The sequence below is a fragment of the Thermobia domestica genome, chromosome 6 (genome assembly GCF_964235325.1).
Source record: "Thermobia domestica chromosome 6, izTheDome1.hap1.1, whole genome shotgun sequence".
NCBI classification, from domain to species: Eukaryota; Metazoa; Arthropoda; class Insecta; order Zygentoma; family Lepismatidae; genus Thermobia; species Thermobia domestica.
In genome coordinates, this window is record NC_137459.1 from 102,192,116 (window position 1) to 102,768,831 (window position 576,716).

General features: G+C 36.0%; 3 protein-coding genes across 3 annotated transcripts; 2 read left to right on the forward strand and 1 right to left on the reverse strand.

The window, feature by feature from the left end:
* The first annotated feature begins 26,180 nt into the window (after positions 1-26,180).
* Positions 26,181-459,019, forward strand: LOC145687257 (neuropeptide FF receptor 1-like). Its single transcript, XM_081760733.1, has 2 exons — positions 26,181-26,272; positions 458,830-459,019. Exon 2 carries the CDS (start codon positions 458,831-458,833, stop codon positions 459,017-459,019), a length of 189 nt encoding a protein of 62 aa, XP_081616859.1. The 5' UTR covers positions 26,181-26,272; position 458,830.
* On the reverse strand, positions 374,535-450,164 carry LOC145687712 (apolipoprotein D-like). Its single transcript, XM_081761165.1, has 3 exons — positions 450,032-450,164; positions 438,106-438,337; positions 374,535-374,893 (listed from the first exon to the last, which is right to left on the reverse strand). The coding sequence occupies exons 1-3, from the start codon at positions 450,134-450,136 to the stop codon at positions 374,646-374,648; spliced, it is 585 nt and encodes a 194-aa protein (XP_081617291.1). The 5' UTR covers positions 450,137-450,164; the 3' UTR covers positions 374,535-374,645.
* Positions 459,020-568,849: 109,830 nt separating the features above from the next.
* Positions 568,850-569,245, forward strand: LOC145687258 (uncharacterized). Its single transcript, XM_081760734.1, has one exon. It carries the CDS (start codon positions 568,850-568,852, stop codon positions 569,243-569,245), a length of 396 nt encoding a protein of 131 aa, XP_081616860.1.
* Positions 569,246-576,716: the final 7,471 nt, after the last annotated feature.

The following is a 576,716-nucleotide window of genomic DNA, read 5'->3' on the forward strand; positions in this document are numbered from 1 at the left end:
AGGAGCAGTAAATAAAAACAATAAAACGAAAAGAAAATTTTCTTGTCCATTTAGCAACATTTTATTTTACTCATTATAATTTTCGTATTTATAGTTCTTTACCTATGAAATTTACCACATATATGCATTTCCCGATTATACACATAGGATCAGTATTAAAAATACCCTACAAAATCATTAGCAAATTATATTCCTACAAGAAAACAATTATAGATATGCGACAATAATTTTGGGCATGCAAGTACATAAATCAATTCAAAGGATCCGTTGTTATGGTTTCAGGCAAGGAGGTCAAACTTCAGCTGTTACATCTTCAACAAAATTACTCGCTAATTGGAGGATTCCAAAAATACCCTCCTGCACCGGAGCCCCGAATTATTTGTTACGGAACTGTTTTAATCAGTTCAGTTATGCAGTTTATCAGTTTATTTGCTATTTCATCTATATTGCAACCCTATTCCGAAACTGATATTAACTTTAATTTTATTTTGAGCTTTTGCTAATGTATTTGATTCATTTTGTAATTTATATTTTTTCCTATTATTTCCTTATTTTCTCTAGTGTTTCTAAGTTAAATGTTATTAGAATTATGATCCATTGTTGTTTTTAATCCCCTTACATGCCTGTTTGTTATATGATTTGCTTATGTATTGTGCATTTCAAATATATAGCTATTTCCAGGTTATTCCTACTCTATTTGGATTTCTAATTTCATGGTGTACTCTCAGGTTTAATTCTTGTATTATGTTCTTTTACTCTCTTCCTCTGTTTAGCCTAACCGGCATAAACGTGGGACGTTAAACTTTTAAAAAATCATTTTTTTTTCTCTTCCTCTGCTATCTTGACCAAAGACTAGTTTTTGAATTGGGAATGGCTGTTATTACTATTGTATTATATTTTCGTGTATTGCAGATTGTCGTTAGATTTTTTTTTCAGATATTGCTGGAGTGGATGACTGTAGGCCACTATTTTGTTCCATTAATCACACGCTGTATCTTTCTTTTAGTATTCTTATTGGAACTGTTTTTCATTATGGTTTTGTATCAATAGTTACAATTTATGTGTGGACTGACGTAAAATAACCTTTTTTGTTCTTTATAGATGGTTCTTTTAAACACGTTATTTCTAGGTTTTGCTCCTTAGCTATTTTCCTAATTTAGTGTAAGGCTGTGTTAAATACCAGTGCGTTTAATTGTACACATTTCAATATCTTACCCACTGTGTATGGCACATATATAGGGCCGCGGTGGCTCAGTGGTAGAGCGTTCACCTCTGGTGCTTGGGGTTCCGAGTTCGATCCCAGGCCCCGCCAAGTGAACTTTGTGGTGGACAAACACCGTGTGCGTGGGATTTTTCGGGGTTCTCCCGTTTCCTCCCACTTTCTTCATTCCACCATTTTCATTCATTTCTCATAATCACCGTCTCCTTTAGCCTAACCGGCATAACCGTGGGATGTAAAACTCAAAGATTTCATTTTTTATGGCACATATATAAATAACGCATTAGTAACAGTTGTTTGGGAGCAAGCACATTGTTTTAATTAGTTAGCAATATATTTCTTATAGGCGATATTAAATTTTTCATTAATTCTTTTGAAATTTTATTTTCTTAGTTTGAGAAGTTCATTGCGATTTGATGGTAGACCGAATGTCTTTAAAACGATAGTCATAAGAGTGAACTATCTACCACTTCCATTTGTGGAAATGCAGTTGTTGTGCCTTTCTCGTGTACAGACATTAACTTCTCTCTTAAGGCTATTGTAATTACTGGTGACTTTTCTAAGAATCAATCCCTTGGGATCTTCTAAATTTCTATACAGATTCCCTGGGTCGAATACTTTGGGGTTGATTATAATATGACAGAACCTATGCAGAAGAATGAATTGCGGATTATAATATTTCCGTGGATTCCTGTTTTTTTATCATTATTGATATAAAGTTTGTTTTATTTGACTTTGCGGAAATTACGGGATCTACTGATGAACGAGCGGACTCATATGGATGTCCAAAATTTTATTGGGTTACTTTCAAACAATCTAGGCCAGGGATAGAGTTACCCTGTAATAGGTAAGTTCTACAGGGGTAGGCTAATTTTTCTCCAGTGTGCTTAAAAGTACACATTGCAAAGTTGCTGTAAAGACCATTATGTTCTTTATGATTTTTCTTATATGATTGATAAACAATGTTTTCGTCACGAGTTAATAAGAGCATCCTCTCTTTTTCGTATAATAGATCAATTATATATATATATATGGTGGTTTAGAATATTTGATAAAAAAGATAAATTCAATTGAAAAATGGAGTGATATTGTTCGTCTATTAGTAACTATTCTTTTCATAGCTGTAGTGTTACAGAGGAAGTGGAACTTGTCTCGCGAGGACAATTGCACAACACGTGACAAGAACGATATAACATTCGCTTGCAAAAGAGGAATATATTAATAATTCTATTTACTAAGACACATTAAGGTGGCACGATGGTCCAGTGGTTGAGCCCTGACCTCTGATAATATGAATCTCTGGATGTATCACATGCTGTGTAAGTTTGTGGTGGGAACGTCATGTACACTCATGTCCAAAATGATTGTCGCATATCTATAGTTGTCTTCTTGTAAGAATATAATTTGATAACTATTTTGCAGGGTACTTCTAATACTGATACTCTTTGTATAATCAAGAAATGTATGTTTGTGGTAAATTTCATAGGAAAATAATTGTAAATAAAAAAAACTAGAATAAGTAAAACGAAATGATGCTAAATGGACAAGAAAGTTTTATTTTCGTTTTATTGTACTTATTTACTGCTCTTTCGACATGAAATTTTGCCACATACATGTATTTGCCAATTATACACATATTAACATTATAAGAAATACCGGGCGAATTCGTTATCAAATTATATTGCTACAATAACATATTTATAGACATTCGACAATAATTTTGGACATGAGTGTACTTAATTTTTTTTTTGTGTGTTTTACAGTTTTCCTCTCCCATTCTCACTCCAGAATATTCCCTTCCTATTCATATACTTATATTAGCCATTCCTCTTCTTTAACCTATAGAATTAACAATTGGGCGTCAAATCAAACACAGAGAGACTATTTCATAATTATTTTGAAATCTGTATTAAAGTTGCTGTCACAGTGAAATATTATTTTCAAGAACAAAATTTGGAATATTTATCTGCCAACTGTTAGGTTGTTAGTCCTGGACCCAGAGTCATGCTCAATATATATTTAAAAATGTACTTAAAATTGGCTAAGCTTCGATGAATTTAAATGTTTTTTTAACATAATGGTATAAGCATATGACAATTACATATACACCGTGTATTGTTTTAACTGGACATAATACGAATGAATGCAGTGCAGGTGTATTATACTTCATTTCATTGTCATTTCAAAATTTGAAAAGCAAACTTCAGAGAATTCATTGAATGTTGCATAGTGAACTTATAACTAACATCATTAATATAACTTCTCTACCAGCTTCACTGAATTTCGTAATGCAATGACATTTCTACAAAGTTACTTCGTTATCTACGAACATAGAATATGGCGTCTGCGAATTTCATCTCGAATAATGAGAGCTAATTAAATTGAGCGTTACATTCCTTTTTTGTAGTTAGCTTTCTCATAAAATATTAAGTCTATACAATAAATGATTGTTTAATCCGCAAATTAGCAGGAATGTTTCGTAATACTCAGTCAGACTACTGTATCACATATCACAATCCTTTATGTAAAAGTTTTAATTGACGCAGTTTTAGTTGCATAATATATTGGAAGGAAAACAAGCAACAACGCAAAGCATAAATAGCAGGAACGCATTATGAACATTCGCCAAGTGCTAAGCGTCTGATGAGCTGCTGCATGACTTTACAGAGTTGCCAGAATATAAGAGTAGAAATATCACTCATTGTTCCGTTAAGAAGTTTGCTTTACCAAAACCCCCTTATATTACTTACCTTGTCTTTCCGTATGGGAGATCTAAGCAATTACTCGACCAATCATCACCAAATTTGATTACAGTGTAAATGGCCAACACTTAGAAAATCGAGTTTGTTTCTGGAGCCTATATTCACACAGGGAGTGACAGAAATTAATCATTTCCGGTTTTAACGTTGATCGCTATAGTGCGAGAACTATAACAGATAGGGAAAAGTAGTTCTCTTCAATTGAGTAAGTGTCCCAATACGAGGCATCAGATTTCCATTATTAACTATCTACCAAAAACGAAAGTGGAAGAAATGAACTACAACTTCCGGTTTCAATATTGATCCACATAGAGCTTAAACGATAACAGATAGCGAGGCATGGTTTCTTTGTAATCAATTTAATGTTCCAAGAATATGGGTCTTAAACCTTTATTCAAACCGGAAATGATAGAAATCAACCAATTCCTGTCTTAACATTGATCGTTATATAGTAAAAGCTAGTGATGAGTCTTAGTCTTGCAGTTTTTTTCAAGAGTCTTGCATGCAAGATCAAGACCAAGACCAAGACCATACCTGCAAGACCAAGACCAAGACCAAGACTCTTGCGCAAGAGTCTTGCACAAGTACCGGTACTACTTGATTTTTTTTTAATAGAATGTAAAAAGGAAGGGGAAAAATCATTACATCTTTCACTTGAATTTCTTGGCTTCAGTAAAAATGCCGCTGGATTGAATGTTCCCAGTAACTATGCTATCCATGTGAATCGATCTGTTTTTGTAGTATGTGGATACAGTATGTCGTTTTCTGAATCGGTTGTTCCCTTTTTCTGTAGTTATTACTCGTTTTCAAGCTACAGAGGTGTCATTCTAATCAAAGCTTGTTGCACACAAAGAAATATATCATTAATGCTGAATTACGATGCATTCCTGCGTTTACAAGACGACCGAGAGTATAATATGAATTGGTACAAGGTATAAGAACTTCAGTGTCTGATTTACTTTGGTCATCACTTGATTCATTTATGGCAGCCAATGATAGGATTCTGGGAAATCATACTAAGAATAGTTGTGTCCATAAGAAGCGGATAAGCGAAAAGTAAACTATAACATGCTATGGCCGCGACGGGTCAGTGGTACAGCGTTTACCTATGGTGCATGGGATCCTTGATTCGATCCCAGATTGTGCCATGTTATTTTTTTTGGTGGACAGACACCGTGCACGTGGGTTTTCTCTGTTTTTTCCCGGTTCATCTTACTTTCTTCATTCCACCATTTTATTAATTTCTCATCATCACACTTTCCCTTAGCCTCGGTGCATAATCGTGGGTCTTTAAACCAGATATTTTATTTAATTTCAAAACACGTTACTGGCACCGGCGCAAATCCCGGGAAGGATGAGGGGGACATGTCCCCTCCAATCTTGGAACTGGAGGGGACTGTCTCCCCAACAATCCGATTTGAAATGTGATTTTTGGAAAAAAATGTGATGATTTGTGTCCGATTGCCACAAAGGAAAGTGAGATGAAATTGATGTCCCCCGAGATTAAACCTCAAATCTGCCCGACTCCCAATGTTGAAGACAACTCTGCTCCCTGATCCTCACAAGATTGTCTCCCACCTAACGCCAAACTATATATATATATATATATATATATATATATATATATATATATATAGATAGATAGATAGATAGATAGTTGTGTGTGTGTGTGATAGATTTTATGCAATATGATGTATGTTTTCTTCCAAACTACTCTATTATTACTACTGCTTAGGATTTAAACCTGTCAGTTAGAAGTATAACGTTAACTATGCGAGTCCGCTTGGAACAAATAAATTTCGAACACTTAAAATATCTCAGCGAACAAAAATACAAGTTAATATACTATTTATCTTTATCTGTGGGAATTATTTAGTTTTTCATCAGATCAATTATTAACCCTTTCCGGATCCTGGCTTTTTGGGCTATTTTTTAGACTTTCAGTCAAGCAGCTACTGCATCGTCACTATTTATCCTAGGATCTTGGTTCATACCTCATTCTCTTCAGAATAGAGCTGACTTTCGAATGGTATCACTTGTATGCTCATACCATATACCAGAAGCGGGAAAAAATGTCAAAGTGGAAATTTCGGAGGGAATTTTTTTTTCTCGAAATTTGCCCCCCCTGCTCCCCCTGTGTGATCGTAGCCATCAAAAAATCTGATAAATAGTACTTGGTATACTAAACGTGTGTGCCAAATTTCAAGTTTCTATCTTGAATAGTAAGGGCGGGAGAATTTTTATCAAAAATTTCCACAATGCCCCAAAGTACCATAAAACATTATGATCTCAGGGAAAAAAATCCTGAGACATCCCTAATTACCCTAGGACTATAATCCGCCAATCATTCTCTTCAGAATAGAACTGTCTTTCAGGCGGTACCATTCACATGCCTCCATCATGTATCTAAGGCGGGAAATTCCTGAAAAAAAGGGATTTTTTGGGCAAATTTTCCCTTTTTTGAACTTTTGCCCCTCTGGACCCCCTGTTTTTACGCAGAAATCGGAAAAACTTCTGGTAAATACTACTCGGTGGACTGAATGTTTGTGCAAAATTTCAATCTTCTACGTGAGAAAATAGGCCCGCCAGAAAAAAATTTCCCTACTATGCCCCACTTTTACCCTATACAGAAGTATATTTGGATAAAAATTCACTGAGACGGCCCTAATTACCCTAGAATAATAATTCGACCGTCGTTCTCTTCAGAATGGAACTGCCTTTCAGATGGTATGACTCATGTGGTCCTATCATATATGTAAGGCGGGAAAATGACGAAAAACGGGATTTTTGGGGTAAAAAATCCATATTTTTACCCCTTTGCCCATCTGGTTTCCCCCTGTTTTAGCACTGACATCGGAACAAAAAATCTGGTAAATAGTACTCGGTGGACTGAATGTTTGTGCAAAATTTCAATCTTTTACGTGAAAAAATAGGCCCGCCAGAAAAAAATTCCCTACCATGCCCCACTTTTACCCTATACAGAAGTATATTTGGATAAAAATTCCCTGAGACATCCCTAATTACCCTAGGATAATAATTCGACAGTCGTTCTCTTCAGAATGGAACTGCCTTTCAGACGGTATGACTCACGTGGTCCTATCATGTATGTAAGGCGGGAAAATGACGAAAAACGGGATTTTTGGGGTAAAAAATCCCTATTTTTACCGCTTTGCCCCTCTGGTTCCCCCCTGTTTTAGCACTGACATCGGAACAAAAAATCTTGTACATACTACTCCGTGGACTGAATGTTTGTGCAAAATTTCAATCTTCTACGTAGAAAAATAAGCCCGCCAAAAAAAATTGAACATACGCTTAGAAAATGAGAAAAGAAATTTTTGATTTATGACGTCATCACCTCCTATGTCTGAACGCAGGACGGTCTGAAACCATACGTAATGTCTTCTGCAAGGCCTCTGGACTTGGAAAACAAAACAAAAAAAAAACGGACGAAAAAGCTCAAATAGAAGAGAAATAACGCAATGTACCATGAAAAGTGCATATGGTACAAATTGTACCATAGGATCCCGAAGGGGTTAATATTTTTAAATTAATATCGAGAACATTAATATTATTTGCTGTCATCAGTATTTGATTCACTACATGTATTTTAAATATTTTTAAAACTGTACTCACATCTAAGAAACTGCACCATGTGGCTTGTTTTCAGGAATAAAGGAAAACACGTTCGTCGATTCGAAGTGTTAGATATTTCTGCTATTCTATCAATCTTTGTTTGACGTCTTTTGCATGTTACTCATTCCATGGCTACATCATAACGACTTTTTTAAATCAGAAAATTTGATGAAAACAAAATAGAAGATCAAAAAAAAATGTGTAGACTTCTGTACACGATAAAATCGTCATTAAAACCACAGACAAGTTCTTGACTGTCAAAATTATTTCCTAAAATAAATTGAAAGTTATTCGTACGACAGTGAGAAATATTGACGACAGATTAATCCTAAATTTTAAACTGGGTGGGATGAAGGAAGAAGGAGTATCATAAATGTTAGTCTTACGTCGTTAACTGTACTTATACTTTAGTTTCCATTCAGACTTATTTCCTGCTTTTTTTTATGCCAGAACCTCCTGTTTCAGTGGATGGTACGTATCATAACAGTGAGATAAAGTAAAACTGCACATGCGCAATAGAGCCAATATATTATCAGCTATATCAGCCGTTTTTTAAAACAGTGAGAACTTTTAACGACTGCACCGAACTCAACAAAAAATAAATAAATAAATAAATAAATAAAATATGGAATCATTTGATAGTTTGATAATTAATCTGTTCCACAATAGGACTACCCTATGAAACAGCTGTAATACATAATCATATATTTCCCGTTCAGAAAAGGGGAGTTTTTGCGGACCCCTAGGCCACAGTCGATGCAGTTACATTGCAGACCTTGCAAATCCTAATTTTACGCCACTGAGAAAGAAAGAATAAAATCACCAACTTTAAGTGTTACATGATAAATTTTGTAGACAGTACTAACATATTCGATTTTGATGGAGTATAGCGCACATTTTTCTGAGTCTTAAAGTCAGTCACGAATGAAAAATCGAATTTAACCCTTTCTTTTGAATCTTTTTTTTAAATATCTTTCACATTAATTTTCGATTTGATTCGCGATTTAAATCCATCGCCATTAAATTTGAGTTTAATACAATAGTGTAAATCAGAAAATTTCTTATGAAGTAAAAATAGTAACGCACTTGATTAATATAGCGTTGAACCACCGTTTGCCCTTAGAACACATCTGATGTGACGTGGAATGAAGTCAAATAAGTCGTAAATGGTAGCAAGTGAAATATTATACCATTTCGTGAGCAGTACTTTAGTCGGTTCCGTGACAGAGGGCGGAGGTGAAAAACTGCAACGAATTCACGTGTCGGAATGGTTTACAGATGTAAGATTGTGTCAGTTTGGGAATTTGGGAAGGCCATCGTAAGTATTCAATTTTATCCCGAAATCTCTCAAACTACATCGCAACAGATGGGCACATTATCATTCTGCAATATGTCTTTATTGCTCGTAAACAACGTCTAGACCATAGGGTCCACATAGTTCTCTAAAATGGCGACATTATCATGAACATTGTCGTGATAGGTTAGTGTCAATACAGGGTGCACTGAAAATCAAGATATTACGGCCCAAAGCAACACATAGTAGTCACTACGCTTTACGGTTGGACGATGACATAGCACATTATACGCTTTTTTAAGCGTCTGCCATATATAGACACGACCCGTGGATTGAAATAATGTGAATAATGACCCATCGAACCATATTGTACGACTGAAGTGATGATTGGTCCATGTTGCATGTTCGCGGCACCATCGGTATCGTGATAAAGCGTTAGATCAGTGATTTTGACCCTGGAAATCGTCACCGTGTGTCCATGTCGTATAACTTGCGATGTTTTACGATATCCGATAAAGGCAACGTTAGGTGCTGCTTGCGTCGTTCCTCCGTCATTTGACTAGAGTCACATGGCAGTTCTGAGTGGCAATCCACTTTAAAGTTTAGGGGAGATCTGTCACTGATGATTTTCTTCTGTTCTTCTTCCTGGTGTAGTCCTCCCATGAAGTTTTGTAAGTCATCATCATCTTGGACGCTGTCCCTTTCGACAGACTTAATACAATTGTCACTCACGCCACATGGATAAGTGTCAAAAGTGTTATCTCTTTAAAAATCAGAATGGCCGCCCATTTTACACTATCAGCGTCTACTCAGTTCACTATATACTGCCATTCTACTGATGCTCACGTACTATGGAGTTTGTCATAACAACCATCACCAACAGCCCGGCACTACAGTCGACGTCCGACATATATAGATCACCCTGATATCTGACAATTTTCTAATTCAAGTTGTTTTGATTAAATTGATAAGAATCTGTAAACCTAACTCGATACTTTCTCGCAACCAGAGCTGTCTGAAATCATTCAAGAATTAGGGTTAATTTTCTACCATCCTGATTTAAAATATCAAAAATCTACGTAAATCGCACACACATTATATTTACATATATATTGGCGTAATTTTTGAAGGCAGTGTCCACAATCATATCCGCAATTTGAACTGAAATTGCCTGATAGTAAGAAAATTTATTCATCTTCTTTAAATTAGGAAAAGGTAGATATAAAACTTCGAAAACAGTATTTCAATTGTTAAAGGTTGAAATAAATCAAAGGTAATGTTAATTTACTCCATCATGTAGAGTCATGCTAATCATAACTTTCGTAGAAACTTGTTCTATTTTCTAGATATTTATATATATTCTTAACGAAATGTTTGTGAAATATAGCTCATTGTTTGTGTGACTTAAAATTTAACCCTATTGTTTAGGGTTAAGTTAGTAAGAAGAAAAGATGCTAATTCAATGCATGTTAATTGTGTTTTCCCTAGAAATCATCATATTCTCATTTCACGATAAATTTCGTTTAAAAGAAACGAATTTGGTGCAACATGCCGTGCATTTCCTTTGAGGTTTTGCAATAACTTCCACTCTTTGGGGTTAAAATTGACAAACACCGATGGCATAAATTTATCCCAGTTTTGGTAAAATATATTTAACATTGAATTTTCTGAAGTTTCGGGATGTTGAACACAATGCAGACTAACAATGAATCAATGGCTCAAGAATAGCAATACACAACGATGATTAATCAATGAGGTGATTGGACGTTTTTGGTTGTTTTTCTGTAGTTCCTGTATGGATACATGATAACACGCAACTACATACACCGTTCTATATTTCCAGGATGAACACAACATTTCACTGCTTTCATGGTCTGCACATTCACCTGACTTCTCGATGTTAAAAACCCTAAACCATGATTGTAAAGCTATTCGCATATTAAAGATCTCCCGCAGATACACTTGATGATTATTGACAACGTATCACAGGCAAATAACTTGCCATATTTTAGGATAACATCGAATTATTTATTTTTTTCTGTGCCTCATCGTGTAGCAGCCGCTCTGGACATTCATGAGGACTCGTGCGTTTCTAACCTCTTCTTCCTTGCTGAACTGTCACATGTCGCTCAGAGAAGTAAGTGAAATCATTTCACCTTTGTTCGTACTTAATACCTTTATTATATTCGGGACTGCTATTGTTTGTTACATCCTCTTGGTCAAATTCATGCTGTAAATTGCAACCGATACACCCATGATTATTAAGTGCAGATTTCTCAAAGTGATACTTATAATTATTGATCGTATGAATCCATTATAATACTTTTTGTCTAAGGACAAGATGCTTTCTTTAGTCAGCAATATAATATTTATGTAATGAGATAGCTCTGACTCGATGCCGAAATGAAATCTTCAGATTAGCATCTGATGAATATGCCCTTTAATTTAGAGGACATAATTATTTCTGGCAGTAAATGATGTAGAAAAATTGGTTTAAGAATAGTGTGGGACAACATGGAGTAGTCTCTAGAAACGAACACGATGTTGTACGTCACTAATTTATATTACCGAGGATTGTACTAAGAACTCTTCGTACGAGAGGTAAACCCTCTGCCATTTAGACGCCGTACTTTCTAGTTCCGTCCTGGTCGCAAAATGGACTAGTAGTTCAGTAATTTAATGAGATGAATGTTGTCAACATTCAGATTTTTTCCTATTTTACAATAACATTTCTTCAATGAATAAATTATCATGCATCTTTCATCTCATCTTTAATTCACAAGAAAGCTATTGTGTATCAATAAACTGGAGCATATATCCATAAATTGTGAAAAAGATGAGATAGCACATTACTGCAATATTTAATTATATTAATTATGTAAACATTTGAATGAATCAAAAGTCGATCAAATGTTAATACCAAACACAGGATGAGTTTTTTTTTTTTTTTTAACTTGAGACTGCAAAATATCTGATCAGATAAGTATCAGGCAGAAAATGTGTCCGAAATAAAGAGATGCAATCGATATAATGCTTTGTAGTCAACTGTTTTGACACTACCTAATTGCACTGTCACATTTGAATTATCTGAATTTTCGCAGAATGGAGAGCAATATTCAACACCGATTATCACGAGTCGATAAAATGTTCTAGGCATAAGGTTGACACTATTTATGGTAGATTTATTCCAGGATGGAATGTGGGAGCTCCCAATTGGATAAATCTTACATGTTAGACAAACTGATTTTCACATGATTTGAGCGCCATCTATCAAGAATCAGAAAAAGTGAACTTAGTTTACTTTTTCTACGTAGAATCCGAATCTACGATAAAAATTATATCTCAATTTTAGTCTCTCAAAATTTCTCCCACTCCACCCCATGAGGCACAAAGGAGGGACTAATTCTATCACAGATGATTGTTTTTCCTCCAAAATGTTAATTTTTAATATCAAACAATGTTTTGTTCAATGTATATTTCTCTAGATATTGTACAGTCTTAAGTTCAAAATCTCACCTTGTATACATACATTAATTCAGTGAAAGGATTAAACAGCCTGTAAAAATATCAACATAAAAATTAACAGAAGCATGAATTTAATAATACAAATTTCAGCATTATTAAACTGTACATTTTAACAATTTGAACTGCTTAAAAGGTGAAGCAACAACAACAAAAATGCCTTGAGAAAAAATGTGGAATATATGACTTTTTAAACAAATCTCCTGAACTGGTTATTATTGTAAAATATGTTAAATCTCGTTTGAAAGAGTAAATAATAATAATTTAAAAATAAACATTATAAAATACAAGATAACAGTAATAAACCTGTGAGATTAATATATAAGCATATAAATAATATTTTGTTATAAATGACGAATTTAATGGAAGATCTTAACAGTTGTATAAATTAAAATACAACTATCTTTTTCTCAGTATATTTCATTAAAGATCAAATGTCTCAGAATGCAACGAAATTTAATTGGATTCTCAATACAGGCAATAAAATATTATTTTCTTAGAAGTGTGAGAAATTGATTCATTTATCACTTAGTGCGAGAAATAATAATTGAATTTTTAGTTTATCTTTTTTTTTAATAAAGGTTCTGACTTTTTAAAGATTCTTTTTTTTTCCTTCTCGCAAGGCGAGTCCACTTCAGAATTCTGGGAATAGATCTGACTGGTGTTTCTCCCTTCATTGAAATCCTATTCTCGGAATTTTTAATAATAAGACTGTGATTGGGAGTTTCAAAAGAAGAAGTTTTATTGAACTTTTTGCCCAGAATTGTGTTCATTCGGAATTTTTGCTGTCACTCTTCATGTCCAATTTGTTTCATACTTTTCTTTGACACAAGCACAGCCACTTTACTTTGTTCATTTCAAGAATTTAATTAGATTCCTTAACTGTTGCAATAACTAGGGCTACGTTTTCACCTTTTGATTGCTATCTTTTTACTCTTGGAAAATGTTTGTCATCTAATATTCACAAATGCAATTACAGTTCTAAATTTATTCTCTCATATATTACGGAATTTGACGAATTATGTTAGCTCAAATAATTCCATAGTTATAAAGTGTGCATCTGAAGTAATAAATTAAGCTCTGTTACCTGTCATTAAATGATTAAAACTTTTCATTGTGATATCCATCGAATTATTACGGTAACACAAAATCTTCAATGTTCTAAAAGGAAATGGTTTCTCCGAATACTTTTAACAGTGGTGGTACTAAGCTTCGCAACAAAAATTGGAATCATAAATCGTACCTCATTTTAAACTGCAGGTTTGCTCTTACATATCAAGTGCTCTCGTTGACCTCAAGATTCAAGCTATTCCTACATTTCCTTTCTATTAGGATTCCAACTTGAAGTATTATATACAAGTACTCTGTCCGTGCGTACATCTATGTTTCGACAGGTATAAGGTAAAATAAAGCAAGAAATTTTGTGTTTGTCTCAATTTTAACTCAGCGTCCCAAGGACAGATTCAACATAGTTCCTTATTTCTCTGTCACAGTGGTTAATGGTAGAGGAGTTACCTCTGGTGCGTGGGGTCCCTGATTCGATCGTTATTCAAGTATGCTTGCGGTGGACAACATCGTGTCCGTGGAATTTCTCGGGGTACAATCGTTTCCTTCCACAATCTCATTCCACCGATCCTTTCATTATCATTCACTTGTACTGATGATGCGTCTCCCTTCGCCTAAAGGACATACTTGCAGAATGTTAAACTGGAAAATTTTATTTTATTTTATTTTTTTTATTTTATTTTTTATTTTTTGTTAAAACTATAATTGGTGGGCATATCACGTCCGGTTTCAATCTCAGATCATTATACACTTACTGAGGGGAAACGCTTATGTAGCATACGTAAAAACGTAGGTTACATACGTAAATCATGTAGTTTTTGGACTTAACGTAGGACTATACGTAACATCCTGCAACAAACGTATAAGTGAAAACTTATATTTTATATGTATTTCCCGTATAAGTGTTTCGAATAAACGCACTTTCCATACGAAAGAAATAACTGTTTATAGGCCGTCAGGATCTCACATACAGATGGACGTATACAACATATAGCTGAAGTATGATACTACATATGCATGTGCAATGTACGGAAGACTGTTAGGTGTCAGCCATTCTGCAGTGGTATGATGTAAGGTCTAAGCGGGAGAAGGGCAGTACGTATGTAACATATGGATAACGTATGCTCCGTGAATATTTCCGTAGTAAACATATGAGTACTGTATATTTGTACAATATACCTCTGTCTGGAGTGTGAAACGACCCTCACTTTTGTTCTATAGTTCTAATTTATATTTACGAACAAATATACTAAACGTCTCCCCATCTTGTGCGTGACTGCATTTACTTACTACTACTGTCTATTCTTACTCTCACATAGCCAACTTGCAGATGAACACGCCAATTTAGGGACATTTCTACAATAGAAAAATTGTTATTTACGTTTCTTTTAGGCGAGAAGAATTGATTAGATTTACTTCCATAGACGACAAAAAGTCAATAATTCAAAGTTGCAAATGGTTACAAAAATAATTGTTAAACACTTAGAAACAAAAGCGAAATGATTGATATGTCATAGGATCATTTTTTGCCATCAGAACAACTCTGATGCGAGTCGTGTAGAATAGAGTCATAGGAGTCGTGAAATGTATCATCTGAAATATCACACCATCCTGCGAGCACTGCATTACTCAGTTTCGTGAGAAAGGACGAAGGGTAGAATCTGCGACGGAATCGTATCACCAAAAATGAATCTCAGATGTTCAATTATGTTCAGGTCTGGACATTGAGCTGACCAGGGGAAGTGTTCAACTTCATTCCGATGTTCACCAAACCACATCGGAAAAGCTCCAGCTTTGCGAATGGACACACTCACACTCTGTAATACGAAGCGATTGTCAGGACGCAGCATCTATACCATGGAATGCACAAAAGGCCCCCTGAAATGACGACGTAATCACAGGCAGTGAAGTGATCAGTAAGGATAAGCATACCATACTGAAAACTAGAATATCGTGGCCTACAGCATAAGAGAGCAACCACCATATTTCAAGGTTCGGAGGAGACACTGCGGATCATATTGTTATTTGAGCGTCAGCCACACATAAACACAGCCCAAGATTTGAAATAATTTAAACGATAATTCGTCGGAGCATATCTCACATTTCAATCATCAGTGGTTCATGTTGCGTGTTCGTGAAAACATTGACATCGTGCTAGACTCAGTGGTTTTATTTGTGCAACCCAACCCATCTGTTCAGGTCAAGTGACTATGATTGTTGATACAGGCTGTGGGTAGAGCCGTAAATAGAAAAAAAAAACACGGTATCTTCTTTATTTAAAAAAAAAAAAACTTCGCGAGTCCATTTTTTTAGACAAATGTGAACAAATGTCAGTAAAAGCAAGTAGAATACAAAATAGTGTTTAGAATATTCTAATGTATCTTATTGTACATATGAAGTCCTGAATTGCAGAACATCCCAAGTCCACCGGAATACTTTTGTGATTTTAGAAGACAGACAAGAAGCTTATACTTTACATGCAATTCTGTTTAGCTGATTTTTTATTTTTTTAAATGTTTTGATTTTGATTTACGTATTATGCAAGTGAATAGTCCTTAAAACGTAGATGTTAACACAAAAAATCGCAAATATGAAGAAATAGAGTGGACTGGGGATGTTACACAATTCAGGTCTTCATATTTGCCCTGTAAGAAAAAAAAAAAAAACAGGAAGAAACAATTTGGTGCTGAGATGGGTAAAACAGGATGGATATATCTCAAACCTTAAGGTTAAAATATTAAAAATGGTATTTAGGCTTTAATTTAAAACAAATGAGTTAGTTTCAAGATGTGTAACAACATGTGTACACATCCAAACTATGCGAATTCAATGCTCAAAATAGTACATTCATAACTATTAGCCCAAACAGAATAATAAGATTAAAGATAAAATCTCTTTCTCGTACGCTGAATAAATGTCGAAAGTCATTACTCGCTATCCCTTGGTGTTTTCCTTCCGTACCGATAAAGATAGAAACTAAAAATCGTTAATTTGAACCACTTTCTGTTTGAATAGAGGGATAAAACAAGATACAGAACCTATTCTTGGGAGCTGAATTAATTAAAAGAACGCGTCTCGATAGGTCTTGCCGTCTGCTCTATGAAAATCAATATTGAATCCAGAAGTACCAAATTGAACCACTTCCGGTTACGATAAAATGCAGCGGGTTGTGATCATATATATATATATACAGGGTGGGCCATTTTAATTAATCCACGGAAATATCTGAAAAATGATAAAACATAGAAGAAATGTTTGAAGTACACGTTATATATTGCTAAGGGGGAAAACCAATTCCGCCAAAAGTACCCCTCCTCGCCCCCCGTAAATGGGGGTAACGGGGGGTAACTTTGAAATGTCAAATGGGAACATGGGTCGAGTAATACCTCGTTCGAAAGGTCTTGGAAAACTAAGTAACGCTGTACCAAAAGATGTTTCATATTGTGCACCAGTTTCAAAATGGCCGCCATGATATGGTTCGGAAACTCCAGCATCCGTAGTATGAAAACCATGGAAGGTAAATGAATGGAACAAAATTGAAATACGTAAATATCATAGGATGATCCCTCTGATCCCAGTGGCCTCCCTGAAGGGGTCTTGGGGGCTAACTTCAAAATTTCAATGTTCGACCGGACAACGGTTCGGGCGTACGCTTGACCTACCCAATGCTGTTTGGAAGGCAGACTTCATGGATAGAGGATTGGTGCACTGAGTTAATGCGGATGGCCACAGTTACATTTTGAGTAACTATTAGCGACCTTTTGAGAACACTGCCATTTCACCTCAATCGTTTTCTCCTGCAAGATGTTTGATTTTGCAATATTTATCGAACGAGGTACCACTCGACTCATGTTACTATTTGAAATTTTGAAGTTAGCTCCCAAGACCCCTTCAGGGAGGCCACTGGGATCACAGGGATCATCCTATGATATTTACGTATTTCAATTTTGTTCCATTCATTTACCTTCCATGGTTTCCATACTACGGGTACTGGAGTTTCCGAACCATATCATGGCGGCCATTTTGAAACTGGTGCACAATATGAAACATCTTTTGGTACAGCGTTACTTAGTTTTCCAAGACCTTTCGAACGAGGTATTACTCGACCCATGTTCCCATTTGACATTTCAAAGTTACCCCCCGTTACCCCCATTTACGGGGGGCGAGGAGGGGTACTTTTGGCGGAATTGGTCTTCCCCCTTAGCAATATATAACGTGTACTACAAACATTTTTTGTATGTTTTATCATTTTTCAGATATTTCCGTGGATTAATTAAAATGGCCCACCCTGTATATATATTCCTAAGACATGGTATCGTTTGCTAAAATTGTTTATCGCTATCTATTGTTGTTTCTGTTCTACGAATGTTGAAACCGGAACTTGTTAATTTAAAACCATTCTGGTTTGAAAATAGAGTCAACAGAAACAATGGCACCTATTCTTGGGAATCTAAAAATCGATTGAAAAAAAATCCGATTTTTTTTTCAACCACATTTCGATATTACTTACCGTTTTCGCTCTATAGAAATCAGGTTTGAAAGTGGACGTAGTAGAAAATTTCAACCACATCCGGTTTTGGCAGAGTGTTGCGGCTTGTGATAATATCATATCTTGACATATTTAATTGATCGCAGAATACCATATTTGTTTTATGGTGATAAATATTGAAACTGGAAATAGTAAATTTGATTTACTTTCATTTTAAATAAATAGTAAACAGAGGAGACGGAACCTGTTCTTGGGATGCTAAATAGATTGCGAAATATGATTCTCGATATCTCTAGCCCTTTTGCTCTATGAATATCAGTATTGAAACCGGAAATAATAAATTTGAACCATTTCTGTTCTAGTAGTGTGTTGCGTATAGTAACGGTATGCTGTATTAAAACAATGAATCATGTGAAAATACGCTTCTCGCTATGTATTACCGTTTTTATTGTATGGTGATAAACGTTAAAATCGGATATATTTAATTTGAAGCACTTCTTGGAAAGTAGGTTGGGATACTAAATCGATTGTGGAAAGCGCTTCTCGATATCTCTTGCCGTGTTCTGATAACTTTCGACGTATGTACTTAGCTGATTTATAAGATTTTCGATATTTATGCACAGCCTAAGTCTAACATGTAAAAACATATTTCAGTGTTTACTTGATGTTTCCTTGAGAAGAGATAAGAAAAAGGGAAGGGGTTGCAGTTGTCATAATAAGATGGCAATATTTGAAATCCCATAAAAATTAGAGACATTTTAGGAATATAAAAAGTGCGAAGTGCCCAACTAGTCAAAGTGTAGGTATTATATTACTGGAATGCTAGTCGTAGAAGTGATGTCAAAACGACCATAGGTTATAGCATATTCAAACGAAGAATGTTAACGAGTTTTCGAAACGAAAAATTTTAGTTTACATTTCGGAAATTAGGCAACTAGCGAAAATACGGGACTTTAACAATACTCCCTTTTTCTGTCTTCTGTTGTTTCGAGCTTTGGGGTAATGATTTCATAAATAGCATATCTATAGTGCTGCCAAAATGTCTTGAGCCGTTGCAAAGATGCGAACTAAAGCTCACACCCTCGACACACCCACGCGTTGAGCCAATAAGGATTCAGTTGTTGCTAAGCAAGAGATATTTTTTCACTCTTATCGCAGAAGGAAGATGATAATAATAATAATAATAATAATAATAATAATAATAATAATAATAATAATAATAATAATAATAATAATAATAAAAGCATACAAACTTGATCCGGGCATTATTTTGCTACAATATGAGTTAGGAAATTAGAACTTATATGAAATTAAGTTATTGTGTTTTTCTTATACTTCCAAACTATACTATGCATAACGCATTGTGTTATGAAAGTCTTATGCAACGCATTGCCCGTCCCTCTGTCGACAGCTATCAGAGTAAAAGCGTAAGTGGCTTCGAGATGCGGTTATATGAAATGACTCACGAGGAAGGTCCATAAACCGTGAGAGTTGATTTTTGATGAAAATTAGTGACAAGATTCAGTTCGAGTTGCTAAGTAACGTAGTAATAGTCACTCGATGCGCAAATGCTTCGTTGAGCAGCTACACCGACGCTATCTTGAAATCCTGTAGGCAATGTCCAAGAATACCCTTTTAGCACAAAAATGGAAAAGCTTTTGATTTATCTGACTTCAGTATTGTAAACCAGGGTAAAGCATCTATATGCGAGAGTACTTCCAGTGCATGACCACCATCTTAAAAGGCGCCATTGAATCGTCATCAAATATGATAAATGGCAAGGGGGTCATGTGGGGTATCAAATAGAACTGGAATTTACTCCTGAATTCATTTCCGTAACCAAAGTTTAGATATCTGTTTTCACTTCAGAGTTAAGAGCTTTCTCGCCCACAGAAACATACAAAAACTGAGCAAGTAAAATTTGTGATATGAAATGCGGTCGTGCAAACACTTGCATGATTTTAACTAATGCAATAGTAGTTATTTGATCTACAATAGCCACTATACCAATCAGATCTTGAGACTAGTGAGAGATATCATTAATTAAATTGAAATGCCTGTAGTGAAAAATGGAATAGCAGCACTGTAACAAATTATACCTATTTGAAAATCGCTATATATATGAGTCTGTGTGTGTTGCGATTATGCATAGCATTTAAATGCTATAATATAAGTTAGGTGCAACGGCACATATGACTTTACAAAAATATGTCTTGAAATTATTAGAAAATTGACAGAAAAATAACTGAAAAATTATTAGAAAAATAATATAAACTGGTGTACATAAGCAAATATTAACCTACTAAGCTTTTGACCTTCAGTTGTGATAACGGAGATTCAAAACGAAGTGATTAGCACACAGCATCATGGAGCAGTGCAAACACTTAACAAATGCAGTTTCGTCACAATCTTCGTGACCACAGATACGATTTTCTACTAGTTTTCAGAACATTTGTAAATGAACCAACTATTGCTCCTGTGACGTACTCACATTTCTGCCATGCATATGCAAGCATGTCCTTTAGGACTGGCGCACAAAATTGATGATACACAAGAGAATGCATTTTCTTTATGAAAATTCTGTCATATAACTTGTACATCGAACAAGTGAACACCTGCTACAATCAGTTATTTATCACAGTTTTGATATGAAAACTAGTCTTGCCCTTATTATAAGCAAGTGTTTTATCGTTAAAGGTGGAAAGATGCAGATATTTAATTATTTTATATTGAAGAGAAAAGGAAGAAAGAGGCTTGTTTTATGGATTGCAAGTTGGAATTGAATCTTGTAATAATCTTTACTGCCACATATTCTTAGCAGTTGTGCATGCATTCTCTTATCACTAATAGCAGAACAGACACAAGAAAAGTGAATTCTAAGTTTCCAGGTGTACCTTCTAAGAATTGGCTGTGAACTGATAATTTAAATCTCCTTCATTGTTCAATGGGGCAGCAATAAATCGATTGTATTTAGAGAAACTGTCAATAAATACATTAAAGTATTTTAATTTCGTAATATGCACGGTAAATTATAGGTCGTCAAATATGAGTATTGGAAAGGAACGCAATATTCTGCAACAATGATGGTCTTTGGGTAAGGTTTCTAGATTGGAGAATAAAACTTAACACACTATAATGGACCACGTAAAATTGCCTAAAATAGATTTTTGGTTTGATACAATTCAACGTCCCACACGCCTGCTACGCTAAAAGAGACGTGGACCTATTGGTTATAGTGGAATCCGAACCATTTTGGTCGTTCAACTAATATGTACCAGTTTATATAATTTTTCTAATATATATCCGAACAATCCTTTTGGTATTCTCTGCTTGTCAGTACTATTAGGCATGTGTTTCATCGACCAACATTCTATTCCATCGCACTTTGAAATAGGTATAACTTGTAGCATGCTGATATTCCATTTTTCACTACAGAAATTTCAATTTAATTAACGATTTCTCTTACTAGTCTCAAGAACTGATTGGTATAGTTGCTATTGTACTGCATTAACTACTGCATTGGTTAAAATCATGCAAGTGCTCGCACGCCCGTGTTTCATGACACAATTTTAACTCGAACAGTTTTTATATGTTCCTGTGGGTAAGAGGGCTCTTAACTCCGAACTGAAAACAGATATCTAAATTTTGGTTACGGAAATGAATTCAGGAGTAACTTCCAGTTCTATTTGATACCCCGCATGACTCCCTTGCCATTTATCATATTTGACGGCGATTCAATATGGCGCTTTTCAAGATGGCTGTCATGCACTGGAAGTACTCTCGCATATAGATGATCTACCTTGGTTTACAATACTGAAATCAGATATATCAAATGCTTTTCACTTTTGTGCTAAAAGGGTATTCTTGGACATTGCCTACAGGATTTCAAGATGGCGTCGGTGTAGCAGCTCAACGAAGCATTTGCGCATCGAGTGACTATTACTACGTTACTTAGTAACTCGAATTGAATCTTGTCACAAATTTTCATCAAAATTCAACTCTCACGGTTTATGGACCTTCCTCGTCAGTGTCGCAAGAATAGGTTCAATCTACTATAGTAACCCTCTATTCAAACCGAATGTGGTTCAAGTTAACAATTTCCGGTTTGCACTTTTATTGGCATAGAACAGAAACGGTAATGTATAACAAGAAGCTGTGTTCACAGACAATTCAGTGCCTCAAGGCAACATAACATTATTATCGGTAGCCTTCTACCAAAATCAAAAGTAGTTCAAATTTATTATTACTTTCCGGTTTCAATACTGGTTACTATATAGTATAAACGGTAAGACATATTGAGCTCAGGTTTCTTGCAATCTTTTCAACTTTCGAAGAATAGATTCCATTTTCACCGTTTGCTCTCTAAGCAAACCGAAAGTTTTTCAAATTAACCATTTCCGATTCTAGCATTTATCGCCATACGTGCATAAATAGTAACAGACAGCGTCAAACGGTTTTCTGTAACCGATGCAGTGTCTCAAAATTTTATATCATCACAACCCGGAACACTCTATCGAAAACAAAAGAGGTTGGAATTTGCAACCAATTCCGGTTTCAATACTGATTTCGATAATAAAAAAACGGTATGAAATATATATATTCGTTTATTTTTGCAATCGATTCAGGGTTTCAAGAGTAGATTATATCCTCTAGCTTAACCCTTTAACTGGCACTGTTTTCTGGAAATGTGTATTCTCAGCTGGCAGACGTACTACTACGTCCTAGCCACAAGAACCGTAGAACTTAGAAACAATTATGTATATTTCACACAAACAACAATAGCACAACAATAAACAAAAAAAAAACCTTACAAAGACATCTCCGCCTCACCAAGACATTTACTACTGTTTAAATGCAGTTTCTATTTCTTTTATTGCAGCAGCTACAATGTTCTTAAGATCAACACTATGCCATTTGGTATTCCAAAACCCAATGCTGTTTGCACATTACGTGTATTCAGAGCTATCAATTGATTTATTTTCGATTGAAATGTAAGAAGAAAAGTTTTCAAGAGAGACCTTCGTCATTGCCACTGAACATTAGTGACTTTTTGGTCAAGACGTAGTGCTACGTCGTAGTCATTTCCACTGCACATGTGTCTTGGAAAGAGGAAAAATGAATATGTGTATCTTTGATGTTATTAACTCTATTGTAACTACTAATTATGGATATACTACTTCAAATTTGAGAATTGAATTTGGATAATTTGAAAGTCTACCACAGAGTCAGGCTGTGAAACGAAACTTAATTCTTTATAAAAGTAAAGATTCACTTCGTGGGCAGCGTAATGCCAGTTCGCCGTCTCTTGAAGCCAGTGTCGATTTAACACACTAAGAAAAAACTGTAGGTGGGGTACTTAAAAAGATAGGTAACATGCATAATTCCTGTAGTTTTCTGGACTTAACGTACAGCAGACATATAACTGAAAACGCATGTTTTATAATACTTTCTGTATAAGTGTTCCATGTATACGTACTTTCCGTATGAAACAATGTAGGCGGTCAGGATCTCACATGCAAATGGACGTACATAACATATAGCTGACGAAGCTATCATAAGTATATGCATGTGATATACGGAAAACTGTTAGATGCCAGACATCCTGCAACGGCATAATGTAACATCTAAGGGCAGTGCCTATGTAGCATACTGATAACGTATGTTCCGTACTGATTTCTATAGTAAGAAATATTAGAGGAACTAGTACACTGTATATCTAAATAACCATTTTTCAGTGTTGTGACATGCAGGTGCAACCGATTTTATAGAGGGAGCTGCGGTATAGGTTCCGCTCTTCCACCTCTCTCTAAAATCATGTGCACCGGTACAACTCAACTCTGAAACATAGGTATTTAGATAGAGAGTGTACTAGTTACTCTAATAGTTCTTTCAGCGCATTTTATATATCTCATACCTAGTTTCCGAGCTAGGCAACCTCAAAGTTATAATTTTCTCGATTTCGGCACCTCATAACTTTGAAACAACGCGTTTTTCGCCTTATGTTCATGTAGACTTTTTTATTGTTTAGGTGTGAGGATTTCCCCAGTGGATTGTGGCTACATAATAAATGAACACCCTATATATATATATATATATATATATATATATATATATATAGCTATTTATCTATATCTATCTATCTATAGGCCTACTTCTTGTTTTTTTCTTTTCATTATCGTACGCGTTTGTTATACAGAAAATGTTTATTTTTATTACTTGATGTTCATGTAAAATAATATAATAAATAAATAATTTCCATTTCTATTGCTGTTGGAAATGCTATATAAGATTTATAAACGTTGCTTCCAACGTTGTTGGCTATCTACCTACGTCGACCCTTTAAAATAGAACTGATGCATAGGACAAAATACTTTCTACTCGTCCAAAGAACCTTCAAATAGTGTTAAGGCTAAAAAAGCAAAGCAATTGTTGTACTGAAAAGTATTGTTTTTTTATAGAAAAAATCTTCAACAAAAACATTGTTTTTTTTTTTTTCACTAATGCTGTGGGAGATTTCGCTTTGGTTCTTCTGTGACTTGCAACACATTTGCATATCGTTTCTGCGTGAACATCTAGTTTAATGTTCGGTGTGACTTGTCAGTGAAAATTTTCTTTCAACCATTTTTCCTCTTCGAAGTTGTTTTCGTTTTCATGGGTTTTGAAGGCCCTCAGTACCTAGGACACACTACGCACTTTCTACTTTCGTCACACTCGCACCATATAACAGAGCACAAACAATTTGCCATCTTGGAAATCATATATGTCTCCCATTGTACACCATCACTGTCTGCTCAGTTCACTTCACGATGCCGTTCTACTGCTCCTCACGTACTACAAATTTGCCCTAACACACTACCAACAATTTCCTGGTGTTTGTCATATGATCGTTGCAACCCAGACATCTGACGTATTTCCAACTCCAGACATTTCTATTACTTTGATAACCATTTTTATATTTATGTCAGGTGAAGCAACTCCTAAAATGTCGAAGATTATTTTTTCTGCAAAATTGTCACCTCAGCAGCCATATATAATCCCCATTCTCTAAGAATGAAACTTCTGTATTCAACACTGTACATAGCCTTGGTGTTGATATTGATGAACAAACAGTAATTATTTAAAGTAGTAAAATAAAATAAAATAAAATACTTTTGCATTTTAAAATATTGTTGTATGAATACTCTACATAGGCACTTCATACTTATGAATATGCAGGTATTTGTAAACTACATAAAACAACTTTAGGAAACTGGGGAAAAAGTATAAGTCAGAACAGTACAAATTTAGGAGGGATTTTTCGCTTCCAGATTTCTGGCTACCTTTTTTTTATTAAGAAGAGTTAAACAAGACTACACACAACCAGTCTTCTATATTTTTGCAGGGTTGTCAGAATATTAAATCATGTGATTATCCAATGTCTTTATTGTTTGATTTATTGAGGCCCAAATATTATGTTGTATAGACTAAGAACTTGAGATTCGCAAATGCGACGACAATTGAAACAATTGTAACAACAGGGGCATGATTAATTGATTAATTTGAATTGGATGTTCGTTTTCAGTATCTAGATTACAGGAAACAAAACTGCTACTTAAAGTTTTGTCTGAGAACTACTGGAAATTGTATCCAAGGCAAAACCACATTGGGGTTTGGCCGAGTGATTACATGTATAGAAAATGAACACTTTAGCTACTTGGCCACAAGAGGGGAATGGGATGAGAGTTAATCCACGGTCTAACAGTTTCCGCTTGTCAGTCTAAAGCTTTCATACTTGTAACATAAACACAGGGAATGAACTCGGTTGAGATGTGAGTATTCTTTGTTATGCGAAGTCAAGTTTGATGAATTACTTCAGCTCTGAAACTCCGTCGTGCATGTTAACAAACGAGCAATCAGAATGAGAGATCTATTCGTGACGCGAGCACATACGTTTTCGGACTCACGTTGAAATGTATCCTCCGTCTTGTATAGTTACGGAATTTAAAATGGACATTAAACTAGAAATCAATCAACTTACTACGGTTCTGTACAGTTTCATTCTTGTAATTTTCTCCGTATATAATAATAATAATAATAATAATAATAATAATAATAATAATAATAATAATAATAATAATAATAATAATAATAATAATAATAATAAGTTACAAGTCTTGTTATTGGATTTGGATTTTTGAGTTTAGTATTCCTTTCAGGAGGGGGCTATATGAGACTTGGACCGACAAGTTATCATTGGGTCAGAACCATTCTAACTCGCACCGGGAATCGAACCTGGGTCTCCTGCGACAAAGGTGAGTACGCTAATCATGGTCTTGTTATTGTCGTAAATTTAAATATGTAGTACAATTACAAACTAAACCAACTTTTCTATCAAGAGGTCATTATAACCAATCGATGTCTAGAAGTAAGTGAAACTTGTAGACCGATACAAATGATTAGCCACTTGTCATCGTCATTAAGAGCAACATGACAATTGGCCTGACTTTCTCTTCAATAATGCCTCACGTAAGTTTTGACCTTTAAAGGAAGAGGTTGGTTTTGTTTGTGTGTAAATTATATATATATATATATATATATATATATATATATATATATATATATATATATATATATATAGGGTGTTATGTTAATAACTAAATCGACAAACTTTAAGAGGTGATTCCCCACATCAAAATGAGAGAAAAAAGATCATATGAAACTGTGGGGAAAAGCGCATAGTTTTAGAGCTAGGGCTATCCAAAATCGCAAGAAATAGACATTTCAAAAGGCCCTATTTCGAATTCGAAAATCTGTGGATGGTGGTCCTTCTCAGTGTACACTAAGTAATGGGTATACAATCTAATAATGCATATTTGATTAATGTTTCGTCATCGCCAAAAGTGCCTTTCCATCGCCGTGACTGGTATGTGACCACGCAGTACACCAAGGAAAGTATGGTAGCATGAGAAATTGTGGTTAGTTTTGAAGAGTTTTTTTTTTTTAATTTGCCTAGGGAAATTACGTAGTTATGGGAGTAAAGGCACAGATTTGAAGCATCAATGCACTGTCATCTCTGAAAATATTCGTATTCTCAGTTTTTCAATTTATTGTCTTATACGTTAAGTTATACACCATAACATGTATTACTGATAGCGTAGATCGTTTTACTTTTTAAAATTGACTCTGTAGCCTGTTTGCCAAAACATTAATCTTCAGACATGATGTAGAGAGACGAGAAAGAAAGTTGAGTTGAGTTGGTTTTAGTTTAGCGTCCCTTTTAGCAGCGAGGCTATATGAGACGTGGACCTACTGATTAACGTGGAATCCGAACCCCATGAGCTCCCGAAGGGAATCAAACCCGGGTCTCCCGTGCCAAAGGCGCGTACGCTAACCGCTTTGCCACGGGGGAGCTCCGTGAAAGAAAGAAATACAATACCTGTAAGATTTATGTGATTCACTAAGAGACCGACTGAGCTAATAACTGCTACTAGAGCTTTTCACTCTTCAGGAATTTACTACGACATGTTCGCAGGACACTTGTCTATGTCCTAAATGTGTGCGTAAATTATTTCATTCGCCTCACTGTCCTTATTTGAGAATGGGAACTGATTACGCTGAAAGTGAATATGTTTCGCTGTCGTAAAGCAAGGGCGCAATAAATGTAAATAGGGTTATTTTTATTATATTAAACACAGAAGTATTTATTCCGTGTATAGCACAATATAATACAGTAACTAAGCAACATGATAATCACTAACGAACGGAGGATTTTCTCCAACTGGGAGAAGGGGGCAAAATACCAATATAGAGTATTTCGATATGCCAGAGTCAAAACGGCCCCGCATTAAAAGGGAAAGAGTCAAAAGAGCCTCGCGTCAAAAAGTTCCCGAATCAAAACGGCCCGGTAAATACGGTTCCACGGGTAAAAAGCCTGAGATCAAAGCAAGAGTGAAAATCAGGCGTACTCAAGGGGATAATGTTCCCTTTGTGTAAATGAAGGATAAATATTTGTGGTTATTAGTAACAAGTAAGAAATTTGAATGGTGGTACTAGTTCGTTTGGTTGTTGTTTGTTCTGCAACAATCGTTATCGCTTAAGTCGTTCTCCATGAAAGCTTGCTTGCACTCCCGTCTTTCTGAGACTGTATTCTCGTGACATAGCCCAATCAAACTGTATCTATTACTAGTATATATTACCCGCTTCACTGGTTTGAAATAATTTAAATGCACATCTTTGTATATCATGTATTTTATTGCCATTACTTTTTTATTGTTTATTGGAGCAAGAGCATTTACGCAGTTGTTAATGTTTGGTAACCTTCAAGCGTCGGGGCTGAAAATTGATTTAAATAGCACCAGAAATGTCATTGTTCATCTCGACAACCGCAAAAATTATAGATTCAACACTTATATCGGTCATTCTGGACCCTATATATATATTTCCCCTCCCCCATGTTGCGTGTCACGGCATCGGAAGAGACCCCCAAAATCGTAGATTCAGTACTAATATCGGTCACTTTCAACGATTTTTAAATATCTCTTCCTCCCCCTCCCCAAAGATGCGAGTTTGAATTTGGATTTACACACTATCGAAAGTATCACTGTAAATCTAAGCACCCAGAAAACTACAAATTCGACACATTTTCGATCATTTTTATATATCCTTTTCTCCCCATCCCCTGGCGGGGCTGATTTTGGATTTAAAGCGGACCGTAAATTTCACTGTTCATCTGAACAATCCCAAAAACTATGGATTAGACACTGATATTGGTCATTTTCGATCATTTTATTATCTCCCACTTTCCCAAGTTGCGGGGCTGTATTTGGTACTAAACGGAATCGGAAGTGTCACTCTTCATCTCAGCGACCCTAAGCACTACAGATCTGTCACTGATATCGGCCATTTTTATCATATTTATATTTCTACACCTCCTCCTCCTGCATGTTGCGGGGCACGGCATCGGAAATGTCACGGCTCATCTCAGCGACACCGGAAACCATGGATTCGACACTAATATGGGTTATTTGTGATCAGTTTTATATATTGTTCGTCTAAGCGACACATAAAACTATAAATTCGACACTGATACTGTCCATTCGAATTTCCCCGTTTGACCAGGGCTCCCATTTGACCAGGGCTCGTTTGACGCAGGACCCTTTTGATTCGACCATTTTGTCGCAGGTCCCTTTCGACACAGGCCCATTTGACACGGGGGCTTTTGAAACAGGGCACCTTTTGATCCGGGCCCGTTTGATGCAGTGCCTTTCAACACGGTCACTTTCCACCCGAGCCCTATTGAGGCGGGCCACATTTGACTTGGGCCCTTTTGTAGTGTGGTTCTTTTTGACCCGGGCCCGTTTGAGTCAGGGCCATTTTACTCGGGCACTTTTGTTGTGGGCCATTTTGACGCTTGGCCCTTTGACGCTTGGCCGTTTTGACTCATGCCCTTTTGAGACTGGGTCCTTTAGGTCCGGCGTCTTTTTACGCTGAGTCCTTTGGACTCGGGCACTTTTGTCGCGGAAACCTTTCAACCCCGACTCTTTTGACGCGCTGCACTTTAGACTCGGCCCTTTTGTACTGGTGCCTCTTGTCCCGGACCCATTTGGCACAGGGTCCTTTTGACTCGGTCCTTTTGTCGCGGGGCCATTTCGACCCAGGCCCTTTTGACGCGTAACCCCTCAGTTCTGTGCCCGTTTGACACAGGGCTATTTTGACTCGGGTTCTTTTGTCACGGATCCCTTTTGACCCAGGCCTTTTTGTCGCGGGGCCCTTCTGAACCGTTCCCTTATGACTCGGGCCCTTTTGACGCAGGACCCTTTTGATTCGGGACCTTTTGTCGCGGAGATTTTTGGCCCTGGCTCTCTTGATGCAGAGCACATTTTACTCGGGTCCTTTGTAGCGGGGCCCTTTTGACCCATTTGACGCTTGTCGTTTTGACCCATGCTCTTTTGAGGCTGGATCCTTTTGACCCTGGCTCTTTTGACACTGGTCCTTTTGTAGCGGGACCCTTTCAATCCGGGCCTTTTTGACGTGGGAATATTTTGACCCGTGCCATTTTTTAACTATATTTTCACCTCTCTAGGACATTTCTAAAAGTTCAGATTTCTAGATGTCACTGTCGCTCCCTTACGTGTATTTAACTCGGATGTTCTAATTCCTATTGTCCCTTAGTGAATCACATAAATCTTACAGATGTTGTATCTCATTCTTTCTCATCTCTCTACATCATGTCTGGAGATTAATGTTTTGTCAAATAGGCTACAGAGGTAATTTTAAAAAGTAAAACAATCTACACTATCAGTAATATTGAAAAAAACTGAAAATATGAATCTTTTCAGAGATGACAGTGCATTGATGCTTCAAATATGTGCCTTTACTTCCTAAACATTATTTTCCTAGTCAAAATAAAAACTCTTCAAAATTAATCGTAAATTCTTATGGAACCATCCCTTCCCTGGAGTACTGCGCAGTCACATACCCGTCACGGCGATGCAAAGGAAATTTTGGCGATGAGGTTTCAATGAGTGTACAGAGTATTCCGTGCAGGGTGAAATTCCCAGACATACCATCCACCGAGTTTTTGAGATATGATCTGATTTTATGATTGGTCCATAGTAGGCAAACGATAAGTCTTGAAAGGAGTGAACTTGTAATCCTTTGGAGTGATGTCGGAAGTGTTAAGGATCGTCAGGAGCATGATCTCTCGTACTCGGCAAAACACATGCTGCGATGCTTTCTTTCACTCTTATAAGTGAAGAAAACGTGAAATATGCTGTGATGAAATTCATAGCATCTCATGTTATTCTGAGCACAGAAAACATAGAGCTGCCAGTTTATAACACTTCCGACTTCTCTCCGAAGCATTGGTTGTCCACTATTGTCAAGATGTACCTCCTGACTACTTTGGACCCTTCTTGAAATCAGGGTATATCTGAAAACTCTATTGAGAGCATATCTGAGAATTACACCCTGTAGGGAATATCCTGTAAACTTATTGAAAATTGACGAAATATACACTTTTGGATTGTGTACGCGCGGCTTCCTTTACGCTGATAAGGACCACCATCCACAGTGAATAGAATTCAAAGTAGAGCCTGTTGAAATTTGGCTTTCTCGCGATTTTGGACTATCCTAGCTCTGAAACAATGCACTTTTCGCCATAGGTCCATATGAACTTTTTCTATTATTTTGATCTGAGGAATCACCTCTTAAAGTTTTTCGGTATAGTTCATTAACACCCTGTAATAACATTGCAATGATGTTGAACTAAGAAATGATACACTTAAACAGATTGTGTGTCTAGAGAATGTTCCATTATTTGTATTTTACTTGTATTTTTTTTTGTTTATTTTTGTTAAAAATTTTGTATTATATATATTTTTCTTTTTTTGCATATCCTAAAATTCAAGATTTGGTAAAGAGTGCTGTACATTTCCATGCGCCATTTTGTTCATTGTAAAAGTCCATCGAGCCTCAAAAGAATTGAAATTATCTACATGGATATAAAATATTGCATCCACATTTTCATCACGTACGTTTCCGATGCCATGTCTTCTTGGTATACATAATGAGACAACAGATATATACAGCTTATTTATTATATAACGACTTTGATTTCAAAGATGGTTTCTAATATAGTAATTGTAAATATATACTTTGTAGTATCGTGAATCTAAAAGAATCAAACAAATAACAGCTAAACACTAAATTGATACTTTCCTGAGTGCAAGTCAACTATGCCCCCCCCCAAAAGTCCATACAGATAAATTAAGAAATTAATGTCAAAAATATTAGACTTATTTCTAAAGTTCTCTCAAATGCCACAGTTCTGATAAGAAACTTGTGAATTTGGTAGTGTCATGTTAAGTAATTACAGAACACTATTTATTTTATATCACCTATTCTCTCTCTCTCTCTCTCTATCTCTCTCTCTCTCTCTCTCTCTCTCTATATATATATATATATATATATATATATATATTAGGGTGGTCCAAAAAATTTTTTGCGAATTTAATTGCACATAGTTGCTAATATTGTTCCTTTCCTACAAGTATATTTCACTGCAAAAAGTCAACTCAATTGGATAATATTTAGGAGTCGCTCAAGCGACACGAACTTGTGCCATAGGATGCATATAATTATGTCGTATACGAGACATATTGGAGGTTTAAAAATTCAATCCTTATAAACTAAATTGCACTTTTTGTCCTACAAAATGAATTATTTTTTATTCTTACTAAACTTGAAAATATATTTTACCAAAATTACCATTTATTGATTTCAAGATAAGTGAGATACCTCTAAATATGCAGTTGCTGTTCATTTTCAACAGGAAAAATAAGGTTATTAACGAAGTTGGTAAAGTGCTCTTTCGAGCGTCTGAAACACACTTTATGTGGTCCTCAACAACCTGAATTAGGCTCTGCATTTCACTTTTTTTCTTTGTTATTGACTCATTGAAATTGGACCTAAGGGCCACTGAACGATCAGCAGCATCGCTGACAACCTAAAGTGACTCGACGATTCGTTTCTTCTTTTGGAATTTGTCCGAGTTACTCCATTGCTCAGGATCACATTGGAACATGAAATTGCTTTCAACTCGAAGAGAACGTAAGGCGCAAAAAGAAGCTGAATTAATCAAATCATGAAGATTCTTTGCTTTTAAACGTGTCAGTCTGTGAGTTTTATGCCTCTTGAACTCCAACTTTCTTCACAAGCCTTAAGACGATTTATAATATCCCGCTTGTCTCACTTCTCATAGAACAGTGAGAGTGGAACTAACTCTGCTTCAAGATATCACAAGTGAGTTTGAAACTGGTTCATTGCAGATTCAGACACAGATTTATTGATTATGGCATATTGTTTGATCTGCTTGAACAGAAGTAAGTAGTTGACGGGGGCATCACATGTCTTGGGACACGAAATCCATGCTTTCACGTATATGAGACTTGCAAACAAACACACTTCCCGCAGATTTTTTCCCTCTTTGACTGTAAGCTTAAACATTTCGCGGAAAATTTATATTTTGAAGCAGCATATTACCTTTCCCATGCAACGAGCCATATGGTATGCACCTGGTGACTTGAAACGGTACTGCTTTGGAAATACACCAAGTATCAACAGGCAAAACTCTATCATTTCTTGATAGTCATCACGGGGAACATAGTTATTATCTTCCTTATGTATATACAATACAATTTTGTAGAAATATAACAACTTCATTTTTTAGTGTTCGTACATATGGCATGGAAAGGCGTTCGTCTTCCAGCGCCTTAAAATTATAATGCTTAAGGTTTGGTCAAAACTCTTGCAAACGTTGAAACAATGGAATATTTGGACATCTAGTATGTTCTCCAAAATTGTGGGAGGTGCATAATTAATTAGGTGAAATTTATCCGTATTTTAGACGATATCAATCATAAATATAAATCCGTTTCTCTTCCAGTCGTGAATTTATATGTCATATTTATACCTACACTAGAAACATTTCAGGCACGTAGCCAGGGGGGGGGGGTATGGACCCCTTCTAAACCAAAAAAGTGGAAAAAAATAACTAAGGATTAAACAAAGAGAAACGAGAAAAAGAAGAATCAGCGTTAAAAATAAAAACAGCTACAGCAAGGTTTGGTTACTCTTTTTTATGAGCAGCTTTGTGTGGAAGAAACGAGGGGTATAAGTTAAAAATGGATATTGTTGTAACGGGGTTATTCATGTCACGGACCCTTTCTCCCCCTATTACGAAATCCTGGCCACTTTAAATGTTGTTTTTGGATGAAATTCACAAACATTGCACAAAACAACGAAAAGGTCCATCACCGCTTAAATGCAAATACGTTCAATACTTCAAATAACAGGTGTGAAGCACAATTGAAGCTTTGAGCGACCTCTAAATATTTTCTTACTGCGATGATTCTTTTCATTCAGTATATTTAGACCCAGTGATTTATTTGTGAATTTTGTAGAAGGGGGGAATATTTATGCAAGATTGTGTTCCGTATAGCAGAACAACTTTAAAGTGGGGTTGGGACAACGTTATTTTTAAACCTACTTACTTTGAAATTATGGTACTGGTTTAATAGGAGAACCCCAAGTTCATCATTTTTTACACTTTTTTAAAAATAATTTTATGATAAATACGGATAAGTACGTTAGAGGAGTTTGGTTAGGTAGGTTAGATTGCATGCGTTAGTTACCTTACTACTTTTTGTCCTATTGCTGAGGACAAGTGTAAAGCATTCAGCAAAAGCCCTACAGTTGCATTGCAATCTGCACACCTTGTCATAACAAGTGTCACACTCCTACGTAAAAGGGTTTTGCTATGACAAGTAATTCTTTAGTCTGTTTTAATTTGGTCCTTAAAGACCAAATTTCCCGCCCGAACAATAAATACAACAAAAGGTAAGAGTTTACTTTGGGCAAAACAGTAATAGGTGCACATATACTTGAGCCTAATTTTATTAAATAGAAGGGGAAAGACGCTACTAAATGTCATTCCTCATTATCATAAATAACTTTTAGTACCATTTTGCTCCTTGTACTTAATAAAATTAGATTCAGGGGTTAGTGCACTTATCAATGTTCTGCTGAAAGTAAACTTTTGGCCAACAAAACATACTGGCATTAAAATGAATCCAGAATTGAACAAAGACAGGGTTAAGCTGAAGCATAATTTACGACATGTTATCTAACACTGTCTTTAGAAATTAACAATATTCTCACGCCGTACCTCACTTTAGCAATACGTAGAACAGTATAGCAATACGAGGTTGTTTTACATCGGATACCTTCTTTTTCCCACTTGGTTTGTTGGTCATGATGTCCATTTTTTATCCAGCTGATGGCATACTTTTCTGCATTGAACGAGGCAACATCTGGTCCATTAACGTTTATGAAAATAATAAATTCGAGGGTTTTTACAGATAAATGGTTTCTAATATCAGTATGTTGGAAGTTTAAGCTGGAAAAGCCTCTCTCACACTCTCCAGAAGAAACTGGAAGAACACTGATCTCCATGTTAAGATTTTGTAGATTTGGGCCAATATTAGGTTTAATCTTATGCTCTCGAAATTCCTGCATAATTTTAGCTGAATCATCAGAGGAAAATTTTAATTCTTTTATTTTTTATTTTATTTTATTTTATTTTTGAAATTTGCATTACTTCTTTATCGCCGTTTAACTTTCTTGCAGACAATTCTTCTCGCCAATTGGATTGTAGCAAAATCTCTGCCTCACTGAACGTTTCGAGCGTATGTTATCTGCTAGACCCTTGCAATCTTATTTTCTGGTACTTCTCAAGAAAATTGTTTAAGGGTTTTGCCAGTGAGACTCCACAAAACTGACCAGTTTCTTCAAACTGACGTAATTGTTCCATGGAGATGCCCCTTTTTCTTTCAACGCTTCCAGAACGTTTACAGTTTTTCAATTTTGCTTATTATCTGCACAAAAGATGCAGACCTTTCTTGTAGAAACAGGCTAAGGATATGTAGAGGTTCCAGCGCATCTCGGATCATGGACATTTCATAAACAAAGTTCCACTTAGTGACTTTTACGTACAGATCTGAAAATATAGCACGCTGCTGAAAGCTTCTCTGCAAATTTGTAGAAGCTTCTCGAAAGTGTTCCACTAGCGCAGGGTAGGACTTCCGCAATGCTTCTACTGAACGGTATGAAGAGCCCAACCTAACCACCGTACATCAAAAACTTTAGTAATATTATACAAGCGAATACTTAGTTCTCGTGATATTAATTCGATTTCTCTCCTGTTTTCGGGGACATTGAGTAAACACCGTGCAATTGCTCTACAAGGCTTTGAAAATGAACCATATCTGAAATCGTATTTACAACGTTGTGAACAGCCAGTTACAGCTTATGACATGCAGTGAAACACAATAAATTGGTGTCTAATTGTCGCTGGAGTAAAGAAACGGCACCATTTATTTCGCCTTGCATGTCATTTGCGCCATCAATACAAACTGCTATAAATAATCCCCGTAATATCATTTTGGAAAGATTCACACTTTCACATATTTTAACTATGGAATCACAAACCTCTCTGCCTATTGTTACCTATAACTCAAATAAACCTAAACATATATTGCTACATACCTGATTAACTACAATACGGATGTACACAATGAGAACAGATTTATGAGACACAGTGGAGGATTCGTCCATCATTAGCGCGAAGGGTTCATCTTAATTCGCAAGATACTGGGTCATTTTTCGTTCATTTCTGTAGCTACAAAGTCAGTATTTGAACACGTAACATTGGAATAGAAAACTTGTTCGAGGTTCATTCCATTTATTTCTTACTATTTAATACGATGCATGGTAAACGACAAATGATTTTGCGCAATAACATAGGTAGTTCTAAATATCACAGTTGTTTTTTTAACACGAATTTCATTTACAATTAACACGAAAGCCTCTTACTTTCTTACTTTGTGTACCGAAATTACTTGCCTTTTAATCGTCAGGAGCTTTTCCTTTATTAAAATATAGTCTAATATCCATTTCCTTATGTTCTTTTTAAAGTGCTTGTCAACGAAGAAACTACCAACTCATAACTGCAGTGACTGCTCACTAATAACTGAAAATGTTTTTATTATTATTATTATTATTATTATTATTATTATTATTATTATTATTATTATTATTATTATTATTATTATCATTATTATTATTATTATTATTATTATTATTATTATTATTATTATTATTATTATTATTATTATTATTGTGCTACTCAGATGAAGTATGATAATAATCAGTGGTTTCAGCTGCAAGACGTTTCTTCGGGAAACAATTCTATAAGCAAGACCAGCATAGCTCGCGACAATAAACACACTAAAAAAGTAAAGAATTGTTACTAAAATATGGTGTTGAATTATTGTACTTTAAAACAGATTGTATAACCTTAGAAAGGTGGAAAATATCTTCCCAGGCTGGGAAGATAGAATTAAACCTAGAGACAGGGAAACCAAAACTTAGAAGGGGGGAAATTCCCAGGCTTCCCTGGCTACAAATAAATCCCTGTTTAGACCACATGGATCAAAATTGGCAACTATGCGTTTAGATCAGAGATATCTTTTTCTTTACCATTCTATGCTTGACCACCATTATATATATATATATATATATATATATATATATATATATATATATATATATATATATATATATATATATACAATGTTATTACAAATGATTTATCGGGTCTTGTATGAATGTATTTCACAAAGTATTAGCTGCAAAATAATGATTGATACATCGTTTGAAAAAGCACATTTTCAAGTTTCTTACACATCATTACAAATGTTCTATGTGTGATCCTCGTGTTACGTGACACATATCTATACGGTAGTCAAGCTCAGCCCGTACACGTTCGAGCTCTCCACTGTTTTCTCTGAGACAGGCGGTGCCCAGAGCTTTTTTCTTTACAGAAGCACTCTCTGACCTTAAACTGTCGATATCATCGCAAAATGCTTTGGTGTGTTGGTGGTTGTATGTTGTACTCTCATCGGATCGCACGCTGCACGGTGGTGACAGATTATGTCTCTGCATATTTCATCACACAAAATGCTTTCTGCTGATTATTCTCCATTTTACACACTGTTATCACGCTGCCACCTGGTGAGTCAGAACGGAGCCTGTAATTACATAAACAAAACTTTAAAGTATGCTCTTTCGATTGGTTATTAGTGCAAATAGGTGGGCAATAAATATTTGAAGTTATAAGACTTTGAATCATTTGTAATAACCCAGTATATATATATATATATATATATATATATATATATATATATAGTGTTAATGTGTTCCTTTTTAATTCTGGAACGCAAGAAGAAATTTTATCCATACTTGGTACGCATATAAACTATGATCCGGGGAACATACTGTGGGGATCAGCACCCCTATGGGTTGGGTGGGAAGGGAGTGGCATGTAGAAATAATTGAAAGGACCAATAGCAGTATCTAATAACTAATTTTCGGGTCGCAAAGATTTATAATGACAATTTCGATGCAGTTTAGGTACAAATTTAGCCTCCATCGGCATAGGGATTAAAATACCCCTAGGAGAGGAATGGGACGAAAGTGACATAAAAATAAATTAGTGCTAAAAACACAGTTTTCGAGGTCATTGAGATGAATAATGACACGATTTCCTTTAATTACAAGTTCAGCTGCTTGATGACCGAGCTGATTGGTCACAGTTCCGGAGACACTTAAGTCCAAGTTCAGTCGAATAGAACATTAAGCGGATAGATGTTCTGCAGTTTTTGAAAACTTCTGTGTTAAGGGAGTAGGAAAGTAGAAATTATGTGATTATCTTCGCCACACTAAAAATGATGCTATGTGTTGTTTGTGAACGTATCGCAGGATAATGTCTGAGCTGTTTGAAATGAATTTTTGAACATAGTGTTACGATACTATTCGTCGGAGGTCCCTGGTTCGATTCCATCGACGAACTTTTGGATTCACGACATCTACTTCTCTGGATTATTTTATCTTTTTCTTCGGAAAGTTCAATTATGTTGTCTCAAGCTTCTTAGAAGTGTTTTTGTATACCTTTGTGTTTTATTAAAAATAAGTGCAATATCGAATTCCTTTAGCCTCATATCAAGTCAATATCCTTGTTTGCTTCCTTACCTTTGTGCAGTATATCAACTTTCTACTTGTATCTGGCTACGTTTTCATTTCTTGGCAGTGTCACTAAACTGCGTTTAAAGACATTGCTCACATTCTACTAATTTATAAATATTTCAGGCGCCCAGTTAGTTCTTCTCTAACTAATTCAATAAGTTGCCTCAGCCAAAAGTTATTGTCTAGTAACTTCATCAACAATTATTGTTAGGCGTGCATTTTGTGTTTTCTCCTTTTTTCTAAGGTTTAGCTTCGCACTTAAAATTCCTCAAAAAATACAACCCAGGACTAGGATGTGAATTTCCCAGCTTGTAAGGTCTTCAACTCTCAAACGTTTTAACTTATATAAGGTCACAAACACGGTGTTATGAGAAGGTAAGTTATAAATTAACCATATTTAGTATTAAAGAAAATCAGGAAGTATGGTTTTAAGCCTCAATTCAAAAAACAAAACTAATGGTAAGTGTTTCTCGGGGTACTTCGTTTGGAGTTGGGAAAAAAGCAACCAACTAGAGAGAGAGGCGAAAATGGAGTATCAACCATTAATTAAAGTACAGTAGAAACGTCAAAACATCAAGTAAATACGCCAGACTTATCGTTAAATAATCTAACTTTACCTTTCCTTATCTGCTGCACTTTTAAAAATGCAAATTTATATACAAGTTATAATTTCTAAATACCTATAAGCTACATTTCCCTTAGTCTTTATTTGTTGTTATCTTTCAAATAAAATTCACTTTCATATTCCAGCGTAAGTTGCTGGTGTTAAAAAAAGAAAGAAAACAACCCCAAACTCTAGTCATCTACCAGTCTCATAATGATCAAAGAAATAAATAAAATTAAACTAAACAACTGCTATTTAAACATGTTTCAATAGTATCTACTTAAAGCTGGGTTTTACGAAATATTTTCCCTTAATTTAAACTTCACGTAGGAGTATAATCAGTTTATTGCTTAGTAAGCCCTGCAAGTTGATGTATGTCAATATCTGAAGTACGAAACTAAATTTTCGATATCTTTTATTTGTTATGAAATTAGTGGATATATTTTTGGCTTAAATTAATCTTTCAGTAGATCTTTTATCTGAGTATTCATAATTGATTTAATGCAACCAACTGTTAAAAGGTGACTATTAAAATTCTCTGGTAATCTGCTAATGGGGAAAGCGTATATTTTAACACGCTTCTCACTATCATATTACAATTTTTGTCAAGATAAATTCAAAGGAATTATATAAAACATACAAGGAAAACAATATTTTTTTTTATTTTTCATACTATAACTAACTAATTCTTAGTATTCACGATCCCAGCAAAGTATTTAACACAACATCTAATCTTTGTTTATGCGACACCAAAACTTATTTTCCTAGCTCTTACCATTTCTACATAGCAGAAGTGAAATTTCACACAAATTTGGGACAGGATTTCATTTGCACTACACATGAAATAAGTGGGTATCTTACAGTAAATCCGAAATCCACGTTTCATATAGCTTAATACTAAAAATATATATGAATCACCAACCATCCAAAATTAACTCATTACTGTGGTTTGACTGATTTTGGAAATTATATGTCTCAATGATTTTTTTTTTTGCTAGTCCGTATTAGCTCTCGGGATGACACCATTGCTGTTAGGTTGAACTTTTAATTACAATTAGCGCTACATAAGAGGAACCATAAAAATAGTTCATATTACATCTGATGAGACAATTATTCTTCTCTAAACAGTTTCTGGCAAGAGCAACTCTTCTTTCTCATCGTTTAATGCACCTACAAATATACGAGTAGTGAAACTCAACAGGCTGGGACTGCACCCATGAAATCAACGTATCATTTGGAATTCCACGGCATAAAAGTGGTGGGAAGTCACTTAACAATAGTTTCGTTAACTGTGGAGAAGTGGTGAAAATGACTGCTTACAACGGGAAACATTCTGTAAAATAAACCTCGTGAAACGCGTCGCTGCAGCAACATCGTGAAAAATTATGGAAGCGTTAACCAATATCGAAGAGAAATGAACTCCAAGGTGCACCTGAATTTGGAATCAGTTAATGCAGTAGGTCTTGTGATTTGAGAGGTGAAAGTTTATTTTCCATAATACCTTATTCTTTTCCACAATTTGAATCCGAGTGAATCTCTCGGACTGTTTAAACTATGAGAATATGTTTTAAAGAAGTGTAAAAACGACGAACTTTTTTTTTTTTTTTTTTTTTTTTGCATCCAGCACTATTCGGATGAAACTGAGATCCATATGAACAAAAATGTTAGTTGACAACTGTCAGTGTTTAGTCACAGATAATTCTCGACTATTGAAGTCACACATCGGTCACAGTTCCGACAATGATTATATGCGAAGGATTTTAGGAATGCAAATTTTGGAGAACACTTTTAATACTGTTTGATGTTGTGTAATCTTGTCTACTATTGAGCAAAATGAATTCGAATAATACTTATCCGAACTATGCCATTACGGGGAGGGAAATCTTGGATCAATAATTGCTAAACAGGTGATTGGGAAGAAGATATCCGAGAAAACGGCCAGACTAGCTTCGCAATCTCTGAAGCTATACCTATTGACGGTGTGGTTACTTGATGGACAAGGTCCGGGTTTTCTAATATTTTCCTCCAATTTCACACAAAATTCTATAGAAAAGTTATTCTAATAATTTTGAAAGGCGTTATAGCTATTTCAAGTCTCATATTATCAAAAGTGGCTTAAACATTTGCACTCACATTTTCTCAAATATGATGATACATATAGGAAACTATAGTTTATAAAATATTGTAAACTAAATGAAGTTCCCTTTTCCAAATATCTCGTGAATTCCCTTTAATATATATTAGTTAATTAATAGTTCTTTATATTATGTTAGAAGCATTGGAAACGCTTAAATTTCCAACAACATGAGACTTTTCTTCATTATATATACTTCTGTGTTAGATGGAGTATACATTATAACATTTGATGATCTTGAATTGAACTTCCTGGAATACATTAAAGAGAAAGCTCATTTATGAGTTATTCGTGATGATCATTAATTGTATAAAATATTGATTGTATAAATTATTATGCCTCACGTCCTCCAAACAATCTTCCACTTCATACTAAATTACTAATTGACTCTTACCTTTGAAGGTGTTTTGTATTACACAAACTTCCGATAATTGCATCATGTAAGCTACAGACAATTCGCTATTCTTCTAAGAAGACAGAGAGGATAATTTTACCAAGAAAACACAAGGTTTGAAGAATAGTGAAAATCATGCTGGGTGAGGTCAATAAATTAGTGTCAAATATCAATAACGTTGTATCCTTGGATTTCTGCCGTGCCGTTCTCTTCTTCATGTATCTGAACTGCATACCTACTTTTACTTTATTTTTATGTGCCTCAAATAGTATTTCTTCCTTTTATTACTTTTACTTCTTTAATACATTCAAAACATTATATGGTTTCCAAGGATTATTTGTTCAAACACTACATTGTTTTACTAGCCACATCAGAAGCTTTGGAACTGTCTTTAATATCCAAAAAATGATATGCTGGATTTCCACATGGAGCATTGCATACACACCTTACACCTTATGTTTCGAATTGAAAAAACAAAAAAGATTAAACGTTATAGTACGGAAGGTATAACGTCGTTCGCTTCCCGTTGTAGTGATGTTTATGGGGAGTGGCCAGCTTTGTTACTCGTGGCTCGCTGAGTGCAGTAGACGATGGGGGGTGATTGACTACTCTCTTACTACATCCCCAGTGACGATCAGGTAAAAGCGTGGAAAGTCAACGACGTTATACCTTCTGGACTATAGTCAGTGTTTTATTTTGCAGCCTGTTGATTCTAGTCATATGCATTTAGGCTGACTGAATGTTGATCGGAGGAAGGCTAACCATGCCGAGACACAGACAAGTAGGACAAGATTATGATAGAGAGGCCTGAGCACATTGACTGTCTATCTCAGTCACAACGTTGGAGAGGCTTGTCTAGTATGTGCTCAAGATAATATGAAACACGAAACTTTCTTGCATTGGTCACAGTTCTGAGCTTCGGCTCAGTTGTCCTCTTCTTTGGTCATAATATCCAGCCAGGAAGTCCTGATTAACCGCAGGAAACTTAAACAACATTATACAGGCCTCTAGGCTTTATGAGGTTAGACTTGGAACAAACGATAATGAAATGAAACAAATATGCTAAGCATTTGGTAGGAATGTGGTAAATGATATGCAGACATCACATCATTCCCAGAATGAACCTCACTCACACTAAACGTACATAAGATATAGACAACGAGGTACCAAAGGATGCTATTGAGGTCCATATGAGACAGATTGTAACCAGATAAGTGAAGCATATGAAAAATAAATTGAATGTGCCTTAGAAAGAGACACGAACATATACTTGTCTTCCCAGAAGAAAGAACAGTTTCTGTATAGGGTGTTGTCGTGTAATAAGAAGTGGATAATTATTATAAATCACGGTAATTTAATCATTGGTTGATATCACATGAACCCACTTCCAAACAAAAATTACGGTTGTATTGATGGAAAGTTATGCTCTGTGTTGGTCAGCTAGTTGGGACATCGCGATCGCCCTCGCAGCAGTTGGGATGTGTGCATGGTAAATTGAAAAGGTGAAAGCAGTGTTAATAAATAGTAGAGATCCTATTCTCCTTTCGGACAACGCGAAGCCACATGTTATTAACATCACTCGTGATAGAATTATCCGAGTTGAAAACGTTTATACACTCACCATACTTTCCCGGACATTACCATTTGATACATGTTATATCTTTGTAAATGATGTTTTCGACGAGATAACCAACACACTGGATGACACTGTTAGTGGTCGTTTATTTGAGTTCTAGGAATGTGGAATCGATAGTCTGCCAAGGCATAGGGCACACAGAATTACTGTTAATAGGAACTATTTCTGATTTTCTAAATGTGTATTAAATCATGATTTTCCCTTTATCTTTACAGGTTAAAACCCGAAACATGTTTTATATATAATGAATTAATAATCGTGAATTCATCTCAATAGAATAGCAGTAAATCAAAATGAAACGAAAATTGTCCGTAAAATCGATCTTAATGAATATACATATATTAGAAAGACATAATCTTCAACATAGTAATGATGATAACTTCAGCAGTAAAACATCGCTAATTTGAACTAATTGAGGAATAAGTTGACCAGATTAACGAAAGTCTGGATTAACTGCAATAACCTAAAATAATAGTACAAAGTTGTTCAAAACTCTATTTATAGCAACAAACATGCTTATTAATGTGTATTTAAAGGACATAGACCTAAATACATGTACAAATTAATTTCCTAATTATTCATTGCATTTCACTCCCCGTGGAATATATATTCAGCCACCAGTAATGACCAATAACAAGTTATTGGTTTATGAACAGCTTAATGTAATAATACAAACATGTGCCAGGTTTTGAGATGTTACAACCAGAGTGAAATGAAAGAAATACCGCTTGGATTGAACTATATTCACTTCCGTTAATCTGTTGGGAGTTTCAATAATATCCACACTAGTAGGCAAACACGGTACTGTATTCTTGACCGTCATGGAGTAACGTGAAGAATGCGACTTCCAACCACAAAACCTTTTAGACCTTGCTTTATGCCTTTATAACTACCCTGTCCAGATTAATCAAAGTTCAGCTAATCGATGTCCACGGTTACTAGGTTTTACTGTATTTAATAGATAAATTGTTATATTTGAGCCCAGATAGGGATATTACATGTGCACTTGCAAGAACAACTACTAACGTTTCTAAACTTCGTAGAATTTCCTATAAAGGTAGTAAAATGCTTAGATTAGTAGTAAATAAAGTCACTGGAGAAATGAACATGTTAAATATTATTTGGATTTAGTAGCGGAAATCGCATTTTTTAAAATACTATTTTGAATTTCATATTTTGATAGACATACTTTTATTTCAGAATACTTAATGCCAAGTTGTTCTTCCTTTTTCTATGTAAGGCTTACAGATACACACAATCGTATATATATATAATATGGATATAGATATATATAACTGTAATAACAATCAAAAAGTTTCTTAGAAACCGAAAAATACCATGACGGTCTCCTGCAAACCAATGTGGTAGAAATGAGGTCACGATATGAAAAAATATTGAGAAAACCTGCTGTGGACGATAAGAAAAACAGCAACACTAATTACTTTGCCCAGTTTGTTCTACGCATCTGCGTTGTAACCTTTATTCTCACATTTCTCAGAATTACCAACTATTAATATGATTTCCTGTTTGAAGCTCCTCAGTTGTTATTAAAATCGGCTATCGATATATTTATTTTGTCTTACTGAATGCTAAAAATATACAGTATTGAAGTTTATTTATTTTATACATATAACGTAGCAATCCTATTTTATAGGTCATTAATTAAATATTCAAGTTTCACTTCTGCTAGAACAAAATGCTTAAAGTAATGAGTTTTTTAATCGCTTTTATTACAAAATGCAAAAAAATGCTAATAATGCATTGGTAGAATACAATGAAAAATCAACTTCTAAAATACGATGTTCCACGTCCATGAAATCGTATAGTACAACTCGTTGGTTATATACTATATATATAATCAGGCGCGCAATCCAGTACACTGCAGACATAATGTACTGATTGTGTCCAAAATAAATAAATAATTAATAACTATTTCCGTATGATGTGGAACTTTTCTCAAGTGTTACGCAGCTAACACTCTCCAATGGAGAAGAACGTGGAGGAATCAGACGTCACTCGTGACATAAGTAATCAAAGTTTCTCGGGTTCAGACCGGGTTGCGTCAAATTGAGCTCAAAAAATATTAATGGGGGATAGACCTAGTGATCGTGAGGCCCCAGGTGATTGACGAATGCCTTACAGAATGCCTAGCTTCTTCTGTTACACAAAATCGCAATTTTAATCAGAATATGCATACAGTCTGTTCATTGTTTCTCCAATTCTAACCTTGCGTATGGAATGTATTCTTCTCTATCCATATATTCAAACATATCTCCCTCTTTTCTCTCAGTGCCGTCCGTCACGAACTCACATGGCATGAGAAAAAAGATCGATGTCTTGGAACAAGATGTAAGCGCTCTACTAATAAGCTATCGTTACTACCTATAGGTTTGCTGTTAGTAGTCTATTTAAGCACTTAAAAGAGGAAATTAGTCATTGGATTAGTAAAAGAAGAACTAAAATTGACATAAAACTTAGCTAATACTTTAAAACCATATGAACAATTGCATGTAATTACTGAGAAAGAAAGGAAATTGATCGTTGAAGAATACACACTTTTTTCAGTAGCTTTTAAGAAAACGTGTTCAACGTCAAACCAGATGTATAGTTAGGCCTCACATGCTCTCTAGAGAGAAGGCTCTGATTTTTGCCGAGGCTTTGCACTTTTAGTGGGAAGAATGATCATACGAGGGCTATATCGCAAGTGTTTTTGCTCCACTCTACCATTACAGTCTTTGTCCACCACAAAATCTACATATTGACAATTTCCGCCACATTTCAGACGGTGATGTGTAGTCTTCCTTACTTGATATGATGTGCAGTTTTTAATGGAGAGAAATGATGCAAATAAAGGAGTTATTGAAGCTATGTGAACATTTTGTAACAAAAGTTTTATTTGGGCTTCAAAAGAGCGTTTAAGAAGAGATAAATGAAACAGACACTTTACACGCTATAAAACTGGTAAGCATTGTTCGTTTTTTTTTTAAAAAAGTTTATCCGTCCCTTTTCAGCAGCGAGGCTATATGAGACAAGACTTTCTAGATTAACATGGAATATTAATCAAATGTACTCCTGCTAGGATTCCTATACTGGAGTCCAGTATACTAGCCATTTCGCTTCAAAGGAATCAAACATTGTTCTTTAATGACCCAGAACGGATTTACAGTCTACCAGTCTCAGTCTACAGTAGACCCAAACAGTCTAAATTTAACACCCTTGGAACAAAAGAGAAATTTTCGGCAATATCCACAGCCTGAATATTACTCACAGTTCACGTTGTCTTTATTCGCTTTCGGGAGAAGGGTATGAATATTTTATTCATCCTTTATTCATACTTTTGATTTTTCACTCATATCTTTGTTTAGAAACATACATTTAGTTTATGTAGACAGTAACTTACGTTTCTTCTTGAGTTGATACTCCAGGTAATACTGTTATTTTGTGAGCATGCCTACCTTGTTTGGAAACAGCTTCTCAACGTGACAAAATCATTTTATATTTAGTAAGCATGTAAATCTGATTAGCACATTGTAACGCTCAATTCGAAAGCTTCTCTATGCGTTTCTCTAGGAACGGAAGGAGTATATTTCGTCACAACAGGAATGAGTTGATGAAGGGTGCTTTAGATGAAGCAAGCGGAACGGGATGAATTAAAAAAAAATAAAAAAATAAAAATAAAAACAGACATAACTAATCACTCGAGGACGTAAGTTGGATTGCCTATGCATTTGCAAAATAATGTGTTGCAGCAATTTCAGTGGTATATTCTTCTGTCACGTTCAGAGGTACTTTCTGTATATTACGTTACCAATCCTATGTGCTATCCAAATTTGAAGTTTCTATCTTGTGTGGTTTGCCTGTGTGTCGATCAGGCAATTAGACAAGACTTTTCTCTTTTATATAGAGATATCAGAAACATGAAGGCGGCATCGAATTCGAAACTTATGTAAACATGCAGAAATAAGTGAGCGTCACAAGCACACACACATATATATATTGGATATATATATACAGGGTGGTTCAAATAAGTGTTACAAGCCAATATCTCGAGAACTATACATCAAATAAGAAAAATGTTAAGAGTCAATGTACAATACAGAGAGGCCTAAAAGATGGGTCAAATACGAGGTTCCTCCCGCCGCCCAATTTGGGGTTAGGGGGTGTACGTGAAATTTTCAAATGGGAACATAGGTCGTGTGATACCTCGTTCGAAAGAGCTTGGAAAATTGAACAATTTTTGTAGGAAACAATTTTTGATGTGTGGCACCGTTTTCAAGATGGCCTCCCAAAATGGTCCTGTATCAGATAAAATTTCCAGTACTTATAAATCAGAAACGGTTGAGTAGAAAAAAAAACTAAAAATGAAAAAGGAAAAGGCCATAGGCAACATGGAATTGTGTTGTCGCAGTGTCCCCAGGGCCCCCATCATGGAGCCCCGGGACCAACTTGAAATTTCAAATGGGAATATAGGTCCAGTGATACCTTGTTTGATAGATCGTGGAAAACCAAAGAGCTTAGTACAAAGATTGTTTTGATTTCGAACAAGCCTGTTTCAAAATGGCCACCGAAACTTTTGTACTAAGCTGTTTGCTATTTCACGGTCTATCAAAAAAGGTATCACTCGACCTATATTCCCATTTGAAATTTTCAAGTTGATCCTGGGGACCCATGATGGGGACCCTGGGAACACCGTGACAACACCATTCCACGTTGCCTATGGCGTTTTCCTTTTTCATTTCTTGTTTAATCGTTTTCTACTCAACCGTTTCTGATTTATGATTACTGGAAATTTTATTTGATGCAGCACCATTTTTGGGACCCATCTTGAAAACGGTGCCCCATTTCAAAAATCGTTTCCTACAAAAAATGTTCAATATTGCAAGCACTTTCGAACGAGGTATCACTCCACCTATGTTCTCCTTTGAAAATTTCACGTATACCCCCTCCCCAAAATGAGGGGCGGTGGGAACCTCGTGTTTGACCTAATTTTAGGCTCCTGTGTATTATACATTGACTCTTAACATTTTTCTTATTTGATGTATAGTTCGCGAGATATTGGCTTCTAATACTTATTTTGACTCACCCTGTATATATATATATATATATATATATATATATATATATATATATATATATATATATATATATATATATGTGTGTGTGTGTGTGTGTGTGTGTTCATAGGAAAAAGGCAAACGACAGAAAAAAAGAAACATTTCAAAATTGTTTGGAACTTTTATTTACCCCCCCCCCCTTTCAACCTAAAACAAAAACAGTGCCGTAAAAAATCTCTTCCAGGTCCTTGCGCAGGAGGGTATTTGAGAGGCCCCGAATCCGTGAGTTAGCCTTGCTGCAGAATAATGTTTTTCGGACTCCTCAATCAGCGAGTTATTTTGAAGGTGGTACTGTTGAAGCTTATATTTCTCATCAGAATCCAAAACAACGGACCATCTGGAATTGATTTTTATATTTACGGTTTTCCAGTTGGACTCTGGGTACTTATCTTTTTTGTGCCTCTTTGCAGCAATGGTTGGTCCTCTGTTTCTCTGAAGACAAAATAAGCCAGTATATTAGCTCTTTCGATTTCAAGAAATTTATATTACATATGAAGTTTAGATATGTTGATGAGTAGTTTCAGTGATGCTTTATCTATTCTGCATTTAAGGACCCAGCGTAACCTTACGTGAGCCTAAGCTATCCTCAGGACATTGCCATTGTACAATGCGAACAGTTTCAATTATTGTAATATTTAAATGATCTTTAAGTTTTCAATTTTATTGCATTATAACATTGTGGAGTCAACACAAGTTTGCTACTACTCTGAAATTATATGATACACAAATATAATATGGACAAAATGAATAATAAAGTAATTTAAATATTCAGTAGTAAGTAAACTGAGCTTCAAACAAGGGATACAAGTCCCTTCTTCCAGTGGCTCAGTGCCTTGCACCTTTTGCACTACCGATTGTCGCAGCTATAATCAAAAACAAACACCATTCAAAATCTTGTTTCAAACGGCTCAGCTGTTATCTCTTAAAAAGGTGGCCTATGCACCTACATTTCATTTTTATATAAGAAAAGTAGCCGCTGTCGCTACCAGAAGCGGAATTTTAAACATTTGGGAATACTATTTTCAATGATGAGTCTATAACCCGAGCTTTATCTTCTTAAGTTGAGAACTCGTGCGATATTATATTCTTGCATACGGTTCGAATACCTGCGCCCCTTTAGGATACATGGTTTAACGAAAGTTTATAATAATAGTCCGATTCGAGCCTATAGCTAACTATGTTCAAGAATCGATATCAAACAAATCAGTTATTTTACAGTGATCATGAGAGAGTTAACATCGATATCATTCTGATATAAAAAGAAAAAAAAATAAATTTGAAATTGAAACGCAGACAATATTTGCCCTACTGATGAGAATGTGATCGCCTTTAAGTTGCACGTGGAATAATCTACATCAGTAAAGTATTGCGTACTTACGAATGTACCTTTGAAAAAAAGAAAGAAAAAAAAAACTTTTCCCTTATACAGCATAAGAATGAATTGAATTTGCGACTCTCCTCTCTAGATGTTAGAATTCTGCTGTTAAAGTAATGCGAACGAGGAAAGTGTTCTGTTTTCCACTAAACACACCAACTCAAATAGAATGAAATATATATTTTTCAGTGCCTTTGGAGTATCGTATTTTCCAGAAGGAAACAACGGACCAAAATTCTGTAAGCTTGGAAGAGATTTTTCATTACCCGTACGTGATCTGCGACATCAATGAAGAAATGAGATGGTAAAAGAAACTAGAAGAACGATTTGGCTACAGATGTGAATTAAAGTGTCGCTCGTACTGGACGATTAGGAAATTTATGCTCCATTTCGTTGAAGAATTGGATTTCCATATATCACACAATGAAACAAAAGTTTTTCAAGGGAAGTTCGAAATTGGAATTTTGCCAGGCAACGTGTTTCAAAGAAAATCAAAGCACTAGAAGTTTATGTTATGTTCATAAAGCATTATACTTCCCGTCGAAGCTTTCGTTTGAACAAAAATGTTTCGTGTTGTACGCTACCACGAATCTTTGAATCCTGTTTAGCTTCAATGAAAGATTAAGTTCGTTATGGAAAACGTACGGGAGAGTTTACTTGTGTTGAAATAACGCAAACATTTTATGTATGGACTAGCTGAAACGTCCTTTCTCGTATTGGAAGAACAGGTTTAATTAAAATATTTGAACCCCTTTTGATACGCATTTTTAATGCTAGAATAATTTTAAAATCCATATTTTTGGTGTAAACTTCGAACTCTCCTGCCTTCTTAGGATATGCCCGCTAGTCAACGTGCCATAAAAAAAAAAAAAAAAAAAAAAAAAAAAAAACTAGAAGTAGGAAATAGTAACTACGTTCCAAGATTCATTTCAAACGGGTAACTTCTTTCCGTGATGCGATCACAAAAGGATCATGTGTTCGCTTTTATGTAGTGAGGAGGTTTTATATAGATTTTCATCTTTCTATCTTCAGGAACTCTTTATGTTTTTTACTTTTCTCATACTTAATTTTGAAGCCGATACTTAATTTTAAACCAATACTTCTTTAAAATACACCCTTTAATGGAGGCGGTGATTGAAACCTATATAGGTACTAACAAGGAGACTTACGGAAGTGTCACACCGATTTGAATGAAACTTTGCACACTTGTAGAACATCGAAAAATAATCGAAAGCATTTTTTTTTCGGCAATGGTGAAGATTTAAGGATGAAAACCACCCTTTGAACGTTACAGCTGGTCTCTAACAATAGACCGAAAACAACAATATAATTTAGAAGAAAGCATACTGCCAGGGAGGGGTAGAGCAGCTGATTCAGAATCTGACGTCAAAATTACAAAATTTAGAATTACAAAATGTCTTCTGGTTTGAAATTCTGCAGTTAGTCAAGAACAATTATAGTTGGCAGAGACTACTGCGAGCAGGTTGCAGACAAATTTGAAACCCCTTTCTGTACTCATTTTAATGGGATGCTTGATTTAAGTGGGTCTCTGCATCTCTCACTATAGCGTTTACAGAGACACAAAGAGTAGAAAGTGCGTTACAGCCAATAAAACTATGACTGAGAGCTACTCCACACAGCCTTTAATTTCCGAAAAAGATGTTCTGTTATCACCGTTGTTAATTACTTTGCAGGAAAGGAATGAAACATTTGGCCCTACAGTCCAAAACAACTTCTTTTAATCTGAAAATGTCCTTGTGAAAGCATCAAATTCGGGGAAATTAACATCAGGTCTTTCTGAGATCATGATTTCGAGAGGTTTTTCTCCCAATGTCTAATGCAAAGTCAGTTTTGTTATTAGTTTCGTTGAGTGGTCACAATTAATCAAATTTTCAACCTATTTTACAAAGTAAAGAGTACTTTAAAATAGAAACAATTCGGCACTAACAACTGGTAGGAATCAGCCTCTTGATGTGTTCGTCTTTAAGCCGTGGAAAAACTTCTTGAGATTTTCTACTGATATTGTTCTCTACAACTATATCATAAATTTACATCTCCGTAACAATATAATTTTGATCCAAATCACTGATTCATAATCAGTTTCTTCCCTCAGATTTGCAAATCTTATTAGATATGAGTGATGCAAAACTAGTTATTTGGAAGAAGATTGTGTTCCTTTATGCGATATCAGTTATTGCTGTAATAAGGTGAGCTTGGTGTAAACAATGTTTATGCATCGTTATGCCAATTTTTTTTTTTTTTTTTTTTTTTTTACGAAATATCATTACTGTGAAACTTTTTCCAATGTTTATACGAACATTTTTTTTTTAAAATCACAAAATCATTACTGAGAGTGGTAGAGCGTTCCCCTCTGTTGCTTGGGGTCCCTGGTTCGATCCCAGCCCCAACCAAGTGAACTTTGTTGCAGACAAACGCCGTGTGCGTGGGTTTTCTCGGGGTTCTCCCGTTTCCTCCCACACTCCTCATTCCACCATTTCATTCATTACTCATCATCATCGTCTTCTTTAGCCTAACCGGCATAACCGTGGGACTTAAAACTCAAAGATTTCATTACTGAGAAGCGTTTTCTCAATAAATTCATAATTATAACAATTGATGATATGTGAAGTTCTGACACAGTGAGACGCGAGGGGACTCATTATACATAAACAATCTGAATAGGGAGAGGTGCAGAGGCTCCCTTAATCAAGCATTCCGTTAAAATAATGGGGTTCATATTAATAGAAAGGGCTTTTAAATCGGTCTGCAACCTTCTCGTAGTAACTCCTGCCAACTAAAATTATTCTTGGTTAAGTGAAGAGAATTTCAAACCAGAATAGACTGTAATCACTATATTGGATCCGCCATTTTGAATTTTGTAATTTTGACATCAGATTCTGAATCATCTGTCCTAAAACACCCCTGACAGTATGGTTTCTTGTATATTAAATGGTTGTTTTCTGTCTATGCTTGGAGAACACCCCTAACGTTCAAAGTGTGGTTTCTACCCTTAAATCTTCACCATTGCCAAAAAAAAAAAAAAAAAATTGCGTGTCGATTATTTTTCGATGTTCTATAAGTATGCAAAGTTCCATTCAAATCGATGAGTGGCACTTCCGTAAGTCTCCTTGTAAGTAGTGGCAAAATTCGCTGCAAAGTTTCCAGTCATTTTCCGTGATGTGGTTACAAACAACAGATAGCATCAATTTCAATGCGGGGAGGGAAAATAGATAGTGTGTATTTCTCCTTAAAACGGGAATACATAAATACGCTGGTATTATCTGTCACAAAAGAAACTGCATTTGTTTAGCTGGAAAAAGATGTTGCCACTAAAGAAGTAGAAGATATGAGAAAATCAGTTCCCTTAATAATGTAATTAACTTTATTAAAACTTTAAGAAAAAATAAAAGTGAAATGAAATCTTTAAATTTTACGTCCAACGGCTAGGCTAAAGAAGACGGTGTTGATGAGAAATTAATGAAATGAAGAAAGTGGGAGGAAACGGGAGAACTCCAAGAAAACCTACTTCATAGTTTGTCCACCACAAAGTTTACTTGGCGCGTTGCTAGAATCGAACCAGAAACCCCACGCACCAGAGGTGAACGTTCTACCACATTTTTTAAAAGTTAACTGATTCACCGAACTTGCCTCATTAACTTGCTTTACTTGTTTACTACGTTTCTACTTAATTTTACTTGCTTTTTACTAATTCAACTTGGTTTACCAGCAATCTAGAACGACAGGGACACGAACCTGAAACATCGAGAACAGTTAACAATCAAAAGGCTCTCTCACCGGGAATCGAACCTGAGGCCCCGTACACAAAAGACGCACGTGCTAGCCACTAGACCAGCAGGAAGTGCATCACTGAGCCAACGAACTCCTTAAAACTTTTAAAGTTGGGATTCTGGTAAAATAAAATATATTAAGTTTGTAAATGCAGTTTACACGATACATAACAAATAGTGTAACAAACAAGAAAATAAAAACATCTTATATGGTAAATTCTACAGAACAGAAATATAAAACTTACTTGCATGTTTAAATTTTATAGCAGGAATACACACGATAATATATGATGTAGTGGTATTACATAAGTTTAATATAGGGGTTCCACAAGAAATGGTTCTAACATGCAAAATAAACTTTTTTTTGGCATTATTAAATTTGATCAGTTGCTACACTTGTTAATGAAACGTGTTCTTCCTGAAATTTATGCAGAGGTAAAAATATCCTTTGACATAAAATTCGGCATGTATTAATAATATAATTAGTTATGTTGATTTAAAAAAGCTCGTTCAGAGTGCCACTCCATTGACTTATCGCTAGTTTAGTCAGTTTGTAATGGTGATATTATAGCCATGAGAGGTGAAACTTGTGTTGAGTTCTTCAAGGTTTCAGATTCTGTCGAGAACCGAATTTAAGATGTATGTTTCAAGGTGAAGTGTTCCAACCTATTTAAGAAGTTTGTTTCTAAGCATGTAAGGAAGAATATTTTTACTAACTTAACCCTTATCCGGGCAACTGGGGCCTCCCAGGCCCAGTAGCTTCATTTTTCTAAAATTTCTCAATAACCATACATATTTCGAAGACATAAAATACTGAATTATTCTATCTTTCGTCGAAGTTAAAATCATGAACATATCGAGTTGGTAAAGCTAATGTTTTTTTTTTTTTTAAATTTGAAAATCCTTTCCTGGCGTAACCGGGCAACCGGGGCCTAGGAGGCCCCGTATAACTTTAGTGAAATTCCTGTCAAATATTAGATCAAATTGTCACATACTTATATATTGAACACGTGACTATTGTAACCTTTAGTCGGAACAGTATGCGGCAACAGACGTTGAATTTTGAGTGCTCTGCACTTAAAATATATACTGGACCTGACAGGCCCCGGTTGCCCGTTTACGTTACAAAAATGTCTGGACCGGATTTGCTATTCTGCTTGGCTTACAAAAGCGTGACACGAAGTTTCGCTACTTGACAAAAATATATACCGGTATGATCTGTCAGGAAAGTAAATGTACACCTATTTTTCGAGTCTGGCATTCCTGCGCTCCATCCGTGGAGAGTATGAGAATTAAATCAATCAAATGTTTACTGAGGGGCAAAAAGAAAACCTTAATCTGAATAAGACATTGCAGAGGGGCACAAACTGTGAATACGAATAGTGCATTGTGTAAATAAAGGACGACACCGAAAGAGAAAGCCAGAAACAGCTGTTAAACTTACAAAAAAAGAGTAAAAATTGTCGAAGTGGGAACATAAAACACAAATACAACAAATACGCCGACTACTAAACGATCACCATGCCATGATCTTGGTGTAGAGGTTAAGGTGCTGGCTTACAACTGCAAAGGTCGCCAGTTCGAATCTTAAGCGAGGACATTTTAAATTTTTTTGTTAATAATACATACAACTCATGAGAGATGGTAAAAGAGGTCATATTTAGTTTTTCGTAGCAATTATTATTGGTAATGTTTAGTACTGATAATACTTTTTGTCTTTGCGTATTGCTTTTGTTCTTGTCTTCATTTCGAAAGAGAAGAATATCCGAACAAATGCCACCAAAATTCCTCATATTTTGAATGTAAACGCCATTTGCAATTAGTAAAGAATAAAAATTGAACGTTCCGAAGTAGCTGCAAAAAGTAAAAGGAAAAACATGGAAGTGGACCATACTCATGGTTACTAAAAATACAATTTCTACATGCCTTACACCTCCCGACCACGTTTCTACGTTAGCAAGTAAGAGGCTTGTGTTTAGGTTAGGCTCGTCAATACGTTTTGCAAAGGGGCCCGGTTTAGCTCTGACGCCCCACAGGTGCGAGAAGGGAGAAAAACACTTTTTCTCTCTCCCTCTGTGTGTATATTTATCTATCTATTTGTATATATATATAACGCTATTTGTGAATGCCATAACCACCCTAATTTTCAGCGGATTGAGACGAAACTTGGCACAAACATTAATTGTTGAAATATCTTGATGAGTTCGTTAACCAGAATAATCAGATGAAAATGTTCAAAATGGTGGCCCTTCAAACTCTTAAAAAGTTCCAAGGGAACCAAATTTCGCCCATAAATAGGTATTCAGAAAGTTTGAATAAATTTTCCTCTTTTACTGAAATATTTGTGTGCAGAAACTTATTGAAATATTGGACCCGATTAATCGCCTAAAGAAGGTTCACGCCCTTTCGCTACGGTCAGTTTTTTTTTTCGCAGGAGGGGGTTATTTTCCTATCGGAACAAGATGATTGTTAGTGATGATATGAAATTACACATTGAAAGTGAAGTAACTTGTGTAACGTGTTATTTGAAAGAATAATATAATAAATGTGCATTCCTCTAACACAGAGAACTGTAAATCATGTATTTCGAGTTCGGGAGCCTGAATGGCAAGGAGTGTTATTTGATTTGCTTTTTAGTAACACATTGCATTGCAAATAAATGTAGGCAACATTAGTGGTACTAAAATAATAATAATAATAATAATAATAATAATAATAATAATAATAATAATAATAATAATAATAATAATAATAATACGTGTTGTTTGTGGCAAGGCAATATCTTCCTCAGTTCTTCTTCAAACGTAATGATTGTAACGCCATATCTCCCTTACAAACAAAATATTAGCAATTTATACCGAGAGAACGGGAAACTGTAGAGCGATGGGACCAACGTTGGACAGTATGCACTCATAGTACTCAGAAAAGTAAGCGATTTCAATGCAAAATGAACGAAGAGTCATTGTCATGGGTACTCATGGGGCAACGGCAGAGCCCTCTTTAGGCAAAATGTCGATAGCTTATATCGAGAAAACAGGAGGTGATACTGGGATGGGACCAACGTTGGACACCGTGGACCCATAAGGCGTATCGAAAAAATTAGGGAGGCGGGCGCCAGCCAGCCTTACTTATTTCCACATAATAATATAAAATTATATTGTCAAAATACACACACGAGTTAGCTACTAATATTTCATATTATTATTATTATTATTATTATTATTATTATTATTATTATTATTATTATTATTATTATTATTATTATTATTATTATTATTATTATTAATATTAATATTATTATTATTATTATTATTATGTTATTATTATTATTATTATTATTATTATTATTATTATTATTATTATTATTATTATTATTATTATTATTATCTACAGCGTCTTTTCATTACGTGAGCATGTTTGACATGAAACCAAAGAGAAAATCCATCATGTAGCGAAAAGAAACAATACTTTCTCTCAAATGGATAAAATATCAAGCCGAGATTGATTCGAACTCGTATGGACGGCGCGAAAAGCCAGTGCTTTGTCCACTATTTTTTTAACTGACTCACCGAACGCGTTTCAGTAACTTACTTATTGCTAATTTTACTTGCTTCACTCGTTTAACTTGCTTTTTCTAATAACTTATAACGACAGGGACACGAACACAGAAACATCATGAACAGTTAAAAATGATAGATGCTCTCCCGCCGAGAATCGAACCCGAGACTCCATACACCCAAGGCTCACGTGCTAGCCTCTAGACCAGCGGCGATGGCAACGCTCACTTCCTGTGTCGTTAGGGATTACGACCACTGTATTGCCAGCTATCACTTCTGTGGGTTGTATACTATGATCACATGTTTCTTCTTTGCTGGAAGAGTAAAACCTACATTATATGTAATACATGAGGTATTTAGACCTACATGCTCTTCATATAATGTAATAAAAGGGTCATGGTGTCGGATTTTAATACATGACGTATTACAGTATACAACATGCTTTGCATTTCTTGTTTGTTTGTAGACAGCTACTAGCTTAGTGTTCTGAAAGGTTGTGTATAAACTAGGGATAGCCCGTTCCGGAATTATTAGTTTTCGGACTCCCGAAAGTAAAGCCGGACAAATTCCGGAATTCGGAATATTCCAATTTTGTAATAATTTCGGAATTCGGAAAAAATCCGGAATTTAGAAATTTCTGATTTCGTTAACATTCCGGAATTCGGAAAATCCGGATTTTTCCGAAAGTCGGGGTTTTTCTCAATTCCGGAATTTTCTAAATTCCGGATTCTTTCCGAGTTCAGAAATTCTTCTGAATTCCGGAGTATAACTGAATTCCATAATTTTGCGAAATCCGGAAAGTGAAAGTTCCGCTTCCGAAAAATGAATTTATTTTGGTTAATATGAATCGTGGCGGAAATAAGTCTTTGACCAGGTAATGGCGACTGCTTTGAAAGAAATGGGGAGTATGAGAATTCAATCTGTCATATTTGTAGTTTCGTTGGAGAAAGAATGAACTTGTGAACCAGTGGTTTAAGGAAAAATCAAGTTATTAATATAAACTTTGCCGACTTCATAAAAGAAATACGAAAGACATTTTGAATCGAAAAATATAACATACAAGTTTGCAAGCGGAGACAAAGAAACCTAACGTAACCAGACTAAAGACGGATCGTTTACCGCGTAGCGGTCGCGGTTCAGTGGTAAAGGTGCTTCTGCGAATGCACGTTGCAATTTTTTTTCTTACTTTAGAATTTTTGATGGCGATTGATCAGCGATAACATACGTTTTATTATATTCAAATATTTGAATACTCGGAGGTTTCAATACTTGAAATATCAGATCTTCAGGAATAATAATAGTAATAATAATAATTATTATTATCTCATAGAAGATTAAAAGCTAGACTCTAAATTATCGCTCAGGTCATACCATTACAAGGAGAAACGTGACATTTGGAAAGAATATTTCGGTTTGGTTTAATTTTGCTCACGAGAAGAGGAGTTTCTCATCTCGTTTCTAAAACAAATAAAATAACATGAGAATTAACATTTTACATTCGAGATGGGTCAGGGCTAAATCAAAATTTTCGTCTCTCTTTGGAGATGAGAATCGAGACGAGACGAAAAGTATCGTAAACATTTCCCGTCTTGTCTCGATTCTCGAAATAGTGTATGTCCATTCTTTAAGTAACAATTGTTCTGTAGACTGAATCTCATAGGCTATTTCGTTACATTGTATTTCAGAGCTCATTGAATTATGCTCTGTGTAGGTATTTTTGTAGCAAAGCTTTTATATTTACCTCTGCATATTCTAAAAATTAGTTTATTATATGCCTTACTGTCGCGTGATATTCAGTTATATTTATTACAGTTATTTTCCTCAAAACATACTTTCTACATGGAACTTCAATAAAAGGTTCTAGTTTAAAATGTTAGTAGTTGCAGAGGTGTGTCTTGAAGGTACGGAACCCTTTCCCCGAAATCTCTACTTTTAAGTAAGTTTTGCCAAATTTCAGGGCAAGTTTAAAACTATTATTATTATTATTATTATTATTATTATTATTATTATTATTATTATTATTATTATTATTATTATTATATCAACTCCATGTATAATCTTTAAAAGATATACGGTTTGTATCTGAATAGTAAAAGCTAATTGACTGTCGATCTCGGTCGTCTGGAAGTCTTCAGGAGGCAAGGACATCGGTCACGTTCTGGGTTTGAGTTCCGAAGGGGCAAGTATTCGGGCTCGAGCCAAAAATTGTTAAAAGTTATAGGCTTCATCCAAACATATTCAAAACAGCTGGGACCGGGTTTGGGCTTCTCAACGGCTCGAGCGGCTCGGCTTACAGCTCATTCAATATCGAACCGAATCGAGAAGTGAGCCGAGCCAACAGCTCACCACACCGAGCCGATTTGAGCCATCGGCTTAGTTGAGCTGAGTCGAAACGTGCTGATGAAATAGTTTCAACTTAGCTGGCTCGAACCGGTTCACATGAGCCGAGTAGGTGACCCATCCCAACCGAGAAAGCTCGAGCGATCGGCTCAATTGAGCTGAGTCGATAGCTTGTTCCAACTAAGCCGGCTCGGGTCATCGGCTCATCCCAACCGAGCCGACTCGAGCTGTTTGCTCAGTTGATACGAGCCGAGCCGGTTGATATCACTACCCGAGTTGGTCTTTTGCTTGGGCTCAAGAATTTGACCGTGCAGATCTCAGCCTTGATTTTAAGAACTACAGTATATACTTATATTGGTGATTACGACATTTAAGGCTGTCTCGTAATAATAATAATAATAATAAACTCTTGTCTTCTCGTTATCTAGACGAGACGAGATACACTAAAATTGCCCCACGAGATGCACTAAAATTACGAGATGAGACGCACCTCTGTCGTGAGCAACACTAAAAGTATTCCACATTACTGCTTACATTTCTCATGGCTTTTGCTTTCCACTCTGATCAGGCCAATATTTCAAAACGAGTTAAAACGAGCTGAACGAGCGAGAGAGCCATTATCAAACTCGACTCAACTCGAAACTCGACCTCGAAAACAGCGACTTCGCTCGGAACTCAATTCAAGAAAATTACCTTTGACTCGACTCAAATTGTACTCGAGTCGAATTGAATTTTGGCTCGACTTGTGCTCATCCCTATTCGTGTTTGTATTTTGTTTCCACTTAAACAATGTCTACTCTTTTTTCTCCTTTTACCTGCTGTTTCTGGATTTCTCTTTCGGTGTCGTCCTTTATTTACACCGTGCACTATTCTTATTCCCAGCTTGTGACCCACTTCAATGTCTTATTCAGTTTAGGCTTTTCTTCTTGCATTGACTTGACATGTGATTGATTTAATTCTCACTTTCCGCGCACGACCGATGAAAATGTTTTATTATTATTATTATTATTATTATTATTATTATTATTATTATTATTATTATTATTATTATTATACTATTGAACTTGCACGTCGAAATTACTGTATAATACGATATCATTTCTGTAATTTTACTCCATTGTATGTTATTTAGTTTATTAATGGGCACTAAATTGTCTCCAGATCAACGAATAAATTAACTACGGCATGCACTTTGGTGGAAATATCATTGCAATAAGATTATTGGTTCGTTCCAAACATGTTCATGTAATGATATTTCCACCAAAGTGCATGCCGTAGTTAATTTATTCGTTGATCTGGAGACAATTTAGTGCCCATTAATGAATTAAATAACATACAATGGAATAAAATTACTGAAATGATATCGTATTATACAGTAATTTCGCCGTGCAAGTTCAATAGTATAATAATAATAATAATAATAATAATAATAATAATAATAATAATAATAATAATAATAATAATAATAATAATAATAATAATAATAATAATAATAATAAAACATTTTCATCGGTCGTGCGCGGAAAGTGAGAATTAAATCAATCACATGTCAAGTCAATGTAAGGAGAAAAGCCTAAACTGAATAAGACATTGAAGCGGGTCACAAGCTGGGAATAAGAATAGTGCATGGTGTTAATAAAGGACGAAAAGGACGACACAGACAGAGAAATCCAGAAACAATAGGTAAACGAAGAAAAAAAAGAGTAGAAATTGTTGAAGTGGAAACAAAATACAAATACGAATAGGGATGAGCAGGAGTCGAGCCAAAATTCGACTCGACTCGAGTTCAATCCGAGTCGAGTCAAAGATATTTTTCTTGAGTTGAGTTCCAAGCCAAGGCGCTGTTTTCGAGGTCGAGTTTCGAGTTGAGTCGAGTTTTATAATGGCTCTCTCGCTCGTTCAGCTCGTTTTAACTCGTTTTGAAATAATGGCTTGATTAGACTGGAAACCGAAACCATGAGAAATGTAGGCAGTAATGTTGGATACTTTGAGTGTTGCTCACGGCAAGGGTGCGTCTCCTCTCGTAATTTTGGTGCATCTCGTGGGGCAATTTTAGTGTATCTCGTCTCGTCTAGATAACGAGAAGACAAGAGTTTTTTTATTATTATTACAAGACAGCCTCAAATGTCGTAATCACCAATATAAGTATATACTGTAGTTCTTAAAATTAAGGCTGAGACCTGCACGGTCAAATTCTTGAGCCCAAGCAGAAGACCAACTCGGGTAGTGATATCAACCGGCTCGGCTCGTATCAACTGAGCGAAGTTGTTGTATTACTCTACATCTGCTTCCGTCCCTGTCAAATCTGGTCGATCTCGCTGACGCGACATATTTGCTTTTTTATACCCCTTTCTTCGTTTACTGAACAAAACAGTAACTATTCTGAAATATACTACTGCGCATGCCTCGTAGATAAATATTTCTGATGCCAATAGTTTCCGTTTTGTCCAAGGAATGTTCTTTTTCTTATTCCCAGCATGACCCTTTTATTACATTATATGAAGAGCATGTAGGTCTAAATACCTCATGTCTTACATAGATGTAGGTTTTACTCTTCCAGCAAAGAAGAAACATGTGATCATAGTATACAACCCACAGAAGTGATAGCTGGCAAGACAGTGGTCGTAATCCCTAACGACACAGAGAGAGAGTGGTGCCCTTCCCGCTAGTCTAGTCGCTAGCACGTGCGCCTTTGGTGTATGGAGTTCCGGGTTCGATTCCCGGCGGGAGAGCATCTATGATTTTTAACTGTTCTCGATGTTTCTGTGTTCGTGTCCCTGTCGTTGTAAGTTATTAGAAAAAGCAAGTTAAACGAGTGAAGCAAGTAAAATTAGCAATAAGTAAGTTACTGAAACACGTTCAGTGAGTCAGTTAAAAAAAAAGTGGACAAAGCACTGGCTTTTCACGCCGTCCATGCGAGTTCGAATCAATCTCGGCTTGATTTTTTATCCATTTGAGAGAAAATATTGCTTCTTTACGCTACAGGTAGTCCACTCTTTTCGTATTTTTTGCTGTCGTTCACAGTTAAAGTAACTGACTATTATTCTTTCTACGAATGATGGACCTTCTCTTTGGCTTCATGTCAAACACGCACACGTAATGAAAAGACGCTGTCGATAATAATAATAATAATAATAATAATATGAAATATTAGTAGCTAACTCGTGTGTGTATTTCGACAACATAATGTTATATTATTATGTGGAAATAAGTAAGGCTGGCTGGCGCCCCCCCTCTATTTTTTCGATGCGCTTTATGGGTCCACGGTGTCCAAAGTTGGTCCCATCCCAGTATCACCTCTCGATATAAGTTATTGACACTTTGCCTAAAGAGGGCTCTGCCGTGGCCCCATGAGTACCCATGACAATGACTCTTCGTTTCTTTTGCATGGAAATCGCTTACTTTTCTGAGTACTATGAGTGCATACTGTCCAACGTTGGTCCCATCGCTCTACAGTTTCTCGTTCTCTCGATATAAATTGCTAATATTTTGTTTGTAAGGGAGATATGGCGTTACAATCATTACGTTTGAAGAAGAATTGATTAAGATATTACCTTGCCACAAACAACACCTATTATTATTATTATTATTATTATTATTATTATTATTATTATTATTATTATTATTATTATTATTATTATTATTATTATTATTACTTACCTCTAATGTTGCCTACATTTATTTGCAATGCAATGTGTTACTAAAAAGCAAATCAAATAACACTCTTCGCCATTCAGGCTCCCGAACTCGAAATACATGATTTACAGTTCTCTGTGTTAGAGGAATGCACATTTATTATATTACTCTTTCAAATAACACGTGTCACAAGTTACTTCACTTTCAATGTGTAATTTCATATCATCACTAACAATCATCTTGTTCCGATAGGAAAATAACCCCCTCCTGCGAAAAAAAAAACTGACCGTAGCGAAAGGGCGTGAACCTTCTTTAGGCGATTAATCGGGTCCAATATTTCAATAAGTTTCTGCACACAAATATTTCAGTAAAAGAGGAAAATTTATTCAAACTTTCTGAATACCTATTTATGGGCGAAATTTGGTTCCCTTGGAACTTTTTAAGAGTTTGAAGGGCCACCATTTTGAACATTTTCATCTGATTATTCTGGTTAACGAACTCATCAAGATATTTCAACAATTAATGTTTGTGCCAAGTTTCGTCTCAATCCGCTGAAAATTAGGGTGGTTATGGCATTCACAAATAGCGTTATATATATACAAATAGATAGATAAGTAGACACACAGAGGGAGAGAGAAAAAGTGTTTTTCTCCCTTCTCGCACCTGTGGGGCGTCAGAGCTAAACCGGGCCCCTTTGCAAAACGTATTAACCAACCTAACCTAAACACAAACCTCTTACTTGCTAACGTAGAAACGTGGTCGGGAGGTGTAAGGCATGTAGAAATTGTATTTTTAATAACCATGAGTATGGTCCACTTCCATGTTTTTCCTTTTACTTTTTGCAGCTACTTCGGAACGTTCAATTTTTATTCTTTACTAATTGCAAATGGCGTTTACATTCAAAATATGAGGAATTTTGGTGGCATTTGTTCGGATATTCTTCTCTTTGGAAATGAAGAAAAGAATAAAAGCAATACGCAAAGACAAAAAGTATTATCAGTACTAAACATTACCAATAATAATTACTACGAAAAACTAAATACGACCTCTTTTACCATCTCTCATGAGTTGTATGTATTATTAACAAAAAAATTTAAAATGTCCTCGCTTAAGATTCGAACTGGCGACCTTTGCATTTGTAAGCCAGCACCTTAACCACTACACCAAGATCATGGCATGGTGATCGTTTAGTAGTCGGCGTATTTGTTGTATTTGTGTTTTATGTTCCCACTTCGACAATTTTTACTCTTTTTTTGTAAGTTTAACAGCTGTTTCTGGCTTTCTCTTTCGGTGTCGTCCTTTATTTACACAATGCACTATTTGTATTCACAGCTTGTGCCCCTCTGCAATGTCTTATTCAGATTAAGGTTTTCTTTTTGCCCCTCAGTAAACATTTGATTGATTTAATTCTCATACTCTCCACGGATGGAGCGCAGGAATGCCAGACTCGAAAAATAGGTGTACATTTACTTTCCTGACAGATCATACATTCTAGACTAGTCTAAACACTAAGTGACAATAGGCATTGATTTTGTGCATTCTGCACTTAAAATACATACTGGGCCTCACAGGCCCCGGTTGCCCGTTTACGTTACAAAAATGTCTTGCCCGGATAAGGGTTAAAATACCTTGCGCTTCATTGCAGTTTATTTTAGTCTAAACCATTACTTAATTTATTACAGAATTGATCATAACGTTTGTCACATTATTTTCGCTATTTTCAAGTATAGATGCATTTTTTAAATTTTTTTCGTGTAACGAAATGTAATGGCACAACGACATTTTAAAGAATGCTCTCTGTTACAACTAAATATTAATTTATAAAGATAAACTCATTTCAGTTATACTCGGTTCCAAAAATAAAGACGATGGAAGTTAATATGTTAACCACGAACAAAATAACTGAAATCCATCTCATTGACCATAGCTGTTTATGGACTATAATTGAAGGGAATTGAATTTAGTTTTCAGCTGTAAATCTATCCATAGTTTTAATTAACATAAAATTCTTGAACTGTCTTCACACTTGTAAAATCCTGCTTCATTCTCTCAACTTAACAAAAGAGGGAGTGCAGAATATTGAGTCACAATTAAGATTGTAATGATATTGCTATTGCCCTATCTAAACAACAGTAGTGCCCACCCCCCTCATGTCCATGACGCATCCCCCTTAATTGTCTATCCGTAGGTGTTCTTCCATGAAAAAAAAAAAAAACTTTTCGATTAATTTTTACATCCCCTCAAACATATTTATATAGATTTTTAGCTCCCCAAATATTTCAATGACGCAGTTTGCGTCATAGCCCCTCCCCCTTGTGGGCACCCCTGTAAACAATGAAGAAACGAAAACAAAGCGCGACAAGGATTAGAGCACCAGTTGTGGAGTAAACGTTCTGTACGAATCCAATGATCTACGGAAAACCATAACAGAACTCATATGCTCTACAAGTACGTGGCTAATAGCCGTAAGTTTCAAGCTTGAAAGAACGTATTTTTTATGTTGTTGTTTTTATTAGGGTTATATGATACTTCTATAGTGGCTAATGCGAACTGCGAAAAGAGAGATAATGCGAATTGCAAAAAGAGAGAATCCCGATTTGGTTAGGGATTGAACCATTAAAACCTTTGAAACAGTTTTACTTCAATCGCGAAGTGGTAGAAATGTATGTGTACCCATTTCATTCTTACAGTAAGTGGCAACATATACTATACGCGAAAAAAGAAACACATTTTATCTTATTTTGTGACAGGTAATACAGGTGTCCGAGCCAATGAAATTGTGTTAGTGATTTTCGCTAATGATAAACACTAGTACTAATTTGTTCATGTATTACTATTCGAAAGCCTAGTGTCATAATCGTTCCAAATGTCAACTGAGAGAATTGTTTAGTGTAATAACTTGTAATTGGGTTACTTGCTACAAAGTACATCGTTGCATAATTAAAAATATACCAAAGTTCGAATGGGAGAGTCGAGCACCGAGGATAAAGTTTATAAAGATAAGCGTCGTTTCATATGATTGGAATTGCAAGTGAAAAAGTATTATTCCAGTTATATAAAATATATCGAGTTTGAAGTGTCTATGAATAATACGAAATTTGATTTTGGTGCTTTAGGTCTGATTGAAAGTTTTAATGTAGTTCGTGTTTAATATTTCCATTTAATAAATACTGTATGTGCTTTGGATACATCGAGTTTGTAATTGAGGTTATTGTCACTCATGCTACTAGTTGTGAGTTAGAAATTTACATGAAGTTGTTTGTAACTCGGAATTATCGGAAACGCTGAAATACGTGTTTCTTTATTTTAACCCTTTCACTGTGGAAGGCGACGGAAAAAAAATTCCCTAACCTGCGAATGTCGATTATAGTCGACGTGTTAAAATTTGTCTGTATCTTGGGTTTGTCGATTGTAGTCGCCAAAGGTTTTCTGTGTGATTTCTATTATTTATCGAAAACAATAGAACACAAACAAAAATGAACGGTACAACTTTGGCGACTACTCTCGACAAAGCCAAGATACGGACAAACAAAGTTTAACATGTCGACTATCGTCGACATTCGCATGTTAAGGAAATTTGGTTCTGTCGACAAAAGTCGACTTCCTCTGTGAAAGGGTTAAATTAAAAGTTTATATGCCAAATTTCAGATCTCTAATTTAAGCGAATTGCCACATTCGGCACAATAAGATTTAAAAAAGGGAAATTTGGATAGTTTATATATGTCTTCCTTTCTACCCTTTGGAATGGAATTTTTGATATGGCTGAGACACTAGCACCTTTATTTTTTAATGAACAGTTCATATACCGAGTTTCGTTTTTCTAACGTGAGATACACTATTCCGGGGGAAATTTTAAACCACCGAAATCCCCATTAGAATGGATATTTAGAAAAATACTTCATTACCCCTTACTTATGTAACAAACGGAGTACTTTCGTGATTAATGAAAGCGCACCATTAATATCACACAATTATGAGTAATTTTTATTTACGATTCAAATTGAGACATTCTGAACAGCAAGCCGAATAAAGGAACATTAACAATGCATTTACACCAGGAGTAGCAAATGAGGACACCATTTGCCGTTGATTTCTCAAATGTTGTTCCCGTGACATAGTAGGACTGCAAAATGAGCCTTTTGGGTACTAACCAACATCAACCTCAAGTAAGCTCCTTAGGAACATCATGGAAACATACCCTTCAAAATGTGTTCGTTCCATTGCAGACCAATTAGAAATACTCGATACTACTGTCCGCGTTTGAAGAGTCCGCATAATCGGAAAGGTTAGAATATTGAACCCAGGGTACCACATGCGGTGACACCGACCAACGAAAAAATGAAATGAAATCTTTTAGTTTTACGTCCCACGGTTATGCCGGTTAGGCTAAAGGAGACGATGATAATGAGAAATGAATGAAATGGTGGAATGAAGAAAGTGGGAGGAAACGGGAGAACCCCGAGAAAACCCACGAGCACGGTGTTACCGACCAACGAGAATCACTGTCTGGTGGTGTGCAGTTCTATGTGTGTAAGGAATAACTGGGAAAGCTCTTGCATCGGATTGTCATTCCAGATGAAAAGTGAATGTGCTATGACAATCGTAAATAGCCAAGACACTGATTAGATCTTGATGAGAGTCCAGGACGTTTCCAAAACTCCTAGAAGACGTTGTGGCTTGTATGAGATGTATGATTGGCTTGATCCATCACGTTCTTCTCCTCGAGATACAATCATCGCTGCGGCTCGTTAAAGTTATGAATTTCATTAAGTGTTCCGGAGTTTTGCTTACAAGCATCCACAAATGTTCAGAATACATGATGTCCTAACGTTACTTGATAATACACGCACAAGCGTCGCTCAAAAGACGATTAAATGTCTCCATGAATTGCAAAATAAAACTCTTCCTTATTCATCATATTGTCCTGACGTCTCTCTCTCCGCGACTACCATCTTTCCAGGCATCTCTACCACTTCTCGAAAAACAAAAGTCCTTCACTAATGACCAGGCAATGCAACAAACGATTGAGAACGCCTTTGCATTGCAAACTGCAGCATGAAATCCAATTACTGGGTGAACAATGGATTGACCATGTACTGTACTTTTAATTTATTTTTTTTCTCATTGGAAGTGACGAACCTGGGGGAGAGGCATTTCAATTGCATCAGTCCGATTGTAACAGATACATAATATTATTCGAGTTTTTGAAACATTTCTTGCAAACTTATGTACTCTTGTATATTGTGCCGTGGTGGGAACATCAGGTAAGAGCTCAGATTACAATCACTAAACATTAAATTTAGGGATGTAAAATATGGGGATGAAAACTGATGTCCTGCCCGGAATTTAGCTGTAAAGGGTTGTGTTTGGAAGTAAATAAAACTCAAATTATTCAGTTTTGTAAAACAATAGTGACTAGTTTGAAAAATCGACGGGAAAGGAATAAGTTTATGGGAATAAAGGATGAGCACTAGCCTGAATGATTCCTGGGTTATTGGCGGTGTCCTGGTCGTCTGAAATGACGAACATATCTTTCCGGGGTCTTCTACTCTCTAGGTGAAAACTGGAGAAATTAAAACTAGTTGACAGCTGGAACGAAATCCTGTCAAACTGCTAGGGGCGTTGAATAAAACCTGCAATGAACGTTGCTCTTCATCTCTGCTTAACAAATCTGGTATTCTATCAAACTGTTTCTGTGGTGATAAACTCGCAGAATGGTATTTCAAAAGATATGTAGCTGGACGTCCCCAATGGTATGATGTCTTCTTTACTCGATGTAACCTCTATCAAATATTCATGTTGAGTACCCTTTGTAAACCTGTCCTCTGTGGTTTTGTTTAATCAGGAGAAGATGACTCTTGAGATTAATGAACGAGGAAATACTAGGCTAGGCGGACAGGAATGCATTTCAGAAAGCAAGGGAAACTAGTCTGACATTTATTGGTAGAATTTGTAATGACAATAAGGAAATACATGTTTACTTATGCTGTCTGAAAATGTACGATATGAATAAGAGTTTTGTTTCTATTAAACTGAACATTTGAATAATTCTAATAAAATTTACTTGTAGAACGAAAATAAACTGATTAAGAGACTATTATTGAATTTATCAATTTGTAACAGAAGTACACATATCTATGGGTAACTTTACAATATTAAGACGTAAATTATAGACGCGTCAAACTATCAAGCAATACTTTCGACAAAGAGATTACTTTCAAATATCTAGGCTCAATATTAACAGACGACAGGTCCAGGAATATCAAATGTCGACTAAAAGCAGGAAATTCGTGTTATTATTAAGTTCAAAATATTTTGTCGTCGCAAATTCTGTCGAGGAATTTGAAAATTAAAATATACAAACGATAGTAATACCTGCTGTTCTGTACAGTTGTGAAACGTGATCGGGGAGAACGAAGACTGAAAGTATTTGAGAATAAAATCCTGAGACGAATATTTGGACACAGGAGGAACGGAAATGGGGAATGCTGGAAGCTTCATAACGAGGAACTGCATAATTTATACTATTTGCCCAAAATTTTTAGGGTCGTTAAGTCCATTAGGCTCAATTGACCAAGTCATATAGCCAGAATGGAAGAAAGTAGGAACGCTCTGGAAGTTTTGGCGGGAATAAAATAGGAAAACGACCATTAGGAAGACTTAGGTGCAGATTGGACTGCAATATTATGACAGATCTTGCAGAAATAGGAATACAATTTAGAAACTGGATCCAAAGGGCAGAGGACAAATACCAGTGGAAAGCTTTTGTGAACGTAGTATAGAATCTTCGGATTCCATATGCCATAGAGCAAGTTGGTTACATATTAAAGTATACTACCCACAGAGGAAAGAGGATTATGATGGTTTACTTTTCAAAAATCATTATGAAACTCACTTAATCATGACCAAAATTGGCTTGGTGGTAGATCCTGAAAAACATAGTAAGCATTAAAAATATTATGGTATGAAGATTTTTCAGGCAATCAAATATGTATTTGAACTTACTGAAATAATATTTTAAATAACAAGATATAAGTTATCCAATCCTTACCAAATTTAGCACGGAAGGAGATCTTCACAATCATAGTATGTATACATATGGCATACTGTGATGTGCAAATATTTAATTCCGGAGATATTGGCCATTAACATTTGGAGTTTGTATTTTACAAGTATGTTAAAGTACCACGTTGGACTGTATAAATGTAATATGCACTTGTAATAAATATTTGCATAAAATTAATGAACATCGTTTTTTTTTTTCTGCTATAAACTTACTAGTTAATTTTATTTATTTTACTTGCGTCAGCTGAATTTCTTTTACCTGAAGCGTTTCGATTTTGCGCACAATTGTAAGTCAATTAATCTCGGAAGGAAAAAATAAATAAACAAAGATAAATATATCCTTGAGGAAACAAGGAGCTACAAATGTGCAATAATCTTCTGAGGTAAGAACTCTAACTAAGGAACGACTGGAAGTGAGTGAATATTTAAAAGACACTAAAAATCATTTTCCTTCGAATTAAAATAAAAGAAAAAAAAAAGAAAGAAAAACTTCCTCTGACGATTTCTGTCCCAGGTGGAAATAGTATAAGTTTCCGTTCTTCTCTCAGAATTCATTTCGGGCTCAATGTGGATGAAGTTTCATTTCCGATCTTCTAAATGAATAGGAAAATCAAAATGAAAAGAAATTCTTCAGCAAATACCTGTAACTTCGTCTTCTGCATTAGATTGATTCATTTCATGTTCAAACTGCTATGAAAGCAAATTTATATTTCCATGTTTCCATGTTGGAAACAACTAACTAAATAAATAAAACAGAAATGGAATGGGGAATAGCATTTTATTTCTCTATTTGCACTGAAAATAGTTATTTTTTTAGTACTTTTGAACTGAGGAAGAAAGAAATGAAAATAGCTGAACTTTGTACTTTCCTAATCTGATAGAAAAAGCAAATTCAGTGAAATCGTGGCCTGCACAATTTGAGTTGTTTAGAGTTATCGTCTGTACTACTTACATGATGAGTTATTTCATTGGTTTTCTACAGTCAATACTATTGCGTTTGTGTGGTGCTATTGGTAATGGGAGGTACACATGAGTGGTTTTCTGCGTTTATTTACAAGGTTACCAGAATATAAGAATCGTAAAAGCTATTAGGGACAGTCCATTACTCATTCATATATATATATATATATACAGATTTGTGATTTCAAGAAGAAAATGGAACCGCCAGGGAGAATGGTGCACAAAGTAATTCGGCCCCAATATTGAAAAATATTATATATAACCTATATTATTTTTTGTAGAAAAGAAAAACAAACATAACACTATATACATATTAACGTTAATGCTTTTCAAATACTTAATAAAATTATTATTTCATTTAAAATATCTTAAGAAAAGAAAGTATGAGGAGTACATTGAACACATCACAATTGATACAAGTAAAAGCCGTAAGCGCTCCTGGATCCTAATAAACAATCGAAGAAATAGTTCTCGCATACCGACAGAACTGACCTACAAAAATGCTTGTGTCAATGAAGAAGACAGGGCAAAGGTATTTAATGAATATTTTGCTAGCAGCTTTGCTTCATCCCCTCCCACCTCTCCTTCTTTCCCCTACCCTCTGAACCTGTTTGTTCTGAGTCTTTGTCTTCTCTCAGTACCACACCGACTGAAGTACTCTCTCTTCTATTTTTAATTGCCCCAACAGCGCGCCTTAGGGCCAGATAATATCTATACTTGCTTCCTACGCAGTGTTGCCAGTTCTCTTTCTCAACCCCTTTCGGTCTTACTAAATCGCTTTTTCGCAGAAGGTGTTTTTCCCACCAGTTGGAAGAGAGCTAATATCACTGCTGTTCAGAAGTCTGGTAAAAATAAAAACGATGTGTCCTCCTATCGTCCTACTTATTATCTTCACTCTCACTTGTTTGTGAAAAGATAATCAAAAACAGTCTTTTTCAATTTGTTGTTCCATTTATAAACTCCTCACAACACGGCTTTTTGTCAGGAAGATCATGTCTTACTAATTTATCAGTTCTTCTGTCCGATGCTGTGGACAGCATCTCAGAAAATTCGCAACTTGACATTTTGTATTTGGACTTGTCTAAGGCTTTCTATTTTCTTCCACACCAGCTTCTATACAAACTCAGTTCTAGATTCAATATACATGGTAAATTTCTTAGTCTTCTAGAAACATATCTCAGTAATAGGACACAACGAGTTTCAGTTTCAGGTTACTTTTCTGACTTTACTTCCGTAACTTCCGGAGTTCCTCAAGGCAGTGTTCTGAGTTCACTTCTATTTTTATTATACATTGACGATTTGCCTTCTTTGTTCACAAACAGCTCTACCAAAATTCTTATATTTGCTGATGATTGCAAACTGTACAGACAAGTTAAATCAGAGTACGATGCTCTTGCTCTTCAGCATGATGCTTCTATTCTTCTCAACTGGTTTAACTCTTGGAAACTTAATTTAAACATCGAAAAATGTGCTTCTCTTACGATTTCTCTTAAACAAGGACCCTATAAACCACATCTACAAAATTGGTCATCAGAACATAAATCCTGTCACCTTTTTCAGAGATCTTGGTGTTAACATTGACAGTAAGCTTACTTTTGCAGATCATATAAGCACAATATCCTCTACTGCTATGAGAAAACTAGGACTCCTTTATCGCTTCATTGACATAAAATATCCTAGTTCATTAAGCTTATTCTGTAAGTCATATGTTGCTCCCACTGTTCAGTACTGTTCTCCTATCTGGTCTATGGAATGCCCTATTCATCTGAAAAAAAAATGTAACTAATTTCTTTTCAGCCATTGTATCCTACTGAGTACCTCACCTTCGAACACTTCCAAAAAATGACGTTTTAACATTTCTCAATATCAAACCTCCCCTAGTGAGAAACAAAATTTCTGACCTAATATTTTTGCATAAAATTGTAAATGGCCACATATCATGTGAACAGTTAAGTCAGATCAATTTTCGCGTACCCGCTATAACAACACGATCTAGTGATCTCTTTTACACTCGAGCTGCGAGAGTTAATATTGTCCAAAGGTCCCTTCTAAACCGAATTGTCAGCACGTATAATAAGTTACCAGAAACTGTTGACGTTTTTTCAAATGAGCATACCTTCAGATCATCTATAAATAAAATATATTTGTAATGTTGCCATTGTACTGTACTATCTTGATTTCAAATTGTTATTCTATTGTTATGTTACATAATTGTTAAAATCTTTCAGTGTAAAATGACCTAGTGCTATATCTGAAACCTATTATAAATAAATAAATAAATAAATAAATAAAATAAGTAAGTGAGGATTCTATCAGATTGGATCAATGTTTGATCCTATGTTAAACATGTTCTACCCCTCAAAAAAAAAATATATATATATATATTAAAATATGAGCAAGAATGCTTTTACACAAGATTGATTGATCCAGTTTACCAATTTTTGCTTCTTGGGAAATCTTGTACATATGCAATAAAATTCGCGCAAAAGAAGTACTTCTGACAATACTGTCATATGTTTGGCATAGTTCATAATTTATCATATGCACAAGCACATCACACATGCAATTTATACCATTATGAAAAATTAGTAAAAGTGACTGATCCATCAACAAGGAACGTACTTCTGTAACTAGAAAAGTGTAAGTTGGACAAATTATAAGTGCATTCTCTCGTTCGTCGAGTTGTAAATGGGTTCATTCGCCTAGAGATTGTGCTGTTTAACACATATGCACTAAATTTCAACTTAAGTTTTTTTTAGTTGTCTAGAGGTCTTTTTTTTATTTTCGGGTAAAAGATGTCTGAACTGCTCTTAACACCCCGAAAGGTAGGGACACTTTACTAAAGGCTGAATTTTAAAAACGAATCTAAAAAAAAAAAAAAAAAAAAAAAAAAACTGCTTTAGCGATTTTGTTTAACCTTCATATATCAATAGTTTATTAAAAATCCTATACTGTGTTATATATAGTTATTCTGGGAAAAAGGGAGAGTTTACTATTGGGGTGAGTTTTGTTCTAGCATTTTCCTCAAAGAAGACTCTGGCTGTATGCTCATATTTCATAAGTAAAAATTTTATTAATAACCTGATAACGTGGCGTATCTGGTATATCTTGAAAAATCAATAAGAGGTAGTTTACTCTTGGGAGTTAATTTTTGAAAGAAATGGCTGAGGTGTTGTTGTATTCTACATAGTTCGTAAATAAAAAAACGTTTAGTTAATAACCTGACAATACTTCATAACTCATTTGGCCTGAAAAAAGTAGTAGTTTACTCTTGGAGTGAGTTTTTCCAGGCAATTTTCTCAAAAAAAAAAAAGTCTCAGCCGATTTGGTTCATATTTCTTAAATAAACGTTTTAGTAATAACATGGTTTAGTTTAAGCAATTGAAACAAAAAATAGAAATAGTACTGCAGCTCGTATCTTTTTACTAAAAAAAAAACTGCCAAATATAGTAATTCGTTAAAATTTGAGGTGTAAAATTTCGTATGTAGACTTTCCATTAAACCTAAGGGAAAACACATTTAAGCGTTCCTGCTTATTCCAATTCCAAAGGGGAAAAAGGGAGATAATTTATTTAATATTTAAGTTTTCATTTCATTATTCTAAACGCTCCCAATGTGAGGACTTGCTTAAGTTGGAGGTGTGTAATTCGGTTTATAAATTGTTAATTAATAAAAGATACGGACCCTCACTATAAACGTTCTTGCTCACACTTCTTAAGTTGAACCATAATATGCTGTAGTTATTAAAGAAACATTTATTTGATTAAATTGATTAAATATGAACAAAATTATAATAGACTCTTTCGGAAAACTATATAAAAGAAGACACCTCCAAGAACAACCAAACCCTTTTCATGAGAAATTATTCATGTCATATTGTAGGGATGTTAGAGATATGAAATATGAACAAACTTTTCTATGCTTTATCGAGAAAATCGTCCATAAAGAACATTCCGAAGAATGAACTACAACTTGTGGATTTTTATCGCAAAACGATTTGTAGCATGGTATAGAAGTCTTTATTAACTGAACAGTTTTTGAGCAAATTTTGCAAATAGGAACTCGGCCTTGAGAGTAAACTACCCCTTGTGAAAATTGGAATGAAAAAAGATGTATACCTTAACGTAGGTATATAAATGGAACATTTATTTGTGAAATATTAACAAAATTGCCTGAGTCATTCCTGAGAAAATCGTCTGGGAAAGCCTACTTTCAGTAGGCCCTTATGAAATCGTTAGAGTAATATTTTATTTATTTACTTTGTAGAGAATCGATAATATAGATTTTCACCCTTCAGTAAACTAACATTTTTTTTTCTGAAGGGGTAGGAAGATAAATCATAAAAAAAATCCCTAGGATATCTTATAGAACACTTATGCTTAAAATTTGGTGTCGATATATTGAACGATATGTTCTCTAGATGAATGTACTTCACAACAAACGGAGAGACGAATGGTTGAACAGACGGACAGACACTAAAAACTTGTTTTTTCGGTATGTGGAGGCCATGAAACATGACAGTTCGTTGAAATCTCGAATTCTATTCTTTTCTGATTCACCATACTTTTTTCTCTCTCATCGTCACTTGAAGGTAAACATAAGGAATACGTGTTTTTTTATTCTCTTAAATTTTTATAATTATATGATGCATTATGCACGGTTATTCTAATAATATTTAGTATTACTTAAGTGCGGATTTTTCAAACTTTTTTATATTTAAAATGTCTAGAATGAACTGAACAACGTGTTTGCTAATACAGCTTAATTTCTACATGCGTTTAAAGACTTACGGTAATTTGTCCCAATAGCGAGTGCGCTTTTACGTACTTGGCTATTAATGGAAAAAATCGGCTTCAGTATGACAGTCGAAATGTTAAACAATAGCTGCTGCGCTTGGATGATAAAATATTTAAGTGTCACAGCTTAGAAATTGTTAATATCAATCATTATTATACATAGGTATACATATTTAGTCTTTTAACTGGAACTTTAATATAATTATTCTGCATGTCGTTCATAAATAATGATAAACATCTTGTTTGAAAGAAATGAATAAAGTGTTTTAACATAGTGTGAAATATTATATGATTTTTTTAAAATGTTTGAAAGGTTGTTAGAATAAAAGAACATTAAAACATATTTAAATAATTCAAATATCCTCTCAGCCTGCTAGCATGGTCGATAGTTGAAATCAGAAGAACTTTCTGTAGAAAGTTCGAATTCCATTCATGCGTACGTATTACGTGTCCTTTTACTATGCATTTAATCATCATCATACTTTTCTCATTCTAACCATTAGGCCAGTATGTTGTGCAGTTCCCATAGAATGTTTCATGAAATTTTAGAATTTAAAGATATAGACTCATTCAGTAATTAGTTAAAATCAATTTTGAAACATCAGTCAACACTTTGCAGCAACAGCGACAATTCTTCGTACTACATAGTCAGTACTTTATTAAAACTTATTTTACACTATTATACCTTATGTTATTATTAATAAAAATGAAACAAGTTTGTCATACCAACGTGGGTACTCAAAAAATGTGTTATCAATCAGAAACAGGTTGAGAACCACTGTTTTAGCTAGAAAGGGCACAGCCGTGGGAGGCAAAACCAATCAAAATATTATATCATATAAACCTGATTGTTTGTTCTTTATACAAACGCGTACCTTTGGCTTAGCATACTTCTAACTTGGCATATTTCTAGTGTACTGCACTATATTTAGCATTACTGTAAGAGATTCTAGCCTATTTAGAATTTTTAAAATGTGTATCCTAAGTAGAGGAGAGCTTAACATTTATGGAATATAACGTTTGGCATACACTAGAATACAACCAGATTAACAGTGTTGCCAGCTCAACAGAAGTTGTATTTTTAATGGCTGTACGTCAGGTTATCACACCGTATTTCAAATATACATATTGAACAAAAATTTGCAATAGCACAATTGTTATCCGATGTTTCAAACTAAGGACATCATTGAAAAACAACTAACTTGTGGAGATTTATGCAACAATAAGTACCTTAGTGTCGAACGCTACGGTCATCATATAACGTATTTCGAACAACTAAATTCAAAGTTACAAATAAATGAGAACTTGACTTTTTTCAACGGACTTTACTTCGAGAAAGTATTTAGATTAGTATCACACTCAATTACATAGTGTTATGTTTTTAATTGGCGTGAAGATTATAATGCCGTTTACATTAATTTAATATTTTAAGCCGTTCTGGAAATAATAAAAAAATCGTAAAAATCGCTATGTTATTTGAAACGGCGTATTTGTTGGAACTTTTCAAAACGGTTGTTGCTTTACTCCTCTTCCATAATATTCCAACAATAGTTTCTGGCAGGCGTAATTACATGTTCGCGAAATTATTTACTGTTGCGTAGTGTTGCAAGCTTTAACATTTTTTTATCATATCTCCATAACGGTTTGAAATATAAAACTGCTGCAAACGGCATTATATTCTTTTTAAATCTATTGGAAGCAATCTCTGTGATTGAATGAGGTACTTATCTTGGCAATTTTTTTTTTTTTTTTTTTTTTTTAGATAAAGGCTTTGGAAAATGTCAAATATTTAATTGATTGTAACTTTCTTCCTGTTCATTAGGAATCCATCATATTGTGATCATAGAATTAGACACTAAAGCAATTGAGATATGCATTAACACATCCGTCTCACTTGCATTCTTACTGCTGTAGACGTCACTAAAATTTGAAAATTTCCGATAGTGTAGCGTCCTTACCCTAACAGCACAATCACATACAAGGCATATGCCTATCATGTTGCCTCAGGTACATCATGTTGCCTCAGGTGTCCAGTATGTGCCTTACATACTTCTGAGAAAGAAATCACATGGATGGCAAGTGATAGTTACAGTCTATGTCCGCCCCTAGCCACACGCCTGATATGTACCTGGGGAACGTGCCTAGCATATGCTAGGTATGTTCCCCATGCCGTAAGCGTCAACGAACCACAAAATTACTCACCCTAAAATTTGTTAAATCGCCTATATGCTTAACGTATTTACATTAAGGTGAGTCTAAACAACACTTTAAACAAGTAAAAAAATGTAGGACTAGCCCAGGGTGGGCGCGAACTACCAACCTTTGGATTACTAATCGCGTGCTCTTCTGATTTTTTTTATTGCAACTTAATATTAGTACAAGTCAATGAACAAAATAAGGAAGGTGATACAAATGTGTAGGTACAGAGAAAGGTACATTATGCAAATATTAATAGAACTCTAAAAAAATTACAAATAACCTTTTGCGCATGGCAAAAGGAATTTGGTTTAGCTGGGCATATACAAATATTATATAGGAAGTATGAACAAGTTTCAGAGATTCTGCTAATAAATACAAATCAGTGTAGCCAATCACCCAATTAACAGCTTGATATTTTGTTCTCGAAAAAAAAAATAAAGTCGGGAAAAAGTATTAAGTCTATTGAAATAGCTGTGTGAGTATGCGGCACATGCGGGCCATATAGCGACGGAACTGAGGCCACTCCACTGTTGCTTCACCACATTCTGTAAGACGATGTTGAATAGTGTCCTGTACATTACAAGAAGCACAAAGATCATAGTCACTAAATCCAAGTGATTGTCGTCGGGCTACAGTATCAACAATTTGATGCACCACAATAAACCATATGGATCTTGCACCGTAAGTTAAATAAGGAGCTTGTAAAACACGCCAAATACGTTGCCAATTATGATGGGATGCTTAGTAACAATATTAGGAGCAAGAGTACAAGATCGGCGAAGTGCCGATTACAGTTTTTTTGACAGAGGGCACTCCGTCTAAATCATGATTTAACAATCGATAACAAACCTCATACAAAACCGGTTTCAGATAAGTATATTGAGGTGGGAGATGTCCAAGATAGAAGGGGGCTTTTAATGGAACACGGTGTAATAAGTTCATGAGTAGCTGAGTGGTAGGATGATCAGGATGCTCATGGAGTAAACGTAAACATCGTTGGAGTAATAGGGCTTTAGTCTGCAATTCGACATCTTTCAAATTTAGTCCACCGTTTTGGAAATCGTTGCACAAGATTTGGTAGGAAACACGAAAAAACATAGGTTTCCACAGAAAATTACCCACAATTGTCTTAACTTTTGCAAGATGACAGGTAGAAAAAGGCAAGACTTGGACAATGTAATATAATTGAGATAACCCATACAAACGCACAAATTCTAAGCGAGGTAAGAAGCTAAGGTTTCGAAATCGATGTTGGTCAAGAACATAAGTTAGCCGATTGACTGCAAGGCCAACATTATTAGTAATAATGTCCACCACACTAGAACTGAAAGTCACTCCCAAGATTTTAACTGACTGCTATAGCTGTCCAATGGAAGTAGTACTAATATTGGTTGACTTACCCAGAGGCAGTACGTACGTTTTATTAAGGTTAAGCTTGGCTCCGGATACTGATTAGTAGAGCCGTACGTGCTGTAGTAAAACGTTGAAGTCGGCATGACCAGTCGTGAAACATGTAACATCGTCCATAAATGAGTAAACTCGCACAGAAGTATTACATATAGTGACACCGTGAAGGGCATGTCGGACATTATATAAAAATGGCCCTAAACTTGACTGCTCATGGGAGCGCCCTGTTGGATGTCATTACTAATGCGAAAGGCAGAACTGAGGTATCCGTTAATTTTGAGTTTAATTGTCCAATTACAATAAAACAGCTTAATCCAATTACAGAAGTCTGCGCCAAATCCATAGGCTTGAAGGCAACAAAATAAATATGTATGGTTCATTCGATCAAAAGCATTAGAATAGTCCAAGGCAACTAAGGCCGCATCACAGTGGTCAATATCTTGATGGTAGACGATGACGTCGCGTATAGCAGAAAGAATATCTTGGGCACGTTTATGTGGTAGGCCGCCATGTTGGAGAGGCCCAACAAACTGGGCAATAACAGGTTGTAATCTGACACTAATTCATCGACTAATAATTTTATAATCGCAGGCGAGTAAAGATATAGGTCTATAGTCCGCCACTGTACGAGGATGAGTCTTCTTCTGAATTAACACAATGACAGCAGTCCGAGAGGATTCTCCCAAAATGCCTACTTGCAGTACATAATTCACCCATTCAGTAAGCATGGGTCCCATTAAATGAAAAAAAAAATGGTATTATATAACTCTGCCCCTAGGCCATCTGTGCCACGCGTTTTAGAATTCTAAGCTGTGAGAACGGCTTGTTTTACTTCATCCTGAAAAATGGTTCAGTGAGCGCTTATCGTTCTTCCGCCGTTAATCTATGCGGCAGATGGACAAAGTAGTCAATGGGGTGTGCTGCAACAACATCCTGCAAATTGAATAAGTTGCGGTAGTAACGAAGGATGATAGCTTGTATATAAGAAAAGTTAGTGACGAATTCACCATGTTCATCAGTGACATTTTCAATAAGTTGAGATCTAGAGCGCTGACGCTCACGCAAAACTTGATATACAGACACACACTCATCGGAATCCATGGATAGAGTTTTGCTACGAATGTGAATTCCCGCTCGCTGACGACTATGGATTTGTAATAGTTTTGCCTTCTCATCTTTAATGGATGCTACTCGTTTGTCCCCTTGAAGAGCCAGAGTATATAAATTATGCAGCACACCATAATAAAAATTATACATTTGATTAAAACCCCGCACCTTAACATTGCAATAGGAAATAGACATATAACGAAGCGTGCGTTTAATATTGTATTCCCAATAGTCAGCAATAGTTTTACGAGGAGAACGCCGCTGAACGAAGCGATGCCAGGTATCGGTAAACTCTTGTACATATAATTGCTCCACTAGAATAGATGTATTGAGATACCAGAGACATCTGCCTCTTGGTATTTTGTTAACATTGAACAGAATATTTAAATGTCGGATAAAGTGATCAGAAGCGCATGTGGGGAAATTTTACATATGAAGTAGCCCGCGAAGCAGAGGTTGAGAAACACACACAAAAAAAGCAATATATCCTGGATGAGCTTGTATTCGTGAAAAACGTAAAACCTGGGAAAGCTGGATGTAACGTAAACAAACAGTCTTTTAATCCAAGGCCTGTTACCAACCTGTGCAGAGTAGAACAAGCCCGGAATTTGCTGTGATTGATGTATGACACAATTAAAATCACCCGCGATAATAAGACCAGCATAATTTCCGGCACATTCCTGAGCAACCACTGTTTCGAAAAATTCGTTGCGGGCAGCCCTTTGATAATTCCCCAACGGTGAGGACAAGTTCAAAATTTTCACACCTCCTATCATACCACTAATTAAGCGACTAGATGGATGATTAAAAAAAAAAAACATTGTCAAACTGTATACCTTGACGAACAAGAATGGCTGTACCTATAGCGTTGTGAGTGAAATAATTATAAACGTTGTAGTCGTGAATATTCACAAAGGATTCAGTACAAACTTCCTGTAAGAAACAATCAATGAAATGACGACGTAAAAAGTCCTGTAAAGCAGTAAATTTAAGAACGCTGATAGATTTGTTAAAGATAAGTGTTGCAAAATGAATGGGAAATATAAGATACTGAGTAAAAAAAAAACTAGGGGAATGCACATGCACCAATATGTAAACAACATTTGGGGAACGAGGAACAGAAAAGTCACTCGTATCAATACGAAAACAAAATACCAAAAACGTAAACACTATGTTTGAGTAGGAACTGCTGAAGTAACCTTGGGAGGCAATTGCCTTCACTTGGTGCTTCTGAAGAAGACTTGATACCATCTTAAGTAAGTACACGAGGATCACGTGACGGTTGCTTGGCTGTCGATATTTTAAGTTTCTTGTTTCGACTACCTGTGTCTTCGACGGTAGGCAGCAATAGCGTATCAGCAAAATGGTCACGTATAGAGTTGTCAAGGAAAGCACTTGAGTTAGCAGACACATCACCACTATTGAGGGGTAGACTTGAAGTAACAGGGGAGGAACTCAGATGAGCAGGCAGGGAACTCTCCGAAACTTCTGTAGGAGTGTCACTGGTATGAATATCTGAACGTGGAATGATAGCACTAGTAATAACAAGGGAATAACGCTTGTGAATCTGGTGGTTGTAAGGAGGGGAAAAGTTGCACATCTTATATGTTAGGAACACCTGGTTCAAGTTCTGTCATATCCACAGCTTCTGACGAGGCAGTGGTGGGACGAGACGAAGTAGAACTTGAGTATTGAGGAGTTTGGCATAAAGGTCCGACAAACAACTCAGCCATCTGTAAAGTGCCAGATGAATATCGGGCAGGTATATTAAAAGGCTACCGTTTATTACAATGACTATAAACATGCGAACTACTGCCACAATGGAAGCAACTAGTGGGCTGACCAGGATACATAACTGTAGCACGATGACCTTGAAATGTCACTTTAGATGGAATGTGCTTTTTGAGAGTCATATACACAACACGAACTCCATTAGACACTGGAAAATGTAATTTATCAGCCCATTGTTCATTGATTACTTTAGAAATAGTTCCATAAGGACTTAATGTTGCGTGAACCACTTCGGGACTGAGTTCAATGGGCAACTCTAAAACACGCACCCCTGTGACATCTTCACTTCTGCTGGAAATGTGGACCAACTTTCTGTCCCATCGGAATGAGTAAATATCAGCTTTTCAGGTGTTGTACGCAAAACAATATCATAAGTTCTAGGGGCACTAAACTTAACATAAACACAATAATGTTCGTTGTGCAATTGAATGGCTTCAACTTGGTCCAAGGTGAGTTTTACTTTCTCGGCAAGCCAGGTATGAACCTCAAGAGGCGTCGGTCGTAAATGGCATAAACTCTTATCAAACTCAAATTTGACGGTATTTTTACGTATGGTATTCATAATTCACTGATAAAACAAAGCACCAACAGAGAACGATTCGTTCTTGAGCAAATAGCTCGCTAAACAACACTCTATAGAAACACACTCGCAGAGCACTTCCACACATCCGCACAGTAAGACGGCTAGCACTCGACCTACTTGGCTACAGAGGCGATGAAGAGAACGTCGCTTGTAGAGGGATAAATTATTGAGGTCTTTTGCATTCGGCTAATCAGAATGCTCCATTAACCACATATATAGGGAGTCCATAAAGTCTTGCAGGAAAGTAAAACTCTAAAACTTGGAAACTGCATAATGTATTAACAAATATTTTTAGTGTACTTACAGAAAGGTCCAAAGTTTTGTTTCAGCTAGTTAAGGTTCATCGCCAAACCTAAAATTGTGCACCATTCACGTCCAAACATTCTTGCAGTCTTTTTGGGAAACCGAGAATTGCGTGTTGGCGGTTTTCGTCTGGAATGTTCAAAATCACATAAGATATTTTGTTCTTGAGATCGTGCAGATTAGCTGGCTTCTGCGAATACACCTTGGAATTCACGTGTCCCCACAGTCAGTAATCACAAAGCGACAAATCTGGTGATCTTGCAGGCCAAGGTGTGGGTCCTCTTCGACCAATCCATCTCTTCTTAAATTCTTCGTTAAGAAACTGTCGAACTTCAAGGGCATAGTGCGGCGATGCCCGATCCTGTTGCATGTGGACCTTATTAAGGATGCCTAACCTAGTAGGTTCTGGCAAAAGGAATGTCTGTAGTATGCTCAGATAATTGTTACCATTTACCGTCTCTTCCTCGAAGAAAAAAAGGGCCGATAATGTGGTCCATTGAAAGAGCACACCATACATTGACTTTGGGACTACCCCGCTTGTGCTCCGTGATTTCATATGGATTTTCCACCCCCCAAAGTCGGCAGTTGTGCCTGTTCATTTTTCCCGACTCATGAAATGTGGCTTCATCTGAAAACATAAATCGATACAGAATGTCGCCATCTTCTTGTATGCGGGTAAGCATTTACTCACAGAATTCCATTCTCATGCCACTGTCTTCCTCTATCAGCTCGTCCTCAAATTTTAACTGATAGGGCCGGACCTTCAAATTCTTCGGTTCGATCTTGTGTAACGTTGACTTCGGTGTTCCCAGTTCCAATGACCTACGTTTAAGCGACTTCGTTGGACTCCTGGCTACGCTGTCCTGCAACGTGTTAATCATATCGTCACTCGTTCCTGGCGTTCCACTGTCTGGTAAATCTGACACACTTCCCGTTTCTTTGAACTTCTCGTACCACCTCTTGATATTTGTTTCTACTGGGGGTGTTTTCCCATACGTTTTTTGGAACTTTCTCCGCACTGAAACGCAAGATTCTAATTCCGCAAACCACAAAACAAATTGTGCCTTTTCTTTAATATGCGCCATCTTAAGTCACGTGATTACCATTGCAAACGTCATCAAGCATTGTGGCCAGCATAGAGCATTGTGGCCAGAATAGAACTATAAATTTTCCTTCTTCCAACCCCCCAAATTTATACACTTAAACGTAACAGTTTCCAAGTTCTAGAGTTTTACTTTCTTGCAGCACTTTATGGACTCCCTGTACAGTATTCGACTATAACCGTTTGAGATCAGATAAAATCTGCTCGCCATGTAATTTTATAACAAATTGACGAGTGTAAATTTATTTTATTTCATGTTTCCTCCATATTCACTTTCAAATGATCAGCGACAGTTGCCATCTAATAAAGTTGAAGCCTTTATTGCTTCTAGTACACAATAGCTTGGAAAAAGAAGCAACGAATGCATCAAATCTGGGAGATGAATTTAGAACTCCTAAATGGCGAATGCCTAGCACTTCTTGTGCTTTTAGGGTAGTTTGCAACAGTGAAGATTGTAAGTTTTGGTTTGACATGTAAATTTGAAATCTGTAATAACCTGACGTAGTGATATTTAAAAAAAAATAATGTTGGGTTGGCAACACTATTAGTCTAGTGGTACACATATTATATCCAGAAGTATTCCTTGCAGGTATTTATGTGTTAAAAAAAAAATCATTCTTTTAAGCCTATTAGCTTAAATGTTCCAAATGCGAATAAATCCATAAGCTCAAGTTAGACAACCCAAAAGACTGCAATGTGTTCTAGGTTGCATACCGTTTAGCTATTCGAGAAACGAGAAATTCTGCTAGTTGGTAAATAAACTCAAATATCCAGTTAATCAGTATGTTCCAGAGTTTTTGTAAGTCCAGATTGATAAACGTTAAAATATCTTGTTTAACAAGGGTGCCGATTCTAGGGGACGGATAAAGCCCAGGCCCCACAATAGGAGGCAAAGGCTGTTAGGTGGATATCTTTTCAATCGTTTCATCTATACAGTAAACGGTCATTCGTATTAGTATAATAAACAAATATATATATATATATATATATATATATATATATATATATATATATATATATATATATATATATATATATATATATATATAACTTTTTAAAGTTGAATTGATAAAACTCCTTACACCGTTAGAGGACAAATATTTCATGAAGCATATGTTCGTAAAATAATCTAAATCCAACAAAATTATATGAACAAAAAGCGACTTGGATTCGAGAATTTCTTTCACAAAATAAAAATAAAATGTGAATTATATGCTTTCATTGGTTCTTGCTAGTCAAGCACGACAGGCAACAAAGCAATGATAGAAAGAAAAATTGCTTTTTCTTGCTGCAGTTTTAACTTTATAACATCATATATTAGTCTGTAAAACAGAGAATAAAAGCAAGAAGAAATACGCTTTATATTATTACAATAAGGTAATAACTGATACGAACGGACTGACTAAGGTAATTAGAGTCATTGGATCATTGTTGTGGTGTTTCAAACAAGTGTATAGTCCCCTTGTGAATAATTGTCTTCTTTGTTTTAGTTTTACCTACACAACGTCATGCAGAACAGAGGGTGTGAGAGTGTGAAACGCGCGTATTGAATTGCCACTTTAAAAGCTCATCTCGCTAGTGGCATACGTTGTGAATTAATTTTTCTAAAATTACTTTCATTCTTTCACAGTGGAATATAAATGGACAAAAGGAAGAAAAGTACGTTTCATCACGAATTCATGAGACACTATATTCAAGCATATTTTGTATTTGTCACAGAATGTCATGGTGTATATTTAAAAAGATGTAATTCTATAATACAGACATGGATTTCGCTATTGGAAGCATTTATTTGGGTGAAGAAATGCATATTCATGGAATAATTTTTGCCCTCTACAAAACCGAGTTTTGATAATGTTTCTAACATTAAAATATGACGTAAGAGATGTTGCAATGAACCGAGATTATCTGGAGAACTTTTCTAAATGGACTCCAAGGCTGATTGATTGGAATTTATTTTTTTGGCCTTTAACGATCTATGTCATAGGTTGCTATTATAATCGAAAATAATTGGGAAAGGACTCGGTGAATGCCTATTTTGGGTGCACCACTCCAGGTTTCGATGCATGTGATGAAAATCGAAAAAAAGGACTCATACGGTGAGAGTGGTCGTCCAAAAGTTTCGGTCCCAAGACTTCCAAATCATTATGATAATAAGTAATGTGATTATGGGAACAGAATACTCTAACTTCGAACATACATTTTGCATTATATTGTAAGGATCCCCACGTTGCCGTACCAGGCAATAACCACGTGTGAACTACATGTGTTAGTAATAAATAAAAACAAGCAGACGACGGTCCCGAAGAGGAGTCGATCACCATCGCCAACAGTCGGAAGGAGGAGAATCAACGATGGAAGCCGACAAGACTGAATAAAAAGGATCTGCACACCTCAACCAACATCAATCTTCCCGGATTGATCGCAACACCTAAAACCCCTCTCACGACGCTTGGTCACCGAAAAGTACCCATCCTTATACCCACGACGCTTGGTCACCGGGTTCCTTTCCTCTTTCTCACGACGCACGGTCACCGAGAGAGAGATACCTAATCTACACCCCTCTCACGACGCTTGGTCACCGAGAGTACCTCACCTCAAAGCCCACGACGCTTGGTCACCGGGCTCCTATCTAATCTTACCTAAATATTAGTGGAATTTCTTATTATAATTTGTGTACATAAACTTTTTATAATAAAAAGGTGAAGGGAAAAGTCCAAACCCCGAGTACATTTCATTTGCTCTACCCAAGAAATTTTACATGGTAGATGCGTCGGCGTCTATTTATAGACACTAAAAGGACCTTCCTACGGGGCGCTCTTTTTATTAACGGAAACATGGACTTAGAAACTTTTTAAACAATACAGTGGTCTGCAAGGTCGACAGGAGAATCATGAAATCAGCATTTATTTCCTTGCTGGCTTACAGAGTACTTTCAACCGCACGAGCTAATGAACTTATATTTAAACAGCATGGACTGTCAATAGCAAAATTTAAGCCTATTATTAATTACGAAGCAACGGAGTTCTTACCATATCGTCTGCACCTTGATTTTTCAGCAGTGAAATTAAAAAACGAATCTTGTATCGGCTATGAATACCTTATTAAAATACTTCATGAAAAAGAAAAACATTACATTAACAAGATTAAAGATATTATCCCATGTGACTTTCAAACAGGATGTTCCACAAGACCTAAACGCTTTATATTTAACTTATTACTTGGACTAGCAAATTTCGGCCTTAGTGGTTTTAGCCTATACGAAGTTCATAAATTAAAAACAGCAATTCATCAAATTCAGTCGCAGAACCAATATTTAAATGATCAAATTCAGGAAATTAAACGAAGTAACGACGAACTTACGCATTTAGTCACCAATTTGTCAGTAGCTTTTGAGAAAATGGTATCTCAAGTACACCATGAAATGCTCCAACTTGTTTGTACTACCACTACAAATGAACGATTTCTAATTACTTTACTACATTTTCAAATTATAGATCAACATTTTGATTCCCTTATACAGGGCTTACTGCAAAATACCGTCAATGACGCTCTAATAAAGCCAGATCTCGCCCGCAAAATGATTGCTAATAATCAAAATCTACGGGGCTCACTAGTAGAACGCGACCTAGGTCTGTTCTATCAATGTTCAAAGGCTCACCTTATCGCATTTGACTCCTCATTGGCAAACTTGGATATCATTATCCAGACTCATATTATACATAATAAGGATCATTATATGCTCTATAAAATTTACAACAATAGATTTTTAACGGATACTGCCCATATCCACCTTAAATTGCCAAGTTACGCTATATGGACTACCGAAGGAATCTATGAATTAGATCTCTCTATATGTCAACCTCACTCACTCTATCTGCAAGACAAAGTCTCAAACCCGTTCCCAGGGAACAGATTACCTCTACAACTTAGTATTCCGAAATTCGACGGCTAATTGCCAATTGATTCCTACTCTTTCCAAAAATTAGGAATTCTACTTATACTCGCTTATATTCACACTTATATTCCCCGTGTAGTATTTATGATGAAATACCCTATTCCAAGAGAACAATTGTACAAACTACTTCGTACACGCAATCCAAATCACCCACAAAAAAAGGCCATTGGAATCGACCGACATTAATAGATACTTTTGATTCACTGGGTTGGTAACACTGCATTCGGCATTGTGTTATGCGTCATATTGCACGTTGTTCACCCATGCATCTCTGTTCTCGAATATATCAGTCCCACTCGTATCGCAAGGCTATATTCTCTCAAACTACTTCTAAACAGTGATAATGAAAATATAATCCCACTTATATGAGGGGAAAAAAGCGTATTGACTTACAAGCTTTTCCTACATTTCTATTCCGTCTATCAGAACAAAACTTGGTACACTCATTTCCTAACTCCTATTATTTTTTGGAGATACATTTGTATTGTGTGTTTTAACTCGGGGCCACACCAGAGGGATCCAAAGTTGATGGGAGGGATTTCTGAAGGGAATTTTCTTGACATTCTCCCAACTTTTCCTGTTCAAGTAAGCTATGGGCCCCAATACTTCCCCCATGAGTTGTAAGGTGAAACCATGACCAGAAAGGATATATCTTAAGGCAATAAATCAATTTCGCCATCCATAGTGCAAGATGATACGCTATAGGAACGTAGAATGTAATACCTCCTGGAAGAACTTCGCCAAAAAATATGAGAGCAAGCCGCAAAAGTTCTCTGTAATCATCTCTGGGTTGATAGTGCGTCAGTTGCTGCTTGAAGAAATATATCAGTTCGTATTTTACTGGGGTCAAAACCTTAGCGACAACTTCGTTTTGGATTCCGGTGCCGAACTTCAGCTTGTCGATTGAGTTCCATGCCTCAGAGAAACGTTGAAAGAGTTTTATGTGTGGAGCCATTGAAACATCGAAAACCATGTCGAACACTCTCGTCACAATTAGTTCCATTATGTGATGCCTGCAAGGGACTCTGATCAGATCCTTCTGCATTTTCTGTTCCACCAGGATATAATCTCCACTTTGATACCCCATGTTATATTCTGTTGTGGCAAAGCACATGAAATACACATGTGTGATTAAGATCCAATCCTCCAGCAATTTAGAAGCAGCTTCCGACTGGAAGGTAGAACTTTCATTTGGAATAGCAAGCACTCTTAATAGTTTTATGTTACCAATCCCAGATACGAGAACCGCTATGAAACTAACTGATTCCTTAGAAGTGAGAGCAGATAGCAACTTTTCATCCCAATGCACTGTAGGTAAACCACAAATGGAAAAGACGAACAAATTTCACTAGCGATTTCATTGCGATTCATTCTGCGTTATTTTCTAATAGATTCCTTATTAATACAGATTTCTCGTGAGCTGTGCCTTAAAGCTTCCGCTGCAGCAGCTAGAACATGTTTGGCATTTCTGTCGCTGATTTTTGCACGATCCAGTGCTGAAGACAGCTCTGGTGTAATGATGTTGGCTGGTCGACATAACTTACGCTTCTTTATAGCGGACAGCCTTCGGGAAGTAGGACCTGTTTCGTACGCAATTTCCGTCTATTCTCTCCAAAATTTATTTCTATCTAAAATAATATCATCTAAGAGATAGAGTTCCTCAGCGAGTTCTCCTTGGAAAGAAGAAAAATGTACCGACAAGGGTCTTAATAGAATTACTTTATCAAAGTGAATTCAAGATGAACCGAGCACTAGCATTTTAAATACTGCCGGTGCATCAATATATCATAATTCAGTGTGTTCCCATTGCAACGAACAGTTACTTAATGCAAGAGGTTTAGCAATCTATAACAGTAAGTGCCATCGTACTAGTACTAAAGCCAAACCTACATCGTCCACTCTCACTTCCATTTCCTCACCTTCTTCACCTCTCTTGCGCAACTGCATTGATAGTTCCAACGAGATGTCGACCGAAGCATGCAACACGCTCCTCGGAAAACTCAAATCCATTATTCCTATTCTACGTTGAGTACCTCGAGGAGTTAGACCGGCGTTTTCTGACTCCCTCTCAAGTTCTACAGAATATTATATCTACTAATAGCCTGCAATCGTGGAAGGAGCTCTTCTTCTTCCCTTATGTAACTCTTTGTTCACCAACAAGAAGTAACAAGGTATCTAATATCACTACATGGGTGAAACAAAGAATCACTTGTTTGGCTAATTCTCGCTTCGATGTCCTTTATCGGCACCAACGACCCTCCAAACCTCTCCAATAAACAGATCCAATCACCTTCAACATCAAGAGTATAGAGAACAAACATTCGTACGGCGATGTCTATGGAGCAGTCAGACGCCTCATATCTGATGACACTTTGGCACTTCCAAATGCTACAGTGCTAGATGCTTTACGCAACAAACACCCTACACACAGTCACACCTTCACACCTCCTGCACTCATCGAAAACTCTCCAGCCGTCCCAACTGTTTCCGTCAAGGAAATCTAGAGAGCTCTTCGATCCTTTCCTTCCCGCTCCGCAGGAGGTATGGACAATGTACGCGCTTTTATCCTCAAGGATCTTCTACTATACCACAACATTGACTCCAGAGACCGTCTGTTGAACACTATCAGTGATTTTCTTCAAATAATCCTCACTGGAAACGTACCTAAAGAAATCAGGCCAAAATGTTTCGGAGCGTCGCTTATAGCATTGAGGAGGAAATGTCGTGATATACGCCCCATCGCTGTCGGTAACGTTTGGAAACGGTTATCAGCTAAAATAATATGTCAAAGGGAACCGTTGTCTACCTTTTAGTCACCACATCAGTCGAGAGTGTGCATTCCACATGGCTCAGAGGTTGCAGCCAATGTAGCCCGACTATATTATCCTCATCCCCACAACCAAGAAAAAATATCCCTGACACTTGATTTTCGAAATGCATTCAACGAAATCAACAGTCTCTATGCTTACAGCTATGAAAACGCACTTCCCTCCTATATACACTTTCATCCATCAGTGCCATTCACAACCTAGTCACCTATTCTTTGGTGAAGACATTATCCTCTCCCAGCGAGGTGTTCAACAAGGCGGGCCCTAGAACCTGTTTTATTTGCGTTGACACTTCAATCTATTGTCAACAATATCAATACTAAGTAAAACGTTTGGTATCTCGAGGATTGAACTATAGCTGGAGACAAAGAATATGTTCTGGACAAAGATTCATAATCAATCTTGCGAGATTGGATTAATTCTCAATTTTAGCAAGTGTGAAGTCGGTTTCCTGGGAGTCTCAAACGAACAGGCTAACACCTTGCACACCCTTTTCAACGAATTCGCACCTGAAATTTAACTTATATCGCCATACAGAGCCTCCCTTTTAGGTGCGGCACTAAACACTGACACCCGACGCATCATGTTACTGGACAAGATATCCAAATTAGATTTATTTTTCACTCGCCTTTTTAAGATTTCTGCACACTCAGCTGTCTATCACTTACGGGCCTCATTACCAATATCTAGACTGTTATATTTCCTTTCGTAGTTCTCCATCCTGGCGCGAGACAGATCTCTTGGAACAATACGATATTTCCACCCAACTTGGCCTAGAATATTTTCTCAACTGCTCTCCTACGGACAGCTCATGGCTGCAGGCATCTCTCCCAGTGGATCACGGAGGTCTAGGTATTCGTCGAGCCATTGATTTGGCCATTCCATCTTTCTTTTCTTCCATTTATAGCTCTATGCCACTGATCACTTCTCTTCTTCGCCAGGATATTCATCAAGATTCTGAAGCTGAGGCTAATGATTGTACCTCCCAGTGGACATCGTAAGGCGGACTTGCTCTACCTGATCTTGATAAGAGAAGTTTACAATCTTTATGGGACACTCCTCTTATAAACTCCATATTTTCTTCTCGTCTTCAGTCCTCCACCAGTTCTGAGGTAAGGCACGTCTTCTTGCTACTTCATCCCCTGAAGCAGGTGCCTGGGTACAGGCTATTCCATCTCCATTCCTAGGGCTGCATCTTCCCAACGAAAGTTTTCGAATCGCTTGTGCGTCACATTTGGGAGCAGATGTCTGTGAACAACACCGGTGCCTTGCTTGCGGAAGTTTAATGGATAAGAAATGTATACATGGTTTATCATGTCTTCACAGTGCTGGCAAATACTCTCGCCACTCCGATGTTAATGACCTCATCATGAGAGCCCTCATGTCTTCTGGAACGCCTTCCGTGAGAGTGCCAATGGGATTTAGTCTTTCTGACGGCAAGAGACCTGGCGGAATGTCTTTGGTGCTATGGAAACGAGGGAAGGTGTAATATGGGATTTCACTTGTGCCGACTTGCGTCCTCTAATCTTTCTACTTCTTCCACAAAAGCTGGGATTTCCGCAACTAGCAGAAAAACTGAAAAGGGACAAAAATATAACAACCTCTTGGATATATACCACTTCGTCACCATCGCTATCGAAACTTGTAGCTCCTGGGGTCATGAAGGACTAAACTTTATTAAAGAAGGTGGACACCGAAAAACTCTCAATATAGGCGACACTCGAGCTTCAGCCTTTCTTATACAAAGATTAAGTATGGATGTGCAAAGAGGGAACGTAGGAGCGATGCTAGGAACGCTTCCCGATGGAAAAGCATTGGAAGAAATCTTCCTTCTGTAACCATCCTCTTCTCGCCAAACTCACGCAATTCCTGCTACTTAATAATATATAAAATGTATTTGTGAAAACCATGTTGCAATTTTTATAATAATTAAGTAATTTTCATTTAACATTGTATGTACAATGATATACCCATATGTATACTTATTTTCATGTAACTAATAACTTCTTGTGTTTATTCTTAATATGTGTAATAAATGGTACCCACAAGAAAAAAACATATAAACAATCCTAAAGTGTATTTCGCATTGTATCTTGTTTTCAAATGTCAAATAGTTGTAATGAATTCTAAGTTTGAGAAGAAAATCACAGGTAAAATGAGAACGTCAAATGACGTCACAAGCGTCCTATGCAATATACTCTTAACGCACACTATAAATGAGACCTCTAAGCATATCATTACCAAACTTTACAATACGTTGTGAATACATCCGGAGGTCCATATACTGTAAGTGGGAAAACTGTAACTCAAAGAGAAAGAGTTGGGCAGATCCCGGTTACGACACGCTGAGTTTCGCATCTAATGCTTAATGTAAACGTAGCTATATACGTTTGATCGTGTTGAGCGACCTTTAAATATCAAAATACTTTTTATGGAATTTTGCACACATGCTTAAGTAACCAAAAGGAATAAATGTAGGTGGTGAGACTCTGTTAAAATAAATCTCGAAATGTTCTCATATAACTGGTTCCCATCCTAATAAATAGTACCACCTAAACAGATCGTCTTTTAACGCAAACAACACAACTGAAAGAAAAGTGTGCATGAAAGGGGGCTTAAGCTGTAGCTCCGGGTTTAATATAGCCTCGGCGCTAAAATAAAGGATATTAAACTTCAAGAAAGAATCGAAGCAAGAAACGAACAAGCAATGATGGTTCCAAGCATATTTCCAGAGTGGAGTTATTGTTCCTTGGACTTAACTAATCACTGTGCAAGCACGCCATTTAACCCTTAAGTACTATGGACGAAAAGAATCACGTAACTACTATGGAACGGTCTGTCAGACCGCATTGTTGTTTCACATTTTCTGAATAGTAGTTTAATTGCATATTTTAAAAATGATATCCGACATATCTTAGTTGCTCATAGAAAAATAAAACATAGTAATTTCACGATGTAAAAAAAGCTTTACATTTTTAGAACAATGAGAAAGAGAACACAGTCAAAAATTGCAACAGTGTTTTAATTGTTATTCTGAAATTGTAATTGTTGAAATATTCAATTTTTTCTCCGTTTCTATGTAGTCAAAATAACACTAATTTAAAATGCACTGTTTTTATAGATGCACTAAGAACAAAAATTACAGTAAAAACGGAGAAAAACATGGAATTTTAGCTTTTTTTAAACTTACAGGAAAGTATTGTTTTAGTTGTACTCTTACTTATTTTGTAGTGAAAAGGTAATGAATAAAACTTATTTTTAGTTCTTATATGATGGTGAAAGTAAAGAAAATACGTTTCGCCAATACAGAAAGTACTGCACTAACGTTTCTGACAGCATGCACTTTCTTCAGGTAGGCACTTATATCTTTTTTAATCTGCCCTGCAAGGAAATCGGTACCCCACACGAATGAATATCTTTGCTTTCCGCTTACAACTCAGTTGACAGAAGACTATGTTTTCCTTTTCAACTCCTTGTGCGCGATGGTGGGAAACTCACTTTCAAGCTGTAGTATCCTCTTGATTGAAAAACTCAGCTCAGGTGGCAGATGTCCGATGAACAATCTACGTTCTATGTGAGGCCTAACAAGTCCTTTTGCCAACGTTTTCATGAAATCAAGTCCTGTCGGACTTAGCGTAGACTTGATGCAAGACATACTCATTGACATCACACGCAACATCCACCAGCATAAAGAAAATTGTCAATGGCTATCGTCTTGTTCGACGACTTGATGTGTAATCTGTACATTTTTGTCTAGAGTATCCACTCCGCCTTTACTCATGTTATAAAATGTGATTACTTCAAGTTTTTCAGTCTCTGGATCATTATTAGATGTGTGGTACAAGACGTGACACACGGTAAGACACAAAACTGCTAATAATCAGTAGATAACGAAAGGCAACTGATCAGCAAAATACTCACCTAACTACTATAGTACGTCTGTGAGACCGCTCGACCCCTCCAGCGCCGCGCATATAGGATCAATTACAACACGAACTTCAGAATACGTAAGCATTTGCTAGACAGGAAGGTAGACGAAAAGATCCACTTGTAGTAGTGAGACTGAGGAAAATATAATGATATGAAAATTCGCAGCGGTCTGAGAGACGGTCCATAGTACTTACGGGTTAAGAATGGTATCCCAGTTTAACCTATTAACATTTTGATTTTGCACCCTTCTATCAGTGAAAAAAAGTCTGGACATGTTAATTGTATAAGGGGGAATTGGACTGTTTTCGAATATTTTTTTCTCACATGATAGCACTAATTAAAATATTTTCCAAATTTTGTCTTAGTTATCATTATACAGAACATCAGTTTGATTAAAATCAATTAGACCTTCCACGAAATGTATACTACCAACCAAAGACATACATATGTAAAGTAAAAATCTTTAGGGAAAACCATATCACTGAAATAATTAATATAAACCAGGACAAAGCGACTTGCCTAGGTAGGTATCAAAGAGTTAAAAGCATCTATATATCTAAATAAATTCGTCATTTCTTACTGAGAAAAAGCTATTATCAAACAGAGACAAAAGACTTTGGAAGGAAAGCTAGTTCCTGTTTAAAGAACGACTGAAATAAATTAAAAAGAACAGAAGTATTGAGGCGTGAGAGGGAAGGAAGGAAGAGAGTTCCTCTAATGAATCAAAGAAGAGACATAAGAGGTGATTCGTTATTGTGTTTCATTAAATTAACCAGAACGAGACAGCAAGCGGAAGGACAGAGATTATTCATGTAGAGTTGCCTTTATCAGGAAAAAATAATTTTTATCCTCTTTGTACGATTGTTTTCCGTAATAAAACGGATCACTAACCATTCGTTTTGAAAGGCTCAAAATGTAACCTGTGTTCACTTCGAATAATGAAAAATTAAATTTATTTAAAATTTTATTATTATTACCAGACAAAAAGATCGTTCTTTGCACGGGAAGAACAAGTTTATGGAAAATATTTAAACCTTATTTCCCCATTACGATACGAATGTCAATGAAATTGCAAACAGACAACGTTTATTTCATTTTTTTAAATGTATAAATTGCATCTCTCTTTCTTAAAACTGGAATTTGGAAAATGCTGGATCACGCGTCTCCTTATTTGTAATAAAGAGTCTATATTGATATTTTCATCTTTCGCAAACGATATGCATTATTCTTTTTAACAACTTTCTACTTCAGGATATACGCCATTTAATCAAATTGGTGATCGAAACCTAGCTCGAAGTGGATAGTAAGTGTGTTTTAAAATTCATTTCAAAGTTTTCAGATATTTTCTCGTGATGTTATCACAAATGACAGACAACTAAGCTTTCAATACGGAGGAAAAATAATAGTAAATGCCCCTTTTAAAATGGGATGTTGAAAAAATGCTGGGAAACGTGTCCGCTTATGATGAACCTATATGCCGAGTTTCATCTCCGTAATTTCAGAGATTTGTTTGGTATTCTCTTCTGGACAAAACATTTACATCTCCTTTACCACCCTTTGTTTATGTGTTTTAAAACATCATTTCTTATTCATTGATCTCGTAACAAAAGTAATTTCTCTGTCCAAATCTTACGTTTGCAGATATACTAATTTAGACTTGTTTTCAGTGGATCTCTTTCACTCTTGCATATTACAGGGTTCTACCCGTGCTTCCAACACCACATTCATATTGTAAACAACTTCAGGCAACAACCACGAAGATATCAGCAATCGTCATATAAGGAATATTAACATTTTAGATTAAAAACTATAACATTGCAGAAGGCACAAATACTCACTGATGGATCATCACCTCAACTCTCTTAGAAGTCCTGAGAGCTACTTTATTTGGATACCTGATCCTCACAACACTTGACCACTCTCTAGAATGCATAGTCTTTGAACTTTATCCTCTCTACGACACTCGATCTCTGAGGGGTAACTACATACACTCCTTGGCTACGAAAGACTTGGACCCTGTCACCAAAGGACTCTCGGTCTCTGGGTTCCTACAAAGTCACAAACGATCCACCAAATATATACGAGGAAATTATTTGAATCTAATTATTTTTTACTGTACATACTAGAAATTTTATAATAAAAGGTTATTAGAAAAGTTCAAACATTCCCTTGTAAGATTTTTTAGCTCTACTCTAAATGAAGAATTTTACAATATAATCGTGCATACTGCACCTTTCCCATTTTCACAGAAGAAATTTACGAAAACGCTAAAATATGTGGTTTCCTAGTTATTAATTAAAAAAAAAATATGTGGCGAATTTTACGTCTCTACCTTCAGCAAACCCTTACATATTGCACTTCGTTAATAAATAAAGGGAAATTTCTATAGTACAAAATGTCCTCTCCTTCTCCCTTAAGAGCGGAATTTTCAAAACTGCTGAAACATGTATTGTCTGATTTTCAGTTAAGAGTTTATAAACCGAATTGCACCCCTCCAACCTAATCTTAACATTTTGCACTTTTTCAATGAAGAAAGGGCAATTTGGATGTTATAGAATTTACTCCAATTTTTCCTCTTATAGATGAAATTTTGTGAAAACGCTTAAGTGTGTTTTTCTTTATTTTATATAATAGTTTGTATAACAAAATCCTCACCTCCAATTCAAATTCGCATATTCAGCACTTTGTGAATAAAGAAAGGGAAATTTCATTATTTAAGAATTTGCTCCTTTCTTCCCCCGTAACAGCAGATATTTTTGGAAACGCTTAAAACTCATATTTTCTTATTTTTATTTGAGAGTTTATAAACCGAATTTCTTATTTATAACTTAATTGAATCGCTTTGTGAATAAAAGGAAAGTGAAATTTCAATATGATTGAAATCTTCCTTCCGTTTGGAGAGAACTTATCAGAAACGCTGAAATACGTATTTCCTTATTTTTAATTAATGCTTATATGCCGAATTTCAGATCTCCATTTTTAAAACCGCAAAGGGCATTTCCTAATTAATAGGTAATGCTTTATCTCTTTTAGACAATATTAATATAATTTTATATAAATCAATAATATTTTACAGGCAATATAAGTGTTGTTTTACATATTGAATCAATACCTAGGTAAAATAAATACTCCTGGCTTTCTTTCTGTGTTAATTTAAATTAATCTAGCACCGAAATTCTAAGAGTATTACAATTCCAGCATCAACCTAGCCAACTATATTTAATACACACATTTATAAAAATCATATTCATGTCAGATACAAAAGTAAATCTCAAGTATAATGAATAAATATAGTTAGAATCTCAACAGTAGATCATAGTACAATCACCACCAGTGGCGGCGATTGTACGTTAAAAGTGGGGGAGCAAGACATGATTTGAATATTTGTATATCAATATTAATATACAAATTTCCCTGGTTGAAACTATATACATTAACGGGACATTTCAGAAAAGTGGGGGGGCAACTGCCCCCTTTGCCCCCCTAATCGCCGCCCATGATCACCACCATCTGTTTCTGGAGGAACTTACGTAGCGATACAGCAATTTTCTTTAATATCTTACTTGTAGATTTAGTAATCGCTCCTCTAGAGCCCATAAATACTCTTCAGACGTTTTATTATCATTAAATATTATACACAATTTAGTATTTCTATTAATATTCTCATCCATTGCAATTTTTCCATATGCTCATCTCCATGCGTATCGTAACATCAATAATATATCTGTTTGCCCCATCCTCCACAACCAAATCAGGTTTTAACTTCTCTCCCTCCACACAAAGCTCTAACTCATCTCCCGTCATAAACCCCTTAAATTGTAAATGTATATTAAATTTATTAAATATCAAATCATGTCGGTAAATCCTACGATTTTCATGGTCGGAACATTTTCCTATTACATGTGCCATTGTTTCCACCATTCCCCACACGCCCTACAATTAACCTCAATTCCTTTCTAAGGTCGAAGCAATGCTGTTTGTACTCCGTAGGTGTTGGTGCGGACTCTTACTGCATCAATGAATCTATTTTCTACCAATAATTTATCTTTCAACAGAAAACAGTTACTAATAGGTTCGTTTTTAAAATATTCGATCCCTTTCTTTTGGCTCGTTTCTTCTCACTATTTCTCAAAGTGTTTATTTTTACAAATTATTTTGGTTTTATTTAAAACAATAAGATTGTGTGGTCTTTCAATATTTAACTTATCTAGTAATTTATTTTCAATTATATTCAAATTTGATTCTCCTACTATCGTTAACAAAAACTCATTGTTTTATATCGATCGAAGTGTATAAATACATTTTTATTGAAGTAGCATTACTATTATAGTAGCGTGTGGAAAACATAATTATACACCATGTTTTCTAGTGTAAAAGAGTTTATCAGTAATTGGCCCATGTAGATATAACCACTGTTTTAAATATTTTCTTACTACCTGATCCACAGAATCAATAAAACTCGGTGTAGCGAATTTTATTATCCATATATAAAAAATAGAAATAAAATAAGATTGTTATAACATAATACTATGTCTAGACAACCCTATTTTTCAAACTCCTTCTATGATTTTTACTAATTCCTCCGCTTGATACTTACTCGGTGTACCTTTCTGCAATGTGTATTTGTAACCAAGGCAATCAAACTTCTCATCTACCTCCACATCTACAATACTATGTCCATTTATATTAACTGCCCAATTATCTACTACCCATAACCTCCTATAGGGCCTCATTCCAGAAGGTATTGCATTTTATAGTAGATAATTGCATATTCAAGTTCTCGATCATTTCATTAACACATTAACAAGCTCACTTAACTCTTTCTTTGAGATTGAAATTAGGATGTCATCAGCATAAAGCATCACCGGTATTAGACTCTCCTTATACTTCAACACTTTCCCCTTATCAAGCAATTTACTAATATCGCTATCCATCACTAATAGTAAGCTAAATAAAGTTGAACTAATGAGTTTCCTGTCTAATTTCTTTTTCAACAGCAATGCTTATACATTTTCCATTAAATTCAATTGCATTATTTTTTTGTATAAGTTGTTAACAATGATATAATAATTCTCAGGTATAGATTTGTTCAACAGCGCTTATAGAATAGCCTCATGCGATACACTATCAAAGGCTTTCATGATATCAATAAGGCAACCATATAAGGGTGTTCCCTTTCTCGCTAATCTAATTATCATATCCAGTACAAAGCAGTTCATTAGAGTTGGATTCCCAAATTCAAGTCATTTTAGCACTATTTATATGTATTAATTTAACTGCAGCTATAATGCCAGTAAATCATATCAACAAAGATATAATCAACGGTCTTCAGCTTGTAATATCTCTAAGATCTTTCCCAGGTTTTGATATTAACACCACCTTCTTTATCTTCCACTGTCGTGGTACACATCCTGAACACAACATACATTCTTCAGTAACTTCAATATCCAACAAAAATAAATCACTATTGACATATTTACCCCCCCCCCCCATTATCAATTCCAGGTGTTGCGTCATTCGATATTTTTTTAATTATTTTCTTAACTTCAATAATTGTAATTCATCAGTCGCCTTTTGAAATATATTTTTTCTTTGTTTCTTTATTACCACACAACTTATTATAAAACGTGCACTTTGGACAGATCTAATTGATTCTTCTCATCCTTTGACACAATTTCTTTATCACTAAGCATACATTTTGCTAAATAAATTCCCACGTTAGGCACTTTCTGATTGAGCAAAGGCAAATCTAAGAAAAAAAGAGGAATTTCCCTTTAGAGCAGAGTTTTCGAAAACAATGATCCATACTTTCTCTTATTTTTTAATGAAGAGTTCGTATTCCATGTTTCGTCTCTCTAATTCGAAATTCGTGAGATGCACTATTCTTGGGAAACATTTTGAATTCCCCTTTAACCTGCTTGGGATAGGTATTTCCAAAATATCTTCCTTATTTCCTACCTTTATGTCAAAAGAAGTATTATTTGCAAATTTTACTTTAATACTTATAGTAGTATGACCTGGACGATTACGAGTCACACGTTCTACTATCTATCTATCTATCTATCTATCTATCTATCTATCTATCTATCTATATATATATCTATCTATCTATCTATCTATCTAGTGTACAAATACTAGAAAAGTGCCGTTTTCGCTAGTCGATTCCAAATTTTGCGTAGATTGTCCAGTTTTAATGGAATATTTTAAAAAGAAACGTAGCTGTTATTTCTTTGTTGCATTTTTAGAGGAACATTGGAAGTGTTGAAATTTAAAAAGAAAATCATATCCTATGAGTTATACATTCCAAAAGATCATAGTCGTATACAGGGGTTGTATGTCTCTCAAGTGTGGGTCAATACATCTGAAGTGGTCCAAAAATTGTGAAAATGGTTGCTCGACCATCTCTGAAAATCCTAAAAATTTGAGTGTGATGAGCCATGTGCATGAGAAGGTCAATAACATCATTCGCGTTGTCATCTGTACGAGCGTTCCTGAATGGCGGCAATCTTTGTTGTCGGTGGAGTGTCAATTTTTGCATTTGAAAGCGTTTGCGAAAACTACAGTTGCTCAGGACGTACGTATCAGACGAATTTGAAACAAAAACTAATGTTTAGAGAAAAACCTGAGGTAGACGGTGAATATAAACTTTTATGTCTAAATAAATGCGCATGGTTGCAAACCAATACATGAAATCACTAGAAAAACTAGAGAAAATTACACTTTTAAATGGGTTGTATTTTGGAATGGCATAAAGTGGGGGGTTCATAGGTTTTGTGCTGAATACTATTGCATGTAAAGATTATGTAGAAATATCCACAGCTACGATACTACTGGCACCGTAGATTTATGGGGGTCCGAAATTTGAGGTTTATGATCTTGATACCATTTTTGGGAAGTAATATCTCAGGAGGGCAATGTGCTAAAACAATTGCTGCTTATGCCACAAAGTAATTCTGTATATGAATAAACTATTGCAAAAAAATCATGACTGATGTTACATGGAGAAGAAAGTGAGGATATTGCAAAAAGACGAAAACAAGCACCTGGGCGACGATGGTCGTATCCCGGAAAAATTTAAATGTTTGAATATGTTTCATGCTAAATCTCAGAAACTACGCATGGTGCAGCAATTAGGCTCGCTTTTTTTGTGTTCAGTTGTGCAAAAGCTTGCGAGTGGTGATGGTTCCGTCTTTCTAGCTCCATGATCATTGCCACATCTATATGGTAAGGGGGTTAGCTCCCCCTTGCACCCACGACACCCATCGTTGAACTGGACCGCGGTGTTAAAGCGCTCAATGTATCAACAAAGTTATATCGAAATCCAATCCAAGTTACGGAAGTTAATATGTACACAAAGTTGCGTTACATCTATCCTAACTAAATATAAAACTACATGAACTGACATAAAATAAAAGGGTACTTCCGGTTGACTTGGATAGGTGAAATTTAGCATACTTGTAGCTATCATTACTAACTCACAGGAAAATTGCCAAAAATATTATTTTAAATTTTTAGGGGGTCTAAAGGGAGGATGAAGGAATAGTCAATGCTATTTAAATGGGCTCATTTTTGGACTGATACTCTCATATTTTAGGCACTTCGAATTGGAATATAAACTTTAAATTCGTTATGCTTGTATGTTTCCGTTAGCGTTACTTAAGTAAATGACCAAAAATAAAGATTTTTAATCGTACAGAAATTTTATGGGAACTGAAAGGTGTTTCCAATGTTATTTATATGGAACGTCTTCTACACCCCAAAATGTTTAGGCACTTCCGGCAGGATTAGAATGATGAAATTTGGCATGATTGTATACTTATGGGACCAACCCATAGGAAAATTGCCAAAAGTGAACACTTTCAATATTTAAGGAATCTATTGTGGGGATGAAATAATTCCCGTGTTATTTAAATGGTTGTTTTCTTGTGCAATGGCTTTTTTCGTGTTTTTACCAAATCCTCACGTTATTCTAAATGTAATACCAGTCGTGAATTTTTGCAATAGTTTATTCACATACAGAATTGCATTGTGGCATAAGCAGCAATTTTTAGAACTTTGTTCTCCTGAGATATTACGCCTCAAATATGGCATCAAAATCACAAACTTCAAATTTCGGACCCCCATAAATCTACGGTGCCAGTAGTATCATACTGTGGATATTTCTACACAATCTTTATATGCAATAGTATTCAGCACAAAACTTATCAACGCCCCACTTTATGCCATTCCAAAATACAGCCCGTTTAAAAGTGTAATTTTCTCTAGTTTTTCTGGTGATTTATTGTATTGGTTTGCAACCCTGCATATTTATCTAGCCGCAAAAGTTTATATTCTTTGTCTACCTCAGTCTTTCCTTTAAACATTTGTTTTTGTTTGGTGTTCGTCTGATTCTTATATCCTGAGTAACTGTAGTTTTCGCAAACGCTTTCAAATGTAAAAATTGGCACTCCACTGATAACAAAGATTGCCGCCATTCAGGAACACTCGTACATACGACAACGCGAATTATGCTATTGACCTTCCCATATACAAGGTTCATCACACTCAAATTTTTGGAATTTTCGGAGATGGTCGAGCAACCACCTCTGGACCACTTCTTATGGATTGAACCGTGTTAGTTTCATAGCCAAATGTTAATGAAAAACGAAGGATAACTATTTCTCCATGGTAAGAATAACCTTTATTGTTTTGAGTGTTTTGCCCAATGAATATCATATATCACTGACATTATAATTAGTTGTGTGTGTAATGCATTTGTTAATTACATACTGTATACAAGAAGAAAGCAAACATTGATCATATATGAATTAGAAATTCCAACGGGAAGTAAGCTCACATGTTGCAAACGATGGGAGATATTGAAAAAAAAGTAATCGTAAAAATATCTCATTTATGGTATCTTTTGCCGATTTTTATCAAGACGTCTTTTACTTGTGTCTGTAAAGAGACATCACAGATGGTATGAGGAATGTCAAATAGATTCATGCTTATATGAGAATGATGCGCTGTGTAGAGGGCGAAGATTCAGCTAGTCTTATATAATAGTATCGCTTATATTTATTGTTGAAAATGAATATTCAAGTATTCAATATCAAGGTGAAGAGCATAATAAGTCTCCGTCTGGCGTTATCAATAGTCAAAATAAGAAAAAAAGGTATGATAATGACACACTGATTGCAGTGCTAGTTTTAAACTGAACATTTTTTATGGATCATCTTTCTTTGACAACTTCACATTGTTATCTGAATCCTTAAACAACAGCCAAAGTTATAGGTAGACCTAATTCTTGACCTGCAATTGTGGATCTGGTTGTACTGGTGATCTAACCAGCAATAATTTTAAAATAAGAAACACAGTTTTAAAGTTGACCTTCTTTTCTGAAAATTATTTTACAGAGCTTATATTTGGCAATTCTCGACTTGTATGCTGTACTACAGAGAAGTTTGTGGAGAATATTTAGAGAAAAAGGTTAAAACGACAAAATAATATATAATGATATGAAAGATACTGCAAGGTAGAGTGACTTGCGCTACATTACTTCTCTTTCTCTTTTCTTTTTCCTGAAGCAGAAATTAATTTTCTGAACGGAGCATTTCTAAATTCATAATGTAAATACGTCAATGTCTTGCATTTCAAAAGACCATATCGCTATAGTGTGCGATCCCAAATCACACACATGGCGGCCAAAGCCTTCCCGCAAGGTGAGCTGACTTCGAATACCTAATTGAAAAGGATAAAGGGAAGTAGAGATCTATGTAGTGGCTTCAGCAGCAATTTTTATTGTTATCTATATATATTTTGTTGAATAATCTTATATATATATATATATATATATATATATATATATATATATATATATATATATATATATATATATATATATATATAAAGATTTGCGATCGCACTCCTTTGTTTTCGGGATGCATGAGCTAATTGGTGATAGTTACAATGCCCTTAGAGTCCAATTTCAGCACCCAGTGGTGTAAAACTATTCTAGAATACCTAGATGGAAGTAGGAGCATTGGCATGTAAAATGATTGTAAGAGGACGATGTTAGTGTCGAATCTGTAATTTGATTGGTCGCTAAGATAGAAGAAGTTCCACTCCTGGTGCCGCTTACATCCAAATTCAGCCCCATTAGTACTCCTGAAGGTAGATATAGTTACAAGTAAAAATTATTGAATATGACCAATGCAAGTATAGAATTTCTAGCTTTGGGGATCTCTAAGTTGATTGGTGGCAGTTACCATATACTTTAAGTTCAAGTTTAGTCCCTTGTGGGGATAAAACACCCTAGCACACCTAGAGGAATTAGGAGGGGTGGCATGTAAACTGATCGTAAACAGACTATATTCGTGTCATATCCATAGTATTCGGCGTCGTTACGATTAGTAATGGCACTTCCGATACCGTTTAACCCTAGGACTCCCAGTGGGATCCAATGGACCCCAAGACTATGTTTGACAGTTCATCAGCATTATTTTCCGGGATTCTAAGTGTTAAATACAAGTTGAACCACCATTAGTATCAATGTGGAGAATTAGTGACATGGAAAAATAATAAAAAACGACCGATGATAGTGACGAACCAATATTTTTCTGTGTTCCTAATTTGATTGTTAGCACTCCTCGTTTAAGTCTATGTTTAACCCTCACTCCTAGTGACACTCCTAGGGTAAAGAGAGGGGTTGGCATGTAAAAATAATCGAAAATGACCGATATTAGTGACAAATTCACTGTTCTCAGTGTTACTAAAATTAATAGTTACACTCCGGATAGTGACTCCCTCGGCATGGGGATAAGAAGGGTGAAAACAAAATGTCTCGAATCACCGAGATTCATATTGAATAGTTTTCTGGTTCACTCAGCTATTAGGTTGCAATTACAATGTCATTTAATCCCAAGTTTAGACGCAAGTGGACATGCCAGATGAATCGGAAATTTACAGGGGCAAGGCAATTGGCTTTACTAGTACACCTATATATATATTTGGATGCATGTGTATGAATGTCTCTTTCAGAGTAACTCGAAAACGACTGGAGCAATTTCATCCAAACTTTGTAGATATGCTTTTCAATCCAATATATATATATCTACTGTGGTAGTAGGACAACCCAAGGGGTGGGAGTCGGAAGGAATGGCATGTAAATATAATGCAAAACGACTCATATTAGTGTGCAATTGATAGTTTTTGGGGTCGCTGAAATGAACAGTGGCGCTTTCAACTACGTTTAAGCCCGAGTTCGGCCTTCTCTGCAGAGTGGGGATAGGTGAAACATAAAATGTCAAAATTATTGAGTTTTGTGTCGAGTACATACTCTTTCGGTGTCGGGAAACGTCTGCCCCGTTTGAAATGATTTTGGGACAATAGTTAGTACCCACATGATAGCTTTTTTAAATAGATAATAAAATTTGATTAGAAACTTATTCTGTCTTAAAATGTTTTAATATTTATGCCAAAAGTAAGGTTTCTTCTGTATTTTTATCATTACACTTCCATTGAAATAAGCACCCTAAGAGTGAAGGGGACTCGAGTGTTTCCCAAAAACCTATTTTCCCCGTGCGAAGTACGTTTTTTTTCATCTAGTTGCAATTATAAAATTATTCAAGTTAGATTCTTCCTACGTAAAGATCAATAATTGTTATTTTCAAAATAGCTTTATTTTGACGGGAGAACAAATTGCTGCATTTTTGTATCACATATCTCGTGAGAAAGTGACTCCTTTGTCGATCTCTTTGAGCATTTCAATTCTCTCAACCTGTGACTGAATCTCCTCGGATTCACAATCACTCAAAGGAATTATTAAATATGTATCTTTGGAAGTAATCCATTCACCTATGAAAATGAGTTGACTTGGACGTAGGTGTGAATTCCTCAGTGACCTTTCCAACGGAGAGAGCGTTGCTTATGGTTACCATATATTATGCATCCTAATAACCTTTCGCATACTTAACTTTCTTTTTGAGACCTCTCCAATGATAAAAATAGCTTATTCATTATACTATGGTTAAAACTACTCAATCTAGTAGTGAATTTCCTATTAACCGCGTAATATTTGTGATCTAACCGTAGTAGAGTACTCAAACATTTTTACGCATCAGGCAAACCATGCGGCCTGTAATTGGCACCAGTTTGGAGTTGCTCTGGATAAAGATAAAAAGTTTACACCCGTTTACATCTTGAGGTCACGTTTCACATGATTTCTAACAATAACACAAAGAAACAGCGAGAGGAACAGGAATTATTTATGCCAATATTCAAGTTTATAATAATTGCGTTGCTACTTATTTTGTTCTTTGAATAAATATGCATTAATATGTATAGTTCCTGCTTTATGTATTTGCCATCAAAATAAAATATTACACAAATCATCTCACTATTCTAAAATCATTCCATTTTACGGTACTCTATGGCAGTGGTTCCCAAACTTTTTGACTGACGACATATTTAAATGAACGCTCAGGGTACATTTGTTTGATTTTTAGCAATAATAATATAAATTATAACAGTGTAAGATTATAAGTTTCTAGAAATTAGTGACTGATATTGTTTCTGTGTTGTTACTGATACAGTCTCAAAATTGATTTTCATTAATTATTAAATATTTCATGAATTTAAATTCTAAAATCTCGCACACCTTATTGAACTGCGGCACACACTAGTGTGTAGGGACACCAATTTGGAACCACTATTCCATGGGACTTCATTTTTCCTTCATTTTTAACTATTCCTAAGTAGAAATCTAGGTTTAAAGAGGTCGTTGAATTTTGGATAATGACCCGGAAAAGACTCGATCAGAGTTTGTCATTGTGCATTATATTATTGAATAGTATACGGAAAAGTGGTATTTCAATGTCAGTTAAAGGTTAATGATGTACGAGTATTTTGCATTTTGACGAAGAATTGTACGCGAAGAAACTGCTGCAGTATGGGTTCGTGACTGCTGATATTAGACCAAAAATGAATCAGAATGGAAAATCTATGACACCGTAGTCCCTGTTATAAAATATCCAACTGTCTTGATACATCGATGAAACATGGAAAATAAATAGCCAAACGTTAGAAACATCCTGATTCATCAGAAGGTCATGCGTGTGAAGTCTGCGGGAAATAACATCGCTTCAGTTTATTAAATTGCAAAATGTATTCTCTTCATTGGTTATCTTTAACTTTTTACTCCATCTACATGACCAAATATAGGAGAAAATACCTGGTTTACCATAGACGAAACCCACTTTACATTCTGAGAATGCTCTGCTCAATACACTTGAAATTGTAATGATAAAAAATAAGTAATTTAGGGTTTGGTGTGATGCCAAAATTCACTTTATTTACCAGAATTTCCTCCTTCAAACTTCCTTCTATTGTCGAAATTGAAAAGAAGTAAATTCGTGGACTTTGACTTTATTGAGATGAGCTTGAAGTATCAACGGAGTATTTTCTTCGTTGGGCGTCTCTGATAGGAGGTGGCAGGGGAGAGGTGCTCCTTCAAATACCTTGGGTAGGAAACTAAATATCAAGCTGAAAGTGCTTACATAAAAATTAAAAAAGAAACAATAAACGCATATTTGTTTTTAAGGAGATGTGTATGCAGCATGGTAAAGTTATATGTTTTAAATGCAAGCAAAAAAGAAAATCTTCTCCCAATTTCTTTCTTCTTTAGGAAATTATATTATTATTTTATCCTAATCACCATTATCTTTCTAACGAATTAACATGCATGTGACTATCAATGCAATATATATTGTATTGTATGTATCAATACAATGTGCACTATGTAATCAAAAGTATCCGGACAACCCCGAAAACATACGTTTTTCATATTAGGTGCATTGTGCTGCCACCTACTGCTAGGTACTCACTATCAGCAACCTCAGTAGTCATTAGACATCGCCAGAAAGCAGAATGGGGCGCTCCGCGAAACTCACGGACTTTGAACGTGGTGAGGTGATTGGGTGTTACTTGTGTCAGAAGTCTGTATACGAGATTTCCACACTCCTAAACATCCCTAGGTCCACTATGTCTGATGTGATAGTGAAGTGGAAACGTGAAGGGACACGTACAGCACAAAAGCGTACAAGCTGACTTCTTCTGTTGACTGACAGGAACCGCCGACAGTTGAAGAGGGTCATAAAGTGTAATAGGCAGACACCTATCCAGACCATCACACAGGAATTCCAAACTGCATCAGGATCCACTACAAGTACTATGACAGTTATGCGTGAGGTGAGAAAACTTGGATTTCATGGTCGAGCGGCTGCTCATAAGCCACACATCACGCAGATAAACGCCAAACGACGCCTCGCTTGGTGTAAGGAGCGTAAACATTGGACGATTCAACAGTGGAAAAACGTTGTGTGAAGTGACGAATCACGATACACAATGTGGCAATCCGATGGCAGGGTGTGGGTATGGCGAATGCCTGGTGAACGTCATCTGTCAGCCTGTGTAGTGCCAACAGTAAAATTCGGAGATGGTGGTGTTATGGTGCGGTCGCGTTTTTCTTGGAGGAGGCTTGCACCCCTTGTTGTTTTGCGTGGCACTTTCAAAGCGCAGGCCTACATTGATGTTTTAAGCACTTTCTTGCTTCCCACTGTTGAAGAGCAATTCGGGATGGCGATTGAATATTTCAACACGATTGAGCAACTGTTCATACTGCACGGCCTGTGGCGGAGTGGTTACACGATCATAACATCCCTGTAATGGACTGGCCTGCACAGAGTCCTGACTTGGATTCTATAGAACACCTTTCGGGTGTTTTGGAACGCCGACTTCGTGCCAAGCCTCACCGACCTACATCGATACCTCTCCTGAGTTCAGCACTCCGTGAAGAATGGGCTGCCATTCCCCAAGAATCCTTCCAGCACCTAATTGAAAGTATGCCTGTCCTCAAGGCTAAGGATGGGCCAACTTCATATTGAATTCCGGCAGTACCAATGGATGGCGCCACGAACTTGTAAGTCATTTTCAGCCAGTTGTCCAGATAGTTTTGATCGCATAGTGTATACATTACTACAAAAGGCCAAATCTAACAATGGTATGTTCTTATCTACCGTATTTACTGATTCTATCTAAGCACTTTCAACTTTTATCTATTTAATTTCCCACATTTTGTAACCAATATCTTTATTGCATTGAGCGAAAATCGCGAAAAAAATAAGTAAATCATACACACAGAGACGCAAGAATTCAATATTTCATTTATATGTGTTATAGTTTTAGTGTATGATACGAAAACTTAATCTTTGTAATTGTCAAATTGAGATCAATATGAGTTGTATTAGAACTCGAGTGTTCAGTTGCCTCTTGTGTTGAAAATAAAATAAGTAAGTTTAATGTTGTGACTTTAACGTCAAGTGCAAATTGATAGTTGTTCAAATTTGCCTGAGTATTACGACATATTTTCTTATAGAATATTTGATATGGTGCACGTTTAGAGCTCTGCAATTCCAATTTGGTTGGAACATGGTCACTTCCTATTAAATCAATAACAGGAATGGTGAAAAGCTGGGACTTGATTTTTTTAAGGTAGATAAAAATACTACATCCAAATACTATTATTTTCATACAAAGGGAAAATGTGAACTTGTGTTCTTACATTGTTCTCGGTATATATAAGCCAACAAATACTATTCAAAATGTCACTAAGTCAAGAACATTTGACACCGCTCTTTGCTCCTTATTCCCTACAGAGTAATCCTTTTCTTTCATTCAGGATAGAACCTATATCCTGAGGAACGTGAGAGAAGGTATTGAAGAAAATAGGGAGAGAAAGATGATACAATTGATTGTCTGTATTGAACTGAAAAAATTGCAACATCAAGTTGAAAAAGTTAACTGAGTATCATATTGCATGGAACTTTCTCAATTTGTGATAAGTGAATTGTCAATGATGACAGAATGCCATTGATGGTGATGATTGTTAGGACCAGTACGTCTTATAAAGTTGCTACAAGCATTGTAACTGCAGAAATTGAGCGATTCAACATGCATCTATTTTTTTTATTTGCGTTCGTATGAAAATTTAGTATCTAGTTCAGTAGCAGTGCTGGCACAAGGAAAATAAACAGTATTCTTTATGTAAAAGTGTTGCCGTCATAATAACGAAATGTTTATTACAATTTTTTTAATGAAATATAAGATGATAAAATATGGCTTGTAATATATATATAATATATACAAACGAAAATCAGTTTTGTCTGGTAGCATCACGAATAACTACTTTAGCAATTTAAATGATACTTGTAATGAATCAAGCCCTTCAAGCATCACAAGATATTGAATTCATGAAAATGGGAGAGAGTTTTAATTCTTTATGCAAAATATAAGTATGTCACGAGCACGTTAAGTTATGGAAATGGAATTTGGTGTATAAACTTCTGATTTGAAATAAATGTACTCATGTATATGCTAGTCGGCGTGGGAACGACAGGAGCGGAAATGCCAAAGGCGTTGCTCTTCGATATTTATCTCACTCAATCTTTTACTTTCAAGGAAAGGGTTACTCTCCGTTATACATCTCAGTCATTTCTTTATTTTCAAAAAAAATGTATAAACCTTTTCCTTTTCTTGCATGTCAGTTTTCCTGGGAATCGACATGATCGCAAAGCTAGATTGGGTTGGGAGTGGGAAAGGAGCGAAAATACGGATCTTTATTATTGGACTTTCATTCAAATTCGTATTTCAATAGGAAACGGATTCACATACTTCCCATAGACTTATTCTCCCCCTGCAAAGACGGAGAATTACAGCTAGTACTATTATATGTATAAAATAACAGAAGTGACTGTCTCATCATCGCCTAGGTCATAAAACTATACGTAGAAACGGGAAATTTGAACAGAATACTTATTTCACTACAAGATAAGATAAGAAATATTCTAGGGAGTTAAATAAATCTACAGGGGTTTCAGGAGCATTCTTTTTGCCAAGAATACTGTGTTTCAGCAATCTAAAATTAGACAGATAAAATTTGGCATATAAACTTTTCCTTAAACATAACGGAAAACTTCTTTCAAGGGTTTCGAAAACTTCGCTCGTAAGAAGGCAGCGGGACAATTCTAAAATATTCATTAAAAAAAAAAAAAAAAAAAAAAAAAAAAAACTAAACCACGAAGCGCCGAATGTAAGGATTGTTTTTTAAGTTCGAGATCTGCAATTCGTCAAATAAACTCTCCATTTAAATAATGGGAAACGTGTTTCTTCGTTTTCGAAAAGTTCGAAAGGAGGGATCATTTCGATATACCCAATTTTCCCTGTCTTATTGAGAAAGTTCTTAATGTGAGGCTATGTTTAACTTGGAGATGTAAAAATCGGTGTATAAACTCTTAAATAATAAAAACAAATAATAATAATGGAGCATGTGTTTCAGGCGTTTCAAAAATTCCACTTCAAAGCGGTAATTAAGGCAATCTGTATTATTATATCTTCGCATGAGAACCAGAGGAACTTAACTCCATTTTCGTAGGTTTACAGGCGAAAGGACAAAAATATTATTTTCTTAAGAAGATATGTCTTTAATAAGATGGTAAATAAGCTACAATACAACAGATGATCGACGAGGAGAACAGATGGCGTTACGTTCCATTTATACCAAGTCGGGCTTTCAAAATTATGTCCAAACATGAAGAAAACGAAAATCGTACTTTTGCAGTTACGTTCCTCTGGTTCTTATGCGACGATATGAAAGAGTGAAAATGACTACCTCTTAGACACCCGGAGACCTCTTAAATATATCTAGAAACATGATTTTTTGGACATGAAACATTATTTTGTGAGAGAAATTGAATAAAAGATAGTATTTAAAAAAATACGTATGTTTAGTGAGTTATAGGGGATCCAAACTTTCGCTCAGAATAGAGTACCAGAAACCTGAAGTTTAGCTTTGTATATACTTAAACACAAACAAAACTATTTGCTGAGCAAAACAATATATTCACATAAAAAAAAAAAACTACATACTGTGAGATAGTGTCTGATGAAGCCAAAGTGTTAGTTGGCGAAACTGTAACACGTATGTAGTTTTTTATGTGAATATATTGTTTTGCTCAGCAAATAGTTTTGTTTGTGCTGAAGTTTAGAAAACGATCTTAGTATATAAAATCTTTATTAAAAATAAACGTGCACATGTCACATTGTTTATATATTAAAAATAGGTATTTCGAGGGAAAAGTGCATTTTCTTCTCCCCTTCGTGCTGAAAAACACTTTTTTTTTTTTTTTTTTTGGTCATCGCGTCATGGAAAATGGGCTGAAAACTTTGAAATGGATTTTGGAACATACTTGTACCTACCTCGAGCTAGGTTTCAATCATCATTTTGTTTACAGAGTGTGTCCTAAGGGGGTAGAAAATTCAGAATTAATGTGAGAAATAGAGTATGTCCCTTGTCCCTCAAGTTACGAAGATGAAAATCTATATATAAACTCCTCACTTCAAATAAGAGGAAACGCCCAGCAATTCTTAAGACAGCAATCCTGTCTTAAGAAAAATAAGGGGAAATATCTATATATGTTTTGCCACATTGGAATCGACGTTGTGTGTTATTTTTGATAGCATCACGCAAAACAGTTTACCTGCTTGAAGAGAATTGTGCAACATAGTCCCTACCTCAAGAGCTTTTACATTGATTAATCAGCTTGTTAAAAGTTCGAAGTTTATGCTAAAACGGATGTCTTATGTTCTTTTTAATTACACTATATATGTATATAAGCCATTATGAATTGTTAAATATATGCATTATTATTATTACTATTATTATTATTATTATTATTATTATTATTATTATTATTATTATTATTATTATTATTATTATTATTATTATTATTATTATTATTATTTGCTTCATTGGCTCTAAAGCAAAGCTGGAGGTTAATTAAGTAATTATGAATTAGAACCTTGTTGGGATTAGTCGTATAATACGATTGACATAAGTAGCAATTTATTTAGCATTTTTGCTCAACTCTTCTCTGCTAAATTTTTTCCCTTATTTTTCTCAGAGTTTTTTTGTAAGATGAATACCACTATGATTTAATTAATAAGTACGCTTGATTAACTTACTTCTGAAAACTTCCTTCTCAATTGTTATTATTATTACTTCCGATGTGAAATATTCTTCGTATTGTTTCTGAATAAATAAGTAAGTTAATAAATTATAAGTAAACTTGAAAACATTAAAATTAGTGTTTTTGTAAATTGTATTCTAGTATTGCATAACATATGTGACTGAAGAAATAAAGTTCGTGCCAGTTCCAACAACTCAAAGTCATTTATAGCGGACTCTTTTTTAATTCGCACTTGGATAATTCGAATTATTGGATAATTTGAACAAATGTTTATTCCAATTAAAAACTGTATTAAAAACAATGGTAAAATGTCGTGGGTAAATCAAACTCTTGAACCTCCTGTTTGGATAATTCGAAGTATTTACAGTGGAAAAATTTGCATGTTCGACAGATTGCAAAAGGAACAGTACAATTTCAACTTGTCTCTGTTTATCTGTTATCTTATCCAGAGGCGACCATGGCAAAGAGAAATCTTCGTTTGTTGAAACTTCTTCCCGCTATAGAAAATCCGGCAGAAGGTGTCGGTTTGCATCTCTTCTCCTCCTCAAAAACCTGAAAATGTATATCCCTTCTGTAGAAGTGTAAACGGCATTGAACCCTGTCCTTCATTAGCAAATGGCATATGACTTTCAAGAGACATTTGTGCAATTCTTTTAATTGAAATAAAAGCAGTGACAAAAAGGTAAACAGATTAGTTTGTGATCTATTGGCTTACATTATGCACAATGTCGAATCGCGGCGCGCATTCTAATACCTTACGAAAATGTGGTGCTTTGAAGGTAAGGGGCATTGCATATTACATAGATTTTCATATACATTAGTTATTTTGTTTCCTTGATTTTACCTAAAAACGAGAGTTCCTGTTTAATTCGAATTTTGAATAATCCGAAATATTTTCGTGTCGCCCTTGGACTTCGAATTAAAGAGACTCCACAGTATACGCAATACTATCGTTCTTGAATGGTTTTACTTTCGAGCAACAATATGAGAGAACATGCACAGTGATCGTTATAAAATCTATTTCGAGATGTTAACGGATTTATACATTTAGTTGCCTCTACATACCAAGCAAGTGATTTTTGGAGGTTTTCCTTCTGTTTGCCGTTCGTTGTTCCAAGTAAACATGTTCACTTACCTAGAAGTCATACCGTTCAACGTATTCTTACCAAATTTTACTTTATATGAGTTTCAAGGTATTTCGTTTTCGAATTTTCTTCCTACCTTTCAAAATAAGAATTGTTTGCTGATGGGTGGAAATAAACAATCCTCAATGAACCGAACCCTGAAGTTTACGACAGACCAAGCTGAGGAACATAACTTCAATTGCCAAACTGATCTTGTCCCTAACTGAGGTTGGCCACCAAATACGGCAATCTTTATCTCTCGGACAATGGGCTACTTGCCCCGAAATTTAGTTTAGATCCGTCCAGTATCTATTGAGAAATTAAGTACCACACACAAGCCGAGCCAAGTCTGTATGTGATCGAACTTGGCCACAAGCTCAAACAGCTTTATTTCCTAGATGATTGGCCACTTTCCCACAATATTTCCTTCAGGTCCACAATAGTTACTGATAAATAAAGTACCACATACAAGCCTAGTCGCGTCAAGGCCTAATCGAACTAGGCCAGCAAATTTAACAAGCTTTATTTCTAAGACGATGGGCTACTTATCCACTAAATTTAATTCAGATTTGGCTTGTAGTTCCCGAGAAATAATATACCGCACACAAAGCGAGCGGAGCAGAACTGAGCCTGTTCGTGGCCAAACCTGGTAACCAAATATAACGATCTATGTATCTTAGACCATTGGCTACTTTCCCGCGTTTGGTTCAGATCCAACCAGTAGTTACCGGGAAATAAAGTACCACGTACACACATGCATGCAAACACAAATACACCTAGAGGGAAACAATAAGCTCCTGTGTGTTTATGCCAGGAGCTAACAAATGCGATTTTCTTGAAACCAGCTCTAAAGATTTAGTTTATACGATTGCATATATCAATATTTAATTGATAAGTCTATATTGTGGTAGAAGACATATTTCTGGGGAAAAAATAAAAGCTCTAGTATATTCTATTAAGAAACTATTATATTAGTATATTCTAAGAAAAAAAAACTATAAAACTCTTTTCGGATGATTTTCTCAAAAAGGCTAAGGCATTTGTTCAAATTTCAGAATCAAATATTTCATTAACAACATTTCAATATGATATAACTAATTAATAGTGGGAAAGCTGTAAAGTGTACTTTATTGTAGGGGATATATCACACAAATCTCAAAATAATAATAATAATAATAATAATAATAATAATAATAATAATAATAATAATAATAATAATAATAATATAATAATAATAATAATAATAAATATAATAGTCATAATAATAATAATAAAACTCAACCGATTTTGTTCATATTTCACAAATTAGTATTTCATTAATAAATATTTAACGTTGCATAGATCACTTCCAAGAAGATATCCACAAGGTGAAGGTGTAGATTAATCATATACAGTATGATTTCTTTCTCCTGAAATGCGAGTTTATTGACATTTTATAAACAACCATTTATTTAATAACCCTCAGAAATGTCTTAAGGCATATCTTAACAAATCTCCAAGAAGAGGTTTGCTTTCGTCGGTGAGTTTTATTCAGTTCAAGTTTTCCGGAAACCCCTTATAAGTGTGTTCGTATTTCACACACACACACAAACACACACACACACACACACACATTTATATATATATATATATATATATATATATATATATATATATATATATATATATATATATTCACAAAAGTTTCATAAGTAGCTCCATGATTTAGTTTAAAGAATTTGAGGGAGACCAGTTAGTGAGGTGGCGGTATCTTTTATTTTTCTTCATTTTTTCCTATCCTTTTTCGTCCTTCGTTTTCTTCCCTCTCAAAAATCAGATATTTTTATATATCTTACATGTTCAGCCGAACTTACCCGATCTCGATTAAACTTAGCATTATGTTAGATCTTGACCTAGTACTATATAACATTTGATATATTTTGGTCTGCTGGTTTTTGATTCCTCAGCTATAAGACAGAACCGAATTAATTCGAGCTGGATTATACTTAGCATGGTGGTAGACGTTGATCTGCTATACAAGCTTGTAAACTATTATGTCGTGCAGGCTTTTGGTTCCCGAGTAGTGTATCATCAAATAAATTGCTTTCTTTTAAAAGGGGGTATGATTTTTCTTTTTTTACGATTATCACTTTTTTAAAGAAATTAGTATTTCAGAGGCAGATGTAACGATTCGTGTTAAAAGGACGTTTGTTGGTTGAATCGTGTTGAAAATATAATACAAGAAATCTGCGTTTTCTGTTAAAATGGAATAATCCACATTTACGCCATTTTAACTAAAAATCAAGGAAGTAGGAGCGGAATAATGAAGAACATTACACAGAAATATCAATGCTGATGCACTATTTGGATTCATTGCCGCTAAATATTCTGATAGTTGTTCTGTTCAAAATAAATATCATTGTGTAAATAAGGTTTTGCTGGTCCTAACAAACACAAAGAGATTCAAATGTGTCCAACATATTTTTCCTTTTTTGCTGTCACAGCTACCTTGCATGTGACCGGGATTTTCCATCGTAAAACGAGCACTGCGGAAATTTGATCGCCCGTACACTGCACATTAATTGACGGAGTTGATTATTCACAATAGCAGGTCAGATAAATTCACTGTTGTCGAATTCAGTGATGAAGATGTTATCGATTTCAGGTCACGGTGGCCACAATATTACAAGAAAAATCCAGTGTCTCTGGAGACAATTAACAAACAGAAATAGGATAAAATAAAGTTTGGGATCAGCAACTCCTACCACTTTATCTATTTTAAGGACAAACCAGGAGTATGTTCAGGTCTTCCAAGTGTTCATGGACTACTGAAACACACATTTATTATGTCATTCAACATTACGAGAAATGTATTACTTCCTAAATATAAACTGAACCAAACAGGAGTTTTTCCGTGGAAGATGAACAAGATCAAAGACTTGGAAAAGTGCATGAATTATGTGCTGGATAAACATAAACATTTTTATGAGTCAATTATCTCATTCTGCCGTTCAATCAGTGATATTTAGGATAGTGACTTATAATTCATTGCTTGTTTTCCCTCTACTGTATAATGCTGATTTGTATTAATTTGTAGCTTGAAAATGAAAAATCCTTCCATTAAAAATGTTTTATTCTATGCGTATTCCTTGCATTCTCAATTCTCTCTTAAGATAGATTCCCCGCTCCAAACATGAAAAACACTTACGCGTACAATTGCCGGCCTTAGTGTTAGACCACCTTAAGATCACACTGTCTTCTTTGTCTTCACACTTTTTAGATTTATTTCAGAAAATGAAATGTTTTAACATTCCTGTCACCGTGTTTTCTGTTAAAAGGGCGTATGTTTTCAGTTTATTTTATTTTATTTCTTTCTTTATTTATTTATCTATTTGAACATTCAGTAACCATGTACATTTACACATTTCGTTTTCCTTTTTCATAAACCAAAACGAATCGTGAGAAATCAGTTTTTCTTTTTTTGTCATTTCCGAAAATGTTGTTTCTTGCACATACGCCCTTTTAACACAAAGCGATTCAAATGTGGACTGAGGACATAGTGAAACTTTCGCTGAACAATTTTAATTTTAAAAATATTTTCTTAGATGTCAATGAAGAGTTACTTTTCCTGCAATTAGAAAACTTGTACTAGTTATCAAATGCATTATTACATTGAAAAACTCATATACAATTTTAATTTCCTGCACAAATGACAATGTCTTACAAGACAGCATTATACAATTAGTTTGATGAACGCCATATATTTTGCTAGTACTTAATAAGTTCCAATTTAATTACTGTATCTAATTAACGTTGTTTCACAAACATTGGTTTGTTTATAGGTCCGTTACTAAACAATGTATACAATGACATTTAAAGGACGAGAAATGTTTAGATATAATTACTCAATATTTACCTGAACATACTTAATATCACGTAACAATTCTTTAACACTTAGATCAATATCATTATGACTGCAGTGTTTAGGAGTAAATATCACCATCAGGCAGAGGAAGAGTTACATCAATGCAGTGTACAGCCATCACCAAAAGTATCTCCTTCCTAAGTTGTCTAATTCCATTATCTGGATTCTGATAACTTGCAGTTGCGAGAACGCCTGGACAGATGCAACCCAAATTACAAGTAGCTTTTCTCAGCACTGTCAGTAGTTGGTAGCACTGAGATGGGTCTTTATATAAGGAAAGTTGTGAGTAGATGACGCACGAAACAGTTCTCCATTCTCAGATGAACCTCTAAGGTTCAGAGCGTGTTTTCCAATGAACATCATATATTATTCTCAATTTCCCTGTATATGTAAGGTATTATTTCGTTATATACTGTATATTCAGAGAAATAAAAATACTGACCACGAATGAATCAGAAAATGCTTGAAAGTAGATGAAAATATCAAATCTAACAACTGCTGGAAATAAGTTTGTAAATGATTGCCTCCATTGAGAGACCTTCTCCAATTCTCCTCATTCCAACATCATTTTCTTTCTGGAGGAGATAAGATCTTTCTTGTCATACTGAGTATGCACTGCAATTGGTATTGAAACATTTGAAAAAGTTAACGACAAAGAAAAAGTTAACGATTTTCGTAGGTTTACAGGCGAGAGGACAAAAATATTATTTTCTTAAGAAGATATGTCTTTAATAAGATGGTAAATGAGCTACAATACAACAGATGATCGACGAGGAGAACAGATGGCGTTATGTTCCATTTATACCAAGTCGGGCTTTCCAAAGTATGTCCAAACATGAAGAAAACGAAAATCGTACTTTTGCAGTTACGTTCCTCTTGTTCTTATGCGACGATATGAAAGAGTGAAAATGACTACCTCTTAGACACCCGGACCTACAAATATATCTAGAAACATGATTTTTGGACATGAAACTTTATTTTGTGAGAGAAATTGAATAAAAGTTTGTATTTAAAAAATACGTATGTTTAGTGAGTTATAGGGGATCCAAACTTTCGCTCAGAATAGAGTACCAGAAACCTGAAGTTTAGCTTTGTATATACTTAAACACAAACAAAACTATTTGCTGAGCAAAACAATATATTCACATAAAAAACTACATACTGTGAGATAGTGTCTGATGAAGCCAAAGTGTTAGTTGGCGAAACTGTAACACGTATGTAGTTTTTTTGTGAATATATTGTTTTGCTCAGCAAATAGTTTTGTTTGTGCTGAAGTTTAGAAAACGATCTTAGTATATAAAATCTTTATTAAAAATGAACGTGCACATGTCACATTGTTTATATATTAAAAATAGGTATTTTGAAGGAAAAGTGTATTTTCTTCTCCCCTTCGTGCTGAAAAACACTTTTTTTTGGTCATCGCGTCATGGAAAATGGGCTGAAAACTTTGAAATGGATTTTGGAACATACTTGTACCTACCTCGAGCTAGGTTTCATTTTGGAACATACTTGTACCTACCTCGAGCTTGGTTTCAATCATCATTTTGTTTACAGAGTGTGTCCTAAGGGGGTAGAAAATTCAGAATTAATGTGAGAAATAGAGTATGTCCCTTGTCCCTCAAGTTAGGAAGATGAAAATCTATATATAAACTCCTCACTTCAAATAAGAGGAAACGCCCAGCAATTCTCTAAATTCCTGTCTTAAGAAAAATAAGGGGGAATATCTATATATGTTTTGCCACATTGGAATCGACGTTGTGTGTTATTTTTGATAGTATCACGCAAAACAGTTTACCTGCTTGAAGAGAATTGTGCAACATAGTCCCTACCTCAAGAGCTTTTACATTGATTAATCAGCTTGTTAAAAGTTCGAAGTTTATGCTAAAACGGATGTCTTATGTTCTTTTTAATTACACTATATATGTATATAAGCCATTATGAATTGTTAAATATATGCATTATTATTATTGCTATTATTATTGCTATTATTATTATTATTATTATTATTATTATTATTATTATTATTATTATTATTATTATTATTATTATTATTTGCTTCATTGGCTCTAAAGCAAAGCTGGAGGTTAATTAAGTAATATTATGAATTAGAACCTTGTTGGGATAATACGATTGACATAAGTAGCAATTTATTTAGCATTTTTGCTCAACTCTTCTCTGCTAATTTTTTCCCCTTATTTTCCTCAGAGGTTTTTTGTAAGATGAATACCACTATGATTTAATTAATAAGTACGCCTGATTAACTTACTTCTGAAAACTTCCTTCTTAATTGTTATTGTTATTATTTCCGATGTGAAATATTCTTCGTATTGTTTCTGAATAAATAAGTTAATAAATTGTAAGTAAACTTGAAAACATTAAAATTAGTGTTTTTGTAAATTGTATTCTAGTATTGCATAACATATGTGACTGAAGAAAAAAAGTTCGTGCCAGTTCCAACAACTCAAAGTCATTTACAGCGGACTCTTTTTAATTCGCACTTGGATAATTCGAATTATTGGATAATTCGAACAAAAGTTTATTCCAATTTAAGACTGTATTAAAAACAATGGTAAAAAGTCGTGGGTAAATCAAACTCTTGAACCTCCTGTTTGGATAATTCGAAGTATTTACAGTGGAAAAATTTGCATTGTTCGACAGATTGCAAAAAGAACAATACAATTTCAACTGGTTTCTGTTTATCTGTTGTCTTATCCAGAGGCGACCATGGGAAAAAGAAAACTTCGTTTGTTGAAACTTCTTCCCGCTATAGAAAATCCGGCAGAAGGTGTCGGTATGCATCTCTTCTCCTCCTCAAAAACCTGAAAATGTATATCCCTTCTGTAGAAGTGTAAACGGCATTGAACCCTGTCCTTCATTAGCAAATGGCATATGACTATCAAGAGACATTTGTGCAATTCTTTTAATTGAAATAAAAGCAGTGACAGAAAGGTAAGCAGATTAGTTTGTGATCTATTGGCGTACATTATGCACAATGTCGAATCGCGGCGCGTATTCTAATACCTTACGAAAATGTGGTGCTTTAAAGGTAAGAGGCATTGCATATTACATAAATTTTCATATACATTAGTTATTTTGTTTCCTTGATTTTACTTAAAAACGAGAGTTCCTGTTTAATTCGAATTTTGAATAATCCGAAATATTTTCGTGTCGCCCTTGGACTTCGAATTAAAGAGACTCCACTGTATACGCAGTACTATCGTTCTTGAATGGTTTTACTTTCGAGCAACAATATGAGAGAACATGCACAGTGATCGTTATAAAATCTATTTCGAGATGTTAACGGATTTATACATTTAGTTGCCCCTACATACGAAGCAAGTGATTTTTGGAGGTTTTCCTTCTGTTTGCCGTTCGTTGTTCCAAGTAAACATGTTCACTTACCTAGAAGTCATATCGTTCAACGTATTCTTACCAAATTTTACTTTATATGAGTTTCAAGGTATTTCGCTTTCGAATTTTCTTCCTACCTTTCAAAATAAGAATTGTTTACTGATGGGTGGAAATAAACAATTCTCAATGAACCGAACTCTGAAGTTCACGAGAGACCAAGCTGAGGAACATAACTTCAACTGCCAAACTGATCTTGTCCCTAACTGAGGTTGGCCACCAAATACGGCAATCTTTATCTCTCGGACAATGGGCTACTTGCCCCGAAATTTAGTTTAGATCCGTCCAGTATCTATTGAGAAATTAAGTACCACACACAAGCCGAGCCAAGTTTGTATGTGGTCGAACTTGGCCACAAGCTGAAACAGCTTTATTTCCTAGATGATTGGCCACTTTCCCACAATATTTCCTTCAGGTCCACAATAGTTACCGATAAATAAAGTACCACATACAAGCCTAGTCGCGTCAAGGCCTAACCGAACTAGGCCAGCAAATTTAACAAGCTTTATTTCTTAAGACGATGGGCTACTTATCCACTAAATTTAATTCAGATTTGGCTTGTAGTTACCGAGAAATAAAATACCGCACACAAAGCGAGCGGAGCAGAACTGAGCCTGTTCGTGGCCAAACCTGGTAACCAAATATAACGATCTATGTATCTTAGACCATTGGATACTTTCCCGCGTTTGGTTCAGATCCAGCCAGTAGTTACCGGGAAATAAAGTACCACGTACACACATGCATGCAGACACAAATACACCTAGAGGGAAACAATAAGCTCCTGTGTGTTTATGCCAGGAGCTATCAAATGCGATTTTCTTGAAACCAGCTCTAAAGATTTAGTTTATACGATTTCATATATCAATATTTAATTGATAAGTCTATATTGTGGTAGAAGACATATTTCTGGGGAAAAAATAAAAGCTCTAGTATATTCTATTAAGAAACTATTATATTAGTATATTCTAAGAAAAGGAAACTATAAAACTCTTTTCGGATGATTTTCTCAAAAAAGGCTAAGGCATTTGTTCAAATTTCAGAATCAAATATTTCATTAACAACATTTCAATATGATATAACTAATTAATAATAGGAAAGCTGTAAAGTGTACTTTATTGTAGGGGATATATCACACAAATCTCAAAATAATAATAATAATAATATAATAATAATAATAATAATAATAATAATAAATATAATAGTCATAATGATAATAATAATAAAACTCAGCCGATTTTGTTCATATTTCACAAATTAGTATTGCATCAATACATCTTTAACGTTGCATAGATCACTTCCAAGAAGATATCCACAAGGTGAAGGTGTAGATTAATCATATGCGGTATGATTTCTTTCTCCTGAAATACGACTCATGCGAGTTTATTGACATTTTATAAACAACCATTTATTTAATAACCCTCAGAAATGTCTTAAGGCATATCTTAACAAATCTCCAAGAAGAGGTTTGCTTTTGTCGGTGAGTTTTATTCAGTTCAAGTTTTCCGGAAACCCCTTATAAGTGTGTTCGTATTTCACACACACACACACACACACACACACACACACACATATATATATATATATATATATATATATATATATATATATATATATATATATATATATATATATATTTGGTCTAGGAATTAATTCGTGCGGTTTTTAATAAAAATTGAAGCTTTATTTCAAAAACAAAGTAAATGAATACGTTAACAAAAATATTGTCCATCGCTAACCACTACTTTCTCCCATCTTTCAGGCAATTTACGGATTCCGTGTCGAAAGAATTCCTCATCTTTTGACGCAATCTGATCAAAGATCCATTTTTCGATATTTTCTGAAGAAGTGAACCGCTGTCCAATCAAATCGTTATTCATGCAATCGATCAAGTAGTAGTCAGACGGAGCAGTGTCTGGTGAATATCGCGGGTGGAGTAACACTTTCCATCCGACATTTTCCAAATAGGTTTTGACCGGTTTTGCGACATGTGGTCGAGCGTTATCATCTTGATAAATAAGTTTATTATGCCTGTTATTCCATTCTGGTCGTTTTCAGGCCAGAGCTTGCTTCAAACGCATTAATTGTTGTCGATAGCGGTGTCCATTAATAGTTTCACCAAGTTTCAGAAGTTCATAGTACACCACACGTTTCAAATCCCACCATATATACAGCATAACCTTTGCACAATGAATATCTCGTTTCGGTTGTGAAGGACCTGGTTCACCTTGCTTCACCCAGGCCTTTTTTCGTTTAGGATTCTCGTAATGAATCCACTTCTCATCACCAGTTACAATTCGATGCAAAAATCCCTTCCTTTTCTGTCTTTGAAGCAGCAATTCGTAAACGGTTTTTCTTCTTTCAACGTCTTTCTTTTCAATTCATGTGAAACCCAATAAGACATCTTTTGAATCATTCCTATGGCTTTGAGACGTTTGGAAACTGTTGTTTGCTCAACTCCAAATGCTTCTGCAAGTTCGTCCTGCGTTTGACACGAATCCTGATCAAGCAATGCTCTCAATTCTTCATCTTCAAATTCTTTTGGCTGTCCAAATTGCTTTTGGTCTTCCAAGCTGAAATCACCACCTTTAAACCGTGCAAACCACTTCTGACACGTTCGCTCAGCTAGAGCATGGTCACCAAACACTTCCAATAAAATATGATGACTTGCGGTAGCACTTTTCTTCATGTTAAAGCAATGAAGAATAACTCCCCGCAAAAACACTTTATCAGGCACAAAATGCGCCATTTTCAGTTGAAGAAAAAATGTTGTTGTTTCCGCTTCAAGCAACTGACATATACTAAACAAGATGCTCAATGACAGTAGTTTTCAACGCATGTTTGGATCAACGAAACTATGGGACAATAAGCTAGTTACGCCATCTTTTGTAAAACCGCACGAATTAATTCCTAGACCAAATATATATATATATATATATATATATATATATATATATATATATATATATATATATATATATGTTCACAAAAGTTTCATAAGTAGCTCCATCATAACATGATTTAGTTTAAAGAATTTGAGGGAGACCAGTTAGTGAGGTGACTGTATCTTTTATTTTTCTTCATTTTTTCCTATCCTTTTTCGTCCTTCGTTTTCTTCCCTCTCAAAAATCAGATATTTTTATATATCGTACATGTTCAGCCGAACTTACCCGATCTCGATTAAACTTAGCATTATGTTAGATCTTGACCTAGTACTATATAACATTTGATATATTTTGGTCTGCTGGTTTTTGATTACTCAGCTATAAGACAGAACCAAATTAATTCGAGCTGGATTATACTTAGCATGGTGATAGACGTTGATCTGCTATACAAGCTTGTAAACTATTATGTCGTGCAGGCTTTTGGTTCCCGAGTAGTGTATCATCAAATAAATTGCTTTCTTTTAAAAGGGGGTATGATTTTTTCTTTTTTTACGATTATCACTTTTTTAAAGAAATTAGTATTTCAGAGGCAGATGTAACAATTCGTGTTAAAGGACGTTTGTTGGTTGAATCGTGTTGAAAATATAATACAAGAAATCTGCGTTTTCTGTTAAAATGGAATAATCCACATTTACGCCATTTTAACTGAAAATCAAGGAAGCAGGAGCGGAATAATGAAGAACATTACACAGAAATATCAATGTTGATGCACTATTTGGATTCATTGCCGCTAAATATTCTGATAGTTGTTCTGTTCAAAATAAATATCATTGTGTAAATAATGTTTTGCTGGTCCTAACAAACACAAAGAAATTCAAATGTGTCCAACATATTTTTCCTTTTTCGCTGTCACAGCTACCTTGCATGTGACCGGGATTTTCCATCGTAAAACGAGCACTGCGGAAATTTGATCGCCCGTACACTGCACATTAATTGACGGAGTTGATTATTCACAATAGCAGGTCAGATAAATTCACTGTTGTCGAATTCAGTGATGAAGATGTTATCGATTTCAGGTCACGGTGGCCACAATATTACAAGAAAAATCCAGTGTCTCTGAAGACAATTAACAAACAGAAATAGGATAAAATAAAGTTTGGGATCAGCAACTCCTACCACTTTATCTATTTTAAGGACAAACCAGGAGTATGTTCAGGTCTTCCAAGTGTTCATGGACTACTGAAACACACATTTATTATGTCATTCAACATTACGAGAAATGTATTACTTCCTAAATATAAACTGAACCAAACAGGAGTTTTTCCGTGGAAGATGAACAAGATCAAAGACTTGGAAAAGTGCATGAATTATGTGCTGGATAAACATAAACATTTTTATGAGTCAATTATCTCATTCTGCCGTTCAATCAGTGATATTTAGGATAGTGACTTATAATTCATTGCTTGTTTTCCCTCTACTGTATAATGCTGATTTGTATTAATTTGTAGCTTGAAAATGAAAAATCCTTCCATTAAAAATGTTTTATTCTATGCGTATTCCTTGCATTCTCAATTCTCTCTTAAGATAGATTCCCCGCTCCAAACATGAAAAACACTTACGCGTACAATTGCCGGCCTTAGTGTTAGACCACCTTAAGATCACACTGTCTTCTTTGTCTTCACACTTTTTAGATTTATTTCAGAAAATGAAATGTTTTAACATTCCTGTCACCGTGTTTTCTGTTAAAAGGGCGTATGTTTTCAGTTTATTTTATTTTATTTCTTTCTTTATTTATTTATCTATTTGAACATTCAGTAACCATGTACATTTACACATTTCGTTTTCCTTTTTCATAAACCAAAACGAATCGTGAGAAATCAGTTTTTCTTTTTTTGTCATTTCCGAAAATGTTGTTTCTTGCACATACGCCCTTTTAACACAAAGCGATTCAAATGTGGACTGAGGACATAGTGAAACTTTCGCTGAACAATTTTAATTTTAAAAATATTTTCTTAGATGTCAATGAAGAGTTACTTTTCCTGCAATTAGAAAACTTGTACTAGTTATCAAATGCATTATTACATTGAAAAATTCATATACAATTTTAATTTCCTGCACAAATGACAATGTTCTTACAAGACAGCATTATACAATTAGTTTGATGAACGCCATATATTTAGCTAGTACTTAATAAGTTCCAATTTAATTACTGTATCTAATTAACGTTGTTTCACAAACATTGGTTTGTTTATAGGTCCGTTACTAAACAATGTATACAATGACATTTAAAGGACGAGAAATGTTTAGATATAATTACTCAATATTTACCTGAACATACTTAATATCACATAACAATTCTTTAACACCTAGATCAATATAATTATGACTGCAGTGTTTAGGAGTAAATATCACCATCAGGCAGAGGAAGATTTACATCAATGCAGTGTACAGCCATCAGCAAAAGTATCTCCCCCCCTAAGTTGTCTAATTCCATTACCTGGGATTCTGATAACTTGCAGTTGCGAGAACGCCTGGACAGATGCAACCCAACTTACATGTAGCTGTTCTCAGCACTGTCAGTAGTTGGTAGCACTGAGACGGGTCTTTATGTGAGGAAAATTGTGAGTAGATGACGCACGAAACAGTTCTCCATTCTCAGATGAACCTCTATGGTTCAGAGCGTGTTTTCCAATGAACATCATATATTATTCTCAATTTCCCATTATATGTAAGGTATTATTTCGTTATATACTGTATATTCAGAGAAATAAAAATACTGACCACGAATGAATCAGAAAATGCTTGAAAGTAGATGAAAATATCAAATCTAACAACTGCTGGAAATAAGTTTGTAAACGATTGCCTCCATTGAGAGACCTTCTCCAATTCTCCTCATTCCAACATCATTTTCTTTCTGGAGGAGATAAAATCTTTCTTGTCATACTGAGTATGCACTGCAATTGGTATTGAAACATTTGAAAAAGTTAAAGACAACGAATATTTCTTGAGTGTAGTCAGGAAATTATTTCCAAATTTATTTGGTGTTAGTGAGAGGAAACATCAATCAGAATTGTAATCTAATCTAACCGAAGATAATATAATATAAATTAAATTAAGAGTTTGTTTATCTGTCTGTGTGCGGCCTGGGGATTAGACTAGTGCATTGAGAGTTACCAAATTTGGGTCATGAGTACCTTGGTCCAGGCCCCAGACCAAGACGAAACGCTTTTTTTTATTTCACAGCAGGGGGTCTCAGAGGGGCGCCTAGCGGGACATCTAAAAGTAGCAGAAAGTGATCGATATTAGTGCCGAATTCATAGTTTTTGCGGTCACTGAGATCAATAGTGAAACTCTGATTGCATTAACTTCCAAATTCACCCATTCCGTTTGCGGGCCGGGGAGCACCGGGGAAGGGAAGAAATACCGAGACATGTAAAAATAATGCAAAATGACCGATATTAGTGTCAAATTCATAGTTTTTGCGGTCGCTAAGGTCAACGGTGACACTTCTATTAGTGACGACTTTCAAATTCAGCTACCATTGCATGTAAGCCCGGGTTCACTTGCGGAGTTCCAACGGAATTGAATCTGGATCTCTGAAGCAGGAAGTCCACATTCTAATCACATAGCTACAAAGGAATCTGCTTCATAAAGTAACGAACGTAACCTGTACCAATAACTAACCACCAAATTAAACTAACGTAAAGAAATAACTAATGAATAAATGTTTCATTATAAAAATGGTCATTCCTCACTGATAACGAATGTTGAGGTGTTGCTATCTTAACAGTGTACTCTAACATTCATGATTTATGAAACATGTTTAGAAACATCTAACGCAAATATTTTAAGATTTTGAATTGCAGACGCTATACATTTCTCGTTTAAAGGTGGACCTTAATCTTCGATTTTTTCTTTCCAATAAAATTGGAAATTGTCTATTCTGACACTCATCTGTCTAAAGTGCAATTTACAAAATAATAATAATAATAATAATAATAATAATAATAATAATAATAATAATAATAATAATAATAATTCGAATGTTTTTGTTCAGGATAATTAGTTATTATCTACTGTTTTAATAAATATGTTGTGTTCTGAAATATATATATACATATTTTCATTCCCACTTCAGCTTTAACATTTCCTTGCTTTCTTTCTACGTTTAAAACATCAGTAGTCATGAAATAGTTTTAGTTTCATCCAAATGAATAAAACAGTTTGTAGAGTCACCGGAAAAAAATAATTCACCCTGACTGCTATAAATGCTATAGGTCAGATCCAGTGCTTTTGCTGGAATCACAAACGCCTGGACAGATGCAACCCAACGTACACGTAACTCCTAAACAGTTGGTAAAACAGTGGAGCACTGAAGTAGGCTTATAATATGCAGTTTATTCTCGGAAAGACATCTCAATTTTAATATTAATCTCTATTATTTGAAGTGTGTTATTCAATGTGTGCTACATATAAAAGACATTATAATTTGGTGCGTGTATAATCTATTATTTCACTATAAATCATACAACATATTAAAAGTTGAGTTGAGTTGATTTTAGTTTAGCGTCCCTTGCAGCAGCGAGGCTATATGAGACGTGGACCTACTGATTAACGTGGAATCCGAACCACATGAGCTCCCGCCGGGAATCGAACCCGGGTCTCCCACGCCAAAGGCGTGTACGCTAACCGCTTAGCCACGGAGGAGCTCAACATATTAAAAGAAACACTGATCATACATGAGTTAAGAAATGGTTGAAATAAACTGAAAATACCATATCCGGAAGAATGTAAGACAAAAGTTTGTAAATATTTGTCTCTTTCCAGCATTGCACTACAATCCCAATCATTTCAACATCTATTACCTTCTCCACAGGAGAAAATCTTCCTTATCGCACTGAGTGTGGATTGAAATTGAAATTAAAGCTTGTTATAAGATTATGTGGGTCCCGTTCACAAAGCTGGAAATGTTTGGCCGTGGTTCGAGGGAGATCGGGATTATATTAAGAACTCCCCTGACTCATCCAATCCCGGATCAGAACATATTTGAAACGTGTGTTGTCTCTTTCGGAGACGAATCTGGTGCAGATTTTCCTTTCTTCTTCTCTCACTGAATGAACTGAATGATGCACTGCATGCGAAATTCTGTAATATTTATTTTGTTACCATTCTTCAATTTCATGCAAAATTTCATGAAAGTATTTTGATATTTAAAGGTCGCACAACGCACTCAAACTTATAGCTACGCTTACGTTACTTGAGCATTACATGCGTGTCTTAACGTGGATCAGTTCAACCTTCTCTCTTTGATGTAAAGTTTTTACAGTTACAGTCCGGGTTTAATCACGACATATTGTAAAGTTTGGTGATGATATGTTTAGAGATTTCTTATATAGGGTGCGTGACGAACATATTACATAGGGTGCTGGTGACCTCATTTGACTTTCTTATTTTATTTGAGATTTTCTTCTCAAATCTAGCATTTATTACAATTATTTAGCATTCGAAAAGAAGATACAATGTGAAATACACTTTAAGAATCATGAATACACTCTGGGCCAGTAATTCTATAAAGACTCTGGTAGCTATATTTCTGCTCTTTTCAAGGAGAACTCGCTGAGGGACGCTATTTCTTAGATGAGATTATTTTCTAGAAATACATTTTGGAGAAGACCGACGGAAAATGCACACGAAACCTGTTATTCAGTAAATATTACCAACTGTCCAACATGTATTATAAAATAAAAATCATGCTCCTGCGTTATTTGCATTATATTTGCAACTAGCATATATTACCCGCTTTGCTGCGTTGAAATGAAAATGTAAATGCACAACTCCGTATCTAGTGTGTTTAGTACCAAAGAAATAAGCTGCTTTTGTTTCTAATGTCATCGATTTAAACGGCATCGTAAAGAACATTGATAATCTTGAAGACCCTCAAAAAGCATGCATTCGACATTAGTATTGGTCATTTTCAATCATTTTATTATCTCCCCCTCTCCCAAGTAGCGGGATTGGATTTGGTTTTAAACGGGATCTGAAGTGTCACCGGTCATCTCAGCGACCCCAAGAACTATAGATTCAACACTAATATCGGTCATTTTTGACCACACACACACACACACACACACATATATATATATATATATATATATATATATATATATATATATATATATATATATTCCCTCACCCCATATTGCGGGCCATGGCATCGGAAGTGTCACCGTATTCATCTAAGCGACCCCAAAAATGTGAACTTAGCACTAACGATCATTTCTTAAATATCTCTTTCTCCCCATCCCCCAAGTTGCGGGGTTGAATTTGAATTTAAACGGGTACGAAAGTATCACTGTTCATCTAAGCGACCCAGAAGACTATAAATTCTACACTGATAATGGCCATTTTTGATTATTTATATATATTTCTTTCTCCCCTCACCCAAGTTGTGAGGCTGATTTTTTTATTTAAACCGGATTGGAAATGTCACAGTCAATCTGAATGATCTCAAAAACTATAGATTAGACACAAATATAGGTCATTTTCGGTCATTATTATATATAACTCCCCATCCTCCGTGTTGCGGCACAAGGCATCAGAATTGTCACTGCCAATATCAACTACTCCTAAAACTATGGATTTGACACTAACATTTGTCATTTTCGATCATTTTTAAATGTTTATCCCCTCCCCTACGTTGTGCCATCTCCCTCACTAACAATCAGAGCTGAACCTGGATTTAAACAACATCAGAAGTGTCATTGTTTCCCTCATCGACCCCAAAATTTATGGATTCAACACTAATATCGGTCATTCTTGATCATCTTGAAATGTCTCTCCCTCCCCTACTTTGCATTGTCAAAGTGAATAGCCTAAAGTAATCCCTGCCCCTAAGCTAATGCATGTAGAAAATTTGATTGAGATCGGTCAGGCGGTACAACAGTGATGAAGTCACAAAGGCTGTCATTTTTAATTTTTTGACATATATCTCTCCCCTCGCACTCCCCTAGTTGGCTAGTCAAAGTAAAACGATAAAAAACACCTGAAGTCCGACGCTCATATATGTTGAAAATTTGATTGAAATTTGTTGGGTGGTTCAAAAGTTATAAGGATTTAGTATAGGTTTTAGTATTTTTTTTATTTATACGTCCCCCTCCCCTCTCCCTTCCCTGTGATCTACCGTTAAATTGAAATTACAACAATCTTTCTATATCCGAGCCTCATGTATCTTGAAAATTTTATCAAGATCGGTCAGGCAATTCAGGAGATTTTGAGTCACAAACATAGTAATTTTCAAATATATATATATATAAAGTATGGCGCTAAATTCGTTGTACAAAAGCAGAGGAGTGATTCCTGAGAATAAAACAAACAAAAAGGTTCCAATAAACATAGGGCGAAACCCCCATCGTTTACTTCTTATAGGATGCCGAAAACATGAAAAAATGAATTCTACAGGTCCATAGCTCCAAAACTATGGGACCTACTGTAATAGGGGCAACACTTCACTTAGGAGCTAGTATGTGCTCTATCCAAAAATACATGTTTTAGAATCCTAAGGTACTTACGCAACAATTTTTATGGAGGTAGTTGGAGAGTACTTTATAGCATAGGCCCGTAGTCAAACTCCCTCTATAAAAATTGTTGTGCAAGCACTTCAGGATTCTGAAACACGCATTTTTGGATAGGGCATATGCTAGTTCCTAAGTGAAGTCCTGACCCGACTGCAATAGGTCTCATAGTTTTGGAGCTATGAACCTTTAAGGTTTTTTTTTATGTTTTAGGCAGCCTATAACACGTAAATATAAATTAAGTTCTATTTTTTTGGGATGGTGACACCAAACGATTAAGAATCCGTGCTATTCCAAATGAAAGTGATGCTTACCACTCGGAAGCTGCTTTTAAATTGCTGGAGGATTTGGACTTAACCCTGCCGTGTCGTGACAAAACGCTGTAACTTTGGCGGTGCAGTTTTGCGAAAAAGAGCCGTAAAGTTTTCATCAGAAAATGTTATCTGTATCGTGTAGAACCAGTGTATCTTGACTTTGTAAACACGTGGTTACATGTAATGTTACGTAAATGCATGTTGTGTGATTAAATTTGGTGAAAATTGATTGGTTGACCATTATTGCCTAGTTACATTGGTTCTACACGATACAGATCACATTTTCGGTTGAAAACTTTACGGCTCATTTTCGCAAAACTGCTCCGCCAAAGTTACAGCGTTTTGTCACGACACGGCAGAACCACACTTCTGCATTTCATGTGCTTTGACACAACAGCATCTAACACGGGGTCTCAAAATTGTTCTTGTACCCTGCTAGAACAGAAAATGCAGGATTGATCAGAGTCCCTTGCAGGCATCGCATAATGAACCTAATTGTGGAGAGAGTGTTCGACATGGTTTTCGGTGTCTCAATGGCTCCCCACATAAAACTCTTTCAACGTTTTTCTGAGGCATGGAACTCAATTGACAAGCTGAAGTTCGACACCGAAACCCAAGAAGAAGTTGTCGCAAAGGTTTTGACCCCAGTAAAGTATGAACTGATATATTTCTTCAAGCAGCAAGTGACGCACTATCAACACAGAGATGATTACAAAGAACTTTTACAACTTGCTCTCATAATTTTTGGCCAAGTTCTTCCAGGAGGTATATCACATTCTACGTACACAGAGCCTACCATCGTGTACGATGGATGACGAAATTGATTTATTGCCTGAAGATATGCCTTTTCTGGATACAATTTCACCGTATATCAAGTATGCTGAACGGGCTTCGCGACTTCAACATATTTGTTGTCCCAGTGTATTTGAAGGCATGATATTCCTCTCCTCATGCGCTTTAACCCTTAAAGAATGACCTGAATCTCCTAAGACGCATTCATTCCTATAAGCACGTTAATGCATAAATTGCAGAAGCAGCAATGCACAGTTTCTCACGGCGTCAGTGGTATTTGAGCGAACCACTTATTGATTCTTTGATCCTGACGTACCCACAGCAGTGAAGAAAACATGGTTAAAGCGTTATTTAGGGATGGTAGTAAAGGAGAAGGACTCGTGCGCTTAAGATATGAGTAGACCACGAATTATAAAGCCCCTATTGACTTCGTTTCCAGGAACACCAGAAAGTTGTTTGAAGAACTGGAGATCTCTAAGGATTCTTTTTTTATTAGAAAACCCTGAAACGTGGGAAACGAACGATACTTTCCTTCAGGTTCAGGAGCGTTTGAAAGCTCTGCATGTTGTAAATGATCTGGCAGAACGGGTAATTGCATTAATTCAAAACTTCAATGGAAAACTGCCAGATCAGAAATATCAGGCCTAATTTCTTTTTCAAGTTGTAGAGAATAACACATGAAGAAATGTCCTTGCCCCAAGTAAATTCATTCTGTTGTAGCATTCTTTGTTTATTGTGTTGAATATTCTTTCGTAAACTTAACTACTGGAAAAATATATATTGGTAAAACATAAATATTACAAAATGATGTTTCTAAACATATTTTTGAATTTCATAGTATTTATATGTAAATTTTCACATTTTAGTGGTTTTAAGTGAATTTATGGATGTGTTGAGCGACCACTAAATATTGTGTAATTGTTTCAAAATTTTTGTAGCAAGCATTTGAGATAAAAAGAAATAAAATTTGACCCTGAAAACATTAAAAATACAAACGTGAATTTTCATTGCCACTTTAATACATATATATATATAACAACTCCATTTTTCTCTCTTTTTTATTCATTTTAAGTGTTTTGTTCATACCATTAGTTTGGAAATATGAAGCGTTTACCCTCCCCCCCAAAAATAAACATTTGCAACTGCCAAGAGGAATTGAAATTATTTCTTCTCTTTGCGTATTAAGTACTACATAATTTATTTTATTATTGTGTGGATAGCAATACATGGATGTTCCAAAACGCTGCTCGGGTTTTCTAATAGCGAACACCAAGATACATATATCTATTTCAAATGTATTACATAGCAAGAAGACCCCAGAGAGATATTCTCCATACGTCATTTAAGGACCCACTGCATATCTGTTCGGCAAGGATAATGAAACAGTGCAGTAAAAATGAAAATCATACAGAAAAAAGTTGTTATTTATGGCACGATTGCATGTACATGTGCAATGGTAGTTAAAGCAAATGCAACTGAGCATGGTTACATAATCGCAGGGGGCAATGGAAAGTGGTATACCAGATAAAAACTTGCAGAGAGAGGGTAGAAATAAGAACAAATATAACTACCTAGGTAGTCGTGTAATGTAATGAAATAACAGGCAGAATACAAGACGACACACTGTATTTGTAACGTAGTATCTTACAGAGAGTAGCGCTACAAACTACTAGGTCTACGTGCTAACAATAAACGTACCTACGGCAGATGTTCAAAGTGCTGTCCTCTGACATTTACTGTATGCAACGTGCTAATCGTGAGTTTCGAATCTGTGGTATCATTTTTATCCACTACTTTTAGGACACCATGTATATCAATTATATCGGTGAGAAAATGCAATTATATCAATTTACTAAATTACTGTGATATTAATGATGTTTTGTGTTTGTAGCACCCCGAACTGCCCAAAGTTTCTAAGACACTAACACCCTTCAATGTGGAAACACTGAAATTAAGTAGGGTCGCCATCCTGCTATTTTTAAGAGCCCGCAGGAAGAATCGGATAAGAAATTAAACTATAAGAAACAAAAATTCTCAAATGTGACCTTATAAGAAAACGAACGGATAACATAAGACTATTGTATTGTATTGTATTGTATTTATTTACTCCATTTGAAACCAAGATACATTTGATATTTGGAGGGTTCAGATAGCCCTCTTTCTTACAGTAAATACACTTAGAAAAAGAAATATGTTACTCCTATTTAATATACATTATTGTAAAGATAATCTGCTACGCTGTAATATACTTTATCCACCAGGACTTAAGGGATGTTGCCTCTTACTTAATCATACGAATAAGTAAGAAGGAACCCTTTTCTCACACTTACTCTAAGAAACGCGCAGACTTATCTATCGGTTTAACTTAAGGAAGCCTGAGGCAGAATTGTATCAATAATACCTAAACATAATATCTTTGTTTGTCTTTTATTATCTAATGAGAAAATGTTGTATTCTTAACCTCTACGGTCCCCCAGTACTCATTTGAGTACATTCATTTTAATATTACGTAAATATATGTCGTTTCATTTCAATCGCACCCTTACACGTTTTGCTTCTCAAGTACTCATTCGAGAACAAATTTAGTGCGCTCTGGGTTCATGAGATAGCAGCATTGAGCATACAGTGTTAGATTCAAAAGTATGGCTGCAACAGGAGAGGAAGGGATTGAAAGTCCTGACAAAAGAACGTGAGTATATTATTTGATTTAACTTCGGTATGGTATAAAAAATTATTTTCTTGTAGTTTAATAGAAACTTCTTGATATAAAAACATTACTCGTGATTTGGACGTTCTGTACATTTCAGAACTTAGTAAAAATTATCATGTACTCAGATGAGTACTTTGGGACTTATGTATATATATTATTCCCATGTACTCATTTGAGTACTTTTCAAATTGCATGATATTTTTTATCTTTCAAAAGCTATTTTAAGTTTTGTTTCCTTTTAATTGCATTTAGAAATAAATATGCTCCATTTTGTAGATAACTTATCTCATGATTCCGAATCACCAGACAAAATTTGGAAAGTAAAGCCAATAGTTGATGAGATACAACACGGTTGTAACCTGCTGCCACAAACAAAAGTCCGTTGCTATCGACGAACAAATTATACTTTTTTCAGGACAGAAAATAACTCAAGGTTTGAAGTAGTGTGTTCGTTCTAAGCCCAATCCTTGGAGATTAAATAGTTGCTCTAGCAGCGTGTGATGGTTTGGTTTTAAATTTTTTGAAATATCAAGTTAAAAATACATTTCCTGAAGAGTTAGTGAAAGTGTATGGAGTAGAAGGAGCTGTTGTAAAAAATAAGTTGAACCAATGGATTCTGTAAAATTTGTTTATACTGACAAGTTCTCTACTAGTGTGTCCACTGCTGAAAAAGTGTTGGAGGCAAATGCATATTGTACTGGTACAGTAATGCGAAATAGGACAGGAAGAGCATTCAAAAATCTGAAGAGTGATAAGGAAATGGTAAGAGGCGAAGTAATGTCGTATGTAGAAGTGATGGTAAAATAGTTATAGTTAAATGGAAAAACAATAAGAGTCTTCTCTTGTTATCTACGGCTTTTGGTAGTTTACCACAAGATCAAGTCCTAAGATACAGCAAAGAAGATAAGTATCATGTTTGTGTTCCTAGGCCTTCTGTAGTAAAACATTATAATGAGAAAATGGGGGTGTAGATTTGCAAGATAGATTGATTTCGTACTGCAGAATCTCCACTAAGACTAAGAAATGGACTGTAAGAGTGTACACTCATTTCTTGGATTTTGCTGTTGTATTTTGAATAAAATAGATTGTAAGCTTGCAGGTACACCAAAAAAGACGATTTTGATCTGTTAAGAATTTAGATCAGACATTGCTAATTTTCTATTAGCGTCTGACCTCGAAAACGTGACAGTCCCAAAGTTGACAGGCCAAGTAACAATAACATGCCTCAATATCATGTAAAGTATGATTCAGTAAATCACTGGCCAGATCATGACCCTGGTAAATCACAACATCGATGTATGTTTGCAAAATGCAGAGAAAGAACAAGGATTAAATGCATAAACTGCGAAGCTTTCCTTTGCTTGCAAAATAGAAATTGTTTTCTTGCGTTCCACACCAAGTAAATCCATTCACCGGGTTTGCAAGGTTATATGTTATGAAAACAACAGTGCATGCTAGATAGTATTACACATGGCAAATGTAAAGTTATTCTTGAGATGTAAAATGCATGATTGATCTAATGAAACTTTGAATGTACACGATTATGTTAGCAGCTTATCTTATAAGGTACTGAAGGTAAAAATATACAACTAGTACATTTTCCTTATTTCTCATTTTGTTAAGATACATCACAAAATTATAGCATAATTTGTTGTAAACACTGCAACAATATTTTTGCCATTAACTTTTGATTTTTCACTTAACAATTGCAAAATGTCGTGTATGGTATGCAGTGAATTCAACTAAATTCTCATAAGTAATTATACCCACACTGAATGTATCACGAATGATGTTAAATAATTTTGCTTCAAAACAAAACAACTAAATCTTTATTGATACCTGGCTTCTAATACTTGCTTCGTTTCTAGCAAAGACATCCTTTATTTATTTTTATATTAACAATAGATATATGTAGTACGCCCCTAAAGTACTCAAATGAGCACATGCCCTCCCTCTGCCCCTATGGCATATTTTAATATGAAATTGCTTTTATTACACTGAAATACTATAACTAACTAGAAAATATTCAGAAATAATTTTTTGGTGCAGTAAAAAAAAATTCGGGTCCGTAGAGGTTAAATCCAGATAACTCAACTACTTAACACAGACAAAAATATAGTTGATTACAGTACGATAAAACGCATAAAAGTAAACAAAGATATAAAAATATAAATTAATACAGATAAACACTGTCAGCAAGAACACTTAAAAATATTTACACCACTAAGAAAAATGATAAGATAATATATTAATGGGATAAGAGCGCTCCTTCCTGTGCACAAGGTTTTTCTAAGGCATAATCAATTGATACCTAATTTTCTCTCAACAACACTACTACAACATTCACAGGTGGAGTTGACTTAATGGCCGGAGAAATGTTCCGTCTCCAAGTAATAATAAAATATACTCCCACTACCGTTCCGGAGGAAGTGATACTTACTTTGAAGCCGTATATAATCCTCAATATTGCAAACAAGGACAAGATACAGATAACGTAGAATCACTTAAGATGCAGGCGCGGGCCTGTGGACATAAAAGACTTGATATGAAAAACAAACACACTGGAGGTGAATCGCGGACTCTTCAAAACATTCTTCTGTGGTAAAAGGAGACAGGAAAACATAATGCTCGGCTTGGCAATGCATGGCATAACACAAACGCAGCCGAACTGATTGGGATAAAGGCCTCAGCATGTAGACACATAAAAGCTTAGTAGCAATTTCAGGCTCTATTAACGTAAATAGTGGACACTTCGGGGTAATCGTCCACGACAAAGGAGGACAGAGACAATAAATCCATGACGTGGTGTTCAGTGACGTAACACAAAGGAAGATGAATTACTTGAGACAAAGGCAACAGCCTATAGACATGTAAAGGCTTGATATAAAAGACAAGCATTCTCGACATAAGTTGTAGACACTTCAGACGAACGATTATCGCCAGAAAGAGATGCATGGCGAGAAAGATAATAAAGTTAACCACTGAAATACACTTTCTTCCATGATTAAATAGCTTCAATTGAGGTAAGAACCTCAGGAACTGGCTTATACAAAGGTTAAGCCAACCGGTAAGATAGTTCCTTGAATAAACAGCTTAGTGCAAAGTCTAAGCAACACATGATGAAAGTTCCATAAATAGCAAATGACTTAATACAAAAGTTGATCTGGCAGGAAGGATACTCCATAAACAATAAATATCTTAGTATAAAAGCTAAGCGACCATGGGTTCCATAACTAATAAAAATAGCTCAGTACGAGTGCTGAGCGACCAAGAGTATAGTTCATTACTCTGTAGCCAGTAATTATTAACTGCTTCCAAAAGAAAAACGAAACTTCATATCCAATAATGGGCTTAGTACAAAGGTAAGCCGAAAGTTCATATACTATAATAGGCTCAGTGCAAAGTTGAGCCGGTACTCTTAACATCCAAGGAAGGAAATGCAGACACGCCTGGGAAATAAACATATCACACTCAGGCGCAAGTCTATATTGATGGAGAAAAACACTTAGCATCCAAGGAGGCAAAATGCAGACACGCCTGGTAAATAACCATGTCGCACTCCGGTTCAAGTCCATGTTGATGGAGAAAGCGAGGCAGCTTCTTATGGTCCATCTAGCATAAGTAGACGACGAACAAACAAATACTTCTTGTAACATTTGGAAACTAACATTATTATTGTTGGAATATTTGCAGTGAAGTTTAAAGTGAGGTTGAGCTTAATACACATTGCGCGGATGGTAAGCATATAGATGTGAAGGCGCGAATTAGGTCGAAAGGGCATTGGGCTTCACTAAACTTTTATGCAAGCATGATTTCACTAGATGAAATGCTTAAGAAAAATGTCAGAGAATAGTTTATGAAATTGATAGCACTGACAAAGTCACTTAGATCAAATTTCTAGCAAAAACAAACACTTCTCATTACAGGATTGTCGATAGATGAAAATTATTAGCATGTGCTCAACCTGTTGATTATGATGGACTACTTTGATACCAAAAATATTATAAGTTTCACCCTTTTAACAACCGATTACCATGCCCTTCGACTTTTTAAGTGTTAATTTCACCTATCAATATTAACGTTGCATATTATTCATATCCGAAATCGGGAAGGAAACACAAGATTCCTTCAATATTCGCGCACTACAATTTTCGTCAGTGAGTTGCCATGACTAACACACTACTAGGCACACTGACTAACACACTAACATCATACCATTGCCTAACACACTACTACGCCACTTCCTTTTTCCGCGCAGGAAGATGGTGCATTTTTTTACAGCGTGGCCAGATAAATAATAGAAAAAATATTAAAGTTAAAAATATTACAAACCAAAAATTATCGGGAATGTAGTGGGCACTACATGTTTTTTTATTTGGAGCTTAATGTTCTCTTTTAGAAGCGTATCTCATGATACCTCTCTCGTCCCTATGGAGAGAACACTTACCACTTGATGTAAGGGATCACAGAGGTGCCTGGCTGCCCTTACTTTTTTATCCAGGTGTGTGTGAATCTTCACGATAATGAGATTTGATAAGTTCGGAATGCAAAGATTGTGGCAAAATCGTGGGAAACAACACCAAAATCGAGTCGTGGCAAACAACACCCCATCGTGCATAACAGGAGTAACACTTTCCTCGGAGCATGTTAGAGAGTTTGTGAAGGAATCCTGTTTGGTCCTGCTGCTCTGTTTGGGTCCACTTTGCAGATGACTTTCTGGATGTCCCTAGGAGTTATGAGTTCTTCGGCAGGGAAGTAGTGGTGTTGGGTGAATATACTACAGGCTCCGCTGTGTCGCCGCCTTGGTTTTCTGTGGCACTGGGGTGTCGTTTTCTGTGAGCACTTCCTCTCGATGTCCTGAAAGAAGGTCAACTTTCTGTTATGGAGTCTATGTTTATCCTTGGGGTCCTCTGAGGGGTTAGGTTCTGGAGGGTCCTGATGTTTTCGTTAGTGATCGGAGAAGGTGCCAGAAATCTTTGAATGGGGCTTATAGTTCCATCCCACCGCTGGCCGTGGCGTTGCAAACATTTCTTCATCCTGGTGGTTAATGCATTTCAAAAGGTGGTTAATGTATTTTTATTCAGAGTGGTGTATGGTTAGCCTTTTCTTACGCGCCCAGAGCTTTAGGTGAATTACTGCAGTGATCCTCATATACTCCGGTTTCCGATGTACAGGGGGGATGAAGTGCTTGAAAATGGCCAGTCTGTATGCATATTGAGAGATGTGAGTGTTTTATCGATCTTCTCTGGTGTACCCACTGATAGTCATAAGGTCTACTATTTCTGTCAGATTTCTGAGAAAGCCATATCATTTAGTTTGGCACAATTGTGGCATCTGGTTGGCTGGTATGTGTGTACGCTTCTATACTTTCAAGAAAACTGGGATATGGTCTGATTGAAGTGCTGTCACCCCATACTTAATTGTTAGGTTGACAAAGAAAGCCATATTAAGCACACCTGATTGTCCCCCATTCTTTGGAAAATGAGTTGGATCTGGAGGAGCTGAGGCCAGGAAGTACTTTTTCCGTAGTGTCTGATATATTTCGTCCACGTTGTTCGGAGACCCTAGAATTTCAAGCAAGGTTCTTGCAGGTCAGGTCTCCTCGCACTAGAGCTCTATGTCCTAGTCTTCGGAGTGCGTGGAGATCCGGAGAGTGGAGAGGTGTCACAGGTTTCTTTTATGCTGAGATCAAGTACAGAGGACTATCCGGGGAGTAAATGGTAACACCAATGGTTTCTATTGTTTGCAGAGATTGTAGCTGTAAGGTGTTGTGAGCTATTTATCTTTTCAACAAGAAAACCAAATTTTAAATGTAAGATTTTTATGTGATCCTCCAGTTTTTATTTCGAATTTTCTTCGTATATCTAAATATAAGGTTAGTTTACTTAAGGGTAAAAATAAAAAAAAAATGCAACTTTCTCAAACGATTTGTTTTGTTTTACATAAATAAATTTTGCAAAAAAGCAACCCCATTATGCTGTACAAGTCATTTCTCTGGAAAAAGTCGATAAGAGGTAGTTTATTCTTGGGATGAGTTCTCTTTCGGACTGTTTTCTCTAAAAGGACTCAGGTGATTTTGTTCATATTTCATAAATAAATATATCATTAATAATATGGCATAACTCGCTTGTCATGAAGAAATCTACGAGTGGTACTGTATTCTTGGGGTGAGCTCTTTTCGGACGATTATCTCGAAGACGGCTGGCGATTTTGTTCATATTGCTCAAATAAATATTTACTTGTAATTAATAACCTGACAATACGGGATAACTTATTTGACCTGAAGATGTCTACGAGAGATAGTTTATTTTAAGGTGTAAGCTTTTCCGGACTACTTTTTGGAAAAACGGCTGATTTGATTTTTTTTTTCAAATTTCATAAATAAATATTCCATGTATATCCTGACAATTTTGCATAATTCATTTGCTCTTTAAGGTCTACAAGGTGTGTTTTATTCCTAGGAATGGATTTTCTTCGGACGATTATCTCGAAACCGACTTAAGAAATTTTTCATAAATAAATATTGCATTAATAACCGCATATTATTGTTAAATTATTACTTTCGAGAAAATCGCAAGAGCCAGTTCACTCTTGGTGCTGCGTTTCTTTTCAGACTACTCTCTAAAAACAACTCAGGCGATTTTCGTAGTATTTCATAAATAAATATTTCATTATTGTTTTTATAATGCTGCATAAATAACTTCCATGAAGATATCCGGAAGGAGTGGTTTTCTCTTAGGGTGAGTGCTTTCTGAGATTTTGTAAAACTGAACTCGTAAGATTTTGTTTTTACTTTATAAACAAATATTAACAACCCTAACATGTGACATAAATTATTTCTTATGGTAAATCTGGATGCGGAAATTTGCTTTGAAGATTTTGTTATGAAGTTTTGTCAAAATGTCATAATTTCGTTCGTATTTAATAAGAAAAGAGTTTCATTAATAGCTTCAGCACTATATGATATAGTTTAAGAATGTTAACGAGAAGGTTTAGTGAGGTGTCCCGTACCTCTTATTTTGATTTATTTTCAATTAAATGAGAACCAATTTAGTACGAACGATAAAAATATGCATGGTTTGTGCAGTGCAATAATTTCACCGTGATGCAATCCATAGAGTTGCAACATTTGCAAATTATATTAAGCCGCTGTAAAACAAGTCAACTTCATCGTTTGATTACAAAACGTGCTAAATATAAATTTAATTCAAATTTGTTGAGCTAGCTCTACTTTAGCTATTATCTTGATTTAGGTTCACACTAAAATTCTTATCTAATACTAATCGTGCTAAACGTATTACTGTATTTTACGGACTACAAGATGCACTTTTTTCTTCGAAAATTTGCCTCCAGAATTATACTAGAAATCAATATAAAAATATCCAGTGTTTGATTTAAAATTCCCGCCAGTCTTAAAAATGGTCATATATCCGATGCCGCGGGAAACCTATCTCTATCTGGCAACGTCGGACTCAACTTGCAACAGCAGTGCACCGATGCAACGAACATGAGTTGCGGGGGTTCACAAGCTTCCTAACACTGTCTCCCTCCTGTTCCGACATCACAAACCCAGAACCACAGACTAGAATATACAGAGAGTAAACTCTGCGAAGAACTGGAGAAAAATTACGGTACTTAAAAAAAGCTTAATAATTAAGGTGCGTCGTAAAGTCCGTAAAATATGATAATGACCTAATATCGATTTGCGTAATAATATAGCTCTAGATATTATTGGTTATAAGTCCAGATCATCAATCTAAGATTTGAGCTTTTGAAGAATTGGGATTTGACAATCTATAGTATTACTTGATTGTGTATGAATGTGAATTATATCTTTCAGTAGATTCAAAATGAAACACCGACTTTCACTTACGTAACTCTAAAACTTCCACTTGATACGAAACTCTGAATCCGATTTCTTCAAAATTCATAGTTTACATTTTCGTGACTCGTCTAATGTTGGCGATTATAAGTTAGTGTGCTCTTCTCTTTCTCATAGCTACATTACTTTTTTGGAAAAAAAAATGAAGAAAGAAAGAAAGGAAAAAGTACTGTAGTAAATCTCCTATACGGAAAGTCTAATATATTGTTTTTACACTCCTTGGAGGGAACGAAGTTGAGAAATGTAATTCAATAATGGATCAAAGAAAATTCCTAGAAGCAACGAAGGAATTCGTACATAGATATTGATATGCCTATGTTATATGTACTACAGCTCAATATTAAGAACAGACATCAAAGTGATGACTCCAGGCGATAAAAATACCTTATGTAAGATGGAAAATGATTTCCTAAGTGTCTCGTATGACAAAATTTGATTTAACATCAAGAGTACATTAACCTACTAAATATTTTACTAGTTTGCTGTTGAAAAAATGTTAAATTCCAGTATATGGATACCTATCAATAGGAGAAAAAAAATGTTTGCTGTCATGCAAAGCAATATATTTTTATTTTTTTAATGAAACTATGCAACTAGAAAACTAATACTATTTTTTAAGTTATTTCTCATAGACTTTCCATTAAAGGTGATATGTTAGTATATATCCGATATATCAATGTTACCCAATGAAGGGAAAACTAAAGCAACATGTAAACAAACTTGTTGCTGATTTAATTTTCTAGTAATGGTTTCAGTAACTGAATAAGTGCACCTTTTCCTTAAGAGGTGACTAGATCAAATTCGTTAATCAATTATTCATTTAATATTTACTTTATTAATTTACTTGACAAACACACCACACATACACAAATATATTAACATTTCTCAGGTTATATCCATTATCTCTTCGTCTAGATTGTATTCGTCTATGGTCTTCGCGTTTTGTATACATCATGTATTTTGTAATATGAATCCCACGTCCACTATCAAAATACCTATGAAATATTACGATTGATTATATTTTTGTGGATGTTTAGTTAGAATGTCCTTCACCAGAAATATCCATTCTTAAATGTTTAAGTCCAACTAATCTCAAAATACGTCCTGGATGCTATTGTTGATTAGAAATTAGATTTCTGTGCCTTCAGCATCTATAGCCACCTTAATTCGTCACGTATGCGGGATGAGGTTCCTCGGCAACTCTCGAGGAGGCGGTACCCTGTCCACTATGTGCCTTATATACTTCTGAGAAAGAAATCACATGGATGGCAAGTGATAGTCACAGTCTATGTCCGCCCCTACGCACATGCCTGGCATGTACTGGGGAACGTGCCTACTATGTTCTAGGTATGTTCCCCATGCCGTAAGCGTCGATGAACCACAAAATTACTCCCCCAAAATATGTTAAATCGCCTTTGTGCGTAATGTGTTTACATTGATGTGAGTCTAAACATTTTAAACAAGTTAAAAAATTAGGGCTAGCCTAGGGTGGGCGTGAACCATCAACCTCTGGATTACTAGCCGCTTGCTCTTCCGACTTGGCCACAGATGAGATAAAGAGAACGTGGTTTGTAAAGGGATAAATTATTGATGTATTTTGCATTCGACTAATCAGAGTGCTCCTTTAACCGAATATATTCGACTATAACCGTTTGGGATCAGATAAAATCTGCTCCCCATGTAATTTTATAGCGAATTGACGAGTGCCTATTTACTTTATTTCATGGTTCTTCCATATTCACTTTCAAATGATCGGCGACATTTAACATCTAATAAAGTTGGTGCGTTTATTCCTTCTAGTACATACTCGCTTAGAGAAAGAAGCAACAAATGCATCAAATGTAGGAGATGAATTTAGAGCACCTAAATGGCGAATGCCTAGCACATCTTCTGATTTTAGGTATACAGTATGCACCGTTAGGACGTACCTAGAACATGACATATATATGTCCCAAGTGACGATATAAAAACAAATGACTGTTAGAGTGCGAAACTGTGCCAGGCATATAAATGCTATATTTGTGGTACATAGTTGCAAATATCAATTAGGTGTAACAAGTACCTAAAACTATATGTAGCTGAAGTACATGCTTAGCACATTAATATAAAATGTGCCAAGTGACGGGTACCTAAAAACTAGCTGGGACACCTAAATGGCATATGCCTAGCACACAGGGCCTAAAATTCAACGAAATCACAGCTCCACACTGGTAAAAAATTTATATAGTATAGAAAAACTAGTTTAGTCAGCATTTGTTTAGACATATAATCAGTGTTCTGTCCAGTTCATCATGTTTACCTGCGACCAAAAAAATATAATAATAATAATAATAATAATAATAATAATAATAATAATAATAATAATAATAATAATAATAATAATAATAATAATAATAATAATAATAATTATTATTATTATTATTATTATTAAGGAAAATTTTGGCATCCAGAGCAAACAAAATTAAAGGCACATTAGGATACATATTTAATTGTATTGTATTAAACCATAAAATACAGGAAACAAACCGGTAAGAAAAATAGTCACACTGGAAGAAAAAAGTCACATAAGAATTTTACTGTCATTTTTCCGTGATCATCACGCTGTCTCAGTCTGTTTTCTGCCGCGGCAAATACACCGTTATACCAGGGCTGTTCCTTTGACTTCCTACCAACTTCAAAACGCCTTTCCTTTCTGGTCAGCCTTTTCATAACAGCAGGGGTTGGGCTAAAATCTTGCAACGGACCCATATTTATATTAACGTGAAGGTAATTTTTCACAGTAGTGGGAGCTAAAGACAGTCTGTTATCTGTTTTCAATATGTTGTAGTCACTTATAAGTATTTCAACATCGGAAAAAGATGGCTTCGAAGCAACAACTCGGGCTAGACTTGTTGACAGAGCATGAAATGACTGATTTCCAAAGATTTTCATGAGAAATGTTTTAGCGTCCAGACCTTTCAACATACTGCATGATGATGCCTCTCTATATTGCATTGCGAACTGCAAAAGATCTGTATCAAGACAAATACCTTTGTGGCATTCTCTTAGGGCATCATCAGTTACATCCTCTTGCAAAACACGCAAAGGCTCCAAAGCAACAATACTGTCTTCATACAGAAAACGCTGACTAACAAAGTTAATTATGGAATCCAGGACTTCGTAGCGTACTACAGTAAAAAATCTCTTTTCTCACTGACATATTTGTTATGGGATTTATTGCGACGTGCGTTACGATGGAGTTGAATACCATGTAATGAGTACTATATTTCTCCGTTGACGTTCTCTTGCACACGTTCGTTTAAAAACGTTTTTTCCCACTCGCCTAACAGAGGTTTCTCTTTCATACTCTCCAATTGTGCTACAGTTCTATTTCTCTTTGTTTTCTGTTCAAAAGAAACATTTCATCACTCTCGAACTTCTGCTGGCAGTTCTTGAAAACATATAGAGCGTCTGTCACAAGACACAGAAGATGAAGGCGATCTACTTCTATCCATTTACGCAGATGACCATTGGCTTCATTACATACATGGCTTTCCGTTTTCAAGTAAAGGCAGCTTGGATACCAATTTTTTTAGGAGAGTAGTGAGCATACTGAATGAAAATTTTGTCCACCTGACGTCAAAATATTCTGGGTAGTGCATAACTTCTAAGTTATTTTCTGAAGCTGCCATCGTTAAACTTTTAAACTGCTCTGAAGAGTGATAGAAAGCACACAGTCCAGATGCTGCTTATATGAGAGATGAAACTTCTTGGACATTCGTGGTGACATCTTTCCATGCTAAATTAATGCGATGGGCAGCACACCAAATTTTCAACAGAGGTAACGTTTCACCTGAAACAACTCTTTCATAAGTTAACAATTTCCACATTCCTTTGTGTTCTCCTGTATTCATGTTTTCACTATCAGTAACTATCGAAGTCACTCTGGGAAACATTACTCTTTCTACTGATTTTCGTAACGCTGTGCTTCGGCTAAATTTTTGGCGGTTATTGATGTATGTTATCTCTGGTAGTACATATTTCTATAACGGGTTCAAAGAATCGTGTAATTTTTATCTACAAAACAACACATTTCATTATATCGGAAAAGTGTAATGTCCTATTGAAACAACAGATAAACGTAGAGTTAGTTGCATATTTTAAAACTATATGAATGCAACCGAAAACGTTTGGAAACTAAATATAGTTAAAAAGTTCCTTCACCTCAAAATTGGCAACGATTTTCTCTGCCATCTAGGAGACGCCTATACGTATTAACTCTGGCTTAATGTCATATACTGGCAATTATATGGAATTGAGTAACCCATTGCATAATGAATGTATTGAATCAGTAAGACATAGTTTGACACACTAAACGCGTTTAAATGCATAATCCGAGAAAAGTAAGGTACTCACATTAACACCAGTCCACACTTTGAGAATTACAGTTCCACATTCCCTTCCTACAGTTCCACAAAGTGTGGAGTACTCCACTCAATTTTAGGCCCTGCTAGCACATCTTGTGCTGTTAGGGTTTCAAATGCGTGTCACCATCAGGAATCGAACCCGGGACCGCTCACTCGACCACACGCTATTAATGTATATACAGTTACAATCAAGGTTGTAGCACCTTCCTGTTTATATAGTTTCAACAGCTTAAAATTAGAATTCCAACACTTCGACTTCCTCTGTAATAAATATATACAACTCGATGATGAGCCACATTTTGGTCTTTGGGATTTCTAGAATGAAGTAGTTACTTAACCAGAAATGCTCTTTAATTTTAATTATTTTACGCACGAATTTCCAATCTCTTACAAAGATGTCCATAATATTTGAATAACCAATCGTCACAATTTATAATATCGTATTTCGTTATTAGCGGACAAAAGTTTCATTGAACTATAGAATATTTCATTCAACTCTAGAAAATACTATAGTTCTTGTTACAATAATCTATCTCAATGTGAAATAACAAATCTCCAACGCATAGCATATCAAGTTGTCTAAAATGTATTGATCCTTTGAATGTCTACATTGAGAATGCATTTATTGTGGTTTCAAAATAACATTATGAAACCACACATGCATCATTTTCTTCAATGGTTTTCTGTCGTTTTTTGCTGCAGCTTCATAATACAATCTGTGTAAAACTTCTGTGGTTTCTTATTAAAAAAATGACACATGGTTCTCATAGGGTTCTTAACATGAAAGTAACTTAACACTATTCATAGAGCTCTGCAGAGACAAGAACAGGAGATAGTCTCACAATGCCAACTCCGAGCTATAAAGTGGACAAAGTGAAACCTCCCAGCCAAGTTTTAACTGTTTCTTGCGGGTAGTTAAAGACGTGTGCGGTCTGTTGTTGCCAGCGTCGTATAAACCACTCTTTTTTGACCAGTTCCGACTGTCAATTTTGAATTGCTAGGTGTACTCAGGCTACTTGTCAAAAGTACAGGTTCTAGTCTATCATTCTGTCCGACGGCAGCAGCTCACGAGAGGAGGCCCTTCCATTCCCACCAAGCGCACAGCACAACCTTCCTGGGTATCAGTGTGGAGTATATCCTCGTTTCTGCCACTATGTTTCTCGTGCATGGTTATCGTAGGCTATTTACTTTCAATTATTTTTGATCACCAGCTTCAGAAATGGCTCACTTTCGGTACGTTTAAGTAAAAAACCGCAGCTAGAAATTCGATTGAGTAGAAGTTTTTGAGTTAGATCATATGGCACCCAAATGTCAACCTTCTTTCTGTAGGCAGCAGTCTCCAAATTATTTAACATTATTTGACGATTGATGTTAGGTCATTAGTGATGGCATAATTGTTTACATGCAGGCCTTGCTCGACTTTTACCAGAATACATCCCACCCCTGCTGTAATTTGTCTCCCATTGCTAGGAGTATCTTACAAGGCAAGGTACCCTGGTGTAACACACCGATTGTGATAAGATTGCACAAACATAAAGAACATCAGAAAAACAAGCGACACTTCTTTTTGTATCGGTCAACAAGCGCATTGATAGGGTGAAATGGGGACGTAAAAATGGGAAAAATGAAATGAAATATTTGTGTTTTACGTCCCACGGTTATGCCGGTTGGGCTAAAGGAGACGGTGATTATGAGAAATGAATGAAATGGTGGAATGAAGAAAGTGGGAGAAAACGGGAGAACCCCGAGAAAACCCACGCACATGGGGCATAAAAATGGGGTCAAAATGAGATTATGTGGAATGTAGCGAGAACGAGAAGAGACATCAGGAAAGGTTAAACATACGAAATACTACTCATAGTCAATGCAAGGCAATGAGGTAGACCGCAACTATGCGAAGAAAGCAGAACATCCAGAAATGGAGCAATCACGTGTACAACATTGTCATAATGTGCTACGGAAATGAGCAAAGAGGGTGGTAAAGAGCAGAAAGAAAGAATAAACGAAATCAGAAAATGTGTTTTTGCTTTGGATGCATACGTCGCCCGTATGCGAAAGAGACGTAGATTCATCTCAATGCACGAAGATAAGGGAACACGCAGGAAGGATATTCGTATAGACAGCCAGCGGGACAGTACTGCGCAGTGGGTTGCATACATCGCGTAATGGGGAACAAAAGGCATAGCATAGTAGAGTTGAGTTGATTTCGAGTTTAACGTCCCTTTGCAGCAGTGAGGCTATATGAGACGTGGGCCTACTGATTAAAGTGGAATCCGAACCACATGAGCCCCCGCCGGGAATCAAACCCAGGCCTCCTACGCCATAGGCGCGTACGCTACCGCTTAGCCACGGAGGAACTCCACAGCATAGTAGAATATAACAAGTGGTCCGCATACGTAAGATAAACAGTAAGAGTAATATAAGAACCACGCATAAGTATCAACATTACATCTCTACAAAATTACGCGCACAACATAACAGTAATATTAACATCTTTGTTTTTGTATTGCTACTGCCTACACACATTTTTGTTTCCAACATCCAGCTCAACGATGTTCTCATTACGCGATATATGCAACCCATTGCGCAGTATTGTCTCGCTGGTTGTCTATATGAACGATTTTTGCGTGTTCTCTCATCTTCGTGCATTGAGATGAATCTGCGTCTCTTTTCGATACGGGCGACGTATGCATCCAAAGCAAAAGCATGTATTTTCTCTTTTCGTTTCTTCTTTCTCCTTACCACCCTCTTCGCTCATTTCCATAGTACGTTATGGCAATGTTGTACACGTGATTGGTCCATTCCTGGATGTTCTACTTTCTTCACATAGGTGCGTTCTACCTCATAGCCTTGCTTCGACTGTGGGTACTATTTCGTACATTTAACCTTTCCGATATCTCTTCTCGTTCTCGCTGTATTCCACATAGTTTCATTTTGCCCCATATTTTTATGCCCCTGTTTGACCTTTTTAATGAGCTTGTTGGCCGGTATACAGAAAAAAATACGTATCGCTTTTTTATATTATTTATGTCAGTGCAATCTTATCGCAACCGGCGTGTTACATCGGGGTACCCTATCTTGTTAGTCACCAAAATTTCCAGAACAAATGCAACTGAACCATATATGGTCGTTGCTTTTGATAACATATCGTGTACTATTCAGCACATTTTTTATATGCCTGCTCAGCATTTTCACCTTTAGCGAAATAAAATGTAGCGCAGTTTTGCGGAAAGTTGGCTCAACTTCACCGTGCAATACCTTCCATCTCATGGTAAAAATTCAACATTTCTTGCAAGTCTACAACCTTAACCATCACCTATCAAGTAATGTTAGATCTGACCGCTCTGACTCATATACCCTGAGATTTGTGCCTAGCATACACTAACACCATCTCTTGAGCAAAATACGCAACAGTTTTTAAAGTCCATGCTACAAATGAGGTTCCATTAAGAGCAAGAATTTTAGTTTCAAAATTATCCACACTTTTCCCATAACTCTCTTTATATTGTACGCACTGTCTTCTTCTTGTGTATGTTGTAAGGCAATACTAAGTAGCTTTTTCCATGAGAGCTTTAATTGTTACATTTTTTCTTTCTTACGGTGCAGAGGGAACATGGCCATTCTGCTGGCAGTATACGCCGATGAACAACAGTAGACAGTGATCACGATCAATGAAAGCAGTTAGTGAGAAACTATTTGAGATCTTGTTTCAGTGACTCCATTTATTGAATATTTTCAGTTCTTGTGACTGTAACACTGACATAAATAAAGAAATAATGTTGAAACAGCGGATATGGGCTCTAGGTTACCCAAATTAAATAGCCCTTGCTCTTTTACACTGAGTGTGGGCCCGCGTTCAAGCCTCGTATGGATTTTAAGCTTAACACAGTGGTTCGGAGCTAAGTTTACGACAATCTGTAGGGGTCGTCCTCAGTATCTCACATATTTGTTAAAGAGTCAATAATGTAGTTAATTAATTAGGATGAGAAGATATTGGTGTAATACCAGATGACTATATACGACAGTCATGCCGTAAGTTTTTATATACTCTTTGAAAATTCAATTTATTTACATAATACCTTCTACATTTTCTCAAAATAGATCTCACAAGCATCAATACACTTTGTGTTCTTAACAATCACGAGTTAATTATTTTTTAAAAAAAAGTGTCATTATTATATGCTGGATAGCCTTTTCACTTGTTTGAAAGCGGCGTCCTCGAAGGTTCTTCTTCTTCTTCTTCTTCTTCTTCTTTTGAATTATAAGAAGAAAGAGCTAAATCTGGAGAACGAACCGGGTAAGGTAGAATACGGGCTATACTTACCTGTAGAAATCCCGAAGTTTCCGCTACTGTGTATGGCCGTGCATTGTCGTAATCATGAAGAAAGTGAGACAGTGGAGACTTTTGGTGGGCAGATCTCCAAGCTTCAAAGACACTCGAAAAGTAATACGTTATGCACAACTATGATGCCATTATACGTCGATCATCTAATTGTATACTTACTATATGGCTGGTCAAAGAGAAAAACAATACCACTGTAACTTTACCCACGTTCCGTGGTAGTTTCACTTTCGAAGATAGTTTCAGTTTGGAAACACCATATTGTCGATTGCTGTTTTGTTTCGGGGTCATAGTTGTAAATTCATGTATCGCCATTTATAACGATATCATGAACATCTTTAGTGTTCCTCTCCGAAAATCTTTTAAGCATATAGCGGCACTACTCCACCGTGCTCTATTGCTGCCACAGTCGCTCGAGCTCTATTGTTGCCAACTGACAGATTCAAACTAACCCACACTCTCAGCAATCTAATTTTCAAAGCAAACCTACAGCTTTGCAGTTAAAACTTTCATCACTAGAGGGCATACGATTTTAAACGTTTTACATTTCAGCACGCAACGTTCTTTGAATTTTATTATCTAAAAACTTTCTGATTCTCCTCGTACAATTCACATGTAAACTGTATGTAATAAGGAATTATCATTGACTGCATCAAATAGCTTAAATGTGGGAGACGGTAGGATACATATATGTTTAAAGAAATCTATCACCTGAGCTGATTGGGAATTTCCTTTTATAATAAAAAAAAGATCGGCAATTTGACTTTACCTTGCTTCTACATTATGAATCATGATTTGTCAACTCGAAAGTTAAATTTTATGCATGTCGATTCTTCTAAGTTATATTTCAATTGTTCAGATAATTTTCTTTCATGTTCAGTCAGAAGGAAAGAATATATAGTTTTATATATTCAACAGATTTTACTAACATACGTACATACACACTAATATATATGTAGTAAGATATTCTAAGGGATGGGATTTGGGGGGAGTGAAAAGTAAAAATAATGCAAAACGATTGATATTATTGTGCAATCCGTACTTTTGCAAATCGTTAAAGAGAATAGTGACGATCTCAATGTCGTTTAAGTCCAACTTCATTCCCATCGGCAGAGGATGAGGGTGGAGGTGAAAATAAAATGTCAAAAATTGCAGATATATTCTTCGAACTTTAGGTTTACGTGGTCGGGAAAATGTCTGACTCGTTTACAATGACTTTTACAATGTAATTATTGCCCATTTAAAGTTGGGCTTATTAATCATATCAATTTGATTAGAGGTATAGAATGTTTCAATATTCGTCAAAAGTAGAGCATCTTCTGTATATATATTTTTTATTAAACTTACATTATAATACATATTCTAAGGGGAAAGGGTTCATATATTTCCCAAAAACCTTTTCTCTCCATGCAAAGAACGGACATTTCAACTAATACTCATCCTCTGCTGATGGGGATGAACTTGGACATAAACGACAATAGGAGCGTGAGTATGCATTTTAACAACGCGGAAAATTATGTATTACACACTAGTTTGTCATTTTGCACTGCTTTTGCATGTCACCACTACCAGCTCTGGTCCCTTGGAATGATTCACTACAACAATATTTCTTCCAGATTGAATGTCGTATGTGTACTAAGTTCGGTTAAAGTTGCTCGAGCCACTCCGCAGTTATACTACAGGGTGCGGCACGTAAAACCGGCCCGTCGTAATATTCTGGTATATTGTGTTTTTTGCAACACTTACATAATCTACCTTCCTACCAAGAGATGGCGTGTCGAGGTCGGGTCGACTTACGTGACCTGCAGCAGTCACGTGCAGCCGCAGCCAGTGAAACTTATCGAAACCAGTTGAGAAAAAGGCCTCGTTGTGTTAAGCCGGGTGAGTGTCAGTGTGTGATAATGCCGTATTCGATACCCGAGCGTGTTGCCATTGTTGAAGGGTTCATTCTCACTGGATCTTTTGTGAAAACAAAGAATTTGTTTCGGGAGAAATTTCCAGGACGTTCTGTGCCAGCAAAAAGCACCATTCAGGAATTGATTGAAAAATGGCGGCGTACAGGATCGGTTCAAAATGCTCCCAGGAACAGACGACCATCCGTTTGCACACCTGAATTAAAGATGCAGGTGGAGGAGATAATGACAAGAAGTCCTCGAAAGTCAACCAGGAGATTGAGTCAACAGGTTCATGCGAGTGAGATAAGTTGCAGACGTGTTTTAAGAGGACTGAAGTTAAAACCGTACCGTATATATGAATCTCCTCAATCGTGCTCACATGTGTGTTGAAGTGGGCGGAGGACACTTTCAGCACCTGCTGTGAAGGCTGCTGTGAAGGTGAGTAATCATATTCAATACATTACATTTCATTTATGTGTTGTAGTTAATCATATTCAATACATTACATTTCATTTTATGTGTTCACTTTACGGGCCGATTTTACGTGCCGCACCCTGTAGAATATGCATTCATACATATGAACGTACATTTTTAGAGCTGTGCGAGCAACGCTTTCAGGCCTTCTACCGTAAATTCCGAATCCAGTTGACTTGCTCATTGATTCCTAAATTTTGAATTAAACACTGCAGTAATTCTAATCTAATAGCTTGACGAAGCCAAACTAAGGATTCTGCAATAATCTCAGTCATTTGATATACATTTTCTTTTTCACCCCTTCTCGCCCCCCATGCCTATTGGAGCAGAACTTGGACTTTAACACTAGCAGGTTTTAATTACTAATTTCAGCGTCATCGAGAACTATGGATTGGACACCAATGTTGGTCTTTTTGATTATTTTTTTTTACACATCCACCCTTTCTCACCACTCCAGGAAAACTAATGGGAGTTAACGTAGACTTAAAATATATACGGAATTTCGCCAACCAACCTAGGGATACAGATATATTGTATATCTATTTTGTGAATTTCTTCTATGTTTATATCTTGGATTTTGTAATATTTGTATATAATGAGTTGAAATTAATCCATATCAACAGGAATCAAGAGTAATAGCGTCAATCCGAATCTTGTTACTTTTTAAATTGCAACAAATGTTGATTTCTGTACAATGCATTATTTTCAATCACCTTAATATGAAAGTCCAAATTTTGAAAGTCAATCTATGTTGCAAGCGAATAGTAATCATAATCAAGCCAATACTAATCCTAATCAAGTTAATTATGTACCTCTTCGCAACATTAATGTCAGGGAAGAAGGTGACCTTAATGCTAAAAATAATAATATATTCCATTGTAACGAGAATAGAACTGAATCTAATTTTACCGGTAATAGAACTGAACCTAATTTTAGGAGAAACAGGAACAATAATCGTAATACATTTAGGAATCAAACGAACAATAAGTTTAAATTTCCACAAAATGGAATTCATAACAGATTCATAGGTGGCAGAAGTTATCAAAATAGAAATTGGAATACCGTTGAAGTACACAATAGGCAGGACAAGATTGTAGCGTACAATGCAACTTTACCGAACCCTTTGGCAGTGTAGCTTAAGCTAACCTTGTGGCGTCCGACAAAACATATTCAATTCATTTTTGTTTTATTTCACTTTGGATACAGTTATGATTTCATTTGTTATTCGTACTTTGTTTGAATTATATACAGATAATAAAAATAATGGTTACTAAGTTACAGCAAGTTGTGGTATTAACACGAATATTGCTTACTGAAAGTTATTATGCCCGAATAAATAAAACATATTATATCATTTTCTAACCCACATATACTTTGCTGATTCTTAATATGATAATTTCTTTACTGTACTTCCTCGTTATGATATTGATTATTTTGTTTCATTTCGTGTATAGTTATAATTTCTTTGTAATTCGTACTTCTGAATTCTATGTAATTTACATTTATGCATCAATGCAAATATTGTTTATCAGTATTATACTTTTGCCCAAATGGAAGAAATAAGTTATATAGTATGCCAACATATACTAAGTTGATTCGTCAATGAGCTCCCATAATGTTGAACTAAAGAATATGCCTTAGGACCTGAATAATTAAATATATTAATCGCATTTTCAATAAGTCCTCTTTGTTGATAAGTTTATAAAAGTAAAATGGAATTAATTGTTAAATGAATACAAGAATGAGATTAAATGAAATTTATATGTATATATATATATATATATATATATATATATATATATATATATATATATATATATATATATATGTGTGTGTGTGTGTGTGTGTGTGTGTATGTATGTATGTATGTATGTATGTATTGTAATATATATGAGCTCTATTCAGAAAGTAATATAACCGCATATGTAAAAATAGGTAACGGTCCAGGATTCTTTCTTAAATTGTAACCAATTCAAGAAGTCATCGTCGGGAGCCGTATATACAACGATATTGTATAACTATTTTCTGAATTTCTTCTATTTTTAAATGTTGGTTTTGAGCAACGATGCATAAAAGTACACAATTTGTTGTGTAGAAGAAGAAGAACAAAAGAAAATAAGATTTGATTCTAAATAGAAAGAAATAAGATTTAATCTTAGTAGCTGAATATATATGTTGATTTTATATATATAATCGGTATTCTTCGTTACTGTAACAGCAGTAAACTGTTTACTGTTACTGTTACTGTTTATTTAAAAGTTGCTATGACAACTAACAAGGAAAATTATTATTATTAATGAAGTTAAGTGAAACGGAATAAAAGGTAATAATCACACAAGGTGACGAGTATTATTAATTGCAATTTAATCGTGTTGATATAGCTAAAAAATGCCTCTAACTGTGGGCTGGAATGTAACATAAATATTACGTTACAGGAACTCTGAAACCCATGGATTCAACACTAATATCAGTCTTTTTTATTATTTTTTTTTCTTGTAACCGCTCTCTCACCTCACCAGAACTACTATTGGGTGTGAACTTGGATTTAAACGCACAGAAAATGTTGCTATTCATCTCTGCGACCCCAGAACGTAGGTCGTTTTTTTAATCATTTTATATGCTACTCCCTTCCACTCTCCTTAGATGAGTTAGCTGGCGTTACCCCTACCGCAGGCTGAAATTAAATTTCATCGGAACTTCTGCCAATCAACTTAAGGACCCCAAAATCTATGGATTTTACACTAATATCGCTCATTTTTGTGTATGGCACAATTTCATACACACATACATACCTTCAGGGTGCTAATACGGGCTTTACTGGAAATTAAATGGCATCTGGATTGCCACTTTCTGTCTAAGCAACCCCGAAAATTATAGATTTGACACTGATATCTTTGGTTTCATTATCATTTTTATATCTGCCTCTCATTCTCCAAACAGGGTTAAGGGGCCTTGAGGGTTGAACTTAGACTTAAAAGGCATCAGAATTGCCACCAACTAACTTAGCAACGCTAAAAACTAACGATTTGACACTAATATCCGTCGAGTTTGTTATTTTGCATTATCACGTAATCCCCAAGTGCATGTGAGAGCTTAAATTAGAGTTGAACGACATTGGGAGTGTCACTATTTAGCTAAGCGACCCCGAAAACTGTAAATTAGAAACTAACATCGATCGTTTCCAATCATTTTTACACGTATTAACCCTCCTACTCCCCATAGCCATCCTAGGGAGTCTTACCCCGACAGTATTCTTTCTCAGATTGTAAGTAATATATGTAGGAAGTTTGATTAAAATTTTTCCAGGCATTCCAGAGCTATGTTGAAAAAGATACACATACACATGCATACATACATTTATGTACGTATATATAATAAGTACAAATAAGAGACAGAGAAAGAGAGGGAGAGACCAGAGCCTCAGTACTTCTATATACAAAAGCATTGCAGAGTATTGAACTGAAGACCTATGGAAGAAAAAAATATATTCTGCCTTTCTTACTAAAGCATAATTTAGTCTCTTAAAGTGACTTGTGAGAATCGTGAACTTTCTGCGAACATGGTTTTGGACATAGTGAGTTTCCTGTATGGAACCACGATCTGATTTTTTGGATATTCTTTGTTTATAACCGCATATTCTATTTAGTTGCAGGTAAATTCAGTACACACTTTTATTAATTACTATTAGACGATTTTCTTCATTTATATTTATCATTCAGTTATAATATACTGTAGTTGCTTCAACACCCACCATATCTCAGATATTATATTTTAAACCTAATAATTACTTGTATCATGAAATGATTTTATGAATACATTTACAACTGATTTATCTTAATGTAATTATTTTTTGTAAATATTCATGCATTGTGCATTAAAAAATATAGCGTTAAATACCAACAATCTTGACCCAAACGGGAATTGAAGAGTCGCTGTAAAAAACAACGTAAGTGCCAAACACAAAAGTTACTGTAACACTAGAGACAAAAGATATTAAATTGTGCTAAAGCGTCACAAAATAGAAGATGTTATTGCTTAGAAATATAACCAAGCATATAACAAAGTATGAAAATGTACGTTATAAACTTAGTTTAAAAAAATAAAATAAGTGAAACAATTGCAATATGGCACTTGCATTGTTTTCTACAGCGAGTCTTCAATCGAATTCACGACTTTACGAGTAGTATTGCAGTTTATCACTGAGCTAACACGAAGATTCCCGCGGAGCTCATTCTGACAAAATATAACTGATTTCCTAAGAAAATGACATTCATATCCATAGCAAAAGCTGCTGTTTTATTCTCCTTTGTATTTTTTATTCTACTATGGATGCGAGAACTGCATTTGCTGTTTTCCTTTTAATTAGATATACTCTTATACGTATAGAAACGCAAATGGCCCAACCACCATAGTTTCGAAATACTGTATAATCAAGCATTTTAATGAATGTTTCTTTTTTCTACATATCTTATTACAATTAAAAAGAAACATCTATACAGCATTTCCCGATTGTAAAGATTGGCTTCGGGACTCGAACCTGGTATCTTTGGTTTAGTGTTTCCGGAGATACCCGAAGTTGGACTTAGCATTTTTTTTCCTTTTGGAATAGAGTGTATCATTAATTGCACAGGTTGTGACTGAAGTTTTCTCCAAGTTTTCTCCTTTCTTTCATTGTTACTATTTCTAATAAAAATAAAGTTTGTACGTCTGAAATATGCTATTAATTAAAAATAAACGTGTTAGTCTGGAGGTTTGTGCGCTACGCTAATTCCTAATGGTAAAAATTAAGAATGGATAAAGTTTTATGGAATCCGGATTCCCGAAAATTTATTTTCCGGAATTAGAAATTTCATTTTCCGGATTTCGGGGAAAAGAATCCACAATTCGGATTATTTAAGATTTTACTTTCCGGATTCCGCAAATTAAAAATTCCGAAATTGGCCATCGCTAGTAAAGAGTCATGCAATAAGTGCCTGCGAAATCGCTTGGCACCCTAGTGTTAATAGATGTCACTATCTGCGTTATCGGTTGCAACTTAATGATTTAAATTAACATAATATTGTGCACAACGAAATTGTTGAATAATTAGATACGAGTAAATATAATATGGAGTTTGAGATGGTTGGTGGAAAAGTTTTTTAAAAAAATGCTAAGAATAAATAATTAAATCCTTCAAGCATGATCTTAACCTCTAGTGCACAGCACCCGGAACGCTTGAGGAAACAACTAGTTCTTAATGAGCAAAACAATTTTAGAGCGATGAAAGTCAATTAAGGTGAGTAGAAAACTTTCCTAAGATATGAACCTCTATTTCTCGGAACTCATATAGACCTTGTGATTTGTACAGGTCTATTGTAAAATGTCTTACCTTCCTTGGAACTCACATATTTTTTTTCTAATTATTAAGATCATATTGTAAAATGCCCGAAAGTTTACCAGCTAATAAAAAAAAGAAACAACAACCTAATGCACAAAGTAGTAAGTATGAAGTTGTGTCATAATTTATTGCAAGTTTGTACACTTTTATATCTTTTGCCTCTTTTCGTCAAGGGTATTTTTCACAACCTCACGAATAACAACTTAACCTATATCTTCTCTACGTGGGTCGTGTTCATTCCACACAGGAAGGAAAAGCATTTGCTCCCTATCACTTGGAGGAAGTTGTTTCTTCCTTTAGCGACCATCTTAGGATGCTTTTCATTTGAAGCCTCGACAGCGACAAAGGAGAAAAGAAAAACAAAATCGTGGTCGCATTAGTGTCTCCTTTCAGACTGGTTTCTTCATAGTAAATTCGTCCTTCGCTGTGATTGTACTTATTTGTTACGTGCTTGACACCTAAAATGAACAACTGATTTTGCTTCCCTTAAGAAACTCCAAATGAAATAATGGTTTATCTGTTTCATTTTCTTGAAACAGAAGCTACAAGGAAAAATTTACAAGTATATGCAGATGTTTATCTTTTTCTCCAAGATTGAATGTTCTTTCTACGTCAATGTAATATAACTGAGTTATTTAATACTAGCAGCGTTCACCCCGCTTCGCTGCGGTCACCCCGGAACGCAATAAACTTTGTTACTTAGATAATTTTTACTTTTTCGCTTTCAAGTGATATGATAAAAGCCATAGAAGATTGCAGTAAATGTTAACATTATATCGCCTGTCATTTATGTTAACCCGCCGAGTGACACGGTCATGCGGGTTGCATATAAATACGTTTATTTTTACCTATGATGAACTAACAAAGGATTTGGACGTTATGGACACTTGAATGGTCAGTTATCTCAAGACACTGGTAATTAAAAATTAAAGTGATATGATAAAAACCATCTAGGGTCCAAATCCTAATAACCCCCCAAAAATGAAAGAAATTGGTTCAGCCGTATTAGCGTGATGAGGGAACAAAGGATTTGTGCGTTCTGTTTTATATATAAGATGTAATATGTATGATAATATGGACAAAATTTAATGGGAAATAAGGAGCATGTTTGGAAAGATAATGGCAATACTGTTCGATTTTTGGTAATACTGGAGCATCATTATGTGTTAAAATCAGCAAGTCCGTTTTGTAATATGTAAGTAAGGTTTTAAAAATAAATTAAGAATTTTATAACTTATTTATATACGCTTTATTATTTATGTCAGTACACATTCAAGTTATAAGTATTACATACATTTAACACAATAATCGTCAAAAAGAAACACATTGTACATACAGAGTTTTATCAATTTAATGGAAACTGTGAAATATCTGAGTTGACAACGATCAGGCAGCGACCGCTGCGTGAAGCCAACGATAATGATTTGTAAGGGCAAACTTCTTACTATGTCAGATGTACAACGGTAGTGTGTAATAAACTGAACAGACTGTGATAGTGTAAAATGGGCAACTTCTCTGATTGCCGAAGAGGGCAAATCCTTGAAACTCGGTTAATTGTTGGAAATGTGACGATGGTTGCAAAAATGTCAACACGGACTGCGTCGAAGGTGATGAAGGTCTACAACATTCAAAACAAAACCCCATCAGAGAAGAGGAACAGTGGTTGGTAGAAAACCCTCAGTAACAGGTCTGGCCGAGCATTATAGCAGAAAGTCATCGTCGTGCGATTGTGATGCAAGTGACGTAAGAACTCAATCAGCATCCTCTACAGGCTATGTAAACAATCTCAACCACCGCAAGTTACATGACACGGACATATGGAGTTATAAGCAAAGTAGCTGATAATATACCGTAACGCTTTAGCACGAAGCAAATTCTGCTGCTAACCTGCAACATGGAATACTGATGACCGTCCAGTGAGACATCGTTCGCCTTATTTAAAACCACGGGTCGTGTTTTATTGAGGCGGACGCCTAAACAAGTGTATGATCCACAGTGTCTTTGTCCAACCGTGAAACATATTGGCAGCTGTGATGCTATGAGCCACAACATCCTGGTTTCCAGTTTTTTTTTTTTTTTTTTTTTTTTTTTTTTTTTTTTTTATGTGTGTGACGCTTATTGAAATCAGAAGTAGTAGTAAATTTATATCATTTACCTTCTTAGTTCTAAGAAGCTTGTGGAGATGATATTTTTAAAAGATGCTCAATAGATTAAAAAAAAACTTTTGTTGCAATATGTTTTATTTACTTATATTATAGCGATAAAAAAGGTTAGATCAGAAATGGTTGATTTATACTATTTCCTATTTGAATATGAACTTAACAAAGGAGACGGAACCTGCTTTTGGGGTTCCTGAATCGAATCCAGAAAGAACAGTTATCGCTATTTTATTCCATCTTTCCTCTATGGAGGTCAATGTTGAAAATACTAGTAAATTTCTAAAACTTCCGGTTTTAGCAATGCAATAACGGTGGAGATGATATATTTTCTTAAGACGTTGAATCGATTCAAAAAAAAAAAAAAGCTTTAATTTATCTATTACCGTTTGTTCTTTTGCTATGGCGATTAGCGTTGAAACCGGAAATGTTTGATTTCTACCACTTCCAAGTTGAATAAAAGATTAACGGAGGAGATAAAACATGTTTCTAAGACGCTTAACCGATAACAGAAAACAACTGTTCGTTTGTTCATCGTATTTTCTCCATAGCGGCCGACGCTTTAACGGAAATGGTTAATTTCTAACACCTCCGATTCAAATTGATGACCAATGGAGATACGTGGAACATTGAATCAAATTCAAAAAATCTGCTTCTCGATATAACTTACCGTTTTTGCTCTGATATATGTCAACAGACAGTAAGACGGACGGACATAGTTGTTCCATTGTAATTCCAATACTTATGAGTAGCATAGTTTGGAAGTCAATTGTATTGTTGAACCTTAACCCTTTTAGGATTTCCCATTTTTAAGGTAAATTTTAGACCTTTACTCAAACAGCTACTGCTTCCACACTATTTGTCGTAGGATCACGGTTCATACCTCGTTTCTTTTTAGGATAGATCATGCTTCTCAATAGTACCACTCTCTTGTCTGTATTATACACTAAAAACAAGAAAATAAAAATATTTTTCGAAATTATTTTTCCAAATTTTTGTGCCCATCTGGCCCAAGCCTGGGTTTCCTTAGGGATCTGATTTTTTTTTAGAAAGTACCCTACTGTGTACATAATATGTGTGCAAAATTTCATCCTTGTATTTTGAAAACTGAGGTCGAGAGAAAGTTTTGAAAGTCTGAAGGTGACTCATTTTTCCATATATGTATATAAACATATAAACAATCCTACAAAAATGTACTGCGTTATTCCTGTTTGGCCTAGAGGCATGGTTCAAACGCAGTTTTTTTTTCAGTATAGCAATCCCTTTCCAACGGTATTACTCACATGTCCGTATCATACACCTGAACTGGAAAGTTGGGGAAAAATGCGGAAGTATTTTTGAAAATCCAACCAAAATATTATGCCCCTATGGACTAGACCTGGGTTCACAAAGGGATCCGCATCTTTCTTTTCTAAAAATACGTTGTTACGCACATAATACGTGTGCAAAATTTCTATCTTGTATCTTGAAAACAAAGGGCGGAAAAAATGTTGAAAGTCTGAATTCAGGCTCTCTCTCTATATATATATATACACATATACATATACATATAATAAAAATTACTGCGTCATTACTATTTAGTCTAGAGTCATAGCTCAAACGTTATTTTCTTTAGTATAACAAACCCTTTCTAACAGTACCACTCACATGTACGTATCGTATACATGGACCGGAAAAATCGAAAATTAAACGGATTTCTTTTCTGAGAAACCACCCCCTCGGAACACTTGCGCCCCTCGTTCCCGGGCCAGGTTTCACATAGGGATCTCTGAAAAATTTGAGAAATACCCGAAAGTACATACAATCCGCGTGAACAGTTCCAATCTGATATCGGGAAAACTAGAGGTGTATTTCTTTCTTTCTTTCTTTCTTTCTTTCTTTCCTTTTTTCTTTTCGTTTTCTTTTTTTTCAAATTTGCCAGAAGAAAAAAATTAAAAAGTCACGCCCCTCCGCCTCTTTTGGCGCCGCCAACTTGACCATCCGGTCCCAAACGCATATGGGGTGTTCTTTGCTCCATCCTTGACTCGACTAAAAAATAAGAATCCGACTTAAATACCTGTTGGAGAACTTAAATAAGCAGCGAAGACGATACTACGCCATGGTAACAAAAGTTACCAAAAATCCTGAAAGGATTAAATACTTGCTCATTTGTTAATTTCAATTTTGAAAATCATAGTTCTTTTTAAGTTTCTGGTATTCATTTATCTTTTTTTTTCTTTTTTTCTAGCTTTTAGTTTTACTTAACTATAATTAAAACTTGCCCGAGTATGGATTTATGTTTCACTGGAGTAGTTTAAATTTATTTCAGCTTAGAAAAAGTATGAGTTGATTGTTATTTCTCATCCATTTTAAACATTAGCTGAGTTATGGATTTATAGTTTAATGTGAGATCTCAACCACGTGCGTTCCAATCAAAATGAAACTTTAAACTTGCTACACCACAGATGAGAGCGCTGTTTCACAAATAGGTCATACATAAAAGTTGTAGCACTTGAAAAAGCAACGGGAAGAAGCCAGGCTTCGTAAACATGAATTATATAAGTGAAACAAAATATGTAGGTTTCCTTTATCGTGTATCAGCGTTTGTTTCATCGAAAAACGCTGAAGATTCGATTTATTTGAGTGCTTTTTTTCTCTAGGGAGACAACAGGATAGATATCAACAACACAACACTTACGCTTCCTCCTCGAACAAAGCTCGTGGTCTCACTTCAGTCTCATTTTTCTCCGGCGCCGAAGTTTGTTTCTACTTTCTCATTTTTTTTTTTTGTTCAAGTAATTCCTGTTTTTCCTGCTTTTCGAGATTCTTTTGGGTCACAGTGGCCCAGTAATAAAGCGCTTATCTCAGGTGCTTGGGGTCCATGGCTTGATCCCAGCTCTCCCCAAGTGCACCTTTTAGTGGATGAATATCTTGTACGTAGGTTTTCTCGGGGTTCCGTTCCTCCCACTTTCTGCGTCTCACATTTTTTTTTCATTATCATCATTATCTTAACCTCGTAACGTAATCGTGAGACGTTAAAACTGCAGACAAATGGTGCTTTGCATGCCTTCTTTCAAGTTACAATGGTTCAACCGTGTACAATCGGAAAGGGATGGTAGAAAAGAATGTTTTGAGTGGGGCATAGTTTGGTCAACAAAGATTATAAGTAACAGTGGATTTTTTTCTGTTTGAATGAAATTGGTTCGATCAAAGGGACACGTGCACACTTACACGGTCCGTCCTAGATGAATGCAGCAAAAGTTAAGGTTTCTTTAAAGTGCTTCTTCTGCACAACCTGCTCGTTATTAGCGGAATTTCTCAATTACTGATTGATTGGAAATGTCAAATAAACGCCTTTTAGAAATGAATAACTGTAAAATGTACATAGCTATTTTAGACCATAATGTCGCATGTTATTTTTAAGTCAAACTAACAACTGTCAAATCTTAACAGTAAGAATCGTCTATGATAGAAACCTACTAATCTCTGTAAATATTACCCTTATGTTGCAATCATTTTTAAGCGTTAGCATTTCAAGGAACAATTGGATAGTGAAAAGACAAATCACTATGTTCAAAAGAGTTTATTTTGGTAAAAGAAGATTATTTATATTTATTAAATGTGCGATTTTTGAACTTAAAGAGAATGCTAAATAAAGCGAAGTCTTTCATGGTGTTTACTTGATCTTGCCAAGTATTTTTTTTCTTTACCTAAAATGTCATCCTTGGAAATTTGCACACGCTGGCGTCATTTCGCGTTTGCAGTTAGGAGTTTATAAACAAAGAGGTTCAGTACAAAATGTTCTACAAAATATTCATTAAAATCAAGACGAGAATGGGTGGGCAAATATTGTTGAGTTTATAACATCGACATATTGTAGACGTGATATTCAGTCTCACAAAGAAAAGCATTAAAGTGACAGCTTCTGTCCGTTTTATTTATTTATAGTTAATTTAATTTGCCTCTTAAAGAGATAACTTTCCCTAGTCGGAAGTGCAAATACGAAGCAAACATGTTGCTCATCTGAGATTATGTTAATTTCTAATTTTTACTGGTGAATCCTTCAGAATAGAGTAAACATTTCTGTCAGTTTCTTCGAGTTTAAGTAAAATACTACTGGTGGCCACTGTAATGCTTTTTTCACTATCAGCGTAAGGACAACTATGCAGCTCAACATTTGCTTTTCCGGACTGTTAAACACACACAAACATATATATATATATATATATATATATATATATATATATATATATATATATATATATATATAGAGAGAGAGAGAGAGAGAGAGAGAGAGAGAGAGAGAGAGAGAGAGAGGAAAGGATACAGGTATGGGATACCATTTACTAATTCGTCACCAAAACTGAAAATAACAGCAAAAAATACTTCAGAAGATAAAGCAACATGTTTACTACAGCACTAAGGAGTTACAATCGTCACATGAATAAGACTAAAATAGATATTAATGATTTACTGATAACATGCGATTTTTTCTACGTAAGTAAATGGGTCTAAATATGGAATACTTGTAATAATCTATTTACAAAAGTCACAAATATCACAACATCCTCGTTCATAACCAAAACGTTCTACGTGGCACCATAATTCACACATAAGACACATCACTCATTGCTCTCCATGATTATCTTGTGAGAATTTTCCACCTCAAAAGAGACATACGGCATCAGGCCTATTGGGACAAGAATGCAACAACTGAGGCCAAGTTGAAATTGTGCAAGGGGACTCACAAAGAAACTGGATAAACTAAAGGAATGCTACTAGTGGGATCGCATAATCGATATTGAAATGTGGCCAATGTGTGTGTTATCGACATGTAGCTAATGGACAAATGTCAACATGTCCCACTACTGCTGGGACACTGTCCTATGTGCGAAAGCTAGGAAAATAACGTCGTACATTATGCTATTACATCTGGTGCACCTTTTGGTAGAACGTAACTAGAAGACGATTGTATCAATGTCCCTCTTTGTTTGGGACATTATCCACAGTCGACACATATACTTCTTTGAAAAGAAATCTCTTAATTCATGGTTCAAATTCTGATCGAGCGTGAAAATAACAAACTTGTATCATGTCCCACGTCTTCTGGGACATAAGATACACTCGAAATATAGCGAAATACATCCAGAAATTCGTATCTTACACACAGTGCACATGAGAAGACAATTCGAAATTGAACCAATTTGGCACATGTAACATTACTGCTGAAATACCATGCATATGGAAAATAAAACGACATGAGAAATAGGAAGAAACGTCTTAAAGGTCTGATTGTTTACAAATGTGCAGTAGGAATAACAAAATCAAACACAGGAGCATGTCGGGAGGCTGTACAAAAGCGCTTGCCAAACAAAGTGGGTACTCCTCAAAGAAATGAATACAGAGAAAGTGAGGCTCCCACGAAGCTTCACGGCTAGAGCGCTCGCTTTAGCTCGCGTGGTCGCAGTTTCCAATCCTACTGGGAGCCCACGGCCTCAGCTTCAAGACCCGAGTAGTTATTTTCCTATTTTTCGCACGTGGAACGGTGTCCCAGCAGTAGTGGGACATGTTGGCATTTGTCCATGAGCTACATGTTGATATCAACACACACATTGGCCACATTTCAATATCGATCATGCGATCCCACTAGTGACATTCATTTAGTTTACCTAGTTTCTTTGTGAGTCCCCTTGTACAATTTCAACTTGGCCTCAGTTGCTGCATCCTTATCGGTATGCAACCGTGCACATCATTTTACATCGGATTGATGGAATATTATTGGTGAATTGTCATTGGATTTCATGTTCTTGATGCTATTCCGTACATTTTCGATGCTTTGAACTCACGTTTACTGAGTATGAGTGCATTTATCTGCATTTTTCGTTAAGTGTTGCCACACATGTGAATCACCCTGCTTCATCTGTTGTGCTCTACCGATACTCCAGATGTCTTTCTAGAGCATTTGAGAACAAATTCGCTACACTTAATACTCAGAACGTCACTGTTGGGCAGCATCCGTACCTGGCGATTATGCAACCACACACAACGGGCATGAAGGTGTCCGCCATTTTGTATTTGTACCAGATATCAACTTAATACACGCGAATTATTGTTAATGATAGAAACCCTATCAATTCATATCCATTTAGACCAATTTTCATTTGACAGGTTATCCGGGACACCCTACGTTCCTTTGGGGAATCCCTTGCGCGTGCATGGTATGATTGTGAAACATGCAAAATTCAATACAGCAGGTATGACTTCTTCAGGGAATGTTTTACCCACCCTCTTTACGTTGGATAGTTTCCAAACTATTGGCGTCCGAAAGTCATTTTCCCACGCTTTCGGCACCTTATAGATCCGAAACTGTGTCCGATAGGCGAAAGTTCAAGAGAATTCACCTCCCAAGAGTTGTAACACTTATTTTGCAACACCCGATATATATATATATATATATATATATATATATATATATATATATATATATATATATATATATATATATATATATATATATATGTATGTATATGTATATATATATATATATATATTTGATACCTGACACCAAGATAAGACGAAAAGTATAGACCAACCTGGGTGCACTAATGCTTCCTTTCGGATTTATAGACTGCCGAAAACCTGAAAAAATGAAATTTAAAGGTCCATAGCTCCAAAACTGTGCGATTTATCGTAGTCGTGTCAAGATTTCACTTAGGAACTAATATGTGCACTATCCAAATATACATGTTTCAGAATCCTAAGGTACTCACGCGTCAATTTTTGGAGAGGCAATTTGACTACGGGCATATACTTTAAAGTACTCACAAAGTACCTCTATACAAATCGTTGCGGAAGTACATGGATCTTGAACATGGATATTTGGATAGGGCACATACAAGTTCCTAAGTGAAGTCTTGACCCGACTATGGTAGGTCCCATAGTTTTTCAGCGACGGGCCTTTAAAGTTCATTTGTTCATTCTTTCGGCAGCCTATAACTCCAGCATAACTTTGGAACGCCTCTAGCAATTCAACCAAGTTTGGCACACTTAAGATTTGCAATTTGAAAAAAAAAAGTACTCTTAGAATAAGTCACCGCAAGGGGTGGGTTTTGAAAGAGAGTGATATAAAGTAAAATGATGCATATTAGTGTATAATCCATAGTTTTTGGTTTCGCTTCCAATGCCGTTCAAAATCAAATTCAGTCCCCTCAGCATAAGGGTGAAAAGAACTAAAAAATAAAATGTGTAAAATGACAAAGGTTAGTATCGAATTCATATCTTTTGGGATGGATAAAACATCTAACCCTTTTGAAATTACTTTTGGAATATAGCCTGGTACCCATTTCAAGTTCGTTTTCCTTATTATATCAGTTTAATGAAAGGTCGTATTGTAAGGGTGTAGGATGCTACAAAATTTATACCAAAAGTACCGGTAGTGTTTTATGGATTTTTATCATTACACTGTCATTAAAATACATATTCTAATGGGAACGTGGATTCAAATGCTGTTCACAAACCTATACTTCTCGCGCGAAGAACGGTAATTACAGCTAGTAGAAGACTAAAACACAGTTACTGTGCTTACAAACTGAAAATTAGTTGTACGAATTTCATTTATATCTTCCAAACTAAGCTGTGATGTTATTTAGAAGTTATGAATAAAAAGTACGTTCTGCTTTCTACTAATACATAAATAGCCCCTGTGGTAGATACAGTAATTTGGTTAAATGGCACATGCTCGACCAAATTTAAAATTGTAAGTGTCAAATGTGGTAATATTTCAAATTTGGTCGTCAATCCCCATCCATGAAATTTTGCAAGTGTCGTCTCTCACACTTTACGGAGAGCATCTCCATATTTTCACTGGTATTATTATTACCGCTTAACTTGAATAGTTGGTACCATTCGTATTATAGTTCTCTACGTACTTTTTCTTTGCAGATTGTTCACCATGTTTTCAACATTTAGCTACTTTTTTTTGGTGCACTTCCGATGTTTCAGGTTTGTTTTTTTTATTTTTTTTTTCAAATGTGTGTTTGAAAGGAAGCTCAGGAAATCGTACGGAATTATTCCAATGTATCGCATGTGAAACAAACTATTTATATGAATGGTTTAGAGCCCAGGATTTAGTCGTTGCAATCGCTATAATTAAAATTTAAAAAAAAAAAAAAATTCATGCGCCTGCCTACGTCTGTGGATGATTATCAGAGTGTATAAATATATAATACATGACAGTATTGTCTTTCTTTTTTTTTAAGTGCATTGTTTAAGAATAATGTCTCACGAATCAATATGGGTCCGGAAACTGTAAGTTTGTGTTGTGTTAGGGATAACAAATAATATATATTCAACTTCATCTGTTTAACACGACCCAGTACAGTCACAATCAAAACCGAGTAGACACACTCTTTTCGTTGGTTTGCCAGTATCTTAGGAAATATTCAACTACGTTTGTATCAATTATTTTTGTGTTAGGATTATCATAACTCTCCGTAGAGTACTAAAAGAATGCATTGCAATAGATTAAAAATCTAAGCATTCCAAAGTTTTATACGAAGATAAGAGATGTACAACTTGGAAGGTTATGATCCGTGGATTCAAAATATAATTAGATATGATCACGTGCCGATAAAAGAGAAAAATGACAAGCAGTTAAATTCAATGTAAAAACTTGTTAAATACTTGCTTCTCATAACATTGCCGCTATTGTGCACATTGTTTATCAATTTATTTTTTACCATATTTTCATATACATTTGTTAATTCATTGTTATTGTGAGTCATTAACGATCAAACATAGAAAAAACTTGGCCAGATGGTGGTTTCCTATCTATATAAACTTTCCGGTTTTGACTGGTGAAACTGAGTAAAACCACTAAAAACTCAGAATTATTGATTACTTGAGTCGAACTCTAAATTTTCTAATGCAAAGCAAGAACACTAACAGTCATCTACATTTGAGCTTATATAACATTAATGATATATATATAAAGTGCAAACGGTAAAATTTATTGATATGTAATGTTAAAGTATAAAGCGTTTGAGGAGAGTTTTAACAAAAAAATGTTTTGTTTTGTCCCTAAAATTTCGTCCACATTTTCTTCAGAAAGCAGTACACAAGATACATACTCAATCAGGCCGTAACTAATATGGCGCGAAAACCCGCAACGCAGGGGACTTGTGAAACTTCCAAGGGGGCCCTTCACCCTAGCCTCCTAATAGGTCGAATCAACATGCTTTTCAGATTTCTATTAGTCAGCAATAATTTTCCACTCTCCCCTTTTTCGGCTATCTTTGGGAGGCTTGACTTGTAGGTCAAGCGCCGCGAATGAAACAGAGGGAAAGTCAATCCGGTCGGATTTATAGGCTATATATTTTCCTTCGGCGGGAAATATTGAACCAGATCGGGGAATTTCGGATCCTCAGTTAGATGCATATGATTCAAAAAAGGTTATTTTGATGAGTCGTGTGAACATAGTCCTCTCAGTGACAGTGAATCAAACTTTAGGATTGACATCTATATTAAACTATTTGACATACTAAATTCACAGATACATTGTTGTTTACATCTTTGCATGATACATTATCCAAAGTTTACTTTTTGTTTCCTGGCAATATTATTCATCTCACCGATGATGAAATTCTAAGAAGGACACAGATACTTCAAACAATTTACAGTTGTGATATTGGTTGTTCGTTTGCGATGGAAGTAATTTGCTTTGTAAAACAGCCGAAATCTGAAATAAGTATTCAGAATTTTATGTTTGACCTAACAAGGCTTTTAATTGTGAAACGAAAGTCACTGGCATCTAGCTTTCTAGAATTTATTATCCCGTGTTTGTTGGTTTTGACGCTCCCTGTCTCTGTCAATTTTGCGAAGAGTTTTGAGTTCTCAAAATTGAAATTAATAAAAAGCTTTGTGAGAAGCACAATGGACCAAAATAGATAAATAAAAAATCTAGCACTGCTCTCAATAAATGTGGACGAAGCTGAAAAATATGGATGTACGGGGGTTAGTAAAGGATTTTGCTGACAGGAAAGCAAACGGAAACCTTCAATTACTTCCTGTTACTTTTCATGAGGACTGACGTCACTGACTGCAAAGAGGTAAATCAATCTTTCATTCTGAAGCTTATTGAATAAATTATATATATAACAAAGTGGTTTCCACTTATAAAATTTAGGCCTAGTAGTTCCATGTCGAATCGAATCGAGATTTAAGCCTGTCTCAACTCGTCTCGAGAAGATGATGTCCCGACACGAAAATATGTTTCGAAATATGAGACGTCTCGAAATTCGAGTCGCGACAAAATATACAAGTTAAAATATACACACACATCAGCCAGAACATTGACTACTTACCTACTTGTCAGTATGTCCACCTTTGGCACGGATAACAACCGCGATACGTCTTGGCATGGACGTTATGATCCTTGGTAGGTCACTGGAGAGAGTTGGCTCCACCTGTGCACACACAGATTACTTAATTCCCGTAAATTACGGGGAAGGGAGCGATGCGCTCTGACGTCACGTTCAATCACATCCCAGATGTGTTCGATTGGGTTCAGATCCGGCGAATTTGGGGGACAGCACATCACTTGGAGCTCGCCCCTGTATACTAGCTAAGTTTTTTTCAAACCACCCCATCACACTCCTGGCCTTGTGATATGGTGCATTATCTTGTCAAAAAATACCACTACCGTTGGGAAACATAAGCAGTGTGCGATACGGCTCGGCCGTCATGGTGCCTTGCTCGAGCTCCTCTAGACACATGGTTGCTCACGTGAATACTCCCCAGCTTGTCTCCATCCCGCAGTACATGTGGTCAAAGAGCTGTTCCCTTGGAACACGACGAATTCGCATCCTCCGATCGTCATGATGAAGAAGGTATCGGGTTTCATCAGAAAATGCAACGTTCGGCCACTGCGCCAAAGTCCAGTAATTTCTATATACAAGTAATCTCTATAACACATTAAAGCCTCAAAATGGTTGGGGAAGCGAGAAATCATGTAGCTCTATTGCCTTCATGGGAACGAAAACACAATAATTATAAATATGCTAAATTACTATATACTGCCAATTGCTCATTCAGACAATTTATGAAGTTCATTTCATCGCAATAGTTTTATACAAACTCGATAATCTATTATTATTATTATTATTATTATTATTATTCTTATTATTATTATTATTATTATTATTATTATTATTATTATTATTATTATTATATTTGAAGTACAATCAAATATCACGACATTAATTATTAGTTTTAATTAACTGAATTGAGCTGAAAATTAAATCTTGATCTTGAAAGATTAACTATTAATTTTCTGAGTTCTTTACCTTTCTAAAGTAATAAATGCTGGAATTGTTTTCAAGACTGTCTCTGAGTGAATACTTTCTTCAAAATAATATTACAAGTTATAGAAAAATTTTCGAGACATTAGAGTCGAGTCGAGAGTTTTTACTAGCAGTCTCGACTCGGCTCGTGTCTCGATTCAAAAATTTGAGTCGAGAAATACGTTTGTCTCGACTCGTCTCGAATTTTAGAAAGTGTGTCTCGACTCGTGCGCATTCCCTAGTTTCATGCATTTAACACATTATTCACAGATACACTGAAGTGTGGTTATTTATTATGTTATCTATCATTCCACAAAAAAAAATGTTGTTAAATGGGGGGGCTGGGTATTCTCTCGCGGGAAGGTCCATGAAACATAGTTACGCCACTGAATTCAATGTAAAACATATTCTGAATCGAGCTGAAACTAATTTTTCATATGATAACAACGGAGGAACTGAACCTTCTTTAAAATGGCATTAAAATGCTATATAGCTACTTCCAATGTACGGATGTAGCTATTTCTAAGTGACTTTAAAAAAATAAAACATCAGTCATACTTCGTATCGTGATTAACTAGTATAGTGCCCAATGCTAGTATACTGACGTAAGCCCAAATATTGCGTATGCTCCTAAATAACATAGTTTTATGGATTATATAATATATAGCAGATTTGCTGATAATGTCATACGTATGTCGAGTATTGTTCAGTATTGTTACTGAAGAGTTGTAAATTTGGAGATTGCTTTGTGTAAGACTGGTGACTGAAATATCAGTCATCATCTTCTTCTAAGCCTTTTTTATCCCAGTTATCTGGGAACGGCTTTACGGATCGGTGTCCTCCATCTGTCCCTATCTTATGTCATATCTTCTGTGACACTACACTGTACCATATCTTTCCTCACACAATCTGCCCACTTATCCCTCAGGCTCGTTTCCCATTCAGATCTATAGCATCCACTCAGTGAACTACGTATTCCAAAAGTCTTTTTACGTGCCCAAACTATGTGATTACTTCTAGCCCCAATGAAAAAAATAACATAAAATTTTATTTGAGTCAATGTGGGACTGACAAAAAATAGGAATATTATAACATGTTTCATATCGCTTGTAAAATATCGTAGAGTATCGCAAACTACGTTCATAGTGTTGGGTGAACTTGAATTTCCCAAAGAATAAATAGTGGCAGTTCCAGGAACAAATGTTTGAGAATTTTACAATAATAAAAGTCCTACTCCATTAGATTAAAGAATTTCGAAAATACAATTAAAAAAAACAAAAAAACGAAACCTCATTCACCCGTCTGGCAATCTAATCTAATCTCTAGTTAGTGCAATCTACAGGGTGGCAAAGAGGTCGTCAATTCACCCTAAGAGCAACTGCATATGTAATTTTAAGGATTAACATTAAATTGTTGTTAAGAGTTTCCCTGAGGGAACTGTCCATGGGAAACATCTGTGTAGACTGCTGAATTTCGAAATCGGTGTCCTCTACAGGGAATTGTGTAATTTGTTCTCTCCCAGGGGAAACTGGCTGTTAGGTCATCCTATATTAACATGTGCTGTCACCAAATTATTAGTAAGTTTCAAATCTCTGATCTCCAACTTTTCGCCTCTTCAAATAACTGAAAAAAAAAAAACTTTCCACTTAACTCCTCCTTATTGATTTAGTGACTCTACCTAGCCATATTCGATAAGCGAGAAGGAATTGATGTTTGGGCAGCACAGAACACAGGCAGGCAGCATGTTTTCTGTTTATTCTTTCCTGCTGATAAACACATGCGACGTTGTCATTACATTGTTGAGAGTATCTCTCGTGAGTCCGATCTTGTAAGAGTTCTGTGTTCTCGGAGTTTAGTGTCTTGACTTCCCATGATGTTTATTTCTTATATTTATAGAGGACGAATGTTGCACCATTTTTAGTCGTCGTGACTTGGTTTTGAAAGTATGTTATCAACGTTACCTAACGCAGTTTTCGTGCTTTGTATGTTGGATTTCTTCTTATTATTCACGGTACGTTTTAATACAAAGTTTCCCTCCTCTCTGTTTCACTTTTAGTTCCTCTTGCGGTGTTGTAGTTTCTGTTTTGCTCCCGTGCGTTTTGCTATTTTTTTTTCTTTCTGGGTTTTGTTTTCACTTCATATTTCAATTAATTTTGCTTATCATTGTTAAAAATCGCACTTGAAATTAGCTTTAACTAATGTTATGTCTTACATTAGTACTACACAATAGTACTCACCAATATTTTTTTCTTTTACATTTTATTTAATTTCTATTCATGGTTTCAAAACTTTCTTTTATATTAACCTCTTTCGGTCAGGGATGAATTTTTGAGAGAATGTTGCATTTATGGAGAAACTTATTTGTCAAATATGTCTGTGTTGAGTGTGAAACCAACATTTTTTTGTAATGATGTAATGTAAAGTAATAATAATAATAATAATAATAATAATAATAATAATAATAATAATAATAATAATAATAATAATAATAATAATAATAATAATAATAATAATAAGAAGAAGAAGAAGAAGAAGAAGAAGAAGAAGAAGAAAAAAAAAGAAGAAGAAGAAGAAGAAGAAGTTGCTTCACTTTACTTGGTCAGCTTTTCACTTTCCCAAAGCACCAAACAGAAGTCTCTTTAAAAAAAATACTATAGACTTTGCCATAAACACCAAAATAAAATCCAACCCTTTGATTTGCCTTATTTCAAAGTATCTTTAAAATACCGGGTTATATAGGACGTGGATATTTAGTGTAACAGTGGATACAAACTACGAGTACTTGCCCCATGGATTGGATACATCGCTATGATATTTAGCATCTAACATACTTAAATTTTATTTCTTACTTATACTATCAAAAGGGAATACATATATTTATGTAAATTGCCTGCTAAATTAATGTCTACAATTGAGGGTCGTTTTTTAAAAAAAAAAAAAAAAATTCGTCTCTGAAATAAAATCAAGACGGATAAAAATCAAGAGGACATTAGAATGTAGAGCTCCAATTATAAAATATTGTAAATGATCCTTAAGCCTCTCATCAAAAATATTTACATAACCATCTAGACAATGCCAATATGTAAAGAATTTTTTTTTAAATCACTTTTTTTAGAAAGCAAGTTTTGTAACTTGTTTTGCCCATAACTTTGAAATAGAGGCATCTATTGTATAAATGCATTTATAATTACTTGTATTTATACTATCTAAAATGCTCTGTCCAGGGTTGTAGTGGATTAGTGGGTCATGGGTCAACAGAACGTGATCCACTGTGGCCCACCACCCACCGTGACCCACTCTTACACATCGACCAACGGTTTCCCACCGACCAACTACAACCCACTCTGCTCAGTACATTATAGACATCTTTTGAACATTGGCGAATTTGCCTACGTTTTATTTTCAAGGCCTCTATTTTTTCTTCCTTTTTCATCTGTTTCTCTTTACTTACCTAAGAACAGTTTATCTAGGCGAAAAAAAGAACTTCAGACACTTGTGGATATTGATATTTGCAATTAATATAGTAATAGGACTTACTACTTGGCTTTCGAGACACAGTTGAATTTTACATTTTATTCTTTTCTTTTTTTTTTTTTCGTTCGTTTACTTTACTTTAATTTGAGTCTCTCAAACATCATCCTATTTTCCACTGAAAAGTATCTATAATTCAACAAGAAAACAAATATATATGATAATTAAATTGAAATTCATCGCAAGATGACCTATGGCAAACACATGAATTTTACATCGTAAAGACCAGGTTCACCGGTATTGTAACAGAGCGAAACTTGAGTGATTAACTGCAGAAATTCAAACTTCAATCAGTGATAATATTACAGTCTTGTTTTATTAGAAGTGTAAACTCTTTAGTTAGTGGAGAAGAGAGAGTGGGTCATGGGTCAGAGTTGGTGACGGTGAGCTTTAGTGGTTCAGAGTGGGTCATGGTGGTTGGTGGGCCAGAGTGGGTCACGGTGGGTCAAAGTGTTCAAAGTGGTTCATGGGTCATGATAGGTTGTGTATCAGAGTGGGACATGGTGGATGGTGGGTCAGTGGGTCATTGGTCAAGTTTCATTGACCCACGTCATCTCTTGCTCCGTCTTTGCAGGGAGAAAATGCATTAATGAAATGAATGTGAACCCATAGCATACACACTTCAATGTGAGTATAATGATAAAAATTTCTAATGTCACTCCTTCCTATAACCTTCCTAACCTTTCATGTTTTCAGCGCCAGCGTACCTATGTCTTCAGCGAAACCAAAGAAATGAGCTTGAAGCTTATACGCATACACTGAAAAAAAATGTAATTAAATTGCCAAGCATCAATGCAAAATCATTTACCCTTCATTTTGTAAGTTGATATAAATTTCGTTAGATTAAATTTAAAAATTTGATGTTTTTTTTTTTTTACAAATTTACAGTAAATTTATAAGAAAATATAATATTTCTGTTGATAAAAATGTAATTTTACACCATTCCATATTAGTAAATTGACTTTATAGGTGTAAGTTAATTTACATAGATGAGTCGCAAGCAGATTGGCACCATTTTTTTGTAAATTTTCCTATGAAATGTTTTACAGTGTAGGAATGACTAACATTACATTTTAAAAAATCATGCAATTTGGGTGGGCTTCAGCCTGAAAGTCCCAAACCCAATAAATATTTCCCTGGTATACGTTTGGGATGACATTCTCTGACATAAAGAGCAACCAAGGCAAATCAGTTCCCGAGGATATTTTTTTTTCTGTTCCTCAGTTGGCATTTTTGTGGGGCATATGCTAAACTATCAGAATGTGGTTCCTGTGCCGGTACCAGAAAATACATAATTGTCATAAATATCGATAATACATATTAAGTACTGATACCAGTACCATCATTCTAATATCAATATTTGTAGACTGCATGCAGTTTTGTGTAGGAAATAAAATGTACAAATACTGGAGGAAAAACATTGCCCAGAAATATTATGTTCGTATACTGAACATACTTTTTTGTATGTTGTGCAAAGTATGCCCACCTATGGAGTTACTTTGCACCAAAGTTCATATTTCAATAACTATGGTCATACAATATCTTTTCTAATGCACTTGCACAAATGCATCTAGCTTTATATGTTTAAAATCCTGTGTTCTAAATTATTTCATTTGTAAGTTACATGCGACCTTCTTTAAAATTCCTTAATTCTGGCGCAAAGGAATCCCGTCTTATAGTATCTGAAACACATATTTTTCGAACGAGGAGTACAATGTTTGTAATATATATCATATTTGAAAGTAAAAAAAAAATGAATGAAATAGTTAATAAATAAGTGAGGAAGAGCAATCTCTTTGTCATTGTCCCTTTCAATTTGAGGGCTAACTGGCATGTTCCTTTTTGCCTAAACTACTTGGACTTCATTGTCATCAAGTTATCATCAGTCAGCTTGGTGATTCCCAAAACTATCAATTCGACACTAATATTGGTAATTTTGGACATTTTAATTTTCAGACCCCCTCCCAATGACCATAGGATTTGACTTGAATTGGGTTGGGAATATAAAAATTCACCTGAGCGACCCCGAAAACTATGAATTTGATGCTACTATATATCGGGAGCTCCCTCGTTTATATATAAGAACCGGGTTTGAATCCATACAACAGTTCGTGTTGTTAGGATACCCATTAAGCTGTAGGTCCACCTTTCTGCTTAAAATGTCGCTAAACTCCAATCCAATACCATTAGTTTTCGTCCTCCCGAGTGTTTATCCTCTCCTTTTAAGCATACATTTTGAACCTTTTCATCCCACCCCCCCCGAAAAGAAAATAGAAAAGGCGGTTTCTTACGCAATTAGATCTGATAAATATCTATTTGTGTGTTAAATTTAGTGGCTTCAAGTCATCCCTTGCTATGCGAAAATTTGATGACAGGCATACACACACACATTATTAATTCTATTTTTATAACGTTAGTTTTCGTCACCACGGATGGCACATCCTTAGATTGCGGATCGAGGAGAATGCCTCTAAATATACAGGTTAGCTGCGAATATATATGAATAAACAGCAACGGGAACATGTCAAAGGTGGGGAGTCCTCCAGTTAGAGGGTTTAGTGTAGTTCTAATAACCGAATCCTGTAAGGGAGGAATTTGTTCAGAAATATTAACAGAATTCTCCGACCAAGACTGATAACTTGCCATTACCTCAGGAATGTAAATTGGACACGAAATATAGGAAATAATTCTAGCACAGACACATTAAAATCTGTAGGGAGCGAGTTATATAAATATAGGATTTGTCCTGGTAGGAGCGCTGAAAGTCATTTAGGGAGGAAAGGAAGATGTACAGATTGGAAACTTTACCTTTTCTTTTTATGGGGAAGGAAATAAAAATTACAACTAGGAACAGGACTTTTCCGTTCACAAACCAATACTATCAGCAATTAAATGGATTGAATTTGCTAATAATAGAACTTCTTTTATATTATTGTTCTAAATTTACATGTCCCAACAGAAAAAATGAAATGAAATTTTTGAGTTTTACGTCCCACGGTTATGCCAGCTAGGCTAAAGGAGACGGCGAAGATGAGAAATGAATGAAATGGTGGAATGAAGAATTTGGGAGGAAACGGGAGAACCAAGAGGAAACCCACACAAAGTTCACTTGGCGGGAGCAGGTTTGAACCCGGGACACCTTACACCAGAGGTGAACGCTCTACCACTGAGCCACCTCGGCCCCCATGTCCCAACAGAAGATGAGGGTAAATATATAAGAGGCAGCTCTCACGAAAAAGTAGAACGGGTATTTGACTAACTTTCGCGATATTGTATGAAAATTATATTAGGGAATATCAATGTGAAGGCAGAAAGAGATATTTTCAAACCCACTATAGGGAATAAAAGTCTGCTTAAGTAAAGTAATGACAACTGTGATAGATTCAAGAACTTTGTAACATAATAAAAAATATGCCAGTGAGAGATGAATTTGGACTTAAACGGCATTGGGAAGCAACTATTAATTTCAGTACTATTGACCACGAAAACGGTGGATATAACCCTAATATCGGTTGTTTTCGATTACTTTTACACGTCATGACTCATTTTTGGTATAAATTATGACTCTTCGCTCCAACTCTTGAAACGGTAATTTGAAAAATAAAACCAGTTTCATGGATCCACTTGTTTTTATTGAAGAATGTATATACCGAGTTTGTTGTGCCTAACTTAACAGGCTCATACGAGACTCAATTTTTAATTAAATTATTACTCCCTCTGCCCATTATATGTATTTCTATAAATTTAATGTCATGTAATGCTTGGGAGTCCTAAAATTGATATTCATGCCAAACATAATTTTAATTGGTTCGGTGATTATTGCGTGATGCTATCAGACATAAACTCATATTCATTGTTATTACATGTGAAGGTATAGTTGTTTGTTGAATTGCAGTTTAGCGTCCCTTTTAACAGCGAGGATATGCGAGACGTAAACTTACTGTTTTACGTGAGACTCGAACCACACAAGATTCCACATTCAATCGAGCCAGGGTCTCCCGCATTAAAAGTTGGTAACTATATAACTATGAAAGAACTCAAATTATTAACTATAATCAATTCCAAAATAAGCATAAATAGTTCATTTAGTACACAGAGGAAAAGATGTTGGTGGCATACTTAAAAAAGTAGGTTACATTCGTAATTCCTGTAGTTTTTTGGACTTAACGTACAGCAGACGTATAACTGAAAACGCATGTTTTATAATATTGTCCGTATAATTGTTCCACCTATACGTACTTTCTGTGTGAAACAATATAGGCGGTCAGGATCTCAAATACAAATGAATATATATATATAACATATAGCTGAGGAATGTAACATAAGTATATCCTGTGATATACGGAAAACTGTTAGATGTCAGACATCCTGCAACGGCATAACGTAACATCTAAGGGCAGTGCCTATGTAGCATACGGATAACGTATGCTCCATACTGATTTCTGTAGTAAGCAAGAATATTCCGTATATTTGTACAATATACTGATGTCCGGAGAACGGATTTTTCTCAGTGTAAGAATACTAAGAATACACACACACACAGGATAAATAATTTATCTTGGAACGCTCTTCTAAACGTTAATCTAATATAATAGGGAAAAACTCACTGAAATTTTAGAAGATGCAAATATCTATAGTTGGAAATTGTTTTACGAACTCAGCGACAGAAACAGATTAAAATAGGGATTTAGGATTTAGATTTCTGCGCTTTCCGCATCTAAGGCCATTTAGCCCTTCATGATTTCACGGATGGCGTCCCTCGCCGAGAACCAAATCCGGGGAAAGGGAAGGAAGAAAGGATTGGGGAAGGAAGGAAGCGGCCTGGGACCTATAAGTTAGGTACCACCCCGGCATTTGCCTGGTGTGAATGAGGAAAACCCATGTAAACCTCATTCAGGGTGGCTGGCCTGAAAAAGCATGTTACACTTTTTCGACCGAGTGACCCCACCGGGAATTGAACCCGGCACCGAAGCCGAGAGCGCTAGCGACTACGCTAAGCGGAGCCACCAGATTAGTAATGGTACCAAATTTCACAAAATTAAATCCCCACGTTAAGCGGGTTTGCATATCCAGGCTCCTAACTATGAAAACATTTACGCTCACTCCAACCTCAATCATTTCACGAATTCAACCTGTTTTACGTATGTTATTAGGACATAATATCGATTGTGATTTCTTCTAAAAACACTTTTATACATTGCAAGAGCTGTAACGTCCAAATATTTACTGAAAACTCATAGTCGTATCGGAATAAACAAAAGCGAGTATGGAACAGTAAGCTGCTTTCACAAAAGGCAAAAGAACATCTGCAAAGGCACACAAAACGGTCGAGTGGTTTGGGTCGATACACTATCAATCATATGTTTGTGTGTTCAAACCCAATAGCAAGTTGTTTCTTTTTTAAGTGTCTTCCTATTTTCATCCGGAGGCTGAAAATATTTCTTTGAGTAACTCATTGAAAACTTTTTTTGTTTCAAATTCGATTAGAACGGAACATTATATGAATTGCAAATGGGAACCGGTCAAAACCCCCACAGCCAAAACACCCACACTCAAGAAATGTCAAAACACCCACACAAACGGTCATAACCCCCACACAAATGGACAAATCTCCCAAACACACGAACGGTCATAACCCCCACAGCCAAAACCCCCACACTCAAGAAATGTCAAAACGCCCACACGATCGGTCATAACACCCACACAAATGGACAAATCCCCCAAACGCACGAACGGTCAAAACCCCCACAGCCAAAACCCCCACACTCAAGAAATGTCAAAACGCCCACACGATCGGTCATAACCCCCACACAAATGGACAAAACAGCCACACATAGCAACGGTCACAATCACCACATAAATGGACAAAACCCCCACACAAATGGACAAAACTCCCACACAATCGGTCAAACCTCCCACACACTGAAATGATCCTGGTTGTATGTCTTGCCCTTGTACTTTTTAATAACATTTTTTATTACACTTAAACCGATGTTGCAACTATTCTTCTTGCACTGTTTTGTAATGACAGAAACACTAAAGTGGGCGTCGTAAAGAGCCGCAACAAAGACGTGCAATGACGGTATTTTCAGAGTGTGGGGGATTTGTCCGATTGTGTGGGGGTTTTGTCCATTTGTGTGGGGGTTTTGTCCATTTATATGGAGATTCTGACCGTTGCTATGTGTGGGAGTTTTGTCCATTTGTGTGGGAGTTTTGACCGATCGTGTGGGCGTTTTGACATTTCTTGAGTGTGGGGGTTTTGACTGTGGGGGTTTTGACCGTTCGTGCGTTTGGGGGATTTGTCCATTTGTGTGGGGGTTATGACCGATCGTGTGGGCGTTTTGACATTTCTTGAGTGTGGGGGTTTTGGCTGTGGGGGTTTTGACCGTTCGTGCGTTTGGGGGATTTGTCCATTTGTGTGGGAGTTATGACCGATCGTGTAGGTGTTTTGACATTTCTTGAGTGTGGGGGTTTTGGCTGTGGGGGTTTTGACCTAGACCCTTGCAAATCATAAATCCATAGCTTAAAAAAAAACATGAAGTATACTCACTACTCCATTATCCTCTGATTTGTAACGAAAAACTATTTATAAACAATGGTGACTTCAGAAAATTATCCTCGGGGGGAATTTCAATATGCGGGTGGAGGGCAAACATTGGTAGTCCACATTGAGCACGATCGAATATATGGTCCTGAAGGCGGAAATTTCTTAGCTCGAAAGGGGTCTCAAATTATCCGTCAAATCACGTCCTGAAAGTATCATTGCTTAAAAGCTTTTCGTAGCAAATATAATATTACACTTGTTTCTCGTTCTACATTTAGAATTGGTAAAATCATAACTTACAGAGGATTATAATAAAAGCATAAAAATTACAATACCAATCATGTATAAATTATCCTGTAAGTTACCAACTTTGGGTCAGATTAAAACTCAAATATTTGTTTTCGGATTGCACTTAGAAGTAAGTCCTCTCTATATAATCCTGATTGGAAAACCATGTATAACTCTAATTAATTAATCAATATTTATACAAATATTTTTTTTTTATTTTACTATTTTTACTATTCAATCTTATATACACTTCATTTCCAAAATCAAAATCTCGAAAATGTATATTGTACGAGTGCAGATTCGGAAATAAATGATTATTTATCATACATATTGGTCTCTATTCGAAATTCTATTTAATCGAATCCGACAAGAACACAGACAGAAACATTGAGAATAGGTGAAAAAAAAGAGAGAAAAAGGTGCTGTACCCGGCGGGGACTCGAACTTAGTTCGAATGGTACTTTATAAGCCGAACGCCTTAGACCACTTTTTTTTTTTTTTTTAAATACTTTATTGTACTCTTATTTAGCCAATTACATCAGAAAGGATTAACAAAGAAAATTGTACTGTGAGCATCCAATTATACCAACAAAAAAAAAGTACAATAGACACATCAATAAATTGCTGCTAGAAAATTAGCAAACTTTTGTTTACGAATTGAAAGTGCTAGAGTTTGCATACGGAACAATAATTGATTGACATACAAAGTCACATTATTATTAAAATCATTACATAAAAGAATATCGATAGTTTGGGACGTGATCCATAAAATTGCGTTATGTTTAGTGCTGGGATAAAATTGATAATCCGGAAGCAGCATGAATGACGTACAGTGAATATTAGAAGGAGTTGTTCTGCAGATACGGGCAATGATTTTTTGATAATGAAACCATATAGCTGTGTTTCGTGGGCAACTTTCGAGCCGGTGTTGGAGAGTATCGAGAACATAACAAGTACCACAGAAAGAAATATTACAGATACCCAATTCATAAAGTCTCCCGTTAGTAGGATATATATTGTGAACAACACTGTACCAAAGAGATTGCATGGCAGGAGACAATACCGGAGTATGAATGTTTTCCCAGATTTTCTTCCAGTGTGTCATTGGGTAATGTTCTACAATACGGGGAACCGAAGTTGTGGTGCCATGATAATGATTATATAATTGTCTAACAGAAAGATCTTCAAGGTGACTCCGTGCGATAAGCGAGTAACTAATATCAAGAAATACGTCCTTGAGGTATGGCACAAGGGAAATCCAAGGTTGTATATGCAGGGGAGCTTGTAACTCAATATGACGTAGTGGTACACATAACGCCTTGCTGGAAAAGGATTCGGAGTAGGAGCATAATGTTTGGCAGACGCGATGAATCAGCAGCGAGTAGCTCTGAAATTTAATGTCTTTAAGGCCAAGGCCACCATCACGTTTTGATAAACACGCAGTCTCGTGACTTACCCTTAGGCAGTGATTATGCCACAACAGTTGCCCTGTGTGTTTTCGTATGATACTTAGGTATTTCTTCGGCAAGGAAAAAAATTGAGTCAGAAACCAAAGACGACTAAAAATAAAAACATTTAAAAGGTATACTCTGCCTGCAAGACTGACCTGCCGGACTTTACTTTGGTGTATGAGTGCAACCAAAGTACAGGTTGTGGTATGAAAATTATAGTCTATAGTATCTGCTATGCGACGTTGCCAAGTTACGCCTAAGATTTTGATGCGATCAGTAAAGGGGAACGTAGACAAATACACGTGTTGGTCAGCCGGATTTATACACATCAGGCGTGACTTTTGTTTATTGAGAATAGCACCTGAAACGCACTCATAGTTCGATATGAGAAGTTCAACACGTGACAGTTCCTGTGGACTGGTAATGAAACAATGTATATCGTCTATAAATGCTTGTAATTTTAAGGATGTTGCACCAATCTGTATACCTTGAAGTTGTTGTTCCAGTGTTAAAAGAAAGGGAACAAGAACCAAGCTATACAGAATGGAAGACAGTGGGCAACCTTGTGCAATACCTCGACGTACATTGATAGGATATGTAAGTGCACCATTAACCTTTAATCTTACATATCGTTGAGTATAAAGAAATTTAATCAAATTAAGAAAACTGTCTCCGAAACCATAGTTTTCAAGTACCTTAAACATGTAATCATGTGACAATCTGTCAAATGCCTTATGAAAATCAAGCGCCAATAAAGCGACCTGCAGAGAACTTGGTTTCTGACACCAATGAATACCTTCTCGTATATTACTTAGTGCTAAAAACATAGGTTTTGTATGTTTTAAACCATACTGATCATTGTGTAAGACTTGATTCAGAAACGGTTCTAAACGAGAGGCAAGGCAACGAGATAAAATTTTTTGGTCAACATTAAGGAGGGTAATCGGTCTAAAATTATCAAAGTCATGCGCACCTGCATGTTTAGGTACAAGTACCATTATGCCAGCGGTAAAGGAAGAGATGCACGTGGGCGTGAGTCGGAGTTCGTTATACATTTCTGTGAGAAAAGGCGTAAGAATGCTGTGAAATTGGCGGTAAAATTCTAATGTAAGACCATCGGGTCCCGGAGATTTGTTTAACTTCCCCGCAAAAATAGCTTGCTTGACTTCTCTTTCTGTAAAGGGGGCATTGAATATGTTACGAGCCTCCGGGGTGAAAGTACCGGTCGGACGCTCGAAGCAAGGGTCAGAAGATTGGGTTGGAGCGGGGGAATATAGGTTTTGGTATGCATCGTACAAAGCTGGGATTACCTGATCATGCTCGTGAACTACACCGTTAGGAAAGGAGACCTTGGAAATAAGGTTTTGTTTACCTCTGCGCCTTTCACAGATAACTGTATGTAAAGAGGGAACTTCATGCTGAAGCATCGTTGTTTTGCCTCTCGTGAAAAAACCTTGATTTTTTTTTCGATGTAAAGTGAGTAGGAGTGCCTTAATTTCCTTAATACGAGGGAGTACGTCTACTCCTTGAGCAAGTTCTTTATAGTAGTCACATAATAAGTGATGGTAATAATTATATTGCTCTTTAAGAAGAGAGGATTTGTCTTTGCAGTGCTGTTTACAGATAGACCGAAAGGACGGTTTAATGTGATGTAACCACCATGAAAACAAACTTTTCTTTTGAGATTTAAAGTGCATTAAATAGTTCCACCTATTGGTAATTAGCAACTGTAGATCCTCGTCAGGTAAAATGCTGTTATTGAGTGACCAAACAAAGGATGATTTTAAGTACTTACGGATGGGTAGATCAATGGTACAAACCACAGCACAGTGATCAGAAAAGCATACCGGTTGAACGTTTATGGAGCGCACAAAATTAATTAAAGTGGTACTGACATAGATCCTATCCAAACGTGAGGATCCATTTCGTCGAAAAAAAGTGTGCCCTGGGGTGTTACCTTTATAATGACGCCATACGTCAACTAACTTAAAGTCTTGAATCAATTTACGTAATGTAGGAGAAGTATTGTAACCAAAACTTGAATCTATAGGATCCAACACTGCATTGTAGTCTCCTACACAAATCAAATCTCTGGTACCAGAATGTAACTCCATTGGAACGTCGGTGAGATAGAAGGAGTTTCGCTCAGCACGTTTGGTATTCCCGGACGGCGAATATAAATTACAAAAGTGTATGCTTTCATAATTGGCTGCGATAATACGTCCTGACGGAAATTTTGAGAAAGCGGTTAATGAGATATCTTTGCGATATATAATAGCTGTTCCAGAACCAGTTTCGGAAGGATTGACTTCCCACAAATGATTAAAAAGAAAGGAGAAATTGTCAATATTGCATTCTTGCAGGAAAATTATATCCAGAGACGATTGGTTGATGTAATCGGCTAGCGCTTTTTGTTTGGTGAGACTAGAAATGCCATTGACATTAAGAGTGGCTATACGCGTGGCATACATATTTAATGGCCACAGAAAAATAAAAAGACACCAAAAAAGCACGACACAAAGAAATGACACAATACACTTGAAAAAACAAAGACGGGGGGCAACACTCGCACACATTCCCATTCTATACTGGAAGGTGATATGATCACTTGTCCGAAGAGGTAGCACTATCATTCGTCTTAGCACTTGCTTCACTATGATGGGGATCTACTCGTGACCTCGTGAAACCAGACACACAATTGTTGTTTACGGGGGGAACGCTCTTAGTTTTCTGAAGTTTATTGGCTCTACTGGATGTATCACGAGGGGAAGACTGAGATCGACCTTTGCGACGTCTCTTCTCGGGTAGAGAGGGAAGCTGGGATGCTTCTGTAGATGGTGAATCTCTATCGAAAGAATCCGTCACTTCCTGGTGAGAGTCATCAATGCCCACTAACGGTGGGGTACTTACCGTGATTTCAGGTAGCGTATCCATCTCCGATGCGGAAGATGCTGAAACAGTAATGCTCTGTTGTGGAATATCCGAACTATTAGGCGCTATGGTAGTGGAACTGGAAGAGTCACTCTGCGTTGCATCAGAAGCAAGGGTCTGCTGGGAGGCAATAGCAGGAGAACTGGTGTGAGATGCAGCTGTAGAACTAGGGGGGACACCAAGCGGACAAGTGGATTCAGTTTCATTGAGTGTCTTAGCAAAAGGACTTGCAGCAGTTGCAGTTGAAGGTGGAAGGTTCTCCTGTAAAGTTGGAGGACGTTTCTCACTTAACACAGGAAAACTAGTAAACGAATGAACATTCGGTTGAGTATCCACTTTATTCAAATTGCCGGGCATGTGCGGGGCTCTGGATGGTGAGACACTGGATACTGAAGCTGATACGGTTGGAGGAAGACGACGCTTTGTACATTCCATCAGAAAATGATTTGGTGAGTCACAAATGGCGCAGGTTTTAACTTGACCTCCATACGTTAACCACAAACGTAAACCACAGATAGTCACATAAGAAGGTATGGGGCGCTTAATGCTCATACGTATTATCTTTCTCCCAGTCCTTACTTCATAGATGTGGCCAGTAGAATACATTTCGTCTGCAATTGACTTAATTTCGCCGTACTGAGAAAGCACACGAGAAATATGATGATCTTCCAACTCGGTGGGTACCAAATGTAAACGGACAGTCATAATATTGGAACTGGCAGAATCGATTAAAATGTTATAAGTACCAAGATCATCTGAATAACTAACCTTTCCATTCACTCGAAACAGAATTTGTTCACAAAGCACTTGTGAGATTAACTTAACATATAACTGTTTGCGACTATAATCAAACTCAATACTGACAACTTGATCAGGAAGCAGATGAAAAGTATTGCGGATCCATTCATGCAAGACCAATGTGTTAGGCTTGTTCACAACATCTTGAAATGACAAACGTAAAGTATTCACTCGGATAACAGACATAATGCACTTAGTAGGTAAACCTGTACTTCACACTAGACAATATGATGAAAAGAGTAAATATAACTCGAACTACTTGGTAGTAGAAAATACTCCACTTGACAATGCAGGTTGAGTTGAAGCAAGTTAACACACTCACTATTTCCACTCGAACACCTACCGGAACAACGAGGTGAACGGCACGGCGTCTGCCGAGCAACTGCCCTATGTTGAGGAGTCCAGACCACTCGGCTATGGTAACAACTAGTGATTGTAGCAAAGGCTTCGAGTAGTAGTTGCTATTACAGAATAACGTTTTCTATTGCCTAAAATTTAAACCTAATTTACTTTGATATAATATATCTATTAATTTGTTTCATGAACACGTTTTCGTTACTCTGATGAATGATGTATGTTGTTGATATAGATTATATTACACGTTCTCTCGTAAATATTATAGAAAGTATCAGGGTTATTTATGATATTTCATGGAAATTGACTGGCGCATGCGCAGTACACAGACATTTCAATTGGAAGGCGAGGAAGGAAACGCTAACACACTGTTAGAATGTTTCATCGCTGTGAAGTATAAAGAACAGCTAAAATGAATTTTGCGCTTGTCATTGCGTAAAGAATCACCAGGTTAATGTTTGTCCAAGTTCTCATTGATCAACTGGATTCATGAAAAATAATTAATATTGTCATTACTGCACAATATGAAGAATAAAGAACGTAAATTACACCACATTGTTCTCGAATTCGAACCTAGCTAAGGAAGGGACAATAAACAAAATTTGATTTATTCATTCGAATTGAGATAATTCAATGAAACTAGAAATTATACAATCAAAAGGAAAAACATCGTTAAAAAGACAATAATACTTTTATCCGAGGTGTGAAATAAAGTTATTAATTAACTGAAATGAAAGTAATATTGGGCATGATATAGAGTAAGAAAAATAAGTAAATGTATTCTTAGAAACGTTCAAAGTAAATTCACAAATACTTTTTGAAGATATACTACTCTTCCTTTACCTTTTAACGAACTAATAAGTAAACAAGCAAAGGAAAAGAATGAAGAACGAAAGTATTGCTCTTGAAAAAATATAATAAATAAATGAAACTTAAATAAATGTTTACACAAAAAATAACACACTAGTACTTCGTGTAATCACCTCCAGAGTCAATAACTTCTTGAAGTCTGCAGGGGATACTAGATACAAGTCTCGAGCAATACGACGGTGTGTCACGAAAATGTTGCCACAGTTCCATAACATGATTTTGAAGAAACGTTTGGTCTCTGTCTTCACGTCTCTCTTCCCATTCTTGCACCATGTAGGCCCAGAGATGTTCAATTGGGTTCAAATCTGGGGATAGAGGGGCCCACTCAATACAAATTAGCTCTGGATGTTCACTTAGCCACTCTCTTGTTTGCCGGGAAGTGTGAACAGCACTGTTATCATGCATAAATATATATTCTTCCTGTTCGGGGAAGTTTCTTTCTAAGGACGGTAACAAAGTATTTTCGAGGATATTAATGTAAACACTGCTGTTCATTCTCTCAGGCGCCGCAACCAAATCTCCAGGACCAGCAGCCGTCATGTATCCCCAAAAGTGTGCTGATATTCGTCCTGAACAAGAAGTTCTGATAATATTTTGTTCAGCATACCTGGTTCCGCGCGGTCTATACAATATAACTCTGCCTTGTTGGTTAGACTTGAAAACCTTCTCGTCGGTCCAGATGACTAAGTCCCAATATGACTGAGGTTGGGTTATGTTATTCTGTGCCCATTCCATTCGTCTGGCCTTGTGAGTTTCAGTCAGGAGAGTCTTCCTAGCGGGTCTTGAACAGTGTAGACCAGCCCCCAATAATCTTCTTATTGTTTCGTGAGAACAATTATATTCTCTGGCTTTGTCCAAGAGGATTGACGTGTGGCGTAGAGGTCTGTTGATTACTTCTGTAACTAAAGCTTGATCTTGAGCTGCAGTTGTCACTTTTGGCCTTCCACTTCTTGACCGAGACCTGAACCATTCACCACCTTCTTCATGTCGCTGAACCCATTTCTTGACCGTTTTCTTGTCACATCCCAGATCTCTAGCAATCTGAGGCACAGTTTGTCCCATTTTTGCTCGGCCTATGATTTCTCCTCTCAGAGCAACAGGCAGTTCTCCACAACCTTTAGAGCGAGGCATTTTCAGAACCTGTTAGAAATTTGCGTTCTGGCGTGTATGACAAATGTCGGTAAAGTGTATCTTTCTGTTTCTACTGCGCATGCACCAGTCAGTTTTCATGAAAGATCATAAATAATCCTGACAATTGTTGTAATATTTATGAACGAATACGTAATAGAACCTATATTAACAACATCATTCGTCAAAGTAAAGAATACCGTAAACATAAAACAATTTCAAAAGACTATTACATCAGGCCAAAATAGGCTTAAACTTCAGAGAACACAAAATAAATTTCATACTGTAACAAAAGATTGAACACGAAACACGTTAACATATTTTCAACTTGTGACATTAGCCGAGTATACGAGTGCGAAACGTCGACGAGAGCGGACGTGGGGAAGAGTTCTCGGAAGACTGTTCTTACTGTGTTGCATACGAGTGTTAGTTAGACGTATTGTTATTAATAATTTTCCGAGCTTATTGCTCCTGTGTACTGCAGGTACGTGGTTTATTCTTTTGACCTGTAAAAGTGGAGTAAAATGAATCGTGTAAATACGATTCAATTTCTATTTGAAAATGGCGCACAGAAACCTAGTGCTTTTGAGTTGCATGATTGGATTTTTGAAACTTTTCATTTGCAAGGAGACGAAATAGCTGCTATTCAAATTCCGACAACCCAGCGTTGTGTTTATTTAAAATTAGTGCGGAAAACTCGAATGGGACAGATTCTTCGCGACGCTAATGGTGAACTCACTTTCAAATATAATAATGGAGCCGTAGCTAAAGTATTGGTAAATGATGCTACTTTAGAAGTGAAAGTGTTGCGCATATTTAATTTGCCCCCGGAGACTTCGATTCATTGTATTCAGACGACTTTAAGTGCCTATGGTAATGTGTTAAGTGTTACACCTGATGCATGGTCTCGACAATATCGATATACTGTAAATAATGGCATTTATCTTGCCCGTGTTCAGCTTAAACGAAACATTCCATCATTTGTGATGTTTTCAAAATATCAAGGACATATTATTTATGAAGGACAGCCGAAAACTTGCCAACGATGTCATTCAGAATTACATGAACGCTCTAATTGTCCTTTAAATACTCGCCCTACTGTGTTGCCTATACCCCCTACTGTTCCCCGTCAAGTGCCTGTACCTCCCCCCTCTCCCATACAATCTAGTACTACGGACAGTGAATTACATGTAACGAAGGAAGAAATTCAATTCAGTTCTAATGATGTTCGACCTGTAGCTCCGAGCGAAGGTGTTGAGAACCAAACACAGGCAGAAACAGCTGACGTAACACCAGAGGCAGTAGCTGGTGTTTCTTCCGTGGAACTCGCTCAGACCGAGGTAACTGAAGGTCAATTCATTTCAACAACAACAACAACAACGGGGAGTGTCGAAAGAAAGCAAACAGAGGCTTCTTATGTGCTTCAAACTGATACAAACGATAATAACTCTGACCTTCTCAAGGACGCTGACATCGATAGTAATGATGATTTTCCGTTACTACGATCTAGCCAACGCAAAATTAAACGTTCGAAATTAGAAAATAAAAGACATGATAATACATCGCCAAAAAGACGGACACGTCAACAAATTGCGCTTCATCTGCAAAATCATAGTACTGCCTCACAAAACAAATTAAATACGGGTGATAATCAGGCAAGCAATATGAACTGTTCTGAAACGGCGTCTGTAAATACTTGAATACTTCGTTTTTTCCTTTAGTTGTTTACATTTAACAGGGAATGAGTGTTAAGGTTGCCTTGTGTTTACTGTGTTTACTAAGTTTACTGTGTTTATTTATGTCCTTATTGAGTTGTGTTACTGTTAATGTTAATGGCATGAGTTCGGAAACGAAACGTCAACTGTTTAAACAGTTTATATTTGACCACGATCCCGGAATTATTTTTTTGCAAGAGGTAGTTGAAGATAATTTTGCTTATCTCACTGGTTATAAATCTTATGTAAATTTGGGAGTGAACCGAAGAGGTACTGCAATTTTGATCAAGCACGAATTTGAGATTTCTCAGTTGCGTATGACACCAGATGGCCGTGCTATTTGTTTTCTTTGGAACAAAATATTATTTCTTAATATATATTCTCCTAGTGGGCATAATAAAATAAATGAACGTAAGATATTTTTAATGAAACGTTAGTATATATGTTCAATCTGACATATGATCATGTAATATTTGGGGGAGACTATAATTGTATTATTCGACCTGGAAAAGATGCCACAGGAGACACTAGTTATAGTCCTGAATTACGATATTTAGTAGATGGACTTAGGTTACAGGATGTTGCTATTTTTAAAAAGAAAGACCATTTGTGCACGTATGTCCGTAGTAATAGTACTAAGAGTAGAATAGACAGATTTTATTTTAGTGATAGGTTGTGTACACCACAAGTGATGTATGATGTGCGTGGTAATTCTTTTTCCGATCATTTTGCAGTACAAATATGGATCCCTTATGATGTACCACGAAAGTTAATGGGTAAATCTTATTGGAAATTAAACTCTTCTTTGTTAGATTTACCTGAAGTTAAAGAAAACTTTCGAAACTGTTGGATTAAATGGTGTGAACGTAAGCCCCACTTCAACTCTATTCTCAATTGGTGGGAGAAAATGGTTAAACCCAATATCAAAACCTTCTTTATGCGCATCGCACAAGATCAGGCTATACAGACTACACATACTTTGCAATTTTATCACAAATGTCTCCAAGAATTGAGTCACAGGAATGATCTTCCAGATCAATATCAAAGATTGCAATTTTTTAAAGCAAAAGTTTTAAATTTGCAACGAAAAAACTTAGAAGGGTTTAGGGCAAGAAGACGTGATCCTCTGACGATTCCACACGAAAGGTTATCCATGTACCAACATATAAAAGAAACTCGCCGACGAGAACGTCTCAGTATTCCTTCTCTACATACAGGGGATGCGAATGTCCTTCAGAAGCAACCTGATATAGCAGCTTATATACTCTCCGAATATCAAAATAAATTTAATGACATACCTGATCTTACTCAGTCTGATCCGCCATTTCCTCTGCCGCAAGTGAATTTTCCTACCTCTGAAACACACCTCTTGACCCAACCATATACAATGAACGAAATCCACCAAGTAGTTAAATCTTGTAGTACATTGAGTAGTCCAGGAGTTGACGGAATTCCGTATGCTTTGTATCAATGTTATTGGGATATTATTGCCTCGGACTTTCTTGAAGTCGCTCATTATATTCTAGAGACGGGTCAGGTGTCTACCACATTTGCTACGGGGGTCATCGTTTTAATACCGAAGAAAGATAAATCCCAGGTCTTGAGTGATTACCGCCCTATTACATTACTCAACTGTGATTACAAAATTATTGCGAAATGTCTTGCTCGTAGATTGCACCCTTTTATGCCTGATCTATTGCATGACGCCCAAAGTGGCTTTCGTATTGGTAACAAAATGTTAGATGTTCTAATGGACTTCCGCGACACAGTTGCTTGGTTTGATACCACAGGTACTATGGGTGGTTTACTGAGTTTAGACCTCTGTCAAGCTTTTGATAATGTAAGACATTCCTATTTATTTCATGTTATGCAACATATAGGGTTACCTCATAAATTCATTCAACAAGTCCAAACCCTGTTTTTACATGCAGCTTCTAGACTCCAAGTCAATGGTTTCTTGACACCAGCATTCCCAATTCGTAAGTCCATACGCCAAGGAGACCCCTTGTCGTCGGTTTTGTTTGGTATATATCTCCTGCCTCTTATTACGGAACTCGATCGCCACCTTACTGGAATTCCAATAAACGGCACTAAACTTGCATTGCGATCTTATGCAGATGACATTAGTGTCATTATCCGTTCAAAAGAGGATTATCAACAAGTTATGCAGGTTATGGCTCATTTTAGAACATCTGCTGGAGCTAGTCTAAATATGCATAAATGTAAATTATTACAGTTTTGTGTTACAACTCCGACTTATCTGCCGACTACTATATCTGTTGTGTCGCAAGTCTCTATATTAGGTATAGTCTACCAGCCAAATGTTTCCTCGATGATTATTTCTAATTGGAAGAGAGTGGTCACTAATATAAAGTTACTTTGTCAGGATATTCGTTTTCGACCATTTAATTTGGAACAACGAATCTGGATTTGTCATAGCTATATTTATGCAAAATTATGGCATGTTGCCCAAATTTTGCCTGCTCCGAAGGATAGTCTCCGCCAAATTCAATCTTTGAGTCTTTGGTATATTTGGCAAGGGCAAATCTTTCGTGTGCCTTATTCAATATTATGTAAAAGGAAGGAGAGTGGAGGTCTTAATTTGATCAATATCCGTTTAAAGTGTTATGTTCTGTATTTCACAAAATGGTATTGTAAACTGTATCAGGAATCTCCTTCCTTCACTAAAGAGTGGGCCTTATTCTGGTATGAAAGAGTCGGTATACTTGCACCGTTAAATATAGGTAACTTACTCCCATCGGTCTCTTATTTAAAAGAACTCTTATTGGAGGGCAGTTATTTAGAACGAGATCCGGCTCTTTCTTCTCGAGAGCTTGCAAAAAAAATTGTACAATACCAGGTTACTTTCTGACCATACCACAGTCTCTCGTGTCGAAAGAATAAGTCCCACCTCTTGCTGGACGCAAATTTGGAAAAATATAAATAGACCTGTCATACCACAATATATACGCATTGAGTGGTATAAAGTCGTACATGATCTTCTTGTTACACCTGCTCGGTTAGTACGCATTAACTTACTTGCAAACAACGTATGTCACTCTTATGGACAGGAAGATGATTCTCAACATCGTCTCACGACGTGTTCTAAGGTTTTACCAATATGGTATTTATTACGGGCCATGTTAGGATATATATGCCACTGCGGAATTCAAGCATTCCCAGATACTTTATTACGCCTTCCTGATTTTTGCTATATGCCGCAGCCTAAACAAAATTCGATGCTCTGGTTGTGTGCTTATACGGTGTACTATCTGGTTACTCATGTAGACTATTCAGAATACCAATACAAATTGTTTATGTACGGTGCGCATGTCAAATGTCAAAATGATCCTTCTTATTATGGATTTTTTGCTAATTATTTGAAGTTTTTGTTTCCCCCTCATAACTTGGGGCGGTTTTTTGATCAGTAGTTATGTTGTATAATTTGTAGTTTTTGTTAAATTGCACAAATGTATTTTTAAGCTGTCAATAAATCAGATTAAAAAAAGTTAGATAAAGCAAAAAAAAAAAAAGTGGACTAAGGCATTCGGCTAGAGATTCTGAGGCACCATTCAAGAGTAGTTCGAATCCCACCACAGTAAAATTTGGTTTTACCTCTTCTTGACGTTTCTGTTTGTGATCCTGCAGGATTCTATTAATTATAATTTCGTAATACGCTAAAATATACGTAATATTTGAAATTCCTAACCTCCCATTTTACATTTTTCAAGCTCAATTGAGAAGAAAGAGGGAAAATGAAAGTACAAACATTTACAATAATTACATAGCATTTACTGTCATTGTAATTGTGGATATTTTATTTATGAAAATGTATAATGAACTAAAAATATATTTAGTAGGTCACATGCCTCCATTTTTCGATTCTAACTTGAAAGTTACAGTTTAGGCGGTGACATATCAAAGACCCCGAGGGGTTGTAACCCCTCCCATGGAAACTTTTATATTCTATTGAAATAAAAAGTGTTCCAGTTTATAATCTTGGAAAAGCAACAATCACTGTGTGTGGAGGACGATTTATTTATACTACGATTTATTACTTCCAAATGTGTAGAAGATGTGACTGTATATTGTGCATAATCATTCAAGAAATATAACACAACGAAGGGACTTCGTAAACCCTTCACGCCACCCCAGGAGGATGAAGCGCGTCCCGTCGTCCCTCGGTTGGGAACTACTGCTTGTGAGGGAAACATTCTAACAGTGTGTTAGCGTTTCCTTCCTCGCCTTCCAATTGAATTCTCTGTGTACTGCGCATGTGCCAGTCAATTTCCATTCATCAAAGTAACGAAAACGTGTTCATGAAACAAATTAATAGATATATTATATCAAAGTGAATTAGGTTTAAATTTTAGGCAATAGAAAACGTTATTCTGTAATAGCAACTACTACTCGAAGCCTTTGCTACAATCACTAGTTGTTACCATAGCCGAGTGGTCTAAGGCGTTCGGCTTATAAAGCACTCTTCGAACTAAGTTCGAGTCTCCGCCGGGTACAGCACCTTTTTCTCTCTTTTTTTCACCTGTTCTCAATGTTTCTGTCTGCGTTCTGGTCGGATTCGATTAAATAGAATTTCGAATAGAGACCAATATATATATGATAAATAATCATTTATTTCCGAATCTGCACTCGTACAATATACATTTTCGAGATTTTGATTTTGGAAATGAAGTGTATATAATATTGAATAGTAAAAATAGTAAAATAAAAAATATGTGTATAAATATTGATTAATTAATTAGAGTTATACATGGCTTTCCAATCAGGATTATATAGAGAGGACTTACTTCTAAGTGCAATCCGAAAACAAATACTTGAGTTTTAATCTGACCCAAAGTTGGTAACTTACAGGATAATTTATACATGATTGGTATTGTAATTTTTATGCTTTTATTATAATCCTCTGTAAGTTATGATTTTACCAATTCTAAATGTAGAACGAGAAACAAGTGTAATATTATATTTGCTACGAAAAGCTTTTAAGCAATGATACTTTCAGGACGTGATTTGACGGATAATTTGAGACCCCTTTCGAGCTAAGAAATTTCCGCCTTCAGGACCATATATTCGATCGTGCTCAATGTGGACTACCAATGTTTGCCCTCCACCCGCATATTGAAATTCCCCCCGAGGATAATTTTCTGAAGTCACCATTGTTTATAAATAGTTTTTCGTTACAAATCAGAGGATAATGGAGTAGTGAGTATACTTCATGTTTTTTTTTTTTTTTAAAGCTATGGATTTATGATTTGCAATTCATATAATGTTCCGTTCTAATCGAATTTGAAACAAAAGAAGTTTTCAATGAGTTACTCAAAGAAATATTTTCAGCCTCCGGATGAAAATAGGAAGACACTTAAAAAAGAAACAACTTGTTACCGGGTTTGAACACACAAACATGTGATTGATAGTGTATCGACCCAAACCACTCGACCGTTTTGTATGCTTTTTGCACATAATTTTTCTTTTGTGAAAGCAGTTTACTGTTCCATACTCGCTTTTGTTTATTCCGATACGACTATGAGTTTTCAGTAAATATTTGGACGTTACAGCTCTTGCAATGTATAAAAGTGTTTTTAGAAGAAATCACAATCGATATTATGTCCAAATAACATACGTAAAACAGGTTGAATTCGTGAAATGATTGAGGTTGGAGTGAGCGTAAATGTTTTCATAGTTAGGAGCCTGGATATGCAAACCCGCTTAACGTGGGGATTTAATTTTGTGAAATTTGGTACCAACCAAACATATAGATTTTTTAACGACACTACGTTAGATTATTACAAATTTCAAATCCATATCTTTAAGAAAGCTTATATCTCATTTGTCACTCAATGTTTCAAACTAAGGACGCTACAGTAACATAAATGTCTAAATATTGGAGGTTTTACAACAGGAATAAACCATCTCAAACCATTCGGAAGATATGGTAGACATTGGTAAAGTTAGCAACAATTCTTAAAACAAGATGACTATAGGCATCCAATGAGCCAGGATGTTCCGATAATATGCTATCGTTTCTCTATCAGCAAAATTGCATGCTAAAAGATGGGGTTACTTTGCCCGGGTAATTTTGCAAAAAAAAAAAAAAAAAAAAAAAAAAAAAAAAGGAACAAGAAGAAGAAATAAAAGGAAAACAATGTGAAAAGAGTTGCATAGTCCTCTGTCAGTAAAGCCATGAACTGTAAAGTGAAAGTTTCAACTGCTACCGTAAGATAGAACATCTAACTATATTTTGGTTATAATATTGGCCATTAACATCAGTTTTAATTACCTGGAGCGGTTGTTGTTCTAGAGGTATGGAAAGCAGTCACCGTAAAGGCTGAAAAAAATTGAAACATATCACCTGCAAGAATTTCCGTCAAAGTTAGGTCGGTTTCGTAATACTATTGTGCATAATGAGACTTCGAAGCAATAGTTGAAATTGAAGTGTGAAGCGTTTTAAAATCAAAAAAGGAAAATAAAACTGGAAGAAGGCTGTTTCAGCCTATAATAGGGTTACTTTGCACCGGTCCAAAATAACCCCTTAGATAGAAAACTAATACTTCTGGTATCTCCTGTCTTATAATTTTAGGTAAATTTCCTACTTAGGTAGATGCTGGAATATATTTCTTATTGGAGAATAAATTACGAATAGTTGCGGGTCCAGAAAAATACTTTGAGAGGGGCTTCACTCGGAAAAGCTTAGTTTTTTTTTTTCCTTTAAGAAATCACTAGACTTTTGGGGTATTGAAGCTTATATGCATAGGAATGACTAACAATTGATTAAGAAAAAAAATAAATCATGCAATTTGGGTGGACTTCAGCCTGAAAGCCCCAAGCCCCGTAAATATTCCCCTGATTACGGTTGGAATGTTATTATTGGACATAAAGAGCAACCAAGGCAAATCAGTTCATGGGATTTTTTTTTTTTTTTTTTTTTTTGTTCCTGACTTGGAAATTAGCGAGACATATGCTAAACTATCAGAATTTGATTCCTGTGCCAGTACCAGAAAATACATAATTTTCTTTGCAAATATCGATCATTCATACTAAGTACTGAAACCGGTACCATCATTCTAATATCAATATTTGTAGACTGCATGCAGTTTTGTGTAGGAAGTGAAACGTATAAATACTGAAGGGGAAAAATTGCACAGAAGCATTATGTTCGTGTGTTGAACGTACTTTTTTGTATGTTGTACAAAGTATCCCCTCCTATGGGGTAACTTTGCACCAAAGTTTATATTTCGATAACTATGGTCATACTGAATGTTTAGTAATGCACTTTCACGAATGGTTTCCTTATATATATCTGGCTATTACATGTTTAAAATATAGTGTTCCAAATCATTGCATTTGTAAGTTACATGTGATTTTCTTTAAAATTCCTTAAGTGTGGTGCAAAGTAAGAAGTAAAATTCCTTAATTGCGGTTTCACGGTATATCTTAAGTTAATCTATTTGTGTTGTAGCTATAATTACCTTTTGAACAAAACAACAATAGTTCTGGCTATTTTAAATCAATATTTTTAAATTTTACCTACACTTAAGGGCACGTCACTGACATGGTCAATGTAAACCAAGCACAAAAAGCCAAGAAGTAGTTTAGCGTGGTCTTAGTGTCATTTTACATTTACTCGTACCACAAACAACCTTGAAGATGCCAGCATGATAATAAGCATGCGGCACGAGCCAGCCAAGAAAAGTTCTCGTCACCAGATTGGTAGATTGGTAGAGAATATCATACGATTACGCCCGACCCCAACTGAACGAAAACAACATATCTTGAGGGAACATGTTCTCTCGTTCGTCATCGTCACTAATATATGCACTCTTGTCTCGTTGAAGGGGTGCAAAACAATGAAGCCATATCTAGTATCTTGGTGCTAGATGTGGCTAAATTCATACGTATTTAGCATCTTGTATCTTGGCCAAATCTAGCATAATTTAATTCTTCCCTCTGGAGAGCAGAAAAGGAACGAAAGCTAAGGTGGTGTGGAATTACCGCTTGCAGACGATAGTGATGGTTGCAGTAATAAAACCAGCTAGTATTTCCTTCAAAAATAAGCAAAACGTGACTCTACAAAAGATTGTTTACTTATCCATAGTTTTATTTTTGTCAACTGAAGTCTAAGTGTGTGGTTATCTTGGATGTTTATGTCCCTTCTCCCTTTACAACTTGAGAGAGGAGGGGATAGAGCATTATGGTAGAGCTAGTAATATCCTATGCTGATGAAAGAAATGTTTCAGCCTTGTGTCGGAAGAGGCATGTTTTCTAAATGTTTCTTAAAATGTTATCTATTCATAAAATATAAATTCACCCTTCCTTCCCTACCCTCTTTCCAATATGAGTCAATCCATCTGAAGTGGTCCAAAGATGGCGAAAATGCTTGCTCGACCATCTACGAAAATTATACAAATTGGAGTGTGATGAATCTAGTATATGAGAAGGTCAATAACATCATTCACGTAGTCGTGTGTACAAGCGTTCTTGAATGGCGGCCATCTTCGTTGTCTGTGGAGTGTCAATTTTTGCATTTGCAAGTGTTTACTAAAACTGTAGTTGTTGAGGACATAAGAATCAAATGAACACCAAATAAAAACGAATGTTTAGAGGAGAAACTGAGGTACTCGGAGAATATATACTCTTGCTTCTTGATGAATACGCAGAGTTGCAAATCGATACATGAAATCACTAGAAAAAGTACAGAAAATTACACTTTTAAAGGGGCTTCAATTTGGAATGGCATAAAAGGGGGGGTTCAAGAGTTTTGTGCTGAATACTATTGCATGTAAAGAGTCTGCAGAAATATCTACTCCTATGATATTAGTAGCACCACAGATTTATGGCGGGGATCTGAAAGTTGAAGTTTGTGATTTTGATGACATGTTGGGAGCGTAATATCACAGGAGGACAAAGTGCTAAAAATTGCTGCTTAGGCCACAAAGTAATTTTGTATGCGAATAAACTATTGTAAAATAATCATGACTGAAATTACACGGAGAAAAAAGTGAGGACATGGTAGAAACGCGAAGAAAGCAGGTGCATGACAATGGTCATAGCCCGGAAAAAAATAAATGTTTTGATATGTTTCATGTATCTCAAAAACTACGCATGGTTCAGCAATTAGGTCCGCTTTTGTTTGTACTTAGTTGTGCAAATGCTTGCGAGTTCCCTTTGCTCTGTATTTCTAGCTTCATGATCATTACCACGTCTATATAGTAAGGTAGTTTGCTCCTCCTTGCACCCACGATGCCCATCGTTGAACTTGACCGCGGTATTTAGGCACTCAACTTATCAGCAAAGTATCATTGCAATTCAATCCTAGTTACGGAAGTTAATGTGTCTGAAAGGTTGCGTTACACCTATCTATCTTATCCTGCCGAAAATGGCGTATTTGTGGAAAATATTTAAAATTATATTTGCTTCCTTTCTCTTCTATAGCATTACAGAAATAGCTTTCAGTAGCTGCAATTACTAGTTCTCGCAATTACACGATTTAAGCAGTGTTGCAAATTTCAGCAATGCTTATCATATATACAGAACGGTTTGAGATAACGAAGTGCTGTAAACAGCAAAATAATTTGCACATCCATTACAAATTATACAAGTAACTAGATATGATACTTTTCTCAGCATTTTTTTAAAGGATTTCAAAAAAAAAAAAAATTCAAGCCCTTGTAACTTCGTTTTTATTCATTCGAAACAAGTCATACCATGACAATGATATCCAACGATAAGGCATTTTGGATGTGCATTAACCTATCCATTTCCGTTATGCTGTATTTACTTTAGAGGCTTCCGAACTTTTGATGTTTGTGATACTATGATATCCTTAGTTTGCAACACTGAATAATAAAAGTTATATTTTAAGTTTAGGTTTGACACATTGATTTGAAACATGTAATAATCTCTCTTAGTACCTTTGAAAAAATATAACATTATATTGGGTTGGCAACACTGTTTGTTGGGTCTTTCTGTTTAATACATACATATATGCCCCCTTCTTATACTTGCTTCGTGCAACGTTTCGCTTTACTCTCTCTTTTGGTTTGTCCATTATAGCGGATGGTCAAGATAAATTGTGGCAATGATCATGGAGCTAGAGAGATGGAACAAACCAGTCGCTCTCTTTTGCACAACTGAACACAAACAAAAGAGGGCCTAATTGCTGAACCATGTGCAGTTTTTGAGATATAGCATGAAACATATCAAAACATTCTTTTTTTCCGGGCTATGATCATCGTCATGCACCTGCTTTCTTCTCGTTTTTACCATGTCATCACTTTTTTCTCCATGTACTATCAGTCATGAATTTTTTTTTTTTTTTTTTTTGCAATAGTTTATTCACATACAGAATTAGTTTGTGGCCTGAGCAGCAATTTTTACCATTTTGCCCTCCTGAGATATTAGACCCCAAACATGTAATCAAAATCACAAACTTCAAGTTTTGGACACCAATAAATCTATGGTGCTTGTAGTGTCATAGGTGTGGATATTTCTGTAGACTTTATATGCAGTAGTATTCAGCACAAAAGTTATGAACCCTTCCACTTTATGCCATTCAAAATCCAACCCCTTTAAAAAGGTACTTTTCTGTACTTTTATAGTGATTTCATGTATTGGTTTACCACCCTGCATATTTGTTTAGAAACAAGCGTGTATGTTCTGCATGTGTCTGTCTCTCCTCTAAACATTCGTTTTCGTTTGGTGTTCATTTGGTGTTCGTCTGATTCGTATGCTCTCATCAACTGTAGTTTTTGTAAACGCTGGCAAATGCCAAAAAATGGCACTCTACCGATAACAAAGATGGGCGCGATTCAGAAACACTTGTACATTAGAGTGGAGCGAAAGAGTCATATTTTCGAATATCGAATTCTAATAGGGCTCAAAAGTTGCGTATTTGTATGCTAATCAATGAAATATAACGGAAAAATTCACACTTTATATCTTCAGTTCGCGCAAACGGCCTATTTAAACAAAAAAAAAATAAATAAATAAATAAAAAATAAAGGAAATAAAAGAAAATAACACAAAACAACAAAAATTACCTTTACGCTGGAAATATACAGATTACTTTTTTCTTCATTTCTATGGCGTTCAAGTACTTTATTTCAGCTGTGTGAGGTCATGTTTGTTAACAATTCGTTAATGTGAGTGATTTTATAAATTTTATTTTCATCATGATGAGCTCTTCGCCCATTTCTCAACGCTTTTGTTCTTCAAATGACCCAGAACTCACTGCGAGGAGGTGGCTGCAATCCGAGTGCCACTCACATCCTACCCAACCATCCTACCAATTAGGGTGTGCTAAATTATATTGATTTACTCACGGACGTTGTCTTAAATTCAGATTTTGTTTTAAAATCAAATTTAGGAATTGTGAGCCTTAAGAGTAAAGTTGCTCTAATGAAGTTATCTCTGTTTCCTTGTCCGCACAATTTTTCTGCACACTCTGTAACAAGTTTGACACATCTTTCACCTTCCTAAGTATGACATGGTAAATATAAGAAGCGAAGGTTGTGAGCACATTTGTCATGCATAAGTGATAAGAGTTTCTGTTGTCAAGCTTTCGACAGCTTACATTTTATCCAAACTATCAGCTCACTGTAGTGTTGTTCATGTCATCAAAATTTATTGAAGGTGCCATAAAAGTTCTAACAGAGCAATTCAGACAGGGCAGTATGCTCCAGATGTGGCTATAAGGGATCCTGTACCTCCCAGTTACTTCCGATGGTTGACATGTGGAAACCGTATCTTACGGTTGTACGTTTCTCAAACAAATCCTATAAAGGAATTCAAGATGCTTTTAAACTACATTATAAAGACATATGCTCCTGTCTTGTTCGACATAGAGAAAGATGTCAGTGAAATATGGAGGTAATTTAAACAATTGCCAAAGAATATTAAAAAAAATCATCGATCCTGTGATTGAGAGAATCGCATTCTTCTGTCATCCAGAGAACATATTGTTGGTTATGACAGTGCATTAGAGACAATACATACGAGAGTAGGGTACAGGAGAGTGCTAAAGGCAAGAAATCAAAATCCAAAGTGGAAATTTGTTAGAACTTTTATGGCACTTTCAATAAATTTTGATGCCACGAACTACAGTGAGCTGATAGATTGAAAAACATGTACGCAGTCGCTCCCTCCAGTGCTCGAAAGCTTGACAACAGAAACTATCTTATCACTTATGCAGACAAATCTGGTCATGAGTTTGACTTCTTAAATTTTCCATGCCATTCTCAGGAAGTTGAAAGTTGTGTCAAACTTGTTACAGAGTCTGCAGGAAAAGTGCGCGGACAAGAAAACAGATTGCTTCATTAGAGCAACTTTGCTCTTAAGGCTCACAATGGCTAAATTTGATTTAAAAAAAAAAATCTCAATTTAAGACAACGTGTTTGAGTAAATCAATATAATTTAGCACACTCTAATTGGTAGGATGGTTGGGTTGGTGGAACTCGAATTGCAGCCACCTCCTCGTGGTGAGTTCTGGGTCATTTTAAGAAAAAAAAACATTGAGAAATCGGCGAAGAGCTGCAAAATTATTATGAAAAACAAACGTATAAAACAACTTGCATTAACGTATTATTAACAAATATGACCTCACAAAACTAAAATAAAGTACTTGGACGCAATAGTAATGGAAAAAAATCTGTATATTTCTAGCGTAAAAATATATTTTGTTGTCATTTTTTTTTTTTTTTTAATTTTAGACTGAAGATCCAAGACGTGATAATTTTCGTTATTTTTACCCTTGATTAGCACACAAATACGCAACGTTTGAGCCCTATTAGAATCCGGTACTCAAAAATCTGATCTTTTCGCATAAAGGCAAATTTTGGCGTTTTTTGTCATTATTTTAAAAATTTAGGCCGTTTGCGTGAACTGAAGATTCAAAGTGTGTTTTTTTCTTAGTTCTCCATTGATTAGCGTTGAAATACGCAACTTTTGAGTCCTATTAGAATTAGTTACTCGAAAATGATTTTTTGCTCCAGTCTATTGTACATACGACAACGTGAATAATGTTATTGACCTTCTCATACATAAAGTTCGTCACACTCATTTTTTTAAATATAATTTCGCGGATGGTCGAGCAACCACTTCTGGACCACTTCGTATGGATTGACCCATACAGAGAAACAACTATTTTGGTGAAGAAGATTTTCCAAGAATATTGAAAAACTTGTGTCTTCAACTTTATTTGAAGGGAAGTGTTCTGGATTCGTGGTGATTCGCGAGTGAGTTGTTTCATATTAATATAAAGAGACCGCAAACTGGAACTTTTGACAAGATACAATAAAGAAACGTGGGAAAATGACCCAAAATTCAAGGGGTAAATGCGAGCTATTAAATGTTGTCTAGTAAACGCAAACCGTTTTGTACGCAAAGAATGTGTGCTAAAAGTAGTGTTCGAGAAACTCGGTGAAACTGAAAGACATAAAAATAATATTATCGGTGTTCAAAAGCTCAACTTACGTTGTTTAATTTCGCATCGAAGGTTAAAGATGATGCTGACATTGTAAAGAGGGCAGGATTTTTTTGTACTTCGTGTTTACCAGAATATAACATCCCAGTGAGTATAGGCAAAAATCTTGCAGGAGTAACTGTGCGTTCTTATGACGACTTAAAAATTGCCCAGTCCGTGACACTTTGGGAAAACAAAGGTGACTCGAGCGATAAAAATTGCAATAGGGAAGTGTCACTTCGAAGACACAGCTGAAAATCTGTCAACAAAATAGTTCAGTGTTATTATTAATGAATCGATAGATATCGGTTCCGTCAAAACATTAACAATTTGTGTTCGATATTTTGATGAGGGTTCAATGTTAATAGTACCTAAATTTTGGATACTTGTATAGATCTTCAGCAGCAAAAAGACTGAAACCTCAATTCGAAAGGCTTCATCAGAGCGTCTTTGCCATGCTATGATCTGGACATTTAACGACGCAAAACTGTCCTTGAAAAACGCCATAGAGTTTACAAGTGATAGACGTAATAACATTTCATGGACTCGCTAGAAACATTTTTTTTTTAGATGTGTCTCCAGCTTATCTTCCTCTCATACTCATGCTCAACTCAAATGTATTTCAGTTTATGGTGTGTGCCATAGACAGCCATGTTAACTTTGACAAGCCACATCTTGGTATCTGACTCTGTCTATTGCTAGTGACCCTTCCAGATGTTAGTAATGTCAAGCTCTTCCCAACAACATATCGATTTCCCAGATACCCAGTTTTCAATTTCGTACATTTGACTCGTTGATCCCGGTCTCTGTATCATTCCTAAGTATAGTCTTATTATTCTTTTATTGTTTCTTATTCTTCCTATTGGCTTTTTGATACTATCTGGCATATGTTACGCTGCTTCTTCTATAGTTAACGAACCGTGCAAAGTAAGTGGATTCGTAAAATGTGCCTATAATACAAGATGAAGAATTTTATATATATATTTTTTTCATCTTGTGAGTAATTCTGTATTAGTTGACAACACTTACGAGCAATCTTCGTTTCCTCCAGCAATCTGATTGTTTCTGTGGAATTTTCGAAGTAATTCGAGTGATTTTGCATATAGAGACGACAGAAAGAACTTGAACACTCATTTACTGAAGAGAGTCCAGTAACAGTATGTGCTGTGAATGAACCACAGCGAATGAATTGTTAAGCCACTAAATATTTCTTGTTGTTCTGTTCCAAGATGCGTAATATTAATACGAGAAATACACAGCGCAGTCAACGCTTTCATTCTGATGAGAAATCCCTCGAGTAGTTAAAACGGAACCACCTGAACATGTGGTAGGAGCTGGTACCACACGTTCTCGGCGTGGGATCTGGCAACACTCCTAGCCACGTGCTGTCCACTACCTATAAAGTGCAGTCCAAGCATGACTCGCCCTTCTTCTTCGTCTTGGTTCAAGTCCGGCAGGCAGCAGCGGAGGAGGCGGCCCATAGAAGATCCTAGTTTGGAATGTGCTATTGCAAAGTAAGAGTGCTGAACTTGTGTGTGAAAATGTTATAACCAACAAAATGAAAATGGACTATTAACCCAGCAGTTTCCGACAGTTACGTAGCTGGACAGTGCTGAACTTGTGTGTGAAAATGTTATAACCAACAAAGTGAAAGTGGACTATTAACCCAGCAGTTTCCGAAAGTTAAGTAGCTGACTATTATTTTTTTTCTTTTACTTTTCAGAATATCACTACTTAACTTTTGTAAATGTATAATTCGCAAATATATTCTCGAAAGTCGAACGAAGTGTTTCGTTTCCAATTGCATCCCTACATTTCATTATCTACTTTCATCAAAATATTTTGCAGGTAAAAGACGCGGGTGCTCCTCTCGTTACCAGGCAATGTGCTCGTTGAACGTCCCTGTACGTTGAACGACCACAAACATTTTGAGCGATAAAAATAATCGAACAATTCGAGTAATTACGCACCACTATGCTCATCTATATTGTAGACAAAAATGAGACTTTCCGATTTAAAACATCTATCAGAAAAATTAGAAAAGGAGTGTAGCGTTGATCATATTAACACTGCGTTTAAGTTTAAATGCCCACAAAACGTACTCATTGGTCCTTATATTGACGAGGAATATAAGGTATCCGTAAAAAAAAATGTTGATAAGAATAGGCTCATATTAAAATTATAATATACATTTTGAACTTTGTAGCGATCGATTAAGGGTTTAAGCAGACGCACATCCTGCTCCTTCTTCGTACTTCGCATGTGTTTGACCACTTTCAAGCTGTTTTTCTATCCTCTCGTACGCAGTAAAGCATTGCTCACGTATTATGTTGAATGTCTCAAATAATTTTCAATCTCTGTCACATCTATGGACAAGATAAATCGGATCATTGTCTTCTGTTTTTCTTTGGTACATAATGCCAGACGAGCAACCATGTACTTTCTGCAAAAAATAAAGAAATATGAAGCAATTAAAATTATACACACATAGCATTATCATAAACGTGGAACATGTCAAGACAGAACACAGTGTATGTAATGTAAATCGAGATGTGGAAAATTGCTGATAGCTTTTAACTTTCCCTCTATATCTATTGATCTAATTATATTTATAAATTCAAGTATGCTAATGCTTGAATAACCATGAGAAAGGCTTTGCAGTATTAAATTAAAAGGTGCATATTACAAGTATCTCTAAATAAGACAAAAAAAAAAAAAAAACATAATCCTCAGAAAATAGCGTGCAATACGAGTATATAACAATCTCGTCACTAAAATGTAAGAAAATGTTCACTAAAATGTATAATTTAATTGGGAGAACTAGCATGAAAATTATAAAGTTACTAAACACCGAGTTAATTCCTGTTTATTTAAAGCAAAGCGTAAAGTGTGTGTATGTTTGCAGCACAATGCATTCATTTTGCAAAATTATTCTTTCAACACCGTCTTAGCTTTTGAGTGAAGACTGGAAAATATTAGAGTTTGTTTTTGCGCGTTTTAAGACACAACTTACGAGCAACGAGCAAGAGTTAGAGTAGAAAGCTGTCCAACTGAGTTATATTTCGTTTAACCATACGACAAAAGCTAGAGAAGCGCTGAAAACAGAAATGACACAGGACAAAAGGAAACCCAAGAAACAGAAGAAAAATTTTGACATATGACATCCTACATGATGGATGTTTTGCTGTTTCATGTAAAAGCACAGTGCACAAAAAATGTGATTGGTATACATCAGAGGAAAGATACATTATATGACACAAAGGACGTTGCTGGATTGTTATGAATTTTGCTTACGTTATTGTTACTTCCATTTATGTTCCACTGTATCATTGGAGGGAAAGGTGATAATGAAAATCGTTATGGCATTTACATACTCACATTGCATTTAGAGTGGTCCAGTGACTTGCCACTCAATACGGAAAGTTAAAAGAACCACAAAATAATACCAGACAGTTGTACCGGATCTAGTTGATCAGTGCCACTGTCACAGTCTTTTACTGATACTATCACACGCCGAGAAAGTCTGTATAAGCACTATCATTTGAATCGCACAGAAAGGCGTGATATATCCTATGTAATATTCGAAGAATAATTGCCTTGTTGGTTGTTGCAACGACTGTTCTAACAGCGTCCTTCAACTGTTGGTTGCTTGAAGAAATTCGTTCCTTGAGAAACATGTTTCTTCATAATACCCCACAGAAAATGGCTATAAGACGTGAAATTTGACTTCTTGGAGCCAATAGAGGGGAATTGAAAGTTATTGCAATAGTCGTCCAATCCCTATCACAAAATACATAAATAGAATAAAAAAAAAAAAAAAAACTACATTCATGCAGTTTCTGACAATGATGGCATAGAGGGGTAGTTTACTATCTTTGAGAAACTAACAATCATTCAGATAAACATTTTGCCTCTGGAATTGTAAAAAAGAAAAAAAAATCCCGTAACACCGTGAGGTGCAAATGTTTGTTAACAAAGTTCTCTAGAAACAGGGTACCATCAAATACTTACTCGCTATCACGTCCCAGATGATCGCATAAGGAAGGTTGCGCTCCAGTTCTTTGTAACAGTGTGGACATACTTTTCTTCATGCTTATTCACACACATTTCAACACAATTCCAGAGGTTGACAATACATTTGGACCACCCTGTACGCTAAAAAGCATTAAAATAGGAAAAAAATGTTACATGACCTCAGTACTGAAAACGGACGATCCAAGTCAACCAAACAACGTGTAAGCTGTAAGAACGCCTATACAGGGTGCGGAAAAAGTCCCGGAACGGCCAATATCACGCGAAGTATAAAGATCAGCAAAACAAAACTAACATGTGTTAAATTGATTTTAAAAATCTATCCAATAAGTAAGGAAACAACATAAGTCATGGACAGAAGATGTCTTTACAATGCTGTGGCTACGTCTAGGAGAGGCATGTCAATTCGGGAAGCAGCTGAAAGTTTAATGTTCCCAAATCTACTTTGCGTGACTAACAGAAGAAATCAAACAAGAGTTTCCAATTAGAAAGGCTGGACGTCAAAGTGTTATTAGTGCTGCAGTAGAAAAAATACTTGCAGAAAGAATTTCTACTTTACAAAAGAGAGGATTAGGCCTTACCCACTACGATATGCAAAAATTGACCTTTGATTTTGTTTCCATACAAAACATTCCACGTCCCTTTAACACAAACAAACGATTAACTGGTTCTGCATGGTTCTCATTTTTCGTCAAGAGGCACAATTTGTCTCTGAGAAAACCAGTAGACCTATCCAATGCAAGAGTGCAAGGGTTTGATAAAGAAACTATGATCCGCTTCTATGAGTATTAAGAGAAACTTTGACAGAAACATCGTTATGGAATCACCACGAGCGGATGTACAATGTGGATGAATCGGGCTTGCAGCTCACAACAGGTCGACAAAACTGCTAGAAAAAGCTGGAGGAAAATCTGTTGTCCAACTAACACATGGAGAAAGGGAACGTATCACCAGAGAATCACCACGGGAACGATTTACCTGTAGAAAGAAATTGCATTTTTTGTGCTAGTGCATCGACCAACACAAGTGATTGTCGTGATAGTAGCTTCTGTGGTAAAAATTATTATGCATGTGACTCATAAATATGGCCCTTGGATAGCATGCACAAAATGTAAAATATGGTATCATGTAAGATGTGTTGGCGGTGGTGTTAATCGTTCATTCGTATATGGGAAGTGCATTTAACATGAACATTTCAACGTTTAACTAAACAATTGTCATTAGACTATTAGAAATCTAGTGTTTCAGGTGTTTACTCAGAAAAGTTCTAATATTGACTTTTTCATTCAGAATCAGGTAAGATAAACATCCTGTTGAGCTTTTGTATATGATTAGACTTGGAAATGAACTTATATACTATTATATTTCTAATCTTTACTTATAAGTCATTTGTATTAAGAAAATACACATAAGTAAGTTTTGATATCGTATTTAATGTGTCTGATGATTTTGTAACCATATTTTGATTTTAAGAATATTTTCTACTTCGTCTGGATTCGCCTCCCCTGGTGTCCGGATTCACCCACCTCGTTCGTAATTTCTAGCAAAATGGCGTCTTCTCTTTTGCTGAATGCCATTATTAAGAGCAACAGGCTAGCACCTTATTATCATGTGTTATATGTAGACTAAACTACAAAGAATACTTGACCAGAACATAGTGGCTCTCTCCGCTGAATTAAGGTTGCTACAATACAAAATACCTGAACTGTCCGGATTCGCACCCCATTACTAAATTAAAAAAAAGAACTGAAACACATGCTTTCACATGTAAAGTACATGTTTAATGTCTCTAAACTTGAGACATTTTGAGATATGAATATATATATATATATATATATATATATATATATATATATATATATATATATATATATATATTTTGAAATTAGAATTGGAAATTAGTGGTACGGGATTTATAATTATTATATTCGGGTGTTCATATCACAAAATTTCTTAACTTTACACCTAAAATTTGGTGTTTAAACTTTTCGCTTAAAATAATTGAATACATTCATTAGATATATATATTTTTTTTACATACTTGACCTAAATGGAAAGAATAAGGATTGTATGGATCACGAAGATGATCAATCAAGAATTTCATTAGGCGTAATGAAATGACTTTTAAAATTAGACTTTATATTTAAAATAATTAAAAGTTTGTTTCTCCGTTATATATATATATATATATATATATATATATATATATATATATATATATATATATATATATATCAGAGTGACTATGTTTGGAACTTAATAACTCTTGAACTACCTGACCGATCTCGATTAAATTTTCAGCAGAGCTGACGTTCGGGGCTGGAGTGTTTTTAATTAGGGATGGCCACTTCTGGAATCCGGAAAGTAAAATCGAAAAAAAAATGGATTTCGGGAAAATCCCCGCTTTCGGAAAAATCCGGTTCCGGATTCCGGATTTTTCTGAAGTACTGATTTTTTACCGAAATCCGGAAAGTGAAATTTTCGATACCGGAAAATTTTGGCCATCCCTAGTTTTTATCATTTCACTTTGACGGTGCAAGTTATGGAAGGGGGAAGTAGGTCTACAGTCCCGTATTAATCAACTCACTGTATTTTATATAATTTCTTATTGTTATCCATCACGTACACATAGTTTCTTTATTATTTTTTCTGTGATTTTTACTTATATCTTAAGATCTGAACATCCGAATCAAATAAACCCATAAACTAAAATGTAATATTTGACTAATGCAGGGGTGTATACCTACTTTTGGGCCACCCTGTATATATATGATCGAAGATGGCCGATATTAGTGTCAAATTCATACTTTTTGGGGTCCCTAAGTTAGTTGGTGGCAGCTTTGATGCCCTTTATATAAAAATGAAACGTATTCTCCTCGTGCAACGAAGGGACATTCTGCTAGTATTTGATATAGAAAGAGAGATAAAGGGATGAAAGGCGAGTCGATCTCTCGTCACGTAGCCATCTTCAGTCGCTCCACCCGGCACGAGTTTGACGATAATTCGCCTTCGTCACCGAAAGCCAGACACACGAGTGGGGGTACAACTGTAACATCATTCATAAAACATAATTTTCCCAGGGTGAATGACGAAGACTTCTGCTAATAATATATACAATTCTAAAGTGGCCAGCTTTGGAGACCCAGATTCGATTCCCGGTGGAAGATCATGAAGTTCCGTATCCGTCTTGTGCTCTATATCACCGCACATAATACAGTCTTCGTACTGAAACTGACGCTGAACTTCCAACCGAGGAATCTAAGGTCGATAGAAAGGTCAGACAATGCCATGAGCATCATACTACTTTATTGAGGAAAAGGAAGTTGGCTGGTAACTTTTGTAGGTAACATTTTTGTCTAATAAAATCAGTGATTTTTTTTATTTATTTATTCTACTTGTTACAGTTACAAAATAATCTGATAATTTTTGATATATTCGAAATGAATAATTTATTTTAATTTACTATGCTACCGCATCTTTATGAAACATTTTTGTGGTTATTGCAAGATAATATTTTATTTCATCTGTTGTCTTGTCACTTGTTGATATTTTCAGTAAAATATTGTTGAAAGAATATTCAAAATCATTTCTAAACGATATTCCATTTTAAAGATGCTCATCGAATAGTTTCAACGCAAATAAAAATAATAATAAAAAAGAACTTTTTAAGTTATCATTTCCCCACAGGATATTTCCTGTTTTATTTTTTCTGTGTTGTAAACACCAAACTTTCCTAGTTTCCGTTACTATTTTTGTGAAACAAACAAACACACACACACACACACACACACACACACACACACACACATATATATATATATATATATATATATATATATATATATATATATATATATATATATATATATATATATATATATATATATATATATATATATATATATATATATATTAGTGGGGCCGCGGTGGCTCAGTGGTAGAGCGTTCACCTCTGGTGCTAGGGGTCTCGGGTTCAAACCCTGCTCTCGCCAAGTGAACTTTGTGGTGGACAAACACCGTGTGCGTGGGCTTTCTCGGGGTTCTCCCGTTTCCTCCCACTTTCTTCATTCTACCATTTCATTCATTACTCATTATCACCGTCTCCTTTAGCCTAACCGGCATAACCGTGGGACGTAAAACTCAAAATTTCATTTCATTTCATATATATATTAGTGTGGTCCAAAACCAAATGTTAAAAAAAAAAAACAATTTGTTCAAAATAATCCTAAAGAAGGTTTGTTTTTTCCTCGAGTCATATGCTACTTAATTGCAAAATTTCAGCCCTATTGATCAATATTTATAGCTGGCTCCACTTTACTCCTTTTCACGATTAAAAGCATAAGTTCGTGAAGTGAACGGTTTAGATATTATTTTCATAGTCACCAAATGTATTAAATTCGGAAACTTTTTGAAGTGAATCTACTAGTGCAATGCCGTCATACACATGAACTATACTGTATTAGTAGGAGCTTTATGTCTGCTTCATCTGTTGTTCTGCATATAGTTCTGTTGCTATTGCATTCATCAACGATGCCTTGTTTACTTTTCCGATTACGCCAAACCCATTCAATAAAGCTGGAAGTTAAGGACTGTATCGAAAAGTATATATGATGAACAGGAATAAAAACGGAAGAAGATGTACGGGAAAAAGGTACACTACAATACTTGCTGAATACACAGAGAAGAAAAGTATACATTTACAGTTCGTGTCTGATGAATAAACGAAGCTTTCGTCGAACACCACCCATAAGCTTTTGCACAGTATCGGCAGTGCATTTTCTCGATGCGGCAGACCAATACTTTTCGAATTCAGCCATGTTCCTTGCAGCTTTACCACCCTGTTTGACATTTTTCTTCACAAGTGCCCAATACTGTTCATAGGTCTGAGCTGAGGGCAAATGGGTAAGTTCAAATGTTTTGCAACAAAATCCACTTTGTGTTTAATGTTCCAGTTTACCGTAGATTTAGCGTAGTGGGCCGTCGACAAATCCGGCCAAAAACAATGTAGGAACACTGTGCTTTTTAATACATAGGGAACAATCTTTTCTGCAGACATTCCTTTTCATGTATTTCGGCATTAATAGTTGCCTGCGTAGAAAATACAAGATCGTAAGCCGCACAAACAAATTGCTTGTCACACTTTGGTCCAAATTTGTCCACTGAAATACATTTGACCGAGCCATCTACATCTTCATCCTTGACCTTTGTATAGTATTGAGGACCAAGAAGTGTTGTAAAGTCCTCCTTCACGTAAGTTTCATCGTCCATCAACACATAGTGTTCTTTAGAGGTCTGTACTGGCCGGATTTTTTGCCCAGGCCCGGCCCGGCCCGGCCCGGCCCGGCCCGTGAATTTATAATATGAGGCTCGACCTGAGTCCGAAATGTACTTTATTCTTTAGACCCTAGCCTGGCCCGAACTTGTGTGCAGTGTTTCTTTCAGAAACCATGTTCTGGGAGGCACACTTAATATTCGGGGAGACACTCCTGGTTCTATTCAATTTATTATTATATTATAGACGTATAGACGTACCCGTGTAACGTGGGTTCCTGTCACCACGGCATGGGGCGTCCTCAAGTTGCGGATCGAGGAGAAGACATCTAGATATAGAGGTTAGCTGCGAATATACTGAATAAGCAGTCGCGGACAGCCGATTAGGAGTGGTCCTCCAGCTTGGGGGTTTGGGTAGGGCTAACAACCTCATCCTGTAAAAATAAAGCACTTGTTCAGAAATATTCACAAAAGCCTCGGATAAGGACTGATAACTTGGCACGACCTCAGCAAAAGAAAATGGACATGAGATTTGGAACATGGAATATTAGGAGTCTTTATAGGGCAGGCGCGTTAAAATCCGTAACGAGGGAGTTAGAGAAATACAGGATGGACGTAGTAGGAGTTCAGGAAGTTAGGTGGAAAGGAAATGGATCTGAGAATTCCGGAAATTTTACGTTCTTTTACGGGGAAGGAAATAAAAATTACCAGTTAGGAACAGTGTTTTTCGTTCATAAACGTATATTACCAGCAATTAAACGGGTTGAATTTGTTACTGACAGACTTTCTTTTATTATTCTTAAGGGACGGTGGTGTGATATTATTGTTTTAAATGTACATGCCCCAACGGAAGATAAGGATGACGATATAAAAGACAGTTTTTACGAAGAAGTGGAACAGATATTTGACAAACTCCCGCGATACCATATGAAAATTCTATTAGGGGATTTCAATGCGAAGGTAGGACGAGAGGATATTTTCAAACCGATTATAGGGAACGAAAGTCTGCATAAGGAAAGTCATGACAACGGTGTTAGACTCGTGAACTTTGCAACATCCAAAACCTTATCGTGAAGAGTACAAAATTCCCACATCGCGACGTTCATAAATACACTTGGACATCACTTGACGGGAAAACACATAATCAAATTGATTACGTTTTAGTAGATAGAAGAAGGCAATCCGGCATAATTGATGTCCGGTCGTTTAGAGGGGCTGATTGTGACACTGACCACTACCTGGTAGCAGCGATAATACGAGAGAGGTTATCGTTGAATAAAGGTAATATTCATTGTCCGAAAACGGAGACATTCAATTTAAAGAAATTAGAAGAGAGCCAGGTAGGAGAGGAATACCAGATTGAAGCTTTGAATAGATTTTCGGCTTTAGAAGATTCGGAGTGCACTAGTGTTGAGGATACCTGGATTGAAATTAGAGATAACATTAAAATTTCAGCAAACGAAAAATTGGCACACGCGGAAATACGTAGGAATAAACCATGGTACGACCAGGAATGCATAAAACTAGCAGAGAAGATAAAACAGGCAAAATTACGCTGGCTACAAAATCCGAATGAAATGACTACACAAAATTTCGCAGATATCAGGCGGGAAACTTCCAAAACTTTTAGAACAAAGAAACGCGATTTTCTGAAAGATAAAATTAAGGAACTTGAAGATAATAGTAAAAATAAAAATATCCGGGACATGTATAAGGGAATCAACGAATTTAAGAAAGGCTATAAACCTCGTGCTTATATATTAAAGAAATCTGACGGTACAGTTCTCACTGACACGGATAGCATCTTAAATAGATGGAAAGATTTCTTTGACGATTTGCTTAACACGCAACCAAAAACTAGTGTTCGTGGAGAAAAGGAGATACACACCGCAGAACCGTATATTCCAGAACCCAACCGAATAGAAGTAGAAACCGCTATAAAGAAATTAAAGAAACACAAATCTCCGGGTGTAGATGAAATTCCGGCTGAGTTAATTTTAGCTGGAGGCGAAAAATTGTGGAACAAGATAAACAAACTCATTCTCCTTATCTGGAACAATGAAGAATTGCCACAGGAGTGGAAAGAATCAATCATTGTTCCAATCCACAAAAAAAGGCGACAAAGCTGACTGTAATAATTATCGAAGCATTTCTCTTTTGTCAACATCCTATAAAATCCTTTCAAATATTCTGTTAGCAAGACTGACCCCATACGCAGATGAAATTATTGGAGATTATCAGTGCCGATTTAGACGAAATCGATCAACTATAGACCAAATATTTACCATTCGCCAAATACTCAAAAAAAAAGTGGGAATACAATACCCCGGTACATCAACTATTTATTGATTTTAGAAAGGCGTACGACTCGGTTAGGAGAGAAACATTATACAACGTTCTTGCAGAACTTGGAATACCGAGAAAGCTAATTAGATTAATTAAGATATGTTTAAATGAATCCCAAAGTAAAGTCCGGGTAGGAAAATTTTTGTCCACGAGCTTTCACGTCGAAAATGGCCTGAAACAAGGAGATGCGTTGTCGCCATTATTATTTAACTTCGTTTTGGAATACGCTATAAGAAAAATCAAAGATAGCAACCAGGGCTTACAGTTGAACGGTATTCACCAGGTTATGGCATATGCTGATGATGTAAATTTAATAGGAGATGATAGGAGAACAATAGAAAGAAATGCAAAGATCTTATTAAACGCTGCAGGGACATGGGTTTAGAAGTAAATGCAGAGAAAACTAAATACATGGAAGTGCGTCGGGACCGGAATACAGCAAATTATGGATGCGTTAAAATACTAAATAACACTTTTGATAAAGTGGATACTTTCAAATATCTAGGATCAATATTAACAGAGGAAAATCATATTCACGAATTTAAATGTCGACTAAAAGCAGGGAATTCGTGTTACTATTGGCTTCAAAATCTCTTGTCGTCGCGAATTCTGTCGAGGAATTTGAAACTTAAAATATACAAAACGATAATCATGCCTGTAGTTCTGTATGGCTGCGAAACATGGTCACTTACTCTGAGGGAAGAACATAGACTGAAAGTATTTGAGAACAAGATCCTGAGACGAATATTCGGACCCAAGAGGAACGGGAATGGGGAATGGTGGAAACTTCATAACGAGGAACTACATAATTTATATGGTTTACCCAACATTGTTAGGGTCGTCAAGTCTAGGAGGCTTAGATGGGCGGGTCATGTAGCTAGAATGGAAGAAAGTAGAGACGCTTTCAAAGTCTTGACTGGAAGACCAATCGGAAAACGACCATTAGAAAGACCTAGACGCAGATGGGAGGACAATATTAAAATGGATCTCGCAGAGATTGGAATACAGAGTAGAAACTGGATGCAGTTAGCTAAGGATAAAAATCAGTGGAGAGCTTTTGTGAACGCGGCATTGAACCTCCGGGTTCCATAGGTCATAGAGTTAGTTAGTTAGTTATTATAGACGTACTATTTTAGTCTTCTCCTGGGGCACTCTCACAGCTCCGGGGGGCCGTGCCCCAAAAACATGTATGGAAGAAACACTGCTTGTGTGATAATCAAATGGCCCCGAAATAAGTCCGAATTACATAACCTTAATAATTATCTCAAAATTGCATTTTTATTTATAACAATTAGAGGTTTAATTTTGCAGTTTAAAAGCTTATATTATTCAGAGAAAATAACTAAATTAAGGTTATCGTTTACACTTATTAATGAGCCTATATGAATTATCTAAAGAAAATGGACATTTATGTAAATTCCGTCACCCTTTGCATCGGTGCATAAACGTGGGGCGTTAAACTAAATATTTCATTTCATTTCATTTATATAAATTCTCATGAAATGACCAACTTGAAACGAATACTCCAAATAAAACAAAATGTTAGTGTGTGCAAATTCTTATGCAAATGGATGTGCACTGAACTCACTCAGATAGTCCTCAAAGCAGTCATTGTCGATTGCTGTGAAGAAGAAGAATGGGATACACATTCTGGCAGCTCGAACTTTCACACACAGATAAGCTAAGCATGCTTATTTCTGTTACTTCTAGTCTTTTCTCTCCACTCCACGGTTAGCTTTACTTTCAATTGCACAATGATAATCAGATTTATAGTGTGAACGTCTCAAGTTACAAATTTAGATGTGCTTTAAACGTTCTCTAGAAAGAATGGTCCAATAACTATATTTACAAAGTTAGGCCCGAAAAGGCCCGAAAAATATGGTTGTATATTTAAAAATTTACGGCCCGAGCTGGTTCCGAACCCGAAGTGATTTATGCTTTGTAACCCCAAGCTCGGTCCATGGGCCCGGTCGACCCTAAGCCCGCGGGCTCAGTCGGAGCCCGGGAAGATCTTTATTGTCCTTCCCTGCTCACAATTCGTTCATACAATTTGCGAGTTCCTGATTGTGCTCTCGATTTCTGATTAGACGACTGTTTGGCTATATATATACGTATATTGGCGTTTTGTAGGTTTTCAAATTATTTCTCTTTGAACCATTGCGATCGTAGTACCATCCTTTTGAGCCAAATTGCGAACAGAGTATGATAGATTTTGTTTGATTAACCTCACCACCTTCTGGTCCAGTTTAGGGTTACGTGCACCCTAGTAGAAGTCACAAATTATGCCAAATGGAAAATGAACCTCAGTAGCATTTTGTATACGCATTATAGGGAATGATCTAGCTTGCACTGAGTACTCAATGCAAATTCAATTTAATTGAGTTTATAGTTTCTGTCCTCCGAGACAAAAAAAAAAAAAAAAAAAAAAACTAAACACTTTTAAAGCTAACTTGTTTTACCAAGTTGTTGTAGTAATATTACATTTTGAACGCCATATTGGATTTGCACTATTTTCGAATACGATGTCATCGGATTCTGATATCACCATATCATAGTAAACACAACCGAAGAAATATTGGCTCTGGTAAAGTAATGCACCCTTCGGTAATTTTGTAAAAAAAAAATAATAAATTAATTTAAAAATATGTTTCCCTACAGTGAAGTGACAAAATTACAAATAGGAAGAACTTGAAATAATATTTTTCTCTTCCCACACATTGCTCCCAATGAAATGAAAGTTTGTGAGATTGTCATCCATTAAGTAGTACATTTTTCAAAATGTTTGGATTTATGATGACTACAAGGAAAGCCGAGCTATAGATCGCAAAATTCCCAAAATAGAAAATTTCAGAAGGAATTTTTGTTGAAATTCCCTCACAGCACCTCTCTCTTACGCCACAGTGTAACACAAGTGATACCACTTGAAAGTCTGTTTAAAACTAAATAAAACCCTGTGCGAAAGATAATTGTTAGATAATTAATACAGCAGCAGTGTCTATTTAAATGAAAGTCTACAATTCTATATAACGGCATGGTAGCCATATTAGATTTTGGCCGCCATCTTGGTTTTGCACCACCTACGAACATGACATCATCATTTTCTGATATCACCATAATATGGGGAACAGGATGGAAGAAACGTTAGCTCCTGTAAAATTTTGCATGATCAATGCAAGCTAACGCCTTGACTACGGATAACGCCAAGTGAAATGAATTATGAAGAACTGCGCCTTTGGAATCGCCTCTTTGAAAGTAAAGAAATGAGTAAAATAAATAGCGATGAGCCACGCCTCTTTTCCTAATCAATTTTGTGATTGCCAGCTTTTATACTCTGATAAACCTCCTAATCTGAGCAAAATAAGAAACAAACAGACAGTTGAAAACCAAGTAAAATTTATGCTGAGAAGGAAAACACTGACATTCCTTCTGATATTTTGACATTCTCCTCCCGGTAAGATCGTCCAAGCAATACAGGACTTCCTCTAATTACGGTAGAGGTACACCGAACGTTACCAGAGCCAATGACTGATGTAAATTGTGTGTTAAAACATACGTTTTAATTTGGGAGCAGAGGGAGCATACTTCCCCGGTAGGCTCACCCAAACAATACGGGACTACTTATATTCTACACGTTTTTTATGTACCGCGTACACGTCGTATCTTACACGCATTCCGAACCCAATGGTACGTGTACACCACCATTAGTAGAGACTATCACACCCTTGTTCGGTAGGGTCGTCCACGCAATACAGGACTTCTTCTAGTTACGGTAGATGTACTCCGTACTTTACCAGACACAACGGCTGATGTTGATTGCCTCCATTTAAATAAAATGGCAATTTTTGAGCGGCGGCTCCTCTGCTAGGGTCGTGAACCTTCCACCCTGGTAATTTCACTAACCGTGGAACGAAGCTTTTCATTACCTCATTTACTCTTGAGGTACAGTCACGAACATTAATAAATGGAGGTTGGAACCATAAGAAATAATGGCTTCAGCCTCCATTTATTAATGTTCGTGGCTGTACAAGTGTCCGTTGGTATACTAGGTACACTATCCGTAACCCAAGACCACGCACGAAACGCTATTCGAGGGCAGTACTTATATTTTCCTCCCAGTAGGTCGTGGGAGATCCCGTACATTCTCCTGCTCGAAATCCACTACCCCTAATCTTCATCATGTTGGGGTGCCATATGGTCTTATCACCCAGAGCCAAGGTCACGACCCAGTTGTCCATTACGAAGGATTGCCGAAGCCTCCCCCCGGTAGGGGCGACAGTTTTCACTACATGCCTCGATGAGGCCGTGATGAGGTCGCACGTCCTCTCTAGGATCCAATGGCATGAATTCGTTCCCCATTTAGGAGTACAGTTGAAGCCCCACCTCCGCCTGTAGGTTGTGGAGCTGATGTGCTGATTACTGTCATTTGGCAGTTTCGATACCGACACAAGTCTCTACTACAGGCTATACAGGAATAGAAGTTATCACATTTCCTGTTAGTCCTATCTCCTTCTCTCTATCGTATGACCTGACATGCTATGCGGTCTTGGTTGTAGCAGGAGGGGGTTCCTTCCCCTCCCATAACACGGGCTTGGGACCGGCTATGGCATTTTCTCTCTCTCTCTCTCTCTCTCACACACCTATACACACACACACATAATATATATATATATATATATATATATATATATATATATATATATATATATATATATATATATATATATATATATAATTTTGTGCGTGATCTCCCATCTGATGAGTTTCTGGCTACGCCACTGAGTTAGATACTGTACTCATTGATTCATCACCAATGTACAATGCTATTTTGTCTTTAGAATGAAGACAGATTTATACGGTGAGCTATCTTGGCATGTGGAGTGGAAATCGAATATGAACCGTTACTTCAAAAATATGATTTTATTAACAGTTTATTAAAGTAGCATTTCATTACAATTTGACGTTTATATCGCCTTAGAGTTTTCAAGTTGTCATTCTATATCACACTATAAATTCTTTAAATTCAACACAACACACGCTGAGCTTTATGAAAAGAGGTGCAGTAGCGTAGTCAGATATAAACTACTGCCTACCAACTAAGAGATCCGAGTTCCAACACTGATATGGATCGGAGCTTTTCGTGATTCTATTGCCATTCCAATGCAGCTCCTAGCCTTACCCAGTTGTTTTAAAATTAATACTTTGGACAGTCTAGGAAAGTAAAGGTGATGACCACATGAGTTTCGAAGTCTTGAACAGAGATGGTCATCCTCCCTCATTTTCCCTCATGAGGGCCGCCCTCACCCTCATCTCACCCTCATTTTAGTAGTTGAGAGTGAGGGCGATAAAGTAATTGAAGGTGAGTGTGAGGGAGGGTGAGTGTGAGGGCGTCAACGGAGGGTGAGTGTGAGGGAAGGTGATTGTGAGGGCGTCAATGGAGGGTGAGTGTGAGGGAGGGTGAGTGTGAAAGCGTTAATGGAGGGTAAGTGTGAGGGAGGGTGAGTGTGAGAGTGTCAATGGAGGGTGAGTGTGAGGGAGGGTGAGGGTGTCAATTGAGGGTGAGTGTGAGGGAGGTGATGGTGAGGGCGTCAATTGAGGGTGAGGGTAAGGGTTCATAAAATTAATTATCTTGCAATTCTTCATTTCTGGAAAATATGTTAGAAAATGTAATGTAGTTTTTTTCTTAGAATTAATCGTCGTTCACAGAAAATCGTCATATCAATATACGCTTTTCATGCGCGAAGACAAGATGTTTCTCATAGCTTTATTTTTTTCTATATTTATATATTTTCACTATATGTTTTTTTTTCATATATTCATTCAGAAGAGAAACTAATAAATATTCATATATTCATTCATTCTGAAATTGTAACTAAGAAAAAGCTTTATTTCTTCTTCTAAGTAAGAGAAAAATATATATAAGAAAAGTACAAAGCTGCAAGCCGCAATAAATAACTTTATATTTAATTATCAAATAAAAATATATTTCCTACTTTTGGCTATGTACGTACTTTTAGACTTCCAAACTACGCTATGCATATGAAAGGTAAGTCTTATAGAACGGCTGTGTCCGTCTGTGTGTCTGTCTGTCAACAGGTATCACATCAAAATCGGTAAGAGCTATTGACACGCGGTTCTCGGGAATCGATCCAGCATCCCAATAATAGGTTGCATCTCCTTCAACAACCTCCTACTTAACAGGTACCCTCAAATCACCTTGGCAGTCAATCTGTTAAACCGGAAGTGGTAGAAATCGGAAATTTCCGGTTTCAAATTAAAGACCACGAATAAAAAACGGCAATAGCGATCGGCAAACGGCTTTCGGAAATAGATGGATTTGAAAGGAACCTCCTTAACTCCTGCATTTCTACTAAAACTGGAAGTGGTAGGATCCACTACTACTTCAGGTTCCAATATTTATTTTCATAAACTTGAAAAGGTAAGAGCTATCGACAAACGGTTTTCGGGAATCAATTCTGCATTGCCAGAATAGGTTCCATCTCTTTCAACAATCTTACTTAAACGGGAAGTGGTAGAACTCGACCATATCTGATTTCAACAAACATATTCATAACTCATAAACGAATATAAAACATAGCTAGCGATAAAGAGTTTTCAGAAATCGATTTAAGGTCTTAAGGGGGCAAACCACCTGTACTCCTGTATTTCCACTAAAATCGGAAGTGGTATAAATTCACTACTACTTCTGGTTTCAATATTGATTTTCCTAGACCTAAAACGGCAAGTGCTATTGACAAGCGGTTTTCGGGAATAGATTCAGTATCCCAAGAATAGGTTCCATCTCTTTCACCAATCTTCGAGTTAAACCAGAAGCTATGTTGAACCACTTCTGGTTTCAACAATATTGGTCATAACGCAAAAACAGTAAGAGCTATTGAGAAACGGTTTTCGGGAAACGATTCGTCGTTCCAATAATAGGTCCCATCTCCTTCGACAACCTACTATTTAAACCGTAAGTGGTAGAAATCAACTACTTCCGGTTTTTACTCTTTCCAGTTTTACTATTGAATTTGTATAGTTTGGAAGTTTACCGTAGTTTCATACTGTAGAACGATACTCGCTTGTTCTATCATATAATTCTTGTGTTACCAAATACTAGGTTTATTACCAGGTACTCAATAATATTTATATATTTTCCCATTATAGGACCTAGAAAGTTGGAAGATTATAATTTGCTGTAATGTCATATTTCTATTCATGGATTCAATCAATATCATGGCTTGATGTGGAGTTAATCCTTGATAGTGAATATTTGTTTAGAATGGAAAATTTTCAGAAATGGGAAGTTTTAAGCGGAAAATTTTCCACTTCACATCACTAGTTGCAGGGATGGTTTCAGTAGAGCAATTGTTAATATGTACATTTAATGGACGGAACAATGTAAAGGCGGTTCTTTCTTCTAGGGTAGAAAATGTTTTATTTGTAGCTGTACTTTATTTGAAGGAGCCTCAAGTGAACTTTGTGGTGGACAAACACCGTATGCGGTGGTTTTCTCGGGGTTTTTCCGTTCCCTACCACTTTCTTCATTCCACCATTTGATTCATTTCTCATCATCATCGTCTCTCTTAGCCTCGGAGCACAATCGTGGGACTTTAAACTGAATATTTCATTTCATTTTATTTGAAGGAGAACATTTCTAACCAGCGATTATCTGAAGCAGAGATCCTTGGGTTATCCGAGTTCGATTCCGTGCCGGACATAAGTTCCGCGATAGGGAGAAAAGCTCAATTAAGTATAAAACATAACTGTATTTATAATGATTTTCATATACAATTATAGTCCTAAATTTACACAGTTCAACTTTTTTTATTATTATTAAATTAAACATTTCCCCTTGTCTTTCCTGACTGGTGGCTTGTTGGCAGTGGCGTCACTAGGTCTAATTTGGAGTGTTCAAACCTCCCCAATTTCTTACAAGCCCACCTAAATTTCAGTATGTTACATACTTTTAGAGAAGAGGATACTAAGAAAATCTACCGAAATTACAGTATTGACGAATTTGCAGCCAAATGCAACAGAAGGTGCACACACACCTTAAAATTCAGCATCTTCACAGAGTAATTGATCGTTGATTATTAACATTATGTTACTATATGAATAGCCCCCTTAAAATATGAACTATAAAATATGAAGGCGTTGATTAAGGGTGAGGGCGTTAATGGAGGGTGAGTGTGAGAGAGGGTGAGGGCGTCAATGGAGGGTGATGATGAGGGTGTTAATGGAGGGTGAGTGTGAGGGAGGGTGAATTTGAGGGCGTCAATGGAGGGTGTGTGTGAGAGAAGGCGAGTGTGAGGGTGTCAATGGAGGGTGAGTATGAGGGAGTGTGAGTGTGAGGACGTCAATGAAGGGTGAGTGTGAGGGAGGGTGAGGGGAGGGCGTCAATGGAGGGTGAGTGTGAGGGAGGGTGAGGGGAGGCCATCAATGAAGGGTGAGTGTAAGGGAGGGTGAGTGTGAGGGCGTCAATGGAGGGTGAGTGAGGTAGGGTGAGAGAGGGCGTCAATGAAGGGTGAGTGTGATGGAGGGTGAGGGGCGTGAATTGAGGGTGAGGTGAGGGAGGATTAGGAAAAATGACCATCTCTGGTCTTGAATAGTTATGTCCACCTGGCTAATGTATTACACAGTAGTCGGCTTTTGTTACCAGGAAAGAGTAAACGAGTTGCAGAAATTAGCGGAAAGAACGGGATAGGTAGTATTGAATAAAATCGGTGTTACAGTACTACGGTTGCTCATGAATGCTTGATAAGTAAACACAAATATTCCCCCCATCAAAACTAATATTGGACAGGTAGTTTAATGCATTGCTTGACGCTGAAAACTATCATTAAGGACTTAATAAAAAAAAATTGGATTTTTTGTCTGTTTTATCCTTGTTTGAACTTTCAAGCCCTTATTTTGTTGATCTGCAGACGAAGTTTTATTGCTATTTGCAGGATGATTTGCTTTGAATTTCGAAATGTTTCAACACTGAAAACTCAGCAGAATCATATTTTATCGTACTAGAAGAGTAACGTGCCTATTTTACAGAAAATTGACCAGTATAAAGCCACTGATGTCAAAACCTTCTAAGGTGTCTTTCTAAAACAACATTCATTTTAAATTTGTGTGTATTAAATTACGAAATATTCTGGTAGGAGTGACCCACTAATGTAGACTTATTAATAATTTATGTACAAAAATGAGTTCGTCCATTTGCGAAATTTTCATTTTGGAATACAAGTGTCTACAACATTGATTAGTAAAAATATTTGGTAGTGTAAAACGTATTGATCCTTTTAGCACGAGATGACGTTAGTGAATGCAAGTCTCAGGTTGTGAGACCTAGTGGGTTAAGCCAGCGCAATTTTACAATTGAAACTAGTAAATGTGCCAAATTTGCTGGAATTCTTGCAATCAGATATAAGCTATTGTGCAGTGAGGATCTGTGAATTTCCCCCCAAAACTGTGCTACAATTCACAATTTTATTCCGATAAAGACGTAAATACTAGGAAAGGACTTGAAGCAATTTGTGCTATTTATGGGTAAGATACGTTATCAGAAAGCGACGATATACCTGGTCTGGGGAATCTAATTAACTGGGAACTTTGGCGTCGTGTTTTTCGTGCTCTGGGAATAGCATCCCCAGTCCTGGTCATCTCTGACAGCAATACTGTTTAAATGCAAGGAAATAAGTAAAATCTCTTTTTTATCCTCTGGGTTATCGAGTCTCGGTCGAATTACCGGGTCACTACGGATTTGAGTCCTCGACCCAGTGGTGGTCTATAACCTAACCAACATCATCCGACTGACACGATTATCCGGTTAAGCTCTTAATGTGTTCATTCTATCTGTGCAAATTACGTTATATCCAAAAGAGATTAAATCAATACTGTGTGTCCGGAACAGATAAATCTTCAGAAAAGACTAGAAAATGGTATCCTCTTTGGTTATTTGAAAACAAAATTTTATTTATACTAGTTCGACACAAAATTTATTTCCATCCTATAATTCAACGTGTTTCATTCACGTTGAAATTTGAAACATGGTACATCTATGAGGAACATAAACTTTTCCTTTCGAACATTTGTAACGTTTCATTACGATACAGTTTGGACTTTTAATTTAGGGTATTTCTGATAAAAATTTAGCAGTAAAATAGCACTCTTCAATTTTCTCTTTTTTCTGTCTTTTTTTATCGTTTTTTTTTCTTCAGTTTGCATTAGTAGTCTGAAATGGAGGATATGACCAACGTTACCTACTGGGTATATTAGAATGTGTTTTGGATCAGCATGTCCATTGAACACTACCGAATTTCCAATCGAACCACGCGGAAACAAAGCATATGTGTTAAACTTTTGACATTATCCTAGATATGTGTCGGAGATCTACAGTTCTACTTCAAATTGAGTATGCTATCCATTATGAAAGTGACATAATGAATTTTTAAAGCATCCTCTATATATTCGAATAGTTCCGAAAAAATATGTAAAACCAAACGTTATTTCTATATTACTGTTGGATTTCTGGAAACGGGTTCTTTATAATGTTAGGTTATTTTCTTATTACGTTTGAATTCCACAGTTTTTCTGTTCTCCCTTTTATTTTTTTCTTATCTCATCTTCTCCCTATACCTCTCTCCCCTCTTCTCTCTCTCTCTCTCTGCCTCATTTCTGAATCTCTGTGTAATAGACATTCATTGGTTTCAATTTTTCATTATGTGTGTTTCAGTTTCTCCCTAAATCAACTTTGAATATTGTTTCTTCTCGGTTTTGTTATTTCATTTTATCGAAACTAATTCATGTGTAGTTTGAAATTAGAATTGCGCTGATGTTGTTAGTAAATTTTAGTATGGAATAGAATAAAGAAGGAGAGAGAGGGGGTTTCTTTACCTGACACGATTATGAGATAAGGTGTATGTTGGGTGGCCTAACTGTACGGCGTTAGCTGTCGCAATTTTTTTAATGTTGAGTTTACAAGTAGGAAGCGCGACGTTTAATTGCCACATGATCTGTCTCAGAAACATTTACTCGATCGAATTCCTATCTACAAATCTCTACGGAAATGTAACGGACTCGAGCCATTCCTGAAGCATTTCATCGTCAGTGTCGGAAAGTGTGTAACTTATGACAATGTACGAGAAAGATTGTTTTCGGAGTAATGAGAAGTGTTGCAGTCCATGGTAAAGCTCGTACTAACGTTCAGGAAGGTTGTGCTCTGCATTTGGTGGGATTGGAAGATTATAGTGCTTCTGGAGCTGCTGCCACCAAACACAACGATGAACTTTGACCTGTACTATTAAAACTAGATTGAGTGCACATAGCAATTCAAAAGAAACAACCAGATCTGGTTAAGATAAAGAGTGTCGTTTACCACGCTGACAACACCAGGTCACATACATTTTTAATGAACCGCTATAAGTTCTGAGAACTAGGCTGGAAGATTTGAAAGCATCCACATGGCATCGTCAGACTATAACTTCTTTCGACATTCATATGTGGAATTCTCTAATGGTGTTTAGTTAGTTTGAAACGAAACTGCTAGAAACCACGGGACACAATTTTTAATCAAAACAATAACAGTTCTATAGTAACGTGATCATAGTGTTCCCGGAAGAATAGCAGAAGATTATCGAATGAAATGTTGCACATGTGGTGTCATAAAGTTATTTTTAAATGACAATAAATGTCCTCTTAATTACGATCTCTAAATTCTCAATACTTTGTAAACAACCTGATATAACTAAATACTGACTTAGCTATACTAGATACTGCTATTATCTTTCTACGGCGCTCTGTGCAACATTTGCTACTGTTAAGTCTATTGATTAATTAATAATTTGGGATTTAATGTCCACTTTCAGCATTGCTTAATATAAAAGGCTACTATAAAGTGCAGTACAGAATAATACTTGAGTTTTAAACTGTATGATCCAGGAAGACCAATCGGAAAACAACCATTAGGAAGACCTAGGCGCAGATGGAGGACAATATTAAGATGGATCTCGCAGAGATTGGATTGCGAAGTAGAAACTGGATGCAGTTAGCTAAGGATAGAAGTCAGTGGAGAGCTTTCGTGAACGCGGCATTGAACCTTCGGGTTCCATAGGCCATAGAGTTATATATATATATATATATATATATATATATATATATATATATATATATATATATATATATATATATATATATATATAATTTCAAGCTTCCTTGTGTCTAGCTGTTACCATATACGGCTTTGGTGAGTGAGACCGGCGTTCCATTCCCTGCGGGAGCTCATGCAGTTCGTATCCCACGTTAATCTGTAGGACCCGTCTCAGATATCCTCGCAATTGAAATAATCGCTAAACTGAAAAAAAAAATATCAAATTGAAATTCTTGAGTTGAGTTGGTTTTGAGTTTAACGTTGCGTTCAGCAGCGAGGCTATATGAGACGTAGACCTACTGATTAACGTCGAATCCGAACCACATAAGCTCCCGTCGGGAATCAAATCCGGATCTCCTGCGCCGAAGGCGCGTACGCTAGCCGCTTAGCAACGGAGGAGCTCTTGAAATTCTTCATCCATTTCTAGAAAAGTTAACATTTTACCATTTCAAAATGTATAACAGAAAACAAATGAACTATTCTGTCTTTTAAGAAAATTTTACGGAATGTTTTTATGTTATAACTAAGAGGATAATCATAGGTTAATTTGAATTTAGCGTCCCTTTCAGTAACGGACCTATTTGAAATGTAGAAATACAAATCAGCATGGAATACTAACCACATGAACTACTACCGAGAACTTAAGCCTGCTGCCTTGAGCTCCAGATGATAATAATAGAATAGTGCCGATACTTAATATCCTGTTTTCAGCTATTGCTTCATTCATTTACAATTCATGTGATATCGTTTCCTATTCGAAATAAGAAAAAATGATAAAGGGATATTTATGGAAATGTTCTGAGTCTCCAGATTTGAAAACATGAATACGTGATGAACAAATTCTTTACCTAAACCACTCAACTGTTCCGAAAGCTACTTCAAATTTATTTAGTGTAAAGTGGTTTTCTAGTCCGTACTAGGGTATGTTTACAATCAGATTCGACTGAGTTTGTGGCGAATAATTCAAAGTTATTACCAACCTGAGAAGTTCGTGCGTTTGTTTTGTAAAATTGCTGTTGTGTATCTACATGCTGTTATTGGATGGAAGAGTTGCCCGGAGGGGAGGTACGAGTGATTTTCTGTATTACTTTACATGGTGGCCAGAACAGACGAACACTAAAACTCAATACTCACAGTCATTTTTCTTGGTTTGTTGTATTATAATTCTTAGTATTTGTTGTGATTTGAAATGGAAAATGGAAGTGAAACAGAAACAAGAACAACAACAACAAAAATATCATCACACAAAATAGTGTATTCTGATATTAAAAGAACTACATATAAATTTCTAAATCTTTGTAGAAAAAAAACGTGGACTCATATTTCAAGTAATAAATGAGCATACACAGCTGCATGTGTGGTAAACAGAAGTGTAAGAACTGCTATTGAAACTGGTATATTTTATTTAACTATACTATTGATACATATGCATAATTCCATACTATAGACCAGTGGCAAGGGAAGGGGCTGACGCGCTTAAGTCTAACCCGCTTAATATAGTAGTATATATTATTAAAAATGATATATATATATATATATATATATATATATATATATATATATATATATATATATATATATAGTATAATATAGTATAAAAAATGATTCTGCCAATAGGTACTATATTCTATTACTAATTCCCATTTTTGTTTTTTTTTTAATTATCACAAGTCTTGTAAAGTCATGTTAAAATATAACTTACTTCCCAGGAGCTCTCTTTAACTCTACATAAAATTTTAACAAATTTGTTATGTATTGAACTCTCTTGTTTTGGGGAAGGATCTCTTTATCTTCAGTATAAGCATCAAAATGTGTTGTCTGCAGCTGGGCATAAAGACATTAAAAATAAACAGTTTGCTCAAGTTTTTTTTTTTCATTCATTGACCAGTTTAGTTGAATTGTTAGCGCACGCAACTTCCTAGTGCGTGGTCCCTGGCTCTACTCCCAACTGGATCACTAACATCTTCTGGTGCTGACCCATCAACAAGAAGAGCCGCGGTTGCTTAGTGGTAGAGCACTTTCCTCTGATGCGTGAGGTCCAGGTTCAATCCCAGCTCTCGTGCAATATGAACCTCGTGGTGGACAAACATCATTGTATTGGTTTCCTCCTGCTTTACCGATTCATCCTACTTTCTTAATTCTATCATTTCGTTCACTATTATCACATCTCTTGGCCTCCAAGGCATAATCGTGGGTCGTAAATCTGAAAAATGTAATTTCACTTTTTTTCATCATCATGAGACAATTGGAGAATTACATGAATTAAGAAGTAGCGAGCTGAGGTCCAGAATGCCAGAAACAATGACATCTAAGAGCTTTTGCACTGACCACGCATCGCTACGTTGAAAGTGTTAGATCTGACTTGCCATAGCTCTTCATGAATTGTAGCAGCAATGAGTTGAGTACTCCTGTCTATATTAACTAATTGCATCAGTATTTCAAACCCGTACGAACATAACGAATGATACTTGTTTGTTATCTGTTTCTTCTGCAGTTTGTCTCATTTTTATGCACTGAAATAAAATATTTAACTTGATATCGTAAGAGCACATGGATGTGTGTCCGGCCACGAGACGAATGTTTCAGCGGGTGACGCTTTTTGATATGGCAGTTTGTTGGTCCCATGATTTTTTGTGGCTCCGCCACTGCTGTTGATGTTTCAAATCAATGTTTTTAATCGTATTTGATATTGTTATTATGCACTATTATTTAAGTTCTACTGTATTTTCATATCAGAAATTTAAGTCTGCAGCTATCTACATCTTTTAGTGTTTGATTCGTGTTAAATAAATGATGTACACGACTGATTCAATTAAATTTGATCCGATTCCGCAAATCCTTTTTGATTTTCTTGAAAATCTGCGTATGCAAGAAATCTCAAGTAAATCATGTGCCTGTAGTAACCCTGCCGTGTGGGTTACGCCATTTGCAAAGAAGGAAATTAGTTCTCAAATTTGGCACACACGCAGATAAACAAACGAGATAAAATTTTCAATGTATAAATGTATTTTTCGCGTAAGTCATATGCTCTTTCATGTCACAATAACTGGTGTAAAGCAGATTGAATATGTGAAATTATGGAGCTAAAATGGTTGTTAATAATAACAAAGCAATAATGGAATTGCAATAACTATCACCTAAGTAATAAAATTAGGTGAAGGAAATTAATTAAGTCAACTAATGACCGTATCTCCATACAGGCCATAGCATTTGGACTAGTATTACATGAATGGTTTTCAAGTAGCTAACAGTTTTGCGTAACAAGTAAGTAGTCATCGTAGGTACCGGTTATCACATTTTCTACCAATGTGGCCCACATTTGGGTCCCCAGAGATCCTTAATTTATGTGTTTCAATTTCAGCCCATACTCTGTATGACATTCAAAATTTTCTCCTTTTGAAAAGGAAATATATGTTCGAATGACAAGAACGACAGACAACTGAGGTAGTTCTATGAAGAGAAACAAAGATTTACAAACTTGTTTCCTCCAATTCTTCCAGATTTGATATTTTCAGTTTATTTCAACCATTTTCTAACTTGCGCATGATCAATATCTTCTTTCTATCTTCTTATGGGCAGTATGTACGGAAATAATATATTATGCACATAACTAGCTATAATGTCGTTGTTAAGTGGCACTCGTAGGACAACACATTCCAACCTGTAGAGACTAATCTTAAAGTAGAGAATGTTTTCCTTTGCGTCAACTCGACAAGAAAATCCTGCTTCAGTGCTGCACAGGCTCACCAACTGTTGTTTCTTGGTTAAAATGTTAGGTGTAAATTGTGTTGCATATGTCTAGGCGTTAGTGATAGCAGCTTAAATAGTGGACCTAATGGAATTACAGCAATCAGGGAGATATACTTTTGTTGTTGACTGCACATATTACTATCAGTTATAAACTTTGATCAACACATGATTATGCCGTTTAAATATTTATTTCATGTATGAGTTAGGTCTTCTACATTGTCTCATTCTTATTAAATATGCAGGGACGGAAGTGGAGATTGCAACTTACAGTGAAATCAATTCTGAAATACGTATGTAATGTCTAAAATTCAGTGCTAACGAGAAATCTGTTGATGGATGGATATTTATTGCTCCTAAACGACGCACTGAGTAAACGTAGTAAATTAAATTCAAAGAGCAACCGAGTCTTTACAGAGTGTGTTGCATAGCTGAGATCTTTTTTCTTCATTTACCCCTTACTTCCATTGGCTCGTAAAATCTGAAGTGACTGCTAACAACCTGAACGGGCAGTTGCTACACAAAACAGAGTGTAACTTATGTATATCTCTCTCCTTCCATCACTTACACCCTCATATGTTTTTCACATAGAATCAGTGCATGCTTCGTGAAGCGTAAATTAACGGAAGACTGCAGTTTCTAGGAAGCTATAAAGATTCTCTTGCCCGTACATACGTGATTCCCTAATTTACACGCACGAACTGCAACATACATTGAGGAATATTAGATCTAATTTAAAATTTCATTAACGATTAACAAGAAAACGTTGTTTGTTGTTAGCAATTAACATTGAGATATCATTTATAAACACCAGACCTAAGTTTTAACTATCATATATGCGTATTCAATTATTAATTCAAGTTGCAAGTGCAAAGGTTTTGTGTATAAAGGTTGCAGACAAAAGGAAAGGGTTATTTCTAGTTTCACACACACACACACACACACACACATATATATATATATATATATAAATTGAATATTACAATAGGTTACCAGAACTTATCCGACGCTTTATAAAGTATACAATATGCACGGTTACTGAAAAAGATAATTAATTGCCTTCACGTTGCATTAGGACAAAGTTCAAACTTTCGAACATAAGTCCCTTAAAAACTGATAATTTGAGTCATTTTTATGAAAGGCTAGATGACCCATACCAATTCTAAATTTAGCAGATAAACTGACGTAGCTTGAATGGCCAAGTCTAAGGACCATGATAATAGTGATAAAATTACTGTATGAACTTGCGTAAGTACATAAACACACAGTAAATTGTAACTGATTTTTTACTTAAACCTAACTGAATCTGTCTAGGATAACGAATGTTCCTTTGTTTAGCCTTTAATGCGATCGCAAACTCCATTTATGTTGTGTATTAATGTTAAATAATAAAGTAAACTATATAGTGTCATAGTTACTGACTGCAAATTACTATATAGAAAGATGAAACTATTAAATTATAGAAAAAAGTACTGGTTTTCTAACATATGTATTCTTTAGATTTAATAGAAAATTTTCAAAAGCTTACTGGTATCATGTGTTAGGGTCACGGTGGCTCAGTGGTAGAGCGGTTTCCTCTGGTGTGTAGGATCCCTGGTTCGATCTCCAGCAGGGGGCACGGTGGCTCAGTGGTAGAGCGTTCACCTCCAGTGCTTGGGGTCCCTGGTTCGATCCCAGCTCACGCCGCGTGGACTTTGTGGTGGACAAACACCGTGCTCGTGCGTTTTCTCGGGGTTCTCCCGTTTCCTCCCACTTTCTTCATTCCACCATTTCACTCATTTCTCATTATCACCGTCACCTTTCGCCTAACCGGCATAACTGTGGGACGTTAAACTTAAAGATTTCATTTCATTTCATTTCGATCTCCAGCCAACTAATTGTCTGGTGGACAACATCATATTCGTGGGTTTTCTCGGGGTATTTCCGTTTCCTCTCACATTCTCATTCCACTATTTTTCCATCATCATTCACTTGTCTTAATCATTCGTGTCCCTTAGCCTAACGGACATAATTGTGGGAAGTTAAATTGAAAGGTTTGAAACTCTTTGGAATCATGTAAAGACTCAGCGTTACTAATCTATGTTGTATAATGAACATTAGACAATTCTTAACTTGACGTGATATTTCTTGATATATTGAAAAAAACGTTTTGACTTTCTTCTTATAAACTCTCTCATAGGTTCAGTATTTACAAATTTTCTTTCTCTGTTTTGATTAAATTTTTTTAACAATGAATCAACCTTCCAAAACTCAACTCTACTGTTATGTCCGTGGTAAGACTGACCCCTCAAAATGTTCTAGGTCCCCTCTTCTTCTACTGTATGCAAAGGAATTGTTTTCTTCATACCGCCATAGAAGAAAAGATGAAAGGAAAACAAGGATTATTAAGAAGAAAACCACAAGTGATCGATGATTTGAAAAATAGGAGGAAATATTCAGAGTTAAAACATGAAGCTGAAAATTGAGAAACATGGAAAAAACATTTCCAGGTCCAAACTGAAAATTAAGAGGAAAGGAAATAAGAGAAAAGAAGAAAAAAGAGCTCACTTTTCCCAGGACCTGCCAAAGTGCAGAATAGTTAATAATAATAATAATAATAATAATAATAATAATAGTATAGATTACCTTGCTTTTCGTCTTTTCCTAATATCCTGCTCTTCGCTGATGACTACAATATTAGTACAAGTGGTTCTGGATTCAATTCCCGGTGGGAGAACATGAAACCATAATTTCACAATTATTCCATAGTTGTCTGTCCTCTTTAGCTTAAACGTCATCACTGCGAACCGTAAACTTTTAAAGCAAATCATTTCTTTAGAGCTATATATTATTCTGGTGTTATCTCTCTTCTCAAACATTAAATTTGTGTTTCCCATGATCGGTGTTCAACTAGGAACGTGCGCTAAAATCTAAACAAATGCTATTATTATTAAGTATTCTACCTTTTGGCAAGTCCTGGGGCTAATGAGTTTTCTTCTTTTCTTCTTAATTTTCAGTTTGGGCCTGGATAGGTTTGTTCCATGTTTCTCGATTTTCAGCTTCCTGTTCTAACTCCCAATATTTTCATGTATTTTTGAAATCATTGATCACTTGTGTTCTTCTTCTTCCTATTCCTCGCTTTCCTTCCATCTTTCCTTCTATGGCTGTATGAAGAAGACAATTTCTTCGTAAGATGTGTCCTGTGTAATTGGCCCTTCTACGAATGATTGTTTCTAGAAGCGTCCTCTTCTCTCCTATCTGTTTTAAAACGTCTTCGTTTGTTACTTTTCTGTCCATTTTATCTTCTTCATCTTCCTCCAACATCACATTTCGAAGCTCTCTAAATATGTTTTCTTTAACTTCCGTAATTCCCGAGACTCTGAACCATAAATTCCAATGCTCTCTATATAGCACTTGACCAATTTCTTCCTTAGTCCAATATTAAGGTTGTTAGTTAAGTAACTGTCTACGTTTTCTTTTCTTTAAATGTGATATTCCATCTTTATTTTACTTAAGTGCTGCTATTGTGGCCATCCAACATGTTTCTTCGCAAAAATACTGTGTATCTGTTGAATTCTGCGTTTGTTCTGTTTAGTTCCTACTAGTGTGTTTACATGATGTTATTGAGTGATGGGAGTATTGAGACGGGGAGACATTAGTGGTTTCCTGTATTACTTTACTGATTTTCAATTACATAAGAACAATAAATGTCAGCAGGCATAGTCCATTTCTCATTTAGAACATTTTGATGTACACGACTTTTGGCCTTATGTAATTGGATACAAAAACCGTTGTATTTTTAATGTACCATTTATGGACGTAAATTTATCATTGAGCAGGAGAAACAAAAGTATTGTTTCTACCCTTGTTTACAAGAACTAAAAAATCCTAGAATGTTATCTTGTAAGAATAATAACTTAAAACTATCAACAATATGTTTTTTATTTCTATTTTTCGAAGACGATAACACAATCATAAAACAGAGGTTGCTTCATGACTACTGGTGATTTCAGAATCATTTATTGGGTATTTCAATGCGCATACAGTGAAATAAGTATTGCTAAAACACTAGTAATCCACTAATCCACAGGTAAGCCACAATATATACATCAGGTGGAATTCCATAGCTCCAGGGACTTTTGCCTGTGCGGAGTTCTGGAGTGAAGCGTTTAGTTGTTTCATCATGCTGAAGCCACATTTTCCGACCTACTACCAATCAAATGTTTTCCAGAAGTTCAAGGAACATTTCAATCAGATATGTCAGGTAATATTGTCCGTTAACACATGAAGGTAAACATATATGGACCTATCAGCTGGTCTTCTACGATTCCACCCCAAACGTTGACCGAGTAATGATATTGGTAGAGTCTGGAATGTACAGCGTGGGGAATTTTGGCTGCCCATACGTGTCAGTTTCTTATGTTGAAGTTTTCCATTTGTGTGAAGAGAGCTCTATCACTAAATAAGATGAAGTGTGTGAACTTCGGATCTTCAATGAAATAAAATGAAATGAAATCTTTAAGTTTTACGTCCCACGGTTATGCCGGTTAGGCTAAAGGAGACGGTGAAGATGAGAAATGAATGAAATGGTGGAATGAAGAAAGTGGGAGGAAACGGGAGAACCCCGAGAAAGCCCACGATCACGGTGTTTGTCCACTACGAAGTCCACACGGCGCGAGCTGGAATCGAACCAGGGACCCCAAGCACCGGAGGTGAACGCTCTACCACTGAGCCACAGCGCCCCCTCGGATCTTCAACTGCTCTGTCAAAAAACGATCGACAGAATTGTTCACATGCAACGAAATCTTGTGGTTCCAACTTCTGATCACTCTGGAGACGATAAGAAAGAGTGTAATCATCGAGAAGAATGTGCCACACCATTATACGGCCAACATTGAGGGCATGTTCAATAATCCGGGGGCTTGTTGAAGAATTGTTCTTCCAGTCTGACAGTGCGAACTCTTCTAAGAACCCCGTGTTCTTGGTTAGTTGCACACAAATATCATGTTTGAAGAAAACGACGTCCGAGCTTTGCGAGTATGGTGTGTACAGATTGTCGCATATTCGGAAAACTGTCATCATACAGTGTACTTGCCTCTATTCCATTATGCCTGGTTTCTTTGCATATGAGAAACACATCACTGTACTCATTATCTGTGTATGGACGCATCATTCGAAACTTGCATTGATTGTTCCTGCAAAAGGCTTGTCTATATAACATCCACTGATATACAGTATCTGATTCTGAGGGACTGTTAAAAGTAAAGGGTTGTCAGAAACATACATTCGTTTCCACTATTAAGAACTTGGGAGTCAACTCAAACTGATTGGTGGCATATAATGTAATTAAGCTCGAAATAGTGGATTAGAGGAGAGGCACTGGCCTTGACAACGTCCGTTATGTTGACGAAAAAATGCTGCTTGTGCAGGTTTCATTCGGGTCTCCGCCATTCCTCGTTCATATAGGTGGGTGCAAAGTAGAATCGAAGGTCTGAAGGGCTTCCAGATCTCGTCGATTATCGTTATAGACACCGTAAACTAGACATATTATTTTTCCTTCACCTATTCTTTGTCTTATTATTCTGCTCATTATATTATTATTATTATTATTATTATTATTATTAATAATAATAATAATAATAATAATAATAATAATAATAATAATAATAATAATAATAATAATAATAATATATTTTCTCCCCTCCTTATCTGAATAGGCTATAGAGTAATATACGGATCACTTAAGTCTATTACTTTACTCCACTGTTTTTCCTTGTACTCTGGAATTTGCGGGAAGCTTCTTAGAATTCTGCATTTGTCCTTATTACATTCTTCTGTATTTTCTTTATTTACTTCATTTCCAATTTTTTCGAGTGATTTTTTCAACATCTTTTGAGCGACTCCGGTGTCCGATATTACTACTGCTATTACCTCCACACTGTTGGTCTTCCATTGTTATTTTATGTTTCGAACTAGCTGTTTTTATTTTTTTTCTAGTTTTTCTCTGTATGTTTTCTGCAGGTTTGCTATGTTTGGTATTTGTGATGTCTATTAGATGCCTCTGCTTTCTTTTATTTTTTGTTTATTACTGTGAAATCCGGCCTGTTATGATGTAATTCTTTATCTTTTTAGTATTGCTCTGTTCCAGTAAAGATTGTTCGTCTGTTTCTAGTATGGCTTCTGGTTGGCATTTGTAATACGGTACTTCTGTGGTGCACCTCTTTGGTCTCCATTACTGTATAAGATTACATTTCTTTTTATGTGGCCTTATTGTTTGTCTTTACCAATACCAAAGTTTATTAGTTGTTGTTAGTATTCCATTTCTACCATAATTTCCGTTATTTTGTTGCATATGATATAATCAAGTTATAATGAGTCTGCGTCACCAGTGCTAGTGGCCGTGAAATTATAGCCAATTACCTTATTTTTATTATGCTAGATAGATATTTTCTGCCTTTTTACTATAATTGATTGAAGTAGTTTCAACATCGTCCGAACAATTGTTCGAATTCAATTCTAATTATTTTTTTTATAACTTCTTACGACATTCATAATATGAAATGAAATGAAATCTTTGAGTTTTACGTCCCACGCTTATGCCGGTTAGGTGATGATGAGTAATGAATGAAATGGTGGAATGAAGAAAGTGGGAGGAAACGGGAGAACCCCGAGAAAACCCACGCACACGGTGTTTGTACACCACAAAGTTCACTTGGCGGGGGCTGGGATCGAACCCGGGACCCCTAGCACCAGAGGTGAACTCTCAACCACTGAGCCACCGCGGCCCCCAACATTCATAATATGTTCTGCGTAGATAGTTATGCGTATATTCGCACGCCCAGTGGAAGAGTGTTACAACTCAAAAAATGGAAATTTCGAGTTATCATCCCTCAAAAGAGAGTAGAGAGAAAATAGCAAGCTCTACCTGGTGGTATTTTCGAATAAACGTAACTAAACACATTAACTCCTAGATGGCAGAAACACCAGTATTCCAGGGAGCGACTTTGATAGAATAACAAACTTTAAAAATCATGTTCCCACAGCGTCCACCGGATATAGGATATAGTAGTGAATGTGCGAGAACAGAAAACATAAATATGTTATACAGTTCGCGGCATAGAAATCGTTACACAAATTCTAAGTCCAAATTAATAACACACTCTTGCCCCGTTTTCTTAAGCATCCATAAATACATGTCTCAATCGATTTGTAGCTTCTATTATTCAATCCAACTCCTCAACTACCTCCAACTCTCCTTGTCTAAAGCAGTGTGTGTGACGTAGTACACTCTTTCCATTCAGCTGAAAAAGAAACAGGAATCAAACTTATAACATTATAGCTTTAAAACTGTTTTTCCATTCATTTGTTCTGAAATATTTTTAAGAACCATAATTAAAACACACACACACACACACACACACACACACACACACACACACAATGTTCTCAGAGCTTCACAAATACCATTAGTTTCATTCTCTTCCTTCTTTAAAGACTGCAAGCTGGTAAGATGCTCCCTAAGAAATCTATGGAAATTGCCAATAACGGCAGTAGGATTTGTGCTTTCAAAAGTCTGTAATGCACGCACAGAGCTCTAAAATATCTACTGACAGAAATGAGATTATTCAATTATCTATTTCATTTCCTTTCAGTAATTGCAAGCAAATGTTCCAGGGGCATCATTTGGGCAGGACAGGAAGGTGTAATTCCCCCTCCCTTGATCTTCATAAATGCGTATTGTTTGATCAAATGTATAGTAATACACTAATAAAAAGTGAAAATCTTACCCCCCCCCCCCTCGAATAAAATCTGAAAGGCACTGCTTTTACCAATTGCTAGCGAGCTTACATTTTCTTTCAAGAGTCGGATATTTGATCTCAAGCCATATGAGTTCTTGAGCGATATTGAGAGAGAGAGAGAGAGAGAGAGAGAGAGAGAGAGAGAGAGAGAGAGAGATTCAAGTATGGAGACAGAGAGGGATGATTTATATACACATATTTAGAATTAGGGAAAAAAGATCGGACAGTATTCGTATAATGAGGAAAATTGTGATTTTGAGACACAGAAGAAGGGAAGGTTTCGAACTGCGAGAATCACATTAGGCACTTGACGAATTAAGGTGAAGAACTCTTTTTAGAGCATCAGATGATTACGAAGGGAGAGAAAGATCCTGAGAACTGAAGAATTAAGAAATCTGCAGCTTCCGAGACGGGATTCGAACCACGGACCTTGTAGTTATCAAACCGTGACTTTATCCATTCTGCTACGGAGAACTCTATGTACTCGTTTACATACGCTTCCTTTACCGACGTTGAAGGCTAAATTAATGGGATATTCCAAACGTTGACTCTGTGGATGCGCCGTTCAGATAGGACTTAAACCTCTTGTAACTTAGTTACAATGTGCATAAAGAACTTCAACTTGTTCAGGATATTTTTTAAAGCAGTGAAATTTGTTACTATTGTGTTAATTAAGCTACATCTCATAGAACCATCTGATAAAGTATTGCCAAACCCTGTGCATCATTGTCTTTCAGGTGGATGGTTAAAGTAAGTTACTCCTACGTGGATGGTCCGAGCTTCGAATCAAGACCATTATTTGATTATTTTCTTTGTGCTACACTCATACTGTGCATTCCACAAGTTCAGTTTTGAAGTAATGTAGTCACAGGTAGTTTAATTCGAAATTATTTTCAAATATAATATTTGTTATTACATGGCACTCCTCACTTGTTTGTAGCCCTGCGTAGATGAAAAATTGTTTTAAAAGTATATTTTAATTTCAAGTATGATTGATTAAAAGGAACTTGTTCTTCAACTTTATTTTATAATCATTTTCTATTTCTTAGTTATTATAATATATTTTCTATTTATATTCTATTCTATGTTATAGGTTTATTATTTACATTTTATGTCTTTCATCTGAAGAGGAGCTTATGACAATTCAGAGCAGCAGGGATATGCACAAGATCGACTCCTTGGCAACCCAGAGCTCCTGCCCCCACAAAATCACTACTTTTCTGTAAATTATATCTAATTTTAGAGATGATGATAGAAATTTTAATAAAATATGCCCTCAATCGCTGAAATAAATTCCTGTCAAGCTTTCGATCGCTGAAATAAATTCATGTCTACGTCCCTGCAAAGCAGTGGCAATTTTCGGGAGTGATCATTTAGTAATGCCTCCCTGGAGCAACGACACTTCTCCAGATGTCATATCTCCGATAATTCCGAATGTGATGTCAGTATTTGTGCATTATCACTTTTCACTCTCAGTGTCTTGAAACGCACTAAAAAGGAACTATTCTGAAGTCTTCATTGGTTCTCATTATGGCCTCATCCCAGTAGGGACAACCTTGGATATATCCACATCTGAAATATCACCTTTTATGTCAGTGATCCCGAAAACTATCCATTCGATACAAATATAGGATATTTTCGATTCTTTTTTCCCTGTCACCCTCCCATTGTCAACTCCATGTCAATCAAGGTTTAGTTTGGACTTAAGCAGCATCCACAGTGTCACTATTCATCTTTGCACATGAATTCGACACAAATTTCGTTCGTACTTGGCTACTGTTATATGTCATCTTCATCTCTTGGTAGGGATGGTTTCAGTGTCTCGTCCCAACAACTATGGAGGACTTTTAATTTGGATCTGAAGTTTTTTGTCCAGAGTCAGCGCTATTAATATATAGATTATTATTATTATTATTATTATTATTATTATTATTATTATTATTATTATTATTATTATTATTATTATTATTATTATTATTATTATTATTGAAGATTTGATCATTCAAATATTTAAAGATCCAAATATTCAAATACCTTATGAAAATCAAACGTGTGTCATCGCTGAGAAATCGGCACCAAAAATTCTATATATATAAAAAAAAATGTTCACAAGATGATTCCGACCTGAGAACCACTAGATTACTGACGAGTGACTTGATCACAGATCCACGATCTCTATGCGCTAAATAGTTCGTCTTTAGTGTGTTTAAATTTGATTTCCTTACTTCCACTTACAAATTTCTAAGTTAGTATTTTTCTTTGTTTCAAAATTTCTTTCGTATTTCTTTTATGATGATGTAAGTCAATAATCTTTGGCATAGTTTATATTGATAACATGGGTTGTTCTTAAACCTTTCGTTCGCAATTTTGTTTCTTCTCCACACCAAACTACAGATATTATAAATTTAATTCTCATACTTTGTTTGGTTTCGAAGTAGTCACCACTAACTGGTAAAGCAATTTTATTCGCCACGATTAATGAGTTTTGTAACAAAATAAGTCAAGAAATGAATTAAATGAAGGCTGCAAGAGTTTATATCAAACTTGAGTATTGCGAGCTAATGTCAATCATGTAATAACGTCTCGTATTTGAAAATAATGTTGGCTACTTTTAACTCACTAACTGGTATTATATTTGATTCAAGCTTGAAGATCTGGAATGCACAAACTCAGTGTAGCTAAAAGAAAAAAGCAACAAGAATGAACGAGATTCAAACTTATGACCACCAGCAAAAGAACCCCGTTCACTAAAGCCTCATCTAACAAGCCATTACCTTTTACAAGTTATAAATTTGCATGAAAAGATACCATTATAGGTTTGTGCAATCAATGTTTTGCTCTTTTTCTATTCAAAAATGTAAAATGTTTACTTCGATTCGTTTCGTTTTCCATTAGAGCTTCGAAAGAGATGATTTGTGTTTGTGTTTGAGTATAGGATCTTTTCTCTCCTTGAACCAACAGTTCTAGAAAATACAACTCAAGTCACACAGCACAAAAAAAAAAAAAAAAAAAAACTCGTACTGTCTGAGAAAATATTTCTCAAAGGAGGAACTGCATCATGCACCCTGAACGGTGGCATAACTAACGGGATTGCGGTGAGGGAGGCCCACAGCAAAAAGGGGCTCATTGAAGTTTCGTAATTGCACTTTGGAGGTTTTTATATAATTTCACACTTTTTCATCAATCTCTAAAATGCAACTACTTTAGCCTTAGATGAAAGAGAAGTTGTGAAGGAGCTATAGACTGTGAAGTCTACTGAAAAGATTTATCACGTCCTTTCATCAACAACTTTAAGTTTTCGAACAGTAACGAAGAACGAGATTGATTGAAATTTTAACTTAGAATGAAATAACTAAAAATCCAATCTTATAAAATTCCCATTGATAGTAGTGTTCGGTATTTGTTTAGACACCTATTCTTTTATAATTTTACCTATGGTGCATGGGTCATTGGTTCGATCCTAGCTCGCGCCGAATGAACTGTATTATGGGCAAACACCGTGTTCATGAGTTTTATCGGGTTTCCCCCGTTTCCTCCCACTTTTTCCATTCTACGGTTTCATTCATTTCTCACCATCACTGTCTCCATTAGCATAGTCCTCATAAACGTGGGACGTAAAACTTAAATATTTCATTTCTTTTTTTTTTTCTTTTATAACTCTATCTCACTTTTCCTGTGACGAGAGCAGCATCTAAACGAGTATTCAGTGAATTAAACCACTAAAACCTATATTCATAGCACAATAGTGCAGATCAAGTTTAACCCTTTTTCAATCTTCAGCATGAAAATAAAAAAAAAAGCAATACCTTGATAATGAAAAAGTAGTTAGCGAATTCCTATCATAAAAAGATCACCCGTACAGATGTTTTTAGATGGTAATTTATAATTATACTTACGTTGGTTGAAATTCCTCCATAGTTTTTGGGACGAGACACTGAAACCATCCCTACCAAGAAATGAAGGTGACATGTAAAAGTAGTCAAATACGAACGAATTTAGTGTCGAATTCATGTGCAAAGATGAATAATGACATTGTGGATGCTGCGTAAGTCCAAACTAACCCTTGGTTGGCATGGAGTTGACAATGGGAGGGTTACAAGAAAAAAAGAATCGAAAATATCCTATATTTGTATCGAATGGATAGTTTTCGGGATCACTGACATAAAAGATAATATTTCAGATGTAGATATGTTCAAGATTGGCCCTATTGGCATGAGGCCCTAGGGTGAACCAGTGAAGACATCAGAACAGTTCCTTTTTGATGCGTTTCAATACACTGACAAGCTAACATTTTATATTGATAGTATTATTAGCCAATCAAACAATGCGCAATCAATAGAGGAGTGAAGAAAAGTGAGAAATCCAAATTTTTTTTCGGGTCGACACCTAAAAATACAGAAGATACAGAGGAAAGAAGGATCTAGAATAATGGGAAGATAGCAATGCAAAATATAGACTAACACAGAAATAACTCCAAAATGGTTAAAATAATCAAAATTACGTTTACGCACCAGTATAAAAAGCAAATATTGTACCCACAGACACATTCACATAACATCATATGTAATGCAGTGTTGATAACTGAGCACAAAATGAAGTTTTGTTAAATGACACGGAACACAAATTATAACATTAGGAAGTCTAATTATGAGTAGAACCATATCTGTGAAGTCTTGATGTACAGTGTTGCCGACATTTGGGAATAGTTCTCTATGAATCTTGGATGTAGAAGAGTACATACAGTAGAATATTCGAACTGGTTAAATCCAACATATGAGACCACAAACATGAATATAGTCCGTGAAGTACGAAAATAAAGGACGAAGCACAGTTTCGAAGAATTTTTCCAAAGGAAAATGTCAGAATAGTACCAAAACACAACACATAAGCTGAAATGATAAATGGCCTTCGATGACCAAGTGGTTCACAGGCTCACTGCTGGTGCACATGTTCGATTTCCGATTGCAGCGTTCTCCTACATAGTAATAGTTGGAATCCTATACTAAGCTAGATGCAGCGCCGGATCTAGGGTGCTGAATTCGGGGCATTTGACCAGGGCTTAGCTTGTTGAAAGTATGTGTGGAGCGCCATTTCGATGCAAAATTGTGAGGAAAAGGGGAGATATACGTTTTTGCAACACTGCAAAACTGACTACCAATAATGTCTGAGGGAATATAATATTACGTGCATCAGAAAAGTGAGCCTGCTAATCAATTGTCAATCCAAGCGCATGCATCATTTCAGTTTTATGTTTGATACTATTCTGATTTTCCACTTCGGCAAAACTACTTTGACACTGTGCTTAGTTCATTATTTTCGTATTTCAGTGGTTATATTCTTGTTTGTGTATTTATATGTTAGTTTTAACCAGTTCGAATCGTGTGCTGTATGCACTCTTCTACATTCAAGATTCCTATAGGCATTTCATACAGGCCTATCCTCAAACGTTGGCACACTGTACATCAGACTTCACAGATATGGTAATAATCATAATTAGATTTTCCAGATGTTGTAATTTGTGTTCCGTGCCATTTAACAAAATTTCATTTTGTGATCAATGACAATACTGCATTATATATGATGTTATTGAGCATGTCTGTGGGTACAATATTTGCTTATTATACTGTTATGTAAACGTTATTTTCATTACTTTAATCATTTTGTTTCTGTCTCAGTGTATCTTTTGTATTGCTATCTTCCCATTATTCTAGACCATTCTTTCCTCTGTATCTTCTGTGCTTTCAGGTGTCGGCCCGTAAAACTTCGGATTTCTCCCTTTTCTTCACTCCTCTACCGATTGTACATTGTTTGATTGGGCAATGCTTCTATCAATATAAGGTATTCTTTTGTGAGAGTGAAAAGTGATAATGCACAAATACTGATATAACATTCGGAATTATCAGAGATATGACTTCTGTGGAAGTGTTGCTCCAGGGAGGCATTGCTAAATGATCACTCCCGAAAATCGACACTGTTTTGCAGGGGCGTAGACGTGAATTTATTTCAGCGATCGAAAGCTTGACAGGAATTTATTTCAGCGATTGAGGGCATATTTTACTAAAATTTATATCATCATCTCTAAAATTAGATATAATTTACAGAAAAGAAGTGATTTCGTGGTGGCAGGACCTCTGGTTTGCCAAGGCCTCGATCTTGTGTATATCCCTGCTGCTCTGAATTGTCATAAGCTCCTCTTCAGATGTAAGACACAAAATGTAAATAATACACCTATAACATAGAATACAATATAAATAGATAATATGTTATTAAGAAATAGAAAATAATTATAAAATAAAGTTGGAGGACAAGTTTTTTTTTTTTTTTTTGGAATCATACTGGAAAGTAAAATATACTTTTAAAACAATTTTTCATCTACGCAGGGCTACAAACAAGTGAGGAGTGCCATGTAATAACAAATATCATATTTGAAAATAATTTCGAATTAAATTAGCTGTGACTACATTACTTCAAAATTGACCTTTTGGAATGCACAGTATGAGCGTAGCTCAAAGAAAATAATCAATAAGAATGGTCTTGATTCGAAGCTCGGACCATCCACGTAGGAGTAACTTATATTAACTATCCACCCAAAAGACAATGACGCACAGGTCTTGGCACTACTTTATCAGATGGTTCTATCAAATGTAGCTTAATTAACACAATAGTTGCAAATTTCACTGCTTTCAGAAGTATCTTGAACAAGGGGGAGTTCATTATGCACATTGTAACTAACTTACAAGAGATTTACTTGCTATTTGAACGGCGCATTCACCGAGTCAACTTTTGGAATATCCCATTAAGTTAGCCTCAACGTAGTTAAAGGAAACGTATGTAAACAAGTACATAGAGGTCTCCGTAGCAGAATGAATAAAGTCATGGTTCGATTACTACAAGTTTCGTGGTTCGAAACGCGTCTCGGAAGCTGCAGATTTTTTTTAAATTCTTAATTCCTCAGTTCTCAAGATCTTTCTCTCCCTTCTTAATCATCTGATGCTCTAAAAGGAGTTCTTCACCTTAATTTGACAAGTGCCTAATGTGATCCTCGCAGTTCGAAACCTTTCCTTCTTTTGTTTAACTTTCCTCACAATACGAATGCTGTCCGATCTTTTTTTCCCTAATTTTAAATCTGTGTATATAAATCATCCCTCTCTCTATCTATACTTGAATCTCTCTATCTCCCTCCCCCCCCCTCTCTCTCTCTCTCAATATTGCGCAGGAATTTATATGGCTGGAGATCAAACCTTCGACTCTTGAAACAAAATGTAAACTCTCTAGTAATGTGCTATCGTAACTCTATAGGTTTGTTGGTAAAAGCAGTGTCTTTTAGATTTTATTCGAGGGGGGTGATTCTCCGCCGACATAAGATCTTCACTTGTTATTAGTGTATTACTATACATTGGTCAAACAATACGTATTTATGAAGCACATGGGAGGGAGAATTACACCCTCCTGTCCTGCCCAAATGACGCCCCTGGAACATTTGCTTGCAATTACTGAAAATAAATGAAATGAATCATTGAATAACACTCATTTCTGTCAGTAGATATTTTAGAGCTCTTTGCGTGCATTACAGACTTTTGAAAGCACAAAACCTACTGCCGTTACTGGTAATTTCCATAGATTTCTTAAGGAGCACCTTACTAGCTTGCAGTCTTTAGAGAAGGAAAAGAATGAAACTAAAGTTATTTAGGAAGATCTGGGAACATTGTGTGGCTTTTTTTGTAATTTAGGCTCTCAAAACTATCTCAATACAAACTAATGGAAAATACTGTTTTAAAGCTATACCATTGTAAACTTCATTCGTGTTTCCTTTTCAGCTGAATGGAAAGAGTGTACTACGTCACACACACTGCTTTAGAAAAGGAGAGGTGGAGGTGGGGATTAGTTGAATTGAATACTAGAAGCAACTAATCGTTTGAGACTTGTATTTCTGGATGCATAAGAAAACGGGACAAGAGTTTGGACTTAGAATTTGTGTAACGATTTCTATGCCACGAATTGTACTAGTTTCAATAGTCTGGAATTAGTGAGGATTCCTTAACCGGATTATCTTCTTTCTTCTGTTTACAAATAACACCTTTCATATCAGGAATATATGCTGATGATGAAACATGGAGATTTCAATAGTTAGTTGATGATGTACACTGAATAAATATTAATTATGTGCATTCGTGGATGAGTCATATCTAGATCAGGAATGCTATTGAGTATATTAGATGTTAGTGTGGAGAAATGTGAAGATACGTATGAATGTTTACACTATTACAGCCGTCTAGACTGTATCTCACGTTTTGAACCGACAACGATTCCTGCGCTATATCCAGCAAGAATAATAAACTTGTCAAAACTCTAAAGCTGCATTTGGTTTAATTTTCATCTCACTTAACACATTTCATACCCATTTTGATGTATTTTATACGATTTCTGTGTCCTGTTCTTCTTCCATGTTAGACTGCCTTGCGTTGGGAACGTACCAGTAGAAGAGAGTCCGATACAATAACTGTTGACCAAGCAGATATCGAGTTTTTTTTTTTTTTTTTTTACTGATCTTCCACGTAACATCTACAGTATTTGCTGATATAGGTGGAAAGTAGAGAGGTTAACACAGGGCCTGTTTCACCACATTTCCATTTGATCATTAATATTGTTATTAAATGTTGAGGAAGTTTGACTTTTCATACTAGAGATTAGATAATCCGCCTTTGGGTGTGTTGTACTTACAAGGTCGGCTCAACGTGATATGAGAAACAACACTTATTGTGAGCCGTACCAGAACAGCGAAAGACAGGGAACCCCTCTTCTACCGGTATCATTTTCTGTTTCATTGCTCTTTCTTGTTGAATATTTTTTGAAACTTTTTCGTGTCTTTCTTTGTATTTGGTTTGTGTTATTATTGAGCATCCACGTGTGATATATTGATATATTTGTCATCCGCATTTGTCATCTTGTATTCTGATATTTCACAGGCTGTAATTTTTGTAGTGTTTTGTATTTATTACCTGATCTTGTATTTCTTGCATGAAGCCTTCTGCTTCTGGGTATAAATCTATTTTCACCTACTGAAATGATGTTTCTTATTTACATATTCCTGGTTGTCTTGTTCTGGGAATCACACATGTAGTGATTTTTTTTCTTTCTCCATTGCTTCCTTTTGTCCTCTGTTGTTTGTAATGTTGGTATTACTATCGGATTGCTCCGTCTGCCTTAGCTCAAGTGGTGTATATTTGTGATCGGCTGCTACTATTGCTTTATGTATTTTGAACTTTCTTGTTTTCCATATAGATAATTTATTAATATTTGAATTTGTCTGAAATGTAGATTTCGGGTGTTGATTGGTCCTCATTCTTCTTCCTTTCTTGGTAAAGACACTCTGCCGTTAGCAGTTCTTGGGTGTAGTGTTCTGCTCTCTGTGCATATTGTCCTGTTTTTCCTTTCATAATATGTTAGTTTGCTTCCTGTTCATTTTATTCCTCCAAATGAGTATGTTAAAACCGTATTCCAAATGTAAGTATAACTATACTATTGAGATTTGTTTTTTATTCATCTTTCATTCTTCGTTTGCAGTTTTGTGTTATTTTTCTTTTATCTTTTAGTAATCTATTATTCTGGATTGGTTGAATCCTAAATCTATCCTTGTATGCTTCTTTCGACTTCATGGCTTTAATTGTCTATCCTTTGGCTAACTAGTATTTCTTTGTTTATTTTCTTTCATCTGTTAATTCATTCTTTTGCATTTTACTATTCCGAACTTCTGTTGTTCTATTCCGATTCTTACGTCTGTTGATAACATTTCGGTGATCTTCAGTAGATTTCCCAATTGTTTTTTCGTACTTGCGTATAGTTTGATATCACCGATATACATTAGTTACATTATTTTAAGTTATGTTTCTTTGTTCAGTTTTATGTTGAATCCACATTATGTGTTGTCCGGTGATCCTGACAGTGGATTGAGTCTGAAAAAGAATACCAGCGGGCTTAAGGAATCTCCTAATTCTCATATTTTCTATCTCTAGTTCTGTCTGGTTAAGTTACAGATATAGTGTATTCCTCATTGTCACGTTTCTTGTGCGAAGTGTATAAATTCCTCGTTTACTCCACACATTTTCAAACAGTGTAAGATCCAAGAGTGCAGTATGGAGTCATATGCTTTATACACAAGTATATTCCTGTTTTTAGCACAACCTTGGTTAGCTATTACTGAATAATTATGAATTGGTCTTTGCATGTTTATATTTTCTGCAAACGCACATCTGAATGTTATCATTTCTATTCAATTGTTAGTTTTTTTTAATCTTTTGGTGGTGCTTTCATGAGGCTCAGCATTTAATGTTGAAACCGATCTGTACAATATATTTAGAAACTCAAGATAAAATGCAAAGCCGTGATATATAGGATATATATATATATATATATATATATACGAGGGCAATCCGGAAAGTGGTACCCGTTTGCGCCACATGAAGCGCTGACGACTCAGGGAGCCGCAGGGCAAGGTCAGACCGCGTCAGTGGCTTTTCTGCCTGCTCTGTGCGAGGTTGCGTGACGCTAGCAGTGCCTGTGTTGTGTCTGTGCTCGTTTATAATGATTAAATTTCTTAATGCACGAAACGTTCGACCTTGTGAAATTCATCGCCAATTAAAGGAGGTGTATGGAGACAATGTGATGGACGAGTCGTCTGTTCGGCGCTGGTGTCGCAACTTCAACCTGAGGAGGGGGAGTACACACGATGAGGAGCGTTCAGGGAGACCAGACGAACTTCTGAGGTCAGTAGACGAATGCGTGAGGAACGATCGGCGCGTCACAATTGATGAACTCTGTGAACATTTTCCTAATGTGTCTCGAACAATTGTTCATGAAATTGTCAAAGACCGTCTGCATTATTCAAAAATCTGTGCAAGTTGGGTCCCTCGCATGCTCACAGATGAGCACAAAACCAAGTGTATGGCTGCAGCACTGACGTTTCTGGGACGTTATTCCGATCAAAAAGACTCTTTCCTGAATCGCATCATTACAGGGGACGAAACATGGGTTTGTTATGCATCAACTGAGAGTAAACGACAGTCCATGGAGTGGCATCACGCTCATTCACCAACCAAACCAAAAAAATCAAGACAGTTCCGTCCACCACGAAACTCATGGCAACCATATTCTGGGATCGACGAGGTGTACTGCTCATTGATTTTATGGCCCATGGAGACACAATTAATGCTAATGCGTATTGTGAAACATTAAAGAAAATACGGCGGGCAATACAAAATCGACGGCGAGGTCTATTGTCTACAGGCGTCATTCTCCTTCATGACAATGCCAGGCCCCTGCAGCTGCGAAGAAACACAACAACTTCTGCAGCAATTCAAGTGGGAAAACTTCGACCCTCCACCGTATATCCCGGACTTGTCCCCTTCGGATTTTCATCTCTTTACGAAGCTTAAAGACTTTCTGGCGGGAAAAATATTTGACAGCGATGAAGAACTTAAACGAGGCGTGGCTACGTATTTCAATACGCTGGCGGCGGAGGACTATGACGCTGGAATACAAAAACTCGTCACACGGTATGACAAATGCCTCAATTTGCTAAGTGATTATGTGGAGAAGTAGTGTGAAGTAAGCTCTTTCCAATAAAAAATGTGTATATTTGTTAATAGGTATAACTGTGTCCTTATTGCACAAACGGGTACCACTTTCCGGATGGCCCTCATATATACATATGGGCGGATCCAAGGGGGCTATAGGGGCTATAGTCCCCCCTTGACGCTCAGGTATACACTGAATAAAATGAGCTTCAATCCTGCTTTACACTGGATAAAACGGCAAACTATGGTTTTGCCCCTCCCTTGATCATATCCTGGATCCGCCAGTGTATATATATAAATGTGTGTGTGTGTGTCGTTTCTACTTTTCTAGTTATTTATCACGATTGATCTTTGATTAGCATTATTGGAATTGGAAGCTGCTGTAGATTTCAACCATCTCCAGTGTTAGTAGACTGGTAACGACAGAGAAGGTGTTCTTGTGATGATGAGTCTATATATATATATATATATATATATATATATATATATATATATATATATATATATATATATATATAAACGTTTCTCACTATTGCTTTCTGTTTTTTGCTCTGACACATGTCGGGATAGACAGATATGCGGACGGACATATCCGTTTAATAGGACTTCCCACTCTTACGAATGGTATACTTTGTAAGTCTACAGTGTGTTATAAGAATAATCATATTTATTAAAGTAATGGTACGGTGCTCAATATGGGAAGTTTGTCATAATCACTTCATACGTATGTATTTGCTAATGAGATTGTGTCTTGGTGTTTTATTTCATTAAGTGCACCACGTTGTGCTTTACTGGCATAGCGATTCCTTATTTATATTCATTAACTACACAAACAATTCCTTTGGTTTTGTGTTGCACAGTCCGTGTTCATGTCTATATTATTATAATGTAATTTACAGTTTAATGAAAGGGAAGCAGTAAACCATGTTCTATGAATATATTATTGTTTTGCTTTTCATTGAAATTCTTTGAATTCATTTGTAGTAATTAGCATAAGCACCCGTCGTCATGTGCAATCACGAATTATAACACATTTTCTGCTTTATGAGTTGAATTTTCAATTAACATTACATAACTGATCCGGCGTTATTGGAATTTATGATATAGATGAAAGGAACAACAACAAGAAAAAATGCTGACATAAACAAATATTCCGAAGCACATCGACACATTCACAGCCATATTGACACGTTAATCTATTAAACGAAATAATTTGTGTTTAGTCTTAAGTATCTGTATTCTGAAGGCAACAAAAAATATCAGTTTTTTACGCGTTGTTAAAACAGAGTTAAATTATACCTTACGCGATATAATTAAAGAAACATTGTTTAACACAATCTACGTCAAACTAAACTTTAACGAGTATAATTCTAATATTTAGGGAATTAGGAAGAGATGTATTATATAACTTTTAGAAAACTCATTCTAGTGATGTTATGTTGTACCAGAACTAAAATAGAGGTATTTATTTCTTTTAATATGTTACATATGCTATTTAATATAATGCTGCGAAATTTAAAAGTTTTAAGTTTATTGCAGCGGCGTCGACTTCTCAATAATGTTGGAGGAGTAGGAGCGTTCAAATATATGTGTATCATTGGTAGATATCTAAGCATAGATCCAAGCAAATAATAATAATAATAATAATAATAATAATAATAATAGTAATAATAATAATAATAATAAGTTCCTAACAGGGTCGAAGCATATTTGAAGGGAGTAAGGACTCAATCCTTGCAATCGGTGTCCATGTAACCATACATAATTAACATGAATTTATGTGTTTTATGTTACTACACAACGAGAGTGTGTTTATGGATTATTAAACATAACTTACTTTGTTATGGAATGAAACAGATATATTAAATAAATATAACGTTGTTTTTTTCCTTGGCATTAGATTATACCACTGTACGCTAGATTTTTATATACACAATACAGTACATACCAAAACATAAAAATAAGCACTTCAATTCTATTCCTGTCTTTTTTTAAGTATCCACCAATTGACACAGACAGTGGAAAAGCGCAGTGAACCAGAAAGTGGACAGTCTCTGCTTCATTGTAACAAAGTAGCTCTTTTGCTATTGTAATGAGATTCATCTTTTTGTGCTTACCAAAGGACATCATGGATACTGTTATTCACTTTTTCGCCTTTTCTTCGGTTTTCATTAGGTAGTGTAAAATAGGACAAGTTGCATATATCAGGAATATCGACTTTCAATGATAGCGGATAAGCTAGTAAAATGTATCCCTCTATTTCTTACTTTCCAGCCAGTGTAACAGTCAAACAACTGCTTTTGTTTACCTTGGAGCAAAACTCAGGTTGTATTAATATCACAACTGGGTTACGTAATAAATTCTAGTAGTGAAAAGTTGTATACATCCACTGCTTCTACTTTGAATAAAAGGATGAACGTGAGAATCAAACCTAGGTTTGAAACACTGAATCCGTCTGAAGATCAACATTGAAACCGAATGTAGTAATAGATTTTTACCACTTCCGTTTACAATATAGAAATAAAAGCTAGAGATGAAATCATTTCTTGAAGTACTAAATGCATAAAAAATGCTTATCGTTATTAGTATCGTTTTTGCTCTATGGAGACTAGTGTTACAATCGGAAGTCGTATATTTCCACCACTTCTAGTTTGAATGGATAGTCAATGAAGGCGAGAGAAGCTATCCTTTGTATGATAAACATATATTTAAAAATAAAAAAAGTTCTAGCCATCTCTTACCGTATTTGCTCTAATATCTATGAAGGACAGACTGAAAAATATTCGGATTGTCATAGCAGTTCTGCATTTATGCATAGCACAGTTTGGAAGCCTAATAAATAATATGTTTACTCACTCAATGCTAGGGAAACTTGAAATTGGGATATGGTGTCTAATATTATTTATGGAAACGTAAGTTATTCATGGGTACAACATTTATGAAAATACCATATAGCTGAAATATACTAACTTTAATACTTGTGATAATAGCTGAAGTTTTTAGAATTAAATACCTATATCTGTACATACACATACGGCCAGTTCAGGTAAGGATAAGTTTTCCAATGTTATTTTTCGTCTTTCCGAAAGAACATATATGATTTGCGAATCAGGTAATTTTAAGCTAGTACTGATCATAATTCATAATCATGTAATAATGTCTAACTAATTTCCTAAAAATATTGTGTAAATTATAGACATAAACACATTGAAATATATTTGAAAGAATTTCAACGACTAGGATTACCATCTGTCTGCAGCCATTTCTGCAACATTTGCACATTGAATTGTGTGTCGAACATTTCAACTGAAGAGATACTATCCCTGCAATGTGTATTTAACGTTTTTTATTCTTGTAGTTTGTGGATTGATTTCCTCTCATAACTTGGCGTAAATCCTGGTTACTCAACAATGGTACTGTGCATAAACACTCTATATATCGAGGAGTACATGTAGGTAGCAAGTAAAGTTTACCAGAATATGGCTCCATCAGTGTAGTAGCTGATCACTTAACATCATCCATTTACGCATTATTCCTTGAAGCGATCGGAATATTGAACAGCATAAAATAACAAGTGACGCGTAAATCTCTAAAAGAAGTGCTTATCACCACTTAAATATGTATTTGCAAAACCTCTTCTGTATGCTGCATCTTAAGTACCTTGAATGTGGTTTGTGTTAAGGAGAGAACTCTGCTGAGTTTATAAGTATCAAGGAGTTAAATATTATAAAATATTCTAGAACTATATGTGTCAGTAGTTTCTAGTACGATAGAATTATTATACCTTAAAAGTCAATAGCTTGAAGTTGGGAACATTTTATGACTGATATATTGATACAAATTGACAAAAAATCGTTCCAGTCCGGGTTCACAAGATAAGAAAAGATATTGACACTTCTTTCACATATTACGGAAAAATACTAATGGAAAATTTAATTATTTTTAGTACATTTGATCACAAAGTTACTAAAGGTAACGACAAATAATTTGAGCCTTTCTGAGGTTAAAATAAAGCAACTATATTTAAATCTACTTTCTAGGCCTTTGACAGCCAATGTTCAAATCTCATACTCAGAAAAACAAATCTGGCAGGATAGGAAAATTTGTCTGTTATGACGTGAAAACGACATAAACATATATTAATTTTTGTATCAGTGAAATCTTGGGGATTTTTGTTGGCATATACCAAAACTGGGTACAGCTTTGAGAATGTTAAGATGTAGTTTAGTAAGAAACACAAACATGTATTTGTTTCCCATATTTGCTTTATATCAAGTAATTTAGTATCCTTTTCTTGTTAGTTTAATGTCCAATCATTATGCTAAAGGAGGTGGTAATGATGATAATAAATAAATTGATGGGAAGACAAAACCAACAAATTTGCAAAGTCAAACTTCTCTCAGTAAAATATGGCAATGTATAAATCGATTATACAAAGTATTACTAATACATATATTAATGCTAGCTGAAATGCCCGGTCTTCGCTTGGGAAAAATAAAGGCTAGGAAAAATATTTGAAATTAAAGGAACGAGTAAACCAAATAACACTTGAGTGAAGCAAATAATTTTTGGAGTTGTTGTCCGTGTCGATTCCCAGAGCAGCTGACATGGAAAGACTAAAGTTAATTCAATATGAAAATAAAGAAATGAACTAAGACAATAAATAACAAGGAGTAACATTTTCGGACTTAGCACTATCATTTCCCAGGCCAGCTGATTTGCCTGTTCTTGTCTAAACTTGGGCTTAAATCACATTGGAACATTACCAAATATCCTTAACGACCACGAAAACTATGGATTGGACACTAATCTCAGTCATTTTGTACATTCTATTTTCTTCACCCATTCTCAATTTCCTATTGTAATAAGATCTGAACATTGAAAGTAAAAGAATTAATGACACAACCGTAGTAGAAGAGACAGCTTGCAAACCACTTGCTGCAAGCTAGAGTTACAAGTCGACGAAGCTTGCATCCAGTTTAATTGGAAAACGTGCAAGCATGCCGCAAGCTGGATTCCAGTAATGAAGTTACAAGGGGGCAACATTGCATTCAGTGTTCCATTCAAGCTTGACGCGACCGTTTTATAAGTCGTCATGCCAATAGTCAATGAATGGCCAGTGATGCCATGACGCTCTGCCAAAGGTCTAAAGTATCGCTTGCAAGTACAACGAAAGGCAGGTTGTATGAAAGCGTGAGTTTCAAGTGCAAGCGTAGAAAGCCAAAACCAAGCACGCGCCAACTGGCCGAAATCTTTCTTGCTACTAGGGAAATAAAGAAAACGCTATTCGTGTTGATTCTGAAGATAGCTGAAAGGCACGGAAAGAATAATATTTATATAATTTGAAAGTAAATAAATAAGTGAAATAAATCACTGAAAGCAGTGCCATTGGCTTTGTTAATATTAGCTGAAAATAAATAAACGACTGAAATAAATAATGAAGAGCAATGCTTTGCCACTATCAATTTCCGGTCAAGCTGGCTTTGCCCCTTGTTGCCTAAACTTGGGTTTAAATGTCATCGAGGATATCACTAATCAGCTTTGTAACCCCGAGAACTAAAATCAGTTTTTTTTTTAATTTTATATGTTAGTCTCTTCCCGCCCCAATCTATCACTTCTTAAAAATTCTCCCTTAGGATGCCATACAATGAAACTCTCATGAAAACATTCCTAACTTTATCTCCTTCCAAACCCCACCTGTCACTTCCCATGCCGATTAGGGGTGAATTTGGCCCTAAATGATATCGGGAGTGTTAGTATTCATCTCAGAGATCTCAAAAGCTATGGATTGGACACCGCTATTAGTCATTTTCGTTTACTCTTACCTGTTACTTTTCAAATTTTGCATAAATTGAATTAATTTGCACTCCCGCTATCCCTTAGGATATATATTTTCAATTTAATAGCATGTGATCCTTGAGTGGCCTATGGTGGATAGTCATGTAAAGTATCATTTTAATTCAATCTATGATTTCAGAACGACCTGAATTAGTTTAATAATTACTGCGTGATGCGATCATACATAAATTTACATTCGATTTTATATAATAGAATAATAATCGTAATCATTTTCTCTTTTTCTGTTCATTCGACTTTCTTTCATTCTAGGTCAAATAGCGAAAAACGCTGAGACGCGTTCCTAATTAACATAAACGAGAATCCAAAAACCCAATTACATGTCTATAACTTGAAAAAATTCCGGCATACGCACATCATATTATAATAATGTAATATCCTCTCCTTTTCTTTCTCTCCCCTTTTCTTTTCTTTTAGGTCAAATATAATAAAACGCTTAAAGATGTGTCTATAGCCCCTATATTTTAAATGAAAAGTCTAAATATCTTATTTCTTATATTTATCCTCAAGAGGTTTCGAGATATAGAGATCTTATTATAATAATTGTAATCCGCATCCATTTTTCTTCGCACCTATCTCCTTTACTTCTCGGTACAATACCAAGAAACACTAAAATATGTGTTTAACTATTTTAAATGATAAGCCTGTATACCACATTTCAAGTCTCCGAACATCAGAGATTTTCAAATATGGACTTTTTTTAAATATATATATATAACAATGCTCACCCCTGTTTAACTCGTTTATCTTTGAACTTCCATGAATCCTACCTCAATAGTACCCAACGTTAATAGTCCAATACCTGTCCAGATTTCTAGTTTTTACCTAAACGATTTATCCTAGGCGTTGCTATATAATAGTTTGTCAATCAGCACTTATATGTTTACATATAGAGATCGACTAAGCTAAATTCAACAAACAACGCAATGTATGAATTTCCACTACTGTTATTGTTTAAATTATTGCTATACATTTGTAGCATTAGGGTGCTCCTAATTGTTTCACTTCCGTGATTTTTTGAGTCTCACCTTCAAAATCGTTTCGTATCAGGCCAAAGAAACCCACAAGAAATATTAACACGATTGGATAATACTAAATTTTGTCCCAAGCAACCTCAAGCATTCAATGGATTTGGAGTACACAATATGAGACAAAGGTATCGTGTAGGTAAATTTGGGGAGAAGATTGTAAGTTAAACGTATATTTGAAGATAATAACAATTAAGTGACCACAAATATCCTTGAAATAAATCAGATGCGCATTTGTGGTGAACAGCTACCCCAAAATGATGTCACATGATTCCTCAACTATTAAGAACTTATTATATCAATCCAACGTGATGGACTTCAAGATGGCCCCCATTTAGTACTATTCAGTAATAGATACAATTCTACCTATACTACTTCTATCAAGGTATAGTGTCACTCTCTTTAGCTGTTTCTTAATACTTGAGATCACTTCGGGCACATTTATCATTTAATATTGTTCAATTGAGTTAGTTTATTTTCTTATGGTTTACTTCAGTCTGATATTATACCACTTTATGGGCTGAGACTTATAAAAAAAAACTGAAAGTCTTGAAACAAGGATCACGCTACTTTAGCGTGTATGCAGTGGAAGTTTCAAAAGTTAGCTGGTTCGTCGATAAAAAAATAAAAATAAATAAATAAATAAATAAATAAAAGCATATATTATATCTGCAAAATACTAACAAAGTTGTTTGTCCCTATGGTACGCTATTTCCGGTTGCTAAGCAAACGATTTAGAGATTATTTTACTGCAACTCCATGATGAAAAAGTTGTTTGACGCTTATTGAACGTATGTAATTCTCATAAATATTAACATATTACCAATGTTCTCGTTGTTAAATAGTTATGATATTTTATTTAGGAGATAGGACTGCATTTTCTAAACAAACAGAAGTAAAATATAAAATTATATATTTGCTGTAATACAACCTAATGGCCATAACTCTTAACGATAATAGGCAAATCTGAGTACTTACCAACACAAACAAATTTGGTCATTTTGCTTTTGTAAGAAAGCAGTAAATACTACTACTACTACTACTACTACTACTACTACTACTACTACTACCACCACTACTACTACTACTACTACCACTACTACTACTACTACTACTACTACTACTACTACTACTACTAATAATAATAATAATAATAATAATAATAATAATAATAATAATAATAATAATATAAACAAATAAACTTGACCTTACTATGCTGTTTAGTTTATTTCATGGTTTATTTGGATTAGCAAATTCCTACTTTCTAACAAGTATCATAATTTGTTTAAATGTACAAACAATAAATGCACCACATATTTTTATAACAATAAATTATATTTCTAAACAATATGAAAATAAATAACAAATTCTAGTTCTGACTGAAGTTAAGTCAAGAACAAACAGACAAACGTCCGACAACCTTAAATTTAATATATTACAAGTTTGCATAATGCACTTAGATATACAAATTGGCTTCTAATGTAATAAATAAATGCTAAATCAATGCCTGTGCTTTATCAGGGATGTTGAAATGACATGTTAGAGGAAAATGCTTACAAATTGGCACATATCGGCAAGATTAAGTTGTTAGACGAGATTATGTGTAAACATAACATAACAATATATCAAGATGACAAATTGATAAACTTATTGTTGCTTTGACAAGATGGCAAATTTAGATCATAACAAGGTCAAAAAGTTATTGACACTTTGCAAATTAGAGTTTGGCAAGAGTAAAGAGATTGCACAAGAAATATTAATTGTGGTTTACCGAAATAATACTTATCAATTCATCTCATGTATGAGTTCACAAACATATAACTGAACCATCAAACAAATCAATCAACCAACAAAGTTCAGAGTCTTCTTTTTTTTTAAAAAAAATAAACATTATTTATATCTTGATATTCTATATAATACATCTAAAATCGTAGTTTATATTATTGGATGGTCTTACATCAATCATAAAAATCATAATTCTGGTTGGCTATTCACAACTGCCCCACATACTATTTCCTAGCAACTATATCTTGCATCGGCATGTGCATATTTGAGTAAAATTTCCTGCCAACAAGGGAATGGGTTCTTCTTTCCCAACTTTTATCAGGCAAAGCAAAGAACACAACTTATGAAGTTAAAGACACATTAAAACTCACGAATCCACACATAAATGTTCCAAAATCACCATAACTTCTTTTTAGTAAGAAAATAAAAATATTACTTGAAAATGCCTTGCATATTACCGTAGACCACAATCTTTGTTAGGTATAATTTTCCAACAAAAAGCTCTTTACGTTAAAAAGATCGAAGCAAAGTACATGACCATATTTTCTGGAGAACAAAGTTTTCGCATAGCAAATTTCTTGTATCTGCATTTAGCAATTAACAATATATGATAACTGTAAAATTTCCTCTATACCTCCTTTGATGTGAAATTTCTCAAGATGTTTATTCATGTATGTGGTTTTATCAAAGTCAGGATACAGTTAAATCGCTCTATCGGACTTCTGAAGTATGTTACTCATTTAAAAAAAAAAAATCAAATTTAAGCTACTCGCAGAGCAAAACAGTAGTTTTATTACGAAAAAGAAATAATAATAACGTGTGACAGTTTCACCAACTATCTACTTTGGCTTCATCAAGCACTAACCCAATACAGTATCATTGCCAGTATAGTATATTATGAAGCCAAAGTAAATAGTTGTCGAAACTGTTACATACTAATCGTTACACAATCTACAGATTTAAATAAATTTTAAGTGTCAATTTTGATTCCTTCAGAAATTAAAATTAGGCATTGTACTTTTTATGGCTGTGCACCCACATAGATAAAATGCCATATATATATATATATATATATATATATATATATATATATATATATATATATATATATATGTGTGTGTGTGTGTGTGTGTGTGTGTGTGTGTGTGTGTACGGATGAAAATGTAATGTCCGTCAATAATGTAAGGTAACGCAATAGCTTAAAAGTAACTAAATATAAGCAATCTTTTCTCTTCTACTACTATTATTTGAAGATGAATTCAATGCAATTTGCCAGAATTAAAATACATGTTACTATGAGTATAGAGATCTCATTCTAGAAAAAACAAAATGGTATTTCTGCAATTTAATTACCATATGTATCAGCAGCAACCCCAATACATTAGCATATTTACAATAACTTAGATAAATCATCACAGATACTGTCAGAAAATTCACAGTGTCTAAATCGGCTTTCAGCAAGCAACAACATACCCGAAGATTTCTTTTTCTACTTCCTTTTTTTAGTAATCGATATAGTTTATTTTGCACACAATAATATTTTAACGTAAGAGCGTGTGTCCGGTGCTTTCATTTGTTTTATTTTAGTTGAGGTTTTGAACAACTCAGTTTCGTAGTAACAAAAAATACTATAGTATTAGAACTGGTATAACTCGTATAACTTGGTTACGCTATTTGTTTTGTGTGTATATATAGAGTGTCCTTCCTAGCCGAGAAGCTATCGTGCATGCCTTCTGTACAGGTGATCATGTATAAGATTCATGGTGGGTGTATTTGTCCCGGGTACAAACCCTGTAAGTGATTCTGATCCCACTTTAAACAGTTCATCCCATATCACACAGCCTTTGTATTGAAAGAGAACGTTAACATCAATGGTCAGTCAATCAATTATTCTGGGTGTAGTTTTGCAAAGAGATTATTGTAATTATCTGGAATTAATCATGGAGTTCAAGCAACTAGATTCATCACTGAAGAAACAAAAAAAATGACATAATTAAATGAATTCAATTTTCAAAGGAAATAAAATGTAAATTTAATTTAACCTTTTAAGTTTGTACTTTTATTTTAGGTCAAAAGAGACGAATTATTAATGAGAATGAATAATTGCAAAAGTATTTGTGAATATATAATGCAGGACGAAAAGCGAAAACGAGAAAACACATAAACAAGATATTATATAGCGCAAATTCAGAAAACTTTTATATCGAACCAGTGGCCACTTGCACCATAGAGGAGCAAAATTTACCCATTTAATATTAGAAAATTCAATTTCCCCACTATTTGTCTTTCAAAATGATTTCTGCTTATTTCTTCACAAGATAAAGACACTCTTTTCAAAGACTTCTATATGTTGTTTATGTTTTGCACACCAATACAAATGTGTGAAGCTTATTGTAGAACTATCGATTGCACATTCAATAACATGAGATATAGTTTGAAAATTGACTTAAAAAAAAATATTATTGGTGCTAAGGGAAAGTCATCATCCTCTAATCATTAAATTTCTGGCGTCTGAGGTCCAATTAAACCTCCATTTCAAAGCTATAAAGAACTTCATTATCTTCCTACTGACTACAAGCTAGTTAATTAGCGTTTATGTTAATTACTACTTACCAAACTCTATGGCTTGCGTAACCCCAAAACACAAAACAGGAGCTTATAGCGAATCATCAGAGACAAAAACTCGGCATTAACTTCTATGTTATGCCAAGCCAGACAAGTGTCCATTGTTAAGACTCAATTTCCGATAAATTAGTCTGGTATTATCTCCAACTTTATTCTTGGTCTATCCACAGGTGTGAAATTATAAGTTGTGGAATGAGTTGTATAATTATTATATTGGTGAGTTTTTTTTTTAAATTTTCTTTCGTAACTTTAAAAGGGCCTATATATGTTCTAATGGAATATTTAACTACGTATGTGAATGCGACATTTGGATTAGTTACACTAGTAACTATTTGCATTTGTACATACGTAAAAGAACGCGATAGTTAACATTCCAATTGTTCCAAATCATTGTGTTCCATGGTTAGATCATTATTACTGATATAAAATTAAATTAATATATAGTTTTCATTCAAATGAGAACGATTGGTAGCAGTGAACTTAACGTATTTGTTGGTAAATCTTTGTAAATTCAGATTGAATTTGTGTTACAAAGATTAATTTCTTTGATCAAATAACTTATTATTGAACTACGGTAGAATAGCAACCTTCGAAATGTTTTTAGTGCTACTTATAAATGTTGTTTGCTATCAATTCTAGGAATTCTACATGGTGTTTATATTCAATCTAAGTATAATTGTGCTCATTAGAAATATTATTACCAACCACACACTATTTAACTTTTATAAATTGGTTCTTAAAGGTGGCGGGTCTACACTAGGTTGAGGGCAGTGTCATGTGACGACCTCCTTTCTACGAAGGAACGTTACACAACGGATTCATCGTTTCTATATACAGAAAAAGTTATTTTCAAAATATGTCCGTCCGTCCGTTCGTCCCATGTAAACATATTCACTAGCCGAGAGGTAAACATGATTTTCTCGAAGACGCCTCTAACTATTTTATTTATATTTTAAATATCAATATTTCATTAACAATCATATACTACCCTATAAGTTTTTTTGGCGAGAGGGGAGGAATCTAAGAGTTGTAGTTTATGTTTAGAAGTAAGTTCTTTTCGGACGATTTACTCAAAAAAAAAAAAAAAAGACTCAGACGATTTTATTCATGTCTCTTATTAATAACCTAACATTATGGCATAATATATTTATTCTGAACCGCCTACAAAGGTTTGTTTTCTTCTTATGGTGAGTTCTTTTGGACGATTTCTCAAAAAATGTCTCAGAAGGAAACATTCTGATTTTGTGAATTCAATTGCTGAAAATCGTTGCTAGTACTAGATTCAACACCAAAAGAATCAAAGAAAAAAGCGAGTGTTTAGTGGCAGACTGTACATAAAATGAGAAATAAGTAAGTTTAAAGTACGAAGATAGAACGTAGAAAATGTCTAGAAATGCCATGTTAATGTTGAAACGAGTAGATGGATTAAGGTCAAATGTTGGATATGAGGAATGCATGCAGAGGTCCACTGAACAGGCGTAATGTGAATCATGGGGGACATCTGAAAAGCCGCCATGTTGAAATTAGTTCACGAAGAATATACAGGAAGAGGGTTTGTGATAAACTTATATGGCTCTTGAAGCACACTGTCTATTGAAATTTTTAGTGCTCAATATAGTTTGAGACCTCTGTAACAGTACACGCTATGACAATGCATCAATACGGCCATAAAGGTGACGTGAATCAGGAACAACCACAAGCGTGAATGAGGCCACTTTCCAGCCAACAAACGTCCCGATCCACCCAAAATTCGTCCATATGCGGTAAAAGTGCAAATGTGACCAAGGACAACTTGAAAGAATTTATGACTGATGTTTTGTGGCCTTCTGTAGAGCAGATAAAACTGCTGCTTCTCGTTGATTCATGGAGAACCAATAAAGATGAACAGTTGGAGCAGGGTTGATATGTTTAAAACAAAATGTTTAAAACAAGTGTTTAAAACATGTTTAAAACGAGGGCTGTTGTTTTATTCAGTTTATTTTAAACGTTTTAAACAAAATGTTTTAAACGTGTTTTTTTTTTCGATGGTGGTTGAACATGTTTAAAACAACTAAAATATCAGATTGAGTAAGTTAATTTAATTTTCTAACAAACAACCCATCCTCTGCAGGATTTGTGCATGGAGTAAATTACAAGCAGAGTTATATTCTTATAATAACAGCAATTATTGAACGAAATTCTGCACATCAATGTGCGTATAACTAAATCAACAGAAATTAAAATGAAGTATTTCAAAATTTCTTAATTTCCAAGAATAATGGACGTTAAACATACTATACACTATTCTAAGATCCAAATTCACAAATTCAAAACTTGGGTATTTTTTGATCACTATCATTTCCATAATAATGAAGAGTTCTCACATCATAAGCTAGAAGAAATGCTCTGACATATACAATACAACTCATAGAAAAGAGCAGTGACTATCCTACAAGGAGCAAATGACATATTTTAACTAAACAGTTTTCAAGATACATCTCTATCCGCAACATGGGTAGCTAATAATGATTAATGTCTACGGCATAACGACACAATTAACTCTAGACGCCCGCCAGTGATTTTAACAAAATGGTAGATTCTCACGTTCGAGGCTCTGGTGACCTCTCTAATTATCACAGAGTCATGAGTTATACACCATTGGAAAGCATATAGACCACAAATTCCAATGAGGTAACATTCGTGAAATTCCCGCCGTATTCGTAGAAAAAGAACAGACATAAAAAAAACATTAAAAATATGAAAATATTGACTTTGCCGGGCCCTGGCAACCTTTGCAGCTACCCTACGCTGACAAAATTATGAATGTGTAGGCCACATACTTGTGACAATAATGTAAGAAATGGTAACCATTGAACCATTTCTGCCATTGCGTAATGAATTCGTTTTATGTAGGAGTTATTTTCAATATATATATATATATATATATATATATATATATATATATATATATATATATATATATATATATATATATATATATATGCGCAGGAAACATTCATTGAATTAGACATTCTCTCCTCTACCCCATTAGTACCACGTCCATATGCAAATCATTTTTGCTGCACACATCATGTATACGAACAAGAATTATGCTTCTAGACCATTTCAGTGAAATATATCTTGTGTTATATGGGACCGTCCCGAAAATAAATGTAAATTAAAAAAAATTTGACCCCCTCTTCCTCTATAAACAACAAGTACACATACAGGTTACTATCATGTAGGGGACTATCTCATTGCTTCACATACCAATTTTTATGGATGTACCACGAAGGGGGGGGGGGAATACCCGCCAAAACCTGATGAAGAAAGATGATGAAAAATTAAAAAAACGAACTTCATCCTCCCTTTCTCGGTCGTACATACGTACCCCCTATATACATAAAATGCAACTGGCGGAAAGCTTCATCCCTCAAAAATACTTTGGTACCAAATCATCTCTCTAGCTTAATTGAGGACTGTGCTATTGATGTTTGTTGAAAAAATAAATGTAATTTACGTCAAAAAACTTAAACTCCAAAAATTGGTTAACTTTGCCCCCTCCCTTCTCCCCCATATAAGCAAGAAGTACAGTTACACGATATTACCATGTAGTGGCCTACTTCATTGCTTCACGTAACAATTTTTTATGAATCTATCCAAAAGAGGGGGAGTGGCCCCCAAAAAAACTGTTAAAAAAACACGATGTTTACCCTCTTTCCATATACATAAAATGCACACCAGCAAAGCTGCATCTTTCAGAAATAAAATGGTACCAAAACCATCTTCCAGCCTTAATTTGAGGCTTAAGACTGAGCCATTGAGGTTTAAAGCCCTGACACAGCAGTTGCGTCAATGGGCGTTTAAAGACTAAGAATGAAGACGACCAGTAGAACGTAACACAAAGAAACTAAACTAAATATTCCGTGAACGGAGATCGGGAAAATCCCGATTTCTTTCTCCGGAACTGAACATTTGAGCGGATCGAGATTAGGGAAGTTTCCAAAATTTGATCTAGCGGTTGAATATACACTGCTCCACAAAACTTAAGCAACTCGAAGAAAGTGGCAGAAAATAAAACGACACCATCACTGCACCAAGTATAATGAAGAAACCGACGGTCTAGATGCACAATGCAACACAAGTGAAGACGAACAATACAGTTAGGATGTACAGAGTAACCAAAAAGTTCAGCACAACAATACCTCAACATGTGAAGCTGGATTGTGCGAGGGCATATTCAGTCAATATGGCCCACATGCTCGTATGTGACCACCACGAACAGCTATAGGCACGACATCTGGCCTCCATGCTGCAAATCAGAGTGTTGATCAAGTCTTGTGGCAGATGTTGCCACTCCTCCAGGAGAGCTGCTCCCAGGTCAGGGAGAGTGCCTGGTGGTGGACTGTACTGCACTATTCGCCGTCCAAGAGCATCCAACACATGCTTGATGGGATTCAAGTCCAGCGAATATGCAGGCTATGCAATACGCGTAATGTCTTCGCTCTCCAAATAGTCGGAAACAAGATGTGCACGGTGTGGGCGGGCATTGTCATCCATGAACAGGAAGTCTGGGCCAAATGCTCCGCGGAAATTGCGCACATGTGCATTCAGAATTTCATCCCGGTACCGTTGTGCTGTTAAAGTGCCATGTTGCACAATATGGAGGTCCATTTTCCCATTCAGTATAATTCCACCCCAAACCATAATGGAACCACCGCCATAGGAAGGCCGTTCAGCAATGAAGTTTGAATGATAGCGTGTTCCTGGCTCTCTCCACACTAAAGTCCGACCAGAATCATACGACAAACTGAATCTCGACTCATCGGAGAACATGACACGCGCCCACTGGTGTTCCCCCATGCAACATGTTCCTGACACCATGTGTAACGCGCACGTTTGTGCTCCACTTTCAATGGCGCACACAGCACAGGCCTTCCTGCATAGAGTCCTGCTCTGTTGAGCCGACGACGAACAGTTTCACGACTCACGCGTTGTTATGTAGCCTGAAACAACTCATTGGCCAGTTGAGAGCGTGACTCTTGCCGGTTACGTTTGGCAGAAATTGTGAGAAATGCGTCATCGACGGCCGACGTCTTCTTCGGACGGCCTCCTCCACGACGTCTACTGACTTCATCTCCATTTTGGAAGCGACTCCACAGCCTTGACACAACGCTTTTGTTCACGTTGAATTCCTGCGCCACTTCCACTTGCGATCGACCCAATTCCAACCGCCCAATTATTCGCCCGCGGTCAAAGTCACTCAAATGTCGTCTATCAGTCATTGCAAGGTGTGCACCCCACACAAGAACCACTAACACAATGCTTGGAGCCTCGGACACTACTAGGCTGTGGTGTACCCCTCATGGCATAATTTGTTCACCGCGCTTGAAACGGTGTTGCTTATGCAATAGAACGTGTGTTCGCCTTGCCTGTGTGTCTCTGACGCGTCTCTGTGTATGTGCATGCCACTAACCAGTGTTGAGTGGGCCCCACACGTCGCTTATACTACGTTCTCTCGGGTTGCTTAAGTTTTGTGGAGCAGTGTAGATGGCAAGCAATACCTAAGAGTGTAAAAATGTAATATATATGCGTATTTAGATTATTGTTTTAAACAAAATAAACATTGTAATTTTTTTTTGTTTAAAACAAAGTACTTTGTTTTAAACGTTTAACACGTTTTAAACAAAAAAAAAAACATATTTTAAACATAAAAAAAACATTCTTTTTTAAACATGTTTTTTCAACCCTGAGTTGGAGCAGAAACCGGACAATGTTGAACTTACCCAACTCCTTATCCCTGATGATTGCACGTTACTTATACAACCATTGGATGTGCTCTTCTCGTCCGTATAATAATTTCGTAAAATATTTAACAGACACAGTTTTTCTGTCATCTGACTTCAAAATATGAAACGAAACAACTTCGTTAACTTTCAATCACTCACCCACTTCCAGTTTACAACACCAAGGTTCCAAGCTATGATTAGATATGCTTTCTAAAAATAATAATAATAATAAAAACTCGATATTTGCAAACAACACCTGGCACATTCATGATACCTGTCAACTACTCCTTCAATTTCAACACCGGAGACAACTGTGACGAGCCCGATTGTCATCTTTATCGTATTTCAAATGTGTCTACTGTTGCCTCCATTTTTCTTTTTTTTCTTTCTTTCTTTTTTGTTTGCAATTAAACAGATATCTCAAACTGTATTGGCCACTAAAAATTTCAATAGACTGTGTGCGTCAAAAGCCATATGCCACATTACTCCTTTCATGTATATTCTTCTTGCACTAATTTTAACATGGCGGCTTCTCAGATGTACTCCATGATTCACATTACGCCTATTCAATTGACCTCTACACACATTCCTCATATCCAACATTTGACCTCAATCCCTCTGCTCGTTTCAAAATTAACATGGCATTTCTAGACATTTTCTACGTTTCATCTTCGTACTTTGCCCTCACTTCTCTCCCACCTTGTATACAGTCTGCCACTAAACACCTTCTTTTTCTCTGTTTGCTTTGGTGCTGAATCTAGTGCTAGCATTCATTTTCAGCAATTGCATTCACCAAATCGGAATGTTCCCGTGTCACACACTGTTATTCATATTTCATAAATAAATAATTCGGTTTCGTGGTTTTAGTACATCATACTGATTACCTGTTCGTAAATTTAGTAGATTCTCTCCGAAAAAAAAAGAAAAATAATATTGTCGCGTTTTTCTCTAAAACTAGTATTTTTGCTCAAGGGTGCAAAATCAGTCACGGGACAATAAGTACTTACACTTTATGTTGCATAATATTAACCTTTACTGCATTTAAATCTTGTACTGTTAACAAGGACCCATACTTACAGTGTAAGTTAAACTACTGAGGTGAAACAACAATTCATTATATTCCGTACCTTTAGAAATATCAGAATTCCGCAATATAATTCCATCAACATTTATCATAGGTTTCAAGAACAGTAACTATGGTGCGTACGAAAATATCGGGATAATTTATATACTACTGAAAACAATTATTTGGATACATGGTAAAGGATACATCTGATGTAATCAAATGCTTGGTTCTGATTCACGAATATTGGAAAATACGAACAAACCCTTATATCTATTTGGTTAAATGCCTGTCATTGGTATTGAAGCGAAACCTCTAGAAACGTTATTATTTAAATTTGGTTTCCTTAACAGTTGTTCAGAAACTAATTGCTAACAGTTATACATAGTTGAAATATATTCCCCCTTCTTTGCTAGTATGAAATTGAGATACTTGCAATTAACGATCACGGAATTAACTGTTGAGCAACTCGCTAGCGACAGAATTTGACAAAAAATATCACTCATTATCGATCGCATGATTGTGCATTATTATGAGTAGTTTAAAAAATGTCAGATCTGTCTCGGAATATCATAAATTTTACATGAATTAAAATTATACAACATAACAATAACAACATTTATCATCCAGAAACACTACAACATAAACATTGCGACTGGAATGAAACTGTGAACCATTCGTCTATGCGTGAGACGTTAAAATAAAAGAAAGTCTCTGAAATATTTAAAAACAATACAATAAAATAACTTCCGCAACCCAGGAAGAACGAAACACAAACATAAACACAAAAATCAAATCATATTTGTATGTTCATTCATGCTTCACACAAATTATATTTTCTTTAAAATGGTAACTGTTCCTTTAACATCAGATATTTGGAAAACCATTGCAAATTAAAAGTTACTTTTGATAAATTTACCTTTCAAGGAAATGAACGAAACAGGTAATAAGGACATGAAGACCATAGAATTCAACAGGAAATAAACCAACCAACAGGAAATAAACTATGTATAAGCAGTAGCAACCACAACGTTTTTTTTATTTCCTCTCATCTCAAATATAATATATCTTGATATATATATATATATATACTATAACTTTCGATTATGGCATGTCGTTTCGTTTCAGTTGAACATGAACGAAAAGCAATTTCAAAAACTTTTGGAGTTTTCTCATCTTTTATTTTGTTTTTGTTCCCAATAGAACCTTATTCTTGAACCTTAAACTCGACCTCATGACTTTTAGGGAGTAAACACGAGTAGAAAATCATTACGGACAAAAACCACAACGGGTGAAAACCACGCAATGAATATTTCATTATAATATGAAAAAAGGGCATAACTCGGTTTTCCTAAAAAAAAGAAAGAAAAAAAAATCTTTGAGAGAGAGTTTGTTCTTGAGGGCGAGATTGTTTTTTTTTTTCGGATAATTTTATTAAGAACGGCTGTGGCAAATTTCCTCATATTTCGTAATTACATATTTTGTTAATAACCTTACAATATGACATAATTAATTTGTCCTGAAAAAAAAACACCACTAGGTTTAGTTTATTCTTGGGGATGAGTTTTGTTTTCGGACAATTTTCTCAAAAATATAAATAAATAAATAAAAATAAAAGTAGAACAAAGTGACTAATGTGAGTTTGTTCATATCTCACAAATTTTGCATTTGTAATCTAACAATACGACGTAACTCATTTTTCCTGAAAACTCACAAGGAGTATTTTATTCTTGGTGATGAACATTTTTGAAAGATATTTTCGAAAGTGTCTCTGGAAGGTTTCTTCATATTTCATTTAAAAAATCTATTTCTGAAAAAAAATCTTCAATACAGTGTAAGTTATTACTTGTGAACAAATCCTGCAGGTGTGATTCTTTTCAGACTATTTTCTCAAAAACGGCTCAGGCGATTTTATAAGAAATTTCATAAATTGGTATATCTTTAATAATTCTATAATATTGTGTGAATCACTTCAATGAAAATATTCAAAGGAAGATTTTTGTTTTTGTTCTTTTTTTCGACAGTTTTCTCTACAACAACTCATATGGTGTTGTTGATTATTCATCAACAAATTATTTATTCAATAACCGTAATATATGTCATTATTTATTTAAAAATCTACAAGAAGTTTTCTTCGGGCGAAAAGTTTCGAAAACTCCTTAAAATTTTGTTCGTATTTTACAATAAAATGATTGATTACTAACTGCAGTATAACACGATTTAGTTTAAGGAATTCTAGCAAAAAAGAAAAGAAGCAGTACGGTGGCCAATACTTACCTTTTTTCTTTTGTTCTATCTCATTGTTTTATTTATTTATTTACTCTGCTGCCTCTACTTCAATTTTCTTTCTTTCTTTTGAAATAGACATTTTGTTCGGCTTACCTCCCTATTTGGATTCTGTATTCCTCATAATCTTTATTTTTCGTTTCGTCTTCCTTCCTTTCTTGAAGCCTAATTCCCTCGTATCCGTCATACTTATAGTCAACATTTTCTACTTTTTAGATCCTCTGTTCGGCTTTCCCCTTCTTTGAAGCCTGATCCCGTCAGTATCCGGTTCAGATTTTCTCTACTTCTTGTCTCATTGGTAAATAGCAGCAGGTTTTCTTCCTGCTTGGGAACTTGAACTCTGCTCTGCTTCACTAAAATGTTAAATAACTCAAAATAGTTTAGTTGTCGACCTTCAAACATTGTGGATTCTAAAATTATCATCTCCAACTGTAATATCGTAAATTATTCACTTTTATATTTCCAAATGGCAGGTACGTTCAAATTTCACCTACACCATGTCTTAATTTGTTTAACATAGCAGTACAGTTGCGTACTAACTAACTTCCAGTGTTCAACCATTGAATGTTTCCGATGTGGTAAAGGTAAATGGCTATTGTTAAATGATCACTTTATTCTACGAACGCCCATGATCTACATTAATGCAAACATCGTAATATACTTCTATAATCAATTTCCAGTTTTCCACCATAACTAAATGAATAAAAGTAGAATTTAATAAACAAGAATAGTAACTAGGAACTGTTTTCATTTTCTAAACATAATTATAATCAATTTTTTTTAATAAATTACTTCTTTCTCTTTCTCTATCCTGTTGCCACACAATTTCCATAACATTTATTGTCATGAAGCGCATCTCTATAGTTACAACATGTATTCTACAAGACATGGTCATAGATATCGAACCAATGTTTAGATAAAATGCAGATTACATAAAGTTATTGCCAAATGTTCGTAACTCAGCCTTGGACCTAGATACACGTAACAAGAACTGGCAGACAAGGAATGGAACGAACGTTCAGAAAATATGAGTTATGCGCGTTCAGTGAACCTTCGCTTAAAGAAATGAAATGAAAGCTTTCAGTTTAACGTCCCACGGTCAGTTTAGGCTAAAGAGGACGGATGTTTAAGGCAAGTGAATGATGATGAAAAAATGATGGAATGAGAATGTGGGAAGAAACGGCAATTCCCCGGGAAAACCCACGGATACGATGTTGTCCACCACATACTTAGCTGGCCGGAGTGGTTACAGTTACAGGGACCCAGAGGTAAGCTCTACCATTGAGCTACAGTGCCCCATTCGCCTGAAGAATGAATGCAAGGAAACTGGTTAATTACGCTTAAGTCTCGCAGTACATTATAAATTGGCTAGCAACGGTAAAGGACATTATTAATTATCCAAATCATTTTTTGAACAAATGCCGAAAGAAGAAGACATTTCTACAATTATACATGGTGAATGTTTTTTTTAATATAATTTATTCGTTTCCTATTATTCATTATAATTACGAAGTTGTTCCGCCCAAGCCTTTACACTATAAGATAAATTGTGCTTAATAAAAAAGTTTTGAATGTTTACGCTAACATTTTTTGATTATTTTCAAAGCTTAGAGCTTTACGTCCCACGGTAGACTAAACGAGACGGTGATGTGTGAAACGAATGAAATTATAGAATGGAGAAAGTGGGAGGAAACGTAAGAACCCCGAGAAAATCCACACATACGGTGTTTGTCTACCACAAGATTCACTTGGTGCGAGCTGGCATCAAACCAGGGACCCCGTGTCCCAGAGTTGAACGCTCTACCACTGAGCCACCGCTGCCCCTCTTTGATTGTTTTCTATTTGTTCACTAACTATCTCAAATGCAATTATTCTAGGACTCCGTTATATAGACAAGCTATAGTGCCAGTAGCCAAATCTATTAGGGTTATTGTATATTAGGAAGTAGCGTGATACATAAACTGAAACGTTTACTATTTATCATTAGGACTTCTAAAAATGTTTGTTATGCAAAATAACTGCTGACGACAAAGTGGTGAGTTATAAACTTGACTTCTTTATATTTATCTAACATAAGAGAAACATGTTTAAGATATAAATAATAGATATGGAGGTAGTGGAGCAAAATGAGATCATGGAACAAAATGCTGATACCTACACTATATTTGCCAAGTCTACAGCAAAGGAGTAAATGTAACATTAAATTATGTAAAAAATCTTACATATAGTAATACAATTCTGTTGCGTCAATACTTTATGTTTTAGGGAAAGACATTTTCTCCCTCTTTCCAGTTGGTGCCTAAAAACAACAGAAAGGAACAGAATTGAAATCTTCAAAAATAAGTGAACTGAAATATAAGTCAGTACTTCGTGTAGAATACATACTCATAAGGTCCCCAAAATTTAATTTCTTGTATATTATATACGTACATCTCTTCAATGTTTCACATATCATCTACAATAGTTTCCCTCTCGTAGCCATACCGAAAGTGTTACCAGAATCGATCATTCAGAAGACAACTTGATTTCGTTTTTTTTTTTTTTCAACTTTCTTCATTGATACATCAGCAACATCTGCACTACCTATTGTGAATCCGTGATCTTTCGTTGGTTCTTATCAAATTACGTGGACTCCTTCTTTCGTTCACCGCTGCTCGATAATGATGACAAGAAATACCAGTTGGAGCAGACCAATCTACAGGTTCCCATTGACGAATTGATCGTTCTGAAACAAACTCCTATCAGACACGATTGAACACACACACAACCTGGTGTTTTTCTCTTCAACACATTTTCGTTCAATCATAATTATTTGTTGGCCAAAACCATTGGTTTCCTATGTCAGGAGAATGAAAGAGAATTCATTTCTTATAATTAGTTTGATCTCTCGCCGAAACTAGTACCACACGAATTTTACGCAATTATCGGAATGGAATAACTGACGAGCTCTCCCCGGTGGTCTAGTGATTACTGCAAGTACCTTTGCTGCATAGGGTTCCGGATTCGATTCTCGATGATATACCCATGGAATTTGAAGGTACTATGATAGTTTGAATTTCTCTTATTGTAGGTTTATATCTCATTTAAACCTGATGCTAAAAAGGAACGCTAAATTGCAATCAAGCAAGAGAAAATATCACGCTGATGAGCTTGCTGTGCGACTAACTACTGAGTAATCATTCAAAGATATATTGCAATATTAATCATAGTAAAGGTGATGCATAATAATGGTTTCAGATGCATGTGTACTTCTGCAGATTTTCAAGTATTGGTTTCAGGATTTTCTTCAAGAGTCGGAGACTTGTTTCAAAGTCAGTGACGGAGGCAGATTTAATTTCTTGGGAGAAGAGACAAGCAGAAGCAGATATATTTTGAGGGCAGCTGTTTTCTTTGATTATAAAAATAATAATAGTTTTATAACAATTGGCCTATATTGCAATACATATCTGGTGGCAGTTGGAGGCAGAGGAAGCCACGGGGAGAGCATCCGCTCCCTTTCGTCTTCACAGTTTATAAGTATTTTATACAAATTATAAAATATTTTGACGAAGAAATATTTCAATATTGTTTCAAAATCTAATGTTATACTTTTGATTATCAAGCTATAAATATGTTGATGTCCTTTTGGAATGGTTGAAATATAAATTAGGTCGAAAAGATTAGGTAATATCTACAATGGAGAAGAATGATCACTATTGATACTACTGTTTACCCTTTTATCAATCGTTAATAATATCTGAACCCAAAGCCTCCCATTCAGAAGCGGAGTTTGGTGGTTGCCAATGGAGCGACATCACAGGCCCCGCGTTCTGAGCAAGTTTTACCCAAGAAGTTCACAGTGCAATTGTAACTAGCAATGTTATTTTGAAAATATATTGTACTTTCTTCAAATAAATGACGTCGGATATTTTTATAATAAGAAATCGTTCATAAAAAAGGGGCAATATTTAATAACAAACATAGGTATAGGAATAAAAGACAAGCATATGAGGAAGTTGTTTACTGCTTTATCGACTTTAGAAGTAGCACGTTGGCGCTCGGTGATTTTTACCAGTACTTTGGCCCCGCGAGACATTATTGGTATTAGGCCCCGCGCACACCTAACGCCACCTCAGCTGCCATAACTTCCCGTATTCATCAGTGTATCAATTCCAAAAAAACACTGGAGGCTCGATGGCTCAGTAGTAGAGCGCTTTCCTCTGGTGCGTGCGGCCCCTGATACGATCCCCGGCCAAGAAAGTTTGTGGTGGACAACATATTCCTGAGTTTTCTCTGGGTACTTCGGTTTGCTCCCACATTTAATAATCCCACCAATTATTCCATCATCATTCACTTGCATTTTTCATCCGTCTCCCTTAATCTTAAAGACATAATCGCGTCAGACGTTAAACTAAAAGATTTCATTTCATTGCATTTCCAAAAGTCCACCGAAGGATACTGAAAATTATAATCTTGCTACTTAACACAAATTGTCCAACTTATTATTTCTCAAAATCTAATTTGTCTGTTCTACCAAACTCGTAGCCCAACTTCTGAATCATACAGCAATGTGCTCAAGAAATACAACATTTTCTGACCCAAAATCTATTGTAAACAATAATGGAATAACACTTCAACAGTTTCGATTCTAATCCCGAGCAGGATTCTGGTAGCTTATTAACGCAAATGGACGGAATTCGAGTCTAACTAAGTAATGTTTTACCGATTACATCCAACAATACCAATAAATATTGTATTCGTCGCAAAATATAATTTAAAGATTTATTTGTCATGCATGCTTTTATCTACCTCCTGATTTACAGCTTTTAGAAATGTTCTAAGTTGGGATTTGTTATATATGATATATAAGCCCAGCAGTAAAAGTGCAAAACCATTTCTTTGAAAAGACTAGATATCGATGCAATAACATTTTGTATGTTGAATATTCAACATAAGAAGATGGAAAAGAAGAAAACAAATAAATGAAAGAAACACTAAATATCGTACTGTTACAACTAAATAATCATACATCAGATGAATATTTGCATCATCATTCACCTACAAAGGAGTTTCAATTTAAAATGTCAAAATATAAAACGATTTCATTAAACTTATGCAGTAATCTATACACGATTAATCTTTTAACTGAGCTAAGCCTTGGTGTTTAATGGAAAATAAAAATACTTATTTTGTGTTGTGCGAGCAGGTAATTGGAAGTGGAAATAACTCAAAAGTTCACTACAGTGTCAGTGGCTATTAGTTACCTTTTGGAAATAGACTTTCTAGAAAGACAAATCAAGATTTTGAGGAATCAATATTAAGAGGTTTCATTCATTGAAAAGCTTTAAGAGTTCAAGCCTCAGGCATTAGGTAGCGGAAGGTCAACAATAATCAAGAAAAGCCTCATACATTACGTTTTACAAGGTCTCGCACCTTTCGTTTATCGAAAATCTTACAATAGCGTGTTACTAGTTGCAATTCGTATATTTTCGTGTATGTTTCAACGATAATTTACAATTTGCTACATTATACGAGAAGCATAAGTATTAATTAAACAGTTTATTTTTTGATGATTTCGTAACTATTCAGATAAGTTATTTTATCAACTCTACAATACTTTTCTCAAATATTATTAAAAAGGAATTGCATGTATTACTTTATTAAACATTTCAAAGTATGCTTTTGTTTAAAGCTTAACACATTCCAATTACTTAGAATGTGCTTATAACTTAAGAGAACAAAACACTATGCAATAATTTATTTTAAAAATAATAAACCAGTGATTTAAGTAGTCGAGTAATTGGTCAATGGGCTTGAGTCTAGAAATTCACTCTGATTTATTCGATTGGTCGATTTATTTTACTAAGCGATAGAAGAATTTGTGCCCACTTAAGTAGTCATTTGAAGCATTTTTACTCAAAAACTGAGTTACGTTGTACGATGACAGTGATATTAATATATAGGGTGGTGCAAAAGTGTGGAAACACTCAAGTAAAAGTAAAAAATACATATATAAAAATGAAAAGTAACACTGTAGGTTGTAACACAACTAGCTGGTGGCAAAACGTTCAGGATATTTGATGTCGATGGCCGTCATCTTGGAGTTTGACATTTTGAATTCACTTTTATTTTCTTAAATAAAAGAAAAACATATATTGTATTTACTTTGTTTTCATCTTAAATTTTATAAGGTATTTATCATATATATATATATATATATATATATATATATATATATATATATATATATATATACTCTTGAACCACCAGACCGATCTCGATCAAATTTTCAACACAGATGAGGTTCATGTCTGGGATGTTCTGAGTCATTTCGCTTTGACTGTGGAACTTAAAGATGGGGAGGAGAGGATATATTTAAAATGATCGAAAATGACAGGTATTAGTGTCGAATCCATATTTTTCGGTCTATCTGAGATTAACAGACACTTCCGATGCTGTTTAAATCCAAATTCAGCCCCGCAACTTGGGGGAGGGAAAAATATACAAAAATAAACGAAAATGATCTACAATTACACCATACCAACCTTTGTCTTCCACTGGAATGTGACGTTCTGGTTGCCCTCCTTCCTGTTACTAGATAGCACATCCGCTACTTTTGCTGCTTTCTGGCGCTGTCGTTTATTTATTATTTGATGCTCTACATATTCTACAAATTTGGACTTCTTATGGTGTCTTCTTCTTGGTGTTGCATTTTAGTGTCGAGGAGTGTATTTTTTATTAATAATCTAACAGTAACACAAAATCAAAATTCACGTGTATAAAATAATATAACTTACTGGCTCCAACACTGATTCAACATTAATTATTTAAACCATTGTGCCTAGAAAGTTAAACTTCTTCCTCGAATCTTTTTTCATAAAATATACTTCTGATTAAGTAAGATTTTCGGAAATTAAACCCATAAAAGCGGTTAGTGTTTTTTTTCTTCATTATATCTAGGAGATTAAAATTTGGCATAGAAATTGACCTTAAAATATACTGTAATGAGAACACTGTTTTCCTGAATTCCATCTCCTTAGGGAATAAAAGAAGCTCAAAATGTGTACCATTATTATCTCACGTGCTGTCATAGGGGTGGAACTACAGACAATACATTTTGATACATAGGTTATTTTTTGTTTCCAATATTATCAATATTCAATACACCATTCACTTCCACCACTTCTTTTTTTTGCAAGGCTGGAAAACGGTATGCTATTAGGAAATGATTTTTTTTAAATCAGTTATCTGCAGAGGCACAAAGTTTCATAGGTAGTTCTTTTTTAAAAAAAAATATTAGGGAACACTAATAAATTGGATATTGCTGACAAAAGGAAAAAGGGACTATTAGTAAAGTATTAGCAACTGCACTAACACGAGATCCGTTTGCTACTTGTCAAAATATATACATTCATATAGAATATTACAAGTATCATTACTATAAGATATTTATAGCCGTATGTTTCCGTTTCAGAATTTAGTTAAGATTTTTAATATTGTTTCAAGTATATATATATAATCCTTTATTAGTTATTTGGTTATTAAATCTCCTAAACACTTTTCAAAGATTGCCTAATTCGAGCGGAAATGAAAAACAAGTAAAGGAAGTTTTGCAATATTTCGCAATAGGGTTTGGTAACACTACTATTATCCAGCGTTGAATTAGTGTCGTCTGCGACACTTCTATGCAACGTGTCACTCTTATTATCGCGTTAATAGTTGGAGTTTAGCAGACTACTAAACATTGCAGTTCCAAGGTCGATCTGCACCAAGGAAGAAATTAGGACAGTGATTCGCTTTTTGTTTGCGGAAGGTGTTAAACCTGTGGAAATTATTCCTCGAATGAGAGCTGTTTATCGCGAAGCAAGACCTACAAATGGATAGAGGTGTTTCAAACAGGGAATAACTTCTTAATGTGACGAGGAAACATAAGGCAAGGCATCGACGTCAATGACTGAGGACAATTTGAAAGTTGTTGAGGGTATGGTGACAGGAAACAGACGAATCACAAAGGACCAAATCGCCAATGCTATACATATCAGTCATGGTTCAACTTATTTCATCTTATACTACAGGCTACATTTTCGGAAAGTGTGTGCAAGGTGGGTCCCGAAAGAAATATCAGCCAGAATAAGGCACGAAGGTTGAACATCTCTCATAAACATTTCACCCGTTTTCCTCGCGAGAAAGATAGATATTTACAACAAATCGTTACTATAGATGAAACTTGGGTACATCATCACGAACAGAAAAGTAAGGCTGCGAACATGGTTTGGAAACAACCATCATCACCAGAAGTTAAGAAATTTAAACGTCAACCATCAGCTGGTAAAATAACGCTAACACTATTTTGGGACATGGAAGGTGTGATAGCCGTTCTTTTCACCCCGAGAGGTGAAACTGTCAACAGTGAGAACTATTGTGATGTGTTTCGAACTAAACTGAAACCTGCAATCAGGCCCAAACTTCATGGAAAACTGCGAAAAAATGTCATCATCTACAGCAAGATAATGTTCGGACACATTCTGCAAAATGGAAGATCGAAACAATAAAGTAGTTGGGATTCGAACTGCTGGAACACCCGACATACAGATCAGACTTGGCTGCAAGCGATTTTCATATGTTTGGACCTTTGAAGGAAGAAAATTTGCAACCAATGCAGAAGCCATTGACGCGGTGCAAAATTGGTTACAGTTGCAACGGAAAAACTTTTTTTCCGACGGAAAAAAAAGCTTGTAAAACGTTGGGTAAAGTGGGTTGAAGTGCAGGGAGATTATGGAGAAAAATAATGCATGTTTCAGTTTTCTATCATTAGAATAAATGTACCTTTTCTCGAAAGCCCCTTCACTTTTCGATTTATCCTCGTATTATAGAAGACTTCTGTTTCAAATAGATTTCTGTGGACACGATATAGTTTTCTACCGCTCTGGGAATGTAGCCCCTACTAACAGGAGCATCATTTCCGGTTATGCGTGGGGAAGAGGGAACAAGATTGTCTACCGATATAATAGTTTCACGTTGTTTCTTTTTTAATTAGTGTTCTAGTACACAAATTATTGAAAAGTATGAATTCTCAAGTTCAGGTGAGACCTATTTGTCCCCTTGCCCTCTCCAATTGACGCCAAAACCTACTGAATAGGAATTATTCGTGACACTAAAAATTAAACATCGAAACAAATTACCAATTTGCTGAAGTTTGTCTCTATTCGAATGTTTTAGATACGAAAGTATTTACAGCAATATAAACTAGAAATATGTAAATCTAATATGAAAATGCACCCAAAGAGTTTTATTTACTGATCATTATTTGTATGTATTTGAAAGTTTGAAGAAAAAATATAAGTTGTGGTTGAATTTCCCAAGTGCACACAATTGGAATCCTACTGTACTATTTCCTTTAAAGGAAAAAAAATAGACTATTTAATTTTATCTTAACGTTTGTCTACTCAGATTTTTAACATTGTTGACACTAACTACAATAACTTCGACTTACATGTAAACATAATTACCAGTTTTAACAAGGGTAAATATGCAAACACGTAATTAAAAGCTACTTAGGCAAATGAAGGTACCGTTCATTTTCACTTTTCAAGTACAAATTTCACGACTTTTAGGGAAGTGCGCATACTGTCTGAAAATTCAAGTTATCTGGTCGGACTTAGGGGAAAATTAGGTGTCTAAACTACAGGTTTCATTGATTTCCCACAGGTTTCACGACATAGTATTCTATTTTTTTAAACGATTCTTATCAAAGAAAATTAATCGAAGAAGGGAATATGCATATAAAGTTTAGCTGAATTAGTAATTATCACGGGAGCAGGGATGACCCAGTGGTAGACTGTTCACTTTTGGTGTGTAGACTTCGGTGTGAGTGAGCTTTGTTGTGGAAAAACACCGTGGGTAGGAGAGTTTCTAGAGGTTCTTCCGTTTCCTCCACTTTATTTATTCCACCATTTTATTCATTTCTCATCAACACCGTATTCCTTAGCTTTCATGGCATAACCATGGAATGTAAAACTGAAACATTTCAATTTTTAAATGCAGACATCATTATTATATATTCTTTCTTAGAGTACGACTATACCAAAATTTTCCTACTTCATCTTTCCCTTTTCAATTTTCCTATCTTGAATCACCCTTCATCCTTCACAGAACAGTGTGTTTATATCGAGCTTAACGACCCACTTTTTTCATTCAGTGGCAAATCAAAGTTGGCATCAAGAATGCCCAAAGAGTACTTTGCTGCTTAGGATGAAACACCACATCTGCAGTAAAGAAAGCTCCTGCAACCCTGTTTTAATCATCACTGAACAAGCATTACTGATGTGTCTTGTGTGTGTGAGTGTGTGTGTTGTGTGTGCATATGTGTGTGAGTTGTCAATCAGTGAGATATCTAATTGATCATTCACTGCAAAAATCAAACATTTTTAAAAATATGAAATAATATATGAAACTTGATTTAGCATGCAGTTTCACAAGGTTTAATTTAAAACAATGTGTTTAATTTCCTGTTTTGTTTTCTTTTTTGTTCAGTTGAAGGAGGAAAAGAGAAGGATGAAAGTAGTAGAAAATGGATCGATCTGGGCCAGACCTGGCTCAACCTAGGACAACTCACAAGCCACTGAGAAAATGACCACCTTGCACCGTGAGACCACGGCCTTTTACGACCTCCATTTTAGGGGTGAATTCGTTCCCTTTTATGAGCACTTTTAAGGGGGTGACCTCGTTCTCTTTTACGAGCTCCATTTTAGGGGGTGAACTCATTCCCTTTTATGAGCCCTTATTTTAATATAGCAGAAATTACGAACACATAGAAGAGAACACATAACACTACGTAACACACAGCAGAACAGATAATACATAGCACAGCTAATAAAAGAACATGGCTTATTTTCCAACCCCTATTTTACCATAGCAGAAATTACACACGGTCTTTTACGACCTCCATTTTAGGGGGTGTATTCATTCCCTTTTATGAGCATATTTTTCAACCCCTATTATAACATAGCACATCAGACAGAGCCAGGGGTGAACTCGTTCTCTTTTATGAGCACATTTTTTCAACCCCTTAGCATCAGACTACATAGCACATCAGACAGAGACTACGAAACATAGCAGGGGTGAACATAACGAACATAGCAGAGAATAGGGGTGGACTCGATTACGAACACACAGCAGTTGAACATAGCACAGCTAATAAAAGAACATGGCTTATTTTCCAACCCCTATTTTAACATGACATGAAGATTAGATAACACATAAGAGTACATAACACAACAAGGGTGTATTCGTTCATTCTCTTTGATGACCATTTTTTCCACCCCTAATGAAATTACATAGGAGAGCAGATAATACATAAGATTCGTTCTCTTTTACGACCTCCATTTTAGAGGGTGAACTCGTTCCCTTTTATGATTACTTTTTCAACCCTTATTTGACCATTTTAACATAGCAGAAATGACATAAGCATGTCCTCAAACTACTGACCATCGTGAACAAAGGTCAAACTCGAAAACGAAACAACATATCGAGGTGCTGTTTCCACATTTAGCAATTGGTCATCAAAAAAGTACTGACCATCAAGGTCAAATGTCAAAACTCGAAAACGGAGCCACATACTCAGGTGCTGTTTCCACATTGAGTAATAGGTCATCAGGTACCACAAGTTCCAAAATAGTGGCCATCGAGGTCAAAGGTCAACATACTTAAAACCTAATTACTCGAAAATGGATCCACATATTGAGGTGGTGTTTCCACATTGAGTAATAGGTCATCAGGTACCACAAGTTCCAAAATAGTGGTCATCGAGGTCAAAGGTCAAAATACTTAAAACCCAATAACTCGAAAACGAAGCAACGTATTGAGGTGCTGTTTCCAAATCTAGTAATAGGTCATCAACTAGTGCAAGTTCCAAAATAGTGACCATCGAGGTCAAAGGTCAAAATACTTAAAACCTAATAACTCAGAAACGGATCCACATATTGAGGTGCTGTTTCCAAATCTAGTAACTGGTCATCAACTACTACAAGTTTCAAAATAATGATCATCGAGGTCAAAGGTCAACATACTTAAAACCTAATAACACGAAAACTGAGCCACATATTGAGATGCTGTGTTCAAATCTAGTAACTGGTCATCATCTACTACAAGTTCCAAAAATAATGATCATCAAGGTCAAAGGTCAACATACTTAAAACCTAATAACACGAAAACTGAGCCACATATTGAGATGCTGTTTTCAAATCTAGTAACTGGTCATCATCTACTACAAGTTCCAAAAATAATGACCATCGAGGTCAAAGGTCAAACTCGAAAACGGATCCACGTATTGAGGTGCTGTTTCCAAATCTGGTAATTGGTCATCAGGTACTGCAAGTTTCAAAATAATGATCATCGAGGTCAAAGGTCAAAATACTTAAAACCCAATAACTCGAAAACGAAGCAACGTATTGAGGTGCTGTTTCCAAATCTGGTAATTGGTCATCAGGTACTGCAAGTTTCAAAATAATGATCATCGAGGTCAAAGGTTAACATACTTAAAACCTAATAACACGAAAACTGAGCCACATATTGAGATGCTGTTTCCACATTTAGTAATCGACCACCAACTACTACAAGTTCCAAAAATAATGAATGCCCAATGAACCAACGAACGCGAATAACTCTTAAACAGAGCAACGTTTTGAGGTGCTGTTTCCAAATCTAGGAATACGTCATCAACTACTACATGTTCTGAAAACACTGACCATGGAGGTTAAAGGTCAAATATTTAAGCTTTAATAACTTTAAACAAAGCCTGTGTGACCTATTCAGTTTTGTACCAAGCAGAGAGAAGTGAAGAATGAAAAAATATGACTGGCTTACTTCGAGAAAGAAAGCAACGATATACATTTTAACTAGCTGCGTATTTTAAATCATTTTGTACTATTTAAATAAACAATCGGATAAATTTAACCGGCTCAGAAGTTCAATACTATTTTGTACTCTTGAGTGAGCTTTCCAAGGACCATTTTTTAAACTAACTCAGAATTTCATTTCATTTTGTAATACTCAAATTTGGATGAAGTGTTTAGTTTTGTACAAACCAGAAAAATTTGATTGGATTATTTCCTTAGGTACCAACTGGAAAAAGTGAAGGGCCATTATTCAAATAAACGAAGGAATAGAGTATTTAGTTTTTGTACGAACTAGAAAAAAAGAAGTGAAGTATGAATAAAATTTAGGTGGACTATTTTCTTTTGTACCAACTGGAAAAGAGAAGAAGAGCTACTTTAACTAGCTCATTATGTACTGTTTAAGGAAACGAAAATTGACTATTTAACTAGCTCAGAATTTATGTAAGAATAATTTCGATGTTCTACTTTTTATACCAACGAGAAAAAATGAACTAGCTGAATATACGAAATAATAAATTTAAGTGACCTATTCAATTTTGTACTACTCAAATAAACAATGGAGTATTTAGTTTTGCACCATTTTGGAGTATTCAAATAAACAAAGGAATTATAACTTGTGTCAACTCTAAAATTAATTAAACGAAGTAATGCATTTGAAAAACCGAAGTTGAGTATTTTATACCATTTTGTATTATTTCAACAAACAAAGGAATAAGCAAAACGAAGGCATAAATATGAGTGAGCTATTTAATTTTGTAGCTGAGTATTTTAACGAAAGAACAAAATTGTACTAACCAGAAAAAACCGAAGAAGGCCCATTTTAACTAACTGAGAATTTCTGTACCTTTTTGTACTATTTAAACAAACGATGGAGCAAATTTGAGTGGCCTGTTTTTTGTACTAACCAGAAAAATCGAAGAGAACAAATTTCGATGTTCTACTTTTTATACCAACGAGAAAAAAATGAACTAGCTGAATATACGAAAGAATAAATTTAAGTGACCTATTCAATTTTGTACCAATGAGAAATTTCATTTTTAACTGGTTCAGAATTTTACTACTCAAATAAACAATGGAATATTGTACCATTTTGGAGTTTTCAAATAAACAAAGGACTTTTATTTTGTGTCAACTTCAACAAACAAAAGGAAAAGCAAAAAAGGATCATTATAACTAGTCTAATAAACGAAGGCATAAATATGAGTGAGCTATTTAATTTTGTAGCAACCAGAGGATCATTTTATACCATTTTGTACTACTCAAATAAACGAAAGAATAAAATTGTAGTAACCAGAAAAAGCGAAGAAGGCCCATTTTAACTAACTGAGAATTTCTGTACCTTTTTGTACTATTTAAACAAACGATGGAATAAATTTGAGTGGCCTGTTTTCTGTACTAACCAGAAAAAGCGAAGAAGGTTCAATTTAGCTAACAGTGTACTATTTAAACAAACGAAGGTCTCTTGAGTGAGATTTCCAATTTTGTAGCAAGAAGGACTATTTTCTAACTAACTCAGAATTTCATTTCATTTTGTAATACTCAAATTTGGATGGAGTATTTAGTTTTGTTCGAACCAGAAAAATTTGATTGGATTATTTCCTTATGTACCAACTGGAAAAAGTGAAGGGTCATTAATCAAATAAACGAAGGAATAAATTTGGGTAGAATATTTAGTTTTGTACCTAGCAAAATAAGAAAAAGAATTGAAGAAAGAATAAAATTTGGATGGACTATTTTCTTATGTACCAACAAAAAAATGGAGCACCAGCGACAAAAAAGAAACCGAAGGAGGAATAAATTTGGGTGACCTAATCAGTTTTGTACTAAGCAGAAAAAAGCGAAGAATGTAAAATTTAAATAGCTCAGTATTTGTGTACTACTAAAATAAACGAAGGAATAAATTTAGGTGTTCTACAGAAGAAAACGGGGAAGGGCCATTTTATTTAATTTTGTAGTACTCAAAATATACAAAGATATAAATTTGTGTGACCCATTCAGTTTTGTACTAAGCAGAAAATTTGTTGGCTTTTTTAGAAAGACCATTTTATCTTTTTGTGCTCTACAAATAAACAGAGGAAAAGCAAAGAGAGACCATTTTATGTGCCTTTTGTAACGAAGAAACAAATTTGAAGGAGGTTCATTTTAACTAATCCTGTTGCGAGTAGATCAATATGGCATTATTGCGACTTTCATTTTCGAATACATACGGATTAAGCCACTACGGCAAAAAATACTACTCTCTCCTTATGCTTATTTGGAGCAGACTTAAGAGGACCAAGCATTAGAAACCCGCTAGTAGGGCGTCGATTCAGTAATCCATATTGGAGTATACCTTTTATACAACAAAACAAGCTTCTTAGCCCCACTCCAGAAATTAGAAAACAAATTCTTTCTTCTACGGTCTTCGGCATGCATTTTAGACCAAGGGCAGCAAGATTAATATTAAATAACACTTCTGCTGGATAGAAATTCGATTCTCTCGATCTTCTGCTTTATCCGGCAGCTTTACTTGGAAATTATCCACATCTAGTAAAAGAAAACGAATAGATAATTTTGAGACAGTTCCATATAGGTAAATACTGTAGTAGTAGAAACGATAGTTTTTTTTAATTAAGTAGAGATAAAGAGAGAGTGTGAAAAAATGGACAATTAAATTTTAAATCATTATTATTATCATTTTAGAGGTCAAAGGGAAGAATAAATGAATTTGAGTGACATATGTACGAACAAGATATGCCATTTTATTATATTATCGTGTGCTGTTTAAACAAATGTATGGAAATGCACTACTCAAATAAACGAAGGAATTTAGTTTTGTACCGGGGAAAAAAGAAGTGAAGAATAAATAAAATTTGAATGGAATATTTTCTTTTGTACCAGCTGCGAAAAGCGAAGGAATTTAGTTTTGTACCATTGTATCAATTTAAGTATTTTGTACTATTTAGTACCACCGAGAAGGTGTAGAATATTTAGTTTTGCACTAAGGCTTCTTTACTTTTGTATTAACAACTAAAAACTTTAACACATACTTGGTTGTGTGAGTTACTGTTTTTTCATTTTCCTGTGGTACAACGTAATGGTCTACTATTAGATATTTTCGGTTACATAATGGTATACAGCCATGTTTTGTTGAGCATAATGCACACTATAACGATGTGGTAGAGAATTATTTGATGGATAGATATTATCGCTTCTTTCGCTATGGGGCAACGCAGGACACTTTGGATGAGTTATTAAAGTTTTGGAATCATGTGTGCGAGTTCAGGCGAAGTATCCAGATTGCAGATTTACTTGGTTGCTTTACACGATGTGGTAAAACTGGCCTTTTTGCGGTATCTCCTGATACCTATCTGTTGGACCTCGCGGTATTTGGAAACTTGGTGAAAAAGAATAACAAATGGTATTTCTCACAATAAAGCTATACATACAGAATAATCCATTATGGCAAAAAAAATACTACTTTCTCCTTATGCTTAGTTGGAGTAGCCTTCGATAACAAGAATTTCCAATTAATAGTGGTATTGTACTGCACTTATAATAGTCTGTAATAGTGCAGTTTATTTTTCGAATGAGAGTAGGTTTTAAAGGTGTATTGTAGTCTACCAGCAATAATGATCTCTAAGAGAGTTATTAGGTAAAGATAACAATTACACCGCCATTCTGCGAACACATTTATACGATCCAATTTCTCAGATTTAAGGCTAAATTAAATGGGCAAGAGATGTACAGTATTTGGGAGATATAATTAAGCAGTACTAGGATGTGCCAATAGAAAAATTTCAGAACTTGTAATAACGATGATTCCGTGGGTGTAGATTGTCTTAGATAGAATACAGGTAATTCTTCCATTAAAATTTACAACTATCTAATTGATTTTCTTCATTGTTCGGACAAGCGTTTACAGGGTATTGCGAGATGGGAAGCAATTATCTTTAACCACTATACTGATGAGTGGATCCAATTTTACACATCAAAGAATATTTACAGATGCTTATTGGAGTTGCCGGATAAAGCAGAAGATCGAGAGAATCGAATTTCTATCCAGCAGAAGTGTTATTTAATATTAATCTTGCTGCCCTTGGTCTAAAATGCATGCCGAAGACCGTAGAAGAAAGAATTTGTTTTCTAATTTCTGGAGTGGGGCTAAGAAGCTTGTTTTGTTGTATAAAAGGTATACTCCAATATGGATTACTGAATCGACGCCCTACTAGCGGGTTTCTAATGCTTGGTCCTCTTAAGTCTGCTCCAAATAAGCATAAGGAGAGAGTAGTATTTTTTGCCGTAGTGGCTTAATCCGTATGTATTCGAAAATGAAAGTCGCAATAATGCCATATTGATCTACTCGCAACAGGATTAGTTAAAATGAACCTCCTTCAAATTTGTTTCTTCGTTACAAAAGGCACATAAAATGGTCTCTCTTTGCTTTTCCTCTGTTTATTTGTAGAGCACAAAAAGATAAAATGGTCTTTCTAAAAAAGCCAACAAATTTTCTGCTTAGTACAAAACTGAATGGGTCACACAAATTTATATCTTTGTATATTTTGAGTACTACAAAATTAAATAAAATGGCCCTTCCCCGTTTTCTTCTGTAGAACACCTAAATTTATTCCTTCGTTTATTTTAGTAGTACACAAATACTGAGCTATTTAAATTTTACATTCTTCGCTTTTTTCTGCTTAGTACAAAACTGATTAGGTCACCCAAATTTATTCCTCCTTCGGTTTCTTTTTTGTCGCTGGTGCTCCATTTTTTTGTTGGTACATAAGAAAATAGTCCATCCAAATTTTATTCGTTCTTCAATTCTTTTTCTTATTTTGCTAGGTACAAAACTAAATATTCTACCCAAATTTATTCCTTCGTTTATTTGATTAATGACCCTTCACTTTTTCCAGTTGGTACATAAGGAAATAATCCAATCAAATTTTTCTGGTTCGAACAAAACTAAATACTCCATCCAAATTTGAGTATTACAAAATGAAATGAAATTCTGAGTTAGTTAGAAAATAGTCCTTCTTGCTACAAAATTGGAAATCTCACTCAAGAGACCTTCGTTTGTTTAAATAGTACACTGTTAGCTAAATTGGACCTTCTTCGCTTTTTCTGGTTAGTACAGAAAACAGGCCACTCAAATTTATTCCATCGTTTGTTTAAATAGTACAAAAAGGTACAGAAATTCTCAGTTAGTTAAAATGGGCCTTCTTCGCTTTTTCTGGTTACTACAATTTTATTCTTTCGTTTATTTGAGTAGTACAAAATGGTATAAAATGATCCTCTGGTTGCTACAAAATTAAATAGCTCACTCATATTTATGCCTTCGTTTATTAGACTAGTTATAATGATCCTTTTTTGCTTTTCCTTTTGTTTGTTGAAGTTGACACAAAATAAAAGTCCTTTGTTTATTTGAAAACTCCAAAATGGTACAATATTCCATTGTTTATTTGAGTAGTAAAATTCTGAACCAGTTAAAAATGAAATTTCTCATTGGTACAAAATTGAATAGGTCACTTAAATTTATTCTTTCGTATATTCAGCTAGTTCATTTTTTTCTCGTTGGTATAAAAAGTAGAACATCGAAATTTGTTCTCTTCGATTTTTCTGGTTAGTACAAAAAACAGGCCACTCAAATTTGCTCCATCGTTTGTTTAAATAGTACAAAAAGGTACAGAAATTCTCAGTTAGTTAAAATGGGCCTTCTTCGGTTTTTTCTGGTTAGTACAATTTTGTTCTTTCGTTAAAATACTCAGCTACAAAATTAAATAGCTCACTCATATTTATGCCTTCGTTTTGCTTATTCCTTTGTTTGTTGAAATAATACAAAATGGTATAAAATACTCAACTTCGGTTTTTCAAATGCATTACTTCGTTTAATTAATTTTAGAGTTGACACAAGTTATAATTCCTTTGTTTATTTGAATACTCCAAAATGGTGCAAAACTAAATACTCCATTGTTTATTTGAGTAGTACAAAATTGAATAGGTCACTTAAATTTATTATTTCGTATATTCAGCTAGTTCATTTTTTCTCGTTGGTATAAAAAGTAGAACATCGAAATTATTCTTACATAAATTCTGAGCTAGTTAAATAGTCAATTTTCGTTTCCTTAAACAGTACATAATGAGCTAGTTAAAGTAGCTCTTCTTCTCTTTTCCAGTTGGTACAAAAGAAAATAGTCCACCTAAATTTTATTCATACTTCACTTCTTTTTTTCTAGTTCGTACAAAAACTAAATACTCTATTCCTTCGTTTATTTGAATAATGGCCCTTCACTTTTTCCAGTTGGTACCTAAGGAAATAATCCAATCAAATTTTTCTGGTTTGTACAAAACTAAACACTTCATCCAAATTTGAGTATTACAAAATGAAATGAAATTCTGAGTTAGTTTAAAAAATGGTCCTTGGAAAGCTCACTCAAGAGTACAAAATAGTATTGAACTTCTGAGCCGGTTAAATTTATCCGATTGTTTATTTAAATAGTACAAAATGATTTAAAATACGCAGCTAGTTAAAATGTATATCGTTGCTTTCTTTCTCGAAGTAAGCCAGTCATATTTTTTCATTCTTCACTTCTCTCTGCTTGGTACAAAACTGAATAGGTCACACAGGCTTTGTTTAAAGTTATTAAAGCTTAAATATTTGACCTTTAACCTCCATGGTCAGTGTTTTCAGAACATGTAGTAGTTGATGACGTATTCCTAGATTTGGAAACAGCACCTCAAAACGTTGCTCTGTTTAAGAGTTATTCGCGTTCGTTGGTTCATTGGGCATTCATTATTTTTGGAACTTGTAGTAGTTGGTGGTCGATTACTAAATGTGGAAACAGCATCTCAATATGTGGCTCAGTTTTCGTGTTATTAGGTTTTAAGTATGTTAACCTTTGACCTCGATGATCATTATTTTGAAACTTGCAGTACCTGATGACCAATTACCAGATTTGGAAACAGCACCTCAATACGTTGCTTCGTTTTCGAGTTATTGGGTTTTAAGTATTTTGACCTTTGACCTCGATGATCATTATTTTGAAACTTGCAGTACCTGATGACCAATTACCAGATTTGGAAACAGCACCTCAATACGTGGATCCGTTTTCGAGTTTGACCTTTGACCTCGATGGTCATTATTTTTGGAACTTGTAGTAGATGATGACCAGTTACTAGATTTGAAAACAGCATCTCAATATGTGGCTCAGTTTTCGTGTTATTAGGTTTTAAGTATGTTGACCTTTGACCTTGATGATCATTATTTTTGGAACTTGTAGTAGATGATGACCAGTTACTAGATTTGAACACAGCATCTCAATATGTGGCTCAGTTTTCGTGTTATTAGGTTTTAAGTATGTTGACCTTTGACCTCGATGATCATTATTTTGAAACTTGTAGTAGTTGATGACCAGTTACTAGATTTGGAAACAGCACCTCAATATGTGGATCCGTTTCTGAGTTATTAGGTTTTAAGTATTTTGACCTTTGACCTCGATGGTCACTATTTTGGAACTTGCACTAGTTGATGACCTATTACTAGATTTGGAAACAGCACCTCAATACGTTGCTTCGTTTTCGAGTTATTGGGTTTTAAGTATTTTGACCTTTGACCTCGATGACCACTATTTTGGAACTTGTGGTACCTGATGACCTATTACTCAATGTGGAAACACCACCTCAATATGTGGATCCATTTTCGAGTAATTAGGTTTTAAGTATGTTGACCTTTGACCTCGATGGCCACTATTTTGGAACTTGTGGTACCTGATGACCTATTACTCAATGTGGAAACAGCACCTGAGTATGTGGCTCCGTTTTCGAGTTTTGACATTTGACCTTGATGGTCAGTACTTTTTTGATGACCAATTGCTAAATGTGGAAACAGCACCTCGATATGTTGTTTCGTTTTCGAGTTTGACCTTTGTTCACGATGGTCAGTAGTTTGAGGACATGCTTATGTCATTTCTGCTATGTTAAAATGGTCAAATAAGGGTTGAAAAAGTAATCATAAAAGGGAACGAGTTCACCCTCTAAAATGGAGGTCGTAAAAGAGAACGAATCTTATGTATTATCTGCTCTCCTATGTAATTTCATTAGGGGTGGAAAAAATGGTCATCAAAGAGAATGAACGAATACACCCTTGTTGTGTTATGTACTCTTATGTGTTATCTAATCTTCATGTCATGTTAAAATAGGGGTTGGAAAATAAGCCATGTTCTTTTATTAGCTGTGCTATGTTCAACTGCTGTGTGTTCGTAATCGAGTCCACCCCTATTCTCTGCTATGTTCGTTATGTTCACCCCTGCTATGTTTCGTAGTCTCTGTCTGATGTGCTATGTAGTCTGATGCTAAGGGGTTGAAAAAATGTGCTCATAAAAGAGAACGAGTTCACCCCTGGCTCTGTCTGATGTGCTATGTTATAATAGGGGTTGAAAAATATGCTCATAAAAGGGAATGAATACACCCCCTAAAATGGAGGTCGTAAAAGACCGTGTGTAATTTCTGCTATGGTAAAATAGGGGTTGGAAAATAAGCCATGTTCTTTTATTAGCTGTGCTATGTATTATCTGTTCTGCTGTGTGTTCATAATCTCAGTGTAATTTCTGCTATGGTAAAATAGGGGTTGGAAAATAAGCCATGTTCTTTTATTAGCTGTGCTATGTATTATCTGTTCTGCTGTGTGTTACGTAGTGTTATGTGTTATCTTCTCTTCTATGTGTTCGTAATTTCTGCTATATTAAAATAAGGGCTCATAAAAGGGAATGAGTTCACCCCCTAAAATGGAGGTCGTAAAAGAGAACGAGGTCACCCCCTTAAAAGTGCTCATAAAAGGGAACGAATTCACCCCTAAAATGGAGGTCGTAAAAGGCCGTGGTCTCACGGTGCAAGGTGGTCATTTTCTCAGTGGCTTGTGAGTTGTCCTAGGTTGGCTCAGGTCTGGCCCAGATCGATCCATTTTCTACTACTGATGAAATAGGAAAATTTCTGTTCAACCGTACCCTTACACTCTGAGAAAAAAATGTCCACATGCGACTTTAATTGAATTTTTATTCTAAAATGCACAACATACTATATTTTAAGCTAAAATAAATTAATAGTACAATGGAATGTGGTCATAGTTTTTCATCAATAAGCATCAACGTTGATCGTCATAAAGAATAAAGCAAGTTGGGTCTACATTACAAGTTTAGTTATCTTTCATGTTTTGTAACCCTTAGTGTAATAGGTATGACATGGGGTCGCTCTTACATTGATTTAAAATAAAACCAAAGAACGCAAGATGATTTAGATATTAAATACTAACAAAATACACTATAATAAACTCTTCTAGACCAGGTAAATTATACTTTAACCCGGATATTTTGATAAACAAGCTGAAATTTGGTGGAGATATTCAGAATGTTATGCTAATCAACTCACTCAAAGTCACAGAAAATCCAACTTGGGGAAACCTAGATATGATGTCACCAAGATGGCCGCCAACCGAATTCACCCCTTAAAATTTAAAACGTCATATCTACTCTGCATTTCTAGATAGAAACTTCGTTTTCGCTTCATTTTTCAGGAAGTACAATGAAAATTGCTATTTATAACAGATACGTGTCTTATATTGGCCTATTTTTTAAATAGAGGACATCAAAATGAAAATAATATGCATTATTGATCTCCTTCTTGAGATTTAACTGTAAATAAGTTGGAAAGAGCTGCATACACGAGAAAATACTTCAAATTAATCGTTATTTATCGTTTTAAGAGCTTCCCAAAGAGCTCAGTTACGTTACTGTCTCTCTAAAATTAACGAAAATATCAATTTTATGCGCAGCGAGTAGTAATATCTTATTATATTTATTGTGGCGCTGTAGGGCTTAAAGACCAGTTTGTAGGAGTAAAAGTTTAGTGAAACCTACACAAAACTAGTAAATTTTAGTAAGTTGGCGCGAAAGACCCTAACCAACATCCCCCAAATATTCTCGACGCTCGAGCGTTTGCGTCATCCAATATGGCGACCATTTCTAATATGGCCGCCGCATCTAAGGGTTTATAAATTAGGCTTTGATCCGGACATTTTGAACGCGCTGAAAATTGGCGGAAATATCCTGGGAAGTGCTCTAATTAACATACTGAAAGTTTTAGATGACCTATTTTGGGGCAAAGCCGCCATTTTGAAAAACTGATGCCATCTTGGGTGTGAGCGTTTTAGAGTGTAGCTTTGAAAGAAGCAGTCCGATAGATATATTTCTTGGGCCGAATTCATATTTGTATGCCAAATTACATAATTGAAAGATTAACGTCAAACAAAACCCATAATTTAGTGCTCCTTGACCACTTTAATTGAATTATGTGCTAAGATAGTGAGGTAAGAAACAAAATTAAAAGTTGTAGTAAATATATTTTCAGTAGAATAATTAGAAGAAAATATGTAGTTTGCAAATACTGAGTGACATGCTGTTTACTAATACTATACAATACTAATGCCTGAATTGAGTCACACGATGAGAGACAAAGAAAATCACTGTACACTCATGTCCAAAACGATTGATGCATATCTATAACTGTATTTTTGTAAGAATATAATTTGATAATGATTTTGCAGGGTACTTTTAATACTGATACTATGTGTATAATTGAGAAATGTATATTTGTGGTAAATTTCATAAGAAAAGAATTATAAATACGAAAATTAGAATGAGTAAAACAAAATGTTGCTAAATGGACAATAAAGATTTATTTTCGTTTTATTGCTCTTATTTACTGCTCTTGGCCAAATTATTGGGCCAAATTAATCTGTATGCCAGATTACATAACTGAAAGGTTAACGTCAAACAAAACCCATAATTTAGTGCTCCTTGACCATCACATGAAATTTGCCACATATATGTCTTTGTCAATTGTACACATTCTAACATTGTAAGAAATGCCGGACGAATTCGTTATCAAATTATATTCCTACAACAACATATTTATAGACATGCGACAATAATTTTGGACATGAGTGTACATAGTTTTTCTTTCAGTTATAGAAATCAGAGCATTCACAATTACTGTAATTCTATAAGATTGTTGAAAATATTTTGCATGTTATACTCCAGCGTTTACTGTTTCATTGTCCTCAGCATCATCAGAATATGCTTGGTTCTGGCATCCGTGGCTGCCACAGTATCCACACATACTAGTACATCGTAGACTACTTCTTAGGCACTTGTAATTTGCTTCGCATCCACATTTGCAATTGCAGGACATTGTGTGGTGCTGCATCTAGCTCGCTGAGGACGGGTTTGTAACAGCCGTTCTTCAGCATCCAACCCTATTCTGTTTGAGATAAATGCACACCCTTCCACTCTTGAACCTAGAAAGGGCCTAGTTGGCTCAGTGGTAGAGCGTTCTCCTCCAGTGCATGGGGTCCTTCTGTTCGATCCCAACTAGCGTCAAGTGATCTTTATGGTGGACAAATACCGCGTGCATGGGTTTTCTCGGAATTCTCTCGTTTCCTCCCACTTTCTTCATTCCACCATTTCATTCATTTCTCAACATCACCGTCTCCTTTAGCCTAGTCGGAATAACTGTGGGACATAAAACTTAAATATTTCATTTTATTTCATTGCACATAGCAGACGAATGAACAACCAGAAAACCAACTACAAATATTTGCGTATGGTACAAAAACGAAAAACTATAAAGGAGCTAATTGCAGAATATAGCGTGAGTATGAATTTGGGTTTAAAAAGGGAGGACAGAAAGAGCAATATAAACTCCATGAATGCATTTTTAGAGTGCTATTCTTGCTTATGATTTTTCGTGCTTATGATTATGATTCTTGCTTATGAGAACTACCCATCGGACCTTGCAGAGTCACGACTACTCACCCCGCCCCGACTTCAAGTAAAGAATGCACAAAAAGTGGGATAAAACAATTTTTGTTTGATATCAACTGGAAACATGCTATTCCAAAAAAAAGAAAGAAAAAAGAAAAGAAAGAAATGAGTGAAAAGTTTTGTTAATTTCCAGAAAAAGAGAGAAGAAAAATAAACTAATTTGAATTTGAGCCTCACCTGCTGATAAACTCGATAGAAATGCAGCTTTGCTAGGGAGGTAGTAGGTGCAAGAATTACCAAATCAAATGCTGATTTAAGAGATAGCATTGCCACTTCGCGCATACACAGTTTATGCCTTGTTTGGTCCAATGTTCCATTAATGTCACATCCATACAAAGTAAACAGAAAACCCTCTCCTGCAGCAGTGATTTCTTGATGAGTAACGTTTGGTTTGTCAAGTGTTAACACCTATTGTCTCAAAACTTCGTTCTTTTAAGCTCTATGAAAGATCTGACTTTTCCTTTCCTGAAGGGCGCGAGAGTTGTGTCAACTTGTTGCAAGACTACCTGCTGTAGGGGAAGGATATTTTCAAGGCCAGTCCTTAGTTTGCCACTGCTGGAGATTTTTTGTCTGCGTTTTTCTTCCCAGGTATTAATATTCGGAGAGTTTGGTCACTAGAAAGAGAAACCATAAGAACGGTGGTCGGCATCTTCTCCTACAATGACGGAATTCAATCATCTTTTTCTGACACTTTCACAGAATTTAGCATTACCATCGTCTCTGCATCACCTGGAGCTTGAAGTACTTTGATGCCATTTTTTTTACGTAATGCCATGACAAAAATGCAGTGAAGCCTGTCTTATTTTTTGCCCTTGTCAGAAATAATTCCTTTGGTACAGTTTGGTAGTGTGGCGTCTGTGATAAATGTCTCTGTCGTTGCTTGTTTTTCTACATCTGATGGCATTTACTTCGTCCTTTGTGCTTCGAGAGCCGTAGCAGTCGAACAGCACCGTCACGTTTCGACCGTAGTGATTAGTGATGTATTTCACATAATGTAGGCATATCTGTTCAAAATTTCCTCTCGAAGGAGATAACCACACATATAGAAGGTACCCATAATATAATGTTCTATCGCTTCATAATCGCCAACAAGTTACTCCTGCACCGTTTTGTTTCAAAAACTCACTAAATTATCCTGAGAGACAGCCACACAACAGTAGTAGAAACCAAGGCAGCAGAGGGAAATACCCATTTACTAATCTTGAGTAGAAGCCGCTGTTCGCAGCGTTGGAATCGATTTTTTATTTTTTATTTTTTCATTTTCTATGGTGATAAATATTTAAAAGGACAATATTAAAATTAGAAATGGTGTTGTATTAAATAATATTAATAGAATTGAATTAGAATATTAAAATAGTGTTTTCCACTATTGTTGCGATCCTACTTTCACATTGAAAATATATACGTATACATTTAAAAATGCAACTTGAAAAGAAAAATCAGGATAGAAATAACCTTTTTATAAGAGTTATAGCTATCAAAAATCTCAAAACATATTTGGATAAAGTTTCACAACATGGTGGATTTTCCTTAAAATGGGTGCTTTGGAACTTTCAGCATGTTAAACAGAACAATTTCCCGGACATTTTCACCAATTTTCAGCGTGTTTTCGAAATATCTAATTTATAAACCCTTAGTTGCGGCATCCATATTAGAAATTGGTCACCATATTGGACGACACAAATGTTGGAGGATGTTGCGAGGACTTTTGGAGGATGTTGGATAGAATCTTGCCCACCAACTTAATAAAATACACTAGTTTTGTATAGGTTTCACTAAACTTTTACCCCTACGAACTCGTCTTTAGCCCCTACAAACACGTCTTTAACCTCTACAGAGTCACAATAAATATAATAAGAGATTGCGGTTTGCTACACATAAAAATGAATATCTTCGTTAGTTTTAGAGCTACAGCAATGTAGCGGGGATAGTGGGAAAGCACTTGAAAAGATAATTAAGATAATTAACGATTATTTCAAAGTATTTTCTTGTATATGTAGCCCTTTCCAAGTTATTTACAGTTAAATCTTTAAAAAAAAATCAAGAATGCATATTATTTTTACTTTGAGCTTCTCTATTTGAGAACAGCGCCGATTTAAGACAAGCATCCGTTATATATATATATATATATATATATATATATATATATATATATATATATATATAAAGCAATTTCCAATGTGTTTTCTGATAAATGATGCAAAAACATAGTTCCTATCTTGAAATGCAGAGTAGATATAACGTTTTAAAATTTAAGGGACGAATTCGGTTGGCGGCCATCTTGGACTTTTTGTGACTTTGAATGAGTTGGTTAGCGGACTTTGAATAACATTCTGAATATCTCCACTAATTTTCAGCTTGTTTATCAAAATTTCCGGGTTGGGTCATTTTTTATCTAATTTTCCTGGACTATTCTTCAAATTGTATAATGATCTCATGGATTGTATCATTGACGCAACGTCTATAAACGTGCTTCTTTCTTACAGTTGATTTAACTTTCTAATAATAATTAGGTAAAAGAGAGACAAACTGTACTTACAAAGCAGGGTACCCCGGTGTAACACAAATTGTAATAAGAGTGCACAGACATAGAGAAAATCGAAGAAGAAGCGACATGTAGTTTTTTTTTCTTTTTTAATATCGGACAACCAGCGCAATGAAAGGGTCAAATAGTGCATAAAAAATGGGGTCAAAATGAGATTATGTGGAATATAGCGAGAACGACAAGAGATACCGGAAAATGTTAAATGTACGAAATACTACCCATAGTTGACGCAAGGCAAAGAAGTAGAACGCACCCATGCGAAGGTAGCAGAACATCCGGCAATGGACCATAACATTGTCGCAATGTGTTACAGAAATGAGTGAAGAAGGTCGAAAGAAGCAGGAAGGAAAAAAAATAAAAAAAACGAAAAATATGTGTTTTTGCTTTGAGTGACTACGTCGCCCATATGTGAAAGAGACGGAGATTCATCTCAATGCACGAATATTCAACTCTGCACACAGGAAGGATTCAAACGCCGTTCGTATAGACTGCGCAGTGGGTTGCACATATCGCTTAATGGGAACAAAAGTACGTCTGGCAAGATAGCCCCCTACTATAGAAAATTGAAACAATGACTAGGTCATTCGTTTGTAATACGTTTGTAACGTTTGTACCGAAAATATTTTCGTTTGTATATACCATTTTCCTTATAGGGTAATTTGGGAGATCCACTGGGGGGCTATCTTGGCACCAAGATAGTCCCCCCGTATCACAACACAAAAAATTGAAATACAACATTCGAAAGCAATTCGTTTGTATCGTTTGTACCGAAAAAAAAGTTTTCTTTGTACGCTGATAGTTTTCGAGAAAGAGGGGATTACATTTGGGGGGCTATCTTAACGCCAAGGTAGCACCCCCAGTTGACCTCTCAAGGAACCCTATATGGAAAATTGTAGAAACGAAAATATTTTCGGTAGAAACGGTACAAACGTAGAACAAACGAATGACCTAGTCATTGTTTCAATTTTCTAAAGTAGGGGGAGGGGGCTATATTGCCATACGTACAAAAATGTAGAACACAGTAGAATGTTATAGCAGGTGGCCCATATACGTGAGATAAACAGTAACAGTAATAGCAGTACCACGCATGAGTATCACGATTATATCACTAGGCAAATACGCGTACATCACAATAGTAATGGTAATATTTTTGTGTTACTACTGCCTACAAGGATTTTCGTTTCAAACATCCATCTCATCGTTGATACCATTACACGGTATATGCAACCCACTGCGCAGTACTGTTTCGCTGGCTGTCTATACGAACGGCGTTTAAATCCTTCCCACTTGGAGAGATGAATTTTCGTGCATTGAGATGAATCTGCGTCTCTTTCACGTATGGGTGGCATATTCACCCAAAGCAAAAACACGTATTTTCCGTTTTCGTTTTTTTTTCTTTCTTTCTTCCTGCTCCTTTTGGCCCTCTTCGCTCATTTCAGTAACACATTGCGGCAACGTTGTATACGTGATTGGTCCATTTCAGGATGTTCTGCTACCTTCGCATGAATGCGTTCTACCTCTTTGCCTTACATCAACTATGAGTAGTATTTCGTACATTTAACCTTTTTTTGATCTCTTCTCGTTCTCGCTATATTCCACATAATCTCATTTTGACCCCATTTTATGCCTCTGTTTGACCCTTTCAGTACGCTTGTTGGCCGATATAAAAAATACATGTCGCTTCTTTTTCGATGTTCTCTATGTCTGTGCAGTCTTATCACAATCGGTGTGTTACATCGAGGTACTCTGCCTTTTTAAACACCACCTCCAGCGGTAGCAATAATGCTCAGTGATATATAGAGTCATTATAAAAATGAATTCGTTTCACTATTATAATATGTTTCATTATTATTATTATTATTATTATTATTATTATTATTATTATTATTATTATTATTATTATTATTATTATTATTATTATTATTATTATTTATAATAAAAATATCAAACAAGTTTGTTGCGATACCCTTGAGGTTCAGTAAAATAAGTCGTCAGTTAAAAAAGGTTGAGAACCACTGCACTAGTCATGTAGCCACGAGAAGATGCTTTACAAGGGTGAGACAAAGTATTTATATTTACACTTTATATCATATACAAACTAAAATAAATTGATGGATCATTTTATGTAAAAAAAAAAGTGATTAAAATTAAAAGTTCTCCTAAAGAGCTATGATTTTTAAAACATATTAATATGTGTGGATTTTCGTTTTTTTTTTAAAAAAATCTTATTTTCATGGTTGATATTTATATCTTTTATATATATAACTAATTTATTATAGGCTAACGGGGACAGCACCATGTGCAAAAGAAAGATTGCCAATGGTTTGAATTAGTAAACTTATTGCCGAAAAAAAATGAAATGAAATGCCGGCTAGACTAAAGTAGATGGCGATGATGAGAAATGAATGGAATGGTAGAATGGATAAAGTGGAAGGAAACTAGAGAAAGAATGCCACGCACACGGTAAACGAAATATCGATAAATAAAATTTGCCACTAGCCTTTAAGTTTTATTTGCACCATATTATTCATGTAGTCAACCCTATTAATGTAAGGGGAAAGGAATAACATTTTACTGTGCACTGCTAGTGTTCCCATGATAAAACAAGTGGTTCTATAAAACATACGGCTTTCACTGGGAAATTTTGTTTGAGAAGCTAAGCGCAATTCACGACGATCTCATTTACGAGCTGTGTTCCAGACAACCATTAGCAGTGGACACGAGATACAAATAATCAAATATTACCTTGCAGGTCTGTCTTTTTTGTTTGTTTGTTTGTTTTTCTTATTTTCAGTTTCATGTTGTTGTGCGTTAGAAATGGGATGCAACGACGGCTTTTGTAACCCACTTTCTCGTTTCATAATTAACCACTCCATATATAATATGAGGTAATAGTAGCAGAATTATATGCATTTTAAATACGCAAAATTTAACAATGCGTTTTTATTTTATGCTTACTTTAGAATATAATAATAGTCGTACTTTTTTATTTTTTTTTTCGTGGCATGCATCACGTAATGGTTAATGATGAAAAATCCATAGAATGATCATTATTTATTAGTGCATTGCACTGAAAGCATAATGAATATTATCAAGTATTTATTTATATTTATATCATAAATGGATTTCTGCTTTACATCATAATGAAACTCCCCCTTCCAAAGGGGATTCTTTGAACAAATGGGCGGATAGTTCCCTAATACTATGTTCTACAATACTTAAAAGGATACACACAAGAAGTAACACATCACAAAATTTCTTCGCTTCACCTAGGATAAAAGACACCATTCTGCTACTAGTTGATATTATTCAACTATGATGTAACCTCCTTTGTTTCTTCGTAAGTGAATATTTGTAATCATTCGTTCCAATCGCGACGCCTTCAAATTGACTACTTGCAAGGGAAGGTCACGAAATTGATCCGCTGAGATCCGAACGAGACAATTGTGTTTGCATTTGGAACGTTATAATAGACGAATCCCAAAGTTATAAGTGCCACCGGTCGGGATATCGTGAGTAAGAACATATTTTGTAAGTGAAAGCTCCAAGTTTGCTAGCAGAATAGTTTGAATTGAACCGGGGCATTTGTTCGGAAACGATTGTGTAGATGGAAAATTCTGCTCGTATACCCTCATTTTCAAGGGTACACTTTTTGGGGTAAAAATGCCCCAGGGTCCCCGCAGAGTCCCAGACATGGTTCAGCCCCGAAGTTTCAAATAGCTAGAAAGGTTAAGTAGTATATTATTTGAAAATTGTTGTGAAATGAAAGAAGCTGGAGTAAGTGTCGGCTCCTTACGACAACCCTGTTCAAAATAGGGGCGGGTCAAAATGCAAACAAAAACTTAATCGAAAAGTTCATGGCCATTACTATAAATCGAAAACAGTGAGACAGGAAAGCAGACATGCGAAAGCAGAAAAGCATATATGGCATTATTTTCAAAGTACAACGATTTAAAGTAAAATGTTCTTGACCCAGATCCCCCGCAGGATCCCAGGTGTCGTCATACTCAAATGTTTCAAATATCAAGGGGGCTAAGTAGCGCATCCTTTGAAAGCTGTTGCTAAATAAAAGAAGATGGAATAAGTCTTAACTCTCTACGATAACCTTGTGCAAAATAACAGATGATCAAGTGTAGACACAAACTTAATTGAAAAGTCTATGACCACATTAAATTCAAGATGGCTGCTTGAAACCTATGCAGAAAGGGTAGGCACTTCAAACTGCTGAAGCTAGGAAAACCAAGTTTCGCATGAATGTTGATTTATAAGTTAAGTTGCTAAGTAGAATATCCTATGATATTTGCTTCATTTGTACAAAGTAACGTACTCTATGTTAAATTAGAAGATCTTGCCAGTTGCACTGTATTTTGTATCTGTTCAATATAATTTTTTATTGTACCCAATCATAACAGAAATATCTAAATACATATGTTTCTCTATTATATTGTAATGACTTTGGTAGAGTCAATAATGGAACAAGATTTATCCCGTTCACCAAATTATTATAAATTTTGTAAAATACAAAACGTCTTTGCTTACAAAGAGTAAAATAATGTCTCTTTTGTTATTACCCAGATGAGAGGAAATAGGTGTTTGCACGGTGGCCCTCCTCTCAAAGCAGTCTCCAAGGCACCTGCCGGTTCTGATAAGTCTTGAAGGATAGGCCCCTCAGCTCAAGGCAGCTTCGCGAGGCTTGGTTGTAGAAAGGACCCCTAGTCCAGTGCGACCTCGGGAAGGATAGGTGTACCCCTAGTCCAGTGCGACCTCAGGGCGGTTTAGGTGATTTGATCAGTTTGATGACTGATGCTGGGTCACGGTCACGGTCACGGTAATGTTGTAGTTTTGTATAGAGGATCGGGCCGGAGCCTCTGACTCCATGAGTTAGATGGTATAAAAAATACATAAAGATGTGTTGATAGTTAGTTGGAAATTACTATTGTTTTGTGATGGATGGAAGTCTACATCTGTAACTGTCGCAGAGTAGCTGATTATGGTTTCATTACGAGCTCTGGAAAAGTATTAAAGACGTGGCATGCGATGGACGTTCCGGAGAGTGCATTCAGTGCCAATGTTAGCTATGGCTGGATTAATATGTCTGGGTAAAGTACGCCAGAACTTACTGTGCAAATGCCGTAGAACTTCTCTAACAGTGGGTAGCTCTAAATCTTCCAGAATCTGACTGTTTCCTGTGTATCTGTCGTGACCAGTGATTATACGACCAGCTCGAGTTTGTACACTTTCGAGTGTTTGTATATGACTAGGTGAAGCATGTTGCCAGGCAGGGCATGCATAAGAGATTGTAGACGGGACTATCATCTTGAAGATGTGAACTCGAACCTCATGGGAAAGTGAACTGCAGCGAAAGATGGGGTATAACGCTGAAATTTTTCGTAAGGCCCTTTGTTTTACGTCCCTGATGTGAGCGGCAAACGTTAAACCACGGTCTAAGGTTACACCCAAATATTTGGCGTGCATAGCGTGAGGAATACGAGCGTTCTCATAGGTTAAATTTCGTGGAGCACAGATGCGTCTCTTACTGTGAATGACAGCACAGCTTTTGTCTGCATTTATTTTAATCCTCCAACTTCTTGCCCATTCCTGAAAACTGTTTAGTTGTCGTTGCATGTAGATGTAACACTGCGCAAGTGAGCTACTGATCGTGAAAAAGGCAGTATTATCAGCATATGTTTCGAAAAAGCAATGCGGTAAGGTCGGGAGATCTGCCGTGTATAGATTATATAAGAGCGGTGAAAGTACAGCGCCCTGGGGAACACCTGCTTTGATAGATCTAGACGTGGATTTGACACCGTCAACAGACACATGAAATTTTCTGCTAAGGAGATATGAATGAAGTAAGAGTAGAAGACGATCCGGAAAACCTTGAGTGTATATCTTATATAATAGTCATGATAACCAGACTTTATCAAAGGCTTTTGAGACATCTAGGTAGACTCCAAGAGTGTGTTGTTTCCTGTTAAAAGCCGCTGTTAAGTGGTCCACCACTCGTATGAGTTGTGTAGTAGTGCTATGTTGGGCACGAAACCCAAACTGATGGAAAGGTAGGAGGTCTCTATTAACTACATGTTCTTTCAGCCTCGAGAGTAACACACGTTCAAAGAGTTTACTCAAGTGCGACAGAAGACTTATCGATCTATAATTTTCCGGGAGCAGTGAATTCTTTCCAGGTTTGGGGATGGTGATGACACGAGCTTCCTTCCAGGTCTTGGGGAAGTAACATAATTGAAATATGGCGTTAAATAAATAGGTTAAAAAGACCAGTAGTTTTCTAGTTGGATGTTTTCGGATCTCAGATCGAATCCCATCGGGCCCAGATGCTGTCTTTCCTGGCAGACATTTTAGGTGTCTTTCTATTTCCCGAGGTGTTGCTATGGTGATGTCATGTGTTGGGTTTTGTGTCCTTATGCTATATAGTGTGGTTCGGATGTGCTGTTTGAGGTAGGGATCGAGGCGTGTTCTGTTAGGCTAGAACTGTTCTTCCAGAGAGTCAGCGAAAATGTTCGCTTGCGACTGAGGATCTTGTGTCAGTCCTTGAGGTCCTTGTATGACTCTAGCTTTGGAAGCATTTGTAGCACGTTGGAATGATTTGGAGTATGTCCAAATTTTACGGTCATTTACTTTGACATTTTGAAAAGTATTTTCCCAGTATTGTTGATTTTGTCGCATTGTCAGCAACTTGAGCTTTGCACGCAGTTTGTTCCACAGCGTTTTATATGCTGGATGTAGTGTATGCTGCCATCGACGTTAGCCCAACGTTTTAGATGAATATAGAGTTATAGTTGGAAACTGTCACATTGACTGGTTTGCGTTGGAGAGATTATGGAGGTGGAGCTCGCTGCCCCTGCTGTGCGAAGTGCTAACGTGACGTGAGGGACCGCTTGGTCGATGTCCTCAATGGTGGCGGGACGATCTCGCAGATCGATCATAGGGTTTAGTTCGTGTTTGAAAAGAAGCCAGTCAGTTTCTATTTGCTTGAAGATAGGGGCAGAATGAGCGATGCTGCGGTGCGAGACGTGAAAAATGACTGGATCGTGGTCAGAATCTTAATCCGAAATGACATAATGATGAACATTAAATGATACATCTTTGCAAAGAGCGACATCAAGAACATCGGGTTGTCCGCCGAATTTTGGATAGTGAGTTGGGTCAGGTGGAGCACTGATGATGAAGTTGGAGGTAAGTAGATATTAATGTAAATCATCTCAAGCAGTGTTTGGAGTAATCGAGTTCCATTGTCCATGTTTAGCATTGAGATCTCCAGCTAAGATGACTTTGGGCCCTAAGTTAGCAATGACATCGAAGTATGTGGGCTCTAGTTGTGTGGCCGGGGACCTGTACCCAGTAACCAATATTCATGGAACGCCTGGAGTTATTAATTGAACAGGAAGTGCCTCCAAAGTAAGTAGGGGTGGTATTGTAATCAACTTGACTGGGAATGCCTTTTTGATGATAAGTAGTAATCCTCCTTTCTGTCTGCCCACTCTATCCTGTCGGTACACAATGTAATTGGGTAGTCGCCAAGTAGTGATCCGAGCAGTAAAGTGTGTTTCTTGTATAAACATGACATCAGCTCTGTGGTGTGTGAGAAATATGATCAGCATTTGTTTCTGCCCCTCGAGACCATCTGCATTCCATGTAGCGAGGACAAGTGTGTGATGTAGGACGCTGGAGATAGAAACAGCCATCGTCAACCATTTCCGCTATTGTTTCGATGACTGCTGCAGCCTTGGAAGCTGAGTCAGCAGCTTGTCGGAAACGTGTAATACAACGTTTGATGTGTGTTATTATTTTGCGGAAATGTAAGCCCTTGAGGAATGAAAAAACGGACTTCATGTCCAGGTCTTCGTTAGGGCTCTCCTGTTGTTGAGTAGAAGCTGAATCGGTGTGGCATGAAGTGGAAGCTTTAGCGTCGTCACCATCCGTAGCCACAGGTTGGACATTGACAATAGTGGGAATGGAAATTTCCTCATCTCATGGGTCTTGGGAACTTTTCTTGGTTTTGTTTGGATGTTTCTTCGGCTGCTGTGCCGGCAATTTTAGAGCCTCAGAGTAAGATTTAAATACCGGGCAACCGTGGTAATTTGCCGGGTGGTCTCCCTGACAGTTTGCACAAGTGGCGGGTGTGGATGTATCTGGTTTACTGCAAGACTGTGTGAAATGCAGTTGCCCACATTTGAGACAACGCGGGTGGGCTTGGCATGTATCTTGCGAATGCCCCATTAGTTGGCACCTATAACATTGTAGCACTGAGGGAGGCTTATAGGGTTGAATTTGGACCTTGTAATGTAGTAAGTTATTAATTGCATAGATCTCTTTAACAGCTGCAGTTCTCTCCAAAGCAACCAAGAATAATGACATTAGTATTTTCTTGCCATCCGTCTTACTTTTGTGGGACATTTGATGGATGCTTGTCGGTTTGTAGCCCAACCTGATAAGATCTTCTTTCAGGTCATCTAATAATGTATCAATAGGCAGTTTTCGGACAACTACCTTAATGGACCTTTCAGTTTTTGCTACTCCTGTGGCATATTCAGTCTTTGTTTGTTCACAATAAGTCTTAATAGAGTTATAATCATCTTTGTTAACTGCTTGAAGGCGAATGCGCTTTTTGTTGGGCTGTACTAAGGGAGGCTCCTTCAATGCCCGTGACAGGGTCTTTATAAATGTATATGTGTTGGTAATTCCGTATATAAAAATTTTAGGCGGCTTGAAAATGGAGGGCTTGTTGGTGAGTGTATTGTTATTGATGGCTTTAGCATTATCTATTTGTTCGGGTGACAAAGCATCGAACTTATTACTGGTGGGAAGTGGAGGATATTCTTGAGTGATGTTGATTTGTTTTTCTGCTTTGTTGAGATTGTCCAAAGACGACCTACGTCGCTTTAGTGTCCCTACTACTCTGAAATCCATATCTTCGGTGATATTTGACGTTGATGGTTGCGAAGCACTTGTCTGTTTATGTGTAGGAGTTTTCAATTTTGACGTCGGTGGAACGTTTGTTTGCTTGGGTTTCCTAATGGCAGAAGGAAGTCTTCAGGTTTATAAGTTGCTCGTATTATTTTGCCCCTGATACTAGGATTCTTGTTTGATTGTGCCTTTTTCTCAGATTTGACTGGTGTCTTCTGAGAGGCCATCTTGATAGTTAAAGTAGGAGATGGCGCCAGCCTACCACAAAGGAAGGTAGTGACGGCCCTAGTATATATTGTGGTCTTAGAGCGGTGCTCTAAGTTCTGAGTTTATTAGCGTGCCTAGTCCTCCTAAGAGGAGGCACTACTAATCGTTAGATGGTAGAGGTGCCAAAGTCGTCAACTAGTTTTACTTATCTCTGCCTCCGAAGAGGAGAGTTTCAAAATAAATCGTTAAGCCAAGGGGAATAGCAACGTCGTCAACAGATAATATCAATTTGGTGCGTTAACCTTCGTGGAGGTATTAAAATAATTCGACGGTTGTTTCCTCAGCCACAAAGAGGCAAGTAATCCAACCGTATATACGAAGATCGCGAATCAATTCAACAGATGGGGATGGAATACCTAAATGACTCGCTTATTTTTCTCCGCCAGCTACGGATACCCTATTTTTTAACCTGGTTAGAGCTCCAGGTGGCCAGTTCCTCTGGGTCCCTCGGTGGTCCGCTTTTTATCTGTTCTCTTCGGGTCCTTCCGTGAGGTCCGTCTTCTTTCGGCAATCCTCGGTGGCTTTCGTGTCGGCTTTTCTTCTGCTCTTCTGTTTATAATCAATAGCACGTGTTGTGTTGGAATTCTGCTCTTGCCCTGATGTGGGGATCCTTACAATATATTTAGAAACAATAGGAAGACTAAATAACAATTGAAATTCTTTTCACTTTAACTATTATTTCATTTCGTAACAACATAAATATTGTAATATCCTATGTAATGTTGTAAACAAACAGTTCCACGCATCAGTGTTTACAAACACCACCACGTGGTTTGGCAAGAGGATCTTCCACCAGATGGATCTACAGTCACATGCAGACGACGGCTTCTGGCCCCTCCCACGGAGCAGAAGACGACATCGGAACAGCAGCGCCACCGCCACCCAAAGGACCCTTAAATTGGATGGACAAAGTACCATTCAATTCAGTACCAGTTTTCTGGTGACTCTCCTCTAGTCTACTACGGGACTTTTGGAGTAACCTAACCCCAGGCCTCTAGTCTGCCACGGGACTACGCCTATCCTATCTCCTGGCTTAGCCTGCTACGGGGCTCTGTCTGGGTATCCTAATCTCAGCCGCTTAGCCTGCTACGGGGCTCTGATGGCCACTTAACCCACCTCTTCTTGCTACGGAGCATTGGTTTCTTAATTTCACACCTCTTAGCCTACTACGGGGCTCTGTTGGAGATCCTGTCTGTGACCTTACGGTCAAAGACCACCTATAACTAACCTTTGATTCTAGAGAGATTAATTTGTATGGTATTTTATGAAAATACTTTTATAGTGGAAGTTTTATAATAAAACTGGAAGTGGGAGTCGATTATGGACGCTCTTTTTAAATGCTCTACCCACAAAAAACTATATGAGACAAAGTTTTACAATATGTTTGTTCCTAATGCATGTTAGGCAAGATCCTCTCGATATCACTTTTGTGAATATAACGAATACGAAACGCTGACTTCCTATTCATACTGTTAAACAAAAGTTGAATACCTTCTCGTACTTTTCTAATTTTATCATACGAAGTTCATGGACAATGATTTGATGCATCAATCAGGGTTTGTGCTATATTGTAATGTATTCGTGATGGCCGCATTTGCATTCCATTTGTTAGTTTGGTCACAATATTTCAAGCAATACCAAATATACAACAACAACAACAACAACAACAACAACAACAACAACAATAATAATAATAATAATAATAATAATAATAATAATAATAATAATAATAATAATAATAATAATAATAATAATAATAATAATAATAATAATTTCAAGATTGACAAGCAGATCCAAAACCACATGTAAATAATTTCAGTACATCGAGCTACACCAACTTTTGTTGGTTTGGTCACAATATCTAAGAAATAGCACATTTATATGCTAACTCATTTTTACACTGGCAGCCATATTGGATTACAGATGACACATCTTTGACTTTTGGGGATTTCTACTATTGACAATACACCTAAATACTACATTTCGCTTCTCCAGCTCCAGTGGTTTGAGCTAAACATGCTTTCGATACATAATGCGGCATCTTGAAATCAATATGTTGCGTTATTGAACATTTCGTATATTTTTGTCACCTGCGCTTACTATCAACAATCATGTCAAACTTGGTTTTCCTAGCCTCAGCAGTTTGGAGTGTTTATCCTTTCGACATAGGTTTTAAGCGGCAATCTTGTATTAAAGGTGGTCATGGACTTTTCTATTAAGTTTTTTGTTTACATTTTGATCCGCCACACTTTGCACAGGGTTGTCGTAGAGAGTAGAAACTAGTTTCATCTTCTTTCACTTAACAACAGTTTTCAAACAATGTGCTACTTAACGTCTCATGCCACTTGAAACTTTTGAGTTTGACCCAGACTGTACCCAGCGGGGGACCCTGGGGCAAACTCTTTTACCCCCAAAAATGTGTCGTTGAAAACAATGGGATGTGTGTTCGCCGAATTTTCCATTTAAGACCAAACGACCCGGTTCAAACTATTCTGCCAGCTACCTTAGAACTTTCGCATTACAAAATATGTTCTAACTCACGATATACCAACCAGTAGCATGTATGCATAACTTTGGGATTCGTCTAATTATAACATATCAAATGCAAACACAATTGTCTCGTTCGGATCTCAGCGGAACCACTTCGTGACCTTCCCTTGTTAGATGTAGACACCGAACGCCCATTCATATGCAGCCAATTCGTCAAATATGATATGCACGGTTGCATAAATAAAACCTTGGTGAAGAAATACTCGTTTATAATATAAACATTTTGAGACGAATTGCGACAGAGACCGAGATCGTAGTTTTAGATGGGACCACGAGAAGACTTACTTCAGTGTTGAAAATGTTCTTCTGGACTTAAAAATGTTAATGGAATTTATTGAAACACTTATTTAGCTCTTATGTGAAATACATTGCAACGATTGCCCGAGGATAAAGATAGTTGTAGTTGTGCTTAGCCAGACTTTGCGTGAGGAGCAGAGGAGAACAAATATCACCCCTTATCACTCATAATACTAAAACTCACTTCAGACAGTACTCATATTTATAGTGTGATTCAGTATACTTTATTCTTATTGAAGACACTAGTTGTCGAATATTCCAAAACCAAACTTTGCAAACTAAAACACGAACTATGTAAACTTTCAAACGGATTGCACTATCAACTTAGTTGAGGAAGATATTTTCTTTTATGTTCTGATGTATAAAGTTATTTCACCAGAGAAATGTACATAATGTAGAAAATTGTTTATACTTTACTGTTACAATCCTATAAAAAATGGCTACATGTTGAGTTTAACCAAGTAAGAGCAGAGATTGGAAAACTAATTGAAAATGCATCAGATTCAAATAAATTGTAGGTTAAAACTTCACATGTATCAAGATGTCAGTGCTCTATATTAGAGATGTGTATCAGACGTTAAATTAAAATTCAAAGTGGAAACTTTTTTCACTAACTAGTATACTTAATAAACTACCTATTCCGCAGTTTGCATTATATTTCATACATCATACATTATCACTATATTTAAGCAGAAATAATAATTATATGTCAGAAATCCTATAATCATAATATTGTAGCTATAGAGATCCTGTAGTAGAGATTCAACATAACATATCTGGACATCAGTGTTTCCTTTGACGAAGAATTTCTTCTCCTTCCTTCAACCATGACTTTTTTGCACGTTTTTTTTTTTCGTAGATTATCTACTAATCGTCACCTGTGATCAAGCAGTTCGGAAATGGCTCGAATTTCTTACTTTTTAGTAGAAATTCGCAGATTTAAATTCGGTCAAGTAAATGTTTTTCAAACAGATCACGGGGTAACAAACTTTAAGCTTCTTTTCGTAGCCAACTTTCTCCAAATGATTCAACAGCGTTTGGTGATGGATGTTTTGGTTATTGGTTGTGACTGCTTACAAGCTTGACTTTTGCCTCTTGACTTTTGCATGACTTTTGCCAGAAGATCATCTACTGTGATTGATAATCCACTGCGAGAAGCACCTTGGATATCGAAATTTCCAGAACAAAAGCGAATGAACCACCTTTTGACTGTTACTTTTTATCATGTATATTTCCCATAAACAGTACAATTTTCTTCAAGGGCTTGCGCAACATTTGCGTCTGTAACAAAACAAATTTGTAAAATGTATCGCAGTTTTGCGAAAAGTTCATTCGTATTTGCAGAACAATGCCTTATGTCTTATTACAAGAAAGCCCCCTTTTTTTACAATTTTACTAGATTTAACTGTGAGCTGTTAATTGGTGTTAGACTTGACCTGCTCCGACTCATGTACATTGAGATTTGGCCCACTAACGCAATCTCGTGCGCAAAATACGCAATAGCTCTACTCTTTTAGACTATCTCATATATTTCATTCAGTGTAATCAGCTTATCACACCTAAAGTAGACAATTTTTATATACATTTTATTTAGTGAAATTTGTTAGAGATGAATATTCTGATTTTGTTGAAGTTTAGTATTGAATTAATGACAAACGATCTTCCCTCAATGTAGATACTATCGTCAACCACATGGGGACATAAGTGTAAGTGTAAACTGATAGTTGCTTCAAATCTCCTAATACATTCTTATTGATACACTTATCATCTAAGAACAATGCATAAACCAGAAAGCAGAAAATGTGCATTAACATTGATTATACATCATTTTTGTTTTGAAGATTAATAATTCCGGATTTTAATATTATATTTCATATCGTTAGATAAGAATACTATAAAGAAATAGTATTACGATCTAAACAGGTCACTGAGCTGTTAGTCGTGGAACTTGACGTTAATAATGAAGTGGATATAACGTGAATAAGAGCAGAATGTTGATCTCTGATTCATTACCACTTAAATAAACACTAAGTAAGTTAACGTAAACAAAATGAGAAACAGCTCGGGTTTAATCAAGATCCGGATTATTACACGCAAAAGTAGATACGTTCTTGGAAATGAAGATACTTTCTCATTTCTGATCTATTTGGCTGCTTATTGCCCGTAGCACAATAGTTGCTAATATTTTCATTAGAACTCAAGCTACTAAGAACAACCTCAACTCCATTATTCTCACATGTAAATGTCCCAGAATGTGAGTATCATACTTTCCCTTTTACTTTCAGCGAGGCAAAATTCATGGAGTTCGAGGATAACTTTCAAAGCAAATAATTACACTGTAAGCACAGATCTTCTAAATGCATAGTATCGTCATGGATTAATCATCTTTTTAGATCAAAATATACTTAAATATATGTTTCTTAGCAACATTTTAAAGAATCGTGGTTCGTAAATAATATATTGCATCGACTTACACAAAATGATGGAAGTTAATTATAAAAACAAAACAGATATTAGGGAAGTTATACTCGTAGTAAGCATAAACCTCTAATATTGTTTCATGAATATTTATCTATTTCTTTCCTTCTCTTTTTTTACTTGCGAGAGGTGAAAGGAGAGAAGAAAGCATGGTAATCGTGAAAACAATCGAATTCGAGGTTTCAATGGATTTACACGTTTCACGGCCCTTAAATACCGAAAAAAGTGTTTTGTTTTCTAATGTTCACCCATTTATCCAGATGTAAATGTGTTCACTCGCCTAGAGGCGGTACCGTTTAATGTATCCTCACTAAACTTTAGAATAAAGGTTTATGGTTTATTTTAAATAAGATTTTCTAGGGCATTTTTGAATTTTCTTCCTATCCCCAAATTAAGAACACTTTACTGAAGGGCTAGGATTGAAAATTGTCATTTTCTCGAAAACGATTTTATTTAAATTTCATACATGAATGTTTCATTAACAATCCTATAACGTAGGATAAGTCAATTCTATGGGAAAAAAAGTCAAAAGGAGTAGCTAGCTTTTAGAGTTGAGTTTTTTTTTTTTAACGATTTTCTCAAATAAAGGACTCAAGCAATTTTGTTCATATTTCATAAATAAATACTTTGTTAGTGATATGACAATATGACATAACTTATTTTTTCTTAAAGCTAATTTATATTGGATACTTTATTCTTGGGAGTGTTTTTTATTCTGGGGCAATTTTCTTAAAAGCCACTCAGGCTATTTTATTCCTATTTAGTAACTAAATATTTTATTAATAATCTGATAATATGGCATTGCTCATTTCTCCTGACAAAATCCACAAGGGATAATTTACTCTTGAGGGTGAGCTTTTTCGAACTGATTTCCCAAAAAGGTCTTAGACAATTATTTACACATTTCTCAAATATTTTTTTCATTTATAACCTCACTATATGTCATTTCTCATGAGGCAATGAACGAGGGGTAGTTTACTCTTAAGGGTGAGTTCCTTTTCGAACGTTTATTTCAAAAACGACTCGGACGACTTTCTTCATATTTCATAAATAAATATTATATTAATAACCTATCATGCTATGTAAATTATTATTTTTTCAAAATATTTTCATGGGTTAGTTTACTTTTGCAGATGAGTTTACTTTGGTCGAAGTTTCCATTGAAAATGGCTATAATTTTGTTCTTATCTCACTAATAAGTGTTTCAGTTATAACTGCATCATAACGTGATTTGCTTTAGTAAGTTGGGATGAGAGAATATATTGCGGTGGCTGATAACCAATACTTTTATTTAGTTTTTTTTTTGCATCATAATAACTTAAGATAGCTCTCAGAACTTCAACATGTACGAATACATACTTTTTGCTTTTCTTTTCTCTTTTTTAAAATTATTTTTTCTTCAATTTTTCATTTCTGGAAACATATAAATGTGTGTGTGTCTTAAAAAGAAACGTGTTCTATATTGAACGATATATTAGCCTACTTTAACAAACTATAAATATTATTATTACTATCAAACTTTAACACAGTATAACTACGCCCTATACTCCATTTAATATATATATATATATATACAATCATTTTGCAAGTTCACAAGATTTTTCTATTATTTTCAACAGAGGGATCATTTCACCCAGCATAAAGGCAAAATTATCCTTTCGCAATATGTTCAAATTTGTGTCAAAATAATATAGAAGATGTTGATTTACAATGTTCAAAATTGCACGTTAGAATCCTGAGTTAACACCTTATCCTCCCGACACAATTATCACAATATAGATCATTAGAGCTAAGATCTGGAGACCAATTTATCTTAAGGGGACATATATATATATATATATATATATATATATATATATATATATATATATATATATATATAAAGATTCTTAACTTCACAAACACCAGTATTTTATTTTTGTCTTTAAAGGACTTTATTTTGGTTCAAGCCTTGTTTAGAACGTGTGTTAACTTATTATTTAATATTGTCATCTACATTAGTATTTAAGTAGATCAAAATATTCACTTAATTTAATTCCATATTCTCATCTTTTGTCCTCTAGTTTCTTGTAAAGTTCTTCAACCTAACTATTGCATTTTCCGTATTTAATGTCAACCTATTTTTTTTCCTCTACCATGTTGCAGCTATAAAGAGAACGATGTAGCAAAATAAAAAGGTAGATGAGTCAGAAGTTGTCGTTTATCCCGAACATTGCTTTGCTCTCTCACTTCAGAAAGAAAAACACATAGCTAGTACATTCGTGCTATTAATAATATGATGTAGGTTAACTCATCACCGGCATATTTAAAAGCACTGATAACAAAATAATATCCGAGTTGATCAATAACCACAGCGCACAAAAGTAATGTCTTTCCTTTATATATATATATATATATATATATATATATATATATATATATATATATATATATATATCACTACCTGAATAAATCACTTGTTTTATATAGAGCCCCTCTTGAATTTAACCTGTTTTATTTTTTGGCTGAGTCCGTTTCATAATCGATATATTAGAAGACATATTTTTGGAAGCGTTTAGTAATTGTAGAGAGAAGCCTGATACTCAGAGTGTGTAAATATTTTTGTTTCTGTTACTCAGAAAATTACTACTGTTTCGTTAAAACTTATCAGGAAACACAATCCTGTACTAATTAAAATGCCCATTTTAGTGATTCGAGGATGCTATGCAAAAAGTCCCTTTGATATATAAGACATGGGTTAAATTTCCTGTTGGGAGCTCATTTTCTTGTGTGTTCCACGATAAACCAAAAGACATCTGCTCGTATAACATTGGTACTGAAATGGACGACAAACTTCAAATCAACCAATGCTCCAAAATGCCCTACTTTATGATTCACATAACTTTATAAAGCAGAAAGTATGCATACTTCATATCCTTCAAAACTATATGCAAGTCTTGTTTATTGCAGTTTTGTCCTAGAAAGAGATAGTTCGTTTATTACTAGAAAAATAATACCATATTATTTTAATTTCTAATATGAACTAATTGTTTCAACAACGAGCTTTCGGACAGATATGTGCTGTATGTTCAAATCGTGTTTAATTAAGAGCTCTATGATTTGTTTACATATAACTTCTTTTGGTTTATGTTTTTTAACCACCCAGACTAGCATGAGGTTTCAAACATATTAATGTTCAAATCCAAATAAGAAAACAATAAAATAAATATTTCAGTTTTACGTCGAATGGTTACACCGACCAGACTAAAGGAAATAGTGATGATGAGAAATGAATGGTATATTGGAATGAAGAAAGTAGTAGGAAACGCGGGAGGCTCGAAAAAACCCGCACACACGGTGTTTGTCTACCACAAAGTGCACTTGGCGCGAGCTTGGATCGAACCAGGGACCCACAAGCACCAGAGATGAACGCTCTACCACTGAGCAACTGTGACTCATCAAATCCGATTATGGTTAATGCTTTTGCCTTAATAACATACTTCAATGTACGTTCATGTTCAGTGTTACCGCTGCCCAATTTTGAATTACATGAGTGAATAAGTAAATAAGTCGAAACAATACAGCTTAAGTCAAATTAAATCTTTTTCACAATTTCATTGTAGAAATCCACAAATATTAATTATCAAATTTAAATATGGTTATGGCTCTTGACCTATTCTGAAATAATTAAATCCAAACAATAAACTCTGTTTTTAAAGTTGCAATTAAAAATCACACTATTTTTAAATCTGCAAATTCACCGCGTGCTAGCAACATCTATTATAGTGAGACAGGAAAGTGATAGCACAAGTAGAGACATCTATTAACGTGACTAATCACTATTAGAAATCAGTGTGACACACTTATACGTTTGACGTTTCATGATACATATAATATACAGACGTATAGAAAATTAAATGTTACTAATTAAATTTACTTTACTTAAACTACTGAAACTGTAAATGAGCAGAAATGCGTTTCTCGCTTCCCTAATATATACAGTAAAAGACACATTCTGACCAAAGGATATATACCGTAATAAATAATTGCGTTACAGTTTCGGCAAATTAACTTTGTCTTCGTCACAAACATTATGAAATGCGATTTCTAAGACTACAGCTTATATACTTCTTAAAATGAGAGGAGGTCACATCTATGAACCAATCAGATTCGTCCTTTCATTTTAACATTTTTTAAAAATTAATTACATATGTAGTTTTATATTAAGGTAGTCCTTATTTTTCAATTCCGAGTTTTTTAACTCTCGCCCTATAAAATAGTCCTATACCAGATCAAAATAGCCCATGAGAAAAGCACAACTCAACTGGATAAAAATAAATGGTGTCCCAAGTATCCGAAGTTTTTAATGTATTTCTCCTATATAAAATGAGACAACGGTGTTTTGTAATTTTGGAACTGCTAGAGGGTGTGAAACCATATCTTGGTTAAGAGTAATGGAGATAGTACATCATCTATCACTGTACAGTACCATAATTGTGGTCATCTTGGATTGAAATTGAGCATTTTTAATAGGAAACGGCTTATGTGACATATCGCTTTGGAATAGATTTTCATCACGAATGCACATCTAACGTTATTTTTGAGCTATCTACAATCATTTAATAGCCATTTCCTGCATAATATACGTTTAAAAGCTTACAATTGTCTTTCCAAACGTACGAGGTAACTTTGTCTCATAATCTATATTATAATTTCTTTCAAAACGTGAGTTCACTTGTAACACCATTTAAAATTATGCAATTTAGCTAATTTTATCTCATGAGTTACTTTGATTTGATAAGAAAACCATTTTCGAGGGTGTGACTGAAAAGAAAAAAACACCTCCCATTTCAAAAAATAAGGACCATCCTAATACACACACACACACACACACACACACACACACACATATGCAAAAATCTGATTACAGTAGGAATTTTCAACGAGTTCATCGCCAGGAAATAAACCCTCTAGATAATTTCTTCTACTAAAAGGTGGTGATTAATGGAATATTGTTGTTATTTTTAACAAATTGTTAACCAACAAAATAACTAGCGATAAGTGTCAAACTTATAAGAGCATTCACAAAACATATTTTCATTCACAATTTTCTCTTTGGGTGTTGTTAGATTTCTGGGGAGGGATGGCCCTAACTTGAAGGTTTTGATTTTTTTAAAGATGTTATTATGTATTGTTGATTTACTTTTTTTAATTAACTGCTTCAAATATGGCATGTTTTTTTTTAACTTGGCAATATTTACTACGTAATGAAAAATTTAGGGGTGTATCTTAGCGTCATTCAATCGAGTGAACGATTTCTTTGGTGTTTTTTCGTTGATCAGTTAACATGGAAAGTTTCTGCTCAGAGGAAATGAATGTTTACTCTGGAGAATGACCTAAAAATTGAATATCAATAACTGAAACTTAGTCCACAGTCATTTTATTATTTTTCCTGTTGTCTCAATAGATAGATATTTCTAAAGAGATTTTAAAAAATGTTTTCATCTTTTTTTTTTTTTCAATACTATGTACGTAAGTCTCTGCATTGATTATAACCAAGCACGAGAATTTTCCGTGACTATTTAATGTTTGAAACGATAATGGAGGGTATATGTCAACTTTTGTTTTCAAATGAAATCAATATTGAAAGCCGATCAAGTATATGATTTCCATTATATCTAAATCTATATCTATATCTATATCTATATCTATATCTATATCTATATCTATATCTCTATTTATCTATCTATCTACCTAGATAGATACATAGATAGATAGTCATTGTCAAAATTCAGACACTCTGTTCATACAAAACCTTGTTTATTGGAGTGCTTTTGAAAATAAACAACGTTGTTCATATAAGGATACAAAAATTCATTGCCTTGGTGACATCGAAACAAATTTATGAAGTAAAGCTCCTTGGCAATAAAAAAGGGATGGTATTGAGAAGAGAAGAGACGAGACTTTGTACAGTCTTGGTTTATAAATATTAGTCTGGGTCTCGATCTCGTCTCGAGTCAAAAATCACCGTCTCGGCCTCGGTCTCGTCACAGTCAACACATGCTTCTCTCGATATCGGTCTCGAGGGTCAAATCCCGATCTCGTCTCCGAAAGTCTCGAAATAAATTGCGTGAAATTAGAATTGTAAAAATATTATTATCGTACAGTCTGTCGTTTCCGCTTCTTATTTTTTCCCCTCATTCTTGACTTAGAATTGTGATGTGGTGTACTTCTTCATAGCTAATTTGCTAGCGCTAATGTTTTTCATGCGTGTACTCCTGTTCAATCATCAGTGGGTATATCATACCTAGAATAAAACCCTAATAGTAAAGCATATTTCACTTTCAGCAATAGACTTTGTCTCATATAGTCTCAGTACTGCCTATACCGGTATAACTAAACTCTCTTAAATTAACTCCAGTACTATACAGTATTTTATTTCCTTCCTCTGAATCAGAATTGTTCAATACCTCCTAACGAATAACGCAACTCAGCAGCACTAATGTATTTAATAATGCCGGAATTTAATTTTTACAAGGTCTCATTTATTATCGAATACATTCTGCTTTGACTGTCATTTTGAAAACATAATATAACGTTCATTATCTTAACAAATAGGGCAAATTATTATTAGGGATGCGCACGAGTTGAGTCGAGTTGAGATTTAAGCATGTCTGAACTCGTGTGGAGAAAATGTCTCGACTCGAAAATATGTTTCATTCTCGACGTGTGTCTCGACTCGACTCGAATTCAAGACGAGACGTTTCGAAATTCGAGTCGAGACGAAATATACCAGTTACAATATACGCACACGTCAGCCAGGACATTATGACTACCTACCTAATTGTCAGTATGTCCACCTTTGGCATGGATAACAACGGCGACACGCCTTGGCATGGATGCAATGATCTTTGGTCGGTCACTGGAGAGAGTTGTCACCATAGGTGTATACACAGGTCACCTCATTCCCGTAAATTCCAAGGACGTGGTCGATGAACTCTGATTGGGTTCAGATGTTGCGAGTTGGGGCTAGCACATCACTTGAAACTCACCCCTGTGTTCCTCGAACCACTCCATCAAACTCCTTGCCTTGTGACATGGTGAATTATCTTTTCGAAAAAAAAAATGCCACTACCGTTGGGAAACATGGTTGTCATGAAAGACGTAATGCAGGCAGTGTGCGGTACGCTTCGGCCGTCATGCTGCCTTACTCGAGCTCCTCTAGACACATGGATGCTCACGTGAATGTTCCCAAGCGATGTTTGAACGTCGTTTCCCCTTGGTTTCGCCACTTGTTGAAGACACTCATCACTGCACTCCTCCAACACCTGACAAATTCTCGTACCAAGTCTCCGAGCCATTACAACCTGATCTCGGTCAAGCTAATATAGATCGCGCGCCTTCTCCATTCTACACACGGCCAGCACTCTCACTGATACTACATGTACCGTATGTGTGTCTGACTAGCAGGCATTCCTCGGCAGGTGACGCTGCTATCCCCTGGACGGGTTTATATCAATAGTAGGTAGGTCTGCAAGCGAATAATTCAGAAGTTATGTAGTCCTATTCCGTTCGTGGGAACGAAAACACAATAATTATAACTATGCTAAATTACTATACACTGCCAATTGCTCATTCAGAGAATTTACAAAGTTCACTTTATTGCAGTAGTTTTATACAAAGTAGATAATCAATTATTATTATTATTATTATTATTATTATTATTATTATTATTATTATTATATTTGAAGTAAATCAAATATCACGACATTAATTACTACAACGAGATACTTTGTATAAGTTGATAATTACTTGTATTTTTGGGCAGAAAGTGCTTCTACATAAGCACTATACCAGATATAATGTTAATTTAAAAATAACAAAAGAAGAATGTTTTTAATATATGTAAGAAACATACATTATAGTATAATTAGTTGCTATGTTGTTGTTGATAGATACCTAACAAACATGTACGATTGCAATACAGTCTATGTACATATTCGTTCAAAGAGAATCAACGAATAAAATTGTTTAAAACGTATCATCGTTTTGTAATGTCAATATAAAAGGTGAGAATACTAGTAAATGTAATCACCGAAGATATTTTAATGTGTAAACAAATACTACCACTCAAGATCTACTTATATTATTAGCCGAACCAGGTTGATGACTACCCTTGGTGAGTCGTTGTAAAAATTTTGGTTTACCTCGCCCGGGACTCTTGTAAATTCATATCCCGAAGTAAAGTAAGGGTGAATTTACTTCTGTAATAAGGTTAATGACTACGAACTTGACAAGACTTAGAAGTGGTAGAATAATCACAAGAAAAATGAACGGTGAGACAATGCAGAAAGAAACCAGTGATAGTGATAACGGTGAACAAAATGCAGCACCAGGAATGACATTAGAAGACCGAATTTTATTAGTCTTACAGCGGCAAGAACAAAGCTGAAAAGACGATATGGAAGCCATGAAGCAAGAATCCAACAGACAATATGAAGGATTAAAACAGATGATAGAGCAGAAGTCCGAGGAATCCAACAGACGATATGAAGAATTAAAGCAGACGATGGAGCAGAAGTCCGAGGAATCCAACAGACGATATGAAGAATTAAAGCAGACGATGGAGCAGAAGTCCGAGGAATCCAACAGACGATTGGAGCAGAAGTCAGATGAGACGAAACAATTTATTATCCAGGCAATGAATGACATCACTTCGCAGTTTGATGAAAAGTTAAAAAGAATATCTGAGGATTGCCAGGATAATCAAAACCATCTAATCCAAGAAGTCAGTGGTGTAAAAAGGGATTTGGAAGTAATAGAATCTTCTGTACATCAACAAAAGATTCAGGTCACGGATAACTCCAACCAGATACGTGTGAATACACAGTTGATAGCTACCTTACAAGAGAAAATCAGGACACTACAGATCAAGGACAACACATACCACAACAACATGGATAATGATCGTGTAGAATTCCCTTGTTCACAAGAGATGACTTCGCCTTCACCCGTATCTGATGAGGACATTATTTTGGAAGAAATTCATCCGAGAAGTACAGATGGGCGGAAAAGAGATGGTGCAACTACACATCACGCCATAGGTAGGAATTGTCACTCAACAAGAACACGGAATGATAAAAGGAAGGTAAAGTTAAGCGTAAAGATGAGTGAAATACGTGCTATGAGTAAGTTCAGTGGTAAATGTAATGAGAATGCTACTTCTTTCCTAGAAAAATTTCAGGACGAGTGCAATATAATGTGTATAGATAGATCACAATATATGAAACTAATCCCTCATTTATTACTCCCACCATGTTCTTTATGGTTTAAAGCAGTACGAGATCACGTTAGTACGTATGAGGAGTTTAAAGCAGCGTTAATCGCAAATTACGAAAATGACTTTTTGCTTGCAAATAGAGATGCCACGATTAGAAACCAACATTTCAATCCTCGTTTGCACAAATCTATTGTCGAGTTTGTTGTAAATACATACAACGAATTAAAAGTCGTAAATCCATTGCAATCGGAATCTAGAATCATAGCATCAATTCGAAATTTGTTACCGTTTAAGTTACAACAGATCCTGTTTTCTACACAGTGTATGAGTTTTAACCATTTATTAATGCTTGTTCAATGTTATGAAACTCAATACCATGCTCTGAATCAACAAGCAGGAATAGGCAAAAGTAAAAATAATTCAGATCATTTTGTACCTGTTCGGAATCTAAATATCCGTAGTGTGAACGATACGGAACACAACCTAAACCGAGTAAATTCAAGCAATCAGAACGAGCAAAATAGGCAGAGCTATGTAGGGAATCAACCTAACCTAACCAATCATGACAATAATTATGTCAGATCACTCAACCGAAGTAGACATAAAAACAATCGAAATACATGGCGAAATTCTAGAAATGCTACAAATTCTATGTATAGACATAATCGTTGTTCAAGAGATGGCACTTCGTATCAAAATCAGAATCACGACGCAATACATGTACAAAATAGTACGGAACCTAATCATGATTGTGCAGTACAATGTACTTTATTAGAATCATATGCTAGTACAAATTTAAACTGACTCTAGTTAATGAAGTAAGGGTTAAACCCATACCAGCTATAGATTCTTGTGAACATTTATTTTTATGTGTTAATATCAATAATGAAAACAATTCTTATGACTTCGATATACAAGCACTATACTTGATAGGATTAGTTAATGGACTCATAAATATTTTATCACATTTTGTTTCAACAAATGATAATTTTCAAATGATTTTAATTCTTTCTCGTTAATATGAAGAATTATAGTTCGATTCATTAAAAGCAAAGGTTATTTATAGTATATTTGATTTGTGTTGAAACTTAATTGTCAAAGATTATGTTAAGTATATGATTCATTCTATTAAGCTAATTATTCGACGACTGTCTTCATGCACCATCTTATATGTTACTTGAATAAGATTCTTCTATATTCTGACGCTTAATTGATACAATGCATACTGTAGAATATCATCTAAAGTAGTTACTATATAATGCGCCCTTGATCATGGTGACTCATGTTTTAAAATGTAATTGCTTCTTACTATTTTGAATTCGTACTCTTCGTTAATTATATAAATAAGCGACGACGTTTTAATAATAAAATATATATATTAATGTAATAAAGGATAAATGATAATGAAATGAAAGATTTATTATAAATATATTTATATGAATGAAAATAAATAATGTTATATATATGCGAGGGTCGATCAAAATGTATAGGACATAATTAATGGAATATTGTTATTATAAACGGACCAGTGGTTCTTAAATATAAAAACCAAGCTCCCTTGTAACTTTTATATTCAGTCCCATCGTCGGGCGACATTTTATACAACGAGATACTTTGTATAAGTTGATAATTACTTGTATTTTTGGGCAGAAAGTGCTTCTACATAAGCACTATACCAGATATAATGTTAATTTAAAAATAACAAAAGAAGAATGTTTTTAATATATGTAAGAAACATACATTATAGTATAATTAGTTGCTATGTTGTTGTTGATAGATACCTAACAAACATGTACGATTGCAATACAGTCTATGTACATATTCGTTCAAAGAGAATCAACGAATGAAATTGTTTAAAACGTATCATCGTTTTGTAATGTCAATATAAAAGGTGAGAATACTAGTAAATGTAATCACCGAAGATATTTTAATGTGTAAACAAATACTACCACTCAAGATCTACTTATATTATTAGCCGAACCAGGATGATGACTACCCTTGGTGAGTCGTTGTATTACTAGTTGTAATTAACTGAATTAGCTGAAAATTAAATGTTGATCTGAAAAGATTAACTATTAAGTTTATGTGTTCTGTACCTTTCTAAAGTAATAAATGCTGGAATTGGTTTCAAGGCTCTTTCTGAGGGAATACTTTCTTCAGAATAATATTAAAAATTATAAAAATATTTTCGAGACATTCGAGTCGAGTCGAGATTTTTTACTAGCAGTCTCCACTCGGCTCGTATCTAGACTAGAAAATTCGCATCTTCGTGTTTAATTGACACTTTATAATAAGACCTTCCTAAACCTTGTGCTGGGAGCTAAGACATTCATGTTTGCTACGTGTGATATCGGATTGTATCACCAAAAATGTTATAATCTGTTTCACGTAACCTGATAGGAAAAAGAAGTTTTCCCCTGGCGTTCCGTCTTCCACCACCAGCCCCCGCACACGGAAGTATGGATCAAATCTAGATATGTCTAAATAATAAATTACAACTTTCATAATAACAACAAGTATATTAAAACAGTTAATTACATTTGACTGTGTTAGTGAGGTAAGTAACACGTGTTATCGTAATGGAAAATTTATTGAACAATTGCATTGTTTATTTTCTTCATTTTTCAGTGGGGGTTGTCACATAATATTGGAATGGCAGGTGATAGCATGGTTGGTAATTAAATGGGTATTTGCTTATTAATACTATAATTTCATAATATAAAATCGAAAACCGAAAATGAAACCTTTATAAGTTTTAAGTACCACGATTATGTCGCCTAGACTAAAGGACACGGTGATGATTAGAAATGAAAGAAATGGTGGAATGAAGAAAGTTGGAGGAAACGGAAGATCCCGAGAAAACCCATGCATGCGGTGTTTATACGCTATAAAGTTCACTTGGCGCGAGTTAAGATCGAACCAGGCACCCCATGCACCACAGGTGAAAACTCTACCAGTGAGCCATCGCGGCCAAGGCGTGCAGGGATGTCTAATGTTGTAACAAGAGTTGAATATTGCATAAGAAAGAAAGAGTAACGATAAATACGAGTTCGTTCAACTACATAAAAATAACAAACGCTTTGGCTTAAAGAGCTCAAGGGCTCATCGTACCAGAAACAAGCATTTCCATTAGGTTTTGACCTGCGAAAAATCAATGTATCATGTTTGTTATCTTCAATCCTTCAAAGATCCTGCTTTACATTGTCCGGAAGCCTTATCTTTCGCTCAGGTAATAGTCTCGTTCTCCTAGGCTTTTTGAACCGGACTTTTGTCCCATACAAGACGCGCCATATGCAAGTATTTCCTAACGTTTCATGCTTATCTTGTACGTATTAACTTCACTATTTCTATAATATTCGGTGACCTGTAATTGTTGTGAAATAAAAGCTTGTATAGCGTTTTAAATCATCTGCTCTCTGCTCTTAATTCGATGTATGCCTCTTTTGCTCCAAGTATTTTTTATCTACATTTTATTTTCGAAATCCTGCAGTTTCAGTTCTTGGTTTCGTGATAGGGATCAACTTCCACATTCATACAAAATTGGGTAGATTGAGCTCTTATTGATTTTAATGTTTTCGATATTTGTTAAGACAATAAAATGTTTACAGTAGGGTAAACTTTAGAACATAAATAATATGCAATACTTTTCAACAAGACAAAACTTAAAAACAGTATTTGTTGGTTACTCGCGGTTGATAGCTAAAAGAAACAGCAGTGCTTTCTCAACATTAGGTGCGAGCGAATTTAGGTACGAATTTAGAGTTTACACGATTCTGTTTATTAGAAAAGCTTCCCTCCCTGTAAAGATCAACGACTTGCCTTCCCCTTCTGCAGTGGTAAGTGATGGGAGGTAGGGGAGTTTCCTATCAGGTTGCCGGGAACAGACTTTAGATTCTAAGTCCGATGTTTCACATAGTTCGCGTCCCACTTTAAGTATATTATGTTTTTTATACAAGTTCATAAGGTCATAATGCATTATATAAGCATATATCCAGTGCCGTAACTAAGCAGGAGCAACCGGGGCAGTGCCCCGGGGCCTTCACCCATAAGGGCCTCGAAAAGACCAGTCAGACTTACAAAGTTTCTACTCAGAGAACTGAATAAAGGATAATAGCTAAGAAATTGGAGACTTTAGCGCTATAATTTGGATAAATTTCCATGGATACTGTAGAACTATCTGTTTGTACGCCAGGAAAAATGTCGCTTCTTGGTAACGACGAAATCAGCTTTGTTGGTCCATAGAGTTATTGTTACTCAACTAAGTAGGGCAAAACACTAATTTGTTCCCTTTCGAAAATATCTTGTTTCACTCTTCCTACTACTCTTCGCAGTAGTTTATGCAACGTATAAAAGTTTTAATATATATATATATATATATATATATATATATATATATATATATATATATATATATATATATCGGGTGTCAAAAAATTCCACCGACAAACGTCGGGAAGTAAATCCTCTCATACGAAGAAACATAAAAGCTCAGTCAACATGGGTCCGGAAACGCGTTGTGTTGGAGATATAAGGCGCCGAAACCGTGGGAAATGAATCTTCAAAGGCGTATATTTCAGAAACTATTCAACGTAGAGGGTGCGGTTTGAAAACTCACCAGCGAAGTCATACCTGCTCTTGTTAAACATGCATGTTTCATAATCTTGCAATGCCTGCGGAAGGGATTCCCCAAAGGAGCATATGGATTCCCGGATAATCTGCCGAGTGAAGATGGCTCGAAAGGCGTATGAATGGACAACTTCCTCACCTGTTAACAGTACTTCCTTGTACCAAGACGATAACTCAAACGGATACAAAATGGTGGACACTTGTACACCTGCTGTGTGTGGTTGCATAACCGCCACAAACGAATGGTGCCCAATAATGAAGTTCGGAATATGAAGTACTGTGAATATGCAGTCGAAGGTTCGTAGTGAGGCGCGTGCGGTGTTGCTATAGCATAACACACGAAGCAGAGTGATTGAAATTGTGAAAACACTTAATGCAAAGTAAAACCCCAAATAGCACGATAGCGAATACAGTCAGCACATTTCCAGATATGAGTAATGTTTAACAATGTCTAGAAATATCGTTATGCCTAGTAAGTTGAGTGAATGTCACTAATGAACGAGACCCAATATTAAGTACATTACATGAATGATCTGATTAAATGTATAAGAGATTTGTGATTTGAAATCATATGCATTATCTTAATAAGTCTGCAACCATCTACCTTATTTCAATGATATTTGTTCCTTTCAGTTGTTGCACCGTTACGTGGATAAGCAAGGAAGCAACAGAAAGCAAGATTGCACGTTGACGCGCCGTATAGCGGGGTCAATCCCCACTAAGAGTCCAAGCTTTGAATTCAACAACCAAGAGATGGATCGGATCTCATTTGAAACTTTAGGTCCCGTCTCCATATAGCGCCGCTGCTGAAAAGGGACGTTGAACATCTTAACAAATAAACAATCAAACAATAAACAATTGTTATAAACGTACAATTGAATGATATAGTAGTGCGCGAATGTGATATCTAAATGAATTGGTTTAGCTTGTTAAATTAAATGTAAGTCCTGCTACGGTTTCGTTTTCTCTTCGGGTACCCAAGCCGCTTATGTTAACGGATTCCAAAATATGTAAACAGAACAATAAACCACCTTCATATTTTATACCTTGTCTTTATTCCTCCATTTAAAGTTACATCAAGATTGTCTTCGTGTCCATTTTGTTAGGTCTGTAAAGCGGGACGTTATTACAAAATAATAATCATAACGCCATACTCTTCTCATGTTTATTTTTGCTTACAATGCAACTGCTGGAGCCTCAAATCTATACGCCTATTCCAATTTAGCACACCAGAGTAGATTAAGTGTAGAGAGAACCGGGTACGATCCTTGTGTTCAGTAGCCGATCTTGAAAATATAAACTGGAGGGGGAGGGGGTGTCAGTATTTTGCTATGTAAAATACGTAACTTGGACTGCGTTTTGGTATTTATGACATTAGTGATTTCCTAGTAACGCAGCAAAATTGGGGGACCAAGGCCCACCCCGACCCCGGCCTAGATTCGCCACTCTTTGTTCAACCATTCTGAGTGGCTTTCTTCAGTTTCACAAGTCGGATGCCAAGATGGTATCTCTATAAACGGTCTGGCCGCAAGATCGCCTGCATTTGTGTCTGAACTTTAGTCGTCGGATGTAATTAACTCTCATAATGTAAACAGATTTTGGCTGCATTCAAATGCACACGCAGTCGAACTCTGGAGGGTATTGTCGATCTTTAAAAAACAAAGAAAACATTGATTATCATTTTACTGTGTGTAAGAAAATTGGTTTCTGGTCTTCTTCAAATATTAAAACATGTAAGAGTTATTTCAGTTACACACGATCATTTTAACTGAGTCCAGAATATTGAACAAAAAAAAAAAAAAAAAAAAAACATTGTCCTTGAAATGACAGTACATAGCGTTTTTCTTACATCCAAAACTGTTTATAGGAACAAAAATACGATAGAAAAGATAAAATAATCATTGACTAACAGAGTCATGCTGTTAGTGGGATTCGACTCTAAGCCATATGACAGACGAGCACCTAAAGAAGCTAGTCTACCGAAGACTGACGTGTATTCTGGAAGCGACTGTCCTTGTGTGCAGTGCTTACTGTCTGTGCTTTATAAAATACCATAGTGGGAAATGGAGTTTACTTGGGCAGAATTAAGTGATATGCATCTGACATATGGTGCAGCTTTGCGAAATGCAAGGGAGGCACAAAGACTGTATAGAGAACGTTTTCCAGAACGACGGTGCCCCATCACACTACATTTACGTCAATTGATCGGCAGCTGCGGGAATCAGGTTCCTTACATATTCAACAACCTGATGCAGGAAGACCACGAACAATTAAACACCAGGATTCGAAGAGAATGTATTGGACCAATTTGAACAAGCACGCGGGCAGTTGGACATGTGTTGCATGTTCAGCACCAGCAAGTGTGAAACGTTCTACATGAAGAACATCTCTATCCATATCATCCTCAAAGAGTACAAGTTTTGCGTCCTACAGACTATCCCAAACGTGTGCGATTTGCCCGATGGTACCTGCGGCAGAGTGTGGAGAATCCGCAGTTCGCGTGGCATGTTTTGTTCACGGATAAGAGTAGTTTTACTCGTGACGGATAATACAATGCTCATAATAGGCATGTGTGGGCAGCAAACAATCCGCATGCAATGTTTCGCCGAGGTCATCAAGAACGATTCACAGTTAACGTGTGGGCCGGTATAGTGGATAATGTCTTAGTAGGACCTTATGTATTACCTTCACGACTGAACATGCATATTTACAGTGTGTTTCTTTTGGAGGTACTCCCGGAACTGCTAGAAAATGTTCCCCTTGCAGTCCGGCGACAAATGTGGTTCCAGCATGACGGAGTTCCACCCCATCGGCCGCGGCGTGTTCAAAACGTACTTTCTGATATGTTTGGGAATTGTTGGACCGGGCATGGTGGTCCTGTAGCATGGCCTCCTAGATCACCGGATATGACACCTATGGATTTTTACCTATGGGGACACATGAAGGAGTTGGTCTACCAGACACCAGTGAACAATGAATTGAACCTTGTCGGCCGCATTGTCGAGGCTTCCGCAACAATTCGTGTTAACCACGATGTGATTCCTCGTGTGCGAGACAAAGTGCTTCGACGCTATCTCTTGTGCATTGAAGTCAATGGTTCACATTTTTAGTAGATTTCGTAGCGTTGTTTGGTACAAGTGAATTACAAACAACCTTTCTTGTATTGACTCGTCTTCCTCTGTCTTTGTGCTTTGTGTATTTTATTTGTGTGCCTGGAGGTTATGCTTTACAGCATTGCACGCCACCAACTATGCCACTAATATGCGAATTACATAATCGCTGTTCTCAGGAGGTCATTTGTCAGCTGCTTCTTAGGTATGTTAATACTATACTCGAAAATGCTGTATATATTAACATACATTTGTCCACGATAATTTAGGTACATTTTGTTAGAGGGTTTGCATCTAGTTTTAACTGCTCTCAATCACTCTGCTTCGTGTGTTATGGTATAGCAACACATCACGTGCCTCACTACGAACCTTCGACTGCATATTCACAGTACTTCATATTCCGAACTTCATTATTGGGCACCATCCGTATGTGGCGGTTATGCAACCACACACAGCATTTATACTACTGTCCACCATTTTGTATCCGTTTGAGTTATCGTCTTGGTACAAGGAAGTACTGTTAACAGGTGAGGAAGTCGTCCATTCATACCCCTTTCGAGCCATCTTCACGCGGCAGATTATCCGGGAATCCCTATGCTCCTTTGGGAAATCCCTTCCGCAGGCATTGCAAGATTATGAAACATGCATGTTTAACAAGAGCAGGTGAGTTTTCAAACCGCACCCTCTACTTTGAATAGCTTCTGAAATATACGCCTTCGAAGATTCATTTCCCACGGTTTCGGCGCCTTATATCTCCGACACAACGCGTTTCCGGACCCATGTTTACTGAGCTTTTTTGTTTCTTCGTTTCAGAGGATTTACCTCCCGACGTTGGTCGGTGGAATTTTTTGACATCCGATATATATATATATATATATATATATATATATATATATATATATATATATATATACAGGGTGTTCGTGCATGAATGTCGGAAAATTCGGGAGATGAATCTACAGGTAAAAACAAGCAAAAAATTTCATATGAACATTAAGTGAATGCGGCTTCGTTTGGACGCTAGAGGTGTCTGAAATGTCACCTTCCAAGGCGGCAATTTCCAATATCTCAAGAACAGAGAGAAATACGAATGTCGGGTCAAAACATATCAAAGGAAACCCCATCCGAAGAATCCAATTATGCATAAGTAATGGCAAAACAGTGGCGGCGCTAGAGGGGGGCACAAAGAAAATGAATGAAACCTGGAGAAAAGTGAACAATTTCCACTGAAAAATTGTAGGAGGGGATGTTACTTGGAACATGCAACAACAAATGTTAATGAACAAAGGCAACAACGGCTAGTCTGTAGGGACATTATGGGAGACGGATTGTAGGAATACAGTATCTTTGTAATGGTGAGAAATAAGAATGTCGGGTCAAAAGATATTAAAGGAAATCCCATCCGAAGAATCCAATTATGCACACGTACTGCGGAACAGTGGCGGCGCCAAGGGGAACACAAAGAAAGTTTATGAAACGAAGTTAAAATTGGTGAAAACAACTATTTGAAAGCAATCAGGAAACAAGGAATATAACTCTAGGGTGCTGTATGATACATGTCCGATGACAGAGGGCGCATAGCTACAGTAGGTGGAACAAGGGGCGTGCAGAGCGTCGCGTAGTAGAGTTAGTTATAGGAGTAGTGAAAGCGTGGGTAACGAGAGCGTTCGCATCGAAGGTGCAGAGGACAGCGCACAGTTCATTCTTACTGAATGGGGCAATGACAGTAACAGCACAAGCGTTTTAGTGCTAAACTCTACAGGCAGGGCAGTGATCCATGTGTATGTGAATGTGGTTTACTTTGTGTCGTATAAAACAGTGTTGATGTTGACAAGCACGGGACGGACAAGTGATATGTGTAATGCACCACAATTAATAGGGTAGTATACACTAACGCCGAAATGGCAGATATGCATTTGATGTACGGCTTAGCGGAAGGTAATGCAGAAGAAGCATGTAGGTTATATGCGGAACGCTACCCAGATCGACAAATTCCAGCACCGGGGATGTTTATTCGTATTCATCAGCGATTGCGGGACACAGGGTCATTCCTTCCCAACACAGACATTCCGAGACGACGACGCGTTCGAACACCCCTACTGGAAGAGAGGGTACTCCGACAAGTGAATCGGAACCCGAGTATTAGTACCCGACGAATAGCAAGGCAGGAACACGTTTCGCATCAAGTCGTGCTAAGCATCTTGCATAGTAATAATCTTAGACCATACCACGTACGACGAACGCATGTGTTATACAATGGTGACTATGAAACCCGACGACGTTTCTGTCGTTGGTTATACCGCCGCTGCCGTGTATCACCAGCCTTTCTAACACAGGTATTGTTCTTGGATGAGGCATTATTCACACGGGATGGCATCACAAATTTTCACAATGACCATCGATGGGCACTCAATAACCCGCATGCAATTGTAGAGACGAAGCATCAACAGCGTTTCCAATTGCATGTGTGGGCTGGTATTATTGGCGACAACGTTGTGGGACCACACTTCTTACCACAGCGATTGAACGCAATATCGTATCTCCAGTTTCTGACTCAGAACCTACCTATTTTGCTTGAAGATGTGCCACTCAGGACACGACAGTGTATGTGGTTTATGCATGATGGCGCCCCTGCCCACTCAAGTCACACCATTCCTGCGTATCTGAACAAAACATTTCCACGCAGGTGGATAGGTCGTGGTGGAAGACAAGCATGGTCCCCACGTTCGCCCGACCTGAATCCCCTAGATTTCTTCCTGGTGGGTTACGTGAATAGTCTCGTGTATACACGGCCCCTGCATGATCTTGGAGATCTTCGCCAAGATGTATGTGCTGCATTTGCCACATTACGGCAAACGCCAGCGATATTGGCATCAGTCAGAGAATTCTTACGCCATCGTGTAACTGTCTGTCTCGAAGAACAAGGGGAACATATTGAACAGCTGCTATAGAATGGCATTATGTTGACCATGGTAAGTACAATACCTCTTGTTTATACAGTACACTGGGTCTCATCTTCCATAAGTGTTTTTTACGATCTGCACGTTTCATCACTAAGAGTGTTTAACAGTTTTTTTGCAGCTCCCACGCGCCGCCACTGAAACGCAGTACGTGTACATAATTGGATTCTTTGGATGGGATTTCCTTTGATATCTTTTGACCCGACATTCTTATTTCTCACCATTACAAAGATACTGTATTCCTACAATCCGTCTCCCATAATGTCCCTACAGACTAGCCGTTGTTGCCTTTGTTCATTAACATTTGTTGTTGCATGTTCCAAGTAACATCCCCTCCTACAATTTTTCAGTGTAAATTGTTCACTTTTCTTCAGGTTTCATTCACTTTCTTTGTGCCCCCTCTAGCGCCGCCACTGTTTCGTCATTACTTGTGCATAATTGGATTCTTCGGATGGGGTTTCCTTTGATATGTTTTGACCCGACATTCGTATTTCTCTCCGTTCTTGAGATATTGGAAATTGCCACCTCGGAAGGTGACATTTCAGACACCTCTAGCGTCCAAACGAAGCCGCATTCACCCAACGTTCATATGACATTTTTTGCTTGTTTTTACCTGTAGATTCATCTCCCGAATTTTCCGACATTCATGTACGACCACCCTGTATATATATATATATATATATATATATATATATATATATATATATATATATATATATATATCGGGTGTTGCAAAATGAGTATTGCAACTCTTGGGAGGTGACTCCTGCCACTGAGACAAGAAAAAAAGTTCTCTTCAACTTTCTGCTATCGGACGTAGTTTCAGATCTACAAGGTGCCGAAAGCGTGAGAAAATGACTTTCGGACGCCAATAGTTCGGAAACTATCCAACATAAAGAGGGCGGGTAAAAAATTCACTGAAGAAGTCATACCGGCTCCATTGAATTTTGCATGTTTCACAATCCTACAATGCACGCGCAAGGGATTCCCCAAAGGAACGTAGGGAGTCTCGGATAATCTGCCAAATGAAACTTGGTCTAAATGGATATGAATAGATAGGCTTTTTACCAAGTAACAACAATTCGTTTGTCTTAAGTCGATATCTGGAACAAATACAAAATGGCGGATACCTCCATGCCCGTTGTGTGTGGTTGCATAATTGCCAGGTACGGATGCTGGCCAACAGTGACATTCTGAGTATTAATTGTAGCGAGTTTGTACTCAAATGCTCTAGAAAGACATCTGGAGTGTCGTTTGAACATAACAGATGAAGCAGGGTGATTCACATGTGTGGAAACACTTAACGAAAGATGCCCAGAAATGCACTCGTACTCAGTAAACGTCAGTTCAAAGCGTCGGAAATGTAAGGATTAGCGTCAAGAACATGAAAGCCATTGTCAATCCACCAATAATATTCCCTCAAACCGATGCAATATGATGTGCACGGTTGCATACCAATACGATGAGACCAAGTTGAAATTGTGCAATTGGACTCACAAAGAAACTGGGTAACCAAATTGAATGTCACTAGTGGGATCGCATGATCGATATTGGAATGTGGCCAATGTGTGTGTTGATATCAACATGTAGCTAATGAACAAATGTCAACATGTCCCACTACTGCTGGGACATCGTCCTACGTGCGAAAAATAGGAAAATAACTACTCGAGTCTTGAATCTGAGGCCATGGGCTCCCAGTAGGATTGGAAACTGCGACCACGTGAGCAAAAGCGAGCGCTCTAGCCCTGAGTTTCGAAGGAGCCTCACTTTCTCTGTATTCATTTCTTTGAAGAGTACCCACTTTTTTTTTGGCAAGCCCTCTTGTACAGCCTCCCGACATACTTGTGTGTTTCATTTCTACATACCGAAAATAAATCTACAGTTTGTTTTGTTTCTTTCGGAAAATAGGTTTAAGGGGGGGGGGGCAAGGGGTCCCATTTTCAAAAAAAATCCCCTTGATTAAAAGGTCTGCATTAAAGAAAACGAAATTGTCCCGATGTAAATATGATTTCAAAGTAGGAAATATGGGTTTTGTCGTTTTTGCAAGACAAGAGTTTCAGGGAGCAATGACTCCCTTCGAAATGACAAAGGACCCCGCACAATCCTTACGGAAATTAGATTTCGGTGGAATTCCTTGAAACCGTGATATGTTGTAGATATTGTGTACACTGAGAAAAATCCATTATCCGGACAGCGGTATATTGTACAAATACAAGGATTCGTTATGTTTACTAAGGAAATCTGTACGGAGCGTACTTTATCCATATACTACAGAGGTACTGCCTTTTACCCGCTTAGATGTTACATCATGTCGCTGCAGGATGTCTGACATCTAACAATTTTCCGTATTTTACATACGTATACGTATGTTAAATACTTCAGCTATACGTTATATACGTCCATCTGTGTGTAAGATCCAGACCGCCTATAGACACTCTTTCTTTCGCCATGGCTGACGTCATTGAACTACCGTCTTTTGCTTGCGAAACGAGGTTGTTTACAAACGGAACAGAAGGGAGGAAGGAAACAAAAGCCTGGGTAAGTACAATAGTTAACTATTACTTTAGTTAAATATTCCATTAATTATATATTCTTTTAGTGTAACTTGCTTTAATATAGTACTAAGTAAGTAATGTAGTTTATGACTACAATTCTTACTATTGTAACTCGTAAATGATTGAGGAGAATGGAATGGGTGAATCTGAATTTTGAAAAAACTTTGAATATTAATGTTTTGAAACATATTATGTTTCAAGGTAGCAAAATGAATGTTATGTGTTTATTCATTCCATTTTATATGTGACGATTTATTACTTGGTGCAGATTTACTACAGGACTGCTTAACATAATTGCTAATAAACCGTTTTCAGCGCGGAAATTTCCTTGTGTAGTGAAGATTTAGGATTTAGATTTCTGGGCTTTCGGCATCAATGGCCTTGTTACCCCATATGAGGGATGACTTTCCTCGGCGAGTACACTATCCGGGGAAAGGAAGGGAAGAAAGGATTGGGGAAGGAAGAAAACGGCCTGGGACCTATATGTTAGGTACCACTCCGGCATTTGCCTGCTGTGAATGAGGAAAACCCAAGGAAACCTCATTCAGGATGGCTGGACTTAAAATCTTTTGATACTTTTTCGACCGAGTTCTCCCCCGGGATCGAACCCGGAACCGTTCGCACCGAAGGCGAGAGCGCTAGCGACTACCCTACGCGGGGCCACTTGTGTAGTCTAGAAAACTCATTTTTACTAGGATATTTGCATTTTTTTTTTTTTTTTTTTTGCTTTTAGTTTAACGCCCCATGATTGTACATCAATGTAAGAGAGAAGGTGACAATGAGATACATGATAATGGTGGAATCAAGAAAATGTAAGGAAACTGGAAAGTCTTAAGAATAACCACACCTACAGTGTTCACCAAAAGGCTATTTGTCGGGAGCAGGAATCGAACCAGGGACCTAACGCGTCAGAGGTAAGCGCTCTACTACAAAGCTTTCTTTTGTTTAAAGAACTTGTTTACATTGAAATATATATATTTTACGAAGATACTGACATATTTTACAGCCTCACTGAAATTAAAAAAAAAAGTAGCCAGGGAGAGTTTACTTGTCAGATTTTTATTTTTTAATTTAATTTATTTTTATTTTTATTTATTTTTGCTTTGTTATGTTCCCTAGTTAATAATGTTTGGGTTACAGAAAATTAAAACCTTTTTAGTATTATTGTTATGTCATCACTTTGGAACCAAAAAAGTTAGATTTTTTTCTTGTGTTTTCATATAGGAAGTTGGTAAGTTTGTGCCTTAGCATTGGTTTGGTTTCTAGAACGTAATTGAAGGTCATGTTGAGTTGAGTCTTGGCGGGTTTAGAGTTCGTGAAGTGTCAAGCACTGCTTGTGCCCCTGTTTTCTGTCTGTGATGTTTCCTGGCTTTGGGCTGTGAGGTATTTATGTTGAGGAGTACCATCGCAGGCCGCGTGATATACAGGTAGCTACAACACAGATTCAACAGCTACGAGTGCCAGGTGTTTGAATTTCATCTTTCGTTACGGCGTGACTAATGCAGTATAGTACTAGGTTCAAATTCTATGGGTGGTAAAAATGGTCGTGGTGTGGTAAGAAATACAACGTAATTGTTATTAGTTTATTAGTGTTTCTTCATAGTATAGTTTCACTATTTCTAGAAGGAATTAAGTATTAACGAAGTAATAAATAAGCAAAAGCACACTTTGATTGGCGTTAACTATTTCTCATACTCCATTGAGAATGTTTTGATCCTCAGTTGCGCAAACATCCAGTGTGCGTTTTTTTGTTTGCTTACACTGCCTTATAGATGAGCTCCCTCGTGGCTAAGTGGTTAGTGAACACGCCTTTGGCGTGGGACACCCGGGTTCGATTCCCGGCCGGGGGCCGCGGTGGCTCAGTGGTAGAAGGTTCACCTCTGGTGCTTGGGGTCCCGGGTTCGATCCCAGCCCCGCCAAGTGAACCTTGTGGTGGACAAACACCGTGTGCGTGGGTTTTCTCGGGGTTCTCCCGTTTCCTCCCACTTTCTTCATTCCACTATTTAATTCATTACTCATCACCGTCTCCATTAGCCTAACCGGCATAACCGTAGGACATAAAACTCAAAGATTTCATTTCATTTTTTCGATTCCCGGCCGGAGCTTATGTGGTTCGGATTCCACGTTAATCTGTAGGTCCACGTCTCATACAGCCTTGCTGCTGAAAGGAACGTTAAAATCAAATCAGCACTGTTTTACAGATGCAATTGTTCGATTCCGAGTTCGAATGAAGCTTTTTACGGGCAGCGGGCGACTTTTATATATACAATCCAAGGATTTTAGTTATTAGTCAGTGATGCAATATATAGACCTATATATATTACAAAATTGAAAGTGACTATGTTTGTGACTCTTAATCTCTTAAGAGCTGCGGTGGCTCAGTGGTAGAGCGTTCACCTCCGGTACTTGGGGTCCCGGGTTCCATCCCAGCTTCCGTCAAATGAACTTTGTGATGGACAAACACCTTGTGCGTGGGTTTCCTCGGGGTTCTCCCGTTTCCTTCCACTTTCTTCATTCCACCATTTCATTCATTGCTTATCATCAGCGTCTCCTTTAGCCTAACCGGCATAACTGTGGGACGTAAAACTCAAAGGTTTCATTTCATTTTTTCTTAATCTCTTTGGAATCTTGTACTTAGGTTCACAGCGGAAGCGACGAAATAACTCGACTCATCCATTGTAGCTCTCTTCGCAACCAGTTTCCAAAATGTTGGCAATAAGTTTGCGAAACGGGATATGACGACTCCAATTTTGGGTGAAAAGTCGCTATAAAAAATAATAGAGAAATTCATTGTCTATAAGCATTGTTTTAAAGTTGTAGATGTAAACTAAACAATATGTTCTACTCACTGGCGCAAATCCGTGGGGGGGGAATGACGGATACATGTCCCCTCCAATCTTGGAACTGAGGGGGACTTCTCCTCAATAATCCGATTTGAAATGTGTTTTTTGGGAGAAATTTGATTATTTTTGTCCGATTGCTACAAAGGAACGTGAGATAAAATAGATGTCCCCCAGAATAAGCCTCAAATCTGCAGCCTCCCAACGCTGAAGACAACTCTGATCCTCCACAACATTGTTTTACAACTTCATAAGTATTTTGGACATCGCCAAAAAAAGTATGGTAATGGTCTTACCCCCCCCCATGTTGAAGACATATTTGCGCCGCTGGTTCTACTCACATCTTTGTAAATAGGGCGCAACCAATCCTTTAATTCAGGGATCATTTCAGGTTGTTTCGGGTACTTTTGTTCATATTGTGGTCAAAATAGTTCCGAAATAATTAACACTACAGTACTTACGTTAAGCAATTTTTTTGTAAAAGAAAAAGTGCAGAATAATTAAAAGACCCCAAAGGACAAATATAACAAACATCTTCTTCGCCTTTATTCACACAATCTATAGCTAATCTTGTTGCTATCGGTAATGATGTATTACGTGTGTTTCTCAACGGAAACTCTGCGAACTAAAGGACATCAAGTTTGTAGTTGTTCTTCGTTAGAGGGCAAGGGTAACATAACAATGCAGGATTGTGGGGCAGTGAGTATGCTGTATTTCCAAACTCTTCATCAGTTGCGCTGATTAAAACAAACAAACAGAAAAAAAGAACGTAAAAACTGTTTTGAACTAATAATGCTTCTCCACAGATGAACATTTTGTTTGGAGCAAAAAGTCGCTAAATGTGTAAGTAGGTAAATCGTCATTTAAAAATCACCCAAAAAAGTCTCCAATCGGAAAAAAATATTTTTTGTCGCTATCGTAGGGCGACCATACGTCCCGTTTTGACCGTACAGTCCCGTTTTAGTGGCGTGTCCCGGCCGTCCCGTCAGTAGATGGAAAAAGTAGTATTCGTCCCGTTCTATGTAAATGAAAGAAGTAAATAACAAACCCAGTATCTTTACTCTATTTAAAAGTATTAATAATTAATAATAACAAAGAGGCAAAAATTGAACTGAAATTCCCTATATTAAACATACTCTATAGTTCGCAGTACTGCTCGAAAGGCAGCAGAGGTTTTAGCAGTTGGTTGTGTGTTGAACAAATTTCAACGTGTCTTTCCTTTTTCATAAGTACCCGCTCTGTAACAAAGAGAGAGAGGAGGAAATCTGATATCAAGGCACTGATAAGAACAAAGGTAGATCTAAAAGTCTAGGGTTGCAAGAACCTGTCCCGTTTTTAACTGAAAATTTTATGGTCAACCTACGCTATCGTTGAGGTCGAATTCCCCTTATTTAGCGACTTTACCCAAAATTGGCAACATTGACCCCCACCGAACAACACCCCGTTATCTTTAGCCTAGCCAGCATAATAGTGGGACGTAAAACTTAAAGATTTCATTTCGAACAACACTCCCAGAAACCTATTGTTATACCATTCCCAAAACACCCTTTTGTACAGTTCTCCCTATTCGAAAAAAAAATTGTAAATAGCAGTGTTCATACATAAATATGGAACTCAATTTCCCTGAATTTTCCAGGTTTTCCAGGTATTAATTTTTCAATTTCCAGGTCTAGTGGAAGAAACTAATAGTACGAGAACACATAAATTTTAAGAATACTATATTTATATATTTGAGAATGGCCACCCTTCTCCCCAATGAACGATTGCAATTAAATATTGAGTCACAAGAAAATAAATAATTAAAATAAATAAAATTTAAGTTGAAAAATATGAAGTTGAGAAACCTACTAAGGGAATTATATAATACTTTTGTTCCATACTTGAATACATTCAAAATATACAAAAATATTGGCTTGGGGAAGAAAAAAGGGCCCGCGAGATTTTAACTGATTCTTATAGTACTCGACAACAGAAATAAATTACTGAAAGAATTTTCAAAATCGGCGCAGGTAAACATGCAGAAAATCGCATTTTCATGTACCGGTTCAAAATGGGGAAGAAAAGACGACCGCGAGATTTTAATTGATTCTTGTACACGACGAGAGAAATCGATTAGTGAAGGAATTTTCATAATCGGCGCAGGCAAACATAGAGAAAATCTCGTTTTTATGTTCCGGTTCAAAATGGGGAATGAAAAAGAACCGCGAGATTTTAACTGATTCTTGTAGTACTCGACGAGAAAAATTGACTAGTGAAGAATTGTCAAAATGGGCGCAGGCAAGCATGAAGAAAATCGCATTTTCATGTATCAGTTCAAAATGGGGAAGGAAAAAGGTTCCGCGAGATTTTAACTGATTCTTGTAGTACTCGTCGAGAGAAATCGATTAGTGAAGGAATTTTCAAAATCGGCGCAGGCAAACATGGAGAAAATGGCATTTTCATGTACCGGTTCAAAATGGGGAAGGAAAAAGGTTCCGCGAGATTTTAACTGATTCTTGTAGTACTCGTCGAGAGAAATCGATTAGTGAAGGAATTTTCAAAATCGGCGCAGGCAAACATGGAGAAAATGGCATTTTCATGTACCGGTTCAAAATGGAGAAGGAAAAAGGTTCCGCGAGATTTTAACTGATTCTTGTAGTACTCGTCGAGAGAAATCGATTAGTGAAGGAATTTTCAAAATCGGCGCAGGCAAACATAGAGAAAATCTCGTTTTTATGTTCCGGTTCAAAATGGGGAATGAAAAAGAACCGCGAGATTTTAACTGATTCTTGTAGTACTCGACGAGAAAAATTGACTAGTGAAGAATTGTCAAAATCGGCGCAGGCAAGCATGAAGAAAATCGCATTTTCATGTATCAGTTCAAAATGGGGAAGAAAAAAGGGCCCGCGAGATTTTAACTGATTCTTGTAGTACTCGTCGAGAGAAATCGATTAGTGAAGGAATTTTCAAAATCGGCGCAGGCAAACATGGAGAAAATGGCATTTTCATGTACCGGTTCAAAATGGGGAAGGAAAAAGGTTCCGCGAGATTTTAACTGATTCTTGTAGTACTCGTCGAGAGAAATCGATTAGGGAAGGAATTTTCAAAATCGGCGCAGGCAAACATAGAGAAAATCTCGTTTTTATGTTCCGGTTCAAAATGAGGAATGAAAAAGAACCGCGAGATTTTAACTGATTCTTGTAATACTCGACGAGAGAAATCGACTAGTGAAGAATTGTCAAAATCGGCGCAGGCAAGCATGAAGAAAATCGCATTTTCATGTATCAGTTCAAAATGAGGAAGAAAAAAGGGCCCGCGAGATTTTAACTGTTTCTTGTAGTACTCGACGAGAGAAATCGATTAGTGAAGGAATTTTCAAAATCGGCGCAGGCAAACATGGAGAAAATGGCATTTTCATGTACCGGTTCAAAATGGGGAAGGAAAAAGGTTCCGCGAGATTTTAACTGATTCTTGTAGTACTCGTCGAGAGAAATCGATTAGTGAAGGAATTTTCAAAATCGGCGCAGGCAAACATAGAGAAAATCTCGTTTTTATGTTCCGGTTCAAAATGAGGAATGAAAAAGAACCGCGAGATTTTAACTGATTCTTGTAATACTCGACGAGAGAAATCGACTAGTGAAGAATTGTCAAAATCGGCGCAGGCAAGCATGAAGAAAATCGCATTTTCATGTATCAGTTCAAAATGGGGAAGAAAAAAGGTTCCGCGAGTTTGAACCGCTACGATGTATGTTCACGAATGTCCCCGTCTTCTCAAATTTAGTTAATTACTGTGACACTGAAACATGTGACACAGAGTCACATTGTGGATGACTGCAATCGGCAACCACTGCACATATACTCCTCCCGCCCCACAGTTTGATTATTTCGATCCATTCCTCACGTGCTAACGGCATGGTTCAACATCTGCAAGAAAGAGGTAAATGTAACGTTCAATTGGCAATAGCTTTTCACCAAATTAAGCTGCATGAAATCTGATTGCATATTTGACATACTGAGAAAATTCTAGTCCGTGGCCATATGTATCACATATCCCATCAATTCATAAAAATTTTGAACCCAAAATTACGGTCGTCCGTGTGACGTACTCCCAAAAGGCCTAATGTGTATCACCCACCTCACATTCAATGAAACCACATCCGTGTAGAATTTAGAAAGGAACTTCTTATGATGTATACAAGATGTCTCAAACGTTCCCTGACATAGGATAACTCTGTTATTATCAGAGTTACAACAAAATGTAAGAGGAAAAACATCTCGAAATATGACGTTTTCAATCTAAAGTAAACACTTTTTAAAAAAAATCGGACGAGATGTTTGTGCTGTATACTCTTTATGCACCCAATTTTAAATGAAAATGCAACGTTGTCATTTACCTGGACCCACAACATAAGTGAATGAAGTTACTGTTTGAAACGGGGGCTGGCCATCGACATGTTAGCGTAAAAGACAGTAACTTCACTCACTTACGTTGTGGGTCCAGGTAAATGGCAATGTTGCATTTTCATTTCACATTGGACGCATAGCGAGTGTACAGCGCAAACGGGTCATCCGATTTTAAAAATTCCTTCACTTTAGAATGAAAACATTATATTTGGAGAAGCTTTCCAAAGTAGTATAATTTAGTTTGTTTAAATTTACAATTTAATACAAGTAGATTCGGATTTATATGCGTAGGATTTTGTATGCATCTAACTAATGAATTCTTTATTTTCATGCTTAACTTAGTGACTTGGCTTTGGACTGCAACTGATTATTGTAACCCATTATTGCTTGAGAAGAAACAAGATATCCGAATCTTCATTTGGAGAAATCAAACGTCTATTGGAAAGCTGGGGATTACAATCATTAATTTCTACATTTCAAGGTGCGTAAATTATATATTCTGTGTTTGTTGTTAAATTACTATTACTATTATTGGGTTTAGAATCAATCAAGCACTTCATGATATTTTATGGGGATCAAGATGGGTGCCGGATAGATAAGTATTTGAGCGTCAGGCTCTTATTTCTTTTCAATTTAATATTTAATCAATGATTATTTTTCTCCCTCATTATTCCACCAAATCGTATTCCAAGATCATATATCCATTTTTGATCGATATATCCATATTTTTGATCTCTTTCATATTTCTATATTTTCGATTTTTGATATTGTTTATATTTCGATATTGCTGTATTTTTCGATATTTCGAACAAGTTTCGATAGTTTGTCAATATCGATTATCTATATCTAAATTCGGTTATCCCAAAGCCCTATCGAACCCCCTCCGAAATGAAGTTTTTGGCTATGGACCTGATTAGGGATGCGCACGAGACAAGACGAGACAGAATTTTTGTTACGAAATTCGAGACGAGATAGAGCTCTTCCAATAGAAACGGATCCAGTTTTCGAGACGAGACATAACTTTCGCGGCACCTTTTCGAGAGGAGACAATCTCAAATCTTTTCTCTTGCGCATCCCTACACTTGATCATGAGGTATCAAAAAAAAAAAAGTTAATGAGAAATACCGGTAACATGTAAATACAATATAGGTAGCTAAAACATTTTTGTTTTCATTCTTCAGTAATGCATTATTATTAATCTCAGGGGGCGCGGTGGCTCAGTGGTAGAGTGTTAACCTCCGGTGTTTGGGGTCCCTGGTTCGATCCCAACTCGCGCCGTGTGGACTTTGTAGTGGACAAACACCGTGCTCGTGGGTTTTCTCGGGGTTCTCCCGTTTCCTCCCACTTTCTTCATTCCACCATTTCACTCATTTCTCATTATCTCCGTCTCCTGTAGCCTAACCGGCATAATCGTGGGACGTTAAACTTAAAGATTTCATTTTTTATTAATCTCTGTATTTTATAGTGTATTCTCAAGCTTAAGGTGATGTATAATTAAATTTTGAATTCAGTTAACTTATTTTGTTTCTCAGATTGTTTTTAAAATGTATGTACAAACGTTTATTTTCATTCTTGAGAGTTTAAAGTGACGTATAGTTATTAAACATAGTATTTAATATTGTACTCTTAACGTGGAAGTGATATACAGTTAACTTTTGAATTCAGTTAACATTTTTCTCTCTGAAATTGCTTTAAAAAGTATGTAAAAACGTTTTTATTTTATTTCTTGAGTGCTAAAAGTGATGCAAAGTTATTAAGCTTACTACTTTATATTGTATTCTTAACCCTAAACTGATACACAGTGCGTTTTTGAATAAATTATGTCAAGTTATTTGAGTGACGAACACTGGTAGAAAATCCTGACTACTACTGGAACATTTTGATTTTAAGGTGACGACTACTGGTGCAAGGATTTTAAAATATTGTTTTTCCTCCAACGGCTACTCCTTTTTTAATTCTAACTACATGGTCATTATAGGAAGGATCAGTGAGTCTTTCCAACTATGGTACAGCTCCGACAGATTCACGATGCTCAGAGAAGAGACAAAATAGTATTTTTTCAACCTTAAAGTGAGAACCACTGGCGTTTTTACCCTGCTATGCAAAAGTAAGTGAGTACTCCAATGGAGTTCCAATGCGGTACTTAATTTCTGCGTTTTAGATATATGGAAATACATGTCTCTAAAATGTAAAGAACTGATTTTTTTTTTTACTGAAAACTGCAACTCGGTAAGCCTTATGGATACCGAGGTATGGGAAAATAAACTATAGGTATGTGGGGCTTGCATACTTGACGCTACAATTCGGAAATTGAATTAAAATATGACTAACGGCTATCAAGATGTTGTCAAATAAAGGGAGGACCAACACAGTTAAGGGGTTTTCGTGTTAGATGCTAAAATTTCCGAAATCGGTCATGGAAAGTTAATAAACACCAGTAGCAATTTCATCTTAAAGTAATTAGATATCTTCATGGAGTGTTAGAACATCATGGAGTCTACCAAAATTAAATTTTAAAAGCTTTTGAAAATATAATCTGACATTTGTAAACAGTATTTGAAATATATGTTTACCCAAAACTTCCAGCTAGTACATCTAACATCTGGAGAAACACTGTGAAATAAAAGCGTACGAGATCTTGAAATTTCGGAAACAATTATTGGTGGCAACAAAATTAAATAAGATGGTACTTCTATGGGTTAAATGAGTACCTCAGTACAATTTCGATCGAAAGATTAGTTCAGTCCTAGGTTTTCTTCAGGCAATTCCAAGGGTTCATCGAGCTGTGCAAAAGAATGAAAATTCGCTGTCAATATCTAAGATAGTAACCAAGATATAAGGAATTATATATTTTATGACGTAAAAATAGAGATCTTTACGGATTTGTACTTTTGGCTCTTTCCTATAAGAAAAAAATTCAGAAAACTACTGTATATACCTTAATAGACAATTCAGTGGGCGGGGACACAGTAGCTTAGTGGTAGGGTATTTAACTAATCTTTTTTTGCAGAAACTATTGGAGTATTCACTTAACCTGTAGAGATACGATCATACTTAACTCCCTATTTAATTTTAAAATTAAATAAAAGGAAATATTTCAGTGTAGCGACCCACGATTATGCATTTTAGTCTCAGGGAGATTATGATTAAAGCAAGTGAATGTTGTTGACAGAATTGATGGAATGCAAAGGTGGGAGAAAAGAGAGTACCCCGAGAAAACCCACGAATACGATGTGCACTACAAACTGACTTGACCGTGGATCGAACCAAGAACCCAATACACTAGAGGTAAGCACTCTACCCCTAAGCCATCGTGCCCTCGCCCATTTAATTGTCTATTAAGGTATATACGGTTGTTTTCTGAAATTTCTTCTTCTTACAGCAAATACTCAAAAGTACAAATCCATGTGGGTCTCTATTTTTACGACGTCATAAAATGCATAATTCCTTATATCTCGCTTGCTATATTAGATATTGACAAAAAATGTTCACTTTATTGCAGAGCCCGATGAACGCTTGGAATTGTCCAAAGAAAATTTAGAGCTGAATTAATCTTTCGATCGAAATTGTACTGACGAGTCTGAGGTACTCACTTAACCCATAAATGTACCATCTTATTTAACTTTTGTTAGGATCAATAATTGTTTTCTGAAATTTCAAGATCTAATACGCTTTTATTGTATGGTGTCTCTCTAGCTGCTAGATGTACTAGCTGGAACTTTTAGGTAAATACATATTTCTAATACTCTTTACAAATGTCAAAATATATTTTACAAAACTTTTAAAATTTAATCTTGGTAGACCCCATGATGTTCTTAAACTCCATGGAAATACCTAATTATTTTAAGATGAAATTGCTACTGATGCTTATTAACTTTACATGACCGGTTTCGGAAATTTTACCACCTAACACGAAAACCCCATAACTATATGGATCCTCCCTTTATTTGACAATATCTTGATAGTCATATTTTAATTAATTTTCTAAATTGTACTGTCTAATATGCAAGCTCCACGTACCTATGGTGTCGCTTTTTATTTCACCATATTTCGGTAACTGTTAGGCATACCGACTTGCGGTTTCGGTAAACACACACCTCTAACGTTCTTTAAAACGTTATTAAGACATATTTTAGAATATTTAGAAATGAGAGTTCTGGGAATATCATGGTACCCGAAAACCCCCATCAGGGCGTGTGTGTAGTGTATTTAATTGAAACTACTTTTGAGGTTGTTGTAAGCCCTCGTAATTACGTTTCCGAAACTGCACCATCTAGTACGCAAACTCCACAGTTCTGTAGTGTCGCTCTTTATTTTCCCATATCTCGATATCCATAAGGCTTACCGAGTTGAGGTTTTCGGTAAACAGATGTCAGTTCCTTACATTTTAGAGACATATATTTCCATATATCTAAAAAATACAGACATTAGGTACCCCATGGTAGCCCGAACACCATTGAGGTACCCACTTACTTTTGAATGGTAATACATTTTGAGTTGTTGTTCAGCATCAATAAACACTTCATAGTTTTTCTACGTGCAACCCAAAAGTCCATACCTGACCGAACAGATTTTGTCCATTTAATCTCAAAAATGTTAAGATACTTTGTATTGTTAAGTACAACCAAATTAAGCACACTGAATATAACATTTTAAATATTTTCTGATTTTTGTTGCAGGTATTTCGTGCATCAAACCAGGATTCTGCTTGAAAGACAGTCAAGAGAAGCAGTGTAGGTTGTGGCTAAAAGTACGCCCTTTCTGAAGACAGACTCAGTTGTACTTACATTATTTTGTACGAATATATAACCCTAATAAAGATACTGTACTACAAATTATTTCTTTCTTCCATAAATTATAATAAAATATTATCTCTGTTTAAAGAAAATGATTGTTAATGTTAAGTCATTTTAATTCTTTTTCTCTGTAATAAGAACATTATCCCTCGCAATATTTTTTATCTTTGTGCTATTGCGATTGGATGAAGTAAAATTCTATACGAAGCACTATTATTTCAGACATGCATTAATAACTAATGTATTGTTCTGTATGTAAGACAATGTGTATACTGAACATGTCTAGCGAAGGTGTTGTTTTAATACAGAATCTATAACTCAGCTTTTCAGTAGTCAACTTTATTGGTAATCCGAAGAAAGAAGTAAAAAAAAAAAAATGTTGGACTTACCAGCATGTGTGTGTTCGAATTCTGGACTAATCCAAATTATCCAGAGAAATCATTATATATTTCTTTGTTGCTATTTCAGATGTATCCTTTATCCAAGTCGTATGAAACGGAGACTTCATACATCGCTATACTTTGTATGAACTATGTTCCGTATTTACTTAATCACTTTGTCTCTTTCTCTAGTGTTCACAAGGCCGCAGGTGTCAATCGAATAGTTTAGTGTTTCACTCATGTCACCTTGTGACTAAGGTACGTCCTGTCGGTATATATATGGTACTGGGTTCAATTAGCGATAAAATACATTTTTAGCGTTAAACAAATGCAAAAATCTACACGAAATGAGATACCGTGATCTCTGACTTACGGATAACACCAAGCAACTAATGGTACTGAGTGTGATTGAGTTTACTAATTACTATTTGGCTAAAATCAGTGTTCCTTTATCTATAGTTCTTTTCGTGCTTTGAATTGCAAAGTTTGAAATAACCGTTTTAAATTATTGTGTATATATATCTTCCGAGTAATTCTGAGAATCATTGCTCTTTCTTTAAGCAATGTATGAGACTGTTAAATTGCTCTTTCCTTAAAATGTTGCACTAAGAAGGATGCATCCAGGAAAGTCCAAATTTGCAGAATGTCTATAGCAGGGAAGAATAAATATGTTTAGTCGATGGCTGCACAACGCCTCCACTGTCACACAGCGAATACAGCGGACGTTTAAGAGTATTCTGCACTTACTATTAGGTATCGGCCTGGGAACTTTGGCGCATCTACCCAGTCTCCTTCTTGGTGTTGCATTTTTAATGGCGAGTACTGAGTAGGAATACGTTTCCGGCTGACACCACACTTTTAATTATTGCGACATTTAAAAACAAAAAAAAAAGACATACCTGTTAATTAAAATGTACAGAGAAGTTATTTCTGGAAAATTCTATTCAGGCCTCTTGTGGTAACAACTGCACTTTAGTAGAAGATACTATTAAGGAAAAGAATGAGGTAAAATAATCTTTATATCGTACAAGCAATGGATGATAACAGCTTAATAAATGATTGTACGTAAATCTTGTTTGAGTTTGAATATAGGATTGTATAAGGCTGTGCATTTTGCATTATTATTGAAGTGCTGCAACTAACTAACTGCAAACCATATGATAAATTCTTACAGTAATATATCACATATTGATTTACTCTGCATGGAAACGAAAATAGTTTAATATATGGTTAACCTCCTTTGTGCCAGGGGCGGATCCAGAGGGGGGCGATCGGGGCGATCGCCCCCCCCCCACAAGAGGAAACTTTCTTATTTTATATATAAATAAACCCATCCATAACAAGTTTGGAGCTCTTAAAAGTAGCAGTATTACCGCCGACCGCCCCCCCCCCAGAAGTCCGTCCTGGATCCGCCCCTGCTTTGTGCCCATAATTTTAAAATTAACTCTTGTGTCACTTTTCAACACTTGACTTTGCAGTAGCTTTCCAACGAATTAGCAGGAAGCCCAAACTTATAGGACACCCTGCAGGTAAATACATTTGCTTTGGACAGTTTCACTGCTCCAAACTAAGATTTGAAAAGTGTAGTATTGTTAATTTTATTATTATTGGCACAAAGGAGATCAACCATATTTTAAGCTATTTTTGTTTTCATACAGAGTAAAACAATATTTGACAACATTACAGTAAGAATGTATCATGCACTTTGCAGTATGTTGCAGCACTTTAATAATGGTGCACTATACGTACACTCTAGATCCTGCATATGTCCGATCCATACATTACAAGAAGGCAATACGTATTCGATACAGGTAAAATCTGTATATTTCATATGGACAACCTATTAGCTATATACATCCAATCTATACATTACATATGGCCAACCTGTACGCGACATACGTATAATCTATATGCTGCATGCAGACAGTCTGTAAGCTACATATATGCACTCTGTATGGCGCATACGAATATTCTGTATGCTGTATCTGGACAAGCTGTGTGCGACATAAGGAAAATCTGTATAATACATACGTACAATACGTATACTGTATCTAGTCGTACGTATGGGGCACAAGTACAATATAGATGCTGTCTCGGGGTTGAACGCAAGAAACATACGTACAGAACGTATATTGCATACTTCTTGAAATCATGCTCCGTCCTGATAGTCAGTGTATGTCGTCATTATTAACCCACATGCTACATACGACCCTGACGTCACAAAGCTAGATATTACCTCCGTATATACTTGTTACTGCAGATAACGTCACACGAATGACGTCATTGCACTTGTGCAGACAGTACGTATAATACATACTTTTTCAGCTATACGTTTGCTGCAGGATGTTATATACGGTTGTACGTTAAGTCCAGAAACTACAGGAATTACGAATGTAACCTACGTTTTTAAGTATGCCACCTACATTTTTTTTTCTCAGTGTACATGAGAAAAAGTCTCAATGGGCACAACCAAAAATCACTGACCGTTTGGCACTACAGGGCCACTTTTTTGGAAACAGTCGAAGATAACGATATTCTGGATTTCAGTAAAAATGACTGGAACCGCGATATGTTGTTGATATTTTGATCCTGAGAAAAAAGTCTTAACGAACATAATCACCCATCACTGACCGTTTGGGCATTACATGGCCACGTTTTTAAAAGTATCAGAAGATAGTGATATTCTGGATTTCGATGAAAGTGACTGAAACTGTGATATGTTGTAGATATTATGATCCTGAGAAATTGTCTCAATAGGCACAGCCACCAATCACTGACCATTTGGCTACTACACTTCCACTTTTTTGAAGGAAGCGGAATGTAACTGTATTCTGGATTTCGGTAAAAATGAATGAAACCGTGATGTGTTGTAGATATTGTAATCCTTGAGAAAAAGTCTCAATTTGTACAACCATCCACCACTGACCGTTTGGCCACTATAGGGCCAATTACTTTTTTTACAGGACGGATAGGGATTTCAAGAAAATCGTAGACCTTTATATTGGCGGCCCAAGTACCCCTTCTAATTATCACAGGAACATGAATTATACCTCATTGTAAAGATTATGGAACGCAGATTCCATCGAGCTAACTTTTGTGCCTCTCGTGCCAAACTTAAAGAAAAAAAACAAGGCGAAATCTTTGAAGAAAATGATTTTTTTTTTGTTTTCGTAAATTTAGAAGATCAGAAGCTGGCAACACTGTTACTTGTTGCATGCAGGAAAAAAATGCACGTGTACGCCAGACACTGTGTACAATTATGTAAAAGGGTGAAGGACATAAGTTCAATAACAAGTGAGAAAAATTTCGAATGTTTCCTACAAGAATCACCTAGTACATGTTTTTCAAAATATTTTGGTCTACCCTGATGTTCCTTATGAGCACAGAGATATAAGCTATACCTCATTTAAAAGCTTATAGAACGCAGATTCCAACGAGGTAACTTTTGTTCTCCCTTTGTCTAACCCGTAAAAGAAGAAGAAGAAGATATTCAAAAAATGAAAAGGAAAAACATTTTTTTCGAAGCTTTGTAACTATGGCAACACTATTATTTATCATACGCTCCAAACTCATTTTCTCGTGTACGCCAGACATTGAGTACAATCTTGTAAAAAAATGAAGGGCGAAAGTTTAATATCAAGTGAGAAAAAGATTCAAAACGTGTGTCCTATGAGTATCGCCCTCTATATATTTTTCGAAATAATTTCGTCTACTCTGACGCCCCTAATCGTCACAGAGACACAAGCCATACCTCGTTGTCAAGCTTATGGGACATGGATTGCAACGAGATGACTTTTGTGCCCCTCGTGACTAACCCGTAAAAGAAGAAGAAGAAGAAATTCAAAAATGAAGTAAAAATATATTTTTCGACGTTGGCAACACTGTTGTTTTTCGTGCGCAAGAATGGCCATACACTGGGTATCATTAGTTAGAATGTTTACTTATCTTTATTGATACCACTTTTTATGCTTGTAGCTCCTTTGGAGGGAGAGTTTCCCTCCGCCAAATACTGACTGGACTCCCGATGTGGACGAAATGCACACCGCTGGAAAGTTTGATTCTCCCTAAATAGAAATACAATAAAATCATCTATTTATGTTAGTTCTATCCAACAACCTGGAAAAGGGATGAAGAGAATAGCGTCTAATATCATTTAAGCAAAAACAACATTCCGATGTTCATCTTGAGGGACAAAGGAAAAATCTGGAAAGCACTAGAGATTTTTTTTCTCAGGATCATGACATCTACAACGTATCACAGTTGCATTCATTTACAGCGTAATCAAAAATATCGTTATACCCGGCTGTTTTCAAAAATCTGATCCTGTAGTGGCCATACGGTCAACAATTGATGGTTGTGTTGATTAAGACGTTCTATCACGATGAGAAGATCTATAACGTATCACCAATTTACTCCTTGTTACAGAAATCCAGAACATCGTTATACTGTATTTGGCTGTTTTCAATAAAGTAACCTTGTGATGACCAAACGATTAGTGACTTGTGGTAATGCCCAATAAGACTCCTTCTCAGGATGACAATATCTACAACATTTCACGGTTTCTGTCATTTTGTTCGAAATCCAGCATATTCGGTTCGGCTGCCTTCAAAAAAGTGGCTTCGTACTGGCCATGTTCAAGCAATTCCACCGAAATTCAGAATACCGTTGCCTTCTGCTCTTATTAAAAAAAAAAAAAAAAAAAAGTGGCTATGCAGTGGCCAAATAGTCAGTAAATGGTAGTTGTGTCCATTAAGAATTTTCACAATAGCCACAACATATCACAGTTTTAAGCAATTACACCGAAATCCAGAATATCGTTACCTTCTGCTCTTTTTTTTTAAAAAAAAAAAAAAACTCTGCAGTGACCAAACTGTCAGTGATTGGTGGCTGTGCCTATTGAGACTTTTACTCAGGATCATAATATCTACAACATATCACAGTTTCAGTCATTTTCATCGAAACCCAGAATATCACTATCTTCGACTGCTTTAAAAAAAATGGCCTTGTAGTCGCCAAACGGTCAAGGATTGGTGGTTATGTTCGTTAACGCTTTCTCTCAGGATCAAAATATCTACAACATATCGCGGTTCCAGTCATTTTTACTGAAATCCAAAATATCGTTATCTTCGACTGTTTCCAAAAGATTGGCCCTGTATTGCCAAACGGTCAGTGATTTTTGATTGTGCCCATTGAGACTTTTCTCATGTATGCAATATCTACAACATATCACGATTTCAAGCAATTCCACCGAAATCTAATTTCCGTAAGGATTGTGCGGGGTCCTTTTTCATTTCGAATGGAGTCATTGTCCCCTGAAACTCTTGTCTTGCAAAAACGACAAAACTCGTATTTACTACTTTGAAATCAAATTTGCATTGGAAGAGTTACCTTTCTTTAATGTGACCCTTTTAGTCAAGGCGATCCTTTTTTTGAAAAGGGACCCTTGCCCCCCTTAACCTATTTTCCGAAATAAACAAAAAAATACGTGTCGATTTATTTTCGATCTAGTACATATGTGCTAAGTTTGGAGAAAATAGGATTACGAGAAGCCCTTGTGAAGCTATCTCCTTTACAATTTCACTTTTTGGACCTGATGGGTTTTTAACAGAATTTAACGGAATTTAACGCAATTTAACGGAAACTGAATTTCAATAAGCTCTGTGTGGGGTACTTTGAGCACCTAAGTTTGTTATCAGTTACCTTCATGACAAACATGGTCCAAATCGATCAAGCCGTTTCTGAGAAAACTTTACGGATGGGCAACAACATGATGCTATGCTATTTTGCTTCTCAGCAAAAGAATCATAAATATTTTAACTGTATTCCTATACAATTAAGATAAAAAATATGTAACAAGGGATCAGTTTTTTTTTCTTCTACGAATTATCATGTCGTGCAGTATTATTACTCATACAATAATTACCTATGTATTGTAGAACTAGCCCTTGATATTTTAAACCTTTAATGTTCTAAGAGGTGAAAATAGTTGAAAAATGCTGGATTTCTCTATCAATTTACGAAGAAAAATGCACGGTGTTCAATGCTTTAATAGGAATGATATAAAGAAAACTGAAAAGGAATGTTTAATTAAGCCTGAAAGAGACGGATGCTAATCGAAGTAAATGATAATAAAATAATGGGTGAAAAATTATGTAGGAGGAAACGGTGATACATTGAATAAAACTCGCGGACACGATGTTGTTCACAACGGTATCATGTAGCATCACGACTAGTGATGGGTAAATTCCCGGGAAGATATTTTTCGGAAATATTCCCTGGGAAAATTCCCGGGAATATTCCCCAAAATGGGAATATTCCGGGAATTTATGTACAAACACAAAGAAAATTGAATTATATTACTATATTGTGATTTCAAAGGTAAATTCTTTTCTTATCACCGTATATTGTTGCTGTTATGTCCAGAGGATTCTTTAAAATGTATATTCTGAACGGTATTATGTTATTTTATTAATATTGTATTATATTTAAAGAGTACACATAAATGTATATTTACGTACAATATGTTCTATACAAGTAAATATGTGGAAAAATGTATAGTAAGTTCAAATACTTTTGCGGCGCTAAACTGTTTAAATTTGTATGTAAGTGGATTTTCTAAACTTGACTCCACTACTGATATTATAAACATATTAAATTTATAATTATTATAAACTAATTTGGTTGGGTAACTGCCAGAAAACACACGTTTCACCATTTTATCAACATTTACGCATACATATTTATGTTCGCCATATTTGCAAGATACTGACCTGTCTTTATAATTTTACACGTAACATTGCCACACACGACCTTTCTTCCTACCTACAGTATTTTCTCGAAATGTCATGCGTTAATTCACATGTAAGAGAAGTCCGAGTTCGTCTTCAGAAATTCAAGTCAGAGACAAGAGACAGATCGACATTTATTACTAACGGTTGTTCGGGGTGTATTAATAGTACTTCATTTCTATATCTACATAATTTCTACATTACTTTACAAACGGATTAATTTTCATTATTTGTAAATTAGTACTTTGCTATTTTTTAGTGCAAATGAAAATGGCAGTTTTAAAAAATCATAATATATAGATTTTATATAAAGTACAGTTATATAAAGTACAGTTATATATGTATTTTATATAGTCAATGAATTTTAATTTTCTTAACCTCCAACTTATTTAAAGCCTAGAAGTAAATTATAGTAAATCAAAATAAAGTAATTAATCATATTTTTCTTATGATTTGGAAGATAAAGCAAATAAATGGAAATAAATTCCTTCTCGGGAATTTATATGCTAGGGAAAAAACCGAGAATATTCCCATTTTTATTTTCCTTCCCACCGGGAATATTTCCACTGCCCATCACTAATAACGACCAGGAAATCCCTTGGAACAGAGATGATGAGATAATTTAATACATTGATAAGTAGTTGGTGTCATTAGTTTGCAACAGGGATACCTCAAGTTCGAATTCCGAGACCTTCTCCAGATCTTTCTTCAGTTTCAACAGTCAAATTGCATATAATTTTACGATCCCTTTAACGCATACATCATAATCCTTTTAGTTCACCCAAAGTTCCCATCATCTCGCAAATGTTGATCATATTTTAGTCTAAGAACAACTACAGAAATGGTTAAAATTTTAGAATCGTACAACATCTTCAAGCTTTACAAGTCAGTAAGATGTTAAGCCTTTACATGCATTTTCCAATCAGATCCTACGTACGTGATTAGATCAAATCAAATAAAAGTTTTATTTGTTCCTGAGGAATCGCTTACCACAATGCATGTAAGCGAATTCACAAGACACGAGCACTGTCTGATGAAGGAATATGGCAAAAAAGGTTCCAAACAACCATACCTAACAAGTGTTCGATGAGTGAGACGTCAATCGACCGTGCAGGCTACAGAAATAACTGTTCCTGATAGACTAGCTGTAATTGTAAGAGACAATGCTTAAATAGTTCGTGATATATTTGGTTGGATATAGTACTGCTGAAATATGGCGTCAAAGGTTGTCTGGAGGAAGGGGATGACCCTAACCTCTCATACTTTCCTGGTATAACGATCATTTGTGATGTTGCTATTGATGCATAGCAGCCAAAATCGCGTCTACTACTCAATGGAATTCTCAGAATTACGCATGTTGTATGGCTGTTATGACACTCTACAATTCATACTGGCAATCAGAGATCAACATTATAGCATTTAACGCATGTGTGGCCAGGAGAGTTGAAAGGAAATACCCTTGAAATCGGTATTATCTGTCATTTAAAAGGTCAGTTACGATGCTAACGCGACCATTGTAACGTTAGATGTTTGTGGTACGTGGTTAATGGAATCTGATGCAAAATTATGCGTGCCATTATTCTAGCGTTTGACAGACGATATTGAACCGCCACGCACGTTACTATGCTTTACATCGAGTTAACGCTAAGGATAAAGTTGTAGGTATACCATAGCCATACGGACAAAATATTTGTCATCTCATGGTGTAGCAACATAGGGCAGTCTACTGCTCTATCGTCGCTGCATACTTCGCTGCCAATTGTTTCCATAGGACTTCGCCGTTGTGATAATATAGCCTTTGAGTAAACCAATTTTGTGGTACGAGAATAATTCTTCCTTACATTAACTATGTCACACTGTTCGATTACAATTGTGTGGTTATGTTGAATCGTTTGACTTCGCTGGTATATAATGATGCTTTCACAATCTTTCCTGGCCAGGTGTGTACACTGTTAAAAATAATTTATTAAATTTGAGAAAATGTTTCTGTGCGCCAAGACAATATTTCCTTAGAAATGAGGATTGTCAATTCTCATTCATAAGGAAAATAACAGTATATTTTCTCGTTCCGCTTTCTACAACCTCATCTACTTCTCTTCATTTCTCGTTAATGAAAGTTTCAAACTCTTGTTTCTAAGAAAAGATATTCTCGGTGCACAGATAAGAAACGTTTTCTCAGATTTAAGAAAGTATTTTTAACAGTGTACGTTCCATTATTTGAATGCTGCGTAAACCGACCTTCGAAAGCAGTACTCCAACAATCACCTGATAGCAATGCTAATTTCATGCACATGATAATTCATTAAAATTGAAATAATCCCTATATCATATCCTGTCATACACACTCTGTAAGTTTGAATTCATCCTCCTTATCCCTTCTAGTTTGTCTCAAAAACAGACATCGGTTTAATTTAAATTTTTTACGAAGCTAAAGGTAATAGTTTTTCTCTGTTCATTGTCTTAAAAGTTTGAATCCATTCAAAGAAATTTTCGAAGGTAAGAGTATGAAATAGGAGAAAGACAGAAATCAAGTTGAGCGATCTGATAACTAAAAACGAGAGGATCAAATATTGAGAAACTAGATCGCCTCTCTGCAGTCGTACAAGTCTCCTTTCCTCATTTTTGCTTCATGTGATTTTCTTTCTTTCTTTCTTTCTTTCTTTTTTTCTTTCTTTTTTGTTCTTGATGTGTTATTGCTTGTGTAGAGGCCTCTTACATTTGAGGTGAAAAGTGACCTATAAAGTCGTACAAATCAACACGCTGAACTGGTGTGAAACGACGAAACTTTGTAATGTTCTACACTACCAAACTACAGAAAGAGCTTATACATAAACGTCGTAGATTGCTTTGATTTGCCAATGGGAAAAGAATATATTGCTTTTTCTTTCGCGACAAATAAAAAGTATTTGTCCAAGAGTTGCATCTATATTTTAGGTAGTTTTCGTAGATTTTGTAGAATGTTTTCCAATTCGATTGAAAAACTTAGTTAAGTTATATCAAGTTAAGTGAAATGAGATGTTTTAGCTATTTTGTTTCTTCCAGATAACTTTGTTCTATTAGCAGCAAATGACGAGAACGGTAATGAGGAGAGAATAGGCGGCAAATAATAGCATGCACACCATTACAATATTGCTGCTTTTAAAAAGATATGCGAAGTCAATAATTCCGAGTGCCGAGTCCCGAGTCAGTACACTCTGATTAGGCTAGCTCATAATGTTAACCGTATCAGGTTAACAAAGTATGGTACTTTCAATAAATGCTTTCAAGATTATACAGAGTACGTTCCTGGCTGAATTTCTTCCAAATTGTCAGCTTACTTGTTATTCTTTCAGAGTAATAAGACTGTTCAACTGTATCTGAAACTGAAAGTAAATATGTCTGATTGAATGATTAAGACCTTGCACTTAAATATTATTCCTAGGATTATAATCAGTGGCGTAACAATGGCCTTTGGTGCCCCTAGGCAAGATTCCTAGTGGTGCCTCCCTCTTCCATCGGATAGGCCCCATGGATGATCATCTAAAATAACTTATGCGTACGAGCAGAAACGGCCATAAACCGAAAATTATCAGTCTTAGGATATTGACTGTTTTTCTTTTTATAGCGTTGTAAAACGAAATATATTATAAAAACACTTCGCTTTAGCCCTGATTCGTTTATGTACCTTTAAATCACTACGTTATTATAATAAATATATCAACTACTAATTACTAACCATAAACATGAATTGTGTCCAGATATCGTCGATTTATTCTTCTGTTTTATACGTACATGAAATATCAACAGCAACCATAGCTTTTGTACATATCTTCCAATTTCGTGTGTATAACTTAGTAATGATCTTTCCCATAACAACTAATAATCTTGTCAATAACAAACCAATAGTTTTCATCATAGTCTTTTCCATGACAACATGTCCTGTCAATAACAACGTTCTTTCTTTTAATTATATCTAAGCTATATGCTTAATTATTGCGCCTCTGATCAGTGTTGGTAAAATGGGTACAGATTAATTATAATAGGAATGTATCGCTGTATGAATGTCGCCCAGAACGGGAATTCCGTAACAGTATTATAGTGAAGGAAAGAACCCTGTATATTTTCAAAACATTCACCTTTTGAATAGCCCTCGTACTAATTATTACTAAATCAACTCTCCTATTAATTATTATTATTACATCAATATAAGTAGTTTTCTCTTCTCTTCTTTCTCCATATATATATCAATTCATTTATAACAACATTTTTCTTTTATTACTAATCACATATCATAAAGCGTCGATTCATTAAAAAATATTATTTGTGGGTCTATTCAAAATTATAAGTAACTGATGACTTACACAGAGTTACTAGTTAATTGTTCCTCTTTTACATTGAGCGATAACATTCATATACAAACAACATTATTTACAATTAAGATTGCCATCATATCACACGTCAACAACAAGATCAGAAGGTAATAATTACATTTAAAAGCTTCAATTTAAGTTCACTGTCATGGATTTCAAATTAACACAATCAAATCTCTTTTGAACATGTAAAGTAAAATAAAGGTAAACATAACATTCAAAGTTAATACAAAGATAAGATAAATTAATCACATCATAACATGTTGCTCAAATATAAAGTCCAAATGAAGTATTCATAACACAACTCATAACATCTGAGAGAATAAATTAGGAATTGTTATCCATCCGTAACTCAAATCTAAGTTACATGGCCAAAAGATTCAATCAAGCTAAACGATAAGTCACAAACGGGAATACAGCCATCTTCAACTACATCTATGCTAAGAATTTGAGCACAACTCTTAGCAAAAATAAATCCAATTCCTCCAATGGCACAACACGCATCTATCAAGGAAGTTTCTTCAACTTCAACCATTTCCGCGATCGAAGTATAAAGCTGATCGGCTCCCGAAGTATTCATTTGAAAATAAGAATCTAGAGATACTCGGAAACTCATGTCACAAATAGTTTCTTTCACATATTCTTTTCCGAATAACAGCTGCAGTGGTGGAGATTTCTCATCTTCTTCCTTTTCAGTGGAGATCTGGAAATAGAGCGATGTCACATTCAAACAGTTACCTTCTCTGTTTTGGAAATAATCTTTCAAATCATGCGTAATTTTTCTTATAGGCGAATGCTTCAGAAAGTCTGCAAGTCCTTCATTCTTCTCTTTTCTTTCTTCTGTCCAATCTGCTAAATCCAAATTCCTTCTCGGCAACAAATCCATCAGTCGCGTGAATGAAGATTTTATTTCTTCAGTATTCTTCTTCAACTGTTCTCTATAATTAACATCCCACAAAGGTATTGTAGCCTGTTTTATTCTATCTTCTACAGGTAGCTCAACTTTCGCCTTTTTAGAATCCTTATCAACAGAGTTTTCCAATTTTCGCTTACGTTGATCAGTTTCGGCAACTTCAGCTGACAGAACTCGCTTCTTCCAATGGTATCCATTCAAGGTCTTCACTGCCATCTGTTGGTCTTCTTCAGTTTTGAAGATCAAATAAGTCCAAGAACTCGCTCTTTTCGGCGACTTAATAGTATGGCTTCCCAACTTCAAATCGTCTGTCAACAATTTCTTCAATTTCCCTAACCGGTATAATCTCGGCAGACCTTTCACTTCAATTTTGAATACGCCTGTAGTAGTAGTGGAGGTTTTCTTGACCGGAGATGACGGTTCTTCTTCAATTGTAGCATCTTCCGTATCATCATTCGTCACAGGTTCTATGGTTTCATTACCATCTTGTTCTTCACTATTTTCGTTTCGTCCATCTTCATCTAGCTTTTCATCTAGCTTTTCATCGTACAATTTTTGTTGTCGATCAAATTTCTGTTTTAGCTTTTCATTGTGTTGTTCGAATTTAGCATCTAGTATCTGTTCTAGCTTTTTATCTAGTAGTTGACTAAACATATCAATAAGATTAGAATAGGAATGTTCAGACACAGTTACGGCATTTCCAGATATGGTTTCATTTGAAATACTGGGTACTTCTTCAATCTCGGAATCCTGCATATTGCTAATTCTTTGGATTCTCTTCCCACTTCTCAAAGTAGTGAAACTCATAAAATACGTATACACATAAACTCAGTTCTTACTATTCTTCGGAACTAAATAGTATATTATAGTCCCGGGTTCCGGCACCAGATAAAACGAAATATATTATAAAAACACTTCGCTTTAGCCCTGATTCGTTTATGTACCTTTAAATCACTACGTTATTATAATAAATATATCAACTACTAATTACTAACCATAAACATGAATTGTGTCCAGATATCGTCGATTTATTCTTCTGTTTTATACGTACATGAAATATCAACAGCAACCATAGCTTTTGTACATATCTTCCAATTTCGTGTGTATAACTTAGTAATGATCTTTCCCATAACAACTAATAATCTTGTCAATAACAAACCAATAGTTTTCATCATAGTCTTTTCCATGACAACATGTCCTGTCAATAACAACGTTCTTTCTTTTAATTATATCTAAGCTATATGCTTAATTATTGCGCCTCTGATCAGTGTTGGTAAAATGGGTACAGATTAATTATAATAGGAATGTATCGCTGTAGTTGTACTATGTCTTTTCAAAGTAAACTGGGCAGAGTGCCCTGTTCATTAAAAATATAGTCATGTAAAATTCGGACTTTTTATTTTTGCAGTGGCGGTGTAAATAAACAATAATGTATGAACCAGTATTACCAACGGGATTTCAAATGAATAAATATAGTATGTTAAGATTTTGCACAATTATAAAATAAATAAATAATGACCTTATAAGCATTTATTTCTATTTTTAGTTTTTTTTTAATAGACGAATTATATACTAAAGAAGACTTTCTTTCTTATTTTTTGATTTTGCAAATTCTTTTATCGTATCAGAGATATTCAATTTATGAGCTCTTTTTAGCTTAATACTCAGCATGGCCACACCCCAAAAGCGTTCTTGGGTCACACGGTTTCTGAGATATGTCTTGATTAATTTTAACTTAGATAATGATCGTTTAGCAGTTGCAACTGTAACACGAAGAGTTAGACATAAACAGAGCGCAGTCATCAGATTTGAAAATGCTGAGCTTAGATCAGATTTGGCAATAAAATGAAGAACATCTTCGTGGGTTGAAGAATTTGAAAGACTGTCTTGAAAAGTGTCTCTAGAAGTCAACACTTCTCGTGGAAACTCACTGGATAAATCGTATGGATACAAGAGCGCAAAGTCATAAGACTGTTTGGTGACGTCTTTTTCAGAAGTGGTTCGTAACATTGACGAGCATATGAACGATAATCTTTCACAAAGTTGAGTTGAGTTGAGTTGATTTTAGTTTAGCGTCCCTTTCAGCAGCGAGGCTATATGAGACCTGGACCTACTGATTAACGTGGAATCCGAACCACATGAGCTCCCGCCGGGAATCGAACTCGGGACTCCCGTGCCACAGGCGCGTACGCTAACCGCTTAGCTACGGAGGAGCTCCTTTCACAAAGTTATCTCAGTCTTCGAAGCGTACACTTATGTTTACCATTACGGAGTCGAGGATAGGCAATAGCACTTTGATCTCGAATTCTTTGACAGGGTCAGTAAATCGCGTATCTTGTGCCAATTAACCCTCCATAGCACACATGGTCAATTGTAACATCAAAGCACGCGCGCGCTGAGTCTCAGTCCGCAATATTTATTTATAGGCATATATATTAATTTTAATGTGTATTTTCTTTCGAAGCGATATTAAACTGTTTCATATTTCTTTGCAACGATTTTGACAATTGTGCATGTATATTTTACAGCACAAACTCTTTAAACAGTTCTAAGAAAACTAAAATTTCTCTTTCCGCGGTGTGTGACTTCGCGACGCGTGCGACGGCCGATTAATCAAATAATATTTTCGGCACTGGCTTCCTTCTTTATTTTTGTATTTTACCCACAAGCACTGACTTTCTCGAACACTTGAGCACATTCTTTCTAAGATCTTGCAGTATTGTACAGCATTTTTTTAGTTTTCGTTGACACTGACAACCACATATTAGGACTGAGCTTATTTTTTTGACCTAACATTAATGCTTCTTAGAACGTTTTCCCACAACACAAGCATTACCACGAAATCGAACCTTTCCATTTTTTGTTTATAACGAACTGGTTTTGTTCGTTCTTTTTTTTTGTTCCACACGCAAAAAAAAGAAAGGTTACTACTAAACAAGAAAAAGGTGAGTAGTAACCAAGTTAGTTTGTCAATATAGGGACAACAAAGTCGTGTGTCCCAGCAGGCAAGCCAAAAAGGTTAACGAGGGAATGTGATCGCAACCTTGCGTTACAGTTTAATATTGCTAGGTTACAGTGTAATAACTCACAGGGGTACGCTAACCGATCACTACCAATTATAGCCTATAAAATATAACCTAGTTGGCATGTTAGAACAACCGACTACTCGGTTAACGAAACAGGGTGAGTCAACTTTCTAACCGCGTAAATTGATTAGTATAACATATTCAGTTGATTAAAATAATTGGTATTATTCCTTCAATCACTCCTTTGATTATATGAGAACACCCAAAAATTGTTTACTACCTACGTTTATTGTTCATTCGTACTTACTGACGGTAGGGTTACGGTCACGGTAATTTTGTGGTTATGTATAAAGTATTGGGCCGGAGCTCCTGACTCCATGAGTAATATGGTGTAAAGAATACATCAAGATGTGCTGGAGGTTTGTCGGATGTTACTATTGTTTTGTTATGTATGGAAAACTACATCTGCAATTGTCGCAGAGTAGCTGATTATGACTTCTTTACCAGTTCTGGAAAGATCTTAAAGGCGTTGTGTTCGATGGACGTTCCGCAGAGCGCATTCGGTGCCGGTGTTAGCTATAGCTGGATTTATATGTCTGGGTAAAGTACGCCAGAACTTATTGTGGAGATGCCGTAGAACGTCTCTAACAGTGGGTAGCTCTAAATCTTCCAGGATCTGGCTGTTTCGTGTATATGACCAGTGATTATACAATCGATTTTGCACATTTTCAAGAGTTTGTATGTGACTATGTGAAGCACGTTGCCAGGCAGGGCATGCATAATAGATTGTAGCCAGGACTATCATCTTGAAGATATGAACTTGGACCTCGTGAGAAAGGCAGCTACACCGCAAAATGAGGTACAGCGCTGAGAGTTTTCGTAATGCTCTCTGTTTTATAACTCCGATGTGTGCGGTGAACGTTAGACCACGATCTAAAGTTACACCCAAGTATTTGGCATGCGTAACATGAGGAATGCGTGCGTTCTCATAGTTTAGATTTCGAGGGGCGCGGATGCGTTTCCGACTGTGGATGACACCACAGATTTTGTTTGCATTGATTTTGATTTTCCAACGTCTTTTCCATTCCTGAAAACCTATGAGTTGACGTTGAATGTAAATGTAACACTGTGCAAGTGAGCTACTGGTCGTGATAAAGGCAGTATCGTCGGCGTACGTTGCAACAAAGGAATATGGTAAGGTCGGGATATCTGCTGTGTACAGATTATTAAACAGTGGTGAAAGTACGGCGCCTTGTAAAACACCTGCTTTAATAGATCTAGAAGTGGATTTAACACCATCAACAGACACATGAAATGTTCTGCCAATGAGGTAGGAACGCAATAAATGCTGAAGACGATCTGAAAAACCTTGCGTGTATAGTTTATATAATAGTCCAGCTAACCAGACTTTATCAAAGGTTTTTTAGACATCCATGTAGACTCCATTGGTTTGCTGTTTTCTGTTGAAAGGCACTGTTAAATGATCCACTATTCGCACGAATTGTGTAGTAGTGCTATGTTGGGGTCGAAACCCAAACTGATGGAGTGGTGGAAGGTCTCTAGTAACTACATGCTGTTTCAGCCTCCAGAGAAACACACATTCAAAGAGTTTACGCAGGTGTGACAGAAGATGGATAGTAGTATAATTTTCTGGGAGTAGTGGATTCTTCCCAGGCTTGGGAATGAGGATAATACGAGCTTCCTTCCAGATCTTCGGGAAATAGCATAATTGAAAGATGGCATTAAATAAATAGGTTAGGAAGACTAGTAGTTTTCTAGTTGGGTGTTTTAGGATCTCAGATCGAATTCTGTCGGGCCCAGATGCTGTCTTCGCTCGCAAACATTAGATATGTCTTTCTATTTCTCGAGGTGTAACTAAGGTGATGTCATGTGTAGGGTTTTGTGTATTTATGCTATATAGTGTGACTCGGATGTGCTGTTTGAGATAGGGATCAAGACGTGCTCTGTTAGGCTGGGACTGTTCTTCCAGAAACTGTTCAGCGAAAATATCCTCTTGCGACTGGAGGTCTTGAGCAAGTAATTGTGGTCCTTGAAAAACTCTAGCTCTGGAAGCATTTGTAGCACGCTGAAAGGATTTAGAGCATGTCCAAATTTTGCGATCAGTTGCTGTGACATTTCGTAAAGAATCTTCCCAGTACTGTTGATTTTATCGCTGTGTGAGCATCTTGAGCTTCGCACGCAGTATATTCCACAATGTTTTGTATATGCTGGATGTAGTTTGTGCTGAAATCGGCGTCTAGCTCACACAACACGGAGTCTAGCCCAACATTTTAAATGAAGATGGATCTCCAGATGTAGACTGCCGCACTGACCTGTGTGCGTTGGAGAGATTTTGATAGTGGAGCTCGCTGCCTCTGCTGTTCGAAGTGCAAATGTGATGTGAGAAACCGCTTGGTCGATGTCCTCAATGGTGGCTGACCGATCTCGTAGATCGATCATAGTGTTTAGTTTTTGTTTAAATATATCCAAATCGGTTTCTATTTGCTTAAAGATGGAGCAGAATGGGCGATGCTGCGGTGTGAGACTTGAAAAATGACTGGATCGTGGTCAGAGTCTAAATCTGAGATGACATGATGATGGACAGTAAAGGATATATCTTTGCAAAGAGCGACGTCAAGCACATCGGGTCGTCCGCCGAACTTTGGATGATGAAGTTGGACGTGAGAAGATATTGGTGTAAAGCGTCTCCAGCAGTGTCAGCAGTTCCATTCTCCATGCTTAGCATTAAGATCTCCAGCTAAGATGACTTTTCGCTGTAAGCTACAAAAAACATTGAAGTTACTGGGCTCTAGTTGTATGGCTGGGAACCTGTACTCGGTGACCAATATTAACGTAACGCCTAGAGTCATTAGCTCAACAGCAAGTGCCTCCAAAGTAAGTAGGGATGGTATTGTAATCAACCTGACTGGGAATGCCTTTTTGATGGTAAGTAGTAATCCTCCTTTCTGTCTACCAACTCTATCCTGACAATAGACATTGTAATTCGGTAGTCGTCAAGTAGTGATCCAATCAGTAAAGTGTGTTTCTTGTATAAACATGACATCAGCTCTATGGTGTGTGAGAAATCCAATTAGCATTTGTTTCTGCCCCTCGAGACCATCTGCATTCAATGTAGCAAGGATAAGTGTATGATATAGGACGTTGGAGTTAGAAACAGCCATCGTTAACCATTTCCACTATTGTTTCTATTACTGCTGCAGCCTTGGAAGCTGAATCTGCTGCTTGTCGGAAACGGGTAATACCACTTTTAAAATGCTTTATTCTTTTGCGGAAATGTAAACCCTTACGGAATGAAAGAGTGGACTTTAAGTCCAAGCCTTCTTTAGGGCTCTCCTGGTTTCCGGCAGAAGCTGGTTGGGTGTAGGAAGCAGTGGGAGCTTCAGCGTCTTCATTGTCCGTAGCCATAGATTGGATATTAACAATTGTGGGATTGGAAATTGACTCTGCTGATGTTTTGTTGAAACTTTTCTCGGCTTTATCTTGAAATTTCCTCGGCTGCTGTACCGGAAATTTAAGAGCCTCAGAATAGAATTTGAATACCGGACAGCCACGGTAATTTGCCGGGTGATCTCCCTGATAGTTTGCGCAAGTGGCGGGTGTGTAGAAGTCTGATTTGCTGCAGGACTGGGTAAAATGAAATTGCCCACATTTGAGACAGCGCGTATGTGTGTGGCAGGTGTCCTGTGAATGCACCAAGCGTTGGCATCAGTAACATTGTAGCACATACGGATACCCTATTTTTAAACCTTATTAGAGCTCCAGGTGGTCAGTTCACTTACTGAATACTTTTTTTTACGGTCTACCCGTCTAAAGGGTTGCACCCTTTCTTCGGGGAAGTGTTGCATTTGTATTGTTGAGGCTATAACAATTTTAGTTGGTCTACTTGATTTTTCTTTATTAATTATTTGAAAGATATTAACATATATACATTAGAAATAAACTTGAACTGATGACATACATAAATAATAAAATAATAATAATAGAAAGATGTGCATGGAGGGGATTAGTAATATGAAACCATAAAATAACAATATTAGTGCAATGCATAAAGGCCCAGTGCGTGAATATAACAACATATATATTAAAAACAATAAAATGGAATAACAATTCATAGCATAAACATAATAACAGGAATAATAGAACTCACAGGAGTAATTATGTTGAAATGATGATGAAAAGAGGATGACTTGTTCTGGACGCCACAACACGAGGTTCTGTTAGTGAACAGATACGGTTTTCTTCTGCTCCTGGGGTTACTGAATACCCTTGTACGCTATCCATATCAGAAGTAGCTAACAACTAAGAGTGATAATTTCTTTTGGTGTTACTCTTTCCTACAAGCAAAGCTGTAGAATGTTTTTGGTACTTTTACCGTAAAGCAACGTAGAACATATTCTATTTCCTGTAAACATCACGAAATTATTGCTATGAGTGTATGAATTTTTTGATGACAGCTACATGATTAGTAGTGCGCAACTAGTGTGTTTATTTGTACTAGAAGAATGTCTCATAAGTTTATATTAATTTAAATGTCAGAAAATGCGAATACGGCACTATAACTTGAATTCCAGCGTGTTTGAGAGAGTTTCTTCAGTGTCGTTTCATTGTCCGGAGATATATTCTTGGGAGTACAGGCTTGTAAAATCTTCCAGTATTTCCCACTGCTGCCACAGAAGTTACATATAACATGTAGAGTGGCAAAGGAATTAACAGCTTCTGTGTTAAATTTTGCAGCATACGATAACACGAGGTTCAGATCCTGTGCTGTGCAGTGAACACACATGGCATTTTCGGCATGTTTTTGAATCTGCGTTTGCAAGCCAGAAATACGACCTTTCCATACTGATGCTCTATCGTAGCCTTTCCCCCTGCACTTATTAATGTCAATCTTACTTTCTAATGGACTTTTATTATTAAATCTTCATAATTTTCTGCACAGTGTACGTCCATACCATAAAATCCATGGAAGCTTTCTACAATTTCGAATTGTGGGATATGAAGAAAAAGTCTTTTTGGCACTCCCCACCTAGTTATGACTTATATTTTTACATTTTATCTCAGTGATGTTAGAAAATACGTTCGAAACTTTGTTTTGGGGTGCTCGTTTGCGCGTCCCCTGACGGTGTCGCCACGGGCAGTTGCCATGCTTGCCCAACACTTGGTGTTTGCGCTTGGTTCTGTGTAGCCGCGGTGTCTGGCAATTGTGCTATGACTCATAATCATGGCAACACTTTTAATTCGTTTTATCCAGAAATTACAGGTTGTAGAATTTGTCACTATTGTTGAAAGCCTGTTGCGCAGAGGAATTTTATTTAAACTTAGTAAGCTCAGTATATGTAATATAGGACCAGTATCGTATTAATACAGGATGATCAATTTCTTAATCACACAGTACTGCGACCTCGACGAGTTTACAGTAATGCCAATAATGTGTTACGCAAATGTAATAAACTGCGTGTGAACTGAGCAGGAATTTTTACTCTTGCCATGTTCGGAAATGAAGACCGCGAAAAACTTGGGGCTTCATTTATATAATTTGCTTCATTTTTATTAAAAAACGAGGGGCGTACCATACTATACTGAAACGCCCTGCGACCGTAGGCAATGTCTACCCTGCCTACAACATTGCTACGCCACTGATTACAATAGTTTCTCTCTTCAATAACTTGAAGTATATTTGAAGCTGTAACTTTGGGGAACGTACAGTTGTCACTTATCCTAAATCGAACTCCATAATCCGTGTAATTATTTATTTAATATTGGTTTCATTCTTTGAAATAGTGACAAATTCTAATGAGATAAATAATTTCCCTTTAACAGCCACTCAACCTAGCAACGATGTCATTCTAAAATTTTCAAAGTAAGTAAGAATTGCGCGAAAAACATTTAAAATGTATAAAGCATAGCGATATAGAACATGGAAACCACTAACAAACCGATTAAGAGTTCTAGGTACGTTACTTTCAGGTAAGAAACACGACATGATAAACTTATGGAGTCATTGTGCTATTCACACGTATTTCTCAAATAAAAGTACTATGTTAAAATTAATCTCACTAGTTCCGGGTTTACAATTTCTGTGCATATGAACCCAATCAAAATATTACATATCCTTTCGAAATTCAGTAAAGCATCATGTATTATATTTGTTTTATACTCTATTTAATACCAGAATGAAAAAAAAATCATCTCATAGTTGGGGTTGTGGTGGCTCAGTGGTAGAGCGAGCGTCTGGTGCATGGGGTCTCTGGTTCAAACCCAGCTCGAGCCAAGTGAACTTTCTGGTGAACTAAACCGTATGTGTGGGTTTCCTCGGTGTTCTCCCGTTTCCCCCCACTTTCTTCATTCCACCATTTCATTCATTTTTCATCATCCCAGTCTCCTTTAGCCTAGCGGGACGTAAAATTTAAAATTTTCATTTCATTTCAAATCTTCAAGGTGTGATCAATATTTTTCTAGAGTGGAATTTGATAAACCATCTCATAAACTAAATTGTATCCAATTATACACTCGAATGAAAACAACAATCGAAAAATGGAAACGACATGGATCTTCTGTCCCAGAGAAAGCCAAACCAATTTCGTCGGCAAAGAAGGTAATGGGATCAATTTTGGGGGATGTTAGGGACATTATCCTGATTTGTTTCTTGGAAAAGGGAAAGACTGGTAGTTCTGAATACTATTGCACCCTTGTGTGACGTTTGCGTGATGGAATCAGAATTAAAAGGCCAGGAATGCTGCGAAGAAAAGTGTTATTTCATCGGAACAATGCACGCATTCACACGCCGTTTGCACCCATGGCAGAAATTTATTGCTGTAGGTTCGAGCTGTTGGCGCACCCGCTCTATTACAATGCAGACGTTCACACACTCTTTTCATCCATGGCAGAAATACATTGCTGTAGGTTTGAACTGTTGGCGCACCCGCTCTATTCACTTGATCTGCCTCTCCCAAACATTCGCTTCTTTAGAAACACGAAGAAAACGTTTTTGAAGGCGTCAGCGATTTTCTTCGGATGCATAGGTGAAAAGTACTGCACCGGGATATTTTGCAGGGCTCGAGCAATCATTCTTTAAAAGTAGTATAGAAGCGTTACCGGAGAGTTGGCGTAAATATGTTTTACTTAGGAACTAATATACTCAAGATTTTACTTAGGAACTAACATGTGTGCTATCCGAAAATACATGTTTCAGAATCCTAAGGCATTCACGGAGCAATTATTATAGAGGTAGTTTTGCTACTAACATATAATTTGAAGTACTCACCAACTACCTCTATAAAAATTGTTGCGGAAATACCGCAGGATTCTGAAACATATATATTTGGATAGGGCACATACTATTTCCTAAGTCAAGTCTTGACCCGACTACGGTAGGTCTAATAGTTTTGGTGCTATAGACCCTTAAAAGTATTTTTTTTCATGTTTTCGGTATCTTATAACATGAAAAGGAAGCATTTGTGCACCAAGGTTGGCCTATACTTTTCGTCTTATTTTGGTATCAAAATAAAAAGACTTGAATGTTTAACATTTCTAAACTTTATTGACAAAATTCTACTAGTTGCGTAAACTATACGTAATATGAGCTTAAGGTGTACTCTCGTCCTTTTGTATTTTTCTACTGATTTGAATTATTGAATTACAGAACAACATTATTCAGCATATGTGCAATCGGTATGATTTTGAAGTTTAAGTGCATCATCCCCCAGGTTGAAGCCAGCAAGGACATTGTTGAGTGTAGCAAGTATATTTTCGTTCAAGTCCGGTTTTCTAGACAGGACTTCAGCATACACATCCTTTCGAAACCTTCCATCTATTGGAACATATTCTTCTCTGCAGTCGTATACTACAGCAAAATTGTCGTAATCCGTTGCTAAGATGCTCTGCATATATGTGAATGCTGCAAATGGAAGATAATACTTAATCAATTATAAGATAATTAAAAATTAAGATTCATACTGTAGTTTACTTGAGTAATTACACCTTTATTTTAACTTTCATTCAGTGACTTGTATTGTGGAAAGTAATACCAGTATGAAAATATACTTGTATACCAAGGAAAGATATCTTACATGATGTCTAATTCTTGTATGCAATAATTGGTATAACTATTATTTATATTTCCTTTCCTTATTTAGAAATGATAAAGTATACTTTTTACCCTATGATTTCCCTTAAAACAAGTCACTGTTTTATTTAATATTCATAACTGAAAAATGATATTATTCAAATTGCAAATGTATATTTGTCATTACTAACATTGTTCATGATTACAGATCTCATATCAATCATGCTGTTGAGTAATAGAAAGACAAAAGTTTTATTATTACTATTATTATTTTACTTCGTATTGAAATTTTCGTTGTTGCAGTTTCATGTAAACGCAGAAAACCTATAATAAGTTTTTGCAATGTTGGTTTGCCCAAAAACAAAACATTAAGGAAGTTAACTTAAACTCTAGGGAACAGATTTGTCTGTTTTCCCTTCATTGCTCCATATCTAAGAATATATTTAGTAGAAATAACACAGTCTAAATATTTTCACTTAGCTTAATTTTCAGAAGTTTGATTTGTTAGCAGAAATTTCTTTGTATGTTTGCTCTCTCTGCCCGTATGTCCGTCTGTTCAGGAGACAAAAAAGTCAAGGACTGTTGATGGATGCTAAATTATTTCTAGTATTAAGATAAAAAAAAAACTTAGGATTTGGGCTCCTTGATGGAGGTAATCAATCCCGTTGATCTCAAGATATGACCTCCCACCTATTCCCATAAAGTTCAGGTTGATTGTAAATAATTCAGCTATGTTCAATATTCGAACGAAACTTCTTTATGTGGTGAACACATGACACTGATACATATTTCATTTATTCACACACTTCAGAGCTTAGAGGAATGCAAGTATAATTGATAAGCCTGTTCCATAATTAAGTGACTAGAAAAATGAAAATCTAACAATTCAATCCGCTTATTTCCAATGTAAAGACATCTATAAACATTAGAGGTTCTACGGTTAAATTTACAAGCCATACAATAAATTAATTGTCCATCCAACTGGTCTAATAGTTAGCATAGTTGCCTTTGGTGTACGGGGATCCCGAGATTGATTCTTGGGATAGTATTCATCGTATTATGCCAGTTTTGGATTTACCATAAATTGTAAATCAACGTCTCATACAGTCCCTTTATGCTAAAAAGGAAGCTAAACTTCAACAAGCAACATTAGAGTAATTGATCACATATTCGTAAATTACCAAAGACATCCCAACGCCTTAGATGGTTCTGTACTATAGATGGAAAGATTTTATCTCTGACTACAAGGATATAATACTGACTTTCGTTAATAAAGAGGAATAACGAAGATAAAGGGACAAAAATTTGATGTTATACTAAAACAATATTTTAAAAATGTCCACAATGAATATTAGATTAATATCTGTAATTAATATGCTATTTTTGCAGCTCACATCTCGTGACAGAAATGAAGGCAAATAATGAAACTAACAGTAAGAGCAATGAGAACGAAGTATTAAAAAAAAACATTCTTCAAACTGTTAAAAGAGAAACAAAGGAAGGAGTATGGTGTATCAGGGTCTGGAAGGAAAAACTGTGGGCTGTTTAGGTTCGTTAACACGCGAAAAAAAAAAACGTGTAGTAGATTACAAGCGGTTCACAATTCGAACACTTGAAACATAGCAAAGTAGGAAATAATAAACGCGAAGTATTCATGTTTCTAGGGACAAAAAGTAAGAACACGTGAACGATAAATTTCAAAATAAAATGAAAATAAAAAAAGAAAGAAAGAAGAAAAAAGGAAATAGCAACGAAACCACATCAGAGATTCGTACAAAGACATAATTGAGTGTGGTTCCCGATGGAAATGTAACCATTCTCTTTCATTCTGAAAGTTTTAGGTAGATGGAATCGATATTTCAATGAATGCTAATGTATACATCAAAAGCGAAAAAAAATATAACATTTTACATGTTGAAAGTTAGAAAACATATGGTGAACCATTCTACAGGCTTAAAACGAGAAAATAGCACAATGTTCTACATGTGGAAAGCAAGATTACAGCTACTGAATCATTCTATCCGCAAAAACCGAGAAAACATAGTGAAGCATTCAACACGTGGAAACCGAGTCAACATAGAGAGAAACATTCTACGTAAGAAATAAGTTAATGCAATTCTCACCCTATTCTTCCTCCTCATTGAAAACTTTATAATTCGTATTCACGTTATATAATGCCTTCGTGGGTTCAAAAAAAAAAAAAAAAAAAAGTTTTGTAGCCAGTTGTTTATATTAACAAAAATCACTTAGTGATATCTTGCTTTTCTGTTCTATTGTCTATTATTCTTACTAAAGCTCTTTACTCTTCACATGGTTACAACCACCACCAACTATCAAATGATTGCATTGCTGATTATGTTTATTCACAATTAATTATTACATCAAACAATGTTGGGATTTCACTAAACGGAATCTATCATTAAATAGATTAAACAGACATTTATCTCTCTCTATAACGTAAATACCGGGCACACATAGCACATAATTATTTGCCAATTCCATCATACGCTGCAACATATCTGAGTATGCTTTCTGCTGCAAGGAGATACGGTTTTTATTCATGCTAGAGTGTAGATTCGTATCTTATGTGTGTACTGACAGGAGATGCTAAAATCCAAGCATACAAACACATATAAATTAAATCTTCCTTTTTTCCTATCTGATCTTACGCTCTTTTCAAAAGAGAATTGATATTCAGATCGTAAAAGTTCTGTAATGTTAAAGAAATATTATTTACAATTATTGAACAACTACGTGAGGAAAGAATTACGTTCCCTTCTACGTTATCTCAGAATTGTTTGGCGTAGAACAATCACAGTGGTACGTCTTGCTACCCAGAAATTTAATCCGATTTCTTTAAATACATTTCCTCTCCCTATGCTAGAAATTTTTGTTCCTAGCTAGGACATTTTGATATGTAGATAAAAAAAAATAAATCTTATATATAAAAGAGAACGCACAAATCCTTTGTTCCCTCATCACGCTAATACAGCTGAACCAATTTCTTTCATTTTTGGGGGGTTATTAGGATTTGGACCCTAGATGGTTTTTATCATATCACTTTAATTTTCAATTACCAGTGTCTTGAGATAATTGACCATTCAAGTGTCCATAACGTACAAATCCTTTGTTAGTTCATCATAGGTAAAAATAAACGTATTTATATGCAACCCGCATGACCGTGTCACTCGGCGGGTTAACATAAATGACAGGCGATATAATGTTAACATTTACTGCAATCTACTATGGTTTTTATCATATCACTTGAAAGCGAAAAAGTAAAAATTATCTAATTTACAAGGTTTATTGCGTTCCGGGGTGACCCCAGCGAAGCGGGGTGAACGCTGCTAGTAACAACATAAAATTTAAAGTAATAAATGAAATTAAACGTTACAATCTTATTTCCTATTAATCTTAAATTAAAAATTAGATTATTCACTGACTTTGGAGAAAAAAAAACAACAACAAATCATTGGGTATTCAAATAAGTAAACGCATGGATTATTTATTTTATCTCTTAAACCTTTAACATGTTGGAGTGAGAGATTACATAAGGAAAAGCATTAGATAACCAAATAAAGAAAAATGAATAGTTAGTGTTTAATGCTTGTAACAAATGAACACATAAGGAATATATTATGAATTTTACAATGCGCATTCTGAAATTATTGGGAGGTATTGCAAATATTTTCAGGAAGAAAACTTTATTGAATCAATTTTTATAGTTTTCTTTCGAAGGATTACAGTTTGTATTTACGACTGTGCTTAAAGTGCCAGATTTGACCAAGCGTTTATTGCCCATAAACTCACAAATTTCGTTTTATAATCCAACCGATGTTCTGGTAAAAGTTACTACTGTCAGTGAACAGAAGTGTGTTGTGCAGAGAACATTCAATTCTTCTATTGCTTTATTGTTCCGTTTCAATAGAGCGGTTGCCACTTCGTGTTATGCTTCTTGTTGGCTGAACTTGTAACAGCATATTACCCTGCAATTGAGTAAATCCATGTTTGATTTTCAGATATGTGTAAACTGTATTTTTTTAAAAAAATATATTGACATACACAGGTCATTTTTTCTCGGATAGCTTCCGTTAAAACTATGTACTTTTTTAAAGAAAGAATTGCATAGACTGGCAGTGGAAGTTGATATATATTTTATGATATCTTGTTTCAAATACTTCGGGATTAATGATTGTCTATAATATATTAGTATTCTTCATAACTTACAGAAAAAAATGTCATATTTAAGCTATATATATTCAAAACACCCTATCGATCAGCAAAGCTAATGCCAAATTTTATAGTGTTATCGACTTCCGCTAGACACTCTACAGTACTTTAAGGAGGCAGACTACTAAAACTGATACAAAAGCTAACATTTTTTTTTCTTTTACCCGTTTTTCGTAAGTGAAAAAGAGACAATGATATGTAGCTTAAAACAATAATAGATAATGCCCGAAAATATGAATCGTAAGAATTTTCAGTGTTGCGATCCATACAAATTACAATGTGGCCATAATATGAATTACCCAAAAATCTAGGTTAAGGCATCGACTAGAAAAATGAACTCAACGGCAATTGATGACTTATCTTGTTGTATTAGTTCATTGTTGACTACTTTTTTAAAAAAAATATTTGTGTTTATTTTGTAATGTTTATTCAGAATTTACACTTAATATAAACATACTAAATTTATAACTTTCCATAGAATGTCGATGTATCTATGAGGGAGAAACACACTAGCAAAAACATTTAGAGAAGTAAGTCAGAGGCAAAACTGACGTATAGTAACGAGAACTACAACGCCTCGAGAAGACTTCAGCAATGTAGGTCTGGGTTAGTGCAGTGGTGTGTTGAATAGGAATAATTCCACCAAAACGAGATTTAGAGGGTTATATTGTTTGGAGACCCACTAGTAGAACAGAATCGGGGTAGACGTAAAAGGCAGATACTACAAGCCCTGAACATATATCCTAGTATAATTTCAGGCGTGTAGATTCGTTTTCAATAGGTATTAACTGTTTGATGTGGGCCATCATAAGGCCATCAACGTGCAACGTGTTCTCTTTTAAGATGATTCGGGCTTTATTCTGTAGACCGATAAACTACATATACTGATTTGGAAAGAACTTGGAAGTCGTAAATATTCCGTTTTGTGACGATTTCAGTATATCTCCTCGGAGGAGCAATTTCAATCTACGGGGACAGAAAGTATTGATTATAATTCATATTGAGCACGACTGAAGATATGGTCCCAAAGGGATTTTTTTTTCGTTCGAGGATATATTCCCCCGGATAATCTCCTGAAATAGTGTGCATGAATAATTTCAATATGGTGGCGATGGAAGAATTGTATGTAATGAAATTTCTAGTGACCATTGTACAGATCTGTATGTCACGTGGATTGGTAGCTTGACAGCCCACCAATACAGAAATAAGATCCTTAGGTCCAGTGGATTCCAGGGGATGGTGCAGGAATAATTTCTCCCGGAGCTACGAAATTCTCCTCTGGGGGATATTCCCAATCGTGCTCGACGTGACTTACAAAGCATTTTCGTAGCTTCACTCTAGCCTCCTGTGTATTAAAATTACCACTGGAGAAGTGGCTACGCCTACGGTTACAGAGGTCCAGGGTTCGATTCCCGGTGGAGTCACTCGGTCTATAAAGTGTAAAATGCTTTTTGAGGCCAGCCACCCTGAATGAGGTTTTCCTCATTTACACCAGGTGGTACCTAACTTATAGGTACCTAACTTCCTTCCTTCCCCAATTCTCTTTTCGTTTCCTTTCCTCGGATAGTGTGCTCACCGAGGGACGTCAACCCTCCACCGTGACGGGCTAAAATGGCCATCGATGGCGAAAGTCCAGAAATCTAAAACCTAAACCCTACCACCGGGGGAGGTATTCTGAAATAGTCACTACTCAGGTCTCATGTTGTGCAGTTGGCTTTAGAAATAGATTTATTGTTCGTTTTCGTAGATGATAATACCCGAACAGATCGTAAACAACATTCTACGGGAGGAGGGCATGGAAAGGATAGTATAACCGACTCTTTGTTCATCGATTCTCAATCCAATAGAACACTGTGGGAAGACCTGGGAAGATACATCATGGCTCATTCGAAGACTTCACCGGATTCATTCCATAGATGAGTTCAATGCCGAATACATTGCTAAGACAATTCTAAAGGTTTTAGAGAAGACTGGTTTATCTGAATGCGAATTTGTTGGACAAGGCTTTGATGGCTGTTCTACCATGGCAGGGTGTAGTAATGGAGTGCAGAGTATTATTAGGAAAAATGTCCAAAAGCATTGTTTTTTACCACTGCGCTTCACATTTGCTAAATCTTGTTGTTAACAAATTGTGTTCCGTTTCCGACATACGCACAGGGCCGGCGCTAGCAGTTTTGCCACCCTGGGCGGTACTATCACATGCCGCCCCTTTAATCCGCAAACCTTATTTTGACAGAAAACGTTCAAGTGTCATGAAAAAGATGTCCCGTTTAAAAGCATGTATGAAATGGAAAAGTAAACAAAAAATTGAACTACTTCTTTCGAATGCGTACGCAATATTTGAGGGGCCATGGTGGCTCAGTGGTAGAGTGTTCAGCTGTGGTGCATGTGATCCGCGGTTCGATCTCAGCTCGCGCCAAGTGAATTTTGTGATGGACAAACACCGTGTGCGTATGTCGGACAAACACAGTACCACTTTCTTCATTCCACCATTTTCATAATTTCTCATCACTGTCTGCTTTAACCTAGTCGGCATAATTGTGGAACGTAAAACTCTAAGATTTTTTTTTTTAAATTTTGCTTACATACTCCATACATGACACAATATTTAGTATGCTCGATTTCGCTGTGTACCTGTGATGTACAGCAGCGCATACAGAAAATAAAATAAAAATGCTTTAGTCACGGCTAAGAATTGTAATTTTTAAACTTATTTTATATCAAAAGATGTTTCCAATAGAGTATAGAGCATAAAGATAATAGAGTGAATCAGATATTACGGCAAAACTAAGTGATTATACTTTAATTGAAAGAAACTTCTTGCTTTGATACGAGCAAATTCCATTATCACATTCGCGTAGTCCAAGGTTTCAGCCAATTCGTGTTCTATTGATATCGCTAGACCACACAGTCGTGTTTTAGACGTGTAAGAACGTAGATAGTTTTTAATAAACTTAAGTTTCGAGAAACTTCTTTCTCCACTTGCCACTGTTACCGGTAAGGTTAACATAATCCTAAGTCATGGGATCAAAGTCATGTTCCTTAATTAATTTTAGTCTCTTTTGGTGACCTTTCAGGCTTAATTATAGCGGATAACACTTTCAGTTCGTCTTTCAAATCATTGAGGTTAATATCTTTCGATTAGATGGTGTTAAAATGCTGGCAAGTTTAGTCACTTTTCAGACAAAAGTTCAGGTGGATATCTTTAAGATTACTTATATCGTAAAGAAAATCGAAATACTCGCTGTGATGTTTAAGTTGCTCAAACCTTTCTCTTAAAGCTAACACAAAGCTAGAACTTTGTAATAAAAATCGATCTTACATCTTATTTGTGAATCTTCAATAACTTCATTCTCTGCCTCGTACTGAAACTGTCTCTTCTTTCGACTTCGAGCTTGCACTGTATTACCTATCCGTGGATCATCCATATCTAATACTGATGCTAACTCTATCGCATCAACTATGTAAGATTGAAACTTTGCATCATTTCTTCTCCTCTCAAAGTACTCAAATACATTTTCAAGAAACCCGAATGCATCCAGCACATGACAATCAATGCTTTGGAGACTTTTGCTTACTATGTTTATGTGGAGTAAAAAGTCATACCAGATAACGAGTGAGCAAAGGAAAGTAGCCACGCAGCTGGTTTGCTATACACAGAGCATCGTGGGTGATCATTCTATCTGAACTATTGTCGTTACTTACTTGAAGTAAGGCATTATAAACCTGCCCTATTCGGCTCTGCCTCCTTGTCGTGCTTAATGGTTTTAAAATGAGACTGCTAATATGTTCCTTTAGTATGGCCCAACGTTGAACTATGCATAAACTGAAACGACGTACTGAGGTGCTGTGGATGCATCGTTAACGACAAGGTTTAATGAATGACTACTGCAAGGAACATAAAATGCTCGGGAATACATTTCTAAAATTCTCTTCTGAATACCTGAATGTTTGCCTTTCATATTGGAACCATTGTCATATCCTTGGCCCGTCATGTCTTCGATAGGAATGTCCATTTCCTTTAGATGTTTATTATTAGGACTTCTGTCAGTCCTAGGCCAGCGGTGTCTGTTACCGGTACGAAACCAACGAGTTTTCAACCAATTTGTAAATTAGTTAAAAACTCGCTGCTAGAACCTAAATGTCTCTAGATGCTGTAGGCTAAACACCCTGTCTCAAGTGGAAGTGCACCTTTTGCATATTTGGAGTGGAGCGTTAGAACATTGCTGAATAGAAAAAAAATATAAAAGACACCTTGAAAATCTTACCCACCCTAGCTGAAAATCTTAGCCGCTGCAAGGAAAGTATTGAACGAGATACGTGGCTAGTAGTTCGATAATTGAAAATGAGGGGAATGCTGTGAATTTCCTGAGTAAGTAATTTCCTGAATGTGAGTGAAGTAAGTTCAATTACATTCTCAGGCGAATATAGTTTTATGTTTCCATTTGTGGGCCTATTACGAATAATTATATTTTGATAGTATTCTTTTCTTTTTCAAATTTTGCCGCCCATTAGGCTTGCCGCCCTGAGTGGTGGCACGGCTCGACCCCCCTCGCGCCGGCCCTGCATACGCAACACAATTGACACTGTTAAAGAAGACTTTCTTTCGTTAAAGCCCATTGAGAAGTAAACTATTCCATGCATCCCACTCCTTTTAGTTACTAGATGGACTTCTAAATACAATAGCATAAGAATATTTTCTGAACACTTCGTTCAAATAATGCGTGCATTAGAAGACTTATCTATAAATTCTCAGCTTAATAGCTTCTCTGGTAATTATCAATAAATATTCTTCCTATCTTGAGTCAGTGGCGCAAATTTTACAAGGAATCCAATTGAACTTATGGCAGCAAAGTCTCATATCAATGAGTTTAGAAATCACAGAGTAAACGCAGAAGAAACTTTTCAAGCGATTTTCCAAAAGTGCAATAGTGTAGCGAAATAACTTGATATTTACTGAACAGTTCCAAGAACTTCATCTCGACAAGTTCAACGTGCTAATCCCCCTTCTACTTGCACATATTAATATTATCGCAGAACATTTTTTGTTCCATGCATCGATTCTCTTTTACAGTCACTAAATAACAGATTTTCTGAGGATAATAGTCCAGGTTTCTCTCTGTTTGCATTACACCCATCCGAGATGAGAAATCTTTCTAAGTCTCAGTTTTTGCAGAAGATGGAAGGAGTAAGTCGAAAGTACAAGATATAAAATTTCATTTCTCAGACAGAATGCTGGTTTGATTTGCGGAGACATAGAAATCTGGACTCTGCCAATTTAGAATAAACTCACTATTTTCAACTTGATGGGCCAATCTACATTTTACCCAGCAATAAAAGACGTAATCCAAATCTCTATTACACTTCCTGTAACAACTTGTACCGTTGATAGAAGCTTTAGTACATTAAGGCGTGTTAAAACTTGGTTAAGATCTACCATGTCTGAAGAACGATTAACAGGATTATGCATGCTGAGTCTCCATAGAGAAACTGTATAAAAGAACAAAACATAATTTATATCTGCTGTGTTGCCTTCGGAAAAGAGCCAAGACGTGTACAATTTTTGGTCAAAAATTAACGCATATAAAGTACTGATTGGTTATTATTCGTGTGCTATGTGAATATTATTTAATATTTATTAGAGTAATTTAGATGAAGCAAGTTCAGTGTTTTTTTTTTTAATTAACCACATGACTTTGAAAAGAGCCATTATCAAACAAACTTCCCAAATATGCAAAATTTCTGCATTAGTAGTACTTCATTAACTGTGATTCGTATAATGAATAATAAAGGATAGAAATTCGTACTTCAAATCAAACTTAGTAAACAATTTAGTTGTGTGAGTGAAATCTGAAATGGTTTTAGTTACCAGAAATATGAGGACGTTGTCAGACTGATGGTGATATTTATTGTGATAATCCTGAATGTGGTCTCTTCTGCTATTGGAAGTAATATATACATTTTTCTTTTAAATTTTCTATTCAGCGTTGATAAAAGTTCATGTTGTTCTTGCATGAATAAAACGTATTTCCATTTGACTCGAAATGCATATGTCATATTGACTTGTTAAATAACAAGACAAATAAAGAAATATTTTAAAAGAGGACTCTGGGAAAGGTTATGCTACAACAATTTTGAAGTACTCTTTACAATCTTGGTGTAAGTGTATAGAGATTAATTTTATGTAATCAATTTTGTCATCTAATTTCATTACGTATTTGTTGCCTTTCGTAGAGTTACAATAATAATAGTATCATCAAAATAAATAACATTTTCATGTTTTGTAGTAACAGGAAAGGGAATAAGCTACTAAAAGGAAGCAGGGGTGTCATTTTACATCATTTCAAATTTGGCTTGGAGGGAGGTGAAGGCCCCCACCGACATAAGATTTTCACGGGTTTCACTAGTATATTAGTAGACAGTTGAGTAAAGTATGTTGTTTCTCAAACTCAGGGTGGGAAATTGCCCTCTGTCCCCTAAACGGCGCCCCTGAAAGGAGGTCGTGACTTCTTTTTCGAAACTACGGAAGCACATTAAATGGTTAAATATCTTTCTCAATCCTCCAGACCACAATTACTTCGAATTTTATCTTTCTCATAATAATAATAATAATAATAATAATAATAATAATAATAATAATAATAATAATAATAATAATAATAATAATAATAATAATAATAATAATAATAATAATCTTCTCTTTATAGGGCTTGGAGTTTCTGTAATCTGAATTCCAACAGGACAAAAATCATATAAAAGCTAGCTAATCTTTTTGACCCCCCTGCGAAATTTTCTACGGACGCCTCTGCCTTTGTGGTCTGAGGAATGTTTTTGGTCTAAAGAAAATCCTCATTATGGGCAAGAGCTGGAACGAAATCCGTCTCATGGTATATGAGCCGGGATGACATCACAATTCATGTTACGACCATATATATATATATATATATATATATATATATATATATATATATATATATATATATATATACATATATATACATATATGGACAAATATGTGAATGAGTATTCTTATTTACATGTGTTCGAAACGTGGTTAATACCTCAGTTGCAAGAGAAGGAAATCCTTGATCATATGTGGGTATACCAGGACGGGGATCCAATCGATATTGCTCTTAAGGTGTGGGAATTAGTTAATTAATAATTTTCAGGATACTGAGCTGTACGTGGTTCTTCAACATCTCTATCGCAATTGAAATGATAACAAGTAGCTCAAATCTTACAACACCAAACAACTCATTGTGCGGAATGAACAAGTTTCATGTCTCTCAGCGTAGGTATAGAACAGATAAAGATTAGGCAAAAAATGTGGAAAACATATCTTGAGTGGAAACTCCTCACCTGTGCTGCAACATGTCAAGAATTACATGGAGACGCATTTAACTGTGTGTACAGTATGATGGAGAAGATACAGATCCACTGGATACATACTTGCTTTCCATGCATACTTGCTTTCTGTGATATTCAAAGCTAAAGGTATGGAGAATACTCGGACATCCTGTATAAAATTAATACACAATATTACCGAATATTGAAGTTAGTAGTGGAAGTTTAAATCCGAGTATGTTAGGAAAAAGTTGTATTTTCAATTCAGCGTACGAATTGTCTACTAATAATGGAATACTATTTATAATTTTGCAGAGAGTAGGGTATGAGTAAACAAAAACTAATTTTGCAGTTCTTAAAAAAATTCACAAATCATGCTTACATTTATATTTATTTAACTGCTTAAATCATGATGTTCAAATTCTAAAGTATCTCCAGTCTAGAAGATCGTATCTTCCTTTTCTTCAACATACTATAAAGTGTGCTGTTCAAAAGTAATACACAATACAGAAATTCAGTTATTAATACTATTAACATTCTCGAAATAGAATGAGAGCTAGAATTTTTACAACTGTATGTTCCCACCAAAAGAACCGATTTCTATGAAGTTCTAATTAATTTAAAGAGGAAATCGTATGATTCATACCAATTAACTCAGCATCATTTTTTAAGGTCGTCAATTACATAATGCGAAATATGAATTGTAATAATTAATAATTGATGAATTAGAACATTCTTTTCTAAAAGTATATACAACATCGTTTATTTTTCATTTATTCATTCCTCATGTATAACGTGTTATTTTATTTATTTTGGTGTACTTTAATGTAAAAGAGGGACACACGTGTTCGGAACAAATGTACTTCTGAGAACTCTAGAGTGCTTCACAAGCGTTTCATTTTGAAGAGAGATATGGGGTTTCTGAATCATAAACGGTTTTATCACGTCTGTTTTATACTTCCCGCGCGTTCCGCGAAATGTAAGATTGTAGAAATTAATGTCAAAAGCCCAGCAATTTTTAGTGTTACAGTGTGCAATATATTAACTACATATTATAAGCGCGAACAAAAGGAAGAAGAAAAAGAAGAATGTTGTTCTGAAATCAAATGTGTTTCATAACTTGTATGTTAGTACATGCAAGTGAAATACCACTGAATGAATAACTATCTTTGGAATTCTTCACTGATCGAGATGAAATATAGCAATGTTGTTCTTTTTTAAGCTGCACCTAAGGGAGACTTTTTAAAAAGAATCAAATCTAGAACAAGTATAAAGGTAACCAAGAAAGTTCTGTCGCTTTTTCACCTCCCACCTTCGAACATCGATATGTTACTCAAAATATACCTGGAAGATCAAAAATAGTCCCCTTCAGCATCGACGACCTTTTACCAAAATTCTGGAAGGCCATGACATTTATCACGGTAGAATGTGGTGGGCCGTGAAGTGAAGAATGTATTAAGTGCATTTTGTACCTCTACTAGAGATTTGAACTGGTGTCCTCGAAAGTGATTGTTCAAAGAATGGAACAGGTGATAATTGGACGGAGCAATGCCCGGGAAGTATGGCGTATTCAATAGTGTTGCCGATCCAAGTCGTAGAATGGTGTCCCGGGTCACCCTAGCCACGTGGGGCTTAGTGTCGTCCTGTAGCAGGAGGATCCTTTTGTGAGTCAGAAGTGTTCGAGTTTTTCTTGAACACAGATCAACTGTTGACAGTACACAGTTGCATTGATCCTCAGATCAGCTGGTAGAAGTTCCCGATTCACGATGCCACGAAAAGTCCACCAAACACACAGGAGGGACTTCTTCTAGTGCAGTGCTGGTTTCGGCTGTCTTGGAACCGGTTCATGGGATGCTAACCAATGATGACGGAGCTGTAGAGCTTTATACAGGAACCACTTCTCATCACATGTCAACACCCTGTCCATAAATGACTCTTTCCTCAGACGAGACAGCAAAGATGCACAGCTGTCTGTTCGCATTGCATCCTGGCCAAATTATGTGGGACCCATCGACCAAACTTTTAGTACTTCCCAAGTTGATGGATGTGCTGGCGAATGGTTTCTCCACTTACACTAAATTGTAGTCCCAGTACCTCACATGTATGACCACTGTTCGCCTCAGTTGCTGCCTAAAGATTTTCATTTTGTACATGCAGTGGCGTATTTACGATTTTGTTTCCGAGGGGCTTTGCTAACTTTCGGGGGATGCCTGAAAATGAGAAAATTCTGCAAGGTATTTCATATTCTTTACCATAGTAAGATTTCGGGGGGAGGCTTAAGCCCGGAAGCCCCCCTAAATACGCCACTATGTACATGCGTTGATCTTCCAGTACGTGGTGCGTCTTCGAGTGTTTCGTCACCGGCCTTAACTTGTTAAATCACCCCTGCACTGTCCACTTAGTCACGGCGCCCTCGCCAAAAGCCTGGCATATATTCTGCCCCGCTGCAGCGGCGTTTGACCCCAGTTTGAACTCCTACAGCATATATGCCCTTATGACGCTCTGTGGAGGTCTCATGTTCACTCTGTCTTTACGCAAGTTCACGGTGTAACTGAACTGCCACAGCCAGGTAGTATGTTGGATATATTTACACCAACAAGTCCTTCGCCTTATCTCCATTCTCATTCAACTCACGGTGTGAGAGTAAAAGCAACACAGACCTCTACAAAAAGCTACAAAACTTTCTTGGTTACCTTTATATAGGTATATTCATATTCTGACGCTATTGTATATTTTGCTCTATAGGGATACAATGCTCTAACTACAAGAGTTAGATTTATCAGTTCCGCTTTCAGGGTGCGGACAAGGAGAAATAATGTACCAACTCATTTAACTTGTTGTTGAGACACTACATTCAAGTTAATAAACAGTTTTTTTTACTACCATTTTTGCTTTGTGAAGAGTAACATTTAAACCGGATTTCAACTAGTAGAGTGATCAGAACAGAAGAAAACTCTATGCTTGAGATGCGGAATCAATATACATGCACATTTTTTTTTAAAAAAAAGTTTATCTCCAGTTTTTCCTCTATTGCCATTAACATTAAAACCTTGAATTGTAGTTATCTACCACTTCCAGTTGAAACAAAGAGATATGGACGGAGATAATACCTGTCTTTGGACACATAATCCGGATCAGAAAAGTGTTCCTTATTGTTTCTTGCCGTTTCAGCTTTGGTATCTACCAATGACATACAAACGGACAGATTAGCAAACATAGCCGTTCTGTATATCTTCCATTACTTAATCCATACCATAGTTCGACCGCCAGAATCAACTTTTGAAGGCTGGATATAAAGGTATAACGTATGCTATATTAAACTTTTCTTTTTTAACAAATGAAATACAGGGGATCCAAACATTTTATTCACTTACTCGAATTGAATACAGGAACGCATGGAAAGAAGGATAAAAATTTTGTTGTTGTTGTTGTTTTACGCCACAATTGTCACCTTGAGAATTAAGGAGATAGATGGATAATGTAAGGGAATGACAATCAAGTAACTAATAAATGATGATGTGGTAGGAGATGGGATAACCCTCTTACGCGATGTAGTCAACCACTATCTTACTAGGTCTGGAATCTAACCAGGGACCACCTGCCTCAGAGGTGTGCTATACCAGAGACCCACCGTGTCCCACCGCATAAAGTGAAAATATTACTAGTACTTTTATATGCCTTATGTTCACGTAGAAAACTACTAGGCAAATGAAGATTTCTTATACATATATTTCTAGGGTGTTAATGAACTACACCGATAAACTGTCAGAGATGATTCCTTACATCAAAATAAGAAAAAAAAGTTCATATGAAGCTGTGGAGAAAAGTGCATAATTTCAGAGCTAAAGCTGTTCAAAATCGCAAAAATAAAATCAACAGGCTTTATTTCGAGTTCCAGAAACTGTGAATAGTGGTCATTATCAGCATAAAGGAAGTCACTCATATCCAATTCAAAAATGCATATCTCATTAATTTTCAGTGGGTGTACAGAGTATTTCATACAGGGTGAAATTCCCAGACATGCCATCAAGTGAATTTTAAGATATGGTCTGATTTTATGATTAGTTCAAAGTAGGTAAACGATAAGCCTTGATAGCAATGAACACAGAATCCGTTGGAGCAATGTTGGAAGTGTTAAAGATCGTCATCAGCACGGTTTCTCGAACTCGGGAAAACGCATGCTGGAATGTTTTCTTTCACGCTTATAAGTGAAGAAAACGTGAAACATACCGTGACGAAATGCATTGCATCACACATTATTCCGAACACAATAAAACATGGAGATGCCAGTTCCTAACACTTCCGTATTCCCTCCGAAGCATTGGTTGTCAATTGTTGTCAAGGTTTATTTTCTGCCTACTTTGGATCCTTCTTGAAACCAGGGTATATCTGAACTTTCTATTGAGAGCATATGTGACAATTACACCCTGTAGGGAATATCCTGTATACCTATTGAAAATTGAAGAAATATGTAATTTTGGGCTGTGTATGCGTGGCTTCCTTTACTCTGCTAATGACCTCCATCCAAACTTTATGTAATTCGAAATAGGGTCAAAGGTTCAATCCCTGGATTTCAAGGTGTCAAAATACCAGCAAAGAGTGTAATTCAACGATTTGGCGCAAAATAACGTCAGATAGAATTTGTTTTCAACAAGGCAAAATACATTCCGAAACGTGTCCGAACACCTGCAATTGTGGTCAAATTCAAGAATGATTGAAACTTCAAACCCAAGTTAAGGCCGGGGCTTCAACTTTCACTTTTTCAAGATTTGCCTAATCTTTCTAGGTATGCAAACGTCAATCAAATCGATGACACAGAATTAATTTTCTTAGGCGAAAGTTGAACTTTTCAAAAAACTTTGTTTAGCGAGCATACGTTGCTAGTCCTGTACCTCATTATTAGTTAATGTTTCCTGTTGAAACTATTTTAGCTCCCTTATTAAATAGTCCAGTATGTAGGGGAAATTTTGACAAACAAAGCAAAAATTAGTAGCTTAATGTAACTTTCAGGATAGTTTCCTTTCATCAAGTTCATTAATAACTTAAAAGGAAGTCCCCGTACATCCCTCTTGAAGTTAATTCAATATGGATGGCATATCCAATTTGAGCGCCACAGTCTATAGAAAAATCATGTTGTCCTTGATGTATTACCTTAGGTTCAATCTTACGGTTTTGGAACTTATATCAAAATATTTTGTAAACAAAATTTTCTTTGTACAGGTTCATATAAAGTTAAAAATGGCAGGGTAAGCTTGCATAGCTTAATATTGTACCTGTGTTTCTTTCAATCGTATTTTCTAATGTCTTTGTTTTTTTATATACACATAATATTTGTATAAGTAAACAAAAGTAAAGAAAATATGTCAACATGCCATGATTATAATTGATATACACAAAATATAGTACATTTGAGAATAATAGGGCATTAAACGAAGGTTCTGTAAACTTATTTAGCAACATAGTCCGTATAGGAAACGATATTTAAGGCAAATTTAGTTTTTTTTCTTATAAACGATAGAAATAATTTATAGTACATAAAATGCATCAAAATTAACTCAGCCCTGGCACGGTGCGCTGTTGGGACATACACGACATGGTTGGGCTTGATAAGATCCACTGCTGTTTCAGGTGAAAAGTCGTTGAAAAACGTGTTTCAAGAAGAGCGTTTATATTTTAGTAATTTAGGTTTTATATAATAAACTCTGCTTCTTTCAGAACCGAAAAGGTACCGGTACCTATTACACTGAAAAACTAAAAAGAAAAAGAAAGAAGGAACTTCGAAAGATTCATGAAAGTTATGTATATATCGAGGATAGTTCAACACTAAGATAATGCCAACATGTCGCTTTCATGCTGTTGTTTTTCGATTCCCAAAATGTTATTTCTCTACAATTAATGCACATGTCTGAGTAAAAGAATTTTGAACATGAGCAGTTGGACTATGTACATGAGGGTTTTACATTTGGAAATACACCAGCTTCAGAAAAGAGTTTGGTGCTGGTATATCCAAACAAGTAACTGGGTGAAATTTTTCATTTTCTCCTACGGTCCTCAATCAATTGCTGGCATATTTTGTTCCGGCCAAGTTTGCTCCTGATGGTACACCTTCACTACGTATCGTTTGCTCACACTTGCTCTTGTTTGTAAAACTGAGGGATGAGTGATGTAAAACTGGTGTGAAATAAGTCTTCTGTACGTGAAATATCGATAGAAAGCCAGTGCGTCATCATTATGCGATACACAACAGTGTGATTGGAAGTGTTATCCCATGTTTACTAGTTCTTCAGAATTCTTAGTGGATTTGCTGAATGTATTCATAACCTGTTGCAATTAACTTTCTATCTCTCGAGTAGTTTCCAATAAGTTTTCTTCCTTTTCTGGAACAAAGATAAAGTCGAGACACTTTCTGAAAATTTATATAAAAAACAATATCGTATCATCCATGCTTCCTTCTGTATTTTCATGTATTTAAACTTTTTAGCTGGGTGATGAAATCTGCCTTCTTTATGAAACAATTAAAGAAAATCATAAAAATACGCTTGAAAGAAACGGATACAAGATTAGGTGACACAAGCCTACACTATCAATGGACACAAGCTTACTATAACGATGGAGACAGGACGACTAATCGAGCGGGATCATGGCACTACAAAAGAAAGAAGAACGCAAAGAATCCACACTTAAATATATACAGATTTATAGATCTTTTGAAACAGAAGCAAGCGGAAAATGAAATGACATTGTATCAACTCCAGATGGGACACGTCGCTAAAGGAAGGAAAGCAAAATAGTGTTGCTTTAATCGACATATTGTGAAAGTTAAAAGAAGACTTAAGTCACAAGAAATAGACATAATCCAAGACGTTGATACAGTGTCAAACTATATTTCATTTACGTGTGTCTAGTGATTCTTGGTGCTTTCTTTATTTTATGACTTACGCAAACTCTCGTAGAATTTATATTACTCCATTTAAGTTTTCCGTAATACCCTTTGTAACTTCATGCAACATTTCCATATCTGGATGTCAAACATATAATACCTAGTCATATGCTGTAACTGTGCTCATACTGTCTTAATATGTACTTTTTAAATATACAAGGTGTTTCAAAACAACACCGACAACGTTTGGGAGGTGATTCCTGACACCGAGATAAGACAAAAAGTATGGATCAGCCTGGGTGCACAAATACTTCATTTCGAAATTATAGGCTGCCGAAAACACGGAAAAAAGAATTTTAAAGGCCCATAGTTCCAAAACTATGGGACCTAGCGTAGTCGGGTCAAGACTTGACTTAGAAACTACTATGTGCCCTATCAAAAAATACATGTTTTGGAATCCTAAGGTCCTCACGCAACAACTTTTGTAGAGGGTGTTTGGCTAAAAGCATATAATTTGAAGTACTCACCAACTACATCTACAAAAAAATTGTTGCGTGAGTACCTTAGGATTCTGAGACATGTATTTTTGTATAGGGCGCATAGTAGTTCCTAAGTGAAGTCTTGACGTGACTACAATAGGTCCCATATGTTTGGAGCTATGGACCTTTAAAATTCATTTTTCATGTTTTCGGCAGCCTATAATTCCGAAATGAAGCATTTGTGCACCCAGGTTGGTCTATGCTTTCTGTCTTATCTTGGTATCAGGAATCACCTCCCAAACGTTGTCGGTGTTGTTTTGAAACACCTTGTATATTTTTAACTTAGAAATTACAAATGTTTGTGTCATTTCTTGTCAGTACTACCAGCATAATTTCGCATTAGGCAAATCTTGAAAGGCGAATCTTGAATTCGAGATTCGCCTTCACTTTCTCTTGAGTTAATATCTGGAAATTCCATTGCCTGAGGTTATTAGGCGAATCTTGAATAGGCGAAAGTCGAAGTCAGCATGAAGGAACATTTTGTTACATAAAAATGATTATACCATTAAGGTACATATTTTTTGGATAGCTTGTGGTTTTCGTATGATGACAAGCCAACAGGTTTATACGATCTTATTTTTAAACTAGTGAATTTCTTTCGCAGTGTGAAACTACGGTTGTTTTTCAAACTATGGGAATCCTACAATGTACTAAAACACTTGAAGTAGTACTTACATAACTACTGGTTGATATAGATTAATAAGATTCAACTTATTCCTTGAAAGGTGAATCCACACCAAAAAGCCATTACTTTCGTGCTACATTATACCTTACTCTTTTTGTTCTATGACGGTAATAGTTGAAACAGCAAATCGTTAATTTGAACCACTTCTGGATTGAATAAAAAATTAAGGGAGGAGACAGAATATACTAAAGGAACCTAAATCCATTGTAAGAAACTTCATTTCGGTATGTCTTACGTTTCTTATTCTACGGAAATCAGTATTGAAACCGGAAGTAGTAAAGTGTAGTAGTTATGGTAATGTGTACTTTTGACATCCTGAATCGATTGCAAGAAACAGCTTGTTGCTATCAATTATCGTTTTTGTTCTATGACAATAACTATTGAAAAGCGGAAGTGGTTTATTTTAACCACTTCCGGATTCAATAGAGTGTTAACGAAGGTGATAGAACCTACTATTGGGAAATTAAATCGATTGTAGAAAACTGCATCTCTATATCTCTCCCCGTTTCTCCTCTACGAAAATTAGCATTGTAACCAGAAGTAATATTAAATTTGAATCACTTCCGGATTTGGCAGAGTGCTGGGGATAGTCATGGTATGTTGCCTGAGATACTAAATCGTTTTCAAGAAAAACGCTTCTCGCTCTCTATTACTGTGTGTGTTCTATGGCGATAAAAGTTGAGACTGGAAATGATTAACTTTCACCACTTCCGGTTCGAAAAGTTTATTAACGGATGTGACGAAACCTATCCTTGGAAAGCTTAATCGATTACAGAAAAAACGCATCTCCATATATCTTACCATTTTTGCTCTGATACCTGGCGAGAGATGGACGCACGGACAAAACCGTTCTTTAAAACTTCCGACACTTATGTATAGCACAGTTTGGAAGTTTAAAACTCGACACAGAAGCTCAGAGATAATTTACTATTATTATGTGTCGTTTTCAACACACGTATGAATACACACGATTTTTTTCACACGGAAAATTCTAGCTATAAGTAATTGAAGTATTTTATTCATTGGACGAATTTGTAAACTCCTACCGGTAATAGGTAGAGAAGGAATTTTAATCATTTCATTCGTTCCTTTCTTAGCAATGGATTTAAATACACGACATTTGGTATATGTGTACATTTTGCTTCAGAGAATGTGAATAAGTGATTTGTTTTTACAAATTTAATATGGTGAAAATAGACAGGGAGGGTGCAAAATATTGTCAACAGCAACATGGGACCGTTGTTATAATCTAGCAATTCCAAACTAATTTTAATTATATCTTAATAAGTTAAGATAAAACTTTTTTTTTTAATGCTCCCAAGAGTAAACTCCCCCTTGTGGAATTCTCAGGAGCAGCCGTTCATCCCACATTACAGCGTTGTTAATGAAACAGTTATTTATGAAACAGTTATTTATGAAATATGAACAAAAATCGACTGAGCAATATTGAAAAGATCATAAAAAATGACAATAAACACAAGTAATCTAGCCCTTGTAGATTTCTCACAGAGAAGGTACTTATTACATATTATAGGATTGGTAATAAAATATTTGTGAAATATGAGCAAAATCATTTGAGTTGTTTTCTTGAGAAAATCATCCGAAAATAACTCACTGCAAATAGCAAACTACTCCTTCTTGAGTATTCCCAGAGAAACTACTTATATTATAAAGTTGTTTATGGAATATTGATTGGCGAAATTAAATAAAATCGTTAGAGTCATTTTTGAAATAATCGCAAATTTTATTTTTACCCTGCAGTAAACTACTCTTATTTTGAGAGATAGATAGAAAATCCGAAACTAAAAATTGCTTGAAAACTATACATTATTTTACCAATAGTTCTCACCACATTTTGTCAAAGTTTAATTGTCTTATCTAGTCCAAAATTTCAACATTCTAAATGCACAACACAGAATACGTAATTTATTTTACTCCCAGAAGGCTATTGTATAACAAGAATTTCAAGAAATCATGTTGTATTTAACTATCTAGTTCGTGTTAGCTTTGATTTAGTAATTCATAATGTAAATAGCATACAAGCAAAGGACGATTATAAAAATAAATAAATTATATATCCATGTATAACAATTCCAACCACTAACTAAATCTTCGTTTAATGAGACGCATTACAACCCTATTATAACAGTAGATGATAACAAGAGATATGATATGATATAATTGACACAATACTTACATTGTTCGAGAGTTTCAGCATGGCTAAATTGTTTGCATTTTTATTTTTAAACATGGGAGACGTTGTTGGATTGCCAGTAAGAATACACATGATTTAGGCCAATGGTCCCCAACCTTGTTTACCTGGCGTCACCTTTGTAAACCTTGCATACTTCACGTTTTCTTCCTTCCAGCTCATTGATAATACGAACTTTTTGATGGTCTCCTTCTCCGATTTCAGATTCAGAATTGAATCGTTAATCCTTCATTAATGTCAATTATAATATATTGACTGACAGAAAAGTTAAGCACTTGGGAATATTGATTTTATGTCTATGTAAATTCGTACACATCCATACCACTGGCGAGTACGTAAATGACTAAATTTGCAATGATCTGTGATGGTTACATAGGCCACCAGTACGCATTCATGTTGTTACCATGAGACAGTTTCATCAGGCTTGATAGGATACTTTTAGGGGGCATGTGTATTTTCAGATGGATAGTGAACAATGCGAAGGACTATGGAGAATGACACATTCTCATTAGAGTCAAGATTACCACCACTTGATACATTTTGAAGGGCGCCTCACTGTGAGTTGGTATGTGATCGACTGGTCGAGTCATGCAATGTTCAGGTATGTGCGGCATTCTGATGTAACACATTCCAATATTGGACGGTATGAGAACGTGACGGAAACCATACTTGGCGTCAAGGTGTTGGTCGGTCAAGAATGACCACACCAAGAGAGGATCGATGGATTGTGCATTTAGCTCATTGTAACTCCTTTATATTTGCGCTGCCATCCGGGCACAGGTAATGGATTCCATACGTTATATCGTGTCATCCCGCAAGATTGGTTGGTGACTAACACCCGCAGGGCTATTGAATCACGTCTTATGCGTAGACTGCCATTAACATATTGCGAATGCTGCTGCGTTTGGAGCAGAGCCGTACCCAGGAAGCATGAACTGCTGAAGTAGCATTGGATTATCTTGAGCGATGAATATCGGTTGGACAGCATCTCTAATGATTATCGTATACGAGTATGGCGGCGCCAAAAGGAGATGATACATTTTGCCAATGTTTTGGAGAAACACATTGGTGTTACTCCTTGGACCAAAGTGTAGGGAGGCATCGAGTAGAATTTCAGGTCACCTCTGGTAGTGGTTCGGGGAAATTTAACGGCAGAACGGTACGTCACGGACATACTGATTCATGGTGTGTAGCTATTTTTGATACAATATGCTGGTACCATGTTTCAACACAAGAACGCTCGTCCCAGAGGCGGCCTTTGGGGGTGGCGACTGGGGCATCCGCCCCAGGTCCCGCGATAGGATATTCTCTTGTCACAGCCAGCTCAAATATGCGGGGCCTCTGCAACATTCTAATGTACGGTAGCTTAGAGTTAACCCTTTTAAATGCTTGCTTTTTCGGCGTTTTTCTTGAGTCTCGGATAAGCAGGGACAGTGTCATCCCTATTTATCCTAGGATCATAGTTTATACCTCGTTTTTCTCAGAATGGAACAGCCTTTCAAACGCTAGCACTCATATATGTCCCTATAATATGCCAGAAGGGAAATATTTGAGGAAACATTGGGATTTTTTTTTACCAAAAAAAAAAACTTCTTCAAAGTTTGGGGCCCCCTGAGGCTGTACCGGGTCTGTACACAAACCTCCAAAAAATGGGAAAATACTACGTAGCGTACTAATTACTTGTGACAAATTCGAATTTCCTGTCTTCAATAGTAAGGGGGGATTTTTACCCATGTTGAGAGACCATCAAAAAACGCCCAAAATTTCCTTAACATGCACCCTACAAATTTAAACAAAAAATCTGACCCGCCCCTAATGATCGTAAAATTATGGCTCATATGTCGTTTTGTTCAGAATTGAGTAGTATTTCAGATTGTATCACCCGCATGTCCCTCGGACATCCCTAAGGAGGGAAAAATTGAGGAAAATAGGTTGCGTTGATTTTGAGTTTAACGTCCCGTTCAGCAGCGAGGCTATATGAGACGTGGACCTACTGATTAACGTGGAATCCGAACCACATGAATCGAACCCGGGTCTCCTACGCCAAAGGCGCGTACGCTGACCGCTTAGCCACGCAGGAGCTCTTGAAGAAAATAGGGATTTTTGCTGAAAAATCTTTTTTTCCGGTTTGGAGCCCTCTGGCGCGGCCCTGGGTAAACATAGAGATCCGGAAATCACTTTCAAAAATACTACATAGTGTACTAATTGCTTATGCCAAATACCAATCTCCTATTTTCAACACTAAGGACGAGAAAAATATTTTCTTCTTCTGCGAATATTCGCAGAATGTCCCAGAATACCCTATATAAATTTCAAAAATTTCTTGACAAGTCTCTAATTATCGTAGGATCACGATTCATACACCTTTCTCTTCAGAATAGAGCAGCCTTTAAGATTGTATTACCCTCATGTCCCTCGGACATCCATAAGAAGGGAAAAATTGAGTAAATAGGGAGTTTTGCTGAAAAATCCATTTTTTCCCGTTTTGGGTCCCTCTGTTGCGGCCCTGGTTAAACATAGATATCTGCAAATCACTTTCAAAAATACTACGTAGTGTCCTAATTACTTGTGACAAACATCAATTTCCTATCTTTAATACTAAGGACGGAGCGGGAAAAATATTTCCATCTTCTGCGAATGTTTCAGAAATTTCCCAAGGATACTATACAAACTTCAAAAATTTCCTGACACATCCCTAATTATCGTAGGATGATGATACATACGTGGTTATCTTTAGAAATGTGCAAGCTTATAGATGGTATCACCCGCATGTCTCTAGGTCGTTCCTAAGGAGGTTACAAGTGAGGAAAATAGGGTTTTTTGCAGAAAAAATCCATTTTCCCTGTTTCGGGGCCCTCTGGCGCGGCCCAGGGTTAACATAGAGATCTGGAAATCACTTTAAAAAATATTCCTTATTGTACTAATTACTTGTGCCAAATACCAATCTCCTATCTTCAATACTAAAGGCGAGAAAATATTTTCCTCTTCTGCGAATATTTCCGAAATTTCCCAAGGATACTATACAAACTTCAAAAATTTCCTGACACGCCCCTAATTATCGTAGGATGATGATTCATACGTCGTTTGCTTCAAAATCGAGTAGGCTTTTAGAAAGTATCACTCATATGTCCCTATCGTGAACCCGAGCGGAGCAAGAATTGCGAAAGTGTGATATTTGGTTTAAAAATATCCCTTTTTTTACCCTTTTGTCCCTTTGGACCCCCCTTCTATGTTGACGAACAGATACGAAAAAATTCTCATAAAAACTAATTGGTCGACTTTTTGTTTAGGGAAAATGTTAGGATTCTAGGATTAAAGAGAAGCTCACCAAAAAATGTTGAAGTTAGACATCAGTAAAAAAGAGAATTTGTAAATTGATGACGTCATACTCCCTATGTTCTGACGCTCGAAAGCATATAGACCCTTCCAAGGCTTTCTTGAATGCCTCCCCTCTTGGAAAATAGAAAAAAAACGGAACTAAATTCTTAGTTCTCTTTTAATCGAATCTTTAAGACACTACAATATCGGTCGAAAACGAACGAAAAACTTAAAAGGGTTAAGTGAATACTTTGGCCAATAATACGGTGTGGTGGATTTCTTCGGAAACCAGTTTTTATAAACCAGAACTTTTTACTCAATATTTTACTTTTAGAAGCCTTAAATTCCCGAAATCTACACCATTACTAAGAAAGCGTTTAGCATGATATTTTTGGTTTTAAAGTACAGTAATTATTACGCCCTTGAGTTTCGGATTAGCAATGGGTCAGCAAACAAGGCGACGCTAATACCATGCACGTGACTCTAAATGGCATTATCTCAACCTTTTCTTTGTTGTCGAAATAGAGTGAGAAGTCATGTTTGTTGCTTTTGGATCAGAAGAGTGGTCCTGTTGCTACGGACACCTCTGAGTCATCGCTTCCAAGAAATAGCTCCTATTGCACGCCTTGTGTAGCACCTCAGTTTGGCTTCGGAATTCGGACCGCGCAGTCGTAGTGAGATGTGGATACGTAATATTATGATTAGTGCGTGAGCATCTTCCGATTGTTCGTTTATTGGGCAAAGAATAAGTGACCATCATGAGTGGCAGAGACAGAGACAAATTCCGTAAATACGAAAGTGGGGCTGCGAAAGCCAAGAAACGGAAATATAAAGATTTCATTCAGAAGCAAAAGGGATGTTTGGACAAGTTTGTTGTAGCGGTAAAATCAGAGGATCAACACCAAAAACTTGAGAACACGGATGATGATTTGTCTGTGACTGTGAGCGACCGGTGTGATGCGACAGACCAGGTTGTGATACCAAATTTTGCGTCCGACGAAGAAACCAAACTAGCCGGCAACAAAACTGTTTCTACGCCCTGTTGTCCCACAAGCAACAATGAAAACTTGGTGCAATTCTCTGGGGACAACGTTGTTGCAACAGACCCAGAATGTGACCTCTCCTGTGATAGCGCGACCATTCCTCTGCATACTTCTGACACTCTTCAAACGACGAGCACACTGTTCGAGGACATATACGATCCAGGTAATTGGAAACATATTAACAGTGAAGTGCGTGACCTGTTAGTGGAGAAGGATCCAATCAGGCTAAGTGACTGTGAATACCCGAAGGACGAAGGTAACAGACATTTTTCAAACATTTTCTTTGCACGGAGGATGCCAAACGGAGAAACAGTGGATAGGCGATGGCTAAGTTATTCGAAGATCAGAGACAGAGTATTTTCCTTTCCTTGTAAGTTGTTTGGCACGACAGCTACTAGAGGCCAGTTCGCAAACGAAGGTTGCTGCGACTGGAAGCATCTTGGCGATAAACTTCAGCACCACGAAGTTTCTGTAAATCACGTTAAGTGCATGACAGTGTGGTTGGAATCAGCTCGGAGAATGTCCAATGGTAGCGCAATAGATAACATGATGCTAGAACGAATTAGAAAAGAAAAGCTACATTGGCGTACAGTGTGAACAAGAATTCTCGCGATTGTAGAGTACCTTGCCGAAAACAACAGCGCATTTCGTGGGAGAACGGAGAAACTTTATGCGCCGAACAATGGTCAGTTTTTAGGCTTAGTTGAGATGCTGGCCAAATTCGATCCAACCATGCAAGAACATCTCCGCCGAATTAAGAACGACGAGGCTCACGACCATTACCTCGGGCATAGGATCCAAAACGAGCTTATCGACCTGATGGCGTCAGAAGTAAAGGGGAAAATTATTGATAAAGTGAAACTTGCTAAATATTTTGCCGTCATCCTTGACTGCACGCCTGATGTTGGCCACAAAGAGCAGATGGCCTTAATATTACGTTTTGTGGACGTATCAGATCCGGAAGTGAAGGTGGTGGAGCACTTCATCGAATTTCTGGATGCGGACAACGCAACAGGAAAGAGGTTGTCTGAAGCTCTTCTTGCGGCACTGGCGAACCTCGGTCTGGACATCGCCGATTGTCGTGGTCAGGGGTACGACAATGGTGCGAACATGAAGGGAAAACACCAAGGAGTTCAAGCGAACATTCTTCGCATGAACAGTCGAGCATTTTACACTCCGTGTGGCTGCCATAATTTGAACCTTGCTTTAGGAGACATGGCTAAATGCAACTCCCAAGCAGTGACTTTTTTTTTTTTTTTTTGTGTCATACAGAGAATATATAAATGCTTTGCTGCCTCGGCTGAAAGGCGGAAAATTTTGGAAGAAACTGTGCCTTTCATGAATACAAAATCGACAGTCAACAGTGCCGCCTGGAAAGTGTGAAAGCGCTGCGTTATCAGACGAAAGAAGTCATGAAGGCACTGTTGACTGCCGCAGATACCGCTAATGATCCGCTAGTAAAACGTGAAGCCGAATGTCTTGCAAATTATGAGCTCGAAAGCTTTGAGTTTATTCTGAGCTTAATCATATGGTATGACATTTTATTTGCTGTGAATGCTGTCTGCAAAACTTTGCAATCAGCTGACATGCAGCTCGATGTGGCAATACAGCAAATCAAAGGCCTTGTTACTTTCTTGAGAAAGTACCGGGAAACCGGATTCTCCGATGCTATGATCGCAGCAAAGGAAATTGCGTCCGAAATGAACGTAGCTCAGAAATTCAAAGAACGAAGAGTCAGATGCAAGAAAAAATAATTCGATTATGAGGGTAACGAAGGCTGGAAACATCTTCGCCGGAGGAATCCTTCAGAACAGTATATTTCTTATGGATAGTAGATCAAGCACTTACCTCAATGGAAAAAAAGATTCGAACAACTAGAAGAGTATGCTTCAATCTTTGGATTTCTATACAACTTGAAGGGTTTGCGGTCATTGAACGACGATAATTTGTTAAAATGCTGCATGGATTTGGACAACATGTTACGGGCAGAAGATTCACGCGATTTGGACAGAATTGACTTGTGCGCAGAATTGAAGATTTTTCGAGAAATGCTTCCTGATAACATCAATGACGACCAAGAGTGTCTTCAGTACGTTTGGCCCATTCGAGATTAATTTCCCAACATCGTTATTGCATACAGAATTATGTTGACAATTCCTGTGACAGTTTTCAGCGCGGAAAGAAGCTTTTCGAAGTTGAAACTTATCAAAAACTATCTACGATCAACTATGTCGCAAAGCAGATTGTGCGGTTTAGCTATTTTGTCCATCGAAAAGGAAGTTGCCTGAACGATGGACTACGAGGACCTTATCAACGATTTTGCACAGCGTAAAGCCAGAAAAGTGGACTTCCGTCTGTGACCATCAAAGCAGCTGCTTCGTAAGTTAGTGATAGTTTTATTATGTGTTCTAGTTTGTTGATCTTGCATGCATGTAAAATGTTTCCGAATCATTAATGCCGTAAGTTATATCGACCCCCATGCCATAAGAACCCCTTACCCCCTCAAAAATTTCACCTATGTTTCCTGGCTTTGGGGGGGGCTTCACCTACCGAACCCCCCGCCCGGGGCCTCGCATACTACTAAGGCCGCCTCTGCTCGTCCAAATACCGCACGTGTCTCTATGAGGTAGCCACAGGTAATATTTTGGGAAGCATGATCCTCTGATTCCTAGCTCGCACGCTAACTTCATCCAAATGCCAATATCCAGGATATCGAGTGCCAGTTGCAACATCCGTTGACCAATTTGATTCAGAGTAGGACACCACAACTGTGTGACACTTTCACAACTGAATCATTGCATGTATCCAAGCTCGAGGGAGTACAATCACTTGGTAACAGCACGAATGCACATTGATCGCCGATGTAGCCGTCGCAGATTTTTGCAATTCTAATCATTTTCGTACTCGCCGATTATATACACGTGCATGAGATTGCGCAGATATCGGATCATGCCCTCTAGGTACTTACTTTCTGTCACAATAATAATAATAATAATAATAATAATAATTAATTACAATTATATTCATTTGCAGCGAGACTTCTGTATATCATTTGCACTAAAATAATACTTCTTATCAGCGTTATTCTTAAAGAATCTACAATCCCTGGTCACCATTTATTTATTTATTTATTGTGGCAGTGTGGTATTTAACGTGATGTCTCCTTTCATTAGTATTCGTACTACAGCATTTGTAAGTTAAATAACCATATAAAAAATTGTAATTAAGCATACTGTCTTGGATTCTTGTAAGTCAGTTATCAGGTTATCTAAAGCCAATATTGAGTCGTCTGAGATCAAAATAAAGAATACATTTATTGTTATTTGAAAATTACAGTATGAAATCGCATATGTATTAATATGTTTGATGACCTTCTATCATTGTTCCAGCAGCATCCGTAACTATAGAACTTCTATGGTTTCCGGTCAAAAAAAAATGTATCTGATTTTTCTTCTTTCTTTTTCTCACATCCCTGTTTCGACAATAACTTAACAACACTCAGTAAGTTTTGCAAACATCAAACAAATGACAGTTTGACGGTGTTACACAGTAAACACATCGAATTACAGTAAATACATCGAATTCCCCCAGCCAAGTTCTCTCAATTTCTGGCAAGGCATTAAAGATATATGCGGTCTTTCATTTTCAGCCTGATTTATGACATTTTTTCTGTTGACTATTTCCGGTCGTCTTTTTTCTTCTAATTGCAAGGTATGTTCGCGGCAATTGTTAGTAGAACGTTCGAATTTATCTTTTTATCCGGTGAGAGCAGCTCGTTAAGCACAATGGCTTTTCAAACCCTCCAAACGTACAGCACAATCTTTCTGGGTGTCAGTGCGGGTTTTTACCACAAACTGTGGAACTTCTGCTTGTTTCAAACATGGTTGATTTTGGATGTTGTTATCGCAAATTGCGCACTTTTCGTCGCTCGTAATAGCTAGGTAAATTGCTTCAGAAAAGGTTCGAGTTAGTTGCGTTTCAGTAGGGATTCTCAGAGAGAAATTCGATCGGGTAAATATTTTCGAGTCTCATCATGCCCCACACGAACGTCGAGCATTTTTTGATGCCATATTTCGTCAAATGTTTTAACACTGTCTGGTGACAAATCTCTAGGTCATCAGCAATGTCGTGACTGCTTACGAGTACATACTGATCTTGCTCAACTTTTGCCAGAATATTATCCACTTTTGCTGTGATTAGTGGCCCACTACGAGAAGCATCTTCAAAATCGAAATGTCCAGAACAAAAGCAACTGAACCATCTTTTTTAAACCAAATATTTCACTTTTACGTCCCACGTTATGCTGTGTAGACTGAATGAGATGATGATAATGAAAATGATTGAAATTGCGGAGTGAAGCAAGTGCGTGAAAGCAGGAGAACACTGAGGAATTCACGCACACGGATTTGTCCCCACAAAGCCTACATTGCGTGAGGTGGGATCGAATCAGACATTCCATGTACCAGAGTTGAACGCTCTACCGGGCCGCGGTGGCTCAGTTGTAGAGCGTTCACCTCTGGTGCATGGGGTCCCTGGTTCGATCCCAGCTCGCGCCAAGTGAACCTTGTGGTGGACAAACACAGTGTGCGTGGGTTTCCTCGTGCTTCGCCCGTTTCCTTCCACTTTCTTCGTTCCACCATCTCATTCATTTCTCATCATCAACGGTTCCTTTTGCCTAGCCGTCCTAACTGTGGGGTGTAAAACTCAAAGATTTCATTTCATTGAACGCTCTAACGCAATCACTGCGTCCCCCACAATGAAAATTTAATATATAGAAAGTGAGTTTTAAGAAAAATTATTATTTTATCAAAATCATAAAAAAAATAATAATAAAATCTTTGACATGAAAACCAGGTCATGTGGTTATTAATGCGTTGTTTTATTTTTAAATTAACTTGATTTTTGTAGTGTTACCTGATAGTATAAGAGAGAATTTTATCAATTTTCAGTGAGACATATTATTTTAGAATTAGACTATCACAGTTAAACCATGGAAAGATATATAACGAATCAATATCTTGGCTGCCAACAAATTGCAGTCATGGCCGATCAATCAAAGAATCAAACACTCAATATATAGTAGTCGAAACCAGTGATTGGGGGATTGAGTTCTGCCCTAGAAAGCAGCAGATTTTAAAAGCAAGTGAAGTATGATGATGGATGTGACGGATGAATTTCAGGCGTAGCGTACACATATAAACAAAAACACAAAGGGAAGGGGGCAAACGAGGAAGAGAGATGAGAATATTACATAACGTAATTTGAGACAGATGAGGATAGCATGATCAGAACGTGTGGTTCTGTCGGAACATCTATTTTACACAGCCTGTCGAAATCCACGATTGGTTACTTTCTATGCCGTTTTAGAAGGGGAAGGGTAACCATGACGTGACGTCCACAACTCATGACAAGTGAGCGTTCACGATAATCTGATTCAAAAGGAGCAAATTGTAAATAACTTTTCTAATCTACTTTAATGATTAAATTAATTGCCGATATAGACATAGTAATTGAAAATTAATTTACAAATCACAAAAATGTATAATTTTCATTGAATTATTGTTACTATTAGAAATGCATAACTTTCCTACAAAACATTTTACATAATTGTTTTCTATGAAAATATTTTATGGACGATACGATTATCTTATAAAACATTAACGACTAACACCACTCTTATGAATGTGTGAATGATCAGAATAAAATTTAGATTCATAACAATACAAGCACAAAACATATGAATATACAGGGTGGTCGTTCATCAATGACGGGAAATTTGGGATATGAATCTACAGGTAAAAACAACCAAAAAAAAAGTCACGTGAACATTGAACGATTGCCGCTTCGTTTGGACGCTAGAAGCACCTGAAATGTCACCTTCCGAGGCGGCAGTTTGCAATATCACGAGAACGGAGGGAAATAAGAAGGTCGGATCAAAAGATATCAAAGGAAACCCCATCCGAAGAATCCAGTTATGCAGAAGTGATGGCGAAAAAGTGGCTGCGCAAGGGGGCACAAAGAAAGTGAATGAAACACGGAGGAATGTTGAAGTTTGTGAAAACATAACTAGTTGAAAGCAATCGGGAGACAAGAAATACAACTTTATGTTTACTGTATAGTGCATGTCCGATGACAGAGGGTGCGTAGCTACAGTAGGTGGAACAAGAGGGCTTGCGGAGCGTCGGGTTGTGGAGCTAGCCATCGGCAGTAGTGAAAGCGTGGTTAACGAGAGCGTTCGCATTGAAGGTGCAGAGGATAACGCACAGTTCATTCGTAGTGAATGTGACAATCACAATAACAACACAAGCGTGTTAGTGCTAAACTCTACAGGCACGGTAGTGACCGTGTGTATGTGAACGTGGTTTACTTTCTGTCGTGTGAAACAGTGTTGATGTTGACAAGCGCGGGATCGATAAATGCTGTGTGTAATGCACCACGATGAATAGGGTAGTACACACTAATGCCGAAATGGCGAATATGCATTTGATGTACGGCTTAGCGGAAGGTAATGCGAAAGAAGCACGCAGGTTATACGCGGAACGCTACCCAGATCGAAAAATTCCATGACCGATGATGTTTATTCGCATTCATCAGCGATTGCGGGATACTGGGTCATTCCTCCCCAACAGACACATTCTGAGGCCACCACGCGTTCGAACACCCGGACTGGAACGGAGAGTACTCTGACTATGCTAAACTCATGCTAAACATCTTGCATACCACGTATAACAAAAGCATGCATTATATGATAATGACTATGAAGCCCGACGAGGTTCTGTCGTTGGTTAAACTGCCATGCATCAACAACCTTTCAAGCACAGGTGTTGTTCTCAGATGAGGAATTGTTCACATGGGATGGAATCACAAATGTTCACAATGACCATAGATGGGCATCCAACAACCCGCATGCAATCAGGGAGACGAAGCATCAACAGCGTTTCCAATTGCATGTGTGGGCTGATATTATTGGCAACAACATTGTGGGGCCACACTTCTTACCACAATTGAACGCAATATCGTATCTCCAGTTTCTGACCCAGGACCTACCTATCCTGCCTGAAGACCTCCCACTGAGGACACGACGGTGTATGTGTTTTATACATGAAGGCGCCCCTGCCCATTTATGTCACAACATTTGTGCATATCTAAACGAAACATTTCCACGCAAGTGAATAGGTCGTGCTGACAGGCAAGCATGGCCCTCACGTTCACCCGACTTGACTTTCTTGATTTTTTTCCTGTGGGGTTACGTGAAGAATCTCGTGTATACCCGGCCGTGCAAGACGTTGGAGATCTTCTCTAGTCTGTATGCGCTGCATTTTCCACATTACGGCCAGCGCCAGCGATATTGCCACCAGCCAAAAAATCTTTACCCTATCGTATAACTGTATGTCTCGAAGAATAATGAGGACATATTGACAACTGCTGTAGAATGACGTTATGCTAACCACGGTAAGTACAGTACCTATTGCTTTTATAGACACTGGCTCTCATCTTCCATGCGTGTTTTGTACGATCAGCACGTTTCATAACTAAGAGTGTTTAACAGTTTATTTGTAGCTTCCATGAGAAGCCACTGTTCGTGTGCATAATTCGATTATTCAGATAGGGTTTCCTTTCATATCTTTTGGCCCGACATTTCTATTTCTCTCCGTTCTCGTGATATTCCAAACTGCTGCCTCAGAAGTAACATTTCAGATGCATCTAGCGTCCAAACGAAGCCGCATTCATCCAATGTTGGTATGACATTTTTTGCTTGTTTTTACTTGTAGATTGATCTCCCAAATTTTCCGTCATTGATGCACGACCACCCTCTATTTTACATTAAATTCAAATATACACAGTAATTGGTTTATTAGTTGCTACATCTAGTTTGTAGATAAGCCAATACTTGACCAAAATATAATCATTCTTCTGACAAGTAAACCTTACGTTTGGGTGAATCGAGTTGCTGACTGAGACACATATGAGAAAGTAGTACTAAATGTGGTCAGTATTTCAGTGAAGTTGTAGGTGCGAAGCTCCAGGGGTTTAGGAGATACAGCTACCAGAACATCGCATGGAAGTACAGGATAGTCTTCATACAGTTGGAGGTAAAAGCCCTGTAAGACCTCTTGTAACGACAAAAGGTGAATAACAAATATATGGGTACATATTAGGACTAGGGGGAAGTCATATAGTAAGGGTATACCTGACGGCGGCCATCTTGAAATCCGCCATTTTGAATTAAGGTTAAGTTTTTAAAATAGGAATAGGGTCATGTGATGCATGATTTAAGACGCAAATTCAATCAGAAGAACAATGGTGACGTTAATTTTGATTTACGCGCAATTGGTAAAAAGTTACAGGGAAATTAAATATTGTTGCAGCATATGTATTAGTCCTTTACCCCACCTTGTAAATTTTGTGTTAATGATAATAATTAAATAAAAATTAGGTGGATAAATATTAGGTCTATGGTAAGAGTTGCCTTGATAACGGCCATGTTCAAATCCGCCATTTTGAATCAGACAAAAGTTTTAAACAAAACGCATAACAGTGACACCTTATTAATAGCAAATTTTACCATAAATCCAACGGTATAACCATTTTTGCTTTATCATTAACCAGCACAAAATTAAATGGGAATAGAGTAATGCAATAGATGACTTCGGGCTAGAAGTTAATCAAAAATACAATGGTGGCGTTACAATGTTAGTTGTTTGATGCTGTACTTGCATGCCACTTCGTTGGATCGCTCCAGAACCTGGACGTTGGATCGCTCCTTACGACTACTGCTTTGACGGAATTGTCAACGACAAATGTGTCAAGTGTAACTCGATTGCCTTTGTCAGGTGTGCTCACTGTGAGCAGAGCATTTGTGCAAGTCATGCACTATTTTCTGAACTACATATTGATTGTACTAATTGAGGACTTTTCTGGAAGAAAGACCCAAGTTCAATTATCACTCAATTCCACTTTGGTCATTTTTGCTTAAATTAGCAACTTGTTTATGCGATAACAAATGCTGGTTCATGATAAAGCAAAAATGGTTATACCGTTGGATTTATGGTAAAATTTGCTATTGAAAAGGTGTCAATATTATGCGTTTTGTTTAAAACTTTTGTCTGATTCAAAATGGCGGATTTTAACATGGCCGCCATCAAGGCAACTCTTACCATAGCCCTAATATTTATCCACCTGTTTTTTATTTAATTATTATCATTAACAAAAATTTTACAAGGTGGGGTAAAGACTAATACATATGCTGCAACAATATTTAATTTCCCTGTAACTTTTTACCAATTGCGCATAAATCAAAATTAACGTCACCATTGTTCTTCTGATTAAATTTGCGCCTTAAATCATGTATCACATGACCCTATTCCTATTTTAAAAACTTAACCTTAATTCAAAATGGCGGATTTCAAGATGGCCGCCGTCAGGTATACCCTTACTATATGACTTCCCCCTAGTCCTAATATGTACCCATATATTTGTTATTCACCTTTTGTCGTTACAAGAGGTCTTACAGAGCTTTTACCTCCAACTGTATGAAGACTATTCGGTACATCCATGTGATGTTCTGGTAGCTGTATCTCCTAAACCCCTGGAGCTTCGCACCTACAACTTCACTGAAATACTGACCACATTTAGTACTACTTTCTTATATGTGTCTCAATCAGCAACTCGATTCACCCAAACGTAAGGTTTACTTGTGAGATATTAGTCGTTCAGTTGTCAATTCATCTTTCTTTATTACATCGAAAATTTCATAGTCATACACTTACTTTACTTTACTATCTGTGAGTTTGTTGTCAAATTTTTACATAGAAAGGAGTTGAGTTGATTTTGAGTTTAATGCCTCTTTCACCAGCGAGACTATATGAGACGGGATCTACTGATTAACGTTGAATCCGAACCACATGAGCTCCAGCCAGGAATTAAACCCGGATCTCTCACGTCAAAAGCGCGTACGCTATCCGCTTAGCCACGAAGAAGCTCTCACATAGAAAGGAGTCAGATTAGGATTGGGTTAGGAAGTAGATTTGTTTGCTTTTGGCAGTTATGGTCATGTTAGCCCGTCACGTATGAGTAATGACGCCCCTCTGGGATCACACTGCTCGAACATTGGGCTGGGAAAAGAAATGGGGAGGAAAGAGGCGACCTGGGACCATTATGTTAGGTACTATCTCGGCATTTGCCTAGTGTAAATGTGGAAAACTGAGGAAAATCTCACTGAGGATGGCTAGCCTGAAAAAGCTGTTACCCTTTTTCTGCTGATGTTCCTATCGAAACCAGATCTAGTAGTCTACGAGTTTTTTTTTTTTTTCGATTCTTGACTACTCGATGGAAGATTTGGAGGATCACAATTTCTAGAAGATCAAGAAGTGTATAGTACATCCGATACCCTTTAAGTTAGACAATGCATATTATTCTACTGTGTTGCAGATTACATATTGTACAGTCCGTGGGAAGAATGGGCGCTTCTGCTAGTTATAGAACATTACTATAAGACGCTAACACGCACACCTTTGAAACATGGGGTCCTGTGTTCGATTCCATTTGCAAGAGCGTTGAAATTTAAAAACTTAATGAAGGTTCGGATTACACTTTAAACTATAGGTTTACATCTCATATAGCCCGCATTACATTGCATAAACGCTGAACTCCAACCAACCAATCATTTTAATGCAATATAACAAAAAAGCATAAAATCATATACCATCTATAACAATTAAGAAACCAAGTAGAAGGTTTAATAAGGCTCATTCGTAGTCTATGGTGCAGCCAATGTGTTTATCACTGTCGCTGAGATGAATGCAGTCGCACTTCTGATGCCGTTTAAGCCAAAGTTCAGCGCCCATCGTCTCTAGGGGTGGGAAAAGATGAAAAACAAGATGTCTAAAATGACCAAGATTAGTGTCTAATCCACATATTTCGGAGTCGGAAAGATGGCTGGCACATTTGGAATTACCTTCGGAGCACAGTACCTGCATTAAGCTGAGATCCTGTTGTATCACTTTGATTATGGTACAAAATAAAAAACGGTTGTGTTAATTCAACTCAATTTTAACACAGGCCAGTAGTTCCAACGTGACTACCACTATGCGGTGTTAATTCAACACATACCCCGCGGTGTTGGCGATTAACACAGTGGGTGTGCTACGTTTTTAACACACAACCAATGTTGAGCGGTGTTAAATTTGGATCTGTGTTAGTATTTTCGGTGTTGATTCGACACCATGTCAGGTGTGGGGAAAAGTGTTGAGTGTTTCTCGTGCCGGTGTTGCCCTAACACGAAAAAAATAACACAGTGAGTTGTGTGTTAATTAGTTTGTTTTAATATTACATCATGTCAAGTATCGTACAACACAGTCTCTGTGTTAGTTCAACATCATTTTCTTATTTCAACACACAATCTGTGTCATAATTCAAGGTTAAAGCCATATAGGTAACACTGTTTTGTTTTAATTCAACACTCCCTGTGTTAAAATTCATAGTCAGACTGTTAGATGAACGCCGCCTTTGGTGTTAGTTCGATTTCACTTGTGTACTACTACGACACCTATTTCGATGTTGAAATAACTCCGTGTATTGATGTAACCATGTGTTGAAAAAGCTTGTGGTGTGCATGCTTACACTTACCGAAGATTCTAATTTTAAAATAAGAATAGCAAACTGCAAAACACTTCATTTAGAAAATCTTCATAAATTTTTTTTGTCGTCCTCCTCAACATTTATTGTGAAGTATTTCTTGATGGTGCGAAATACAACCCTCACCAACATCTTGTTCAAGAATGATAGGAAACTCACCTATATCCTTATAATATGTTTGCCTCTTAATCGTGTTTCTACTTGTTTTCCGCCATGTTTGAAATACAGTCCCCTGTGTTGACTGGTGACCGATAGTGCATTGTAGAAGTGACACAGTAATATGGTGTTATTTCTCGCTGTTGAGGTATTTCTTCAGAAATATTACGTAAACCAATTGAGAACGTTCCGCGCGGTTTGCATGTTAAAATTTTGCAACTAATGTGTTTGTTTATAGCTTAAGTACATAAGCCTTTGTAATTAGATGCCCAACATATTTGGCAATCACGCAGAAAACAACACCAAAAATTCTACACTTGAGTTAATTTACACACAGGTTGTGTGTCATTTCAACTACTGGCGTTTGAAACACAACTCCAAATGGAAAGTGAGTTGTTCTAACCATTTGTTTGTGTTATATTTTAACACAATCGTGTTAACACACAGGCATGTCGTTGAAGTAACAAACGATTTTTTACAGTGTACGTATCCAAATGGGAGTACGTGGTTGAAAATTTATGTATAAAATATCCCATGGGTCCTTTTATTCATTACACTTTCATTCAAGTGTTTGCCGTAAAGAGTAGGGATGCGGGAAAAGACGACTCAAATATTGTCAATAAGACCCCGTGCGAAAAACGGGAATTTCAACTAATCATTCTATATTGAAACCCTTATTGCTCTATAGATATATTACATTAGTGGATAGAGAGACTAATTGCGATTCACTTGAGTGGTAAAAGCTTTCTTATGTTTGCTTCAATAACATCTAGAAGGATAGACTATATAAGATTTTGATACAATAAGTTGTTGCATATATGTATTACTTGACCCATTTAGCACACAAATAGTTTGACATGTGCCTACTCACGAATCATCATTTATCTTACTTTGTATGACATTCTGATTCAGTTTTACGTTTTTAGTCTACGTAGCTTCAGTGTCTATTGGTGGTTTTATATAAAATTGTTTCAAACTTTCTCAATAAAAAGGAAGTGTACAGATGTCCCTGTACCAGTTCGATTGGATTTAAAATCATCACGAGAAACAATGCAGAGAATGAGTAAATACAAGATATCTCTTTTTTAATTTAAAAGTTTAATTAAAATGTTTGCGCTCATAGATTTCTCACGGCAATATTATACCTGCTCGTTAATATTTATTTTTCTCAAAGACTGGTTTATTGAGCTAAAAATAATTATGCTACAAATCATCAGGATAAAATATTGTATCACTATCAACCCTTCTCTTGCCTTTCCTCACATTTCAAATATTTACATTTCTGTTCAAGTGTTCTTAATTGTAGTTTCAAGCTGGTGCTCACGAGTAAAATCTAAGTAATTTAAACATGCAATTGAAGTTTCAGTTTCAGTATAAAGTTTTGATCTTGACAGTTTGTAAATTTTGTTCTATATTGTCTATAAGATTACTTATTTATGCCTTAACATTCGTATTATTATCTCTTCGTTGTCAATATGGCGGGAACTAACGGCGGGGGCGGGAACTAACTCTGTATTGAAAATTGGTTAGAACTCCTTATAAATTTCATGAAGGCATGAATTTAAAAGCGTTTTATGAAATTTTCTAACCAATTTTTCTTAACCGAAAAGCGTCCTGTTCCTTACAATAGTAAAATTTATTAAAGATATTTAATCAATGTTACTGTCAGTAGTGGAACCTGACGCAAAATCTAACCGTGGGTGAGCGGATCTGCCGGGATTCCGGTACGTAATGTGGCAGTCTGTGGTACAAGTGAAAAGATGGAGGCTATGGGAGCGCACGAGTCGAGACAGGTCTCGAATCTTGACTCGAATTGAAGTCGAAATTCAAGTCGAGACACGCTTTGTAAAATTTGAGACGAGTCAAGACAAACGTATTTCTCGACTCGAATTTTCGAGTCGAGACACGAGTAGAATCGAGACAGCTCGTAAAAATCTCGACTCGAGTCGAATGTATCGAAAATCTTTCTATATATTTTTTAATACTATTTTGAAGAAAGTACTCACTCAGAAACACTCGGCACGAGAATTTCGGAAACTGCAGGATTTGTCAGGTGTTCGAGGACTGCCGTGGTGAGTGTCATCAACAGGTGTCGAAACCAAGGGGAAACGACGTCCAAACGTCGAGAGGTTGGGCGCATCCCAGCTCATTAGACATGTCGGACGTTGTAGGCTGGGCAAACTGGTAAAACAGGACAGGTGGCGAACTGGCGTCGGAACTAACATCAGAGTTTAATGATGGGCAAAGTACAAGTGTGTCTGAACTACTGTTGTAAAATTTCCGGAAATTTTGAACCTGTTGGTAAAAAAAAAAAAAAGTTTTTTTTCGATTTCTTTCCGGAAAAATTGGAAACATTAAAAAAAATGTTTGTATTAGGTTAATTTTACTAGTAATGATATTATTTTTTTCAAACGCGTGAAAATATAAGTTCAAAAATTTCAATATTGCGAATATTAAAAAAATATACCACTCGCAAATAAAACTATTCCAATTATTATAGTATTAAAATAATAGATTTAAGCATATATGTTTGTTTTCCCCATAGAAAAGTTTATATGTTTGTCTCCCGTCCTTTCGACAATGAGATCTTGAACCCACAAGTGCTAGAAACGTGCCGTTTCCATTGGCCTATTCCAAATTTTGTATAAATTGTCCAGTTCTAATGAATATATATAAACATGGCCATTAATTCTTTATTAATTTTTTAGGGGTACACTGGAAGTATTGAAATTTTTGAAAAAGTAAAGCACCATACCCTACGAGTTATATGTTACAACATCACTTAGTTGTATATAGGGGTTGTATATCTCTCAGGTTTTTGCTTCATGGCAAAATGATAAGAAAACGAAGGATAACCATTTCTCCAGGCTAAGATGAATCTTCATTGTTTGGAAAGCTTTTTCCCAATGAACTCCGTATATCACTGACATAATTAATTGTGTGTGACATTTATTTACTTATTACATACTGCATACAAAAAGAAAGAAAACCCAGGTCATATAAGTATTAGAAATTCCAACCACAAATCGGCTCAAATCTTGCAAACGGTGCGAGATATTGAAAAAAAAATAATCGAAAAAAAAATTCCCTTTATGATACCCCTTGTCGATTTTTATGAAGGCGTCCATCACCTGTATCTCTAAAGGAACATGTCAAATACGAGGAATGAAAAGGAGATTCATGCTTAATGCGAATGATGCGCTGTGTAGAGAGCGCAGGTTCAGCTACTTGAAAATTAGTCTGCACTTAGTTCTGTTACGTCGTTTATTCGTGGATGTGCATTAATTACAGAACTTACAGTTACATGCATTAATTACAGTTGCATACACGCCTACCAACGTGAAGTGTTCTGTTGCAACAAATAATTCTCTTGAATGAAACTGAGTTCTCAATATGTTCTTTGGTCTGGTGAAGTTTTGTTAATATTAACCAAATTACTTCTTAAGAGAAATAGAAGTAGGCAAATTTCACTAATACTCATGCACTAAAACATATAATTACTATTATTTAATATTTTAATATAGACACTTGTAGAGTGGCGGCACCTGACCCCCGGTAGCTGAAAAATCGCTTTTTTTTTCACGGTCTCCTGAGATCAAGGACTTAATTTTCCAGTGTCTCACGATACGCTATGACCCACGCACCGTCCACCCATGGTCTTTTACAAATTCCATTTTAGGGGTGTATTCATTCTCTTTTATGAGCACTTTTTAGGGGGTGTACTCGTTCTCTTTTATGAGTAAATTTTAGGGCTGAACTCGTTCTCTTTTATGATCACTTTCTCAACCCCTTAACAGAGATTACGAACACACAGCAGAGCAGAGAATACATAAGACTACGAAACATAGCAGGGGGTGCATTCATTCCCTTTCATCAGCGTTGTTTCAACCCCCATTTTAAGACAGTGAATACATAAGACTACGAACACACATAATAGGGCTGTATTCATTCCACCCCTATTGAAACATAGCAGAACTAGTAAAAGAGTATGGCTTATTTTCCCACCCCTATTTTAACATAGCAGAAATTACATAAGACTACGAACACATAGAAGAGCAGAGAATACATAACATAGCAGGGGTGTATTCATTCAATTTTATGAGCATTTTCTCAACCCCTATTTTAACGATAAACATAGCGGACAATGAATACCTATGTATCATAGCAAAGGGGTGTACATAAGATTACGAACACACAACTATTTAAAATAGGAGGGCTGTATTCGTTCAACCCCTATTTTAACATTGCAGAATTTACATAACATTATGAACACATTCTCCATCCCTGTTTTAACGTAGCACAGATCTCGTTCCCAACCCCTAATTTAGCATAGCATGAAAGACAGAAGCATGTACCCAAACTACTGACCATCGAGGTCAAAGGTCAAACTCGTAAACGGAGCCACGAATTGAGGTGCTGTTTCCACAATCGGAGCATACTACGTGCAACGAGTAGGTCGTAAAAGACTATGACCTATTTTTCATCCCCTAAAAAACATAGTATACACACTTGTTACCCCCAAGTCCGGTTCTGATTAAACACAAACACACACACACTTGGTTGCGTATGCCGAATCCAATTTAGTAGAAATAACACGCATAACACGCAATTTAGTACAAACATTTACATTTCCGATTCGATACGCCCTTTGAACCGATTTGGATAAAACTAGGTACATGGGAGTTTTCGGACAAGCTGATCACGAATACCATTTCTATTTTTACCTGGGTCATATAGTTTATGTGGAATACGCCCTTTCTATGACAATTTTAACCGAATTGGATGAAACTCGGTATATGGGGGTTTTCGGACATGCTGATTACGAATATTATATTTATTTTTACCTGGGTATTATAGTTTATGTAGGATACGCTCTCTCTATGACAATTTTAACCCATTTGGATGAAACTGTGCATATGGGGGTTTTCGGACATGCTGATCACGACTATCATTTCTATTTTTACTTGGGTCTTATAGTTTAAGTGGGATACGCCCTTTCTATGACAATTTTAACCCATTTGGATGAAACTCGGTATATGAGGGTTTTCCAACATGCTGATCACGACTACCATTTCTATTTTTACCTGAGTCTTACAGTTTGTGTGGGATACGCCCTCTCCATGACAATTTTAACCCATTTGCATGAAACTCGGCATATGGGGGTTTTCGGACATGCTGATTACGAATATTATATTTATTTCTACCCGGGTCTTACAGTTTATGTGGAATACGACCCTTCTATGACAATTTTAACCGAATTGGATGAAACTCGGTATATGGGGGTTTTCGAACATGCTGATTACGAATATTATATTTATTTTTACCTGGGTATTATAGTTTATGTAAGATACGCTCTCTCTATGACAATTTTAACAGATTTGGATGAAACTCTGCATATGGGGGTTTTCGGACATGCTGATCACGAATACCATTAGTATTTTTACCTGGGTCTTATAGTTTATGTGGGATACGCCCTTTCTCTGACACTTAAAACCAAATCAGTCGTAAACGAAACAACATATTGAGGTGGTGTTTCCACATTTAGTAATTGGTCATCAACTACTACAAGTTCCAAAAATACTGGCCATCGAGGTCAAAGGTCAAACTCGGAAACGGAGCCACATATTGAGATGGTGTTTCCACATTTAGTAATTGGTCTTCAACTACTACAAGTTACAAAAATAATGACCATCGAGGTCAAAGGTCAAACTCGTAAACGAAGTCACATATTGAGATGACGTTTCCTCATTTAGTAACAGATCATCAACTACTACAAGTTCCAAAAATAATGACCATCGAGATCAAAAGGCAAATTACTCCTAACAGAGCAACGGATAAATTTGTGTGACCTATTCAATTTTGTACCAAGCAGAAAAATGTGAAGAATGAATAAATTTGAGTGGCTTATTTACTTTTGTATTAATGAAAAATAAATCAAAGAAACACAATTTTAACTAGAGCAGAATTTTTGCACATTTTTGGGCTGTTCAAATAAACGCAAAAAATAATTTGGATTGTGTATTTATTTTTCTACTAACAAGAAAGAATGCAAAGATATGCCATATTAACTACCTGAGAATTTTATATCATCTTGTACTATTTATACAAACGAAGGGATAAATTTAAGTGACCTATTCTATTTTAAACCAAGTAGAAATGCCCTTTTAACTAGCTCAGGATTTATGTACATTTATGTACTAACCTAAAAAAAGCGGAGAAAGACCATTTTAACTAACTGAAAATTTTATATATTGTACTATTTAAATAAAGGAAGGAATATATTTGAGTGGTCTATTCAAATTTATACCAATGAGAAATGCCATTTTTATCTAGCTCAGTATTTCTAGTGCATGTGGTATTATTTAAACAAAGGAAGGGATAAATTTTTACTAACTGGGAAAAGCGAAAACGGTCTCAGACTTTATGTATAACCTTTGTACTGCTTAAATAAACGAACGAATAAAAACGAAAAGTGCCAGTTTAACTAACTCAGCACTTTATACCATTTTGAAATTTTTAATAAACAAAGAAGGCCCATTTTAACAAGCTCAATAGTTTATACCTTTTGTGGCATTTAAAAATGAATAAATATATTGGAGTGTCCTATTTTTTTGGTATCAAGGAGAAAAAAGCGAAGAAGAACTATTTTAACTGGCTTAGAATCTTATACCTTTGTAAAATTTGTACCAAACCGAAAAAAGCAAAGAAATACCATTTAACTAACTAATAAGTTTTGTGCTACACAAATAAACAAAGAAATAAATTTGTACCAACCAGAAAACGCGAAGAAAGACCATTTTAAATATCTCAGCATGTTATACATTTTCGTACTACTCAAACAAACAAAGCAATAAATTTAAGTAGCTTATTTACTTTGTACTAACGAGAAATGACATTTTAACTAACTGAGAATTTTATAACTCTTGCATTACGCAATTAAAGGAAGGAATAAATTTATGCCAACCAGAATAGTGAAGAAGGACCATTTTAACTAGCTGAGCATTTTATACCATTTTGTACTCCTCAAATAAACGAAGGAGCTAATTTGAGTGATCTATTCAATTTTGTACCAATCAGAAGAAAAGCAAAGAATGGACATTTAACTAGCTGAGTATTTTTGTGCTACTCAAATAAACGAAAGAATAAATTTGAGTGACCTATTCAATTTGGTACCAACGAGAAATGCCATTTTAACTAACTCAGCATTTTATATTTTGTGTGTTATTTAAATAAACGAAGAAAGCGAATAAGGATCATTTTTAACTGGCTTAGAATTTTATACCTTTTAGTAATATTTAATCAAACTAAGGGTTAAATTTCTGTGACTTATTTCGTTTTGTACCAAACAGCAAAGAAAGCTACATAAGTAAACAAAGGAATCAATTTGTAGTAACCAGAAGAAGCGAAGAAATGCCATTTTTAAATAGCTCAGAATTTCTAGACCATGTTGTACTATTTAAACAAACTAAGGAATACATTTTAGTGGTTATTCAATTTTGTAGCAAGAAGAAAAAAGAGAAGAAGGACCCTTTTAACTAACTCAGAATTTTATTAAATTTTGTACTACTCAAATAAACGAAGAAATAAATTTGGATGGAGTATTTGGTTTTGTGCGAAGCAGAAAAGGAAAGAATTAATCAAGTAAACAAAGGAATAAATTTCTACTGACCAGAAAAGGCGAAGAAGTATCATTTTAACTAAATCAGCATTTTATACATTTTTGTGCTATTCAAATAATCGAAGGAATATATTTGAGTGATCTATTCAATTTTGTACCAATCAGAAGAAAAGGAAAGAAGGACCATTTTAACTAGCTCAATATTTTGTACCATTTTGTACTACTCAAATAAACGAAAGAATAAATTTGTGTTACCTATTCAATTTGGTACCAGAGAGAAATGCCATTTTAATTAACGCAGCATTTTATATCTTTTTGTGCTATTTAAATAAACGAAGAAAGCGAAGGGGGACCATTTTAACTAACTCAGAATTTTATATCTTTCGTAGTACTCAAATAAACGAATGAATAAATTTGTGTGATCTATTCAGTTTTGTAGCAGGCAGAAAAAGGAAGGAAGTACCGTTTTGTACTAATCAATTAAACGAAGGAATAAATTTGGGTGTCTCATTTAGTTTTGTATCAACGAAGAAAGAAAGCGTAGAAGGTCCATTTTAACTAGCTCAATATTTCTATACCATTTTGTGCTACTCAAATAAACGAAGGAATAAATTTGGTTGGCTCATTTATTTTTGTACCAATCAGAAGAAAAGCAAAGAAGTTACATTTTAACTAGCTCAGCGAGTTTCTTCTTTTTTCTGGCTTGAGAGGAAAGCGAAAACATTTATTCTGGCATATGAATACGAGTTTCTTCTTTTTCTGTCTTGAGAGCAAAGCGAAAAGACTTATTCTGGCATGAGTCTTATATACTCATCTACTTGAGACATTTTACAACTAGGCAACGTTGAATAGCTAATGATTGTAAAAATGTGGAATATGAAGAAAGGGGTAGGAAATGGAGAACCCTGGGAAAATTCACAGGGTGTTGTTCATCACAAATTGTCAAGGTCTGGGATTGAACTAAGGGATCCTCGTGCCAAATGTGTGCACTCTAGTAATGGATCAAGCTGTTTCCCTTCAAAAAATTATTCCGTACAGTGATAATTAAGAATGTTGTCTAATATTTTTCTCGTAGGTTTTCGTGCTCATGTTGTTAAATAAAACATTTTTTCTACTAACATTACAATGGACAAATGATGAAAGTGAATATGTATAAGAAATAATAAATATTGAATGGTTATATAAAATAATCTCTAATATTAAAAGTTAAAAAAATGAATTACTTGCACAAAACTCGTGTTCAAAAAATCAACACATAAACGTTTCATCCATATATGTATTGTCCATCTATAATGCAACTAGATAGATCGTTTGTTTATTATAGTAACAATAAGACAAATAAATATTTTTCCATTTATGTATTTTATTATAATGGAATATAAGTTTATGGTGTATATTTGGAAAATAATAGAACATACATCATGATGTTAGATTAACAAATTGTTTCTTGGAAAAGATTTATTTTGTATTGCCTTGAAACATATTATTAAAGAGAGAATTCGAATAAAATATTATTTGATTGTAATATAGAAGGGAGAATGCATAGAACAGTTTATTAAATGTAGGGGAAAAATGTGTTTTACACAGGCGCAGAAGCTTTTATTTTAGGTAGACAAATAGATATATCACACTTGAAAAATATTTATTTGATTTGTTTTTGCTGAGGAGCAGAAAAAATACTAGCATGGAGATTGTTTATGTTTCACCTAGAGAAAAGCAAATTCAGCGTGAAAATGAAAAACCTATACTGTTAATTCACCCGTCTGACCCCGATTTGCCAGGTGAATTACGTGATAAAGTGAGAATCATATATCCATCGCAAGAAATAGAAGAAGTGTATTATTTTAGATGCTATAATAGATATAATGATGAAATACTCTAGGAAAGTGATGACGACAGTGGAAGCAGTATTAACTGTTTTGAAGTGGAAGCTAATGAGTGCGAGTGTACTAGTGAAAGTATTAGTGATACATGTGTTATAAAATTATTTAATGAGTACACACCAAATTCAGTATTATTATGTGAAGCATGTTCTTAACATAATGAAAATGAAATAGATCACAACTGTTTGCTGCAGTATGATTACGAATTATTACAAAAGGTGTGGACGATCTCAATTATACGTGAAATGGGAAAGAAAATTTATAAACTCAATTTAAAGAAGCATTTTAAAGGTTGTAATATTAAGAACACTTATACTTTGGAGAAAAAAATAATCTGATATATGAATACAGTACAGAGTGTGATTGTTATATCAAATAAATGGCAGAAATGTTTTTAGAGAAAGAGAAAGATAAAACAATTATTTAATTATGTAAATGAGCACTGAGACACTGTAGCATATGCATTTGATTGTGTAGGAATAGAAGAACATATTTATCCTTATATATCTGTTAGGGCTAAATACTTTGATGTAAGTTGAGGAATTACAAATAGTTACAGAGAATTGAACTGTTAACAATATTATTTTATAAATGCATTTATTTTTGTACCAATCAGAAAAAGAAGAAACTCGTATCCATATGCCAGAATAAATGTTTTCGCTTTCTTCTCAAGCCAGAAAAAAAGAAACTCGCTGAATAGTTAAAATGTAACTTCTTTGTTTTTCTTCTGATTGGTACAAAAATAAATGAGCCACCCAAATTTATTCCTTCGTTTATTTGAGTAGCACAAAATGGTAAAGAAATATTGAGCTAGTTAAAATGGACCTTCTACGCTTTTTTCTTGGTTGGTACAAAACTAAATGAGACACCCAAATTTATTCCTTCGTTTAATTGATTAGCACAAAATGGTACTTCCTTCCTATTTCTGCTTGCTACAAAGCTGAATAGATCAAAAAATTTATTCCTTCATTTGAGTACTACAAAAGATATAAAATTCTGAGTTAGTTAAAATGGTCCTCCTTCGCTTTCTTCGTTTATTTAAATAGCACAAAAAGGTATAAAATGCTGAGTTAGTTAAAATGGCATTTGTCGTTGGTACCAAATTGAATAGGTCATTCAAAATTATTTTTTCCTTTACTTGAGAAGCACAAAATGGTACAAAAATATTGAGCTAGTTAAAATGGATCTTCTTCGCTTTTTTCTTGGTTGGTACAAAACTAAATTCGCTTCTTTTGCTTAGTACAAATTTATTCGTATGTTGATTTGTGTAGCACAAAAATACTCAGTTAGTTAAAATGGCATTTCTTTCCTTTTCTTCTGATTGGTACAAAATTGAATAGATCACTCAAATGTATTCGTTCCATTATTTGAATAGCACAAAAAGATATAAAATGCTGATTTAGTTAAAATGATACTTCTTCGCCTTTTCTGGTCAGTAGAAATTTATTCCTTTGTTTACTTGATTAATTCTTTCGTTTTTTGCTTGGCACAAAACTTAATACTCCATCCAAATTTATTTCTTCGTTTATTTGAGTAGTACAAAATTTATATAAAATTCTGAGATAGTTGAAATGGTCCTTCTTCTCTTTTTCTTCTTGCTACAAAATTGTATAACCACTAAAATATATCCCTTCGTTTTTTTAAATAGTAGAACATGGTCTAGAAATTCTGAGCTATTTATAAATGGCATTTCTTTGCTTTTTCTGGTTAGTACAAATTGATCCCTTTGTTTACTTATGTAGCTTTCTTTTCTGTTTGGTACAAAACGAAATAGGTCGCAGAAATTTAACCCTTAGTTTGATTAAATATTACTAAAAGGTATAAAATTCTAAACCAGTTGGAAATGATGTTTCTTCGCTTTCTTCGTTTATTTAAATAGCACAAAAAGATATAAAATGCTGAGTTAGTTAAAATGACATTTTTCGTTGGTACCAAATTGAATAGGTCACTCAAATCTATTCTTTCGTTTATTTCAGTAGCACAAAAATACTCAGCTAGTTAAAATGGCACTTCTTTGCTTTTCTTCTGATTGGTACAAAATTGAATAGATCACTCAAATTAGCTCCTTCGTTTATTTGAGGAGTACAAAATGGTATAAAATGCTCAGCTAGTTAAAATGGTCCTTCTTCACTTTTTCTGGTTGGTATAAATTTATTCCTTCTTTTAATTGCGTAATACAAGAGTTATAAAATTCTCAGTCAGTTAAAATGTCATTTCTGGTTGGTACAAAAGTAAATAAGCCACTCAAATTTAATGCTTCGTTTCTTTGAGTAGTACAAAAATGTATAACACGCTGAGCTATTTAAAATGGCCTTTCTTCGCTTTTTCTGGTTAGTACAAATTTATTCCTTTGTTTATTTGTGTAGCACAAAACTTATTAGTTAGTTAAATGGTATGTCTTTGCTTTCTTCGGTTTGGTACAAATTTTACAAAGGTATAAGATTCTAAGCCAGTTAAAAATGGTTCTTGTTCGCTTTTTTTCTCGTTGGTACCAAAGAAAGAGGACACACCAATATATTTATTCATTTTTAAATGCCACAAAAGGTATAAATATTGAGCTTGTTAAAATGGGCCTTCTTTGTTTATTAAAAATTTCAAAATGGTATAAAGTGCTGAGCTAGTTAAACTGGCACTTTTCGTTTTTATTTGTTCGTTTATATAAACAGTACAAAGGCTATACATAAAGTCTGAGATCGTTTTCGCTTTTTCTAGTTAGTACAAATTTATCCCTTCCTTTGTTTAAATAATACAACATGCACTAAAAATACTGAGCTAGATAAAATGGCATTTCTCATTGGTATAAATTCGAATAGACCACTCAAACATATTCCTTCCTTTAATTGAATAGTACAAGATATAAAATTTTCAGTTAGTTAAAATGGACTTTCTCCGCTTTTTTTAGGTTAGCACATAAAGGTACATAAATTCTGAGCTAGTTAAAAGGGCATTTCTACTTGGTTTAAAATAGAATAGGTCACTTAAATTTATCCCTTCGTTTGTATAAATAGTACAAGATGATATAAAATTCTCAGGTAGTTAATATGGCATATCTTTGCTTTCTTTCTTGTTAGTAGAAAAATAAATACTCCATCCAAATTATTTTTGCGTTTATTTGAACAGCCCAAAAATGTGCAGAAATTCTGCTCTAGTTAAAATTGTGTTTCTTTGATTTATTTTTCATTAATACAAAAGTAAATAAGCCACTCAAATTTATTCATTCTTCACATTTTTCTGCTTGGTACAAAATTGAATAGGTCACACAAATTTACGCGTTGCTCTGTTAGGAGTAATTTGCCTTTTGACCTCGATGGTCATTACTTTTGGAACTTGTAGTAGTTGATGATCTGTCACTAAATGAGGAAACGTCATCTCAATATGTGGCTACGTTTACGAGTTTGACCTTTGACCTTGATGGTCATTATTTTTGTAACTTGTAGTAGTTGAAGACCAATTACTAAATGTGGAAAAACCATCTCAATATGTGGCTACGTTTACGAGTTTGACCTTTGACCTTGATGGTCATTATTTTTGTAACTTGTAGTAGTTGAAGACCAATTACTAAATGTGGAAAAACCATCTCAATATGTGGCTCCGTTTTCGAGTTTGACCTCGATGGTCATTATTTTTGAAACTTGTAGTAGTCGATGACCAATTACTAAATGTGGAAACAACATCTCAATATGTAACTCCGTTTTCGAGTTATTAGGTTTTAAGTATTTTGACCTGTGACCTCGATGGTCATTATTTTTGGAACTTGTAGTAGTTGATGACCAATTACTAAATGTGGAAACACCATCTTAATATGTGGCTGCGTTTCCGAGTTTGACCTTTGACCTCGATTGTCAGTGTTTTCGGAACGTGTAGTAGTTGATAACCAATTACTAAATGTGGAAATACCACTCCAATATGTGGCTCCGTTTCCGAGTTATTAGGTTTTAAGTATTTTGACCTTTGACCTCGATGGTCATTATATTTGAACCTCGTAGTGGTTGATGACTAATTACTAAATGTGGAAACACCACCTCAATATGTTGCTTCGTTTACGAGTGATGGGGTTTTAAGTGTTATAGAAAGGGCGTATCCCGCATAAACTATAAGACCCTGGTAAAAATTGAAATGATAGTCGTGATCAGTATGTCCGAAATCCTCCACATGCCTAGCTTCATCCAAATCGGTTAAAATTGTCATAGAGAGGTCGTACACACATAAACTATAAGACCCAGGTAAAAATAGAAATGGTATTCGTAATCAGCATGTCGGAAAACCCTCATATACCGAGTTTAATTTAATTCGGTTAAAGTTATCATAGAAAGGTGTATTCCGCATAAACTATAAGACCCGGGTAGAAGTAAATATAATATTGGTAATCAGCATGTCCGAAAACCCCCATATGCCGAGTTTCATCCAGATTGGTTAAAATTGTCATAGAAAGGGCGTATCCCACATAAACTATAAGACCCAGGTAAAAATAGAAATGGTATTCGTGATCAGCTTGTCCGAAAACTCCCATGTACCTAGTTTTATCCAAATCGGTTCAAAGGGGGTATCGAATCGGAAATGTAAATGTTTCTGCGCATGCGTGTTATTTCTATTAAATTGGATTCGGCATACGCAACCAAGTGTGTGTGTTTAATCATAACCGGAAGTGGGGGTAACAAGTGTGTATACTATGTTTTTTAGGGGATGAAAAATAGGTCATAGTCTTTTACGACCTACTGGTTGCACGTAGTCTGCTCCGATTGTGGAAACAGCACCTCAATACGTGGCTCCATTTACGAGTTTGACCTTTGACCTTGATGGTCAGTAGTTTGGGGACATGCTTGTGTCATTTCTGCTATGTTAAATTAGGGATTGGGAACGAAATCTTTGCTACGTTAAAACAGGGGTGGATAATATGTTCATAATGTTTTGTAATTTCTGCTATGTTAAAATAGGGGTTGAACGAATATAGCCCTCCTATGTTAAATGGTTGTGTGTTCGTAATCTTATGTACACCCCTTTGCTATGTTGCATAGATATCCATTGTCCGCTATGTTTATAGTTAAAATAGGGGTATGTAAAAATGCTTGTAAAAGGGAATGAATACACCCCTGCTATGTTATGTATTCTCTGCTCTTCTATGTGTTCGTAGTCTTATGTAATTTCTGCTGTGTTAAAATAGGGTTTGGAAAATAAGCCATACTCTTTTACTAGTTCTGCTATGTTTAAATAGGGGTGGAATGAATACAGCCCTACTATGTGTTTTCGTAGTCTTATGTATTCATTGTCTTAAAATAGGGGTTGAAAAAATGCTGATAAAAGGGAATGAATGCACCCCCTGCTATGTTTCGTAGTCTTGTGTATTCTCTGCTCTGCTATGTGTTGGTAGTCTTATGTAATTTCTGCTGTGTTAAAATAGGGGTTGGAAAATATGCTCATAAAAGGGAACCAGTACACCCCCTTAAAAAGTGCTCATAAAAGGGAATGAATACACCCCTGCTATGTTTCGTAGTCTTATGTATTTTCTGCGCTGCTGTGTGTTCATAATCTCTGTTGAGGGGTTGAGAAAGGGATCATAAAAGAGAACGAGTCCACTCCTAAAATGTTCTCATAATAAAGAACGAGTACACCCCCTAAAAAGTGCTCATAAAAGAGAATGAATACACCCTTAAAATATAGGTTGTAAAAGACCATGGGTGGACGGTGCGTGGGTCATAGCGTATCGTGAGACACTGGAAAATTGAGTCCTTGATCTCAGGAGACCCTGAAAAAAAAGCGATTTTTCAGCTACCAGGAGTCAGTTGCCGCCACTCTACTGACACTTATATAAACTTTATGTACAAAAGCATGTATGTAAACAAATACCTGTTTTCTAGTGCGAGAGATTATCTATTACATATCAAAATGAATGTGACTATGTTTCTAAATTAATAACCCTTGAATCATCAGACAGACCTCGATAAAATTTTCAACATAGATGAGGTCGAGATGGTTTTTATGATTTCACTTTGAAGGTGCAACTTAAGGGAAGGCGAAAGGAGAAAATGAGAGATATTAGTGTCGAATCCATAATTTTCGGAATCGCTAAGATGAACAATGACACTTCCGACTGTGTAAATCCAAATTTAGCCCCACAACTTGGCGAAAGGGAGAATATATATATATATATATATATATATATATATATATATATATATATATATATATATATATATATATATATGCCGATTGTATCTGGCGATACGCAACGGTACAGCATACCGACACCTTTTAATGGGAGCGGAATATTTCTTCTTTTGTCTTAAAAATGGGTTGACAAGAAACTTCAAAATTTCCAAATAGTAAATGTATAGATTTATTGAAAATCAGATTTTGTTTGTTTGTTTGTTTTCGTTTTTCTTTTTCTTTATTTCTGTAGAAAGAGCTGGGAATCTTTGCTCCAGGGATCTCTTCCTCGCTGGTTCGTCCTCGCGCTTCCCTTTCATTCCTTTTTCGTACGGTAATATAAAGCATAAAGGCCCTGAATCGACCAGTTTTTTTTTTTTTTTTTTTTTTTTTTCTGAAAAGACAGACACAACAAAATAATCCCAACAAGTTTGTCTGTCGCTAATTCAATGCCTATTAGAGATATAAAGTATAGGTTTGAATTCCTGAGATAAATAAAGCAATAAGGTAAAAGAGGACGGTGGGCAAAAATCAGACTCTCTCTCTCTTTCACACACACACACACACACACACAGACATACATGTGTATAAATATATATATATATATATATATATATATATATATATATATATATATATATATATACAACATGGGCATTCAGCAAATTGAAATGTGCATTCAAGATGCAGAAATACTAGAAAATTTCCATTCAATTATCTATACAAGCCTGCTCACTTTTGTTGCTTGCGGACACGTTGAGAAAAGTAATTTAGTAAACCACGTTTTCCGTCTAAAATCTTCGTTATTTTTTTTTTTTTTTTTTTCATTGAGAAACAACTTAACTCGCTGCGCTTTCGAGTTTGTGCTTAAGTGGAAAAGATTGAAGTTCCGACCACAGCGGCTCAAGAGATTCTGTGAATCTTAACATTTTGCAAGCGGCTTCGGTTTCGGTGACACGAAAACGTCTTGAGATGGATTTTCAGCAATGAAGTATCTTTCATTTAGTTAGTCGTGTGATTTGTTGTGTGGTGTGTCAGACAAGAAAGGTGTAAATATTTTCGAATTATGAAAATTTTAATTGTATCTTAAACGTTACTTATAAGTGTGGAGTGTGTAGAGGAACGTCGAGTAGTTATCTCCAGATATGACAAAAAATGTAGTGGCTTTTTTTAAATTGCCAAGGACCAAGTGAGTACATTTCTTAGCCTATGAACCATGTTTTAAAGTATTATGCTGTCTTTTTGTAATTTACGTTGCTGTCTGGAGTAGCCTATAAAACATGGATATTTCAACAATGACGTAAGCAGAGGGTAGAATCTGGGGGTCCGGACCTCCGGAAGTCATAATTTTTGTGCAAATTTAGTCTAATTCTAGGGGCAAGTTTACACATTTTAATATAATTTATCCTCAAATTGAATTTGAACGCTCCCGAATACCTTTTACCCTTCCGAAATAAATAGTTGGCGCGGTGGCTCAGTGGTAGAGCGTTCACTTCCGGTGCTTGGGATCTCTGCTTCGATCCCAGCTCGCGCCGTGTGGATTTGTGGTGGACAAACACCGCGCTCGTGGGTTTTCTCGGGGTTCTCCAATTTCCTTCCACTTTCCTCATTCCACCATTTCATTCATCTCTCATTATCACCGTCTCCTTTACCCTAACCGACATATTCGTGGGACGTAAAACTTAAAGATTTCATTTCATTTTTCCGAAATAAATTCTTGCGTACGTGCTTATATTTCAAATACCTTTTATGAAAATGCTGTTCTACTCAAAAGTGTAGGGTTTGTAGTCTGAACATTGGGTGCTAATTGTGTTAAATATTGTGCTCGCTATTATTATTATTATTATTATTATTATTATTATTATTATTATTATTATTATTATTATTATTACCCTGAAAGGTATGCAACCAACTTTCCTTTTTTAAGCATTGTAAACGTGAGGTCCAGCGTACAGGCACCATTATTATATAAAAGAAAAAAACACTATATATATATATATAAAGTGAGAGAGAGAGTGAAAGAGATAAACATGATCGAAAATGGCGATCGAATCCATACTTTATCGGGGTTCCTGAGATTAACAGAAGATGCCGTTTAAATCTACAAATTCAGGCCCATTAGTACTCACATTTACTCACTTGTGCTGTATATGTGTGTATGTGTAAATAAGATCATATATTTTTGAGTTATTCGAAAAACATACAAATAATAAAGAGGGAGTATTTTACCAGGTAATCCGAAAACTAAAAAAGTCAAATTTAAACCTGTTGGTTTAAGTATTTTTTTCCTTCCTTTTAGCAAAATGCATTATTTATATAATGCTGCAAACATGTCACAACAAGTAAGATTACTAGCATCAGACGAATAAATAGTTTTTAAATTGTATTTTCCGGTTTTTGCTAATATTTCCGAACGATTTTTTTTATTAATTACTTCAAAATTTTTGGAAATTTTACCGATCTCGATAAAATTTTCAACATAGTTGAGGGTCGGAATGTTGTTTTATTATTTCACTTTCAAGGTGGAACTTGAGGGAAGAGGAGAGGGGAAAATGACAGATATTAGTGTCGAATCCATAGTTTTCGGGTTCGCAGAAATGAATAGTGATACTTTCGATGCCGTTTAAATCCAATTTCGGCCCCACAACTTGGAGGAGGGAGAAGATAAAAATTGTCAATAATGACCGTTATTAGTGTCTAATCGATAGCTGAGAAGAACAGTGACACTTCCGGCCGTTTAAATCCAAATTGGGTCCCATTAGTACCCTAGGACGTAAGCAGAGTGGGGGATGGTGACATGTAAAGATAATTGAAAATTACCAATATTAATGTCGAAATCATAGTTTTGGGGCTCCATAAGTTGATTGGTGATAGTTTTGGTGCCCTTTGTGTCCAAAATGAAACGTATTCTCCCCATGCGAAGAACGGGTATTTTGCTAGTCTGTAATAATAACGAACGGAAGTTTCACATACTCAAACCGTTAACATAATTATCGCTGCTCAAATTTACTCACTTGTGCAATATATGTGTGTATATGTAAATAAGATTCTCTCTCTTTTTCAGTTATTCGAAAAATATACGAAGAGTAAAGAGGGATTTTACCATAAATCAGAAAACTAAAAAGTAGAATTAAAACCTGTTGCTTTAAGTATTTATTTTATTAACAAAATACATTGTATATACAGTAGGACGTCGATAATACGAACGTCGAAAATCCGAACGCGGTCCCTAGAAGCTTTTTACATTTTGTATTAATATAACGGTAGCGATAAACAAACAATAGTGTGTCCGTCGAAATTGTGTGAAGTCAGTGTTCTTTCAGAAGTTCATTCATACGTAATATTTTGTCATACATATTATTATTTTTTACTTTCTCTTAGGCATATAAATTTTAAGTGTGACGTACAAGATCAATGTAATTTAGAGTACGAGCAGGTTCTTCAGAAACATTAAATGTAAGTAGTCTTACGTACGGTATTGTAATTACTGTATGTACTGAATAACACTGTATCGATAGAAGAACATACCGTACAGTATATGTAAGCCTAAATGACATTTTCTTGGTCATTTTCGAAAATCCGAACAATTTGAAAATCCGAAATACTTGTGGTCCCAATTAGTCCGGATTTTTGACTTCCTACTGTATATGCTGCAGACATATTACAGCAAGTAAGATGACTAGCATCAGACCAAGAAATAGTTTTTAAACCATATTTTCCTGTTTTTGCCAATATTTCCGAACAAATGATTTTTTCTAATGGATTCAAAATTTCCGGAAATTTTACATAGGACAAGGAAGACATCTCTATAAAATATATGTTTGATTATAAGGGTGTTCATTTATTATGTGGCCAAAATCCACTGATGAAATAATCACATCTAAACAATAAGAAGAGTCCATATGAACATAAGGCGAGAAACGCGTTGTTTCAAGGCTACGAGATACCGAACTCCAGAACATTGGAATTCTGAGCGTGCCTAGCTCGAAAACCATAAGAGATATCAAAAGCGGTTAAAGACATATTTAAGGAACAAATACACTCTTTATTTAAATATCTATGATTCAGAGTTGGGATGTATCGGCGCATATGATTTTAGACAGAGAGGTGGAAGAGCGGAACCTATACCGCAGCTCGCTCTATAAAAATCCCTTGCGCTGATACGTCCCAACTCTGAAAAATGTATATTTAAATAGACAATGTACTAGTTCCTCTAATATTTATTTAACCGCCTTTGATATCTCTCATAGTTTTCGAGCTGAACGGCCTCACAATTACGATATTCTCGAATCCGATATCTCGTAACTTTAAAACAACGCGTTTCTGGCCTTGTGTTCATATTGGGTTATTTTTATTGTTTTGGTGTGAGGATTTCACCAGTGAATTTTGGCTACATAATAAATGAACACCCTATATATATTCGAAATTCGATAATTAGTACGCGAAATCCGCTTAAATGAGAGAGCATAAGTTCATGATTTTCGTATCATCAAGAAGATAATATCTCGACCAAACTGTTTTCTCTAAAGCACGCAACAAAGATTGCAATGGAATCCCAACTGTGTGGCATCAAAGATCTTAAGCCATGCAGTTTAAAATAGTGATATCAAATAAAGATTGATGAACAACATTTATCATAATATGACTTATTATTTTTATTTTATGAACGAAAAATGATGTTTATATATATTTGCATTATCTTCATTTACTGATAATGGTTTTGGCTAAAACCGTCAACATAAAAATATCTTCAATGAAAACGGTTGACATTTCGAAAATATCAAATACAATACAATTACAAAACCTTCAGATATTTCTGGCGCACCCTATGTATATTATCCAAATTGTCTTAGATTTCTTTTAGAAGTACTTTTTATTAATTTCTTAATGACAATATATTTTCAAATGAATTGCTTGAACATAATTGTAAATATAAAAAAATATAGGTTGGAAACAAACACTATAAAAAAAATCATTTGGTTGCTAATTTGAACTTCTTTTCTTTATAAATCAACTAAGCTGTTAGATATTTTTTTTACCCATCGAATAAATATCAATTTGTTCTTTGGTGCAATCTGGCGGAGAGTTCTATTAACAATTGTCTTTAAAAAAATTACATTGTAAATTTCATTCCTTATTCTCTTTCTGCAGATGAAGATTGCGAACCTTCTTACGAAGTATAATAAAATAAAATTCTTAAAAGCATTGCAGACGTTATATTTAGGTCTTTCTTCGGTATACGTAAAAGTTCTCCCAGAAACAGCTTTTTTATACGGCTCATTTTCTGCTTCAAGCAAAAGGGTATTAACAAAAGGACTCACGGGCTTCCCTCTTTCAACATTCAGTAATGTCGCATAATGAACGCAAATTGAAACAAGTAATAAAAGGTCAAACTTTACAAGGTCAGTAAAAAAAGGTAAAGATTTTTTCTGACAGTAAACACAGCAATGTCTTATTTTTGATTCTATCTTAAGCCTCATTTTGATGTTTAGTTCCGATTAAGAATAGTAGTGAAAACTTGCAAGATACCTAAAGTGAAAGCTTCAGAAATTACTTTGTTTCGGCAATGGACTGCTAACGATTCCAATTTTCCAACAGACGGTAAGATCTGTCACATCTGTCAAAAATAATTGAGTTGCGACAAAATAATAATAATAATAATAATAATAATAATAATAATAATAATAATAATAATAATAATAATAATAATAATAATAATAATAATAATAATAATAATAACATTTTGAGCAACATAAAGAATATATCACTAATACAAATATGGTTATAATAAATAAGAAATCGTTAATCCGGCCGTTTATTTCCTTTACACTTTGAACATTACGTTAAGCGAAGCATTTGTGTCAGCAAAAACACCTTCAAATACACTAAAGAATGAGAATTTCAAAAAAAAAAAAAAAAAAAATGTTGAATATTCTGATTACATAGTTCTAGATGAGTATACTTTGCGCTGGAATCATTTGAAGAATCTCCATGAAAAGACGCTTGAGACGACACGTACTGACATAGTTGACAATTACATCTGTCTATGTGTACAAGAAACCATAGATGGTTGCATCCATTTTATTGCCAATGTTGTCGGGAAACTGAATCCAGGAGAACAGGGGAAACAGCTTCTAGTTATCTTTAAAGAACTAGAGAAAACAAATCACAGTACAATTTCTTTCGTCGTTAGGGAAGCCTTATACATCTTGTAGCCTTCAGAGTACATAGATGAAAAGTTTATTAGCTGCCTACTGATAGTGCTGCTTACATATTAAAAGCAGGAAAGCTCTAACAAGTTTCTGCATAAACATGAACCACGTAACATTCCTGGGATCCGAATTGGGACATTCAGAGAGAGGATACAAGGCATACTTTTAAATCCACAACCAGTAGTCACTCTCTATGGAACTTGCTTGCTAGATGCAGTGTACTATGTTGAGACGTATTATGGATATTAAAAGCCTCAGCATCTATGAAGTATGTGCCGCTAACTTTATATAATGTAGAGCGAACATTTTCTCACTACAAAAGTTTGAAAGAACAATGGGAAGTGTTTAACTGAAGATAATTTGAACATGCACATGACTGTGAATTATAACAGTTCAACTTAAAAATGAATATTTTGTTCTACGTTTTACATAATTACTTCTCAACTGAACACTTTGAAAATACAAACTTTAGTTCAAATTATGTTGTCTTCATGTATGATATGTCACCTTAAAAATGAAATAATTTTAGTGAACATTAACAATATCAATCTCACTGGTCTCTGTGTGGTTGATTACAAGTTTATAATGTTAGATTATCATAAAAATGGCTTAAAATAACAAGAATTAGTACACAGAGGAAAGAAGCGAATTATTGAATGTAGCTAGCACGGACAGCAGAGAGGGTGAGTAGATTTGCAGCCTTTTTTGTTGCTATTATAATATGGAACAATAGGAAACTAGGGCAATTCTTTCCTGAAGTAATTGTGTTGTACCCAATACTTCCACAGCAGCATGAGGTGATTATTAGGTACACATGTATATAGATATGCCTCAATACATTGCGAATATAAAGATACAAAACATGTTTTGAAAAGAAACAACAAGGTGGGTGAAGTGACTAACATATTTTGGGGTGATGTGAATAGTCCTCTTAATCATTCCATGTATACAATATGAACCTAAGAACATACAGGGTGTCCAATATACAATGCAACCTGGAGTTTAGGATAGTAGAACTTTTGAACCTGAAGCGATACACACATAACGGTTATACCAAAATTAAGCCTTTTTCATTCATATATTTTTAAACTAAGAAGCAACGATTGAAGTACAATAGGAACCACACAGTGTTGCCAGATGTGACCGAAGGTGTAAATCATTTTTTTTTTAACGAAACATGTAAATTGACTCATAACTCATAAGTATGGATGTTCTGTCGTAATTTTCAGTTTGTTTAGTTGGAGTAGCTTTTAAACTATGGAATAGAAAAAAAATAATATTTCATTTCCACCGATAACTAATCGGATGAGGCCCCTAAAAACGGAAACTAGGGAAATCGTAGTTTTCATAAATTAACACTCTGAATTTGTAACTTTGCTGATGTTTCAGTGCATGAAAAGGTGTGTTAAGGATCTGTCAACATTATGCAATTCCGGAAAACAACACATTGGTATTTGGAACTTAATACACTGTCCTCTGAACGTCCCAATTCTAGTAAACCAGACAATAGCAGACACAAGATGAGAAATATCAAGATCTCATGGACAACACTAGCTCAACCAAGTCTGTTATCAAACACTGTTTTAATGTTACATAATGCGTATTATAAAATTATAAATTTATAAAGACATTATAAGAATAAATGAAAAGCCTCTGTAAAAGTTTAAAGATACCCAAGTCATTACACTATATACTCCAATAAAAACAAATATGGTTTTAATGTTGTTATATGATTTTAATGGAAGTTCGTCGGGATAGTAATACGGCAAATTATGGATGCGTTAAAATATCGAATAATATTTGGATGGAGTGGATATTTTCAAATATTTAGGATCAATATTAACAAACGAAAACCATATTCACGAATAAATTAAATATCGACTAAAAGCATTATTCAGTTCAAAATCTCTTGTTGTCCCGAATTCTGTCGAGAAATTTGAAGATTATAATATATGAAACGATAATGATAGCTGTTGTTCTGTACGGTTGCGAAACATGGTCACTAACTTTGAGGGAAGAACATAGACTGAAAGTATTTGAGAACAAGATTCTGAGACGAATATTCGTACTAAAGAGGAACGGGAATGGGGATTGGCGGAAACTTTATAACGAGGAACTACATAATTTATAGGGTTTACCAAACATTGTTAGGGTCGTCAAGTCTAGGAGGCTTATGTGGGCGGGTCATGTAGCTAGAATGGAAGAAAGTAGAAACGCTTTCAAAGTCTTGACTGGAAGACTAATCGGAAAACGACCATTAGGAAGACCTAGGCGCAGATGGGAGGACAACATTAAGATGGACCTCGCAGAGATTGGAATACAAAGTAGAAACTGGATCCAGTTAGCTAAAGATAGAAGTGTGGAGAGCATCTGTGAACGCAGCATTGAACCTAAAGGTTCCATAGGCCATAGAGTTAGTTAGTTAGTTAGTTAGTTAGTTTGTTCTATGGTTTTAATGTTGTTGTTGTACCTTTGAGAATCTCTCGTAACCCGGTAGTATCTTGATAACCTCTAGACAAAGTAAAGAGGAAACGAGGCCATAAATATTTGTATATAAATTTACAAAATGTGACAAGAAAAACTCCCTCCAGACTCAAGACTAGACCAGATTTGCACACTTCGAGACGAGAAAGTATTATATTTTCGTCTCGTACGCATCAATATTTTTCTTAAGATTACTGTTCACAGTGCAAAAATTTGAATTAGAAATCAGTTGAGACAACACTACTATGCAATTTTACATAAGAAACACATATCCCGACCAAGGAAGTTTGTGGTGGATAGCATTGTGTCTGTGGGTTTTCTCAGGGTACTTCCGTTTTCGACTACATTTTCATTTCAAAAATTCTTCAATAATCGTTCACATGCCTTAATCATCGTCTCCCGTAGCCTGAAGGACATACTCGTGAGACGTCAAACTGAAAATTTAAATTTAATTTCATTTTAAATACGTATTTTAATACCGCTCACAACATAAAATTCAAATATCTTCTTTCTAATTTAAGTAAGCACTCAGACTATATATACATTTTAAAAAAACGCACATTAAAGTACTTTAGAACCCTAGTTACGATAAAGTCAAGTTCCTACATAATATTGTTTCTTTCCTTTAAATATTTGTTGAAAGATGTGCAGTTACTTACGTTCCCACATAGTATCTCCTCTTTTTTTCCACACAGTGACCATAGAAGAATCGTATCCTGGAAAATAGCTTTTTCCAATCCCATCGTAAGAGCCATCAACTCCAGAATCTTTAGTAGCCAAATATGTGATCTTGAAATGGGGTCCATCGTCCGTTTGATCCATCTCGTAGTTCAATTTAGCACAACGATCATCTCCCGGGACAGAGGATAGAACGAACCATTCTCCAACAAACTGGTTACAGAAACAAAGAAGTCAAACTACTATTTTTTTTTCATATCAATGTGCTTAATTTTATTTTTATTTACTATTTTTGTAAAAAAAGAAAGTATAAAAATTCATTTTCTACCATTGTAATTGTTCAGAATCAAACATTAAAATTCTTAGTCACCATTTGTTAGAAAGTAGAAACTGTGTCCATACTGAGTTGTAAAACATGTATTGGGAGTAAGATTAGAGACAAAAATGTGGAATCTTTATTCCAGTAAAATTAATCACAGGGGGCGTGGTGGCTCAGTGGTAGAGTGTTCACCTCCGGAGCTTGGGGTCCCTGGTTCGATCCCAGCTCGCGCCGTGTGGACTTTGTGGTGAACAAACACCGTGCTCTAGGGTTTTCTCGGGGTTCTCCCGTTTCCTCCCACTTTCTTCATTCCACCATTTCTCTCATTTCCCATTATCACCGTCTCCTTTAGCCTAACCGGCATAACCGTGGGACGTAAAACTCAAAGATTTCATTTCATTTTCAAATTAATCACAGAAATGACTAAAATGTTCAAAAGAAGCACACAGCAATATTATACGTAATATAATTTGAGCTTCCCGTCTTATCTCTAAACAATTTTCGTAACCTAGCAGTGCAATAAGTCAATGGATAAGTTGAGTCTATAGTCAATTTATATCTATTATATCTATGCTAATATCTGGAAACTATAATCTATTTTTCAGAGTGTACCTTTAACCCTATTAAAATCAACTTTTTCAAAAAAGAAAAGTAGTAAATTGTTGTATTTCACAGACTTTTATTTAAGAAACAACTTCTTATACATTAATGACCTTAGATTCATGATTCATATATTAAAAAAGTCTTTCGAATGAAACAAACTCTTGATTTATACCACACACATCCGTCATGGTTGCAAAATTTAGGAAATTATATATCGAAACATGTTTATTGATTTGAATGTTCCTAACGGGGCTTTGAGGTCAGATATATGCACAAGAGGTACCCTGAAAATCTCAACATATCCTAGAACGTGCATTTGCAAAGTATCATTGATGTACAGCTACAGGTGTGGTGACAGAAAAGTTCACCGGCATTAAAAAAAATGAATAATGCAAAGTAAAGATATAGAAAGGTCTTGCAAATATTCTACTTAGCTTAGTTTCATATTCGTATTTCAAATTGTATCCTAGACATATGCCACTATCCACAAATGTTGTGGGAAGATCGGTAAATTTTCAAAAAAAAAGTTTCGTTAAAAGAGTACTCTTTTTTTTCATATTTGAACATCTCTAACAGAAATATATAGTTAGATCCCCGTACAGTAGGAACCCTGAAATTTATAGTGACTTCGGTTTTATATTTATCAAATTACATTGAGATGTGATTAGTATTCATGAAAATAAAGATGGTTTTCTAAACAAGTATATATGTGTAAACATATAGAGAGAGTAAACATATAGAGTAAACATATATATATATATATATATATAGAGAGAGAGAGAGAGAGAGGAAGAGAGAGAGTAAGCGGGAGTGAAATGCCCAGTGGGGGAAAATGCCCACCCCGCTAAAAACAAAGAAGGGGTATGAAGTGGCAACAGTGATATGATTGTGTGAAAGCACAATTCTATGGAAGACGAAGGTGACACCAAACGACATTGTGTGAAGAAATTGAATTTTTACAGGCTGTTACTTGGAATGTTTTTTGAACGTTTTAAATTTATGGAGAAAGAATGATTACATTACTGCATTGGGAACTTCAATGCGTGTATGTTGCACAAAGTAGGATTCTGCTGTTCTGATGCAATAGCGGCCTGCCGCCATTCCATGCAGTGTTGCAAATTTAATGAACTGAAAATATAATGTTTGACATCGGGGTGATCTGCCCATTTGGTGTCGGAGTGAATACCCTCTGGGCGTTTTACCCCGCATACAGGGTGCGTTCACAAAGTTTCAAGATTGGTCTCAGAATAACAAATGTATTGCACATTTTTGTACAGCGAACTAAAAGTATTCGAAGTATGACCCTTGGGCATCAACACACCACTGCCAGCGTGTTTTCCACTTTCCATATGCTCCCTGAAAGTCTTCGCGCGCAAGGCTGCAAAGGGATCTCGTCGAAGCCGATTTGACCGCTGGAATCCTTTCGAATAGCTTCCCTTTCAGGTCTTTCTTGATTCAGGGGAACAGAAAAGGTTCCGAGGTCGGGGCAATAGGGTTGATGCAGCAGTGTTGCCACGTTGAATCGATCCAAAACTTGTGCTGCGGCGAGCGACGTGTGAGAGGTCACATTATCGTGGTGAAGAACCCAATCGGCTTTGATACATTTTCGGACTTGCTGGAGTCGATCCTTCAAGTGGCGGATCACCCCAGCATAAAATGGACCTGTGACTCTGTCCGCCACGGACAAACTTTTTGTGGATGAGCCCTTTGGCAGAAAAACAAATAATGGTCATGCTTTTCACGCGTGACTTATTCATGAGAGCTTTCTTGGGCTTTGGAGTTGTGTAATTGCACTGAAAATTCAGTAAATATAACATAGTTTATTATTTGCGTTAACATCATAAGGTAGTTCCAGTTCAGTCTGAACAAAATATTCTTCTTTTGTACGTTAAACTTACAGATAGGAATATAAGTAAAGAACAAAGAACATGATTAACGTTTATTTATTTATTTTTGCATAGAATACGTAAAAGAATATATTTGTGTACGGTGTTGCCTGCAATCCAGAGGAAATGAAAAAATGAAATGAAATCTTTGAGTTTTAAGTCCCACGAATATGCCGGTTAGGATAAAGAAGACGGTGATGATGAGTAATGAATGACATGGTGGAACGTAGAAAGTGGGAGGAAACGGGAGAACCCCGACAAAACCCACGCGCACGGTGTTTGTCCACCACAAAGTTCACTTGGGGGAGGCTGGGATCGAACCCGGGATCCAAGCACCAGAGGTGAACGCTCTACTATTGAGCCACCGCGGCCCTGCAATCCAGAGGAGTAAGGAAAAGTAGTAGCTCCTGTTTTCTTCGTTTTCTGATATATATTTCCATATACAGGGTGATTCCAAAATACCTATGCATACTATTAAATTATCCGGATAAAATTTAAATGCTTCAGGCGAAAATCAGTGCAACCGTACAGACTCATCTGATACAGATGAAGATAACAATTGCAGAATCTGTAGTGGGCATTATTATAAACATATTGGATGTATGTCTACATGTGAGTGGACCAAGTGTATTTGTTGTGAAATGTGGCTCCCTGAAGTATGAACACAGTTTCCAAAATGTGTCCTAAATGTTACTCACTGTCTCAGAAAAGTGGAAGCATGTGAAATCAGTTCATTTCCTTCATACATTCTCATATTTTTTTTTAATATTCTTTATAATATTTTCATTTGGAGTTAGCACAATATTCCCGTAAGACTATTATTAATATTGTGATGTGAAAAACTTATATTTTACTTATATCAAGACACTTATATTTCACATTTAGAATGAAGCGAAACAAGCTTTTCCATATAGAATTTTCAATTAATATGTGTTTTTCTTTGGAACGAAGGGGTATGTGTCAAATATAAAAGTAGGAGGGGAGAAAATATAACAAGTGAATAGTTTTCGATATCTGGGTAGTATTCTTAGTAATAACTTGAAGTGCGAACGTGAAATAAAAGCAAGGATAGGAATGGCGAAAGAAGCCTTTAGGAGGAAGAAAAGTTTGTTTTGTGGGACCTTGAATAAAGAGTTGAGATAAAGACTCATAAAATGCTTCGTGTGGAGTGTTGTACTGTATGGGGCGGAAACGTGGACATTACGTAAAGGTGATGAAAATCGACTGGAAGCCTTCGAAATGTGGGTGTGGAGAAGAATGGAAAGAATTAGTTGGGTTGAGCTCAAAACGAATGAGAGAGTGTTAGACATGGTGGGTGAGAAAAGAACACTTTTAGATATTATTAGGAAGAGGAAGATTAACTGGTTGGGGCATTGTCTAAGAAGAGATTATATGATGAGGGACGTCCTAGAGGGTATGGTGGCGGGAAAGAGAGGGAGGGGGCGAAGGAGGTTACAATTAATGGATGATATAAAAACAGAAAGATCATACGCGAAGACGAAGAAGTTAGCGGAGGACCGTGGAGCATGGAAGCTTCTCAGCTGCGGCAAGTGACCTGCCAATAAAGGCAGAATAACTATGATGATGATGATGATGATGATGATGATGATGTGTTTTTCTATTCTGCATTTTCAAAGCTTAGGAAGTATATCTGTAACTTAATGCTTTATAAGATAGATTTTTGTAAATTGTGCCGTAATATACCGTGATACAAATTCTTGCAGTGTGAGAACATCTGTGCTAACGTGATTTTCGTATGCTATAAATTTTCGTCTTATATAGTTATAGTTTGGTAATCGGGGATGATAGAAGAACAATAGAAAGAAATGCAGAGGTCTTATTAAACGCTTGTAGAGGCATGGGCTTAGAAGTAAATGCAGAGAAAACTAAATACATGGAGGTTCTTCGGGATCGTAACACGGCAAATTATGGATGCGTTAAAATACAAAATACAACTTTTGATAAAGTGGATACTTGGGATCAATATTAACAGACGAAAACCATATTCACGAAAAAATTAAAGTCGACTAAAAGAAGGAAATTCGTGTTATTATTCAGTTCTAAATTTTTGTCGTCGCGAATTATGTCGAGAAATTTGAAGCTTAAAATATATAAAACGATAATCATGCATGTTGTTCTGTATGGTTGTGAAACATGGTTCTTACCCTTAAGGAAGAACATAGATTGAAAGTATTTGAGAACAAGATCCTGACACGAATATTCGGATCCAAGAGAAACACGAATGTGGAATGGCGGAAACTTCATAACGAGGAACTACATAATTTATACGGTTTACCCAAAATTGTTAGGGTCATCAAGTCTAGGAGGCTCAGGTGGGCAGATCATGTAGCCAGGATGGAAGAAAGTAGGAACGTTTCCAAAATCTTAAGTAGAAGACCAACAGAAAACGACCATTAGGAAGACCTAGGCGTAGATGGGAGGACAACATTAAGATGGATCTCGCAGAAATAAGAGTACAAAGTAGAAACTGGATCCAATTGGCTAAGGATAGAAGTGAGTGGAGAGCTTTTGTGAACGCGGCATTGAACCTCCGGGTTCCTTATGCCATAGAGTTAGTTAGTTAGTTTTTGTTTTATATAGTTTGGTGTTTGGTGGGTGGGCATATTACCTCACGTATGTGTGTGGTTTACCCGGACGATGGGGTACTACGCCCATTTTGCTCTTACTTTGCAAACATCAGTGTATCTCCTAAAGCACCAACATTACATAATGTAGCCTCAAGGTAGAAATACCGAAGGATGTACCTTCCATTTTGTATGATCTATTTACCTGTGCATTTCCATTCATAGTCGCAAATAAATAAAATGTAAAAAATCAGGCGTTTCACCCGCGCTTACTATATATATATATATATATATATATATATATATATATATATATATATATATATATATATATATATATATATATATATATAGATAGATAGATAGATAGATAGATAGATAGATAGATAGATAGAGAGAGAGAGAGAGAGAGAGAGCAACAGCAAAATATTATGTGTTTTCGTTTGTAAGGGGTAGTCTTTAACCTTTCGCGTAGGAGGGATAGCATAAAGAACAAAACGTAATTCAGGGCATGAAAACAGCAGTAGAATGACGGCATTTTTTCCCGACCACAAGCTGTTCAGATAACTATAAAACAATTAAATCCATATATTTAAATAAACATATTCCGAGAAAGTACTGGTTATACTGTAGATGTCAATAAAAATGACTAAAGAAAAAATCAAATCAATGTTTTAGGACCGCACACGCTACAAACTGTGCAGCCGAACTGACTTACTGGTTTTCAATTAAAATCAGTGGTAAATAAATAGAACTTACGTACGCTAATGATCAGCTCACCACTAAACTGTTTACACCACTATATATTCAGCTACTTTTATTGGAGAAACTATTTCCATATTAAAAAGATAGGTGCCCTACTTTCTACATAAATTACTTTTTAACGGAACATTTTTATGTGATATTGAATTAATTGTATAGTGTTATTTCTATTACATTTTATGTACATTCTATTACATTTTATATACAGAGGGACCATTTTCCTTATATGGTCTTGCAATTGTCAAACTAATGGATAAAAAAGCTGAAATTTTGTACAAGGAAATATCGGAAAGAGAACATTGTCTGGCGTACTCTGTGGCGTACTCTGTGAATGTTAACAATGTTGCTAATCCAACACACAGATGATTTTTTTTTTTCAAATAGCACTACGCCAGGTCATTACATATTTCAAATTTGCATGTTAAACTAAAACTTACAATGTTGGATTTATTATTTTGTGCTGCAAACCAAGGACGCTACAATATCATAAACATCTAAATTTTAGTGACCTGTATAGCAGTAATAACGCAAATTAGACAGACGAGACAATGCACGTCCAAAGTACTTTAGTATCTAATATTATGATTGTGGTATGATGGATTTCGAATGAATGTAAGTGAAGCTACATGAAAATAAAAAAAAAATGGCCTTTTTACAAAATAAATTACTTCGAAAAACTACTTACATAAATACCTCATTGAATTACATAGATTGTTGTCAATAGATATGAAGATCACAGTGCCGTTTATAGCAATTTTGTATCTCAAACCGTCCTTGAGATATAGTGAAATTATTAAAGTTTGGAACACTACTTAGCATTGTGTAATTCTAAAAATTTATTGTAATTACCTCTATCAAAATTATTGGTGTAATGTTATAGAAGCAAAGTAAATAAAAAAAATGTTTTAAAAATGTTCCCACAAATATTCCATTTCAAGCAGTATATCAAATTTTACCATTTGTTTCATATCTTCTGAATGTTTTGAGATAACAAATTGCTGTAAAGGGTGATATTTGCTTATTGAACACCATGTATGTAATACGATATGGTACTTACGTAAACATTTTATTTTTCGAAATAAAGTTCTTTTTTAAAAAAGCGAATTTTCACTTTCTTGTAGTTGTGTTTTTAATAGTTCAAACTATATCATATTATGACCGTGATATTCGACATTATAATACGTTGGCTATATACCTAGGTATTATCCAGTCAGTCACACTTGCGTTATAACTGTTGACCTTCAATAGCTTGTTATTTTTTATGTACATTATTCTGTATCGTTCTTAGTTTGCAACACTGCATGATAAGTGTGGCATTGTATGTTTTTCATGTTATATGTGGTTTTGAAATATTTAATAATTGACATAGTGCCCCTTGAAAAAGTAGAAGTTTATGTTGGATTGGCAACACTGTTAACCTTTTGATATTACAGAAGATGCCATATAATGCTCCGTTCCGATAATTACATCATACACATTTTGACATTTTTTGTCAATTAGTTTAAAAGTTACAAGAATGCATCAAATGAGCGGCACACCCTGTATATTTTTTTCTTTCTTTTTTCTTTTTTTTTTAACATCATTGCCAAACTCTGCTACTGCGTAGTTAGTACTTCTATACTGCAAACGACTGTTATGTTCTTTTGGGTATGGATATTGATTAAGGAATCTGGATGATATGTATCTTTCAATTAATACTAATCATTGAAGAGTTATCTCTGTATAATATATACAATTAATGAACTCTCAAGCAACACACCTTAACGAATAATGCTTAACCTAAAGCAAAGCCCTTAAGATTTTTTTCTCAGTAATTCCGTGTCAGTAAAAGAGATACCTCTGATTTTATTTCATAATGATCCTTCTACCATAACATGTCCAAAAACTGTTCAATATTCAATGACTTTCTGATTTGTTTTCTTGGGAGGGATACGTACGTGTGTGTGTCATGCGATGACAAAGAAACAGTCAAATTTGACACATATGGGACGAGAAGTAAAACCTTAAATTCGAGACGAGACAACGTATTTCACGAGCCTCGTGCACTACACTTGTTAACCGATATCTTATGTTAGATTCCAAACACTGATTTACTGTTGCATGATTCATAGTTTGAAAACTACAAAACTATATATTGGCTAATTGAGACAGATGTTTAAGAAAAGTGAATGATGATCTAATAATTAGTGGAATGACAATGTGAAAGGAAACTGAAGTACCCCAGGAAAACCCACATCAAAGGTAAGCGCTCTACCACTGAGCTACCGTACCCCCTTGAAAACTGTATATTTAGAAAAGGATTGTAAATACAATGAGAACGCATTTATCGATGTTTAAAAATACTCAATCCATTACACGATGAACACAAATTACCTATATGATTTAATTGTTAATCTTTTGATTTAATACATAGGAATCATACTGTATTTTTTTAAAAATATAATTTATCATCTTTTTAATACACAGGATATTATGAATACTTAATTTCTTCTCGTAAATAGATTAGATGAGAAATAATGAAAGCTAAACCCTTGTTGCATATCATTACACGATTCAATGGTCTAAGCTTAAATAATTTATTCAATACTCTTTAACTGTTAAACTGCTTAAACTATGTATGCGATATTCAGTTATTTTCTTTTATTGAGGAAGTTAGTTCCCTGTTAAAAAGCAAAGAAGTTAATTTCTACATAAATTAATTTCTAACGGAATACCCTTGTGTGATATTTGCTTAACTGTGTGCTGCTATCCATGTTATACTTCAAATCTTTACCAGATTTCAAATAAAATCTTTCTAGAAATTTGTCTTATTCTAATCAATTGCTTTGCAGTTAGTAGCTATGTATTCTTGGATGATATGTATCATTTCAATCAATGCTGGTGATTCAATAGTTATTCCCACATACACGTAACATTTAACGATCCTACTAAGCCAAGCTTCTACCAAGACTACTTCAAAACATCAAGTACATAAATTTACAAAATGATACGAGACATTTTCTAGACGAGAATAAACAAGTCTCAGAGAATCAGGATGAAACGAAAAAGAAGCCTTCAATAATCGAGACGAGACGATACTTCTACAAAATGAACGAGACAAGACGAGAAAATCTTATTTCTCGTCTTCCTTTCGTCTCATGATCAGCACTAGATGCACAGAAACTTCACTACCCTAACCTCAGATAACTTATTAAATAATTATTAACGCAGAAAACATGAGTTACAATTACTAGCTAAAATGTATGTTGCTATAAGACTTAGGATGTAGAATTTTAGGTTCCTTAATTCATTGTTGTTAAACGTGTATAAAATATATTCATCGTGTTCACTTTTTAGAAAACTAAAATATGAATACACATTTTCTTTACCTTCAATTTCCTGATACTGCCGTGTCTGGCAACTATTTAAGTAAATACTAAAATATATTAAATAAAAAATCGATTATATGTTGTTTTTATCTATTATTGAATTATACATTCTCGAGTTTCTACAGGATATTTCAAAAGAACGCCGACAACATTGGGGAGGTAATTCCTGACACCAAGATAAGACAAAAAGAATATACCAACCTGGGTGCACAAGTGCTTCCTTTCGGAGCTATAGGTTGCCGAAAACATGAAAAAATGAACTTTAAAGGTCCATAGTTCCAAAGCTATGGTGCCTACCATACTTGGGTCAAGATTTCACATACGAACTAGTATGTGCCCTATTCAAAACTCCAAGTTCCACAATTATGCGGTACTTCCACAACAATTTTTATAGAGGTAGTTGGTGAATACTTCAAATTATATGTCCGAAGTCAAGCTCCCTCTATAAAAAACAAAATTGGGTGAGTACTGCATGATTCTGAAACATGTATTTGTGGATAGTGCATATATTAGTTCCTAAGTGATGTCTTGACCCGACTATAGTAAGTCCCATATCATCGAGGATATGGATCTTCTAATTTCATTTTTTTCAGGTTTTCGGCAGCTTGTAACTCCGAAAGGAAGCATTTGTGCACCAAGGTTAGTCTATACATTCATCTTATCTTGACGTCAGGAATCACCTTCCAAACGTTGTCGGTCTTGTTCTGAAACACCCTGTAAAAATGTTTCTATAATTCATAGCAACATCAATGTTATTCTTCGTCTCGACATTAGTTAATATCGATTTTAACAAAAGGACTTCTGTTTTCTCAACTTTTCCTCCTATAAATCTTAAATATTACTCGAGAGGCATTTGTCTTACAAAGCAAATAATTTAATAACATTTCACCTGGACTTCACATTTTCTTCATTTGAAATTAAATGTTGATATTGTTTTCTTTTCACAGACGTGAGAACTTTAATTTGATACATGTGTCATTCAGTTATCGATGTTCTGTGTTTTTCTTTTTTCGGAACGATATTCGCTTGTTTTGACTATTTTGAACATTGACCTGACCTTTGCTATTTGGGATAATCTGAAAGTAAAAAATAGATTCTATTGGTCTTACTTTGAGAGTTAGTAATCTGATTAAAATTGATGCAGCATTATCCTCTCTAAGATCAGTTAAGAGGGAAAAAATCGTTATACACATCTGGGTCTATTCTTCAAGACTAAAATAATATTTTAAAAAAAAGTATTTACCATTGATCCCATGTGGTGAATTCTTAAGCAGTGGAACAAAATCGCTGAAATCGAAATTTCTTTCTCGTACCAGAACAGTTTTTGTGTCTTGTGAATGAAAGAAATATAACGTTATATATTTTCTAAACTATTAAATTACAACTTGAATCTACTTTTATAACTGTTTGTATTCTTGAATCATCGAGAACAAATATTGTATTGTGCCATTTATATGTAAATGATACAAGATTTCTGGATGATGAAATTCGCGCAAAACAAACTATAACACATAAACAATCTTCCAGTCTTCTGTAGTACTGCATTATGAATTTAAAAACAAAATTATCCGAACCAAAGTTTTAGTTCAAAATTATGTTCTACTTACGAGAAAGTTATACGCATGCTGAAAGCAATATCAGAATTTTAAGGTAATTTCCAAATAGCTTAATATATTAAAACACACTCTACTTGTTTAAAACTTTCTTATATATGGCAATTGTCTAAAATAAGCGATTCCACATAATATTTTATGCCAGCTAAGCGCAAGGAGTTGAAAAGTTTAAAGGCATGCCAAGTTATATTTTGTACATCCCTACAATGTTAAACGCCTTTGTAGAACTAGTTTCAAGACCAGTATCTTAGCTTCTCCATTTAATTTTAGTCCTATCATATGGTATTGTGAAGAGTTGAAAGTGTGCTAACCGAACAAGCGAAATTTTGTTCCAAACTCCATTACGTACTAAAGTGGCGTGGTGTGGTGACTAGTTATCTGGGAATTGCAAAGTATGAATGTCTTCCTTATCAATTGAAAATATTTCTAAGTTATTATGGCGACTTAAGATAAACTGCTAATTCTAGTAATATCTATAGAACAGTAATTCTAGTTTCGTCAAGTATGTTCTTAAATAAATTGCACACATACTCAATTACATTAGCTCAAATCATCTTCGAAATATGAAAAGAAATGTTTAACTTGAACAAATGAATTTTCTTGAGTTCGTTCATCATGGTCAGTCAGGCTTATAAATCTTAATCTGACTCAACCTTGTCGCACTTCAAGCTCTTTCTACACTTAAGCAATGATCTTCACTATTTAAATTTTAACAAAGCTAATTCAATATGCACAATTCTTTAAATTCAATCATGCACCTAATAAACTTACTTTCTCAGGATTGAAGCCAATCTTTCCAGGTACCCAAGCACACTTGAAATCTTCAAGACAGTAAACACTTTCTATGAGTGCGAGAATTGCAAGAAGACGTAGCATGATATTTGTGGTTGTTTCTGTAATAACTTTAAAGACGACTCTTTTCGCTTGTTTAAGAGCGACTCTTTTAATTCCAACTCCCTCTTAACAACTCTCGCTTGCTGAACACTAATTATTATGGAAACTGCGTCCTTCATCTCGCTCCTGGAGCATAAAGTTATAATCGACGCAAGAATAATATTACTACGGGGTAGTGGGGTTTAAAACAACTTGCGGGAAAAAAAAAGTTATTGCATAAAGTTGCCTGACAGTTTTTTCCACGTTCACCTTGAACCTTTAAGCAAAATTATTATTAAACACAGCTTTTTATTTGCTTTACATCGACATAACCATATATAAATCTGTTGTTTGACAGTCTATTCCGTGATTTGAGAAATGAGAATAAACATCTAACATGTCATAACCAAATACTTCCGTTTGCTCAATTTAGCAAATGATCTATTCAAATGATATGATGGCTTTGTCAAGTGCAATGTGAGTGTGCCCAGTTCCTACAAATGTAACTTTCTGAAAGTCATGTCATTCGATTGCTGAATGTAAACATTCATGCCCAAATGCATTATCTATATGAAATGTCAGTACACTATAAGTGAACTGGTGCTATGAATGATAATTGAACTAGTATCTTACAGGGCAAGTTACATTTGCAGTAGTTTATTCCATGTGTGTAATATAACAGACAATTCCCAGTAGAATGATAGAGCCAGAAAACCTAAAATTCTAGCTTTCTGTCTGAAATACATGTATAAAATTGAAAAGGTTCCATGAACTATTCATACACATTAAACACAAGCACCTAATGGAGAATAAAAATAACAAAGATCCTTCTGGATCAGTAATGACTTTTCGTATGTATGGTATGCAATTCTTATTTGACTATTTATTATTATTATTATTATTATTATTATTATTATTATTATTATTATTATTATTATTATTATTATTATTATTATTATTATTATTATTAGTTGTTGTTGTTGTTTTCATTTAACTTAGATTTTAGCACTGAAATTATACAAGAACTACTTTTATTAGTAGTTTGTCCACCTATGTTCTCCATTATTTTATTTGTAAAGAAGTGTAAATGGCAGATGATGGTCCATAAAATTTTCTCAGGTTAGATGTTTTAATTATTGACTGTTTCAGTAATTGTAAATCATAAATCTGTGTTTGCATGCTAACATGCGTTAGAAGTTATTTAATCTTCATCTGGAAATAAATACTGGAAAGAGGTTAATACTAATTTCCTTTTATATATTTTTTTTAATGAAATTTGAAGTGCAAAGCAATATTCAATGAATGGTGATCAATGAACAAACTAACTATTGATGTTGTAATTTATTTCATAAGTACTGTAGACCTAATAGAGATTTATTATTGTTTCAATGGTGTGAAAATTAACAGTTTGTATCCTTTCTGATTTAATAATTAACCTCTACTATGGCACGCAATCCGATAACGATGCTACTCAGACTATAACACATAAATGTGTGTTAATAGAATGAATAAGCGACCGATCAAACTTTCCATGCTTGCTGCTATGGGATAATGTTGATCTTTAACATGTTGGGTACCATGGGACTCATAATCAGTCCCATGTCAATAGTCAATCTATGCTATATGAGTGAGTAATGAAACCTTAGTAAAACTATCTACTCTGATGGTATGTCTTATATTTATAAATATTGATCAGAAAACAAAAGAACGTAGTTTATTGGAAAAAATGCATACACAATATTCACTAGAAGAACTCGGAAAAGGAATTTGATAGCCAATGCATTAAAATACGTGGTTTGATGTGAACGTTTAATAAGTCGAGCGGTCTGTAGGATAAAATAACGATAAGATTATCGCGGCTAAAATAAAATATCATGAACTTATGATGTAAAATATACCGCAAGACAGTTGTTGGTTAATTCTAGAAATAACCAAACTTTATACCGGTCGATAACATCTGATCCAATGAATAAAATTTCAAATGAATGTGTATCGTAAGAAGAAAGCACAGGACAAATATTACGACAAGGCTGGAAATTTTGAATACTGTAGAACATACGCCTAAACGTGTTTTGCAAAAAGTGAGAGTCTAAAGAGAAGTTCTCGGTATGTGGCATATTAGTTGCTAGAACTGGGCAATACAATTTATGTTATTAAGTTCAGAACGTTAATGAGGAATCCAAAATAAATATTGGTCATGTTGTTCACTTTATCAGTATCGTCAAATTGTATAAATAAATGTTCCACCAAACTTACTGAAATTACTAACAGAACGTTTATTTCTAAACTGACACGTTTATGACTAATTGTGTGTAAAAATGAATATATAAGAAGAATAGTGTTATTTTTGGAGCATTATGATGCTCATTTTCCATTTGACTTACAAGTAACATCATTTCTTGGAAGAAACGTATAACCATGTATTGACAACGAAACTTTCCAGTTTCTGAGCAATAGCTTATTCAGAGGTTTAAATTAAATGACTTTCAAGCCAATCAATCTACAACTAAAAATCATGGATTGCTTCAAGTTGATACCGATTGACGTGATCTGTTTTCCCGGTTTCGGTCACTAGTGTGGGCTCTTCTTATTATAATTCTATATTAAATTGCACGCTTATTTTCCATGTAAGCTAGGTAAATGGGAGGTAAACATACAAACAAATATAATACTGCTAACATTTCATCTTCTCGATCTATAATTTTACTTCTGGATTTTGAAAATGCAACAGCAAGAAAGAGACATGGGATCTATCCCACACTTGCAGAATGTATAGAGAATGGAAGGATATTATAATGATTTGCAGTAAAGCTGCACGGTACATCCTATACGCACGAGTCACATGGTCGGAGGATCCCAAAGGATGAGTCATCTCATGAACTTAAAGGAGGAACTCTTTGCGCACATAGCTATAGTTTTTCAAGAAACCATATTCTGGACATTTTTGAAGGAGTTAGACGTCATCTGGAAGGCGCGGATATTCGCATATACCCAGGAACTTTCCCTGACTGTACATCATGCACAGATGCGGCTTCAATAGAGCTGAAATTTGAAGTGCATAATAATATTCACTGAATGATGATCAATGAATCAACTAACTATTGATGTTGCAATTTATTATATAAGTAATCGAGATTTATTATTGTTTTAATGATGTAAAAATTTACAGGTTGTATCCTTTCTGATTTAGTATCGTAAACCGCATATTCAGCCGAATGACAAGACGCCCTCTTCGCACACGAATTCCGCTACCGTCTTCAGAATACATGTTTGGCAGTGTCATAACAGCATGCTGAGGAACACCTGCATTTTGGATCACTATACCGTTTCGGCATCACTCGTTATGATATAAAGCAGCGTTTCCCAACCGGTGTGCCGCGGCACACTGGTGTGCCGCGAAATGGCCGCTGGTGTGCCGCGAGGAAATCGAAACAAATTATTAATTCTATAGGAACCAAATTGCAAGACATAGGGGAAAATATACATTTGTATTTCACATTGCTATGAACCTCTACTATAAATCTACAATTTTAAGTTTCATACTGTGTTACTTTTCTGTACATTTTTAATGTTGAAAAACGTATTTATCATTGTCATGACCATTATTCCTTCTTTATTGTTGCAAACTATTTCGTAACTTGAAATTTTAACATATCATTCAATAAATTCAACAAAGCAAACATGCATACAAATTACCTACATTTGTGGTTTTAAAGTATAGGAGATTTGTTTATTTGTTCGTTATTTAGTGACCTTCCCTTTTAGTTAAAGGTTAGATACAGTTTTCGAAAGAGAAAGTGGATTTTTAAAAACCCGAGTCCGATATTTCATTGCAATTGTTTTCTCTTTTAAAATTAGAATGAAAAATAAGCATAATGATTTACCACGGGGGAAAATCAGTGCTCGAGCTTTCTTCTCTGTAAGAAGGAGATCAGTAATCACATTAAAATACCACGGTATTTTATATTTACAAATAATAATAGTAATTATATATATATATATATATATATATATATATATATATATATACATGGGTGTGCCGCGAGAATTCAAGTTGCACCTGTAGTGTGCCGCAAGTTGAAAAAGGTTGGGAAAGGCTGATATAAAGTGTCATTAGATTTCATGCCTGCCTAAATCTAATAGGCATTAATAAGTCTTTTAGTTGCCAAAGAAACACTGATGGCTTGCTTGATCAATTTTCACCTCAGTAAAGGTCCTGGAAGATGACTTTTCTAAAGGATAACGCGAGGCCGAATGTGGTACATGACATTCTACATGTTCTGAATGGATTCGAAATACAACTACTTGCTTAGCCGACGCTTTAATCTACATCACACCGATGACCACATCGGACCTATGATTGCACAAAGTCTTTTTTTACGAAAGGTCTGCTCAAAATACAGTTGATGAGCTTAGGGAAGTGCAGTTGAATCATGACTTGTCATATTTCAGATATATTCCAAAAATCATCATCCCCTTTATCTCTCTACGTATCACAGGCGTTCTGGACGCCCATAGTAGACCCATGTACTGTTGATCTATGAACTTTCTGTTAGGGTCACGTGCTGAAGCACTTTGCTCAGAACCGTAACTTAAATATTTTTTACATTTATTACCTAAGCGATATATGTGTCACATTTGAGTCTGCTGGTTCTTCTCTTTCTCCTCCTCCTCCTCCTTTCTTGCATTTCAATTTCCGTATATGGATGGCCTCTTGTTATAGAAGTTATCTCCAGAAATATTGAATAGGTAATCGCAAATAGACGACAAGAAGTTATCTTATATCCTGGAGGTTTGTCGAGATCCTAACTTTATCCTGTGAAAAGAACGACACTTCTTCAAAAACGTTGACATAAGCTTGGCATCAAGACTGATGACTTGACCTCAGCCAAGCAAAATGGACATGAGATTCAGAAAATGAAATATAAGAAATATTTATAAGAGAGGCAAATGAAAATCCGTAATCAGCGAGTTAGGAAAACCTAGGATGTATTTGGTAGGAGTTCAGTAAGTTAGGTGGGAAAGAAAGGAGGCAGGGTAGACCTGAAAATTTATGACTTTTATAGACAAGTAAGTAAAAGCAAAACTAGGAGCAGGGTTTTTGTTCACAGACGAATAACATCAGCAATTAAATGTGTTGAATGTTTAATGATATATTTGAAACTGATCTACGACTCGGTTAGAAGGAAAACAATGTGCAACATTCTTATCGAATTTGGTGTATCAAAGAAAGTTAGTTAGGCTAGTTAAAGTGTATTTAAATGAAATTCAAAGTGAAGTCTTAGTACGGAAATACTTTTCCAGGAGCCTTCACGTCGAGAACTGCCTGAAACAAGGAGAAACAGTATACCCATTATTATTATTTTGTCCTGGAATAAAATGTAAGGAAAACAAAAGATACCAACCAAGTCCTAGACCTGAATGACAATAACAATGTTATAGGTTATGTTGATGATGTAAATTTTATAGTCTAGTATAACGAAATGCATACAGGAGAACAGTATAAAGAAATGCATAAGTTTTTATTACACTCCTATAAGGACTTGTGTTTAGAAATAAATGCCTACAAAACCAAGTATATGAAAATTAGTCTGAAAATTAGCCACTGCAGACTATCAATATATTAACATATCAAGTAATACTTTGAAGAGGACACTTTGAAATATCTAGGATTAACATTAACAGACCGAAAAAAATATCCACGATGAAGTTAAATGTCCACAAAAAGCAGAGAATTGGTGTTATTATTCAGTCCCAACTTACTCGATTTCGCGAATTTTCTCAAAAAAATATAAGCTGAAAACATTTGAAGAGATAATTATGTATGTTGTATTGTATAGTTGCAAAACATAGTCTATTATTTTCAGAGAAGAGCGCAGACTGAAAATACTTGAAAATAAAATCCTAAGATGAATATTCGAACCGAAGAGGAACATGAACGGGGAATGATGGAAACTTCATAACGAGAAATCACACAATTTATACCAGTTACCTAGAATTGTTAGGGTCATTATATATAGGAGGCTCAGGCGTGTAGGTCATGTAGACACAATGAAAGAAATTAGGAATGCTTTCAAAATTTGAACAGGCTACCCAATCGGAAATAAAGTCATTAGGGAGATCTAGGTGCAGATTAAAGGGCAATATTAAGGTGATCTCTCAGAAATAGGAATCCAATGTAGAAACTAGATTCAGTAAGATAAGGACAGAAGTCAATGGATAAGTTTTGTGAATGCGCCCTTTAACTTTTGGGTTCCATAGGCCGCAGCGTTAGTTAGATAGATATCATTGAACTTTCGTTCTTTTAGCTTTTTAAATACAATCCTACCGAGTAATGCAATTAAAGCTCAAAAAGAAAGAATCCTGTATTGTAACTGGTATTTGAAAAATCATATTCCAACAGGGACGAAATAAAGAAAATCATTTTATACTTTAGTTGTACTTTCTAAATGGATTACTACCGCTTTTTCCTGTGCATCTTAATTATTAAAGATAAATTCCATTCACTTATTACCCGCGGGGATTCATTACCTTCCATTACGTTGTCTGGAATTACTTTGTGAAAATTAATTTGTCTGCATTCTGAGTAAGGAAGGGGAATACATATGCTCTGCAATTCCCTCGTAATTTCTACTTTGCTAGAGATCTTATGATGCTATTTTTGAAAAGGTTAAAGTATTGCTACAAACATGAACTTGATCATATATCTGTTGGGTATTTCAGTGATCCTAAGTAGAAACCTAACCATCCTTCATAAAAAAAAAACATTACACAGATACAGTATTGTTATGCAATGTGGAAATTAGAAAGAATAACTATTAGTTTATTATATCTACAACCACTTTTCTCTAGGTTCATTTCTTGTCGAGCTAGGTTCGTAAGTGGAAAACCCTTCCACGCTCTTCGTAAATTGTAGCTTTGAATAATGGAAGTGCGTTCCATATTTATTGGCATAGAATTCATAACTAAATAAGGAAACGTTTTTATAATCGACATGTCCGTCTGTCTGCTATTAACCTTGTAAACTCAAAGAAAAAGGTTTGGAAATAAACTAATTTACACTAACCAGCCCAATCATTATAATCAATCGATACTTTTTGAAGAAAATCGTTAGAATGACGTAGGACTCACGGAGCACATGAAAATCACTCACAAAATGGTGACAGTTATCTCACTCGATCAGTTAATGAAGTGTTTGTGCGTATAACGAAGATGGTGGTGATATATTAATGTTTGATAGGGGACAGTTTGTAATGATCAGACGGCTAGAAACGAACATCTTGGAAACACCGCGACTTGCCGGATGTTCGCGAGTTGCCATGGTTAGTGTCTTCCAAAGGTTGGAAGAGGAAAAAAACAGCACCAAACGGGGGCAGCCACACATCATTAAAGACGTTGGATATCGTGGACTGTCGAGCTAAGCACAACATGATATGGCGCAAACTTGACATAATTAACAACATAATTTAACAATTTTTTTGACAGTCGACAGAGCAGGAGTGTGGTATGAGTACTCACTTCGTAGTATATGTTAGATATAGGCCTCTGCAACCGATTTCCAACATGCACAACAATGTTATTGTCGATTGGAACTAGAATGAGCACGTGCCCATCGTCATTGCACCACCGATCAATGGTACAACGTTGCATCGTCCGATAAATCACGATAATGTTTTAATTACTTGATGGCCGTGTCAGAGGCCGTAGTTTTCCGGGGGATAACTTCTCGAGATGTTCACGGTAGAACGACGTCAGACAGGTGGTGGCTCTATTCTGATCTGAAGAATATTCATGTAAGATCCATGGGCTCAGTAGTGCGTGTGGAGAGCACCATAATGGCCTCTAGCTATCAGCAGATCATTACTGATCATGTATACCCTTTCATGTAGGCCATGTTTCCAGCTGGCAATGGCGTCTTTCAGCAGGGCAAAGCTTTTCGTAAAGCCAACGTTGTGCGGCAGTGGTTTGACGAGCACAGTGTTGATTTTTAACTGTTGCAATGAACGTCAAACCTATCCTATCTCAACCTAATTGAACTATTTCTTGGATGACTTTGAACACAATATCCCAGCTCATCGCCCCCTCCGAGGAGTTTATAGGAATTTCCTTATTTGAGTGGACAGATGTGATTTGTCATGTTTCCAGGCACCAACCGGAGCTTTACTGCTTTCATGTCGAACCGTATTGCTGCTGCCCTGCGCCCCAAAAATAGACATACCATATATTAGGGGACCATAATGTTTTAGCTGGTGAGTGCATATTTCAAAGTCAAATAAAACATTGTTGCTGCGGGTCTTTATTTTACAGTGTTGACTTCTATAGTCAGCATAATTTCCTTAAAAATTGTAATTTATATATAAAAAAGTTTAAACCGTGAAGACAACTGACTTCTTTTCTTCATAATGTATTAACTCATAATCCTCAAAGGTTAAGAGAAATTTTCGTTGTGACTCAACTTGTTATATATGTTATTAAATGGAAGAATATAATTTGAAAATATTCACGCATTAGAACCTTCGCCCTAATGCAACGCAAGACCACTTTGTTAACATCAGCAAAAATATTGCCAGTTCGATCATTTCTTCAAATGATTAATAAATAAACAAAATTTCTATCTAGCTATAATTCTGTATATTTTTCTCAGTGCTTACTATTTATTTAAAGTAATAAGAAACTTTTTATTGTTTGTTTTGCAGTATGTTTCTAGTGAGTTTGGCTGTAGCAGATTTGCTGTTACTGTTGTTCTGCGTACCTCTGGAAACAATAGAGTACTTCGCAAACGCCTGGAGCCAAGACGGCACCCTGTGTAAACTAGCGTGCTACGTTGAGATGCTGTCAGCTGCTGCATCCGTCCTGAATCTCACAGCAGTTAGTCTCGAAAGGTAAGTACGCTATTTGGCTTGAGTAACATATTCTGTGGATTATGATGTCATTGTTCCACTTCGCATTCTTATGTATTTCAATGAAAGTCTACTTTTCCATATAATAGAATAACATTGTGATCAACAAGACTAAAATGGAAAATAAAACAAAATAGACAAATCATGTAGCATTAATTGATACTACCTGCTAATATAAGGATATGATTCTTTAAATAATAGAATGGCCAATTTTCTAACTTAAGTGCTCACCATACACATGAACTATACATATTTTTGGAACTAAGCTTCTCTTTACTCGACTTAGGCTTCGGATAAACCGGATATCCGGATACTCCTCCGAGATGCCTGAACCGTTCCTAACCAAATTTGACAGGGGGATTCCGGAGCATGGGCTGCGTCCTAAAGGTCACACGCCCCGGTCACACATACCATGGGGTGTAATCACCGAAAGAACTGTATCTCAGAGATACTTGAACTTTTCTTAACCAAATTTGATATGGAGGTCCGGAAGCGCATGCTGAGTGTCACGAGGAGTGGCATGATCCGATCGGACTTACCATTGAGGAATAATCACTGAACAATGAAATGCCTATATACTTAACCTTGGTAAAGCATTTGGCGCATGAATTCTCATTGTAAACAATGGAAAATAGATTTTTTAGCATAAACAATAGGGCGAAGCTCCTTTCGTTTTGTTCTCCAATCACAATTTTTCATATCCCTTATATTTGTCGCTGATATGCTGAATTCAACTATTTGTATGTCGTGTTCGTTCACGAAAACAACTTATGCACTAAAACATTGTATGAATTGTCAATAAAGTTCGATTGATTCGCTCCAAGTTTGTAATTAATGCATACCTAGTATAAAATATGTCCTTCTTATAAAAGCAAGACACCTTAGTCTGTCAGTCACACTCCTAGTAGTTTAAGGTCAACTATAGTTCTTGCTAGCTACTCTGCCTTTTGCATGACACCAAAATATGTCGTTAGCATGCAGGCGAGCCTTAGGGATGGCGGAATATCAATTAATATACAAAACATGTATTTATAAAGAACTATTCTTATAAAATCAGCTAGGAAAAGTGAGCTGTAATATAAAATATTACCTATAGACAGTAATGTAATAGTGTTATTGGATTTGGAGCAGGAGCGGAAAGTGTGTGTTGCTTCCATCAATTCACGCTTCTATACACTATTGCATATTTTCCACAATTTGCCGCAGTGTTTCTCAAGTGATATTCCTGATTTCAGGTGAAATATTTTCCTTCAACTGTTTTAACATGCGTAGTTCGTTAACATATACCCTGTACTTCAACTAAAGAAATCCAAGTTGAATAGGTTGGAGGATTTCGGGGCCCACAGCCCTGTCTGTGGAATTATTACAAGATGCTTCGAAGTGCTTCTATATTGTAATGTCTTGTAGGTAGAGTCAATATCGTTCCGGATGTTTTCCTCTTCACCAATTTTATTACGAAACCCAAATACAAATAACTCTGAATTTACAAAGAATAATCTAATAGTGTCTTTCCTTATGATCGACAAAGATGAATGATAAATGTCTTTTGCACGCTGCCCCTTCAGCTCATTGCAGCCTGCAGGGCATCTGCAGAGATTTTAGATGAATACTTGTAGGAAACCTCTTCAAACCAATGCAGCTTCGCGAGGTTTAGGTGTAGTTAGAATCCCCTAGTCCAAGGCGACTTCGGGTTTAGGTATAGGTGAACTCCTTAGTCCAAGGTGACCTCGGGAGCTGGTGTGTTTTATTTGAACAGCGGTCAGCTGATAATTCCTCTTCGAGCTCCGCTTTTATAGATGGTCTTCTGGTGCCTCGTTCCTAGTCGGGCTCCATCATTTTGGTTTCGTATCTTTCTGGCTGTAGTTTCTTGTCTGCTTGTGGTGTTTGTGAATAGCAGCACGTGTTGTGGTGACATGTGCTTGCGCTGAAGGTGGAGATTCTTATAATATAAATCATCCTATATAAACATAGGTCTGAATTCGCCACTAGGGGTCTGCATACATGAGTATTTGACGTTATATCTTCATTCATTTATAAATTATAATTAAACTCTCGTCGTGATTCTTTTCCGCTATTGCATGTGATTTAGATTGACGCACGTTACGTACGATAGTTGCGTCTAATGATGCTTTTGATGTCATATGATGTTAATCTTCATAAATATATGAACACACGCGCATCATTTGCAAATGTTACAATCAATTCAGTTTGATCTGATTTATTATGAATCCGTCTGTGTTGGTCACACATGCAAGGCCTGTCTGAAATCTATCCGACCTTCCATGTTTTTTTTTATAGCAAACTACATGGAGTAGGTTGACAACACTTTGCGTCGTGGAAGAGGGTTCCATAAGAGTTAGACTCCAGGTGGCGTTCTGTCACTTGAGTCTACTGTTGTAGAGGAGTGGTTATATTTGGTTCTCTTGTGTGGTTTCGGCGAGGGTCTAAAATTATAAAGATTTGGGTGTAAAGATAGGATCCGAAAACGAAATCAGAATCGACTCAGTTGTTACTTGTATATCCGATCTCGTCGAGGCCCAGCAAATACCCAGAAATGTTCGCCAGGTGCGTAGCAAAATCAAAACAATATTGATTGCGTTCTGCGATTGTCGTGACAATCCACATAATGAGCACGAAGAGGAAGGACGCACAAGAGTATAGCACTGTTCTTTAGACATCTACCGTCGTTCATGTAACGCACTTAGTTTGAAATGACCAGATATCTGGAACTCAAAGTCCAGAAGACTGCACCTGGATAATGATTCCATTCATGCAGTTCATGTAATTGTCTTTTTCGGCATAGCACAGTATTCCAATGGCTCGCCAAAGTCCATGAGACTTTTGGCTGTTCTCAAAAATGAAAAGGTACCATAGAAGAACTCTCTTTCGCCCCCGAGAGGACATATAGAGCAAAGTGATGGCTGCTTTCGCAGCACTTCCCCATGAGGGGTTCCAGGTCTGTTCCGAGCAGTGGAAAGTCTCGTTGTGTGGCAGCAGAAGGGAACAAGTTTGAAGAGGATTAGGACAACGAAAACACCAGGTGAGTATATTGTTTCTTCGAAACTATGGTCGGATATTTTTCCAGCAGACCTTGTGCATATGGGGAGAGTGAGGAAAAACTTTTTATTCGAAAAATGAAATGAAATATTTTTATGTCCCACGATTAAAGGAGACAGTAATGATGATAAATAAGTGAAATGGTGGAATAAATAAGGTGTGGGAAAAGGAAGAACCCCAAGAAAACTCACGTACACGTACCTGTCCACCACAGAGTTCACTTGGAGTGAGCTGGATCAAGCCAAGGACCCCATGCACCACAGGTGAACGCTCTACCAGTGCGCCACCGCGGCCCCCATTTCATTTGAGATCGATATATTAATATTTCTAAAAAAAAGTTACTTTATTCACACGCTTAATAAGGGGAAACACTCATTTCTTGAAAAGAAGGAAAGTAGTCCTTCATGCCACTACCTTTGGTTGTTGCTTTGTTATTATTAAAATTTCAGTTGTCTAAGTTAATTTTCTTGAAGTTAACTAATTTTCGGATTAAGTATTTAAAATTACTTTCCTGGATATCTACCATTTGAAACTTTCTAGGGCTAGGACTTTTAGGAAGAAGAGGTTTTTTTTTTATTTCTTACAAAGGAAGCTTTGATATTCTTTGATATTAGCCTTTGAATGTGGTGAACATACGATAATCTAACATATCATCCATATACCTAGGTATATTTACTTCCAACTTAACGTTGTAATGAAATTGCTATTTGAATGAATTCATTTGATTTATTCTCATAATATTATGTTAATATTGAGTGCTTAACCTTTTCCAATATTTGATTGTCAACAGTATGGTTGAACTAGACTATGATCCTCGTTGAGGCTGCCCTCTGTAGTCCCTTCTACAGAGGGTTTTCTAGATAGTACACGGGATAAACAACCTTACTAATTTACTTTGGTTTGATTGTGTTGGATTCGCTTGAGCTTTTGTGGGTGGGGGCGTTACCGTCCCCACAAATAAAAATTTAATAGATTCAGGTCCAAAGACGGGGCAATCCAATGCACTGGGTCGTCAAGCCAGATCCAACGTCTTGGGACGTTGTTGTTCTAACACTAGCGGACATTTGCATTGAAGTGCGCGGGTGCACTATGCATGTGCCGCATGCTGCAGCTAATTGTTAGGGGAACATTTTTCAGTAAATCGGGCAGTGTATCCTGCAGGAAGGTAAAATACTGTGTTCCATTTAGTACTTTGGGTACATGTATATGGGATACATCAATTGATCATGGACAACACCGCGCCGGGCCGTACATTGAGTCCAAATCGGTATTGATGAGTGAAAACCGTACATAGTAAAAATGGTTGTGTTAATTCAACTCAATTTTAACACAAGGCAGTGGTTCCAGCGTGACTACCACTATGCGGTGTTATTTCAACACAGACCCCGTGGTGTTGGCGTTTAACGCAGGGGGTGTGTTACATCTTTAACACAACCGGTGTTGAGCCGTGCCGTAAGCGTTAATGAACCACAAAATTACTCCCTCAAACTATGTTAAATCGCCTATATGTTTACATTATGTTATACGTATTTACATTATGTGTTTACATTATGTTGAGTCTACAAAAAAATACAAGTAAGAAAAAAATACTCCAGTGGCGGGGGGAGGTCACGAACCACCCATCTTTCGATTTCTAGCCGCATGCTCTTCCGACTTAGGCACGTGGTCCACGTAGGCGATGAAGAAAGCATCGCTTGTAGAGGGATAAATTATTGAGGTCTTTTAAATTTGGCTAATCAGAGTGCTCCTTTAAACCGCGCATATTCGACGATAACCGTTCGGGATAAAATAAAATCTGCTCGCCATGTAATTTTATAACAAAATGACGACTGTCTATTTACTTTATTTTATTGTTCTTCCATATTCATTTTCAAATGATATGCGAAAGTTGCCATCTAATAAAGTTGATGCGTTTGTTGATTCTAGTACACAATCGCTTAGAAAAAGAAGCAATAAATGCATCAAATGTGGGAGATGAAATTTTGCGTTTACCTGGATTTGTTTAAGTATTTCTTTCTACTGTGTTTGTCTGTAGCTTCAATTCATAAGCCTTTATAATTAGATGCCCAACATATTTGGCAATCACGCAGAAAACAACACCGAATATTCTACATTTGTGTTAATTTAACACACAGGCTGTGTGTCATTTCAACTACCAGCATTTGACACACAGCTCTAAATGGAGAGTGAGTTGTTCTAGCCAATTGTTTGTGTTATATTTTAACACAATCGTGTTAACATATAGGCATGTCGTTGAAATAACACAACGAATTTTTACAGTGTACCATGGGAATATGCATCCGCCAACGTGTGTGTGGTACGCATGTTGACAATACCGTCCCTTGCAAACGTGGTCCCTTAAATCATTTTGATCTGGAAACATTTAATAAGATAATATAAAAAAATACTGACACATCAACGAAATCATTCAATCTCAGTCACTAAGATAACCCGCATAATTCTAACTCGAGGACTCCCGATTGCAAAGCGATAATGTAGACTATTTTCAAATTTAAGAATTAATGTTCATCTTTTTCTTATCTTTGAATTAATTTGACAACTTGAACTTCATTCAGTTTCCTTTGAATTTTAGAACAGAAGAATCAGTAACACAGATAAATAAAAGACGTGAAAAGTTCATATTTAAGAGGTAGGATTCGAACCCATGCTTAGAGCGTTTTCAGAATTAAAACTTTTCTACTTTAACTTTGAGAAAATGCTTGCTGTTTTGAGGTTACAGAAGGAATTGTGTTTGTTTCCTGTATCCCATGTACCCACAGGACATTTCCTAGTTTAAGAAGTCTCTGCAGAAGTGTTTGCTACTAAACAACCTGAGTACAGTTGCGAAAATTACCTTTCTAAGACTGTAATTGGAAATAAATACTCCAGAAAGAGCAAAGTTTAAGTAAAGTTTGCCGAATGGACTGCCTCCAGGAAATAAACATAGACATGCACAAAAGGTATAAAATGACAAAGAATCTCTTCTTGGCATTTCTTTACATACTGGCTTAATGACAAAAAGAGGTTTACTTTTAAAAAAAATATGCATAAAAAGAGAAATAAATGTATCAAAAAAGTTAAACCTAAAGCAACTTTCAATATTTTTTTAAAAAATATGATGAACATATAAAACTAATGATAGCGCAACACATTTAAATATTATTTTTGTTAAAGCATCATGGTATACACAGTATGTCTACTAAATTTTAAGACCGTCATTACCAGAAAATAATACAGAAGGGATTTACCTTGATTGCCTGCTAATCTTCAATAAATGACCCTCCTTGTATACAGGCAATTGCATGGCTGTATAGTTTCGGATTCATTTCTAGAAGTACTCATGAGTTTCATCGTCACAGCCCTTCGGATGTCCGCAATTGGGTCAAAATGTTTTCCTTTGAATGTCACTCTGAATTTGGGAAACAAGAAATACTGTACTGGAGTCAGGTCAGGTGATTGGGGCGAATGGTTAAAACATGTCAACTGCTTTCCTTTTTCTTATGTCTGTACTTCAATGGCTCTGTGCACTGTTGTGCAACAAAAGCCAGTCAGTCACCCGAATGAACCATTTCTGGACGAACCCATTGCATCCTGCGGACGGAGTAAGTGTGCTAAAATGTCTATCTAAATCGTAGCACTTACAATTTGTTCTTCTGGAAGGAATTCTTTATTCACAACATCTTACCAGTAAAAAAAAAAAAAAAAAAAAAAAAAAAAAAAACTAGCATTGTCTTCAAACGTGACTTCCCGATATGGATTTTTTTTTAACTTACGAAATTATTCCCCACCATTGCTACTGATTGTCTCTTTGTGGTAGGTAGATCGCATGCGTGGAAGAGTGATTCATCACCAGTTATGATTTTCTTAAACCGTTCTGGGCCACTTTCGGCCAGTTGGACCCACTCCTAATACGATGATAGCCGGTCTTGCTTTTGCTCTGCTTCAGACTGAGAGTTCATAAATCTTCCTCTTGTAAATCTTGTTTCACGATCTTCTGAACAGAATCCCTACAATTGTTCAAGTCCTCTGTAAAGGACTGACAACTATATCCAGCCAGGTTTTCCCGGACTTTTTCAATATTTTCGTCAGTTCGAACGTTACCGGACGGCCAGATCTAAGATCATCCGTGACGGCCTCTCGACCCTCACGAAAACTACGATACCACAAAAAGAATGTTTGCTCGAGAAAGAGCATCGTTGTTGTAAGCTTTTCGAATCACTTTCACGGTCTCCGTAGTTGTTTTGCCAAGTTTTACACAAAACTTTATGGCTACTATCCGCTTCACTTTACTATCCACGACGAACAAGGAAAACACAGTTCACTGAAATCACTGTAGCTCATAAAATTCGGAATACAAATTCGTGAATTCTTCGCACAATGCACAACACACTCACAAACGGACTTACGGAAGTGTCATTCACCGATTTGAATGAAACTTCGCATACTTGAAGAACATCGAAATATAATCGACACATATTTTTTTTTCGGCAATGGCGCGGGTTTAAGGGTAGAAACCACACTTTGAATGCTAGGGTGGTCTCCAAGCATAGACAGAAAGCAATCCTTTAATGTAGAAGAAAATAGGTTTTAGAACAGCTGATGCAGAATCTGATGTCAAAATTACAAACTTCAAAATGACGGATCCATTATGGTGAGTACAATTACAAAACGTCTTCTGATTTGAAATTCTCTGCAGGTAGGCAAGAACAATTATAGTTGGAAGGGGTTACTGCGAGAAGGTTGCTGACCGATTTGAAACCCCTTTCTGCACGTACTTTAACGGGATGCTTGATTAAAGTGTGTCTCTGTACCTGTCACTATTAGGGGTGCTTATTTATAGTGAGCCCCTCGTCTGTCACTATTCGGGGTGCTTATTTAAAGTGATTCCTTTCGCCTCTCACTAGTCGCTATGTTTATTTAAAGCGAGTCCCCTCGCCTCTAACTACGTCAGGACTTTATGTATCCTCAGTTGTTATAATTATGAATTTATCGAGAAAACGTTTCACATTAATGATATTCAGCAAAAAAGTGTGTGATGTATAAACATCGTTTACACCACGCACGCTTATTAAGGAAATAACTGTAAACAAATCGGAAAATGCTGCAGAATCTTTGAAACCAAATGTTACGTGATTTTCAAGCGCAAGTGGCTTTTCTTCCAAATAACCGCTTTTGTACAATAAGGGACTCTTCTGAATGGTACATCCTTATGGAAATTTACGACAAAAGTGTACCATCCAGAAGTGTTCCTTACTGTACCACACACCCCTAATAAAATTTGCAAATCTGGGAGAAGAAAACCGATTGTGAATCAGTAATTGAATCTTTATTATATTATTATGGAGATTTAAACTTATGTTATAATTGTAGATTAGGACAATGTCAGAAAAAAAAATCCTCAAGAAGTTTTCCGACGACCTAAACAAGAACAAATCAAGAGGCTGAATCCTACCAGTGATTCCTGTAGGAATGGTTTCTATTTTGAGGTACTAAATATGTACTAAAATAGAATCAAATTACAAACTTGTCGTAATTAGTCACTTCGCATTAGACGGTGGGAGATAAAAACCTCTTGAAACCATGATCTCATAAGACTTCTTGTTAATTCTCCCTAATTTGAGACTTTCACAAGGACATTTTTAGATTTAAAGAGGTTGTTTTGGACTATAGTGAGAGGTGAGGGAACTCACTTTCAATAAGCACCCCTTATAGTAAGAGGAGAGAGGACTCACATTAAATAAGCACCCCTAATAATGAGAATCGCAGAGAGGCACTTTAATCAAACATCCCGTTAAAGTGCGTACAAAATGAGGTTTCAAATCGGTCAGCAAACTTCTCGCAGTACCTTCTGTCAACTATGGTTGTTCTCGCCTAACTGCAGAGCATTTCAAATCAGAAGACTTTTTGTAATTGTAATCACCATATTGGATCCGCCATTTTGAATTTCGTAAATTTGACTTCAGATTCTGTGTCAGCTGTATATTTTCTTCTACATTAAATGATTGTTTTCCGTCTATGCTTGGAGACCACCCCTACCGTTCAAATCGTGGTTTCTGCCCATTGCCGAAACAAAACTGGCGCTATACGAAACAAATGATATTTATTGATATGTAACTGATAGCAAAGTATGCATTCATTAAGCTTTTCATTATTATACTGGCAAGGCGATAGTACATAAAGTTAATGATATATAACCTGAATTATCATTAACTTTAAAACTTTTATTTCTCTTTCACAAAAATATTATACAAAGGTAAGACATGGAGAGGGTTCGATCTCAGCTCCAATCAGCGAGTTCTTTTTTCTTATATCTTACGTTCTGCTGTACGTACAATTCGTGTACAGTGTGGTATCCACACTCTCCAGATTTGAGTCTTTTCTTTATAGTCGTGGATATGCACAGGTCCCACAGATGACTCCCTACGTCCAGTGCATGGTTCTTCCTACAGCAGTCCGCTTGATTTGGAAATTACCAGATTAACGTATCGCTCATCAAGATTACATGGTGTTTTATCTTCTTATTTTTTTTCTGTAAATAAAGTTAGTGGGAAATCAAAAGCTAAAAGTAAAATGAGTTTACTATATCAAAATACAAGATACAGAGATACAAATATTTCACATCTTCCTACATTGATTAAAATCAATGCCGAATTCAGACCAATAAAAAAGAACAGAGGAAAGGAAAAATCCTATATGGTATTTCGTTTTCTTAAAATTAACATTTGTGGTGAACACGGAGATGATTTCTTCACTATCTTGAATTTTCTATTCAAGTCTGTATACCCAAACATACAGGACCGTAACTTGTGGGGATAGGGGACAACTGCCCCCAGGGAGGCTCCCCACCGTTCGAAGGGGGAAATCTTAAGACAAAATTTTCTTATTTTACATAAGATAGAAACATTAAATTATTAATGAAGCATCAAACAGGTTCACTACATTATATAAGTAAACCAGCACAGAGAAGATATATAAAACAAAAATGAGTCGTAGGCCCATTTCAGTAAAAAGTGTATATTAGGGGTTCTAGAAATAATATATACTCGTATGGCTTTGAGATTTGTCAATATGGTCCCCTTAATTAATTTGTCATGTATTGAACGGGCCCAGAGGTGTAACTAACAGCCCTGCAGACCATGCCGTGCGGGAGGACCCACAGGCTCCGGGGGCCCATAAAGGATAAAGGAAAGATGGAAAGGGGGAAACAAGAAATAGGAAAACAACCTTTTTAGGGGACACAAATACGCGTATTAATGCTTGCTCCCCAAGAAAAAAAAAATGTAAGTTACGCGCTGCAAACATATAATTGTAAGAATAGATATCATTTATAGGAAAGAAAGGAGTTCGAACTTGTTTCTTTATTTGTTAGAGAAAACTATTGAATATATTGTTATTGTTAGATAGTTCATACATACAGAACATACATATATAGTCATATAGTTCAATAGTTTTCATAAACAGATGCTCAAATATTTACTCATGAGTGTGATTAATAGATAGTGTCAGTCTTTCCTCTGACCTAGAAAAATTGTAGCTAGTATCTAAATGCTCGTAATCAATTTAGATTAATGACTAGGTCCTAGTCTCTCTCTCTCTCTCTCTCTCTTTTTTTTTTTTTTTTTTTTTTTTTTTGTATGTCTTGGAAAGTGGAAAGATTTGTGCGCCTTGGGGAGAGTAATATATAGCTATATAGGAGAAATTGAATTTCAAGATTAAGTAGATTGGTGATAGCGAAGCTCTCGCTTTCGTGCCCAGCAATACATTACAGTTACTATCTCATCTTCCACCTCAGGGAACGAAACCTCGCCAGTGATCAAGTTTTCAACTTTAATTGTAATCATCAACACACTGTCTCACATTCGCTACAAGTGATATATGATCTTCTATATTCCCTATTCCAGCCACACACACACACACACACACACATCCATATATCTATCTATTTATCTATCTATCTATCTGTCTATCTCTCTCTCAATATATATATATATATATATATATATATATATATATATATATATATAATATATATAGAGAGAGAGAGAAAGTATAACGATTTTTGTTCTTCAATTCCTCTTAGACAGACCAGTTTTAACGTTCTTTTGGCACTTGATTTGATCATTGCTTAGCTTATGATTTTATATTGTTATTTATGTTAAAATGGGTATTCTAAGAAAAGGAGTAGTGGATTCACAATGTATGCAAAAAATTTAGTATCTCTTAATCCTCTCAACTTTAAAAAGATTAGACTTCGCATATCTATTCATTATTTAAAGTAAGTGGACCCATATCCGAGCGATTTGTAATTTTAATTCCCGTTCTAACGGGACAAAGAGGCATGGTCTATCTTATAATAGAGCTCCCTCATGACTAAGCCGTAAACATATGTGACTTTGGCGCAAGAGATCCAGGTTCGATTTCCGGCGGGTGTTCACATGGTTAGAATCCCAAATTGGGTTATAGGTCTCCCCATATAGTCTCACTGCTAAACAGGACGCTAAACAAAAATTCAAATAAAATATAATTTTATAAATATGTATAAACGAATTTAACTGTGATTATACTCCAAGCCATCCTAGACCGCTGGCCTCATCTTGAGGTTTTTTGTATGCATGACAGGACTATGGCGCAACCCAGGCTTCTATCATGCTACTGTGATTAAAATGCGTATCCAAGCGGGGGAGCGAGAGGGAGTCAAAATTTATGCGAAAATTGAGTATCTCACGATCCTTTTAACTTAAGAATATAAAACTTGGTATGTACATTCTTCACTAAAATAACAAAACAAACGCTCCGGTGTCACTGAAAATTCCCGTTTCAAATGAAGCGAAGGGTATCTTCTCCCTATTGTCAACCGCCCTAGTTGTACCTTTTATAGCAATCACGTAGCTCTGAAAGTGGGGAGATTGTCCTCTGAACATTCTCTAAAATGTCCAGGAAAAATTTAGTAAACTTATCTCAGGAAAGCAAACACAATGCCAAGTTTCATTATTAAAATTTGCATTTTCATTAAAGTGATTTATCATTGATGTGTAATTTGTATTGTGTGTACGGGATATGCAAAACATTACCAGATCACAACTCACAAACCTGATTATTTCCTCTATTCGATAACGATGATCAGATAGCAAACACATACCTCCCAGATTGATGTTGTTGGTCGTCTTCTGGAAATAAGGTGCAGCTTAGCAAACTCCAACTACTTGGGGCGATGCAACTACAAGGATTTACAACTTTAAACGATGGTAAAACTTAATAACTGATAATAGTCCACCATGACTCGTAAACTATTCGAGGCCCAGTACTTTCTTTGTCCACTGTCTTTCTCTGATTCTCTTTGATCCGTGAATGCTCTTTGAATGATCTTTGAATGACCCAGTTCCATCCTAGGTAGAGTATTTATTTGGAAAATGTTGCTTTCTAAACTGCTACCTTAATTCACGTCACGCCACGTGTTTGCTTACCTCATTGCCGAAATTCCCATTTCTGCAATGATCATCAAATAGACAAAATCTCCAGACGACTATCTCCGTAATCTGACAGTTTTGTCACATCCCAAAATTGTGTTGATGTTAACAAATAAATCTTACAATAACTCTTACAATAGCTCTTACTCTGCAACTTGCTTATTTGTTGTCCTTCGCCATCATAACATTACAAATCCACATATCTGTGTTTACAACTTACATAAAACAAAAACAATTACTTGGACAACATTACAATCTCATCATAATTTTGAAATATCTTATTAATGTCCTTCTTTTACTTAATTTTTAATTTTGTAATTTCTTGTCTTTATTTCTGTTACATTTTCTTGTCTTTATTTTAGTCAATTTTAATAAATTTTTAAAATATAATTTTATTTAAATCCAACTCCTCATCACGGCCCCTTTTTGAAACTCAGCTGATCGAAGTATGATATTGGAAAGACAAACAGCAATAAAATATAAACCTTTTCCTTTTTTATTACCATCACCGCAGATTTAACATAAATATCATAATAATGTTGAAAAGAAAATAATGAAAATATATATATTTACTTCTGGAAAATCGAATACAATCTCTATATTTACATTTTCGCGCGTCAATCTATCTACATAAATACTGTTATCAAAACGTCCACAGGATCATTTTCCTAATCCAACTCTCTCTCCAATCTTGCATAATCCAACTCCTCATCACTATATATAACTAGCTAACTAAGTCTTTGGCCTTTGCAACCCACAGAGGATCAATGCGGCGTTCACAAAATGTCTCTCTTGACTTCTGTCCTTAGCCATCTGGATCGAGTTTCTACTTTGCATTCCTATCTCTGCGATATCAATCTTATTATTGTTCTCTCATCTGCGCCTAGGTATTCCTAACGATCGTTTTCCGATTCGATTTCGAGTCAAAACTTTAAAGCGCCGTGGAGCTCTGTACAGGAACCGCTTGTCAACACTCTGTGCAGAAAGAGCTCCTTCTTCAGACGAGACAGCAAATAAACACAGGTGACTGCTCGCGTTGCATTCTGTTCTGGAGTCAAAACATTTGGGTTCCATTGAACCAGCTTGCAAGTTTCCCAAGTTGATCGAGGTGCTGCCGAATGGTTTCTTCACTGGCACTGAATTATAGTCATCAGTTCCTCATATCTCGTGCCACTGTTCACTTCAATTGTTGCCTGAAGATCTTCATTTTGTACATGTGTTGGTCTTCCGGCACTTGGTGCGTCTTCGAGTGTTTCTTCACCGTCCTGAAACTTCTTAAACCACCGCGGTACTGTCCGAGTATGCACGACAACCTCACCAAAAACTTTGCATATCTTTCGAACCGCTGCAGCAGCGTTTAACCCCAGTTTGAACTCGTACAGCATACACGTCCTTATGACGCTCTGTGGAGGTCCTCTGTTCACTCTATCCTTACGCAAGTTCAAGTGTAACTGAACTGTTATAACCAGGTAGTATGTTGTATATCCCCACACCAACAACTGACCTTCGCCTTATCTCCATTCGCATTGAACTCACGGTGTGAGGGCCAATTGAATACAGACCTCCACAAAAGACGATAGAAATTTCTTTTTTACCTTTATATTTTGTCTCGGTATTTCATGATTTTTTTCACGTATGAGACTGAGAAACAACAATGTCACACGCTTTATTCTGAGCACGAGGAACCACGATGCTGTCGGTCTCTAACGCTTCCGACTTCCCTCCGAAGTATTTCGTGTGGACTGTTGTCAAGACTTGCCTTTTGCTCACTTTGGACCAAGTTTGAAATAAACAGATATCTGTGATCTCTGTGGAGCGCATATCTGGGAATTATACCATGTATAAAATACTTTGCACATCCATTGAACAATAATGAAATATGGATTTTCAGATAGAGTATGTACTACTTCTTTTTCCCTGATATGGTCCACAGGTCGAGGTTTCTCGAATCCGAAATAGCGGTATTGAAATTTAGACTTTTAGTGATTTTGGACGGCTGTAGCTCTGAAACTATGCGCCTACTATGAATAGGGAATCACCTCCTACAGTTTGTCTTTATACTTCTTCAACACATATAATATATATTGGATGTATGCGTACTAACGTATATTCCAGTGTAACACTGGAGCTCCTGGAGCAATTTCAACTAAGTTTGATAAACATATATCTTACAATCTAAGATAACACAGTAGGAATAAAACACCCCAAGGGGTCTGAGTTGTAAGGGCTGATATATAAAAATAACCCAAAACGACTGATATTAGTAAAAACATATTTTTCCGGAACTGCTTATACTGATTGGGAACTCTCGCAATGCATTTTATGTCTCAAGTTAAGCCCCATTGGCAGATAAACTGGGGGATTAAAACGTCAAGAATAACTGAGGTTATTGTGAAATTCATACTTATTGTGAAATTCTCCGACCTCGGAAGAATTACTGACCGGTGCAAATAACAGTATATATATATATATATATATATATATATATATATATATATATATATATATATATATATTGCCCCGATTGCGTCCAATGTTCAAAAAATAACCTCCCTCGCTCCAATCTGTCGCCATTTTGTATATGAGAAAAACTTCATTTCTATCTGTTTAAAAGGTCACTGCCCTTGCGTTCTCCTTAATATTTTCCTCTTTTTCGTGGTTGAATTTTCAACATTGTGCAAGTGAAATATATGTCTCTATTAATAAAAAATATCATTTTATCAATTATGACCGTTTTTATGTATGCATTATTCCAAATGTGCATTACCACTTGCAATTATCCTTTTCCTGCAATAGCAGGCAACCCAAAAAGCGTGGCGGTTGGGTTGGTTGCGAAGTCGACAGACGTTGGAGCAAACCTCAATTTTGTCACAAATATATCACTGTGGCAAACTGCAAATAACAAAATAAAACAAATTGTTAAGAATGACAATTTTATTATCGTGATGGGATTGGATGACATCAAAAGCTACAAAATGATCTTACTCAAGCAGTTAAAACAAGATGAATGGCAAGAAACATATATCAGAGGAAAGCATTTCTATCTTCCCCCAAGAAAAGAATCTCCTAAAAAAGAAACAAACTTACATAATGTAAAGGTTTAATATAAAAGCCCCACCCAAAATTATGAAATTTGATACCCGAAAGGAAAGAACAACTGAACCGAAGTGAATGAAATTGTGCACAGATAATTCAGACGTAAAATGAGGGAATACGGGTTTGTTATTTTCCTAAAAACGGTTGGGTGGGGCACGGACCCCTCCAAACCTTTGATCACGAAATATCAAAAGCGCTAGTAACAGTATGTTAGATGTGTGTTAAGGACATAAAGAATTGCAACATACCTTTGTGTATGGGCAATACGCAAAAAAACAAACGAATATGTTTTTTTCTAAGATCTGCGGAAAAACGGTTTTAGGAGGCAAAAGCCCCTACCCAAAATTTTGAAAGTTAACGCCGGAAAGGCAAGAAGAAGTGAACCGAAGTGAATGAAATTGTGCACAGATATTGTAGACATAAAATGAGGGACTACGGGTTTCGCATTTATCTGGAAAAAACGGTTGGGTGGGGCACGGACCTCTCCAAACATTTGATCACGAAATATCAAAAGTGCTAGTAACAATATGTCAGGTGTGTTTTAAGGACATGAAGAATTGCAACAAAACTTTATGTATGGGCAATACGCACCAAATAAACGAATACGTTTTTTTATTTTCTGCAGAAAAACGGTGTTAGGGGCAAAAGCTCCCACCAAAAAGCTTGAAAGTTGAGGCCCGAAAGTCAAAAAGAAGTGGACTGAAATGAATGAAATGTGCGCAAGTATTGTAGAGATATGATGAGGGAATATGTGTGTGGTATTTTCTTAAAACGAAAATAAACTGTTTAGTTAACCGAGGAGTTGAGTGGCGAAAGGAGTGGACCGAAGCGAATGGAATTGTATGTAGATATTGGATATGTAAAATATGGCCTTTCGTGTTTCACGTGTGCCGTGTCTCCATCCGATTTCTTCAAATTTGGCAGATCAACTACAAGCACAAACAGTGTAGCGTATTTTATATTATTTCCGGAGGCACCTTTAACCCTTACATTTTTTTCGCATAATCAAAAACACGTGTCGATTTATATGCAGTTTGCTGTTGATGTGCCAAATTTGAAGCAAAACGGATAGGGATACTTGAGAAACACGAAAGGCTTTTTTACATAGGGTCTATATAATATCTACACACAATTTCATTCTTTGGTCTACTCCTTCCTGCGTTATTACGGTAATATTTACTTTTTCGGATGGGGTCTAGGCCCCAACACTGTTTTTCCACAAAAAATAAAACACGTTTCATTTATTGTTTTGCAAATTGGCCCTATACAAAATTTCGTTGCAATTGTCCATATTGTCTGGAACTTCTGATATGTGCTTATTTGCACTTTTGATATTTCATATCAACCGTTTAGAAGGTCCGTGCCTCACTCAATCGCCTTTTTCCAGGAAAATACGAAACCCAATTATATCATTTCACATCTACAATATCTGTGCACAATGTCATTCAATTTATTGCACTTCTTCTTGCCATTTGTGCCTCAAATTTCAAAACTTTGGGTGGGGGCTTTTGCCCCTAAAACCATTTTCAGCAGAAACTTAAAAAAACTTATTCGTTTATTTTTTGCGTATTGTCCCTACACAATGGGTCGTTCAAATTCCTCGTTTCCATCAAGACTTCTGGCATACTGTTATTAGCACTTTTGATATTTCAAGATCAAAGTTTTGGAGGGGTCCGTGCCCCATCCAACCGTTTTTTTTTCCAGGAAAATACGAAACCCGTATTCCCCCATTTTCTGTCTACAATATCTATGCACAATTTCATTCGCTTCGGTTCACTTCTTTTTGTCTATCGGGCGTCAAATTTCAAAATTTTGGGTGAGGCTTTTATATTAAACCTTTACATTATGTAACTTTTTCTCTTTTATGAGATTCCTTTTGGGGGGGAAGGAGAGAAAAGCTTTCCTCTGATATCATTTTTTTGCATTCATCTTGTTTGAACTGTTTAAGTAAGATCATTTTGCAACTTTTGATGTAATCCAACTCCGTCGCGATAATAAAATTGTCATTCTTAACAATTTGTTTTATTCTGTTATTTGCAGTTTACCACAGTGATATATTTATGACAAAATTGAGGTTTGGTCTAACGCCTTTCGAATTCGCAACCAAGCCAACCGCCGAGCTATTTGTGTTGCTTCTTATTGCAGGAGAAGGAAAATTGCAGGTGGTAATGCACTTTTGGAGTCGTGTATACAAGAATTTAAAGTAAAATTGTCATGCTATCATATTTAAATTTTCCAATCCCCAATATTTAAGAGTGAAATTTACTTAATTTGTGAAAATATGCGCTATATTTGACTCTTTTCCTTAGGCTGTTAATACCTTACATTAGTTTGACACAGCATTCCATTTTTCCCTATTCTCAGCCAGATGTTTGCAGTTTTTCTTCCCCATATCATTTGCCCAATTTTATTTGTATATTTTAATTTCAGTCTTTCCCTGGGTATTTCTTCTTTTTCCAGGATTTCTGTAGAAAATACTGAGACTTTCCCATGTCTCATAATGTGCCAAATTATCATATTTCTTCTTCGCTTTTTCGTCTTCTTTAGCCTAAACGCCATAACGTGGGACGTTAAACCGAAATATTTATTTTTTATGCTTTTCTTCTTTACTAGCTCTCAGTATAGATACTCCTTTTCGCTCCTATCATTTCTAACACTCTTCCATTCTATAGGTTATTTACTCATCTAGTTTTCATCATTTTTCTATATAACTATAATTCGATTTTCCTGTCTCCCATGGTTACTCTTTGTTCTTCTAGATTCATTGAACTTCAATTAAGTGTTAGGTAATGTTGAAAGAAATACAAGGACAATAAAAAAAACTCTGTATGCGTATATTCGAGAAATAGTCGAGAAGAGCAACGCCATTCCATACAGCGTGCAGTAGTTCAGTAGATAGTGAGCATGGAAGGAGAAGGCTGTGCTGCTGTTCACTAGTTCGCTATACCAATTCAAAATGAACGCTCCAATAGAAAACTCCACCAAATGTGAAGAGCGTGCGGTAATGTGATTTCTGAGAAAAAAAAAAAGATTTCGACAGCTGCGATTCATCGAGAACTGTGTGGTATTCACGGACCAAACGTGACGAGTGAGGGTGTCGTAAGTGAATAGTGTCTCATGTTTAAAAATTGACAAACTGACATGCACGATGCGGTAAGAAGTGAGCTCCCATCTGTAGTCAGCAATCAACTCGTGCATGGAGTGAACTCGGCTGCACCTCTTCAGGCATATGAAACGGTGGCTTGCATCATACCACTTCGACAATAACAATGTGCTTCTCAATATTGTTAGTGGGTGGCTTCGTTGCCAGACGGGATATATTTTACAGAAGGAATTTCAAACCGTGTAAAACGTTACAATTTGAATGGATAACAATTTGCCTCAATTTGAATGGATAACATGTTGAAAAGTAAAGTAATATTGCGATTTTATAATGTATACAAAGTGGCCCAAAAGTAGGTATACACCCCTGCATAGATCAAGTATAACATTCTAGTTTATAAGTTAATTTGTTCCAAGCTTAAAGTATAAGAGAAATGCATTAAGAACAAATAATAAAGAAAGTAAGTCTACCTGATTGATAACAATAAAAATGACATTAAATGCAATGAGCTGATCAGTATGGAACTATATACCTACTTTTGGGTCACCCTGTATAATAAAAGTCATGTATCTGCGAGTGTATGTCATTGATAACCAAGCGGCGTTTCCTTCTTTTTTCTTTGAATTGCTCTCGTACACAAGGTTATATGAATCAAAGATTACAAGATCAATTGTTTCATTCTACGTTAATTTTATTTTGTATTTCCTGTCGAAAGACAACGCTCTTATTTTATACATGTAGACAATTTTATGTTTGTAGAAAATGCTTTATCAGTCACCGAAATCAGTTGCAAAATCGCGTGGTGGTCTGTGTTTGCTTGATTACTGTGATCATAAGAAGAATGGAAACACCTAAAAGAGAATACTTCGTAGGTTGTAATACAACAGCTTTCTCCCTTGACATTTGTTTGTAACCTTTTAATATCGATTCGATACCCTACAATTTTCTGTTGTTACTCAGATGTTGCTTGGAGCAATATTTTTCTTTGTAAATTATTTAGAACACAAGTAAAACGAGAAATTTCAGATGATGAGTTCTCGGATCTCTTCCTTTTCCTATAGATCTAGAAAAGTCATTTCTAATTTGAGTTTCTGTGATGTTAAAATTTAGTGCTCCTTTTCCTAGTAGCACTAAGGGCAGACAGGAGCAGATGAAGAACCCAGTGTATCGATAAAGTAAGTAGTGAAAAACAAAGAAGACAGTGATAACAAGGCCAATTGTTTTGCAGATACACCGCTTGTGTAGATTCATGGATATTTGTAGGAGGAAGAAATTAATAATCTCCGACTTAAAAGGGGTTGGCAATTCAGTTAACAATCTCTCCCAAAATATTAGAAATCAAACACACATATTGTTAAAAAGACAAGGCAACGATAATTTATTTATGATTCCTCCAGTTCAGTAGTCCTGTTTTGTACGTTTTCTCTATCCCTCCCTCTTTGTGCCTGTTTATCTTTTCATTTGGTATATCTGTTGATCAGTCTGTATGTTGGTTAAAATTACCTGACAGAAGTAATTCCTTACGTTGCTACAACATATTTATTGGTATTGTTTTTTTTTAATTTGTACCCTGTTATTACATAACATAATTAAAGAAACACACATCACCGGGTGTAGACGAAATTCCGGAGTTAATTTTAGCTGGAGGCGAAAAATTGTGTAACAGGATATATACCTACATATATATATATATATATATATATATATATATATATATATATACTCATTCTCCTTATCTGGAACAAGGAAAAATTTCCACGAGAGTGGAAAGAATCAATCATTCTTCCAATTCACAAGAAAGGCGACAAAACTGACTGTATTGAGGCATTTCTCTTCTGTCAACATCCTATAAAATCCTGTCAAACATTCTATTAGCAAGAAAGACCCCATACGCAGATGAAACTTTTGAGATTATCAGTGAGGATTTACACGAAACCGATCAACCAACGACAAAATATTCACCGTTCGCTAAATACTCGAAACGATTTGGAATATAGTACCCCGGTACATCAACTATTTATTGATTTTAGAAATGCATACGACTCGGTTAGGAGAATAATATTGTGCAACGTCCTTACATAATTTGGAATAACGAAGAAGCTAATCATATCAAATAAGGTATGTTTAAATGAATCCAAAAGTAAAGTCCAGGTAGGATTTTTTTGTGTGTGTGTGTGTGTCCACGAGCTTTCACGTCGATATTGGAATGGAACAAGGAGATGTGTTGTCGCAATTATTATTCAACTTTGTCCTGGAATACGATATAAGAAAAATCAAAGATAGTGACCAGGGCCTAGAGTTGAGCGGTGCTCAAGAGGTTATGGCGTATGCTGATTATGTAAATTTAATAGGGGATGATAGGGGAACAATAGAAAGAAATGCAGAAGTCGTATTAAACGCTTACAGTGACTTGGGTTTGGAAGTAAATGCAGAGAAAACTAAATGCATGGAAGTGCCTCGGGACCATAATACGGCATATTATGGATGCGTTAAAATATTAAATAATACTTTTGATGAAGTGGGTAGTTTTAAATATCTAGGATCAATATTAACAGACGAAAATCATATTCATGACGAAATTAAATATCGATTAAATGGAGGGAAGTCCTGCTATTATTCAGTTCAAAATCTCTCGTCGTAGCGAATTCTGTCGATGAATTTGAACTTTAAAATAAGTAAAACGATAATCATGCCTGTTGTTCCGTATGGCTGCGAAACATGGCCCCTTACTCCGAGGGAAGAACATAGACTGAAAATATTTGAGAACAAAGGTCCTGAGGTGATTATTCGGACTCAAGAAAAACGGGAATGTGGAATGGCGGAAACTTCATAATGAAGAACTACATAATTTACCTAGGTATACGGTTTACCAAACAAGGAGTACGTTCCTTTTTTATCGAAAATTTTAGTTGAACGTCATTCTGCTTCGGAAACGTTATGTAACTCAAAAGAAGCTGAAGTATCTCTGGATGTACTGGATCCATATTACTTCGGCAGATGAGTACTACTCTCTCTGTCTCCACACACACACACCCATATATATATATATATATATATATATATATATATATATATATATATATATATATATATATATATATATATATATATATATATATATATATATAAGGAGGGTTCAAAAAGAAACGAGCCGAAGGCTGTAATGTGCACACCGGTGATAGAATAGTAATATTGTTGTGTGTGTAACAAATAGTCGCTCCGCCAGGAGATCAGAAGTTCACAAACTGCCGCTAGAGAATCACGTGTGCGAGTCGTATGACTTATAAAGGCAGTAGGAGCAGACGAAAATCATCCAGCGCGGACAGTCGTGTTGTGAGCAGTGCAAGAGTGAAATGGAGGCGTCAAAGGAAGAACAAAGATGTGTTGTTTGTTTTCTGACGGTGGAAGGAGTTGGGGGAACGGACATTCATTGAAGAATGTCACAAGTGCACGGTGAACACTGCATGTCCCTTGCAAGGGTCAAGGAGTGACACAAGCGCTTCAGGGAAGGACGGGTGTCGATAGCCGAAGATACACGATCTGGAACACCACACCGCATTACCGATGACATCGCCAGCTGATTGAGGCACTTGTTTCCCATAACTGCAGAGTTAAAGTTCATGCCGTAGCCGCCGAGGTCAACTTGAGCGTCGGAAGTGTGGAAAGAATGAACTGCTGCAAAATGTGCGCGCAATGGATGCCCCACAGTCTTCAACTACAACATGAAGCATGTCGAATGGACCACTGTCTTGATCATCTGCAGTACTATGCCTGGGAAGATAATGAGTTCCTGGCACGAGTGGTGGCTGGAGATGATTATTGGTGTTTTCACTTCGAATCAAAATCGAAACGACAAAGTCGCCAGTGGAAGCATCCAGGGTGATTACCACCAAAAAAATTTAAGGCCATCCACAAGTGTAGGAAAGGTTATGCTGACGTTCTGCATTAACCAAGACGACCCCCTTCTGATAGACTCCCTGCAGCCGGGACAACAGTGAATGCCCAGCGGTATGCGCAAACATTGACCAACCTTCGCCGAGCGATCAAATTGAAACGACAAGGCAAGCTCACCCGTGTGATCACGTTGCTCCGTGACAATGCTGGACCTCATACGGCCACCACAGACAGGACAGTCGTGCAGAAGTTGAAGTGGGAAATTCTCGGTCACCCTCCATGCAGTCCAGATCTCTCTCACTGCGATTACGCCATTTTTGGTTCCCATAAAAAGGCTCTGAGGGGCAAACAATTCATCTAGAACGACCATATCCAGCAGTACGTTCATAACTGGTTTGCAGTGCAGCCCAGGGAAGTCTACGAAACAGCCATTCATCGCGTTGTGTCGCAGTGGGACAAGTGCCTCAACAGCCAGGGTCAATACTTCGAACATATAGGTTAGAGTTTCTGTTCTAACGCCTCTGGCTCGTTTCTTTTTGAACGCTCCTTATATATATATATATATATATATATATATATATAAAGTATCATTTTCACTTTTGTACAATCTCAATATCACGTGTAAAATGTATTGAAAACCTAAAATTTCTGGGCGGAGGGAACTTCATTGAAGACTCAATACTAACGTAGATATTAAACTGGTCTGCAAGCCTAGATTAGCGGAAAAATTATGAGTTATTTTTTTTGGAAAACTTGTCGAGTAAACGCACCGTTAATAGTATTATCATCATCACCCTTATCATAGGTATTCTGCCATTACTTCCAGGTCACTTGCTGCAAATGAGAAATATCCATATGCCGCTCTTCAGCTAATATCTTTGACTTCACGTAAGGATTTTTCTGTTCCCAAACACTAAACTAACTTTTCTATGATAATTAACTTACCTTATTTTTCAGGGCGAAAAATGAAACATTTGTCTATGAAATATCAACAAAATTAATGAGTTGTATTTGAAGAGACTCTAAAAAATAAATGAAATAAATGAATACTTAAAATAATAAACTACTCATGTTTTTTTTTCTTTCTTTATGAAAAGTGATTTACTCAACATTATAGGGTTATTTCTGAAGTATTTATTTATGAAATATTAAATACTTGAATAGTTTCTGAATTACCTAAGTACTTTCTAAGAAAATTGCCCACAAATAAACTCAATCTCAATAATAAAGCACCAATTGTATTTTTTTTTGTTTCACTTATTTAGAAATTACCTGCACCACACATTGCAGAATTGCTGATGAAATACGCATGTATTAAACACATATTTAAAAAATGTGTATATCGGACTCATTTTCGAGAATTTTCCTCAAAAAGAACTCGTCCCCTAGAGTAAAATGTGTATTTGTTCACGGCAGACGAGCTATCCTTAATAAAGAGTTATTAATAAAACACCTATTTATGAAATAGGAATAAAATTGTCTGAGATTCTTTTAAAGTCGTTCTGAAAGAATTTATCTCCAAGAGCAAACTAATATATCTGATTTTTTTTTTTTCAGGGAAATGACTTGCACTGCAGTATAGGGTTAGTAATGAAATATTAATGTTTGGAACATGAACAAAATCATTACGTCCGTTTTGGAGATTGTTTTCTTTTACTCTACAATAAACTCTCCTTATTTTAGGGTAGGAAAAAAGAATCGAGAAAAACTACATTTAAAAAGAAACAAGTTTAAGTGAATACATTGAATGGTACAGCCTCTTGGCAAATGCACATGCATTAAAACGAAGGAACTAGAGAAAGGAGAGTCATCACTGCTTTGGCATGTAAAGGCTAGGAAACTTTTAAATATGATTAAATTTGTAACCCGTATTCCTTTTATTTTCCTTTTTTTACTTTTTTAGATTATTTTATTTTGTTTTATCAACACTCGAAAGTAACAAAAGTGTAATGAATAAAATGCTACTTATAACCACTCCATCATGTCTTGTTTTAAAGGTTGTTGAACATATTTGCGGTTCCCAGTATTCAGTATTTTTAGTATTCAGTATATTTAGTATCTGCTTTATTAAATACACCATACTGAGAACATTTTCCCTTGAATTGGTGGTAAGAACTGTTGAAAGCATTATGCATTCATTATTTTATAGCTTTTAAAGGTTTTTCTCTGGCCTGAAGGAAATGCTACCAACTATGAGCTATCTTTTCTAAACAAATTTATTTTTTTTGAAAGAGGTTTATAATTAATATGAGCAAGAACTCAACAGATGTAGCAACATGCACATAAAAAAGAAAGACGGGTTTAACGTGAATAATTGTCATGGGTCATGAAAATTTCATACCGCCTCTGCAACAACTGGGTTAAACTATTCTATTTTTGTGTTATAGAAACATAGATGCTCCGTTTATGGGTAATAAAAAGAGGGTCTCTGTCCGTTCAATTTACTCTGAAATTCAAAGTGTTGTTTCTGTACTTCGGGCACAAAATCAATTATTGTAGCTATAGAACGAGTAAGTTTAATACAAATTTCAAATACAGTATGATGTGGAAAATTATTAATTTATTGAAAAGTAATAGTTAAATAACTTAGGTATGAACATTTGCTTGGAAACAACATGTACAGCAATAGTGATTCTCAATATTGGAGTTTAAATTGGACTCAATACTATAAAAATATTACCAAGTGTAGCTTAATCCTATGAAAATCAAGAGGGACGGAGGCCCACAAATTATTTTTGTTACATTTCTAATTGCATAAAAAATCTAAAAAAATGATATTGTCAAGCTTGACCCATTCATCGTAAAACGTACTTGCTTATTATTTAGTGTTTTTTTTTCTATTTATAAATAAATAAAGTGATGTGGCCCTCATCCCCCCTGGTAGTACAAAGGGGCTATTCACCGCATACGCTAACTGTTATATTCCAGTGTTTTGGCTATTCATTTTATTTTCCTTTGAAACAATTTTGAGATTACAACATGCAGGAGCACTCTGAGCTATTATTCTTGTACAGTGTTGCCAACTGCACATTATAAAAATTGGTATATACATTTTTCTGATTATTTTTTTTTTGGCACTTAATATTTTATTTTCAATTAGTTTATTCCTTCAAACCTGCTAACACCTGAATATGTCATTTTATATTATAATCACACACATTTTATTTGATAATGAAATTGGAACAAAAGTAAACAGTGGTACTTTTCTTGCAATGAATCCCTTGTAATATTCATGGTGTTATAGTGGTGTTAGTTTACAAAACTGACAGATAAGTCGCAGCTTGTTTGGTTACGTTTCACATGTTCATTCCACAGGTGCAAAAACTTGACGTTGTGCAACTAGAAAAATTGTAACTTATGTTCTGTTGGCAACACTGCTTCTCTAGTGACACCCCCTATAGTGTCCAATGAACGTCCCTCACACTGTCTATCTTTCCACGAAAACACAATTTGAAAGAATTTCGCCATTCCAAGAGTAACCGGGATGGAATTATAAAAGATTAATCCTGAATTCATTGGAATAATGAAGTATACCCCACTTTTTTCCATTCTACCCCACTTTACTGCACCAGCGCCAAAATGCTTTTAGAAACCGCCTTTGTATGCATACTACACTGTACTAAGTTGCTAGTGATCTGTTTGATAGTTTTTTTTTTAGACAAACAAATAAAGTAAATAGATCATAGTTATTGACGTAAATAAAAAATGGTAACTTAAGCAATTACACACATATAGTTGGCAACACTGTACGTAGAAACCTAGTAATAATAGAAAATAAAAATCCCAAGTTCATATAAGAAAGGATAAAGTATTTTCCGTGGGAAATAAAGACCTACATTTTGTGGGCTTCAGAGCCCCATTCCTCTATGGTGTTCCATGTAACACAAAAATACCTTGGTGTTCCTAGGGTTAAATATTATTGGTCAATTGGAGCTTTGGAGCTTTTAAGTTCATTTTCTTTTCCGAGACCAAACAAGAAAGAAAGAAAGAAAGAAAAGAAAAAAAAAAGAAAAAAAACAAAAGTTTCCTCGTTTCTAAGCAGTTAGCGTATGCGCCTCTGGGGTGAAGACCGAGTTCCGTTCCTAGTGGGAGCTCATGTGGTTCATATTCCACGTTAAGCTATCGGTCCACGTCTTACATAGCCTCTCTGCTGAAGGGAACGCTAAACTAAAAAAAATCAGAAACATATAAAGTAGAATATTCGAAGCAAGTATTCTCAACGGGTATCAGACCCAGGACGCATTTAAAAAATAGTTTTAGCCAAGCAAGAAAAAATGACAATATGGGAATTAAGATAAATATGAGGGAATTATGATAAATAAATACTCGCTATTCAGAAAGGAAATCAAACTATGGCTCAAATTTCGAAAAGCATATGACTAACAATAGATCGACTAATTGTGTTTTAGGGAAATATAGCAAAACTAAGAAGCTTGCAATTTATGGTGTATTGAGGGTGAACTGTAGACACTAATAATATAAGACTGAATATATTGTTTGTATTAATAAGAAATTCGCTAATGTGTTGTTGGAACTACAACTGTAAAGATTTACAAGTCACCAAGAATGGCGATTTCTAAGCTGATTACAAAATAATAATAATAATAATAATAATAATAATAATAATAATAATAATAATAATAATAATAATAATAATAATAATAATAATAAAGCAAAATATTTAACCATAGTGCCTTATTTAAAACAAAATTGGAATAAGAAAACAAATTCAGTAATGCTTGGTACTCAGAGCACGTTTATGCTTCAAAGTAAGAGACAAAGCAATTACCGACTTTTTCACGCCTTCTTACGTGGTGTTCATGTTTTTTCTCTTGCTCCCTATACTAATTCTTTGGAGACAATAATTTTCTCACTCTATTACACGTATTATACAGAGTTCTTATTTGTGATTAATTTTGATCTTCTCAATTAGCTGGAATACCAAAGAGAAAACACGTTACTACACATTCAGGAACACCTACAAATCCTCGTGTGCGTTGAAAGAAAAACTAAAAAGAAGGAAAAAAAGTCAAAGAAGTACTTTTGTAAGTAGAACAACAAAAAGATTTATATATATATATATATATATATATATATATATATATATATATATATATATATATATATATATATATATATATATATATTTTTTTTTTTAAGGAAGCACCACACATAAATGAAGGAATATTTCAGATGATTTCTATGTCTCCTACCGCACTTTAATTTCCGTTTTAGATGCAGCAGTAGCTAAATTAAGCTTGCAATTATCACATCATTTCAGTTCATAAGCGAGATCCTCCACAGGTGCTTAGGAAGCTATATGCTTGAAATCAAGATTAATTACCCATGACAATGACAAGAGTGACTCCTGTTGCCGCATTAGCGTGCATGATCGTATCGTTATTGGCCAATATTCGAAATTAAACCCTTTTAGATTTAACTAATTCCAGGTACAACACTATGTGATCTTCCAAAATGGCTTCATTTTCCCGCTAGCTAGCCTATGAGCAACTATTATGATAGTTCCATCATACTTTAAAAAAAAGATTGATTTTCTATATCATTGTTTTCCAATAATATTGACTGCATTCTCTATGAAGATACTTGTGTATTTCATAAATGGTGGTGAGATATTGAAGTACAATAGTAGTAGTTTGGTATAATACATTAAACACGTACAAGCACAAGGGGTTCAGAAGATGTAAGGGAAGTCACTTCGGTAAAAATAATTTAATTTTATCTCTTCAAAGTATGGTAAAAATATTTTCCTACTACTCATTCTTGTATATACAACTATCGATACAACAAAAGCGTTTCTTCCCTAACACAAGTATAAACGTTTTATAGTGGATGGTGGGTCCACGGTCATTTAAGAAAATAAAAGCTTTCATGTGCAAAGTAAGTGAATGATGAGTATTACTACAACATTTAACCACCAACGTTGGTTCAATGAACACCAAACAGTATTGCGATCAAACCAGATATTGCACGATAGTCATTGACTGAGCAGCATCATTTTACGGAATCAATAGTTTCCGACATATATACCCGCTAATCAGACGCCTCTGAATTTATCGATTATTTATCGGTTGCGCCAATATAGTCTATAATTGGCCAACACGTTCGGAGGCTAATTGAGTCATTACTTAAAAATACACACTATTATGTACGTACTTTCACAACTACACAGTTATGTAAACAACAGTGTACAACGCAGTTTTATAGCTTATATACAGATTTCAATGCTCGAAGTGCAAAATCTTGTTCAATGAAAAAAGAAAAATGACCTCTCGTTTCTCGGTCAAAAGCATTTGACCGTTTAAAGTGTTTGTTCAAAGCCAAAGTATGGAAAATTTCTACATACAGTTTCGAATACATGTTCTTTAGAGCAAGTTCCTTTTTTAAAAGGATATATATATATATATATATATATATATATATATATATATATATATATGTGTGTGTGTGTTTGTGTGTGTGTGTGTGTTCCTAAAACATCCTCATTTTAAATTAGTCCGTACTTTCTGCAATTGATATTTTTTTTTTTTTTTTTTTAGTTTAACGTTCTACAATATTATACACCGAGGCTATGAGAGGCAGGGATAACACCTACTATTACAAACATGTAATGTGTTTTCCCAGAGTTAACCGCTCTTTTTTGTTTTTAGAAGTATTTATAAAATCTTCTGTCGGTAAGAAAAAGCTTTCGAATCACACTCCACAAGTCACCTGAATACGTTTTTTTTTTTTTTTTTTTTTTTTTTGTAAAAAATGATTTTTGCCTAATTAACTAAGTTTAGCAGGGCTAGCAAATAATAGGTAAGGCGAAAGCAAGGCCATCTGTTTCAGACTTTGCTGGGTGTAGTCGTGGTGGCTCAGTGGTAGAGCTTTCATCTTTGGTGCGTGGTGTTCCTGGCTTGATCGTAGTTCACGTCAAGCGGGCTTTGTGGTGGACAAATATCCTATGCACATGGGCTTTCTCTGGATTATCTCGTTTCCTCTCACTTTCTTCGTTACACCATTTTGTTCAGTCTCATCATCAGTGTCACCTTTATACTACACGGAATAACCACAGGACGTAAAACTGAAATATTTTATTTTAATTTTCAGGCCTGGCTCGGATTACGGTTAGAATTGAAGTGAGACATTCACCAATAATAGTTGAAAGATGCATAGAGTAGGACAAGGGGTAACACCTGACAGTAGATGTAAGACGTTTACGTGAATACGCTGCAAATAAGTTCGAATACTCAACGAAATGGAACAGGGAATCCGAAAACTGCTATTAGCACACAGACTAGTCTGTCGCTGCAGCGCTGTTTGTTCAAACCCGTAGAGGCAAGATCGCATGAAGCCTGGTGTGTAATATTGTTCAGTTCAACGAATTATGAATGTAGTAAAATAGCGATAATGGAAACTGCACTTTTCCAAACGTTGGTATCGGTGGAGTGCGACCTTAGGATGGAATTCTCTGAATCCATGCTAGCGTGGATGGATGGATAAAAGAAGAACCAGTTTTTTTTTCTTTTTTTTTTAAATTAGATTCTACAATCAGGTGAAGTCGTGTTCCAGATATGTGGATTGCTCAATCACCACAATTGTGTACAAAATGCGATTAAAAAAGGAAAGAGTACATCCCTTGGTTAACGTGTGAAGTTTTATGTGTGGTGATACTATCTTTGGTCCATACATTTTTCGTAAATTTAGAGAATGCACAGAGGTACATGTATATGCTAGCAACTTTCGTTTACAACATTGTTGGAACCTAAGTTGATGTGCACTTCACAAACGAGGAGGTACCAATCGAATTCCATTTAATATCAATAGTATTACTTTAAAATGCTCTTCCAGGCGGGCTTATTGGACGTCATGGGTATACTGTCTGTCCGACGAAAAATCAATTGATTTTTTTTTAAATTTTTATTTTGGGGTACCTTAAATAGAAAGTATGCGTTAAAGGACGCATGATTACAGGCTTTATAGGATACGATTAGGAAGCGGCATGAAAGAATGTAAGAAGAAATGCTGTACCAAGATGTTAAAAATGTTCATCTTCGCCTCCTAAAATATGCTGGTAGAAATACTGTTGTTTACGTCGGGAACTGAAATGTGAAGAGTGTCTAGAATCAATAGAAATAAGGATATAATTATGGATCACCTTGTATATAATTTTGTATTGATTTAATGTTTTCAACAATTTCATTTCAACTACATATTATTATTATTCATTAAAGCCGAAACTTGTATTGATTATAAAATTACAATTACGCAATTATGCAATGATCTTAAATACTAATTTATTAATCTGACTGGAACGTGTTAAGCTCGAAAATCTTACTGTAAAATATACAATATTAGCTGAAATTCCAGTTCTTCACTCAGTCAGAATAGAATTTTAAAAAATATTTGAAATGTCACACCTAGGATACGATTTTCAATGAAATCATAATGGTCCGTAATGTCACTTCTTCACACATCCATCCCTCATACATTCTCATTCCATGTCAATGTTGATGGACATGGACTTAAACAGTATTGGGAGTGTCACTGTTTACATCAACAACCCTGAAATCTATGGTTTGGAGGATAACAATGGTCATTTATGATTATTTTTACAAGCCAACCACTTTCTACTGCCACTCTTCACCCTCCACGCCGATGGAGAACGAATTTTGACTTAAGTGGTGTCGGTAGTGTTGCTATTCATCTCAGCGACCTCAAAAACTATGGAATTGACACCAATGTTGATCGTTTTTGATTGCTCTACATGCCACCACCTTCGGGTCCCTAGTGTACATCATTTATATATAACAAATATATAATCTGTCCCTTTGATCCCTTCCCCCTTTAAAACAAAAATTTCCAAACATGCTGGGACACGCATCCGTTTAATTTTAAAAAGGGGTTTATGTACTGACAAGCAAGGGGCGCGATATCGAGACTCGAATTGCGCAATAAGAGTTACATATACTGAAAGAGCATCAGGTAGTTAGCAAGTTACCAAATTATTAGCTGCAGTCCGCCAGTAGGGAAAAAGTTATGGGACTGTAAAGTTCAGAGCCTGGCGTACGAAAACCACTCAAAACTTAGCATTTGGCTTGTTCCTTTTTGTATTGACAAGAGATAATGAACTCTAATGTATTCCCATCACAGAACAAGATGTTTGAGATAAGAAAATCTGTATGAGAAGAATTGTCAGTGTTGCCATCCATAGAAATTACAATGTTGCCCAAATAAGAATACCGGGAAAAGTTGATTTGCTGCGAATGAAAGAGTGAACACAACGGTGTTTCGTGACGTCATGTTTTCGTGGATCGCACGGAACTACGTTTTACATAATACGTTATTTAGTTTGCAAGAATGAATGTAGTTATACTTGTATTAACATTACAGAATATTATTTAAACAGAAGTGCAAAAGCTACCAAGAGAACACTAGTATGAAGGTGCTTCGCAAACAAGACCTCACGATAAACCTGTAAAAATGTCATTCGGGTTCGAATCGGTTTGTTCGTTGGGCATTTGTCGTGAGGCATACCGACAGACAGACAACACAAATGCCGAGCATCGCGAATCGTAAAACTTGGTTAGTGTTGTCAGTGATGTACATCCAACGCCGTTAAATTCATTCTTGTTGTCCATGCCTTAACGAAGAGTGTAGGGTATTCTAGCAACACTGTAATGTCTATAGATGACACCAATGGCAATTCTCCCGGAGCGCTGTTTTGACTCTCTTACCACAGAAATGTGTTATCACTGCGCGTCGCTGGCTATCGTCCTATGTGCATATTGTACTAACTGTTTTTGTTTGGATCATTCGATACTTTCTGCTCTTCATATCAATTGTGTGGCTTAACACTGACATTTACATAGCTATCCCCGCTTCCCAAATAAATACCATTTGCTATTGCAAACACAAACAGGTTATTCCTTCTGTTTGCCATAGTCTCTCATGTTCACTTTGCAGCCCCATAATTTTGCCCTACTGGCTGACCGCAGCTAATAACGTGGTCACTTCATGATTGATGCTCTTTCAGAATATACTTTATAACACGTATTGTGCAACGCAAGTTCAGATCACGTACTATTTGCTTGCAAGCTTTTCGAGGTATTCTTATTCTGGCAACACTGTAATTTCTATGGATGGCAACACTGACAATCCTTCTCATACAGATTTTCTTATGTCAAACATCATGTTCTGTGATGGGAATACGTTAGAGTTCATTATCTCTTGTCAATACAAAGAGGAACAAGCCAAATGCTTAGTTTTGTGTGGTTTTCGTACGCCAGGCTCTGAACTTTACAGTCCCATAACTTTTTCCCTACTGGCGGACTGCAGCTGATAATTTGGTAACTTACTAATTACCTGATGTTCTTTTAGTATATGTAACTCTTATTGCGCAATTCGAGTCTCGATATCGCGCCCCTTGCTTGTGAGTTTCATGTTCCTAGCTTGAAAGGTTTGTGAGATACTAAATTTTTGGGGCGAATTAGGCCTCCGTTTCCCCTTCTTATCCATTTTACTAAAAGTAACATGATAAAAACGCAGTTCGAGGTAAGTGATAACTACATCCACAAATCCGTTTTGATCGGTTCAGTCGTTTTCATGTATAACAACGAAAAATAGGCTTTTCATTTAAAAAAAAAAAATAATAATAATAATAAATAAATGTCTAGAATACAAAACACATGCAAATTATTTTGTAAAATGCTTCTTATACTATAGCTTAGGAAATATCAAAATATTTTATCTACTTTTGAATTGTTCAGATAGATTAAATACGTCCCATTAATGTACTATTATTTAAAACAATGTATATGTCTTAATTAAAATGTTGTCAAATATAAGTTATGTTGGTTTGGATGGATATCTACAAATCTATTTTAATACACTAGCAATACTGATTGCAAGTGCTTTTATATTCTGGATTCCATTATATTCTTATCAAATTATAATTAGGAATCTTAATCGGTGGAAAACCATTCTGAATACTTTTCTTTTCTTTTCTTTTCTTTTCTTTTCTTTTCTTATTTTTACATATTCGGCAAATATTTTCATTCATCATTATACTTTTGAACTGTTAAAATTTTGTATTCAATGCTATGTGAAAAATTGATGATAAAACCTATTCAAATACCTGATTATTGAAGAACAGTTTTATGGACATTTATGAATATTTCTGTATCAAATGCATTTTTTTTATTTCTTTCTTTTCTCAGAGCTCTTGAGAAGAACTTGAAAAGTGATTTTAACTCTTAGATAATTGCAGAAAGATGATCGTACTTAAGTTGAATTTTAACAACATATTCTTTCTTTTTAGGCATGGCTATTTGTATAAGTGATCCAATAATGTTATTCGCTCTTATATTTGTCCCACAACTTGTAAGAGGTGCTTCATTAAACACATCTAAAGACCTTGTCCTGTTGTCTTCAATGGTATTTGCCTGGCAAAACACTTTATATATATATGATTATTCTAATCGATTGAACTCTTAGAAGTAATGAAACGCATGGCAACAATAGCGCCTTTGAATGAATGACATTTATTGTCCTGAGCTCATTTTGTGCCCTAATCTATTTTTCATTTCTTACGAATCCATAGAGCAATATGACGTAGTAGAGTCTTGTCTTAGAGGACAAATTATGATAAAAACCTCCCATGTAGAAGATGTATTGATTATGTATATTTGGCAATTGTTTTACCCGTGGAAGGGGACAAGGTGAACCACCTATTTGCATAAGTATGAAACTTAGTCGTACAATTTGAATTTTGGGGGAACACTTCTTAAATTTTTAAAAGGTGAATAAATCAATTTCCCCATATGCTATGAAATATAATGAACCCATGCACTCACATATAGGGTCATATGGTGCAACAAGATCTTATCTTTAAAAAAAATAAATAAGAAATTAGGATGAAAATCTCCAAAACATGAATTTTGGCTACTGTTTACCCATTCAAGGTAACGAAATAAACCACCCAAACTTTCAGATTTACATACCATGGTTCTGTAATACCCTATCGAAATTTCAATATTGGCAATTTCCAAAATTTAAGAATGTGCCTACGGTCTCCTCACCAAAAAATTAAGGGGTGAACCAACGTAACCATGCCAAATATTACATGAGGTAGTTTTACGTATCTTTGGACCATGTTCCCTATTCCAGGGTTACAGAAGTGTCCTATATTGGCCCAATTATTACTTGCCTCTGGGTTGGATTCACACTGGGAGTACTTGCATCAGATACAAACGTGAGAAGTTTTTCGGATTTTTTTTTCTTTGAACAACTTACCCTGTTTCGTAAAATTTTGGCATCTAAAATATGTGTTAAACTCGATTTAAGAAATAAACCAAAAATCAAATACGTGGAATCGAGTGGGCGTATATATAATTGTTCAAATTTTGGCTTCGTATTAAAATTATTCTAGGTGTTAATCTCGCGATTGGCTTTCCTCATTTATTGATTGTTTCAGACAGACCCGTTCGTCGAAATAGTACCTTTAATATATAAACCATGAGCCCTGAGAGATTTTCCTGCAGAAAGAAACAAAATCTTACATTTCATTGTTAATTTTTCATATTTTAAAATATTGTTATGGCTGCATTTGGATTTTTTATAACAATAATGAAAACGTGACATTATATCTATGATTAAATTTATTACTATGGTCTTTTTCGCGTATACATAGATATTACATTTTAAGAAACTAAAATTAAACTTCATGCAAAGATTGAATGCAATGCGGAACAAGAAAATAAATGAAAGATCCGTTGGAACTCAAAGCTTTCGAAATACTTTTCTTATCTGCTGTTAAAGCAGCTTTCTTTTGGTGATATATTTTTTTAGACTACAGAGAACAGTAAAATAGAACGTTTTGCGTAGGCACAAGTAATGTGTAATTAAATTTATGTGAATACATGTTTATGAAATGAGTTTTCTTTTAGATGATGGTGCCAGAATACCATACAGTTGAGAAAAACATATTGTTAGAATACATAAAATGTAAGGTCTATGAAAACGTATAGGGGAAAAATGCAGTAACACTAAAAGACAGTCTTGGAAATAACATTCTCTTTAAAACATGTCTTATTCTTTCCTTTCCATTTTGACATCTTTATTGATTGACAGGCATTTTGTAATATAATTTTTTATCCCTAATATACGAAACAATTATTAGGGCCATCCACAAATGACATTTTCCTTTTGAAACAAGAAATAATTAAGGAGAAATTTCCTAAAACAACATTCAGTCAGCATAATAATCACCTCTTGAATCTGTCTGCCACCTCTCAACCACTATTTGAATACCAAACCAGAAAAAAATAACAATCTGAATAGCTCTCAATTTTGACATGCAGAAGCTTGGCAACTGTTCTCCACATGTGTATTCTGTTTACGTCAAGATGATTTTACAAACTGTGAAAGAGACCGAAATCTGTAGGTACAAGGTCTGATAGAAAGGACGGGTGGGCCATTTTATCGCAGTCAAATTCCGGTATTTTCCCCACGTATGATACTTGCTGTGTATGGGTGGGGGCTACTTCTATGGATTTCCACACTCTTCTGTTATGTCAATCCAGACGCTTTGCTCATAATGTAGCTCGTAGAGGTTCCAATTTTTTTACACTAGACCCCTGTCGTAAGTGGTTTGGTGATAATAAATCAAAATTGAAGATACCATAACGCTATACCTTCTTTATGCAGCTGCTAAGTTCTAATAATGTTGTAAAGGGTCGATCATTCGGTTCCTATCACCAGTCTGTCCAGAAAGGACTATCTTCTCTGAAGATATTAATAGGAAATCACAATGTCTATATAGTATTTTTGGGGCCGCGGTGGCTCAGTGGTAGCCGGTGGCAATAGCCGAGTGGTCTCGGGCGTTCGGCTTCGGATCATGAGGCGCAATCCACTGGGGGTTCGAATCCCTCTGAAGAGCAAGGTCGGAATTTTAACTGTCCTGGATATGTATGTGTTCGTGTCCCTGTCGAATATGGTAAAAGGTCGAAAAGGCCTTGTATACGGGGAAACCCGGGTTGCTCAGGAAACTGAGGTATGATCGGTTGATCTTTTTTAAAAAAAAAAAAAAGTGGTAGAGCGTTCACCTCTGGTGCTTGGGGTCCCGGGTTCGATCCCAGCCCCCGCCAAGTGAACTTTGTGGTGGACAAACACCGTGTGCGTGGGTTTTCTCGGGGTTCTCCCGTTTCCTCCCACTTTCTTCATTCCCACATTTCATCCATTACTCATCCTCACCGTCTCATTTAGCCTAAACGGCATAACCGTGGGACGTGAAACTTAAAAGATATAGTATTATTATTTTTGATGTGCAGAAAACACACGACGTACTGTCAATGCACCATTTGTTTCAACTTGAACTCTCCTTTGCATCCCTTGCGTGTAACTTCTAACTTTTTGTTCGTCAGATACGGTTTAGCTTGTCTAAGGACGAGCAATATCGTTGTTTGGTAATGGTCGTTCCACATTAGTGACGACCATTCTATGAAAATCATACTCTTAATGTGATCCCAACATAATATATCCATGAATGGGTTGTGTGACTTAGCAAGATGCAACTCGCGGCGAAGAAACTGAAATCTTCCATTTCAGATATAAAGCTTTGATCTTAAATCAAACAACTAAGCTTTCATCTCACGGGATGATTCCATGATAGCATTCCAGACAATCCCCAGAAAATTTCTGCAGAAAATAAGTACACACTTTCTTCCTGATTTGCTTTATCTCCTTTGTTCTATGTCGAGATACATACAAACCAGCGAACACATTTCTTCTGTATCCCAATTGTTAGATTAGCGTTATATATATATTGTTTTGCCATACCAATGTGCTCTAGAATCTGCCTTGTGATAGTGTATATGTGTTTCTGGATGAGTTCCTGAATGACTGATGTGTTTTCATCTGCTGTGACGGTTGATGCTTTACCTGACCGTTGTTGGTCTTGAATGCTCCAATCGCCACGCCAAAACCTCTGGAAGCCATCAACACATATTACTTGCATTAGTTGTGTTATCCCCTTAAACTGAAGACAGTTTTTTTTTTCCTGAATCGATGTTGCTAAGTTATCCCCAACTTTGTAGAGAAATTCGATCACTGGATGATGGGTAACACGATGCCATGCTGATAATCCATTATGACTTAACTGCAACCACAGGAAATACATGTTAATTACTATTAAAATTAGGTACAATGTAAATGGTAAATAACCAATTTTTCTACCTACAAAATTTCATTTCTCTATTGCTTAACATTAAAAAACTACAGTGAATTGTATGTTACTTTTTGAACAACCTTCGTAGTTATCTAGAAATGAAAGTATATGCTGTATATGTACGTATGCATGGAATTTTTCCAAAGTTTTTTTATATAACTTCAGAAAACTGGAAACGCACGTTGTTGTTTTAGCAAAATATTATCCTAGGTTTCCTCTATTCAGAAGAAGTTTCTATTTTGTACTTGAATTCGATCACGCGGTAAGCAACTTGGCGTTTTACTGCCCCAAATACAAAAATGCCCTGGAATATTTATTAATTCACGAAAACTCTTCCTATATGTTCGTAGTTTACATAAAAATGAAGAAATACTTCCCCAGTAGACCTAATACCTAAGCACCTACTCAATAATGGATGCGTGAAAGATATTTGAAGTAAATAGAGGAACTGCTGTTACACCTGGAACAGTCAAGAGGATTTTACTGCAGAAAGGAAAAAGAGAAGTAAACTATACCTAAGGTGTATGGCATTCTAACGTGAGATCAGAGCAACTGGAATACATCTCAATATTCATGAGACAATTGCTGTTCCCGTGTGGGCTATCAGTGGAGAATGACATTTTCCTTTTATGCTCACAAAGGAACAATTCTGAAAAGTGAAAAATTCAAATATTCAGAAGCCAATACTTGAAACAAGGACAATCTCCAGGACAAACATGAATGAAAAGAAATAGAAAGGAGATCACCAATACCACTTGCCCAGCGAAGGTACTAGAAATATCGCTTACGACGAAGATAGGGTCATTTTTGACCCATCAATATTTTAGTTGTTTTCTAAGGAAAACAATAATATTATTATTAGATTTCCAATTAATTTAAAACTTGGTATTAGTGATGAGCATATTGGTTTTCAGTGGCGGATCTAGAAGGTATAAGGTGGGGGCAGCAAGAATCCAGACTATGATAACTTACTATAAACTTTCAAATATAATACGTCGAATTAGCTTTTTTCACTCAAAAAAACTGGGGGCCTGGGCTCCCCAGCCCAGGCTATACCCCCACAGTTAGTCTATTTATCAAAATATATACTTGTATCCCCAGTTTGATATTTACTCTGACAGGCAGTGTTATCACTTCATGAAGGGAAATTTATCGTCTGTAGACAAGACATTTTCCAATATGATTCAATGTTTCGCGCAAATAAATAATGCATACAAACACATCCATATATATATATAAAGAGGTACCATACGTTTCCATCGATACATAATTGGATGGAAATATCCCGCATTCCCCCTACTAATATGAATTTCCCGTTTTCTAGGAATTTTTTGCCACCTGGCAAGAGTCCTGACATGTTTCAGCATGCTAAGGGAATGAGTAAAGAGTAGAAATGCTCATGCAGAGTGAGAAAAATGCAATAAATCGGAGGTGTGAGGTAGGCAAGACAAATAAAATATCCTTCACGTAAACAGCGAAGACCGGGTCACTCAAGTTCCAGACAAAGAATTATTTATTTGTGGTTGACAAATAAGGAATGTTAGGGTAACAAAAATGCTATTGCATGATACAAAGGTTAAAATAAGCATACCTAGACCGATGACATGAAAAAGGAAGAATAAATAGGAAAAAAATAAAATATAACATTTATGGTTCAAAAGTGACCCAATCTCCGTTGAGCAAGTGATACTAAAAAATATATAAAAAAAAACACTAAATGAAAATATAACAAAACTTTAAAATAAATTTCTCCGCTGAAGCTAATACTTATTTCTAGAATAATTGAGAATGTGACAAAATGGCCTGAGGTCTATGCTTGATTATGGTGTACGTGACCACCTATTCAATCCACGGGAGTGTATTTGATTTTTCGATTCTTATATAGCATTATGAAATCTATTTTGCATATCGTCTACGATCGAACATAAGAAGATCGTACGATTAGTTTGTCATATATATATATATATATATATATATATATATATATATATATATATATATATATATATAGACTGTTCCATAATTCGTGTAATTTTCTAGAGTACTGAGAAAAGATGAAGTTTTCACACTATTAATATAAAATTTGGCACTCTTATTGAGAAATATCTGAATTTTTCGAATTTCTAAAGGAAATAGGCCAAATTGCTGTTTAGCCCCCTTTTGGGGTGTAAACACAAAAGTTTATTTTCCTTATGGGAGATTCAATGTTAAATTTTGGAAGCAGTTTTCTCCAATAATTATTCGTAAAGATTTTGGGGCAAATGAGTTGTGTTTGTTACAAAAGCAAACACACTCATTAACAAAGCTATTAAAGCCGTCTCAAACATTATTTTGGGAACGCCGCCCTTTTGAGGAGCAAGGGGCGTAAAAAGGTGGTGGGTGATGTGTTACCAAAATCCCAAAATTTATTTCCGGAGTGCCAGTAAAGGTCAGATTAATCACGAATGTCACAGAATTAATATTCCAATGTTCCTTACATGTAAGAGTGACTGATAATGGGGCTACAGCCCCCTTTCAAAAAATAAAAAAAAAATCACCATAAATATCCTTAATAGGGACATACGAGAAGTTATTTTTTATTAATTAATGTGAAATTTGGCGTCATTGTAGCAAAAGAGCATGCGTTTTTGAAATCTGGAATGTTATTTTGGTAACGCACCGCCTCAGGGGGTCACAGGGGGGGAAGCACTACATGATGGATCTTTTTAAAAAATCAAAATTTATTCCCGAAAATGCCAGTGAGCGTCAGATTATTCACAAATGTCACAAAATTCATATTCTAATGCTCCTTGCATGTGCCAGTGACTTATATAGGGCTATAGCCCCCTTCCAAAAATAAGAAAATCACCATAAACATCCCTAGTAGTGACATACGAGATTTTTTTTTTGTCAATTAATGTGAAATTTGGCCTCGTTTTAGCAAAAAAGTATGCGTTTTTCATATCTGGAATGTTATTTTGATGACCACCGCCTTAGGGGGGCACAGGGGACGAAGCATCTGTTGATGGATTTTTATAAAAATTCAAAATTTTGTTCCGGAAATGCCAGTGAGCGTCAGATTATTCACAATTGTCACAGAATTAATATTCCAGTGCTCCTTGCATGGTCAGTGACTTATATGGAGCTATAGCCCCGTTTCAAAAATTAAAAAAAAAAAAATCATCATAAATATCCTTAGTATTGACATATGGGAAAAATGATTTTTTTCTGAATTAATGTGAAACTCAGCGTCGGGTTAGCAAAAAGTTATGCGTTTATCAAATCTGGAATATTATTTTGGTAATGTACCGCCTTAGAGCGGCACAGGGGGTGAAGCATAAGTTATTGGATCTTTATAAAAATTTCAAATTTTATTTTGGAAAATGCAATGTGTGTCAGATTGATCACAAATGATACAAAATTAATATTCCGATGCTCCTTGCATGTGCCAGCGACTGATATTGGGCTACAGCCACCCTTCCAAAAATCATAATTTACCGTAAATGTCCTTAGAAGGGACGTACGAGAAGGAGGTAAATAGCTTTACAATTAATGTGCAATTTGTCATTATTGTAGAAGAATATTTAGATTTTTTTTTTTTAATTTCGAATATAGTATAAATGAATATCGTCTGTCAGTGTAACAGATTGAGGATTGAGGATTTTTTTTTTTTTGGCATCACTGGAATATAATCAAATAATTTTGCGTTTTTAAAAACCAAATTGGTCTCTTCTTATAGCATAAAATCACACCTAAAGCCACCAGCATATTTTTGCACACTTAAGCAAACAAGCTTGAAATAGAACACAAAATGACAATGGAAAATGCCGCAGGTACCACGAACTTAAAGATTTTAATGAGAAGTAATATTTTAAAAATTAAAATATTTTTTTCTTTATTCATAGAAAAAGCGTATCTTTTGGCTCACTTGTCATTAACTAAATTGCTTAAAGATTTCATTAATCTAAGTGTAAGACAGATAAAATGAACTTACTTTATTCAGCATGCCCTCGTGAACGAGCAAGACATGAATGAATTAATGCGATTTACTAGAGCCACTGTGAACATCTTCTCCAACATATCTGGATGACTACGCTCTGGACAATTCTTTGTTTTATATTGGCCAATAAAGAGGAATGACCGTAATAAAATTCCAGACGCATGCACCACCATAGGTACAAGCGAAAGAGTGTTATTGTATTTTCTAACTAAAATGCAAATTTACCCATGCCACACTCTCATTAGGCAAAAGAAATTCTGAGTCCACGCCCCTAAAAGAAATCCACATATGGGTATTATCTTTTTGTCACAAACATTTTTATCTAAATATAATGCCAAATTTCGCATTGTAAAAAAAAATCTTCTGCCAGTAGGTCTTTGCGTAAGAATAATCATATTGAATTTATGATGCTTTTCAAAGATAGGTGTAGTAACATATTAGTCACTTGTACATAAAAGTAGTATGGAGTATTAATTCTGTGCATCTTGCAACTAATTTGACACTCATGAGCACTCCCAAAATAAGATTTGGAATTTCTATCAGTCCTCTCCCTATGACCCCCAAAGGTACCAAATTACCCTTCCTGTCCTGTGCCTCCTATTGTCAAAATAATATTCCAGATTTTTACAAGCACAAACCCTAATTTCACATTAATTGACAAAATATAATTTCTTCCGTATGTCCCTGCTAAGGATATTTATTATAACATTTTAATGTAATTGTTGAAACGGGGGCTCTAGCTCAATATCAGTCACTGGCACATGCAAAGAGCATCGGAATATTAATTTTGCATTATTTGTGATCAATCCGACACACACTGGATTTTCCAAAATAAAATTTGAAACTTTAAAAAGATCTGATAACTTATGCTTCAGCCCCTGTGCCCTCCTAAGGTGGTACATTACCAAAATAATATCCCAGATTTGGTAAACGCATATCTTTTTGCTAACTCGACGCCGAGTTTCACATTAATTGAGAAAAAAATCATTATTCCCGTATGTCAATACTAAGGATATTTATGATGTTTTTTTTTATTTTTGAAACGAGGCTACAGCCCCATATACGTCCCTGGCACATGCAAGGAGCACTAGAATATTAATTATGTGACATTTGCGAATAATCTGACGTTCACTGGTATTTCCGGAACGAAATTTTGAATTTTTATAAAGGTCAATCATCGATTGCTTTGCCCCCTGTGCCCCCCTAAGGCGGTGGTTACCAGAATAGCATTCCAGACATGAAAAACGCATACTTTTTTGCTGAAACGAGGCCAAATTTCACATTAAATAACAAAAAAATCTTCTTCTCGTATGTCCCTACTAAAGATATTTATGGTGATTTTTTTTTATTTTTGAAAGAGGGCTATAGCCCCATGTAAATCACTGGCACAAGCAAGGAGCATTAGGATATGAATTATGTGACATTTGTGAATAATCTGACGCTCACTGGCATTTCCGGACAAAAATTTTGATTTTTTATAAAGATCAATTATCTGATTCTTCACCCCCTGTGCCCCCCTAAGGCGGTGGTTATCAAAATAACATTCCATATATGAAAAACACATAATTTTTTGCTACAACGACGCCAAATTTCACAATAATTAACAAAAAAATAACTTATTCCCGTATGTCCCTACTAAGGATATTTATGGTGTTTTTTTTTTAATTTTTGAAAGGGGGCTGTAGCCCCATTATCAGTCACTCTTACATGTAAGGAGCGTTGCAGCATTAATTCTGTGACATTCGTGATTAATCTGACGTTTACTGGGACTCCGAAAATAAATTTTGGGATTTTGGTAACACATCACCCACCATCTTTTTACGCTCCTTGCCCCCCAAAAGGAGGACCTTCCCAAAATAATGTTTGAGACGGCTTTACTAGCTCTGTGAATGAGTGTTTTTGCATTTTGTAACAAATACAACTCATTTGCCCCAAAATCTTTACGAATAATTATTAGAGAAAACTGCCTTCAAAATTTAACATTGAATCTCCCATAAGGAAAATGAACTTTTGTGTTTGCACCCCCAAATGGGGGCTAAACAGCAATTTTGTCTTATGTCCTTTAAAAATTCGAAAAATTCAGATATTTCTCAATAAGAGTGCCAAATTTTATATTAATAGTGTGAAAACTTCATCTTCTTCCAGTGCTGTAGAAAATTACACGAATTATGGAACAGTCTGTAGGAATATATATATATATATATATATATATATATATATATATATATATATATATATATATATATATATATGTTTCAAAACAACACCGACAACCTTTGGGAGGTGATTCCAGACACCAAGATAAGACGAAAAGTATAGGCCAACCTGGGTGGCTTTCTTTGGGAGTTATAGGCTGCCGAAAACATGTAAAAATGAATGTTAAAAGTCCATAGTTCCAATACTATGGGACCTACCGTAGTCGGGCCAAGACTTTATTTATGAACTAGTATGCGTCCTATCTAAATATCCTTGTTTTAGAATCCTGCGCCACTTCCGGAACATTTTTATAGAGACAGTTCGTGAATACATTTCCTACCAGTTACTCATTATTGGAGTCGGACCTGCTAGCGAGTCAGGTCATCCCATGTTCTGCAGGCATGGTTTCCGAGTGTTAAAGCAAACTCACCTGCCGCCCATGCTCGGTGTTACCTATATTCTTGGGATAAGCTCTATAAGCTTCCGAATTCCATGGTATGACCACAGTCCGGCAGAGTCCAACCCAATCCGGAAGCCCCAAACATGACCGAGGGGACTTTCTCAATCCCGGCCCAGCCATCCTCTTTACACCCAATGGGTACCGCATTCGCCTATAGAGATACCACGCACACGTTGAGATACTACCGTATCTCATCTCGGATGCAATGGTATGTGTTAAGTCAACATTTGAGTTTGATGCCATCCCATATATCATAGAGTTTCCTCCCTTCTACTAGGATCAGAAACAGCTACCCAGATTCCTGGGGCAGGCATTTTTCCCCAGTCACCGTTCTGTTCCCTGCAGGGAGCAATCTGACATTCTCCTCCTGGTAGGATCGTTCTAGCAATAGGGGACCTCCTCTAATTATGGTAGAGGAGCATCGTACATTACCAAAGCCAGTGAATGGTTTAGACCATCTGCGAACAGACATGTTGCATGCTCATTTGGGAGGCGTGTCTCCGCTGGTAGGTTCCCCCAAGTAATACGGGGCTACTTATATTTTATGTGTTTAGATACACGCTATGTACATTTTGTAGCGAAGCCGTCTTACGAAGCTAATGGTACGTGTAGGCCACCATTTGAGGGACCACCACACCCTCCCTTGGTAGGTTCGTTCAAGCAATATGGAATTTACTATAAATTCGATAGAGGTACACAGCTCATTACTACACTCAATGGCTGATGTAGACTGTCTTCGTTTAAAGACAGGGTTGGAGCGGAGCCCATTTGGGAGCGGCGGCTATCTTGGTAGGATCGTAGATCCTGCACCCAGTAGCGAAACCAAAACCTGAGACTAATGATTTTACTACCTCTCTTACTCTTGAGGTAAGAGTTTGTGTTAGGACACAAGTATCCCATCCCGCACCCAAGACCACACACGAGACACTCTTTGTGGGCTGTATCTACATCTTAATTCCGGTAGAGGGTGGATCCACACCCTCAGGCATACCACTACCAGTCTTCCATACGTGTTGGGATTTCACGTAGTCTTGTCTCCCTGACTCAAGGGCAGTATTTAATTGCCCATTTCAGAGGATAATCGAAGCATCACCTCTGCCGGTAGGTATGGCAGTTTGCACTACCTACCCCGATGCTAATGTGATGACGTAGCACGTACTCTCTCAGATCCAATGGCACAAGTTAGTCAGCAGAAGGATAGCAAAAGCCTCATTTGCACCGGTACGTTTTTGTTCGCAACTTATCCACTTCCCATTGGAGAGGAAGGGATATGCCTGCTGACATATGAAATAGTTCATATTTCTGCACACTTTCCAATTGCCTATCTCATACCACAATGCATGCAGACCCGGCTCTGTGCGAGGAGGTACCTTCACCTTTCTCAGCACGGACTTGGAACCATCCATAGTATATTTTATACTTAATTTCCTTATAAGTGTTCCGAATAAGCGTACTTTAAGTATGAACGAGGAAACTGTATATAGGCGGTCAGAATCTCACATACAGATGGACGTATGTAACATACACCTGACGTATGTAACATACGTATACGTACGTAATGTACGAAAGACTGTTAGATGTAACACATCCTGCAACGGCATGATGTAACATCTAAGGGCAGTACATATCCAGGATATGGATAGAGAATTCTCCGTACTGATTTCTGGTAGTAAATATAAGGCTACCGTATATTTGTGCAATGTACCGCTGTCCGGGTAACGGATTTCGCTCAGTATGAGTCAAAATAACCTACGAATGCAACTAAACAGATATCAATGAACATATGATATAAGTGATTGGCAGACATATTTCTTAACAACAAAAATGGTAAACACGGACCATTTGATGAATTAATTTTCGGTGCGACCTAATTTAAATCATGAGTTATATTAAAGTTAGTACAATTTAAACACTTTTTCGAATTACAGAACTTTCATTTCAGAGAAATTTCTCTATAATTATTATGAAATATATGTCCCTATATCTATAATGCACTATTATCACTAAACGTAACAGTGAAGTGTAGTGGTAGAGTGCTCCACACTGTTTGAGCTACATGTGCTGAAAATGTACAATGCAGAAGTCTGATATGTAGCAACAGAGAGTAATGAAGTGATATGAGTCTCATATTATGAATTTAACTCAAATGCATAATGACACCGATAGTATAACGTAGCAAAATGTCAACAGTGTCACACAAATATCGATGCATTTGAAAAACGAAATTGAATGATTCCTTTATTACCCTCTGTTACCATTCGGTACACGTAGCTCCAATAGTGTTTAATAGTGTACCACTACGGTTCACTATCATGTTTAGTGGTAAAAGTGCATTTTAAATATGTGCACAATTGTATATGATGCTATTTCAAACAAAACACGTTTGAGTTGGCAACACTGCTTCATCTATGTCAACACTATTTGTGGTTTGCGATACTGCAGTTTGTTCTCATTATATTGTGCACCTTTTATTTCGATTGCTTTAACGGTTTTCAAGATATTTATTTAAACCTACATATTTCTATTACTTTTATATATATATATATATATATATATATATATATATATATATATATATATATATATATATATATATTCAAATATTGATGCCTCGTATGTCCTATCCTTCTGGTCCATAGCACCCTTCATTTTGCACATTTTCATTTCTCATGATGCTCTATCAAGTGCGGACTGTGCCAACCAGATTTGAGCGGCAACTCGTTGGACCTTCCCTTGTTAGTTTATTTTCGTGATATATATATATATATATATATATATATATATATATATATATATATATATATATATATATATATATATAAATTGCCACGGGTACCATGGTGCTCCGATGACATGGACATCAATAGGTAATACTACGAAATATTTACATTTAATATAAAGCAAAAATAAATAAATAAATAAATAAAATACGTTGCACGGAGAGAAAATGAGAGTTCTTTCGTTGTTAAGTAGCTAACATGCGTGATTTCTATGCGAGTGATCCCAATGAAGGTACTCACTTCAAATAAAGACTGAAGTAGTGATTAGGATCCTACTTTATACAGGTCTCACTCATACACTCGTAATGTTGAGAAAAAAGATGCTAAACTCCAATCAATGAGCCAGAAAGGAAGTTTGGAAATACACGACGTTAATACTCAAAGCTTTTGGTTGGAAGTGGACGAACCCATCGAAAAAATTAAGAAAAAAGAAAAAAAAGTTGGTATAACTATTTAGAGAAGGAGTGGAAGACTGATGAAGACACAGTTATTGTGTCGAAACTGTTACGTGATTGTGTGTTTGGTTACATATTATCACATAGCCTTGCTCAATGTATTGTTTTGTTTTAGTACAAAGTAGGTATATACGTTCTCTACCCTCTAGGGTACTCGTAATATAGTTGGCATAAAAATAAAGTTAGTAGTCCACTAAACATAAGCTCAAAACCTATTTTACTATATACTATTATTTACTAAACGTCCTAGTGTGATTTAAATAACGCTTGTAGGTTTTTTTCTTCCTTATCCATTTACTTTAGGTTGTACTGAAGAAATGTGCCACGTATGGATCTTAAAATAGTTATCTATTGTGTTGACCTTTAGACATTATAAGGAAAAGATTTTTTTTTAATTGAAATTTCCAAAACAATAAACTTTAAAGATCAAATGTGAAGAATGTAATAACACATATTGCATGACAATAAATGTGAGTTATATACTTATCATATTGTTGGGAACGATAACTCATGATGTTTTCTTGCCACCAGAAGCGACGAAATTGCTTGACTCAACTATCTCTAACCGTTTTAAAAGCAGCAAAATCTTAAAGAAATATTAAAGTATAGTAAGTAGTAATATTCAATATCTCAGTAAGAAAACAAAGTATAATCATATGACATCAAGGACAGTGAAATCAGTAACACCTAAGTAGTAATTGTATGGACCAGGTCATTTAATATATACGATGTGTGTTAAAAAAATATCAAACCTATGGTTGGTAAAAATACATTTATCGATTTGGAAATCCGAAATACTAATCTCATTCAAAGTAGTCTCCTTGGTAATGCACATACTTCTCGCATCGCTCCCGCCATTATTGGTAACACTTCTGGATCGCAGTTTTCGGAATGATGAGTAACCGTGCTGTCGCATTTTGCACGATGTCTTCTCATGACTCAAATCAGGTCCCTTTTAGTGGCATTTTCATCTTGAGAAATAACCAAAAGTTCCATAGAGCCATATCAGGTGAGTAGGGAGCCTGACGACACACAGGAATATTGTGTTTGGCGATGAAAACCTCAATCAAATTTCGCGGTCGCTCTCCTCATACCCAAATTCTTGTTCAAAATTGAGTGTATCGATCGGATTAAATGGTTTCCGCTTGCGTATCTCCAAGCTTTAGACAAAATTTGTTGCAATACCACTGCTCAAGGTTTTCTGTCATTTTACAAGAAGACCTGAAATCTGACAATCGCTCCCTACACGTCTTCACTGCCAGCGACTGACGCTTTCTGCGGGCGGGAAAAAAACTTACGACTGCGCATGAGTGTCCCCTCTACAACTACTTTGAAGAAAGTGTCCCGCGGTTCATTCCTTTACTCACGACAGGTGCTCGTTCACTTAGCTTGATTCCTAACAGCACAAGATGTGCTAGGCATGTGCCATTTAGGTGTTCCAGATACTTTTTAGGTACCAGACACATGGCACATATGATATTCATGTGCTAAGTATGCACTTCAGCTACCTACAGTTTTAGGTACTTGTTACACCTAATTGATATTTGCAACTATGTACACAAATATAGCATTGATATACCTGACTCAGTTTCGCACTCTGTCATTTGTTTTTATGTCGTCATGTTCTAGGTACGTCCTTTAGGTGAATATTGTTTCAGATACCCTAACGACACAAGATGTGCTACGCATGCGCCATTTAGGCATTATAAATTCATCTCCCACATTTGATGCATTTGTTGTTTCGTTTTCTTAGCGATTGTGTACTAGAACGAACAAACGCATCAACTTTATTAGATGGTAACTGTCGCCGATCATTTAAAAGTGAATATGGATGAACCATGAAATACAGTAAATAGACACTCGTCATTTTTTTTATAAAATTAGATGGCGAACAGATTTTATCTGATCCCAAACGGTTATCGTCGAATATACGCTGTTAAAGGAACGCTCTGATTAGCCAAATTCAAAAGAGTTGAGTTGAGTTGATTTTAGTTTAGCGTCCCTTTCAGCAGCGAGGCAATATGAGACGTGGGCCTACTGATTAACGTGGAATCCGAACCACGTGAGCTCCCGCCGGGAATCTAACCCAAGTCTCCCACGCCAAAGGCGCTTACGCTAACCGCTTAGCCACGGAGGAGCTCCCAAATTCAAAAGACCTCAACAATTTATCCATCTACAAGCGACGTTCTCTTCATCGCCTCCGTGGCGAAGTCAGAAGAGCACGCTGCTAGTAATCCAAAGGTTGGGAGTAAAATTGTCCTGAGAAAATATTACACCTGTATCGGTTTCGGGTTGCCTCAAATAAAATTCAAATATTATTTTATAAATTGACATCTTTGCATATAATCACATAAGAAACGGACTCACTTCGGCCAAATAGTTTTACATCCGAAATTTGATAGGGGTAATATTTTCCTAAGAAAACGTTATTCTCCCTAGTTGTTCTGGGTTGCTTCAAAAATGAAATGAAATCTGTAGTTTTATGTCCCACGGTTATGCCGGTTAGGCTAAAGGAGACGGTGATTATGAGAAATGAATGAAATGGTGGAATGAAGAAAGTGAGAGTAAACGGGAGAACCCCGAGAAAGCTCACGAGCACGGTGTTTGTTCATCGCAAAGTCCACACTGGGTTGCTTCAAAGCAGGAGCGTCATTTCAGAATTTGCTGGGGGGGAGACCCCTTGATATAAGTAAAATTTCGCGTTTTTCATTGATTTACTATTATTCTATTGATAAAATCTATATATATCTCAAACTCAGGGGGGGGGCAAATGCCCCTCCCTGGCCCCCTAAATGACGCTCTTGCGTAAAAGACAAAATCAAATGTTACATTATAAATTAGTATCATTGCAATTTATCAATTGGGATATGCACCCACTTGGCCCAATTGTCTTTGGAATGTCATTCAATTTCAGATCTTATCTCATTGCAACTCTACAAGAAAGTTAGAGAAATTAAATGACATGAGCGTATACGTTTGCCTCCAATCACTAACCAAGGCACTATTGCCTTCATGCCAAACCGCATTGCAGATATTCTGTTAGCTAAACGTAGATATCAGATATTAGGTACATGTTCATAATGTTCTGGGTGGTCAGCATATACACTATCGGCTATGGCGAACACAATGATAAGCGCCACTTCCAGTGAAATTTAGTTATTAGGAAGTATTGGTTGACATTAACCATAGAACATATGTAGATAGTTTAATTGCGGAATGTACCTGCATGTGGCAGCGGAAATTTGTTTGGAATGAGGCATTTGATTGAATTGTATGGCAATGTTAAACCTTCCTTCCTAGTTTATTTTCGAAACCTAGAAAGCGTGACATACCGTATGTTTCCCCGAACCGCTCATATATATCCTTCTCTCTTTAAAACGAGAATTCTCATAAAAGCTGGAAAAGGGTCCGCTTTTTTTAAATGAAGAGTTTACATACCAAGCTTTATCTTCCTAACTTGACAGGATCGTGAGATATTAAATTTTTTGCATAAATTTTGACCTCTTGCTCTCCTCTTAGGACACGCATTTTTTTATCAAATTAATAAGATAAAGCTTAACGATCAGTCAGGATCCGCTCATGCACCAAAAATAATATCAGCTGATGCTGTGGTTCAGGAGGAATTAGCCTCCAAACAACTTTTTTATGTTTTTTTTTTTAATTTTTTATTCATATGTATAGATATTAACACATTTGAATATGTATTGCAATGGAACGTATATAATTTAAGATGTGTTTGTAGTGCATATCTTGTAATGTACAGTCGTGCCAATGTTATTAGTTTTGAAATATTGCGATCAAAAATGTACTTGTTTAGGAAGTGTGGGGCGTGGAAGAAAAAGTTGATAACCTATAACAATCAAATTGTTTGTAAAGACGTTTGAAGACACAAATTAATGTTCAAAAATCACACTATCTGACCACCTGCTCGATGTTCTTTTTTTTAATATCTTCATGCAAAAACTTTCTGCACTCAAATTGTTAATAATTATCACAATGGTTAAACTCTTTTGAGAAAAATGCATCAGGTAAATACAAGGATACAATGAGTGTTACCAAGTTTCTCGACCACACCCCTCAAATTATGGTAGCACATAATTGTGAATGTAGTTTACCTCTCATAGGAAATCCTACGTTTTGTTAATTACAAGTTGCAATCGTGTGTGTTGTGTATATTACTTGAGTTGATTATAAGGGCTTTATTTATTAGCACAACTGTTTTCAGATCGCAATGTGCATTGCGTTCATCCTAAAAAAAGATGTTACATCATCATCATCATCATCATCATCATCATCATCATAGGTATTCTGCCATTATTGGCAGGTCACTTGCCGCAGCAGAGAAGTTTCCATGCTCCACGGTCTTCCGCTAACCTCTTCATCTTCGCATATGATCTTTCTGCTTGTATATCGTCCATTAATTGTAGCCTCCTTCGCCCTCTCCCTCTCTTTCCTGCCTCCATACCTTCTAGCACGTCAATCATGATACAATTTATTCTCAGGCAATGTCTAAACCAGTTTATTTTCCTCTTCACAATAATACCTAAAAGTGTTATTTTCTCCCCCACGATTTCTAACACCCTCTTAAAGTTTTCCACTCGACTCAACTAATTCTTACCATTCTAGTTCACACCCACATTTCAAAGGCCTCTAGTCGTTTTTAATCACTTTTCTGTAATGTCCATGTTTCCACCCCATACAATAAAACACTCCATACGAAGCATTTTGTACGTCTTTTTCTCAACTTTATTCAAGGTCACACAAACTTTTCTTCCTTCTAAAGGCTTTTTCGCCATTCCTAGTATTGCTTTTATTTCATGTTCGCAAATCATGTAATTACTAAGAATACTACCCAGATATCGAAAACTATTCACTTGTTCTAATTTATCCCCTCCCACTTTTATATTTGACACAGACCGCTTCGGGGCCATTCACTATAACAGCGTTTCCCAACTGGTGTGCCGCGGCACACTGGTGTGCCGCGAATGGGCCGCTGGTGTGCCGCGAGGAAATGAAAACAAAATTATTAATTATATAGCAACCAAATTACAAGACAGAAAAAATGTGTATCTTTATTTCACATTACTATGAACCTCTACAATGGAAAAAAATACTGTAATTGTAATATATTAATGTATATATATACATTACTACTACACAGACTGTATTTCGAAAACAGAATTTTATTAATATTTAAAAATTGTGACGTATATTAACCATGTTAATAAATTATAGGTTTCACACTGTGTTACTTGTCTGTACATTTTTAATGTTCAAAAAAAGTATTTATAATCATTGTTATGACCATTATTGCTTCTTTATTGTTACAAGTTATTTCGTAACTTGAAATTTTAAAATCTCATTCTACCCTTTCGACAAAGCACTCATACAAATTGCCTCCATCTGTTTTAAAAGTACAAGTGATATGTTTGTTCGTTTGTTATTTAGTGATCTTAGAGTGAAAGATTGGATACAGTCTTTAAAAAGTAAGTTTATTTTTAAAAGCCTGAGTTCTATATCTCATTGGAATTGTTTTCTATTTTTGAATTAGAATGAAAAATAAGTATAATGATTTACGATGGGGGAAAACCAGTGATCGAGCTTTATTCTCTGGGAGAAGGAGGTCAGTTATCATAGAAAAAAAAAATACGACGGTATTTTCTATTTACTACTACTAGTACTACTACTACTAATCTATGAGTGTGATGCGAGAATTTAAGTTACACCCGCAGTGTGCCGCGAGAATTTAAGTTACACCCGTAGTGTGGCGCAAGTTGAAAAAGGTTGGGAAACGCTGCACTATAACTTTTGTCTTTCTAACATTTATTTTCATCCCATATTCTTCAAAGCCTTTTGTAACATCCTATTGATTTTATTTTCAGATTCTGCAACAAGCGCCATATCATCTGCAAATCTTATACATCTAATCATTATACCTCCTTCCGAAATGCCGTCTTCATCATGCAGGTTCTTTTTCACTGTCTTTTCTAAATAGATATTGAATACTATTGGCGAGAGGCAGCATCCTTGTCGAACTCCCTTTCCAATTGTCCTTTCCTCTGTCAGTTCCTCTCCTATCCTAACACTTACTTGTTGGTTCATATATAAGTTTCTTATGAGTCTTCGATGGTTCCATTCCAACCCAATCTTCTTTAGAATTCCCAACAACGATTTACAATTCTCGCGGTCAAAAGCCTTCTCTAGATCGATAAATACAACATACATCGCTTTCCCTTTTTCTATAAACCTTTTACCTATCACCCTTAATAATCCAATAGCATCTCTTGTGCCCTTCCCTCTCCTGAACCCAAAACTGTTCCTCCTCAACCCTTTCGTTTGTTCTTCCATACAACTTTCTGTTCAGTATTCGGAGGAGAATTTTAGCTGCATGAGATATGAGACTAATAGTTCTATAATCATCTTTACATCTCTTTGGGTTCTGTTTCTTAGCCGTCGGTATCATGATCGTCTTCAGGAAGTATTTCGGTCACTCTCCTGTTTCATATATTTCATTGCATTGTCGGAACAATTCTTTCTTGCCCTTTTCTACCATATTTTTAATGAATGCAATTGGTATATTACCTATCCCGGTTGCCTTTCCATAAATAAATATTATGGTAGTAATAATATATAATACAAAAACAGACACACTACCAATTTGTTGGATGTTTGAAAGACACATACCTCCCAAAAGTCTCGTATTAACTTCCCATATATTAAATATCAATGGAAATATTTCTAAAGTTTGAGGTTAACTAGTCTCCTTCATGCAGTGAAGAGAGTGGTGATTGACCTTTTCATTAATGTAAGTGAAACAATAATACGTTTGGAATGGTTCGAAAACAAGACTTCTAAAAGCATACTATGAAAGATGCAGCTACTCAAAAATGCTAGCCGTACAAAAGCAAATGTGTTGGCTATAGTTGAAGACATCCAAAAGAAAAAAAAAATAATTGTCCATTAAGAAAATATGATTTGTCTACATACTTCCAATTTACATTTACAATTCTGTCCAAATACAACACGTTTTAAACAATGTCAAAATTAAGAACTGATAATAAAAAAACGAATAGTAAGTTCATTATACTTACTATGCCGCTATTTAATAGAGTACATTGTAAATATTTTTCGACATGAGCAAATGTGTATAATTCGTTGTAGGAGTATTTAATCTGGTTTTAATATTGGTTTATGTGCAAATTTTTGCGGCCGAAACTTCGTAGACCAATCTTTCGGCTGGACGAAACCTTTGAGTTCGAAAGTTTGTGGTACGAAATCTCGCCTAAAAAAGAATTTCGTCAGGACAAAACATCGTCAAACGATCTTTTTCCAGTCTACAATGTTCAAGATATATATATATATATATATATATATATATATATATATATATATATATATATATATATATATATATCTGTATTATGTACCTAAACATTACAACATAATTCTGTATAACATAACATTATGCTTAAAGTAATTAGATATAATTTGCAACTTACAACGTACAAACAATTATTATGATACGTAAAAATACCGAGAGAAGAGTGTAACAAGGTATTTTATCAAGTCGATAAAGACGAAAAATAAAGCAAGCTTAGCAACTTACTTCGATGCATAGTTTAGTGTATCAATAGCTTTGAAATAAAATCTTCGCAGTTCAAATTCACCAAATATTTTTTTTTTTAAATACACACAATGCATAGTGAGCCACATGCAGAATCTGACTGGAAAACAATAGTTATCGACCTATACATGCAATATATGGTCACTATACCTTTAAAGTTGTTACTTGGTGCCGTGAGTGACCGCAATATAAGCAAAACAACTGAAAAGCGATGTGTAAGAGGAAAATAATGAACTAAAAGCTAAAAGATAAAAAAAGATAGAAATTAATTAGCCAAATAAAATAATAATATACTTTATCTGCAAAGATTGGAGAGAGAAATCATCTAATCTTCTTCCAGAGGCCTGGAACTCATAATTATAGTCTTCGTTGTGACCTTCTGCATCGTTATATTATTATTATTATTATTATTATTATTATTATTATTATTATTATTATTATTATTATTATTATTATTATTATTATTATTATTATTATCAACATTATCATCGTCGTCATCGTCACCATCATCATCACAATTATCGCAATTGCTAGCTTGGCCACGTCCTACTTCACCTTCTTGAGATGCTGTACATTTAATATCAGGTTCTGTAAGCAACTTTCTGACATCAGGGGGAATGAGTTTTTGTTTCGAAAAGAAGATTGATTTGAAATGATATGATCGGACCTGAGTAGGAGCATGCATAATACATTGTGCTCTAGTGTGTTTTTGTGTTGCTTCTTGAGCTTCCTCGGAGAGCATTCCGATAGGCGAGATGGTGGACTCAATAATTATTTCTCCATGAATTTGAATTTTTTGAACAGAAACCAGCATGAAGAACCATGGATGTAGACTAAGATACAGTTTGAATGCATCAAATCTTTCTACATTAAGTTGAAAAATACATGAGATAGTTCGCAATATAATACTAAATCGCCGAATCAGTTCTTTATTAATTGCTGTAATCTCAGAGGATTGTGATGGATCTTGAAAAAAACGCCGAGCTATGGTTCCATCATTAAAATTTTCTACTCCTCCAGGTGTAGGCTGATTTACAATTGACCCCATGTTCGTTCGGAACTTTTGAATAATTTTCTCCCTCAGTGTAGATAATTTGACTCGTCTTAGAGATTCCTAGCCTGCTATTTCTGAATGTCCAACCGATAAGCTATGCGAATATGTGAATTAGGCATTCAAAAAATCGTATCCATGCGTATCCATGATAACATTTACTTCTTTCTCCTGAATTTGTATACATTAGTAGGCTTTAAATTACGTATTTGCGTTTACATTGAACGTGTCTCCTTTCTCGACAGTTCAGTTTTGTCTCTTTTTAGTAGAACAATTTAATGGGTCGATAAAATCTAGACGACGATGATCTGGGATTTTGCTACAAAATTGTTTTGTCAACCTTCCCATCCGATGTTGAATGCAACTGTAAGGGAACGAAGGAGATAGCAAAAATATAGTCATTATATACACTGTTTTATTCATCTTCTGTTCTGCTTATATACACTATGACAACAGCTTCCATCGCAACTTCGCTTACACACTAATTTGATTGTCTCCATCTCTGATGCACATATTTAATACCATCTTCTTTTAGTGACAATGTGCTCAATTGTCTGATCTATTATTGCTTGTAAATGAACTTCGGCTGACATGTCAGTTACTATAATATTCTCTTCTCTGGGATAACACTTTAATTTTGCTTCCCGTACCACATTATGCGAAGGATATATGTTACAATGTTTTGCATTTGCACCTAGTCTCAAATTTTTTATCCTGTCTTTTTTTAGAAGGTATTATATACAATAAGTGCCACGGCTTCATCCGGAGAATAAGTGTTTAGATAGTTTTGGCGAATTATAAGCTTTTCTGTATTTCCTTGCTCTCTTAGGTGTCATTTAAGTGTTTTCTCCTAATATAGCTGCGGCATCTCTTTTTACAGCAGCTTCCAATGGCTTTTGGGTAGCCAACGCCAGCTTTTGCTTAGAATACTGTACAATGTTTTTCTTTCACTTTATTCCCGAATCTTCGAACGGTTTACTAGATCTGCCTTATTTTCTTGTCGAGGGCCTATGCTCTTGGCTTCGAGAGATCGTTTTGAAAGCAGTAACCACTTTCTCAGAAAACTTAATATGTCCTTCCAACCAATCATTATATTTAGATATAAATCTATCAATCATTCTATTACACAGCTACCAACGCTTCTAGAAAATGTCTTTGAAGACACTTAATGCCACTTTCACACTGCGAAGAACATCCACAGAAAGGGTTTCCATTCCATATTTGTTTGTAACATAATTTTAAAGTGCTTTGTTTGATGGTTTAGAACGCAACACCTCATGCAGGTCCTTCCACGTCACAACGAGCATGGCCGGCTCTCTACACCTATCTTTGATAAAAACCTGGCAAGAATGGGCAGTAGATCACAACTATATTTCGAAACACATATATCAAACTACATCATGACGAAAGATCTCAATACAGACATGGACGTACATTTTTAAATGTCAACTTGCATTTTAAATAGCAGTTTATTACTACGTGATTACTTCCACTCTCTAGAGATACTTCTACAGAAAAGGAACATAAACCAATCAAACAAATCTTGAACTATCGACTTTGCCGTGCTTCTACCACTACTACAGGCTGTTATCCGTGTTTACTGATACACAGCAATAAACCTTGGTTATCACTTAAAACAACTGTGCTGTTCGAATGTAGACTAAACATAGTTGCAAAAACGAGTTTTTCCCAGTCAGACTCTGCTTCTGGCCCACAGTGCAATGGATACGATTTCCTCTCAATTGTGTTTGTTTGAAGATTGTTAATTTAAAAGTTGTCTTTTTTACGTTTCTAGTGTCTAAAATAGGGATTTCTTTCTGCTAGGTCTTTCTTTCTTACTATTATTTCGAACCTAGACATTTGTTAGTAACAAAGTAGAATAAATAAACTGAGACGGTGTGCAAATTTCCTTATGGCATTTCTACTACAATTTTGTTTTCTTTCGTATCGGAATCATCACGATCTCTTAAATAAGTGTCAGACTATTTTGTTGTTTCATGTGTTCTCACTAATTATTGATAACATCTATGCGCACATTGTTTATTCCAGTTGTTTTGTTACTCCTAATGTCAACGATGCCTCGTCGGATTCATAAACATTCCCATCTTCCTTATTTGAAAATCATCTTCAAACTCAAGAGAGCGCACGTTACGAGTTCTAATATCACTTCGAAAACGTTTTGTAAGAAGAGATAAAGTACAAGTGAAATATTGAGACTGGTGTGAGAGGAAGCTCTTTAACATGTATACTGATATGTTGAACGTTCTGCACGGAAAATGCAAGAGATATGACAATATTGGAAGAAAGTATGTTGCGTTCAATGTGACAGCAGAATCACAGTAACGAATAAATTAATGATTTACAAAACAGTGATTACGCTATTAATGATATACGGAGCAGAAACGTGGTCCTAAAGAAAACGCAAGAGAAACATATTGAACGTTACTGAAATGAGAATGCTACGTTGGATGTGTGGGGTAACAAGAAGAGACATAAGGAAGAATGATGGAGAAAGAGAGAGTGAGATGAATAACCAGGGATACAGACATATCTAAGAATATCCAAGAAAGTAAACTACAATGGTATGACCAAATAATGTAACGAACAAAACGACGATGTGGTGAAAAGACTGGCAGCAATGGAATTGGATGGGAAGGGAAGTACAGGGAGACAAAAAGGAAACGAATGGATAAGGATGACTTCAGGGAGAAAGGTCTAACAGAGAAGGGATTCCGGGACATGGCTTTATGAAGAAGTGTCATCAGAAACGTCAATTTCAAATAAGTGGGAAAAGACGGAGAAAAAGAAGTAGAACACTGGGGTGTACCCATGCTAGACTAAAAAAAAGTATTTAAAAATGCACGAGATAACATTACTATGCCAACTATAGATCCGAATATTGCGTCTTTAGACTCACTGCGATGACGGTCATTTATTATTATTATTATTATTATTATTATTATTATTATTATTAGTAGTAGTAGTAGTAGTAGTAGTAGTAGTAGTAGTAGTAGTAGTAGTAGTAGTAGTAGTAGTAGTAGTAGTTTTTAGACACTATCCTAAATCCACCGTTATCTTCTGTCGCGTATAAAGACGTAGTTTGCATTGTTAGGGTTATTATAATTAATATAGCCTACTATTTTACGAACATTCCAAGGTGCTTTGATAGTCATTTATACACTTGAATTTCCGTAAATTGCATTATTACTGCTCAACAGATATTTGCAATAAAAAAACTTAATTTATTTTATTTGAAACAATTTGTATTGACTAACGATTAGAAGCTTTTAATAACAATTCCCACTGAACAAAAATCTCGAAAGTATAACGTGAAAACTTATTGGTTTCCATCGAAAATTCTAGTAGTATCCCTGTTCTAATTTTGTCTTATGAATTTCTTATGTTGAGCCTTGTAATGATTCTACTACAGAAAAAAAAATGTAGGTCTGTTTCTATATCAAATTGGTAATCGCTATATATTGCTGCTTCTCCATCAGAACTCATTTGTTCAAACCGCTGTAAAAGGAAAGAGCAAGGATGGTTATAGCGAAACAGCAGAGTAGCGAGGTATCAACGTCGAATTCCTCTTTTGAGCTATCTGTCCGTGATGTTCCCAGTAGAAAAGCAGAAGCCCGAGTAGAACACTGCCCATTTTCTCTCCCTCACACCAGCGCTTCTCGTACTCGAGGTCGGTTTGAAAGATCGATATTTTGGTGTTGATATCAACACCAAGTGTAATCTTGTTGGTTCTTTCTCGGATTCCCTGAATAAATACGCTGGATAACACAGAAAAAAGAGAACAGCATACAAGATTACATGTTTTCTTCTATTTCTCTTCCAGTATATGATTGCTTTTTGCATGGGAATATAATTTTGATATGTTTGAAGGGGGAACAATATAGGTGTGCAACTCAGTCACCATGCTTAATTTCATACACACTAAACGTCAGAGGGTAGTTGGTAATGTTTAGAGAATAAATGTTAATGCAGAAAATTTTTCATGCATGTAATATGAAATCAGCAATAGCGGCTCTTGAGGGAAGACACACCGGTAAAAAGTAAATAGTGTCGCAAAGTCGTAGCAGGCAAAAGAAGAAAACTGACATCATGTATTAATCATGTATGATATTTCTGAACCTGCATGAGGCTTTCTTCCCTTTATCTACACCGATACATCCTTTTTTTTTCGCCGATATGGCTTTCCTTAAGAGCTTCTAATGTAAATGTACTGCATATTTTATGCATTATTCCATTTAAACTAAAAACGAGTTAAAATGAGAATGAATGATTATACAAATTTGATAGCATTAGGTATGGGTAGAGATCGATAAAGCCGGAAGTAATGCTGTTATGTATAACAAAATCACATGATCGGAACGAAACGTATGTGTGAACACGAAAATGTACTATAGGAATAAATTGAAAGAAAGAAATTGAGAATATAATCAAGTCTAGAAAGATGTTTAGGTGCTGTCATGGCCCATATGAGAGAGCAGTATTCGATCTTGGGCGCTACTAGAGTTTTATTATTAAAAAAAAAAAGTTGCTAATGATGAAACAGTGCGTAGTTCAGTAAATCGGTAAAAAAGTCCCAACATGGGCATTGAATTCTTAAGTATTGAGGAGATGTCAGAAAGATGACATCAAAAATCATTATGACTAGCAAGATAAGTAATAGGGGAATTGTTGATGTGTCATGTGGAGGGAACGGAAGACTTTTTCAGAATAACGATAATATTGTCACATTTCTTGCTGTTAACTTTCAGTTGCCACATTCTTATAACAGCCTATAAGATAATTTATGTTTTCCCGTAGGATAGTTGTGTCTTGAACACGCGATGTTTCTCTGTATAACTTTTGTCAGCAAAAAGTAGAAGGTCACTAGGATGAGCTTATAAGGTGAGTAAAGGTAATCCATATATAGGACAAATAGTAGGGGCCCAAGTGCATTCCCCTGAGACACTCCTGAGATTACGGGTTGGGGGAAAGAAGTCGTCCCTGAAATAACAACTCTTTGTTTGCAGTTCTTCAAGTAGCTGATAATTAACCCCTTCGGGATCCTATGGTATCCTCGTCGCCAAAAGTGCCTTTACATCACCGTGACGGGTATGTGACGGCGCAGTACACCAAGGAAGGGATGGTTGCATAAGAAATTCTGATTAATTTTGAAGAGTTTTTATTTTGACTAGGGAAATAACGTAGGTATAGGGAGTAAAGGCACAGATTTCAACCGTCAGTACACTGCCATCTCTAAAAAGATTCGTATTCTCAGTTTTTCAATTTATTCTCTTATATGTTAAATTAATAACTGCTAACAATTGCTACTAGCGCTTTTTACTCTTCAGAAATTTCCTACGACATGTTCGCAGGATACTTTTCTAAGTCCTAAATTCGTGCGTGAATTATTTCATTCGCTTCACTGACCTTATTTGAGAATGGAATCTAATTACACTGAGCGTGAATATGTTTCGCTGTTGTCAAGCAAGGGCCGTAATAAACATAAATAAGGTTCTTATTATGAAATAAAACACAGAAGTATTTATTGTGTGTATATCACAATATATTACAGTAACTAAGCAACATGATAATCACTAACACCAGCAGTTTTTTTTCCAACGGGAGGGGGGGGGGGGGCAAAAGGCCCATATAGAGTTTTTCGATTTATTGCCCTATATATATTGTTTAAATTCATAACATTTATAATTGATAGCATATATCTTCTTACTTTTTAAAATCGCCGCTGTAGCCTGTTAGTCAGAACATTCATCTCCAGACACGATGTAGAGAGAAGAGAAAGAAAGAGATATGACCAGTAGCGTAACTAATTTTACTGCGCCAGGGGTCGATTAATAATCAATTTACTCATACCCGCCGCCTGCCCCAGGAATTTCAGCTGCTGCGTTATATATATGGTTCTATGTCAAAAGGGCGAGGAAAGGGCTCAAGGCAAAACGGGCCCACGTCAAATGGACCCGTGTCAAAACGAGACCCGCTACAAAAGAGCCCGAGTCAAAAGGGACCTGGTCCAAAGATCTCCACAACAAAAGTGAACGAGTCAAAACGGCTCCGCGTCAAATGGATCCGGCTCAAAAGGGTCCTGCGACAAAAAAGACCCGAGTCAAAAGGGACCTGGTCGAAAGATCTCCGCAACAAAAGTGAACGAGTCAAAACGGCCCCGCGTCAAATGGATCCGGCTCAAAATGGTCCTGCGACAAAAAAGACCCGAGTCAAAAGGGTCCTGCGTCAAACTTCCCGAGTAAAAACGGCCCCGCGTGAAAAGAGCCCAGGTCAAAAGGTATCCGGTCAAAAGAACCCGGGTAAATGGCCACCCGCGACAAAAGGCCCCGACTAAATACGGCCCCGGGTCATGAGATCTTCACGACAAAAGGCCCTGTGCCAAAAGGGCCCGAGTCCAAACTGCCCCGCGTCAAAAGGAGCCGGGTCAAAAGGGCCCGCGACAAAGTGGCCCTGGGTCAAAAGAGACCGGGTCAAGAGAGCCCGCTCAAAAGGGCCCGAGTGAGAACGACTCCGCGTCAAAAAGGCCTGGGTCAAAATGTCTCCGCGACAAAAGGCACGAGTCAAAACAACCCCTGGTCAAAATGATCCGGCTCAAAAGTTCTCGAGTTTAAAGGGAACTGCGTTAAAAGAGCCCGGGTCAAATGGACCCCCCCTTCAAAAGGTCCCGTTTCAAAACAGCCCAGCGTGAAAGAGGCCTTGGTCCAATGTTCTCCGCGACAAAATGACCAGATTCAAAAGGGCCCCGTGTTAAGAGGGGTAGAGTCAAAAAGGCCCTACGTCAAATGGACCGTACCAAAAGGGGTACGCTACAAAAAGGCCCGAGTCAAAAAGGCTCGGGTCAGAAGGTCCCGCGACAGAAAGACCCGAGTCAAAACGGCCCTGCGTCAAACGGGCCCGAGTAAAAACGGCTCTGCGTGAAAAAAGCCCTGGTCAAAAGGACCGGATAAAAGGACTCCACGACAAAAGTGCCTGAGTCTAAACGGCCCGGGGTCAAATGATCTTGACAATCAAAGGGGTCGAGTCTATAGGGCCCGGGTGAAAGGGCCTCCGTTTAAACGGCCCCCATCAAAAGGGCCCGGGTCAAAAGAACTCTAGTTAAAAGGGCCCTGCGTCGAAAGATCCGGAGTCAAAAGGACCCGACTCAAAAGGGCCTTATGTCAAATGGACGCATGTCAAAACGGGCCCCGCTACAAGAAGGTCTTAGCCAAAAGGTACGGGTCAAAAGTCTCCGCAACAAAAGTGTCCGAGTCAAACCGGCCTGCGTCAAAGGGTCCCGGGTGAAAAGGGTCCTGCGAGAAAAAAAGACACGAGTCAAAAGGGCCCGGCGTCAAACGGGCCCGAGTAGAAACGGCCCCGAGTTACAAGAGCGCAGGTCTAAAGGGCTCGGGTAAAAGGGCCTCGCGACAAAAGGCCCTGAGTAGAAACGGCCCCGCGTCAAAATTGCCCGGGCCAAAAGGGCTCGAGTTAAAAGGGCCCTGCGTCAAAAAGACCCCGCCTCAAAAGGGCCTGAGTCAAAACGGCCCAGCGTGGAAAAGGTCCGGGCGAAAGGGCTCCTCGACAAAAAGACACGAGTCAAAAGGGCCCAGCGTCAAAATTGCCCGGTAAATACGGTCCACGTGTAAAAAGCCTGAGATGAAAGCAATAATGGAAATCAGGCATGCACAAGGGGAAAGTATCCCCTTAGTAAATTGAAGTGTTTGTGCGAAAGAAGGAAAAATATCTGTAGTTATTAGTAACAAATAGGAAATTTGAATGGTGAAATTAGTTTTGTTTGGCTGTTGATTGTTCTGCAACAATCGCTATTGCTTAAGTCGTTCTCCATTAAAGTTTGTTTGCACTTCCGACTGTCTGAGTTTGTATTCTCGATACATAGCCTAATCAAACTCTATCTATTACTGACTTTCCCCTTAGTTCTAAAATTTCATTTCTACCCCTGGATCAAAGTATAGAATGAAAAATATATTGTGGAAAAGATTAGTATAATGTTGCTGTGAGAAGACATATGTGGATCTGTATACAGGTCATTGGGACAGAACAATAATAACGACACGCGTAGACGCAGTGATTTGGAATGGATGTTTCCTTCTGAGTACTCATATCTTTATAGGGAATATATACTTGACACAGCGTACCATTTAAATCTGCGCAGTACGTGAATTCCGCCATATTGCATATCACACAATATTGTTTTAAATGTAAAAGGTTATGATTTTACACTTCAACCTAGGCTTGAATATTCTCCCAAATGAGAATGTGAACTCATTTTTTACACATCATCTGTTTGGGACAGGGAATGCTATGTTTGACATATGTATCTAATAGAAAAAATGTATTGTGACAGGGCAGTAACAAAGAGACACATGAACGGAGTAAACGAAAATGTTACAATTTGGCATTGGTGTAGAAACAGCGTTAAATGATTTAGTGTACATCATGGCAGCCATCTTGAATTCCGTATATTGTATACCACACAGTGGGTGATACCAATAAAACGGAGAAGTTACTCATTATTCCCTAATTTGTAGTAGTTACTCGCATTGGTATCAATAAAAAGAGAACTGAGCACTACTCGTCTCGGCTGACCTCGGAGAAGCCCCGCCCTTCTGGAGAAACCACACCTCTATTCTCGAGCCGAGTAACTATTTCGCGTTTGATATTAATAAAAATCAGACTCCTCTGTGATGCTAGTAACTTCTCCAAAATTGTGGAGCAAGCTAAATAGGTGACTCCGTGCGAAATATGGTAGAGTATATGATTGTTTTACTACGTAGAAAAACTTATAAACTGCATAGAAATGTTAGAAATGGAGATTACAAAAAGCATTATAAGTTTATGAAAGAAAATGTAGAGTGGTTAGCACAACATTTTTTAAGAAGAATCAACCGAAATTCGGGGTGGTGCACTACGTAATGATGAAAAGATGCGGGTTTTCTTCAAGGGCGCCGATCCTGTGGGAGCCAGGGGGGCGGGCCCCCCAAAGCTCATGTGGGCCCCCTACTGTATTTATGAATATACAATATTTGGCATAATTAGAGTGCAATTTGTCTTAAAATCCTGATATATATACCTTCTGCATCTGAATGCCCCCCCCCCCAATTTACAGAGAAATCGATGCCCTTGGTTTTCTTGCGTTACGTGAGTGATCCGGGATTCCAGGTCGGAATGTCAGGGGATTCTGGTGTGGCTCAAAATATTGTGTCTATGACTACCTGAAAATGGATTGTTTCCGGAAGTGTACGTAATATGCAAACAGCAAAGGCAGAGTGGCAAGAACAATATACATTTCCTGGTGCTATCGGAGCACTTGACTATACACAAGTGGCATTAAAAAAAACTAGTATTTTGGACAGTAATACGTTAATAGGAAGAGCTATTTCGTGGCTAAGCGGTTAGCGTACATGCCTTTGGCATAGGACACCCGCGTTCGATTCCCGGCAGGAGCTCATGTGGTTCGGATTCCACGTTAATCAGTGGGTTCCGTCTCATATAGGCACGCTACTGAAAAGGACGTTAAACTAATAATCAACTCAACTCAACGTTGATAGAAAGGGTGTATACATGAGAATGTATTTGTTTATGTCAAGGCGAAAGGGGACAGGTATGGTGTGGAAAACGCAATCAGATGGACGTGCTTTATGGCGTGAGTGGCTGGGCTTTTTTAGAAAGAAAACAAATGAGTCAAGTGTCTGATTTCGTTCTTAAAGCCAAACAATCTACAAAGACCTTGGACAACACGTGATATGCGCTTGTCGTGTTAATCTTGATATTGCTGGATTCGAATCAACATCCATCAGCTCAAATAGGTTCATTCCCATGGTTTCAGTATTACTTTCTTCTATCCCGTTTTTTTATTTTTTCTTCTTTTTTATTTTTGTTTTATTCTCGCTCGAATATTAAAGATTCTTTTTGAATTTGTATGTCAGTCGTAGATGTATTTGGTATTTCGTTGCATTTCACTGTAATTACCTTCAAAGTTTCGGCTTTTCTTCGTTTACTTTCTGGTAGCTGTGACTTTGAAAGTACCATTGGAAACTCTTTTTATAATACAAATGCACTTTGACTGAAACTGTTGTTGCTACCTGCCCGTTCCATGGCGTTTAGGATACTACGCCATAGGTTAAAAACAACGGAATGAGCGCGCGACGGATGGGAGAAATGAGTAATCACTTCTTTTATTGATACGACTCACTACTACGCGCAGAAGAAACGCGAGTGAACGTTCATAAATCTGGAGCAGTCTAGACCTGAGTAGTGGCTGGTTTTATTGATACGAAATTGAGGGAGGAGATTACTCCAGCTGTAGTTACTCCGATTCACGAGCAGGACTTCTCAGGAGTAGTTACTTATTTTTATTGATATCACCCAGTATTTCGAAATAGATAGAGGTAGATGCGTGTCACATAAATTGATGCTAGAATCTTCCTACAAATTACCTTCATTGTCCGTTTCAAAAGCATCGGAGTCTACATTACTTATTATTTCCGTAATCCTTCAGGCGCGAAAATACGCCACTATCATAACCACGAGTTGACCCGGTGTTATTCATACCCAGAGACGAAGTGAATCCTAACTAATTACAAGAAGGGTGTTCAAACAGCCATACACACTTCCACTGGCTAATAGAAAAAGGAGAACAAAAATAGCTACACGTAATTTAAATCTACGCAGTACGTGACCCGTACCCACGAAGGTGACAAATATTCGTGAAAAGTAAACAGAAGAGAATAGTTTTATGTTGCTGTTGTTTCCTTCCGTCTCAGGAACTGTCCTTGGTAGGTGCGAGGCAACCAAGACCAAAGTTGTTTCCCTGACTGAACGCCTTGTAAAGATAGCAACTATAGTTGTCCATGGGTCTCACGTCTCATAGTTCTAAGTATTTGCAGCTATACAACGAGCTGTGTGCGTTCTGTGCCACTCTATGTCCCCCAGCTGTGGTTGTGTTTGCGAAAATATATTTTGATTTTTATTGGGGTAAGGCAAGACAATCTCAAGAGAAGCCCTTCACCGTAGCGAGTGACGTCACACAAAGTAGTGATAGGCAGGCGCACAATGTGCTGGGTGGAGACAGCCAGCTCAACACAAAAGTTTTTTTGAAAGAAACAAGCCGTTTTACAGACATTTTTGTAAATCATTATATATATATATATATATATATATATATATATATATTAGGGCGGAGCGAAAAATCACTTTTTTATATATCGAAGACGCAATAGTGCGGGAAAGTTGTCAATTGATATTGATAAAATACTGCAAAAATTTCGTTTCTGAAATCAAATATCTTCGGGTGGCGAATCGCCAAAAAAGATTTCGTGTCTTTATAGGGTATGCAAACCCGCCGTACACATCACTTTTTTGTGTTTCTACAATAAATGAACAAATTATTACGTATATTTCTTAACGTAAGCAGTCTATAAAATTGAAGAAATAATTTCTAGATGATTTAGGCTGATTTGGAACCATAAAATAGCCCATTTTAGCAAAAAAAATATTGCATATCATATACTGTACTTGTAAGGTCCTAGCATTAAATTAATATGCCGATTAATGTGTTCATTGTTCATTATAATTTTTTCCTTCAACACGCTTTTTCCTTTTAAAAATTCTCGTACTGCTTTATAGAGTTTAACTTCCTCCCCTGAATAAGAATTCAATTTGGACTAGTCCAATTGATAGTAACAGTATTAAAAAAAAAAAAAAAACGTTAGTATTCGATAATTTTGTTCGAGTGTGGAAGATGATTTTTTCAAGGTAATTTTGCGTGGTTAACATTGCATTTTAGTGTTTACTTCGTTGCGCGTATTTGGTACGTGTATAAATAGTTTGTTTTTGTACTGTAAATTAAACTTTATGTGATGTGTGTAAGATCTGTATTTTACATCAATATTGAAACTCGAACCATGCCGAAGATAAGAACAGGATTAAGAACAACTCACCCAGTGCTTGGACATTCAGCTGAACTTTCAGGTGTGTAGTTGCCCACAAAATTAGATGTAATGAAGCATTATTTTCAATTGGTAGAGCTGGAAAAGTGTGAGAAAGGGTATGATCGATCTATAAAGAAGTTGGCGAGAGACGTTGCTCAATGTGTGAAATCTGTTTAGGGCAAAGCTTCCATCCCTACTTTGTCGTTAGAACGTGTAGTGCAGTTTCTACTTGCTTTGCACGGAAAGTATATACGTTTGTTAAATCTGAGGAGAAAACGAAAGCTTCTGCTAGTTTCCAGAAAAAATGGATATATTTAAAGAAGATTTCACGAAGTCTTTTGATATATGTTCCTGTAAATGTCATGAACTTTCCATGTGCTCATGTGAATTAAGAAAGAAAATGCCTAGAAAGGAGTGGACATTTCTGCAAGAACAGAGAACAACACGAGTAGCCAGAATAGAGTGAGTTGACTACGAGGAGACTTTAAAACTAATCATACGCACTAAAAGTAAATCCCGAGAGACCACCCGCCAACAGTCTTCTTACACATCACAAACGAGTACTTCTAATGAACTCCAGACATCATCTTACGATGGCGATGAGTCAGGTGCTGATGATTACTTTGCAAAACAACTGAATATTAGAGAAAAAAGAAGCAAGCAGCAACGACATGTCCTTAGACTTGTCGGTATGCTGGCAGACCGATTTCGAACATCTGATCGTGCAACTGCTTTGATAGCAACAGCTACATTGCAATCTTTTGGAATAATTGATCCACAAAATGCTGGCTAGATGATAGACTTCCCAAAAGTCCAGCGAGAAAGGGAAAATATAGGACAAAAGGAGGTGTTAATGGCCAAAGGAAAGGATCTTAGAGGCTTGTATTTTGATGGTCTGAAAGATCAAACTCTATGCAGGAAAGAGACTGGAGATCGTTGGTTTTCAGCAAAGAGATACGCTACTTGTAGAGATGGAGCTAAACACTTGTGGTTAATGAGAATTTCTTCAAGGCACATACCACAAAAGTAGCGGCAATTGGGTCAAGAAGTGTGTAATCCAAAATAACTGTTATTTCGCACACCCGGAGAATATATTGTTTTCTATGGTTGAAGAAAGATTCACGTCAGAACAGAGGCATAGAGAAAGATAGTCAACGTAATGGGAAAAGCTAAGAATGAGAAGAGCAGATATTATGACAGTAGGAAGACGAAACGAGGAAGACCAGCTAAAGAAGACAATGAGTCACATGTAAAAAAAAAACGTATGCTACCAAAGCTCAATTTCAATGCAAACGATTACACAGACCTTATTAATTGGGAATCAGTTAGAAGTGAAGTATCCTCCAGCGTTGTCTTGTTTTTCAACAAAGAACTTGAAATCTACAATAATAACCGTGAACATCCAGTCATAAAAAGAGCTTTCAAATATTCCTGTCACATTACGAGTACAGAACGCTGCGTGAAACTTGTAACAGAAGCATCTGCAGCAGTTTGTGGCAGAGACGGTTTTATCAGACTTAAACTAAGAATACCGATTTGTAAACACAAAAATACAAACAAAGGCAAACTATGCTCTGAAAATAACCAAAGATCTAATTTTGAACATACGTGTATGGATGGTAGGATGGGCATGGGAGGGACCTGACCGGCACCCACGTCCTCGTCGTGGGTCTTGGGTCGTTTCGCTGAAACAAGCAGAGAGGTGCAGAAAAAATATGAATTTTGTATTGAGTTGATTGTTATTTTGATCAAATTGAATAGTGTATGATCCAAAATGCGCCTAAATCATTCAGAAAACATTTCTTAAATTTTATATATTACTTAACTTAAGAAATATAGGTTATACTTTTGTTCATTTACCGTAGAAACGCAAAAGAGTGATGTGTTCGGCGGGTTTGCATACCCTATAAAGACACGAAATCTTTTTTGGCGATTCGCCACCCGAAGATATTTGATTTCAGCGTCGAAATTTTTACAGTATTTTATCAACATCAATTGACAACTTTTCCGCACTATTGCGTTTTCGATATATGAAAAAGTTATTTTTCGCTCCGCCCTAATATATATATATATATATATATATATATATATATATATATATATATACAGGATGTTTCAAAACAACACCGACAACGTTTGGAAGGCGATCTTGACACCAAGATAAGACAAAAAGTATAGACCAACCTAGGTGCACAAACGCTTCCTTTCGGAGTTATAGGCTGTCGAAAACATGAAAAAATGAACTTTAATGGTCCATAGCCCCAAATCTATGGGACCTAGTCGGGTCAAGACTTCACTTAGGAACTAGCGTGTACTCTACCCAAAAATACATGTTTCAGAATCATGCGGTACTTCCCCAACAAATTTTATAGAATGAATTTGGCTACGGGCATATAATTTGAAACACTCACCAACGACCACTATAAAAAATGTCGCGGAAGTACCGCAGGATTCTGAAACTTGGATATTTGGATAGTGCACATATTAGATCCTAAGTTAAGTCTTGACCCGACTACGGTAGGTCCCATAGTTTTGGACCTTTAAATTTAATTTTTTCGCGTTTTCGGCAGTCTATAACTCAAAGGAAGCATTTGTGCATACAGGTTGGTCTATACTTTTTGTCTTATCTTAGTGTCAGGAATCAGCTCCCGAACGTTCTCGGTGTTGTTTTGAAACACCATGTATATAGTAATTTTGAATGATACGCACTAAGTGCTAAGAAGAGAGAGAGAGAGAGAGATAGAACTTAAATCCTATCACATTAAAATTGTTATTGTCCGCAGAATAATGGTAATAGAAAACATACATATTATATATATATATATATATATATATATATATATATATATATATATATATATATATATATATCGGGTGTTGCAAAATAAGTGTTACAACTCTTGGGAGGTGAATCCTGCCACTGAGACAAGAAAAAAAGTTCTCTTGAACTTTCGGCTATCGGACATAGTTTCAGATCTATAAGGTGCCGAAAGCGTGGGAAAATGACTTTCGGACGCCAATAGTTCGGAAACTATCCAACGTAAAGAGGGCGGGTAAAAAATTCACTGAAGAAGTCATACCTGCTGTATTGAATTTTGCATGTTTCACAATCCTACCATGCACGCGCAAGGGATTCCCCAAAGGAACGTAGGGAGTCCCGGATAATGTGCTAAATGAAAGTTGGTCTAAATGGATATGAATTGATGGGGTTTCTACCAGGTAACAATAATTCGTTTGTATTAAGTCGATATCTGGAACAAATACAAAATGGCGGACACTTTCATGCTCGTTATGTGTGGTTGCATAATCGCCAGGTACGGATGCTGGTCAACAATGAAGTTCGGGGTATTAAGTGTTGCGAATTTGTACTCAAATGCTCTAGAAAGACATCTGGAGTGTCGGTAGAGCACAACAGATGGAACAGGGTGATTCACATGTGTGGAACACGTAACGAAAAATGGCCAGAAATGCACTCATACTCAGTAAACGTGAGTTCAAAGCGTCGGAAATGTAAGGATTAGCGTCAAGAACATGAAAACCAATTCACCAATAATATTCCCTCAAACCGACGCAATAAGGATGCAACAACTGAGGCCAAGTTGAAATTGTGCAAGGGGGCTCACTAAGAAACTGGGTAAACTAAATGAATGTCTCTAGTGTGATCGCATGATCAGTATTGAAATGTGGGCAATGTGTGTGTTGATACCGACATGTAGCTAATGGACAAATGTCTACATGTGCCACTACTGCTGGACACTGTCTCACATGCGAAAACTAGGAAAATAACGTTGTACATTCTGCTATTACATCTGGTGCATTTTTTGGTAGAACTAACTAGAACAAGATTGTATCAATTTCCCACTTCGTTTGGGACATTGTCCCACAGTCGACGCATATGGAAAGAAATCTCTTAATCCATGGTTCAAATTGTGATAGAGCGTGAAAATAACAAACTTGTATCATGTCTCACGTCTTCTGGGACATATGACGTACTCGATATCAAAATACCTCCAGAAATATGTATCTTACACACAGTACACATGCCAAGAGAAAGACGAAAATGAACCAATTTGGCACATGTAACACTACAGCTGGAACACCATACACATGGAAAATAAAACGACATGAGAAATAGGAAGAAATGTCTTAAAGCTCTGATTGTTTACAACTGTGCAATAGGAGTAGCAAAATGTAACACACAAGCATGTCGGGAGGCTGTACAAGAGCGCTTACCAAACAAAGTGGGTACTCCTCAAACAAATGTATACAGAGAAAGTCAGGCTCCCTCGAGCCTCAAGGCTAGAGCGCTCGCTTTCGCTAGCGTGGTCGCAGTTTCCAATCCTACTGGGAGCCCACGGCCTCATATTCAAGACCCGAGTAGTTATTTTCCTATTTATCCCACGTGGGACAGTGTCCCAGCAGTAGTGGCACATGTTGACATTTCTCCACTAGCTACATATCGATATCAACACACAAATTGTCCGCATTTCAATATCGATTATGTGATCCCACTAGAGACATTCATTTAGTTTACCCAGTTTCTTAGTGAGTCCAATTGCACAATTTCAAATTATCCTCAGTTGTTGCATCCTTATTGGTATGCAACCGTGCACATCATATTGCGTCGGTTTGAGGGAATATTATTGGTGAACTGACTTTCATGTTCTTGACGCTAATCCTTACATTTCCGACGCTTTGAACTCACGTTTACTGAGTATGAGTGCATTTCTGGCCTTTTTTCGTTACGTGTTCCACACATGTGAATCACCCTGTTCCATCTGTTGTGCTCTACCGACACTCCAGATGTCTTTCTAGAGCATTTGAGTACAAATTCGCAACACTTAATACCCCGAACTTCATTGTTGACCAGCATCCGTACCTGGCGATTATGCAACCACACACAACGAGCATGAAAGTGTCCGCCATTTTGTATTTGTTCCAGATATCGACTTAATACAAACGAATTATTGTTACCTGGTAGAAACCCCATCAATTCATATCCATTTAGACCAACTTTCATTTAGCACATTATCCGGGACTCCCTACGTTCCTTTGGGGAATCCCTTGCGCGTGCATGGTAGGATTGTGAAACATGCAAAATTCAATACAGCAGGTATGACTTCTTCAGTGAATTTTTTACCCGCCCTCTTTACGTTGGATAGTTTCCGAACTATTGGCGTCCGAAAGTCATTTTCCCACGCTTTCGGCACCTTATAGATCTGAAACTATGTTCGATAGCCGAAAGTTCAAGAGAACTTTTTTTCTTGTCTCAGTGGCAGGATTCACCTCCCAAGAGTTGTAACACTTATTTTGCAACACCCGATATATATATATATATATCAAAAATCTTAGAAATTATATTTCTGACAAAAATTTCAAGAGGATAATAGGTTAGTAGGATTTATAACTACGGGTTCTTTTAAAATCTTTGCATCATGCTAGATCGCATAGAGAATTTTTCGTTTAAATAAAACATATCTGATTAGAAGGAGATTATGCTTCTAAGAGAAATATTTAAATTCAGTTTAATTTTTAAATACTTGATGAATCAAGCAAATGGAAACAAGTGGCATGAAAGGTAACTGAGAAATTTAGTATTTGGAGAAGCAAAAATGTAATGTGCAGAATACAGAAATTTCTAGCGCCGTCTCGGAAACGAGACGAGAAATATATGTTCTAATAAGAGTTAGTACAAAAGGTGTATGTCCAAGTTAGAGACGAGACGAGAAACGACAATTTTTGTCTCATTTTTGAGACAAGATATTTATCAAGTCTCATGGGCAAAAAATTCACTGAAGTCTTAGATACCAGTGTTTTAGTATTACATGATTTATAGTAAAAGTTCACAAATTATTACAGTGGTTGTACGAACACAATGAAGAGTAAAATGAAATCTTTCAGTTTTACGTCCCACGATTATGCCGGTTAGGCTAGAGGAGACGGTGATGATGAGAAATGAATGAAATGCTGGAATGAAGAAAGGAAGGAGACGGGAGAATTCCGAGAAAACCCAAGAGCCTGGACAATGAAGAGTATTTATCAACATTTTAAGATACGCAAGTTATTACATAATATACTTCGATAATAAATATGATTTAAATGTTGATATATTACATTCTTAGTGGAACTCTCGTAACTCGGAAGCATTCTCATAATTTCTAGATAAAATTAAGAAGAAAGCCAAGGCATAAATTTATAAAACGAGAAGAGAAATAATTCTTCGAGAATCAAAATGAGACGAGAATCCAACACTTAATTTAAGAGACAATAGGAGAAAACTTCATTTCTCGTCTCGCCTCGTGAGCAACACTACGCAAACGTACCGGTAATCAAATAAAGTCTTACGTGTCACTAAGGAGGGAGAGGATTGATGGCTCAGTAGTGCAGCCTTTAAATTTGATGTGAGGACTATAATTCAATCCCAAATATAGTATGTTCCTCACGAGAAAGACGAGACAAGATTTTCTCGTCTCGTCAATTTTTATAGAATTCTCGTCTCGTCTCGATTTTCGAAGACGATTATTTCTCTTTCGTCTCGATAATCTAAAAAGTTTTTCCCGTCTCCTCTTGTCTCGTAAAGTAGTTTCTGGTCTCGATTCAGAAGAAATACTCTGCTAATTTTTATGTCGCTTGATGGCAATTGAATAGAGTAGGCCGTACTACAAATCTGTTTTGAGATCAGTCCTATGTAATTGGGAGAGAGACGAAACCAAATCAAACAAAACGTGAATTTTAGCTTTCTTCTTGAGAACCGAGATTATATGAGACGTAGATGGTAGATCTATAGATACTATATATACAAGTATCAGTGATTAACGCGGACTTTAGTAAGATTGTGGCTTAAGTCAATAAAAAATACATGATGTAACCAACACTTTTAACAATTAGCGCGAACAGCGCCAAATCATCATAATGGAATTGAGTGTAGAACTGAAAAGAAAGAAAAAAACATTCTCATTGGAATACTTTGACAGAATCCACATATTTGGATGTTCGTAATTATTACATAATGTGGAATTATATATAGAAAGTTGTCACATTATAATCACACTTTTTTTTTGTTTTTACACTGTGGAGTATGCAACGGAAGTTTTGGGATTTAACTTCTCGTAAGATATTATGTAAAAATAAATATGTATTATGTTAGGATATCTATTCAAAACTCACACTTTGTATTTCATTATTGAACTTAGTGTAATATGAACTTCTAACTTTATTATATACAGTATGTTACCTGTCTTTCTTTTCCGTCTTACTCTTATAAGTTCTCCTAGTAGAAGTTGCATACACAAGATTCCTTCGCGATGCCCTTCCACTTTTCATGCCCTAACATGTTTGTGATACCCCCAATGAAATGAAATGAAATCTTTGTGTTTTACGTCCCACGGTTATGCCGGTTAGGCTAAAGGAGACTGTGGTGATAAATAATGAATGAAATGGTGGAATGAAGAAAGTGGGAGGAAACGGGAGAACCCCCGAGAAAACCCACGCACATGGTGTTTGTCCACCACAAAGTTCACTTGGCGGGGTCTGGGAGGATCGAACCCGGGACCCCAAACACCAGAGGTGAACGCTCTACCACTGAGCCACCGCGGCCCCCTCGTGATATATATACTACTGCGTTATATTCAGCTGCTGTGTATATATATATATATATATATATATATATATATATATATATATATATATACAAACAGTATACAAAGTTATTTGTATTAAGAAATCTAAGTTTTTACTTATCTTTTTCCTAAGTTATCACTACATACTTAACTCGTAACTACTATCGTGGGGTCAAATTTGACCTAGCATATTTCTAGCTGTGGACAAAATATATATATTTTGTTTCACTGAGGTTTCAGTCGTCTATTCTCAGTTGACCTTGCTAGAAGGCCGCAGTGGCTCAGTCGTAGAGCGTTCACCTCTGGTGCATGGTGTACTGGGTTCGATCCGAGCCCAAGCAAAGTGAACCTTGTGCTGGATAAGCACCGTGTGCGTGGGTTTTCTCGGGGTCCTCCCGTTTCTTTCCACTTTCTTCATTCCACCATTTCATTCATTTCTCATAATCACTGTCTCCTTTATCCTAGCCGGCATAATCGTGGGACGTAAAACTTAATGGAGGCAATTTTCAGTTGATCTTGAGATCTCGTAGCGACCAGGTGTTCGTGTCCATGCGCTTTGTAGTTTCGATGTTTTCGGACCTCTGGGGTCGAAATTTTCTCCAGGATAGTACCTGCGCTATCTGTTTTCTGCATTATTTTTTTTTCTGTGGTTTTCTTGGGGAGTGTTACGGAGGTGTGTGCAGAACTCCGAACTAGCAGATCGTGCAGAAGGTGGTTTCTTGCAATTTTCTACAGAATATTGGACGTTGCATGCTTAAATGTTCTTGTTTTCTACCATCTTTCCAAAGAACCAAGAAGGCTTCAGAGGCGAGACTTCATGAGGAGTATTCAGATGACTCTCATTCAAGATCACCTAAAATTAAGGGGCGAATGCGGGACACTTTCTTGTAGGCTTCGGCAGTCATTGTTACGACTAACTGGTGGGAACATCAATGAAGACCGTCCGCAGACAGATTTTCCAGCTAAAAGGAGGAGATGTGCTATTTGTCCTCGAATTGATAACCAAAAAAAAAAAAAAAGTCCTTGGATTTGTTCTGTGTGCAACCGAAATGTGCACAAGGGTCATTCAAGAAAATACATTATATGTACTGACTGTCAGTAGAACTAAAATGTCTTTATTTGTTCTGTATCTAACGGATGTGTGATTAAGACACATTTAGGGGTCGTCCACATATTACGTAACGCGGCAAAGGGGGAGAGGGTTCGGCCTTGCGTTAGGAAGCCTGACAAGGAGGAGGAGGGGATTTAGGTCTTTGTTAAGTTACACTTTTTTCTGCTGTAATTTTTATTTTTATTTTCAGATTTATATGCAATCTTTTAAACAAGTAATTTTATTCAGTCTTTTCTTTTTTATAAATTAGCTAGAATACTCGTCTTTATACGGGGAGAATACGTTTCATTTTGGATATAAATAGAACCAAAACTGTCACCATCAACTTACGGACTCCACAAACTATGGATTCGACACAAATATCGGTCATTTTCGATCATTTTTATATACATCTCCCCTTCCCCAAGTTGCATCTCTAAATTTTAATTTAAAAGGCATCGAAAGTGTTACTGTTCATCTCAGCGACCCCAAACACTATGGAATCATACACAAGAGATTCGAAAATGCAATAGACACCAGCATAAATGGTGGCGAAACTTGCATGTATTACAATACAATAAAATTCCGTTTTGTGGCTATCGCAGCATTGGATTTAGGGAACATGCTTTTTCGGAGTTAGTTGTTAGTGATCGTAACCACCACCTGAAAATGTCCTCATATTCCCACTCGTATTGCTATTTTTAAGAATGTTATCTGAAACCTTTGATTTGAATCATTACTCACTCTATTTTTCTAAGGGGTTTTGCATGGGTAACAGAAGCAATTCTTTTTCGTGAAATTATATTTTCCGCGATGGAACGATCCAGGATTTGTAGATCAAAATAAGATATTAAAAACCTAATTCGTACTATTTTTTTTATTTTTGAATTTGAATATTTCTGAAGAAATTGAGTTTATTCTCATTCTCGCACTGATTTAGGACAAGAAAAATATGAAAAGAGGTAAACTTAAGTCCGAAGTCAAAAAAAAAAAAAAAAAAAAAAAAAACTCGAAAGCTTGTTCACAAACGAGATGTCCCTGCTTCTCCACATTCACAGCCACTTCGAATCTGTGGTCGACGAGGAAGAGAACTTTGCATCGTCGACACTGGCGAACTTCAAATGCACGAAGCATCCTGGATCCCTGAAAAAGATGTCAATGTTAGTTCTTTAGATCCTGTTCCACCTTCATCTTCCTTGTCAGTATTTCCTCATTGTCATCATCTGACCAAAAAGGATAGGTGTGATCTCCTTGGGAAAACGACAGTATACAGTTTTGAAGAATTAGGACTGTTAATTAAGCAATCTTATGGGGTTAAAATATGATTACCATCCTACCATTTTCTAATACGGACCGGTACTTTGATTTATTGGCGAAAAACACTACAAATGTATTCAGAATAAAAGCATTTTGTAATAAAAGTTCTCCCATTAAAAATAGTGTTTTATTATAATAATTCCCAAAATAAGCAAGATTGGTGAAAAACAAAAATACAAAGGTGTTATGTAACGAACGGGGGAGGGGTTCAGCCTTGCGTTACGAAGTGTGACAAGGGGTAGGGAGGGGGTAAAAATTGGTCAAAAATAGCGTTATGTAATATGTGGACGGTCCCTTAAGACCGGTCCATTGTGTGTATTGATAGGTAGCAAAGCAGGCCCGTAGCCAGCCCAAAAATATGAGGGGGCGGTAGAAGTTAGGGGGGTGATCCAACCATATTATAGTTCATCACTATATTATAGTAGTTCATTTGCAAGCCTACCGTGAATATTTTAGGGGGACAGTAAAACTTTAGAGGAGCCCGGCACCCTAGTCCCCATGTGGGTACGGACCTATAGCCAAGCAACTGATGAAACAAAAAAGCATCAATTGTCACTTTTTAAAATGACAAGTTATATTTTCTCAGCACTAATAATTGAATACTTTCCTTATATGAAAATAAGTTTATTTTCATACTTTGTTATTTTCGGATAACAAAAAACTTTATTTCATTTATGTATGTTGTTTCGCTTTGTAGTAATCTATTACTAATAGACAATTAGTCAAAAAATATTTTGAAAACATTTTTTGTCCCCAAAACTAGTTAAATCCATTAAAGTATAGGACTAGTAAAAGGTCCACAATCAACTGCTAATGGTAATACGTTTTAACATAGTTTAATTTCAAAACAAATAATGGGGTTAAATCTGACCCCATGATAGTACTTATGAATTTTAAAAATAACGATATTAGTGAAGAGTTAATATGAATTATGTTAATAGGAAATTAAATTAAAAATAGTTTACTCTACATAATCTAATTTAAGAAAAATAATGATAATAATAAAATAAAATAATGCAATAATAAACAGATAGTAATAAAAAAGTTTTATTTTTTTACGGTGATCCTGGATTCTGTCGTGTTGAACAACATGGCTTTCCTCAATGCTGCCTCCAGAAGGGCGATAAATACGTGTTAGAAAGCACTCCAGCTCACATTTTTGGTTAGCAAACCACATAGAAAAATGTCTCAAATTTATTTTTCAGACCTGCGCCCCTCCCCCTCAAAAATTCCTGGATCTGTCCCCGATATCGGTTGTTGACAATTAACTGATAATAGTCATAGCGTACCTTTTGAAATGTTTTCAAACGCTCTTTGCATAAGGAACAGTTCTCCGTATTCTTTGTTTCTTTTTCTTTTCTTTTCATTGTTTTCGTCCTTGCGCTCTTTTACTGTGCTGGAAAGGGACTCCAACTATGAGCAGTGTTTCGACAGAGCGCTTTAAATAATTAAGTTAAAGCGCCCTGGGTTGACATACGCTATGTAGAACAGCGAGCAGCTCTGAAGTTGAATGTTTTCAAGACCAAGGCCGCCGTCGCACTTTGATAAGTACACTGTCGCGTGAATCACCCTTAGGGAGTGCGTATGCCACAGCAATTGCACTGTGTCAAGGTATATAAAATAACAGGTAGCCCCAGTTCGCGATTAGCGTTCTGATTGGCTCCCTGTCCGTGACGTCATGTGGAGGTATCTGTGAAGATTGTTTTCGCTTGCCTGCTTGTTACACTTCGCGCTTTATTCGTAAAACTGGATTCAAAACATAATTATGATATTCCTTGTCTTTCCAAATACAAATAATGAGTTATTTCTACTCACAGATGAGACAATATAATGTAATAAATCTATAAATACCGTCAATAATGATTAATTACCTATACAAATAAAACGGAATGTAGTGTTTACTCGCTAATTCATTCTAGAGCTTTGGATCGATTTTTATAATTTTTAGTACCGTACATGAGTGGAACTGATTACTTTGATTATTTATTACTTTCATTAAAGGGCGAATCCTAAGGGGTAAAAGGGGGTTCAAAATTTGTACCTAAAATACAGTATCTCACGAACCTATCAACATTAGCGTGCGCAGGACATTGGGAATGTGGGTGCAAGGTCTAAAGGACCACCATATGGAATGTCGCCCACCCCCCTTAAACCCTAAGAAAAGATAGCATACACGTAATTATTTTGTAGACACCTCTTCTTCTGACATTCAATCGTTGCACCTTACGAACATAGCGCACACACTCATTATCTTTCTTAATTCACAAAAAAAAGAAAAAAAAAATGTACTGTTAACTATTATAAAATTAACATGTCATATTTGGCACGCGGAAGTTAAATGTGATTTTCCGAAGAAGAATGTAGATCACTCAATTCTCAGTTTGTAATAATTCTACATTAAAAAAAAGTCTGTCTATTGGGGGTGCCAAGGCACTCATGGCACCCACGTTGCGCACGCCTGTGCCTATCAAGTTAGAAAGATGAAACTCGGTATATAAACTCCTCATTAAGCTTAAAGAAAAACATGTCCCATTGTTTTTGAAAATTTCTGTTTTAAGGGGAAGAGGGGGCATTTTATAATCATTGTAACAGTTTGATTGCTAACTTCTCCTCGACCAACTTTAACGATTTTTGGTACGTTAGCGCAGCCAGGCCTAACTTAGGATCTTATCGTTTTTTCGCTCGGGATGAGAGGGGATAGGAAGGAGGTGACAAATAATCAAAAACAGCCGAAATTGGTGTCCAGTCCATAATTTTCAGGGTCACTGAAATGAATAGTGACCATTCCGGTACTGTTTAAAACCAAATTCATCCTCTTTGGGCTTGGGGAAGGGGTGACATTATGGACTTTTGTCGTTGCACTTTCATTGAAACGTAAATTCTAAGGGTGGAAGGAGTTCAAATACTTTCCATAAACCAATCCTCTTAATAAGAACATTTCAGGTAGTAAAATACATAAAGCAAACATTATTCAAAATTTCAGAGATTCCGGGTATTAATAACAAATTAGGTTAGGTTGTGTTATGCTAGGTTAGGTTATGTTAGAAATCTAATCTACCCTAACCTAATATAACCGAATCTAACCTAACCTAATTTCATTAGGTTAGGTTAAGTTAGGTCAGGTTAGAAATCTAACCTAACCCGTTGTATTTAGTGTGTATTAACCTAATTGTCAGAAATCGTGACTGCAAAATATTTCCTTTACATTACTAATATTTGTTTATTACTCAATATAACACATTTTACATTATGTATTACACGTTATAAGTTGCACAGATATCTAGAGTGGTATACATACATAAAAGAACCACCTTCACAGGGGAAAATTTGCAGTTATTTGTCCTAAACTTTGTCCTTCGATTTACCGGAATTTAGTTTTTGTGGCTTAGCCCCCTCTCTCGGCCAGCCCTTCAATTATAATATGGTAAGAGTGCACTTTGATCAGAACAAATGATTTTGTCACACGATGTGGCATACGAGAAGGAATAAAATCAATATGATTTGTACGTAGGAGGTACGGTTCGCTTAAACAAGATTAGATTAAGTTAGATTAGGTAAAGTTAGGTTAGGTTCGGTTCACAATAGGTTCCTATGAATGTTCTGCTCAAAGTGCACTAGATAATGTTTCAGATACTTAACAAAACTTACGAATATCATTTAAACTAAAGAATATATCAGAGTATTCATTTATATTCTCGTTGGACCCCCTTCCACTTCGCTTTACGTACCCTCAGAAACAAATGTCATAAAAGTAAAATTAATTATTGTTGTTACACACCTGTTTTTCAACTTGACTAGTGTCTAGTTTAGTTTTCCCCATGCCAGTTTGGTATCAATAATGAAGGAACAGCGTCAGATCTTAAACACTATTTTTGCAGGAAACTTAGAAGCTCCTTTTATCAAACTCTTTCATAATCCTCTGGTGAAAAGTGAGCAGAACATATTCGTGCGTAATCCACATTAAAAGTGTTCTTTCGCTTACAGCCGGAAATCAATCTTCTTCGAAGTTCATAATTTTTAGGGAATCGATGGAACATTATTTCATTTGTATTGCTTCGTATGTTATTCGAATGAGCTACTGCACAAGTAAGATAACTTTTCCCCATCGTGAAACAGTCGTGTTATTGTTTATGCAGAATTTCACTTATTTTGAAAAATGTCGCGATACCTCCACGTGACGTCACCAACCGCAACGTATCCTGGGAAAAATGAGAGCAGAAAAGCTATCCCGAGAGTCCCCTGGCACTGTGTGTTTCCGTATGATACTGAGATATTTCGTTGGCAAGGAAAATAGTTTTGGAAGGAACCAAAGACGACTGTATATAAAAACATTAAAAAGGTATACTCGGCCTGCAAGACTTACATGCCGGGCTTTACTTTGATGAATAAGGACAACCACAGTACATGTTGTGGCACGAAAGTTGTAGTCTACGTATCTGCTATGCGACGTTGCCAAGTGACGCCTGATATTTGGTGCGATCAGGAAAAGGAAATGAAATCTTTAAGTTTAACGTCCCACGGGTATGCCGGTTAGGCTAAAGGAGACGGTGATAATGAGAAATGAGTGAAAATGGTGGAATGAAGAAAGTGGGAGGAAACGGGACAACCCCGAGAAAACCCACGAGCACGGTGTTTGTCCATGACAAAATCCACACGGCGCGAGCTGGGATCGAACCAGGGATCCCAAGCACTGGAGGTGAACGCTCTACCACTGAGCCACCGCGCCCCCAATCAGGAAAAGGAATCACAGACCAGTGTTGGGCAAAATCAATTGAAATCAATTGCAATTGATCAATCAATTTAAAGTAATTGCTCTGAAAATTAATTGCAATTGATTTTAATTGCTAATGATTTCAATTTGTAATTGACAATTAATTTCAATTGCAATTGAATTCAATCATAAAATTTGCAATTAAATTTTCGTCAATTGTTAATTGTTAATTGGTCACCAGGCAATTGAAACTTTTTAATTGTTAATTGTCAATTGCAAAGGGTGCAATTGAAACATTTAATTGTTAATTGCAATTGACAATTGAAACTTGTTTTGTTAATTGTAATTGTTAATCGCAATTGAACTCAGCAATTAAAACTGAAGATAAGAAGATGTGTGTATATTGTGTTGTCCACTTGTTGCTGTTTTACATATTTCAAATAAGGTACTTATAAGAAATGCTGGATAACTACCATCCCTTCGCCACCCTGGGAAGAAAGCCGTGAAACTAAGAATTTTTAAAATATATTATGTTTATTTTCCTATCCCCCTCGAAAGAACTCTATATGCCCGTCATGCATACAATAGGAATGGGCACGAGGGAGCTCGAGCGAGTTTTCTTTAAAACTCAACTTGACTCGAAGCAGAGATCTTTGAGCTCGACTCGAGAACTCGGCTCAAAACATTTCCCCAACTCGACTCGAATTCGGATCGAGTTTCCAGTCGAGTCGAGCCAATTCGAGCTAAATCCTTTGTGTAGTTCCAAGTACTACTCTCTTCAAGTATCCTACATAGACAATATAACTATCAATGATACTACTACTATAACTAATTATTATTATAACACCATGTACCTGTATGAACATGGAATATAGGCGGCTTTTATCTCAATACTAAAAATTAGTTGACTGTCAATCTTGGTCAAGAAATATTCAGGAGGCAAGGACATTGGTCACGAGGTTCTAGATTTGAGTTCAGGAGGAGCAAGTATTCGGACTAGAGCCGAAAATTGTTAAAAGTTATAGGACTCCAGCCAAAAATGTTCAAAATTGCTCGACCCGGGTTTAGAGTTGTCAACGACTCAAGCGGCTCGCTCCAGTTCATTCACTTATCGAGCCGAAGCGAGAAGTGAGCCGAGCCAACAGCTCATCCAACCGAGCCAGCTCGAGCCAATGGCTCACACAAGCCGAACCGAACCTAGCTGATTGGTTACCCCAACCGAGCCGGTTCGAACCATCAGCTCATTTAAGCTGACTCGAACCCAGCCTATGGACTCGTTTCAACCGAGCCGAGTCGATGACTCGTTTCTACCGAGCCGGTTCAAGCCATTGGCTCAATTGAGCCCAGTCGATGGGTCATCCCAACCAAGCCAGCTCAAGCTGTACGCTCAGTTGAACCGAGCCGAGCCGGTTGACATCACTATCCCGTTTGGGCTTCTACTTTGGCTAAAAAATTGGACAGTGCAGTTCTCAGCCTTGATGGTAAGAACTACAAAAAAATGAAATGAAATCTTTAGTTTTACGTCCCACGGTTATGCCGGTTAAGGTAAAGGAGACGGTGATGATGGGAAATGAATGAAATAATGTAATGAAGAAAGTGGGAGGAAAGGGGAGAACCCCGAGAAAACCCGCGAGCATGGTGTTTGTCCACTACAAAGTCCACACGGCGCGAGCTGGGATCGAACCAGGGACCTCAAGCACCGGATGTGAACGCTGAGCCACCGCGCCCCCTGGTAAGAACTACAGTATATACTTAGGTCTATATTGGTGCTCACCGCGTCATTAACTTGTTCCGCCACCAACGAATTTCGAGGTACTTTGTTTTGCATCTTTTGTGCGAGTTTTGTGTCGCTTTATGCGCTTATTCCCACATTTTATGCATCACCGGAAGTGGGTCAAAATGGGCCTACAAATATGGCGGAACAAGTTATTGCTGTTTTGCCACCAATGAATTTCGAGTTCGTTTCCTTCACATCGTTTTGTGCCGTTTTGTGCGTCTACTTCCACGTTTTGTGCGTAATGGGAAGTGGGTTAAAATGAGTCCCCGTATTTTCACGTTTTGTGCGTCACCGGAAGTGGATCAAAATGGGCTTCCAAGATGGGACGAAAATGATCAAGAGTTCCGCCACTATCGAATTTCGAGGTCGTTAATTTTACATCGCGTAACCTTTTGTGCGTCTATTTCGACGTTTTGTACGTCACTGGAAGACGGTCAAAAGGGGCCTCGAAAGTGGGACGAAAATGACCCACTGCTCCGCCACTACCGAATTTCGAGGTACTTCCTTTCGCATCGACTACTGAATTTTCGTGCCGTTTCATGCCCCTATTTCCACGTTTTGTGCGTCACCGGAAGTGGGTCAAAATCGGCTTCCAAGATGGGACGAAAATGACCAAGAATTCCACCACTGTCGAATTTCGAGGTCGTTAATTTCACATCGCGTACCCTTTTGTGCGCCTATTTCGACGTTTTGTGCGTCACTGGAAGACAGTCAAAATGGGCCTCGAAAGTGGGATAAAAATGATCCACTGCTCCGCCACTACCGAATTTCGACGTTCTACCTTTTGCATCGACTAGTGAATTTCGTGCCGTTTCGTGTCCTTATTTCCAAGTTTTGTGCGTCACCGAAAAAAAGTCAAAATGGGCTTCCAAGATGGGACGAAAATGATCAAGAGTTTCGCCACTATCGAATTTCGAGATCGTTAATTTCACATCGCGTACCCTTTTGTGCGCCTATTTCGACGTTTTGTGCGTCACTGGAAGACGGTCTAAATGGGCCTGGAAGGTGGGATAAAAATGACCCACTGCTCCGCTACTACCGAATTTCGTGGTCCTTCCTTTCACATCGACTAGTGAATGTTTCCTGCCGTTTTGTGCCCTTATTTCCACGTTTTGCGCGTCACCAGAAGTGCGTCAAAATGGGCCTCCAAAGTGTGACAAAAATGACCCACTGTTCCGACACTATCGAATTTCTAGATCGTTACTTTCGCATCGTTTAGTGCCTTTTTTGAAACCTTTCTGCGCCTATTTCTCGTCTTGTGCATCATCCGAGGTGAGTTAAACGGGCCATTAAAGTGGGAGTTAAATGGTTCATTGTTCCGCCACTATCAAATTTCGGGGTTGGTTCTTGCTGCCTGTTTAGTACGTTTTGTGCGTCGCCGGAAGTAGGTCAAAATGGACCTACGAATATATTGAAATAAGTTAATATTGTTCCGCTACAAACGAATTTGGAGGACGTTTCTTTCACATCGTTTAATGTGTATTTTGTACCGTTCTGTTCGCCTACTTCCACGTTTTGAGCATCATCAGAAATGCGTCAAAATGTTCCATCAAGGTGTGAGGAAATAGAGCCATTGTTCCGCCACTATCGAATTTGGAGGTCGTTTCTTTCGCATCGTATAGTGCCTGCTTTGTACCGTTTTGTGCTCCTGTTTCCACTTTAGTGCGACAACGAAAATGGGTCAAAATGGTTTACAAGTAAAGTGAATAACCTAATGCTGTTCCGTCACCATCGAATGTCGAGGTCGTTTCCTTCACATTTTTATGCATGATTTGTGTCGCTTTGTGCATCAGTGCAAGTGGGTCAAAATGGACCTTGAAAGTGGAATGAATATGTCTTTTTCTGCCATATTTGTAGGTCGTCTTTGACCCACTTTCGTTGGCGCACAAAACGCGAAAATATGCGCAGAAACGGTAAATACATGCACTAAACAATGCGAAAAAAGCGACCTCGAAATTCGATCTTGGTGGGAGAGTGGGTCATTTTTCTTCCCACATTGAATGCCCATTTTGACACACTACCATTGACACACTACAAAACGTGGACATAGGCTTACAAAACGGTAGAAAACACGCACAAGACGATGTGAAGGAAATGACCTCGAAATCGTTCCTGACGGAACAGCATTAACTTGTTCCGCCATATTTGTAGGATAACATTGAGCCATTTCCGGTGACGCAGAAAACGAGGAAATAGGCGCACAAAACGACACAAAAATGGAAATTTAGCTTAATTACATGGAAATTTTAAGTTTGTAAGCTTAATTATATGGATAATGTTATACATTTTTCCTTTACGTTGGTCTACTTTACGTTGATTTGGGACTTCCAAATTTTATTCTTTTTTCCACTGAAAAGTATCTATAATTCAACAAGGAAATAATTATGTATTATAATTATAATAATTATCTATATAATTGAATTCATTATAATTTGGTTCATAAAAAAACACTTTACCATTTCGCACTAGCTGTTATGCCCGTTTTTCGCATGGATCAGATAAAATATCAATGTAAACAAACTGAACAACGGGAGAACAATTAAGTAACATTTCTAAAATTGGACATATTTTGTGTGAATATATATCCAACAACGTACATGTGTTTTCATTGGGAAGGCTGATGGGGGCTGAATTTGAACGTAAACATTATCGGCGGTGTCACTATACATCTGTGCAACCCCGATAAATATGGATTCGACACAAATATTGGATTCGACACAAATATGGATTCGACACAATACTGCTACTTTTACATGTCCCGGTGAACGCCCCCTCAGACCCCCTTCCGTCTCCTTTAGCCTAACCGGCATAACCGTGGAACGTAAAACTTAAAAATTTCACTTCATTTTCAGACCCCCTTGGTTCGAGTTGTAAAAAGAAAACCTTTGGCCCCCAACCAATACCGCGAAAACTATGAATGTGACACTAACATCTGCCATTTTCTACTACTTTTTACATATCCCGGTAAAAGCCCCTATGATCATCTGGTTCCAATTTTGAAAAAAAAAAAACAACGCCTCTGGTCCGCAGCCGATGGGGGCTGTATTTGGAAGTCAACGCCTGTGGAAGCATCACCATTCATCTCAGCGACGGCGAAAACTATGGATTTGACACTAATATCGGTAATTTTTCATTATTTTTACATGTCTCGCAATCCCCACCCCCGGTGACTCCTGGCCCGCATACAATGGTGGCTAAATTTGAAAAAAAATCGCTAATGAAAGTATCACCATTGATCTCAGCGACCGCGGAAACTACGGATTTGACATCGGTCATTGTGGATTATTTTTACTTGTCGCGTGATCCCCTTTATAATGCCCCCATTCCTTAGCTGATGGGGGCTAAATGTGAAAGTAAACGCGGTCTTGAGTTTCACCATTGAGCTCAGCTTTCCCAAAACTATGGATTTGACATTAATATCGGTCATTTTCGATTATTTTTACATGTCTCGGAATTCCCCCCTCTGGTGACCTCAGGTCCGCATACAACGGAGGATGAATTTGAAAGTCGTCGCTAATGGTAGTGTCGCCATTGATATCAGCAACCGCGAAAACTATGGATTTGACACTAATATCGGTCATTTTGGATTACTTTTACGTTTCGGTATCCCCCCCCCCCGTTGACTCACGGCCTGCAGCCGAATAGGGAGAATTTGGAAGTTAATGCGATTGGAGTTTCACCATTGATCTCAGCGACGGCGAAAACTATGAAATCGACACTGATATCGGTCATTTTGTAGTACTTTTATATGTCCCGGTAGACACCCCTGAGACCCCCTGGTTCGAATTTTGTCAAAAACGCTTTGCCTTGGTGTGGGTCCTGGACCAAGGTATCTTTGATCAAAATTTGGTAACTCTCGGCCGTCAACTTGTCTGGTCCCCAGGCCGGTCCCGGTAAACGTCCCCCTGAGATCCCCTAGTTCGAAATTAGAATAAAAGCTCTTCGTCTTGATCTGGGGCCCTAGACCAAGCTACCCGTGACCAAATTTTGAAAAGTTTCGGTCCACTCGTCTGGTCTCTTTTGACGCGGATACTTTTTCACTCGGACCTATTTTACGTGGGGCACTTTCGACTCGAACCCTATTGACGCGGGTCCATTTTTACTCCGTCCATTTTGACCAGGGCTTCTTTGACGTGGGCTTTCTTGTCACCGAGTACGGGTTCTTTTGACCAGGAATCATTTTAATTTGGACCCTTTTGACTAAGGTCCTTGGTCGCCGAGCCCTTTTGACACGAGCCCTTTAGACGCGGGGCCGTTTTCGACTTGGGCCGTTTTGTCATGGGGCACTTTTGACTCGGGCATTTCGGTCCTGGCCCTTTTGTCCGTGCTCTTGTGACATAGAATATTCAGCAGCTGAAATGCGTGGAGGCATGGGGAAGGTATGAGTAAATAGATGATCAACGATACAGAGCGCAGTAAAATTTGTTACGCAACTGGTCATATCTCTCTCCTTCTCGTGATTTGCATTCCTGATCTCAGGCTTTCGAGCCGTGGAATTGTATTTACCGGGTCTTTTGTCGCTCGGCCTTTTTGACAGGGACCTTTTTGACGCATGGCTTCTTTGATTCGGCCTCTTTTAACGCGGGGCCTTTTTGACTCTGGGCTTTTTGTCGCGGGGCCCTTTGAGTAGGGCCATTTTGACACGGAACCGACTTAAACCGTGCCCTTTTGAGGTGTCATTTTTTACCCGGGCATTTTTGAGATAGGGCCTTTTGGTCGCGTCGACCTTTTGATTCGGGCACTTTTGACATTGGGTCTCTTTTGACTCAAACCCTTTTGTGGCCGGTCCCTTTTTACTCAGGCATTTCTGTCTTCACCCTTTTGTCCGTGCCCTTCAGACAGAGCTATATATATGTATATATTCACCAGCTAAAATGTGGGGAGCAGAGATGAGTAAATAGATGATGAACGATCAGGCGCGGGATTGTATTTACCGGGCCCTTTGACGCGGGGCTCTTTTGACTCGGCTCCTCTTAACGACGGGCCTTTTAACTTGTCTTTTTACGCAGGGCCGTTTTGAGCCTGGCCGTTTTGGTGCGGAGGTTTCTTTGACCTGGGCTTTTTTGACATAGGGCCCTTTCGACTCGAGCACTTTTGTTGTGGGGTCTTTTTGACCGGGTCCGTTTTGACTCGGGCCTTTCCATTCTCGCCCTTTTGTCGGGCCATTCTGATATGGAACCACATAACACAGAAGCTGAAATGTGTGGGACAGGTGGCGGGTATGAGTAAATCGATTATTCAGGGCGCAGCAAAATTAGTTACGCCACTGGTCATACCTCTTTCTTTCTCCTGATTTCCACTCTTGATTTCAGGATTTTTAGAAGTGGAATTGTATTTACCGGGCCCTGTTGACGCGGGACCGTTTTGACCAGTGCCCTTTTAAGGCGGGGTCCTTTTTGACCTGGGCTTTTTGACATAGGGCCCTTTTGACTCGTCCTCTTTACTGGTGAGGACCATTTGACCTGTGCTTTTTTGAGGCGGGGTCCTCTTTGACTCGGGTTCTTGACATATGTCCCTTTTGACTCGGGCTCTCTCTTCCCGCGACGATCTTTTGACCCGGTCCCTTTTGACGAGTTTCGACTCGGCACTTTTGTTGCGGGGCCACTTTTGAACTTGCTCTTTTGACGCGGGGTCTTTGTGACGGGCCATTTTGACTTCGGCCTTTCTATCCTCGCCCTTTTGTCGGGCCCTTTTGACATGGAATCATATCTATATATATATATATATATATATATATATATATATATATATATATATATATATATATATATATATATATATAATATTATATATATATATTATATATAAATATAACGCAGCAGCTGAAATGCGTGGGGCAGGGGCGGGTATGAGTAAATCGATGATCCAGGGCGCAGTAAAATTACTTACGCCACATTTCATATCTCCTTCCTTCTCTCTACATTATATCTGGAGATGAATGTTCTGACTAATAGGCTACAGTGGCGATTTTAAAAAGTAAGAGGATATACGCTATCAATGATAAATCTTGAGTTTTAATATATATAGGGCAATAAATCGAAAAACTCTATATCGGTCTTCTACCTCCCCCCCCTTCCCGTTGGAAAAAATCCTGCAGGCGTTAGTGATGATCATGTTGCTTAGTTACTTTATTATATTGTGCTATGCATAGAATAAATACTGTTGTGTTTTATTTAATAATAAGAATCTTATTTAGATTTATTGCGGCCCTTGCTTGACGACAGCGAAACATATTCACGTTCAACTTAATCAGTTTCTATTCTCAAATGAGAACAGTGAGGCGTATCAAGTAATTCATTAACTCATTTAGGACTTAGAAAAGTGTCCTGGGAAAATTTCACAGTAAATTCCTGAAGAGTGAAAAGCGCTAGTAGCAGTTGTTAGCACTTATTAACTTCACATATAGGACAATAAATTGAAAAACTGAAAATACGAATCTTTTCAGAGATGACAGTTCGCTGATGCTTCAAATCTATGCCTTTACTCCCTATACTACGTTATTTCCCTAGTCAAAATAAAAACTCTTCAAAATTAATCACAATTTCTTATGCAACCATCCCTTCCTTGGAGTACTGCGCTGTCACATACCCGTCACGGCGATGTAAAGGCACTTTTGGCGACGAGGATACAATTTGTACCATATGCACTTTTCATGGTACATTGCGTCATTTCTCTTCTATTTGATCTTTTTCGTCCGTTTCTTTTTCCAAGTCCAGAGGCCTTGCAGAAGACATTACGTATGGTTTCAGACCGTCCTGCGTCCAGACATAGGAGGTGATGACGTCATAAGTCAAAAAATTATTTTCTCATTTTCTAAGCGTATGTTCGATATTTTTTGACGGGCTTATTTTTCTACGTAGAAGATTGAAATTTTGCACAAACATTCAGTCCACGGAGTAGTATGTACCAGATTTTTTGTTCCGATGTCAGTGCTAAAACAGGGGGGAACCAGAGGGGCAAAGGGGTAAAAATAGGGATTTTTAAACCCCAAAAATCCTGTTTTTCGTCATTTTCCCGCCTTACATACATGATAGGACCACGTGAGTCATACCGTCTGAAAGGCAGTTCCATTCTGAAGAGAACGACGGTCGAATTATTATCTTAGGGTAATTAGGGATGTCTCAGGGAATTTTTAAAAAATATACTTCTATATAGGGTAATATGGGGCATTGTCGGTGTATATATTTTTTGGCGGGCTTATTTTTGAACGTAGAAGATTGAAATTTTGCACAAACATTCAGTCCACGGAGTAGTATTTACCAAATTTTTTTTTCCGATGTCAGTGCTAAAACAGGGGGGAACCAGAGGGGCAAAGTGGTAAAAATAGGGATTTTTTACCCCAAAAATCCCGTTTTTCGTCATTTTCCCGCCTTACATACATGATAGCACCACGTGAGTCATACCGTCTGAAAGGCAGTTCTATTCTGAAGAGAACGACGGTCGAATTATTATTCTAGGGTAATCAGGGCCGTCTCAGTGAATTTTTATCCAAATATACTTCTGTATAGGGTAAAAGTGGGGCATGGTAGGGAAATTTTTTCTGGCGGGCCTATTTTTTCACGTAGAAGATTGAAATTTTGCACAAACATTCAGTCTACCGAGTAGTATTTACCAGAAGTTTTTTTTTTCGATTTCTGCGTAAAAACAGGGGGTCCAGAAGGGCAAATTTGAAAAAAGGGAAAATTTGCCCCAAAAAATCCCTTTTATCAGGAATTTCCCGCTTTAGATACATGATGGAGACGTGTGAGTGGTACCGCCTGAAAGACAGTTCTATTCTGAAGAGAATGATTGGCGGATTATAGTCCTAGGGTAATTAGGGATGTCTCAGGAATTTTTTTCCCTGAGATCATAGTGTTTTATGGTACTTTGGGGCATTGTGGGAATTTTTGATAAAAATTCTCCCGCCCTTACTATTCAAGATAGAAACTTGAAATTTGGCACACACATTCAGTATACCAAGTACTATTTATCAGATTTTTTTGATGGCTACGATCACACAGGGGGAGGTCCAGGGGGGGCCAAATTTCGAGAAAAAAATTTTTCCCTCCGAAATTTTCACTTTGACATTTTTTCCCGCTTCTGGTATGTGGTATGAGCATGCAAGTGGTACCATTTGAAAGCCAGCTCTATTCTGAAGAGAATGAGGTATGAACCATGATCCTAGGATAAATAGTGACAATACAGTAGCTGCTTGACTGAAAGTCTAAAAAATAGCCCAAAAAGCCAGGATCCGGAAAGGGTTAAAGAGGGAAATTTGCCATGTATATTAAATCTATTGGGTGACTGACCGCATCTACGCCCTTGGATAGATCAAAGTAGATAGGATCTAATTGAAAAATGAAATGAAACTTTTAAGTTTTACGTCCCACGGTTATGTCGGTGAGGCTAAAGGAGACGGTGATGATGAGAAATGAGTGAAATGAAGAATGTGGGAGGAAACGGGAGAACCCCGAGAAAATCCACGAGCACGGTGTTTGTCCACCACAAATTCCACACGGCGCGAGCTGGGATAGAACCAGGGACCTCAAGCACCGGAGGTGAACGCTCTACCACTGAGCCACCGTGCCCCCAGGGATCTAATTGAGTATTGTTATTCATACATTTAACTGCACAGGAAAGAATACTACATAAAGCTGGATTGTCACTTTACAAGAAACTTGTAACTGTATTTTTTTTAAAAAAATCTTCCAACCCTAATATATTTCTCCATGTAAACATATTCTTGAAACGGACATACAATATTTTTTTTTTTTTTTTCATCTTGCAAGAAGTAAAACCATGTGCAACTTTCTGGGTCGTCTTGCTTGCTACCTGTTATCGCCTCCCGCTGACATAAAAAAAAAAAAATTCTCCACTTCTGAAACAATGGATTCTTTTGGACGGGGAGGGAAAGCGCGCCAAAATACATGTTTTTATTGAGGGGGTTCACCATTTGTCCACTAAAATGCAGTGCTGCATGAGTGGAGATATCTTTCTTGCTTTCAGAAAGTAAGTAATGTGTAAACAGTAAATAGAAAAATCGGGTTACAAGACTTTTTAATGACAGCTACAAGATTCTTGTAAAGTGACAACCCGGCTTAAGTTTGTAAGACTTGAGCTTTTCAGTAGAAAGCCATGCTGAGAAGTGTGTATGTAAGTTGAGGTGAATTTAAGTAGCCTGTCCTTTATTTTTTTCCGAAATAATTGATATTACGGAAAGAAGAGATATTGGCCTATACGAGGACACACTATCTTTAAGGCCAGACTTATATATTGGGGTCACGTGAGCTAGTTTCCAATTGGTGGAATAATACCGTTCCTTGAAGTATCTATTTAATAAAATGGATATTAGAAATAACAGAATAACTAAAGCAGTTTTCTAGAGAAAAAGAGAACCAATGTTGTCGGGTCCAAGTGATCTATGAGAAGATAACGATTGTAAGAGAACTAGAACTTCGTCCGAGGTAGTAGAGAGGTTGTATAAGGTGTGAGAACAGATGGGGCAGAGATAGGTAAGATGGGTTTGTAGTGGGAAGGGAAGTAAATGTTTTGCAGAAGTAGTTATTAAAGAGGTGAGGAATTTGATCATCACTCGCTAAATATAAGTAGAACATGAAATAATAAATAATTGATTAGCATGACAATGTAGCGAACCAGTAGAGTCACCGGGTGCGCCATCGGAGGCCCACCGGAGAGCTATACTTCAGGGATAGACAGAAAATTGATGTAACGTGACTGTGCTCATACAGTCAAAAGACACTTCGTTGTTAAATTCACTGCTCCTACCAGCAAGTTTTGACCTTCGAACGTGGACGAATAGTGACATAATGCGAGTGTGATTCATCTCTCCGTGACATTGGTATTTGTATTGGACAGAATACTAGAACAGTGCAGCGCATATGGATTCCATGGCTCCACCAAGACACTACGCAGCGATACAGCGGATTCCAACGACCGCGCCGTACCACGGGCTGTGCGGAAAAACGGCTTCTGCGCAATGGCAATCTTTACGTAGAGCAAATCTGACTACCATCTGGGGTCCTGTGCTTCAGAGTAATTCTCTTCCGTTTCTAAAACATTTACGAAGAACAAATTATGCATCATTGAATACAATTCTGAAGCTTAGAAAATCTCAAATCGGTTACCCTTGCATCAGTAGCTCATCTGCATTACACCAACATATACACCATGAGTAAAAAATAGTCTCGTCATTTGCTCCATCACTCCTTATGTATTAAACAAAGATTTTATGCAGTATACATCCTGCCGTGTTTCTTCAGTAATATAATTGGCATGATCATGGTGCATTACTATCTCAACTTTCACAGGTTGCAATCTGCTCAGTTCATGTTCTCAAACGCTGGCTGTGAACACAGACACAATCGATGCGCTTGCTAGGAAAGTAGTATTTGTATATCATGATATTATATTGGCCACTAGGTCATAATCATTTCTTTTATTTTCCCGTTTATCTTTTAAAAAGTCCTTCCTAGTTACATGGTTAGCACGGAAGTTTGGGTTCGATACCCGCTGGGGTCTTACATGGTTTGGATTCAACATTAAGTTTTAATTAGACTTTTATAGAATTTCTGTGCTGAAGTAGATGCCAAACCAACCTATTTACTCTTTAAACACTAAATATTAAGTATTGCAAAGAATTAACTAATTAAAATTAAAATAATTGCTAATAGACTGATTTTGCTGAAAATGATCTGTGGAATATAGAGCAGCTCAAAACATCTCATTAGACAGGTTTCTGAAGACAAATTATGTTTAACACAATGAAGCATTTTCAACACACTGCTGGAAAGATGTCTTTCAGTCATCTACACAATTATTTATCTTCGGCAATTGCTTTTACACGTTACTCCATTGCTTTTTTTTTTTTCGATTTTCTCACATCAACTTGTGAAAGGCGTTTCTTAATTATCTCCTTGTCTCTTGCTGTCTAATCAATGATTGCTTTTTTTCATCTGTCATCATTCCTTCTTGAAATATAATCGATCCACTTCAACTGTAATGTCTGTTTATTTTAATGGTAATATCCGTCAATCTCGTCATCTTTTGAACCAAAGTTTTCTCTGTTTTTGAGTGGTTCCCAGTGCACATCTCTCCATGCTTCGTTCTGAAATAAAAATGAAATGAAATCTTTAAGATATACGTCCCACGCATATGCCGGTTAGGCTAAAGGAAACGTTGATGATGAGTAATGAATGGAATTGTGGAATGAAGAAAGTGGGAGGGAACGGGAGAACCCCGAGGAAACTCACGTACACGGTGTTTGTCCACCACGAAGTTCACTTGACGGGGTCTGGGATCGAACCCGGAACACGAAGCACCAGAGATGAACGCTCTACCACTGAGCCACTTTTTTTTTTTTAAGTCAACTGACTCACCGAACGTGTTCCAGTAACTTACTTACACTACTTATATCTAACTTTACTTGCTTTACTCATTTTTACTTGCTCTCTGCAATTACCTAGAGCGACAGGGACACGAACACAGACATATCGAGGACAGTTAAAATCACAAAGGCTCTCCCACCGGGAATCGAACCCGGGACCCCGTACACCAAAGGCGCACGTGCTAGCCACTAGACCAGCAGGGAGGGCTGCCGCGGCCCCTATGCTTCGTTTTGTATCTGCCTGCAGACGGTGGTGAATGTCTCAATTGGTTATATTGTTGTTTGTTGAAGTTTAGCACCCCTTTTCAGCACCAAGGCTATATGAGACGTGAACCTACGGTTTAAGGCATAATCCGATCCACCACAACACATTCATATTGTAATGCTTTCCTACCGAGAATCAAATCCCGGATCAAAGGTGCACACGCTAACCAAAAGTTTCACATAGGGTGTTAGTTTGATCTCAGAGGAGGACTAAAACATGGAACAAATATTCATTGGATGCCCTAAATCAAATTCAGGCACAATAGCAGCGCTGAAAACATGTTTTAGAGATGTTATTTTTCACTCAGTGTTCAGTTTCTACCTTCATACAATTTAGCAGCCAGGAATCATCTAGAAAAAAATGATGCGATTTCTTACATAATACTGAAAGAGATAGAAATAGAAACGAGTTGAAAAGAATAGGAACTGATAATTGAGTGATAAATAGGTTATGAGTTGTTGTCATAACGTGTATAAAGGCTGTGCTTGAGATACAAAGCAATGATTCCGAGACCCTCAGAAAGGGTTATTATTGAAAGGCGCATTGTGTCCCTGTGGTAGTTGAAGTCAATCTCGAAGGCTCCGCCTCTTCTCGACTTGCATAATTTACAAACGAGTGACAAGTCTCGAATTGAATTGTAGACTTGAAGTGTGGTTGACTGAATGTATTTTATTTATTTATTAATTTATTTATTGAAATTGCGGAATGTAAAAGGCATGCCTTTCATATTTCCTTGTCTGGAAGCTCCACGTGTATGCATTATAGAATAAAATAAGTTTTCGGCTTGTCTCAGTAAACCGAATTAGATTTTGGAAACAAACCTGACTTAATTTATTCAATTCAGACAGCTGGTACGTTGCACTCAACTCAGTCTTAAATTATTTACATGAATTCACAAAATTTAAATATTCAAAATTTACAATAATTTCGTTTTTTTTCTTTCTTTAAATGTCCTGCTTTAATTTGTTTTTCCTGCTGAAACAAAATAAACACAAACATGTACTAGTTCCCATAATCAGCAATCCACTGTCCATATAATAATACAATAAACTTTAACGAAATCACCAATTAAAAAAATGATTATACTATGTACGAAATAATTATCTTGGACTGTTACATATTTGCAGCGTTTACATAAATTAAATACTACACGATTTACGTTGTACTGTTATACAACTGAGTACTGTCACACAAAAAAAAACTTTTAAACTAGCAATTTTGTTGTTCTTTGCCTATATTATTGGTAGAGTCTTTTAGTAAGACATTTTCAAATCAAAGATGCCAAAACAAATCTATTAAGAACGATTTGCTAACAAATTATCTTTGCACTACCATAACTAATTTATATTGGCTTCCACCTTAAGCTCTAATTTCATGACATAAATTTTAAACCATAAATACCACAATTACAACTAAGATATATGCTAGTTTACACTATTGCATAAAGTGTAAAGGACAAGTATGCTGTTTCCCTATCACACAATGCATATGCTTTAATTTTGAAATATATATCAAAATTCTCGTGAAATCAAATTAATTCGCGAATGAAATAAAGCGGATTGATTTTTAAATACTGATTACTGCATTCGACATTCGATAGAATGAAATGAAACTTTTTTTTTCAGTTTTACGTCCCAAGGTTATACCATGCAAGTTCAAATACACGGTGATGACAAGAATTCACGAAATGATAGATGAATAAAGTGAGAAGAAACGAGGGAACCCCAGATAACCTACGCACACAGTGTTTGTTCACCACAAAAGAAAGTTTACTTGAAGACAACTGACATCGAACCAGGGATTCCACGCACCAGAAGTGAACGCTCTACCACTAAACTCCACTGTCCCTTACAGGGATTCGGACTAATTACGATCAATAATCTAATAATAACTAATAACATGTATTTGAGGTTTTCATTGAACAAATGCTATACATAAGTAGCTAGTTCGCTTACCTCTTCAAAAAAAGGGGGGAATGAAATTAGTTTAACGACCCACATTTATGTCGTTTATACTAAAAAGACATTATTATTTAAATTGAATAATGATGAAATTATTCTTTTGTGCTTTCCCATCGGGAATCGAACCAAAAAACATGTGCTACAAAAGCATACGCGTTAGCCACTAGAATAGCAAGGAACATTACCTCTTTGTCTTTCACTTTTGTTCAGTTCAGTTCGTTCCCCGTGATAAATTATTGCTGTGGATAAGGAACCCAATACATCTATGTTGGTACTCTTTACGTTTTGTTTTAAGCTCCGCAGTAACCAGTATTGCAATTTTTCAGTTTTCAAAAATTCTTCTTCCCTAACTATATAGATATCTGCTATCTGGTGTATAGTATAAAATATAACTATTTAGTTTCTCACACTATCTATGGTGGAATATTGTAGACATTGATTTCACGGACATGTATGAAGTGAAGCAATATATATATATATATATATATTTTTTTTCGATAGGGAAATCGGACGGCATTTAATTCATTAATATATCCAAATATTGACAAGTGTTTGAAAAATATTTTAAGGAAAATTTTGTATCAGTGTTTTGCAGTTATTTTTGAATTCAAATATTAAATCTGTATTGTAGTGGAGTTCCCTATTACATTGAAACTGTTATTTTGTTTTCTTTTTATTTAAGCGATACAACATAACATTGTCAAACACACATAGCACTATAATTTTTGGAGGTGGATGGAATAATGGTCTTACAAACATCTACATCTCTAGGTCTGCAACATAAATATATAACAAATTTAAAAATAAATCTCAATTTCTTGTACAAAAAAAATGCGCGTATACTGTAACTCACGAATTTTCGCAATTATTCCATTTTCCTTACGTTTATGGGTAAAATCCAGTTATCAGTAAGTGGAGATAATAGAAAGCAATCCATCTAAGGAGACATTTCCAAAAAAATATAATAAAATAATAAAAATATAAGCAAAAAACAAAATTATACTACGTTTAGTGTATACTGGCAATCATACTTTCGAAGGATTTTTGCAATAGCATAGCACAATTGCAGTGGGATTTTCCAACTTCCAGTTGGATCAAGGAACTGAAAAGTGGAGTAAAATATTGCATTTATTGGTTTACAGCTAGTGTGTAGATTGTCTGCCAAATATAAGTTAGCTTCTGTAACCAAGATATCGTACAAAAATATAGAAACAATCAGTAAACTTTTGTGTTATAAGGTTTGTAGTGACTCGCACCATGGCTATAAGCATTCATTTGTTAAGAAAAAGAGTGCAAACCAAACGTAGTCTCTGTGATTAGATGGGTAGAGTGGAGATGGGTAGATTGGTTTTGGAGAAGAGTGGAAGAGAATGTGAATAATGAATGTTTATTCACACATACTCTCTCTTCCACTCTTCTCCAAAACCCATTCCAGAGTTTGGAGTTCTTAAAAGTAGCTCTAAGTAGGAGTATTACAAACTACCAAGACCCCAGAAGTCCATCGTAGATCCGCCTCTCGAGAAGAGTATGCGTGAATAAACACTTATTATTCACATTCAGTTTGCACATCTCAACAAATAAAAAATATTTTTTTCATTCACTTCCATCTACTACTGCATTCTACTGAACTGTAACGCCTTTTTATGTTTAAAAATAATTATTCATTTTTCAATAATTGTAAATGTTTACGTTCAGTAATTCACCATGAATAGAGTCAACTAGAAATGTTTTGTAACGAAGAAATAACGACATGAACTGTGAAATATCTTTCAACAAACTGTCGAGGGTTGAGAGTCGACAAACTTTACTCTCTCGTTTACCGATTACCTCGAAACCGCGGTAGCCAGAATTAGCCCAAGATAGGGAACTTATATTAAAAAATGAAAATCTCAGGAAAATGCAAAAGTCTTTCAGTCTTGTAGCTCTTAGTCCGTACGAAAGTACTGATAGAAATATGGCCAATGAATTATGACTATTTTGTAGAACATTCCACTTTAATATCACAGCAAATTCATCTTCCGGCTTGCTTGGTTGTGAAAAGTTATAGAGGGTATTGGTATACTGTGTAAAGTGTGTGCATTGTCGCTGATTTTTGATAACAATCAGAAACAGAAGTAAAAGGTAAATTACAGTAATAGTTTTCTCTTAATAGTTTTGTATTGAATGGGAAACGGAAAACCTACTGTTATCTTAAACATTTTCTTTCTTAAAATTTCTATTCGGGTTCACACCCTTCCCCCTCAACATTGAATATGGAAATGGAGAACTTATTTAGAATTTCATTGTTGATTCCAGTATATTTCAAGCATCACTTCCCGGACCTAGGCCTGTGTTATGTCGATAACGCTATCGTCGATATCTATATTATCACATGTCAACATTCGATATCGCAAATATATGGACATGAATATATCATTCTAAATTTTCGATATCGATATTCGGGGGGGACGAGGTATAAGGAGCCCCTAAGACTTGCTATGGATGAAGAAATTAGAGTTACTTTTTACAATCATTATATCTTTATTACCACAAATTGCAATGCAAATACATCCACTTGCGAATTTGCAATATTATTTGATATAATTTCTTAGACGCCAAAACTTTTCTGTTCTCTGAAAAAGAGAAAAAAAATCACGTGCAAAAGCAAGTGCTTCGAACTTTGAACTAGAATTTATCATAAGAAACTTTTTTGTTTCTGTCTTATTTGCAGTTTGCCACACTGATATATTTCTGACAAAATTGAGGTTTAGTCCAACGCCTTTCGAAGTTGCAACCAACCCAAACGCCGAGCTGTTTGGGTTGCCTGCTATTATAGGAAAAGGAGAATTTGCAGGTGGTAATGCACTTCTGGGGTCGTGTATACATATCACCGTTGAGTTGATACATTTATAATTATTGAAGTATGTCTTCTTTTTTTTATTTAGTTTGTGTATATTGAATAATTAGTAGAACACTGTATGGTATTAAATTTCGTATGTTGCTGGTAACCCTGCTAACAATTTGTACTTAACGTAGGAGATGTCTGCTAGGGTAACCGGGATGACAACAGGAATCTCTTTAAAAGAATTATTCAAGAAAAAGGTTAATCAATAACAGTTACTTCACATTAATTAATTACTCCACATTAATTAACTGTAAAGACACTTACATTGTTTTAATTACAGTCTTCTTAGCATTTTCATCTTCGTATACAACTTTGAATCATGAAGCCTGAAGCTCACAAATAAATAATACTATTGTAAGAGATCAATTAACGTTGTTCCAAAACCCGTAAACACCATTTTACATACTCAACAAACATAATTAAATATACTAAAATTAGCAAAGGATTGCAGTTAATTTTTATCGTGTCGTAAAAAAATGGGGAAGAAAAAAAATAATAAAATGACTGTTTATATATGAACCAAGGAAAACACATTACATTTTCATACGAAAAAATTAGAAACATAATGAATTTCAACTCCCAAAGCAGAACTAATAGTGAAACAAACAAAACTATTACTGTTTTCTACAAGTCCTAACGATGCACTATGGATTGCACTAGTATTGTCGTTAGTGCTTTCTGGGGAACTAACGTGAAGTTAGCTTTTTTTTTTTCGCTCCTAGCATCCAAACTATTGAAGCATTAATGTTCCGATTTGGTGCTCTAAGAAGTATTAACGATTGCACTGGAAGTGATCATTAGTGCTTTTGATTTTGGGGGAAGTTTAACTCAACGAACAATTCCCAATGTTTTTCTTACGTGAGTTTCGTCACTAATAATGAAGCACTAACGAAACTATTAGTGTTTTCTAGGCCCACTAACAATGTACTATCAATTGCACTAGGTTTGATTGTTAGTGCTTCCTGGGGGGTTAACTTACGTTTGTCCTTCAAAGTTTTTTGCTTCTAGTGTCCAAACTATTGCAGCACTAGTGTTAAGAGTCACTGCTCTAGGAAGCACCAACGAAGCAATAACGATTGTATTAAAGATACCATTAGCTGTTTTGAATTTGTCGGTAATTTGTCCCAGTGAAAAATTCTCCATGTATTTACGGGAGTTTCGTAACCAGAGGTGACCACTTTGACCTAACCTCACTCAACCTCACGCTCGAAAACTAATTTTGACCTGAACTCACGAACTCATTTCGACCTCACGCTCATACAACCTCACGCTCACATCACCAGTCTGACCTCACGCGCAAGCAACCAGCCTGACCTCACACTCACTCAACCTCACGTTCACATCACTAGTCCGACCTCACGCTCACATCATCAGTCTGACTCACGCTCAAGTAACCAGCCTGACCTCACGCTCACTCAACCTCACGTTCGCATCACCAGTCCGACCTCATCCTCACATCATCAGCCTTATCTCACGCTCGCTTCGTGAGGTTGAGGTCAAGTGAGCGTAAGTTTCGAACTCGTGAGCGCCGACCTCGTGTGTTTGGACATCTTTGTGACATATAAGTGGGCATATCTACACTAATAGTAAAGCAAAACAAAACCATTAGTGTTTTCTGGAAGCACTAACGATTGCACCAGATTTAATCGTTAGTGTTTCCTGGGGGGTAACGTGAAGTTGCACCCCCCAAGTTTTTTTGCTTCTAGCGTCCAAACTATTGAAGCACTAATGTTGGGAGTTGGTGTTCTAAGAAGCACTAACAAAGCACTAACGATTGCACTAGAATAGGTCATTAGCGCCTTTGAATTTGGCGGGAATTTGAGCCAATTAAAAATTCCCATGTATTCCTAATGGGAATTTCGTGACATATTACTGATCATAGCCACACCAATTGCGAAGCACTAACAAAACTATTAGCGTTTTCTGGAAGCACTAACGATTGCACTAGATTTAATCATTAGTGCTTTCTGGGGGGTAACGTGAAGTCCTCCCGTAAAGTGTTTTGCTTCTAGCGTCCAAACTGTTGAAGCACTAATGTTCGGAGTTGGTGTTCTCAGAAGCACTAACAAAGCACTAACGATTGCACAAAAAGATATCATTAGCGTTTTTGAGTTTGGCGGGAATTCGTCCCAATGAAACATTCCTCATGCATTCCTTACGGGCGTTTCGTGATATGTAATTCGCCAAAGCCAAACTAATAGTGAAGCACTAAGGAAAACATTAGTGTTTTCTTTAAGCACTAACGATTGCATTAGGTTTAATCGTTATTGCTTTCTGAGGAGAGTTAAAGAGAAGTTGCCCCCGAGTTTCTTGCTTCTAGCGTCCAAACTATTGAAGCACTAATATTGGGAGTTGCTGTTCTAAGAAGCACTAACGGTTGCACTAGAAGATATCATTAGCGCTTTTGAATTTGGTGGGAATTTGACCCAATAAAAATTTCCCATGTTTTTCTTGCGTGAGTTTCGTCACATAAATTGCCATATCTACAATAATAATGAAGAACTAACAAAACTGTGAGTGTTTTCTAGAAGCACTAACGATGCACTAACGATTGCACTAGGTTTAATCGTTATTGCTTCCTGGGGGGCTAACGTGATGTTGCCCCAAAAAAGTTTTTTTTTTTTGCTTCCAACGTTCAAACTATTGAAGCATTAATATTGCGGTTGGTGTTCTAAGAAGCACTAACGAAGCACTAGTGATTGCACTGAAAGATATCATTATCGTTTTTGAATTTGGCGGGAATTTGACCCAATGAAAAATTCCCAATGTTTTTCTTACGTGAGTTTCGTCACATATAATTTGCCATATCTACTCTAATAATGAAGCACTAACGAAACTGTTCGGGTTTTCTGGAAGCACTAACGATGCACTAACGATTGCACTAGGTTTAATCGTTATTGCTTCCTGGGGGGCTAACGTGATGTTGAACCTCCCAAGATTTTTGCTTCTAGCGTCCAAACTATTGAAGCACTAATGTTGGGGTTGGTGTTCTCAGAAGTACTATCAAAGCACTAACGATTGCACTAGAGAGGTCATTAGCGCTTTTGAATTTGGCGGGAATTTGAGCCAATTAAAAATTCCCCATATATTCCTTATGGGAATTTCGTGATATATAACTGGCCGTAGGCACACTAAATGTGAAGCACTAACGAAACTATTAGTGTTATCTGGAAGCACTAACGATGCACTAACGATTACACTAGGCTTAATCGTTAGTGATTCCTGGGGAGCTAACGTGAAATTGTCCCCCCAAAAGTTTTTTTTTTTTTGCTTCCAGCGTCCAAACTATTGAAGTACTAATGTTGGGAGTTGGTGTTCTAAGAAGCACTAACGAAGCATTAACGATTGCACTAGAAGAGGTCATTAGCGCTTTTGAATTTGGCGGGAATTTGAGCCAGTTAAAAATTCCCCATATATTCCTTATGGGAATTTCGTGACATAACTGGCCATAACCACACTAATTGTGAAGCACTAACGAAACTATTTGTGTTCTCTAGAAGCACTAACGATGCACTAACGATTGCACTAGGTTTAATCGTTAGTGCTTTCTGGGGGGTCTAACGTGAAGTTGCCCCCCACAAAGTTTTTTGCTTCTAGCGTCAAAACTATTGAAGCACTAATGTTGGGGTTGGTGTTCTAAGAAGCACTAACGATTGCACTAGAGAGGTCATTAGCGCTTTTGAGTTTGAAGGGAATTTGAGCCAATTAAAAATTCCCCATGTATTCCTTATGGGAATTTCGTGACATATAACTGGCCATAGCCACACTAATTGTGAAGCACTAACAAAACTATTAGTGTTTTCTGGAAGCACTAACAATGCACTAACGATTGCAATAGGCTTAATCGTTAGTGCTTTCTGGGGGGCTAACGTGAAGTTGCCCCACGCAAAGTTTTTTGCTTCTAGCGTCTAAACTATTGAAGCATTAATGTTGGGAGTTAGTGTTCTAAGGAACACTAACGAAGCACTAACGATTGCAGTAGAAGAGGTTATTAGTGCTTCAATGGGGGGCAACTTCTCGGACGTAACCAAACATTATAGTGAATGAAGTAGAACAGCTTGTTGTGATGAAAAGAAAGAGAAAAAAGCTTATGTTAAATTATTGTTCTCTTATGATTTTTCTTTTCTTTTTAGAGTATTGACTTTCTCTCTCTCTTTTTTTTATATCTACAAGTGCAAAAAATGCAATCATAAGTCTGTGTAAGGAACAAAGAATGCTTTCTTTTAACAAAATTAAATCTTATAGATCTATTTGTGCGGAGCACGAACGCTTTCAGAAGAGCATGGATATGAACGATAATCATACCATTCTTCTAAATTATACAGTAGCGTGAAAAACTGATATTAAAATGATACAAAAAGCAGGCATAAGATTTTTTTCTAGCATGACGACACATTAAACGTTACTCATTAACTTTTTGGGATCACAAATTATCACTTTACGTGTCGGTGTAGACCTATTCGTTTTCACATTCGAGCGACGAAAGAAGAAATTGTGGTGATAGTGATAAAAATCGAATTGGAGATTTCGATGAATTCAAGTTTAATGGCCCTACATATTAAAAAAAACAATATTTTTCAATGTCTGTCCATGTGTTCGTCTGTCGGTTCGTACGCTTTTACATGCACTCAAATAGAGGCGATACTGTTCAACGTATCTGGACCGAACTCTAAACATGAGGTTTTAATAACATTATATCGTTTCGAATTCTATATCCTCCGACATCAAAAATAAAGATAGTCTACTGAAGGAAGAAAATTAAAAAAAAAAATGCAAGTAATTAAATTTTCTCAAAAACAGCTGTAACGATTTTGTTAATTTTTACAAATATATTTTTATTAACAACCCTCCACTGTAGTATGAACCATTCCTCTGAAAAAAAAAAAAAAAACATAATGTGTAATTTACTGTATGATGCGTTTTTTGAACAAATTTTCATAAATCGCATTTCATAAAGAAACGTATCATTAATAATCTAACAATATGACATAACTCGTTCGTCATGTAAACATTCAGAAGGGGTGGTTTACTCTAAGAGTGAAGTTTTCCCCTACGCTTTTCCGATTAACGCCTCAGGCAATTTTGTTCATGTTTTGTAAAGAAATATTTCATTAATAACCAAATACACTGCATAGCTCGTTTGTCCTCAAAACATCCTGAATGAGTATTTTTCTCAAGGAATGATTTTTATACAATTGTCTCAGTAATAGACGGATTTGTTCTATTTTCAGTAATAAATATTTCAATACTAACTTTACAATATGATATAACTCGCTTTTCCTGAAAAGAAAAATCCGAAAGAGGCAGTTTACTTTGACGGTGAAATTAGTGTTACATAAATAACCTAATGATATGATATAATTCCATCATCCTGAAAATCTAGAAGTGGTATATCACTTTTGGGAGTAAGTTTCACGTTGCGATTTTCTCAAGAACTCAGACGATTTTGGTCATATTTCATAAATAAGTACTTTATGAAAATACTAACAATATAGCATAACTCTTTTGTTCTGAGTGGTAGTTTATACTTGGGAGTTACTTTTTCGGTGACTGTCTCAGAAATTAGTCAGACGCTTTTGCTCAAAGTTCACATTCAATTATTTCCTCAATAATTCTAATATATGGCATAAGTTATTTCTAACGGAAATATGACTAATGAATACTTAACGTTTGCGCCTAAAATTTCTTCGAACAAAGTTTTCCAAAACCCATTATTTTATTCGCGTTTTCCAAATAAATGTTTCAGTAATAGCTGCAGTCTAACACGAGCAAGTTTAAGAAATTCAAGAGAGAAAGTTCAGTGCGTTGGTTCGTACCCTTTCTTAAATATATTTTTAAATGTAACATCTAATCACAATTTTCCTAACAAAATTGAAACTTCTTTTTAAATTTGCCTTGTTGTGGCCAAATGGTTCAAATGCATCGGTTCTGGATTTGATTCCCGGTGAGAGAAGGTGTATTTACATCCAAAGTTAAGGTATAAATGACACGTCGATGCAAAGAAAAAAGTGTTTAAATAACCGTAACCAAGCTAATCAATGATACAAATAAATAATACAATTTTACGAAATTATCGAAGAAACTTTGTCAATATTAGGTACCTGCGACTGAAGTGTCCAACCGATGATTGTCAATTCCAAATGTAAAAAGTGAAAAAATACAATACCAGGTTAATCAGTAGTGTCTAGGTAAAGTTATCTTACTAATAAGTGATTGATATACCAAAAATATGTTATAATTGCTGGAAGACATGTTAGAACAACACACTGGGTGAGAGAGAGGCTCCTTACCCTTCGATTTAAAAATAAGGTTGGCGAGAATTTTATTTAAAACAATAATAATACTGCAAATCACACATAGTCTGTGCTTTTGTTTGAGGGCGAGTATTGAAGTTCGTATATAGGTTTGCATTGAAATGAACTCTAAAATACAATACTTGTTGAACATTGCTGGGGGCTTGCGGACAGGTTTGCAGTGTATTTGACGAGGTTTGATATTGTAACGATCCTAGCGAACTCCTGAGCCTTCCTCACTGTACACTATAAATTAAACTCGTGCTTAATTAAATATCTTATTTGTTTAAATTTAAAAATGTAGAGCGTTATCACCTCTGCACCACGGGCAACAGTCTGCCAGTAACTATTTATTTTCGCCTTTATTTTAGCCCTATAAATGTCTTTGTTTGGCGCAGATATTAAATTTTGACTTCTGTGCCATATATGTATATCTAATTACATACATAGATATAGAATAAACACAACAAACTTGTAATATATTATTTGTGTATGAAAAATCACACACGCGGCACTGCACGGGAGAGCCGTGTGTATGGAATTCCAGACACATGGCAGTCAACGTGTTAAGAAATGTATAACAATAAGAATTATTATTATTATTATTAGTAGTAGTAGTAGTATTATTATTATTATTATTATTATTATTATTATTATTATTATTATTAATAGTAATAATAATAATAATAATAATAACCAGAAAACGAAACGATCATTTACATGATTTATAAACATAAGTTAACATTTATTAACGCATGTAAGTGCAATGAACTTAATTTCTCTCTCCCTCTCTCACACTTACTCTCTGCACGCAACAGCCCTTATTGTGGCAAGGCGTACAAGAGAACTTGTGGCACTCACGATTTTAGAGTGGTGTGTGGTCAGGACATCGGATCCCTTTGTTGTTAGTCCTAGCTCTCTAGACCGGATGCAGTTATTCCCGGTAGAAAATACAAGAAAATAGACTTTTCTATTACTAATTAAGTAAGTAATTATACTCATTCCCTTAATGTGATACTTGTGTCTGCTTAACTGTATACAAACAGCTGATCCGCGGAAGAATCATTGATAATAATAATTAAAAAAAAACGACAAATATTCTTGTAATGAAATCTTTAAGTTTTACGTCCAACGATATGCCGGCCGGCTAGGCTAAAGAAGACGGCGATGATGAAAACTGAATGAAATGGTGGAATGAAGAAAGTGAAAGAAAACTCGAGAATCCCGACAAAACCCATTCACACGGTGTTTGTCCACCATAAAGTTCACTTTGAAAATGCTAGGATCGAGCCAAAGACCCCATGCACCAGAGGTGAACGCTCTATCATTAAGCCATCGCGGCCCCTCTGAAATTACTTATACGAGAGAGGGAGTACTTGCTAACGAACACATTTTTTTAAAAAGTAACGGGTTTTCGTGAAATATTGTTTATACTTTCTTTCAAGCTTTCCAATGATATTTGGCTTGTAGCCTAGTTGTAATCACCCAAGGGCAAGGGGCCAGATTTACTCCTGGTTTAAGTTTCTATTTTTGGAAAACCTAAGTCAATGATAATAATAATAATAATAATAATAATAATAATAATAATAATAATAATAATAATAATAATAATAATAATAATAATAATAATAATAATAATAATAATTTTAAATAAATTAAAAACTCTGGGCTGAGTGCATTGGCACAACTCCACGATTTAAAAAGAATGTGTTTGCTTCTCATGTAAGTGTAGAAGGACTTAGTCCCTATTACTTTCAATATACGATGAAAGTGTAAAACTGCCAAATGATAAGCTACATACAAGGCCCTAAGCAACGTCATATAGTATAGGGTCTTCATTTCTAGGCTGTCTAAATAACACTTTTTTTTCAGCACAGAAAATAAAAAAAAAAACAAAATGCTCAGTTTTAATCTATGTAGAGAGTTTGTTTTTGCGTGTGTATGTATTAGACCCTCACACGGAAAAAAAGAGAGAGAAGGGACAGTAACAGTCTGTCTTTGTGAGACTACAACTCATGTAACATGTTAACTATCAAACAGTCTTATCCTAGTTGAAAGACTAAAGGTCAAATCATTGTCAAGGTTTTATAGCGTTGTATTGGTAGCCAATCAAAATACTAGTTTCTAAGCTTCACGACTATGAATATAAAGTTAACCATTCGAAAAGTCATTATATCGGTGCAATGGCTGAGAAACAGAGTTCTTTAAGCAAAGTTCTTGTTTTGGTTCAAGAAGGTTATAGTGCAAAGCAAGCCGCTGAAATATGTGGGATTTCTCCACCAACTGCTCAATTTTGGGTACAATGGTATCGAGAGACAGGAGAAACTGAGCGCCGTCCTGGAAGTGGAAGAAAGCGTATTACCTCTCCTGAAGAAGATCAGACGCTTGCGAGGACTGCAGTAGAAAGACCATTCCTCACTTCCAGACAATTGAGGCAAGCAGCAAGTTTCCCTGCGTCTCGCGATACCTCGCGGATGCGGTTGAGGGCTGCTAATCTCTTTGCAAGGAGGGCGGCAGTCAAAGATTTCCTGTCGGAAGGACACATTCAACGGCGTCTTGCATTTGCTCAAGAAAAGTGAATCGTGGCTGGAGGGATGTAATCTTCAGTGACGAATGCACATTTTCTTCTTCAAATGATAGTCCCGTTGTTGTGTACTGTCCAAACGGAACGAGATATGACTCACGATACGTTTATCAAAGAAGATTCTCTGGTAGGGTATCTGTGTCCGCTTGGGGATTCGTCTCCTCTCATTTACTTGGGTTACTTCATTGGGTAGAGGGGAGATTATCAGCTGCGCAGTATTTACACATCCTTCAGGAAGTAATGCTGCCAGCTGTTCGCTTCCTCTATCCAGATGGAGTAATCCATTTCCAACATGATAGATCTCCGATCCACATGTCTCGATTGGTTCAAGGATGGCTTTCTGGTGAAGCACACCTTGACGTCTTAGAGTGGCCTCCCAGAGGGGTGATATGAGCCCAATTGAGAACCTGTGGTCTGAGGTCAAGAGAATAATGAGACATACGTGGCCCTCACCGCCTCCAACCACACAAGACAGTTTGCGTGAAGTAGATAAGGCTTGGGAAGACTTAGCAGAAAGCCATAATTACATCAGAAGGCTTATAGAAAGCATGCCACGACGGCTTCAAGCCGAAATTGATGCAGAAGGGCGTTGGACTTCTTACTGAACTCTTTGTAACAATTAATCAGCCCTTCTTAAGGACTGCATTTTAAATTCCAAAATGGTAAATTAAAACACAAATTAACATGAATCCGTTATTCTAAATAATGTTAAGTAAAAAAAAAAAAAAAGTTTTAAAAATTCTAAGAGTGGATTCGAACCATTGACCTTTAGATTGTAAAGCTCATATTTTTCCACTACTCCACACCTCACTCTCTTCAAATATTGCTTGAAGGAACGGATTAAGAAGCACAAACTTAAGTTGAATAATTCCTGTGTTATTCTTTTTTCCATTTTAGAAAAGTTAACTCAGAGAGCGACAGATATAAGAAAAAGATGCACAGAATTGTCGAATATTAAATGCAGTTTTGATTAACGGAGTAATACACTCTAAATAGTTGATTGTTTGAAATATACTGGGATTGACAGAGACATTACCTGATGAAAACCACGAAGTGGTATGTTAATGGTGTTAGTTGCAAACTGTTGTAGAAGTAAAACATTTAAGGAAATCTCTAAAACTCTGAAATCAAAGATCCAAATTGACTGACTATTAAGTGAAACTGTTAAATCTGACTAAACAAGAAAAAGCATTAATAACCTGTATTACAGTTTCAGACATATCATTCTCATATCAAAACTACGATAGAAGTAAATTATGAATAAAGGTGAATTTACAGTTCTGGAATCCCAACAAATGATTTTGCTAGATGTAAATTTTGGGAAATATATTTTATAAGGCTTTAGATTTAATTATCAATTATTTTTTATTAGCTTCTCCATGCCGTAAACGTCGCCAACACCTAGTGGCCCGGTAAATGGCGATCGCCTATATATCGACGCGTCAAAGATTGCCGGTAGTGTGCCACTAGTGGCAGGGATTCGTCGAGTCGAAGCAGATATCTAGAGTCGAGGGTGTTGAAGTTACCACCACGTAACAGCGAGAACTTCATTTTGGTCCGCGCTCCTTCGATTTGTCGCAGAGAATCGCGAAGGGACCAACATGAACTATCGCCAGTCATGTGCATTCGGTTATTATTATATATTATTTTTCCCTGACGAATTGTTATTATAAGGTCAATACTTGAGCTGCGGGGGTCAAGAGTAACTCCTGCCTTTACATCATGAAGTGAAAAATCTTGAGATGTGTGCGATAATTGTATGGATTTAGATGGCAACTGTCGCCGATCACTAGCAAGTGAATACGGGAAAACTATGAAAAAAGTAAATAGACGCTTGCCATTTTGTTATAAAATTACATGGCGAGTGCATTTGATCTGATTCCAAACAGTTATCGTCAAATATACATGGTTAAAGGAGCACTCTGATTAGAAATATTAAAAAGACGTCAACGATTTGTCAGTCTACAAGCTGTGTCTTCATAAGCGCCTCCGTGGCGAATTCGGAAGTACACGGAACTAGTAACCCTAAAGTTGGTGGTTCGCGCCCAGCTCCGGGTATTATTTTTTTTAGAAAATGTTTTTAGACTCACCTCAATGCAAACAAATTACACATATATTCAATTTAACATATTTTGGAGGAATCATTTTGTGGTTCGTTGGCGTTTCGTCACTTCTCTGCCGCTGGTGGTATAATTTTCAAAACGGAAGTGGGGCACCGCCGATCGTCGATGAGGGGCTGCCAATTTTTGTCGACATGTCGCTAGTTGCCTATCAGTGGTCCACCGACGTTTACGGCATGGGGTTGTCCCCTCACATGTGAGGCAGATTGTAATCGACCAAGAGTGTTTTGGAAAAATGGGGAACAACTTCCGACTTCGATTTTTGAATAATCCGTTTAGGATCAAGTCGAATCAAGGCTGCCCCACGGGAAGGTAGAAAAAGTGAGGCAATCGCTCCAAGCACTACGCTCGAGAGCCTCCGTCTCATTCAAGACTTACATTAGGCTCTTCAGAAAAATTAACAAATTTATTACTTGTAATTTATTCTTTGAGTCAAAGTATTTGGCAATAAACCATCGTTTTGTAAGATATTTTACAATTATATACTATTCATTTCGAAAATTGTACTCATAATATAATTTCCCATCATGGATTTGAAAAAAAAAATTAAAGTTCAAACAAAGAAAGACCTCCGATCCACATGTCTCTTCATGTTTGATATGAAAGTCTCGTCTTCATTATTGACACTTAATTTATTTTAATCCTAGGCAACGCGAATCGACAGGATGGCTCTAAGTGAAAACATTCATTTAGATGGTTAAGTAATCAGGAAATGCCTGCTGCTATTTCACGAAACACGAGTGATCTTAAGGAAAAGTAAAACACAATTTTGCTTACCAGGGGAGGGAGTAAATCATCTGCTTACGTTTGCTTAACGAGGGAGAAGATCTAGTGAAATTAATAAAAATGTGATAACGTAATACTTGAACAACTCTATCTAATGGAGGAACGTAAATTAGTATTTAGCACTTCTTTTCATTTTAAGCATTTCAAAAATTCTCGTAATTTAGTTGCATCCCGGATCTGCATTTTTGAAATATGGGAACTTTATGTATACAGTAACGTGAAAATCGGTTTCGGACCATGCACTTAAGCCGCTTTGCCACAAGAGGCACATAGGAGTTTTTCTTTCGATTTCCTTAGGAACACTGAGAAAAAAAAATGTAGGTGACACTTAAAAACGTAGGTTACATTCGTAATTCCTGTAGTTTCCGGACTTAACGTACAACCGTATATAACATCCTGCAGCAAACGTATAGCTGAAAAAGTATGTATTATACGTACTGTCTGCATAAGTGCAATGACGTCATTCGTGTGACGTCATCTGCAGTAACAAGTATATACGGAGGTAATATCTAGCTTTGTGACGTCAGGATTGTATGTAGCATGTGGGTTAATAATGACGACACTCACTGACTATCAGAACGGAGCATAATTTCAAGAAGTATGCAATATACGTTCTGTACGTGTGTTTCTTGCGTTCAACCCCGAGACAGCATCTATATTGTACTTGTGCCCCGTACATACGACTAGATACAGTATGCGTCATGTACGTATGTATTATACAGATTTTCCTTATGTCGCACACAGCTTGTCCCGATACAGCATACAGAATATCCGTATGCACCATACAGAGTGCACATATGCAGCTTACAGACTGTCTGCATGCAGCATATAGATTATACGTATGTCGCGTACAGGCTGGCCATATGTAATGTATGGATTGGATGTATATAGCTAATAGGTTGTCCATATGAAATATACAGATTTTACCTGTATCGAATACGTATTGCCTTGTTGTAATATATGGATTGGACATATTCAGGATCTAGATTGTACGTATAGTGCACCATTATTGAAGTGCTGCAACATACTGAGAAATGCATGATACATTCTTACTGTAATGTCACATATTGTTTTTTTCTGTATGGAAACAAAAATAGCTTAAAATATGGGTGATCTCCTTTGTGCCAATAATAATAAAATTAAAAATACTACACTTTTCAATCTTAGTTTGGAGCAGTGAAACTGTCCAGAGAAATGTATTTACCTGCAGGGTGTAAGTTTGGACTTCCTGCTAATTCTTTGGAAAGCTACAAAGCCAAGGTTGAAAAGTGGCACAAGCGTTAATTTTAAAATTATTGGCACAAAGGAGGTTAACCATATGTTAAACTATTTTAGTTTTCATACAGAGTAAATCAATATGTGACAATATTACTGTAAGAATTTATCATACCTTTTGCAATAACTTAGTTGCAGCACTTCAATAATAATGCAAAATGCACAGCCATGTACAATCCTATGTTCAAACTCAAACAAGACTTACGTACAGTCATTTATTAAGCCGTTATCATCCATTGCTTGTACAGTCACGAAATTAAATATTCTTCAGTTGACAAAATTTGTTTTCCTAAAAACTCAACAATAAATTAACCTATTAGAGTACCGACTTTGGCAGGTTGTCAAGTTATAACTATTCGAAGAATAACAACAAAAAGATCCAAATTAATTCATTTGTTCCCGAGCTATTGGCAAAAGAGAATTTGTCAACTGTCAAATACTTTCTTTTCCGTGTGTACTATATAAAGTCGACTTTACCTCTTTCTTTTCCTTAATAATATCCTCTTCGAAAATGCAGAAGTTGTTACCACAAGAGGCGTGAATAGGATTTTCCAGAAATAACTTCTCTGCACATTTTAATTAACAGATAAGTTATTTTTTAAATGACGCTATAATTAAAAACATGGTGTCAGCTGAAAACGTGTTCCCTCACAAGATGATTCCTGCACAGTACTCGCCATTAAAAATGCAACTTCAAGGAGACAGGGTAGCTACGCCAAAGTTCCCAAGCCGATATCTAATAGTAAGTGTCGAATATGCTTAACCCTTAACATACCAAGCGGGGTACTCTAGGGACCCCAGAGAGTGATATTTAGTGATACTGCCGCAATCATAAGAATCAATTTATTCTCAATTTTTATATGTATCCTGCAACCCTTTGAGATATTAATTACATGATTAGATCAACGATTCGTTTCTTTAAAAAATACAAAAAATAAAAACACACTTGAAAATGTAAAAACTCCATTGTTAAACCTGTGTTTCAGATTTACGAACACAAAAGTATAAAATTGTATGAAGAACTGAATAGTGCTCAAATATATATAATATCTGATGTCAACAATGTTCATTTAACTTAAGTATGCTTCTAGACATCCAAAAAATTATAGTTGGAGTAACCCTCTGCAATAATGTTGAGAAATTAAAATAATACTTGGGGTCTCCAGAAGACTCCAGCTTGGTAAACAACTTTGACGACTTAGGCTTGGTACCTTAAGGGTTAAATTTACCGCTGTATTCGCTGTGTGACAACGTGGTGACAAAGGAGCAGAACTGACCCAACATTGACAACCAGAACGACTGTAACACTGCGAGACATCGAGAGGATGTTCTCTTCTGGTATGGTAAGCCATGCGTCTTACGATCCAACGCCACAGCTCATCAACTGTAGCTGGCGGAGTTCACAGGTATGAGAAGCTGTGCAGCCATCGACCAAACATATTTATCCTTCCCTGCTCTACACATTCTGCAAATTTGGACTTTCCTGGATGTATCCTCCTTAGTTCAACATTTTAAGTAACGAGCAGTGTAATAGTCTCATACATTATTTAAAGAAAGAGCGATGATTCTCAGAATTACTCGAAAGTTTCTAGTTTACAATTTTATAACTATCTATCTATCTATCTATCTATCTATCTATCTATATATATATATATATATATATATATATATATACGGTATATATAGATAGATAGATAGATAGATAGATAGATAGATAGATAGATAGATATACAATAATTTAAAACGGTTATATCAAAGTTTGCAATTAAGAGCACAAAAAGAAGTATAGCTCTCGGAACACTGATTATAGCCAGATAATACCACTAGTAAACTCAACCACATTCAGTACCGTTAGTTGCTTGGTATTGTCTATGAGGCAAAGATCATCGTATTTCATTGCGTGTAGATTTTTGTATTTGTTTAACGCTAAAAATTGTTTGTCGCTAATCGAACCCAGTAACATATATATACCGACAGGACGTACGTTAGTCACAAGGTGACATGAGTGAAACACTAAATTATTCGATTGACACTTGCGGCCTTGTCAACACTAGAGAAAGGTACAAAGTGATTAAATAAATACGAAACATAGTTCATACAAAATATAGCGATGTATGAAGTCTCCTTTTCATACGATTTGGATAAAGGATACATCTATAGAGAGCAACATAAATGATTTCTCTGGATAATTTGGATTAGTCCAGAATTCGAACAAAAATAATTTTGAAATTCGTTGTTAAGTCCAACATTTTTTCTTTCTTTCTTCGGATTCTCAATAAAGTTGACTACTGAAAAGCTGAGTTACAGATTTTATGTTAAAACATGTTCACTATACCATTGCCTTATTCACAGAACAATACATTAGTTATTAATGTATGTCTGAAATAATAGTGCTTCGTGCAGATTTACTTTATCCAATCGGAATTGCACAATGATAAAAAAAATGTTGCAAGGTATAATGTTCTTATTTACAGAGAAAAAGAGTTGAAAGGACTTAACGCTAACAAACATTTTCTTTAAACAGACATATATTTATTCTAATTTATGGAAGAAAGAAATAATTTGTGGAGCAGTATATTTATTAAGGTTACATATTCGTAAAAAAGAATGTAAATATAATCGGGTCTGTCTTCAGAAAGGACGTGCTTTTAGCCACAAATTACACTGCTTCTTTTCACTGTCTTTCATGCAGAATCCTGGTTTTGTTTTGATGCATAAAATACCTGAAACAAAAATCAAAAAAATATTTAAAATGTTACATTTTAAAATATTTAACATTTTTTAAATTAAATGGACAAAATCTGTTCGGTCAGGTATGTACTTTTGGGTTTCTGGTAGAAAAACGATTAATTAAAAAAAAGTGTTTATTGATGCTGAACAACTCGAAATGTATTACTATGCAAAAGTAAGTGGGTACCCAATGGCGTTCGAGGTACCATGGGGTACCTAATGTCTGCATTTTTAGATATGTGGAAATATATGTCTCTAAAATGTAAAGAACTGATATCTGTTTAGTACAGAAAACCGCAACTCGGTAAGCCTTATGGATACCGAGGTATGGGAAAATAAACAACACCACCATAGAAGTGTGAGGTTTGCGTACTAGATTGTGCAGTTTCGAAAACGTAATTGCTGAGGGCTAACAACAACCTTAAAAGTAATTTCAATTCAATACACTACACACACGCCCTTATGGGGGTTTTCGGGTACTATGGCATTCACAGACCTCCCATTTCTAAACATTCTAAAATATATCTTAATAAACTTATAAAGAACGTTACAGGT

Excerpts from the sequence above, each read along its gene's own strand:
- LOC145687712 (XM_081761165.1), bottom strand. The coding sequence starts at position 450,136 with ATGCTACGTCTTCTTGCAATTCTCGCACTCATAGAAAGTGTTTACTGT. Across the intron at positions 438,338-450,031 it reads TTGGCTTCAATCCTGAGAAA|TTTGTTGGAGAATGGTTCGT; the intron begins GTAAGTTTATTA and ends TTCTGTAACCAG. Across the intron at positions 374,894-438,105 it reads AGGAGATACTATGTGGGAAC|CATTCACATATATGCAGAGC; the intron begins GTAAGTAACTGC and ends TTCCATTTGCAG.
- LOC145687257 (XM_081760733.1), top strand. The coding sequence starts at position 458,831 with ATGTTTCTAGTGAGTTTGGCTGTAGCAGATTTGCTGTTACTGTTGTTC.
- LOC145687258 (XM_081760734.1), top strand. The coding sequence starts at position 568,850 with ATGGCTGAGAAACAGAGTTCTTTAAGCAAAGTTCTTGTTTTGGTTCAA.